The sequence below is a fragment of the Cnephaeus nilssonii genome (assembly GCF_951640355.1).
Source record: "Cnephaeus nilssonii genome assembly, chromosome: 19".
Lineage (NCBI taxonomy): Eukaryota > Metazoa > Chordata > Mammalia > Chiroptera > Vespertilionidae > Cnephaeus > Cnephaeus nilssonii.
In genome coordinates, this window is record NC_137090.1 from 34279774 (window position 1) to 34851740 (window position 571967).

Below are 571967 nucleotides of genomic sequence, written 5' to 3' on the forward strand. Positions count from 1 at the left end.
AATTCCAAGTAGGGAAATGTTTTGGATCGTAAGGGGAGTACAATTGAGAGTTGACAGTGGATGTGTAAAAGGACAATCAGTGGAAATTGGGCAGCATGAATTTCCACTGGTGATGGTCACCCTGGTTACATGACTCTCCATGACCATGGGCTGCTCAGAAACAGAGAAAGCAAAAATGAGGGGACTAGGGCTGATGATAGGCATGGTAAGCCTGGTCATGTCACTCCTCTGCTTATAATCCTTCACAGGTTTTCCATTCCTTCACGTGACCTTCAAGAGCCTCCACCATCTGGCACTGCCTATTTCTCCGGCCTCTTCTTGTACCACCTTTCCCTTGGCTTTCAAAGTCCCATCACCCTGGCCAATTTCTTCCATCTTCTTGGCTTTTGCATACACCTTTCCTTTAATATGTCATCCCCTACTCCCACCACCGACCCTTTGCTTCAGCTTAAAAACTACTTCCTCAGAGAAGCCTTTGCTGACCAATCAGAACACTCTATCACTATAGTGTCTCAACATGTGCTTTACTTGTCTTTCTTTTTTTTTAAAAATACATTTTTTGTTGTTGATAGTATTACAGATATCTCCCATCCCCCACTTCCTCCCCTACTTGTCTTTCAGCATGCATCACCATTACATATTTACTTTCCATACATGCAAATTGCTCCATGGAGGCAGGCAGTTGGTCTATTTTTTAAAAATATATAATTTTATTGATTTCAGAGAGGAAGGGAGAGGGAGAGAGAGAGAAACATCGATGATGAGGGAGAATCATTGATCAGCTGCCTTCTGCATGCCTCCTACAGGGGATTGAGCCCCCAACCTGGGCACATGGTCTTGACCGGAATTGAACCTGGGACCCTTGAGTCCACAGGCCTACGACACTCTATCCACTGAACCAAACCGGCTAGGGTGGTCTCTTTTGTTGACTGATCAATTCCTAGCACCTAGCCTAGTGCTTATCACCAGCAGGTGAATGAATGGCAGGAAAAGTTAGCTACTGGACCTTGGGCAAGTTTTGTTTCATTTTTAACTACATCTCCATTTTATCTGTTAATAGGTTAATGATAATAATAACAACCTCAGAATTGCCATTCAGGTTGAAAGAGACAATGCATGCTTTACAGGGTGTCTGGCATGTAGTAAGGGCTAGGAAATGTTAGTTATTATTAACTTTAAACATAAGCTTGCCCGGCCAGCGTAGCTCAGTGGTTGAGCATCGACCTAGGAATCAGGAGGTCAACCGTTCGATTCCCCGTCAGGGCAAATGCCTGGGTTGCAGGCTTGGTTCCCAGTGTGTATGTGTGTGGCGGGGGGGGGGGGGGGGGGGGGGGGGGGGGGGGTGGGCGGGGGGGGCATGCAGGAGGCAGCCAATCAATGATTCTCTATCACCATTGATGTTTCTAGCTATTTCTCCCTTTCCCTTCCTCTCTGAAATCAATAAAAAATATTATTTAAAAAAACCCACATAAGATCTGTGAGCAACCAGAACTCTCATACACTGCTGGTAGCAATGCAAAAAATAATACAGCCACTTTGGAAAACATTTACCAGTTTCTTATAAAGTTAAACACACACTCACCACACAAACCAGCAACCCCACTTCTAGGTATATACCCAAGTGAAATGAAAACTTATGGAGAAAAAAACCTGCACATGAATATGTATAGCAGCTTTATTCATCATCACTCGAAACTGGAAACTACCCTAATATCCTCCAAGCAGGGAATGTATAAGCCCATTGTTGCATAGCCATATAAGTGGAATACCACTCAGCAAGAATAAATGAACTACTGGTACATGTAACAGTATGATGAAACCCAAATGCATTATGCTAGGTGAAAGAAGCCAGACTCCAATGGTGACATATGTTTCCATTTATATGGCATTCCGAAAAAGTCAATTTATAGGGACAGAAATCAGGCCAGTGATTGCCAGGGGATGGGGTGAGGCATGAGGAAATTTGGGTGGGAGGGATGATGGAATTATCTTAGGACTTGCTTGTGATGGAAAAAAAAAATCCAAGACAGGTGGATATAATTACATTTTTCTTTTTTATTTATTTTAAGGGGGGGGCATTTATATTCCTGAATATAAAAATACTTCAGGCTCATTGTAGATATTTTGAGAAAATGTACAAAGAATGTCCATTCCATCACCTGCAGAAAAGTACTATTTCTTTGCTATTATTTTTTTGTTTGTTTTTTGTTAATCGTCACTCACGGACATTTTTCCATTGATTTTCAGAGAGAGTGGATGGGAGGGAGGGGGAGTGAGGGGGAGGGACCGAGAACGAGAGAAACATTGGATGTGAGAGACACATCCATTGGTTACCTCCCGTACACATCCTGACCTGGGCTGGGGATTGAGCCTGCAACCGAGGTATGTGCCCTTGACAGGAAACAAAACCAGGACCCTTCAATCCGCAGGCTGAGACTCTATCCACTGAACCAGCTGGCTAGGGATTTGCTATCATTTTTATAGGCACAAAATATACACATACAAACTGGGACAATGCTGCACATTTTTGCTCTCTGAAATATTTTATGCACATGTTTTCATGTCATTAAATAATTTAAAAAACTATGATTTTGTGAATCAATAATATTCTATTGTATAGCTGATTTATATTTTAACCCTTCCTTTATTGTTAGAAATTTTGTTGATTCCATCTTTTCTTTACTACGACTTTGATAAAATGAAATTTTAAAAAAATCTCAGAGGGGCCAGGCACGCTTCCATCACAGTTTCACAATGTGTAACTGGTGAAACAGCTCTTCCTTTGGCTGCAATTCTCTCGTTGTTTCACGTGTCTGGGGGAAGAGTGGTTCCACAGGGTGATCTGGCCTCTCTTTTTTTCCGTGGTGCATGAGAAAGAGACACCCTGATATTACCTGTATTACTAGCTTACATTTGCATAGTGCTTTTTATATTTAACCGTCGCCACATCCTTGCAGGTAAGCAGATGGAGTGATTTGTTCAAGATCACACAGCGTATCAGTCGTGGAATGGGACTTAGACTCCAGCTATTCAGAGTCGCAGAAAGTAAACGATTCCCCTTCGAGGGGCACGGACTAAAGCCGGATCTCCCCCTGCCCACCCTCACCCCAAGAAGCTGCAGGCTCCCCCCAGAAATCTCTGCCTACAGGCTTGACACAAGGGGAACTTTGAAAGTGGACACTGTCCCATCCTACATATTGTCTTTGGCAACATTGCCACTTACCAGCTGGGGTCATTTCTCCCCTCGATGGCAGGGGACACCTACTGCCATTGACCAAGGGGGCCCTGGGAGCCGAAGGATCCCGGGCTTCGGGGCCCGAGGGGGGTGCTGTCGGTCGGTCGCCGCGGTGCGAGGGCGCATCCTCACTGGGGGGCCCGGCAGTGCCAGCGCCCTTCGGCGAGGTGACGAGGGCCCCCTCATCTTAGGGGACGCCGGACTACAGGGCTGTCCAGGAAGAACCCGGGACCTGATGGCTTCCGTCCTCCGGGCAACCGGAGGTCAGTCCTCCGCTATCCCAGAGTGCCTCGGATCCCGGAAGTGCCTGGCTTCCCGGAAGTTCCCGGCTAGCAGGCCGAGCCGAAGCTAGCTGGGGCGCTGCACGCCGTGGGTTACGGCTCTGCGGTTTGGGTGACCCCCGGAGGCCCGCCTCGGGGTAGCGGTGTGCGTCCGGAGGGAGCTGGGCGGCGGGATGATGGAGGAGGAGGAACTGGAGTTCGTGGAGGAGCTGGAAGCGGTGCTGCAGCTCACGCCCGACGTGCAGCTCGCCATCGAGCAGGTGAGCGTTCCGCCCCCTGAGGGGAGGGGAGGGGAGTGCGGAGGACGGGGCGCTCCGGGGGTGGGACCTGGGTGGCTCCGGGAAGAAGCGGTCTTTGGGCAGAGGTGGGAGCTAGGCGCTGAAGGGAAAGGAAAAGTTAGGGGGGAGGTGGTGGTGGAAAGGGGTTTCTGAATCGAGGGAAGGGAGAGAGCCCTTTCTAGGCCTTGGTTGTCTTTGGAGGGGGGCGTCCTAATGCGTTTGGGCAAAGAAGCTGTGCTCCCCGAAAGGACGAACCTGGAGGTTGGGACCTCCTGGCTCGCAACCGAAGTTTTTGGGGGGTTGTAGAGCTGTTCTTGCATTTACCAGGCTGCTGTGCCGCCGCCCCCAATTCTCAATCTAGCCCCTTGTGAGTGACTCCGAATTGAGGGGAGAGCGTAACTTTGATTTCCGAAGCGGATTGAAGAGCAGAGGGGAAAATGTTGAAAAAGGACCCCTTTATCATACTTAACTGGTTGGCAATTTCTGCTGTTGATTTGTGGGGTGAGATTGAAGAATATTATCAGGAGGCCTCCCTTCCCTGTAGGGACTCTTTAGTTGCCTAGCCTAAATTCTCTTTTCAAGTTTATTGTTTTAAAAAGAGTATTGATATTATTTTTTAAAAATATACTTTATTGATTTTTTACAGAGAGGAAGGGAGAGGGATAGAGAGCTAGAAACATCGATGAGAGAGAAACATTGACCAGCTGCCTCCTGCACACCCCCCACTGGGGATGTGCCCGCAACCAAGGTACATGCCCTTGACCAGAATCGAACCTGGGACCCTTCAGTCCGCAGGCCAACGCTCTATCCACTGAGCCAAACCGGTTTCGGCAAAGAGTATTGCTATTAAAAATAGTGATTTAGACCAGCGATTTTTTTTTTTTAACCGGTGTGCCATGAGATGAAAAGGTTAAAATCGCTAATTTAGATCCTTATAGCGGGTACTGCTCCTGATAAAAGGAGAAGATCTCTCTTAATAGATTTTTTTAGAGTGTATTTTTCTAGGAGGGGTTGGATTACCCATACAAAGCTCATTTGGCTCATCCTGAGGATGCCAGCCCATTGAGCAAAGGTTTTGGTGTTCAGGCCACACTGCTCCCCACCCACCTCCATTTGCAAAAAAAATCAAAAAAAAAAAAAAAATCACTTGCTCTTTGAACCCAGTGGGCTCTAATAGAAGAAGCAAATCATAGTCAGTTATTGTTTGACAAGGATTTTAAGACACAGTTTTACTATTAATAATATTGAGTTCTAGCATAGGTTTATCCAATAATCAGAAAAAAAATATGCTAACCAGAATAACTATATTGAGCTGGCGAAATCCACTACCAGGGGATCACTTGATTGCTTTTATAATCCACCTTGTTCAAGTTGCAGCTTTTGAAGGGAGTTAGCCATGTTTCTCAGGCAGCATTCCTTTTCCTCTTAGAGATAGACAGTTCCTAATTGCCAGCTCTTCACTTCCTGACACCGTGTAAAGCATAAAAATTGCTTCAATGCATAGTGGATTCTGTTGCTGAGACATAGTGCATTAAGTCTCTTTTTTAATATATTGTTTCTATCAAGACTTTTAAAATATATTGTTTTATTGATTTTAGAGAGAGGGATAGAGAGATAGAAACATTGATGAGAGAGAAACATTGATAGGCTGTCTCCTGCACACTCCCACACTGAGGATGGAGCGTGCAGCCAACCCACGGGGCATTGATCTGTGAGCCCTCATGGGGCACTGATCTGTGAGCTCCTGGTTCATGGGCAGATGCTCAAACACTGAGCCACACCAGCAGGCCGGGCAAGACTTTCTTAATACAACCATGTCATCAGCTGGTTTAATCTGATTTGCACAATGCCCACTTGTTTGGGTTTTGTTGATATCTGTGGATCTTTCCACTGTTTGATATTTTATTTGTTAGTTGCACCAAGATCTAAGATGTTAAAATTACAGGTGTTGGTAAAACTTAAAGAATTATTTTAACAGATATTTTATTGAGCATCTGTTGAGTGTTAAGACTTATAAAATGAAAAAAGATTTGATTTTTGCCTTTTCCACCCAGTAGAGAGGAAAGAAATAATACATAAAATAAGACAGAAAGATGATGGTTATTTCTAATCCCTTATCTTTATATAGGTATTTCCAAGCCAGGATCCTCTAGATCGTGCAGATTTCAATGCTGTGGAGTATATCAATACCCTGTTCCCCACGGAGCAAGTAAGTATGGAGTTTCCTTCATTTTAGTGGCTTCTGGCTCTTGAGTGTTATGATCGGTGTGTTGTTCTATAAAATTGAAGGAGCCTTGATAAAGAAGGAGTGTTAAATTGAAATCAAACTTCATTGTAACCAATTGGGAGTAACTAATACCAAATACTGTTGTTAGAGTGGGATTCTTTGTAGAGTGAGTATATTATTAGAAATTGTACCCTTAAATATTTTCCATAAAACTGATATTTGCTGGGCTAAATCTTAAGCCTATATTCCCCAAATATTACATACTTATCCTAGCACCAATCTTAAATAAATTAGGTTTTAGTATTGTTTGCTCTATAAATAAAGGATGAAAATAGAGGTTTTAATTTTTTTTTCCTCATACCCTAATGGGTATTATTGCAAATCCCCTGGGGATGCACACACCCTCCTCTGGAGATGCTGTTCTAGGCACGGGGTATTCACAAAAGGACTCTTGACAGTAATGACTGGATCAGATTCACATTTAAAAAATTCCATCTGGCCGATTTGGGTCAGTGGTTAGAGCATCGGCCCTCAGTTTGAAGTGTCTTGGGTTCAATTCCTGGTCAAGGGCACGTACCTCAGTAGCTGGTTCAATCCCCAGCCCTGGTTGGAGCACATGCAGGAGGCAACCAGTGTGTCTCTCTCAATCAGTGTTTCTCTCCCCATCCTCCCTCCCTTCCATTCTCTCTCTAAAGATCAATAAAAAATATATCCTCAGGTGAGGATTAAAAAAAAATTTTATTTGGCCCTGGCCAGTGTGGCTCAGTTGGTTGGAGTGTCATCGCATACACCAAAAGGTCTTGGGTTCAATTCCCAGTCAGGGCACATACCCAGATTGTGGGTTTGATCCCCCATCGGGGTGTGTATGGGAGGCAGCCAATCGATGTTTCTCTCTGACATTGATATTTCTCTCCCTCTTCCTTCCTCTCTCTCTTAAAAAACAATAATCAATAAAAACATATCCTTGGGTGAGGATTAAAAAATATTCCATCTGGCAGTGATGTGGAGGGTGAACTGGAGGCAGGAAGACCAGTTAGCAGACTGCTGTAACAGATCACTTAAGAGAGATGATGAGAGCTTCAGTAGAGACCAGGATGGTGAGAACAAGATCCAAGAGCTATTTAGGAGGCACAAGACAGAATTGGGGGATGTAGAACCTGAAATTCACTCATTTACTCAACGAAAACACCTCCTCTGCTTCCCTCTGTAAGAAATTTGTGGCCCGAGGAATGGACAAGGCAAATACCCTCCTTCCCAATATAGAGCTTCCAGGCTACCTTAATAGATAATAATAAAACCATTAGCAGATTATAAGCAAATTATTATACTTTACAATGACTTGTTTGTATAACTATTAATTATCTGTTACCTGCTGTCAAAAGAGTTCTCACTTCTAGTACAACGGTAATAACAGATTATATGGTATTTATTGGATGCTTACTATGCACCAGGCACCATTCTAAACACTTAACAATGATAAGTTTTCACTTTGTTAACATGCTTGTTTTATGATGAGAATAATGAGGCACCGAGAGTTAGAGAATGCCCAGCTTACATACGATAGCATTGCCATGAAGGAAACATGCTCAATTACTGTGAAAACAGAGCATGCATCTGAGGGACCCAAAAAGGCTTCCTTGAGGAAATGACATTTAAGCTGTGCATTGTAGGCCAAATGAGGGATTTTGAACTTTGATTTCTAGCCTGGCAGACCAAGTGGGCGTTAGCACTTTAGCCTATGTTGGGAGTAGGAGGAAAAAGTGGCAAATAGGCTAGTAGGAGGATGTAAAGGCAAGCTCATTTTTGAACATTTTGGGCCATCCAGGTAGAAATATGTGGTTGGATAGTATTTGAATCTGAAGCTCATAATCCCCATAATTGTTACTATCTTGGCATTAACCAACTTTTTCTAATGGATGTGTTAATTTTTAAAATAAAGTTGGAAAACAATGCATCCTACTATGTGATTATCTCTTTTGAGATTTCACAGATAGCCTTTGGAGCTCACATTTTCTTTTTTTTTCTTTTTTAATTTAAAAATGATATTAGAAATTTATTAAAGTGTTGTTTTTTAATCCTCACCAGAGGACATGTTTTCACTGAGAGAAACATCAATCAGCTGCCTCCTGTAAGCACCCTGACAGGAGGTGGGAATTGAACCCACCATCTTTTGGTGTACTGGACGACGTAGAGCTCATCATTTTCTATGAAAAAGGAATTCTGAGAATTAGCTGGACATGGAAATTTGGGAACAACTGATATAGAGATAGTTTTAACCATGAAAATATTTTGTTTACCCCACCCTATTAAGATTGCTGACCCACTAAAACAAAAGTGTTAGTTTTGAAAATGATATAGGAAACCACCAGGTTCTTATATCATTTTTTTTTAAAATATATTTTATTGATTTTTTACAGAGAGGAAGGGAGAGGGATAGAGAGCTAGAAACATCGATGAGAGAGAATCATCGACCAGCTGCCTCCTGCACACACCCTACCAGGGATGTGCCCGCAGCCAATGTACATGCCCTTGACCGGAATCGAACCTGGGACCTTTCAGTCCACAGACCGATGCTCTATCCATTGAGCCAAACCGGTTTCGGCCAGGTTCTTATATCTTACTGATATCTTTTTGTATTTGTTTTTAAACTACTGTAGGGAGCACAAGACATCCAGATTTAGTTAAATGTCTTGCCTTATGCCCCCATGTACATGCTAATGTGTTGTGAAGTTTCTTAGATGACTTAGAAAATTTATGACCCAGGGTTACCTTTATTTCCCCAATCCCATATTTACACTTAGCAGTTTATCTCCCAACCCAGATTTCCATGGACCTTAAGGAAAGGTAATAAAAAGTAGTGGCATGATTTATAATTTCTTTCAGCTATTGCTATATCTTGGGCAAAACCCATCTATATGCCTTATGGACCTGCAGTAAATACTTGTGAATTATGAATTTAGAATATTTAAAGTATGTCATTATATCAAGAATAAATTTAGTGTCATTCCGAGAAGGAGGGTGTGAAGGTGTCTCTATTTAGTGGCAACTACTGCGTGTCTGTGTGGACTGGAACAGATCCCCAGATGTTTCTAACTCACCAGGTCCAGGTGTGAGGAACTTGGGTTTCTGTATGTAACAGGGCTCCCTGGGTGGTTCTGAAGGGTAGCTGGGCTTCTAGTCTCCCAGTAGAAAACTGAAGATGACCAATTGTCATGTTTTAATTAGAGGTTTGATTAGGGAAACTAGATGAAATTTATATTAAAAAATAGAATTAAGCCCTAATTTAATTATATTAAGCCCTAACTTAATTTATATTAAAAAATAGAATTAAGCCCTAATTTAATTATATTAAGCCCTAACTTAATTTATATTAAAAAATAGAATTAAGCTCTAACTCCAGTGGGGAGTGTGCGAAGGCAGCTGATCGATGTTTCTAGCTCTCTGTCCCTCTCCCTTCCTCTCTGTAAAAAATCAATAAAATATAAAAAAATAAATAAAAATAAAAAATAGAATTAAGCCTGGCTGGCATGGCTCAGTGATTGAGCATCGACCTATGAACCAGGAGGTCATGGTTCGATTCCCAGGTTGCAGGCTCGATCCCCAGTAGGGGGCATGCAGGAGGCAGCTGATCAATGATTCTCTTTCATCATTGATGTCTCTCACTCTCTTTCCCTCTCCCTTTCTCTCTGAAATCAATAAAAATATATTAAAAAATAGAATTAAGAACTTGGAAAAAGGAGTTATATGGAGCTGTTTATTTTTAATTTTTATTTTTAAAATATATATTTTATTGATTTTTTTTTTTTTTTTACAGAGAGGAAGGGAAAGGGATAGAGAGTTAGAAACATCCATGAGAGAGAAACATCGATCAGCTGCCTCCTGCACACCCCCTACTGGGGATGTGCCCACAACAACGGTACATGCCCTTGACTGGAATCGAACCTGGGACCCTTCAGTTCACAGGCCGACGCTCTATCCACTGAGCCAAACCTGTTAGGGCTAGAGCTGTTTATTTTTAATGATTCCCCCAAAATGCCTGCATCTGTGTTGTTAAGAGTAAAAAATAAGATGCCAAATTGCTTATCATCTCAGTTTAATTTTTAAAAAGCCACATAGTATTTGCATAGAAGGAACAGTAGAAGGCAATATACCAAAATGCTAATGGTGATTTTATTCTGCTGTGGATAAGGGTGATTTTATGTATTTTCTGTAATCAGCAAGAATCACCATTGAAGTCAGGAAATACCTTTCAATAATTAAGACATTTTTAAATGATGGAATTAACACTGTACAACCACATTACAACAGAACTAGAAGAATGATTCTCAAAGAGGAGATGTATCATCTCCACCCAGGGTAGCCAATCTGGATTCCAATGGGGCGTTTTCCCAACTGCCAGAGAGGCCTCAACCCCAATGAGAATCATTGCCATCGAGAGGCACTGAGCTGATAGCAGGGAGTGTGTCATATCCCTCAGGTGTGTTGGGGTGCAGAAAAACTAGGTCAAGAACCATTGTATTAGAGGTAGCATGGTAGAGTAAGAAAGAGTGAAGACCCAAGAGCAGGCGTCCTCAAACTACGGCCCGCGGGCCACATGCAGGTGTTTTTGCCGTTTTGTTTTTTTACTTCAAAATAAGATATGTGCAGTATGCATAGGAATTTGTTCATAGTTTTTTTTAAACTATAGTCCGGCCCTCCAACGGTCTGAGGGACAGTGAACTGGTCCCCTGTTTAAAAAGTTTGAGGACCCCTGCCCAAGAGTCAGACAGACCTCAACCAAGTCCAGCATCCATGACCTTGGACAAAGTATCTATGCTTTCAGAGCTTATTTTCCATTCTTTATACTGAGGAGGAAAAGAGATTAAATTGGTAAAACATGTAGATGACCATGTAAAACATGTAAGAAGATTAAGGGAAATCATTTTTGTAAAATGTTCAGAAGAGTGTTGCATAACAGATCCACATTAAATGTTAGCACCCTTTTCCCTTTTGCTTCCCCAGTAGAAAATCTGGAAGATAAAGAGGAAGTAGTCCACCTAACGTGCAGTCAAGTGTTATAATTTTCTTGTCTTTTAAAAGCTGTATTCATGGGGTACTTGGTATTTTAAGTGTTTTCCCCATTATTAGCCTGTTACTTTAAGTGATATTTGTTGTTTCAGAGTCTCCCTGGCCAGTGTCTTTAGTGGTGGGACAAAAGTTCATCAAATATATGTGGCCTAATTTATTTAACTTCTCTATTGAGGGCCATTTAGGTCATTCCCTGTTGTTGTTTTTTTTTGTTTAAAGTTTTACATATGTCTCCTTTTTCCCCTATTGACCCCCTCCAGTCATTCCCACCCTGGGCAAGCCCCCACTGCTCCAGTGTCCATTCCCTGTTTATTTTTATGTGTTTTTTAAAAAATATATTTTTATTAATTTCAGAGAGGAAGGGAGAGGGAGAGAGAGAAACATCAATGATGAGAGAAATTTGATTGGCTGCCTTCTACATGCCCCACACTGGAGATAGAGCCCGCAACCCCGGCATGTGTCCTGACTGAGAATCAAACCGTGACCTCCTGGTTCACAGGTCCACACTCAACACTGAGCTATGCCGACCAGGTTTGCATTTTAAAAAAAAAGATTTAAAAATTGATTTTCAAAGAGAGAGAGGGAGGGAGAGGGGAAGAGAGAAAGAGAGAAACAAGGTGACATCACATCCATGAGCAGCCTCCCACATGCCCTCTATTGGGGATTGAGCCTGCAACCTGGGTATGTGTCCTGACTGGGAATCAAACCAGCAACCTTTCAGAGCATGGGATGATGCCCAACCAACTGAGCCACACAGGACAGGGTGTATTTGCTTTTTTAAATAAATGCAGTTGCACATCTGAAAGCATAATATATTTTGAATTATCCTTTTCAGGAAAATTGTTATGACTTAACCAAGACCTTCATGTCTACAGAGTATTAAATTTAAGCAATAGTTACTGTACCACCAAACATCAATATTTGCTGATGTGGAATGATCTTCAAGTTATATTGTTAAGTGAAAAAAGCATGGTATAGCCGAAACCGGTTTGGCTCAGTGGATAGAGCGTCGGCCTGCGGACTCAAGGGTCCCAGGTTCGATTCCGGTCAAGGGCATGTACCTTGGTTGCGGGCACATCCCCAGTAGGGGTTGTGCAAGAGGCAGCTGATCGATGTTTCTCTCTCATCGCTGTTTCTAACTCTCTATCCCTCTCTCTTCCTCTCTGTAAAAAAAAAAAAAAAAAGCATGGTATAGGACAGTGTGCATTTATATAAGGAAGGGAATATAAGGTGTGGATCTGCTTCAGATACAAAGACATCTCGGAGAATGTGCAAAAGAAACTGGCCCAGAGCCATTGCCTCTGGCGAGGAGAACGGGGAGGTGGACGGGCAGAACAGGGGAAAGGAAGGCTTGCTTTTCACTCTCTGCCTTTTTCTGTTTGAATTTTTGGTCATCTACATGCTTTACCAATTTAAAATAGATTACAACTTTAAATTTTGATAATTTCCCAGTTGTAGAAAAGATGCAAGAAGAGTACAAAGAATTCATGGCTGCCTATCTGGTTTGGTTCAGTGAATGGAGCATCGGCCCAGGGACTGATGGGTCGCGGGTTCCCTTCTGGTCAAGGGCACATACTTTGGTTGCAGGCCCTATCCCCAGCCCTGGTCGGCGCATGTGGGAGGCAACCAATCTATGTGTCTCTCTAACATCGATGTTTCTCTCTCTCTGTCTCTTCCCCCTCCCTTCCACTTGCTCAAAAAATTAATGGAAAAATATCCTTGGATGAGTATTAACAAAACAAACAAACAAAAAGAATTCATGGCTACCCTTCATTCCCAATTTCCCAAATGTTAACACTTTTAAAATAGTTTTTTTAAGTACCAAAATTGTTTTTAAAAAAAGGAATGGGTTCCAGCAGAGATAAGCCAGGTGAGAACTATTATGCCTGTTTTGCATATGAGGAAATAGAAACTCAGAGAGGTTAAACCTCTTGCTCTCTAGACATACAGCAAATTTGTTTGTGGCAGAGATTTGCCAAACCCAGGTCCTCTGACAACTCAGGTTCTGTCACTGTGGTGATTTATATTCAGTCTGGTTTTGAAATGACAACTTGACAGAGGATTCCTGAATTAAAATAACTTCTCTTTTCTGAGATTTATTGTTACCTCAGTCTGTTCTTGGGTTTCTGAAATTCAGAGTAACCATTGGCGTCGTCAGAACAGTAGACAAGATGTGAATGGCCCCATCTGACATCTCAAACACTTGTGACCTGATTTCCTTACCAGCCCTGCTCCCGGCAGGAGCCTGGTCTTCTCCTACATCACCCCCAGTTCTTGCTCAGATAAAATATCTGTTGGTAAAAAAGAGAAAGAGAAAAAGGACTGGTGCCTAAGTGGTTAAGAGTGTCCGCCTTCACACCTAAGGATCTCGGGTTTGATTACTGGTCAAGTTCCTATTCGGGGCATGTGCAGGAGGAAACCAATTTCTCTCTCTCTCTCTCTCTCTCTCTCTCTCTCTCTCTCTCTCTCTCTCTTTCTCTCTCTCTCTCTTTCTCTCTCCCTTCTTCCCTTCCACTCTCTCTCTAAAAAAAATCAATGGAAAAAAATATCCTCTGGTGAGGATTAACCCAAAATAAAAAAAGATGCTATTAAGTTGTACCATCTCTATTCCATTAGAGGGCACCATTTCCTTACATTTTTTGCTCCCTAATGTTGGAACTAGTCCATTTGTTTCTATTGTCATTGTCTTAAAAACAGAAATACCTGTATTATAATTACAATAGCAATGCATAATCAATATAGAGCAGTTAGAAAATACTCAGGCAAAAAGAAAAATTTTAAATCTTTCCTTTTAATGGATTATAACTACTGTTACTGATTTCATAGATTCTAGCTACTAGTATAGATTGTAAGTTCTAGTATTTACCATTCCAGACTGTTTTCTAGTGGACCTATACACTTAGAAAAAATAGATAAATTTATTTATTAAAGTGTAACATAATGTGGAAGAGTACACAAATCTTAAGTGTATAGTTTGATGAATTTTCACAAAATGAATTCAGCCATGTAACTACCACCTAGATCAAGAAATAAAACATCTTCATGCCCTAGCCAGTTTGGCTCAGTGGATAGAGCATCAGCCTGCAGACTGAAGGGTCCTGGGTTTGATTTCAGTCAAGGGCACGTGCCTAGGTTGTCGGCTTGATCCCCAGTAGGGGGCGTGCAGGAAGCAGGCGATCAATGGTTCTCTCTTATCATTGATGTTTCTATCTTTTCCTCTCCCTCCCTCTCTGAAATCAATAAAAATATATATACATATTAAAAAAGAAGAAATAAAAACATCTTTAGATGGCCCTGTCTTGCCTCCTAATAGTCACTATCTCCTCCAAAGACAACCACTATCTTTGCTTCTAAAATGAGAGAATAGTTTCATTCATTTTTGAACTATAAAAATGGAATCTTACTGTATATGCTCTTGTTGTCAAGCTTTTTTGTGTGTGTGCAACATTATATTAGTAAGATTTATCCATGTTGTTGTGTGTATGTTCATTCATTTCATTGCTATATTTGTTGTATGAATTTTTTATGATTCTATATACCAGGGGTCAGGCAAAGTTTCTGTAAAGGGCTAGATAATAAAATATTTTAGGATTTGTGAACCATTCGATCTTTGTTGCAATTACTCAACTTTGTAATTCAAAGCCAGCTGTAGATAATATGTAAATGAATGGGTATGGTTATGTTCCAGTAAAACTTTATTTATAAAAATAGATACCAGTCTGGATTTTGCAATAGTTGCCAATTACTGCTATACTTTTTTTTAAAAAGTAAAAATTGAATTGTACTCATTAAATTTTCTGAGATGTCATCAATAGCCATTATAGTTCATCATTTCCCTATAAAAGAGGAATTCTGGGAAGCGAAATAATAGCTGGCACTTTTCCTTCTTTATTGTAGTCTCTGGCAAACATAGACGAAGTTGTGAACAAGATTAGACTGAAAATAAGGTAAGTAATACTATATGATTATTAATAATGAAAAATGTGCTTCATTATCTGACATCTCAGTTTTGCTATAAATGGTCATTTTAAAGAAAAATAATTCTTTTTATCTGGGTTTTCATACAAGCCTTGTGGCAATTCTTTGATCAGTCTTCAATTATTTGTAAAAAGGGAAGGAAGCTGTAACAGGCTATTCAAAACAGTTGATTATAAAAGGAGGCAAAAGCATTTCTATATATTTTTTAACCATTTGTATGCCATAGCGTCTATAGACGCAAGTGGCAGACCTTTTTAAATTAAATTCAAAGTATCATGGCAGTTAATTGGTTAAAATTGATTTTAGAAGGAGAGGAAAGGAGAGAGCTAGAGAAAGAGAGAGAGAGAAACATTGATGTTAGAGAGAAACATGGATCGGTTGCACATACACACCTTAACCAGGGATCAAACCTGAAACCTGGGTATGTGCCCTGACCAGGAATCAAATGCTGGACCTTTTGGTGTTCAGGATGATGCTCCAACCCATACCAGCCAGGACAGCATTTCTACTATATTTGCAATGGCTTTATTTCCCTAATAGATTTACTTTATGTGTGTGTGTATTCCTAAGGCTTAGATATGAATATGGGCTTATATATATTCACATACATGTATACACATATATTGGCCACATACCAGCTACCAATGAGGTTAGATCTGCTGGTTGGTATGGGTGGTGGCCCAAGATTAAACATTGTGATTAATCTAGGATGTGATTGTCTAGGGTGGTCATCAAGTGTCCTTCGTGCCCAATAGCCTTGTTCTGGTTTGTCCACATCTGAATTTCCAGTTTTAACACATGGTAGATACTCAGTGTTTATTTATTCATTATAATTATTACCATAACTACTGGCCCGGTGCACGGATTTATGCACATTGAAAGGAAATTAATTAGAAGAAATAATTAGTAAAATGTATATTAGTAAATGTTATTGGCAGTAAACCAGATTTGGGGCTGACGGTGCCCCAGTAACCCACTGCCAAAGGTGGAATCGCACGGCCCCTCAAGGAATCGGGCTCCCTCCTCTCTGGTTCCGGGGTGTGTCACCTGAGAACCGCAGCTGCCAAGTTACCACAGCTCAGCAGCTCCTGTGTTGAGCGTCTGCCCCCTGGTAGTCAGTGCGCATCATACGTACCGGACAGTTGGACGGTCACTTAGCCATATATATATATACATACATATCTTCTCTAATAAAAGGGTAATATGCAAATCAACCATCACTCCGCTACATAAGCCACGCCCACCAGCCAATCAGGGTGAGTATGCAAATTAACCCCAATCCAAGATGGCTACAGCCACAGAGAGCAAGGTTTCCCAGGTAACAGAGCAAGCCAAGCTTTCCATAGCCGTTGCAGGCCTAAGCCTCCACTCAAGCTACAAAGTTTCAATTATAGAAGGTAAACAAATTCAAACAAATGGCAACAGAATGGAGCTTGAGAGAGCAGGCCAGGGTTGCCGGCGGCAACAGGGGAAGCAAAGCTTTAAAGCACACCCTGACTGGGCCCACCCGCTTAAGGCAACAAAGTTGCAACTGTAGAAGGTGAATTAACTGCCACAGAGATGGCTGCCACCCCGGAGGGAACAGCAGGCTTGGCTCTGCTCCAGGCTACAAAGTTTCAATTGTAGAAGGAAAATAAATCCCAGATACCAGGGCCTCCGCTTAGGTTGCCAGGGGACGTGGCCCGCCTGCAAACCAGCACAGGCCCCTCGCTCAGGCCGCCCCACGCCCCAAGAGAACCCCACCCTGATCCGGGACACCCTTCAGGGCAAACCAGCTGGCCCCCACCCGTGCACCAGGCCTCTATCTTATCTAATAAAAGAGTAATATACAGATTGATCATCACTGCAACACACAATATAGCTGCCCCCATGTGGTCAAAGATCCTGCCCCCATGTGGACACAAGATGGCCACTACAAGATGGCCAGCAGGGGAGGGCAGTTGGGAGGCACCCGGCCTGCAAGGGAGGGCAGTTGAGAGGGACCAGGCTTGCAAGGGAGGGCAATTGGAGGTGATCAATCCTGCAGGAGAGGGCAGTTAGGGGTGACCAGGCTGGCAGAGGAGGGAAGTTGGGGGCAAACAGGCTGGCAGGGGAGCAGTTAAGCATCAACCAGGCTGGCAGCGGAGTGGTTAGTGGGTGATCAGGCTGGCAGGCAGAAGCGGTTAGGGGCAATCAGGAAGGCAGGCAGGCAAGCAGTTGGGAGCCAGCAGACCTGGATTGTGAGAGGGATGTCCGACTGCCCGTTGAGGCCCGATCCTACCAGGTAGGATCGGGCCTCAACGGGCAGTCGGACATCCCTCCAGGAGTCCCAGATTGGAGAGGGTACAGGCTGGGTTGAGGGACAACCCCCTTCCGTGCACGAATTTCGTGCACCGGGCTTCTAGTACATATATAATTAAACATATTAAGTGTAGATTTGTTTTTTAACTTTTGATGATGAGAAGCCTTTATTTTGAATCCAGGAGATGAATTTTTCCCCTTACAACCTTTGGATTTTTTTTGGTGAAGACCTCTATTGTTAATGTTTGGTTGAATTGGATGCCTTAAGAAGTGCATAAAAGCCAGTTCATCATTTTGGTAGACTTTTGCTATAACAATTCTAGTGGAGACCACTAAGTTGTCTAGGGTTTGCACAGATAATGGAAATTCTTTGATGATCCAGAAATCACTTGTGAGCCAGTTATTTTCCTTCTGCTCGCATAACTTTAATGGATTCTTCAAATGAAAATGGAATTGACTAAAATAGATGTCTGTGGTTGAGACATCATTAATGGCCCCTGTTGAGCCACTGGAGAAAGAGGAGCTGGAGGCTACAGATCTGTCTCCTACATAGGTTGCACAATCAGGGCCCAGAGGCAAAGCACCGATTTCATATATTACCCTGGCTCCTTATCCCTTTTAAGGTTCTAGAGGAAGTTTCTGAGGAAAGAATTTATGTGGGGTAATTTGAATTCTCTGGCTTCTTCCCATAAAGTTTCAGCAACTTTCTCATTTTTGGTTTACTCCATGAAAAGTACTAAAAGTTATATGGGTCCTTTGGACACTCTGAATACTAAGTGAAAACAGCCCTTTTTTAAAAAACAAAGACAACTCATCAGTCTATGCTGGGCTGGGCTTTTTACACTACTGTTATGCTCCACTTGGGCCCAAGGCCTCAGTCTTTCTTATATCATTCAAACTTGTTTGATTTTCTGGACAAGTGGGTACAATCTGCAGAAGATGCTGGGTAAATTACTAACTCTTGCTCTTTTGATCAGCTCAGAATAGAGATTATTTTAATGATTTGTATTCTTTAACTTTTTTACCAGGAGACTGGATGACAATATTCGAACTGTTGTAAGAGGTCAAACAAATGTGGGACAAGATGGCAGGCAAGTAAGTAACTTATTCTTCCCTATTAATTATACTCCCCTAATTTCTTCAGAACCCAACTACCAAGTGACCAAAGTGTTGAACTGCCTCCTTACAGAGCTTTTTTTTATGGATCTGTCCCATACACAGCAGGAAATGTACATGACTTGTTCTACTAATAATAGAGGTAGGCTGCCCAGACCAGCCTTGAATTCTTTTACTCAGTGTTCCTTGAGCCAGGGGCATATCAGCACATCTCACCCAGGCTGGGGCATGCAAGCTGAAATGAGAAAACAGAAATTTCCTTATCTTTATCCTTAGTGTCAGATGTCTCTTGTGTCTTCCTATCTTTTCTGTGCTGTGGCTGAATGTGGTTGCTACTTTTATCTAGCTTATCTAGCTAAGTTGTTGGGATTTTGGTATTACTTTCGTCACTGCAAAAGATGGCAATAATCTATGCATCAAAAGACACTATCAACAGCCCTAGCTGGTTTGGATCAGTGGGTAGAGCGTTGGCCTGTGGACTGAAGGGTCCCAGGTTTGGTTCCAGTCGAGGGCACATGCCTGGGTTGTGGGCTCAATCCCCAGTGTGGGGCATGCAGGAGGCAGTCAGTCAATGATTCTCTCTCATCATTGATGTTTCTATTTCTCTCTCCCTCTCCCTTCCTCTCTGAAATTAATAAAAATATATTTAAAAAAGACACTATCAACAGTAAAAAGGCAACCTACAGAATGAGAAAATATATGCAAATCATATATCTGATAAGGGATTAATATCCAAAATATATTGAGAACTCCTAAAATTCAACAACAAAAAACCAAACAGCCCAACAGTGGGCAAAGAACTTGAAGAGACATTTTTCCAAAGAAGACATAAGATTAGTCACTAAGTACATGATGCTCAACATCACTAATTATTAGGAAAATGCAAAGCAAAACTACAGTGAGATACGACCTCACACCCAGTAGAATGGCTACTATCAGAAAAACAGAAAACGCCTGGCCAGCATGGCTCAGTGGTTGAGCATTGACCTATGAACCAGGAGAACACGGTTCAATTCCTGGTTCTGGCACATGCCGGGGTTGCAGGCTTGACCCCCAGTGTGGGGTGTGCAGGAAACAGCTGATCAATGATTCTCAGTCATCATTGGTGTTTCTATCTCTCTCTCCCCCTCCCTTCCTCTCTGAAATCAATAAAAATAAAAGAAAACCAAACAAACAGGAAACTAAGTGTCAGCAAAGCAACAGGGCTAAAAATCAGGCAAGGACTAGGAAATAGGACCAGTTTTAGGATATGGAGAAATTGGAACCCTGTGCACTGTTGGTGGAATGTAAAATGGTACAGCTGAGTGTAAAACAGTATGGAAGTTCCTCAAAAAATTTAAAATATAGAATTACCATATGATCCAGCAATTCCACTTCTGGGTATATACCCAAAATAATTGAAAGCAGGGTCTTGAAGAGATATTTGCATAGCCACGTTAATAGTAGCATTATTCACAATAGGTAAAACGTAGAAGCCAAGTGTCCATTAACAGATGAATAGGTAAGCAAAATGTGGGATATGTATATAGTGGGATATTATTCAGCCTTAAAAAGGAGAGAAATTCTGACACATGCTATAATATGGATGAACGTGCAGACATTATACTAAATGAAATAATCCTGTCACAAGAAAATACTATATGATTCCACTTATATGAAGTAATTAGAATAGTGAAAATCATAAAGTCAGAAAGTATAATTATAGTTGTCAGGGGCTGCGGGAGAATGGAAAGTTATTGGAGAATGGGTATAGAGCTTCAGTTTTACAAGCTGAGAAGAATTATGGGCTGGATGGTGGTGATGGCTGAACAAGAATGTGAATGTACTTATTTCATTCAGTTAAGAATGATTAAGATGATAAATTTTATGTGTATTTTAACACAATAAATTTTAAAAATCAAGATGGAAATAAAATTCATATATTACAAAAAATTGTAATGTGACATAGCTACAGTTCCTCATGCCTAGTTTTGTTGGCAAACAGGTAACCAGATTGATTTCAAGAGTTTTACATTTCCTTTGGAGCTAGCTAAGGAGGACTATTGGAAGGGAATGAAGGGAAAAAGTATATGGGGAGGAGGTATTCTTCAATGATTCAGAGGCCAGATGTTATCTGCTAAACATTTCCCTTTTCATTTGGATTTTATTTTTCTGTTTAGGCATTATTTCAGAAATTGCTATCTAACAGAAATGCTGAGCATGTCTTTCCTAGTCTTCCTCTCATACAGTGTCTAGTTCTCCCTTTCCAATACTAATTCAGTTAGGTCGGGTGTGCATCTTTGTAATAATAGCTTCAATTCTGTTATTTGTCCTGTTTGACATTTTTTAGTACAGCTGATTCCTTTTTTAAAAAAATTTTTATTGAATTTATTGATTAATAAAATTATATAAGTTTTACGTGTACAATTCTATAATGCATCATCACCCAAAGTCAAGTCTCCCGTCACCATTTCTCCCCCTTCACCTATTTCACCCAGCCCCCCAGCCTCCTCCCCTCCAACAGCTGTCAGTACAGCTGATTTCTTAGAATGTTAATTATGCTACCCAGATTTTTGGAAGGTGGGTGGAGGTTGTAATCCTTTGTAGAAATTTCCTCATCTTATATTCCTGTTCTCTCTACTAGTAGCTGACATGTGTTGAGTCTCTTTCATATTTTCAATTTATTCATTTCTCTATTTTTCCTACATTTTATGACTTTCTTTTCCTGTTAATAATCACCTTCTGTTGGTCTGTTTGTAAGTAGTCTACCATCTTCCGTGTTGTCACCATCACTATTTGTGTGTAGACATACTAAATTCCTAAAACTGGTCCTATTTCCTAGTTCTTGCATGATTTTTAGCTCTTATTGTTTTGCTTTATCTATTTAGGTTTTTCCAATGAAGCTTTGCTTCTCTGGCAGGTGAGGCCCATGTAATCGGGGCCCTTATAGTAGGAAATGTCATGTCATCTACCTCTTCAGAAACCTCAGTAGGCTCTGTCTACCACATTAAACCTATATTCCTTTGCTTGGCATTGAGGGCCTCAATCTACCTTTCCAATGCTGTTGCCTGTGTTTCATCCATACTGAAGACTTAATATTTTCTGGACTTAGGATGTGTCCTTCCTTTTGCTTACAATTCTTTCTCTCTTCTTTTTCTCCCAATAGCTTAATTCCAAAATCTTACCTATTCCTAAGGCCCAGCTCAAATACCACTTCTTTCATGAAATTTTTGGTTCAGCTTAACCAGACAAACCAAAGGAATCAGAATTTTAGAACTAGAAGGGATTTGGAACTTGTCTGGTCCATTCCTCTCGTTTTACAGATGAGAAAATTGATCCCAGTGTCCCTCAGTTAATTAGATCTATTCCTTTCTGCCTGCCGACTCCCACAGCCCCATGCTCGGACTTTTCCTTTGGCTTTCCTGGTCTCCTTTGATGTGCTAGTGAACACATCTTGTCCCATTGACTAGTTTATAAGTCCTTGAGGCAAGAACTGCATCTTTCTCATCTTCACACTTCTCAGAACACATAGTCCATGTGCAGTAACAGTTTATTTAACTGTTGTTTAAAACTTGATTTGTGTATGACTAGTTGCAACTTACTACTATTTGAAATAATAATGCTACTATGTATTGTGATTCAGCCTGTATTTAGAATGGCTCACTAGAAACCTTAATACACAAAAGAGAGTCTCAGGTATTTAAAATTTTAAGAATGTGAAAGTAAAGTAAATGATTCATCAAGACTTTTTGTTGGGTCATGCTATGCAGATACATATCTCTTAGTTATGTTTTAACCTGAGATCATAAACTAGCAGTGTTGGGGAGTCAGGCCCAGAATTAGACAGTCTGCAGGAATGTCGGCCTCCCCACCTCACATGTTAATAGGTTACAGGTTGCTGTAGAGCAAAGCAGGTCATATTTCAGAGAGTAAGACCACATTTTCAAGAATGTTTAGATAGCATTTCAATCTGTGATGGAATTTTGTATTCGTCTCCTTAGAATCCAGACAAAAAGGAAGCCCAGAAGAAATAATTGCTTTTCCTGTCATCCCCTCCATCTGTCTTTTCCAACAGTTTGTAATGCAAGTTGAAGTAGTCTTTTTTCTCAGGGAGCTTTTGAGTCCTATTCTTGTCAACTCCTGAGGGTGAAAGCCTCGCTGTCCAGCCCTGGCTGGCGGGTGGTTTGCTAAAGGGAGACTCTGTTTGACTGGCACAGACTGGGGAGAATTACGGATGTTCCAAAATAGTGAGTTTTATAGGTCAAGAGGCCCCAGGTTTTTCCCTTTGCTGGGACAGAGGAAAAGTTTGCTTTCAGAACTTATTTCCTAAGCTTCTGAGGAACACTCGGGAGGGGAGCAATAATGTGGACAAAAGGAAGTTTTCCTTTTATAAATTTCATTTTGATTGTGTTCAGCCGGAACAGATGTATAAATAAGGGAAAGTATTCACTTTACATTTATGGTGTCTTAAAAAGACATTTTTAGCAGAAAACATTCTTTTTGAAAAGCAGTATTTCTGATTCAAAAATTATTTGTAGGAAGGGAGTAATTTAGAAATTGAAGACACAGCGAAGCAGTTTCTTTAGTCTCTAGAAATTTCTGAAGTGCCAGCTGCCTGGTTAGCCCTCTGCTGCACATTTTGGAGAGCCTTGGATTGCTGACCAACTCCTGCGTGGGTGGACTTGTGCTGGTCTAGTCTGTGACCTCTTCTAACCAGACTGTGATGCTCATACAGAGTTATTACAGCACTGGATTCTCCCCATTTTTATCTGTTGAAATCATCAGGCAAAAGTTTTAATTAAATGCCCACATGTTTGAAACTTTGTGGATGAGTCAATTCAACAAGTACTTGATCTGATATGCAGTGAAACTTATCCAGCTTCCCAAGAATTAATATGGACAACTTGGAAGTAGGTAGAAAGAGAGGTGAATAGTGGAGTGGGTTAGAAGAAAAAGTTGGCATGTGAAATTTCAAGAGTAGCCAAACCTTGACCAGTTCCCAGTAAGATGAGAATCACCAAGAGAGGATCAGCCACTGAGCTTCTGTCTCTTCAGTGGAGCTTGGCTACAGTGTAAGTATTGCATCAGAGCAAGACTAATTAGTTTGGGAGGAACAGAATTAGCACAGTAGTTCCCCCTTATCTGTGGGTGATACTTTCCAAGACCCCTAGTGGATGCCTGAAACACAGATAATACTGAACTTGCCCCTTTTCACTTAAAAGAAGCACTTGACTGCTTCTTTTGGCATATCTGAATTGCCAGCATCACTCCTCTTTCTCTTTGGGGCCACTGTTAAGTAAAATAAGGGTTACTTGAGCACAAGCACTGTGATACACCGTCAGTAAAGCGGGATAGCATGTACAGTGTGAATATGCTGGACAAAGAGATGATTCACACACCAGGCAGGTGCGATATTTTATCATGTTACTCAGAATGGCATGCAGTTTAAAACTTAGGAATTGTTTTGTTGTTATTTTTTTTTTTTAAATATATTTTCATTGATTTCAGAGAGGAAGGGAGAGAGTTAGAAACATCAATGATTAGAGAGAATCATTGATCGGCTGCCTCCTGCACACCCCCCACTGGGGATCGAGCCCGAAACCCGGGCATGTTTCCTGACCAGGAATCAAATCCTGACTTCCTGGTTCATAGATCGATACTCAACCACTGAGCCATGCCAGCAGGCTTATGAATTATTTCTGGAATTTTCCATTTAATATTTTCAGATTGCAGTAACTGAAACCATGGAAAGCAAAACTGTAAGTAAGGGGGACTGCTGTATTGCTATCTACAGCTCTGCTCACAGAAACTTTGATTTGGAAGAAGGTAGCGTTAGGTAATTGTAGACAGTGTTCCTCTCAGTTCAGGAATCCTCTTTTTTTTTTTAATACTAGAGGCCTGGTGCACGAAATTTGTGCAGGGGTGGGAGGGTGTCCCTCAGCCCAGCCTGCACCCTCTCCAATCTGGGACATCCCTCTCACAATCCAGGACTGCTGGCTCCCAACTGCTCAGCTGCCTGCCCGCCTGATCACCCCCTAACCATTCCCCTGCCAGCCTGGTCACCCCTAAATACCTTTCCCTGCCGGCCTGGTCGCCACCAACTGCCTTCCCCTGCTGGCCCGGTCACCCCTAACTGCCCTCCCTTGCCAGCCTGATCACCCCTAACTGCCCTCACCTGCTGGCCTGGTCACCCCTAACTGCCCTCCCTTGCCAGCCTGGTTCCCCCCAACTGCCCTCCCCTGCAGGCCTTGTTGCCCCCAGCTGCCCTCACCTGCAGGCCTGGTTGCCCCCCAGCTGCCCTCCCCTGCAGACCTGATTGCCCCAACTGCCCTCCCCTGCAGGCCTGGTTCCCCTCAACTGCCCTCCCCTGCAGGCGTGGTCCCCCTCAACTGCCCTCCCCTGCAGGCCTGGTCCCCCCCCCCCATCTGCCCTCTCCTGCAGGCCTGGTTCCCCCCAACTGCCCTCCCCTGCAGGCCTGGTCCCCCCCAACTGCCCTCTCCTGCAGACCTGGTTCCCCCCAACTGCCCTTCCCTGCAGGCCTGGTCCCCCCCAACTGCCCTCTCCTGCAGGCCTGGTTCCTCCCAACTGCCCTCCCCTGCTGGCCATCTTGTGGTGGCCATCTTTGACCACATGGGGGCAGCCATCTTATGTGTTGGAGTGACAGCAATTTGCATATTACTCTTTTATTAGATAGGATATTTTATTGACTTTTTACAGAGAGGAAGGGAGAGGGATAGAGAGTTAGAAACATCGATGAGAGAGAAACATCCATCAGCTGCCACCTGCACATCCCCTACTGGGGATGTGCCCGCAACCAAGGTACATGCCCTTGACCAGAATCGAACCTGGGACCGTTGAGTCTGCAGGCCGACGCTCTATCCACTGAGCCAAACTGGTTAGGGCAGGAATCCTTTCTGTGACATCTCTGACATTTCATTATCCTGCTTCTGCTTGGAGACTTGTGGTGGTACTCTAAGGATAGCCTATTCCAGTTTTGTAAAACTTTAATTGTAAGAAACGTCTTTCTTAGACTGAACTAAAATAGTGAAATACACCTCATTGTAGTTTCTCTTTGATCTTAGTTTTGCCAGTTGAACTGATGTAAATCTAATCCCGTTTCCTTATTACAGCTTCTAAAATTAAAAATGGATATTATGTTCCTTACTGAGTGTTCCTTTTTCTAGGCTAATCATTCTTAGTTTCTTCAACTTTATGATGTGATTTCCAGACCCTTTATTATCCTGGTTGCCTTGCAATTTTTCAACATGCCTCTTAAAATGAGATACCTGGCCAGGAGTAGACAAAGTGCGTGAACATACATTTCTAGACTGGGCTTGTCAACTTGGGAACTGGAAGTTCAGGGGGAGTCTGTCAACTGAAATTAGTTGTAAAAGTTTGTATGATAGATGTATTTTTGGAGAGAAGACTCATTGATTTTTCTAGATTCACCAAGGAGTCTGTGACTCTTTAGAAGTTAAGGGCCATTGATTTAGATACTGTTCTTCCATTTCTTTGGATTGGGTGAAATTTTTGGCTACCATATTACACCATTGGCTTTTGTTGAATTGGCAGTTATCTGAAACTCCTAGGTCAAGAGTTGGGAACCGATTCCCACAGAGCTAACAAATGGCTTCACAGGCCAGTGTGCATCCATAGGCATCCATTGACGTGACTGTTCTGTCTGAACGGGACAGCCACAACTCAGCTCTGTGGAATTGTTGTCATGTCTGAATGCAAACCTGGAGTTTCCAGGTTTATCAGTGTTTCAAGAGAAGCCAGAGATCCGATTTTTATGTGACTCTCCCAAGTTTTAAATGTTGGCTTAGTGTTTTTTATAAGTACTGTAAAGGCCAAACAAAACACATCTCTGGGCCAACAGTTTGCAATATCGGCCCAAGGCCTTATGAACTGCTTTTAAACTCTTCCCTTCTCTACTTGTGTAAGGGATTCTTTGAAATTAAGTACTGAACTTTATGTGTCTCACACTTGATTTCATCTTGCTAGTTTGCTTGATTGTTCCAGCCTATTGAGACCTTTTAGAACCTTGATAACCTTCCCATTTTCTCATTACTGGATTTTCCAGACATGTCTTCTATGTCTTCATTCAAGTTGTAGATGAAAAGGTTGAACAGGATGGGTTCAGAGCCATGTGGCATGCTATCTGAGACTTCTCGTTCTTCTCTTTCTAATCCTCAGTTAATACAAAATGCCAGGCCCGAAAACAAAGAATTTCTTCCTGTCGTATCTGTCCAAGGCTGTGTTTCTTAATTTTTGCATGTCTTCACTTACCTCAGAAAATGAGGCTAATCATACTTGCCTTCTCTTTTCACAGAGATATCATAACGGTTTATTAATTAGCTCTGGCCAGTGTGGCTCAGTTGGTTGAGCATCGTTCTGTGCACCAAAGGTTCGCTGGTTCGATTCCAGGTCAGGGCACATGTCCAGGCTGTGGGTTTGGTCCCAGTAGGGGTGCATTCAGGAGGCAACCGATTGATGCTTCTCTCTCTCTCTTTCTTCCTCTCTCTCTAAAAAAAACACACACAATGAAAATATTAAAAAAAGATTTATTAATTAAATCAGCAAAGCACATTGCCTTCCAAGGAAAAAGTGTTCTCTGCTTCTCGTCCTCAAAATTAGCATATCATCTATTTTGGGCATTAGAACAGAAATAACTGTGCTCTCCCAGACGCTGCACTAGGTAGATGGTAGGGCTTCACAGCACAGCATTGATCTTCATTATGTGCGACTGTGACTCCGTAATTGTCAGCTCTCTGGCAGGAGGACTTGAAGTCTTTCCCTCCATCACTTTAAATTTATCCTTTCTCTCATCTTCTCTGGGAGGAAAATGAAGCCCATTGATGGAAGAAAATAAATGGCATCATTATTAAAGAGACCATAAGTAGTTCAGGGGGAAAAAAGGCAACTGTCACTTGCTTCCTGTGGGAACATACTAAATCTAAAGTAATTGATAACCTATGTCACCCAAATAAATTTAATAAAAATAAATAAAGCAATTGAGCTTTTCAAGTATGACTCAAATTTTTCCATTAGTGATCAAGCATGATTAGATATTTTTGTTTCCTTTTAATTATTTTGAATTCTATTTGTCAGAATGTCTGCAGATAACATTAAACTTCAATGACCTGGGAGTGCAGGAAGATTCAGTGGGGTAGTTCTGGGGTTGAGTTGTAGTTCAGTCTTTGGTATGGGCACAGTGTCCTTGGTTCTGATTGGGGCTCTCCACTGTTCCCCAACCAGGGGTTCTTACATCTGGTGCAGAGGTCAAGGTTGGCATGCTGTTATTTGACAAGTCGAATCCAAGTGAATGTTCAGTTTGCCGAGAGTTCTAGTGCAATATTGACTGTAGCTGAGGCAAAGACTTCTAGAATGTCCATTATTTAGCACTGCAGTGACTGGGTACGGTCTTGTCACCATGCCTCATCCTGCTGATTGCACATGAGCCTTGATAAGCACTTTTTGGCAGAGTGACATGTCTGCTGCATATTGGAACCCTTTGCCACTTGTCTTCCAAATCTCCTCATTTTTAGATAACCCATAAGGAATCCAAACAGCTCTCTTCTCTCTCCTCTATGTATAACACTGAGCATTTTGTTGGCATCTCTAAGGATTGGGGTAATTGGGCATTGTCACTAATGTAACATTGAGTGGCAGCCTGGTCAAGTGAAAACTTGGGCTTTGAATTTAAGTTGTGGCTCTGTTATGATCTCTCTCTGTGACCTTGGACAAGTTACTTAACTTCTCTGGACCTCAGGTTCCTCATCTGTGACATGGAGATAATACCTACTTTGGGGTGGTGGGGATTACAGTTTATTTAAAAACACCGAGCCCTAGCTGTTACAGCTCAGTTGGTTAGAGCGTTGTTCCATACACCGAAAGGTCTCAGGTTCGATTCCCAGTCAGGCATATACCCAGGTTATAGGTTTGAATCCCCAGTTAGGGTGCGTGCGGGAGATGACTAGTTGATGTTTTTCTCTCACGTTAGTGTTTCTCTCTCTCTCTCTCTCTCTCTCTCCCTCTCCCCTCCTTTCTCTCTAAAATCTATAAAAACACATCCTTGGTTGGGCTCAGCTGTGCTCAGTACATGGCAGTGATACTGCTGCTGATTATGGTGTAGTCCCCTGGAAAGATCAATGTTCCTAATTCTGGGCATCCAAGCATTTGTCAAGTTCCTGTGGCTTTTCCATCAGCTCCACTCCTCTCCACCCCGACTGCCCTGCTTTATTTATTTTTTAAATATTTGTATGTATGTATGTATGTATGTATGTATGTATTTATTTAAATCCTCACTTGAGGACATTTTCCCCCATTGTTTTCTAGAGAGAGAGGAAGGGAGTTAGAAGGGGAGAGAGAGAGAGAAACATTGACGTGAGAGAGACATATTGACTGATTGCCTCCCTCACGTATCCAGACTGAAGCGGGGATCGAACTTGCAACCCAGGTATGTGCTCTTGACTGGGAATCGAACCCTCGACGCTTCGATCCAAGGGCAGATGCTCTAACCACTTAGTAACACCAGCCAGGGCCCTACTGCCCTGCTTTAAAGTAACTCTAGGTTTACATGATCTGAAAGCCTCCTTACTGTCCCCAGTGTGCTGTTCTCTGAGCTTCCCTGTGTCCAAAATATCTGCTATTGCATCAGAGGCAGTGAAAGGCTCTGTTCTCTTGTCTTGTCCTCAAGACCTACATCAGATGCTGGCCAAGGCTGCCCCTCGCTCAGAGACTTGAGAGGTGGGTTTGAGCAAGGTTGAGGGTTATCAGGGCTTCATGCTTTTCTTACAGTGCCCACTAATCTCCTCCACATCTGTACCCCAAAAAGTTGTTCTTTCTGGTCTTCCATTCTGCCTGCAATTTTTCTCATGAGCACCCACTAGAGGTCTTGACAAAGATCCTGAGAGTGGGTGCAAACTGCTGTGTGCGTGCAGGTCTCAGCGCTTCTGTACTGTTGCACTAATCCCACACTTGGCTGCTGGTGATTTATTAAAATGTATAGTTGGTTCCTTCTTGCCTGCTGGTAGAGCATCCCTGTCTTCCTCTTACATTCTGTCACCTATGAGACCTCCTTTGGTGCTCCCATCCGTGAGGAGCCTGTCCCTCCTTCAATCTCAGGATACCTGAGATTGCCTTCAGCTCTTTGATGGATTCAAGAAAAGCTGTGATTTTGCAGTTTACTTATTTATTTTTCATTGTTATGTAACAGCAACATTCTTTCCAGCTTTCTGCATCATAGGCAGAAGCACAACTGAGCAGTGGATTTTAATATAGCAGAGTACAAGTTCATTAATAAGATTTTAGATTCCATAGTTCACATTCCATATTGCTAATGTTTAAGAATCTACCACTTTTCACGTTTTGGGGTAGTTTCAAAGACAATCTTTTCTGAATATATACAGGGTGGGGCAAAAGCAGGTTTACAGCCCTAACTGGTTTGGCTCAGTGAATAGAGTGTCAGCCTGTGAACTGAAGGGTCCCAGGTTAGATTCCGGTCAAGGGCATGTACCTTGGTTGCAGGTACATCCCCAATGGGGGGTGTGCAGGAGGCAGCTGATTGATGTTTCTCTCTCATTGATGTTTCTAACTCTCTATCCCTCTCCCTTCCTCTCTGTAAAATAATTTTTGGGGGGCAGGAATGTAGTTACTATTCACATAAATATGTTATTTATGTTAACATGTAATGGGTTTATTATTATTTTAAAATGGATTAATAGGTCAATATTTTTAAACTTCTCAGTTTTAATTTCCAATATGATATATATCAATAGATATAGCCCACATAAATAAAATGTCTTTGGGGCCTTCAATAAGTTCCAAGAGTATAAAAGAATCCTTAGATTAAAAGTTTTAGAAAAGCTCTTTCTGAATAATATTTCAGTGTTAAGTGAGTAGGTATGGCAGGCAATTCATTCTTGATTTTAATGTCTGTGACTCTAGTTCGTATATTTGTTCATTCACTCATTTAGTAAATATTTAATGAGTGCCCTTTGTATGTGGGACACTATTCTAGGCATTGGGGATAATGCAGTACACAAACCAAGGAGCCCTTTCTTCTAGAGCTGACACTGAGTGTGATGTTTTCTGATTTCCAGATTCTTTGTTGAGTTATCTTTATGATTTTGGCTCACTAAGCCTGTTTGCCAAAAAATAGATGTTGAATTTTATAATATGCTTTTTCAGCTTCTACTAATATGATCATATGGCTTTTTCATTTTGTTGATTAGCTTTTTATTTCTTAACTAGAGGCCCAGGCCATGAAATTCGTGCACGGGGTGAGGGGTGTCCCTCAGCCCAGCCTGCACCCTCTCCAATCTGGGACCCCTTGGGGGATGTCTGACTGCCAGTTTAGGCCTGATCCCTAAACCGGCAGTCGGACATCCCTCTCACAATCTGGGACCGCTGGCTCCTAACTGCTCACCTGCCTGCCTGCCTGATTGCCCCTAACTGCCCTCCCCTGCCAGCCTGATAGCCCCTAGCTGCCCTCCCCTGCCAGCCTGATCGCCCCTAGCTGCCCTCCCCTGCTGGCCTGATCGCCCCTAGCTGCCCTCCCTTGCCGGCCTGATCGCCCCTAGCTGCCCTCCTCTGCTGGCCTGATTTCCCCTAGCTGCCCTCCCCTGCCGCCTGATCACCCCTAACTGCCCTCCCCTTGCCAGCCTAATCACCCCTAACTGCCTCTGCCTCGGCCCCTGCCACCGTGGCTTTGTCCAGAAGGACGTCCGGAAGATGTCTGGTCTAATTAACATATTACCCTTTTATTAATATAGACTAGAGGCCCGGTGCACGAAATTCGTGCATGGGGGGGGTTGTCCCTCAGCCCAGCCTGCACCCTCTCCAATCTGGGACATCCCTCTCACAATCCAGGACTGCTGGCTCCCAACTGCTCACCTGCCTGCCTTCCTGATTGCCCCTAACCACTTCTGTCTGTTAGCCTGATCACCCCTAACCACTCTCCTGCCAGCCTGATTTATGCCTAACTGCTCCCCTGCTAGCCTGTTTGCCCCTAACTGCCCTTCCCTGCAGGCCCGGTCGTCCCCAACTTCCCTCCTTTGCCGGCCTGGTCACCCCTAACTGCCCTCTCCTGCAGGCTTGATCGCCTCCAACTGCCCTCCCTTGCAGGCCTGGTCCCTCCAAACTGCCTTCCCCTGCTGGCCTGATCGCCCACAACTGCCCTCCCTTGCAGGCCTGGTCCCTCCCAGCTGCCCTCCCCTGCTGGCCATCTTGTGGTGGCCATCTTGTGTCCACATGGGGGCAGGATCTTTGACCACATAGGGGCAGCCATCTTGTGTGTTGGAGTGACAGTTTGCATATTACTCTTTTATTAGACAGGATAGAGGCCTGGTGCACAGGTGGGAGTGGGGGCCAGCTGGTTTTCTCTGAAGGGTGTCCCGGATCAGGGTGAGGGTTCCCTTGGGGCATGGGGTGGCCTGGGTGAGGGGCCTGTGGTGGTTTGCAGGCTGGCCACGCCCCCCGGCGACCCAAGTGGAGGCCCTAGTATCTGGGATTTATTTATCTTCTATAATTGAAACTTTGTAGCCTGGAGCGGAGCCAAGCCTCCTGCTTGCTCCATGGCGGCAGCCATTTCTGTTGGGATTTATTTATCTTCTGTAATTGAAACTTTGTAGCCTTGAGCAGAGCCAAGCCTCCTGCTCGCTCCTTGCTGCCGCCATTTTTGTTGTGATTTATTTATCTTCAATAATTGAAACTTTGTAGCCTTGAGTGGAGGCCCGCCAGGGTGTGTGGAAAGCTTGGCTTCCTCCATTGCCGGGGGCAACCCTAGCCTCCTGCTCTCTCCAGCTCCTTGGCTGCTGCCATTTCTGTTTGGATTTATTTATCTTCTAGAATTGAAACTTTGTAGCAGAGGCCAAGGCAGGCCAAGGCTGGGAGCTTGGCTTCCTCCATCGCCGGGGAAACCCAAGCCTCCCTCATCTCTCTGTGGCCGCAGCCATCTTGGTTGGGTTAATTTGCATACTCGCTCCTGATTGGCTGGTGGGCGGGCTTGTGGGTGTAGCAGAGTGATGGTTAACTTGCATATCACTCTTTTATTAGATAGTATATTTAACCCTCAAATACCTGCTGGGTCATTGTGGATTGTCCTTTTAATGTATTGTTGAATTCTGGTATTTTTATCTGGGATTTTCATTCATGTTCAAAAACTTAATTCCTTTTTGATGACTGAATTGCATGTAAATATCACACTTTGTTTATCCATTCATCTATCTGTTCAGGGACACTTGAGTTATTTCTACCTTTTGGCTGTTGTGAACAATACTGTAATGAACATTGATATACTAATATCTGTTTGAGTTCCTGCTTTCCATTTCTTTTATTATATACCTATGCATAGACTTGCTGGATCATATGGTAATTTTTAATCATCTTAGTATTTAATCTCTTTGGAAACTTTCTTTCCATATTGTTCTAAACTTTAATAGATTTATTTTTCCACTAGACACGCATTCATTCCTATTTTGTCTTCATTTAGTCCATACAGACTGTGTTTCTGATTAGCTATAGAATCTTAAGTTTTGTTTTTGTTTTTTTTAAAGCGTTTATTTGTTTTTTGTTTTTATTTATGTATTTATTTTTAATATATTTTATTGATTTTTTTACAGAGAGGAAGGGAGAGGGATAGAGAGTAATAAATATGGATGAGAGCGAAACATTGATCAGCTGCCTCCTGCACACCCCCAACTGGGGATGTGCCCGCAACCAAGGTACATGCCCTTGACTGGAATCGAACCTGGGACCCTTCAGTCCTCAGGCCGACGCTCTATCCACTGAGCCAAACCAGTTAGTGTGAATCTTAAGTTTTTGTGTTAAGTACCTAATAGTAGTGATACTGCCTCCCCACAAAAAAAGAAAACCACCATGATCATTTCTCTGCGTTAGCAAGTTCAGCAGTTGGACTATTTCCTTCCTGACCTTAGAAACACACCAAGTCCCACTTGTGTGCAATGGGATCATTGAAAATGGTTTTAGGAAAGTCGTGTGCCAGAAGGAACACTGGAGTTTATTCTTCTTCTGAGCCGTCTCCATATAAACTGGCACTCCTCAGGAGCCAAGAAGGAAGGGCAGACAGAACTTTTGCCATCTGCTTGTTTCCATGTTAAAGGCAGGCACAAGTTTAAACTAGGGTTTCTCCATCTAACGAGGAAAACACCATTCATCACTACTGTAACTGCTCTGGCTATTACCCAGCTTACTCTTGCTTTTAACTGCTAGTAGTTAGTAATTTTGGAAGGAAAATTCCATCCTTAGTTTGAGGTTGCACATTAGAAAAACTGCAGTATTACTGCTGACAAGGCAAAGCTTTCTGGGTTTCAAAGGTCCTTGACACAAGAAGTCATTCAGATATGTTTAAACAATGGATGGGAATTTGAAACTGTCTTCATGTAAGAACTTGACTTCTTTTTTTTCTCTCCTCTCTTTCATCCATGGAAATACAGGATTTTGAACAGCATGAATTCCAGTGCTGTGGTTGTTTCTCAACATTTCCATTTATAAATCTGTTTTCAGTAGCCTGTAACATAGCTATGAAATTTCCTTTGCTCTAATTTGCACTCTGAGATCTCCACTGGAGGATTAATTTTGCAAAAACTAGAGATAATGCTATTTTTTAGTCTGCTTGGTTTGGTGTTCTATAGTCATTTAGATCAGTAATTTTCAACCTTTTTCATTTCATGGCACACATAAACTAATTACTAAAATTCTGTGGCACACCAAAAAATATATTTTTGCCGACCCGACCAAAATAAAAAGTAGGTATAATTTTGGTTGACTTACCAAAAAGAAAAGGAAAAAAAGGTAATTACATACCCTTTTTGCTCCAGAATGACTTTTAAAAAAATCAAGTGCCTATACTTGTATATAAGGATTTCTGATATCAAGAATTAACCAGTCAGACACTTATTATGTGACGTGACCAGTCTATGCAACACTATTCTCTGACCCATTTATTTATGGTTCAAAACAGGGCATTCGCACCAGACAGCTATTGTTGTGTTGTCATATTTTTATTTGACAATCTAAGGGAAAAGAGGTCAATGCCCCTTTTTAAATAGTCAGATATTCCATGTTTTAAAAATTCTTGTGGCACACCATTTGAAAATCGCTGGTCTAGATTAAAGCTCTAAAATATACAAGACACTTACTGTCCTTCATATTGTATTGGATCACATGCTAGGACTCCTGATTTTTGTTTCCATGTTACCTTGTGGACACTCTGAACGGATGCTGTGTTCATCTAGATATCGTATGTGATACCTAGAATATGGATGTTAGGCAAAATATATTAGTGCTTCTCTTAGAATGGCCCCCAACTAGAAGGGGACACTTTTCCTGGAGATATACATACTGATAAGTATATTTGATGATCCAAGTACTATCTTTTATAAATCAGAAGATGAGGGAAATTGAGGGAGTCTTTACCCCACCTCAGACCTAATTACTCACCCTGGTCTCTGTCATTCTTCTGAACTTTTCTTGTTCCCAATCATATTGGAACAGTAGGGATTGTAGCTCTGCCTGTTACTCATATCATTTATGCTAGGCCAAGGACTACACTTGTTTTTTTCATTGACTACTTGGAGATTCTGATTTTTGGAAATTTCTGGTGAATGGTTTAGCATCTTGTGGTCAGGTTCCAGTACAGTTGTCAGCCCTGGAGTTATCCAGATCTCTAGAATTAAGAACATACTCTTATAAGACTAATATGTCTTTCTTGATTGATTCACTATAAGCAAAGACACATTTTGAGTTTCTTTGGCAGAAGGTACATTTTGAGTCATCTGTTTTAATCTATAATGCTAATGTTTTATTACAATATAAATGTGTTTATCTTACATTCTACAAAATATGGTTGCAAATATTATTTCACTTGATCTTCACAAAGATGTGAATTCAGCCATGTAGATGTTATTCTCCCTATTTTGCAGATGAAGAAATAGGCTCAGATAGGTTCTGTGACTTGCCCCAAATTTCTGACTCGTAGTATGCTGTATACTTGTCCATACCAAATTCTCTTTATAACAGTGGCAAACTTAAAAAGCATTTGGGAGGGCGCTAATTTTTTCCACTATAGAATCTGAAAAGTTGACTGGCTCACAAGGGAATCTAAGCAGTGACAGTGACCCATGGCCTCATTAACCAGCTGGGTCCCTCTCAGTAAAAACGGCCAAAAAGAGCTCCATGCTGAAAGGAGACAACTGTGTTGACTGCACACCTGTGGTACTGAAGAGAATTAAGTGAAATAGGAGGGGAAAATCGCTTAGATGAAACCTCAAGGATGTCCATAGCCTGAGGGCTTTTGGTTTAGAAGGCGTCTCTAAAAATCAGGTAAAGAAACACCCAGATGTCACCACAAAAGGACGTTCTTTTCTGAATGAAGACCCATAATATAGAAGAGAGTTACTAAGTGACTAAAGTGAAAAGTAACATAGTAAGATATGGGGGGGTGGGGTCAGAATTTAACTTGGCTGCTGGGAAATACTACTGTTTGGGGGAAGTAGTCCTTTTGTTAAACTTGTACAAATTGTTCCTTTAAATGTGCCCCATTTCCTAAAGTGTTGACTTCCCGTACGTTTTATTCAGCAAAAGCAGCTGAGACTTTTGCTTAACCATTTTCTTCTCTTTTGCCATTTGGAGCTATTGCTTTAAATGCAGTCATCCTCATGGGTTCCATTTCATCAAAGGAAGCTGTGCATGAATGCATTCACCACTCCCACCTATTTCAGGGCTAACATATTTTAAGTTATGGGTGATAACAGATATAAGCAGAACTTTAAAATGTAAATGTTTCGTCTTGTTTGGGCACTGCTGAATTTGTGCGCCAGCCTCATCTTGTGATTTTAACTTCTGGCTTGTCTCCCAAAAACAATAAAAATGAATTCTTTGGTTCACATTTTCAGTGGATGTGGTCTGCAGAAATCGTAAATAAAAGTAACTTAGGTGGAACAGAGCATTTTAACAAATAAGGTGAGAATTACTCCTTTTGCTCTTTACATTCTTTTGGTTCACAAACTTGGAAAGAAACCTGTGCTTTAAATAAAGGCCTTTTATACTCAAGGTTTCAGAATGGGCTATGGAGGAGTTAGTATTAACACCAGTGATTCCCATCTGATGGATGCCCGTCTGGCATTTGACCAGGGCTACCAGTTCTAGAAGGTACCTGTTGTGTTCGAGGGCGCAGGGAAGCAGGAGGCTGTGCACATGCAGTCATCCACAGCTCTGAGATTCCTGTAGCCTCTGCTACTGTTTGGCACCATGGTGGGGAAGGGGCTGCATTGTTATTATTGCTGAGTCCTCTTAGAGCACTTCGGCTCCAGCTGGTGATGCCCTGTTTCCATAGCAGCAGCTCTAGAGGTACCATGGTGGCCAGCAGTATCAAAAGAAGGAACATTCTATAAGTAGAGCCTACTTACCCCTAGGTATCTACCTTCAGTAGATGTCACAGTAGGGGCCAGTGTTGAGAGCTCATCAGAGCTGGTAGCCCTCAGCAATATTTTTGCTCTCTTGAGCAGTCAGTCCCTTGCTTTCCAAATGATTTTGGCATTCATTACTCAGACCTCTTTGTATTATTCTTATCTTATAATTTTATTTGTTTCTTATATGTATTTGTTTCTTGTATTCCTTACAAGCTCTTTGTGTGCCCATTTAGTGATCTTTTTCTCTATCTAACACAGTACATATAGTAGGCACTCACTTTTTTTTCTTTCTTTTTTTAAAAATTTCTTTATTGATTAAGGTATTACATATGTGTCCTTATTCCCCCATTACCCCTTCCCACTCATGCCCTCAGGCACTCACTTTTTACTGAAGGATTGAACTAAGGATGGAAACTTTTTTCTGGAGAATGTCTTGTTTTCAACGTGGTTTGAAGAGATCATCCCCTGATCCATGAGCCATTCTTATGCATCTGCCTGCAGATGTTGAACTTAATCAGCTTACTTACAAAGCTCTAAAGATGGCTTGAGTTTTGGTTCTTATCTGAAATATGGCATTTTGTCTGGGACATCTGAGAATAATATTAATAGTTACCATTTAGTGAGTCCCTTTTATGAGCTGAGTTCTCTATCAGGACTCTTTGCAGAAGACAAATTCCCAATTCAAACCGTCCTAGGCAAAAAGGGGGATTATTTGGAAGGCTCTTATGTCTTGTTTTGAAGGAGAAGTTGGACAGTCAAATGTTGAAAGAGTAGTGTCGCAGCTGGATTTGTCAAACAACTGAAGCCCAGGATTGGAAAAATGCTCAGAATTATCTTTACTTGGAGATCAGAGCCCTCCCCTTACTGAGGAACCTTGCCACAATCTAACTCAATTTCACAGCTTGGGGTTCCCACCATCCGAAAGAGATGAACTTTTCCCTGATTCATTCTGGAAAGTCACAGGAAAACCCTATTTGGCCCATCTTGGGCCTGGACTGGCTCTGGGACAGCAGATTCCATAATAACAGGGTGAAAGGAAGATTCCTGAGAAGAAGGAGGGCTACCAGGTAAACAATTCCACAGTGCTCATTACTAAGCCCTGTATTTTTCTTAAATGTTTTTATTGATTTCAGGGGGGGTGGGAGGATATAAAACATCAATGTTGAGAGAAAATCATTGATCAGCTGCCTCCCGCACACCAATCGAGCTCGAAACTTGGGCATGTGCCCTGACCAGGAATTGAACCATGACCTCCTGGTTCATGGGTTGATGTTCACTCCTGAGCCACACTGGCCAGGCAGCCCTGTAGTCTTTGGTAACAAAAAGCTTTTGAGCTAGGGTCTCTTATTCCTGTCCTTGAAATGGTGAGCCTGTGCCTTCAAGAAGTATCGTGGCTTGGCAGAGATCACACCGTAAATGGCAAGACCAACAGTCAAATCCATTTGCTGGTTCAAAAACTCTTGCTTTTAACTAATAGAATGCATTGCTTTTCCAAGCAGTAGGCAGGGAACAGGCAGACAGTTGTAAAGTTGGACAACAGAAATGAAGGCAGAATAGTGGGAAAATAGAATTTTCTTCCTAGCAACCTTGAGAAAGAAGAACAAAGTTGGAAGGATCACAAAACTATACTGCAAAGCCATTGTAATCAAGACAGCTTGATACTGGCAGAAGGACAAGCATATAGATCAATGGAGCAGAACAGAACGTTGATGATTCTATCCTTTCTCCTTCTGAAATAAATATCTCAAAAATTTAACCACACCATTATGGTCAATTAATATTTGACAGAGGAAGCCAAGAGCATACAGTGGAGTAAAGGCAGTCTCTTCAATAAATGGCGGTGGGAAAACTGGACAGGTACACGCAAAAAAAAAAAAAAAGAACTTACACCCTATACAAGAATAAACTCAAAATGGATAAAAGACTTAAATTTTTATTTTATTTTTTTTTCTTCATTTTTTTTTAAATTTCTTTATTGATTAAGGTGTCACATATTTGTCCTCATCCCCCCATTCCCATCCCACACCCCTCCCCACGGATGCCCCAACCCCCTGTTGAACTTAACCATTGGTTAGGCTCATATGCATGCACACAAGTCCTTTGGTTGATCTCTCTCCCCTCCCCCCACCCTCCCCTATCCTCCCTCTGAGGCCCGACAGTCCGATCGATGCCTCCTTGTTTCTGGGTCTGTTCTTGTTCATCAGTCTATGTTGTTCATCATTTCCCCTAGATGAGCGAGATCATGTGTCACTAGAGATATACTTATAAGAACTGAATGTGAGACGAGCAATAATAGTTATGCTGACAGGCAAATGAATCAGTCTGTAGTGAGTTTCTTTCTGGACCAACAGTACTTTTGAGACCCAATATCAATGTCCACCAGTTCCTTATGTGTACATGTCGGCACTGACCCCTCAGCTCTGGATGGTGGACAAATGGTGGTAATGCAGGTCCGATTCCCTCTGGTTTGGTCTCGGCCGGACCCAGGGGCACGGCTTCACCCGGACCCAGGGGCACGTGGCCTCACCCGGACCCAGGGGGTGCGTGGCCTCACCTAGACCCAGGTGCGCGCAGCTTCACCCAGACCCGGGACCCAGCCTCACCCGGATCCAGGGGCACACGGCCTCGCCCAGACCCAGGATTCAGCTTCACCCGGACCCAGGGGCGCATGGCCTCACCCAGACCCAGGGGCGCGTGGCCTCTCCCGGGCCCGGGACCCAGCCTCACCCGGATCCAGGGGCACACGGCCTCGCCCGGACCCGGAATCTAGCTTCCCCCGGACCCAGGGGCGCGTGGCCTCACCCGGACCCAGGGGCGCGTGGCCTCACCCGGACCCAAGGGCGCGTGGCCTCTCCCAGACCCAGGGTCGTGTGGCCTCACCCTGATCCAGGGGCGCACGGCCTCACCTGGACCCAGGACCCAGCCTCACCCGGATCCAGGGGCACACGGCCTCACCCGGACCCGGGATCCAGCTTCACCCGGACCCAGGGGCGCGTGGCCTTACCCGGACCCAGGGGCGCGTGGCCTCACCCGGGCCCGGGACCCAGCCTCACCCGGATCCAGGGGCACACGGCCTCACCCGGACCCGGGATCTAGCTTCCCCCGGACCCAGGGGCGCGTGGCCTCACCCGGACCCAGGGGCGCGTGGCCTCTCCCAGACCCAGGGTCGCATGGCCTCACCCGGATCCAGGGGCCCACGGCCTCACCCGGACCCGGGACCCAGCCTCACCCGGATCCAGGGGCACACGGCCTCGCCCAGACCCAGGATTCAGCTTCACCCGGATCCAGGGGCCCACGGCCTCACCCGGACCCGGGACCCAGCCTCACCCGGATCCAGGGGCGCATGGCCTCAAAAGACTTAAATTTTAAATGGTAGTCACAAAACCATAAAAATCCTAGAAGAAAACATAGGCAGTAAAGTCTCAGACATCTCACATAGCAGAATTTTCGCTGATACATCTCCTAGGGTAAGAGAAACAAAGGAAGAAAACACACAAGTGGGACGTGGGACTATATCAAACTAAAAAGCTTCTGCACAGCAAAAGAAACTGTCCTCAAAATGAAAAGGGAACCCACTGTATGGGAGAACATATTTGCCAATGATACATCTGAAAAGGGGTTAATTTCCAAAATATGTAAAGAACTCATTCAGTTCAACTAAAGGAAAACAAACAATCCAATTAAAAATTGAGAGAATAGACACTTCTCTAAAGAGAACATACATATGTTTCAAGAGACATATGAAAAAAATGTTTGCCCTGGCTGGTTTTGCTCAGTGGATAGAGCGCCAGCCTGTGGATTCAAGGGTCTCAGGTTCAATTCTGGTCAAGGGCACATGCCTGGGTATGCAGGCTCGATCCCCAGTAGGGGGTGTGCAGGAGGCAGCCAATCAGTGATTCTCTCTTATTATTGATGTTCCTATCTCTTTCTTCTCCCTTCCTCTCTAAAATCAATAAAATATATATTTTTAAAATGCTCATTGTCACTAATTATCAGATGCAACTTAAAACGACATGAGGTATCACGTCACACCTGCCAGACTGGCTACCATAAATCAATCAACGAACAACAGGGATGTGGGGAAAAGGGAACCTAGTACACTGCTGGTGGCAATGTAGACTGGTGTAGCCACTGTGGGAAACAGTATGGAGATTCCCCCAAAAATTAAATATGGAACTGCCATTTGACCCAGTGATCCCACTTCTGGGAATATATTCTAAGAATCCTGAGATACCAATCAGAAAGAAAATATGCACCCCTATGTTCATAGCAGCATTATTTACAACTAGTGGCCCGGTGCACGAAATTTGTGCACTTGGGAGGGGGGTTCCCCCAGCCTGGCCTGTGCACTGTCTCGATGGATTGCCCCAAAGAGGTAGGCCAGAGCCGGGGGTCCTGCCTCTGCGGTGCATGCAGGGCCACGGGACCCTGCGCCATGAATGCAGTGTCAAGCCCCGCCCACCCTGGTGATGGATTGTGACGGTGTGAGGCATCACGGCATGAGGGTGTAACGACCACGTAGGCTATTATTAGTATAGATTACTAGAGGCCTGGTGCATGAATTCATGCACGGGTGGAGCCCCTGGGTGAGCCCTGTGTCTGGCGCCCTCCCAAAGGGAGTGGTCTGTGGGATCAGGCTGAAAACAGCTCTGAGACATCTGCCGAGGGGTCCCAGGGGTCTGAGAGGGTGCAGGCCAGGCTAAGGGACCCCACTGGTGCACGATTGGGCTGGGGACAGAGGCAGGAGGTTGGCCAGCTGGGGAGGGACCGCAGGAGGGCTCCAGGGCATGTCCGGCCCATCTCACTCAGTCCTAATCAGCTGGACCCCAGCAGCAAGCTAACCTACTGGTTGGAGCATCTGCCCCTGGTGGTCAGTGCACTTCACAGCAAGTGGTTGAGCGGCCTTAGCATATCATTAGCATATTATGCCTTGATTGGTTGAATAGTTGACTGGTCATTGGACGAATGGACACTTAGCATATTAGGCTTTTATTATATAGGATTAGTATAGATAGCTAAGATCTAGAAGCAGCCCAAGTGTCCATTAGTAGATGAGTGGATAAAAAAAGCTTTGGTACATTTACACAATGGAATACTACTCGGCTGTAAAAAAAAAAAGAAGGACCTCTTACCTTAGAAACAGCATGAATGGACCTGAAGATTATTATGCTAGGGCTAGGCTAAATAAGCCAGTGAGAGAAAGACAAATATCACATGATCTCATATGTGGAATCTAATAAACAAAATAAACTGACGAATAAAATAGCTCCAGAGACATGGATGCATGGAACAGACAGACAGATCTCAGAGGGAAGGGGGTGGAGGTAAGGCAGGAAGAAATTAACCAAAGAATTTATATGCATATATGTATAACCCATGGATACAGTCAATATGTGGTGAAGGCCTGGAGTTGGGTGGGAGCCAGGTGGAGGGGGGCAAAAGGGGGAAAGTGGGAAACATCTGTAATATTGTCAACAATAATAAAAAAATGCTTACTTAAAAAAATAAAATCTCTTAGAAGCTGCCTGTGGAGTCACAGGATAAAGACGCATATAAGAACCAGAGGGGATGTTAATTTCTCAACGCATTTCCATTGGCTCATATCTCCTCTGTCTACATAGGTGGCAGACAGTAGTTCTGGATAAAAGAAAATAAAAAGATGAAAGAAGACGAAAGCAGTAGAGCCTGTGCCAGGTTCCATGCTGCTTATCTTCCACGCACATGACCTCGTGTGGCTTCAGTAGCCTGTGCAGTCTACTTCAGGCGGCAAGGAGAATGAAGAATAATGGTTACAGTTAATGATGCTCAGAAATACAGAGATAGTGTAATTGGTTCTGCTGAGCCTTCTAGACCTGCTCAGTGGGTTGCTTTGCACCTCCCGATTGCAGAAATTGAGTTACTAAATAGGACCAGTACAGCAACTGCTCCTAACAACACCCTCGGATGCAGGCTGCAGCCACGCTCCAGTGCTCAATTCGGAAACTCCAGTAAGGGTAGATTGAAAGCAGACATTTTTGGGTGATTAGTTCTGTTTTTAGTCCACATACAGCTTGGAAAGGAAAAGTAGCCCCATTTTATTTTAGAATGTCTAGGGCCAGAATCTATCTTTCAGCACATTTCTGATTAGCCAGGTAGTAAAAGTATTTTTAAAACATCTTAACTTTTTTTTTAGGTCTTAGGATTCTCCCAGTTACAAAATGCTCTTCTTTCTGTGTAATTGATTACTAGAAATTAGATTTCAAATATTGGGGTGTGTGTTGAGAATGGACTTGCTTGATGGAGTGACTGCTTCACAAGAACCCGTTTGACTCTGGAAAATGAATTAGATTAAATTTCCTTGACTTTGGTACATTGTTATAACAAGCAAAAGCATTCCAGCCTGAAAAAAATCTGGCAGACAGTTTATCTTTCTTTAAGACTGAAATGTGAGATTGTGTGAGTCTTATTTGTTTGCTGGAACAAAAAAGTGGTACCTTCAGCAGAGAGTGTGCTGGTGGGATGCCAGACTGAGAATAAGAGAAATAGAGATAGAAACCCTTTCTCTGAGAAGGAATCGTACACTTCTTCAGACCTTAGCTTGGCCCTTTTTGCCTTTCTTAGCTGAATGTCATATGTCTTAAGGTGTTGGACAAAAGACGGTGCTTATAATCCCAGTCAGAGCATCATCAGAACATGACATGACTGACGATATCACAGAGTTCTGTGCAAGTTGTGCCCAAAAAGGTCATCATTTCTGGTGGGCAGTTGCCTGCAGAGGCCTCTTTAGTGTGTGTGTTTTTGTGTCAGGACCCAACATTTTTTAGAAGGTTCCAATCGTTTTAGAATTTACTGACCCCTTGCATCATCCTGGGCTTTAGACTCCACATCAGGCAAGTAGATAACAGTTTGTGAGTGTGGTGCTACTTTTGAAACACTGCTTATAATCGTGCCTGAAGTTAGGGAAAGCATTCAGAGCAGTAGTCTCAGCACTGCTACTCTTAGGAGTGCCCCATGATATTTCTTATTTTAAAACAATTTTATTGATTTTTTTTAAAGAGGGAGGGAGAGAAAGGGAAAGCGCGAGAGAGATATCAATGTGTGAGTGAAACATCCATCAGTTGCCTTCCATAAGCGCCCTGACTGGGGATCGAACCTGCAACCTGGGTATGTGCCCTGACTAGGAATGGAACCTACTTTTTAGTGTACCAACCAACTGAGCCCCACTGGCCAGGGCCCCATGATATTTTTCATCAGTTGGCAAGTATTTTTGTAAAGTTTCAGTTGTGCTCTAGCTTTGGTGAGATGCTAGAGATGAGATGAGAATATGATTTACCATTAGAAAAACTTTTTTAAAAATGTATTTTTATTGATTTCTGAGAGGAAGGGAGAGGGAGAGAGATAGAAACATCAATGATGAGAGAGAACCATTGATCGGATGCCTCCTGCACGCCCCCTACTTGGGATCGAGCCTGTAACCCGAGCATGTGCCCTGACCGGTAATCAAACCATGACCTCCTGAATCATAGGTTGACGCTGAACCACTGAGCCTCACCGGATGGGCCTACAACTGTTATTTTAAAACACTCTGGCCCAAATAATAAGTTGTGAAGTTGTGACTTCTCGGGCCTCCCTTCCTTATCTCTCTCTTCCTACCAAACAAGCCAGTATTGGGCTCCCACAACACTATACATACCTTTATCACATCTCAATGTTCTTATGGTTTGTTAGCCTGTCTCTTTGCCTTGCTAGATTATAAACTCCTTGAGAGCAGGAATTGTTTTTTATCGCTGCATTTTCAGTATAGTGTTTGTTGTTTAAATAAAGTGGATATTAAAATTAGTTCTAGTTCTTAAGGAACACAGACAAAAGAAGAAATTATTTTGCAGTTATCTCAAAGAAAATTTGTAATCTAATGTTTAAAAATATCTGAAATATCTCAAATAATCTAAAAACATATAGTTTATTAAAAGACCATCATTAAAAAGTGTCTTTCTTAAATGAAGAGGGCTTTTGAGGTAGATGAAGTTCTTCTGAAAAAAATGCATACACATATACATGAATCTATAATAATAAAAGTGTTATATGCTAGTTAGACCGAACAGCCAAACGACCTTCCAGACAACCTTCCGGACGAAGCCTCAGCTGCGAGGGCCAAGCCCCTTGCATGAATTTCGTGCATTGGGCCTCTAGTTTATAATAATTTACTATTATAGCTACAACTTTACAAAACTTGATGATATGGTAAGTTGAAAATTTTGTCTCTAATTTTCTAGGTTATTTAAACCAACATTTTTTTCAGTATGTGAAGATTGCAAAACTGAATTATGTTGCTTAAAAGAAGGTCTGCAGTTGAAATGCGGGCACAGCCATAAGTACTATGGCTAGTGTGTTGCCTGACCATCCCTGAGAGCAATGATGGAGTGTGTGTCTGTATTTGTGTACACCATGATTGATTGGTTGTAAATTCAACTTACTAAACATGTGTTGAACACCTACTGTTTTATCCTGGGCACTGCCGTAGGTATAGAGGAGTTACAATGAGTGAGACATTTCTCTGCCCTCTAAGATCACATAATCCAGTCAAAAGATAGACCCACAAAAAATTATTACAAATGTTAACTATACATAAAGGTCCATGGGCACCCAGATGAAGAATGAATGGATTCTACTGTGTGCTTCCTGTATGTTTGTGAGAGAAGGTGTTTGGAAGGGAAGAGGAAGTCAGGGGAAAGGATGGGAAGAAATGGCACTTGAACTAGGCCATGGAGACAACAGAGATTTGCACACAATCAGTAACTGTGTTGAGCATTTGAAACTTTCCTCCTTTTGGTTATAACTAGACATCTGATAACTTATTCCTTATCATTTTTATTTTGTTCAAACTTTATTTTGGTTTGTCATAATCTTAAGAAATCTCTGGTTGGGTGGTATAGCAGTTAGCAATGGTCAAAAGAATTTTGTATCCTGCTTTTGAGGAGGTGAATATTAGAAACGGGGGGGAATTTTTAAAATTTATTTTAAGTTGTAGTTGACATACTATTATATTAATTTCGGGTATACTATATAATGATTAGACATTTATATACCTTATGAAGTGATCACCACAATAAGTTTAGTAACCATCTGTCACTGTATATAATTATTATGATACTATTGACTATATTCCCTATGCTGCATTTTACATCATCATGACTTATTTTATAACTGCCAGTCTGTACTTCTTAATCTCCTTCAACCATACCCTTCTTACCCTATGGCAACCATCAGTTCTGTTTCTATGAACCTGTTTTGGTTTTGTTCTGTATGTTTATTTATTTTGTTTTTTAGATAGTGCATATAAGTGAAAATATACAGTATTTGTCTTTCTCTGTCTGACTTATTTCACTTGGCATAATACCCTCTAGGTCCATCCATATTGTCACAAATGGCAAGATTTCATTCTTTGTTATGGCTGAGTAATATTTCATTGTATAAATGTACCACTTTTTTTTTTTAAATCCTCATTGAAGGATATTTTTTCATTAATTTTTAGAGATAGTTGAAGTGAGAGGGAAAGACAGAGAGAAATATCAATGTCAGAGAAACACATCAATTGGTTGCCTCCTGCACGGGCCCTGACCAGGGCCCGGGCTGGGGACCAAGGTACGTAACCTTGACCGGAATCAAACCCAAGACTCTTTGGTCCGTAGGCCAACACTCTATCCACTAAGCCAGACCGGCTAGGGCTGTACCGCACATTCTTTATCCATTCGTCTATTGATGGACACTTAGGTTGCTTCCATATCTTGACTATCTATAATAATAAAAGAGTAATATGCTAATTATACCAGAAGCTGAACTACCTTCCGATGTCCTTCTGGATGAAGCCGCGGTGGGGGAACGAGGCAGTTAGGGGCAATCAGGCAGGCAGGCAGGAGAGCAGTTAGAAGCCAGCGGTCCCGGATTGCGAGAGGGTGCAGGCCAGGCTGAGGGGATCAACTCCTCCGCGCCCCCCCCCCCCCTTATGAATTTCGTGCTCTGGGCCTCTAGTTGTAAATAATGCTGCAATGAACATAGAGGTATATATATCTTTTCAAAGTAGTGTTTTTGTTTCCTTTGCATAGATACCCAGAAGTGGAATTAATGGGTCATGTGGTAGTTCTATTTTTAATTTTAAAGAATTTCCACACTATTTTCTATAGTGGCTGCATGAATGTACAATCCCACCAACAGTGCACTAGGTTCCCTTTTCTCCACATCACTACTAGCACTTACTATTTGTTGTCTTTTTGATGATAGCCAATCTGACAGGTGTGAGGTGATATATATTGTGGTTTTGATTTGCATTTCCTTGATGATTAGTGCTGATGAGAAGAGGTAGGGAGGTGGAATGAGTGGGTATGGATTCACTCAGGGAGGAGCCAAAAATAAGACGGGTCAGCTAGTAGGCGGGCCTAGAGGTTGTGTGTGAGAGGGAACAGTGTCGTCAGAGGAGAACATTACATATATATGTGTATATTTATCTATACATATATGCATACATGCATTTGCTCAGGTTGGTCATAAGTTCTGGAAATAAATAAAATATTCATTCAGCTTTTTACACCTCTTATGTCATTAAATTTTCCCAACAACCCTGGAAGTCCCATCATCACCACTTTTCAGACAAGGAAACTGATGCCCATGATATACAGCTAGTATGTGACAGTAGAGAGAGGCCTCATATTCCTGCCTTCTGACTGAGAAATGGAGGGTTTTCTCATGACACCACAGCTGTTTCTTTTTTTTTTTTTTTAATTCTTACCTGAGGGTATGTTTTTCTTGATTTTTGAGAGTGAGGGAAGGAGAGAGGGAGAGAGAGAGAGAGAGATAGAGAAACATCGATGTGAGAGAGAAACATGAATCAGATGCCTCCCATACTTGCCCCAACTGGGGATTGAACCTGAAACCTAGGTACATGCCCTGACTGGGAATTGAACCCAAACCTTTTGGTGCGTGGGATGATGCTCCACTCAACTGAGCCACTTGGCCAGGGCGACACCACAGCTGTTTCAGGGATGCTAAGTCCTGGAATCAGAAAGACAGGATGGTAGGAAGCTGAGTGGAAACAGTTGCTGAGTGAGGCATCCTTTTGGATGGGATGGAATGGAGAGGAGTCACCTAGAGTGACCCAGTCCCATTCCATCGCTCCTTTTCCAACTCCAAGACCAAACTTTCCAATGATGAAAATACCTGTGTCCAGGTGCAGAAATGACAGGTAGAAGGCTCCTTTGCTCACAAACTTTGTAGATGTAAGTAAGTTGATCCAGCAGAGCAAACACACGCTGCCCAGGGAGGTGGTGGAGCAGCTGCTGGAATCATGACCTCAGACTTGGCAACAAATGGGCTAAGGGCCTTCTCAGAGGAGCTTCGGGACGTTCATTGCGGAAGCCATAGCATAGTCACATGCACTAGCTTAGCATCCTTGTCCCCACATGTGAAACCTCCTGCAACCCCAGAGGAGGTGGAAGAAGATCAAAAGAAAGCCATGTTTGGATTTGAGCTGCACGCAAGGCAGGGAGCTCACGATAAAAAAGGATTCCCAATATGAGAAGAAGTGGACAGCTCAGGAAACCGGGGAATGAAAGGGAGATATGATCCCTCTAACAAGGAAAATACTTTCTGCAGAGGAAGACAACTTAACTTCGCTTTTTGAGGATTTAAAAAAATATATTTTATTGATTTTTTTACAGAGAGGAAGTGAGAGGGATAGAGAGTTAGAAACATCAATGAGAGAGAAACATCGATCAGCTGCCTCCTGCACACCCCATACTAGGGATGTGCCTGCAACCAAGGTACATGCCCTTGACCGGAATTGAACCTGGGACCGTTCAGTCCGCAGGCTGACGCTTTATCCACTGAGCCAAACCAGTTTGGGCGAGAGGATTTTTTTTTTTTAAGCAAAGAAGAAAATGTATGAATTCATAGTCTAGAGGTAGCTCTTCCATTGGGTACAGCTGGATTCAGGGGTTCAGATAATTCTGTCTGCCTTTTGTCTTTCTCCATCTCAGCTTTGTTTTCCTCTTCCCTCTGTGAGGGTGTCCTTCCCACGAAGGCTGTCTGTTTTTCTCTGTGGGCAAAAATGGCCACACACAGCTCCAGGGTTACATTAGCCTTGTCATTACATTTATAAAGGGCTAGTGAGACCCAATTAGGACAGGCTACTCTTAAATCCAAACTAAATAAAGTGCTTTTGATGAAATGAAGCATGGGTCCTTTTGACTGCTGCATCTTTTATAAATACACATGTTCTGCACATGTGTGGCTTTTGCACCCTTACAAATCCCTGAATATTGCTTCCCCTACTCACAGAAGCTACTGTGGGTTGTAATATTTTTAATGTGTGGCATTCGTCTTTTGTAGGTTCTTATTTCAGGGGAAACATTTGGCTCACCTGTAGCTTTAAGCGTCCCTTTCTAACTTCATTTCTTTGATTTCCACGTGGGGTACTATAATGTCTTTAAGGTTTGCCACAGTCTGGAGTCCCCATGGATAGTTGTGATGTTTTTGAAGGCACAGTCATCTGGAAATTCCAAAATTCAGAGCTTCCCGTACCCCCATCAGTCACCTCTGTCTCTCTACAGGTTTTGAAGGTTACTGCATATGTGTGCATGCATGCACGTGCACACACACACACACACACACACACACACACAGATATGCATGTCCTGTTTATTTGTTGTCATCAAAATGTGTAGTAATCGCTGGGATAGAGGGAAATAGTTTCGTTTTTAAATTAAAACTTTATGATGCATATTGGCAAGAATCCTGAGTATTTCCCTGTATCCAAATGCTGGACTCTGTCTCTACTACTTTGGTCCAGTAAAATTGTCAGCATAAGTGCAATGAATCAAGAGAACTTTATTAATTTTCTTCTAAAGCTGGACTTGATTACATGTAGGGACTGGTGCCGTCTAGTTTTTCATCTATTTCTCTTATTCTAGGCACTTGAAGAGGCCCAGAAAGCGATTCAGCAACTCTTCGGCAAAATCAAAGATATCAAAGACAAAGCAGAAAAATCAGAGCAAATGGTGAGTTTAGGTTTCTTCCTAATTTTTTTGCTCCAGAAGAGGGAGTTTGCATCTCATCCCGTTATACTCATTAATGGGCTTTTACTCTCATTTGCTGCCAACCATAGCACCCACTTCTGTAAAACAGGTCCTCTGAGTACACTCTACATCAGTTCAGGAGGAGGAGCTAGCGATAGTGACTCATTTCCTGCCGCCCGATATTTGCAGCCCTGTGTTTAAATAGTTTTCTAGTCATTTTGGATTCCTTTCTCTAGCACTTGTTTATATCACGTATTTTACTAGTATATCACGCATAGTACTAGGCTTGTGTTAGTTGCTCAATGAATGGAAGCCATTATTAAGATATACGATATGTCACTTAGTATCACATGAAAACGGTTCCTGGATCTGCGAGGTGGATGTAGCCTGCCCATGATACATGCTTATGGTTTTGATTAAGTCCTCCCTCTACACATCTGTCCTCCGGTGATGTACTCTGAAGGCCCCGCTCCTGACCAAGAATCCAGCCTCACCCACTCGTACTCTGTGGGAGGTGCTGTGAAATGCCAACTCCTGGGCTCAGAATCTGACTACATAATGTCATGTTTCTGAATTGCAGTTTTTTTCAACTGTAAATAAGAATAACAACATCTAGCTCAAAGCGTTACAAGAATTGAATGTATGAAGAGCACCGAGCATAGTCTTAGACTTGTGTTAGTTGCTCAATGAATGGAAACCATTATTACTATCATTTTTCCCCCTAATCTTTTTGGTTACAAAAAACCTTGCAGGTTTGTGATTGTGAAACTGAGCTGTGCAGGTCATAATCTTTATGAGTTCATGCAGGGTGACCCAACTAGAAAATCAGGTCACATGAACTTAACTCACTACCAGGTTTTTCACTTTTTTTAATTTAAAAATTTTTTAAATCCTCACCTAAGGACATAGTGTGTTTTTTTAAAACTGATTTGAGAGAGGGAGAGATAGAGGGAGAGAGATCAGTTGGTGAAAAATAAAGTTCATTTCATTCTCACAAATGAGGATTTTATAACCCTGGGTAAAGTCGGTTGAAGAAATGCCAAATTAAATTTAAATGGGCTGATTGAGAATGATTTTGATTATCTGTTGTGAAAAAGCCTGTGTTTTCTCCGAGGGCTAACCTGAGACTTTTTTTTAACATTTTATTTTTCAATTACAGTTTATAGTCAATGTTATTTTGTATTAGTTTCGGGTGTAACCTGTGATTCTTTTTTTTTCTTGCTTCATTTGCAGTATTTTCTTGTGGAGCTACTTACAGATGGGTTTATATCGTTCTTACCTTCTTCCTTTTTCTCCCACGGTTTTCAATATTTAGGTTAAAGAAATCACCCGTGATATTAAGCAGTTAGATCATGCCAAACGCCACCTGACCACCTCAATCACAACGCTGAACCACCTGCACATGCTGGCAGGCGGCGTCGATTCCCTCGAGTAAGCAGGTTAACTTTCTCTTTTGGGTCTACACGAAATGAATGTGTCACATATAGAAAAGGGTTTATTTACTTCTCAGCCAGTAAAGTCTCACCATCCTGCCCCACTTTCTGCAAATCTGGCTCAAATGTTCAGTCACCAGGTTTACTTTTTACCCTCTGGTGTTCAAAACCCAACAAACAGCCTGACACTTTTTGCTGTTGTTGTTAATCCTCACCCGAGGATATTTTTCCCATTGATTTTCAGAGAGAGTGGAAGGGAGGGAGAGAGAAACATCAATGTGCGAGAAACACATGGATTAGTTGCCTCGTGAACTTGACCCAACTAGGGCCAGGGATTGAACCTGCAACTCAGGTATGTGCCCTTGATCGGGACTTGAACCCGCAACTCTTTGGTGTATAGATTGACGCTCTAAACACTGAGAAAACCAGCCAGGGCACAGCCTGATACTTTGAAATGAGATGCAAATGAATCTGAAGGGCCTGTGGAGAAATGACGTCAAGAATACAGGTTGTTCCCATGTGGTAGATGTCTATCATTGAAGCCCATAAGGTGATTCGGGGCCATTGTCCCTTCCTACAGTCTTAACCTTGGCAAGTTTTCCTGCTTGTGATGGGCTGAGTCACATTGTCATTGAATGTATCATATAGAAACATATCTTTGATTTATCATTCAACCCAGTTTTTCCAATACAGTAGCTTCCTGTTTGGTTTATAGAGGAGCTATAGGGAATGATGCATGAGGACATTAGAAATAGTATCGAAAGGAAGAACTGGTTATTTACCACAAAGAAGCCAGTTCTCTTTTGTGGTCTATCTCAGGCTGAATTCCCCGTACCCCAGCTTCAGTGTAATCTCATGTGTGGACAGAGAAAGAGCATCTTCATGTAAATTTAGATGCAGTATCCAAAGTTGGGGGCGGGGACCTGGCTCCTTCTTGATCTCTCTCAGATGTTGCATGAGTTTCAGTGAACCCTGGTCCATTCTCCTGCAAGTAGTGATCAGAGAGGTCAGAGGCCAGTGGGACTGGAAGAGCAATTTCCTGTCCCTTCCCCCAGATGCTCAGTTTTGCATAACTATCTGACCAGGAAGCAGCATCACATCTTAGCTTGAACTTGACCCTGTCTTTGTAAATGCCTTTTAAGGGAAGTCATAAAATACACTTTTAATTTAAAAGCCCAACCTTAATGAAAGACTTAGATCTAATGGTTTGTCCTTCCTTGCTATGTGTAACTTGATTTTATCAGCATCCTTTTTTATGCTTCATTAACCTTTGCAATAGGGAAACAGAGTTGCTTAACATTGGCTTGAAACCTACAGATCTGAGTTAACATGTAAATTAACCTAAATGCCCTTTGTTGTATCCTGGGAAGATGTGTTTGGTTTGCCCCTAAACTGTAATCCTCAGATAATAACATCCTTACCCATGTTCTCTGTCAAAAGCCTGCTAATCCCATAACCCAACTCAAATCCCAAATTCATAGTTTTTCCAGATTTCCCCTTCCCCACACAATGAGGACCCATTACTCACACATTCTTTTGTACCTCCTATAGCACCTACCTAGTATTTCTGTTTAGAACTCAGTTCATCCTATTTGGTATTCGTTAGCTGTGTATTTGGCCCTCTCCCTGACTAAATGTTGTTGCCTTGAGGATTTAAACATCCGCCCCTTCCCCCACCCCCCACCCCCCACCACTGCATAGCACCATACATTTTTAGTGCTCAGTAAATGCTTATTAAATCGAGTTGATGTCTGTTTTATTTTTTGGATTTATATAATTTGTTTTTTTAATCTTTATTGTTAAAAATATTACATATGTCCCCGTGTCCTCCCCCCCATCAACGCCCTCTAGCCCACTCTTGCCCCCTGCTCCAGTGATGTCTGTTTTAGAGCTCAGAGTAGATTGTTCCACATCTGTTTCTTGTGTCCTTAGTGGTTTTCTAGAGTTCTCAACTTCTTATTTCCTTTCAGAGCCATGACCAGGCGAAGGCAGTATGGAGAAGTTGCTAATCTTCTTCAGGGTGTGATGAACGTTCTAGAGCACTTCCACAAATACATGGGAATTCCACAGATCCGGCAGCTTTCTGAAAGGTACTATGTCATCAGAGAAAATGATCTTCCTGTTTAAGAAAAGATGGTGCTGGGAAGTGCTGGAGCAAGATGTCTGCCACAAGATGGCCGTGCACACAGCAGAGGCAGGGCCTGGCTGCCGCTCCGCACGGTGAGACCTGGCGGTCCCGCCCCTCCGTGTGCTGCTCGGAGGAGGCCGGTCCCAGCGTCTCCGCCACCTTGGGTGAAGGAAGTGGGTCCCGGTGGAGTAGGCGGGTTGCGGCAGGGGAGGGTAGTTGTGGGTGATCAGACCTGCAGGGGAGGGCAGTTGGGGGCGATCAGGCTGGCAGGGGAGGGCAGTTGGTGGTGATCAGGCTGGCAGGGGAGTGGTTAGGGGGTGATCAAGCTGGCAGGCAGAAGCGGTTAGGAGCCAGCGGTCCTGGATTGTGAGAGGGATGTCCGACTGCCGGTTTAGGCCTACAGGGATCGGGCCTAAACCAGCAGTTGGACATCCCCCGAGGGGGTCCCAGATTGGAGAGGGTGCAGGCTGGGCTGAGGGACACCCCTCAACCCCCCACACGGATTTCGTCCACTGGGCCTGTAGTCCTATTATAAGAAGGAACCTTAGATGGCATCTAATCTAACTTTGTGATGCAGACTTCCCATCCACCATACCCTTACCAGCTCCTGACCATGTTTTCCAAAGCTGCCCGTGTCACATAGTTGCTGGCCTGCCATTATTGCAGTGGCAGCTGGCAAGTTGTATATCTCAACAACTCTCAGTTGTCTGTATTAGTGAGGGAAACTCTCCCAGTTGTCTATTTCCTTGTAACAAACCACACACGACTCAGAGTTTCTAGTTGACCACATCTTTTTTTGTATGGTTCTGGATTTTTATTAAAATCTTTTTATTATTTCTACGGCTCTGGGGCAGGAAGGGGAGATGGCAACATGCACTCAGTGTGCCCTCTTGCAATGGCAATGCCAAAGAACTACAAAGGAATGTCAGAACAGAGCTTGGCAGAATACTAGGGAAGTCACCACCCTTCCCTCATCCTTCCTAACCCCTTCACACTTCGAGATGGCTGATCGCCATGTCACACTGGGGATGGAAAGCAGCTAAGAGAGTGGACAAATAGGGCTTTATGAGCTGCGAAAAGGAAGGAAGTTTGAATGGAGAAGGCAGACTTGCTCTCAGTGGATGGGGGAGAAGGGAAGGAGGCAGTATCTCCTCCCCCTATCCTCATGATGATCCAGAGTTGATCTGTTTTTCCCATTCATTTATTCTTTTCTTCATTTACCTAATAGATACTTACTGTGCACCTTCTATATCCTAGACCCTGTGCTGGAGTACCACAGGCACAAGATAAGCAATAAACACTCTCTGCTCAAGGAGTTCATTTTTGTGTAGAGAAGAGAAACACTAATATAAACTTTCATCATAGCACGGATACAATAAAGATAAGGAACATACCAAAATAATGGCCATGAGGTTAAGGAGATGTGTTGAGGGGTTGGTTACCAACTGGTTGGTTGTTTGTGATGAACATTGTTGATGGCAGGAATGGAGCAGAACTGAATTTTATTTATAAAAAAGCAACTTAAAGACACACAAGTAAATGTGCTCTTTTAGTACTCTTTGCTTTCTAACATTTTTTTTTGAAAGGTGGTTTTATAAATTTGAAGAACGTTGTGATCACTGTTGTAATGACATTCCCCTTATAAAGAGAAAAGCTAACACTTCGTCAATATTATTTCAGTGCTGCAAACACTCATTATCATGTAGGGCTGCTGCAAACTCAGGAGGATTTACTTTTCTTTTAGTGGAAAACCTCTATTTGCAAAAATTGTAGGGTAATATAGAGCATGTACTATTATTAAGTAACACTAAAAATAACACAAGAGAAAAAAACCTTGTTTTCAGTGCTTGACTACAATTGTTTTTCAAGAGGTATTAAAAGTTTGAGGAAAGTCCAGACTTCTTATTTTTAGCATCATTTCTGGTGATTTTCCTCTCTGATGTTTACATAGCAATGGTAGAACCATCTGGAAATGATAGAAATAGCTATTTGTTTGGGGAGAGGGGAGAAGGCAAGTTATATCCTATGCATTGCTTCAGCTTCTCTAATTTAATAGCTTTCTGTCCATAAATTATAGAAATATAAAAGGTTGTATTCTGAAATCTTTGCCTGTGCATTTGAAATATGAAATTCATGAATCTTGATTTGAATATAGTTATTTTTTTCCAACTACCCCTCTGGAAAATGCTTAAACACTAATATAACATTGAAGGAAAGATTTTTTTAAAATATCATCTTCATATTACAAATCCTCCTGGCTCAAGAATATCCATGAAAGCAAATGTTTCTAGTAATCAGTCAATATTTCCTAAGAAAGAATGGAAGAGTCTTGCATTCTCTTGAAACCCTTGAACTAAAAATATTTTTCAAGGCTATTTCTAATCTCTTCTATGTGAGAGATACCTGGCAGATTGCGATCACATGATATAGTGATGAAAGAGACTAAAGCAGAGAATGAAAAGGCCTGCCTAGCTGTGTGTATGTGACAAGTTCCTGCTGAAAGAACTTTAGTTTCAAAAGTGTAAGTTTCAAAAGAGTAAGGGTTTCAAAAGTATAAGGGTTTCAAAAGTATAGGGGTTGTACTTGATGTCCTCAAAAGCATCCGACTGAGTCACTCTAAGATTCTGGGTTGAGATTATAGAGCCTGTCTGTTTGGAAATGGAGCAGCTCAGACTAATGTGGCTAATTAACCATTCTGTCCTGGACACACCAAGTATTTGGGAGGTCAGTTTATTGTGAACCTTTGTATTTTGTTTGGGACTGTCATTCACAAGGTAATGGAAGCATCAGGGTTACTTTAGCTACAAATGTCTAAATAATTTTCCTAATTTGCTGCCCCTTTGCTACCACCCCTTATGAAAACTGATAACACATTTAGGAAAGGGCACCTTTAAACAACCCGTAGTCACATGGCATGAAGGATGCTAGGAGTCAGTTGGTTGACCTTTCTTTCTAGGCAGTACAGTGAATCTTTTATTTCCTAAGAGTGATCAACACTCAACCAGGCAGAACTTATTTGGATGCCAGGAGGAATTATTATTTACTGTCCTATTCTCTACCAGTTGTAGATTGGTTTTCATAAGAGTGACTAGGAAATCTTGGTAGCTCAACCTTTCTATGTGCTCTGCTAACAGAGTCTCAGCTGTTCCCTCTCTTTACAGTAGGCATTTACTTTTTATTGTTAAAAGAGGAAGGAATATAAATAAAGGAGTCAAGTTGACGATAGATTCTTTCAAGTGATTTTTCCCCCCCTAGGATCCTGTTTAGGCAACTGATTGTAAAGACTGCTGTTCACATCTCACCCTAATGTTACATGGAATTGTGGTTTGGGTTTACAGACACCATCATTAATGTCAATAAAGGAAATGGTTGCTCTTTCATCGGAATCACTTCAAAAACTACGCTTGGAAACCTTTATGTGCGGAAGCTTATTCTTCGACTCCAACATGAATTATGCATCTGACTTGTCTCCTGTAAAGATGGATGCTGTTGGCAGCTAGTGCTACAAGAGGGGTGTTGTGGAATAATCAGTACTAGAGAGGACGCTGAAAGGCATCTTGTACAGGCCTCCATCTCCACCCTCTTATTTCACTATTCTTAGCTGTAGTCTCTTAGGGGAAATGGCTTCCTTATGATTATGCCTGGCTCACTAGTGGCACAGCTGAATCGAGACTATCTCAAGAGGTGACTTTAAAAATGGATTGACTTATATGCATGCATATAAGCCTAATCAATGGACACAGACAATAGGGGGGTAAGGGCATGAATGAGGGGGTGGGGGGTAATGGGGGAATAAGGACACATATGTAATACCTTAATCAATAAAAAAAATTTAAAAAATGGATTGAAGATGACTAGGGGGTCTGCAGATCACAGTCTGATACTTCACCTCTCTTCTGCACTCGGGAAGTACCAAGCCTCTGGTTGTCTTTTCAGGCACCCCAGTTTTAAATCCAGTAAGAAGATGGAGTTAAGGGATGATGGGGTGACAGAGGCAGAGCTGGGCCCGTCAGTATCACTGAGATGCTCAGGAGTCCTGAGAATATGGCCCAGAGTGCCCCCTCCAGGAATCGTCCCTGTGGTTCAGGAGGGAATAGTGCTGCCAAGAGGAGAGTAGGAAGAGAGGGGCCTGAGGCTCTGGAGGCTCAGTCTTGTGACCTGGCACCAGGGGAGTCTGTCTGCCTAGCCCATTACATGGAGTCACAAGACCTCCAAGGTACAATTTTACAAAAGCTGGTTCTCTTTCCTGTCAGAAATATTTCCCATTGTCTTTTGGGCACTTCTGGATGGATGGCCTTGATTCTGATTTGGGAGCCATGCAAGTTATAGCCTTATCGCAGTCTTTTCTAGCCCTCTTGAACACTAACTGAAAAGGCCGCAAACTCCCCTATCAGGGTGGTTTTAAACATTTTGAAGATAGTGGAAAAATCCTGTAAAGTATTTAAAATAAGAGCATAATTATGACTATGCCACAGAAAAATCAGACTGTTTTGGGTTCTGCCTATCCCCTCGTTAAAAAAAAAAATCTCAGTAGGTTGCTAGGCACTGCCTAGTAGCCAAAGAAATTGTGGTTTTGAGCTATTCACTATTTCTAGAAACTTCATAAAGTTAATTCCAAAGTAGCAGGGTGGAGACCAAGAAAGGAAGAACACTGTTTTATGGTGCTTTTAGCAAAGATAAAATATTCGCCTCGGGCTCAGGGCAGTTTAGCAGTGGCCTCAGAGCCTTGCTCCACCCCAGCTCCCGAGGCTGGCTGGGGCATGGCCGGCTGCTGGTGGAGGACATGAGCATTGCAGGGGATCACGATGACACAAACTTACTTTCTCATCCCAGCTGTGCTGCTTCCTCCTTTCATTTAAGCAGAAAAATACTTATTGAGCTCCTAATGTACATGCAAACCACTGTGCCAAGTACTGACCCTCCGTTTTTAACTGATTTTCATCATAACTCACTCAGTCCTGATATTCACAATCTTCTGAGTGAACTTAAATCTTCATTCAATGGCCTTCACTCTCAATTAGCAGTTCATCTTTATCATTTTAGTCTTTATTATTTCTACTCTAAAAAACATTCTTTTTATTCATTTGTTAAAACTTTTTTAAAAAAATATATTTTATTGATTTTTTTTACAGAGAGGAAGAGAGAGGGATAGAGAGTTAGAAACATCGATGGGAGAGAAACATCAATCAGCTGCCTCTTGCACACCCCCTACTGGGGATGTGCCTGCAACCAAGGTACATGCCCTTGACCAGAATCGAACCTGGGACCCTTGAGTCCGCAGGCTGACGCTCTATCCACTGAGCCAAACCGGTCTCGGCCATTTGTTAAAACTTATGAACCTGATCTTGGTTTCTTGGTTGGAAAAAACAACAACTCTGAAACAGTATGGAGCTTTCCTCCCATTCTTTACTCCAAGGAGCAGGTGAGCAGTTATACTGGTAATTCAAAATGGATTTATATCTGATTTGGGCCTTATTATATAGCATTTTCCTATAGTATAACTACTACCTACTGATATTTTGTAAAGATTAATATGTACTACCTCATGACATGACCTAAAAAAACTTGGATATAGAAAATCTATGGATATAGAAAACCCACGTTGTGTTTAAATTAGATAAACCTGGATCCTGGTCATAAACCTGCTACTAACTAGTGTGTGACCTCTCATCTAGCCACCTTCCCCCTTCCTGTCTCTAAAGACTCCACTAGTTCTGACCTCTGTAGATCTTTGCATAATTACTTAGAATATTTGAAAATTACCAGACAATGATATGTGTTCTTTTCTCTACAGAGTGAAGGCTGCCCAGACTGAGTTAGGACAGCAAATCCTGGCTGATTTTGAAGAAGCGTTTCCTTCCCAGGGTACCAAGGTATAGTTTTGCATGTTCTCTCCAATCTTTAATATTACCACCATTCTTACCTAATTCACACTCACTACAGTTACTATTCCCATTTATCATTCCAAAAGTGTTTGCTGGCAGCCATCAGTCTGTTTGCCAAACCTTCAGGATAATGAGACCATTCTTGATTTCAAATATCCCCAAGCGATGTTGATTCCTCATTTATGTTCTTCCAGCATCAAAATGTGAGGCGTGAGGATGTGTTTTGGTTTAATTTAATGCGTGTCAAACCTAATATCTTGTCTGCCCAGTAAATTCCTTTTTTCTCATGTGTGTTTTTTTTTTTTTTTTTTAAATCTTCAAGCTGCAGCGTTTTTTAGGATTGTTACATAACTTACTGGTTTCAGTTTGGTGAAAAGACAACCGGGAGGGCAGGCCACAGGCTTATGTAACAGAGTGACACAGTTCGGAGACTCGTTTTTAACAATAGAATCCTGTTCTTTGGCATTAATCCCTTTCGTTCTCACTGGTGGCATAGCTGTTTGTGTTGTGTCTGGGGAGCCCGCAGTGTTTCGCTTGTGAGCTATTGGTTACACTTCTCATGTAACAAGCTTTGCCTCACTTGGCTGGCATTGTGCTTGGTGAACTGCCTTTAGCTCTACCTTTAAACTGTAGCAGACATAATCTTAATGCTTTGCATGTGTCAGGGAGGGAAGAGCATTCAGAAGCTTTTATTCCTCTATTATTTGAGCTATTTCAAGAGAAAGAATTGTTCAATGCAGATATGAGCCAAAGTACACCCGGGCAGGCAGCGTTCCTCACTGCCCTTGGTGGGCGGAGATGGTGGATGTATTTTTATTTACGGAGCCAAGGAACATTTTCGGAATCTGTGTTATAACTCAATAACTGGAAATATCTTAATCATTTTTTTGTGTGCTCCAAAAAAGAAAATTAAGAAGTAGGTGGGGGTAGCTGCCCCCGCTTTGTAGATTACTACTTTCTATAGGAAACCTGCTCCTGATTTTAATGTCTGTCCATATTGTGCCTGTCTTTTGGTAATCACACATTTTATATGTAAAGCTTGTTCCTTTGAGGACTGTGTATCCTTATTCATTGGATGTAAGTCTGGGGAGGGGATGTTGGAAAGCCATTCTGTGAATAGAGATTGTAAGGTATTCACAGATTATCAGCACTAGACTCTTGCTAGTGTCGGATCTGCTGTTCATCCGTTTCAGGAAGTTTCCGAAAGATGTGGATAAAGCCCAGCTTCATTACTTAGAAGAAAGTAACTGTGACCTACAGCATCTCTTTATCCCAGATCCCACCAGGCAGATGAAGTTAAAATGGTTTTCTTTAACAACTTGCTTTCCTTTTCTCTAACTGGGTAACAGTGGGTTTTTTTGTTTTTTGTTTTTAGTTTTCTTTTGTCCTTTTTAATGGTTGTTGACTTTTCTTAAAGACCTTGTGCTGTTACTTCTATTTCAGAAATAGAACTCACGATATATATATATTTTTAATTATTTAAAGTAACCTATGAAGTCCTTGTAAAATGAAAAAATCTGAACCCATGAGCTCAGGGTTTGGCTTCCGTGACTTCTCTATTAGATCAGACACTTTTACCCACAAGCAGGAGTTGAGCAGAGGATGACATATCAGCCACTCAATGTGCGGCTAGTCAGCATTTTAACAACTGAGCTCTGAGGCAGCTTCGGTAACACTTATGAAACATAAATTTCAGTGCAGGTGGGTAAATTGGACAGAACTGACAAAAATAAAACAAAACACAAAGATTTGGAAGAACCTTACTCATTCACCTAGTTAAAGTCCATTATTTTTCAGATGAGGTTCAATAACTGTGCCAAAGCTACGTGGCTACTTAGCCAAGCCAAGAGTAGATTGCAGGTGTTCTTTTTACTGTGGTCCACTCAGCCAGCCAAGTTCATGCAGTGAGGTGCCATAAAGAAAGGTTCATGGAGATTGAATTGCCTTCGGCAGTAATGACAAAGGCCTTCCCAAATGACAAAGGTCTTCCCATTGTGATGTATAGATACAGCCCCTCAATGCCCCTCTACTGTTCTTTTTAGGTCAAAGGGCTGATAGTATAATATTTTACCTTAGCTACATGTCTGAGTGGCTGAGTATCCGTAAAACAAATCTGATGGAACTTGCTTTTAGGTTTTAAATGCCACCGTATTGTTTGGCACAAATATAGCATCTTAAGAATAGGAATCTTACCTCTCTCCATGTCATAGCTGAAAGCAAGGAAACATTTTTCTGGAGGCCATTTAACTCTTGAAGATCCATTTTGTGAAAGAATAAGAGAAAATATGTCATTTTTTTTTTCATAATAACCAAACTACTGCTCTATAATTAAAGATTACTTCATGACATTCCCTTCCTACCCCCTTAAAAAAAACCCCAGTAATTAAATGTAATTTTTGAAAGCTAATAAATTTACTTACATTACAATAATAATTTTGTTGCAAGTGTATCATAGTTCTGAGACACAGTCAAAAAAAGAATAGGATTCTGGGGTTGGAATCAGGGAAAGTGGCACAGGTGGTGTGAGACTGGGTCATTCTGCCTTCTGGGCTCTTCCACAAGGCGATTTCAGTTTTGGTGTTGGGAAAGCAAAATTTCCTGTGATCGTTACAGGCCATGTTTTTCAAAATGTCTCATTGCTGATTGACAGAGTAGCTTTTATATTGGCTACTGCACTGTAGCTTACTGATTCTTTCATCGAGGAGCAAGCAGCTAAAATATCCATCCACAGCAGAGGAATATGAGTGTCAGGGGAGTGGGATCAGTAATAACGTCAAGAGAGGAGCGGGAAGTAGCAGCTGTCAGAGGCCAGGAGAGTCAAAGGTTGTTTCTGGCTTCTGAACTGGTGTGTGTTTGTTTTTACAGAGGCCAGGAGGACCCAGCAATGTCCTACGAGATGCATGTCTGATTGCTAATATTTTGGACCCCCGAATCAAACAGGAAATCATTAAAAAGTTTATTAAACAGCATTTGTCAGAGTATCTAGTCCTTTTTCAAGAAAACCAAGATGTAAGTATTGACCAAATGAGATCAGATGTGACATTGGAATTGTATTGAAAATTGAATGCTCTCAAGCCTCCTGATTTATACTTTATTATTATTACTGTCTTAAAGAGTTGATTGTTGAACCGTGAATGCTAGGGGCTAACTGTATAGTTCAGTGTTTCTTAATGGTTTTGGGGTCACTGACCCTTTGGAGAAATTAATGAATGCCTCAGATCTTCTCTCCAGCAAAAGGCATTTATGCCTAAAACTCTACATACAGTTTCAGAAAATTTATAGACCTCTGAAGCCTATTCATGGACCCCAGGGTAAAAATCTCTGGATCAAATAAAAACATAGCCTAGATGCTTTGAAACCATGAAAAGTAGAGAGTTTGGCTATGTTTTTCTTGGTTCCGTGTTTTTGCTTTCCTTAAACTGTCAATACTACTTCTAATACTGGGGTGGACTTTGTTCCCTAATTTTCTAAGGTTGCCTGGCTGGACAAAATCGACAGACGCTATGCCTGGATAAAACGCCAGCTTGTGGACTATGAGGAGAAATTCGGCCGAATGTTTCCACGTGAGTGGTACATGACCGAGAGGATTGCAGTAGAATTTTGCCACGTCACAAGGTAGATATCAACTCTGCTAGTTTGGGTGTTAATTGAAATCAGTCTTCCTGTCTTTAGCGGATCCATGTTGTCTTGTGGATTGGAATCACTTCCTGATCCCACCAAGTGATTGATGGCACCCTCATATCCAATTATCGCCCCACTCTGCTTCCATCTTCGCTCCAGGACTTTCCTTTGGCCTAGCCCTTGCCTGAACAGCCTGTCTTCTTGGCTTCACCAACTCAAGATTCATCAACCAAATTTACCTGTAGTGAGTGATTCATTGCCCACATTTCCTCTTTGTCTGTATCACATATATCAGTTTGCAGTTGTATATACCCATTATCAATTTGCTTTTCTAACTTGATAGATAACTAGTTCCATAAGGACAGGGTTAGAACCCACTTCAGTGACATAGTAAACCATCAGGAAATATTTGTTGAACAAATTTCCCACTCTACAGTACTTATAATCGTTGGGTAGTTAATAATATTGGCATTTGAGTGTTCTAAGCATTTTAAAGACCTGTCTTCTGTGTCCATGAGTGTAACCCAAGGCCACATAGTCCTTTATATTCAAGAAGGTTTTATCAGTATATCTATGACAAAGCTAAAGCTAGAGTCAAAATATTTTTTACTTGCAACTATACCATAGCAGTGGTGGTAACAGGATTTTATTAGTTATATATTTCTTTTTAATAGTTCACAATTACATTAACTCCGGGTTAATAAAAAAATTTCATATCTAACCATAACTCAGCCACCTTAGAGTAATTCATTATAGTCACTTGTCTTAAAATCACAGAGACTATAATCAAGTTGCAAGCTTTAAGCACATTGTGTGTGGAATATGTTTTAAGGAAAACTGGCTGTTGATTTTGTGGTTTGGGTTTTTTAATAGAATTTCTTTTTTATAACAATTTTAGATTCACAGCAATAGTGACAGGAAGATACAGAGATTTCCCATATACCCTCGCCCCACACATATATTGCCTCCCTCATTATCAACATTCCCCCACCAGAGTGGTGCACTTGTTGCAAGCAGTGAACTTACACTGACACATTATTATCACCCAGACTCCATAGTTTACAGTAGGGTTTACTCGGTGTTGTACATTCTTTGTGGCTATTGTTTTAAGAAACACATCCTATCTAATAAAAGGGTAATATGCAAATTAACTGTCACTCCATCACAAAAGACGGAGGCGCCCATAGCCACAAGATGACGACACCCAGTCCCCTCAGCCTCACTGGAGTCCCCCAGTCCTGGGGGAACGCTGCTGAGAGTGGGCAGTGTGAGTGGCCTGGCAGAATGCTTGCTTTGTCGCCACAGCGATGGAGGGCCTCTGGGGTGTGGAGCAGCCGGGGCAGGACGCTTGCTTCATCACCATGGCAATGCCCCGGCTGCGGAGGGCCTCTGGGGGACAAGGGGACCAGCCCACCTCCCGTGGAAGGAGCTCGGCTCCCAGTGGCATGCTGCAGTTCCCGCCGGCTCCCGCGGAAGTGGCGGGTGGCCTACTGCGCGTGATATCACGCGATGGGCTACTAGTTTGCTATAATAGATTTCGATAACCTTTTAGTATTGATTCAAGGTCAGTTGTGGTTGTCACTTCCTAAGTCCTGATTAGCAAAGAAAGATGAATTCTTCGAGAAACTGGTAAGTAATTCTCTTTAGCCTACAGTTCAGTGACTTGCAAGCTAACTCTGAAAAATGAAGTCTGCAGGAGACTGGAAGTATATACTACACCAAACCTGCTATTGTGTCAGCTGCTGGCAGTGTTTCTACTAAGCTTTCACTGTTTCAAAATCCTACAGATATATAATTCTCAGATAAGCCTTGTTTGATTTTATCATTCATTTGTGGGGGGTGATGATCATAGCTCAGTTCAGAACTCTTATGTCACTGCTCCCGGACAACTTACATTCTGAAACAGAGCATATGAGAGGCACATAGACAGGCAGGAACAACCTAAACACATACGTGTCACTTTTCACATGGAAGGTCTGGTCTCTCACCTGTATTTCCAGGGTTCTTGCTCTCTGTTTGAGGAGAAGATTATGCTTTGCAAGATGGAGGGCTTTGTAATTCAGTGATTAATGACTTGTGAAATTACATAGAAAATATGCATTTTTATAAAATACTGTTTCATATATATAATTAACAAAATATTGAAAGGTTTAAATATTTAAAAATACTAATAACAATTTAAACAAATTGGTGTCCATAATCCTTGATTTTTTTTTTTTTTTTTTGACTGGTGGATAATTTCACCTTAAAATTCTTATTTAGAACTGGAGGCCCGGTGCACAAAATTGATGCACGGGTAGGGTCCGTAGGCCTGGCCAGCAATCAGGGCTGATTGGGGCCTTCCCGCTGCCGGCCGGGGCCTCCCTTCCCCTGCTGCCGGCTGGGGCCTTCCTTCGTTCCACGCCGCTCCCTGTTTGTCAGCGTATATCCTAGCGAGCGATGGAGTCCCTGTCTCCTGGTTGAACTCCCCAGGGGACACTTTGCATATTAGCCTTTTATGTAGATAGATAGATATGTATTTCTATTTCCCAGGAATCAAAATGAGTTGGTAACAGATCTCAGGATTTGAAATGACCACATACTTTAACAAATATATATATAAGCTAAAACCATTTACTTTGTGCCCTGGATGGATAGCTCCGTTGGTTAGGGGATTGTCCCTATACTCCAAGGCAGGCTTCCTCAAACTACGGCCCGCGGGCCACATGCGGGTGTTTTTGCCATTTTGGTTTTTTACTTCAAAATAAGATATGTGCAGTGTGCATAGGAATTTGTTCATAGTTTTTTTTTAAACTATAGTCCGGCCCTTCAACGGTCTGAGGGACAGTGAACTGGCCCCCTATTTAAAAAGTTTGAGGACCCCTGCTCCAAGGTTATGTGTTCTATCCCCAGTCAGGGCACATACAGGAAACAACCAATGAATGTATAAATAAGTGGAAAAACAAATCAATGTTCTCCTCTCTCTCTTTCTCCTTCTCTCTCTCTCTTTCTCTCTCTCCCAAATAAATAAATTTTTAAAAAATTAAAAAACATTGAAAAAAAACATTTACTTTGTCTTATCTTGAATGATCCATTTGTTTGACAATATTCTTATCTCTTTATTTTGAAGGACAGAACTTGCCAAGATTATGCGGACCAGAGCTAAGGAAATTGAAGTGAAATTGCTTCTTTTTGCTATTCAGAGAACAACTAACTTTGAGGGATTTCTTGCCAAACGCTTCTCTGGCTGCACTCTGACAGATGGTGCTCTGGTAAGAACTCCCTGAGGGAGGTTGGAGCATGAAACCCATGGGTTGGATAGCTTTATTCTAGTCTTTCATGGTATGGTGATTTGTTTGTCTCTTATGCAGTAGTCCATGTTTTTATTTTATTTTTAAAAAATCTTTATTGTTGAAAGTATTACATATGTCCCCTTTTCCCCCCCATTGACCCCTTATAGCCCACCCCTGCTCCCTACCCCAGGCCTCCACCACCCTATTGTCTGTGTCCATGGGTTATGCATATATGCATACAAGTTCTTTGGTTGATCTCTTCCCACCCACCCACCTACCCTTGCCTTCCTCTGAGATTTGACAGTTGTAAAATATGTCTATCTTTTTTTTTATGGAATCTGCCTTAAAAATGTATGTTTTATTGGTTTGAGAGAGAGGAGAAGGGAAAGGATAGAGAGAGAAAAACATCAATGAGAGAGACACATCCATCGGCTGCCTCCTGCATGCCCCCACTGGGGATCCAGCCTGCAACTGAGCATATGCCCTGACTGAAAATTGAACTGGGGAGTAGTCCATGTTTTTAGAATGGCCTATCATTTTTTCTAAGCACTAGAGGCCCAGTGCACGAAATTCGTGCACTCAGGGTTGTGTGTCCCTCAGCCCAGCCTGCACCCTCTCCAATCTGGGACCCCTCAAGGGATGCCCGACTGCCCGTTTATGCCTGATCTCGGTGGGATCGGGCCTAAACAGGCAATTGGGCAGCCCTCTCACAATCCAGGACTGCTGGCTCCCAACTGCTCGCCTGCCTCCCTTCCTGATTGCCCCTAACCGCTTCTGCCTTCCAGCCTGATCACCTCTATCCACTCCCCTGCCAGCCTGATTGATGCCTAACTGCTCTTCCCTGCAGGACTGGGTCCCCCCCCCAACTGCCCTTCCCTGCAGGACCAGTCACCCCCAACTTTCCTCCTCTGCTGGCCTGGTCACCCCTAACTGCCCTCCCATGCAGGCTTGATCGCCCCCAACTGCCCTCCCTTGCAGGTCTGGTCCCTCCCAACTGCCCTACCCTGCTGGCCATCTTGTGGTGGCCATCTTGTATCCACATGGGGGCAGTCATCGTGTGTGTTGGAGTGATGGTCAATTTGCATATTACTCTTTTATTAGATAGTATAGAGGCCTGGTGTATGGGTGGGGGCTGGCTGGTTTGCCCTGAAGGGTGTCCCGGATCAGGGTGGGGGTTCCCTTGGGGCGTTGGGTGGCCTGGGCGAGGGGCCTGTGGTGGTTTGCAGTCTGGCCATGCCCCCTGGCAACCCAAGTGGAGGCCCTGGTATCTGGGATTTATTTATCTTCTATAATTGAAACTTTGTAGCCTTGAGTGGAGGCCAGGGCAGGCCAGGGCAGGCAGGAAGCTTGGCTTCCTCCATCACCAGGGGCAACCTAAGCCTCCTGCTCTCTCCAGCTCAGTGGCTGCTGCCATTTTTGTTGGGATTTACTTATCTTCTATAATTGAAACTTTGTAGCTTTGAGCAGAGGCCAGGGCCGGCCAGGGCGGGTGGGAAGCTTGGCTTCCTCCTGCTTGTTCCAGCTCTGTGGCCACCGCCATATTTGTTGGGTTAATTTGCATACTTGTTCCTGATTGGCTGGTGGGCGTGTCTGGTGGGCATAGCGGAGGTATGGTCAATTTGCATGTTTCTCTTTTATTAGATAGGATAGGATGGGCCCCATTTTACAGACTCACAATTTTGTGAGTCACAGAGACCTCACTTAATCAGTCACAAATACCTTATTATTTTATTAACTATTGAATTTTATTATAATTAGCACATGTTTTTACTACAGAGTTTGGCTTCTTAATGTCTCTGGTGAGCAAACCAGGTCAAGGTGTCTCTATAAACTTCAAAGCCACGTGTACAGACTTGCATGTCAGAGAGATTCCAAAAGGTGAAACACAAAGGACACGGGTCAGAGGACTGTCCTCCCCTGGAAAGCTGGACTGTGGTGGTTCAATCACTTACTCTCCATGTAAGCAAAGAGCAGGCCCAAAGTGTCTCTCTGAAAACCTCTTTTTTGGAAACCCAGGTTCCCTGCTAACACATAATATACTTTCTTCAGATTTCCCATCCATGGGGAAGCAAAATTATTATGTTTTATGGTAGTTTCTGTTTACAACATTATACACACACAGACTTGAGCTCCCTGAGTGCAGGAATCATGGCTGACTCATCTCTGCTTCCTAGTCATGCAAAGAGCTCACAGATCTTGTGCAGGCAGACAAGAAATCAAAGTTGAGAGTTATAGCTCTTGAGTTTCCTTTAAAACTGGATTTAAAAAAACAACAACTGCTGGTTACAACAGAGAAGCGATGTGATTGGGTAGGAAAATCCTTAGATCAGCAACCAAGAGAGACGTGTGGTCCAGTTTTGACTCTGCTGTAACTCAGTGTACTGCCTTCTCAGTTAACTGAAAAGAATAGTCTCTCTTTTAATAACAGAGTACTAGGGGGACTAAACAAGACATAAAACCCAGAAGCCATAAAGAAAAGGACTGAAACATTTGACAACATAAAAAGAGAGAAATTCTGTGTGGAAAAAGAGACCACAAACATAATTAAGGGACATGCCACAAACTAGGAAAAAAACAGTTTAAGCTATATAAGACAAATGATTAATATCCAGCATACACAAAGAATTCTTACAAGTCGCCCTGACCGGTTTGGCTCAGTGGATAGAGCATCAGCCTGTGGACTGAAGGGTCCCAGGTTCGATTCTGGTCAAGGGCATATACCTTGGTTGCAGGCACATCCCCAGTAGGGGTTGTGCAGGAGGCATCCAATCAATGATTCTCTCTCATTGATGTTTCTAATTCTCTATCCCTCTCCCTTCCTCTCTGTAAAAAGCAATAAAATATATTAAATTAAAAAAAAGAATTCTTACAAGTCGATATGAAAAAGATAACTCAAGAAAAATGAGTATAGAGTAAGCAGGAAATTCATTGAAGAAATAATAGTTGGCTAATAAATATGTGAAAAAAATACAAGAAGATACTAATTTCCATACATCAGGTTGGCAAAAAATATTATAAGAATAACAAGACGGGATTTTAGTACTAGTATACAAATTGATACAGTCTTTTTGGAGAGCAAATTTTCATTATGTATCAAAAAATTTAAATGTGCATGCCCAGCCGGTGTGGGTCAGTGGTTGAGCATTGACCTATGAACCAGGAGATCATGATTCGAGTCCCAGTCAGGGCATATACCCGGGTTGTGGTCTCAATCCCCAGTGTGGGGTGTGCAGGAGGCAGCCGATCAATGATTCTCTTTCATCACTGATATTTCTCTCTCTCTCCATCTCCCTTCCTCTAAAAAAAAAAATTTAAATGTGCATGCACTATGAGGCAACAATTTTACATCTAGCTGTGAAGTCTACAAAGAAAAATCCATACCAAGAAAGAGGTGAATTGCAGCCTTAAAAGCAAAAAAAAGGAGATTTTTGTAATGTCCATTCTTAAAGAATGGTTAAATAAAGAATGGCTCTCCTCTCTGCCCTATCCGTCCGGTGCAGTAGCACACAGCAGTTAAAAAGTGGTAGAATGGGAGGTAGATCTAGATGTGCTATCACAGGAAAAAAAGACACTTCTCAGATATGGCTAAATGAAAAATGTAAGCTTGCAGGCCAATACATATGGTATAATTCCATTTATGTAAAAAGCAAAACATGTTTATGTATGTAAGGGTGTAAGAAAAAGGTCTGGAAATGATAGCAGTGGATGTCTCTGGGGAAGGAAGTTGGAATGAGAGTAGGTGGAGAAGCAAAGAAATTTTTTTTTCGTTCTACTCTGGTATTTTGCTTGAATTTTTCTTATACAAATGCATTTACATATTTTTAAAACATATTTTTTGCATTTACATACTTTAACAAAAGTATGTTATTTTTCAATTTTTTTAAATGAGGGAAATGGTCCAAAACAGACTTCCAAACTTTTTTCTCTAACAGACTCTAATGTGGAATCCACACAGAATGATAGCTAACTTATTTTGAACATCCACTGTGTCCCACACTGTTGTAGGTGTATTTTCCTAAAGTCACTCACTTTACTTCATCAACTATAGGAGGTAGGTGCTATACTCATTTGAAACTTACCTGAGGCCACACAGCTTATATATAAATACAGAAAAACTGAGCTATTGTAATTGAAGAAGGAGAGTTAAGAGCAGAGATTGGGCCTAGAGTCCCATTCACTTGTTTACCCCTCTACTATCTTCTGTAGTCCCCACCCTTCCAGTCCTAAAATTCTAGGACGACAATGGGATCCTGTCTGTCCTCCCCTCCCAACCCCCCAAGACCTGCCTCAGAGTAGGCGCATCAGGAGTTAGTCCCTCAAGGCACTGGGCTTAAAGAGTAGAGGCAGCAGCTCTCAGTTTTAAGGCAAGACCATAAGATTCTACCTATTCAGTGCCACTTATGACTTTATTAAAATAAGATACAGCTGAACCACAAAGCACTCTTTCTGTACTTAAAAATAGAAATATGTATGTAATATACACATACTAGTATATATACACACTTCTCTGTCAACTCACATTCAAAATGGATTTTTATTTATTTATTTTTAAAATCTTCATTGTTGAAAGTATTACATATGTCCACTTTTTTCTTCCATTGACTCCTTATAGCCCACCCTGCCCCAGGCAATTGTAGTATTGTGGGAAAAAATAGGCCACAAAACAAATGAAAATGCCCTTAAAGACAATGCAAGTCACAGAAGGACATGGGTAACAGCAATGACATTGAAAGAAACCTGTCTCTCTCCTGCGAAGTAGGTGGTTGACTTCAACACCACCTTAATTTCCTCATGTTGGCTCTCTCTCTCTGCCCTACCCAAGCCATGCTTCTGGCCTGGTTTCAAGCAGAGACTCCTGCAACTCTGGGTTCAGCCCTACGGAGATGTGTTTGGGGGCAAAGAAGTTTAAGCACTGGGCACAGGTCCCAGCTGGGAGTGTCCCCTGAGGTCCCAGGTTCCAACTGAACAGGGTTGGTAGAGCATAAGGTAATTTAGCTAACTGTCTGGGAAATGGGTCCCAACAAAGGATGCTTAAAAAACATTTGAGCCAGATACCTGTTTTCAGCTATTCCTCCCCTTCTTTGACTAGACTTTCCTTTCTGGTGATTTTGCTTTTACATTTAGGGAGCTACAGGGTTACAGAGGCACAAATGGCCCTGTTGTATCAGATGACCAGGGTAGCCTGTAAGCTTGGGGTGGTCCCAGGACATTTCAGGCCTCACTTGTGCTAGGAAACGTTCCAAAGGTCAAAAAAGCCAGAGTAACGTGGGCAGAGAAAGCCCCTCTAAACAAGGTGGAGACACGGAACAGAATAAACACACAGACCATGAAAAGCTGGCAGGAGCAAGTTTGTGGAGACAATGCTTTTTTGTAGAAAACCAATATAGGGATGTCAGAATGGCAGGCTGACTGTTAACCTACTGAGGGAGGAGAGAGCCTCTCTCCACATTCACCCACTCTGCCAGGGCCACGGTCCTGAACTACAGCCTTCTGTGTGCCGGCAAATGCTGTGCTCTGTGGCGTGGGGTCTGGTCAGCTAGGAGCACTTGAATCTTTTTCACTCATCTCTTCCTTTTTGGTCTTCTGTTTTTGAAATTTTCTGGCATAATAGATTTATAAATTCTCTTCCAGTTGTTCAGTTGTTTTCCCTCCTATCAAGTTTGCAGAGAGTTTTGGGTTACAAATCCTTGGCCAGAAAATCCTGCTCAACTATGAGCTCTTTATTCACCCCTCAGTTGGTTAGATTCTCCACAGACTTCTCTAAATCATTCAACTTCTTTAAGTCAAACTCTTTCCCTTGATCATCTCTGTTCTAGTTATCATTCTGCATTCCAGGGCCTGACAATGACTGCTCCATAGCCCACAAGGATTTTTCCCTTAAAAACTAGTTTCTAGAAAGGCAACAGAACTCCTGTGGGCTCTTCAGCAAGGCAGGCCAGGTCTTGGAGAATCAGTTCACCGCAGCCTGCTGTGGGAAGATGTGAAGGTAGTGCTTCTTGCTGTAGGTAATGTTCACTTTGAGCTTGGTCCTGCCATCACCTTGCCATGGACCAAGTAGGAGGACACCTTCACCTGTAGCAGAGACCCTGGTGGATTAGTCAGGGCCACTGACCATGCTCCCAACAGACAGTGCTAGAAGGAGCCTCGCCTGGGCTGAGCCAGGGGTTCCAAGTGGCCTGGCTCCTAGTCTAGCTGTTGGGCACCCCTCCTGAAGACCTGCCATTCCTTGTCTCTTTACCTCCTCCCCATGCTGCCTTGCTCCTGGGATATACCAGTATGTGTGGGGGTTTTTGTTTGTTTTGTTTGTTGATTTTTGTGTGGAAAATCTTTTGTGGCCACCATTTTATTTCAGGGTATCAGAATAAACTACAAAATGAACCAGAGTATATCTTGATACCCTTTAATATGCCAAATTTCATAGAAAGTTAGTGAATTCCTTGGAAAGTTATGGAGGAGGTAAGAAGTCAGCCAAGGAGCCAGTTGACCAGAGATGCTCCCAAGCCCACCCCCCTCTATCCTTGATTGATTGACAGTAAAACAACGAGGATGAGTTTGAGGAGTGAGGAGCTCACCTGGAAAGATCTGCCACAGAGGAGCTCCTTCTAAGATGAGTGTAATGATTCATCTTTAGCTCTTTTTGGACAGATGTGACTTGGACATCTGATAGAAATGCAGACTGAAAAAACCTTAAGGACAGGGCTTGTTTTGTTGTTCTAGCCCTAACAAGTTTATAATGTCCTGTGCTGTCACTATTACTGGAAGAAGTGAGCTGCCCCTGTGTTTTGCTAATTGCCTCAACTCCTGACCCTTGAGGAGGGATTCAAAATAGCTTGTAATCGTCTTGAAATTAAAAGCAAATGTCTCTGTGTGAATTAACTAGTGACTTGATGATTATTAGGGACTTGATGATAATTAGTGACTTGATGATTAGATTCAAGATAAACACTATATTCAGCCTCCATAAAAGCAGAGTAGATCGGGTTAAGTTGTTATAATTGGCACACTGAATTTGGAAAAATTTTTAAATGAAATTAAATTTTTCCCCACTTAATGCAGCTGCATTTCTCCTTTTCTTGGCCATTGCATAAGTTGCCTTTCTAAATAGAATTGTTCTTTGGCTTATAGGGGTCATTTTAATATACATTTATATTTGCCCAGTTTTAAAAATTACATTATAAATATAGAAGCTGTAGGTGTAATTTTTGACCATGCTGTTTGAGCATAAGAATATTTGCAAAAGGTTCACTACTTATAAAAACCCACACAGAGTGACTTAGCCTCCAGCTCAGTCTTCCAACAACCGAACACCTGCATTAGGGAGCATGTGTGAGAGGAGGAGGGGGCAGGGGCTCTGCAGTTCTGCCTAAGAGCAAGGACTTCTGTCTAGAACAAGGAAATAGCGTTCCCTTATCCAGGGAGCTCCCTTCAGTGTTTTAAAACATTTATAAATGCTTCATTTGCTGCTAAAGGAATACATTTCTTCATGTGAATCACATCCTAATGGGGAATTAACTTCTGTTTGTTTCTGAGAAGAAAGTACCTCATGGTCAAGAGAGAACATTTGGAAATTATAGGCAAGAATGAAAAGGCAGACAAAATGTCATTTATTTTCCCATCAAACAGATGAGAATTTGAGTGTGTTCATTCTATACATTTTACAAATTGAAATTCCACTTTTTAAATACATTTTTTTCTCTGCTTATTTTATTTTTAAAATTGAATATAATTCATATAACAAAATTTCATATAAATCTCACCATTAAAAATATACAATTCCCTTTTTTTTTTAGCATATTCACAAGATTGTGCCACGATTCCAACTATCCAATTCCAGGACATTTTCATTGTCCCAAAAGAACACACCCCACCCCAAACAATCACTTCCAATTTCCTCCTTCCCCCAACTCCAGCCAACTACTAATCTATTTTCCGTTTTTATGGGTTTGTCTATTCTAGACATTTCATATAAAGGGAATCATCATTGTGGTCTCTGTGCCTGGCTTCCTCCTCTTAACATAGTATTTTTAAGGTTCATCCATTGTGTAGCACATAGCAGTGCTTCAGTCTTTTTTTATGGCTGAATAACATTCTATTATATGGATATGCATTTTGTTTAGCCATTTGCCAGTTAATGGACATTTGAGTTGTTTCTATTTGTTGGCTATTATAATGCTGTGAACATTTGTGATTTGTGTACTAACTCTTGTGTGAACATATGTTTTCAGTTCTCTTGGAAATATATCTGAGGGTTACATGGTAACTCTGTTTAACTTTTGAGGAACTGCCAAATTGTTTTCCACAGCAGCTGCACCATTTTGCATTCCCACCAATGTAGGAGAGTTTTGATTTTTCCACATCCTCGCCAGAATGTGCTGTTTTCTGTTTTGTTTTGTTTTTTAATTACAGTTATCCTCATGGTGTAAAGTAATATCTCATTGTGGTTTTGATTTGCATTTTCTTAATAACTAATGATGTTGAATATTTTTTTCATGTGCTTATTGGCCATTTGTATATATTTTATAGAGAAATGTCTGTTTAAGTTTTTTGCTCATTTTTAAATTGTCTTTTTATTATTGAGTTTTAGGAGTTTTTGAATATATTCTAGATATATTTATGTATTCATGTATTTTATAATGTATCCAGTATATGATTTGCAAATATTTTCTCCCATTCTGTGGGTCGTTGTTGTTTTTGTTTGTTTGTTTGTTTGTTTGTTTGTTTTGGTAGTGTCGTTTGATGTACAAAAGTTTTCAATTTTGATGAAGTCCAAATTACCTATTTTTCATATATATATATATTGATTTCAGAGAGGGAGACAGGGTTAGAAACATCAATGATGAGAGAGAAACATTGATTGACTGCCTCCTGCACCACCCCCACTGGGATCGAGCCCGCAACCCAGGCATGTGCCCTTGACCGGAATCGGAATCGAACCCGGGACCCTTCATTCTGTAGGCCAATGCTCTATCCACTGAGCCAAACCAGCTAGGGCCTTATTTTTCTTTTTTGTTATTTGAGTTTTGGTGTCATATCCAAAGTTATAAACATTTTTAAATTAAAATATAAAGTGATCACAATAAGTCTAGTAGCCACCTGACACCATACAAGGTTATTATATTACTAGTGGCCTGGTGCATGAAATTTGTGCATGGGGAGGCGGGGTGTCCCTCATCCCAGCCTGCACCCTCTCCCAATCTGGGACTGCTGGCTCCTAACCGCTTGCCTGTCTGCCTGCTTGATCACTCCTAACTGCCTCTGCCTACCTGCCTAATTGCCCCTAACCCTTCTGCCTGCCTGATTGCCCCTAACTGCCCCCCCCCATCGGCTTTCTTGCCCCTGACTGCCTTCCCCGCCGGCCTGATCACCCCCAACTGCCCCCATAGCCAGCCTGCTTGCCCCCAACTGCCCCATCCTGGCCAGCCTGCTTGCCCCCTACTGCACCCCCCCTCCCGCCGGCCTGCTCGGCTCCAACTGACCCCTCCTGCTGGCCTGCTCGCCCCCAACTGCCCCCCTTGCGGCCTGATTGCCCCCAATTGCCCCCCTGCAGCCTGATCACCCCCAACTGCCCCTCTTGCTGGCCTGATCACCCCCAACTGCCCTCCCCTCCTGGCCTGATCGCCCCTAACCGCCTCTGCCTCAGCCCCGCCACCATGGCTTTGTCCGGAAGGTCTCCCTGTCTAATTAGCATATTACCCTTTTATTAGTATAGATCAGTGATGGCAAACCTATGACACGCGTGTCAGCACTGACACGCGTAGCCATTTCTGATGACACTCGGCCACTGAGGCGGCCGCATGCCGAGGATGAAACATTTGCTGCTCCTGAGGATGAAACATTTGCAAAATAATGTTTTTTCCTCAAAGTGACACACTACCTGACTTATGCTCAGTTTTTTGGTGAAGTTTGACACACCAAGCTCAAAAGGTTGCCCATCACTGGTATAGATTAACTATATTCCCTATACTATACATTACATCCACATAACTTGTTGACTTTATAACTGGAAGTTTGTACCTCTTATTCTCCTTCCCCTTTTTCACCCTCCTCCTCGCTTCCTTTTGCTCTGACAACCATCAGCTTGTTCTTTATGTCTATGTGTCTGTTCCTGCTTTGATTTATTTGTTTTGTTACTTAGATTCCACATGTAAGGAAAATCATACAGTATTTGTCCTTCTCTGTCTGACCTATTTCATATAGCATAATACCCTCTAAGTCTATCCATGTTGCTACAAGTGGCAAGATTTTATTCTCTTTTTATGGCTGGGTAATATTTCATTGTATATATGTTCTACATCTTCTTTATCCATTTATCTATCAGTGAGTACTTAAGTTGCTTCCATATCTTTACTATCTATATAATAAAAGCCTAAGCAACCATTGACTGGTCGCTATGATGTGCACTGACCACCAGGAGGCAGATGCTCAATGCAGGAGCTACCCCCTGGTGGTCAGTGCACTCCCACAGGGGGAGCGCTGCTCAGCCAGAAACCGGGCTCATGGCTGGTGAGTGCAGCAGAGGTGGCGGGAGCCTCTCCCAACTCCACGGCAGCACTAAGGAGCAGCGAGCCGAGCAGTAAGGAATGAGGGGTCCTAGACTGCAAGAGGGCGCAGGTCGGGCTGAGGGGCCCCCCACCCCAGTGCATTAATTTAGTGCACTGGGCCTCTAATTGTATATAATCCTGCAGTGAACATAAGGATGCATATATCTTTTGGAAATAGTGTTTTATTTTCTTTGGATAGATACCCATAAGTGGAATTGCTGGGTCATATGGTAGTTCTATTTTTTATTTTTTTGAGGAAACTCCTTACTGATTTCCATAGTGGCTAAAAGCTAATATCAGAGAGTTTACTGCCTGTGTTTTCTTCTAGGAATCCAAGGTCATAAACATTTACTTATGCTTCATTCTAAGAGTTTTTTAGTTTTAGCTCCTTTCATTTAGATGCCGATCCATTTTAAGGTAATTTTTATATGTGATATGTAAATATAATTTTATATTCTACTTTTCCTCATGTCGTATCTTAAGTGTTTTCTCAATCACTATGCAATACTTAGCTGTATAGATGGTCCATAATTTCCCTAATTATCCCTTAGGTGCTTTTCACTTTTATAAATAAGGCCACAGTGAACAAGTCTGTTAACATTTCAGATTATTCTCTTACGGTACAAGTGAATTATAGGATCAAAAGCTAGGAGCATTTTCAAGTTTAAGCTAGCCTGTGTTTTAAACTGCTTTCTGTTTTCTTGTCTCTTTTGAGTGCACCTGCTTAGTCTCTCCCATTGCTGAGTCTTGATATTAGTGATGGTTTATTAAGATTCAGAAGAAGTAGAACAGGCTAGCAGAGGTTAATGGGGGGGAAAGGAGGACCTATGTAATACTTTAAACAATAAAGATTAAAAAAAAAAAAGATTCAGAAGTAGTCACTCTTTTAGTGCATTGCATGGTGCTCATGTACTGATGCCTAATTTAAAGGGCTAATAACTCTGCCAGAAAAGACAAAGCGATCTGAAAAATGGGTGTGTTTTTTAGTTAGAATATAATACATGCTTCCACTCCTAAGTGTACACCCAAGAGATTTTAAAATTTTCATGTTGATACGAATACCTGTACGTGAATGTTTACAGCAGTACTATTCATAGTAACCAAAAGGTAGAAACAACACAGATGTCTTTTAATGGACAAATGGATAAACAAAATGTGGTATATCCATGCAATGGAATATTATTCAGCCTGACACATAGTTCAACATGGATGAACCTTGAAAACACTATATTAAGTGAAAGAAGCCAGACATAAAAGGCCACATATGTGATTTCATTTATATGAAATGTCCAGAATAGACAAATCCATAAAGATAGATAAGTAGTTGCCAGGGATTCGGGGAAGGAGAAGATCAGGAAGTGACAGCTAATAGATATGGGGTTTCTTCTGGGGTGAAAAATGTTCTGGAATTAGATAGTGGTGATGGTGGTACAACCTTGTGAATATATTAAAAACCACTAAATTGTAAGTCATCTTAAAATGGTGAATTGTATGTTAATTATATCTCAATTTTAAAATATTAAGGGTTTTAGAAAATACTCTCTGATTTAGTTATAAATCATCTTCACACTCCAGTTAATTTATCTATAAGAGAGAGAGAGAGAGAAGAGAGAAATACATGCTGTTAAAGCTCAAACAGAATAAAATATGTTAAAAGAACTATCTCTTCTCAATTACTCTAAATCCCTCTCTTGAGAAATGTCCACTGTTTAATAGTTTGGGGTATATTTTTGAGACTTTCTTACAAGCACACACACACACACACACACAAGGTTTTTTTTGCTTTGTTTACAGAAAGTAGAAAATGTTCCCAAGGTGTCTGAAGAACATTTTATTAAGCGTTTCTCATCTGATCAGAATTTATTCAAAATGTTTTTCAAGGTCCCTCTTTGTGGAGGGCCTTGGAAAAAGATGAAAAATTGAATATTACAGATGCTTATGGAGAAAGAAACCTATACATAACTATCCCAATGTGAGATATGAACACGGTGAAACCAAGAGGGGAGTCCTAGCAATATTAAACCAGGTGTGCATAGTGCTGTGTTCACAGCCCTATAGCTGAAGCCTCCAGACCATCTCTTTAAGGACAAATTAGGACTTGGGTTGGAATAAAATATTTATGAAATAAGAAATGCAGAAATTATGGAACTTTCATTCCTTTTATTTTTTAATTTATTGATTTTAGAGAGAAAGGGAAAAAGAGAGAGAGAAACAGAAGCATCGATTTTGTTGTTGCACTTATTTCTGCATTCATTGGTTGCTTCTTGTGTGTGCCCTGACTGGGGATCGAACCCACAACCATGGCATATAGGGGTGATGCTCTAACCAACTGAGCTACCTGCCCAGGGCCTGGAACTCTCATAACTGAATGCTTTCTCCTCCAGGGAAAGGAAGCAGATTAGTCTTAAGTTTCAGAGTTCCTTCTTTGATAATTGGAAGTGTCCAGCCAGGGCCTCAGAAAGGGATTTGTACAGACAGACACGGATACGGATAGATGACTAACTAAAGCCAGGTTCTGCCTTCCCAGCAGTAAATGAGACAATTTGACTGTCCTGTGGCCCTTGTGGTTTTGGAGGTGTTGGGAATCCCATGTGGTTTAATTAGTAGGAATTCACTTACTATGTGAAGAATTTTTTCTTTCCTGTGTGGACTTAACATCAGCTCTCATAGCATAAAATAATGAATTCAGAAGGGGGAAAAAAAACACACAAAAGAAGAAAAAAAATGAATTCTCTTAAAATTGGAAAGTTATTCATTTCTTGACAAATTTTTGGTTTCATTTAGCAGCCCCAGAGCTCATGGAATATGTCATTTGAGTTATTTAAAATCTAAACCCAAACTTGTAATTCTCTATGGTTTACAGCAGCTGCAAAGCGAGAATGAGAAGTGTGGTCTGGTTGGCTCTGACAACAGGGCTCATGCACAGAAGGCTGAGTTGTGCGCTGATTGCTCTCTGCAAAGGCTTTTCCTTCATCACAGCAAATTAATCTGAGCACTAGTGTGGCGTTCTAAATAGCAGGAGTCTGTATCCGCCCTCAGGGCTTTGTACTGTCACATTTACCAGTAGGGTAGCGGTTCCTGTGGTACTCCAGGGCTTTGATGGAGACTAGGGAAGAAGGAGAGAAACTCAGTGGTCCTGTGCCTTGTAATTTGATGGGCCCGTCGCTTTCATTTCCTGGAGAGATCTCAAAGAGACAAAACAGTCGGGACAGGATCTTACTTGTGATTAAAAGGAGTCATTTTTACAAGACTTCTTGGCCCTGTGCTCCCATTTCTTCCTCTTCTGAGAGTTGCTTCATCCAGAGAAACACAACCACAGTTCTGCCTTATTTAGTTGCCCGCCCCTATGAAATGCTAGTGAACACTTACTGAGGTTTCCCTTTGCACCAGGCGATGTGTTAAGCAACTTTATATGCATAGTTCATGCTTTACATGCAGTATCTCGTTTAGGCCTCATGACAGCTCTGTGCAGCGGGTATTTCTATCCCTTCACATTTCTTATAGAAGAACTGAGGCTTGGAGAAGTTTAGCAACGTACCCAAGTGATAGAGGCTGGACTCAAACCCAGGGTTTGTTACTCAGTTAATGGTAACACCAGCCACATGGTTGCTCAGGCCAAGAAGTGAATGATCCTTGATTCCTTTCTTTCCTTCACCCTCACATCCACTCTCTCAACAAGTCCTCTGGACCTTATCTCCTACATATGTCCCAAATCTGGCCACCTTTTTTTTTTTTTCTCCACAATGCCAGCTTCGTCTACTCCCACATGGGCCCTTGCCTAGAACACTGCAGCAGACTCTTAAGCTGGTCTTCTTGCTTCCATTCCAGTTCATAATGTTGGAATGACATTTTAAAAATCTAAATTAGAGCCTATCATTTCCTTGTTTAAAACTCGCACTCACTGCCCAATTGTGATAAGAAAAATCTAACCTTTACCATGGCCCAGGAAAGGCTATGTGCTTGAGCTCCTGCTGCGTCTTATCTCATGCCCTGTCCCTCAGACTCAACAAGCTCGTTTCAATCTTTGCACCAGGTCCCCCGGCTGAAAATGCTCTTCCCCAGGTCTTTGCCTGATTGGCTCCTTCTTATTCAGGTGTCTGCTCAACTATCACCTCCTCCAAGAGACCTTTTCTGATCACCCCAGTCCACCCCAGTTCCTAAGTTTTATTTTCATCACTGCCTCCCTTCCTTTTCCATCTTATTCAGGGTTGTATTTCTAGTGCCTAGAAGAGTACCTGGAACAGAGTAGATGCTTAGTCCATAACTGCTGAATGAATGGCAAGCAGATGCTATTCTATGCCTGGAAAGCTCTGGCCACACCTACCTCACTTCTATCCTCTTCACATATTTAACTCTGGAGCATCCTTCAGTTCTGGCTCAAACATCATTTCCTTGGGGAAGTTTTCTGTGACCCTATGTTGCATCCTTTTATAAAAACCTGTACTTTTCCTGAATGGCCCTCATCACACGTTTTTGTGATTATTTTATTAAAGTCCATCTTCCTCGCCTGACCATAATCTTCATGAGGGCAGCGGGTGCCCAGCATATGGCACATCCATTTGTTAGTGGGTGAATGAAAGAATGAATTGCTTTTTTACATCATCGTGGTCCACACTTGAAACATTTGTGCCCCAAATGAATGAGCAAAAAGTTCCTTAGTGCCTATGACTCCCTCAGGAATCCCATCGGGATGTTAACAGAGACAGACGGTGGGGATAGGAAAGAAATCTTGGGACTCTTCTGACCCATAACACTGAGCAAGTGGCCCGTGCTCTACTGCCCCAGATGCCTTTTCAGTGCTGCCTTTTATGTTTCACTTCTTACATCTATCCACAGACACTCTCCCCTGAGAGTGGAGCCCTGGAACGCCCTCGGTTCACTTCACCGATGTCCACTTTTTGTCATGAATTCCAGTAACACATTGTTTTTAAAATGAGGCCCACCTGTGTATAATTTTGATCTGTTATTGTCAACCCTGGTAGACCTAACAATAGGTGAGTAATGTTTAGTTCAAAAATTCAAATCCTTGTTCTATCACTGAATGATTTTGAACGAAGTTTTTCACTTCAATTACTGACTTGCTCTCCACACGTCCAAAGGACCAAAAGACTCAGAGCATAAAGATTCAGCTCAGCAGTGTGATCCCAAAACCCACTGTTGAGCCTGTGGGATCAGGAATCCAACGCTAGTTATTCAATTATCTTGTTGAAGCTTAGGCTTCATGGATTTCCTTTCTCACCATTCCTCTTTCCCTACACTACTAACAACCCTTACAGAGATAATTAAAGCTTAGAAATATTGTTTTCAAAGAAACATTTCTTCCTAAAAATAGCCTAATTCTAAAAAGAAACTTAAATAGCTTTAACTTTATAGGATATATATATATTTTTTCTGTATCAGGCAAGGAAACCAGAGTTCTGATTGTATACATTTGAAATATTTGCTTGGTTGTTAGACCATATTGTTTCTCAGCAGGATACCACAAAAGTCATTATCCTACTAATGATTACCTTGAGCTAATGCATTAATCACAAGGCTTTCTTCATATGCTGAAGCTCTGTCTAACTGTGCGATAGCATCCAAGTGTTTTGGCCAAGAATTCTGTAGTTTATGTGAGTGTAAGCAGAATTGTCTTGAAGTATAAACCAGACACAGACACAGGTGTGGTTTCTTCTTCTTTTTCTTCTTCTCTTTTTTGGTAATATCTTTAGCTGATATCCTGGCACTTGACAGAGTGATTCACACTGGAGTCCATCTGCTGTCCCTCTTGGCTTAGGGAATTGTTCATTTCTCCATTAATATATGCTAAAATGTCACATTAGAAACTCCTTCTCCACCTAGCTTTTTTTTTTTTTTTTAACCCTCACCCGAGGATATGTTTATTGATTTTAGAGAGAGAGGAAGGGAGAAAGAGAGGAACATCAATCAGTTGCCTCTTACCGACCAGGGATGGAACCTGCAAACTAGGTATGTGCCGAGCCTAAACCTTTTTGGTGTACGGGACAGTGCTCCAACCAGCTGACCCACACGGCGGGGGCTGTACCTGGCTTCTTGTCTCCAGAGAGCCATTCCTTGCCCCTTCTCCTCATCCCCAGCACCAGCCAATTTCCTTTATCCTGCTTGTCTACTTAGTTTCCTTTCTGTTAGAATTCCCAGCTCCCTGGCATAAACATCTCAAGGTCAAATTTGTAAAAAATTCCAAAGAGCTGCCTTGATTCTGTCGTTGCACTGGAATTATCATCATTAAGGTCTCTTATATGTATTATGTGCTTCTCCTAGGACTTTGCACACTTTATCACATTTGATTGTTCGAGTGTCCTATGAGTGTATCCTCATTCAGCAGATGAGGCTGTTGTGGCTCACAGGAGCTGGATGATTTGGCCCAGAGTTGGAGCTAAAACCTACATTACCCGCCTCCAGCTTTCCCACCAGTCTCTGGTCCCACTCAACAATATATTTTTGAAAGAGTGGTCATATTCAGAAGCTGGGAAGTAATTTTTCTGAAGGATATTTTGTTGTGGTTGTTGTAAAGGGACTTATTTGGGAAGGGACTTTTGTCTGTAATCTAAAACATACAAGATTAGCTTTATAGTTTATTGCTGTTTTTTAAATATAATTTTATTGATTTCAGAAGGGAAGGTAGAGGGAGAGAGAGATAGAAACATCAATGATAAGAGAGAATAATTGATGAGCTGCCTCCTGCATGCCCTACACTGGGGATCGAGCCAGCAACCTGGGCATGTGCCCTGACCGGGAATTGAGAGGTGACCTCCTGGTTCATAGGTCGACGCTCAACCACTGGCCATGCCGACTGGGCTGTTTGTTTCTTTTTTAAGGTTCAGGCAATGAATAGGTGGTAGTATCACTGTATCATTTGTTTCTTGAGGGTTCAAGATTCATTACTGAGGGTTTAAAAGAGATGGGGTCTCGCTGTGTTGCCCAGGCTGGAATGCAGTGGCATTCACAGGCACAAGCCCAGTACTGATCAGCACAGGAGTATTGACCTGCTTCGTTTCCAGCCTGGGGAAGTTCACTTCTTAGGCAACCTGGTGGTCCCCTGCTCCCTGGAGGTCACCATATTGTTGGCCAACTTAGCACAGACACCCGATTGGCATAGCGCGCTACAGCCCAGAACTCCTGGGCTCAAGTGATCGTCCTGCCTCAGCTTCCCGAGTAGCTGGGACTACAAGTGTGCACCTCCAGGCCCTGCTATAGTTTGTTCTTGAATTCAAACCCATCTGGCATTTTGATTCATTCATATTCATGGAGCACCTATTACATGCCAGGCACCAGAGTTAGGATGGGGAACAAGACAGACGTGATCCCTGCCATCATGGAATCTAGGGAGGAGACAAATAAATGGGCAATTGCAATATTTTAGTAAATACCTGGGTAGGGGATGTGCCGGTGGGATGGTGGCGGAACATCTAACCCAAACTTGACAATGGGGAAGGCTTCCCAGACGGGACTTTTAATTTGCATACTGAAGGATAAGTAAGAGTTTTAGCCAGATTGGGATTGGGATGGGGTTGGGTGGGCAATAAGGTTTCAAGAAGATGGGAAGCCCTAACCAGTTTGGCTCAGTGGATAGAGCGTCGGCCTGCAGACTGAAGGGTCCCAGGTTCGATTCTGGTCAAGGGCATGTACCTTGGTTGCAGGCACATCCCCAGTAGGGGGTGTGCAGGAGGCAGCTGATCGATGTTTCTCTTTCATCGATGTTTCTAACTCTCTATCCCTCTCCCTTCCTCTCTGTAAAAAATCAATAAAATATATTTTAAAAAAAAAAAGAAGAAGATGGCCTAAAGGTGAGAATGTGGTCATGTTGCCTCAGTTCTTGCTCATTAGGTCAGATGTCATGATTGTAGCTCTTGGGGAGACTTGGAAAAAGCAATGGGGAGAGCTCAGAAGAAACCTATCTCTTATGTCTTAACAGAAAAAACTCGAATCTCCACCCCCATCTACCAATCCCTTCCTGGAAGATGAGTCAACACCAGAGATGGAGGAACTGGCAATGGAGAAAGGAGATTTAGATCAAGTAAGTCTGGTTTGCACTTCCACTTGCATCCTACCTCATGCTTGTTTCTGAAAATGGGTCTGCTCGCTTTAAATATGATCTTTGGCTGTTGACCACATTCAGAGATTACAACTTTGGTGGTCTTTATAGAAAGCCTTTATCTGAAAGTGTATTTAGAAAACTGAGTGAAACAGCAGCCCTTCCTGCCCCGCCTCTCTGCTCCCAAAAGCCTCACCACCGGAATTAGCCACACGCACAAGCTTAATTAGCCCATGAGGTGGGGCCGCAGAATTCTGCCCTGCCTCAGTCATCATCTCCTGAACTTGTCAGCTTAGCTTTCGGTTGTACTCTCATCTGGTCCGGTGATGACATGAAAGGCCGAAAGATCCTCAGCAAAGTTAGCACCATCAGCTGGGGGTGGCCTCCGCTCAGTGAAAGCCGATCGCTTTAGGCCTGGAAGCCATTGGGGAGGCCTGGCAACATCAAGGTGACCCAGTGGCGTATTTGGAGTTACTTTTCCCAGAACACTAGCACTTTCATTTCCTTCGGATTTTTCTGTCCAACTCTAAATTTCCTCTCTCTTCATCCTACAAGAACTGTGTTTTTGTTTCACTGCCATTTTATGACAAGAAGGGTTTAGAGCAATAAATCAGAACCTTTTCTGTCTGGATTAGTGATCCTTCCTTTTAATTTTCTACATTTGGCTTCTAAAGAATTATTTTATAGTGTTGGTTTGGTCTAGACTTCACCAAAGGAAGGCTGGCTAGGAAGACTAGCTCTGGGAAACCTAGCCACACTCTTTGCAGCTCACCCTGTATTTCTAGCATGGCGAGGGTGGTGTACAATCCTGGCAGGAGCCAGGAGAGCAGAATTTCCAAGGGCAGTTCTGAAGTGATGCAATAAAATGTGTCTGGTCCATTGATTAAATAATTATAATAACATGGATACCTCACATTTTTATGGTGCTTTGTAGTTTAAAAGTCTTTCACATGCTTTATTTCATTTCATCTTCACAGTGCCCGTCTCTCATTTTATATGATTTTATATGAGCTGCAATGCCTGCAGCTCAGAAAGGTTAAGTGACTTGCCCGGGTTGCCTAGTCTGGAAGTGGAGGAGCTAGGACTGGAAGCCAGGCCTAGAAGTCAGAGACTAGGATTCCTTTCTTGGCACTTTTATTACCCTGTGATGTCTCAATGAAAAGCAGAGGACGTAGGGATTACTCCCATGAGTAAAAGTGAATGAATAAAACTGAAGGGTACCTTCAGGCTGTATCCCAGAGATCTATAGGATTAAATGAAATTGATTTAAAGCCATCCTATCAGCCAGCGTGGGGGAAAAACAAGATTTCTTGTAACATTTTGGGAGGAAGGACCGGATGGGAAGGAGGAAGCTGTATGTAGAGCTCATTCTTCTGGTGTATATCCTCCACCCACCCTGGGTGCCATGTCTCCCAAGCGCTGGTGGCTGCCATTGTCATGTCCAGAACTGTGTAGTTGAATACTCAGATGCTGTAGTGCTGCCATGAAAAGTTATCCCTTTAGCTAGTCATTTCTGGATGTGATTAAACTGGATTAGGATACAATTCCCCATTTCCTACAAAATCAGTTTTGCCAGGTAAAACACGATTTTTATTATTTCTTGTGAAACTTTTTGCTCGTTCTGGAAGCTCAAGGTTATTGTAATAATGACCAAGACCTGCTCATTCTAAGGACGGAGAACACAGACTCATGTGGGTAAAGCAGAGTCCTGTGGTAGGGAAAGTGCCAGTCTGGTCTGTCATTATCTGACCATATGACCTTCAGTAGATTTTTAAAATAGATATATTTTTATTAATTTTAGAGAGGGAGAGGGAGAGGGAGCGAGAGATATAGGTACATCAATGATGAGAGAGAATCATTGATTGGCTGGCTGCCTCCTACACGCCCCACACTGGGGATGGAGCCTGCAACCGGGCATGTGCCCTGACGGGGAATCGAACTATGACCTCCTGGTTCATAGGTTAATGCTTAACCACTGAGCTATGTCGGCCAGGCTAGATTTTTACTTTCTCCAGACTTCCCTGGTTTCTTGATCTTTAGAAAGAGCTAATTGCTTTCAAACTGATTCCTGAGTGCCCCCATCAGGTATCACTGTGGAGAGTTGAGAGGAGTCCTATTATGAGCCACTTTTATCGTGGACTTCCAGGTGAAATTTCTTTTCATCCAGGCGTTTAATGTGTTTAAAAATAAAGTACTAAAAAAATCCCCAGACTAGATTATCCACTTTCAATTTCACAGCCTATTGCTTCTTAGTAATAAAACTTACACACCAGTGACAAATGCCTCCTCACATACCTTCCCCGACCTTGCAGGCCTCGCCAGCACTTGTCTTGCTTGTGATTGATTAAGTGGGAGCTCCAGGATCTTCCTCTTCCCAGCCATTACTGTGGCTTCCAGTTGGGTGCACAGGAGCCCTGTGGAGCACTGTGGAGGAAGTCCACAGTTCGCTGTGGCGAGCTTAGCCAGAGGTAGTGGGGGAAGGCCCCCAGCGGTTACCCTGGGTCACCCAACCCACCGCGGCCCTGCAGTCAGCGGACAGTGTGCCCCCATTGTAAGGCTCATTCCTGCTCACTGCCACTGTTCAGGTTATGGGGAAGGGAGATGAACTTGAAAAGAGGCATTTAGTTCGAACAATCAGTTGCCAGCATATTCCCAATGATAAAAATAAAATGGCATATGAAAAGAGAATGAGGGTACTCCAAGTCTAAAAGAAAGAGGCAGAAGAAATAAGGAATTTCTGGTTAAAAATGTCCCCTTCTGGTGATCTGAGCAGTAAGACTTAATCTGTTTACATTGGATAGTAATAAAAGGAAATGGGGCCAGCTGCAGACCTCCTTACTGTGACAACAGTAACCTTTTATTATTCCATCAAACTCCAGGAGGAAATAGCTTCAACATCTGCAGCTTTTGGACAGAATTCACACACTCAGAAAGCCAGCCCGAATGCTACTGCTAAATGACTTAGTAGATGCTTTGAGCTGAGAACCAACCCTTTGGGGAGCTGGACGGTGCAAAAGGAGACACCAGCTTAAGCTGAAATTCCAGCACCTATTATCTCAATATGAGCACAGTCAAGGGCAGGAGGCAGCCCATGGAAAGAAAGGAAAGTTCAGGCAGTCTCTCCTGTTGTTCTCTTCCTTCCATCTCACACTGAAAGCGCTGCAAGAGGACCGAGAGCTGTGGTGGCAGGTCTCTGTTCTCACTGCCAGGAGCGGCATTAGTGGGCAGAGGCTGGGCTGAGCAGAGTCGCCTGCGGGTGGGGTGGGGACGCCTGCTCTGTCTGATTATGCCGCTCTCCGAGTGCCAAATTCAGAGTGTGCTGTGGGGCTCGTCAAGCACAGGGCCCGAGGAAGACTGGTCAGGATGAGTGTGCTGGAACGTCATGTAGCCATTTTCTTTCATCATTTAGAATCTGTATTTTTTACTGAATGGGTTCTTCAGACTTAGAGATTTTTATCATGTCATCTTCATGCATGCATAAAAAGGAACACAAGCAAAATAAAATAGGGTAAGGTATTCCTAAAACTTCTTCACATTCAGAGTCCATCTCTCTCTCTCTCCTGAACCACTTCTTAAAAAACGTTATTTGGGGATAATTACATATACATTCACAAGAAGTTGCAGAGAACAGAGGTCCTGTGTACCCATCTCCCAGCTTTCCCCATTGGTGACAACTAACACAGTGCATTCTCAAAACCGGGGACTTGATCTTACCCCTTGTTTGCTCAGGCATGGATTTCTGTATTTTCCCACACATTGGTGTCCTCTGGGCCATCCAGAATGTGGGTGGGTGCCATTTCTTAAGACTGCTCCCCAGCTGTCTCTGGGATGTTCTGCCAGGCCATTGGCACCCATCTCCCAGGTCTTCTATTTTATTTCACTTAAAAAAAAAATAATGTCAAATTTAGAGAAAGGTTTTAAGAATATTACAAGGAACTCAAAATCTTTCACCTTGGTTCACTGGTTGTTAACATTTACTTTGATCACATCCTCCCCGCTCCTCCTCTCTCTCTCCCTCCCTCCCCCCATCTCTCTTTCAGAACAACTTGTTAGTTTGCAGATACCATGCCCTTTACCTCTATAGATTTCAGTATGTATTTCTTAAGAAGAAGGACATCCACTTAAATTACCACAGCTCAAAATCAGAAATTTTCTTTTAAAATATATTTTTATTGATTTCAGAGAGGAAAGGGGAGAGAGAGAGAGAAATATCAGTGAGAGCGAATCATTGATTGGCTGCCTCCTGAACTGGGGATTGAGTCTGCAACCCAGGCATGTACCCTGACCAGGAATCGAACTGTGACCTCCTAGTTCATAGGTCCACGCTCAACCACTGAACCACCTGGCCGGCTGGAACTCCTTTTCTTTAGGTACAAATAATAGTAAAAATTTCTACGTTGAGGGTTGTGAGGAGTAGATGAGATATTACTTCGTATCAACGTGCCTGGTTCATAATAACAATCAGTAAAAAGAGGCTATCAAAATTAGATCATGTGAAAGCAATTTTATAACTTTTAAAGCACTATAAATATAAGATGCTGTTATTAGCTAGGATCTAAATTTTTAAAACACCAGTCAGATGATGAATCACTTCCAAATTGAAAATGCATGTATTATCAAAGTAGCAGTAAATTTTCACCATACCAAGCGAGAAAATGTTGCTAACAAAGCCAGCTTATTGTTCACAAGTTGGCATGAATTATAATGCAGGATGTAGACCCAGTTTAGTTACTTTTTTGTTGTTGTTAATCCTCACCGGAGGATATTCTTCCATTGATATTTTTAGAGAGAGTGGAAGGGAGGGGGAGAGACAGAGAGAGAAACTTTGATGTGAGATAGACACATCGGTTGGTTGCCTCCTGCATGCACCTCGACGGGGGCCAGGGATCTAGCCTGCAACCCAGGTACATGTCCTTGACCGGACTTGAACCCGGAACCCTTCAGTCTGCAGGCCAACACTCTATCCACTAAGCCAAACCAGCTAGGGCCAGTTTAGTTACATTGAGTGCTTCTTATCTATAGTTAGGAGTGAACTTGGAAGAAATATTTACTTTGAAACTGCTTGAAATTTTTCAAAGACAGCTCAAGTATAGGGTTTCTTTTTTCTTCTTTTCTTGTCTTTTTTTCTTTACAGCCAAAGAAGCCTAAAGCCCCAGACAATCCATTTCATGGCATTGTTTCCAAGTGTTTTGAGCCTCATCTCTACGTGTATATTGAGTCCCAGGACAAGTGAGTGATGAACATTTTGCTGTTTTCTATTGCATTTCCCCCTCCTCTGTTTGTGGTCGGGCTTCCCAAGGACACAGCTCTTTCCCGAGGTGGAAGGAAGGACTTGGCATGCCTGTGACCCTCCTGGGAAACCTGTTAAGGATATTTTTATATCTCTTGAATGTTATCATTTATTGTGTCTATAAATCTCAGAAGCCTGATTTTGACTCTAATAAGGTCCCAAATGGATCCCAACATCCCCTTCCCCCTGGGCACCAAGCCCTTACATAGCTGTATGTGTCAGCCCACGGGCTTTACAATGTCAGGCGCTGGCAAACAGAGAAAGACAGCCTAATCTCTAATGTACATGTTTTCAAGTATAATTTGTTTAACTTTTCATTTTGAAATCATTTAGACTTACAAAAAAGTTACAAAAATTCTCAGAGACCCTTCCCCCAGAGAATGTTAACATTTTTTCATAACCATAGTTATCAAAATCAGGAGAGTAACATTGTCCCACGAATGCCCTTTTTCTGGTTCAAGATCCAGTTATGCATTTAGTTGTCAGGATCTTAAATTTCCTTCAATCTTGAATAGTTCCTCAGTCTTTTTGTTACCTTCATGACCTTGACACTTTTAGAGAGTATTGAGCAATTGTTTTGTACAATTCCCTTAATTTTGGTTTGTCTGATGTTGCCTCTCAATTAAATCCTGATTAAGCAAGAATTTGGGCAAGAATGCCACAGAGGTCATGTCGTGTCCTCAGTGCATCATATCAGGAGACGCGTCATGTGGATTCGTCCCATTGCTGGAGATGCTGACTTTGACCACTTGCTTTAAGCGGTGTCTGCCAGCATTCACTGCTGTGAAGCTACTGTTTTCCTCTTTCTAATTAATGAGTATTTTGTGGGGGGATACTTTGGGACTATGTAAATATCCTGTTTTTCATCACACTTTGCCTACTCACTTTGACATCCTTTGATGATTCCTGCCCGACATGATTATTACTGTATTGTTTGCCAGATGTTAGCGTCTGTTTCCATCACTTCTTCTATATTTACTAATTGGAGTGCTACTGTAAGGAAGAGCCCCCCTCCTCCCCCATTTGTTTGTCAGTATGGACTGACGGGTTCTTACCTTCTTTTATGGATTGTCATTTATTTAATGTATGTGCATCTTACAAACTTAAGGGCTCCAGAAAATTTATAGAGCAGCCCAGTGTAGCCAAGTTTCCTTACAGTCAGAGAGCATGTGTGATCCCGTGTCCACTGCTCATGCAAAGCTAGAAAACCCCCTCTTGTCCCTGAACCCTCTGCCCACAGCCAGAGTATGCAGACCCTTCCACACTGGAAGGCGGACTTGGAACAGGGTGGGTTTCTGGAACAGCAGAGCTGTGGAGACAGGCTGGCCCAGGCTCCAGGTGGAGGCCTGGTAGCCTGTAGAACACACATAAGAGGACCAGACAGTGGCTCACATGCAGGGAACAAGAGCGGCTGTGAAAAGTTCTTGAGGGGAGTTCTCTGGGAAAGCATTTAGGCACCAACACCCAGTCTTTTTTTTTCTTTTCTTTTCCCCTTTTTAATGATTTTGTCATAGGTTAGTGAATTCTTGTTTCCAAATGTGTTTTAGGGGTAAATCATAAGATTAAGAGAATATAAGTGGATTCACTACATGGAACATTATTATTATTCACCTACCCAGTTTTTTTCTAAGTACCAATCTTTTCCATTTTATTTTATGCAAAACGGTAGCGATATAGAATATAGGAATTATCTTCTGCTGCCATGCACGCGAGTTGTGAACATTCCAAGCTACCGTGTACATTTTGGAGGGGAAGGCTAAACAGCAGCATTAACCATGCTACTGAACACAGGAATTTTTTATTGAAAAAGGTTAAGAATTAGATAGCAATGTCTTCATAATATTTCTCTCATCATTGAAGACTGAAGAAAATAAAAACTCACTGAAGATTTAAAAAGAGGGAAAGGGAGAAACTAGGAAGCTGCTACAACACTGCCATACAGTCGGACCATCATACTGCAATAATCGCATACTTGATGGCTGCATCATTTTTACTGAACCGTGCGAAACTACACTTAGAAACACATCAAAGCAAAATATCATGCCTATCATCAATCAAAATAAAAAAGAAAGAAGGCAAACAAAGAAATAACTCCAGGATGAACACACTATAAATAGATGAGCATTTGGAGAATGAATCACTATCTACATTCTTGGACTGTCCCATTCTGCCCCAATAAAAGTGTCACCTACTTGATTTTTATAGCTAACTTCTATTCTTTTCCTCCCCAGTGACTAAATGCTTCAGATTAAAATCCCAGAAAATGAACTTTGTAAAAGAGTTTCTACATTAACAAAAAACCTGCTTGCTGCTCCCCCCCCACTCACCCCACCCAAATAAGTTGCCTGGACAGTTTTTGCCTTGTAATGCCACAGTTTTATTCCTGCTTTCTACCCACTGGGTTTCTGCCTGCAGGCACACAGAGGGTCATCGTTACTATTGCCTCGTAGTCCTTTATTTTTAGTTATTTACTTATTTTAAACTTCTTGTATTTTGTTATTTTCTTCCATCCCTGACATTTTTTTGATGGGAAAACGTTGATAAAAAACCAGTGCAGGCCCCTAGTCCAGTCTATCCCAAGTGGATTCTGACTGCCGGGTCCCAGAAATGAGTCTGGGGCCTCCACCTTCTGTGCATAGTTGACAGTTTCCACACTTCGAGATTTTCCTTTTTGCCTTCCTATTTTGTCACTGGAGGGACCTATGGTCCTTTCTCTTCTGGTTTGAGGAGGTTTTACTTAATTATATTCCTCTTACAAAGACGAAATTAATACAAATAATCTGGATTTCCCTTTGTAAGAAACATTTAAGACCTGTAAAGAATTTTTGTGCGTTTATTTGAGCAGAACTGTTGTCAACTATAGCAGGGAAGCAAAATCTCAGTGTATTAAGATAATGCTCCTGCCTCTTAGTCCTTTAAAAGCGCTCCATCTTTTGCGTTCAGAAAGTTTTTCTCAAGAAGTTAGTAAGACCCAGAGAGGGCTAGAAAAAGAATCAGCTATTTGCCGACTAGATTACCAGGTTTTAAAGCAACCCACCTGGATGGCTGTTATTGAGCAAAGCCCCTTCTTATCAACCCAAATTTTTATTTTTAAAAAGGCTTAAAAGCTATTGGGTCCAGGGTTTAAAATGCATATGAGATAACCATACACTTTCTTCCCCAACCTACCAGGTCTAAAGAGTCATTTTTCCAAATTATTCTAATTCTGGTATCTACTCTTTTCACATGGCCTTGATTCATATAAAGAATACTCATTGTTCATGGTACTTTGGCAAAGAGCCAGACCTCCCTTCCGTAGGGACTCTCCATTTCTCTCTGAAAAATGAAGTGCTGGCCACTCATCCTGCCATTTGGCCTCACTAGGATGTTTCCACAGCACGAGGGAAGTGGCGGAAGCTGCTTGGAGGAGAACTGCGTAGGTTGTACTGTTGTAGCTCCAGAATAAGCAGCAAAAGCTTGAAGTAGAAAATAGAATTCACGAAGTCCATTTCCTCATCTGTGAAAGGAGAGAATCAGACCAAATAATGCTTAAAGCAGTGGTTATTAACCGTTTTTGAGTCATAGATCCCTTTGAGAACCTGATGAAAGCCAGGGACACTCTTGCCAAAACAAATCTTCATGAACCTACACACAGTTTTTGAGTACAATTTCAAGGGATTCTATAAAGCCTTTCTTCCCTTAAGTCAGAGAATTCTAAGGCTGGGGGAGAAGCTCAGGTGGGGACTGATTTTGTACAAATTACTACTCTCGTAGCTCTGACTCAGAAATTTTCAAGGGAGGAATATCTTAGACCATTCACAAGCTCCGAGATGACAGAGACCCAACACAGTGTAGTGGAAAGAACGTGGATCTGGATGCCAGACAGACCTGGATTTGAGTCAGAACTCTGCCCTTGCTCACCTGGGACCTCGAGCATGGTATTTAACCTGTCCGAGTTTGTTCTGCCCCCTCTGCAGGGGAGTTAGTAATGCTCCCCTCCTAGGATTAGTGGTGAGGGTGAAATGAGGTGACATGTGGGTACTTGGCACAAGTAAATGGTGCTCAAGAACTGTGCCCTGCCCTCCCTGTGATCTTGTTCTGGACTCTTAGGCAACGGTTGGGTGGCCTGATCAGTGTTGCCAGCTTTCTGCTGGGCCTGGCCTGGGGTCCATCCTTTCATCTCCCCAGCCTCCCACCTGCCCAGGGAAAGTTCTGGCAGCACCTGCCCCAGCCAAAAGCCAAGCAGCAGGAGTACTGCAGAGCCAGTACCTGGGAGGAGACAGAAAGTGGAGATGTCCCCGAAGCCACCTCTTTAACAGGTCAGGCTAAGCTGTCATTCTATGCTTTAAGCAGCTTTCTCAATTTTTGTTTACGTTCAAGGAGGAAGGTTGTATGTCTTCTACTCTTGGGAATGTAGTGCTTTTCTGCTGCTTACTCTTGAGGAAGAGATTTCTCTGCATAGGCACTTTGTTCATTCAGTTACATCTCACTCAGAAAAGCTCTTAGTGAACCATCTCTGCCCGTCCTCCTGAGTCCCCTCTCATAACTTCTGTTGAAATGGAGCTCCTGCTTCTTCTGGCTTCCTCAAGCCTAAGTTTCTCTGTCAGTTACTTTCAATCATGTTTGTTATAACCCAGAATTTACTCCAGGATTATGGGTTGCATGTACTTGTCTCTTTGGTCTCCTTCAGTCCAGAAAAATAACTCATCCTTTATCTTTCATGACCTTGAAATTTTTGAAGCGTACAGGCCAGTACTTTGTGGAATGTCCTTCAGTCTGGTGTTTTCTCATGATGGATGATTTATGCAGAAGTGGGGCTGTGTTCTTAGTAATCCATGTCAGGAGGCATCAGTGTCAGTTTGTCCTTCAATTTGTGTTCATTTTTATTACTCAGTTTAGATGGTGTTTGCCACTTTTCTATATTTATTAATAAGTAATTAGTGCCAGGAGAAATTTTGAAACCATAGGTATAGCCTTTTTCTCATCTTTCACTGACTTATTTTAAACACTCATTGATACTTGCCTGAATCATTTATTATTAACATTGTTGTCAAATGATGATTTTTCTAATTGTCATTTCTTTTACATTTGTTAGTTGGCATTATATATATTTTTTTAATTTTATTTTTTTATTTATTTCAGAGAGGAAGGGAAAGGGGGAGAGAGAGATAGAAACATCAAAGACGAGAGGGAATCATTGATTGGCTGCACACTGGGGATTGAGCCTGCAACCCAGGCATGTGCCCTGACCTGGAATCGAATTGTGACCTCCTGGTTCATAGGTCGATGCTCAACCACTAAGCCACACCGGCCGGGTGACATTATATTTTAAGCAAAAGCTTTATCTTCTCCCCCATCTACTTATATTGTATGGATTCATAAATTTCTATTTTATTCAATGGGTTCTAGTCATTACTATCTTTTTATTTTTAAATTTATGTTGGAATAAATTTAGACTTACAGAAAATTTTCAGAAATAGTATGGATTTCTCATATTCCCTTCTCTCATGTTCCTCTAATGTTAACTTCCTACATAACCATAGTACAGTTATCAAAGCCAACAAGTTAACATTGGTACAGTATTAAACATCAGACCTAACTTGGATTTCACCAATTTTTTTCACTAATGTTCTTTTTTCCTTCCAGGACCCATCATTATTTATTTTAATGCTCAAATAGGCCCTGATTTAGCTATTGGGACCCCCTTCAAATTCATTTTTCACCTTATTTGCACCTCTCTTTTTTTTTTTTTTTAGCACTTTTCTGGTACAACAGAAGATACTAGGCTTTCCTACCTCAGCCCTAGAGTCATTCATTTTTTAGGATCCCTTGTTCCTTTGGTAGGAATGATATTTGGAAACCAAGTTCTTGGCATCAGATATGGTCATTAGGCTTGGGTGTCATGCTTGTAGGTCCATATACTAAGAACTATATGTATTCCGAAACCGGTTTGGCTCAGTGGATAGAGCGTCGGTCTGCGGACTGAGGGGTCCCAGGTTCGATTCCGGTCAAGGGCATGTACATTGGTTGCGGGCACATCCCCAGTAGGGGGTGTGCAGGAGGCGGCTGGTCGATGTTTCTCTCTCATCGATGTTTCTAGCTCTCTATCCCTATCCCTTCCTCTCTGTAAAAAAAAAAAAAAATGAATAAAATATATTTTTTTTAAAAAGAACTATATGTATGTGTATAGACACATTTCTCTATATTTATTTTTTTTAATCCTCACCCAAGAATATGTTTATTGATTTTAGAGAGAGGAAGGGAGAGAGAGAAACATCAATTGTTTGCCTCTCGTATGCACCCCAACCAGGGACCGAACCCACAACCCAGGTATGTGCCCTGACTGGAATTCGAACCCACAACCTTTCAGTGTACAGGACGACGCTCCAAACAACTAAGCCACACCGGCCAGGGCCTCTATATCTATTTTTATACTATATTTCTATGTTATAACCTGTGTGTTTATGCTGATACCTCCAATTCTAATCTAACCATAGGGATTATTTTAGCTTCCTCCTTTACCTGTCTGTAACTGCCTTCTATGGCAATAAGAAACCTGGCTCCCAATGTCCTCCCCATATTTAGTTACATGCTCCATTTACCTATATGTAATCCATCTCCCAGTTGGGCTCAAGCTAAACCTTGGCTCCCCAACCCCACAAGCCATACCAGATCCAAATCCTTGGTCCTAACTAAAAGGAAGGAGAAGGCGGCGGCAGCGGAGGGGGGAGAGTAACAAACTAGTTTGAGTGCCCTTGAATTAGCAAGTTCTGTAACTTCCTGGGGACCTTTGGGGGTTTGTCCATGCTTACCTCCTTGCCAGCTTTTCCTGACTGTCATCTTCCTCTCCCAATGCCGTCACTCCTTTACTTCCCATGAGAACATTGTTTCCATATGCCGTGCGCAGGCCCAGCAGAAGAATCTGCCTTGGTCATCCATCGATAAGTTTGGTCTGCAATGTGGTTTTTCTTCTCATTGTGTTTTACTATTTACCTCTAGTGATACTACTCCGCAGAAGTCTCTATTCCTAGGTCATTTTATTTATCAATGGAACTCCCAACAGTATTACACAGTTCTTAGGCCCCAGCTACAGTGAAGAGGGGAAAAGACACCATCTACATCCATGACGTGTTTCTTCAAGCTGAAGAGAAAGTGAATAACAGCAATAATCAAAATACCATATATCTGTCTAGTGCTTTACAGTTTTGAAATCAAAGCATAGTATAGTGCAGTGGTCGGCAAACTGCAGCTCGCGAGCCACATGCGGCTCACGAGCCGCGGTTTGCCGCTCTGTTGACTAATGAGTTTTCCGACCACTGGTCTAGTGAGTGGATAGAGCTTAACTTTGGAGTCAGACCCAAGTTCATATTCTAGTTCTGATAAATTCTATAGGGAAAATTGTATTATTTTCCTCAGCCTCAGTTTCTTCATTTATTAAATGGGGCTAATAGGCCTTCTACTCAGGTCTATTGAGAGGATTAAATGAGATTATATTTATAATGCACCCAGCACATGTGTTATAGGCTTATAGCTGTAGTGGGAGAGAGAGACCAAAGAAGGATTGTGGTACACAGTGTGAAGGGATAAAGATAGGAAAAATTTGCTGAGGAAATACAGAGGAGTGTATAAATCAATCTGCAGGCTGACTTTTCTCCTTTGTATCTTCTACCTCAGCCAAACCCATCTCCTCCTTCCCACCCTGTCTTCCTCCCACAATATTCTGTGCTCACTTCTGGTTCCGTGCCTTAATTCTCTCACCTGAATCTGCTGTGACATTTTCTCTAGTGTCCTGTGGTATTTCCATTGTCTAAAACAATTGCTCGTTTTGTGTAGACTGCAAAATTAGCATTTTGTTGCTATCTGGGAATCTAACTATCATAAGCATGAGGGTCCTGCCTCCCCAAATAGATCAAAGCCTCTAACACAGTGGTCGGCAAACTGCAGCTCGCGAGCCACATGCAGCTCGCGAGCCGCGGTTTGCCGCTCTGTTGACTAATGAGTTTGCCGACCACTGGGATAGGGGCTTAATCACAAGGAACAACAACAGCCTGTAATTATTGGAATCGGGAGTCTAAGTCAGTGGTCGGCAAACTCATTAGTCAACAGAACGGCAAACTGCAGCTCGAGAGCCGCATGTGGCTCACGAGCCGCAGTTTGCCGACCACTGCTCTAACGGGCAGACACTGGGTCTCGGCCTGAGCTGCGCCTTGACCAGGGCTTGACCCTGTGTACTCTCTAACTTGGTTGTAAGCACTTTCGGGGATATAAGGCGCCTCCTGTGATTCCAGTCAATAAACCGGCCGATGTGCCACACATCCCTTTCTCCAGTGGTCCTACAAGGCGATCTTGCCAAAACTCCAGGTAGTGTTCAGTATTTGGAAGAAATGATAACCTTTGCTTTTTTGTTGTTGTTGTTGAATTCATTTATATCTTATACTGACAGTATTTGACTGGATTAGGTCCTTCCCACCTTTCATTCCCCTCCCTCAGGAACAAAGTGTGGAGGTTGATCAGCTGAGTATGTACTGGGCCGACATAACTGGGAGATGAGGTTCACACTTAAGCATGAGGGGTGGGCCTAGGGGGAGCAGAAGTAACATAAACATGATTCCTACTCTCACGGAGTTATCATAACATACATGAAACAGAGAAGATTCTACTACTACCCAGCAAGCAGCTTCTGCCTTTTGTACCAACTTCAGCTTATTAGAAGTGGCTGTCTAGAGTGCTGTCTCGGGAACGGTTCTGAAATTACACCAAAGACCCATGAAAAAGATTGCCATGATTGATGAGCGTTGCACCGTGGGCCCAGCATGGGAGGCAGTCGACATGTTTCCTGAATATTTCATAGCCTTGCAGTGTAATGTAAGTGTAAGAAAATGAAGTGTCACCTCGGCTGATTTGGCCCAGAGGGTAGAACGTTGGTCAATTCCGGTCAAGGGCATGTACCTATGTTGCAGGCTTGAACCCTGGCCCTGGTCAGGGTGTACACAGGAGGCAACCAATTGATGTGTCTCTCTCACATCTATGTTTCTCTCTCTGTCTCTCCCCTCTCTTCCACTCTAAAAAAGCAGTGGAAGAATATCCTCAGGTGAGGAGTAACAAAAAACCAAAACAAAAAGAAGTGTCAGTGTGTGACAGGACAGATGTTGACGTGAAGATAGAGGATTGTTGTGAAGATAGAGAATTGGTTGTTGTTAATCCTCAGGTGCACCCTGAGCTGAATGGAGAAGTGTTGGGAGAATATTTTTGTGGGGGGAAGCATCTAGGCAAAGGCCCAGAGTCAGGGATAGAGATGGAGCAGGGGCGGTTGAAGTGAGCCTGGCTGGAAGTGGGGGGTGGGGGGGCCACTCTGGAGGAGAAGTGGGAGATTACATGGAAAGGTTAGGCAAGAAAAGGCTGTGAGGAATGGGGGTGGGGAGGCCGGAGTTCCTTCCCTGCTGCTGACCATCATCACAAAGCCCGAGCCTTGGCATGGAGTTCTTGGAGGGCAGAATGGCGGCATCTGGATATAATAAACTTTCAATAACAAAAGCTCTGGTGTAAAATGTCAATTTTCTCCTGTTCCTGCTAATTGATGCTGTGTGTGGTTCTTGTCTTTTTCTTCCTGACTGTTACATAAATACATTTTTAAAGCACAGCTGGATTCCTGTAGCCTTAGACAGCCACCTACAAAGATGCAGAATGTCAAGAGGGGTGGGAACCCCTCCTCCCATTCTTTACACTGCACAACGGTGCAGGGAACAGCCAGTGCAGGCCTGCTGGGTTCTAACTAGTGATGACTCACTACAGCTGAAGCAGAGTCAGTGATGTTTGAATGGGAAATGGGAGGAAAAATGCAGCCGCCATCACCACCGCAACCTAGGGCAAGCCTGGAGCGGCTCAGACCTCTTCTCCCAAGGCGCTGTATGCCTTTACATCTGTAGTTCTAAGAAAAATGGCATTAAAGGAGAAAGGAAGCATTAGAATATTTCTTTTTTGTTTTTGTGTGGGTTTTTGGGTTTTTGTTGTTGTTAATCCTCACCTGAGGATATTTTTTTCCATTGATTTTTTTTTTTTTTTTTTTTTTTTTTTTAGAGAGAGTTGAAGGGAGGGAGGGTGGGAGGGAGTAACAGAGAGAGAGGAAGAGTGTGAAAAACATCAATGTGAGAGAGACATATCGATTGGTTGCCTCCCACACTCGCCCCGACCAGGCCAGGGATTGAACCTGCATCCCAGGTATGTGCTCTTGACGAGAATCAGACCCACGGCATTCTAACCACTGAGCAACACTGGCCAAGGCTAGAATATTTCTTTATAGCTTGTCTTTGTTTAGGCATCTGTTTTGTGGGCGCAAGTAGGTTAATGATACCTGAATGTTTGCTGACATCATAATCTTTTTGTGTTTTAGGAGGTCACAGGGTGGAGTGGTTAAAGGTCTGAGGCTTGGAGCCAGGCTGCTTGGTTTTGAATTCTGGCTCCCCCACTCCCTTGCTGTACGACCTTAGATAAGGTCCTTAATTTTTCTGCACTTTGCTTTTTGAAGGATAGTAATAGTTTCCTACTTCATAAAGTTATTGTGAGCATTCAGTGAAGTTCATTGAAATGACATATAAAATACATAGTGCAAGTGTTCAGAAAGTGATTACTATCATTATTTAGGGTTTTCATTTGTGGAAAAGGGAGATGGTCTAATATGGTAGTAGGACCAGTGCACGCACTTAAGTGGTGGATGTTGGGCTCAACTCTGCCACTTAATTGTGTGACAGACTTTCTGGCCTTCATTTGTTCATCTTTTAGAGCATTCAGTAGTACCTTATCTCCCTCACAGGGGATGGGGTCATATGTGATCATGAAATGCTTTGGAAAGTATAAAGCAGTCTGCAAGTGCCACATTTTAAAAAATATATTTTTATTGATTTCAGAGAAGAAGGCAGAGGGAGAGAGATAGAAACATCAGTAATTGATTGGCTGCCTCCTGCATGCCCCCTACTGGTGATTAAGCCCACAACCCGGGCTTGTGCCCTGACCGGGAATCAAACCAGTGACCTCTTGGTTCCGAGGTGGATGCTCAACCGCTGAACCACACCTGGCTGGGCCTCAAGTGCCACATTTTATTGCTGCTGTTACTATAGGAGTCATGGGGGTGGTGATGATACTGACAGAAACGGGTCTAATTTTAAAAGTAAAGAGCATTAGGAATAATTTACTCATGGCAGCCAAGCACATTTATTTACTTTCACTTTCTTGAAATAGAATAACATTTCAAGTTTTCTTCTTCCTAGAAACCTCGGGGAGCTGATAGATCGGTTTGTGGCGGATTTCAAAGCCCAGGGGCCACCTAAGCCCAACACTGACGAAGGGGGAGCCGTGCTCCCCAGCTGTGCTGACCTCTTTGTGTACTACAAGAAGTGCATGGTGCAGTGCTCTCAGCTCAGCACCGGGGAGCCAATGATCGCTCTGACCACCATTTTCCAGAAGTACCTCCGAGAATATGCCTGGAAAATCCTCTCTGGCAACCTGCCCAAGTGAGTCCTGTTCTCCCTGGTCCGAGTGGGGAAGTAGATTCTAAACACACCTAAATATGGGAATCTTTAAGGAAATCCACTCTGAAGTATTTCCTGAACTCTGAGCGTATCAAGGAGGAAAACAGCCTGATTGAGTTCACAAGGACCTGAGACTATTTCCTCTCTACATTTAGATTCCACAGCTATCAAGACTGTTAGAGGAAATGCCCATGCTGGCTGCCAGCACAGGTCAGATCTTACCACCATGGGCTCGAGGGAGTCGGCCCATTATATGTATATTTCATTTACATGGATTCAACGGTGGCTACTTGGCCAAAAAAGTGAGGTGGTGGTGGAAATAACTTAAAAACAGCAGTTAAGTTATTTCCACTCGGGCTCCATTCAATGAGGGTATGTCCTGGAATGATAAATAGACAAGAGGCATGAGTCTGCCTTCCCTGAGTCTGATTATGTTCCCAAGTCTCTCCTATGGTATGTGTGTCTTGCTATGCTGGATAGAGTCTGATGTTTAAAGACGTAATGGGATTTGGGGGTAGGGAGTTGCATAGCACAGCTTCTAATTATAGTGATTTCACCATAGTCACTAATGTTGTTACATTGTTATTGCTTGAAATAAATGAATCATTACACTAGGGTTTTAGATGTTCTGGTTATACTATAGCAATTTCAGTTGTTATAGAATATGATCTAAGGTAAGGCTTTGAAATTTAGTGATTATGAATCATCCCCGTGGCTCAGTTCAACAATTAGGGAATTAGTTTCTGTCGTTGTCACTAAAAGATGTCCTACATGGGAGTTTTACATTATTTGGAGGAAAGAAAACAAAATCTGTGTGCTCTACAAGAGATTTGAAGTAGCAGATATGTTTTACCAATGAGCATTTCTTTGACTGTGATAGAAATCATTGAAAAGTTTTTAGTAACTTTTGTCCTGATGATCAAAGTAATAGAAGTGCATAGAAGACACAGAAAAGCACAAAGATTGAAAAGAAAAATCACCTATAATCTCACCACCCAGAGAAAACAAGTTTAACTTTTTGGTATATGTTCTTCCAATATATATATATATAATATGTGTGTTTGTGTCTTTGTTTGTTTACCAGAATTGGGACTGTACTGCTTATTATAGCTTTATACCCTGATGCTTTCTTTCTTTTTTTTTAAATATATTTTTATTGATTTCAGAGAGGAAAGGAGAGGGAGAGAGAGAGAGACACATCAATGATGAGAGGGAATCATTGATCCGCTGCCTCCTGCATGCCCCCGACTAGGGATCGAGCCTGCAACCCGGGCATGCGCCCTGACCGGGAATCGAACCCAGGACCCTTCAGTTCACAGGCTGATGTTCTATCCACTAAGCCAAACCAGCTAGGGCTATACCTTGCTGCTTTCACTTAACATCATCCTGGGAGCATTTTTCATGTGTGTTAGCCAGTGTCCCAGCAGGAAGCCAGTGATGTGCTCAGCTGGGATGTTATTAGGATTAAAGCTGCTGAGTAGTCACAGAAATGAGGGCAAGGTAAAAGGATTCCGAGGCACCCACATAGTAGTGGGTGATGGTTACTACTGAAACTCACCTGAGAGGAAGGGCTGAGGGCAAAGGTCTGCCCCACAGAAACTAGTCCTAGAGGGCCAGTCACTGCCAGGACCACACTGAAGCAGAGGGAGTTGGAGGACTATTATTGCTCAGACTTCTCTCTCCTCTACCTCTCTGACTTCCTGCTGCATCTCCCATTGGCTGAATGCAACAGGAGGAGGCCTGAGGGCCAAGAAACCTGGCTGATGATAAGCCATAGAGAAGGGAAGTAAAGAGCAGAAATGGGTCTGGGAGGCCAGCAGAGAATAGTGGGCACTCCTGACAGTAAATATTCATCAAAACATGTTTAATGGTGCCATGGCAATCAAACATATGGAAGAACCTCAGTTAACTCCTGGGATTATGATTGATCATTCTCTTAATTGGTCATTTAGGTTGAGTTTACTATTTTGGTATTTTTAAATAACACTCAGAAAAGCATCCTCGAACAGAAGTGGAACTACTGGCTTAAATCACCTGAAATACACCTCCAGAAGGGTTGTCCAGTGTGATGCTCCTAACCCATAGTGGACAAGAGTGCCAGTACCCTCACACTCTTATAAGTACTCAGAATTAAAATGATTTCATATCTTTGATTTATCAGTAAGGCTGGGCAGGTTTTTTAAAGGAGAAATTTCTCTTTAGTGTTTTTGTTGTTGTTAATTCTCACCTGAGAATATTTTTTCATTGAATTTTTTTTTAGAGAGAGAGAAAGACAGAGAGAAACATCGATGTGAGAGAAACACATTGATTGGTTGCCTCCTACATGAGCCCTGACCAGGGCTGGGTCTGGGGAGGAGCCTGCAATCAAGGTACGTGCCCTTGACCAGAATCGGACCCGGGACCCTTTGGTCCACAGGCCAACACTCTATCCACTGAGCCAAACCAGCTAGGGCTAATTTTTAAGATAAATGCCATTGAATTGTATTTACTTTAAAAAAAATTAGACTCTCATGGTTGAAATAACAGGAAGTTTTATAACTGCATTTTGACATTTTGTGAGCATGTGATTAGACTAAGGTGACCAGATTTTAACATTGGTAAAGCGGGACACCATTGACCAGGGGAGGGGGGGGGTCTGGTCACCTTACACTTGTTTAACTAGCTTACTAGCACGCAGTACTATGTGTATCGTCTGAGAGACAGTTACAAAATGTTTTCGGCGTTGCCAATCCCAAAAAATGCCATTGTTCATTAAGTCCAAACAATGGTGGTCGAATTCTAACAACTGATCAACAATGCGAACTTTGATAAGCAGTTCTTGATAATCAGTTCTCAACAATTATTTGTTATTATTAAAGTTTAACATTATAAAATTAACAAAAATAATATAAAACTCATATCCTGGCTAAATAGCCACATGGCCGCCGAAAACCGTATATTCCCTTCCCGTTCTCCCGCCGTTCCCTAGCTTGTCGTGCATTCTTTCCAAAAATCGGGACTTTTTTAAAATGCCACGGGACGTGGGACAAATTGTTAAAAATCGGGACTGTCCAGCCAAAAGTGGGACGTCTGGTCACCTTAGATTAGACCCCAGTAGGAAGGGATGAGATGCCTTTGGTTTCTTGAGTCAATTGGGGGTTTGGGCAGGAACCATTTCTTAACATGCACTTTTGTACCCCTCCACCACAACGTGCAAATTCCTGTGCAGAATTTGCTTGACTGAGAGAAACAATTGGGGAGCCAGCTCTTGTGCTTCAGATGATCCTGAATGAGCTCGACAGATCAGGAAATGCCAAGCTAAGCAGACAGTATTCAGCAGCCTCCTCTGTATCAGAGTCATCACAGTAAATTTGACTGATTACTAGCTCACTTTTGGAAACATCCTTTCCTATTTCTGATGGTCTGAGAATTTAAACAGATGATAGTCAAGGTGAGGTCAATAGGAACGGACTCGTTGTATGTGGGTTTATTTGGGCCATGTCCAGCCTTTCCTTCCCCCCTTTCTTTTCTTAAGATGTGCAGTTTCCAGTTCAGGAAGCAAATGAGAGTCCCAGCCTGACTACTTCCTGTTCCTTTTCCTCAGAACCACAAGCAGCAGTGGAGGGCTGACCATCAGCAGCCTCCTCAAGGAAAAGGAGGGCTCCGAAGCAGCCAAGTTCACTCTGGAGGAGCTCTGCCTCATCTGCAGCATCCTGAGCACAGCAGAATACTGTCTGGCCACTACGCAGCAGGTGAGCCGCCTGGCCGCCCGCTCCCCACCTCCTTTTCCAGCACCATCTCGGCCCCTTAGCTCAGTTGGTAAGAGTGTGAGCCCTAACAAGGTCACATACAACCTTGGGCAGACCAGTTGGCCTCCCACAGAGGAAAACTGCTGGCTGTCCGACCAGAAGACGGCCATCTCACAGAAGGGCCTTGTTATAGGATCCTGGGCAAGAAAGTATGACTGGTCTCTTCCCCGGAGTTACGTAAGCTACATAAAGGGCATGCCCTCCTAAAAGTAGGTCAGTAGCTCCATCTCCTGTATGAGACCAGCAGGAACAAACTGAAGGGAACTAGGACCCAGGCTCTGGTGGTGATGAGTCACAGCCAGTTATTCCATTCTCAGAAGTTGTACTAGGCTAAGCAGAATCCTTTGGGCTTTTATGTGTCTTCTGGAATTTACATAGCAGTCTCAATCTGCCTAAACAAACAACCATTGTTTGGATGTTGACGTTCAGGAACTGTGAGGCAGGAAAGGGTGATGCCTCTACCGGAGTTCCTCATTAAAAGAAGGAAGACCCAGAATGATTTACCATTCAGCCTTAGATGTGGGATTGAAAGTGCCTTTTCACATTTGCTCTGGAATTCACCTAAAGCCAAAGAAAGAAAGTAATTGGGGAAGGTGCTGCTCTTCCCCTTTTGGGGGTTTATTATTTATGCATGTCTAGAACATAGGAAAGCAGTCATGAATTATGGTTCAGATGGGACAGCTTGGAGCCCCTGTGAGCTAGAGTAAGAATACAGAACAGGCCAAATAAGAAGTGTTTTCCCTAAAACTTCACAGTTGGGGTGAAGCCAGTCAGAGGCCAAGGCAGTAGCATGCTCTGCCTGGGGACGTGGGTAGATTGAGTCACACGGGGGGATGATCTGTCAAGGTTTGGCCTTGGAGCCAGAGACAACAATCCACTTGTTAGAAATAAGGCAAGCCCCCAACTTCAGGGGTCCTGGTAGAACACAAAGCAGACTCGGGAGCCAGGCAGCAGGCAAATACCTCTACTCCTGCAGGAGGGTGTACAGCATGTGGTCTGGGAGCATGGGCACTGAGCCCGTGGTCAGCTCGGCTTTTTAATCCTGAAGCACATGACCTCACTCTTGATTGGAGCTCAGGTGCACAGTCTTTGGCGATTGGCTGATTCAAAGGGAGGGGTTGGGCTTTGCCGCTTCAAGATGGCCACCCCCAGGGGAGCTGCAAGCCATGTGGCCAAAATGGCGGCTGTCTAAACTGTTCTTTGACAGAAAAGATGACTGGTTTATTGTCACACACTTAACCCCGAGAACTCCCAATATCTGTGAGGACCTTTAAGGAAGGGGTCCCAGAGTTCTTGGAGGAAGAAACACTAGTGAACTATTATGTGCAGAACTAGAAAGAATACACACAAGATAAATAATGGTATTTTTAAAGTAAAATAACTGTGGTACAAAAACAAGCTATAAAAATAATGACCCTTGATCCCATCACCCTCAAATAATCATATTAGCAATTTGGAGGTTTTTTTTTTTAATTATTTCCTTTTTTAACTTTTTAAAAAATATATATATTTTATTGATTTTTTTACAGAGAGGAAGGGAGAGGGATAGAGAGTTAGAAACATCGATGAGAAACATTGATCAGCTGCCTCCTGCACATGCAGGGGATGTGCTCGCAACCAAAATACATGCCCTTGACCAGAATCGAACCTGGGACCCTTCAGTCTGTAGGCCAACGCTCTATCCACTGAGCCAAACAGGTTAGGGTTTCTTTTTTAACTTTTTAAAAATGTATTGATTTGAGAGAGAGAGAGAAACATCAATTTATTGTTCATTTACTTATTCAGTCATTGGTTGCTTCTTACGTGTGCCCTGACCGGATCGAGCCACAGCGTAGCTTATGGGACGGGGGCCTGGCCGCTGAGTTGTCGGCCAGGGTGGAGGTTTCAATGGCTTTTCATGTGGGAGCCAACCTGGATAAGTCCTGCTGGTCAGAGATGGGACAGGGGAACATCAGTGAGAACCTGAGCCACAGTGGATGGAAACAGCAAATATTATTCCATCCGTTTGATTATAATGATTTTTTAAAAATTCATTTCTCACACTTGAAGACCCTAAGAAACCATGGGAATGAATTAAAGAGTGGTAAATAAAGGGGAAGTTCTTATCCTGCCTTTCCTATCTGACTTGTACTCAGGATAACCAAATAGTGGACAATGGGAAGTACCTCTTTATAGCTGAATTTTAGTTAATCAATGAAGAAGAAAAGATAGAATTAGAATTTTTTAAATGTTTTTATTGATTTCAGAGAGGAGAGGAGAGGGAGAGAGATAGAAACATCAATGAGCCCTGGCCAGTTTGCTCAGTGAATAGAGCGTCGGCCTGCGGACTGAAGGGTCCCGGGTTCAATTTCTGGTCAAGGGCACATGCCAGGGTTTCAGGCTCTATCCCTGGATCCCTGGTGGGGGATGTGCAGGAGGCAGCCGATCAATGATTCTCTTTTATTATTGATGTTTTTATCTCTCTCTTCCTCTCCCTTCCTCTCTGAAATCAATAAAAATATTTTTTTAAAAAGAAAAAAAAATAATAAGAAACATTGATGAGAGAAACATGGATCTGCTGCCTCCTGCACAACCCCCACTGGGGATCAAGCCCAACACCCAGGCATGTGCCCGGATTGGTAATCAAACTGTGACCTCCTGGTTCATGGACAACACTCACCGGCCGGGCTAGAATATCATTGTTTGTACTTCCTAATGGGATAATGGATTTGGGCATTGACCATCAGTGGCTGCTGTTACTACAAAAGGAGAGACAGGCAAACATCATGCATCTAGCCCAGCCGGTGTAGTTCAGTGGTTGAGCATCGAACTATGAACCAGAAGGTCGTAGTTCTATTCCCAGTCAGGGCACACGCCCGGGTTGCAGGCTCGATCTCCACTAGGGGGCGTGCAAGAGGCAGCCGATCAGTCATTCTCTCTCATTATTGATGTTTCTATCCCTCTCTCTCTCCCTTCCTTTCTCTGAAATCAGTTAAAAGGACATATTTTAAAAAAAGAATCCGAGCAATAAAATTTTAAAAACAATTCCAAGCCCTAGCTGGTTTGACTCAGTGGATAGAGCATCAGCCCGTGGACTGAAGGGTCTTCCGGGTTCAATTCTGGTCAAGGGCACGTATCTTGGTTACAAGCTCGATCCCCAGCCCTGATCAGGATGCTTGCAGGCGGCAACCAATTGAGGTCTCTCTCTCACATCAATGTTTCTCTCTCTGTCTCTTCTCCTCCCTTCCACTCTCTCAAAAAAAAAAAAAAAAATCAATGGAAGGATATCCTCCAGTGAGGATTAACAACAAAAGCCAATAATGTATCAATATTGGTTCATTAATTGTAACACTTTTACACTTAATATTTGCAGGGGTATTTCATTCATTCATTCATTCATTCATTCAATAGATCTTTATGAAGCAGGTGCTGTGGTTGATGTTAATTAACAGTGGTGAACAAAGTAGCCAAGTTTCTTTGTCATGGAACTTAGAAGTGATGGACGACCCCAGGTAATAGATATGTCACTTCAATTTTGTGGTAAGTGCTAAGCAGGAAACAGGTGTCGCAGTGCTAGTGAGGGAGCTGCCTACAGAAGCAGAGTGGAAGAGAAGGGCCTGCCCTGGGGCAGTTGGCTGGGCATCGTCCAGTGCACCAAAAGGTTGCTGCTTAGATTCCCAGTCGGAGCATATGCCCAGGTTGCAGGCTCAGTGCCCAGCAGGCGGTGTGCAGGAGGCAGCTGATCCACTCTCATATCGATGTTTCTCTTTTCCTCTCCCTTCCTCTTCCTCTAAAAATATTTATTTAAAAAAAGAGAAGGACCTCTGAGGAGTGACATTGAAGCAGAGACCTTAGGGTTGGGAAGGAGACTACCAGGTGAGAAGCTTGGGCGGGGTGGGGTGGGGGTGCTAGGGAGTGTTTCAGAGAGAGGGAGTAGGAAGTTGGAAGGCCATGAGGGGGAACAGACTTTGGTATTTACAAAACTTTAACTGGTCAATGTAACTGAAGCCAAGCCAGCAAGGGGGAAAGCTGGATGTGGCAGGAGAGAGACAGGACCCAAATCAAGGGTAGAAGTTTGGATTCATTTTCAGTGTGGTAGGCAGAGGCTGCTGAAGAGTTTAAGCATTGTAAGCCTGCACCACAATTTGTTTTATCAGTCCCTTGTAAATATACGTGTAGATTGTTTCCAGTTTTTCAATAACAAACAGTGTTAGAATGTGAGCTTTATGAGAACGGAATCTTATTGTTTTGTTCATTGAATAACTCCATAACTCTTTTACAGAGCCTGGTACAAAATGAGCTTTCAGTAAATATTGGTTGAATTCATGAATGCTGCAAAGAATACTTGCATATCTTTGTACATTGTCCTCTTTATTTCATTAAAGTACTTTTCTAGATCTGAAATTGCTGGCTTAAAGGGTGTGTGTATATTTAATTTTTTGCTTTTTAAATAAATTGTTTTCCAAAAAGATTACACTAATTCATGCACCCCTAAGAGCATTTTTAAAATTTAAGGCAAAACATTCGTTATTCTTTGTTTGTGTAATAAATAGGTCTGGGAGTGCTAGGTGAATCAGTTTCTGGGATGGTTGGAGATATTTACAATTCCTGGTCAGTTATATTTTTCTTCGAGGCACTGGTAACATGGCCAGGGTTTTTCTCCTAGGCCCGTGGTCGGCAAACTGCGGCTCGCGAGCCACATGCGGCTCTTTGGCCCTTTGAGTGTGGCTCTTCCACAAAATACCACGGCCTGGGCGAGTATTTTGAAGAAGTGGTGTTAGAAGAAGTTTAAGTTTAAAAAATTGGGCTCTCAAAAGAAATTTCAGTCGTTGTACTGTTGATATTTGGCTCTGCTGACTAATGAGTTTGCCGACCACTGTCCTAGGCTGTAGACTGCTGAAGGCAGAGACTCTGCTTCTTTGCTTTGCCTCAGTTTCCCCAACACCTTAACCCAGTGGGTGGTGTGTAGGGGCGCTCAGTGAAGACTGTAATACTGATTTTGTTGCCACCCAACACCAGAGGTTTCCAGTGTTGGGGAGTGAGCCTGCAGTGGATGAGTAGTGAGTATCCTAAAAATCAGGGTCTTTTTTTAAACTAGTGAAATGGCTCTGGCCAGTGTGGCTCAATTGGTTGGCGTGTTATCCCATGCACCGAAGGATCGCGAGTTTGATTCTGTCAGGGCACATGCCCGGGTTGCAGGTTCAATCCCCAGTTGGGGAGCATCCAGCATCCAAGAGGCAACCAATCTCTCTCTCTCTCTCTCTCTCTCTCTCTCTCTCTCTCTCTCTCTCTCTCTCTCTCCCCCTCCTTCCCTCCCTCCCTACCTTTCTCTCTCAAATCAATAAAAACATATCCTCACGTGAGGATTAAAAAAAATTAGTGACATAAATTGTCAGAGTGTCATAAGAAACAATTACAACGCAATGCTCACGGGCACAGGTTCTAGAGGAAGTCTATTTCCTGGTCCCACCACTTACTGTCTTGGGTAGGTCACTCCTCCATTTCCTCATCTGTAAAATGGGGATAGAAATAGAATCTTCCTCATGGGGTTGTGAGAATGCAATGAGTCAATACATGAAAAGGGCCTGGAATTATGCTTGAATCATCAGACTCAGTCCATGTTAAGTATTCTTATTATGGTTCTTATTTGGATAATCATTAAGCATGTTTTTCTCTTTCGTCTAACAGCTGGAAGAAAAACTCAAAGAAAAAGTTGATGTAAGTCTGACGGAACGAATCAATCTGACTGGAGAAATGGACACATTCAGCACGTATGTACCTCGCACACACTTGCTCATGGCCTGCCCTTCACAAAGCAGCATGTCTCAGGTTGTGGGCTTTAGGTCACTACAGAACCTTAGAGGTTTCCAGGACCTTCTGCTGGATCAGGATCATTCTCCACCAGCCACCAAGAACCATTAGAAGCTGGTGCAGCTGCGTCCCATTCTGTCTCCTCAGATAGAATCATTTTTAGCTTCTAGGTTTTTATTGTTTCACTATTAGAATAACAAAAAGAAGAAAGCCCCCCTGGGCATCCCTGAAGGAAGGTCAGATCCAAGGCCTCCTATCTGCCCCACTAAATCCACAGAAGGCCAGCCCCACTCCAGTGTTTTAGAATATAAAGCAGCGCCCCAGCCGGTTTGGCTCAGGGGATAGAGTGTCGGCCTTGGGACTGAAGGGTCCCAGGTTCTATTCTGATAAAGGGCAGCTACCTCGGTTGCAGGTTCTATCCTGGGCCCTGGTCGGATGCATGCGAGAGGCAACCAATCAATGTGTCTCTCACATTGATGTTTCTCTTTTCCTGTCTCTCCCCCTCCTTCCACTCTAAAAAACCAATGGAAAAATATCCTTGGGTGAGGATTAACAAACAAAATAATTTTTAATAGAATATAAAACAGTGATTTTCAACCTTTTATCTCCTGGTACACATAAACTAATTACTAAATTTTTGCAGCACACCAAACAATATATATGTATTTTTTTGCTGATCTGACAAAAAAGTAGGTATAATTTTGATTCATTTACACCAGAAGTCTATTGTGTTGGCTGTTGTCATTTTTATTTATTTATCAATCTAAGGGAAAAGAGGTCAGTACCCCTGGCTAAATAGTCAGGTATTGTATGTTTTAAAAATCCTTGCAGCTCACCAGTGTGCTGTGGCACACTGATTGGAAATATCTGGTGTACATTGTAAGCAGCCAGATTTTAGCTCTGTGTGTGTGTGTGTGTGTGTGTGTGTGTGTGTGTGTGTGTGTTTGGGTTGAGGGGGTGTCTGTCCAAGGTTCAAACTGAAAAGCCTTCTCGAAGTAGTTCTTTCCCTGGTGTTTCTTAGCAGTATTTTAGTTGTGGTCATTACATGAGATTGGGATAGGCTGAGCTTGCTCATCACCACTTTTTGAGGAAAAATTAAAGTTTTAAGTCGTTTCTTCTCCTTTGTACTTTTGGAGGTAGGAGTGAAGAGAGATTCCAGGTGCAGCGAATTGAAAGAATTTTGTGTCCTCAGTGAGGACACACCTAAATATGACCAGGACAGGCAGCAAGAATGAAGAAAAAGCCAAGTGTTCCTCGTTGTCACTAACTCCCTTTTGAAATGAAACTCGAGTGCGCTGAGTTTCTGATGAAATGATGAATCTCATTTTACACGGGTGCCTAAAACATTGGGAAGGGCTGTGTCATTTAAAAGTCCTTTTTGGGAAAGTTCTGACCTACGAATTTGTTTGACTTGCAGTGTCATCTCCAACAGCATCCAGTTGTTGGTTCAGGACCTGGATGCCGCCTGTGACCCGGCCCTGACTGCCATGAGCAAGGTAAGGGTTTGGGAAGTGTTGCTTCCCAGACGTCCGAGGGTGACCCCAGATGGTTTCTGTCAGCTCTTGCCCGGAGCGTCTTCAGGCTCTTCAGTGCTTAGAGCAGGGGTCCTCAAACTTTTTAAACAGGGGGCCAGTTCACTGTCCCTCAGACCGTTGGAGGGCCGGACTATAGTTTTAAAAAAAAACTATGAACAAATTCCTATGCACACTGCTAAGTCGGCTGCTAAGCAGGACAGGCAGCGGAGGCAAAAACACCCAGCGGGCCGGATAAATGTCCTCGGCGGGCCACATGTGGCCTGCGGGCCGTAGTTTGAGGACCCCTGGCTTAGAGTATCAGTCAGGAGGAGAATGGAGGAGCTCGAGGAGTTTCCCAAAGGGCTCAGTTTATCTTGTACCTTCAGTCCATCTCTTGTCCTTTTTTAAAAAATATATATTTTGCCAAAGCCGGTTTGGCTCAGTGGATGGAGCGTCGGTCTACGGACTGGAAGGTCCCAGGTTCGATTCCGGTCAAGGGCATGTACATTGGTTGCGGGCACATCCCCCGGTGGGGGGTGTGCAGGAGGCAGCTGGTCGATGTCTCTCTCTCATCGATGTTTCTAGCTCTCTATCCCTCTTCCTTCCTCTCTGTGAAAAATCAATAAAATATATTTAAAAAATATACATATATATATATATATATATATATATATATATATATATATATATTTTATTGATTTCAGAGAGGAAGGGAGAGAGAGAGAGGAACTTCAGTGATGAGAGAGAATCATTGATTGGCTGCCTCCTGCACGCCCCCTACTGGGGATTGAGCCTGCAACCCGGGCATGTGCCCTTGGCGGGAATCAAACCCGGAACCCTTCAGTCCGCAGGCCAATGCTCTATCCACTGAGCCAAACCAGCTAGGGCCTATCTCTTGTTCTTTGAGAACAAGACAGGGAGCAGATGGGTTCGGTAAGTCTAAAGGAGATGTGAACTTTGGTTAGCGTCTGATACGTGCTGATGAAAACTTTTAAGTGTTCTCACCAAAATGGGTGCTTTTGTTAGTAACTTCTGGCTCATCTTCATTGTTGCCCACTGAGAGGATTTTCTGATTCTTTCTGAGCTCTGGTGCCCATGCAGGATTGTTTGATTGGGTTGTGGACCCCAGTGTTCTATTATCTGAGCAGCCCGTCAGTTAGCTCTCAGCCCTCCGTTGACACGGACCACATGCTGCCTTGTGTTGCTATTTAGCTTTTATGTACCTGTGTCTTTTCTTCCTAAAGGGATATAAATTCCTTAATGCATGGACCATGTAGAACAAGTGATTAATTGAGTTGGAACAGGCAATTCTTTATTGACTTATAAGCCAAACAACATGAAGCTATCCACTGTACAACTTTCTACAACTGAGGTCAGCAAACTGCAGCCTGTGGGCCAAATTAGGCCCACTGCCTGTTTTTGTAAATAAATTTTGTTTGGTTTTGTAATCACAAATAGGATTTTTTATTTGTCACCATTAAGTCTGAATTTTAAACAGATTCTTGAACCGGAGGCTCAAACCCATCAGCTCATTCAACTTTAGCACCTGTCTCCATCCCCAGTAGCTTTTGCAGAACTGCTACCTTCACCGTGAAGCTCCATGAGTTTCCCCAATTCAGACTTGGGCTTCTTCAGCTTTGACTTTTCTAAGAAAGACATCATGGAGCAGATTAATGAATTGGCAAGACTTTTCCAATGTTCTCTGGAATCAGTTTATTGACCACTTCTTTCAAGTCATTTGTCTGCACCTCTTGGGTCATGATTTCCATCATCATCTTCCAGATTTGGTGGGCCTGTTCATGCTGAGCACAAGAGGCCTTCCAAATCTGATTCTTGTGTTTTTTAGTAAAACCAACACAGAATAGACGAAGCAAATAACCATCGGTAGTCTTGACATCAACATGAGCTTCAGTCATGGTCTGCCTTTGTTTTTTATCCTCACCCGAGGATATGTTTTTATTGATTAGAGAGAGAAAGGAATAGGAGAAAGAGAAACATCGATGTGAGAAACATTAATCAGTTGCCTCCCGTATGAGCCCTGAACAGGGATTGAACCCACAACCTAGGTATGAGCCCTGACTGGAAATTGAACCCACAACCTTTTGGTACAGGACAATGCTCCAGCCAACTGAGCCACCCAGCCAGGGCTGGCCTGCCGTTTTTTGACATGGAGCACACATTTTGTGTCCATGGTAAGATCATGCCATGGAAATTAGGCAGATTTTTGTCCTGAACATTCTTATATTGATTTTCCTAAATGGAACTGCATCATTTTGCATATCGGGTAGGCTCACTTCAAAAACACAACCCTTGAGACCATTAGATAGAATTTTGTTCCTTGAGTTCTCGTGATGATGAATATTTTTCCAATGTTTCTTATACCGAACATAGCTGGTGCTTTCTCATCAGACCAATCTTTCTTAGAAAATGGATCGACCTCCCTAGCCAATGTGGCTCAGTGGATAGAGCATCAGCCTGCAGATTGAAGGGTCCCAGGTTCGATTCTGGTCAAGGGCATATACCTCAGTTGCAGGCTCGATCCCCAGCCCTGGTTGGGGCATGTGCGGGGGGCAACCAGTCGATGTGTCTCACATTGATGTGTCTCTCTCACATCAATGTTTCTCTCTCTTTCTTCCCCCCTCCCTTCCTCTCTCTCTAAAACTCAATGGGAAAATATCCTCGGGTGAGGATTAACAGAAAAAGAAAATGGATTAACCACTTTCTTCTTGGCTCCCTTTTTGCCACCTTTTGTAAGTCACTTGTTCTTGCCGATTGCCATGGTGCTGCTCAGAGAGCCGAAAGATGCAAATAAAGTTTTAAATAAAGGTGTACATAAAGTTTTATTGGAACATAGCCATACTCATCTATCTATACAGGGTGGGCCAAAATTAGGTTTACAGTTGTCTGTATGGAAAAAATACAGTAATTAATAAATAATAATATAAGAATAAAGTCTGGGGGTGGGTCACAAGAGATCAACCAAAGAACTTGTATGCATATACGTATGACCCAAGGCCTGGGGTGCGGGGTGGGGGTGGGCTAGAAAGGGTCAGAGGGAGAAGAATAAACTCTGTGTTTCACATACTCACAACTGCAAACCTACTTTTGCCCCACCCTGTATATTGTCTGTGGCTGCTTTTTGGCTACAAGGGCAGAATTAAGTAATTGCAACTGAGACCATATGGCTCGCAAAGCCTAAAATATTTACAATCTGGCCCTTTAGAGAAAACGTTTGCCAATGCCTATTTTAGTCTTAGACTCTTGTAGCATTCTTACAAATTCTGGAGAAAGAACTTCTCTGGGGTATACTGGCCAGTAGCAGACCAAGCACAGTGGAAAGAACACTGGCTTTGGAGTCAGACAGGCTTAACTCCCCTCATTTTTCCTCAGCGGGTGTTGAGCAAATGACTTAACCTCTCGGGGCCCAAGTTACCTTCTCTGTAAGTGAAGTCAGGCATCTGCTTCCGGAACTGTGAGGATGGGGCACAAAGAGAGTGACTGACCCGGTGCCAGTAGATGCTAGTCCTCTCCTCTTGTCAGGAGGAGTGGCTGTGTCATGAGGTTTTGTTAGCAGACATTTGGTCTGAATTTGGTTTTGTAGTAGATTGTAAATATTTAACAAAAATAGGATTAAACCCGAAGCTTAGGCTTCAGGGTTTTATGAAGCTAAGTGGGGAGTCCTGAAAAGCTGATGTCACAGCTTTTCTATTCAAAAGGTGGATTCTGTCGCCAATCCTGGCGATGTGCATTTCCAGTATTCTCAGTGTTTACAAGCAGAAAACTCTGAGCAGGCAGGTCGAGGCTCACCCATTTTCTTAAAGGAACATGGCTCTGAAGATCCATTTTGTGGCTTCATCCCTGGCTGCTGGTGAACACTCACTGTATCCTGAGCATGATCCGTTCCAGCTGCCATCTCTCCTGAACTGCCACACACTGTAGATCGGAATGCAGCTGGTGAAAGAATTTTTACATTTTCCAAAGAAGAGGAGATTTTTTTTTCTTCTTTTAGTAAAACAACAGTTGTAGGGGATTTAACACTCCAGGTGTTGCTTATATGAACTGTCAGTTCACTAGGTGGGTTTCCCTCAAGCCCCCAGCCCCTAGCCCTACCGCTCATTTCTCCCCCAGACCCACACCAGCAAATACTAACAGAGACCATACCTCCCGAATCTTTTGTTTATATCATAGGAAAACCACAGGCTTGGGAACGCAGCGGCTGGGAGGCTATGGCTCTTTGTCTGAGTCTTCTGGAGTTCTAGCAAAATGAAATCCATGTGATGAAAATGACTAGATATAAACAAGCCAAGTGGTCACAGGGTGATTCAACATACACTGTCTGTTATTGGTGCCTGCATCCTGTTTTGTGTAGTTTCTTCTAGGATTTTAAAAAACTTTTGTTTTGTAATAATGCTTATTACTGTCTCTGATTCCATCATTTTTGCTGCTAATTGAACAGTTCAAATCAGACTCTACCCAGCACGGTGCTGGGAGTTGCAAGGTTGGGAAGGATATAGATCTTATCTCAAGGTTCTTAGATTCCAGAAGGTGTGGGGCAAGAGATGTGTGAGATGAGAGGGATGCCCAGATAACTGCAATATAGTACCATAAAAAAATCAGTACCATAAGAAAAGTACAAAATATTCCCTCTTTCAAAGAGGGGAGAGTTTATATCCTGATGGGGAGATGAGAAGAGCCTTTGTAAGGAAGTGGCATTTAAAATAGACCATGAAGGATGGTGCAGTTTTGAACTAATTTGTGATTAGGAGAGCATTCCGAACAGGGTGACAGTATGAACAAAGGTTTGTAAAGTGAGGAAAGATCAGAACTTTGTCAAAATGGCCATTCTCGTTACACACCTTTGGAATTCCACAGGATACTCTGTACTTGCACTTACAAGGGAAACAGGGCTGCCCTCAAGAAGTTTATATTCGGGGGGCGGGGCGGGGGAGGGCTTTGAATAACTGGTGCTGTAAATAAATGTACTTTATAAGCCTTGGCTGGGTAGCTCAGTCGGTTCGAGCATTGTCCCAATATGCCAAGGTTGTGGGTTCGATCCCCAGTCAGGGTACATACAAGAAACAACCAATGAATGCATAAATAAGTGGAACAACAAATTGATGTTTCTCTCTCTTAAATCAATTTAAAAAAATTTTTAAGTTTTAAAATATGTATTTTATAAATGATAAGAAAGTGAGTGTTGGGCTTACCAAAGTAGAGTGGAGGTGTTGGATGATACTGAGTTTGACAAAATGGATTGAGCCAAACAATTTAGTTATGTCCTTCTCCTGGGAGGACACCTGATTCTCATTGAAGGCACCCTGTGACCTCCTCATTGGTTAGCATGTAGGGCTTTCATCATTTGTCCCTGCACTACTTTGTTCGTTCGGCAACTCCTATGCATATACCTAAATACAGTCTCCAGGCCACTCTCACTTCCCTGGATGCTTTACTCTTTTGTGGTTTCCATGCCTTTTCTCATTCTATTCTTTCCCCACTATTGTCTGCCTAGTGAGCACATCCTTTAAGAAATGTCTGCCCCCTCTTTAAAAATTGAGGTAAAATCCATCCTTTGAAAGTGTATACTTCAGTGTTCACAGGGCCATCCATCCACCACACTGTCTAATTCCAGAATGTCTGCTACACCAAAAGGAAACCCTGTTCTATAGCAGTCACTCCCTGTTTCCCTGACAATCGCTAATCTACTTTCTGTCTCTATGGATTTGCCTTTTCTGGACATTTCACATAAATGGAGTCGTACAATATGTGGCTTTTGTGACTGGCTTCCTTCACTTAGTCTAATGTTTTCAGTGTTCATTCATGGAATAGCATATATCAGTACTTTGTACCTTTTTATGGCTGAATAATATTCCACTGTATGTTTATACCACATTTGGTGTATCCATTCATCAGTCACTGAACATTTGGGTGTGTCCACATTTTAATTATTATGAATAATGCTATGAATATTCATGTATGAGTTTTTGTGTGAATATATGTTTCCAGTTCTCTTGCATATATTATACCTAAGAGTGAAACTGCTGGGTCATGTGATGGCTCTATTTAACATTTGGAGGTATTGCCAAAGTGATTGCACCATTTTGCATTCCTACCAACAGTGTATGAGGGCTCTCAGTTTTCCATAACCTCACCAACACTATTTTTTTAAAATTATAGCCATTATAATAGTGAATTGGTGTCTCATTGTGGTTTCAATTTGCATTTGCATTTTCCTGATGACTAAGATGTTGAGCATCTTTTCATGTACTTATTGGCCGTTTGGTATATCTTCTTTGAAGAAATGTCTATTCAAATCCTTTGCCCATTTTTCTCCCTTTTTTTTCTTTTTAACATGTTCTGGGATACTTTTCTAATTGAGCTTTTTCCTCCAGTGGAGAGGGTGGGAGGAGGTGAAGCAGGGGAAGTGCCTCCTAACACCTTGCCAATGCCAGGAGCCCAAAACTTGGGTGCCCTAGAGGCCAAGAAGGGAGAGATGGCCAAGGGGATGTACAGGTGGCTATAGGGTGCAGAGGGACTCAGAGGGAGGTTTCTAGGAACTAGTGAGAGCTGGATACACACCCTGCAGCAGCACATTGCCATTTATGGCTGCCCCTGCTGATTGTGGCCTGATACACAACACGGAAGTGGGGTAGGAGGGGAGGAAGGAAGAGAGAAACAGAGAGGGAGAGAGACAGAAACAGAAGGAGGAAGGGAGAGAGAAACAGAGATAGGGACAGAGCAGATGTAAGAGGTACTGAAAGAGAAGGAGGGAGAGAAAGATAAAGATAGAGAGATAGAGATACTTTGCCCATTTTTAAATTAGGTGGTTTGCTATTGTTGAGTTGTAAAAATTCTTTTTTCTAGTCTGAGACTAGACCACTAATTGAAATATGATTTGCAAATATGTTCTTTTTTTCTATGGCTTGTCTTTTTACTTTCTTGTTCATGACCTTTGAAGCACTAAAGTTTTTCATTTTGACAAAGTCCAATTTATCTATTTTTTTCTTTTGATACTTGTGCTTTTGGTGCCCTATCTAAGACACTATTGCCTAATCCAAAATGACATTTTCTTCTAAGCATTTTATAGTTTTAGCTCTTACATTTAGGCCTTCTTATTCACTTTGAGTTAATTTTTGTATATGGTGTGAGGCAAGGATTTAACGTCATTCTTTTGCACGTATACATCTAGCTTTCCCAGTACCATTTGTTGAAAAGACTTTTCTTTATCCTTTTGACACTCCTGTTGAAAATCAGTTGACCATAGATATATGAGTTTACTTCTGGACAGTTAGGTCTATCCCTTAGATCCTTAGGCCAGTGCTATACTGTTTTGTTACTGTAGCTTTGTAGAAAGCTTTGAAATCAGAAGTATGAATCCTCCACATTTGTTCCTTCTCGAGATTGTTTTAGCTGTTTTAAATCTCTTGCAGTGTCACCATGTTTTGTCTTACCAGAGTGTCTTTCTTCCTCAAGACACCACAGTATATAGACTACCTCTCTATTTTGTTATACAATTGTTTTTCCATTTCCGCCTCTCCTATTAAGCTTTGAACAACTTGAAGCTTATTCCATTTTGGGTCTACATAGCATAGCATAGTCCTTGCTTAACAGTAGTACAGTAAGTCCTCACTTAATGTTGCTACTTTAAATGAAACAACTTATAATGAAACCAGTTTTACCATAAGCTAATGGATATAAACAAGAGTTACGTTCCTACCGCATTATAACAAAACGACACCGAATGACACAATGTTATTCCAGGACTTGCTGTACTCCCTGAATGACTTTGAAGCTGAAGAAGGCAGGAAGAAGAACTACTAGTAAAGTTTGTAGACACCCATTTGACCAAAGAATGGCGACAACAAAAAAGATGGGTAACTGTACTGAACAGATTGAGCTGTGTGGAGCTGGTAGACTAGAGCAGGAGACTTGAGTGTCTTATAGGAAGTGGCATCTGGCGCTGACTGAAGAAAGGTCAGAATTAGGAAATGCCCACACCCACCTATTAGCTCCCCCAGGTGTGGGCAAGAGCCCTGCTGCTGGAAAAGGAGAGGAAAACACAGAGGGGCAAAGTTTAGTAGAAAACATACGCACAAACGGCCTACCTGTAAGCAGGCCAGGCCCATGTGGAAGAAGTGAAATATGAGAGTTTAGTGGTTTCTCTGAAACTGTAACTTTGAGATTATAGTAGTGTTGCTGAAAAGTGATGTGAAAATTACCTTTGAGACCACTTTTCCCTCCCATATTGCATTATTTTCTTAGATGAGCTCTGTGAGATGAGAAGTGAAGTCACTTGTCCATGATCTCTTAGCCAGCAGGTGGCAGAACCAGGATTCAAACTCAGGTCTCTGCAGCATTGTACCATTTTCATACGTACAGAATCGGAGTAAGTCATTTTGGAATATGTGGAAACTGAGGCAAGGCAACTTAAGTGATTTGCTTAAAAGTGGAGGAGCAGTAAGTCAGTGTGTGCCCAGTACTACTAGGTTCACAGGAGTGTTCATGCTTCCTTGATTGTGAGCTCTTCAAGCATTCCCAAGCATCCTGGTAAATATTTGTTTTCAGCTTTTCTTGGTCTGACACCATGACTTTGCTACAGGGAAGAAAACAGGTTGAGCAGCCAACCCAAGTATTCCAGTCTGCTTTATATATTTCTCCCTGAAGATTAATGAGTAATTATCATCTGGTGTGTTTATTTGGTTTTTTTTTTCCATAATATACCCAAAGCCATAAAGCTTTATAATAGTGAAGCAAGAAATAAAATCAACTCTCCTGATTCTTGAAAAGGGGAGTTGTTTGAAGTGTTTTGATGGAAATAGGAAGAGTTCTGTTTTTTTAAATGTAAATTCTATAAATCTTTAGAAATAAGTATGACTAAATATGGCCTTACAGGTAGGATTTTTTTTTTTTTTAATTTATGGCTTTCTTTAAAGCAGGTGTGGGGAACATTCAGCCCGTGGGCCACATAAGGCCCACGAAATCATTTGGTCTGGCCCTGCCAAGGGGTGAGTTCATTAGACGTTGGACCAAATATAGCAGGCTAATTTTTAAGTTGATAATTTTGTATGGCCTGAGAAAGATGTTTATATATCCAAATGGCCCTTGACATAAAAATGGCTCCCCACCCCTGCTTTAAAGGGATCGTTGGGCCCCTCACTATGTCCTTTTTCCTAGGGCTATACACATCATTGGTTGAAAGAATCTAGTCTCTAAAATCAAACACACTTAGCTTTTTGCTCATTAGTGATAGTTTTAGAAAAAAAAAACAGAAAGAAGAAACTGAACAAATTAAATATTCTTACAGTCTAGCATGTAATTTCTATTAGATTTCAAGATTGTGAACATGTACTCATTTAGAAGGTGGTGTTACTATCCCCCAAAGACATTCTGAAATAGCTAGAACAGTCCTCAAATCTGTTCTTTTTTTCCTCAGTCATTAAAATGTAGATCTATTTCAGGAAGCCCACAGAACCGCATGGTTAAGAAATCCTCCAGTTCACTTTCCACCCTCAATCAGGCATACCTCCCCTTTTCATAGGAGAGATTTCTTTCATTATGACCAAAGCAAGACACCTTCATTATAGAAAATACAGATTTTTAAAAAGAAGAAAATTTAAATCACCCATAATTCCAATTAGTGGATATATTTCAGTCTTTTTTACGAATATATATTTTTAAATAAGTTCATATGGTACATACTGTTTTATGATCTGATTTTCTCATTTAACAGGTCTTAATAGTTTTCTGTGTCATTTAATCTAGAACTGCAATATTATTGCATAGTATTCCATAGTACAGAGTATTTATTTTTAAAACTGTAGCAATAGTTAACATTTTCTATGGAGTTAATACATGCCAGGCACTATGTTAAGAACATTTCATGCATTGTCTTTCAATAACTCTATGGATTTTAGATATTATTATTATCCCAATTTTATAGCTGAGAAAACTGAGGCTCAGAGAGGTTAGGTCAGTGGTCGGCAAACTGCGGCTCGCAAGCCACATGCGGCTCTTTGGCCCCTTGAGTGTGGCTCTTCCACAAAATACCATGGCCTGGCCGAGTCTATTTTGAAGAAGTGGCGTTAGAAGCAGTTTAAGTTTAAAAAATTTGGCTCTCAAAAGAAATTTCAATCGTTGTCCTGTTGATCTTTGGCTCTGTTGACTAATGAGTTTGCCGACCACTGGGTTAGGTTAACTTGCAAAGACACACTTAGCAGGTTGCACAGACAGTATAACTCATGACTGGCAGACTTTGACTTTCCTCATTTTAAGTACTGTAATCTACTCCTTCCCTTAAAATGTATGTAATTAACTTGCTTTTGATAGGATTTTAAGTTATTTTCAATTTTTCACATTTATAAACAGTCAGGCAATGGACAACCTTGTGTATATGTATGTGTGTGTATTTTTTTCTAAACATTAATAATTATTAACATCAGATTAATTCCCTTAAAGGGAATTGTAGAAATCAAAGCTATGTAAAAAAAAATGCTAAGAATTTTTGATAGGTGTTTTCAAATTGCTTTTAAGAATTCACCTTTCACCCTAACCGGTTTGGCTCAGTGGATAGAGCATGGGCTTATGGACTGAAGGGTCCCAGGTTCGATTCCAGTCAAGGGTATGTACCTTGGTTGCGGGCACATCCCCAGTAGGGGGTGTGCAGGAGGCAGCTGATCGATGTTTCTCTCTCATTGATGTTTCTAACTCTCTATCCTTCTCCCTCTCTGTAAAAAATCAATAAAATATATATTTTTAAAAATTCACCTTTCCATTGGCCCAGCAGTGAATGGAAAAAAGAAATATATATAGCCCGGCCAGTGTGGCTCAGTGGTTGAGCATCGACCTATGAACCAGGAGGTCATGGTTCGATTCCCAGTCAGGGCACATGCCCAGGTTGTGGGCTTGATCTCCAGTGTGGGGCATGCAGGAGGCAGCCAGTCGATGATTTTCTTTCATCATTGATGTTTCTATCTCTCCCTCTCCTTTCCTCTCTGAGATCAAGTTAAAAAAATATATATATATCTCCTAGAGGCCCGATGCACAAAATTCGTGCAAGGGGCTTGGCCCCCGCCGCTGTGGCAGCTGCCTCGGGCCCCCCCCCCCCCACGCCCCTGCGGCTTCATCTGTAAGGACATCCTGTCTAATTAGCATGTTATGTTTTATTATTTTATATATATATATATATATATATATATAGAGAGAGAGAGAGAGAGAGAGAGAGAGAGAGAGAGAGAGAGAGCGAGTGAGCACGTGCACCTTTGTTACTCCATTTTCTGGGTCTTAATTTTTCCCTTGGAGCTTGACCAAGGAGGTGAGAGAGTCCTTTCTCATCCTCTACACCACCATCACCACTTGCACATCATCTACATATGTACAACCTCCTGCTACATGTAGATTTTGCTTGATCTCCAGGTCCTTCAGCTAATGCCAAGTTCATTTAGGGTGGTCACACTTCTTTTGGAAACCAACATGGTAAAATTGAAAGAACATGGACTTTGGAGTTAGATGAACCAATTTATAATCTCAGCCCTGCTAACTTCTCAGTTATGCTTAATTAGGCAAGTCATTTATTGTCCTCTAGCCTATCTTATCATCTATAAAGTAGGAGTAATACCTCCTTCACTGCATTATTATAAGCAATAAGTTCATGTGAAAATGGCAATCATGATGCTTGGTATGTAACAGGTGGTCGAAAATATTCCTTCTCCCTTTTTTATTTCCCATACTAGAGGCCTGGTGCACGAAATTCTTGCACTCAGGGGAGGGGTGTCCCTCTGCCCGGCCTGTGCCCTCTCACAGTCTGGGAGCCTTTGGGGGATGTCTGACTGCCGTGGAGGTGGGAGATGCTCCCGCCTCCACCACTGTGCTCACCAGCCATGAGCCAGGCTTCTGGCTGAGCGGTGCTCCCCCTGTTGGAGCGCACTGACCGCCACGCGGCAGTTCCTGCGTTGAGCATCTGCCCCCTGGTGGTCAGTGCACATCATAGCGATCGGTTGTTCTGCCGTCAGGTCGATTTGCATATTACCCTTTTATTATATAGGGTAGTATTTGGTCTACTGCTGTCCATGCAAAAGATACTTATAAATATAGCAGATGCTTGTTGTATGAGTAAGAGTAACCCAGACAAGCACGAAAGTGTGTGTGTGTGTGTGTGTGTGTGTGTGTGTGTGTGTGTGTGTTCATGTGCATGTTTGTGGGTGGCAGTTGCTTGGGGTCAGTGTCTAAACTCTAACACTAGATTCCTGTTGCCTAAAATGTTCCCATAATCCAGATGTCTGAGTATGTGCTCTGTATGTCTCTAGTCCCATGATGAAAATGATTAGGTGGAAACTTGAATTTTCAGTTGAGTAATATTTGAGGAGACCTCTCAGTTGAGGAGACCTCTTTCCAAGCTTCATATAGCCATAGAGAAAGCAAAACTTCATGGTAAGCTAGTTGGGAGCTCTGTTCTCTAATGAGTGGATTGGTCAGAATTCTTTGCTACCATAGGCTCTTAATAGGAAGTGATTATCTCCTCAACCTTCCTGTGACAACCTGTGAAGTGCCAGGCAAAGCCACCTGCACACAGTAGGTCTAATGCAGGTGTCTTGGGACATTCAAGTTACAACCCAAAATCTAAGCCTTCCAGGCTGAATGATGGTAAGCATTAACCATCTGAGGCAATGACTAGAACGAATCACTGCTAACTATATCTTGCAATCTATACTAATAAAAAGGGTAATATGCTAATTAGACCGGGAGACCAAACATCTTCCTACCGTCCAACTTCCTTCCAGACAAAGCCACGGTGGTGGGGGCTGAGGCAGAGGTGGTTATGGGTGATCAGGCCAGCAGGGGAGGGCAGTTGGGGGCCATGAGGCTGGCAGGGGAGGGCAGTTGGGGGCCATGAGGCCGGCAGGGGAGGGCATTTGGAGGCCATGGGGCCAGCAGGGGAGGGCAGTTGGGGGCCAGGAGGCCAGCTGGGGAGGGCAGTTGGGGGCCAGGAGGCCAGCCGGGGAGGGCAGTTGGGGGCCATCAGGCCGGCAGGGGCGCGGTTAGGCGGCGATCAAGCCAGTAGGCAGACAAGTGGTTAGGAGCCAGCGGTCCTGGATTGCGAGAGGGATGTCCAACTGCAGGGATGGGGCCTAAACCGGCAGTCAGACATCCCCCGAGGGGTCCCAGATTGGAGAGGGTTCAGACCAGGCTCAGGGACCCGCCCCCCCCATGCACGAATTTTGTGCACCGGGCCTCTAGTTTAAAAATAAAATAGAAAACATGATGTTAACTTTCTTTGTTCTCCAGTACTTTAGGGTGTTTCAGTACTTCATTAAGCTGATTTAAACTTAAAATCATGAATCCACTTGACTTTTGCTAATACTTCTGTTAACTTGACCAGTGGCATCATAACTGGCTAAAGTATTAAAGCAAATTAGATCTTTTCACATGTATTCCAAATGCAGACACTGACATGGCCAGTGGTGATCAAGAGAAGTTAGTTCGCCCTGGCCAGTGTGGCTCGGTTGAGCATCGTCATCCTGTCTCACATTTGATCCCTGGTTAGGGCAACATACCCATGTTGCGGGTTTGATCCCTGGTCGGGGTGGGTATGGGAAGCAGCTGATGAATGTTTTTTTTTCTCTCTCTCTATCTCCCTCTCCTTTCCTTTCTCTCTAAAATCAATAAAAACATATTTTTTAAAAGATTTTTTAAAAGGGAGACGTTAGTTCACCAGCAGGAACTTGAAGTCCCACATCCCATGTCCCCTGCTCCGTCTTGCTTCAGAGTTGCTTTGAAACCAATGACAGGGCATGTCACCACCTTCGTTTGTGGTCTTCTATTCACGGAGAACCGTAATGTTTAGACAATTGTTTATTCACTTTTTGAGATGTTGAAATATAAAATGCTGCCAACTTGGAAAACAGTAGTCATTACTGTGGAAGCGCTTCACGCCAATCGGAGGGTGTCAGGCTCCTTTCCCAGTTACCGTGTTTACCTGAGCATTCTGCTCCCCGTGTTGCTGCAGAGCTGGGGAAACAAGGTGAAGTGTAGACACGGACAGTTCCTGTCAGTTTTGGCCTCGCTCCCTGAGCTCAGTTAGTCACCTGGGATGCCATTGTTTGGATGGGTCGAATCTCTAACATCAGATGGAAAAGGAAGCCTCTTGAATAAGATCAAAGAGAATGAGGGAAACATTACACATAACCAACGCATGAGAATATAAAGTCAGTTCATACTAGACTTTCCATTCTTTCTCCAGTGTTTGTTTCTAATTTTCCCCCAGTAAAAAATTAGAGACCTTTTATACCCGGAGCCTCACTGTGAAAACTTGCTCAAGACTTCTTGTCTCTGGGCCTTCATTTTCTTACCTGTAAAGCGAAGGTGGAGGTTCCTTCCTGCTTTTTTGTGGTTCTTTGTTTATACATAGCTGAAGCTTTTAGAAGGTAAATATCTGCTGATTTAAGGAAACATTAAGACAAAACATGAAGTCACTTGAGCTTTGTGTACAGTATGCTTCCTTTAAACAGTTTCTCTCTGTATTGGATTTTTCCTCTCCCCAAGAGCTCTATAAAAACAGTGCTTTCTTGCCAGAGACATCAAGGCCTCAGAACTACTGCCCTCCTTCTATGAACATATTATATGGTTTGCGTTTGGCTTGGGATGTTTTTCACAGACAGCCCAGCTCCATTCCGAGAGGCTGACTCAGCAGAGTTCCTCCAGCCCATTCCCAGTGTCGCCGGGATTGGAGGGCCAGCCCTGCCAGCCGCTGGCAGGCGATGCTGCCTCCTTCTCCTGTGCGGACCCACGGGGAGGAGGCACTACAGCATGGCTTCCTTCGCCATTTTACCTATTTAAAATATATATACATCTAGGTATATATTCTTTTTTTATTATTATTTCAGAGAGGAAGAAGGAGAGAGAGAAAGAAACATCAGTGATGAGAGAGAATCATTGGTTGGCTCCTCCTGCGCCACCCCTAGGGGGATCGAGCCCGCAACCCGGGCTTGTGCTCTTGATCGGAATCCAACCCAGGAGCCTTCAGTCGGCCGGCCAACACTCTACCCACTGAGCCAAACCAGCTAGCGCTCTTTCTCCATTTTGTTGTAGGTGTTTTCCCTGCTTCTCCTCAGGTTGTTGGAGCTTGAGCACAGCAGGTCTCATTTTTGTCCACAGCCTGATTAGAACCCACATCAGTCCTCTCAGTGCTGCTCCTCTCTCCCGCCCCGGCCATCCACTCAGTCCCTGGGCCTCTTTCCTGCCCTCTTCCCCTGTCACTGTCTTACCCTCTGACCTGCTCTCAGGTTTGCCAGAGAGCCTCTCTCCTTTTCTTTGATTGCAATCCCAGCATAACCCCAAAGGTTTTAGGAGTAGGAATCTGGATGTTTTATTGTGGAAAATGTCAATAATATACAGTAGTAGAGAAGACTATATTGAACCTTGTGTACCCATCACTCAGCTTCACCAATCTTGTTTCATCTGCTCCTTCCAACCCCAGGTTATTTGGAAGCAATCCTCACATCACATACCATTTCTGGTTTCCTCTTTTTAAAAACTCCTCCTGTCCGACTGGTGTCACTCAGTTGGTTGAGCATCATCCCATGCACCGAAAGGTGGTGGGTTTGATTTTCAGTCAGGGTGCATACCAGGTTGTGGGTTTGATCCCGATTTGGGGTGCATATGGGAGGCAACCAATCGATGTAATGTTTCTCTCTCTCCCTTTCGATAAAGTTAATTTTAAGAACTCCTCCCAGTTTGCTTGAGAGAAAGGCAAAGTTAACTCTCATCCAGGTTCCATTTCATGTAGCCCAGCACCTTTCCGGTCTCCCCGGCCACCGGTCTGCTCAGAGGTGGATGTGCCTCCCCTCCCCTCCCCTCCCCTCCCACAGTCCCTGCTGGTGGAACAGCTGACAGCAGAATAGGACCCAGGCCGCCTGCCTGGTACGGGTTTCTGGCCGCTTAGATGGGAAGGGAGGCTGCTTCAAGCAGGAGGGGCACAGGGATGGAAAAGATGCCTGAGTCACACCTCGCCGTCAAAGATAAGGTGGGCGCACTTGTTTTGATTCACAGTCAGCCACTACCAACTGGGTAAGACATGTTCCCCCAAACAGAATGGCAGCCGTGATAGCAAGCTGTGGCCTCATTTCCACTCCCCAGGCCCCTTCCCTGGGAACAGGTAAGGCTGTCCTCCTGTGAGGCATCTAAAGGCTTGTCCCGTCCTGTCTCTGTTTCCAGATGCAGTGGCAGAACGTGGAGCACGTTGGTGACCAGAGCCCCTATGTCACCTCTGTCATTCTTCACATTAAGCAGAACGTGCCCATCATCCGTGACAACCTGGCTTCAACACGGAAATACTTCACTCAGTTCTGCATTAAATTTGCAAAGTAAGTCCTGGAGCATTCTCATCACTGGGTTATTTGGGGCCATTGCTCATGATCCAGGTGTCCCCACCTCCAGCTAGGGCTTATTCTGGTTGCGGCAGGCAAACTAATTGTTTTGTACCCAAAAGAAACATAATAATAAATCCACCGAAGTCATAGATAACAGTAACAGCAATGCCATCACCAACTACGTCAAGGCAAACAGAAATGTGATGAGGGGATCCTGTATGTGGACATAACTGTGTCCCCACCCCCCGGTTTGAATATTAAAATTCTTTTTCAGTGATTTCATATATATATTTTGTCTCTCCAACAAGATTATAAGCTTTTTAAGGGTAGGAACCATGAGTTCTGTTCCTTTTGAGTCTTCTCTTCCTCCTTCCTCATAGTAGCTATTACCATTTGGGCTCCAGAATTTATCCACTTGTGGATGTCTTTGAGTCCAGGGAAGGTACTAGAAATTAGGACGGGAGAGTCAGGAAGCAAGCACTGAGCTTGTCTTCCTACCACATCCTGGGGTGCAGCCGTTTCTGGCTTGGTGTGTTGAAGCAGGGAAATATTTTAGTCAGCATCTGGCTGTAGCGCTATTTCCCCCGAGACAAGATAACGTAGAGGGTCAGTGCCTCCTCTGACCAAGTATCAAACAAGCACTTTGGCAAACTTCTCAGGAAAGGGCTTCAGGAAGGTCAGCCCAGTCCAAGCTACTGTATTTGGGTTGTTCTCATCCAAGTCCCAAAGGATGATTTAGGACTCCAAGTTTCTGTCCTCCCCAAATATCTCCCTGTTTGTATTCAATTAAGGCTTTTCTTCTCCCTCACAAATAAATCCCTGAGGAACAACAATTATGGAGTGGTTATGGCGTCAGCTTCAGTTTCCAGTTTGTCAAGAAAAGATGGAGTGGCCTCTCCGGGGAGGCGTTAATGTTTGCAGTATGGCGATGGACCGGGATTGACATTCCCTTCGCTCTCCGGGTGCTCATTAGTGTGTGCTGAAAGTATGGCTGATAAATCACATGGTGACACTCCCCGTAGCCCCTGGTAGAAACAGTATATCTGTGAAAATTTACTGTGGCCAAAAATCTCCAGTGTGGTCGCACGGGGGTCTGATTGAGCTCACGTTGAGTGCATTTACTCGGCTGGCCCCGGCACCAGCCTCACATTCTCTCAGAGCCCTTTGATTTTATTACTGAGCCCATACTGGGTGAGCTGGGAATAGGATGCCCATCTCTCACATCTGGAAAAGTTTAACCTGTGATCTAGAAAATGGCTTTCTGATTTAATCCATGGTACCTTCTCATCCTTCTAGAATCCCAGTAGAAGACTAGAAACCTCAGAGGTGGGGGTGTCCCCAGCCAAGAGCAATAGCTGCCACCCCCGCACCCTCCCCCCAGGGGATGGAGAAGCGCTTAGCAGTTACCCACCCCATTGCTGGGACTTTTCCTAAAAAAATATGTCCCTGGTCTCCCTATTTTCCTCACCCAACCCAGTAGACTAGCAGACACAGCCAGTTCAAGGGCACAGCCAAAGCCTACTCTAGTGTAAAGTGACATAGGTTATAAACTCTGTACCATTGCAATTAGTCATGAATTCAGTCTCACTTTCTTATTTGGCCTGGCTCTGGTTTGAAGAATCCCTTCTAAATAGTCCCTATTCTCTCTCCTGATCAGCCATCTCTGGACTTTAAATTTCTTTCCCTTTAACTTCCTTTCCTGTCCCACCAATGCAAAGCCATGATATTTTCTTTTGCCTCTATTTGGTCTCTGCAGCAACAGCCTTTCCTGGTTAGACATCAGGATCACACCCCTGAGTCCTAGCTGGTTTGGCTCAGTGGATAGAGCATTGGCCTAGGGACTGAAAGGGTCCCAGATTCGATTCTGGTCAAGGGCACATGCCTGGGTTGCGGACTTGATCCCCAGTAGAGGGCATGCAGGAGGCAGCCAATCAATGATTCTCTCTCATCATTGATGTTTCTATCACTTTCTCCCTCTCCCTTCCTCTGAAATCAATAAAAATGTATTGTTAAAAAAAGAAGAAAAAAGTAAAGATCACCCCCGATTGAAACTACTAAGTGACTTCTTGTCCACTAAGCTAATTCTCCTCTGTTCAGTAATGGAGATAATAAGACAGATCTCTTTATAGTCATTGGGAGGATGAAATGAGAAGTCAGGTGTAAACTTCCTGATAGAGTGCTAGTACCAAGCTGACATTCAAAAAGTGGTAGCTGCTGTCGTTACTATTTAGTATTTATTCAACATGCATTCAGTTGAGTACCTGCTATGACTCAGACACAGAATGAAGTGCTTTGATTTAACAGACGCCGTCCCTATTTTCATTTGCCTTACAGTCAAGTAGAGGGAAACAGACATGTGAGCAAATAAGTATAATGAAGTAGGTTAGACGTTAGATGAGAGGTCTGTGGATTCTGTAGATGTGGTAGAAAGAATACTGTGACTGAGGAAAGGCTTTATAGAAGACATGTCCTTGCGCAGCGTCCAAGAGACCTATGTGCACTGACCCACAAGGCCGTGGAGAAGAGCGTTCCAGGCAGCGGGAGTGGTGGAAGCAACGGCACAGAGGCAGTAAGTAGCCCGCAGAGCTATGGCATCTGCAAGTAGTTCAGCCAGTTGAAGCGTAGGGTGCTTAGCATGATGAGGCTGGAGACAGAGTCTAGACAACCAGGAAGGCCTTGTCTGCAGCCCTACAAGAGTTTTCATCAGAGGAAGGTCTTGATCATATTTGCATTTTAAATAAATCCCTTTGGCAGAAGATGGATTAGAAAGGATGAGGCTGAAGGCTGGGAGACCAGTTAGGAAACAATGGAAAGACTCCAGTGAGAAAGGGCAGCAGCAGTGGGAGTGGTCGGAGGGGTGGATGTGGGAGTTCAGGGAAGAGCTGGTAGCTGATTGGATATTGGGGTTGAGGGCAGGGGAGCTGTCTCCATAGCGCTCCGTTTCTGACTTGGGTGAGTGGGTAGATGAGATCCAGTCTGCTGAGCCTGGATTCTGGGGCGGGGCTGTGTTGTGGATGTGCTGGGGTTGAGGTGTCGCTGGGCCATTCCAGTGGGATGTCCGGTAAGTCATTAGATACTAGAGTTTGCACAAGTGTACAGGCAAAGATGTAGAGAGATCAGAGAGGAAGGAAGTCACAAGTCTGAGAGCAGCATCTGAAGAGTGAGAAGAGAGGTGCCAGCCAGCCTTTGTCTTGACCTGCAAATCCTGCTTTGTTGCCATTGGGCCTCCTTTGGTCATGGGCCCTCGGACACCTCCAGCTCTGTCCCTCTGGACCTGGCCTTGATTATAGGCATTTCTAGTTCGCACACTTCCCATTCTGCACCAGCACAACCAGCTTTCCCTGCTCAGGCCTCTGCGGTTTTTTCTCAAAAGCCCCCCTGACCTATTAAAATTTTATTGTCTTTTTCCCCAAACAAGCATCATTATTAGTTCACTTGACTCAGTAAACTGGGGAAGATCATATATCAATTCCCGGCAAACTGGGGGAGATCATATATTCCATTCCTGATCTGATAGTTATTCCCCTAAAAATCATTTCCTATTTTCGCATTTAAGATCCCATAACTACCTCATGTATATGTCACTCTCGTATCTGTTAGGATGTTTTCAGTTACTGGTAATAGAAACCCTGACTCGAACTGACTCATACAGAAGGTAAACTTTTTATTCCATATAAATGCAAGGATGGTTGGTTCAGTGGTTCATTAAGGCCCCAGGTTCTTTACCCTACTCTGCTCTCCTTGGGATTGGCTTCATCTTCAGAATGGTGGCAAAATGGCTGCTTCTATAGCCAAATACAAAAATACCCTCAAGAAGGAGATAGAGTCTTGCCTCAGCCATGCAATAAAACCCTTCCCTCCAGTCTGACTGGGCCAGCTTAGATCATGTTTCCATCTCAGGACCAACAACAGTTACCAGGGGAATCCTGGTTAACTCTGACTGACTGAGGCTCACTAGAATTCAGCTCTGTAGTTTAGGAGGGATCAACTTTCCCCTGGCATCCCCAGGCATGTGTACCTAACCAAAACCAGGGCTTTGGTGGGAAGAAAAAGAAAGCAATGGGCTGGTAGGCCACAGACTCGTCTACTTCATTTCTCAGTTCCCTGGTGGAAGGAAGTGGGGCCTTGAAATTTTTTTTTCTACAGTTCTTTACAGACGACAGAATAAGCCTAATTTGTCACTTCTTTTTTATCCACAGCTCCTTCATTCCCAAGTTCATCACCCACCTCTTCAAGTGCAAGCCAATTAGCATGGTGGGAGCAGAACAGGTAAGATGAAATTGGTGTAGGGTCTGTCTTTCTGGCTTTGGTCGTAGATCAAGCACATATCTTCCTAGTACAGATCTGCTCTGGAGAAATGAAATTGCTCGTTTCCCCTAACTGGGCATGGATGGCTTAATTCAGTCATCTGTTTATTTAAAAACATTTTGTTGAGCACCTACCAAGTACCCAGGCATTGTTCTAGGTACAGGGTTAAAACCACAGTGAACAAGACAAAAAGATCTCACCTTTATGATATTTACATTCTAGTAAGAAAAGACAGATAATATACAATTTAACAAGAAATTAGAAGATAAGTATGCTAAAGGTATAAAACTAAGTTATGTGAAAGAATATTTTAGCATTTGATTATCAGAGACGGCTCTCCTGAGAGCTTGGGGCTGGAGAAGGACGAGGAAAATTCTGAGTGGAGGGAGCAACAGAGGCTTGGATGATTTTGGATTCCATGGCTGGGGCCGAGGCCACTTGAGAGTAGCAAAGAAAGGCTTATCTTTCTGGTACTGAGAAACTGTCCACCTCCCCCATGAAGCCTTCCTTGATTAGCCCCACTCTATTCACCTGAATTCTGCGCCTCAAGACATCTCTTCATAGGCTTTATCAGTTCACACTAATGAATTGAGTTATAAGCTATAGCAAGTCATCTCTTTTCAACTCCCACCTACTCAGATTGCCCGAAGTGTGAGCATTTTGAGTTCAGAGATCAGTTTAAGCTACTTTTAAAGAAACAATAATGTTCAGCCCCTAATTCTCCAAAAAGCATCTCCTTAGATACACACTAATCATTTACTAGTACTGATCATAAATGATTCTCATATATTCATTGAAATAAGTCCTCTCCAGACCTCTACCTAGTAATACTTAGTGAGCCTATTTCATTTACTTTTTTATATTTGAAAGAACTCAAAATACGTTTTTAAGTAAGAAGGTTATATAATTCAAGCCATTTCTAGAACTCCTGCTCTTCCATCAAATTAGTCACCTTGGTAGAGGCTTGGCCCTCTCCCAGCTCAGTGATTTGCCCTCACACTGGGCTCTTGGCTGTGCTGGTCTGGTATGCGTCAGGAAGACAGCAAGTTGGCATGTGCCCCAGTGCATCATGGGTGTCTCATGAAGCATCAAATCCAGAGATGTGATCTCTGTGAATGTCAAGAATCTCTCGAATCTGATAAGTGCAGTGTGTTTCTGAACTCTTTGTGAGCGAGTGGCCTTCCTAGGTTATGAAAAGGCAGGATGGTATGAGCATTAAGGTCATGAGCTGCAGAATCACAGAGGTCTGAGGCTGAATCCCGTCTGTAGCGTAGCAGCTGCTTGTCCTTAGGCGAGTTCCTTAACCTCCCAGCATTTAGTGTCCTCATCTACAAGATGGGGATAATCCTAGTGCCGTCTCCCAGGGTAGTTATGAGATTACACAGATAATGCACCTAAAGTGCTTGGACCAGTGTCTGGCCCAGGACAAGCCCTCACAAATGCCAGCTCTTACTAAGTTACGCTTCCTCAGACCAGGGACATGACTTTGTTTCTGCTTTCATTTCCCACCTCCCTGCAGAGGAGCATCTAGCCAATGTTTGCTGGCTGTCTGGCTGGCCAGCTTTGACCAGAGTCAAAAATAAAGGGGTGGGTAAAAGAAGGTTTACTGTTGTAATACAGTAATTAATAAATAATAACACAAGAATAAACTGTTTTATGTACTCACAACTGTAAACCTACATTTGCCCACCCTGTATTGTCTCAGAAAAATGTCCTGGGAGGTTGCATGGATTCCGACACTGACTGTGTCTGTAGCGTTTCAGTGACTCTTGCATGTCATAAGCATAAAACTAATTCTCTCCATTAGAAACAGCAGCCTAATGGCCTAACATGTTGTCTCATTAGCACATGTTTCATTAGCTCATGTTTACTGGGAATTGATTCTGCTCACCTCACTGTTGTGTGTAATCAGAGAGGATGCTAAGCGATTAGGTCGGTGTATCTGGAAGAAGCTTTAGCATTCTCAGTTACTGGGTTTCTGTCTCCAGACATGATGAAGCCACTGGGACACATTTGACTCGTTGGGAACATGTTTCCAGAGAGTGCAGCTTTGCCCAGGCCTCGCTAGCTGATTTAGTGTCTGATAACCATGGTATTTTCATATCGTCTCATAAATCCAATATCATATCTATTTTCCCCAGACTTTCTCTTCTTTAAAAGGTATGTTAAAATAATCAGCTCAGATTCAAAGCTCGTATCTTAGAAAAATATCAATTTAGCCAGTCTTGACTCCTGCTTTGAGATATGAATGAGAAAACCATCTGTGAAAGTGGAGTTTTACTTTCTCAGACAAATATGAGTGGGTGGGAAGGAGCATGGACCTCACCAGGCCCAGCCTGGGGGAGGGCATGGGTGGGAACGGAAGGGCAGCGTGGTCCTCAAAGGAGTCCTGTGGAAAGTTCAGGTTTAGCTGGGTCCATGATGGCCCTGAATGTCTGGGCTTAAAAATCCAAGCAGCCATGTAGCCGGAGGTCTGATCACTCAGGCAGCAGAACCATAGGAATCAAGAAGTTAACAAAGAGATGTTCAAAGGCTGAAATACTCTGCCTCAGGTCTTGTAGTGGCTGGAATCCAAGCTTTAATAAAAGCTGTGAAATTCAAAGCTAAGGTTTAGCCCAGTCTCAGCTGCCTCTGCTTCCCCACACAGGTAGTAGATCCTAAATGTAGATTCTACTTTAATACTTGTGCTGAAAATAGGGACGAGACCCTTCCCTCCTCTTTCTTCTCTCCCTGATTACTGTATAAAGTGAATTCTTTATCTGGGACTCTAGAGCCCTCTTGAGCAATTGCAAGGGCATGTAGAACTGAACCATACTTGTATTTGTGATGCTTCTTGCCAGTTGTGATTTTCAGAGAATCTTGTGGGATTCGCAGGGTCATTAATTAGTCTTGTGGCCATGGTACCTATGACTGAGTGCACAGCAGAAATGGAATCCATTTGCAAAACGTACCATAGAGGAAGCAGCACTGTATGGTGTAGGGAAGAGAACCCTGAGACTTGGGGTCCAGTGCTCCCTCTGCTGTTAATGGTCCCTTTGATCAAAGCAGTTGCTTCTCTGCTTTGAGCTCAGGTTCTTTGTGTTCACATAAGAGCACTGAACCAGACACTCTCATACGCCCGTCCTAGTCTGTCATAAGATGGAGTCTAAAATATTTAAAGCAACATTATTCATGCCTGTGAAGTTATCTCATTTTCCTGTGTGTTATCTTTATATCTTATATTGACTTTTTATTGTGGTAAAACATATAATTTACCATTTTAACCATTTCTAAGTATACAGCTCGGTAGTATTAAGTACCATTGTTGTTCACATTGTTGTTTTACCATCCCCACTTCCAGACCTTTTTTATCTTCTCAAACTGCAACTCTGTTCCCATTAAACACTGACTCCCCATTCTGTCCTCCCCCACCTCCTTGCAAACACCATTCTGCTTTCTGTCTCTCTGACTATGACTACTCTAGGAACCTCATATAAGTAGAATCATATAATGTCTGTCCTGTGGTGTCTGGCTTATTTCACTTAGCATGTCATCAGGGTTTATCCATGTTGTAATATGTTTCAGAATTTTTTTATGGCTGAATAATATTCCATTTTGATCATACTCACTTTTAAATTCATGTAATTCAAAACCATTTGTAAAAAATATGTTTAGAGAAAATTTTAGGCTTTTTTTAAAAAGCCCAAGCAGCAAGGAAATAGAAAGGAGAATCAGGTGATTGTACACATGGCAGTTGGAAAAATGAGAAAGTACAAATGGCTATTCTCAGGTTCAGTTCTTCTCAGTAAATCTCCTCCAGGTGACAGAGTGTTTTTAAGCACTCTTTTAAAAAACAAACAAAACATGGATTCATAAAATTTAATTCCCATATACATGGCAGATTTTAAAAATCTTAAACTAGAGACACAAGGAAATTGTTAAATCTGATAAATGGTAAAATACAAAAATCTTAGGAAAGGGTATGGATTACATGGATAAATTCAATTGTCAAGATTGTAAAATTAAGAATTGTGGGGTCATGTTCATGGATTGGTAGAATCAACATCATTAAAATGTCTATACTACCTAAAGCAATCTATAGATTTAATGCAATACCTATTAAAATACCAATGGCATATTTTAAAGATCTAGAACAAACTCTCCAAAAATTCATCTGGAATAAAAAAAAGACCTCGAATAGCCACAGCTAACCTGAGAAAAAAGAACAAAGTTGGAGGGATCACAATACCAGATATCAAGCTATATTACAAAGCCATGGTTCTCAAAACTGCCTGGTACTAGCACAAGAACAGACATATAGACCAATGGAACAGAATAGAGAACCCAAAAATTGACCCAAGCCTTTATACTCAATTAATATTTGACAAAGGAGGCAAGAGCATACAATGGAGTCAAAACAGTCTCTTTAATAAATGGTGCTGGGAAATTTGGTCAATTACATGCAAAAAAAATGAAACTAGGTCACCAACTTACACCATACACAAAAACAAACTCAAAATGGCTAAAGTACTTGAATGTAAGATGGAAAACCATAAAAATCCTACAAGACTCCATAGGCAGCAAAACTGCAGACATATGTCGTAGCAATATCTTTACAGACACAGATCCTAGGGCAAGAGAGACTAAGGAGAAAATAAACAAATGGGACTACATCAAAATAAAAAGCTTCTGCACAGCAAAAGAAACCATCAACAAAACAACAAGAAAGCCCACTGCATGGGAGAACATATTTGCCAATGTTATCTCCGATAAGTGTTTAATCTCCAACATTTACAGGGAACTCATACAACTTAACAAAAGGAAGATAAACAATCCAATTAAAAAAAATGGGCAAAGGACCTAAATAGACACTTTTCGAAAGAGGACATTCAGAAAGCCAAGAGACATATGAAAATATGCTTGAAGTCACTAATCATCTGAGAGATGCAGATCAAAACAACAATGAGGTACCACCTCACACCTGTCAGAATGGCTATCATCAACAAATCAACACACGACAAGTGCTGGAGAGGATGCGGAGAAAAAGGAACCCTTGTACACTGCTGGTGGGAATGCAGACTGGTGCAGCCACTGTGGAGAACAGTATGGCATTTCCTCAAAAATTTAAAAATGGAACTGCCATTTGACCCAGTAATACCACTTCTAGGAATATATCCCAAGAAAACAGAAACACCAATCAGAAGGATATATGCACCCCTATGTTCATAGCAGCACAATTTACAATAGCTAAGATTTGGAAACAGCCTAAATGCTCATCAGCAGATGAGTGGATTAGAAAACTATGGTACATCTACACAATGGAATACTACGCTGCTATAAAAAAGAAGGAATTCTTACCATTTGCAGCAGCATGGATGGACCTGGAGAGCATTATGTTAAGTGAAATAAGCCAGTCAGTGAAAGAAAAATACCACATGATCTCACTCATTTATGGATAATAAAGAACATTATAACCTGTTGAACAAAAAGATAGAAACAGAGGCAGAGAAGCATCGAACAGACTGTCAAATTATAGCGGGAAGGCTGGGGAGCATTGGGGAGGGGGGGAGGTAAGAGATCAACCGAAGGACTTGTATGCATGCATATAAACATAACCAATAGATGCAAGACACTGGGGGGCGGGGGGTGAGGGCATGTGCAGGGGGGGTGGGAGTAGGGGAGGCCGGGGGAAGGTGAATCGGGAAAAAAAGGAGACATATGTACTACTATTTGTAATACTTTAAACAATAAAATAAATTAAAAAAAAGAAAAGAATTGTGGGGTGAGGAAGCAGCCGCCGTTAAGGCATGAGCATGGACATGCGGGAGCCCTGTTCTTTTTCTGATTGGTCCAGCTGGTTCCTCGAGCGCCCAGCAGAGACTGAGGGAGAGAACAGGGTGGGGGGGGGGGGGGAAGGAAGGAAAAAAAATTGTGGGGTAAATAAAATACACATATAGTAAACACGGGATTATTTTACATTGAGAATCTCTTAAGACTTGCTGAACATACAATTCATATTTCTTCAAGGATTGCAGTATTGTATTTTTTACCTTTTTCATTAAAGACACTTTTTTAAAAAACTCTAAAAAAAAAGAATTGTGCAATTCAGTGTATGTAAGTTTTACCTCAAAACGTGGTCCATCCATTTGTCACATCTTGCACTGTCTGTCCTGTGCCTCCTCATTGAAGAACTTTGCAACCATATGGTTCTTTAGCTTCTAGGAGTGTGCCTTCATCTTATCTACTCAAGCTTTTCATCACTACCAATAGTTACAGTGTCCCCCCAAGAGTAGGAGGTGCATTAGGAAGTAAACCCCTCTAAGCTTTCCATTGCTGGGTAATGATGGCCTTTCCCAAGCATAGCCCTGGCCAGCCCTGTACCCCAGTAGCCCTTTAACAATATGAGCCACTACCCCAAAAATGATCTCTCAGACTCCAACAAATTTGGCCAATGGCCCCCTCTTGCCCAGTGCCTCATGCCTAAGAGATGAACTATTAGCTATTTTCAAATATAACAATCAGCAGATTTTCACGATAAATGGGGTCTTTCACTTCCCACAGACAACGAGTCTGTCATATTAGGTCCTGCCTTTTCTGGCTGCATTGCTTTGTGTAAAACCTAAGACCAAGGTTTTCTTCAGCTGTCTGGTGTGGACAGAATTTTATTGGTTAGCCAGGGATTGAAAATGTCATATCTCAAGGTATGGGAGACAGTAGAAAATTATGTCTGGTTCATTCAAAACTCTTTCTGTCATAAGTCTATATAATTTTTTGTGCATATATTATATCTCTGAGAAGCAGAAAGTATAGAAAAAATAGAGTTTCCCATTATGTTTTTAAATATAATCATTGATTTTCTTTCCTATCAACAAAAGAAATGTTTCCAGTTAACAAAAGTATAGAAAATGTCAAGCATACCAGCTCACCACTCAGTCAAATCTTAATATGCTCCCACATTTGCCCTAGATTTGTTTTATATAAAGTAAATCACTACAGTTATTGCTGAAGCCCCCTGGGGACCCCATCCTGCTCTTCCCCTCCCTCCATACCCAGAGGTAATACTCTTCTGATTTTGATCATTCCCATATGTGTTTTGATATGTTACATATATATTCACAAGTGATATTTAATTTTGTTTTACATATATTTGAACTTTATAAAAATGGTACTTTGTATATCACTTCCCCACTTGCTTTGTTTTGCCCAACATAATGTTTTTTGAGGTTTATCCATATTGATATATGTTGTTTGAGTTCACTCATTTTAACTCCAGTATTGTACTCCAGTTCTTGAATGTGCCACCATTTGTTTATCCATTCTACAGTTGATGGATATTTAGGTTATTTCCAGTCTTTTGCTTTTACAAACAGCGGATGCAGGAAACATTTGTTAACATGGGCAAGAATTTCTCTAAAGGATAGGAATGCTATGTTGTGGGTTATGCACAACTTCAAATTGTGTGTGTGTGTGTGTGTGTGTTACTTAATTTTATCCTAAGTGCTTTAATTAGTTTATACTCTCACTGTAGTATGAATTTTCTTATACTATGTCCATGCCAACACTTGGTATTATCAACCTTTTTACTTTTGCCTATCTGATGAGTATGAAATGGTATATAATTGTGGTTTTAATTTGCACTTATTGGATTATTGATAAGGTTAACTATTATTTCACATGCCTTGTGAACACCTGAGTTTCTGCTTTTGTGAATTGCCTATTCAGATCTTTGTCCCACTATTGTTGTTACTGTTGCTTTTGGGTTTGCTGATATTTTATGGGTTTGCTAAAATCTTTGTGTGTCTTGAATATTATTTCTTTGCCAGTATTGCAGATATTGTCTCCCAGTTTCTGCTTTTACTTTGTTCATGTATATTTTGATACAGACTTATTTTAAGTAGATTTTTCTGTGTTTCACATTTTTCTCTACCCATAGTAATAAAAATAATCTCTATTTTCTTCTTAAAGTTTGTCTTTTTATATCTAGGTGCTTGATCTACCTGGAATTTAGCTTACTCATTCTTTTCTTTTTATTTATTTTTTTAAGTATATTTTTATTGATTTCAGAGAGGAAGAGAGAGAGAAACATCAATGATGAGAGAGAATCATTGATCAGCTGCCTCCTGCACACCCCACACTGGGGATTGAGCCTGCAACCTGGGCATGTGCCCTGACTGGGAATCGAACCGTGACCTGATTCATAGATCGACCCTCAACCCCTGAACCATGGTGGCCAGGCTTACTCATTCTTTAGAGGCATGTACAGGAAGAGAGTGGCTCTGGGAAGTGTTCTAATGTTGAGCTCTTTGTATGGGCCTTGGGCAGCCTACACTCCTCTCTCCTCTGCATGCTTGGGTACCTTTCTCAGTGGGCCTACGGCCTTTTCAAAAAGCACATACTAGGAAAGTAAGAATTTCCGTATCTGGAAACCTAGAAAAATCCAAATGCCCTAGCACTTTCCTGGTCTGCAGTTGAATGACCTACAGAGTTTAGGCCATTGGCCACATTACTACGTGAAATTACTTTTTCCTTAGTGTATCTTCCTCACCATTTTTTTTAATTGATTTTTTTTTTTTTTACAGAAGTTTAAGGTTCACAGATAAATTGAGGGGCAGGTACAGAGTTCCCATATACCCTCTGCCCCCACATAGCCTCTTCCATTATCAACCGAGTGGTGCATTTGTTGCAATTGATGAGCCTACCTTGATACATCGTTATTAACTCAAAGTCTGTAGTTTGCATTAGGGCTCACACTCAGTGTTGTACATTCTGTGAGTTTGGACAAATGTATAATGATGTACCCACGATTATAGCGTCATACAGAGGAGCTTCACTGCTCTAAAAGCCCTCTGTGCTCCACCTGCTTGCCTCACCCACCATCCCCAGCTCCTGGCAACCACTGATCTTTTACTGTCTCCATAGTTGTGCCTTTTCCAGGGTGTCATGGTGGAATCATACAGTATGTAGGCTTTTCAGATTGGCTTCTTTCACGTAGCAACATGCATTTAAGATTCCTCCATGTCTTTTCATGACTTCATAGTCCTTTTTTTTTTAAGAGCAGAATAATATTCTGTTTTCTGGATGTACCACAGTTTATTCATTCAGCTACTGGAGGATATCTTGGTTCTGGCAATTATGAATAAAGCTGTTAAAAACCTCTGTGTGCAGATTTTGTGTGGACATAAGTTTTCAACTCCTTTGGGTCTCTGTCTCAGAGCAGGATCGCTGAATAACAACCGTCCTTTATCAGATGTGCCTTTTGCAGATGTTTTCCCAGTCTGTAGCTTGCCTTCTCATTCCCTCGACAGTGTCTTTTGCAGAGCATACATTTTTTTCCCTTTTTTTTCCATTCTTTTTTTTTTTGATTGATTAAGGTATTACATGTGTACATATCTTTGCATAAATTTTTCATTTTAGTGAAGTCCAGCCTATCAATTATTTCTTTCATGGGTCATGGCTTTGAGGGCATATCTAAAAAGTCATCACCGTACCCAAGGTCCTCTAGGTTTTCTCCTCTGTGACCCATTTTGAATTAGTTTTTGTGAAGGGTGTAAGATCTGTTCTTTTTTTCTTTTCTTTTTTTTCTTTTTTTCATGTAGTTGTCCAGTTGTTCCAGGAGCATTTGCTGAAAAGACTGTGTACTCCATTGTATCGCCTTGCTCCTTCGTGAAAGATTGGCTGACTACATTAGCCTGGGTCTATTTCTGGGCGCTCTGTTCTGCTCTGTTGATCTGTTAGTCTGTTCTTTCACCAATACTGTACCTTTATAATAAGTCTTGAAGTCAGGGTAATGTCAGTTCTCCAACTTTGTTCTTCTCCTTCAATATTGTATCTCCATATAAACTTTAGAATCAGTTTGTCAATACATCACCATATTTTGAGAGTAATATTTCCATTTAAGTTATTCCAAGTAAAACGTTAATATGTTCTCCAAATTTTATACTATTCTCAAAATTATAATCACCATGACCATTCACAGTGTCTACCTTTAGTCATTCGTTCTCCTGTCTGTAAGAAAATGCAGGCAGAATGAGCACATGTGAGTGTCTTACGGCCAGGGGTCCCTTTTCATCCCTGCTTGATATCATTGTGCCAGGCTTCCCTAGAGGAGCCGACAGTGCACATAGAGCAAGTCTTGTCCTGGACATAAGATTGACCATCAGAGTTGTGGTGGTGGTGATGGGACTGTCACCCCACTGCTCCCTTTGTCTGGTTGGTGGGCATGCGATTCCATTCTCCTAGACCCGTGGTCGGCAAACTGCGGCTCGCGAGCCACATGCGGCTCTTTGGCCCCTTGAGTGTGGCTCTTCCACAAAATACCACGGCCTGGGCGAGTCTATTTTGAAGAAGTGGCGTTAGAAGAAGTTTAAGTTTAAAAATTTGGCTCTCAAAAGGAATTTCAATCGTTGTACTATTGATATTTGGCTCTGCTGACTAATGAGTTTGCCGACCACTGCCCTAGACTGTCTGAACAGGCCAGAGTGTATTAGGCTTCAGCCATTTCAGTGCCCCTAGTTGCCAAGAGCAGCAGCAGGTGAGCAGTACACCTGCCGTCAGCAGGAAACAGGACGAGGTCGAAGCCAATGCTGCCCTGAGGCACCTAACCTGGGCAGCTGGGGAGGGAGCTCCGGCCTGCCCACCTGTCATCTGACCCCACCCGTCCTGCGACCCTGAGGCACCTAACCTGGGCAGCTGGGGAGGAAGCTGCGGCCTGCCCACCTGTCATCTGACCCCACCCGTCCTGGACACTCTTAGCAAATTATTTAACCTGTGGGCCTTTGGTTTTCTTACCTATAAAATGGGAGTAGTAAACACCTACAGGCCAGGGTCTTCTAAAGACTGAATTAGGTAAAACATTCCTAGCATCTTTCCTGGCGATTGGTGGGCAATCAGGAAAGTTGACCTCCTTCCAAACAATTAGCATTGAGGAGAACAACAATAAAAAAGGGCAGATTGTTCTAAAAGACTAATGTTTAAATTTGGCTTAATCTCCTACATCCTCACTAGCGTTCAAGAGAAATTCAAAATACAGCAATACTGAGTACCATTTTTGCCTGTTGAATAAGCAAGATTTTTATGAGTTTTCTGTGCCAGGGAGGGTGAGTCTGCACCACTGGCAGATGTAAACAGGTACATTCCATTGGAAAGCAGTTCAAGATATGTATCAAGAACCTCAAAAATGTTCTTATCCTTTGATCTGTCCCAAAGACTCTCTCCTAAGGAAATGCTATTGATAGACCTGGAATTTTATGTAAAAAGTCATTCAGCACAGCATTCATTATTTATAATAAAAATCTAGAAACAAATTACAGGGGAATGGTTAAATATGTTAAAGTTACACACAGAGAGGGTACTCTATAACCATTACAAATCATGATATTTAAAGACTATTAAGATGGGAAAATAGAATTCAAAAACTTCATATACTGAGTGGAAAAAACAGATCATAAAACTATGTACAGTATAATTTTAGTTTTTTTATACATATATACAGACTGGTAGGAATTATACCACATTGTTACTGTGGCTTCTTGTTATTTTTTTCCTGGGTAATAAGAATTATAACTAACGTGTTTCCTTTTGTATTTGTTTATTTTCCAAATTTTCTCCAGTTAGGATGTATCACATTTAAAATCAGGAAAATGTTATTAATCAGCATGGGTACACAGGATGTTGTTGTCCATAGGAAGTGACTAGTAATATTCTGCTTTGCTCCTTCAGCTGCTGCTGGACACCCATTCCCTGAAGATGGTCCTGCTCGATCTACCTTCCATTGGCTCCCAGGTGGTGAGGAAAGCACCTGCCAGTTACACTAAGATTGTTGTGAAAGGCATGACCCGGGCGGAGATGATCCTCAAGGTAGGGCCTGTGTTTCCTTGTCAAAGAGGGCTGGTTGCCTGATTGCTTGTTCCAAGGAGTACTGGTTTTGAAAGCACAGATCAGCGCCTATCCCCGCCAATCCCAAAGGATTGTCCACATTCTTTGGCGGGACTAGGATTTGGCCTCATCAGACATTGTTGAAAATCAGTGGACAGTTCCTTGGGGGTCAGTAAATCTTCCTGACAAATGAATTCTTCATTGTAATGGGATTCCCTTGTAGTAAGATTTGGCCAAGACTGGAAGTTAGGTGGGGTGTCTGTGAGAATCAGTGTCTAAGTCAGGGGTCTCTTTGCTGCTCAGCAGGAACTTCCAGCCCAACTCTCCGTTACTCCCTTTCACATAAGCCCTTTGGTTTCCAAACTCTGCAACTTTACAAGAACTCCAAACAGATGTTTCAGTAACTGACTAATCAGCGAATGGGCTTTCTAAAGCCCCATTTAACAAAATATTATATGTGAGGTGATGTTGCGAATGGCTGAAGCCTTAAGCATCTGCATCAGATTTTCACTGTACCTGTTGAGACGAGAGGGAAGAAAACTGCAGAACAAAGGGAACTATCAGGGAATGCTCCTAAAATTCCAGGCCTCAGGCTCTCCAGGTCTGCCTCCCAAACAGAACGACTCCGATGGCAGCGGGAGGAAAGTAGCAGTGGGACCTGAGACAGTGGCGGTGACCAGGAGAGGGTCCTGCACGGACCTGGAGCTTCTAGCCCGAGGAATGGGAGGCAGCCTGGTCATCCGTCTCCGGCAGCTGGTGCTCCCAGGGGGCAGAGCAAAGCTTACAAATTATCTGCAGAGGATTTCTTTCTCCTTTTTATTTTTTTAGCTTTTTGCAAATAACATATATTTTCTCCATGTTTCCTAAGTATAATAAAATGTCACCCTTAGTGAATTTGTACCTTAGGTACAAATATCTATAAAATAATGAACACCAGTTTCCCCAGATGAGCGTGAGAGCGAACACATGCTGAAACAATCTTGATTTTATTCCCTGACAGGAAAACAATCTTGAGTATATTTTAATGGCTAAAAAAGAAAGTCTTCCAAGTCTCATGTTTATTAAAAAAGTGTGACTTTATCTTTGCTTCATGAATTTTGTACTTTGAAACGGAGGAATGACATTTAGACATTTCTGCAGAGGATTTCTGAGTGAACTACTCCTTGCCACGCGGAGTTCCATGCTCAGGAATTCAAAACAAAGCCAGTCTGCTGGAGGGAGAGAGCCAGACACTGCGTTTCAAAACCAAGTGGAAATGAATGCGAGGACTGGGATGCCATTACTTCCCTTCGGCTTGTATATTACTCGGATGTAGTTAAATGAAGTTCCAGATTTAAGTCCTGAAAAGAGTGAGGCAGCTTTGGGGTTTTTGTTTTTGAGAAAATCTACTTAAGTCAGTGCCTTTTGTTTCCAGTCCTCAGGAACAAGGATATGTCAAGACACAAGGAGCAGGTACCACAAAACCACAAAATGTCTCAAATAGGAGATCCTCTAACACAGTGTTTCCCAGATGGTCCTGACATTTAAAAACATCATCTGGGACCTCACCCAGGCCCTCAGAATCTTCAGAGGAGGGGCTGAGGGATCTGCACTTAAAAAGCCATCTAGCCCTAGCTGGTTTGGCTCAGTGAATAGAGCGTCGGCCTGCAGACTCCAGGGTCCTGGGTTGGATTCCGGTCAAGAGCTCGTGCCCCGGTTGTAGGCTCGATTCCCAGTAGGGGGCATGCAGGAGGCAGCTGATCAATGATTCTCTCACCATTGATGTTTCTATCTCTCACTCCCTCTCCTTTCCATATATATATATATACACACACACCGTATTTTCCGGCGTATAAGACGACTGGGCGTATAAGATTTTCCTGGGTTAAAAAGTCGTCTTATACGCCAGAAAATACGGTAGTCCAATATATCTAATCCATTATATCTAATCCCATCAATATAGTCCAATATACCTTATTTATTTATTTATTTATTTATTTATTTATTTATTTATTTATAAAGCACATCCGGCATGGTTGAGCATCGGCCTATGAACCAGGAGATCACGGTTTGATTCCCAGTCAGGGCACGATCCCCAGTGTGGGACTTGCAGGAGGAGCTGATCAATGATTCTCTCTCATCATTGATGTTTCTCTCTCTCTCCCTCTCCCTTCCTCTCTGAAACCAAAAAATATATATATTTAAAAAAAAAAAAAAAGAGCAGTCTAGGTGTTTATGATTGAGCACCTTTAGGGAACATTGCTCTGACATGTTGAGATGAAATAGGCCAGCAGGACGTTTCTGCGTTGAGGCGGCTGCTGCTGTAAGGATATCTTGCCGAGTCCACTTTGTGGTCGGCTTGCAGGTGAGACTTGCCCTCCGGCCTGAGCTTCCCCTGAGCCTGCTTTTGTCTCTCTCCCTCGTAGGTGGTGATGGCCCCTCATGAGCCCTCAGTGGTGTTTGTTGACAACTACATCAAACTCCTTACAGACTGCAGCACAGAAACCTTCCAGAAGATACTGGACATGAAGGTTAGTTCAGGGTCACGTTTTGTCCGCATGCACAGCCTTCTCACACCGTGGTTCTTAACTGGGGTGAGATGTGCGCCCTGGGAGCTCTCAGAGGGCCCGCGCCTGGCCCCGTGCTGCAAACCACACGCCAAGGAGCCTTTTAAGGAGCGGGGTCCCGGCGTGCGAACTTCCCGATTGCCTCCACGCCCCTCGAGGACCACTGCTCAGGGAAAGGAATGGACTGAAGGGGAGTATTACCTCCCTCCCTGTTTACCTGTCCTTTCTTCTCTCTCCGCCTCTTCTTTCTCCTACCCTAGTACCTGTTTTCTTCCCCTGCTACTGCCCAGGACTGGTAACTCCCCAGGAAGAGAGTGTAAATCCTCAGCCCCCAGTACAGTAATTGGAGTTCTCAGCCCTCGGCTAAGAGCATCCCAGATGCTGCCCTTGCCCCTCGGGCCTTCCTGGGCCCCACCTCACCTTGTCCTCCTTTCTCTCAACCTCAGGGGCTGAAGAGGAGCGAGCAGAGCAGCATGCTGGAACTCTTCCGCCAGAGGCTCCCCACCCCGCCCGCAGGCCCCGAAGCCTCCAGCTCACTGTCCCTGCTGGCTCCCACACCGGAACAGGAATCCTCTCGCATCCGCAAACTGGAGAAACTAATTAAAAAGAGACTGTAGGAGCGCCGGCCAGTGAGCCTCAGCACCCGGCTCCCGGAAGCCCCACCTCTCCTGGGCTCAGCCTGACTCTCAGCTGTCCATCTTGAAACTTCCTGGGACATTTGGGTTGCTAGTATGTGTCTCCCAAGCCCTGTCTCCCTTCCTGTCCTAATCAGAGAAGCCCCGTCGGGGCCCGGTTAGCAGAAGGCAGTCTCGGTGGCCTCTGGGCCCTGCGGCAGAGGCGGGCTGGGTGAGCGGCCCTGCCCTTCACTGTTGTTTCTGGGCCGTTCTCACTGGTCCGTTGTCACGGACTCCGTAGCCTCCCTCCCTCTGCAGCCACACCCTTGGGCAAGGGGCCCTCTTCCCCACGTGCGCCCGTCCAGGCAGCTTCGGTGACAGAGCCTGGCTCTCTGCCTTCCTCCGGCTGCCGCTGTCTGAGGGTGGCTCTGAGTTAATGAAGTGGCGGGTGCAGGGGTAGGACCCCGGCCTTTCTTTGTGAAGGAAATGGAAGCAGGACTGCTGTTCCGTGTGAATCCCAGTTCGGGTACATTCTTTGCTTCTGGTACTTTTCGACTTGGCCAAGTTCTCCCTGTATTCTCATTTCTCACTCATCTCCAATTCGCTCTCTGTGTGCATCCGAGAAGGTTTCCCTTTGTCTCAGCCAGGGCTGCATGCGGGCAGACCCATGTCTGACGGGAGAGGGTGCCAAGCTGGGTGCACTCACTGCTGGACAGGAGGCTATTGTCTCCATTGCTTTATTCCCACTCTGCGCCTGACTTCGAGGGGAGGGGTTGCCTTTTTCCTAGAAAAATGTCCTAGGCTTGCTCCTTAGATGAAGCTCTGGGGCAGCCCAGGAGGCCTAATTCCCTTCCTACCCTCCATGTTCAAATCCAAAGTGCTCCGCAGGATCATCTGAAAACAGCAGAGGCGATGTGCGGGGCCAGAGTGACCTATTACCTTATTACCAACGGCAAGAACCCAGGTCCTGAGGAGCGGAACACTGACCTTAAACACCACCTCAGAACCTGGCAGGGCCCTTCCGTCCTGCCCTCCACGGGCTCCGGGCAGCGCAGCTTTGCAGGCGAGAATCGCCTCACGGGACTGTTTCAGCCCGCCCGTCACCCCGCGTCAGGAGGACGGGTAACGGAGTCGCCCAGGTTCACCTGGTTCCCTGGAAACCAAGCCTCCGTCAGCTGTGACCATGGCCTCAGAGACCCGCAGTCTCAGCGTTCGTGCAGGAATTCCGAACGAGGTGTGGGCAGGTAGGGCGAGAGCGAAGGAGGACGGTGGAGCTTCTTACAGAGAATGCCCACATCGGCCCCCGGATAAAACTGGGATAGCAAATAGCACTCAGGACAGAGGAAGTTGCCTAAAACTTCATGAAACTGCCTGGCTGGCTTGGCTCGGTGGTTGAGCTTCGACCTATGAACCAGGAGGTCACGGTTCGATTCCCAGTCAGGGCACATGCCCGGGTTGCGGGCTTGATCCCCAGTGGGGGGCATGCAGGAGGCAGCCAGTCAATGATTCTCTCTCATTGTTGATGTTTCTCTCTCTCTCCCTTCCTCTCTGAAGTCCATTTCTTAAAAAAAAATTGATAAAACTTGTGACAGCCATCCAGTAAGAAACATCAAGGTTTGAAAATGTGACCAGAACCTGACTCCGTCTCCCCTTCTGTCTTCCCACTGTAACCACTGCACCTGCCCCTGCCCCTCCATCAGCCTCTCGCCCAGACTCAGCCTGTGGCCACTTTCGGCCTGTGCCTAGTTTCTTCATCCGCTTCCAGCTATTGTGCTCGTGCGTCTTCCTGTATTGAGCATCTCAGACTCGAGAACACCGAGAAGAAAGTAAGTGATGGAAGAAAGGCGTGGCCGCCGCTGAGCGCCACTAGGAAAGGATGGCTCGATAGGAACAGTGCAGGCAGGCGGGGCGGGGATGGGGCGAGCCCCGCAGCCCAGTGGGTGGGTCTCTCTGGGCCCCTCGCCCTGGCGAGGTTACACGGCCGGCACTAACGGAGGTCACCGTCTCTGCCCGCTTGTGCAGGGAGGGGCACAGCAGTCACGCCAGCCGTCTGTCATCGGCCTGGGAAGCCAGGGAGCTGTGCACCTGGTTCTTGTCACGCTCGGTGTTTGCAGACCCGCACTTCCGGTTGGTTCGTTCATGGGGAGTCATTTTCTGGATGTCTCCGTAATGGCGTTGAGATGTCAAGCCCTGTGTTCGCCGGTTGGTGGTCACAGCCAGGGAAGTTGCTTTTTGATTTATTACACTGTCAGTAATCTCCAGGGAGTCCCCGGATGTCGGCAGGAGTGTGGGGAATGTCTCGTTGATGGGGTCTGAGTGCTGCGTGTGCATCCTGTGAGGACGGAGCACGTTTCTCAGCTGAGGGAATGCACCCCAGTCCCTGGGGCTTGAGTTACAAATACAGACGCCGGGAGGTTCTCGATGAGTAACTCTGGAGGGGCCCGGGTGTGAGCAGCACTGCAATAGAGAGACACTTGCTTTATTGAACGGTTCCTGCGGCGCGTTTTCATAAACGTGTAATTTTCCTGGCTCTCCAGGCAAGTGAAATTCCTGTGCAATTGCCCTGGTGCCGACAAGGTGAAGATCCTTAGCTGAAGCCAGTAGGTTTCATTTAAACTAGTGTTGACAGGAGGAACCATGCCAGAAACTGCTGTCCCCATCCTGATGAGGATTCTTCCTGTTTTGATGAGCCAACCCCAAAAGAAAGTTTATTTATTACTGTCTCTTCCAAATAGCACATATAAGGGAGCTGACATTGGTAAAACGGTAGCTAACAACTCTGTTATTAAGCTAAACGTAGATACTGTTCGTTCCTCTGACTCTGTAGCCCCTTAAAAAAACCTTGACGTCACTGTATGTGGTGAGAATAAATACTAGTAATTGGTCATTGATAAAGCGTTCGCTGCTGTGCTTATTATGGACAGAATTCCTGGGAGCTGGCTTAGCGAGGCCCAGGCTAGAGAAAGTTCTGTTTGGTCGTCGCAGGGAACCACAACAGGGCGGTTTGCCCCCAAACTCGGCCGTGGCATTGAGGCTACCTACCAGCACTGCTCTCTCTCTCTTGACAAGCAGAGAACCAATCCTAGGACCCGCCCGCCACCCCCTTTCCTGTGCCAGTGTCCCCACTCCCATGCCAGGGGTGACTCCTCAGCCTAACCAAACAGGACTGAGCACTGCCAGTGACCACGGTGACAGTTCCCGGGCAGACAGGGCGAGCGACAGGTCTGAGGCTGCAGCCCGGTGCCAGGGATGCGAGGGAGGTTACACCGGCTCATCCTGAGCTGCCATCGGGCAAGGAAAATTAGTTCCCTGTTTATGGAACGTTCGGGGAAAATGCCCAAAGCTCACAGCTGGAAGTGCAATCCCCCTCCCTGGGAGGAGAAATCAAAGTGACGAGCTTGCTTGAGGGTGAAAGCAAGTGTTTCACACTTCCTGTCTGCTCCCAGCGCGCTCGCTAAAAATAAAAGCACTGCATCGGGCCACCTCAGTCAGCGAGGCCTTGGCGCTCGGGCACGTGCGAAGCTGGCATGCAGAGTCCTGCTGCACTTTCCGCAGTAAATAAACGTCCCCGTCTCACTCCAGTGGTTATCAGGACCGAGCCTCCGGACCCTCGGAGTTCTATACAGTTCTATACCTGTGGGAGGTAGCCGTTTCCTCAAAATAAAGAGATTGGTGTTTCGTGTGAATAGCTTTCGTTTTCCCCATCTGGAAGTAATTTCTTGGTGCCTATTGGAGCATGAAATACTGCAGTTAATTAAAGCATTGCTGGATGTCATTTGCTAGGATGTATTTCCTTACTGTTGACAGAAAACAGAATGGACTATAGGAAAGAATTAGCAAGCCCGTGAACCTGGGGCTCCCCTCCGGGCGTCTGCCCTTCTCCCTGGCGAGGCTGTGCCCCTTCCCTGACGCGTGCGCGGGGGCCTCGCCTCGTCCCGCCGCCGCGGTGGGAACCTCGGCTGCTGATTTGGAAACCTTGCGCTCTGAATTTCTATCCTGTTGCCTTTCCCTCCTCCGCCTACCGCCCCAATCACAGCCCGCTTTTCCAAAGTGGGGACAGTCCAGGGATTTCTCCTGCGCGCAGTAAGTTCATCCCGCCTCCTTCATAACCGGTGGGCACCGAACTTGGGGGAAGGCTGATGTGTCTTCCAGCCGCGGGAAGTCTTGCAGCGCTTCCATGAGGTTGGCTTCGAGATCATTACCTCGTCTCCATCCTTGATTTCCAGCAGCCCCCCGCTTTAATAGGGGAGCCAGGGTTCAATAGGGCGGGGAAAGAACCGCTTCCGGATGAACCGCCTGCTGGCAGAAGAGCAGCGCAAGGTGATTCCCCTGCGCGGTTTCCTCCTCGCCTCCGTCGCCGGGCCTAAGCGGTGGGATAGGAAGAATGTGTCCAGTGGAAACCAAAGCAGCCTGGGATGGGAGACGCCTAGGGAACACCTGGTGTCCAGGTCTGGTGCTGGCCCTTGGATGCTGCTCGAGTCCTTGACCCTCTGAGCCTCAGTTTTCAAGATCTCTGTGAAGGTGGTTCTAACCACCAGAGCTGTGACACCAGGTTGTGTGCACATGCTCTGTAAGCCGTGGAGCATGTAAGACGTGACGTGTCCATTGTCACCGGCCAGGCCTGAACCACAAGCAGCTGGCGGGCCTGGGTGGTGGGGATATAGCCCGGGTGGCCGAGTGACCACATACCCCGCTGCTGTGTGCGGGCTGCAGGCGCAGCAAGCCTCGGAATAGCCGGTCTTGGGCTTTTTAGGTCGTGGCGGTGATATCCAACTTACTGGAGAGTTTGAGGACTCTCCATCCTCTGCTCCTCTTGCCCCAGCAGCTGTTACTTCCGTAGCATTTGGGGATAAACCTGCGGACGCTGAGCGAGCGTCCTCCCTCCCACTGGTGCTGGCTGGGCTACCCGTTGTGGAAAATGTGGCACGTTTCCTCTGAATGCAAATTAGGAGAGTTGCTGCAGGCTCCCTTCCAAAAAAACCTTTCAAATACGGTGTCTGGTGTCCACAGACCAGACTTCAAGTGGCCATTCCTGGCAGGGACAAAATTCTTGACTGCACTCTTTTTTTTTTTTTTTTTTTTTTAACCTGCAATGCCCAAAGAACTCTAAGCAGGACTATCCTGGGCCAGGCTGGGAAGCTGAGGTTCCCCAGCTATTTGGGTTACTTTACGGTTGCCCTTTAGAGAAGTTTAGAGCTGAATCCCCGCAAGCAGCTGGCAAGCACTCGCCTGGCTCTCCCAGGCCCCTTTGGGTTGGTGATGCAGGAATGCTGGGCCTTAGAGTGATCTTACAATGAAAACTGTTACACGCCTTGTCCCCCAGGAATGTTTATCACTTAATCTGAGGGCTCTGGTAGCTTCTGCTCAATAAGCAGATGGAATTTGCGCAATTGCCCGGCGTCCTCCTGTTTTGGGTCATTTTCTAACAAGTGAGAAATTAAGACCAGCTTCTCAACAAACCTCCCTCAACCTCTGGGGCCAAGCAAAGTATTTGCAAAGCGGGCTGCAACTTTCAGGGGTACCAGGTGAAGTGGCAAGAAACTCAAGCTCCGGCTTGCTTGCTTCGTGCTGATGGAGGAGGGCGCTCCGCGGAGCGGGGAAGTGGACCAGCTGCTAAAGAGACACAGGATTCTTCACCAACTCATGTAACTGTGATTGGGCCATTGGAGAGCGTGAGCAGCCACGGGAGAGCGTGAGCAGGCAAATGGAGAGAACAGCAAATATTGTATAAAGAAAACGTAAGCTCACATTCAGAGATACCCCCAACCCCATGCCTGTTGTGTGGCTAGCACTGCTCTTAAAGGATCCCAGGTGTTGGCTGGCTCTGTTGCCAGAGGAGGGCACTGATGGTAAAGGTCAAGGTGGTTTAGCCCTGGGCCTTCACTCTGCCCAGTGCCAGCTACTGTCTGGTATACAGATAATATATTTGCTCATGAGGGGGACTGAGAGGGCTGGACCATTTAATGCTTCCTGTACACCTTGGGAGTAAGGGTAAGGTAGGGAGAAAACTAGTTACTGGTATTTATTGCCCCTTAGATTTATTATGATTTCTCATAAGATAAAAATCCCTGTTGAGTAGGCATGATTGGCTCCATTTTGTAGATACCAACCTGGAGGCCTGGAGGGCAGATGACATGTGTCATGCCCAAAGCCACTGGCTGCTAATGGCCTGGCCAGGATTCAGCCCGGGTCTCATTGCATCCTCCATGCTCTTACACTGTGCCAGCGGTTTTCAGTTTGTGAGATACACTGTCAGGTGGGACAAAACCGATAAAAGTATGTGATTAATATATGTTATGAGTTCAGAGATCTTTCAAAGCAAATCAGTGAGCACACAAACTATTTCAGTAAGTAGAACGCATTTTAAATCTCTGTTTATGGATTTCTATATTATCAACCCCAGCATCCAGTTTATGTCCGTGTCTTGCTTTGGTTGCGTAGAATAGAGAAAACTTGACTTAATTCAGCTAAGAATTTGCAAATAGTTTTTTTGTTTTGAACAGCCCCTCTGCTCTGGCCGGTGACTCGGTTGGAGCATCACCCAGTGCACCAAAAGGCTGCGGTTCCCTTCCCAGGTGGGGCGTGTGCGGGAAGCAACCTATCATTTCTCTCTCTCTCTCTCTCTCTCTCTCTCTCTCTCTCTCTCTCTCTCCCTCCCTCCCTCCCCCCCCCCCCACCCCTCCTCTCTTCTTGAGTGAGGGTTACAGAAAAAAAAATTTAAGCAGCCCTTCTTTCGAGCCCAGATACTCTTCAGTTATGCAGATGTGACAAGGACTCCATCCTGAGGTCGACCTGGACGTGAGCAGCCCTGGCAGGAAGCTGCTGCCGTCATGAGCAGCTTCTGCGCGTGGTTTCCTGATCGTAGCGGGGATGGGGGAGGTTCGGTGTGTCACCTTTGTACAGGAAAGGGCACCATTTCATTTTAAGCTCACTGTCCATTCAACAACACGTCTGAATGGTCACCCAATTCCTGGTCCAATCTCCCTGAAGGCCACCTCGGGGTTCAACCTTGCTGCCTTTAGGAAGAACCGAAAACAAGGACCCCGCCCCCACCCCCTGCAAGGCAGCTGTGTTCTAAGAACACAGGGCACCGGAATGGGCGGAGGGGGCTTGGGTAACATTTGAAAGGAAGCCCGTCCTTCTTTCAAAACCCCCACAAGCCCCAAATCTTAAACCTGTGTCCTTGCACGTCTGTATGCAATGCCCCCAGCCTTTCCAGGACCTGAAGCATGAAGACTGTAACACTGTGTTCCATTGCCTCACACTTGGGGAAATCAATTGCAGAGGCTGCTGGGGCCAGAGGCAACGCGCCTGGGGACTGTGGCCGGGTCAGGGCACCCGTACCTCCCACACCCCTGGGCATTTGCTGGGCACTGTAGCAGTGACCCAGCTCTCTAAGTGGGAAGCTCTGAGTTGGAGCATCAGCGTTGGGTGGTATGTTGGTTTGTTTGTTTTAGACCGTAAGTCAAATTCCCTCATTTTGCAGAGGGAAACGCGGCCCCGAGAGTTTCCATCACTTGCTGACCCGTTACTATGAAAGATGACTGGCAGAATCGAAGGCAGCCTGTCCATCCCACTTTCCACTCTGCCCTGCCATCCGTCCCCGAGTCCACCCTCCTCCCGCTGAGCTCCTCAGAGCGTGTCCCCATTCTGCTCTGTCTGCAGACCAGAGCAGGGACCTTACACTTTCCCCGGTCCTGCCACACTCCCAGCCCCATGTGACCACTCTGTGGCCTTTGTTCCCATTTCAAATAAGTGTACAGCTGCCACCACCATTCCCCCCTTCCGTGCATTCCCTCTCTCAGCATCCATCTCAAGTACCTTCCAGAAACTTCTCTTGAAGGTCACCAGCGATCTTCTTGCTGAACTTTCATTCCCTTTGCTCTCTCCGTTATGTGCTGAGTCTCTCCTCCCACTAGGAATTCTCCCCTAATGCCTCTGAGGCCTTATTTTCTTGGCTGCAATACTCCTTGGTCCCATCGCTGACTTTACTGTCCTTCTGAGCCTTGACCAAGGTCAAGGCCAAGGTCCTAGGGCCCCTGTGGTTTTCACTCCAGACTCCTTCAGGGAATATAGCTGCCCACGACAAGAGGAAACACCAGCTATGCCTTCTAGATTCTCAGATGTTTCGTCTCTTCCTTCCCCTTCATTTGACTCCAGTCCCCTTCATTTGACTCCGTCCCACCATTAGCTCCTGGGTGACATCTCCCGCTAAACTCAGCTCCCGTCCTGGAATTCCCTGTCCTTCCTAGATCCTCAGTCTCAACTCTCTTTGTCACTCAATATGGCTAGTTTATCATAAAAATGCTTCTTAATTATTGATTACACAAACAACAGTCATAGGGCGACACTCAACCATTGAGCCACACCAGCCGAGTGTAATACTGATTTTTAAAGTACAATCTCAGTATTCATGTTAATAAGTTAAACCAATATGGAAATACATCAAAAGGTCCCTTTCTCCTTCCAGACTTTGTGTCTATACTGTGGGGGAGGGGGCACTTTGCAAACAAAATTAATACTAAGCATACTTGCATATATTTCTGCAGCTAAACAATATATCTTGGACATCTGTTTCCTCCGCATACATAGATCTACTCATTCTTTGCACGCGTGTGTGAGAATTCTATGAGCATTTCTTCGAGCCAAACGGAGGACGTGTGCCAGGGAATACGATGTCAAACGCTCCCTCCACTCGTTCTTTTTAATGGCCGCCCACAGTGGTCTCCGTTCAGATCGTTTACTTAGCAGCTGTGTCGATGTATAAATAAGTATCTGCTTACTTGTGCTCACCTTTTTGTAGGATACGCCCTGAGAATTGTCCCATCCCCGTCTGAAAAGATGAAAGGACACGCACGTTTACCATATTGCTACCTCTTGCCACAACGCCCTCTACGAAGGCTGTCCTGCTGCACACTCGCGCCGGTAGCCTGTGTGACCGCCTTCACATCCTCGCTCGCCCCACGTTTCCTCCTGCTTCTTGACCTCGAGGATGGAGTTGCAGCACTGTCTGTAGAAGTTCCCCTTTGGTTTTCATTGCACAAAACCAAATGTGACCCCACCGGTGCTGTGTCTTGCTGCAAGACAGCTTTCTTGTTGAGCAAAAGACCTGCGGCTTCCCTCAAGGTCAGGGCTCCTGGGCCACACGCTTGGTTGTTGTGCTCGTGAAAGCAATGGTCATGCTTTGTGCACGTAGAGAGGTAACAGTTTGATATTAAACGGGGCATCTTTCCCAGTCTTCTCCTCCTCTGCCTCTTCCCATCACGCCAGCAGGAGGCAGTGCGTCCCATACGCACTGTGCTCTCTCTGGTGGTGATGCTACAAAGATTAAATCCTCAGCTTCTGAACTCCTGGAGCGATTTTCGTGATTCTAGAGCAGAGAAGACAGGCTTGGACGCCATGGCTGTCCATGCAAGACGGTGTTTTCTTTTGTTTTTTGTTCCTTGGTCTAAAAGTGTGCCTTTAAGTCTGAAGAGCCAAAACTCAGGAGGACTTTGCATACAACCCACACCATCATCATAGGAACAGCGCATCTTGACTTGAACATTTTTTTCCACTTAAAAAATGGCCAGCAGATGGGAAAAACCACAGGCAATGTGACTTGGTTTAGAAACTGGTAGGCCCCTGAGAAAAAAATCTAGAACCCCACCACTCTGGGCTGAATTCCAAGATAAGCGAGAACCCCCATAATTCTGAGGGGAATCCTGGTCTAGAAGCCCTTGCCTGGCGTCCAGCGATTACTATGGGAAACTGCGGGCCCCACGGAGAAGTCCTGTGTTCAGCACCACCGCCTTGGCTGGTTTGCTCAGAAGTTGGAGCATCCACCTGCAGACGGAAGGGTCACGGGTTCGATTCCTGGTCAAGGGCACATACCTCGGTTGCAGGTTCTCCAGCCCGGTAGCGGCGCATGTGGGGGGCAACCAATCGATGTGTCTCTCTCATGTCCGTCTTTAGGTGAGGATTAAAAACAAACAGCAGCCAGGCACCACAGTGTCTGAGAAGGTTGTCCAGCCAGACAGGCCTAAGGGAGGGTGCACCACACCGAGTCCCTCACACCCGGGTGGGCAGGTGGTGGCCCCCAAGTTCCCCGAGCCCCACAAGTAGTGCAAGGGCCAGTTCGTTGGGAGAGACCTTAGGATGGGACAGCTAGGAGGCAGGGCGTTCGGCGTGTGGTCATCAAAAGCAGAGGATGCCTTCCTCGGCAAACAGAGCCAGCTGCCGCTCAGAGAAGCCAGGTGGGCGGGAAGAGGACCACGGACCAGGTCACCCCCAACCAGCCATCCCTGCTGCCACGATGTGACGATGTGACGTAAGCCTCCCCAGATGCCACCCAGGCAGAAGGGAAGGTTCAGGGTAGTAATTACCCCAAAACCATTCTTGCCCAGAAGATAAGAAACCACGGAGTTAGCAAGACAGTTTTCCAGGTTCGAGACCAAATGGAGGCCTAGGAACGAAATTGAGTTCAGTGAAAAGAGTAAAAAGGGCATTCACCTTTTGCATGCCGGAGCACACAGTCACAACGCAATAGCCTTGCAAGTACAAAAGGACTAACCACCTGTTGCCACCTCCAAGGCGGGGAGGTTAGGCCTGGCTCTGGGGAGAGGGAATTCAAAGGGGACTTTGTTTGTTTGTTTTACTATTTATCTCTTGGCCTTTCCCTGCAGGGTTCACCTTTGAATGCTAGGGTGGGAAGCAGGCCTAAAGGGAGCCACACTGCTTCGGGACCACCCTATAAACACAGCCAGGAGGGGCCAGAGGCACGTAGCCACGGAGGGCGGCACAGCATGGCACCTCCCCAACCACCAGTGTTGGCAGTAGTGCCGGGGCTTGGGGCGGCGCCTGGCACGGTGCCCACAGCAGCATGGCTGCAGCCTCTCCTAGGTGCCTGGTGGGGCTGGCGGGGGTCTCAGCAAGGACAGCCTCTCCAGGGCCGCGATGGGACGTTGCCATACGACTTAGCAGAAGCAGAGGCTGGGCCGTGGGGCAGGGAAAGGAAAAGAAAATTCATGGCAGGCATCCCGTGTGCATGACCGGGTTTATTTATGAACCTATGGGAGACACCTTCAGAGATTTCCAGAAATACTGTCAGTGGTTGTGGTCATCCTGCAAAAGTGCAGGGCAAGAGGCAATAAAATTACAGCCCCCCCTCCCTCCCTGCCCCCCCTTCCCCCTCCCCGCGGCCCAGCCTGGAAAAACATGAGACACACAGAGTTTTTCTTTGGTACCTCTCTGCTCACCCCAAGTTCTTTCCCCACCCCTGGCGAATTTTCAGGAAAGACTCAAAATTGAAAAACATTTTCCCAAGCCATGTAAATGTCTTCAGCAAGGACCAGGAGTTCCCCACAGAACAGAGCGGCCAACCACAGCCGCCTCCTGCCTGCGTGTCTTCTGCTTTGAATTTGGGGCAGGAGAGGAATGCGCTGAGGGGCTATGGCTCCCACAAGGACATAGCGGGTCAGGCAGTCCTAGTGGAGCAACTGGCTCCCCTTCTCCATCCCTTCCCACGCAGGCCCCACAGACCCGAATCCCAGGGGGTCCCGCCACACCACGGAGGCCCGAGGCTGCCTGCGGAGCGTGGCCGTGCCGACCGGCCACTTGTTCCTCGGGGACAGTGACAGCACACCCTTCTATCACGCCTTTCAGCCCGCGAGCCAAGGGTCTTAACTTCAATTGCTCAACTAAAGGCTATTTTTCTGGGCTGCAAGTCCCCGTGCAGTGTGAATATGCAGAACGGAGCCAGGAGTGCAAGTGCATGGATGCAGTTCCAAGGAGGCCATGTGCCCCAGCTCTTTGCAGAATCCCATCTGGGTTTCATTTTGCAGAGGCCACAGCCCTTTTCTGTGTAACCAGGGAGCATGTGGGAGAATAGCTCTCAGCTTACAAATAGGAGGCCTCCAGGGTGGAGCCTGTTTTTGGGGTCATGGGGTTCCCGCCCTGGGGACATCGGCCTGACTTCACCCTACGCATTAGGGATCTGGGTCAGTGTGGCCAGCTGGGCTGGGCCCGACCCCATCTCTGCCCCGGACCCGTTCTCCCAGGCCCACTTCGCTCTGGAACTGCCAAGCCCTGGGCTCTGTCTGAGCCCCCGGGGCTCACAGTGCGCACACTCCTGTGGGCTGTGTGTGTCCACGTACATCCTTTTTTTTTTTTTTTCTTTTTAAATATATTTTATTGATTTTTCACAGAGAGGAAGGGAGAGGGATAGAGAGTCAGAAACAGCGATGAGAGAGAAACATCGATGAGAGAGAAACATCGATCAGCCACCTCCTGCACACCCCCTACTGGAGATGTGCCCGCAACCAAGGTACATGCCCTTGACCGGAATCGAACCCGGGACCTTTCAGTCTGTAGGCCGACGCTCTATCCACTGAGCCAAACCAGCCAGGGCCAAGTACATCCTTTTTTTTATATATATATATATTTTATTGATTTTTTACAGAGAGGAAGCGGGAGGGATAGAGAGTTAGAAACATCGATCAGCTGCCTCCTGCACACCTCCTACTGGGGATGTGCCCACAACCAAGGTACATGCCCTTGACCGGAATCAAACCTGGGACCTTTCAGTCCGCAGGCCGACGCTCTATCCACTGAGCCAAACCAGTTAGGGCAAGTACATCCTTTTTAAAAAAAATACATTTTTATTGATTTCAGAGAGGAAGGGAGAGGAAGAGAGAGAGAGAGAGAAACATCAATGATGAGTGTCATTGATCGGCTGCCTCCTGCACACCCCACCCTGGGGATTGAACCTGCAACCTGGGCATGTGCCCCGACCGGGAATTGAACCGTGACTTCCTGGTTCATAGGTCGATGCTCAACCACTGAGCCATGCTGGCCAGACCCAGTACATTTCTTCTAGTCAGTTCCTTTCTTTATTGAATAGGGTAGATCCCTTTCAGTGTTCTTTGAAAGCTTTAACCTTAATCTTTAAATGCTTAAGGAAACAAAAGGGAGTTTTCCAAAGCATTTTAGGTGACATGGTGCATAGGAGGGAAAGGGGGCTTGATTCAGCACTGAGGCAAATGCACTGCGGGCGCCATGGGCACCGGCTGCGCGGCGGGCCGGCAGACCCAGACCGGAGCCGGCAGCGTTTTAACCCCCCGGCCGGCTGAGTTGACTGAAGGCAAGCTGTTGTGAAACAACAAGCAGCAGCCGTGTGGGGTCCTGCCCTGTTCTTGTCTGACTCAACTCCTGTTTAGGCATCAGCGTAATCTGGTGCAGAGAAGGGGAAACTGCAGGCCGGGCATCCGTGGTTAGGCATCTGTGCTCCTCAGACCCTGCTGGGAGAGGCCTCAGCCGGAAGCCACGTCCTCTGAGGACACTGGCCGCCGTGATCCAGGCGGGGGGACAGTGGCCCGCTCTGAAGGGACAGCTTAGAGAAGTGGCCACTCTTTTTCTTTTTGCCTTCTTTCTTTTTTCTTTTTTTAAAAATTGATTTCAGATGAGGAAGGGAGAGGGAGAGAGAGATAGAAACATCAATGATGAGGGAGAATCATTGATCGGCTACTTCCTGCAAGTCCCCCACAGGGGATCGAGCCTGCAACCCAGGCATGTGCTCTGACCGGGAATTGAACCGTGACCTCCTGGTTCATAGGTCGATGCTCAACCACTGAGCCACGCCGGCTGGGCATGGTTAGAGTTTGTAGAAGATACCTCTGTTGGGAAGCCACCTGGAAGAAGATGGAGGACAGCGATGAGCCCAGGTGATGGGCTCTCCCAAGGCCCGCCGGGGAAGTGAGCTCCTTGCCGAGGACTAGAAACACAGCCCACCTCCAGGGTTGGAGCTGCATGGCCTCCACGCGGTTACAAAGGAAGCCCCACCCAGAGGACACGTGGGCAGGCGCAAGTTGGACGGTTCCTGCGTGAGAACCCCTCTGCTCATCTCCACCAGGGCTGCATGCGTGGTGGAGGTGCCGGCGCAGGCAGGGTGCCTGGCCAGGCCAACGCGTTCTCCACCTTCCCTTCGGTCCCCATGTAGCCTCAGTCAGCGCAGGCTTGTTTTTGGGCTCTTCCATGGCAGCCTGGACAAGAAGGAACAAACCTGGGGGGCTTCTCCTGATTGTCTTTTTAAAAATATGTTTTTATTGATTTTAGAGAGAGAGGAAGGGAGAGAGAGAGAGAAACATCAATATCGATCAACACCCCCCACCCGCTGCTGTACACCCCCACCCGCTGCTGGGGGCTGAGCCCGAAACCTGGGCATGCGCCCCAACCAGAATGGAACTGGTGACCGCTTGGTGCATGGGTCGACAGCCAACCACGGAGCCACACTGACCAGCTCCTCATTGTCTTTTTTTTTTTTTAATATATTTTATTGATTTTCTACAGAGAGGAAGGGAGAGAGTCAGAAACATTGATGAGAGAGAAACATCAATCAGCTGCCTCCTGCACACCCCCCACTGGGGATGTGCCCACAACCAAGGTACATGCCCTTGACCTGAATCAAACTCGGGACCCTTGAGTCCACAGGCCGACGCTCTATCCACTGAGCCAAACCAATTAGGGCTCCTCATTGTCTTTCGATTGGCTTACAGAATTTGGGAGCCGTGGAGGGTCGGACTTTGGTGCAGGTTACTGGGGGAGGGGCACCCGGGTGGGTTCATGGGAGTGTGTATGGAACCACAGTCCCACCTCCGCGTCTCTGTCCGTGTCCGGTCCCGAGGCTGGGTTCCTCTTCACGCCCCTCCAGTTTCTTGCGTGTCAGTGCCAGACTCTCTAAGGAAGGAGCCGCAGTAGGTGATCCTTTTATGCTTCAGGAGCTGAGGCCTGATGATGTCCTCTGAAGACATCCTTTTAAAGGGGTTGTGAGGTGCCCTCTGGAGTTGGGGTGGGGGTTGTTCTTGGGGATCAGACAGAACGTTCACGGGCTGGAGGTCAGTGTGTAGATGCTTCCTAGGTCCAGTTGGAGGGTCGAGGTGCCCATGCTGCTTGATGGCCCCCGTGTCAGGGAGAAAGGGGTGCCTCAAAAATGTCCCTTTGGCCCCAGCTGGTTTGGCTCAGTGGCTAGAGCGTCAGCCTGTGGACTGAAAGGTCCCGGGTTCGATTCCAGTCAAGGGCACATGCCCAGGTTGCAGGCTCAATCCCCAGTGGGGGGGCATGCAGGAGGCAGCCGATCAATGATTCTCTCATCATTGATGTTTCTATCTCTCTCTCCCTCTCCCTTCCTCTCTGAAATCAATAAAAATATATTTTAAAAAAATGTTCCTTTGATTTGCCTGGACCCTCCAAAACTTGCAGCTTCACACCCCATGTTCACTTTGGCAACTGTGATGTCTCTGGATCTTGTGGGAGAATGTGGATCATCTAAGCCCGTGGTCGGCAAACTGCGGCTCGCGAGCCACATGCAGCTCTTTGGCCCCTTGAGTGTGGCTCTTCCACAAAATGCCACGGCCTGGGCGAGTCTATTTTGAAGAAGTGGCGTTAGAAGAAGTTTAAGTTTAAAAAAATTTGGCTCTCAAAAGAAATTTCAATCGTTGTACTGTTGATATTTGGCTCTGTTGACTAATGAGCTTGCCGACCCCTCGGAAGTTGGCAATGCCAGGCTGCCAGGCTCCCTCGCCCCCGGGCGCTGTTTTAGCAAATTCAGGTGGAGATCCCTCCCAAGCTCTCAGCAATCCACACTGGAGAGGGGCTGAAACTGGCCGAGTACGGTGACCTCCCTCAGTCTTGTCCTCCCCCTCTTCCAGGCTGGGGACCTTGAAGGCCACCACCTCCTTGGAGCCATCACCATCTTCCTGGATACCTTTCCCAGCCGGGCCAGGCGTAGGGAAGAGTTCTCAGGGTCCGCTGCTGGGCAAATTCCTCCCAGGGCCTCACGTCCTCCCCCTCTTCCCATAACCCCAGGAGCACTTCGATTCCTCCGGATGGATGCCCAGGTGGGGGTAGCCTGGGATGTCCAGATGGCGGGAGCAACAGGGGGAGGGAGGTGCAGCGGCGTGGTTAGCCCAACCTCTAAGACCCACGCTTACACTACGAGTATGTCCTCACACTAAGCATTCATCCAGGACTGGGATTCTGTAATCTATCCCCACGGGCCCTAAAGGAATGAACGGCCTGCCAGCACCCAGGCACGTACCAGGTTTTATCTCTGTGGAGGGGATGACTCGAGGCGAGCTGCCTTGTACCAACTGTACGATTTGGAGCGAAGCAAGTAAGTCCCTTCTCTGTTTTCTTACCTGAAAATGACGAGCGGGGCGTAGAGAGGGCCCCACTTCGCCAACAGATCTCTAACATCTACCTGCTCAAAGTCTGACTTTGACAGGTTGCACGCAGGACAAGTACCCTTTGTTTTTGCAGGCGGTAGACAAGGCTGCCAATGTGGGGCACGCACAGAGCCCACCGCTTACCCAGCCAGGAAGTCCCCCAGCCCCGGGCACGACTTCTCTGTAGAGTTGGCACCTGCAGGCTAGGTCTGGGCATAGCTCCAGCTTGAGGCTGTTAGCTGAGCACACATCAGACCCAGGTTAGGGGGCAGGCGGGGGTGGGGACTTCCTTTCCTTACTGCTACGTGGAGGGCTGTGTGAGAAACAGGAGTGGGTCTGAGGACAGCCAGGTCTACAGCTGGCAGCTCCTGGACCGCGTTCCCACTGGGATAGGGTCTTTCTGTCAAATAAAAAGGAGGGGAGAACCCCTCCCCCGTCTGGGTTTTGGAGGGGGACTCCCATGAGTGAAAAGCTGGGGCCGCACTAGCGAGCCCAGGGCCCCTCAGACAGCTCCTGCGGAGCCTGCGGAGCTCGGTCACCACGGAGGTCCCAGGCCGCCAGGGGTGGCCACCGCTGGTCCATCTGAGCAGTCGGGCCAGGGAGGGATGTCTCCCCGCGGGGGTCCCCCGGGAGGAAGGGAGCGGGCCCCCTTTTCCTGCGGGGCAGGAATGAGAGCCAGAGACGCCTGAGAGCCCGCCCCGCTGAGCCAAGAGGCGGCGAGCACCATACGAAGTGCATTAACTATTAATAATTTCCAGTTGTGTGCTCGCTGCGTTCGGCCGGCTCCCCAGCCTCTGCAGGCCGGCTCGGCTCTGGCTCCCCGGGCCGCCGGGCCGGAGGCGCTAGCTCCCGCCGGGGCAGGGCGAGGGGCCGGGGGGCAGGGCCCGGGGCCAGGGGGTCTCGCGTCCACCTGCCGCGGGGCGGGGGCCGGGTCGTGGGGCCGGACGGGGCCCCCCACGCTGGGACCCGCGCTCGGGGCGGGCTGGAAGGCGGCGGCTCCGCGGGAGCGCAGCGGCCCCTGGCGCCCGGCCTCGGCTCGGCTGTGCGGGGCGGCCCGGCGGGCGGGGCGGGGCGGGGCGGGGCGGGGCGGAGGGCGGAGGCGGGCCCGGGCGCGGCGGCGGCGGCCAGACCCGGTCGGCGGGCGGGCAGCGGCCCCGGCCCGCGTCTGCGCCCCTCGCTCGCCCGCGGCCCCTCCGGGCCCCGCCGCGCGCACGGCCATGGTGGGCCGGCTGAACCTGCAGGATGTGCCCGAGCTCGTGGACACGAAGAAGAAGGGCGACGGCGTCCTGGACAGCCCGGACTCGGGGCTGCCCCCCAGCCCCAGCCCCGGCCACTGGGGGCTCGCGGCGGCGGGGGGCGGCGGCGGCGGCGGGGAGCGTGCCCCGGCGCCCGGAGCGCTGGAGCCCGACGTGGCGGCCACCCCCACGGCCCCGGTGAGTGGCCCCCTCTGGCCCGTTCCCTCCCCGTCCCACCCGCCGCCGGGCCCCGGGAGCCCACCCGCCCGAACTGCGGCCCCGCTCGGGGCGCACTGCCGGCGCCGCCGCCCGCCCGCCCGTCGGGACGGCGTGGCCAGAGCTGGGAGCCGGGGCGGGAGCGCGGCGGGCGCCGGCCAGCTGGAGCCGGTGGCTGGAAAATTGTCATCGCCTGGAGGCGCGGGAGCCCCGGGAGGAGCGAGCCGCCGCCTCCTCCCTTCGGGGTGGCGCCCCCCGGGGCTGCCTGGCTGCGGCCGCGGCGGGGATGGGCCGCGTTCTGGCCCCAGCCGGGCCGGAGGGGGTCCCGGGACACCGAGAGGGAGCCCCAGGCTCGCCGGACTGCTTGGCCGCTGCAGACTGTGGCTCCCGAGGGTCTCGCCCTCCGGCTGGGCCTGGGGAGGGGGCTGCGCTCTGGCTCCCAGCTCCCCGATTCGGAGGGCGCACGGGGCCAGCCTCTGGGAACTGCGATTGGCCCCGGAGGGACCTTTGGAGAGGGGTCACCCGTGAGCCTCCGGCCCCCTGTGGTCCCCCTGGTCCTGCCACCTAGCAGCCCTTGTCTGTCTGGCACATGACGGGGGTGGGAGGCCTTTAGGTGGGAGGGAACTTTAAAAACCGAGTCCTTTCATTTTCTTTTAGTTTTTTTTTATTGAAAGAAAAACACGGAGTCTCTCTTGCCCCAGCCGTCGCTCAGGTGGTGGTGGTAATTGCCTTTACCTGGAGGCAGGGAGGCCACATCCTGCCTGCAGGCAAAGCTCAGCGCAGGCTCTCCCCAGCCCTCCCCCTGGGGGGAGGGGGTGGCCATACACGTTGATGGTCCATGGCATCCGTGACCCACTGACCCTGCCTCTCCATGGACGTCAGTGCATTCCCCTGTCTCCATGGGAAGGCAGCACCAGCTTCAGCGTGGCCTCCGGACTCTCGAGATCTGGCCCTTTCTAGCCTCGTCGTCCCCATCCCCTGGCCCTGCACCTCTGCTGCTCCCTCCACTTGGCTTGCCTTCCCCTCCTAGCCCCTCCTCTTCTGCTCTCAGCACCCAGTCAGCTTTTCCACCCATCAAAGCCCTGCTGGCCCCCTTCAGTGCCCAACTCGGCACCTCCTCCGGGAAGTCTTCCTTGATGCTTCCCAGATTCATGCTGGAGTGTGTGGCTTAGTCCCCGGTCCCTGGCGGCACCTTGTCCCCGTGTTTGTTATCACTCCCGCTGCCCTGGCCCACCCCAGCCTGCGCCTGGAGCGAGGTGTGGGTGCTCAGGAAGTTGGGTGGGCAGGGATGAGGGAGCAGAGAAGGAAGAGGAAGAGAACTGAGTGCGTGTGGGTGCCTGAGAGAAGGCTGTGTGTGCGTGTTGGAGAGCCACCTGCCTGCTCCTGTGGCTGTCACCCTGCAGCCCAGGACTGTCTGGAAGGAGCCCCAGAGGTTGGGGAATGTCTGCCAGCCAGAGAGCTGGGGGCAGAGCAGGGCCTGCTGTCCGGACTGGGGGGCTGGATCCCAAAGCTCTGCAGCAGCCAATGCCCCCCTTCCCCCACCCACTGACCGTGGTTCCCTCCCCAGCGAGGGTCATTCAACTCTCCACCCAGGTTCAGGTGCCCGGCCCTCAGGGCCTGCCCCTCCCCCTGACCTATCCTGACCCCTTTGGCTTTTGTATTTCAACCTACACGTCCAATGACACCTTGTCCTGCCATCAGTGTCTTAGAGCCAGCCTTCTAGAAATGTCTGCTTCCTTCCCGTCCTGGAAGAGGTGGGGGTGGGGCTGATACCTCCACACCCCGGCCAGTGTGGATCCTTCTCTCAAATTAGGCGGAGAATGACAGACTCCCCGGTAAACCCGTGAACACGGGGCCCCAGTCAAGGCCCGTGGCCACGAGCTCCTGTGTCTCTGCCGGGGCCGCTGGATGAGTCAGAAAGTCCAGAGCTCTGACCAGACTGGAAGCCAGCGACCCTCCAGGCATGCCCGCTCTGCTCTCTGAGTGCGCTGGAGAGTGGAAAGTGGCAGAGGGAACTTTCGGGTGCTACCCCGTGAGGGTGTAGGTCCTCCATCTGGGTGGGGTGTTCCCTCCCCAGGGCAGGGGAGGTGGGGGATATGGTACTGAATCTGCAGTGAAAAAAAAACCCTGGTGGGAGGATTTTGTTTAGAAGGAAACCTTTTCTAAAGTGTTGCCGAGACAATGACAGGGTCGAGGGGGGGGGGGGGCCGTAATTGAGGGTTCTGGTTGATGGAGGTTTCCCGGCAGCCTTGCTGGGGGATGGCGCAGCAGCCCCCGGGGTCTGGCCACGGGGAGGTCGCTGAGCTGGTGTTTGTTCCTCTTTTCAGCCTTTCGCAGAAGCTCCGTGTGGAAGGGGGTGCCCCGTGGTGTGCAGATAAGGTCTCAGAGGCCGTGTGATGTGCCTCGTGGGGGCACACAGCCATTCCTGACCGACCTGGGATTCGAACCCCGGCCTCTTGGCTCCCTTTGCTGGATAAAATCTGAACTGTCCGTTGCTCTTTCCACGCTGAGTCAGCCCTTCTCTGGCATCATTCCCGGGACGGGGGCCACAGGCACAGTGGGGCCCTCGGCTGCAGGCTCCGAGCCAGGACCTTGTGGGGGCGTCTCAGCCTGGCCTGTGGTCTGACTGTGTTCTCCATCCTCCCAGAATCCAGCCTCGCTCCCCACCCCTCTGGCCTCCGCCTGCGCACCAAGGCTCTGCCCTCTGTCCTTCGGCGAAGGAGTGGAGTTTGACCCTTTACCACCGACGGAAGTAAGGTAAATATAGCAGGCGCTGAGTTTATTTCATTGTTAAATTTTCCATTTTTTTATTCCAGAAATTAATGGTTAAAAAAAATTAGTTAATCAGTCCTGGCCCATGTGGCTCAGTTGGTTGGAGCATCGTCCTGTTCACCAAGAGGTGGTGGGTTCAATTCCTGGTCAGGGCACATACCCAGGTTGCAGGTTCAAACTCCCGTCAGGGCATGTGCAGGAGGCAGCCAATCTGTGTGCCCCTCTCATATCGATATTTCTCTCTCTCTCTCTCTCTCTCTCTCTCTCTCTCTCTCTCTCTCTCTCCCTCCCTCCCCCCCCTCTCCCCCCACCTCCCTCTCCCTCTCTCCCTCCGTCCCTCCCTCTCTCCCTCTTCCTCCCTATAAAAAACAAAGGCTAGTCATAGTTTGGTGGGCACTCTTTCAGATTTTTTTCTGCATTCTAACCAGTTAAATATATAGACACACTTTTTAAAGTAAAAACACGATCATGTTACACATAAAGTCCTGCAACTTGCTCTTTGTACCTCATATGTCATGGCCATCAGAGGTTTAAAATTTTCTAATAAACGAGTTCCTCTTTCCAAGAGCTGGTCCCCGCTTCCCCCCTCCCCCCCTCCCCTCCTTCCAACCTCCCAACCCTGCTTCAAGGTGCTGTCGCCCTGTTTCAGGTTATAATTTCACTGGGAAAGCACCATCCTCCCTTTGGGACTTTATCTCATCCAGGATTATCTGGGGGCAGATTCACTGAGAGGCTCTGTTCGAGATCTGTCTTTTCAGAGAAAGGAATTTCACTTTTGGGAGCCGGTGGTTTTATAGCTAGAGTTTCAGTTGCCTTAGCACAAAGGGCCCTTTGACGTGGAACAAAGGAGGCTCACCACTTTGGAGGTGAGCAGTTCAGCCCTGTATCCCTGCAGAGCTTGTATTTTGAACAAAATGAGGACATGACTTCATGACATTAGCTTTCACCAGCCTCTTACCTGCTCGCCGGGGAGAATGGGCGTGTCCCTCCCGCTCACTGGGAGGAATGCTGATGCTGACTCCCTGACACGGCGGGGGGGGGGGGGGGTCCCCGGGGGGGTCCGGGGGGCAAGGCTGTCAGACGTCTCTATGTGTGATGTGCATGTATAGTTCAGTACTTATGAAGCTGTAATAATTCTACAGGAAAATGAACTCATGCTCAGCTTACATTAAAAAAGAATTAACTCCCAAATTACCAAAGAAAGACTTAAGAAAAAATGAAGCAGCTGCTGAGGAATATTGGTGTTTATTTTATGGCAATCAGGATTGTAATGGGTGCCCTGGCCAATGCTCCGTTGGTTGAGCGTCACCCCATGTCACGAAAGGTCGCAGGTTCGATGCCCGGTCAGGGCACATACTTAGGTTTCAGGTTCGATCCCTGGTCGGGTACGTGCGGGAGGCAGCTGATCGATGTTCCTCTCTCTTTCCTTCTCCCTTCCTCGCTCTCTAAAATAAAATCAATAAAAACATATTAAAAAAAAAACCCCCACTATTGTAATCGGCTTTGATTGATAAGGTCAGCTTGAAGGCCAACGTGGACAAGTACTAGTATCACCGAGCATTCAAAAGCAGCACCTAAGATTTCCGGGTTCCTCCATCCTCTCTTTAAAGAGCTAATGGATCACTTCCGGGGACAGGGAAACCGTTGACCCTGGTGTCGCAGCAGAACTCACGTGGTTGTGTAATAATTACCACCCACAGCACTCGCTGTGTTAACATCCTGCCTAGGTCTTACTGGGCACTTGGCACAGAAAAAAGGTAACTGAGGCTTGGAAAAGTTCAGGCCAGGCACTTGACCGAGCTCTCGTGGCTTCAGTCAAGGGACGCTGCCGCGGCGAGAAGCAGTGAGCGCCCGGTAAACCCCGGAACCTTGCGTTTAAATCCCAGCCCCCACGACGTCCTCCCACGGTGACCTTCACCGCGGCACGGCCATTTCCTCCCCCGGGGTTGTTGGGACAATTAAACCAGATCCCGGGAGTCCAGGGCTTCCCGTAGCACCGCACACCGACGCTACGATGCTTCTGCCTCGAGCAGCCACATCTGGGGGGGTGCACCCCACGGGAGGTCCAAGGTCACAGCAGGGACCCCAGTGCCCCTAGCTCAGCGGGCTCACCGCGCTGCCTTCCGTCTCCCGCCCAGGTACACGTCCTCGGTCAAGTACGACTCAGACCGGCACTTCATCGACGACGTCCGCCTGCCCCTGGGCCTGGCGGTGGCCTCCTGCAGCCAGACGGTCACCTGCATCCCCGGCTGCACGTGGCGCAGCTACAAGGCCGAGCTGCGCTTCGAGCCCCGCCACAAGGCCGCGCGCTTCCTCAGCACCACCATCGTCTACCCCAAGTGCCCCAAGACCGTCTACACCACCACCCTGGACTACAACTGCCGCAAGACGCTGAGGCGGTTCCTGTCCAGCGTGGAGCTCGAAGCCGCCGAGTGCCCGGGCGGCGGGGACGACCTCTCCGACGAGTGCTGACTCGGCGGGCTGGTGGGGCCCGGCCAGCTCCTCGCCGCCCTGGTCGCCGCGGCCCGCTGCCCTCCAGCCTCCCGCGGGCCCCCAGGCGTCTGACCCAGAGACACCTCTCAGCCCAGCCTGGGGAAGGGAACACGTCCGGGCGCCTTAGAGTGATCGCGGGCATTTGGTGTGTCAGATGCTGTGTTTGGAAAAGGAGTGTCTTCCTAGTTTGCTGCTGCACACTTTCCCCCCGAGTCTCAACCTGATGAGAAAAGAGAGAGAGACTAGAGCATCGGGAGAAGGGCCACGGTTTGAACCAGGGCGGGGTGGGGGGGGGGCCTCTCCGGGGACTGTCCGTCTGAGAAGGAGGAGGGGAGAGAAGGTCTCGGGATGGAAGCGGCGGGCGTGGAGGCCGCGTGGCGCTCCCCCCGGAGCCGGGACGCCCATGTGGGCCCAATCTGTGCCGAGCGGGCCGTTCCATTTTCTATTTCCATTCCCACTCCTATTTCCTGCTAACCGAAAAGCTTGGAATTCGCGCAGTCTTTTTCGCGACATCAAAAAGCCCCAAACCGCAGAATGAGATTTTTTTTTAAAAGAGAGGGAAGGCTCGTCCGGTTTTCGCCTCCTCCGTTGGTCCGGGCGGACGATGGCCGAGTCTGGAGGCAGGGGCCTCGCCCCCCCCCCCCCTTCCCTCCGGCCACTCCTGAGCCCAGGCCCTGGCAAAGCGCCTCGCACCCTGGGCATCTGGTGACGTCGCCACAGGCATGTGTGTTTGGGGTTCCCAAACACTTCCCTGTTTTTTCACAAGGCAAAAACATCGCAGAGAGACGCGGCTTTTTAAAAGAGCGCTTGGGAGAAATGCTACTGGGGACTCCACGAGGGGCCCACCCAGGACCTGACCCCATCTGGGGGCAGATGTCTGTGTGTCTGTGATCTGGTTCATCAGGGCGGGACCCTGGGTCAGTGGCTCTAGACTCGGCCGTGTCCACATTGCAGAGGAATTCTGCCAGTGCCTTAGGTCTAAGCCGAAAACAAGGAAATGCCCCCCCCACCCCACCCCCGCCTCCTGTGAAGCAAAAGGTGAAGTCGAAGTGGGGCCTGCTGCCCCAAGTCCAAGTCCAACACCTGGGTGCTGTCGTGCCGGCTCCATCCCCTTAAGCGTTCATTGTAGAGTAAGAGACTCACGGCCCTCAGTGTGAACCAAAGAAACTTGGTGAATTCGCTGAACTGGCCTCAGAGGCAGGGGCGGTGGCCGGGCCAGGAGGGGGCAGGGGGCCAGGCTGCCTCTGCCTTCACCCCTGCCCGCCCTGCCTCACCCCAACCCTCCCTTCTTCCTGCCAATCCCCGAGGCTTCTGAGGGAAGAAAGAGGCAGATGGCTTTTTCTCTTCCGATACGGGGAAAGAACAAACCGTGAATGTTTCCTCTGAATACATCCAAATGGTCCAGTGCCTGAGGGTTACGAGTATTGTAAGCTTGGGCTCCCTCGTTTCTGCTGATTGATAGCTGTGTGGGTACCTGGAGCCACAGCAGGGACTTCTGTTCTGAGGAGAGCAGGTGAGAGGATGATCACACCCACTGGAAGTCATTGGAGGCCTATCGAGCCAGATTGTCTGGTGTTCTCTCCACGTTTAACCCTGTGTGGTCGGCTCCTGGCTGATGGCAAGCATCCCCCCCGCCCCCCCCCCCCCCCCCCGGTGGAGCCTGCGGGGGCAGGGGGCTGGACCTTCCTGAGTTTGCCAGGGTGGGGCTCGGGGCGGGGGTGTCCCATCAGAGGGGCCCTCTGGGGCCCTACGGTCTCCTTAGTCACACAGCAACAAATGCTCCCTGCGTTTGGAAAAGCAAATTACATGGCACTTATGATAAACATGGATTTTCCTCTCCACCTCCACGGTCTTATCCTGTAAGACACACGGTAAATGTGATTTTTCAATTACGTTGAGAGAATTCCCCAGGCTTTGCTCCGGCCCCTGGGGACAACTTGAGTGAGCTCAGAACACCGGCGTGGGCAGCCTGTCAGGAGGGCCGGGGGCTGGAGAGCAGGGCCTGGGCACAGCCACGTTGAGATGTCCGCGTGGGGTCAGTTCAGGGGGATCGGGTTAAGTTCAGGCAGGTCACTCTGGGCGGGGAGAGACTCTGAATGATATCAGGAAAGTAAGTAGGAGTGAGCGGTTGTGAATGTGTAATGCAAGTGGAAAAGCAGGTTTTATTTTAAGTTATTCACTAGGGAACCAACCTGAGTTCTTCCCAGTCCTTTTCCTTCAAACCTGCGTGGCTGAACGTTGCAGAAAAGCCATCGCGTGAAGACACAGTGGGACACCTGGGCGGATGAATGACGCTGGTGGATGGTGGATTCCTGCTGGTTTGCAAGGCGGAAGCAACGCTTTTTAAAACTCACTCAGTGAGACCAGACGTTCCTGAGTGCACCCGGGGGACTCAGTTTACTTATGAATTAACGTCTTTTCCTCAGGCTCTTGAGTGATGGCTTTCATGTAAGAAGGGGGATGGGTGTCTTCAGAAAGACGTTTTCTTTTCAAATCCGGACCTTCGAAGAAAGAACGATGACTTGGTCAGTGGACACTTTTCCTGTTTCCAACCTTAGGAAACCCAGGATAGCATTTGGCAAAAAATATTTTTTAAATTTATCTTTGACCCCTGTCCCCCTCCATTTTGCTTTGTGACTTCTTCATTTAACAATAAATTATCTTTTAAAAAGAACAACAACCTTAGAGACGTTTCTCTTTTTTAAAGTAAAATTATAATGTTTTGGTTAAGAAAAATGAGAAAATCAACTCTTTGTCTTAAAAATTTTTAAGATGTGATTGTCATTTAATAGAATAATATTTCTGTCTGGAATATGCCTTTCCTTGGGGTTACAAGATTTTCAGGGGGCCCCGGGGCACAGATGGTTTTAAGGACTTTGTTCCCAGATTCGATGTATACTCTTTCCTAAGACCCATCTGCCCTGAAAATGTGGCTGTGAGTGATGGGAGGCCAGACCTCCCTTCTCCCCTCCCCTTTCAAATGGCCCTTCTCCCACTTAGTCTAACCATCTTTTTAAAAAAATAAACTTTTAAAATTGATTTCAGAGAGGAAGGGAGAGGGATAAAGAGAGAGAAACATCAGTGATGAAAGAGAATCATTGATTGGCTGCCTCCTGCACGCCTCCTACTGGAGATCAAGCCCACAACCCAGGCATGTGCCCGGACCAGGAATCGAACCGTGACCTCCTGGTTCATAGGTCGATGCTCAACCACTGAGCCACTCCAGCAAGGCTGACCACCTTTAATTTTATTGGGGGTGATCCTCTGGTATCGTAAAACCTGTAGCACCGGACAAAAGAACAGTTTAAAACCTAAGTGTCTGGGTACCAGGACCCCACTGTAGATCTTCATGCCTATCAACGTCCTACCATGATTTTGTCCAGGATGAAGTCTGGTGGCAGAGCAAGGTTGGCCTGTGTGGGGAAGCTCTCACTTCCAGTTTCTCCTGAAGTGAGGCAGTTGGAGTGATAACACTTTTCATGTAATACCCACATCTCTTCAATCTCAGACTGTCCTCCCTGAGGGAAGGTCCCTTGGGGTCAAGCAAAGAGAGGATCGATAAGAAATATTGAAAGTGAAGGCATCTTATTTCTTTCAAGCATCACATTCATCACAAGCTCTGTTCCTTATCTGTTAGTCTTTAAGTTATGGCTCAGAAAGAAATATGTCCCAGGGGGTTGAATGCAGGGTGGAGGGGGTCAATAGGGGAAAAGAGGGGACATCTGCAATACTTTCAACAACAAAGATACATTTTTTAACAAATAATGTAAAAGAAAGAAAGAAAGATGTTCCAGGAATGCATATTCTAAATTCTATAACTTTTTTTTTTAAAGCCAATCTCTTTTTAACAGAAATTAAGTCTAACTTGGCTGTTTGGGATGACAGTGAGGCCTAATATTGCCAAACTGGTTATACATATGGTGTAAATTTTCCATAAAACAAAAGTGCTAATCAGCAGTCCCAAGGTTTTGTTGGAAAAAATATATACAGTGTGTAAGGTTAACGTTATAATTGTGTGTGGTGTGGTGTGTGTGGAGAGAGAGGCGAAAGTGTGTTGTAACTAATAATGTTTCAATTTTCCCTTAAAAAAATACCTTTCTAAGTATATCAGATTAAGCTGATGACCTCAAGAGAAGAAGTAGTAGGTAGCCTATATAATAAAAGCGTAGCATGCAAATTGTCCCCTCAACCAGGAGTTGTCCGGGAGTTTGAACAGGGGGTGGGGCTGGCCGGGGGAAGGGAGGGAGGCCCCAGCCGCAGGCCGGCAGCTGTTGGGACCCTACCAGTGCACTGGGCCTCTAGTAATCTATAATAATGAAAGTGTAATATGCTAACTAGACTGGACATCCTTCCAGACGTCCGTCCTTCCAGACAAAGCCACGGCGGTGGGGGGCCAAGGCCCTTGCAGGAATTTTGTGCATCGGGCCTCTAGTTAATAATAACATGATAAATCTGAGGAAGGTTTTTTGATACACTTCCTAGAAATTTAAAAAGTGAATGATTCTGTGGATTAAGTAATGAATCCTATGGCAAGACATGCCTCTTTTAAAAATTAAATACGAATACTTTTAGCCCTGGCTGGTGTGGCTCAGTTGGTTGGGCATCGTCCCGTGTACCGAAAGGTTGCCAGTTTGATTCCCAGCATGCCTGGGTTGCCACTCGATCCCTGGTGGGGGACGTGCAGGAGGCAGCCGATCAATGTTTTTCTCTCACATCGATGTGTCTCTCTCCCCCTCTCTGTTCCTCTCTCTGTAAAAATCAATTTAAAATCTTTTAAAAAAATACTAATACTTGTAGCATATTAATCACTAGCAAGTGGTTTGTTTACATTATTATTTCCCATGGTGTTTTCCAGGGAGTAAATAAGGGCCTCTGGTCCAGTGACGTGGGGGAGGTTAAAAGTTGAACAATGCTAATTATATTTGTGGGAGGACTTCTAGGAACCCTTGTGTTAACCAGCTTTGGTGGCCTAACAACCCTCACAAAGCACAGTGGCACGCAGCAGTGAGCAGTTATTTCTCGCCTGCAAGTTCCTAGCTCCCACGGAGCAGTTCTGCCCAAGGCTCGGTGTTGAGTTCGGATTGGCCCCTCTGGTCTCTGGAGCAGGCTAGGGAGGCTGCCGGGCCACCTTCTTCTCAAGGAAGAGTTCAAACGATACCCGGAAAACAGGTAGAAACATACACTACCTCTTACGTTCTACGCTGGGTGCCCTGTCAACTTCCACCCGCGTTCTACTGGCCAAAGCAAGTCGCCTGACCAGACCTCGCATCGCTGGGACAGGGTACCACACTTCCCCATTGGATGTGGGAGAACTGGGTGTTTGTTGGAAAACAGCCTTTAATACGTTGATGTGCGTTAAGAATCTTCAAACGGGGAAACCTCGTATGTGACATTTTCCAAACACGTTGGCTCAGAGAGCCCATGAGCGTTTCATGGACTCGTTAAACTGACAAAAGCCATTAACGGGAAGAAAAGGTATACCATTTTATTGAAGTCAGTGTTTTTATGTGCATGAGGGCCTCGCAGAAAAGAAGTGAAAACCCAAAGCCGTGGTTAGACTTGGGAGCTTCAATACCACTTCGACAACGGGTGGTAAATTGAGAAGCGATTAGACAAAGGAAAGGGGTTGGGGAGTCTAGGGCCAATCAATTGTGGGAACGTAACTAGGAAACATATTTGGGAATCTGAGCGAAGAGGAGGGTGGTTTCAATAAGGTCTGTTGATGCAAACTCATCTTGGTTCTGGCTCTCTGTCCTGTTGATCGGAGTGCTCTCCTCATTCTGGTCAAGGAGAGGGAGGTGGGGATCTATACCACCTTCACCAGGGGAAATGCATGCCCTGCTTTTATACAGATAAGAGGGGGGCAAACAACCTTTCCTACATCTGAGGATTCTCAAATGCCTTCAGCTCAAAAGAATCCTTATGCCCAAGGGGCATATTTTGCTGTGGCATATTCCAGACCCCGCTCATCAGGCCACCTGGGTTCACACTAGCTCCATCATTTCTTAGCTGTGTGACCTCGAACGAGCCCCTTAAATTCTCTGTACAGTGGGTGTCGCGAGTTAGTTTCTTCATAGAAATGCTGTGAGGATTAAATGAGTTAATATATGCAAACTGCTTAGAGCAGTATTAGTGAAAGGCTATGTAAGTGTTATATTGTTTTAATTATCTTTTGGCTTTGTATTTTCAATTCCAAGAATGTACCCAAAGCACTGGAAAATTGCACTAAAATGTGCATATAAGGACGTTCCTTGCAAAGTTGTTTAGAATAGCCAAAAATAGGAAACCAAATAGATGTCCACAAATAGGGGTTGAATAAACTGTCTGTGCAGTGAAGTACTAGGCAAGCATTACAAAGCGTGATGTGGATGTCTACTTAGTGGTTTGGAAAGATGTCCATGCTATATTTTCAAGAAAACCATTAAAAGACAACATATGTGCCCCGCCGGCATGGCTCAGTGGTTGAGCGTCGACCTATGAACCAGGAGATCACGGTTCGATTCCCGGTCAGAGCCCATGCCCGGGCTGCGGGCATGATCCCCAGTGTGGGGAGTGCAGGAGGCAGCTCATCGATAATTCTCTCTCATCATGTTTCTCTCTCTCTCTCCCTCTCCCTTCCTCTCTAAAATCAATCAAAAAATATACTAGAAAAAGAAAAAGACTGGAAGCGTGGACACCAAACAGAGGAGGACAGCTCTCTCTGGATGGAGGGACTAGGACGTGTTCTCAAATACTTTTTGCTTCTCTGTGTTTTCTGATTTGTCTGTGATACATACACGTTTCCTGTCTAGTTTAAAAAGTAAAACCTGAGTGTAGAACTGTGTACAGCTTTCTGGTGAGTTAAGTGTACGGAAACAGAGTTAAACGGTTAGTCTGCCTGTCCCTGAGACGAGGCTGAGGAACAGTAAAGGGTCAGATTGTTATGCTGGTTGCAGTTTAACAGTGTAGCCTGCCACCTCTTCATGGCTGTTGGCTAAAGATACGAGACTCGGGTCAGAGACAAAGGACAGTGTATTCGTCACGGCAATCGCTGGCGCATCGGCGTCTGTGCTGGGTTCCAGCCTCCGTTCCCGGAGAGAGATGTGAAGAGGGCCAGGTGGCACCGCACACAGGGGTTGTGTTACCGCAGACGAGCTCCGAGCCGAGGAGCTGGAATCTTCCGTAACAAGCAGTCAGCAAATCGGCTCCGAGCTCCGGAGGGAGACACTCCCTGTCTCCCAAGGCTGTGCGTCAGACCAGCATCCTTCAGAAGGCCGTCTGGGACAGCGGTGGTTCCCCTCACAAGATGTACAGACACCAGGAGACCTGGGGGGAACCGGCTCCCCACAACCCCAGCTTCTCAAATGTTAATGGGCGTGTGAGTCACCCAGGGATCTTGTTAAACGGCAGGGTCTGATGCAGGAAGTCTGGGGTGGGGCCCGAGAGTTGGCTCACAAGAGAGTTTCTAACAAGCTCCAGGCCACGTTGGAGCTGCTGGCCCCGGGCCCACACGGGGAGCGAGGCCTTGGGCAGCCCCTCGGTGCCGGGGCATGGGCAGCGGTTGCAGGCCAGAGTGCTGGCGGGGCGGGGCGGGGGGGGGGGGTCCCTGTGATTAAGTGGGGATGGTTGAGGGAGGTGGAACCCTTCCTAAACCCTCCCCGGTGATGATCAGAGGGAGATAAGTTTGTGTCGATAAGTTTGAAGGCTGGATTGGACCATGAACAAGTTCACAGTGTGGCCGGGAGGCCTGAGAGGTGTTCTCCCACCAGCCAGGGCCTCTGGAGCCCAGTGTGAGAGGGTTCTGCCCCCAGGAAGCTTCTCTGCCCGCCACAGTTCCCAGAAACAGCTCCTGCCTCCCAGCACCACCCCACCTGCCTTAGTCGCTGACTCTGTCTCTTCCTGTTGTGGTTCAACTCTGGGCGCAGGCGCAGCTCGGCTCCCACCGACTGGGAGAGCCGGTCGGAGGGACCACAGCACAGTCACCCATTGCCCTTAGCTTCTGTGTGACCCTGGGCAAGTCACCCCATCTGAGCCCCTTTCCTCCCGTCCGAATGGGCTCACACACCCTCCCACCTCGAAGACTGTGGTGGAGATGAGAGGAAATCGGGAATGGTCAATGCCTAATACCACGTGGGGACGGGGAGGAGCCTGCTCAGTGAACTCTGTAGTCATACTGAGCAGTTGCTTGATAAACATTTCCTACAAGGACGATTAGTGACCTTAAAGCAGATCTCTTACAAGGTGTGTGATTTGAGTAAGTCACCTCTTCTCTCTAAGCCTACACTGTAAAATGGTGTGGCTCAGTGGTTGAGTGTTGACCTATGAACCCAGAGGTCACGGTTCAATTCCCAGTCAGGGCACATGCCCAGGTTGAGGGCTCGATCCCCCATATGGGGCGCACAGGAGGCAGCCGATCAATGCTTCTCTATCACTAATGTTCCCCTCACCCCCATTTCCCTTCCTCTCTGAAATCATTAAAAAATATATTTTTTAAAAAATAAAATAAAATGGAGATAATTCTCAGGGAACTCAAGTGAGGAACAAATGAGATAGAAGCACTTTATAAGATGACCTGAAATATTATAATTGCAAGGTAGGGGCAGGACACAAATCGCACACCGTGAAGATATATGTGACCAGCTCTGTCCAGCTCTGGGCATGAGGCATGGCAAGTAGAAACCACGTGGTCTCACCTAGCACAGGCAGCCAGCAGCTCCTCCCCTGCAGGGCGCAGCATCGTTCCTGGAAATAAATGCAAACCTCCCGGGAGCTCTGGCACTGGGTGTCTGTGGTGCCTGGTGACACGTGGCTTCTTACCATCAGGTTGGCTGTGGGTTTTCCACTCTTCAGATCAAGGGCGAGGCAGCTTGCTGAGAGGCGCAGCTGAGGGTGAAGGGGTGGCCCGCGGCATGCTAGCTGCTGTGTAACAAAATTACCCCCAAGACGTAGTGGCTTAAAACTACTTTATCATCATCTCACCGTGGCTGTAGGTCGGGGACCTGGGGGTAGTTTAGCCGGTGTCTCCCAGGCTGCCTTTCCCTTGAGCCTGGGGCGTTCGGTGAGGCCCGGTGGCGCGTCTCCCATCTCTCCTCCTCATGGAGCCACACCAAACCCCTGGTCCTCATCCCTTGAGTCCCCAGGGCCTCCTCAGCCTGCTCAGCACAGGCCTCGGCACAGGGAGGGCCACTCCCATCTGCTTCAGGGACCCTGCGGGCGTGGCTGCCAACCTCCTTTCCCGGGAGGACAGGCTCTTCCAAAAGTCCCTTCCCTGTCTGTTGCCAGGTTACAATGGCCGACACGTGGAAACTCTGCAGCTGGCCTTTCAAGGAAGGGCGAGGAGAGGGCTGCTCTGCCAGCGGCGACCAAGGTAAGCACTTTTGCCTGAAGGTCAGGTAAGCGGCCGTGGTGTTTTGCATTGACTTCCAACCTCTCCTAGAATCCTGCATGTCGTGTGTGTGTGTGTGTGTGTGTGTGTGTGTGTGTGTGTGTGTTTAGAATCCTGCATGTGGTGTGTGTGTGTGTTTAGAATCCTGCATGTGGTGTGTGTATGTGTGTGTTTAGAATCCTGCATGGTGTGTGTGTGTGTGTGTTTAGAATCCTGCATGTCTTGTGTGTGTGTTTAGAATCCTGCATGTCTTATGTGTGTGTTTAGAATCTTGCATGTCTTGTGTGTGTGTTTAGAATCCTGCATGTCTTATGTGTGTGTGTTTAGAATCCTGCATGTCTTGTGTGTGTGTTTAGAATCCTGCATGTCTTGTGTGTGTGTGTTTAGAATCCTTCATGTCTTGTGTGTGTGTGTTTAGAATCCTGCATGTCTTATGTGTGTGTTTAGAATCTTGCATGTCTTGTGTGTGTGTTTAGAATCCTGCATGTCTTGTGTGTGTGTTTAGAATCCTGCATGTCTTGTGTGTGTGTGTTTAGAATCCTTCATGTCTTGTGTGTGTGTGTTTAGAATCCTGCATGTCTCGTGTGTGTGTGTTTAGAATCCTGCATGTCTTGTGTGTGTGTTTAGAATCCTGCATGTCTTGTGTGTGTGTGTTTAGAATCCTTCATGTCTTATGTGTGTGTTTAGAATCCTGCATGTCTTGTGTGTGTTTAGAATCCTGCATGACTTGTGTGTGTGTGTGTGTTTAGAATCCTGCATGTCTTGTGTGTGTGTTTAGAATCCTGCATGTCTTGTGTGTGTGTTTAGAATCCTGCATGTCTTGTGTGTGTGTGTTTAGAATCCTTCATGTCTTGTGTGTGTGTGTTTAGAATCCTGCATGTCTCGTGTGTGTGTGTTTAGAATCCTGCATGTCTTGTGTGTGTGTTTAGAATCCTGCATGTCTTGTGTGTGTGTGTTTAGAATCCTTCATGTCTTATGTGTGTGTTTAGAATCCTGCATGTCTTGTGTGTGTTTAGAATCCTGCATGACTTGTGTGTGTGTGTGTTTAGAATCCTGCATGTCTTGTGTGTGTGTGTGTGTGTGTGTGTGTGTGTGTGTTTAGAATCCTGCATGTCTTTAACTCCTTGGAAGGCAGGGACCTTGTCTTAAGCCTCCACTCCGTCGCTCCCAGGCCCTGCATGGGGTTGCACACAGGTGGCTGATACTACCCCAGGGACCACCCCAAGTCTTGGTCCTTTCGGTCTGCATCTCTGTATCTGAGGGTGATTCCCCCACAAGTGAGGTAGCGTGTAGGCCCACAGGTGTGGCAGGCTGGAAACGCCAGGAAGGAGCACCCCCGGGCCCAGCCCTCAGCTCCCGGGAGGCGGGCAGGCTAATCCTGACCGTGTTTCCCTGTGAGGTTAAGCCCCACTTGTCCCGCAAGGAAGCTGGTTGCATAGTGTCTGGGGACTGGTGCAGCCACTGTGGAGAACAGTATGGAGTTTCCTCAAAAATTAAAAATGGAACTGCCAGTTGACCCAGTGAACCCACTTCTAGGAATATATCCTAAAAAACCTGAAACACCATCAGAAAGAATGTATGCACCCCTACTGCATAGCAGCACAATTTACAATAGCCAATATCTGGAAACAGCCCAGGTGCCCATCAGAAGATGAGTGGATAGAAAAGCTGTGGTACATTTATACCATGGAACGCTATGCAGCAATAAAAAGTAGAACCTCTTACCCTTTGAGGCAGCATGGAGGGAGAGTATCATGCTAAGAGAAATAGGTCAGTCAGAGAAAGACAAGTATCTCGTGATGTCACTCATATGTGGAACCTAAGTAACAAAATAAACCGACGGACGGATGGATCCAGAGACATGGAAGATGGCACAGAGTGCGGAAACTCGGAGGGAAGGCGGGGGAGTGTGGGTGGGTGGGAGGTAATCAACCAAGGACCTCCTGGCCCATGGACACAGAAAATGGGGTGGTGAGAGCCTGGGGGGGGCGGGGAGGGGCAGGCTGGAGGGGGGTCAATGGGGGAATAAAGGGGACATATGTAATACTTTCAACAATAATTAATTTTACAAAAAGTGTCCCTGGATTGGCTGTCCTGTGTGTGTGTGCGTGTGTGTGTGTTAATCCCCACAGGAGGATATTTTTTCCATTGATTTTTAGAGAGGGTGGGAGGGGAGGGGAGAGGGGGAAGGGGGTAGGGAGAAACATCGATGTGAGAGAGAGACATCGATTGGTTGCCTCCTGCACACACCCCGACCGGGGGTCGGGAATCGAACCTAACAACCCAGTTGTGTGCCCCTGACCTGGAATCAAACCCTCGAACCCTCCGATGCGCAGGCCAACGCTCTAACCACTGAGCCACGGGCTTGGCTGCCTTTTCTTCCATTTCTATTGACCTTTCCTTCACCTCCCAAATAATCTACGTGCACCCGGGTCCTTGTCTCCGGGTCTGCTCCTGGGGGAACCCAAACTAAGAGAACAGTGGCCCTCGCTCCATATTTGTGGAAGGGAAGCATAGCAACTTGGGACAGGTAGCCTAGCAGAGCCTTTTCAGAACTTTGCTTAACATGCCATTTGGGGGGATTAGGGGAGGGTCGGTCGTGTTTGTAAGAGAAGCAATAGTCACGTTGAGACTTCTCGGCAGAGCCTCCCAGGAATGACGTCTGGAGCTCACTTATCTTGCAGACCACGTAAGGGCAGGGAGTGTGTTTAATTACAAGGAAAGGTCTCCGGGATATCGGGAGCATCTTCCCGGAGCCCACAGACGTGTGCTGTGTCTGGAGCTTTACCCATGAAATTCGTTCAGGAGTTAGAATTGCTGTCATCTACACACTTTCCCTTCTTTGGCGGGGAGGGGAAGGGGAGACGGCAAGTTATAGACCTCTAACTGTGATGAGAAGTTAAATGACGAAGAGGTGCCAGCTTATCTGAGGAAAAGGAAATTCAGAAAAAGACCTGGCTCACTAAATTGCGTTTGTGAAGGGAGCGGTGGCCGCCCGGGGCCGCTGAAGTCCCCCTTGGTGGCAGGAGAGTTGACCTCATCAACACACCAGAGGGCTGCTCCCTGCAGCTGTAGGTCTGATTTCCTTTTATTCTTCTCCTTTCTCTAACACATAGACTTGCGGTGAGGACACAGGGTAAGCGTGTCAGTGTCACGGGTGGATCTTCACTCGGGCAGGGCAGTGGCTAAGTCACGGTGCGGGAGCCTTGGAGTCAGGCTGCCCTCCAAGTAGTCATCGGGGCCGGCGGCTTTCAGTGCGAGCTGCCTGCTGTGGGTGCTGTCCTCTCGGTGGTGATCGGCGAGACAGGCGGGGTTCTCAGCTTTCTCCTCGGCACAGGGGTCAGCGTGGATGCCCTTGAGGGCCAAAATCCGGTACCGCTTCCTCCGGTTCAGTTTATATATGCGAATCCGTTCCTTTTCTGCCTCCGGGTCGGCGAGAATGCCATCCCAACGCAGACTCTCGTTGACGTTGTTCGAAAGTTTCTCTTCTAATCTGGCAAAGTTGGGGAGACTGACGGAGGAGGAGAAAGAAGGGACGAGCTTGCTGGGCTCCTTGTCCTGCCTGTGCTCTGGTCTCGGGCCATGATCTTTGCCGGGACTCAAGACATCGTGAAAAGATGAAGACAGCTGCTGATTCTTCAGGCTTCGACTCTGATGTTTATCTGCTGAGCAGAGGAGCAGGGTTAGCGTTTGTGGTGAGGCCTGCCCTCGTCCTGCTCAGGAATGGTGCCAAACTCACCAAAGATATAAGGGGGTGGGGAGTGCAGGCCCCTCCTTACCTAGGGCTCAGTGGCCACTCCCAGCAGCCTCGGATGCACTCCACCACTATATGCTTTTTAAAATATATATATTTTATTGATTTTTTACAGAGAGGAAGGGAGAAGGATAGAGTTAGAAACATCGATGAGAGAGAAACATTGATCAGCTGCCTCCTGCACACCCCCTACTGGGGATGTGCCCGCAACCAAGGTACATGCCCTTGACCGGAATCGAACCTGAGACCCTTCAGTCCCCAGGCTGACGCTCTGTCCACTGAGCCAAACCGGTTAGGGCGACCACTATATGCTTTTGTTGAGCACGTACTATGAGCCTGTCCTCTGGATACAGGCTATCAGCTCTATTTTCCAGGTGAGGAAACAGACTCCAAAAGTCTCCGTAACTTGCCAATGGTATATACCTATGTGTGTGTGTGTGTGCGCGCGCGCGCAGGGCCAGGATTTTGAATGCAGGCCTGACTCCCAGTGCCCTGTTCTTTCCTCTTTGCTACGCTGCCCCTCACTTCACCTCTCCACATGCTCACCCGGATTCTTTCAGTTCTGGGCGCCTGTGACTCTACCCCCAGTCTAGACTTCTTTATGATGGAGAAATGGAGAACAGGAAAACGTCCTCCATCTGACTGTGGAAAGCAATATTATGCCAAGCCAGGAAATACTTCTGCCATGTGGCTTGTACTGATTTTTTTTTTTTTACATTAATAAGCATTCCTGAATTATATAACACACACATAAGTTGTGGTTCTTTCATCAGCTTATTCTTCTTTTTGGTGGGGAGAGAAATATACACCCCCCCACACACACACACACACAAAAAGAGAAACAAAAATAAGAAAAAAAAATGCTCTTTTGACACATCTATACCTTCCCACTCCCCCAAGACTATTTGGTGTCCCCTGCTGACAGTATGAAGTACATGCCACGCTAATTTCTAGGGTCGGAAGCTAAGCCAAGAAGACAATACATTTCCTGGTTTGGTTTTGCAGACACAAAACCAAATTAGGGCTTTTTGGCCTAACCTCCAGAATGGATTTCTTGCCTTTTTATTACAGTTCCACCTGATGACGTCATCGTAATCTTCCTGTTGCTTCCTTCCCCAAACTTCAAGGTTGGCATGGGGAAGGCTTGCCACTCCTCCTGCCTCCGGCCTGCCAGGGGTGCCAGCTCTGCACACCAAGGACCAGGGCCCAGAACCCTGACCCAGGACGAGCCACGCTAGAGGTCAGGGCTGCTGTGCCAGGATCAGTGAGAGCCCCCTCCCAGACAGCCAAAGCCTGGACCGGAGACCACAGGGTGACAGTCGAGACGGCATTTTACATCAGTTATTCTCTCTCCACAGAATAGGTGCTCAGTGCCTTTGTCAAGAAATCAGGGGGTTCTATGAGGAGAGTTCAGGGAGATGCAGGGATTCCGTGGGTTTGTGGCAGCGGTTGATGTGTGGGGTCTGATGTGTCCTTGAGAGAGACTGGAGTGAGACCTGCATGCATACAGTTGTATGCGTACAGGAACTGCTTGGGGGGGGGGGGGTCTGTGCATGTGAGTGTGAGACAGTATCTGTATGTGTGTGTACTCTGTGACTGTGTGTGCCTGATGGGGTATCTGTGCTTTAGTTTTACCTGGTGGTTACACTGCCATAAAGGGGTGTTCTTGAGGGTGTTGGGGTTATAAAAGTCTGTAGCAGTGACTGATGTGATGGTGTGTGTGCAGCTGAAGGCTGGCCTTGGTGGACGGGTGGTGGGGACGACAGTCTATGCAGGGGGATACTACCTCATCTGCATTAACTGGGTGTCTACGTAACATCCAGAGCCCACTACCCCTGAGGAATGAGGAGGCAAGGAGGGTCTCTAGACAGAAGGCAGAAGTCTGTGCTTCTGTGTGTGAGGGGCGTCTGCCTCTAGTGCCTTCGTCTCTTTGGCTTGGGGAAAGTCTGTGAAGATGAGGCGATCTCTGTAGGTAGGAGGGCTTGAGATTTCTGTGGGGAAGGTAGGGAGGTTTAGGATTGCAATTCAGCCGAGGGTTTAGGAAGCTGAGAGGGTATCTGTACAGGTGAGGTGCTGTGTGGGGCTGGGAGACTGTGGGAATAATGCTGGGTATGGGGAGTGTCTTTGTTTGGGGTAGAGCGTCTCCATGGTTGCTGAGAATTCTCGGTGCAGGACGTGAGCTCTCTGTGCTCTTTGGGGCAGGGTTTCTGTGCACATGGATGGTCTTTACTCGTCTGAGCAGGGGAGGGGCATCGCGGTGCAGCGATAAGTGGGGAGCGGGAGGACCTCTATCTGGGACTGGCGAGTATCTGTTTCTGGTCTGAACTGGTCCCCAGGTAGATGGGGGGTCTCTGTGAGGGACGTGGGTGGGTGACCTCAGGGGGGTGGGGGTTAGGGGGAGAAATCTCAGGTACAGGAGCTGAGGCTTCCGAGCTAGCTGTTCCTCTTACCGTCCCCCTTGCCTGATCCCTCAGTCTTTCTCTTCTTCTTCTTCTTCTTCCCCTTCCGTTTGGGCTCTGGGGCGTAGCTGGAGATGGGAGGCAGTCTGGACTCCTTTGTGCCCGCAGGGCCGCCCTCTAGCTCCTCTTCCTCATCCTCATCCTCCTCGCCATACCGCGACGCCCTGGCCCCACGGAGGCCGTCCATCCGCCCCGGCGGGGCCGCCAACAGCGCGTGGGTCAGCTCAAGACCCGCTGCAGCCCAGCCCGCGGCTCCAGGCGCCGAGTGCTTGACCAGGGCCACGCGTCTCCATGGCGACCGCCACACAGCGCGCGCGCGTGCGCAGTCGGGAAGCTTCAGCCTCGGGGCCGCCCGCGGACTAGGTGTGCGCGTGCGCGTTTCAGGCTGCGACCTGGGCACAATGGGGGAGAGGGAGAGAGAGAGACGGTACATCCTCCAGGACCTTTTCAAGGGCTGCTTGCTCTCGCCTCAATGTTTGTCCTCCACGTTCCGGCCTCGTACCTCTACCCTGGCCTTCCAAGCCCAAGGTGTGCAAAACAAACTTACTTCATTGTTCTCCGTCTCAGCGAGGAGAACGGCCGGACGGCCGGACGGGCAGACCCCCGGCGGTCCTCCCCCGACCCCCTCCCCTCGGCCGGGGCTGACCGCAGTGTCTGGCACGCGGACGGCTGCCGCCCGGACACCCCTCCTAAATGATCTCTACTTCCAAACGCTCCCCGAAAATTCTTTATCTGCGCAGCTGCTGGAATTAATGTTTAAAGACGGACAATTTCGCTCTCCTGCTTAAAACCCTCCAGTGGGCCCCCCTCACAGTTCATACTAAGATTGGACTTCAGTGTGGCTCACAAAGCCTGGCGTCCCTCCCCAGGGTTATTCCCCACAGATTATGTATTCCCCCCAAACGGCTGTCATAACATCTCCCCTCCCACACGCTCTTCTAGAATTCTGCCATCTCCACCTCGGGGACAGCCTAAGTCCACGCCCCGCCCCTCTGAGCGGGTGGGTTGGCTCACTCCTGACCGGCAGTGTGTGGTGGAAGGGACACTGTGACTTCTCAGGCTAGGTCATAGAAGGTAATGCAGCATCTGCTTCATCATCGGGGGACTTGCTCCTGGACACCTGGGCCTCCAGGGAAGAGGTCTGAGCGCCCCGAGGCCGCTAGAACCTAAGGAAGCCCCAACAGACCCCCAGGGAGAGGTGCCCCCAGCTGCTGCAAACCCCAGGCCAGCCCTACCCCAGCCCTTCCTGAATTCCTAACTCAGAGAGATGGTGGGGGATAACAAGATGGGTGTTATTAAGTTACTACATCTTAGTGTGATTGGTGGTGCAGCAATGGATAACCAGAACATCAGTCTTTGATTTCTGCCATCCTAGTGTGTCTGGAGCTGTATTTCCCTGTGGTTTTTAAGTGCCGTTTCCCTGATGACGAATGAGGTTGAGCATTTTTTAAAAAACTGCTTATTGGCCATTTGAATATCGTACTTTATAAAGTGTCTGTGGAGGTCTTTTCCCATGTTGTAATTGGAATATGTATACTTTTATTGTTGATTTGTAAGAGCTCTTTATATGTCTTGGATATAAAATCCTTCCTCAGCTGCAAAGATCTTTTTTCCAGGTCTGCAGATTTTGGATTCATTTTCTTAATGGTGCCTTTTGATAAATTCTGATGAAGACACTTTTTTTTCAGTTTTTTCTTTTTGTATCTTGCCCAAGGAAATCTGTCCCTACTCCTACATCACAAAGATAGTCTTCCGTTTTCTTCAAGAATCCGTATAGTTCTGGGGTCTTAGGTTCGGTCCATGATCCATCTCAAACTCATTTTGTGAATAAAGTCAGATAGGGGTCAAGATTTATCCTCCTCCCCCACGTGGATTTCTAGTTGTTCCAGCAACTTTCATTAGAAAAACATCCCTTTCCCTATTCACTTACTTGTCACTTTTGTAGGAAATCAATTGATTGTATACGTGGGAATCTATTTCTGGACTCGATTCTGTTTCCTCGACCTATCTGTCTCTTCTTACACCAATACTGATAGGGGAAGGGCATGTAATAGAAGCAGAATTATAGTTTAATAGCGATTCACTACACTAACAATAGGAAAGAGTTTTTTTCTTACAGACCCTGGTAAACTGGAGGATGTTTTGCAAGAAGAAACACAGGGCCATAAAGATAAGGTGGCCGCGAAGCCCAGATGGGTCCATTACTCAGAAAAGAAGATACACTTTACGTGCAAGTCAAGGACGGGACTAACTGGGGGGAGAGACAGTGTTCTGGGGTAATCTCTGCAAGGATGACGATAGAAAGCAGACCATGGGAATTCACTAGTTTTAGTCCCTCCCCCATCCCCATCCCCTAACCCTATATAAGGGCTGGCTTGAAATGAAATGTCAGAGTGATCTTTTCAGGGTATTGCACCTGTCACTCTCTCAGACGGCCGGCCATCTGAATAATAAACAGCACCACAAAGATCCAATCCCATCTCTACGTAATTGACTCTAGTAGCCACCAGCAGCAGGACTTTGTTCTGGTTTCAATACCACAACGTCCTAGTTATTGTAGCTTTATAGTAAGCTTTTTTTTTTTAATCCTTACCCAAGGATATGGGGGGAGGGGAGAGAGAGAGAGAGAGAGAGATAGAGATAGATATTGGTATGTTCCTCAACTGGGGATTGAACCCACAACCTGGGTATATGCCCTGAATGGTAATCAAACCCGAAACCCACATGGGATGCAATGCTCCAACCAACTGAGCCACACTGGCAAGGGCTATGAGAAGTCTTGATATAAGGTAGTGTAAGTTCTCCAACTTTGTCCAGTGTTTTGATTATTCTAGAGCACTGGCTTTCCCATATACATTTTTCAAAAAATCTTGTCTATTTCTTCAAAATACTCCGCTGGGATTTTGATGGGGGTTCCATCAAATCTATCGAGTTTGGCCCTCTGATACTCAGTAATTGCAGTCATTGGCACGTGTGGACACACTGCCTTGTAAAGGACTCATCTGTTCTGTGTGTCCTTAGTCCTCTCATCCACTAACGGTGGGAGCAGTGAGACAGACAGGAGCAGAGCAAGGACGATGGGCCAGGTGCAGAAGGTCACCAGGGTGGAAAGCCCAGGTGCCTAGCAACGGACAGTGGTGGGGTGGAACCTCGCCCCCAGGGTGACCTCTCCTCCCCTAGCATATCGCTGGTCATTCCATTTAGACCGCCTGACCTTTCCTCCCTAGAGATAACATCAAGGCCTCAGTTGTATTCCAGCTCCAGGCCCAGAAAAGCAGCAAAACCAGACATGCAACACCATGGATGCTGTCAGGACCAGCTGCATTGAATAAAGACCCCCTGCCCTGGTGCCAACACCCTTCCCCCTCCACCGCCCCACCCCGCCAGGTGCATCACCTTCACCTTCCTCACTTCTAAGCTCCAAGGGCCCGCCCTTTGCCTCTATAACTTATTTACTGAGCCCATTTTTTCTACGAATTACTGCTCCTACCTCTGTGATTTTCTAAGGAAATGTTCTCTTAGAGTTTAAGTCCTGGCTCTGAATTCTTTCCTAGCCAGAACCCAAGTACCGAGGTCGCTGAACCCAGGTCTGGTCTGACCCATTTGGTCTAACACCTGGTGGCATTCTCAACGCCCCCAACTTAATGTGCCCAGCACAGTCCACATACACTGAGTGGCCAGATTATTCTGATCTCTGAACGCATAATAATCTGGCCACTCAGTGTGTGTGTGTGACTGTGTGTGTGTGTGTGTGTGTGTGTGTGTGTAATATATATATATATATATATATATATATATATATATATATATATATATATTAGAGGCTCCGTGCATGAATTCATGCATGGGTGGGGTCCGGCCAGCCTGGCCAGGGGGAGGGGACATGGGCAGTTGGCCGGCCTGCCTGCTGGTCGAACTCCTGGTCGAGGGGACAATTTGCATATTAGCCTTTTATTATATAGGATATACACTGAGTGGCCAGATTATTATGCGTTCAGAGATCATAAAAATCTAGCCACTTAGTGTATAGCGAGTGCTTGGAAGCTGCCCCTTGCCTGCCTGCTTTTGTCCCTGGGAGCTAAGTGAAATGTAAATGACAAGTCCTCCGTGCAAATGGCGCCTGCTGGTGGAGATGTCTAGGGTTTGCTCTCCAGAGGCCCTGCCCCATTCATCCTGGTGCTTACAGATGGGTGCTGGCTGCCCCTGCCCCCATGGCCAAGGAAGGCTGGCCTGTCTCCCCTCTCAGCCAGCCCCCCTGGCCCGGATACTCATCTGGCAGGAGGCGGCTTGACCATTTCTCTACCCGATTTTAGTGAAGGTTGCATCGAGGTTATGTTGAGCTAGCCAGTCAGCTTTGGAAGAGAAAATTCAGATCCAGGCAAGGAATAAAACCTCTTGCAAGTAGAAGGAGACTGAGCAAGAATATCCCTATTTGACAGATGAGGAAACAGACTGCAAAGCGACTTGCTCAACCTCTTAATGCTCATTAGCCCCCACCTTGGGCCTGGAAGCCACACCCCCAGTTCTACAAACCTTGCCAGGCGAGCCATCGACTTTACAATGATGGTCATTGGCCAATGGGAGACAGCATCGTATCTTCATTATTTGTTGCAGCTTCCTTGTTTAAGCTTCTCCTCATGGCCTAGTAGGATGTTATTGTTATGAGCAGGTAAAAGCTGAGCTTTCCTGCTCTAGAAGGATCCCGTTTTCCCTTCAGTCCAGTGCAGACATGGGCACACCTTGGGTAGAGCGTACAGCTCTGTCTCTTCCTGCCGCCGGCTCAGACAGGCAGTGTCCACTCTTCAGCAGCAGCAGCCTTAGACTTGGGCAAATGGGGACCCTGCTCTGACCTTGGGCTTCACAGAGCCCTGCTTGGACTCTCCCCCAGCCGTACCTCTCCCTAAGGGACAGGAAGTCTGTGGAATCAAGGGGTCCTGTCCACTCAGACCCTAGCTCCCACCTCCCCACTTCTAGCCCACAGTCCAAGTATCTGGCACCTTGAAATTTCTTGCTCAAATGACCCCAGCCTGCTAGTTGGGCCTTTCTGGTCTTCTTTCCTGAGTCCATCCTGCTGAGGAGACCTAGGCCAAGGACATCATAGATGGAAACGCGTCAGGTTGGCCAAGGTGTCCAGCCCTGTGCATTCAGAGTTCTTCTCAGTGCAGAATGGAGCTGGGAGTGGAAGGAGGAGGGGGCCAGGCCATGGGCTGGGCAGAGGACCCCAAAGAGCCTGAATTAAAAATTCAGATCTGGCCTTGCAGATTGTGATGATGGTCTATTTTCAAGGTAGGAAGATAGTACATATTTTATTTAACAGTCTGTCAATTTAATTTATCACTTTTACTATTCAGACATATGGTATGTGGGTCTCCATTTCTACTCTTGCCCTGGGCTTTGCAACTTTTGAGAACAGGCCTGCTGTTCATTTTTTCTCCTTTTTTTAAAAAAAAATATTGTTATTGATTTCAGAGAGGAAGGGAGAGGGAGAGAGAGATAGACACATCAAATGATGAGAGAGAATCACTGATGGGCTGCCTCCTGCACACCCCACACAGGGGATTGAGCCCACAACCTGGGCAGATGCCCTGACTGAGAATCGAACCATGACCTCCTGGTTCATAGGTCTATACTCAACCACTGAGCCACGCTGGCCGGGCTCATTTTTTCCTCCTTTTAAAACCCATCCCAACCACTTTCTGATTTACACATCATATCGCATGGTACTTTATTAAAAAAAAAAGGAAAAAAACACACCCTACAACCAGTTGAATAAATTGCACTGTGTTCATACGGTGGACTGCCTAAGAGCTTCTAAACCAGAATTAGGCAGCTTGATTTAGGCTGATCCAGGACCAATGCCAAGAGTGTTGGTGGTGAGCTGTGTAGCCAGTTTGGCTCAGTGGATAGAGCATTGGGCTGCGGACCGAAGGGTCCAGGTGATTCTGGTCAAGGGCACATACCTTGGTTGTAGGCTCCTCCCTGGCCTAGGCCCTGGTTGGGGCACGTTGCAGGAGGCAACCAGTTGATGTGTTTCCCTGACATCAATATTTCTCTCTGTCTTTCCCTCTCTCTTCTACTCTCTCTAAAAATCAATGAAAAAATATCCTTGGGTGAGAATTAAAAATAAATATATAAATAAAGGAAATAATTCTCTCTCTTCCTTCCTTCCTTCCTTCCTTCCTTTCTCTAAAATCAATAAATTTTGGAAAAACAAACCTCCTTTACCATACTTTTCCTGGTCACCTTCCTATAACTTGCCTCCCTTCCCAGCTTTGTTTAGCCTCGTATAGTATACTAGAGGCCTGGTGCATGAAAATTCATGCACTGGATGGGGGTCCCTCAGCCGGCCTGCCCCCTCTCACAGTCCAGGAGCCCTCAGCAGTGGGAGGCGACCTGGTGATCAGGGGAAGGCGATGCCCCCATCACACCTCTGCTGCTGCCACTGCCAGCAGCACAAGCCTCGGCTGGCCTTGGGTACCTGAGCCTCGGGCGGCCCTGGGCGGCTGGGCAGCCGACATCCAAGGCTTGCCTGTGCTTCAGGGGCCAGCCCTGGGCGGCTGGGGGGCTGAGGGCGGGGTCCGGCCACACCGTGCGCCTGCCACCCCCACCCCTGGCGAGGCTGAAAAGACTGGGGGACTCCAGCAGGGCTGAGGAGACTGGGCGCCACCAACTTGTAGCTATGGGCGCCGACATATTTGTGATGGTGTGACGGTCAATTTGCATATTCCCTCTTTCTTAGATAGGATAAGCCTCATCATCTGGCCTCAGTTTGTGTGTGTGTGTATGTGTGTGTGTGTGTGTAACTTAAAAAAATTAAATATATTGTGGTAATATTGGTTAATAACATTATGTAATTTCAGTGTTCAGGATTATAATTCGATGTCTGTGTGCTCCCCACCTAAAGTCTCATCTCCTGTTACCATATATCTGACCCCCTTTACCCACTTCGCCCTCCTCCACCCTCTCTCTCCTCTAGTAAGTGCCATTCTGCTGTCCATATCTATGCATTTGTTTGTCACTTTCTGCTTTATATCCCACATATAGGTGAAATCATATCATTCTTATCCTTTTCATCTGACTTATTTCACTTGGCATAATACTCTCGAGATCCATCTATGTTGTCGACAATGGCAGTATTTCAGCTTGTTTATGGATGAGTAGTGTGTGTGTGTGTGTGTGTGTGTGTGTGTGTGCGCGTGCGCACGCTCCACATCTTCTTTATCCAATTGAAAATTTTTTCCTCTTGTGACTCTGTCTTCTATCAGTTTGATTCATAGGCCCTTAGCCACTGAACCCAGGAGGGTATAAGGAAAAGGTTTTCCTTTCCTACAATTCAAATGTCATCTTATCAGAGAAGCCATCACTGACTATTACTCCCATGTCCCTTATTGTCCTTTATTTTTACATCTAATTGTTTGTTTATGTGTTATCTGGAAACTTTGTTGTGTTCACTGCTGTACCTCCAACACCTAAGCAGTGCTTGGCATACAACAAGCACTCAATAAATACTTATCAAAGCCCTGGCCAGTTGCTTAGTGGTTAGAGTGTCAGCCTGGGAACTGAAGGACCGAGGGTTCGATTCCAGTCAAGGGCCCGTACCTCGATCCCAGGCCCCAGTCAGGCATGTGGTGGGGGGGGGGGGAACCAATTGATGTGTCTCTCTCACATCGATGTTTTTCTCTCTCTCTCTGTCTCTCCCCATCCCTTCCACTCTCTCTGAAAAATCAATGGGGGAAAAAATCCTTGGGTGAGGATTAACAAATACTTATTCAATAACATATGTGTAAACGATGTATATGCCATATATGCATATATGTGTAGCTGCCTGGCATGGTGCTAAAATGATGCATGAGAAACAGGTAAGTGGTTGTCTCTTTAGAAGGAGGGAAAGACAGTTTTCATTCAATCTTCTGTGGTCGCTGACTTTGTTACTACATGCATGTAACACTGATTTTAAAATGAATATTTAGAAGTTCCATAAATCATCAACTCAAGTTAGAATTTTAATAAAAATTTGTAATTGAGTCTCAGGATGGAATATTATATGGGAATAAAAAAAACTATGTGTTAGAAATAAGCCGAGCCCCCCAAATCAGGGGTCCTGGTAGAACACAAAAGGTACCTGGGAGCCAGACAGCAAGGCAAATACCTTTACTTCTGCAGAAGGGTGCGTACCAATGCAGAGTCTGGCAGCATGCACACTGAGCGGGTGGTCCAGTCGGGCTTTTATGCCTGACGCATATCATCTGTCCCTCACTCTTGATTGATCAGCGCTTAGGCTCACACTCTTGTGTGATTGGCTAATTTAAAGGAAAAAAGGGAGGGGCTTACTTTGCTGTTTCAAAATGGCAGTTACCTAAATTCCCTTCTTTGACAGAAAAGATGACTTGTTTATTCTCTCACTAGGGACCACAAAGATGTATTTCTCAAAGCCTGAGCAAAAAAGTAAATTACAGAGGAAAACAAATAAGCAAATCCATAGACAAAAAGCAAACTTGTAGCTGTCAGGGGTGGGAGGAGACGCAATGGGGAGGAATTACTTAATGGATATGAGGTTTTCTACGGAGTGATAAAAATATGTTGAAACAAAAGAGATGGTGGTTGCACAACATTGTGAATGCACTAAATGCCACTGAATCATACACTTTAAAATGGTTAATTGTATGTTATGTGAATTTCTTCTCAATAAAAAAAGCATAGAGAATGTTCCCATTCACATAAAGTTTAAGGCACACACCCAAAACAGTATTATATATGTTTGAGGATGCATGGGCATGTGGTCAAAGTATACAGAAATGTGGGAGCCGAGAAATGCTTGGAGGAGATCATGCCTGCAACGGTTTCACATGAGGCTGCCCTGTATAGGGGACATTTCATTTCTTAGGCTGAGCAGTGGGGCGGGAGGTGCATTGTATGTTTATATTATTCTTTATAGCTTTTAGTATGTCTAAAATATTTTCTCCCAGCGATCGAAACCTCACATAGCTCCAGCCTGTTCATTTCCTGGGGATCCTGTTATGGGCTGAATTGTGTCCCTCTCAAATTCACATGGCGAAGTCCTAACCCCACCAAAATGTATACACACTTGAACAGACGATAACTCCATTTTGAAAATGAAACGCATTTTATTTATTTATTTTTAAAATGTATTTTTATTGATTTCAAAGAGGAAGGGAGAGGGAGAGAGAGATAGACACATCAATGATGAGAGAGAATCATTGATCGGCTGCCTCCTGCCTGCTTTCTTCACACTGGGGATCGAGCCTGCAACCTCGGCATGTTCCCTGACCAGGAATCGAACCGTGACCTCCTGGTTCATAGGTCAGCGCTCAACCACTGTAAACCATGCCACCTAGGCAATGAAGCATATTTTAATAAACACTGCCTTTATAATTCTTCAAAGTGTGTGTGTACCTTTTTGGGGACACCCTATATTCTCCACCTTATAGTGGGCTCCTCATCTAGTGTGTTTGGCTACCAGAGCAGACAAAGGCAGCACAGAGAAGGGTAGGAGGGCCCAGTGATGTGCCTTTGGCTGAGGGACAAAACCTTTATCTCCCATCGTCAGCATTGGAACAAAATCTTTCAGACCTGGGCCTGAACCATGCAGGAGCTGGGGCTCCAGAGGGAGACATTGACAATGAAGAGGCCAGGGGCTTGGAGACCTCCTTCGGCTGACCAAAGGCCCACAGGCGAGGAAGCCCAGTGGGGACTCAAGTGGGCAGCCCCCAGCTGCACTCCCAGGGCAGGCTGCCATGTCCCGGTTACTTGTGTGGAGGCTCACTTCTGAGGGTAGGGGTTCCGGCCAAAAGCACTTTGAGGAAAGAGCAAAGTTCCTTCCGTCCCCACACTTGCATGGGCTCTGGAAGCAGACCGCTTGGGTTTGGCTCCTAGTTCTGCTGCTTATTTGCTGTGCTTTGAACTTCAGACAAACAGGCAAAGTGGCCTGGGTGCAGTCATCGCGATGAGACATTCTCAGCTCCGGGCTGGGCTCACGCCCCAAGGTGTGCCTCTGTGGTATGTGGAGTGTTTGAACTAAAGGCACTTCTAGCCACGGGCTCTACAGAAACGTCTGCCCCGCCCTTAACGCTCTAGAACTTGAATTAGGGACCTGGCCCACAATAACAGATGATCAGAGATGACCTCTTTTGACGTATCTATACCTCAGGGCAAACTTCCATTTACCCAACATCTGCTGCTCTCATCCACCTGCAATGAGCCCCAAGGCACTAGCTCAGAAAGTCTTATTTGCTCATGTTCCCTTTTTGTCTTTGAACCTCTCTTGCATGTGGGCTCCCTGGCTCTCTCATGTATGAAGGGTTTCCATACATATGCATGCATTACATTTGGTTATTTGCTCTTGTTGATCTGTCTCATGTCTATTTGGTTATTTTTTTAAAATATTTTTTATTGATTTCTTACAGAGAGGAAGGGAGAGGGATAGAGAGCTAGAAACATCGATGAGAGAGAAACATCGACCAGCTGCCTCCTGCACACCCCCCACCGGGGATGTGCCCGCAACCAATGTACATGCCCTTGACCGGAATCGAACTCGGGACCCTTCAGTCCGCAGGCCGACGCTCTATCCACTGAGCCAAACCAGTTTCGGCATCTCTATTTGGTTATTAGACCAGCCAAAAGAACCTCGAGGGTAGGGTTTCTTCCGTCCCCACACTTGCATGGGCTCTGGAACCAGACTGCTTGGGTTTGACTCCTAGTCCTGCTACTTATTTGCTGTGTGACCGTGTGCAATTAACCGTTCTGTGCCTCAACCTTCTCTTCTTTCAAATAGTCGGTTTGGCTCAGTGGCTAGAGCGTTGGCCCGTGGACTGAAGGGTTCCAGGTTCAATTCCGGTCAAGGGCACATACCTCGGTTGCAGGTTCGATCCCTGGTCTTGGTCAGGGTGCGTGTGGGAGGCAACAAATCGATGTGTCTCTCTCACATCGACGTTTCTCTCTGTCTCTCCCCTTCCCTTTCACTCTCTAAAAATCACTGGGAAAATATGCTCAGGTGAGGATTAACAATAAATAAATAAATAAATAAATAAATAGTCATGATAGCCCAGCCAGTGTGGCTCAGTGGTTGAGCATCAACCCATGGACCAGGAGATCATGGTTCGATTCATGGTCAGGCCACATGCCTGGGTTGCCAGCTCGATCCCCAATAGGGGGTGTGCTAGAGGCAGCTGGTCAATGATTCTCTCTCATCATTGATGTTTCTATCATCCAACTCTCCCTCTCCCTTCCACTCTCTGAAATAAATAAAAAACAACATAGTCATGATAATGCATACCTCCACTGTAGGGTTAAGAGGATTGAATGAATTATTATTTGAAAGCATTTAGCATAGTTCCTGGTGCATATATAATGTCATATTTTGTTTTGTTCTGCTGTGCTTTGAACTTCAGGCTAACAGACCAAACGGCCTGGGTGCAGTGTTAGTGATGAGACATTCTCAGCTCCTGGCTGATCCCGCAGGTGACATCTGTCCCTGGAAAACACGGATTTCACAACACATTATGCACTTTGCGAAAGCCCATGAGAGTGACACCTGTCTCTCTGGGGGCATTGAAATGACACCTGTCATTCACCTGATAGCCCCGAATGACAGCCCCCACCAGGCCCTTGGCCTCCTTCAGGCCCCCACAGCCTGGTAAGTAAGCTTAGCTGTTCCAACCCCTGGTCCCCTCGCCTGTGAAATGGGGACAATGACAGTACCTATGAGACAGTACATAGAAAGTGACTACACAGGGTCCGTGCGCTCCTTGAGTGTAATGATCTGTTATCCATGTCTCGGCCATCTCTGCCCGTCTCTTCACACTGCAAATCCCAGGAACTGGGACCCACCCACCTCAGATTCTGTTTGCATAGCCCCTTCCTCACAGCATCTGTACGTGCTGCACAGGCGAGGAAGCTGGGGCCTCTCAATGCTAATGGATTGTGTCTACACTTCAGGCTATTTCCAGAACTCCAAGATATAAGTCTCTTCCTGTTTTCGTGTTTGCTAATTTATGCTGCTGTTTCCCTGCCTAAGCAAGGGGGAGTCCTGGATCCAGGCCTTGCTGGGTGACAGCTGAACAAGTGCCCCTCATGCTTGCCTTTGTGGGCTGCTATTGCACGTTGAGTCCGAGGCTGTTGGTTCTGAGGTGGGGACTCCAACACTCCGTCTCACCAGGAACATTCCTGGAAAGTGTTAAAGAAAAACAAAGATGGACACTAGTTAATGGTGGGAAAGACAGATTTTATTCAATACTTCTGCAGCAGTAGGAAAAAGAGACTTCTTTTTAAAAATATTGATGAGAGAGAGAGAGAGAGAGAGAGAGAGAGACTGATTTGTTATTCCACTTATTTATGCATTTGTTTCTTCTTGTATGTGCCCTGACCGGGGATCGAACCCACAACCCTGGCATATGGGGATGCTGCTCTAGCCAACTGAGCTACCTGGCCAAGAGACCTCTTTAGTATTGAACTGAGCTTGACTCTGATCTGTGTAGAGGTGACTTGGCCTTTTTTGTTGTTGTTGTTAATCCTCACCTGAGGATATTTTTCCACTGATTTTTAGAGACAGTGGAAAGGAGAGGGAGAGACAGAAAGAAACATCGATGTGAGAGAGATTCATCGATTGGTTGCTTCCCACTCATGCCCCGATCAGGGCCAGGGATGGAGCCTGCAACCAAGGTACATGCCCTTGACTGGAATGGAAACTGGGACCCTTCAGTCCGTAGGCTGACAATTTATCTACTGAGCCAAACCGGCTCGGACGTGGCTTGGCCTTTTAAAGAGAGAACGAGGGAGCAGGAAAGGGAAGCAAGTAGGGGCTCCAGCGTTGTCAAGACAGTGGAAAATCACAAAAACTGTGTAAGTGGTTAACGTCCATGTGATGGCCCTCTGTGTCTGGTGGCTGGCACGTACCCGGGTTAGGCTCCTACCCTCCCACAGAGACTGGGACACAGGCGTGCTGCCCTCCCTGACAATGCCGCTCGGAAGGATGGCTCCCAGGGCCTTCAGAAATGCACTCCTGGGTCCTGGGAGATACGTGGAGGCAGGATAGTTAGATGGTTTTTTGTTTGTTTTTTAACATATATTTTTATTTATTTCAGACAGGAAGGGAGAGGAAGAGAGCAATAGAAACATCAATGATGAGAGAGAATCATTGATCGGCTGCATTCTGCATGCCTCCCATTGGGGCTCTAGCCTGCAACCTGGGCACGTGCCCTGACTGGGAATCGAACCATGACCTCCTGGTTCATAGGTCAACGTTCAACCACTGAGCCACACCAGCTGGGCGGCTAGTTAGATGTTAGGAGAATTTTTTTTTGACAAGTGGAAAAAGGGAAACTGAGGCAAATGGTTATGCTGTCGGTGGGGTCAGACCGAGCCTGGGTTCAGCAACCTGGGTACTTGGGTTCCGGCTGGGAAAGAGTTCAGAGCCAAGATACAAACTGTAAGAGAACATTGATTTATAGGATCCCAGAGGCAGAAAAGTAAGTCCTATCAGGAATGGGCTTAGGAAACGAGTTATAGAGGTAAAGGAAGGACCCTTGGAGCGTGGGAGAGAGGAAGCCCATGGTAACACGCGGGGGGTGGGGGGGGGAAGGGAGGGAAAGGGCCAGGGAAGGCAGGGGCGTGCCCCAGGAGGGAGAGCACCTCGGGTCCTCTGTCCTAAGGGTTTTAAGGGCGGAGATTTTAGGGGAGGTCCCAGGGGAAGATCAATAGAATATTCAGCAGTTTTCCAGGAGCGTCCTTTCAGGGTTGTGGTCTCCACGGATTGACTGGCCGGCACCAGGGCAGGGGCCATTATTCGGGCAGGGGGTCATTATTCAATGCCGCTGGGCAGCCGTGGGTCACTGGTCTGGTTTTGCTCTTTTCTGGGCCCGGAGCTGCGGCAGGACCCAGGCCTAGGTGTTATCTCTCGGGAGGAAAGGTAGGCGGTCCAAACCTCCACATGCTACGGTCAGCATAGGGACACCCTCGGGCGAGGTCCCCTCCGACAGCTGTCCATTGGCAGGCATCTGGGGCGTTCTACCCTGGGGACCTTCTCCAGCAGGCCCTTGCTCTGCTCATGTCTGTCTAACGGCCTTCCACAGTGAGACAAATAGGGCCAAGCAATGTATAGTCAGCCAGCGAATCCTAAGACCTTCCCTTCCCTAACCAAGGGTGCGCGGGAGCTAATAGTTCACACCTCTCCTCCCCAACCAGAGAGTCCATAGCTTAAATGGCCCTGGTCAGGGAGATAGGCAGCAGAGACCCAGTTAGTGCCCTTAGCACCTGCCAAACCCAAGGATGGATGAAGTCAGGGGAATAAGTAACAAAAAATCCAATTAGAGTCAAGCAAGTCCAAGACAGAGCCAAAGCTGACCAGCGAAGGACTGCTCCCTCCACGCACTCATTTCGGCTCGTCAGCCTCCTTAAGAACACACACCTGGAAAGCTGAGGAATATTCTGCTGAAACCCTCCCCGGAGGTCACCCCTGGTGTTCTGTCTGCCAAACAGCGATGAAGCCCTCCAGACAAAGGGTGCCTGTAGGAACTCTCCGGAGCACATCCACCCTTACCTCAGGCAGGAGTTTCTCCTCAACGTTCCCTGTCCCCAGCTTTAATAAACACTTCAAATCACCTGGACTCCTGTTGTGAAATCTTTCCTGCACAACCTCAGGAGCCCACACCCTCCTGCCGGCCCGAGGCGGACTTGGCCCGGGTCCCGTCCTGTGACACAGGGAAAGAATTTACAACATTCAGTTTTAAAAAACGAATGCTCTAAGAAAATGGAGGTCAGGGGCCTACCAGTAGATCTTGGCTGGAACAAATGATACATTCTTTGGGAAGCTTTGAGTTTTTCTCAGATAGGAACTCGAGGTGGGGCTGGGTCATCACCAGGACGCGGTGGCCTTAGGCTGCTAGGAACAGTGTTAGGTTGTGTGTTCAAGCCTCTGTGTGTTGAGGGGCGGACAGAAGCGTTTGTGTTGAGTAGCAGTTCCTGTAGGCCGAGGTGACAGCCTCGTGGAGAAGGGGGCTCAGAGAAACCCGACTAAAATTTGGCCCAGGAGAGAGACTTTGTCAAAAGGAAGGTACAGCCAATGAGGCTATTCCTGTTGAGGTTGTTAGAGGCTCAAAAATGAGCAATATGGTTGTTCCAATGTTCTACACATGGAAAAACAAACAAACAAACCAAAAAACAAAGGCGACATGGGATCAGGCTGGCTTCTGTAGAAAGAGAACAGACATAGATTCTCTCCTCAGGGGCATCCTGACTGTGGGCGGAAAGGGCCTCCCTTGGTGGGAATCGGAATGCCTGGGAGAACAAGGTGAAGGTGATTCCAGGCCCCACCTCCAGAGTCAATACGAGGGCCTGTGGCTCTGCACGTTGGATAATTCCGCAGGTGCGTCTGACACAGAGGCCCCAGGGCCACATTCGAGAAGCTGGTTCAGAGTATAAACATCAGGGCCGCTGCCATCCTGGACGCTCAGTTGGTCAAAGTGTCCTCCCAATAACCCAAGGTTTTGGGTTCCATCCCTGGTCAGGGCACATGAATGAATGAGTATGTGGAACAATAAATTGATCTCTCTCTCTCTCTCTCTCTCTCTCTCTCTCTCTCTCCTTCTTCTCTCTCTAAAATAAATCAATAAATTTTAAAAATATTTTTTTTAAAGTATAAACATCTCTCAGACAGACACACAACTAGAATCCTTCTCAGCCAGACACCCACAGTAATGACCTCATAATGACCTCTTGCGAGAAACCCGGCCGTCACCATGCCTACTGGGCCCTGCCTCCTGTTGGTACTTATTTCTCATGGACCCACTTATCTCTAGGCTGCAACCTTGTAGCCATCGCTGGCTGCATGCTCATTACTCAGCTGGCTCTGTGGCGCCCAGACCTTCACCTTGGCCTGCAGGTCACTCCGAGGCCTCCCGGGGGGCCTGAGAGCACCTTCTCAGTCTCACCTCCTTCCCAGGGCCTGGGGTCCAGGGCCTGTCTTTGAAGCTATGATCCCCAGCCTCAGGGAATAAGCAGACAAGAGCACTCCATGGGGTAGAGCGGTCTAACGTCCTTTGGCCTGCTGTGGGCTATTAATGAGGAAATGCAATGGGCCCAGAAGCAAAGGGCACACCGCACCCCAGATCTTGTTTCTGACCCTATTCCCCAGGGAAAGGAAGCAAGGCCGTGCAGAGAAATGGCTGATTCTAGGGCTGGGCAGGACCTTGAGGACCTTGTAGGGCTAGAAAGCAAGGACTTGAAGCTGCTTAAGGAAAAGATAGTGGTGTGTGTTATCCAATAATAAGGAGGGGCCTTGGAGACCCGTCCTTGCCCGGGATAGCCATTCGGAGGGGCCCCGCCTACCAGGTGACCCTAGGCCGGGCTTCTCCCGCCCGGGCCGCAGGTTGCAGGTGGGAGAAGGGCGGGGCGAGGCGGGACGGGCGCCTGGGTCCCCGCGGCCGCCGCCAGAGGGCAGCCCGGGAGCGCGCCAGGCGGCTGGGCCGAACCCGCAGGTAAGTCTGGCTCAAGTGGGGCCGCCCCCACCCCGCCACCCCCTTTTCGGGGCCCAGTCTCCGAGGGCTGGGGAGTGCGTTCGGCTCCGCGGCGGGGGGCCCAGCGGGCGCGCAGGGCGGTACCCGAACGCGGTGGACGGAACCAGGAGCTCTCTGCGCCCCGGGAAGGCGCGAGCCCGGGGCGGCGGGGCGCGGGCGGCGCCTGGGCCCGGCCCCCGCGGGGCGGTTGGGGCTTTGGGTCCGGGCTGCAGCCCGGCCGGGCCCGTCTGGGGAGCCCGCGGTGTGCCCCGAGGTGGGAGCGGCGGGAGTGGCCGATGGGGGAGGGGCGCGGGCGGGCGCGGGCGGCCTCGGACACCAGGCGGCGCTGGGGCGGGCGCGCGGGCGGGCGAGTCAACAGGTGCGCTGTTTGCCTGGCGCCGCCGGGCGCACGTGGGGAGGGAGCGCCGGGGTGTTGCCCGCCGGCCTGGCCTTTGGTGAGGATCGGCATTGGGCGCCGAGGTGGGCCCTGGGCATTTGAGCTCCCGCCCATGGTTAGGTGCCCAGGAGTGTGTGAGTGCGGGATGGAGGGGTTTCTCCCTGGCCCGGACTCCCCCGGTCACCCCGCCTACCCCTCGCAGCCCCGGATTTGTTTTCCAGCCCTCTCTGCAGTCAGGCCCACCTCTGTCTTTCCCAGGCAGAAGGCTCGGAGGTGATGCTGAAACCCACCCTGGGCACCTCGCCAGGAAGGCTCTGGGCTCACAATGGTGCCTGTGACACCTGCGTTGTTAAGGTGGAAGCTGGTAGGAGGGCTCTGCTGGGAAGGCTCCGAGTTTGACCCCTGCTGCCTGGCTGCTCAGAGGCTGAGGACCAGATCTCCCCCCAGGGGTGGTCTGTTGCGCCCCACCCCACAGGTTGCCCCGGGAGAGGTGCGATGTGGAAGGGGGAGGTTCAGGGCCGAGGGCATTCCTGTTAAAAATCAGATTACCTGTGAGGCTGTGGGGAACCTTGGGTCCTCCCAGCAGTCTGGAGGAGTCAGGGGGTGTCCCTGGCCACCCTGGTAATGTAACCAGACAACCAAGGGGTCCCGGCTGCCTGTCACTACTTGAGCCAATTGAGCAGAGACAGGGTTGAATCATATATGAGCGTTTGTTCCAGAAATGCTGGCAGCATGGGCGAGCAGCAGATCATTCACAAAAATCTGCTCTGCAGCCCACCCATAAGCCAGCGGCTTCTATTGGGTAGAAGGACAGAGATTACGTGGGAAAGTAGGAACTGCAGGCCTGGGAAAGTAGGCATGGGATAATCATTGCAGGTTACCAGTCAGGCGGGCTAGGGGGGCCGAGGGGTTGCCTCTGGGCACCCTGGGACCAGATTACAGGCAATGGGGGTGGGGGGGGGGGCGTTGTAAAGAGCAGGTGCCTCCAGGACTGGATTGTTTCAGCCACGAGGTTGTAAATCTTTCCATGACAGGCAGTTCTCGGGACAGGAGGATGGACTGCATTGCGATGTTAGCTCCCATGTCCCAGGGCGTGCACCTCTCAGCCAGGTTAGAACAGACCAGCACCATCCTCCATCCTGGTTAACAGAGCATGATTAATATTTCTTATCATTGAGCTGGTCCCCAATATCCTATTTCTGCCCCTAACGTTAAGAGCATTGGCAGAGCCAGGGCTGTGGTCCGGTCTCTGCCCCTCCCCACCCCCACACCGAGAGCGATTGTGCCCTTACCCAGGTCTCCATGTCCCTCCATCCTCCTCTGACTTCCCCTGGCCTCCCATCTTTTTTTTGGGGGGTAAGGGGTAAACATGTATGGGAGCCATAGTTTCCTCTCCTCTTTCCTCACATTTCCCCACCACGTGCTCTGCCCCTGCTGCCTGCCTCGGCTCCACGCCCCCCCTTCACCCTCCGCAGCCAGGCTGCTGGCCCCCCCACTTTGCTGAAACTGCTTCCCTGAGAGTCATCTCGTTTCCTAACGCTGCTGTGTCCGCTGGTCCAGCTGCCTGGGAGGCGGACCCTGGGTGCATGCGTCCCCTTTGCAGCCTTCCCCGCTGTGATTTCTGGGCCATCCCTCCCTCCTGGCCTTGTTCTTATTTCTCCCTTTTCCTTCTCCTCTTCTGACCCCGCTTGCCTCTCTTCTGGGGCCTTTTGTGAGGCCTCGTGTTTCGCTCCTCAGGGAGCTCCCCCTCTGGGGTTCAGCTCACATCCTGGCTCCTTGGGTGCCCAGCGACACCCCAGACGCAGCATGTCCGAGGCTGGCCGTCTCCTCCTGGGCAGCTGCCCGCACTTACCCAGCGGTAGGTTCCCCCCTCCTCTGTCACACGCACTTCTCCCTGAGTGTCGCTGCCTCTCCTGGCCTTGAACACCGCAGGCCGGGGCTCAGAGCCCCTCGGCTGGAGGATCCTCTCCAGCCCCCACCACCCTTCTGTCACGTCGCCTCTGGTCTCATGATCCTTGGCTACTGTGTTTACCCGGTCGCTGAAACCTCTCCCCTAAGAAGGTTTTCTAAGCCCAGGGTTTCCTCCCACACAAAGCCAGCTCATCCTCCGCCTCAGGTGGCCTCAGGCTTCAGAACCAGCTTCCTGTTCCGCATCGACTTCCCTCGCGCCCATGGCCGGGCTGCAGCCCTTCCCCTTTGGGACCCAGCTCGGATGCCATTCCCCTCCCAGCTGCACGGGGGCTCCTTTCGTGGCCTCCTCACTCCCCCCCGGCACCATTACAGCTGTCTGCCTGCCGGTTCAGGGCCCTTTGTGTCCCCGAAACCTCTTGCCATCCTCCGGGTTCCCGAGGATGAGTGCCCTGTAGGCTCTTGATATAGGCGTTCCCTCCTCGCCCAAACCTCCAAGAATACCCCCCATCGCCCTTCAGAGCGTGGTTCCAACCCCACCTCCCTGCTGGACTGTTCTGGCCTCCCAGGTCCCATTGCTCCGCACTCCTGCTGGGCTTGCTGATGGCTTCATTACCGCTTGGGCCACCCAAGTTAATACTTTGTTCCCTGCAGTCAGCTCCCAATCAGGAGGTGGGTGTGAGAGTTACTGTGCTAGCTCTTCATTACAGCGGTGGTTTATTGAGGGGCAGGGCGTGTGCGGATTTTCCAGGCCTTCCCTCCTGCGTGCGTGTTATCTCCCAGCACCCAGAGGGGCAGGCGCTATGCTTATTGCCTTCCTCCTGCCCCGGAGGACACAGGCCCAGAGGGGTCCACGGCACCTGTAGGTGGCAGAGCAGAGGTTGGAACTCAAGTCTGACTCCTGAGGCTGTTTTTCGATACGAGGGTTTGCTGTTCCGGGTCCTCTCGGCCCCTGGGCCAGCGGTGTGGGACAGCCTGGTCGTTTGGTTCGCCGGGTGCTTGGGAGTCTGCTGGACGCCGGGAGAGGACTTTGTCACTGAACAGATGGTTAATGCTGAGACCAGGGACTCAGGGACGCTGTGACATCCACAGATGGTTAATGGTGGGACCAGTGACATTTGTCCCGTAGGCCTGGCCTCATGCATATGTGTGTGTGTGTGTGTGTGTGTGTGTGTGTGTGTGTGTGTGTGTGTGTCTGTCTGTCTGTCTGTCTGTCTTAAGTAAGAGCTGTGGAACAGAGAATCCCTAGGGGCCCTCAGGTCTTTTCTGTCCCTCAAGGAACTCTCAAATGCTTCTTTTGGTAAATAAAACCCACCCTCCCACCCCAGCTCACTCTTCAACTAAGTTTCTCGATGAGCTGTCCTTCCCTTCCCGCCACAGGTCACTGTCATATGAAAATGAGTCCCTGCTGGGAAATACAGTTGCCATGGCAACCGATAGTGTGAGGCCCCGGTCTCTGGCTCTTAAGTCCCGGCACTGCATGCTTCAAGGGGCTTTTTCCATCTTTGTCACCTAAAAAAAAATGAGCTAGTCCGCTTCGCTCTCCTCTGCATAGACACTTGAATCATTTGTTTTTTTTCAGGCAGCAATTCCTGGGCTCTGCCGGTGCCCAGCAGCCTGTCATGGGCTGCAGTGCCCCATTAGTCATGACCCCGGGATGGTGCCCCTGGTTTAGGTCACATTTGGAATGAAATCCAGTGCCCTGTGGGCAGGAGGGCAGGAGCCATGGCCGCCAGGCATCCTTGTGACTGCGGGGCGGAGGAGACGGAGCAGGCTGATGTGACAGGGAGGACTTTTGGTGCAGCTCTGCTCCAGGTGGAGGCGGTGGAATTGTCTGCAGTTTCTGTCTCCTGTGCGAGGGCCTTGCTCGGCTGTTTCGGCAGGGGCCACCCCAAGGTGGGTGCCCGGCTGCTGGGAAAGACTGGGTGCCCTTGGCAGTAATCAGACCCACTGACATTGATGGGTGCTTGCTAAGTGCAGGTGCTGTTTCCGTAGGTACTCCTCAGCCAAATGGACTTAGAAGTACTCTCTCTATTCCCACATTACAGGAGAGGAAACGTGCACAGAGAGGTGAGGTGCTGGCCCCCGGACACACAGCGACGAGGTGGGAGAAGAGGGTTTTAGTCTTAGGCAGTCTGACTCCTGTGGCCAACAATGCTCTTTACATTATTGGGAGGATCATGTTTAGTTGAAGAGATGAGGCAGATTGGCTTTCTCCAGACTTGAGGCTTAAGGCAATGGTTTCTAACTTTGTTTCCAACTTTTGCCCTGGTCAGGTAGCTCAGTTGGTTAGAACAGTGGTCGGCAAACTCATTAGTCAACAGAGCCAAATATCAACAGTACAACGATTGAAATTTCTTTTGAGAACCAAATTTTTTAAACTTAAACTTCTTCTAATGCCACCTCTTCAAAATAGACTCACCCAGGCCGTGGCATTTTGTGGAAGAGCCACACTCAAGGGACCAAAGAGCCGCATGTGGCTCGCGAGCCGCAGTTTGCCGACCACTGGGTTAGAACATTGTCCCGATACACCAAGGTTGTAGGGTTCGATCCCCGGTCGGGGCGCATACAAGAATCAACCAATGAATGCATACGTAAGTGGAACAACAAAAGTTTCTCTCTCCCTCCCTCCCCTTTCCTCTTTCTCTCTAAAACCAATACATTTAAAAAACTAGTTTTTAATTCTGTGTATCTTCTCCTGGGCAAAAGGCGGCAGTGAAAAGGCATGTACCAGAGTGCTCAGAGTGGCACTGTTTGTAATAGACAAGAACTGGAAATCACCCAACATCCACTGGCAGGAGAGTGAACAAATAAATTGGGGTGAGTGCACACAATAGAACACAGTGAGAATGAACAATGTACAGCCACACGGAACAACACGGGCGAATCGCGCCAGCGCCGTTGAGCACAGGGGCCAGGTGAACAAGAGCACGCACTGTCTGATTGCATTCCGGCACCGTGCACGCGGGCCCGGGGAACATCAGGGGCTGGACGTCGGAGCAGGGGGCTCCCGGAGGCACCAGGAAGGCGCTGGGAGGCCGGCAGTGTTTGGTTCCGTTATCTGGGTGTTGGTCATGGAGGTTGTTTATCTTCTCAAAATTCATCGATTTGGGTACATGGACTTCTCTCTGTGTGGATGTGTCACACTCCAGTCAAATGTGCTGCAGCAGGGAAAAGGCAGCAGGGGCCCTAAACCCAGGACATGGATATACACACTCCATTCCTGTATAGGGGCCACATTATTTTTTTCTGTCTTTTCTGGGAATATGTTCTAAGAATCCTGAAACACCAAGCAGAAAGAATATGTGCACCCTATGTTCCTAGGAGTGTTATTTACAATAGCTAAGATTTATAAAAATATATTCTCATTGGTTTCAGAGAGGAAGGGAGAAGGAGAGAGAGAAACATTAACGCTGAGAGAGAGCCATCCATCGGCTGCCTCCTGCATGCCTCGCACTGGGGATTGAGCCCACAACTGGGGCATGTGCCCTGCCAGGGAATTGAACCAGCAGCTTTCTGGTGCATGGGCGGAAGGCCAACCAACTGAGCCACACCGGCCACGGCCCGGGGCCACATTCTTGACTTCACCCGACCTGGAATCTCAGGTTGCTTGCGAGAGGCGGGAGGTGACCTGAGGGTGGGCACCAGGTTCTGGGAGGAGATAGCTCTGAGGACGTGGGAGCAGGGCCATGCCAGGTCTGGTCTCCTCCTGCCTCCCCTCTCCCCCCCCACACACACTCTGTTCCTCGACTCCGTTGGGTTAGGTTTTGCCCAGTCTGTGAGGTCGGCCTTTTCTCGCTGCTGTGAGGCCTGGCGTAGGGGAGGTGATGTGCTTGTTGTGAGACGTAGGTTGGCCTGCAGAAAGGCAGAACACGGATAGAATACAGATCCGCCCAGCTACCCTCCACCTCCCGACAGCCGCGAGCTGCCTGCCGAACACCCCGTTTCCGGGGCCGCGCCAGCCTGGGAAGTCAGCAGCATCCTGGGGAGAGCGGCCCTTTCGCGGGCAGCTGTGTGCGGCTAAAAATACCGGCGCCTTACATAAGGCCTCAGTGACGTGTGAGCACCTTACGTAAACGCACGTGGTCAGTCACGGACCGTTCATCAGCTGGTGCCGCAGTGACCCTTGGGGGGCCAATCCGACGTTGGTGGTGGGTGCACCGGGTGAGGAGGGGGAGCGATTGTGAGTCTCCAGCCTGGCCCGAGTCCCCCAGCCGCGCTCCTGCCGAACGGACCTGTTGGTGCATTTTCATCTTGGGGTCTGGTCCACCCAGGCGGTTAAGTTCATGGCAGGGTTGGTAACGTTTCCTCTTGTTCAGCCCCCACCCCCTTCTCACTCCCTCATCCTCTGGTTCGCAGAGATGCACCATCTTGGGGTAGAAAGGCCTTCTCCCCATTCAGAAGGCCCCTCCATGAGCAGCCAGGGGGGCGGTCATCGGCCTGTGCTGGGACGCTGCCAGGGACAGGGCAGCCCATCTCATGGTCGGACGATGACGTGAATAGTCAGGAAGAGGCTGGAACAAAAGCAAGGCCCCGAAGATGCCAGGTGGGCCAAATGCCGGGCTGTCGTGGACAAGAGCTTCCACTGGGATCGGATGTATAAGGCCATGGGACCTGAGGCTTGACCATCCATTTGGCAGGACTCGTTAAATTAAAAAAATGCATCTTCCCTACGACATAGGGATTCTACTTCTCAGGTGGGATCTGCCCCAAAGAAACCTGGCCCGTGTGCCCAGGTGGAAAGTTCTGGCATAGTCTTTGTGGCCGTTTGCAGCGGTGAAAAGCTACACAGTTTGGGCCGCTGGGATAGACCAGTTACATGAACTGATACCTGCCTCTTGGTGGCTCTGCCTCTGAGTCTGTCCTGTCCCTTTGGAGCCATCTCCAATACGTCTCCCCTTTCCCACGGGGCAGGACTTTCACTGGGGCGAGATCCCCGTCATGCCTGCCCCCTCTGGGGAGAAGTCCTTGCCTCTTTCCGAGTTCCTTCCTGGGCGGAGATGGATCATGCATTCCAGACTCCGGCCTGGGCACCTGGCTTGCCAACCACCCTTAACGTTGTGCCGTATTGGACTCTCTGCCCTGTTGTTGCTGGACCATGACCTAACACTTCTTAAAAATAATGGTCTTTTTTTTTTTTTTTAAATGATAAAAGTAACTCATGTTCATTGTGGAAAATTTAGAAAATACACAAAGACAAAGAAGAAAATTAAAATCTGTGATTCCCAACCTATAGAGATAACCACTGTTTACTATTTAAACATTGAGACCATTCTATATAAACGATTTCATAACCTGCATTTCATTTAACATGTTTCCTTATCCGTATGAGTATCGGTTGGTTAGAGCCCTGGCTGGGAAGCTCAGTTGGTTGGAACACCATCCCAGTAAGCCAAGGTTGCAGGTTCTTTCCCCATCAGGGCACATACAAGAAGCAACCAATGAATGCGTAAATAAGTGGGACAACAAATTAATGTTTCTCTCTCTCCCCCCCCATCTCAATTCAATGAATAATTTTTTAAAAAAGAATATTGATTGACTTATATATAACACATTTCTTCTCAGTTCAGTGTTTGTTTTTCTATTATTATTACTATTTTTAATCCTCACCTGAGGATATGTTTCTATTGATTTTTTTTTTTGAGAGAGAGAGAGAGGAGGAGGAGGAGGAGAAGGAGGAGGAGACAGAGGGGGAGAGAGAGAGAGAGAGAGAGAGAGAGAGAGAGAGAGAGAGGTGAGAGAAACATCAATTGGTTGCCTCCCATACGTGCCCCCACTGCAGGTGGAACCTGAAATCGAGGTCTGTGCCCTGACCAGGAATTGAACCTACAACATTTTGGTGTTTGGGACAACACTCCAACCAACTGACCCACCTGGCCAGGGCTCTTTATTATTTTAAAACATAGAGAATTTTCTAATGTATGTATGGTGTTGTGGACTGAATGTTTGTGTTCTCCCATAATTCATATGTTGAAGCTTTAACCCACAATGTGATGATCTTTGGAGATGGGGCATTAGGGAGGTAGAGTTAGGTAAGGCCATGAGGGTGGGGCCCTCATGATGGGATTAGTGCCCTTAATAAGAAGAGACATCAGAGAGCTGGCTCTCTCACTCTTTCCTCTCCATGCACCAAGGAAAGGCCATGTCAGGGACAGCAAGAAGGCCACTATCTGCTAGCCAGGAAGAGTCCATACCAAGAAGCAGGTCCATGGCACCTTGATCTTGAACTTCCAGCCTGCAGAACTGTGAGAAATAAACACCTGTTGTTTAAGTGACCCAGGCTCTGCAGTATTTGTTATGGCAGCCCGAGCATCTGATTAAGTCCTTTCATTTTATGATGTCTTCCTTTGCCTCTGGGTTTAAAAGATCTTCCCTACCCCAAGGTCAGATAAGTGCTCACCTATATTTTCTTCTGGTTCTTTATTTGGTTTCAGCTTTCCCATTCAGCGCTCTCTTTTATGTTCAGCTCTAATCCGATTGAAATTTATTTTGGTTTATGATGTGTGAGATAAGATCCTGATTTTATTTCTTTCCAAACTGTCTACCAGTTCTTTCAGTTTAATTTCTTTCCCCACCAACTATATTTTAAGTTTGTTTTTGAATATTCATTACAGTCATGTTGTTTAAAATTCAGAAGGTACAAAAGGCAAACGAGGGCTCCTCCTCCCTCATCCCTTATCCTCCCAGGGTCAGTAGCTGGGAGTTGCCAGGTTATAGGTTTTGGTCTTAGACACTCGCTCTCCATCCCCCGTCCCCTGACTGACTTTTATTATAGTGTGAAAACATACTAGCTTCCAGGCTTTCTGTGTGTTTTTTTTTTTAATTAATCTATCTCTCTTCCTCCACTATTACACTTTTTTGTTGTGACTTTATATATTTTAACACACCTGGCAGTGCAAATTCTTTCTCAAAATAACCTTGGTTACGCTTGCCTATTTATTCATTCTTCTACGTGAGATGTGGGAATATAAGAAAGTTATTGAGTTTTTAAAAAATTATTGTGAAACATATATACAAAAGAGCATATAAGACATATATGTTCAGTGTAAAGAAGAAGAAGAAAGCAGTCATATACTCGGCTAACTTAAGAACTAGACCACCTGCAACCCTTCAGAAAATATTCTTCTTTCTCTCCTTAAGTGGCTCTTCCTTTCTCCCCATCCCCATGGGAACGTGAACCTGAATTTTGTTATCATCACTAACCTATTGTTCTTCATAGCTTTCCTATATACATTCATACCCTTAAGCAACGTATTGTATGCTTTTGAACTTTTACAAGCGAATCACACTGTATTCCATATGTTTACTAGAGACATTTGAGAGTGTGTGTGTGTGTGTGTGTGTGTGTGTGTGTGTGTGTGTGGTTGCGACTCATCCTGTTGTTACCTGTGGCTTATAGTTCCTTCTTTTTGCTGCTATGTGTAAAGATACCCAACTTATTTATCCCTTTCATTTGTTGATGGGCATTCGGGTTGTCTCCACTTTTCTTGACTTTATCAACCTCCTTTCTGTGTGTGCGTTTCTCCAGGATGGGAGCAGAACGATAAGGTCACCTCGTGTTATTCTCCGAGGCAATGTGTGTTTTACTCCCACCCTGGGTCCGAGTGCTTGCTGCTCTGCCTACATCCTCACCAATTCTTAGTACATCCTCTCTGAGCTTGTTGCTCAGTCTACACCCTCACCGATGGTTAGTACATCTGCACGTTTGGTGTTAGCCAAACTGGTGAGTGTGATCTGGTGTTTCACTGTGGTTTAAATTGGAGTTTTAGTGATTGCTGACTGCTAAGGTTGAACATGGTTGTTGTTTTTCAGTTACAGTTAACAGTCAATATTATTTTATGCTAGAGGCCCAATGCACGAAATTCATGCAAGGGGCTCGGCCCTCACAGCCCTGGCTGCCTCTGCCCTCACAGCCCCAGCTTCGTCCAGAAGGTCGTCTGGACCGTCGTTCTGCTGTTTGGTCTAATTAGCATATTAGCTCTTTGTTATATAGGATTAGTTTCAGGTCTACAATATCATGATTAGACAAGTATATAATTTACGAAGTGATCATCCTGGTATTTCCACCTGGCACCATACATAGTGATTACAATACTAGAGGCCTGGTGCACGAAATCCGTGCGTGGGTAGGGTCCCTAGGCCTGGCCGGCGATCAGGGCTAATCAGGTTCCCCACCTCCCAGCCTCCCCGCCTCCTCCTTCCCTCGCCACCCAGCACCACCACCATGTGGTTCCCCTCCCTCCCCACACCTCCCCACCTCCCCATCTCCTCCTTCCCTCACTCCCTCAGCACCCTGCCGCCACCGCCGCTGGTCGCCCCCCCCCCATGTTCCACGCTGCCCCCTGGTGGTCAGCGCACATCATAGTGAGCAATTGAACTCTTGGTCTCCTGGTCGAACTCCCGAGGGGGCACTTTGCATATTACCCTTTTATTATATAGGAATTATATAGGATTATTGACTCTATTCCTTGTGCTGTACTTTATATCCCTGTGACTATTTTGTAACTATCAATTTGTACTTCTTAATCACTTCATCTTTTAGGTTGACCATGTTATGGATGATTTGTGTTTCCTCATTTACACAGCTGTACTTTTTTACCCCTTTTTTCGTATTAAATTATTGCTGATTCATAACAGATCTTCTCATATTCACATTCTAGTACTAATCCTTTGTTTATTACATGTTGCAATTCTATCAGTTTGTGGCTTGCTTTTTCACTATCTTTATTAAAATTCTTTGTTGTTGAAAGTATTAGCTTTTTCACTATCTTAATGGCATCTTTTAAACAATTTGATTGATTGATTTGAGATAGAGAGAGGAAGGGAGAGAGAAGGAGAGAAAGATGGATTTTTTTTGTTCCACTTATTTATGCATTCATTGGTTGCTTCTTGTATGTGTCCTGACCAGGGATCGAACCTGCAACCTTGGCATATCAGGACAACGCTCTAACCAATGGAGCTACCCAGCCTGGGCCTAATGAACGAAACAGTCAGAACTTAAGTCAGCAAGCTTATCATTAACTGAAGTCCAATATTTTTTTTTCTTTTGTGGTAAAATGTACATACAACAAAATGCACAAATCTTATGTTTTCCATTCAAGGAGCTCAGATATATAAATGCATATATCTATGTAACCCAAACCCCGTCAAGATAGAGTACATGACAATCACCCCAGAAAGTTCCCTCACACCTTTTCCCAGGCAAACCCTGCCCCTTCGCCCCCAGAATTAACCACTGTTCTGATTTTCCACCATATGTCAGCTTTGCTTGTGCTAGAACTCTATATAAATGGAATGATACAGTACGTTCTCTTTCATTAAAGGCTTCTGTTCCTCTCTCTTGACATAATGTTTGGGATTCATCCTGTTGTATCCGTAGTTGCTTCTTTTTTTTTTATTGCTGAGCAGTATTCCACTGTGTGAATATGTACCATTTGTGTATTCACCTGTTGATAGAGCTATTTTGAGTTTTTGGCTGTTGTAAGTGGAGTGGCCATACATCTTTTTGTTGACAAATGTTTTTATTTCTCTTAAATATATTCGTTCCCTTGCATGTTTTACTTCTTTCAGGAGCGGAATTGCTGGGCCGTGGGTTAGGTGTAACTTTTAGTGAAGCATAAAAGTCACTCAGAAAACTGCACAAATCCTCAGTGTCCTGCTTGAGTGATTTTTACAACATGAGCACGGCCATGTAGCCATCACCCAGGCCAAGGGGTGGGGCCTTGCCCTGAGCTGGGCTGCTCAGCTGGGCTGTCCATTCTGGGATCTGAAACTTGAGCAACATGAAGGATATATATTGGAGCTATCTATTCCCATAGCGGCAGCTGATCAGACTTGGAGCCTCTTGCACGCTCCCAGGGCTTCTGTTTCCTTCTACGTCAGGATCTTCAGCCTTCTCCTCCATTCTGAGCTACCAGGTGTCCTTGCAGTAAATTCCTGTCTGCTGGCCCTGGCAGGTTTGGAGCGTCGGCCCACGCACTGAAGGGTCTCGGGTTCAATTCCCGGTCAAGAGCACGTATCTCGGTTATAAGTTTGGATGATCCCCGCCCCAGTCAGATCGATGTGTCTCTCTCTTCCCCCCGCACTTCACTCTCTCTAAAAATCAATGGAAAAAATATCATTGGGTGAGGATTAAAAAAAAAAAAATTCCTTTCTACTTATATCAACCAGACCTGGTTTCTGTTGTTTGCAACCAAAAAATCCTGATGTTTACAGTGTTCCCAACCACTAGCATCAAAAACTTAGTGGACGCCCTGGCCAGTGTTACTCAGTGATTAGAGCATCAGCCTGCAAACGGGTCACAGGTTCGATTCCCGATCAGGGTACGTACCTGGGTTGCAGGTTCAATCCCTGCACTTGGTTGGGGCACGTGCGGGAGGCAACCAATTGATGTGTACAAAACACTCGGGAGCCAGGCAGCAAGACAAACATATTTACTTCTACGTAGAAGGGTGCACACACGTGGTCTGGAAGCGCGTGCACACCAATCAGGTGTGCTGCTGGGGTTTATAATCCCTTACGCATGTGACCTGTCCTTTGCTCTTGATTGGAGCTCAGGCGCACAGTCTTTCGCGATTGGCTAATTCAAAGGGAGGGGTTGGCCTTTGCTGTTTCAAGATGGCAGCCCCCAGGGAAGCTGCAAGCCATGTGGCCAACATGGTGGCTGTCTAAACTGTTCTTTGACAGAAAAGATGACTTGTTTATTCTCACAAGTTCTCATCCTGCTGCGGGGTTTCCTCCCCACAGAAGCCACATCTTGGAGTCCGATGACCCAACCTAGACCTTTCTCGCACCCACTGGGCTTCTTAGACTTTGGACTTGAGCTCAGCAGAAACAGGTTCTTTACCATCAAGTCTCCCCATCTTCAGGGTACCCCGGAGCAGGGAACTGGCCGCTTTGGGGATCTTGCTTGGCCAGAGATGCCGGTGGCGGTGGACATGCTGGGTCTGCCAGAGTCATGTTTGCGGTGGAAGGTCATACAAGGGCGCCATGGGGAAGAGGGCTTCCATTTGTGTGGCTCATGATGGAGACTTTCTAACAAAGGCACGCGAAGCACCTTGTAGGATCATCAGTTTAGTCCGATGGTCTCAAACAGGTGGAAGGGAAGCTTCTCCGTGAAGGGGCGGGTGGGGGCCTCGTCTCATGTCCCACCAAAGTATCTGGTGGGCTGGGATGGCCTCCGACGCCCCACAAACCCATCTTCTGCTTTGGGTGTCCGATGGTGAATTGGGTCCCCCTTGACAGGGCGATGGGGATAATTTGTGTAGCCAAGGGGTAATCTGGGACGTGAGAACGTCCTACATGGACTCTAAATTGATTTTAAAGAATTGAAACGTTGCATCCAGGTCCCTCTCTGAGGTCAAGGCAGAGAGGACAGTCACGGGGGCAGCCAGGACTCAATGTAGGCGGACCTCGCCTCGTGTGGGCCTGGCGTTCAGAGTGTGGGCTCACACAGCAGCTGCTGAGGGGTTGAAGGTTTGCACTTCAGGGGTCATTGCCTCAGAGGTCATTCCCTGCCTGTCACTCCCAGTGGCTCCGCTGACTGATGTAGAATGTGGAGTCTTTGAGTGAGTGCTGGAACCTGGGACATGCATGCGGATGGACAGCACCGTGAGGCGGACTGGGAGGACCTGGGGGTAGATGCACTCGGAGGAGGGCTGGGTGGCCAGCAGAATGTGCTGAGAGGGCAGGTGTGGTCGGGGGAGGGAGGTAAGATGCATCTCCAGAGGCTGGCAGGTGGGAGTCCAGGCAGGCTGTCTGCAGGGGGCTCGCCAGGAGGTAATGGTTCCTGACAAACAGGCGAATAAGCCTGTGACTGATGTCTGGGATGGAGCTCTTCAGAGTTGAGGGGGAAGAGACCTCATCAGGGAAGAGTAGAGGCTCAGGATCTGCAGGATGGGGGGGAAGGGGGGGGGTCCAGCATGAACAAAGCAGAAGCAGGATGGCTTCCTGGTTAAGGGCTTGAGCTCTGGGTTCCGATCTTCCTCCTGGCTCCACCGTTTCCTCCCTCGGTGGGCCCGGTTTCCTTGTCGGTAAAATGGAAGTAGTGCTAGTATCTGTGTCCATGAGAAGCCTTGGACAAAGCACTCAGAGCAGCGCTTGCCGCGTGGAGGGTGGTTGTTATTGTTAGGATTGCTATCCTCCCCGTGTGGCCTGACCCTTCGGCGTTCACACTCCGGCGCGAGGGCCGCCGCTTTGATTTTATGTCGACTTTGTATCCCACGTAGTTGCCTCGTTTCTGCGGCTGCTGGAAAGCTGGGAGTCAGATGTGTTGCTCAGTTTAATCATCAGATTTATGGTGACATCTCCTCTTTCTGCTCTCTGCCTGGCCTCTATTCTCTTTGATCCTTAAGTTGTTTATTTTTTATTACATTCAGCCCCTAAGCTGCCTCAAGCTCTCCTTGAAATAGACGGTTATAAATTTTGAATGAATAAATATAATGTAGATCACACATTGAATCATAGTTACAATGCAAGGCGGTGTGCGCTGCCTGCCCGTGTCCCTGTCCGCCTCCTCGTTACCTGAGTTTGGGGGGTTAGTTGAGGCAGTAAGGAGGGGGAGCCCCCCCAGGGTGGGTGAGGGTGCAGCCTCCTCCCCAGCCTCTGCAAAGAAAAAAGCTACAGATTTTTCTGCCTTTGAAGATGTGCTTTCAGGGCCTAGTGATGGAATTGGTGAGAGGGTGGGTAGAGGAAGACGAAGACTAACTCTTATCAAGTACCTACTATGCGCTTGGCACTGGGTAAGTGCTTAATACACTTTGGACTGCCCCAGGAGGCTAGCTGTGGGACTGTAGAATTCTGGGAGGTTTATCTCATAAGTCTGGAAGAGGGGTGTGGATCTGCCCGTAGAATCATTGTGGACTCAACTGTGGGCCATATGGAGGGCAAGATGTAAGACCTACCCCAGGACTTATCCCATTCTTCAAAGTTGCCAGGACATAGGTCTCCGTCAGCCATTGCCACAATGTGGCTTCATAACAAACCACCCCAAATCCATTGGCATATCTGTGGGTGAAGTTTGGCTGACGTAGGCTGCTGGCAGGGGGACGTGGTTGGTTTCAAGCTGTAAGTTGGGTTTAGGTCTGTTCCATGTATCTGTTGTCCCACTGGACCGGTGGCCACCAAGGCACATTTGTGTCATGGTGACAGGTGGGAGTGCAAGAGAGCAAGCTCCGTTGCACAAGCCCATTTCAGACCTTTGCTCACATCACATCCATTAACACCCCCTTGGCCAAAGCAAACCAGGTGACCATTCTCAAGCCGAGGGGAGGTACACTGCCCACCATTAGGCCACGACAGGGTGTGGCTATCTCATGTTATGACGAGGGGTGAAGAATCGACACCAGTACTTCAGCCTGCCTTCGGCTGAGCTTTATTCATTCCCTCAGTACGTCTTTTTTTAAAGGCCAGGCACATGCTGCCTCTGGGGATATAGTGCTGAACAAGGCAGGCCTGGTTCTCGCCTTATGGAACTTACATTCTAGAGATAGAAAAAAGCACAAAAGAGCTACTTCTGTCATTAGTTATTTATTTTCAGTTGTGATAAGTACAAAGAAGCACAGAGCACCAGGGGAGGGGGCATGTCCAAAAGGGCCTTAAGTAGTCTCGGGAGAAAGAGATGATTGAGCTCAGAACGGAAGGGTGAGAGAAGACTTAATTAGGCAAATGAGCCTTACTAAAATTAACAGCTAACTTCTGACCTGAAACCATGGAAGCAAAAAGGCAGTGGATGACATCATCAAAATGTTGAAATAAAAAATAGTCAACCAAGAATTCTATATCCAGGAAAACTACCCTTCAAAAAATTCAAGGTAAAGAAGAACTAAATTTACTGCTACCAGACATTCCCTACAAGAAATATTAAAGGTAGTCTTTTAGGTTGAAATGAAAGGACACTAGATAGAAACACACAAACCCACATGAAGAAATACAGAGCACCTTTAAAGGTAGAAATGTATGCTGCTTGTAACTCTTTTATTCTATCTGCATAAAACAATAATTATAAAACTGTGTTGGCAGACTTATCATGTACAAAGATGTAGTTGTATAACCTAATGGCACAACAGAAGGGAAAGGAAACAAAGCTCTATTAGAGCAAAGTTTTGTATATATTGAAATTAAGTTGGCATAAACAGAGCTAGATTGTTTTAAGTTAAAATATGAATTATAATCTCCAGAGCAACCACTAAGAAAAGAACTAAAAATATGTAATAAAAAGAATTAAAATGATATGCTAGAAATACTTATTTAACATAGAAGAAGATAGTAATGGAAGAATATAGGAACAAAAAGATGTAAGACATATAAAAAATAAATAGCAGAATGGCATAAATCCTATTTCATAAGTAATTATATTAAATGCAAATGAACTAAACACTCCAAGAAAAAGGCAGAGATTGAGAGAATGGGGGGAAAAAGCCAACCCTATTCTATCTAGTAAAAACACACTTTAGATTTAACCCTTTGCACTCGCTTGCTTTTTTCTCGATTCCTTTATTCTACTCGGGATTTAATTTTTTAAATACCCCAGATTTTACAAAGCGTGGCAGTAGAATAAAAAACTGGAGTTTCTTTTCATACAAACTTATTTATTTGGATTTTTTTTATATTTCAAATTATTGATACATTCAAAGAGTAATTTTAATCTCTATAATTTTTCATGGTGTGATATTTTTTGAAACATTCACCCACATGAAGACCTGGTTTACATTCACATGTTTCACAAATATACATCGTCTCTCTTCTTCCTCCTTTGATTTTTCTGTTAGAACAAACAACACAATCTTTGTGTTTTTTGTTAGGGTGAGGTGTGATTATATGGAGCTTTCCATCTAAACGTTGCTCTAAGTTAGTGGATAATAATCTACCCCTGGAAGTTAGTGTACCATCTCTGAATTCTAGTGTGCTCCATCCCTGGTATGGAGCATGCAGAAGGCAACTGATGTACTAGTTTCCTAATAAATTTCACATGCGTTTGGTTTTTCATTTTTTCTTTTTTGGCATCAGTTGAGACGGCATTTACATTTTACTTGTCCTTTCATGCTAATGAAAACAAGAAAAGATACTGGAAAAATAGACAAAAATCCCCTTCCTCCCCCGCGGTGAAACTATGTGTCAAGTGTGGCTCGACATAGGAGCTGCTACCGATGCTAACCGTGTCGATTCACACTCGACATCCGAGTGCAAAAGGTTAAAGATACACATAAATGGAAACTAAAGGGATAGAAAGACATACCATGTAAGAAGTGGCCGTACTAATATCAGACAAAATTGACTTTAAGAGAAAAAATAGTTCCTGGAGACAAACAAGGTCATTTTGTAATGAAAAAAAGGTCACTCAGGAAAACATATAAATTATAAACATATACGCAGCTCACAACAGACCCCTAAAATACATGAAACAAAATATAAGGGAAATGAAGGGAGAAATGCACAATTCAACAATAATAGTTGGAGACATCAAGGTTCCACTTTCAATATTGGATAGAACGGGTAGGCAGAGAATCAGCACGGAAATGGAAGATTGGAGCACACTATAAGCCAAGTAGACCGAACAGACACAGAACACTCCAACAACATCAGAATACTCATTCTTCTCAAGTACACATGGAATGTTCTCTAGGAGAGACCATATGGTAGGTCCTAAAATGAGCCTCAGTAAATCTAAAAGGAATAAAATAATGCCAAGTATGTTCTTTGCCTACAGTGGGATGAAGTTAGAAATCAATAACAAATGGAAATTTGGAAAATTCACAGATATGTGGAAAGTAAACACACTCCTAAATAAGCAATGAATCACAGAAGAAATTAGAAATATATTTTAAGATATATGAAAATGAAAACACAACATACTGAAATGTGTTTTTTTAATTGATTTTAGGGAGAGAGAGGAAGGGAGAGAGATAGGGGAAAACATTGATTTGTTGTTCCACTTATTTATGCATTCATTGGTTAATTCTTATATGTGCCCTGACCAGAGATCGAACCCACAACCTTGGCATTTAATGATGCTCTAACCAACTGAGTTACTTGGCCAGGACTCAATGTACTGAAATGTATGGGACGCAGCTAATGTAGTGCTTAGGAGAACATCTATATCCTATATAATAAAAGGCTAATATGCAAATTGACCAAACAGTGGAATGACCGGTCACTATGATGAGCACAGACCACCAGGGCGCAGACGCTCAATGCAGGAGCTTCCCCCTGGTGATCAGTGTGTTCCCACGGGGTCGGGGGGCCACTTAGCCAGAGCCCTGAGCCGCTCACAGCTGGAGAATGCAGCATCGGTGGTGGGAGCCTCTGCCACCTCTGAGGCAGTCAGACATCCCCTGAGGGCTCCCAGACTGCGAGAGGGTGCAGGCCAGGCAAGGGGTCCCCCCACCCCCTCAAGTGCATGAATTTTGTGCACCGGGCCTCTAGTATAGTTATAAAACCCTATATTAAAAAAGAAGAAAGACTTCAAATCAATAACCTCCCACCATGAAAAAACAAGAAAAAAGAACAAACTATATCCAAAGAAAGAGTACAGCATAAAAAGAAATAAATATTACAGCATAAAAAATGGAAGAGATTAGAAAAGACCACTTATTATATGAGTGCATTTATTTATTTATTCAATTATGTTTTTAAAAATATATATTTTTATTGATTTCAGAGAGGAAAGGAGAGGGAGAGAGAGAGAGAGAAACATCAATAATGAAAGAGAATCATTGATCGGCTGCCTCCTGCACACCCCACATTGGGGATCAAGCCCACAATCTGGGCATATGCCCTGACCAGGAACTGAACCATGACCTCCTGGTTCATAGGTCAGTGCTCAACCACTGAGCTACACCAACTGGGCTGTTCTTACTGATTTTAGAGAGTGAGGAAGAGAGGAGAGAGAGAGAGAAACATCGGTGTGAGAGCAGAACATCTATCAGTTGCCTTCTGCATGCTCCATACCGGGGATGGAGCTGCAGCCTGGGCATGTGTCCTGACTGGGAATCGAACCGGTGACTTCTCAGTGCATGGGACCGTGTTCAACCAACTGAGCCACAGTGGCCAGGGCTGCATGAGGGCATTTAGATGACATGTCCAGAATATGCAAATGTAGAGGACCGGAAGTAGATTAGTGGTTTCCAGGGGTTGGGGAGCAGGAAGAATGGGGAAGGACCTCTAATGGGTACAGGGGTTTTTGGGGGACGATCAAAGTGTCCTGAGATAGTGGTAATGTACTATGTACTCTGTGAATGTACTAAAATTATCAACGGTGAATGTTATGGTTTGTAAATAAAATCTTGATCATGGTGTTAATAAAGAGATTTTAAAAACAGGGTTAATTGGGCAAAAGGGTTGGGAGAAACAGGGTTAGAGGCAGCATTTCCCCAGGCAGGAGTGTGAGGGTGCCGGCAGGCCCCGAGGGGAAAGTGTGTGGTGTCTTAAGGGAAATACCGAGGCCCCCGTGGGTGGGGTAACACGTTAGTGCTAGCCCTAGAGCAGTGGGGAGCCCCTGGAGGGTTCCCATGGTCGTCCCTGCAGGGGGGCTGGCTTTGAGAAGAGCTCAGTGATTGTGTGAGAACCGAGGGGCAAGGGTCAGCAGTGCATTTGGGGAGCATCTGCAGTAGCTGAGGTGGGAGGTTATCGTTCAAGGTCACCCTGCCGTGGGAGTCAGGCCTAGGTCCCTCTGGCACCGAAACCTCTGCTCTCCACTGACCCCTGATTGGAGCCCCCTCAGGCATTTTGTTGTTGTTGTTAATCCTAACCTGAGGATGTTTCCCATTGATTTTTGGAAAGAGTGGAGGGGAGACAGAGAGACACACAGAGAGAAACATTGATATGAGAGAGACATACCGATTGGTTGCCTCCCGCACACTCCCCGATCAGGGCCAGGGATTGAGCCTGCAAACGAGGTACGTGTCCTTGACCGGATGAACCCAGAACCCTTCAGTCCACAGGCTGACGCTCCATCCACTGAGCCACACCGGCCGGGCCCCCAGGTATTCTTAGTCAGGGCAGAGCGTAGCTGAGATCTTGCTTGACGGGAGGGTGGTAGGGAAGTGGGCATCACATGAATCGGGCTGACGAGGACTTGTGGCTAACGAGGGGCTAGCCCAGTTGCAGTCAGTAGAGATGGAACAAAAATGGGGGTTTATTGCTAGGACACGAAGTACCTCGCAGAAGCCCAGGCCCCTGGGAGGGCTGAATTAAGCACTTGGACCAGGGGGAAACCCATGAGCCCTCTCTCTGCCTGGCCTTGGCTTTCGTCTCCTGTGGCTCCCCCTCGTCTTTCTCTCACAGCGACCACCTTTCACTTTCATGGCATTTCCGAGTGGGGAAGCTGCCCCCTCCAGCAGTTCCTAAGCTTGCGTCTCACGGTGCCAGAGAGCACTTGAGTTGAGAGACTCAGTCTCTTAGCCCTTTTCCCAGATTGTGAAGGGAGAGATCTCGACATGCCAGCTCGGGCTGGGTGCACCCCTAGGAGAGTCAGCTGGGTCCAGGGGGCGCTGGTTACACTATGAACTCGGGGCTTCTGGGCAACTGAGCAGCCACAGTACGGCCAGGAGAAGAGGGGCAGCAGATGGGATACCAGTTACCTCACGGCCAAGTCCCTCCCCCACTTGGTTTTCTCTTGTTGTTGTTCATCCTCACCCGAGGATATTTTCCCATTGATTTTTAGGGAGAGTGGAAGAAAGAGGGAAAGACAGAGAGAAACATCGATGTGAGAGAGACGCATCGATTGGTTGCCTCCTGCATGCTCCCCATCCTGGGCCTGGGCTGGGGAGGAGCCTGCAGCCAAGGTACCTGTCCTTGACCAGAATTGAACCCCGGGACCCTTTGGTCCACAGGCCGACGCTCTATCCACTGAGCCAAACCAGCTAGGGCCCTCCCCCACTTTGGTAACTCACCGCCTGGGGTCCGTCTTCGCTTAGGGATAGACTGACTACATGAGACCTTATTTTGTCACTTGAACAAACACAGCCCTCTGTCCACCCCCCTCCCCTGTCGCCTTCACTTTCAACCCTGACTGGGCAGGGAACAGTCTGGGATGTAGAATGAGTCTCCCTGCCGCTGAGAGCGCTGTCAGTTCCCACGCCCTGCTGAAAAGGACCCCAGTTATTGTCACTGTCTCATTCTCACCTGCTGTGTGAAACTCAGTGGTGCTGATGCAGGTGCCTGGAAACCCTGGGGATCGTGCAATAAATGGGCCTCTGATTGGGGCCCGGAGGGGACAGGCCACGTCTGAGAAGTCCCGGTGGGAGGCATGAGTGCGGGTCAGCTGCCAGGGACCTCACAGAGCCCCACTGTGTCCTCCGCAGCTCATTCTCTTTCAGCGGGTCTGCAGGTAACGCGTGCCATGCGCACTGTTTTCCTGCAGGGGGCACTGTGGTCAGGAGACTGCCGGGCGGGAGTGGGGGAGTGGTGGAGAGGGTGGGGGAGACCAGGAGCCCTCCCCACACTCCCCAGCTCTCTCTGCAGGGGCAGCCACTTCCAGTCCTGAGCAGTGTGATTGATCCTGGATGGGGCCCTTTCTCTTGCTGGGAGAAGCAGGAAATTGGAGTCCGTCAGTCACAGTGCGCTCAGACATCAGAGCGGGGGCTGAGGAAGGAGGCCGCAGGCAGATAAGGCCTCTGAAGGCTCGTGTCTCTTGGAATTCCTGCAGCGTGTGTGGGAGGCCACGTGGCTGGGTGGCTTCTTGCGGACAGCTGTGTGCTCGCCCCGCACGCTGTCCCCAGGACGGCGGGCACGTGGCCGGTGCCTCAGCACCCAGGAGCGGTCACGGACCTCTCTGTTTCATTCGGTTACAACAAGTGAAGCGAGGTGGGCAGATGGTTTCGGGGGCATCGAACACTGGGTAAGACCTCAGGCTGCCTGGCCGTGGGGAGCGGGGTGCGAGAGTCATGTTTTCCCTTCACAGTCACGTAGCTGGTCAGAGCGGGGGCTGAAAGCCAGGCTTCTCATCTCTGGTCCCAGACTCTGTCCACGCCGAGTGCGTGAGGTTCTGAATTCTTTCAGGCAGAGACGGTCTTTTTCCCCCTGTTTTTTCCTGTCTGTCATCCACCCGTCTCTTCATGAATTCCCTCGTCTTGTTCCATGGAGGAGTCAGGATGCCCAGAGAAGACCTGTCTATTGCTTGGACGTGTAAGAGATATAGAAATACGTATTTATAAAAGGAAGGTAAAGTAGGTACTATATGCCAGAACTATCTGTAGACATTTTATATGGGTTTGCGTATATCTATGTGTATGTCATTACACAGAAACCCATGAAGATACGATTAGGAAAAATGCAGATGAACTAGGAGGTCAGAGTCAGGGTGGGGGTTAGAACACATCCTCAGGCCGTAGAGCTGTACGCAGTTTACTCTGTTTGAACCACAGATTTAGCTCCGAGCTAATTAGCAATCAAAGCAGGAAAAAAAAATATTATGTACACGGTTCATGGGGCCCATAATGAAAAGGATGCCAGACGCCCAGCGCTTTTCCAGGCAATTAGATCGGGAGGAAATTTCTCGCCTGGGTGGTCACTCTGCTGGGCCCCAAGAGGGAAGGAAATACGTGGCACCTATGCCGCCGCTCCTGCTCCTGCTCCTGCTCCTGCTCCTGCTCCTGTTCCCTCACCCTCTTCTGCTCCCGCGTCTGCTCCTGCTCCCGCTCCTGCTCCCGCTCCCGCTCCCGCTCCCGCTCCTGCTCCTGCTCCTTCTCCTGTTCCCTCACCCTCTTCTGCTCCTGCGCCCGCTCCTGCTCCCGCTCCCGCTCCCGCGCCTGCTCCGGCTCCGGCTCCGGCTCCCGCTCCCGCTCCCGCTCCCGCTCCCGCTCCTGCTCCCGCTCCTGCTCCCGCTCTGGCTCCTGCTCCTGCTCCTGCTCCTGCTCCCGCGCCTGCTCCTGCTCCTGCTCCTGCGCCCGCTCCCGCTCCCGCTCTTGTTCCCGCTCCTGCTCCTGCGCCCGCTCCCGCTCCCGCTCCTGCTCCTGCTCCCGCTCCTGCTCCTGTTCCCGCTCCCGCTCCTGTTCCCGCTCCCGCTCCCGCTCCTGCTCCCGCTCCTGCTCCGGCTCCCGCTCCCGCTCCTGCTCCTGCTCCCGCTCCTGCTCCTGCTCCTGTTCCCGCTCCCGCTCCTGCTCCCGCGCCTGCTCCGGCTCCTGCTCCGGCTCCTGCTCCCGCTCCCGCTCCCGCTCCCGCGCCTGCTCCTGCTCCTGCTCCCGCTCCTGCTCCCGCTCCTGCTCCCGCTCCAGCTCCCGCTCCTGCTCCTGCTCCCGCGCCCGCTTCCGCGCCTGCTCCCGCTCCTGCTCCTGCTCCTGCTCCTGCGCCCGCTCCCGCTCCCGCTCCTGCTCCGGCTCCCGCTCCCGCTCCTGCTCCCGCTCCCGCTCCGGCTCCCGCTCCTGCTCCTGCTCCCGCGCCCGCTTCCGCGCCTGCTCCTGCTCCTGCTCCTGCTCCTGCTCCTGCGCCCGCTCCCGCTCCCGCTCCTGCTCCGGCTCCCGCTCCCGCTCCCGCTCCTGCTCCCGCTCCTGCTCCTGCTCCCGCTCCTGCTCCTGCTCCTGTTCCCGCTCCCGCTCCTGCTCCTGCTCCCGCTCCTGCTCCTGCTCCTGCTCCCGCTCCTGCTCCTGCTCCTGTTCCCGCTCCCGCTCCTGTTCCCGCTCCCGCTCCTGCTCCTGCTCCCGCTCCTGCTCCTGCTCCCGCTCCCACTCCTGCTCCTGCTCCTGTTCCCGCTCCCGCTCCGGCTCCCGCTCCCGCTCCGGCTCCCGCTCCCGCTCCTGTTCCCGCTCCTGCTCCTGCTCCCGCTCCTGCTCCTGCTCCTGTTCCCGCTCCCGCTCCTGTTCCCGCTCCTGCTCCTGCTCCCGCTCCTGCTCCCGCTCCCGCTCCCGCTCCTGCTCCTGCTCCTGCTCCCGCTCCCGCTCCCGCTCCTGTTCCCGCTCCTGCTCCTGCTCCCGCTCCTGCTCCTGCTCCCGCTCCTGCTCCTGCTCCTGCTCCTGTTCCCGCTCCCGCTCCGGCTCCCGCTCCCGCTCCTGTTCCCGCTCCCGCTCCTGTTCCCGCTCCCGCTCCGGCTCCCGCTCCCGCTCCTGTTCCCGCTCCTGCTCCTGCTCCTGCTCCCGCTCCCGCTCCTGCTCCTGTTCCCGCTCCCGCTCCCGCTCCTGTTCCCGCTCCTGCTCCTGCTCCCGCTCCTGCTCCCGCTCCCGCTCCCGCTCCTGCTCCTGCTCCTGCTCCTGCTCCCGCTCCCGCTCCCGCTCCTGTTCCCGCTCCTGCTCCTGCTCCCGCTCCTGCTCCCGCTCCGGCTCCCGCTCCCGCTCCTGTTCCCGCTCCTGCTCCTGCTCCCGCTCCTGCTCCCGCTCCGGCTCCCGCTCCTGCTCCTGCTCCCGCTCCTGCTCCCGCTCCTGCTCCTGCTCCTGCTCCTGCTCCTGCTCCCGCTCCTGCTCCCGCTCCCGCTCCTGCTCCCGCTCCCGCTCCTGCTCCTGCTCCTGCGGTGGACCCCACTGATCACGCACGGCCGGTTCCCACGAGGCCCAGGAGGCCGCGCAGTCCCAGCGTGGTGTGCCAGGCAGCCGTGGCCGTGATTTGGAGCCGGCACGCAGGATGAAGCCCACTTGCCTTTTCCGCACTGGGGTGGTGCCGTATTGGCAGTCATGTGCAGAGCCACCTCTGCAGGTGGCATCGGTGGAATGTCCTGTGGACCGTCGGAGGTGTGTTTGCTGGGACCACCCCCCCCCCCCCCCACAGGGCAGTTGGAGTGACCTCTCAGGGTGATGAGGGCGTGAGCTTGTCTGCAGAGGCATGGGACCCACTGAGGGTTTCTGACTCCTCAGTCACCCGCTCGCCCACAGATACTTAGCGAACACCTGTTACGTGCCGAGAAGGGGTGTCTGACCCAGTCTGCTCAGCGCTCTGGCCCCAGTTTAACTTGACTTCCTCAGCGTTGCCCTCCCCGACTCTCCCTCCACATCAGAACTCCCAAGTCCTGTCCCCGCCCCCCCGCCCTTTCTCTGCAGCCTGTATCACAGCCTGTGCTGATGCAGTTCCTTATGTTTGTTTGTTTAGCCTTCCCCCTCCCAAGACGTGGGTTCCAGGGTGGCAGGGACAGCGCCTGGCGTGCTCCTCATTGTGTCCTCAGTCCTCGCCCGGGGTCTAGGACGTCACAGGTGCTCAGTGCCTCTTTGTGGAATGAATGAATGGGAGAGTAAACAGGGCATGGAGATGGAGCAGATGCAGACTGCCCAGTAGAAGATAAAGACATAAACGTAACATAAGGTGGCAAATGCTCAGTGCCGGAGGGAGGGGACAGGGGGAGCCAGGGGACTTCGGAGGAGGAGGGGCTGCTCCAGAGGGAAGTAGAGGTCAGGGCTTCATGGCACAGCACCCTTTGTGGGGTCTGGAAGGGTGAGGTGGAGGTGAGGGGCATCTGGGGCCGGGGCGGGCGGGGGGGGCGGTGGGCAGGAGAAGCAGCAGCGAGGCGGGGCTGGAGGCGAGAGAAGGCAGCATTGCTTGGGGTGCTCTTAGGGCTGTGGCTGGGTGCAGGAGCACCAGGAAAGGGGGGAGCTTGGCCCAGGGGCTGGATTTGGGCAGCAGAGGGAGAGGCAGCAGATTTGCGAGTGGGGCAGGGATGGGGTGAGAGGGGCCCCAGGCAGGCGGGAGGAGAGCTGAGTATGGCCCCGGAGGGGTGGAGGCCGGCCCGGGGAGAGCACACGGCCTTTGCTCCCTGGACCTGGTTTGCATTCTGCCTCTCCTGTGCCTGTGAACCTTGGGGACCACCCTCTGGCAGGACCCCAGAGCAGCCCGAGCCGTGCAGGCCACCCCCTCACCCGCTGCCGGCCTGGCCCAGCCACCCAGAGGGGTTTTGTGTAGCGAGTTCACCAAGTAACACTGTTGCTGACATATTTCAAATTTTACATGTGGATTTATTCAATCATTTGGCACCTACTTTCATGTTCAAACCCATTCGGTGAGGTTTTGCCGGGAGAGTGAGGCGATGGGAGCCGTTGCGTCTGATTCCTGGACCGCAGGATGCGGAGTGATGCTGACGATGCCCACGGTCCCCACACAGTAGTGCTGGAGGCTCGGGGCGGCAGGCAAGGCGTCCTTGCCGTGTTCGTTCTGGTTGCTTAGTCCTGACGACCAGCAACCGGGGGTGGTCAGGGGCGGACGATGGAGCCTCGTGGACAGGCCAGGGTCTGGGATGACCTGGGACAGCGTCAGGCATGTTTGGGGACGTAAGCGCGTGGAGGAACTTTCTTTTTCTTGATAGTGTTGTTGAAAGTATTACATATGTCTCCTTTTCCCCCCATTGACCTCTCCCCGCCTGCTCCCGCCCCCCGCACAGGCCCTCACCCCCCTACTGTCTGTGTCCATTGGTGATGCTTTTCGGGGTGCGCTTTCTGTAGTGGTTTGGGTGGATACTAAGGGAGAAGCTCAGGCGTGGTGACGGAGAGGGGAGACTGCCCCTTATCCAGGGGCCGTGAAGAAGCCCACAGCGGAGGGGCTCCGCCGGGCTCGTGGCTGAGGGGGCGGAAGTCGACCTGCCCGGGGATGAGTACTGGGTGCTGCGAAGGAAAGCAGCCACCTCCCTGGCATCTCTGGGCCCGGCCGCTGCTGGCACAAACCTCAAAGGGGCAGGGGGCACGGGGGCAGGAAGCTCACTTGCAGGGGCCATTCTAACATTCTGTTAAAATGTCAGGCTCGCCCGGCCGGTGTGGCTCGGTTGGTTGAGAGACGTCCCGTGCACTGAAGAGTTGCCGGTTCGATTCCTGGTCAGGGCCATGCCTGGGTTGCTGGTTTGATCCCCAGCCAGCGATCCTACGGAAGGCAACTGATCTATGTTTCTCTCCCACATCGATGTTTCTCTCTTTCTCTCTCCCTTCCTCTCTCTAAGCATGTCCTCAGGTGAGGGTTAAAAAAAAAAAAGTCAGGCTCACTGTGTGGTGCATTCCTACTCCTTCCCATTTCTGGATAGGTGACTTACTTAGGACCCTTGGTTGTAAATCCCGAAGACCCAACTCAAACCAACATAAGCAGGAAGGGCATTCTCTTGGGGGTAAAACAGTGGTTCAGGTACGGCTGGATCCAGCAGCTGCAATGCCATCAGGATCACGCACCTCCGTCTCCGCTCCGCCTGGCTCCATTTTCAGGCTGCTCCCAGGTGACGGCGAGGCGGCCGCTGGCCATCCCAGGCCAGCGTTGTTCTCTCAGGGAAAGAGGGTATTTTTCAGTAACTTTGGCGAGAGTCTCGGGCGGACTCTGTGCTGCTGGGCCTGGGGCACCTACTCCGCCCTTAGCCAGTCACCGTGCCCAGCGGGTGGGGGCATTCTAATCGGTCCACGTCCGCCACATTCCCGTTGAGGGAGCGCGAGGAGGGGCCCGTTTCTCCCACACAGAAGGCGTGGACGTGGTTTCCTGGGCCCAGAGGAGGAATCACTCTCAGAGAAAGGGACGCTGGGCAGACACATGTATGTTCGTTCCCGGAGGCCAGCAGGGGCCCGGCCTTTGCACAGGACACGCAGCGGCCTGCGCCCGGAGCCGCGGTAAGGGCGCGTCTGTGCTGCAGGCCCCAGCGTGCCCGTCGTTCTCAGCTGTGCAGAGTAGGCACACTCGGGCCTCTTCACACCCTCAGATCGGGTCCACCCGGGACCCCCAAACAGAGCCAGCCGTCCCGGTCGCACGCCACTGGGAGCACCAGGAAGGCAGCCTCTTGCCTCTGCGATTATTCCAGGGCTTTGTCCGCGGCCCCTCCAGTGACGGACGCCGCTTACCCCGTCTCTCCGTCCGCCAGGCCCTGGACTCTCAGCTCTGGCTCTGGTGCCTGCACGTGGCCCCGTCCCTGCTGAGGTTCAGGTGTCTTCTCCAGATGCCTGACTTAGCCCAAGGCTCATCTTGATTTTGGGGCCAGCCGCACTTTCCAGCATTGGTCACGTTATTCGTGCCTCAGTTTACCTCCTTCCTGGGGAGCCACACCTAACGAATTGGGTCGGTGTCCCGCCCCCGGGCGCTGAGGCCTCAGGAAGTGATGCGAAGCTGCCGCCCCGTGCACGTCCGCTGGGAATAAATACATGCAATGTACCCTAACCAAAACACCCTCGGAGGTCTGAAACGTGGCCAGACTAAGGAAAATAACACCAAAAAGGATGCAGACGTCCCCAACAGAGGCCTCCCTCCGATAAGAAATGCCCGGTGTCGGTTCCTGTTGGACGACTGCGCTGGCAGGGGGCTCGGCCTCCAGCACATCGGCCGTGGCTGGCCTTGGCCAGGCTTCCGTCCACCAAGGAGAGTCCAGGCCTTGGTTTGGCTCCAGCTGGGCCTTCCTGGTGTGGCCGCCACTTATTGACTTAAGTCTGAGTGATTCAGATCTTCATCGGGGTCGCCCCTGACGACTGTGTGTGCTGGGAGGGAGGGACCTCCTCCTCCCGGCTGGGGCACCAGCAGGTCAGGCCCGGGACAAGCCCCCTTCTGCTCCTGGTAGGTGTTTTGGGGTCTCTGGCCCCGAGGGGACAGGAAGGTGGCTTGTAGTTCCTGGAGCCAGGGGCCCAGTTCATACAGGGTTTTCCCCGGGCAGGGTGTGTGTCTGCTGGGGGAGAGCTGGTTAATGGTTGACTGGAGGCTTGCTTTTCCTGGCTGCCGGGTCCTGCCGCTTCAGAGGAAGAGGCAGCAGGGGTCCGAGAAGATCTGGGGGCGTGCCGGCACCTCCTTGACAGGTGCTGCACTTCCTGGGCCATGCTCCGAGAGACCCCAGGGGTCAGGGGTTCATTTGGGGGTAGTGCGCGGAGGGCATGTCTAGTATTTTGGTAAAAAGTTGGACATCAGATGGGCTTAGGGGGGCCCGGCAGAGAATGGGACCATGTTAATATGACTGAGCAAATTGGAACATTCTGTTGCATAAATATTTTTCTTGCATGTCATGCTATGTGTAGGCACCGGAAGAGGGGCTGCAGGATCTGTGCCCCAAGGGCTGTTTGGGGTCAACCAGGACTAAACCGTGACAAGTCCCCAGGTAACTGTGAGACAGGGCCAGGAGGAGGCAAAAATAAAGCACACGGCAGTATTTCTTAGAGTGTGAGAGGATTTGAAGTGTATTATACAGCAATATTAAGTATGTTACAAACAGAAGCATTTAAAACATTTTAATGATTGTGTTTATTTTCCTGTATATTTGAACATAACTTTTTTCTTCAATTTGCCTTCTGTCTATGGCAAATGATATGGTCTTCTTTTTATGGCGGAGATATAAATTTTCCTTTGAAAATAAATTTAAGTAAAAGAGGGAGTTGGTTTAAAGGGAAGTAGTAAGTACAGAACAGTACGGAGGCCACGTGGGGATGGCAGGTGGCATGGCCTTACCTGAAGTGTGGGAACAGCGTGGCGGAGGGATTCAGAGACCAGGGAAGGAGAGGGCTCGTGGGAGAGTCCGGTGGAGTGGGGGAGGCGTAGGATCCGGCGAGGTGGAGATGGGAGAGGCGAATTCATATTTACAGACTCAGAAATGTGTGTGCAAATCTTGGCATAATCCATTTTGGCTCCAACCTGTGAGTCCGGTGGGGACTGGAGGGTGGGTTTGGACTAGAAGCAGGATGAGCAGTCAGGGGTCTAAGGAAAGGGTATAAGAGGCCAAACTAGGGCCACGGCTGAGGATCCGCAGTCCAGCTACCCAGTCTGTCTCCCACTGGCTCTAGTAGCAGCCTCGAGACATTGGAGAGGGGCGGGTCTGCGGGGCAGGAGCCGAGCTTTGGCCCTCTGTGGGGAGGCAGTGGGAGCTGAGCAGGGGGGCAGGTCAGAGGTGACTGGGAAGGAGGTGCCCATCTTTCCCAGCGGGACCCGCTGGCCTCTTCCTGGTGGCTCCTGGCTCAGGGTGGAATGTTCTGGGGGAAGTGGGTGGGGTCCGCTGGAGGAAGCTCTTGTCTGGGCCAGAGCACAGCGTTCCTGAGGAGGAGGAAGCACGCAGTTTCCTGCCCTGCAGTTTGACCCAGGCAGCCTGGCCGAGAGCCCAGGCCACGATTTCACTCACCCGTGGGCCTGCGGTCATCTGGGTCATGGGTTCCTTTGTTTAACTCTTCCATTTCTTCCCTCTAGTGCAGAGACGTTCACCAGGGGTTCAGAGACGGGCTTGGTTTGAAAAACGGGCGTGGGTTTTTTTGTTTTCCAGGTTTGTTTCCTCTGAGGGCATACTGTGTGCTCGGCACGGTGTCTGGTGGTTTTACTCTGCTGTCAGAGTTCACCTGGGACACAACCTGTTGAGGGAGGCGTTCTTACCTCCATTATCCACGAGAGGCAATAGGGTACGGGGGAAGTCAGTGCCAGGATCGTACAGCTGGAATGGGCAGAGCCTGATTCCAAACTCACCCACTGGTGCTATCTGTAGGAGTGAGACTGTAACGTGGGAAAATACCTCACTGTCGGTCCCCCCCGTCGAGGTGTGGGGCTGCACCGTGCAGTGTGCTGGGGTGCCTCTAAAATGGGGGTACTGACAGCACCCAACAGCGTTGTGGTGGGGGTTACCTGAGTGACGATGCAGGCAAGGTGCTGTATACGTGTTGGGTGCTGTTACTGCTGGTATTGCATCAGTTTTGCTGGAAGACACGCTGGGAGGGTATCACTTGGGTGGGACAGAGCATTGCTGTAAAATGATGTATATGGCATAGAATGACATCAGAGACCGTTCGCCTGTGGGCTGGCTGTTTGGGGCCACACTCCTGGCCCCTGGGTGTTGGGGGATGCGGGTGTAGGGGTGGGAGGAATCTGAGTTCACTTCCCTCTGTCATTAGCCTTACTCAGAATCAAGGTGCACTTTGCTATGTTCATGGACTCCCAGGAGGCCCCAGGTCCTGATCTCGCCGCCCAAAGTCGGTGCCAGGGAGCTTTGTGTCCTAATTGCCCGTGACCTTAGCTAGCTGTTCTCCGAGTTACTTTCCAGCTCTAGATTCCGAGAGGCCTCTCCCTCTCTGGCAGTTTTTCCAGGATGGCTCTCTTCCTGGAATGCCTGCCCAGTGCCGCCAAGTCCCTGCTTTTTCCTTTTAGCCCTCCACCGACGCGTCTCCCTTTGGGAGCCCTCTGGGCTGCTGCAGAGAGGAGTTTAACTGCACCTGCACTCCGCTCTCTGTTCTCTGTACAGTCCCCGTGTTTATTAGGGCCAGCGTCTGATTCACTCAGGATCCATCCCGCTCATGCGCGACCCTCACGGAGTGTACACACCAAGAAAACAGGGGCGGCCTCTGCCCCGGGGACCGGACAGAGATGAACAAGCCAACAAAGAAATAAACGCACATGTTCCAATCATGACACATGCGATGAAGAAAAAGAATTGAAAGCTAGTGTTTGTTGACCTTTCAGTCTTCTGCACGAGGCTGTGTCCCCTGTGAGGGCCTCCTGCCTGTGCTCTTCTGGGTCCTGGGAATTCCAAGGCTAACAGTGCTGATGGTGATGATCATGGTGATGATGACAGGACAGCGATGGTGGTGGTGGTGGTGATGACAGCGATGGTGGTGGTGGTGGTGATGACAGCGATGGTGATGATGACAGTGATGGTGGTGGTGGTGGTGATGACAGCGATGGTGATAATGACAGTGACAGTGATGGTGGTGGTGGTGATGATGACAGCGATGGTGATGATGACAGTGACAGTGATGGTGGTGGTGGTGGTGATGACAGCAATGGTGATAATGACAGTGACAGTGATGGTGGTGGTGGTGATGATGATGACAGCGATGGTGATGATGACCGTGGTTATGATGACAGGACAGTGATGGTGGTGGTGGTGATGATGACAGTGACAGTGATGGTGATGATGATGGTGGTGGTGGTGGTGGTAATGGTGATGGGGATGAAAAGGAAAATGGGGGGGGGCTTGCAACTTAGTTGAGTATCTGGTTAAAACTGTAGTCTTACTTCCCCACTCTGACTGACTTGGGCGGAGCTGCAGGGACCCTCAGGGGCCCGCCACAGGAGGAGATATATAGGTCAGAGTTCAGTTCAGGCTTTGGATCTGGAATTCCCCTGGACTAGCAGATCTGCAAAATAAAGGTTAGACTTTCCTCCTTCAGAGTGCTGGCTGGTCGTTCTCCCGTGCATTCTGCCACAAGTGATGATGGTATTGATAATAGCGGTGATGATGGTGGTGGTGATGATGGTGTGATGGTGGTGATGATGATGATGGTGGTGATGACGGTGGTGGTGATGACGATAATGACAATAGTGGTGGTGGTGATGATGGTGGTGATGGTGATGACGACAATGAAATTGGTGGTGGTGGTGATGGTGATGGTGGTATGATGGTGGTGGTGATGGTGATGTGGTGATGACGACAATGACAATGGTGGTGGTGATGGTGGTGGCAGACCTGCACTGCACAGTGTTACAGGTCCTGTGCTGGACCATCTAAGTCAGGGTTTTCAGACTTGGCACTTTGACCTTTTCAGCTGGATAATTTCATGTTGTGGTGGGCTGTATTGTGCATTGTAGCATGCTTAGCAGCATCTTGGCTTCTACCCACTTGGCTGTAGCCAGTCACATCTTCCCCCTAATGTCCCCTGAGGGACAAAATCACCCTAACTCAGAACCGCTAATCTAATTTATTCTTCCCAGGAACCAACTACTCATTTTACAGATGAGGCAACTGAAGCTTAGAGAAATAAGTGAAGCTGCCCAAGGTCACTGAACTACTAATTCACAGAGCCAGAAAGTAAGCCCCAGATCCGTGACCCAACGGACAGACGGTAGCCACTGCCCTCCACTACTTGGCAGAAGAAGAGAACTCATCAGCCCTTGGTAGGGCCACCTGGGTACAGACAGGGCTGGGGCCTGTGTGGTCAGCCCTGGCACCCACGGCCGGGTTCATTCGGAGCTGATAAACACAGTGGCTGCTGCCCGTTTTCTGACTTGGTTTGAACCAGAAGAGCCAGAACGTATACACGTGGAGACTGGCTCCACAGGCCCAGGCCTTTGCCACGACGGGGCAGTCCCACTGCTGCTGGCGCCTTCAGGCAGCCCTGTCGCTGGCGGACACCTGTGGGGCGAAGGGACAGGCGTGGGCGAGGTTTTCTGCAAATGGGCCTCCTAGGCTCGTTGCCCGTGTTCTCCCACTGAGACTGTGAATCGGGCTTTGCAGGTTGAATGCCCAAAATGCCCATTTGAAGTTTGACTTTTTTAAAACAATAATTTATTATGAAAAATTTTAAATATGAAGCAAAGTTGAAAGAATTTTGCAGTAAACACCTACCCACCCACCACTTAGAGTCTGTTGTGAACCTTTTGCTACACTCTGTTCCCCTTTCCTTGAACCCAGGTCAGCGTGGTCTCTGGCTGGTGGTCAGCGAGCTCACCGTAAATTCTCCACGAGAGAATAAATCAACAACAGTGGTCATGAGGCAGGGATGGTCTTCATTACCAGGGTGATGGGAGAGGCAAAGGGTCGTGAATGATCCTACTCACTCTTAATGCAAAAGTATTAAAATACGTCCTAGGTAGGTTGGAAAGCTATTTAAAATGTCACCCAATATTTATTAATCCATGCCATCTTGAAGCATAGAAACAATGCAAATGCAATCGTTTCAAACAATACGTCATATCGATTGCTTGACACAAAGAAGGCCCCATTTGTGAACTTCTAAATTATTGTTCTTTCTTTTCATTTTGTGGAGCCTTCCCTGGTCTCAGAAATAAGCCAAGACCCTGGCAGACAGCTCACCCCTTCCTCAGCATGCCTGGTCCCTCCCGCCCAGATGCCATGGGTGGGGGGACCCACAGTCACATCTTGAGTCCCCCCCTCACCTTTCCCAGGTGGGAATCAGCTACTGCTTCCAGCAGGGAGAGGATGCTCCCCCGGCCGGCACCATCCTATCAGCCACATCCCATCACACAGCCCTTGGTGTAAGCAGTTCCAAACAATAGACACACCTTCAACACAAAGAAGTTTTTTAAATTATGAGAACTCTTAAAAGCTTTTTATTTTTAAATAATTTTAGATTTACATAAAAGTTTCAAAACTGGCACAGAGTTCCTGTCCCCCCTTTCCCTTGCTTACCCTGTTAACCCCTTGGTAGGGCCACCTGGGGTACAGGCACTACACCGCTCCTCATTTTTTCCTTATCTCTCGTGACCTTCACATTTTTGAAGAGGACTGGCCAGTTATGTTATAGAAGGTCCCTCCGTCTGGGTTTGTCTGGTATTTTCTCGTGGTTCGATTGCGGTCGGGCATTTCTGGTAAGAATCCCATGGGAGTGATGCTGTGTCCTTCTCAGAAGGTACACCGTGTCCGTAGGTCGTGTCCCTGGTGATGGATGTGAGTCTTGATCACTTGGTTAAGGTCATGTCTGCCCGTTTCTCCCCTGCAGTGGTCTGTGTTTTCATTTGCACGTAGTAAATGCCTTGGGGAAGATACCTGGGGACTGTGCACGTGTCCTGTTTCTCCTCACACGTTTGCCTACTAATTTTAGTATCCAGCCACGGGTCTTGCCTGTGACAGTTACTACTGACGTGTTTTAATGGTGATTCTTCTGTTCCTTCATTCTTTCTGCGTTTATTATTCAGTGTAAGAGCGAGCTACCCCTCTCCCCTGTTCACTTATTTATTCAGTTATCCTATATAATAAGAGAGGAATATGCTAATTATCCGTTACAACTGGATCACGGATCTGCAGGAGGGTGGGGCAGCGGAGAGCTACAGGAGGGGGCAGGGCAGCAAGCTATGAGAGGGGGTGGGGGAGAGGGGGGAACTACAGGAGGGCCGGGCAGCAGGCGGAGAGCTACAGGAGGCGGCAGCGACCTACTGGCACACGGATTCGGGCGCAGGGCTACTAGTTTATATCATAAGGAGCCATAGATATTTACTTATCTTATTATAGATTATAATCCAATACAATAGCTATTGCTTTCCTTGCTCAAATTGTTCGAGATTCAGCCACTGAGAGTTCAGTATGAAAGTGTTTGTTGTGAAAGTTTTTAACCATCACAGAAAAGCTGACAGGTAGATAGTCCGAGGAAAGCCGGTCGACCTTTCACCCAGATCCAGCGAGTCTTAGCATCTGACCGTATTTGCTTTCTTTCCCCCCCCTCCCCCCTGCCCCTCTCCTACCGTGTTCCCACAAACGTGCCATCTGTTGTTGTTTTCTTATTGAGGTTAATTTGCAGTTAATCTTTCCCTGTCATCAGGGGTTGGTGGTGAAATGTAGGTGGCCAGCTCTTTGTCCCCTGGAGACTGTACCTGCTGCCCTGCCCAGACCCCAGGTTTGTTTTTCACTGTGCGCCAGGGGTTTTTTTAGCAGCTTATGGAGATGTAATTCACATGCTATCCACTTAAAGTATACAACTCAGTGGTTTTCAGTAATGAGAGGTACAGCCATCGCCGCGGCCAGTTCTAGAACATCTCATCACCACAAAGAGAAACCCCAGATTCTTTAGCTATTTGTTGCCAGCCCTCCTCCCCAGTAAGCCCCAGACAGCCACTGATCTACTTTCTGTCTCGTTCGATTTGCCTACTCTGGGCATTTCATGGACATGGAATCATATGCTGTGGTTTTTTTGCTACTGCCTTATTTTAGCATAAGGTTTTCAAGGTTCTTCCACGCTGTAGCATCCATCAGTCTTTCTCTCTTTTTTATGGCTGAATAACATGGCACTGTGTGGTCTTACCATCTTTTGTTTATCCATTCATCAGCTGATGGACACTTGGGTTGTTCCCACCTTTTGGCTGTGGTGAGTCGTGCTGCTATGAACATTTGTGTGCAAGTTTTTGTTTGAACCCTTGTTTTCAGTTCTTTTGGGAATGTACCCAGGAGTGGACTTGTTGGGTCATAAGGTAATTCCATATTTAACATTTTGAGGAACTTCCAAACTGTTTTCCACAGTGGCTCCACCATTTTACATTCATACCAGCAATAGCAAGAGTTAGAACCCAACCCAGATAGAACCCGAAACCTAGGTTTGTGTCCTGACCAGAATCAAACCTGCCACCTCCTGGCACACAGGACAGCGCTCCAACCAACTGAGCCACACCGGCCAGGGCTCATTGTGTGTGTTGTTGTTGGTTGTTGTTTCTGTGTTTTTTTCTTTTTTCTTTATGCTACAAAATGTATTTATTTCCAGCCAGATAACAATCTCCAACTGCATATATGGGTATATATTTTAAGTTCCTTCTTTGGTAAATGTCCCGCTCACAAGAGCCATTCTGATGATTAAAATGCATATCAAACAACTATCTCCGTCTCTTAAAATATAACTTAAATAAGCTGCTACTGTCTAAGCCACAGTCTCTGGCTATGGATGTGAGTGGCAGGCGATTCTTCACTAAGGGGCCCTGAGCAACAGTGACACCGCCCCACGCGAGACGCCGCGTGTCAGCAGGCAGCAAGCCCCTCCCGTCCACCCGCGGACGGTGGGATAGTGGCTGTGGGCACTGAGCCTCATGTGAAGACAGAGCTAAGTGCCGACAAAGAAGTATGACCTATGCACGGCGGAGCGGCGTTTCACAGAAGGCGAGCACCATTCGGGCAAGTTAATGGACCGTAGAAGGAAAGCTTGGCGAACGCCAGTCTGTTTACACTAGCCCCCTGGGCGCTCAGTAAATATCAAGGTAAGGACAGAATAAACCGGCATGTTGTCGTGGTGCCTAACTTCTGTTTTCAGGATTGAGCTTTAGGCCCTGGCTCGTTTGGTTCAGTGGTTGGGGTGTCGGTCTGCAGACTGGAAGGTTAAGGGTTCGATTTCGGTCGAGGGCATGTACCTCGTTTGCAGGCTGCGGGGGGTAGGGGGGGGGCAGTCGGAGTGCGTGCAAGAGGCAACCAATGGCTATGTCTCTCTCACATTGATGTTTCTCTCTTTCTGTCTCTCCCCCTTCCTCACATTCTTTCTAAGAAATCAATGGAAAAAATAACATTGGGTGAAGATTAACAACAACAACAAGAGGTTGAGCTTTCGGTTATGAATTTTTTATATACGATTTTCTGTGGGTTGTTTTTTTTTTTTTTTTTCTTCAGCACAAATCATTCTATTTGGAAAGCCATCCATTGCCTTATCTTTAGATTCTTCATTAGCATTTAGAGACTTCTTGTAGGCTGCCAGGCTTAGGGGCTCACTGGCTTAAAGAAGAGCAGATAGGTCCGCACAAAGTCTTGATCTGGCTCTTGAAAATATTCTGTTTGGCTCAGGATAAGAATAAACCAGGGACCTAGTTTATTCTTCACACGTCCTCTCCCTTTGGGTCCTCTTAGTATCCCGGGCCCGGAGTAGCCATGGGAACTCCGCGGCCGAGCAGTGCATTTCTTCACCAGCTCTCATTTCAGTATGCAGCACCCCAGTGCCGGGCTCCCTCAGGCCTTGAAATAGTTGCTCTCTTGAAGTTCCGTCCTTCAGAGCTCACCACCTGCTCCCCGACATTAACGTTCTTGTTCTAGGGCTGCTGTTGGGGGGTTCCCCACAAAGGCAATTCCTGGGAAATCTGTATCCCCGGGACGCTCATGCAGGGCGTTGTGGTTTTGATGTGCATGTCCCTGATGGCTAACGATGTTTACGTCTTCCCACGTGCTTTTGGGCGTGTGTATATCCTCTTTGGAGAAACGTCTACTCGTGTCCTTGGCCCGTTTTTAATTGAGTTGTCTTGTTACTGTTGAGTTGTAAGAGTTTTTAAAAATATATTCTAGGTTCAAGACCTTTATCAGATATAGGATTTGCAAATATTTTTCCCCATTCTGAGATTCTATTTTCACCTTGATAATATCATTTTGTGTAGTTTTAATGTTGATAAAATCCAGTTTTCTATTTTTTCTTTGGTGCTTATGCTTTTAAAAATATATATATATTTTTTTATTGATTTTTTTACAGAGAGGAAGGGAGAGAGAGTTAGAAACATCGATGAGCGAGAAACATCAATCAGCTGCCTCCTGCATACCCCCTACTGGGGAAGCGCCCGCAACCAAAGTACATGCCCCTGGCCAGGATCAAACCTGGGACCCTTGAGTTCGCAGGCCGACGCTCTATCCACTGAGCCAAACCAGTTAGGGCTGCTTATGCTTTTGTTGTTATAATCTCAGAAATCACTTTCAAATCTGAGTTCATGAAGATTTATCCTGCCCTGGCTGGTTTGGCTCAGTGGATATAGAGTGTCAGCCTGCGGACTGAAGGGTCCCGGGTTCAGTTCCAGTCAAGGGCACATTCCCGGGTTGCGGGCTTAATCCCCAATAGGGGCATGCAGGAGGCAGCCGATCAGTGATTCTCTCTCATCATTGATGCTTCTATCTCTCTCTCCCTCTCCCTTCCTCTTTGAAATCAATAAAAATGTATTTTTAGAGCCGAAACCGGTGTGGCTCAGTGGATAGAGCGTCGGCCTGAGAACTCAAGGGTCCCAGGTTCGATTCCGGTCAAGGGCATGTACCTTGGTTGCGGGCACATCCCCAGTAGGGGGTGTGCAAGAGGCAGCTGATCGATGTTTCTCTCTCATCGATGTTTCTAACTCTCTATCCCTCTCCCTTCCTCTCTGTAAAAAAAATCAATAAAATATATATATTTTTTAAAATGTATTTTTAGAAAAGATTTATCCTTATATTCTCTTCTAAGAATTTTATGGTTTCAGCACTTACATTTAGGTTTCTGAGAATTAAATTTTTTAGATGGTGTGATGTAAGGGTCAAAGGTCATTCTTTTGCATGTGCCTACCCAGTTGTCACAGCACCGTTTGTGGAAAAGACTCTTCTTTCCCCACCGGATGGCCCTGACCCCCTTGTTGAAAATCAGTTCACCATAGATGTGTGGGTTTCGTTCTGGACTCTCAGTTCTGTCCCAGTGCCCATGTCCTGAGTACCATCAGGCACAAGGTTTGTCCTGCTCTCAGGAAGCGTTGGGCCCAATAGGAGAGGTCAGGCACATTCATAAACCACCAGAAACTGGGAATGCTGGGAAGCGGTGAAAAGTAAGCGTTTCTGAAGACGCGTCGGGCTGGGCAGAGGGCGTGGAGTGGGGTTGGCGATGGAGCAGGGCGGCTGCCTCGGGGAGGCATGGGCTTGGACACGGAGGAGGATGCCAAGTGTTTCCGTGTGTCTGGAGACACGTTTGCCGAGGTGGGATAGAGCCTGCGGGTGGATGGCCATGAACTCCAGGTGGGGACATTGGCTTGGCTTGCAAGTGTCTGAGCAGAGCTGGGCGTGGAGTGGCCATCTGGTGGCAGGGTAGACTGGGTCTGGACGGGGAGCCTGGAGGCAGGGGAGCCACTTGGGATCATAGGGTGACTGGGGTCTGGGGGAGCACTTGGGTCCGGCAGTGGGAATGGTGGGGAGCAGGGGCTGTCCAAGGCCTGTGCCTTCCTGCCTCTCTGCTCTGTGGGCATAGGGTGGGACGAGAACAGCACTTGAGGCAGGGCAGCGGAGGCCTCTGTCGCCCACGTCCTGGGCCTTGTACCTCTACTCCCAGCCGCTGCCTGTTCTGGGAACCCCTCGCCAGGCTGCCTTCTCTGCGGTACCCCCGGGCTGCGCCAGCCCAGGTAACCCCATGCCTTCTCAGAACTGCTGGTTGGCCAGTTCCCGCACGTCTCAGCTTCTGTGAACTCCGGGCACACTCCTGCGTTCTGGGAACTCGGTGGACGCCTGGAGGACACCCCTGGTCCATTGCTTTCATTGGGCGCCAGATGCTGAGTGAGGCCGGGAGGGCGATAGGACGGGCCTGGGCTCAGCAGTCAGTTGAGCCAAACTGAGTGCCAGGGGCCAGCTGGGTGGCCTGGAGAGAGAGGCTTCGCCTCCCCAAAGTTGGGTCTGAGCCCCTTCTCTGGAAGAGAGGGTGGGCATGCCATCCCCTTGGGATTGTGATGACTCAGGTGGTCTGCCAGGGGAAGGCGCCCGGCAGGGAGGCAGTTTCCTGTCAAGCCAGCTGCTGTCACTGCCCAGTTTGGTAGCTCAGGGTGAAGCTGGGCATTAACCTACAACTGGACATTTCTATTGCCTCTATTTAGGAATGTCAGCAACACACCACGGTATTATCACTACCTGTGCCTGGGTCTTCAACAGAGTCTCCGCTGCTTTTATGTCACAACACAGTGTGCCGATATGTTGAAATATTGTTTATGCTTATCACTACTTTTAAATGATAGTAGTTATCAGACCCACCGTCCACAAGGCTGTTTGTGTAAAGCTTCAGGGAAGAAGCACACAGATCGCTAGATCAAAACTTTGCTTTTTGAGAACACATTCTGATAGCTCTAAGTCAATATAATTGGTTTCCTCTAGAACCCGTTTGTGCATTTAAAACCGTTATTTTTGAGGACGTTTCCACAGGATTCACCAGACCGGCAAAGAGGGGGTTGGCAGCACACAGAAAGGACAGGAGCTGGAATTAGAACTCGACTCTGCAGGCATGCTTTAATGTGTGGGCTCCCCTCCCCTAAAAGCTTTGCAAATGACGAGCAAAACGCTAGTGGTTCTGTTTGGCCTTTCCCCTGCCCATCTTCTCTCTGGGGGTGGTCCCCTCTCTCTCAGGTCCCCTCCAACCAGTGCCTGAGTCCCCAGCAGTCCTCACTGTGGTGGTTCATGACGAGCACCCCCACTTGTTTGGGGTCTCAGCCTCTGCTAGCGGAACGGGGAGTGTGCGGAGAAGTAGACAGCTGGTCTCCAGGCAGCACGGTACTTAACCTTGGAGTTGGAACAGAGAAACGTCTGTTTGTGTTTCCATGAACGAGCGGGGACAGCTGGCCCACAGATACCAGGCTAGGTCAGCGGGGGTTGCCTTGGCTACTGGCTTGGAGCAAACAGCCAGGGCCAGGGTCCTGCCCAGCTCCGCTGAAGCGGCGGCAGAAGGAGGAAGTCCCTGGCAGAGCCCCACAGAGCCACCTGAGAGCCGGTGTGCTGGTGGGGCGGGGCAGGCACCGGGAAGCCGGAGTGTGGGAAGCTGCTCCTGGGACCTGGAGGGCCGGCCGTGTCAGCACACCTGAGGATTGGGACTTACCACGCAGGTGAGAGGGCTGGTCTTTTCCTTCCAGAGGCTTCTCTGCTCCACAGAGAGGTTTCTCTTGGGCTCCTCCACCAAGCAGCTCACAGGTGGGATCTAAAACCAGATTTTCTCGGCAAAAACCCTGTTTGCCTGGGACTTTCCACACACACACACACACACACACACACACACACACACACATTGCAGACATGGCAGCAGGCTTGAGTTTCTGCACTGAAAGACAAACAGCATGAACCCCACTCACCAGGGGCCTGGCGCCCCCGGAGGACTTAGCCATTTTCTGAGCAGAGAATCCCTGGGGCCGGGACACCTGCTTACCCCGAGGCCTGATTTCCTCCTGATCACCTTTCTGTCAGGTTCCAGTTCCAGCTCCTGTCCTTTCTGTGTGCTGCCAACCCCCTCTTTGCCGGTCTGGTGAGTCCTGTGGAAACTTTCTCAAAAATAACGGTTTTAAATGCACAAACGGGTTCTAGAGGAAACCAATTATATTGACTTAGAGCTATCAGAATGTGTTCTCAAAAAGCAAATTTCTGATCTAGCGATCTGTGTGCTTCTTCCCTGAAGCATTACACAAACAGCCTTGTGGGCGGTGGGTCTGATAACTACTATCATTTGAAAGTAGTGATAAGCATAAACAATATTTCAACATACCTGCACACTGTATTGTGATATAAAAGCAGCGGAGACTCTGTTGAAGACCCAGGCACAGGTAGTGATAATACTGTGCTGTGTTGCTGACATTCCTAAATAGAGGCAATAGAAATTTTCAGTTGTAGGTTAATGAAACATAAAGAGATGATTTGTTCCCATCCAAGTTCACGGCTCGCCTGTTAAGGACTCCCAAGGCAAGCGATGACCAGAGGAGGTGGTGTTTCTGTGTCCTCTCCTGGCATCCATCATGGTAGCTCCCTGCCTGAGGTCCAGACCCTGTCCTGGTCCTCAGCACCCAGGGCCTCCAGGGGCCACTTTAGAACAGCTTAACGGTCCGTGCACTCATACCAAGGGGTCCGTGGTGCCTGCTGCCCCCCACCCCCCAAGGTTAGGCTCTGGGTTCTGTTTTCCCCATGTAGAATGGGGTGAATTTTGTCCCCCAAAAGTTTATGTTGAAGTCCTAACTCCCAGAACTTACGAATGTGACCTCACTTGGAGATAGCAGCATTGCAGATGTAATTCGTTAAGACGAGGTCATGTCGGAATCTCCTTTATCTTAATCCAACGTGACAAGTGTCCTTAGAAGAAGAGAGACGCAGAGGGAAGACAGCCGCGTGAAGACAAGAGGCACAGGGAGGTGGCCATGTGGAGGCGCAGAGGGACAGAGGCCTGTGAAGATGAAGACTGAGGTTGGCGTGATGCGGCCGCAAGCCAAGGATTGCCGGCAAACCCCGGCAGCTGGAGTAGACACGGGGCAGATAAGAATGCCTCCCCCTCACCCCACCCCCGACATCTTGGTCTCGGATTCTGGGCTCTAGAACCGTCCCAAGCCTCCCAGCTCGTGTCATTTGTTTGGAGGACCTAGGAAGCTAACGCCATGTGATCCTGGGAGCTCGCCGGGCCCCACAGCCAGCCTGGGAGGCTTCCCTCCTTCCTCTGTCCCCGGGTTGACTCTTGACCGAGGAGTCTGGTTACCCTGTAGCCTCAACTCTGTGATTGCCTGGACTAGGGGCTCTCCCTGCTCTGCCTCAGGCCTTTCAGAAACGACAGAAGTAAGCCGTGCCCCCGGGACACATAGGCCGAGCCCCGGGCTGTCGGAGTGGGAGGCCGGCACCTGGAGGGGAAGGGCAGCAGGAGGCTCTGTGTCTCATCCCTCTCCCCCCCCCCCCCCCGGAAGCTGCGCAGCATTTCATCCTGAGAAAACGCTTCAGCTTGACAAAAGGACAGGGAGGGTTTGGTCCAGCGGAACAGGTGTGCCAGGTGAGGATGCCCTTTCCTAGGGAGAAGACCCCGCGGCGATGACTGAGGCCCCCTCGCTGTGCACCCTGGGACGTCTCCTGGGGGCACAAAAGCAGCACTGGTCACCGGGCAGCGAGCTGAGAGGCAGGCACGTGCCTGGGCGCAGTCGGCACTCGGTGAACAAGGAGAGGGATGAAGCCGCCGTGGCTGCTGCTTGCCCTTCTGAGGATCACGGCAGATGCTTCGCTCTGTGACTCAGCGGGGAGGTGCCACGGGGCGTCCAGGGTTGACTGCTCCTCCAAGGGCACAGACACGAGAGGCTGCGGGAATCTGGGCAGGGGCCTTAGGGCTTCAGAGCCCCACCCGAGAGGAGGCATCTGAGCCGGGGAACGAGGACAGGGAGGGTGCCTTCGCTTGTCAAACTCTTGCTAAATCCTCCTCAGAAGGGGGTCGCTGGGAAGCATCCACCCATCACCCCAAACCCTGCTCCACTCACGCGTGGCCTCGGCACGTTCCCAGTAGGTATGTGCTGACAGAGCGTCTGCCCTTGGGGGCCACTTCCGCACCTAGTCTTGCCGTAACTTTCCAGGTCGTTTGTCGTTTTGCCATTGAACTGCCCGGTGGTGCCGTTGGCGACCATTCCTCACGTGGGCGTCCTTCCTAGGTTTCCCGCGGTTTCCGTTGGGGTGAACCACCTTGCAGAGGCCGGGTCACTGGGGAGACCTGCGTGGCGGGGAGGAAGGCAGTGAAGGAGCGGCGGTCACACGGCAGGGCCTTGGAGTCCAGGCGGGAGTGGGGCGTTACTCCACGGGCGGCGGTGAGCTCTGGAGGGGAGTGAACGTGAGCCGGACACCTGCCGCCGTGCTTCGGGCACCGTGCGAGCCCGGGGACACCAAGGTGCATCCCGAGGGCTGCAGCCTTCCTAGGGTGACAGAGGGAAAGTGCCCCTCGGATACAAAGAGAATGCAATGCTGGCGGGGAGCCCTGGCCGGTTTGGCTCAGTGGATGGAGCGTTGGCCTTTGGGCTGAAGGGTTCTGGGCTTGATTTCGGTCAAGGGCACGTACCTGGGTAGCAGGTCGATTCCCAGCCCAGGTCGGGGGTGGGGGGGTGCGGGAGGCAACCGATTGATGTGTCTCACATCGATGTTTCTCTCTCTCCCCCATTCCTTCCTCTTTCTCTCTCTCTCTCTCTCTCTCTCTCTCTCTCTCTCTCTCTCTGGAAATCAATGGGAAAATATCCTCAGGTGAGGATTAACAAAAAAACAGAAGTGCTGGTGGGAGGCAGTGGGTTGCTTTCCAATGGGAGTTGAGGGGGAGGAGCTGGAGAAGGTGAGGATGGTGCTGGGCCTCTAGGTGCCAGGGTGCGGGAAAGGCGTTCCGTACGAAGTTCCTGGGACCAGGCTGAGCGCATCGGGGTCCAGGTGCCTGGGCGGGAGTGTGGAGGGAGGTGGTGGCGGTGAGCCTGGAGGGGCAGGTGGGGCTTTTCCTCCAGCGGTGGGGAGCCACTGAGGGCTTTTGCGCACGGCCTGGCCTAGGCGTTAAGGAGAACCGCTCCTGCTGCCAGTGAAGGGAGTGAGCGGAGCCACAGGCGGTCCAGAGGCCGATTGGGAAGCTTTTGCCACAGTCTGGGCAGGAGCGGGAGGGAACCAAACCGGGGCGGGGGGGGGGGGGGGGGCACAGCTGCTGGCAGTAGCTTCCCGGGGTTCCCCTCATCTCCTGGAGCCCCGCCTCCTGCACAATCAGCCCCAGACCCCAGAGATGCTCCCTCCTCCGCTCCTTGGGGTTTCAGACAGGCCGCCGAGGCTTCCTGTCTAATCTTTATTCCTCCCTTTGCGGGGCGGCAGGCGGAGGGAATGTTGAAGCGTCGGCTCGCCTTATCTTGCTGCCGTTATCATGTTTCCCGTGTCATAGTAACAGAGCAGATGTCAGGGCTGTTGCTAAGGGTGCCCTGGAATATTAATACCTGGTGCGGAGCCGGCGGCTCTCACAGGTGTCGCCGCGGCCTCGGGAGGCAGGTATTCTTTTCTGTTTGTCCCTGTGTTTCCTCCCTCCTGTGGGCCTCCCCTCCTCCCCCCCACCCCCCCACGCGGCCCCTGCACAGCCAGCTGTCTGGGATGGCAAGCCTGGCAGTAGCGGCCGTGCCACCCGCCACTCCCCCCTCCCTCGCCCAGGGCAGGCATGACTGCAGGTCACACAGCCTCCCCTGCAGAGGCGGGCGCAGGCTCCGAATGCCGCCCAGTGCCGCTCTGCGGGCCTCAGCCAGGCCTGGCCCTGGCACAAAGCCTCCTTTCCCGCCCCGCACGGGCCCCCTGAGCGGGTCCGGGCCCTTCACAGACACCTCTCCTCAGGGCTCTGGCTCTGGCATGGGGTGGGGGTGGGGGGTAGTGGACTGGGTGTTTTTTAAAGATTTATTTTACTGATTTTTTTTTTTTAGAGAGAGGAAGGGAGAGGGGGAGAGATAGAAACATCAATGAGGGAGAAACATTGATCAACTGCCTCCTGCACACCCCCTAGTGGGGATTGAGCCCGCGACCCAGGCACGTGCCCTGACACAGGGAATCGAGCAGGTGACCTCTTGGTGTGTGAGATGGTGCCACACCGGCTGGCAGCAGAGTGGGTTTTCCTCGCCTCTGGAGTCTCCTCTTTGCCTCCCCGTTTGGTCTTCTGGCCTTTCCACTGCTCACACGTCTGAACATCAAACTCGAAGCAGCTCCGAGAGGAGGTTTGGCCAGGTACGGAGGTCAGGGTTGGGGTTTTCTTTACCAAATGCCATTTGTATGAGTTGCATGTTGCCATGATAGTGCTGCATAACAACCACCCCCAAACCCGGTGGTTTGCAGCGTTTACTTCCTGCTCCTGAGTCTGCGGGTTGGCTGCTGCCCTTGGCTGGGCCGCACGTGTCAGTCCTCAGGGCTCGCAGCTCAGAGGAAACCTCCACGCCTGGGTGGAGGGTGCACTGCGTTCTCTCGGTCTCCAGCCCGTGGCGGTGGCCTGTGCACACAGTCCCCTGCTAGCCCTGCGGCTTCCTTCAGCCCTTCCGTCCCACCCTCCTCTTCCCGCTGTTCTCCCTGCACCATCTCTTCTCTTCCCCGAGGCAGCACATCTACCCCACACCCTTGATTCAGTGGAAGTTCCCCAGAAATAAAACGAAGGCAGCAGGAAACGCCGGGTCTGAAGACGGAGAGAGAACCACACCAGGGGTGGGTAAGAGGAGCTGTCCTTGCTGGGACGTTGCCTTTGGCCCCGTCCTGGCCCCGGTAGGTGGGGCAGGGACCCGTGGTGTGTGTGGTCCTTCTCTAAGGGCAGGTGGTTCTACCGTCCAGGTACCTTTTTCTGAAGCACATCTTAGAGACTGCTGCCGCTGGCCATGTTCCTCCCCACCCCCCACCCCGTGCTAAAGTGGCTGTACGTTTTGGAGAGTTGGGTGTCAAACAGCAGTGTGTGCCTGGTTGGTCGCGATGTGGAGTCACAAGGGTCTGCCCTCATTCCATCCTCACTGTGAGCCTGTGGTGGGGCCGGAGACCCCCACCCATTTTAGAGAAGAACATTGAGCTCGCCCAGCCAGCGTGGCTCAGTGGTTGAGCGCCGACCTATGAACCAGGAGGTCGAAGTTCACTTCCTGGTCAGGGCACATGCCCAGGTTGTGGCTTGATCCCCAGTGTGGGGAGTGCAGGAGACAGCTGATCAATGATTCTCTCTTGTCATTGATGTTTCTCTCCCTCTCTCCCTCTCTCATCCTCTCTAAAATCAATACAAATATATATATATCCTATATATTTAAAGGCTAATATGCAAATCCACCGAATGGCAGAACAACGGTCACTCTGACACGCACTGACCACCAGGGAGCAGACGCTCGGCACAGGAGCTGCCCGCTGGTGGTCAGTGCACTCCCACAGTGGGGGTGCCTCTCAGCCAAAAGCCCTGAGCCGGGCTCACGGCTGGCGAGCGCAGAGGTGGTGGCGGGAGCCTCTCCCATCTCCCTGGCAGTGCTAAGGATGCCCGACTGCCAGCTTAAGCCATCAGTCGGACATCCCCCGAGGGCTCCCGGACTGCGAGAGGGCACAGGCGGGCTGAGGGACACCCCCCTCCCAAGTGCATGAATTTCATGCACCGGGCCTCTAGTATATGTATATTTAAAAGAAGAACATTGGGCTTAGAGGTGCTAGCTGACTGCCTGGGTCACTCAGGGCTCTAAGGCCAGTGCTTCTTTGATTACGTTCTGAGCCCACGAGTCTGTTACGGGGGAGAGGCCTTCTTTTAAGTAGACTCGGATGTTTGTGGAGAAGAGGCCTTTTATTCGTGATTGCATTCTTAAACCAGCTTATTGGAGATTTACAGATAGGTTCTCCCGTCTTGGAGCTCTGACGGGGAAATGCAAAATGCACGTTATGCAGAGGGGACACGTTGCCTCCAGCAGGTCTTTTGTCGTGAACAATTGTACACACTCTTTGGAGAGCCTGTGACTGAGAGCTTTGAGCGCTGTGAGCATTCCTGCAGTAAAATCTCAAAAATGCATGAAAAAAGTACACTTCCTTTCCCTTGTGGGAATTTATCCGAAGGAAATAAGCACCGATGGGCACAAAGACTTATCTCCTAGGACATCCGTTTTAGGGTTGAATATAACAGGACTGGAAATAATCTGTGTGCCTCCAAGCAGGAAAACGATGAAATGTATCCAGAACACAGTTGCCATCGAGAATCATTTTTTGAGGGCTTTTAATAATGTGAACATGTACAATGTGATAAGAAAGCAGCGCAAACAGAGGATGTAATAAAAAGCGAATTTTATTTAAAATCTATACACAGAAACCTAGAACGATGGGAAGATCTTACATTAAGATGTTAAGAGTCTTCATGGGGGGGGTGTGGGCGGGTGATGAATGGGTGTGGGCTGTTTTCCTTCCTAATATTCTCCGTGCCCAGGAGACAGCCAGGCGGCTGGGATGGCTGCTGCTCGTGGAGAGCGGCTGGGACCACAGCACTTCCTGCGGTGACTGACGCCCGGAGACGCGCCGTTTGACTTGAGGGAGACGGGACTCGATCTCCCTGGACAAATGTTTGTTTTCATGGAGCTGCCTCAGAACGTTAGCTGGGCTTGCGACCCTCCATCCCCCAGGAATCTTCTCGGGAAATCATCACCAGGCTCCTCTTCCTCCTCCCCTCCCCCCCCCCCCGGCCCCAGGATGGCCCCCTGAGCCCCCTGCTGCAGACACATCAGACACACCACACATATTACATACACAGCCCCCTGCTGCAGACACATCAGACACGCCACACATATTACATACACAGCCCCCTGCTGCAGACACATCAGACACGCCACACATATTACATACACAGCCCCCTGCTGCAGACACATCAGACACACCACACATATTACATACACAGCCCCCTGCTGCAGACACATCAGACACACCACACATATCACCCATATCACATACATCAGACACACATACCATACATATCACACACCACACATACCTTACATATCACATACATCAGACACACATGCCACACATATCACACCCACCACACATATTACACACATCACACCCACATCACACACACCACACATATCACACACATCAGACACACACACCATACACGACCACCCTCACACACACATATACCACACACACATCACACACCACACACATATACAAACACCACACACACCATACACAACCACCCCCATACCACACATACCACATACACATCCCACACACCACATATCACACACACCATACATGACCACCCCCACACATACACATACCACACACACATCACACACCATACATATACACAAACATCACACACAACATACATCACACACACACAACACACACAGCACACACTATACAGCACACACAGCACACACGCCTCTTCCTCAGCCTCTTTCTGTCACGGCTGGAAGGACTCCGATAGGCCCGTGCCCCCCCCCTCCCCCCCGGCTTAGAGGAGGACCAGCTCTCTGCCGCCTCTTCCCGCGGACCCGCCGCCTCTGCTCCCAGGCCCTGGCCATCCCCTCCCCTGTGAATGTGTGTGTCCTCCCCTGCCTTTCCCTCGGCTTCTTTAAGCCTGTTCTGTTCCCTTGTCATCTGATTTCTGTCCCAGACAGACCGACCTTTATTAATACACAGGCACACCCTCTCAGTCCCACGGCCCTGCTCTCTGCAAGAGGTGAGGCCCCAGCGCTCAGGAGGGTCCGGGCCGGCGTCAGGGCCATGGGAAGGGGCCCTCCCCGACGCTCCTCCTCGGGACCCACTCATGGGGAGCGGAGCCCAGGAGGGGTGCTGGGTGGCGGTGGGCACCGTTCGGCAGGGAGCCCTGGTCGAAGGGGCATGAGAAGCTGGGACGGGTCGGCTGGCGAGTCGGAGCGGCAGCTGGCTCGGACTGAAGGGGTTTGGAGAGCCTAAGCTGGCTTCGTTGGCAGTTTCCTAAAATACGGCCCCTCGGGCTGCCCTTCCTCTCCCATCTGTCCCGAGGTGGCTCGGTGGGCGAAGGACAACTGTGCCTTCCGAGGTGCCAGCCGCCGCCCAGCAGCCCCTGGGTGGGGCCGAGGTCTCGCCCCGTGAACCTGCTCAGCCGCAGGCGTGGCCTCGAGAAGACCCTCCAGCCAGTGCCCCTGGCCCAGCCCCAGAGGAGACGTCCTCATCCACCTAACTAACATCTATCTGTCCTCTGCCCCCTTATCAGCATGGACTCCAGGGGCTCCTCTTCCCTGAAGCTCCATGAGTGAGGGGTGGGGATCCGGGGTGCACTCCTCCTCCCACACCCGGCAGCGAGGCCGGGGTGAGGGCTCAGATCCCGCCTCCCAGGTTGGAGCAGCCACCAGCCTCCCCCCAGGACCCTTCCCTAGCCCCCTGCCTGCCCCCTGAGCCTCTCTCCTGCAGCTGGGCAGGGCAGAACCGGGCAGTTCGATTGCACAGGGCAGTCCCTCCAGCCGCGGGTACCGAGGAGGAAACTGAGGCCCAGGCTGTCCCTGGTCTTCCAGTAAGTTCTCATAAAAGCCAGACTTTCTTTTTTTTTAAATCTTTTTTTTTTATTGATTTCTAGAGCAAGAGAAAGAAAGAGAGAGAAACATCCATGATCTGCCTCCTGCACACCCCCTGCTGGGGATGGAGCCCACAAACCAGGCATGTGCCCTGACTGGAATCGAGCCAGTGACCTTTCAGTGCATGGGATGATGCTCAGCCAACTGAGCCACACCAGCCAGGGTGTAAAAGCCAGACTTTTATGGGTTTCTCTCTCCTAATTGAGTCCGCTCTCCGCCTTCCTCGCTGCTCTAAAACCCTCCCCTCCACACGTCCGGCACAAGCTGCAGAGAAAGGAATATTGGTTAAGGGCTAGTAGACCGGCATAGTTAGCTCTGTGACCTTTTCTCAGCTGCTTTTTCTCTAAAATATATTTTTATTTATTTCAGAGAGGAAGGGAGAAGGAGAGAGAGAGAGAGAGAGACATCAATGATGAGAGAGAATCATTGATCAGCTGCCCCCTGCATGCCCCCTACTGGGGATCAAGCCTGCAACCTAGGCATGTGCCCTGACCAGGAATCAAACTGTGACCTCTTGGTTCATAGGTCGACGCTCAACCCCTGAGCCACACCGGCCGGCTGGGCTTTTCTCAGCTTCTTAACCTCCCTTTCTCTTCTGTGCACCAGAAGAAACAATGATTAGATTTAAGAACGGGACAGAATACCCTGTGGGTGGTCACAGAGTTGTTTTGGCTAAAGTTTTAAAAAACAAAGAAAAGAAATTGCCCTCAAATGGGTCAGAGGACAGATAGATGTTAGTTTGGGGCCCCCTTACCAGTGATCCCCAAACTCTAGGAAGTGATTCAAAGAGTTAAAGTGGGATTCATCCCCTAGAGCAGTGGTTCTCAACCTTTCTAATGCCGCGACCCTTTAATACAGTTCCTCATGTTGTGGTGACGCCAAACCATAAAATTATTTTCGTTGCTACTTCATAACTGTAATTTTGCTACTGTTATCAATTGTAATGTAAATATCTGTGTTTTCCGGTGGTCTTAGGCTCTACAGCAGCGGTTCTCAACCTGTGGGTCGACTCACTAGCAGGGTCGCCTAAGACCATCGGAAAACACAGATATTTACATTACAATTGATAACAGTAGCAAAATTACAGTTATGAAGTAGCAACGAAAATAATTTTATGGTTGGGGGTCACCACAACATGAGGAACTGTATTAAAGGGTCTCGGCATTAGGAAGGTTGAGACCCACTGCTCTAGAGAGTCCTTTGGGGTGCTTTGTTCGGGGCGATGCGGACTGGCTGCGTCTCTCACTGTGCTGGCTGCTGTTTCCTCCTGGTGTCCCCACCTGTGCCACCAGAAGGAGGTGAAGGTTTGAGCACAGAGCACAGAGCACAGGATCCCTCCTTGCTTCCCGCCTCCTCCCCTGCCCAGCTCCACGCCCTTTTGGTTCAGAAGCTTCTGTAGAAGAGGGGCTTCCCATCCTGAGGTTCCTGGCTTGCCCCTCCCTCCGAGGTCACCCCCTGCCCCGGTGGGGATGCCTGGCAGAGAGGGGCGGGCACTCCAAACCCAGGGCGCCCAGCTGCCCCGGGATGGGCAGGAAGGCCCTGAGCCTTCCAGTCCTGGGAGCAGTGGCCTGAGATGTGGCGGCCCCTGCAGGCAGAAGCAGGAGCTGCAGCATCTGTGAGGCAATGACAGGTCGACACAGCCTCTCCAGCCGGAGAGACCCCACTTCCATTCCTTAAAGCTCCAGAATACGGTAGCCCGCCCCCCCCCGCCCCCGCTTATCTGTGGGTTTACTTGCTGTGGTTTCAGTTAGCTGCCGCCTGAAAATATTAAATGGGAAATTCCTGGAACAAGCAATTCCCGTTACAGATGATGCGCCGTTCCGAGGAGCATAATGGCATCTGGTGCCATCCTGCTCTGTCCTGGCTGGGATGTCAATCACCCCGTTGTGTCGTGTATCCGTGCTGTTTATTCACTTCGTGAGTGTCTCGTTGTCACATCCACTGTCACAGTATCGCGGTGCTTCTGTCCAAGTAACCCTTATTTTACGTACTGATGACTCCAGAGCACAACATTATTGTGTTTAATCTCTTACTGTGCCTAATTTATGAATTAAACTGTATCATAGGTATTGTACGTGCATCCACTGGAGGTCTTGGAACATATGCCCCGCGGATAAGGGGGGCCCACTTTATTTTTAATCCTATATAATAAAGAGGTAATATGCAAATTGACCCTCATGCCCTCACAAAAGATGGCCACCCCCATGTGGTCAAAGATGGCCACCACAGATGGCCAGTAGGGGAGGGCAGTTGGGGGCAATCAGGCCTGCAGGGGAAGGCAGTTGGGGGCGACTGGGCCTGCAGGAGAGGGGGATAGCTGAGGGGGACCAGGCCTGCAGGGGAGGGCAGTTGAGAGCAACTGGGCCTGCAGGAGAGGGCAGTTGCGGGAGGAGACCAGTCCTACAGGGGAGGGCAGTTGCGGGGGACCAGGCTGACAGGGGAGGGCAGTTGGGGGCAACCGGGCTGGCAGGGGAGGACAGTTGGGGGCAACTGGGCCAGCAGGGGAGCAGTTAGGCTTCGATCAGGCTGGCAGGGGAGGGGTTAGGGGGTGATCAGGCTGGCAGGCAGGTGAGCAGTTGGGAGTCAGCAGTCCCGGATTGTGAGAGAGATGTCTGACTGCTGGTTTAGGCCCGATCCCAGGGATCGGGCCTAAACCGGCAGTTGGACATCCCCTGAGGAGTCCCAGATTGGAGAGGGTGCAGGCTGGGCTGAGGGACACACCCCCTCCCATGCACGAATTTCGTGCACCGGGCCTCTAGTGTAATAATAATAAAGAATCAGGGCCACTGAGTTGTAGTATGTTTTAAATGTTTACTTGGAACAGGGTAATGCTTTTGACACCCACACAGCAGTGTGACTGTGCTATTCACAAGATAACAAATTAAAACACAAAACCAACCACAGAGCACTAAAGGCTGGAAGAGGGACCCCTGTTTAAAGTTGTTTGTGTTTTCCTGGATTGTGTGTTAGTCTCATTTGAGAGAAGATCAAGACTTTGCATCTGAGGAGGCCGTTGATGGTGGTGGCACCCCAGCGTGGGCCTGGCCATGGGTTCCATGCGTCTCTCTCCTGAGGTCGTCCACAGTGGGAAGCAGGTGCCTGGATGTGCTTTCTGAGTGGGATAGAGAGACCCCTGCGGTCAAGGTCGTGGACTTGGTCCCTGTGTGGGTCAGGTAGCTGTAGTCTGCACACTGCCCCCTGCTGGTCGTCACAGAAATGGGCGACATTGGTCTGGAACAGACATTTTTCAAACCATGGTCTGGGGGTCCCCAACAGATTGGGAGGTCTACAAGATCAAAACTATTTTCATCATCATCATAAGGCATTTGGTCTCATTGTCTCACAAATGTGAAGAGTCTATTGATATGGTTTCAGATGCCACATTAGAACTAATCTTTAAGGAACAGCCAACTGTTGAGTTTTGGTGCAGTGTGCAAGATTAGCCACAATTGTCTGGAAATATGCCCCCCTTTCCAACCTTGGTACGTATCCGGGAGAGTCTGGATTTCTTTCATGCACTTGAGTAAAACCACATATCGCAAAAGATTGGATGAAAAATCAGATGTGAGCAGCCAGCTGGTTTTTGTTAAGCCACCCATTACACAGATTTGTAAAAATGTAAAACAATGCTTGCTATTTGTCTCACTAAGCGTTTTTGTTTTGAGAATATAGTTGTTTTTTTTAAAAATGTGTGAACATCTAATGGGTTTATTATTTTTATTTTTTTTAAAATTCAACAGCATAAAGAACTTTTCTTTAATATATTTTTTTTATTGAGTTCAGAGAGGAAGGGAGAGATAGAAACATCAATGATGAGAGAGAATCATTGATTGGCTGCCTCCTGCACGCCCCCTACTGGGGATTGAGCCCGCAACCGGGCATGTGCCCTTGACTGGAATCGAACCTGGGACCCTTCAGTCTGTAGGCTGACGCTCTATCCACTGAGCTAAACCAGCTAGGGCGGTTTATTATTTTAAATGAATTTTAAGTGTTTTCTCTGTTTAATATCTAATATTAAAAATATCAATAGATATAGCCCACATCACTTGGAGTCTTCAAGAATTTTTATAACAACTTAATGAGATAATAATTCTCATACCATAAAATTCACGCTTTTAAAGGTGAATTCAGTGGTTTTCGTGTATTCCACAAAGTTGTGCAACCATCACCACTAACTCCAGATCATTTTCATCAAAAAGAACCCGGAACCCCCTAGCAGTCATTCCCCACTCCTTCCCCCCTCCCCCACCCCAGTCCTGACAATTACTAATCTACTTTCTGTCTCTAGATTTGCCTATTCTGAATATTTCATATAAACAGAACCATACAATATGTAGTAGTCTTTTGTGTCTGGCTTCTTTGACTTAGATTAATGTTTTCAAGGTTTATCCATGTTATGGCCAAATAGTATTCCATCTATTTATATATATAAAAGGCTAAGTGACTGGCAAACTGGCCGGTAGGTATGATGCACGCTGACCACCAGGGGGCAGACGCTCAACGCAGGAGCTGCTGAGCGACAGCAACTTTGCAGAGTGCCCTCTCGCACTCCGGCACCTCTCGGGGGATGTTGGACTGCCAATTTCTGCCCGTTCCCCGCAGGCCAGGCCAAGGGACCCCACCTGCCGGAAGGACCCTGCTCACTCCGCAGACGCCCTTTGAGCCCTGGCGCTGCCCCAGGTGCAGCCGGCTGGGGAGGGACTGTGGGAGGTTGGCTCCAGGGAGTGTCCAGCCCTTCTCGCCTAGTCCCTCCCCGCCCCACCCATCTACCTTCTAATTAATTTCCTTTCAATGTGCACGAATCCGTGCACCGGGCCTCTAATTGTATGATAAGCCACATTTTATTATTTTATCAGTTGATTGACCTTTGAATTGGTGCCACTCTTTGGCTATTATGCATAATGCTGCTGTGGACATTCACGCACAAGGTTTTGTGTGGATGTATTTTTCCGTTCTCTTGGGCATATCCCTAGAAGTAGTTTCTGGGTCAGATGGTAGCCCTGTTTAACATTTGAGGAACTGCCAAGACTAATTTCCAGCCTCAGTAATTTTTCAGAGTGTAAAGAAAGAAATCCTGTGACCCTGGCTGGTTAGGCTCAGTGGACAGAGCCTCGGCCTGCAGACTGAAGGATCCCGGGTTCAATCCCGGTCAAGGGCACGTCCCTGGGTTGCAGGCTTGGTCCCTGGCCCTGGTTGGGGCACATGCAGGAGGCAACCCATCGGTGTGTCTCTCTCACATCACATCAGTGTTTAAAAAAAGAAAGAAGCCCTGTGTTTGAGAGCCAGGGATTGGACAGGGGAGTGTGGACAACTCAGCACAGCCTCTTCTTTGTCCTGGGGTTGAGTCCCTCAAAACCGTCTCCGCTCTGTGCTCCTTTCCCCTCTAACCTGTCCTTGGTGGCAAAGAGACAGCCAGTACGCCCAACTGTGGAAGTTAAGCCGCCAGGGAGTTCTGGAGCAGGGTCTCGTCTCTGCAGATTTCGAGGGTGCCCTCTACACCGTGTCCCCCGCAGTTGTGAAGGGAGGCAGCCTGGCTGCAGCTGCCTCTCTCTGCCTCCTTCCTGCGCTGGCACCGTGATCGCTGGCTGTGCGGAATCTCGTGGGGAGCAGCGTCTGTGAGGCCTTGTTAGCAGAGCTGAGGAAGGCAGCTGGCTTCAGCCACCCACGTGCCTGGGCCGCTGCTCCGGACCCCCTCCCCAAAGAGGGGCTGCCTAGCCGTATCCCCCCACCTCTGCCCAGGCCCCTCCTGCGAGGTGATGGGCTAAGTTCGGCAGGCGCTGTACGTGGAGGGAGCAGGGATCGGCCTCCTCCCCGCCCCCCAGGGGTTTGCCAGGCTTTTGAAAGAGGAGTTTGGAGGGAGCAGTGTTTGGCTGGAGGAGTGATTCTGATGGTGAGACTCCAGGTGCCAGGGGCAGCGTACGGGGATAGGTTGGCAGTGCCAATGTGTGGAGCCTGTGGGGCCTGCCTGCCATCTGCACCCCGGCCAGTGACACGCTCTTTCTTTTTGCTCTTCTCCCCCCAGATGTGACTCCCCACGCTGGCTGGGGGCTCCGAGCATGGCCGACACCATCTTCGGCAGCGGCAGCCATCAGTGGGTCTGCCCCAATGACCGGCAGCTCGCCCTGCGAGCCAAGTGAGTACCTTCCCTTCCTTCGCCATCGCGGTTCCCTCCTTTCTTTGGCAAGATTCAGTCCCAGGACCCAGAGAGAGAGGTTTGGAGACAAGTGCCTCTCGATTGAACACCAGGCTCCATGCCCTGAGCGGGGCCCTGAACAGCCATTCCCTCATGTAACCGCCAAGTGGAATTTCTCTCCATTTCTCAGGTGAGGAGAGTGAGCCGGGGCCCTTGCCCAAGGCACTTACCTTGTACCTGGCAGGCCCAGGGCCACACCGGGTCCTCCTGACTCCCGCACCCGTGTTCTTGGTCACCACAGGCTGCAGGGAGCCAGGCCGCCTCCTCCCCTCCTCTGTGAAGAGCATAAGTCCCTGTCACTGCGTCTTCAGCCCTGAGCCCCGGGAGGCGGGAGCCTTGGGTCGCTGGAGGCCCACTTTGTAATTGAGTGCCTGGCACTGACAGGACAGAGTGAATGAGGAGCCGAAACACACACAGCCAGCCTCGGGCGCCCAGCGCTCCTCCACGCTCCTGTCCGTCACGGTCCCTGCGGTTCCGGTGTCCCCTGGGGTCCTGGTTGTCCTGTTGCCTCTCCTCCTGGTGACCCCTCAGCTCCGTGCCTCTCAGACTGCCTCTACCTGCTGTTCCCCTTCGGCTCGAAGATGCCCCTCCTGCCTTCCTGTTTCCTGTCTCTCCAGGGAGTTGGGGGTCCCTGGTGTCGGATAAGCCTAAGCGTCCCCTTCATCTGTCAAACTGTGTCAATTACCAGAGAACAGCATTTCCCAAATGGGACCGAGTTCAAAAAAAAATTTGCAATTAGATATGAGGAGCCTGCAGGGACCCAGAACCGAAACATCAAAGGGGGAGAGAAATTAATCCGAAATGCCCGAGAAGAGCGGAGTCCTGCCTGGTCTGCAGGAATCTTTGCACAACAGTTCATTTGTCCCTCTCACCGGGGTGGCTCAGCCCCCTCAGGGCAAGTGCCAGGGAGGAAACCAGCCCTCGCCCTCTCTCCTGATGCCAGGCAAGATGTGTCCTGCCTGGCGCGATACGAGGAGCCGGGGAGAGCCAGGCTCTGGGGCCAGGGCCCGGGGTGACCCCTGGCCACCCCTCCAGCATTTCCGTCAGTTCTCCCTGACCTTGTCTTGCACTCAGCAGCAGCCAGAGCTGTAGTGGCACCTTTGAAAGGAGCAAATGCTTTTATCTTCTCCCCGGGGTGTGCCGCCATATGCCAGGCTCCTGATAATGCCAGGCTCCTGGTAATGCCAGGCTCCGTAAAGGCCTGGCACAGATCCCCACACCCAGGCCCTGTGCTGAGGGTCCCTCTGGGAAGCCTGGGGAAATTGCCTTTCCTAGCTCTCGCTCGGTCTGTGCTTCTGTCCTCCAGCCACCATCAGTGTGAACCCCGACGGTGTGCCTGGCACTGTTTGCACAGCAGCAAGCAAGACCACCATGGTCTCTTGTCTTCAGGCACTAATGGAGGGGAGTGAGCTCTGTACACACACTTACCCATGTGCTGTGACAGTGGGGGGTGGGGGGTGCTGACTTCATCTGGGAATTGGAGAGGCTTCCCTGAGGGTGTGACACTTGTGTTGATCCTGGAGGGGGGTTAACTGTTAGATGGGAAGATGGGGGAGGGGCTTCTAGAAGAAGGAACGGCATGTGCAAAGGCCCTGGGGTAAAAGGAGCAAGAAGAGGACCTAACAGGAGGCCAGTGTGGAGGGGAATGCAGAGTGAGACGGTGAAGGGTGTAAAAGGAAGGTGGAGAGGTGGGCAGGGGCCTGATGGGGCAGGGCCTGGTCCCCCAGAGACTCACATTCTGGAGGCAGAACGAGGGTCCCAACTTGCCTCAACGTAATGTTTCAGCCTTTAATTGCAAATTTTTTTGAACGCGGTCCCATTTGGGAAATGCTGGCTCTGGTCATTGACAGAGTTTGACAGATGAAGCATAAGCTTATCTGACACCAGGGACCCCCCCCCCCCCCCCACCCAACCTTCTGGAGCTATGCCCAGGCCTTATGAAAACTGTGAACGGACACTTAACCATCTTGGAGGGGATCAGGAAAAGCCTCCTGGTGGAGACCGTGTCCGGAAGATAGGGGTGCGCCGCGGGAAGGGGGCTCAGTGAGAGGGGACGCTCCCCAGGTGCAGGGCACAGTGTGAGCCAAGGCCTGGAGACAGCGTGCAGCCCAGGCCCGGGGAACGGGAGCAGTTGCTGCTCATGCACACCATGTGAGGCCGGGGGGGGGGGGGGGGGCGGGGATGGGGCACCCTCCGGGGGACGTACCGATGGGTGCCTGGCGCCACTGGAGGTTCTTCCCCGGGGGCTGCACCCTGAGTGGCCTCCTTTGCTCTGAGGAGGGGCACCTCGGGGGAACACGATACTCAGTGGCAGCCGTGCCCACAGTGGGAACGGGGCCTGAGGGGACAGGGCTAGGGAGCGGGCAGGAATCAATGAGAACGTAGACGGTCGGGGTTCCGTGGGTGAGCAGACAGAGGTGGGGAAGGAGGTTCGGAGGGTGCCCTGGGGGAGCCGGGCAGGGCCATTGGCAGCCGCTAGATGCTGGACGGGAGCTCCCCTGGCCAGGAGGCCTGCCCACTCCTGACCTGCCTTTAGAAAGTTAGAGGCATCTCACCGTGCCCTGCCTCTTCCCTCCTCTGAGAAATGGGGAGGCCTGCTTTGCAGGCTGACCCGAGGTCCAGTGGGAGGGGTGGTGTCTGCAGGGCCTCGGGCTGGCACTGGGCCCAGGGGGAGCTGGGTAGGAGCTGTGCCCGCTGGGACAGGTGGCGGTACTGGTGCCCTCCCTCCTCTGACTAGTTCAGTTCCGCTTATTTATACGGCCTCCTAACACCCACCTGCAGCCCACCCAGCAGCATGTCCCCAGCACCTGTGAGCCTGGCATCAACAAATGACTAGCTCTTGTCACTTTTAATTAAATAGATGTTTGTGCCGTTGATTGGGCACCTGTCTCCCCAGCACACTCTAGTCTTCACGGCGGTGACTTTGCCGTCTTGTCCATCTCTGTTCCCAGCACCTGGCACAGAATGTCTCCGAGAAGCTGGGACCCAGGGCAGGGCGCGGGGGGCTGGGCCTGCTGCGGCCACCCTCTCCCCATCCAGAGAAACAGGAAGGGTTGGGGTCCTTGCCCTCAGCCCTGGCCACAGCCACAGCAGGTGTCATCTCAGCCCAGGGCAGTGGCGACGGCTGAGCCCCTGAGCCAGGCCCCAGCCCCCCTCTCCTTGCCTGCCCCGGCCACCTCTCCTCTCTTGCAGCTCCATTACCCTCCTGCCCTGGAACCCTGAATTTTCAAAATGCTGTCAATCTCCTTTTATCCTCAAGGTTCATGCTAAACCTCATTACAGTTCTTCCCTATTCCTTACTAAGCGCCAGCTCACCTTCTTCTGTGACGCAGATCTAGGTTTTATTCTTCTCTTGATCATCCTCTAAGCTCCTCCCTCAACACCTCACACACCATGGCTGTGGCCGTGGCCTTCTCCATGTGTACAGCGGGCGCGTTCATGCTCCCGTCCCCCGGGGAGCGGAGATGGTGCTGCCGTCTTTGTGAGTGGGTGGCAGAGCCGGCACTTGGAGCCCGGCAGCTCCCTGTTCGCCGAGCCCCTTGTGCCTGTGGCTACGGCGGGGTGCCGGGGTTTGCACTGGGGTGGCCTCAGGCCCGTGCTGTTCTCTCCCCGAGGCTGCAGACAGGCTGGTCTGTGCACACCTATCAGACCGAGAAGCAGAGGAGGAGCCAGTGCCTCAGCCCAGCCGAGGTGGAGGCCATCCTGCAGGTCATCCAGAGGGCCGAGCGGCTGGACGTCCTGGAGCAGCAGAGGATCGGGTAAGGGCCGCGGGCTGGGCCAGAGCAGCCGGGGAGAGGAGAGCAGGGTGCTCGGTGCCAGACCAGGGGGGCGGCCAGTCCGGCGCCCTCGTCCCAGGGCCGGCTTTTCACCCTGCAGTGAGGACGCGTGGTAACCCAGCCCATCGGAGCCTCGGTGTACCCGCCTGTGAGAGGGGATAGCGGCCGCTGTGTGGGCCCAGGCTGTGGGGGGAGAGTGTGGTGCAGTGCATCGGGGACTGCTCAGCTCTGCACACGGGAGGGCCCGCCGTGGTCCAGCGGCAAGGGGTCTCAGTCGAGGCTGCCCCTGGGTCGTCCCATTTGAGACTCCAACAGGAGACACCCTCCAGCTTGTTCTGAGCTCTTGTCCCGGCCTCGGCCCCGGCCTCAGAGCGGATGACCACACAGTCTCCAAACCGCTTTGAGGGGTCTCTTGCTTATTTCGTTACAAAAGCCGCTCACAGTTCCTGGAAAACCTGAAGAGCACAAGTGGGAGAACACAGCTGCAGAGCGCCTTGTGCTGCTTCTGTTCATCTTTTTCTGCTAAATGTGCGGTCATTTAAAAGGTCGGGCCCGTAGACACACCCGGGTCCAGACAATGAGACCCCGCCGAGACCCTGCCCTCCCGCAGCTCCACGTGCATGGCTGTCACACGGGCCTTTCACCGTCACTGTTACAGGAGGGTTTGGATCGGACAGACTCCCGGTCTCCCTTTCCCCCACCCGACCCGGCTCTGGCCCTGTGCTGCCCCGGGCCCCGCAGGCGCTCCGCAGGCCCCCAGCCGACGATCGGCACCCAGGAGGGTGTGCGGGGAGCGGGGGGGGGGGGGCCGGGGTGGTGTTCCACGTGGGCTCCTCTGCACAGTGGGAAGCACGCGGGCCCGCCCCTCCCTCTGGCTGTGCCCATTGCCCGGCCCCCTCTGCGAGCACTGGGTCTGGCAGGGGCCCAGAACGGCCCAGAAGGCAGTGCCTCGGGTTCATCGTCTCAGAAGGAGGAGGTGGGTGCACCCCGTGTGTTTCGTGAGTTAGGAGGCACGGGGTCGTACCGGCCGGGGGTCCCCGAGAACAAGCGGGTCAGGCCAGGGCTGATGCCGGCTTTGCTCCAGAGGCCCTGTAGGCGCGGGTAAGGGACAGCGACCCCGTGGCGGTCCGGAGTGCTTGCTAGAGGGCAAGGGGGAGAGGCAGTCTCCTGCCCAGCCTGCTCTCCCTCGGCTCCAGGCAGAGTCTGGGAGCAGATCGAGTTGCCGTGGGAGTCCACACCCAGGCCCCACCTCCTAAGAGCTGTGTGACCCTGGCAAGTGACTTCCCATCGCTGAACCTCAGTCTTCTCATCTTTAAAATGGGGCAAATAGCATCTTCCTCACTGCGGGGGTGTGGAGGGAGTGACAGCGAGAGGAGACGGTGTCACCGTACTCTGTCCTTCCTTCATTCAAGAATGTTCGCTGCGTGTCCGCCGGGCACTGGCGACGCCGCTGCCAGCAAAACGGAAGTGGCTGCCAGTTCCCAGGCCGCAGCGTTGCTGACAAGTTGTCATGGAACGGGTCACAGGGGGCCGAGGGCTGTGGCACCCCGAGGGGGCACCTACCCCAGGCTCAGAGGGTTCCGGGAAGCCTCCTGGGCACTCAGCACCAGAGGTTCAAAGACGGGCTCTTTTTCTCTCTTTCTCCCCCTGCTTCACCCGCCCCGTCGCTCAAACCAGAGGCCTCGTGCCGTCCTGGGTCTCTCTGACCGCCCCTCACCCCCAGGCCATCGAGGCTGCCTCTGAAATACAGCCCATCCCAGCCTCCATCCCCCTTCCCTGGACTCCCACCACCTGCTGCTGGCTTCCTCACCCCCCACCCCCCACCCCACCCCCACCCCTGTAATCCTGAGTGAGCTTTTTAAAATGTCACTCGGGTCAAATCACTCCTCTGCTTAAAACTCCTCCGTGGCTTCACGTTGATCTGAGAGAATAATCCAAACTCCGTGTTGTGACCGACAGAACCATGTAATCCGCCTTCCTCGCCCCTCCCGCCTGCTTTCATCCCAGGCTCCCTCCCGTGTGCTCGGAGCACAGCCACCCTGGCCTTCTGATCGTCCTGACACCGGGCCCCTCCTCGCCAGGAACGCTCCAGGCTCCCCCTCTGCCTCGGGCTTTCCCGCCCCTGCTCTCCACACGGTTTAGTCCTTGTCATCCTTCAGCTCTCAGCTGGGATGTCCGGAGAGAGGCCCCACTCATCACCTCTAACATGCCCCTGACCCTCGGAGTCTCCCTCCCCCGCCCACGCACTTCACTTCAGAACGCTTTCCTCTCGGGAGGCAGTTGGCCTGTTCCCCTGTGTCTGGACTTTCTCCCTTTTTTTGAGCATAAGTTCCGTGAGAGCAGGGACCAGGTCTGCCTCTGGCCTGTTTGCTACAATAGTCCCAGCACCCAGCGCCTCCTAGGTGCTCAGTTAGTATTGGCGAGCAAGTGAATGAGTAGGGGTTCTAGCCAGGGAAAGAGGTGAGGCAGGGACCAGTGTCCCAGGTGAGGGAACAGCACAGGCGGCCTGTGTCGTGTGGGGCCCTGTGGCAGCTGAGCCCGGGCAGCGGTCGGGATGGAGACGGGAAGTACCTCCCATCGGACTGTGTCCTGTGCTGCAGGCGGCTGGTGGAGCGGCTGGACACCATGAGGCGCAACGTGATGGGGAACGGCCTGTCGCAGTGTCTGCTCTGCGGAGAGGGGCTGGGCTACCTGGGCAGCTCGTCGGTGTTCTGCAAAGACTGCAGGAAGGTAAGGCCCTGCTCCGGCCCTGCCACTCTGGCTGCCCAGCCTGGACCAGTTCTGGTGCCGGTCCAGCTCTGTGGCTTTGCATCCTGGTTCCCAGGAGTGTGTGTGTGTGTGTGTGTGTGTGTGTGCGCGCGCGCGTGCATGTGTGTGTATGTGTAGGCACATGGCACCCTATGCTTCTTGGCGGGAGGGATTGGAGCCTGAAGGTCAGATGGCCTGGCTGCTAGGACCAGCCCTGGGGCGTGGACCTCTGGGCCTCACAGGCCCAGGTGTGGATGCAGCTCCCCTACTAGCCACATGACCTCAGAAAACTTGTTTAACCATGTGTTGTATCATCGTCCTGATCTGCAAAATAGGGATAATCATACTACGTACCTTATAGAGTCATGCGGATTAAATACTATATGCCAAACTCTTAAAACCTTGTATGGCACATTAAGTACTCAGTAAGCGTTACTGGTTTTTATTAAGTAAATACAACTCTCCTCCGAGCCAAGTCGTATGCTAGGATTGCACTTCCTGTTCTGTCGGTCTGCTCTTTCAGCCGGTTGTGGGCTAACTCTGGGTTAGGGGAATCCGAAGGACACGTGTCCACAACAGTCATTTCCCTCAGGTCCTGATGGTCAGAGTGATGCTGACCATAGCGGGACCAAGGTTTCCAGGACCAAGAGCAATCGGGAGGGCTGCCTGGAGGCGCTGGCTCCTGAAGCCTTCTGAGAGGCCGAGAGTAGAGTTAAGGGCATCCCGGGCGCGGGAGAGCAGCACAGCAAAGACGTGGAGCTGGAAATGGGCTGGGCAAGCCCTGGCTGTGAGGATGCAGGCCCGCGGGCAGGGAGGAGTGGACTGAAAGAACAAGCAGCACAGGACGTGACATCCTATTTGACTTAGGAACAGGGGGAACTTGGAGGAGGGACGGAGGCCAGGTCATGGGGCCTTGAAGAGATGGGGCAGAGCTGAGATCTCTGTGGGAGATGGGCCTGTTAGAAGGAAGAGCTCTCTGAGCAGAGTGGGCAGGTCCAGGGCCCCTGGGAGATGATCAGAGATGTCACTCAGACACCCTGCAGCCGTCTGCCAGGCCCAGGTCACAGGAGAGCCCCCGGCCAAGCTTTAGCCCTTACAGGGCCACTGGTGTCTGGGAGGGGAGGACCCTGTCATCCATTCTCTCATCCAACAAATACGTCCTGGACGCCTCCTGGTGCCGGCACGGGGGTGCGGGGTGGAGACAGACCCCGGCCTCTGGGACTGTGGGTAATTCTTTACCGATGTGATTGGGTTACAGAGGCAGCCCTGGGGGCCTGAGAGCTCTAACAGGACACTGGCCTATCGGGGGGGCTCAGGGTCCCTCTACTCTGGGTTCACCAGTTACTGGGGCGCTTCTATTTATTTCCATCTCCACTTCCTGCCTCCTCACCTTTTGCAGTGGCGGGCAGCGTGTCCTGGAGGCGTGTGGCCGTGGGCGGGTTGCTGGGGCCCTCTGACCTGGGGCGTGTCCAGATCCAGGCCTGGGGCAGGTCTGCGGGGCCCCTGGCCACACGGAGGGAGGCGTCTCCGGCAGGAGCCCTGGCGGCTTTCAGCTGCCACACGCTAACGAGTCTGGAGTCTGCGGTGGAACCCTTGATGCGGGCACTTGTGGCAGCCACCCCTCAGTAATTGGGCCCGCACGCCCCGGCTGCCTGCCCTCATTAGGGGGGGCTGTGGTGGGAAGGGAGGGGCGGCTGGTTAATTAGAGAGGCCTGGCACTCCTAATTGCTCAGGATCTGAGTCAGCCCGCTTGCGGTTTAATTGCGAGTCGGGTTTCACCAGAGATGGGAGCGGGGGCAGGGCTGCAGGAAAGCCCCCCCAAGCCCTGGATGGTGCTGTCACCGAGCAAGGGAAGCAATAGGATTTTATCAACCTTTTGATGAAACTCTTGCAATTAAGACATGCTGGAATTGGCTTCTGGCAGGGGCACGACGAAACCCATCCATGTCCCCCCTCCCCTTCCAAACCCAGTGCTCGGTGCCTCTGTCCCTCGGGGGTGGCCTCAAGAGCAGCAGCAGCCTTGAGCAATAGTTGCTTCGTCCGCGCCGCCTCCAGACTGGCCTCGCCGTGCCCCCGTCCTCCTCAGCCTAATCAGATGGAGGAGACGTGAGCTTGTGCCTCGTTACCAGGATGGATTTTTTCATTCAGCTACTGATGTTTCCTAAATTCCCGGAAAAGGTCACTTACTTCGCCTGCCCCGAGGGCCTGCTCTGGCCGCTGTGTCTCCCAGGCTGCACGGCAAGGTTTGCCGTGGCTGCTGGTGCAGGATCGGAGGACGGGAGCAGGCACCACGCAGCACCCCGGACACGTGCCTGCTCGGGATCGGACGCTCAGAACGTCTCCATTAGGCACGCTGCTTTCCTGCTGCTCCGGTGCCTGCCGTGTGACTTTCTTCCCCAGAGGCGCTTCTTTCTGGCCACGTGGAGCAGTCCAGAGGCCAGTCTGTCCACCCTGTCATGCCGCTGCCCTTCAGCGTAAAGTCAAAGGCAGCTGCAGAGCTGCCGAGAGCCAGGGTGGGCTTGGGGAACCTTGAGACCCTCTGGTGGCAAATCCCAGGGCTTCCTGGGGACCAGCCTTATGGCCATTCCATGAGAACCGGTGACACCAGAGCGATGTGTGGGTGGTCTTTCCCCATTGGGAGCCGGAGTGGGGTTCTTGGGGTACCCCTGGAATGAGGATTTCCAGAGGCCCCCATGGAGGATGAGATACGGCAGAAAGCATTCTTTCCAAGGAATTGCATCCCTTCAATAAAGCTAAAAGCGACACCAGACTCCAGCGTTGCAGCACCAGACTCGTCACGGCCCATTAGTCATTGTGTGTGGGGCCCACGTGGTGGTGGGCCGTGTGGGCGAATGTAGGGGAGCAGGAGCGTGAGAGCCCCACAAGCCAGGAGTCAATCAGGAGGAACCTAGAGCGTGAGAGCGCACGCCTTCGTTGTAGAGACGGGGCCCCTTTTTCCTGCCGAGGGCCATGTGGACATTTACAGCATCATTCGCGGGCCACACAGAATTATCAGCTTAAAAAGTAGCCTGCTGTATTGGGTCAAACATTTCTTTTCTTTTTTTATTTTATTACTTTTTATTGATTTCACAGAGAGAGAGAGAGAGAAACATCAATGATGAGAGAGAATCATGGATCGGCTGCCGCCTGCATGCCCCCTACTGGGGATGGAGCCTGCAATCCGGGCATTTGCCCTGACCGGGAATCGAACCCTGACCGGGAATCGAACCCTGACCTCCTGGTTCATGGGTTGACGCTCAAGCAGTGAGCCACACCGGCCGGGCCAAACATTTCATTAACGCACCCCTCATACCTTGGCAGGGACAGACCAAATGATTTCGTGGGCCTTACACGGCCCGCAGGCCAGATGTTCCCACCCTGGTTTAGGGAATTCAATATTCCAAATTTTGCCCCCTTGCAGTGGCCACGCCCATTCTGGCCCATAACCTGTTCTCAGGTGTGACGGACAGTAAGCACCTTCCCTAGGTCACCCCAACTTTCCTGGGTGTCTGTCTCCCACCCGTCCAGCCCCCGCCCCCAGCAGCCTGCTGGGAGTAGACGGGAGGCCCCCTGGGGGAGTGTGAGGCTGCAGCTTCACGGCAGAGCTGCCCACATGACAGGCCTGTGAGGTTTACTTCCCTTTGCTCCCTCTGTTAGGAACAGCTAGGGTAACCACCATGGCATCTCCGGCAGCCCTCCGGAGACCCGGTCACTTAGCCTGCCTGCGTGCCACAACCTGCCCGCCAGGCGCTCCCCGCTGTGACAGCGTGTAGTGCAGCGGGCGGAGGGCTGCAGGAGCCGGGCATGGAGTGGCCCCAGGCAGAGGGCGCCGGCCGCCACCCTAGACTGTGTGAGCTGGGCCTGGAGGGTGGAGACCCAGGTGCCTAGGGAGGGCAGTGCAGGAGCAGGCACGGCTCTGTAGAGGCAGGGGGACAGCGGAGCGCAGGGATGGGGGCATTTGGCATAGCGAATGGTTTGGGGATGTGGGGGAGTCGGGAGTTGGCCGGGAGAGGGAGGCGGGCCGAGGAGGGTGGAGTGAATGAAGTGAGGCTAAGAAGTGTCCTATAGGCAGCAGAGCCATCGAAAAAAGGGGTTCTATTCAGGAAGCAAGTGGGTCTCTGGGGAGGTCAGGTCCGGAGGCAGACCTGGAGCGGGACTGCGTGTTGGGGCGAGAGGGCCTATTGGATGCTCTAAAACAGGAAGCTACGTTGTACTCCAGAGGCTCAGCCGCGTCAGCTTTAGCTCTCAGCTGCGGCCGCTGCCGCTCCCTGACCTGTGGGGGGCCAGTGCAGGCCCGAGGAGCAGGCTCTGGGGCGTAGACGGAGCCTGGTGTGTTGTTATTTTAAAGCAATGGCAGGTTTGCTTTCCAAGTCTCTCTGTCTCAGGCTGGGATTGAGTCCGTGTCCTCTTAGCAGGGGGACGCCAGTGTGGGGGTTGGCTTGTGCTCCTGGGACGCCCCTTGGTGTCTGATGTTTCTGTGATGCCGTATACCCTTTATAGCCCCCAGGAGGGAGGCAGGCAAAAGACAGTGATTAAACCCATTTTCCAGGTGGAGAAACTGAGGCTCTGAGAGAGAACTTGCTCCCGGTGGCATAGCCAGGGCCTCACATCTCAATTCAGAACTTTGCTCCCTCTTTGGGGGGTAAAAAGAGCTGAAGACTCATAGGAGACACGCCCCCCCTCAAAGGAAGGTGATATTTGGTGCCAGCTTGCCAACTGGGTGCGAAGGCCATTGACTGAGTGCCTCTAACACTGGAGAAGGGGTCGTGGGCCCTCGTGCTGACCGCCCACAGGAGTGTGTGGCCCCCTGGCCGCCCCGGAAGCAAACCTCCCCACAGAGGTTTGTCGCACCCCCAGGATGCTTGGCGGAGCCTGGACACATCTGGGGGGTTGCAAGGCGTTTGTGTTTGCTGAGTCGTGGATGAGAGTCACTGGAGGCCCCTCATCGAGGGAGCAAAACGGTCTATAGGCCTGGGTGGGGGTCGGGCTCCTTCCTGAGACAGCTGACTGGCGCCCCCTCGGGCCCCTTGCCACCGGAGCTTCGTGTCCCTTCCGCCTGAGTCTGGTCATCGTGCATTCGAGAGAACGCAGGCGGCAGGAAGCAGTGTTGGCAAATCCGTTTAGCAGCTGTTACCAGGAACGGTAATTCTGTGCAGCCTCTCGTCCTCTGTTGTGGTAAATAGCAGATAATGACATTTCCAGGCCGCGGTGTGGCCGGCTGCTGCTCACGCGGGCCTCGCCTCACCTCACTGCTGCGTCCTGCAAGCTGCCACACCGCGGAGGGCCTGCCATTCGTCATTGCTCTCCAAGCGCCCGCCTCTCCTGCCGCTGCCTTCCCAGCGCGGCCCTGTGCTGTTGGCGGGCCCTAGCTTGGGGTGGATGGAGCCTGCCTTCTGTCCCCCGAGGGTGGGGGTGGGCAGCAGGTGCCTCCTGCTGCTGGGGCCGCTGGGAGGGGCAGGGAAGGGGGAGCCAGCTTCTCTTCGGAGGCTGCCCTTAGCCCCGGCCTCCAAACCAAGAAAGAACCAGGCCTCTCTCTGACGCAGCTTAGGGCAGTGGTCGGCAAACTGCGGCTCTTTGGCCCCTTGAGTTTTTAGCAAAGGCCCGCTTAGGAGTACCCTAATTAAGTTAATAACAATGTACCTATAGTTTAAGTTTAAAAAATTTGGCTCTCAAAAGAAATTTCAATCGTTGTACTGTTGATATTTGGCTCTGTTGACTAATGAGTTTGCCGACCCCTGGCTTAGGGGATCTTCCCTCGCTCCCTCACGAATGCTTCCCTCGCCCTTGTCATCCGCCTTCTGTGGGGGGGTGACTCTCCCAGATTACAGATGGAGAAACTGAGGCTGGGCCAGATTATGATCTGCCGGGCCTTCCAGAGCCCCCTCTGCCCAGGAAGCACCTCTGCCGTGCTGAGTTTCCAGGTGCAGACAGGCGTGGGCTTCGGCCCTCCAGCGAGCGAGGCCTGAGCGCCTGGGGCCACTGCACGGCCTCCCCACCAGCTCCCGGCTGCCCGCAGGGGAGTCCCATGAGCCTTCCAGCTCATTCCCTGCGCCTCTGCTTGTTCATCTTGCTCAAGTGCGGCTTGATCAGGGCGCTCTGCCCACCCCTGAAGTCTTCAGTGGCTCCCACTGCCCGCAGAATGAAGTCTGACCGCCTCCACGCGGCGTCCAGGGCTCCCAGTCCATCCCCTGGGCACAGGCTGCTGACTTCAGCAGCGTAAATGAACCTCCCGGGCTGGGAGTTCGGGGGCCTGAGGGTCAGGCCCGACTGCACCTGCCCGACCATCACCGCTCTCCTCGGAGTCGGCTCCTGCACATCGCCAGGGTCCCTAATTGCTCGTTAGTGCTGCCGCTGCTGGAATGTTCAGGAGCCTGAGGGTGTTTGTCTAGGCTGCTGAATTTTTCAAATAAAAAAAGCCATTCCAATGACAGGTATTTGCTGGCTTTGAGGATAATGGGCTGTGTCCCAGGCCCCCGAGGGGGCGTGGGGAAGGGAGAGGGTATTTTCACACACACTGACCTTCCAAGAGTTATGATGACCCTGGAAGTCAGCGAAGACAGTGCCGACCTCTGGAGCAGCTGCTGAGAGCTGATGTGTCCCCGGCTGAGCTGGTAGGGGCTGAGCTGGGGGCGGGGGGTGGGGGAAGGGGCCCAGCGGGGTCTGTGCAGTCACTGGAGAGTCAACGTCAGTAGGATGCAATCAGCACTCCTCTCTGGACGCTCACTGTGGGAGCACACGGGGGGGAGGGGGGAGTAACTAGCGCTTGGGGTGGGAGTGGGGGTCAAGGAGGGAGTCACGGAGGAGAATACGTTTGCATTATTCCTGAGGGATACATAGAAGCTCCCTAGCCATGAGGCACAGCCTGGGCAAAAGCATGGAGGCATGGGAATCCCTAGAGTGTTGGGAGCAGACAGTGATGCTTGACGGGCACCATGGGCTTGGCGAGGCCGCCGAGCGAGGTGGGGGCCAAGGCCTTCTGTGTGCATCCGTGTTCGTGTCTTTCCACCCTCAGCCTGTGAGCCTTACCGCGCGCTCGCTGAGTCCGGGGCCTGGCCGCAGCAGGGCCGTAGGAAGTGTTTGCTGGATGCTCTCGGCATCATCGGCCCCGACCTGCAGTGAAGTCGCTGCCCACCAGACTCTAGGGGGAGGGGTGGCGGAAGGACAACGGAGCTCCTGTCTCGCCTTCCGGCCAGCAGGGCTGTGACTTCAGTGTCTCTGAGGTCAGGTAGAGACCCCGGGCACACGCCCTAGGACTGTCGAATTTCAGAGCTAGCGTCTTCGCGGCAGAGCCGGCCCGGGGGTCCTGGCATGTCCAGTGCTGACCACAGCCAGCGCCTCCCCTCCACGCTGGGGCTTCGTGGCAGCCCCCGAGGAGCCAGCCGCCCTTGCAGCCATTCGCCCCGGGGTTGCTGAGTGGGGCAGGGCATCATCAGGACCCTGGATGTGAGGATGAAACAACCCCAAAGGATCGAGGGGCTGTCCCTCTGAGAAGCAGGCTCCTTTAACAGAGGCTGGACCAGGGGACTGCGGGTGGCAAGTCCTCTGTGGGAGGCCCCGCTCCAGGGCCCCGGGAAGCAGAGGTGGGTTATGCAACCAGGGCCGGGCTGGGCAGGCTGCAGCTGGCGCTGTCTGGCCGGCAGTTCCCTGTGTTCATGCTCCCGGCGTGGCCGGCGTCAGTCTCGGAAAGGGAGCTGCCGCTTATCTTCAGGCCAGCATTGTTTCCGGCTCGTGGGGGGGGTCACAGCGAGTGTGGGTGAGAGGTCAGATCGGGACGTGGACCCCAGTCCGCCCTCCACTGACTGCCCTTGTGTGACCCGGGACCAATGACCTAAGCTATCTGCCCCGTCTCGCCTTGTTAAGTGAATAATCCGTGTCAGGCGCGCCTGCTGAGCCCCGCACACGGCGTGTTACGTAAGCCCTTGTTTTTATTGTTATGGACCTGGGTCTGCACCCCGGCCCTGCCGCCTCCTCGTTACGTGAACTTAGCCAAGCCCCCCAGGCCTTCAACAGCCTCCTCCATGACATTCGGACCGTAAACCCTTCTTCAAGGGGCCGTTGTGAGCGTAAATGAGATGGAATGTGATCATGATAATGTGTGTTGAGCGCTGAGCTTGGTGCCAGGCATGGACGAAGTACTCAATAAACGGTGGCTGTTATCATTGTTATGAGTTGTAACTCTAAGCGAGGAACAAGATGGATGTAAGCCGCTTCCTTCACCCCCGGGGCCTTGCCTGCCCCGACTCCCTCCCAGCCGGGGCAGAGGCGGAGAGCGGCCGGCCGCGTGGGACCTGGCCGTCCCGGGAGACCGCTGGTCCGAGTGTCATCCCTCCGTGATCCTGATGGGGCCGCGTGGACCTGCGGCTGGAAGTCTGGGGGCCGTGCCCAGCGCAGGCCCCGTCACTTCCAGGAGCCCAGGCTGGTGGGCGGGCACAGAAGCCAGGGGTTTCTTCCCTTAGGGCTGGACGGAGCTAAGAAGGGCTCCAGGAGTCTATCCCAGCAGGGGGAGCCCCTCAGGGCGGAGCAGGCCGTGTGCGGGGCTGATGGAAGCTGGACGAGGGTCAAGGGTCGAGGGTCGTGGCGCCCTGGATTGTGTTTGACTCCGTCTGCCACCTATTCTTCCTCCCGAGCAGGGGGGCTCGGGGCCAGGGAGGGGCCTGAGGTGTCTCCTGGCTGGGAGATGCTAGGAGGCTCGTGTTCCAGAGGCCCTGATAGGCCCTCTCAGAGGAGTGGCCAGTTCCAGTGCACGTCGATTTCTACTCACGTAACCGTGGGGAGTCCCCACGCGGCTTCCTGACCTGGAGCTGTGGGGCTCTTCCGCGTCTGGACTTTCAAGACCCAGGCTCCCTTTGGATTGATAAGGGAACTTCCCACATTCTTTTTATTTTAAAAAAAAAATGTTTTTATTGGTTTCAGAGAGAGGGAGAGGGAGAGAGCATCACCAATCAGCTGCCTCCTGCCCGCCCCCTACAGGTGAACTCACAACCCAGGCATGCGCTCTAACCGGGAATCCCGCCCTGCTGACCTCCTGGTGCCGTGGTCGGCAAACTCATTAGCCAGCAGAGCCAAATATCAACAGTACAACGACTGAAATTTCCTCTGAGAGCCAAATTTTTTCAACTTAAACTTCTCCTAACGCCACTTCTTCAAAAGAGACTCGCCCAGGCCGTGGTATTTTTGTGGAAGAGCCACACTCAAGGGGCCAAAGAGCCGCATGTGGCTCGCGAGCCGCCGTTTGCCGACCACGGCATTAAAGCATCAGATATTTTCAAATTAACCGTCTTCAATATTCGTCTCTGCAGCGCAGCGTACATTTTCCTGGCCTCCTTGTACGGAACATTTGAGCACAATTTCATCTTATTTTGGTTGACTGAGCGTCGCCAACATCTCTGTCTGTGTGATGGATGATAATCCTGCCGTGCCCTCGGGGCCTGTCGAGGGTGCGCGGCTGTTCCTCGGTTACTGAATGTTCCCAGACCGCGCCGCCGTTCCTGAGAGGCGTTGGCGTCTGCGTGCCGAGCAGCTCTGTTCCCGGCTCCGCACCCCCTCCCTTCCTCTGATCAGATCAGTTTGGGGACCCCCCCTGTGGAGCGGGGGGTTCTGCGTGAGGGGGGCGGGGACTCACAGTGAGGATGGGAAGGCCCGCCTGGGAGCCGGGCCCGAGCGCAGGTGCACCTCGCCTCGAAGGCCCACGTGCACTTCCTGCCTCTTGGCGGCGGTGTGGGCGGGTGCCGGTGTCACCTGGCTGTGTGCGCTCCAGGGAGGCCAGGGGGCACCCAAGTGGCCGGGATTGTGAGGACGTCAAGGAGGGCGCCCCTCAGACATTAGGATGAGGCTGCATCTCAGGGAGAGGAGTCTGCGCGCAGGGAAAGGACACTGAGCATCCCTTGTTCAGGGTCGCACCCACATGACCTCTCCGGCCCTGCAGGGTGCACCCCAGGGTGGAGGACAGGCACGGAGAGGTCATGTGGAGTGCCACCCTTAACAAAGGATGCTCAGAGTCCTTTCCCTGGTGTGTGGGCCAGCCTGGGGCCACACAACGTACGCTGAGAGGGAGGCCTGCCGGCCAGCAGCCCTGCCACCCCTGAACACCCTACCGGAGTGCAGGCTCTCCCATCACCTCCCCTGCGCCGCCACGTGGGTGTTTCCTGTCTCCCGGTGCCTCGTCTCCTCAGTAACTGGCACATTCTAGGAGGGACCACATCTTGCCTTCTCAACGGCAATAGTGAAAGTAGCTGCTGCTTGTTCATTCATTTATTCTGCAAACGTTCATTGTGCCTGACACTGGGAATAGGAAGGTGGACAGAACAGACCTGGCCTCTGCCCTCGGGGAGCTGACAGCCTGGTAGAGGAAGTGGTGGCAGCCATGAGCCACATGAACGAGGCCAAAATTCCTGACAGCTGAGGACAAAAGGCAAGCGCTTATTATGGAAGCTCCAACCAGGTAGGCAGTCAGGGAGGGCTTCCTTGGAGAAGGGGTGCTTTTGCAGAGGTCTGAAAGTTAATGAAGAGAGAGTGTGACCACGGGCATCCTAGACAGAGAGAGCAGCGCGTGCCAAGATCCTGGGGCAGGAAAAACACAGGGAGGACCAGAGACGGAAGACAGGCCCACCTGGCTGGGGCTGACAGCACCGGGCAGGGGGCGGGGCTGGCGAGGGAGGGTCTAGCCTGAGCAGGCCTCATGCACCATGCGAAAGGGGCTGTCTCCATCCAGAGAGCCACGGGAAGTCTTTGAAAGCTTTTATGCTGGCAGGGATGGGAGAAATAACATGATTAGATTTGCATCTTGAAAAGATCACTCCGGCTGCCATATCGGGAACCAACTGGAGGCTGGCCAAAGTGGGGATGAGGAGACCTGCTGGGGGCCCCGGTGCAGGCGGGCCCTGGAGGTGGCAGCATGGATCGGGGAGGGTGATGGAGGGCCGTTGACAGTCGAGATTTAAAGTTTTTGGAGATGGATTATTTGGGTGGGAATGAGGGAGAGTGAGGATGGAGGATGATTCTGGGTTTTGGCTTGTATGGCTGATGGGTGCTGGCATCCCTACGGATCCAGGCATGTGGGACAGAGCTGTGGTTACTGCCTGCTCTATACCGTGTTCTGTGCTAAGCACTTTCATGAATCATCTGCCTTGATCCTCCCTGCGGTGGCATGAGTCTGCCTGTCACCACTGTTTCACAGACGAAGAAATGAGCCTCAGAGAAGGTTAGTGACACATCTGAGGTTGCATCTAAACGGCCCCAAAGTCTGTGCCCCGTGGGCTATGCCCGGAACCATCCCCTTCCCCGTGTGTGCTCTAGTCTGGGATATATGTTTGCAGAAGGGATGCATGGAATGCCTGAGGCAGGATGGAGGAGATTGTATGTGCCAAGTGACGGCCTGGACTTTTGTCACTTCTGCTCTGAGTGAGGCCCAGAGCTGGACTTGGTTTGTTGGACACTCAGACACAATAGTAGGCTGTGGGAAGCATGAGGCAGCCATGACCACCGACCGGGGAAGCCAGTGCTCACTTGCCCAGGGCAATTCCGCTCAGTGGAAGCCCATCTCAGGCGGGGAAGCAAGTGACCGCCCCCAGGCCCCAGAGCTACCCTTGACACGGCTGTGGAGGGTACCCTTTGCACCGACTTAATGTTACAGCTGGCTCATACTCTCACTGGATTTTTAAAATACTACCTGCTTCATTTTCTTTGTTTTTGCACCTGGGAATAAAGACCAAGCCCGTAGGGGAAAAGGCTCATTATTCTCTTACTGATTGGAGATGTAGTAGTGGAGCAATTATGTATTATTTGAACTGGAGCATGTTATCTTTTTGCTGGCCTGGATTCCCCAGCCAGAGACACGACACAGCTGAGACATGGTGGGATCTGACGTGGGTTCCACCAGTGACAGCAGGCAGCCTGAAACCAGGGCTGTGCATGGGCGAGGAGGGTGTGCCTTCCCATACCACCCCCAACCCCTCAAAGCACCCCACAGGGCAAAGGGAGGAGGGAACATTTGGGAGGTGCCACTCATCCACACACACACACACCCCCAGCATGGGAGCTGACCACCCAGCCTCTTGCGGGCATCTGGCCCCCACCACCTCTGTCCCCAGGCCAAGTGGTCTGTGTGCTGTGGTCTGTGGGTAGAAGACAGCACACAGCTCTGGGCACTCTCTCCCGGTTTCTTTCTCTGTTCCCCACCAGCATGGGTGTTAAACCAATCAGACGATATTTATTGAGGGCATGTGCACACCCATCCTTCGAGCCCGGCTTGAATCCCACTCTGGCAATGCAGCGGGCAGCCACGCAGCCTTGGCAGGCTGACCTGGGTCCGAGCGTTGGGCGCTTCATTGGGGACACATGAGGCCTGGGCCCTGCCTGCCCGCACAGTGCCATGCTGCCCGTGGGCACTCAGCAGGTGATGGTATAGGAATCCGTAAATTGGAAGGCGAGTGGGCGTCAGATGGGGAGGGGTGGGGTGGGGTGAGGCCAAGACAAAAGACAGGCTGAGAATGGCACGCACTGGATCACAGTAGCTGATTGGAAGTGAGGCCTTGTGGGGAGCAGTGGGAACAGGCCAGGGAGGGCAGTGGTGAGTGCCGAGGCCCTGAGACCGAGGCCTGGGTTCGGTGGCCCAGCGCCATCCAGCAGGACTTCCTGCGCTGAAGGGAATGTTCTATTTCTGTGCCATTCGATGTGACGTGTGGCTATTGAGCACTTGAAATATGGTTAGTGTGACCGAGGAGCTGGGCTTTTCCTTTGGTTTAGTTTTAATTAATTTTGATTTAGATAGCCACATGAGGCTGATGGCTGCCCTAGGAGCTGGTGCAGGTCTGGAGGAGAATCATGCACGGTGTCAGAACAGGGCACGAGGGCGTCACCGATGATAGATAATAACTGGCAGGTCTCGAAAGCTTATAACGTGCTGGTCGCTCTTCAGGTGAAGCTCAGTTAACCCTCAAGACGACCCCAGGGGACAAATACGATCCCGTTTTACAGATGAGAACATCCGAGGCTCCGAGAGGCGTTGTGTAGCTTGCCCACGGGCCCACTCAGGCCTGCCTCACTCTGAAGCCTGTGGCCAGAGCACCGAGCTGCAGTGCTTCGGAGCGGGCTCAGGGCAGTGTTTCTGGAAAGCAGAGTCGGTGACAGGGCAGGATAGCATGAGGTGGGGGACCTCAGGAGGACGGGGGGCTCTGAATGACCCAGGTTGAGACGGATGATGATGAGCCCATTTGTAGGGCTTCCGGCGTGCAGAAGCAAAAGAGGGGGCACAGAGAAAGAGCCCTCTCCAAGAACGCGGCCTGCTGGCACCCCGGTCTGGGAGTTCCAGCCCAGAGCTGTGAAACGCGTGTCCGCTGTTTAAGCCACCCAGGCTAGGACTTGTTTTGTTATAGCAGGCCGAGCTGACTGCGACAGGGGCAGAGGCCGCAGCCCCCCCACCTCTGCTGAACGTGTGGGGCAGGGCGGCCACAGCGTGGGAGGGAGGCTGTGGGGAAGCCCATGGAGTGTTGCTGGGGAGGCCGCTGGGCCTGGGGTCCCTGTCTCCCCGGGGAAACCTCTCTCCTTTGAGGAGCGGCCGCCCTCCCTCCAGAGAAATATTGAGGGCGGAGCCAGACTCCCAGAACCAGTGCCCTGGATCTGATGAGCAAGCATATGCGGCTGCACACTCCTCCCCAGCACAGCCTGTCCCAGGTCATGCCGTGTCACCTCTGCCCATTCATTCATTTGCGAATCATCAGCCACACTCCCAGGCACGTGAGCCGGCTCCTTGGACAGCCATGGGCACCAGCTTGGCGCTGGGCAGGGGAGGGCGTTTCCCAGCTCTCTGAGGTCCCGAATCCTGATTGCCCCGACCTAGCGGTGGGGCCTCCGGCGGGCTTCACCATCTCCGAGCCTCCGTGTCCTCAGCGGCATCATGGAGAGCCTGCCTCCCCGCTCCTTCCTACTTTGGTGCTTGGCACACGCAATTGCTCAGGCAACGGTAGCGGCCCGTCCCGTGTTCTCTCCTTGTTCCCGGCACCGTTGTCTCAGTGGGAGGGGCAGAGCACCGTGTGCTTGGAGGGCGACTGGCACCGAACCCTATAAGCATGTAGAAAACTCAACAGGAAAATCTCACCTCTTAAAGGGCCACACTCCTTCCCAGGAGGACGGGGGGGCTCTGAGTGATCCAGGATGAGATAGATGATGATGCACCATTTGTTTGTTCCGGGTAGGGAGAATTCGAAGGAAAACCGCCAGCCGGCTTCAGCACCTCCGTCCTCTCTCCTTACCCCTGGGGGGTGGGGCCTGTGTGTATTTCCACCTTATGGGCTCCTGGGGGCCTGTCCTAGAGGGAGAAGGGCTGGGGTGAGCACTGGGAGGGATATCGAGAGGCAGTCCTAGTGGAGAAGAGGGAATTTCACATCAGGTCACGGGTGGTGGCCCAGGGCTCCAGGGGGCGGGCCGCTGTGCCCCAGCCTGGCACAGATCCCAAACCCAGGCCTGGCACAGAAGTGGCCAAGGCCCCTTCCTCTCCAAGGGACCCTGGAGCTCAGAGGGAGAGCAGCACAGCAGTGAGCACCCAGACAGGGACCCTCCCCAGGCCCGGGACCTTCTCGAGAGCTGGGAAGGGGCCCCTCTGTAACGGGGGTGGACTTTCTTGCCAGCCCAGAGAGCCGGGAGCTGGGAGGTTGCCGTTCATTTGGAGAATCAGAGGAAAAGTGACATTTCTCATCCCTGAGTATTGGATGGGAGCAAATGCATACCCTCCCGCCCCAAGAATGTGTCGGCTTCCCTTCGGCCTCGAGCTGGCTCCCCTCCTGCAGCGCTGGGCTCAGCTGCCCACTCGGGCGGTGACGACAGGCGCGGGGAAGCCAAGTTGGTGACATTTTCCTCTCCGTGGAGAGGGGCGTGCTGCTTGCTCAGTTGGCAGCCTGCAGGAAAGGCCGGGCGACAGAGCCAGCCTTCCCTCTGTGGTGGGGCAGGGAGGGGGGCGGAGAGGACCCCCAGGCTGCAGGGACGCGGCAGAAACAGTGAGGAGCCCCGTGCGCCCGTGCTCAGAGGAGGGCCTGCTGTCACCCAGGCAGACTGCACCCAGTTCACCGGGAGCGCATCTCGGCCCCACCAGGTCCCCCCCGCCTTCCGGGGCGTTTCACCTGGCCTTTCCCACCACCGCGTCGCCGTGCATTTTGGGGAAGCAAGATATGTATGTGGAAGTTGTGAGCTCAAGCAGCACAGAAGGTCAGCCACTGTGGGAACGCGGTTCTGGCTACTCATGTGTCTGGGGACATTACATAATGGCTCTAGAGCCAGACCTGAGTCCACCACTTGCTGGTGAGCTTGGCAAATTCCCAACCTGCTTCCAGCCCCAGATGCCTCGCCGGCGACACGGGCCTGCTGCTGAGGCCGTAGGGTGCTGGGCTCGTTCCGCGAAGGGCCTGGGCATGCAGTAAGGCACTGGTCTTCCTCGCGACAGCATCTTCTCACATCCGTGACTTTTTGGCATGATTCTACCCCGGTGTGTTTTCTCTGTTGCATAACATCTTCTGCTGCCCGCATCCCCAGGGAGGGACACAGCCTGCTGGGCCCGGGCCATCGCGTATTCTGCTGCCTGCGCTTGGCTCTTCCACTCGTGCTGGGCGTTTGGGCGGCGGCCAGTTCTCTGCTGTGGAACAGGAGGCAGCTGTGCCTCTCGGGCCGCTCACCGTGGTGTGCTCCTCAGAGAATGTGGTTGTTGGGGGGGGGGGGGGGTCTGTACCGTGGGGATTCATGGGTGGGCACGTCCAGGGTGCCCCAGAGCCACCTGTGCCCTTTGGGTTAGTTGCCCTGCTGGCCTGAAGCCAAAGCCGTGCCTCGGAGTACGGCCCAGGGCTCCTCGGCTACGGTGTCCCCAGCCTCTCAGCCGAGGAGGAAGCAGCTCCAGTGGTGACCTCCCGTGTCCTCTCTCTTGTAGAAAGTCTGCACCAAGTGTGGGATCGAGGCCTGCCCTGGCCAGAAGCGGCCCCTGTGGCTGTGTAAGATCTGCAGTGAGCAGAGAGAGGTAGGGTGCCCAGGGCAACGGGTGGGGGGCGCTGGGGCCGGGTCTGAGCCCATCCCAGTGGGGGACGTTCATGGTTGGTCACGGGGAGGGGCTTCTCTGGAGGTCAAGGAGGACCTACTGGGGGTGACCAGGGAGAAGGGTGGGGGGATCACCTGCTGGCTTGCCCATTTTCACAGTGCGGAGGTGGCGTGGGCCCTGGGTCTGCCATGCCTGGGGTCCCTGGCTTCAGTGGGAAGCCCTCACACTGGCTGTAGGTTGGGGGGCGGGGGGCACCTATTATTATAGCAATAGTAACGTCCGCCCCGGGTTGAACATTTATGATGAGCCTGGCACTGCGCTGTATGAATCCATTAAATCCTTTCACAGTCCCCTATGAGGGTGCTGTCAGTATCGCCTTCTGCTGACGGGGAAATGGAGATCGGGAGGTGGGCACCAGCTGGCTCCTGTGGGAGCAGGAAGTAAGTGCAGTAAGTGAGGCCACCCCACAGTCCCTTCCGGTGCAGAGGTCCTGTCCTTCTAGTTCTGACCCCATTTCAGGAGGAGAATTGAAGCTCAGTGAGGCAGTCACAATGTGGAGCTTGCACGTGCATCTCGTAACCCCAAACCCAGGCTTTCCTCGCTGTACCAGGATCGGAAGTGGGGCCACACCGGAGCACGACATGGGGCGGGGCTGGTGGGCGTAGAGTGCGCCTGGCAGAGGGGGCGTGCCCTGGGTTAGCACGTGGGGACTGCTCTCCTTGCGTGGCACTGGGCACGTGCCGTCAATCTGAGGGACCATAGGGTGCCTTCCGCTGTGGGAGATCCTCAGCCAGACTGTCCTTGGACAGTGCTGTCCCTGCCGTCCCCCGTCTCCACTTCCGAAGTCCTCCCGGCTACCGTGCAGAGCCTCTCAGCCCATCCTCCACGGCGCCCGCGGCCCTTGTTTATGTCTTCATCTTTCTGCACCCGTTGTTCAGTCCTGCCTTCCCGGCCACTGCGTCTCTGGGACTGTCTCCCCGCGGCTGGTGCTGCTGGCTCTCAGTGTCAGCTTTCCCCGGGGCTTTGGAATGTGGGTTTGTGCGCTCGTCCTGAAGGGGAATCGGTGTCCCCCACTTGCTCTCCCTGCTCACACCTCCACCCAGGTCCGGGGGCGCCCAATGCAGAGCCAGGGCTCTCTGGCTAGCGATGAGCTGTGTCCTTGGTGATAATGGGATTATTCCCCGGGCCCATCACCAAGGCCTCCGGCAGCCTGGCCAGGCCCTGGCTGTGTGGGTGCTGCTTCCCGCTCGCCTCCCTGTTCAGATTCTTAGGAGAGCTCCAGTTCGGGGGTGGAGCGGGGAGCTCTGCCTCTTCAGCCTCTTTCCCCAGGTGGGAAATCCCTTCACCAGCCCCCACTTTCAGTGGCTCTGGCTCTGGTCCCCCACCTCCCGTGGTCCCTGTGCCCTAGACGGCCAAGCTCCCGGTGGCCCCACCTGCTGGGGGACCCAGAACTCCACCAGTTGTGCCTTCAGCTCCTCCACTTAGGAAACGTTTGGCGTTTCTTACCCCTCGAGATAAGCATCTGGTTATTTTGTTTGTTTGTTTGTTTGTTTTTAATATATCTTATTGATTTTTCACAGAGAGGAAGGGAGAGGGATAGAGAGCTAGAAACATCGATGAGAGAGAAACATCGACCAGCTGCCTCCTGCATACCCCCTACTGGGGATGTGTCTGCAACCAATGTACATACCCTTGACTGGAATCAAACCCGGGACCTTTCAGTCCGCAGACCGAAGCTCTATCCACTGAGCCAAACCGGTTTCGGCAGCATCTGGGTTTTGAATGCAGATGGGTTTACTTGCTGTTTTTAGAAACAGGCTCCTCTGTCTTCGGAACAGGGAAGGTACCCCACACGTGAACTGACATTCCATCTTGCCGGGAGGGCCCTGGTTTCTCAGCCTACAGCGGAGGTGACCGTCTCTGTTTCTTAGAGTCGCCGTAAGAATTCGGCCAGGTCCTTAGATGTACAAAGTGATGTACCAAGTGTACATGCCCGGCCTGGCACGGGTCCTCTGTAAGCCTCAGAGGCCCCCCTCTCTCCCAGCCAGAAGCGCCCCCTTGGGACGTGGGGTCCTCTGGGCGTCTCCCCTAAGACGCAGCTCTCCAGGAGGGAGGACATTCCTTAAAACGGCGCCTTGTGGGAGACACCGCCGCAGGACGCAATGGCAGTCACAGCTGAGCTGTTAGAGGACAGAGATGAAGGAGCTGTCACAGAGAAGGTGGGTGAGAGGCAAGACGGATGTCGCCAGCGTAATGGCTCAGTGGACGGCTGCAGAGGCAGCTGGCCTGCCCGTCCCCACCTCCAGCTACCCTGGCATCCCTGAGAGCCAGCCCTAGGGTAGCACGTGCGGGGCCCACCGCCAGCCCGTCCTCATCTCCGGAGCCCCGCGGCGCCCAGGAAATCTGAAATAGCTTAGGATGAATTTTCTTATCTTTCTGAGGCAACGAGTATGAAGCTGTGCATCATGCTCTCACTTTGTCCTTGAACTTCCAGGGGCTAATACAACTTCGCAAGATGAAGAACGCTACGTCCCATCTCTGCAGTCCCAGGCAAACTGTGGGCACTCAGTGTGCGCGTCCTGAGTGTGGGTGCCCTTGGGTGCCGGACCCGGGTGCCGCCTTTTCCTGCCAACTTTTGGGATGGGAGAGTGACAGGGTAATTGGTTTGCTAGTGCCTTTTTTTAAAAAAAAATTTTGCTTAGAAAGAGATCTAATCACAACCAAGAGATAGCTAAATAGAAAGAGCATTTAAAATGTCATTTGAAGAGCCGCCTACAGCTGGTTCTGAATCCGTGATAAGACGGAGGCGCTCCGTCCTGCAGGAGAAGCGCGTCCTGACGGGAGAACCTGAATGTTCTGATGGGGACTCGCGCACCAGCGCTCTTATCTCTCCTTTGGATGATGCTTCACTCCCATCATCTCTGGCTGTGCTTTTAAACACTTTATTTTCTGGAGTGAGATGAACGCTGGTTACACGTCCCCGGGCTGTCAGGGGGGCATTGCTGCCTGTTTGGTGCACGTCCGTGGTGGCGGGGGGGTGGGGGGGGAGTGCTTCAGCCCCCCGACTCCTGAGGGGCTAACAGTCTAATGCGTGTGTTCATTCAGGCATTCAGCACATGCTTATTGAGCATCTTCTATGTACCAGGCAAGACAGCTCTTCTCATGGGAGGGAGACCGTTAAGTCAATGCTGCCGTGTCGCAGGTGGTGATAACGTGCCCAGGGGAGAGGGGGAGAGGGGGAGAGGGTGCTGGGATCAATGGGGGCAGCTGTTATTTTATACAGGGAGGCGGGGAAGGGTTTCCTGATCAAATGGCGTTTAGCAGAGCTCTGCAGCGCGCTGTGTGGCTGTAGGGATGGGAGCATTCCAATAGAGGGCATAGTGCGTGCAAAGGCCCCGGGGCAGGTGTGTGCTTGGTGATTTGGAGGACGGGCAAGGAGACTGGCGTGACTGGCGTTAGTCAGGGTCGGGAGAGGAGGTCGGAGACGTGGCAGGGGTCAGATCGTGTTGGTCCTTGCCGACCATGGTAAGGACTTTGGCTTTTACTTCTGAGTGAAATGGGAAGCCTCTGAGGGTCGGGAGTGGAGGAGAGACATGACCTGAGCCCCTCCCCCCTCTTTTTAGAGGATGTTCTGGCTGCTGCGTTGAGAATAAATTGTAGACTATAATAACATCAGAGTCAGTAACGACATTTTATCTTTCTTATTTAATATTACCCCCGGTATTTACGTTCTTGACTGTTAGTTCGTGACCCTTAAAAGTTTTCATTTTTCAAATATCATATACATTTTACTCTTTTCTGATTATAAAATTAACATGGCTCATCACTGACATTCACAATGTGTAAAAAAACATAAAGTAATACACACCCAAAATATCCGTTATCTTACCATCTAATCACTGTTAACATTTTGGCATATTTACTTCTGATCTTCTGTGTATTTTTTCTTTATATTGCTGAACCCATGTTTTAAAATTAACACATATCACAAATAGTTCTCAGTGTAATCAATAACTCCTTGTAAACATTCTGTCATATGGATGTTCTGCTCATTTAAGACACCCAAGTATTGCCTTCCCCCTTCTTATTAATAACTGCAATATATGTGTGAGTGCATAGCTTCTTGACCACATTTTAAGTTTCATCCTCAGAATGGGATCTTAGAAGGGAAAAATAAACGTCGATGTTTATATGCCCTCTTTTCTTACAGACCCTTGAGTTATTACTGTTGATTTACCTCATAATTAGCTGGTCGGTTATTTTAATCTTTTTAATAGGAGCCCTTTAGGTGGATTTTCTGAGTCTTTTGCTATACAATAGCTATTGCCTTTATACAAAGACGATAACTTGATTGGTAATATAATTGATCATAATCTTTCCCACTCGCAATTCTGTGGATTTGCCCCTGTTGTCTACCAACCTCATGTGAAAAGGGCCACCATGAGGGAGAGGCAGCAAATGGAACAACTAGGAGAACCGGTACCCAGGGAACTAGAGATGACGGTGAAACCGTGAGAAGGAGATAAGTAAGGCTTGTAAATTAATTAAAAGAGATGAGAGAAGGAGTAGAAACAAATTCAACAAACAGGACCTTTGAAAAAAATGAGCAAATTTGAAAAAGAAACAAATGAACCATTTTCATTTCTGAAAATGACTGTTGTTAATGAATTTTAAAACTCAATTGAGTAAATTTTAGAGCAATAAACCTTGTCATTCCTATGAACAGCCACAGATATTTTCCTTTCATTTGCTTCTTATTGATTAAAAAAAATTTTTTTTTATTGATTTCAAAGAGAAAGGGAGCGGAAGAGAGAGGAACTTCAATGATGAAAGAGAATCATTGATCGGCTGCCTCCTGCACACCCCCCACTGGGGATCGAGCCCACAACCCAGGCATGTGCCCTTGACTAGAATCAAACCCAGGACTCTTCAGTCCCGCAGTGTGAATGACCCACATCCCGCGTGGTTCAGGGTTCGGGCTCTGGAAGAGGGGCTGCACGCAAATGAAAGAGATGAGACAAGAAATAATAATTTGGAAATATTGGGGGACCAGGCAGGAGCCCAATTCCAGAGGAAGGACTCCACTTGGGCTCAGGCCTTGCCATCTTTTTATTCAGTTTGGGATACACCTATAGCCCTTGGGCAGGCAATTTCCAGTAACAGGCAGACTATCTTATCAGTAAGGATTTACATGACTGTCTTGTGGGGAAGTTGCTTCAGGTACCATTGTCTCGACTAAACAGTGGGTGCATAGCTCTGACCTTTGCCAGGGCTCAAGCGGCACCAGCATTTTGGGATCCTTGTCCACACCTCTCTGCTAGTGAAGACAATAGGTGGTTTCCCACACTGCAGGCCAACGCTGGATCAACTGAGCCAAACTGGCTGGGGCCTCTTATTGATGTTTTTATGTTTGATCCCTGGCTGGCACTCCCAACAGCCTGGAGTACCTGGTCTGATTGCCACGCCACCGAAGGGCATGAATGTGATGTGTTTGTGACCACACCAAACTACACTCTTCACCTAATTAGCCGCTTGTCTTTTCTCGACTTGCTGCTTCTGTAAGCATTCATTTTCCCAACTCCCCGCCCCACCTCACCTGCATTCCTTCTGTGAATAGGTACAGGCTTGAGTCACTTTCCTGGTTTCCTTGCTGGTAAATGAATACACTCTGAGATGTGGTCAAGATTTAAAGACACAGAACAGGGAATGAAGCCATCCTCGGGGACTGGTTAAAGAGCACGCCAAACACACCTGAGGAACTTCAAGCTGGGCCGTGGCCCAGACGGAGGTCCCGAGGATGCAGGCGGGCAGCAGTTCCGTGAAGCCTTCGATGCCCACGTTGAGAGGAAGAGAAGGCAGGGTGACAGGGCCTAAGGCACAACGTGAAGTTGTTTCCAAGGCAAGAACAGAAACATGGGGAGACGTCCGAAGCCAGACCTATGCTTTTATTTCCCCTTTAAAGAACCTCACACAGCCCTAGCCGGCTTGGCTCAGTGGATAGAGCTGTTGGCCCTCGGACGGAAGGGTCCTGGGTTCGATTCTGGTCAAGGACACATACCTCCGGTTGTAGGCTCTATCCCTAGCTCTGGTCGGGGCGCATGTGGGAGACAACCAGTCGATGTGGTCCTCTCACATTGATGTTTCTCGCTCTCTGTCTCCCCCTCCCTTCCTCTCTCTTAAAAATCAATGGGAAAATATCCTTGGGTGAGGATTAACCAAAAAAATTAATTAAATAAATACACACACACACACACACACACACACACACACACACAGAGTGAGCAAAAGTAGGTTTATTGTCCTGGCCCGTGGTGCTCAATGGTTAGAGCATCTGCCTGACCACTGAAGGGTCTCGGGTTCGATTCCCAGTCAAGGGCATGTACCTGGGTTTCAGGTTCACTCCTTCCACCCACCCCCACCCCCGTTAGGGGCACATCCAGTCCTCTCTCTCTCCCCCTTTCTCTTCCCCCTTTCCTCTCCCTTCCTCCCTTGTACAATCTCTAGAAAACAATGGAAAAAATTGGCTCATGTGAGGATTAATAAAAAAATAAATAAAAGTAGGTTTACAGTTATGAGTACGTGAATGAAACACAGCGTTTATTCTTGTATTAGTATTTGTTAATTATTGTGTTATTTTCCATACAAACAACTGTAAACCTACTTTTGCCCATATATATATATATATATATATATATATATATATATATATACACACATACCTACATATGGTATACACACACACACACATATATGGAAATCGAAATTTTTATCTGGATAGGCCTAGGTCGTTTTCATTGATTTTTGTATGGAACAAACATATTTGGCTCTTTGATTCAGGAAAGCTCTTCAATTATGTTTTTGCTTATTACTTTGTTCCCAACAATCTCATTTCTTCTCTCCAAAGTACTTTTAATTTGAAGATTACATTTCCATTCTGTCTTCTGTATTCATCGTCTTCTACCCAATTTCCCTCCTTTAATTTTCCCTCCCTTCTGAAGAATCTTGAAGCTTTTCCCCACATTAACTGATTCCTTTTTTTTTTTTTTTGCCTGCTGGTGGGTTCCTGTGTCTGTCTTGCGCATGCGCCCGTGCATTTATCATTTCTGTACCTTCAGGAGCCGTGAGCTCCACACCCAGGGCTTACCAGAGGCGGCACCCACACCCACGCAGCCCCGTCCTCTGCCCAGGATTTACCTGTGGTGCTCCGTCCACAGCCCCGTCCTCTGCCCAGGATTTACCTGTGGTGCTCCGTCCACAGCCCCGTCCTCTGCCCAGGATTTACCTGTGGCTGTCCCGTGGCCTGGCCCCCTGGCCACTGGAACTAGGGGGACGTGGAAATCTGCAGCCCTTGGTTTGCCTGTTTCCTTGGCTCTTCCCCCATCTCCTGCCCTCCCCCTCCCGAGCGTTCCTGAAAGTAATATACCTGCCCAGGTGCAGCTCCTCGTTCCAGCCCCTTCCCACTCCTGCCTGGTTCTTTCCTTTCCCTTATTTATCCCAAGGAGTAAGACAGGGTTGGAGGCCCGGCTGGTGTGGCTCCCTGGTTGAGCCAAGAGGTCACTGGTTCCATTCCCAGTCAGGGCGCATGCCTGGGTTGCAGGCTCAATCCCCAGTAGGGGGCGTGCAGGAGGCCGTCAATCGCTGATTCTCTCTCATCATTGATGTTTCTCTCTCCCTAAAAAAAATCAATAAAAAACACTTAAAAAAAAAAAAAAAAGACAGGGTTGGAGGAGGAAGGACAAGCTCCTATGTGGTACCAGAAACCCACAGTGTGCCACGCCGGGAAGGCTGGGAGGAAGGGGCTCAGACCCTGCCCCCGGTCCCCGCCGGGCGGGCAAGGCCCAGGTGGGCAGTGGCCCTGTCTGTGCAGCCCACTTGCCTTGTGGAGGCGAGACCGGCTGGAGGCTGGCGTCAGGTCCCTCCTGTGCCCTTCCTTCTCCAGCTGTCACGGGTGTGTCAGTGCAGGTTGGGAGGGGCTGCCTCAGGGGCTTCTAAACCCGGGACCCTGCGAGCCGGAAACTCGTTGCACTTGCTGGTTAGCCTTTAATCCCATCCATTTACCACCACAAAGTGACTCCTTCAAAGTTATCCTGTCATCAGTGGAAACGTTCATTGGGATCTAAGTTCCCCAGGATTCTAGAAAGCATTCCTCCAGCCTCTCAAAGGTATCTTTGAGTAAGAAGGCTTCTCTGAGGATGCAGCATTCTTGGGGGCGGGGGAGGTGGGGGTGAGGGTAGAAAGGGGTGAAGGCCAACGTGTAAGTCATTGAAAGTGGACTGACTCTTGTCGGCTCAGCACTGGCTCAGCCTTCCAGGTCCACAGGCCTCCTGATCTGACTGAGCGCCGAGGCGGGGCCGGGCCGCTGCACCAACAATGACTGTGCTTCCTGCAGTGCTTTGCATATCAAAGGGGCTCAGGGAATGTTTGTTGATTGAAAGAGACATTTTCAAAAAAAAGTAAAGCTGGTCCTGTGCTCAGATCTCTTTAGAACCTTTCCCCAGCGGGGTGCTTTTGATTCCCCTGAGGTCTTACCACAGCCGGCCCTGGCTGGGGTCCCCCCAGTGCCCTTTGCCGCTAGGTCTGTATTCCTGCCTCCTGGCCCCTCTCTCCCCCTTGTTGACTGACTGTGGGAGGAATCTGTGAAGTCGGGAAGTGGCTTCAGGTGGGTCTTTAAGTCCTCTCCAAGCTGCCCAGCCTGGAGGGTGACCCGTAGCCCAGTTAGGGCCCCTGGGGAGGCCGCCCTGGCTCAGGCCTGCGGGAGGCCCAGGAAGCCGGGGCGCCCTCACTCCCAGCCAGCACCAGCGGGAGCAGCCGTGCCAGCAGAACCCACCATCCTCGTGGCACCTGCCTCTCCGGCGGGCAGCCTGGGCTCCTTGCACGCTGCCATCTGCTTCCCACGCTGGTTTTCTCCTGGTCTTGCTGTTACTTGCAGTTTGGATTTCAGCTGCAAACAGCTTTGCCAGAGGGCCCCCTCCGGAGGCCCGTGAGCACAGTCAGGAGTGGGTGGGTGGTGCAGGGGTGGGCGGGCGGGTGCTGCCCGAGCTCCTTGCCATCTGCGTCGAGCTCGTTCGGGGCTGTTGCTGCGGCGTCCCGGGGGGACCCGGATGGACACACTTCCTCAGTGTGTTGGTCACCTCCCACACGCCACGGCTCTACTGAGCAGACCCACCGTCAGCTCCCGCCTCCCACGCCCGTGAAGTGGCAGGAGGAATAGGCTCCCGGCGCCAACCAGTCCCCCTTCCTCCCGTGGCGGGCAGAGCAGTCTCCCGCCCCGCCCCGCCCCTGTTTGGCTTTCCCACGGGAGCCTGTGTTTGTTCGTCGGAGAAAGAACTTTCCTCTCCGAGACGCGGTCCAGTCCAAGAGGAAGCTGACTTTCTCACCACTGCGCGCCAGCCCATGGAGCCAACTGTCCTCCCTCCCGTGCCCGCCAGGAGGGCCAGCTGGCATTGAGTGGTGGACATGAGCTGAGCACCCACGGTGGGCCAAGAAGTGAATATCTGCTTCACCCTCACAGGAGCCCAGTGGGGTACTCGGTATTGCCCCCATGTGACAGATGGGGAAACTGAGGCTTAGAAAAGGGTCGCCTGCCCAAAGACACCAGACACTAATGGATGGGGCCAAAGGTTGAAGCTAGGTGTGTTTGCCTCCAAAACTCCTTCTAGCAACTCTTTCTATGCATTCATTCATTCATTCATTCATTCTTCATTCATAGAATTGTCATTGCGCGTTGACTATGTGCGAGGCACTGGTTAGGCCCTTGGAACGCTGCCATGAACAAAACAGCCAAATATCTCTGCCTTGGGTTTACATTCTGGCAGGGTCGGGGGAAAGAGAGCGGGAACAGGCAATAACCACAAGCCAGCTACTAGATGAGCCGAGTCTGTAGTGTGTTCGGTGCTGAATGGGAAGAAGAGCGAGGAGAACAGGCAGAGGGGTCAGGAGTGTTGGGTGCGGGAAGGAGGGGAGAGGGGCTACAGTGTTCAACACAAACCGATGACCACATCACACTGGTGAAGATGGCTAATCTGTAAAAGGCAGACAATAATAAGTGTGGAGAAATTTGAGCCCTTGTGCTTGGCTGGTGGGGACGTAAAATAGTGCAGCCACAATGGAAAACGGTGTGGCACTTCCTCCAAAAAGGGATGACCTAGCAGTTCTACTTCCGGGTAAATACTCGGAAGAATTGAAAACCGGGACCGAAACAGATCTATCTGCATACCCCTCTTCATTGCAGCGTTACTCACAGTAGCCAAAAGGTGGAAGCAACCCACGCGTCTACGGTTGGGTACCTGGATAGACAAAATGTGATACTGACCTATTGTTCAGCCTGAAAAAGGAAGGACATTCTGACACCTGCTGCAACACGGAAGAGCATGGAGGACATTATGCGACGTGGAATAAGCCAGTCACAAAAAGGACAAATACCGTGCGGTCCCACCTCTCTGAGGTGCCCAGAGGAGCCGCAATCATAGAGACAGGCAGTAGTAGAGCGGTGGTCGCCAGGGGCCGGGGTGGGAGAGTGAGGAGTCACTGTTTAATGGGCACGGTTTCCGTTTGGCAAGATGAACACGGGCTGGAGACGGGCGGTGGGGACAGTAGCACATCCCTGTGCACGTACTTAGTGCCCCTGGACTGCCCACGAAAAATGGCTCCAAGGCGGATTGTTGGGTTATGTACATTTTACCACAATTTTAAAAGGGGGCATCCTGCCCGCCCGACATGGCTCCGTGGTTGAGCATCAGCCTGCGAACCCGGAGGTCACGGTTGGATTCCGTCAGGGTACATGCCCAGGGCTCGATAGGTAGGGGGCGTGCAGGAGGCAGCCGGTCAGTGATTCTCTCTCATCATTGATGTTTCTCTCTCTCCCTCTCCCTTCCTCTCTGAAAACAATGAAAATATATTTTAAAGTAAATGTTACAAATGTGAGAAGGTGGGCTGTGCCCTGATGGGGGAATAGTGGGGGGGCCAGTGGCTCTGGGGATGGAGCAGCCCGGGATGGGAACACACCGCGCCGTGTGAGCCTCCCCACTTCCCACGCGTGGGGTCCTGGGTTCCCCTGAGCAGGCGTGGGAAGGTCCCGGAGGCTCCTTGGCCTTGGGGAGAAGAGACCAGGGGTGAGGTGTTCCGACCTGAATGAAGCCCTCGGCCCGTCAGGAACGTGCCCTCAGCGCCTAAGTGTTTGGCTCCCTCACACCGCTGCCAGCCCCGAAGTGGTTTCACGTTGGCTCTGGAATACATTGCTGAGACTGTGTTTAAACATAGGCTGTTTGTTGTTCTGGGAATTGAATCAAAATCACAAAGCTCTTCTGAAAAGACCTGGCCGGGGATAATTGGCCTGTCCAATGTTCCGATCCAGCCCTATTCATTTCCTGTGCGCGCCCACTCCAGCTGGGAGCGGAGGCCAGCCTCGCAGCCAAACATCGCCGAGCACGTCTGCCCTCCCGGATACGTGCCGGAGCAGGGACCGTCGCTAGATATTTGGGATTCAAAGGGATTCCGTGCTGCATGCAAATGAGGGGTGCGAGGAGGCGTCCATGCAGTGTGGACAAAGCAGGTGATGAGGAGCAGTGGGGAAGCGCCCTCAGCCTGCACGACCTGTGGGACTTGCCGGACTGTTCTGGACAAAGGGAGATGATGGCATGTGGGCAGAGGCCTGTAGGTAATGCAAGGAGGGGGTGGCGCCCCCGGGCACAGGCCCTGGCGTGGGCAACGAGGAGGGGCTGAGGCCAGGGTGGGAGGCCGGCCTGCGCCCTGGAGGCTGTCCCTGACCCCGAGCACACAGCCCACAGCCCCGGAGAGCCATCAGAGAGCCAGCGCCGTCGCCGAGCGGCACCTCCCTCTGAAGCTGCCCGTGCTGCTCAGTGGTCATGGTGCAGAAGCCGGGCAGGATCCGGCCCCTCCACGGGGTTCGTGGAAGCCAAGACGTTCCCTCTGGTTCGGAAACAGTCTGGCCAACGCGTTTAAACGGTCTGTCAAGAAAACAGCGCCCGCAGGGTGCTTTCCTCGCTGCGTTTTTTCCTTTCCACTGTGCTGGCAGTTGCCTGCCTCCCGGACTGACCCGCCTGCTCGGAAACCCACTTGAAGCGAAGAGGAGATTCGCTCAGGCCCAGGCGAGGGCGCGTCCATCATGCGCTTGGGCTGAGCCAGGAGCTGCTGCCCTGGGGGTTGGAAGAGGAGGCCGAGGGGCCCTCTGTCTTTGCTGGGGCTGCATTTCCAGCCCAGCTCCTGGCTCTGGCGCGCGCGCGCACACACACACACACACACACACACACACACACACACACACACTGATAGTCATTAAAATGCAAATGCCCAGATGCTCCCTGGAGGGGCCTCACTTGGCTGTCCGATAGCACCTGGATTCGGAGTTCGCACGTTAGAAGGGATTAGTGGGAAGCAGAACCCCTCAGCTGGGAGGGAGCTCTGCCCGCCTGGCCCTGCGCTTCTCAAAGCCCTTGGTGACTCGGATTGCTACTGGCGCCCTGCACCGCAGACAGGGACAGCAGCCCAGAGCGGGGCAGCCCTGACAGCAGGGCTCTCGGGGGGTAGAGGGCAGGGCCAGGGACTCCGGCCCTTCTCGGACTTCCGCCAGGGCCACCCATCTACAGGAAGATGTGATCTTTCCTTCCCCAGTTCTTTTTCTTTCATGTATTTTTCTTATTGATTTCAGAGAGGAAGGGAGAGGGAGAGAGAGATAGAAACATCAATGATGAGAGAGAATCATCGATCAGCTGCCTCCTGCACCCCCACCCCCCACTGGGGATCTAGCGCGCAACCCAGGCATGTGCCCTCACTGAATTTTCTGATACTATGAGTTCCCCATTCTCGAGCTTATTTTCATTTATTTGTTGGTCAACGGAACTATACTTCTGAGCAGTTTTTGGGGAAGCCTGGAAGGATGCATCTCTGTTTTCTGTTTTTGCTGATCCGCAGTCCCTTTCTGGGATAAGAATCGCAGCCATATTCGGGATTACAGGGGGCACTTAGGATGGTGGATGCCACAGTCTTTCCTGGGCTGCCTCTGTGTGGTTACAGATGCCTGATTCCTGCCCCACTGACCGAATATGCAGGCACATCCACGCCACGGCCACACACGGGGTAAGTTCAAGTCCCCGTCCTGCTTGAGTAGGGCAGCAGGTGATGCAGCTGTCTCTCAGAACTCTAAGGTAGGATGGTCCCAATCTGTTTCGAACAACAGATATATTCCTGGCATAAGCTAGAACTAAAAGTGGATGTGTGCGTTCCAGTAGCACACCTGCCTGCCTGGCTCGGTATCAGCTTGTCGTTGTTGGCCGTGATCATGGCTTCTCACACTCAGCTTGTCGCCACGAAACCTTGTCGGAGGCTCCGCCCAGCCGCCCCTGAGAGCAGCTTCCCTTCCAGCCAGCAGCACGCGGGAAGGACCCTTGCTGTTCTCCAGGGACCAGCTCTGCCTGGCTCTGTTGCTGGGAAGCCCTGGTTCCCTTTGGAAAACGTCCAGGTTTCTCCCATTGTCAGAATTCTGACTCCTGCCCCAGCCGGCGTGCCTCAGTGGTTGAGTGTCAACCTATGAACCAGGAGGTCATGGTTCGATTCCCGTACAGAGCACATGCCCGGGTTGCGGGCTTGATCCCTGGTAGGGGGCCTACAGAAGGCAGCCAATCAGTGATTCTCTCTCATCATTGATTTTTTTTAGGTATTTATTTTTTATTGTTAAGAGAGGAAGAGAGAGAGGGAGAGAGAGAGAGAAACATCAATGATGAGAGAGAATCTTTGATCGGCTGCCTCCTGCACGCCCCCTATTGGGGATGTGTGGGATTGAGCCCACAACCCGAGCAAATGCCCTGACTGGAAATTGAACCGAGACCACCTGGTTCATAGGTTGATGCTCAACCACTGAGCCACGCCGGCCAGGCTCATCACTGATGTTTCAGTCTCTCTCTCCCTCTCCCTTCCTCTCTGAAATCAATAAAAATATACTTTAAAAATTTTTTAAAGGAATTGCAAAACTGCCATTCTCCCGAGCATTTGCTCAATCCTTTGAGCTCTTGCTTTCGAGAATATTCTCAAAAAATTGGCTCAAATAAACTCTAATGAAACTTTTCTGTAGCTTTGGATATTTTTTCATCAATACAGCTCTTCTCCCTTAAGTCACATCCAGACTCAATATACCAGCCACAGACCGCCCCCACTCCCCGGGCGTCGAACTCCCATGCAGCCCAGGGATTTAATAACATGGACGTCCAATTACCAATCTGTTGTACTTTCATTTTAATCACAGTAATACATGCATGTGGTTTTAAAAAAATCCAGTTGTTCTGAAGCGGTTATGCTGGAGGATGGCGTTCGCATGCCCGGCCCCTCCCTCGCCCACCCCGTCACGCACAGACCAAGCTCTGTCGTTCGCAAGCTGGCTCCGCCGTGACTTCCTTGATTTATCCACTTCAGATGACCTGAACGGCGAGGAACTGGCTGGCTTGGACTACGCTTCTTCCTCTCTCCTAATGTTTATACTCTTATTATTTTTTAGCTCTGTGATTAAATGAGGGCCTGGCCGAGTTCTGGGGTCTTCTTGGCCATGCTGCTAGGAGGCCAGCTCACGCTCGCATGCTCTCTCTCTCTCTCTCTCTCTCTCTCTCTCTCTCTCTCTCTCTCTCTCTCGTGTGTGTGTTCAGGTATCGGGGTAGGGAGGGTCATGCTGCCTCTCTGACAAGGTGGGCTGACCCATTAAGAGGCTCTTTTTAAAGAGACCAAAGCATAAGCAAGAAGACCCCTCTATAACATGCCATTTCCCGCAGCGTTTCAAGCCCGGGCAGCCTGGAGCTTGTGAGGCAGACAGAACGTGGTCTCCCTGAAGACGAGTCGCACGTTCTGTCTGCCTAACAAGCTGAAGACGAGTCGCACGTTCTGTCCCCCGGGGACAGTTGCTCTGCTTTGCCTTCTCCGTGTGCTCAGTCAGTCAGTCAGTCAGTCAGTCACATTCCTGCCACGTGCCGGCTCCTTGCTGCTCCTGGGACTGCGGGGCTGGCTCGGCACAGCCCTGCCCTTGAGGAGCTCGCAGCCTCCTAGCTGGTGAGGCTCCGCAGCAGGGCCACGTGGGCCCCGGAGCATGGCCAGGCACCGCGTCTGCACCAGGTGGCACGGAAGGCTTCCTGGGGGAAACGTCGCTGTGATGGAGACGAGGATGAAGGGCACTCCAGGTGGAAGGAACAGCATGTGCAAAGGCCACGGACTGGCCCCCTATTCCAGCCTGTGGAGCGAGGGGTGGAGAGCCTGGGCCTGCGCTCACGCAGGTGCAGCCCTAACCGCATGGGCGGCGGGAGAGATGGTAACGCACATAAGGGGCGGAGCACTGGCCAGGGGCACAGGGCGGCTGCCCCTCCCCATCCTGCCCGGTGGCTGGTCCCCTAGGCCTCCCCTTCTTTCCAATGGGGCCTGGCAATTACCACCTCCTCCAGCCACGGCCGTTTAGGAAATGCCGGTGATTAGCGATGGTTATCGGGGTAATTAAAATTCCCTGGGAACGGCTTGGCTAGTGTCCATCAGTGTCTGCAGCCGGGTTGGCCGTGCCTGAAATCGTAATGAAAGCCTGGAAGCGGAGCACACAGCGGTGCCACGGGGAGCGTTTGATGCCATTGGCCACCCCCGGCGAGTGCCATGGCGGCTGTGGGGGTCTTTTCTCGTTAAATGGCATTTTCAAAGCCGGCTGCTTTGCTGGCCTTATCACCGCAAACCACACGTGGGGAGCAGAGGGGCTCTGCAGCCTCGCCCAGCTTCTCCAGATAGTGACCCCCTCCTGCTCTGTGGCCCTCGCAGGGGTGGGGTGGGGTGGGGGCGGGTGGGGAGGGGTGGGTGGGGGTTAACTCCCACGGAGGGCTTTTCCTGCCACCATGCTGGGGGAGGGGGCCAGGCACGGATGGCAGGCTGTGGGGGACGGGCCTGGGTGCAGGGTGCAGAAACCATGTGAAAAGTTACTGCTGTGCATTTTGCAGGGTGAGGGTGGGCATGGAGGCGAGAGAAGACCTGAGGATGGGCATGGGGGGAGGGGGGGCTGCTCCGAACTCAGCGGAGCTGGGATCCCTCACGCCTCGCCTCCCAGTCCTGCTCCCCCATGCGGAAGGCCTTCCCCAAATACCGACAGCGGGTTTATGCACCTCCAGCCGGGCGGGCCCTCCACGCAGGTGATGTGCCCGTGTCCCCTGCAGGAAGGACTCAGAGTGCTGCTCCTCCAGCCTGGTCGGGCCAGGTCTCTGCCCCCGGCGATGGCAGGAGGCCTTCACCCGGACTTCAGTGCTCGCAGGAGGGAAGCAGACAGACCTCAGGCCCCGTTACAGGGGACTCAGAGTCACTGACCTGCCCACTGGGCCCTGGGGAGGCACTGCAGGCTGGCAGACCCGTGGGATCCCTGCCCCTGCTGAGCATAAATATCGGGGTGAATTGTATGAAGTTGACGGGGTCATAGGTCAAAAGTGGTTGAATACCATTAGAAAGGTAGAATGGTGTATCAGCCGTTCCATGCAATTCAACCGAATCGTTTAAATCCTGTGCTCGTTATACTCTTTTCCAAAAGCACTTGGCTGATCAGTGTTTTTTAAGGGGGGAGGGGAGGGGGAAGAGATGAACTGTTGCAACAGGAGGTGAGGCTGATGGCGTGGCCTGACTGTGAAGCACCAGGTTGGGCAGGGGCAGCCGGGGCTGTGGGTCTCTCGGTGCTGGAGGAGGGACTGGGAGCACGCAGCTGCCTTGTGCTCCGGAGCTCATGGTCAGGGAGGCTCCCGGCTGCTTGCTCTGCACTGGCATGCCCTTCCTCTCTGTTCCTCTTTTAATCTGAGACAGTAACTCCATTTGATTAATTGCAAGAACTTGGGTGAAACCCTCAGGCCACTTCCCCAGGAAGGCAGCAGATGATGGAAAGGAACGCATTCCAGCAAACAACCCATGCTGCCAGCTCAGCCAGTCAGCAGTGTTTATTGAGCACCTACTATGCCGGGAGTGTGCTGGGAGCCTGAAGAGACAGCTGAGTGAGCAGAAGCACCCTGCCCCTCCCTCTGGGTGGTAGATCCTCGTGGGAGAGACAGATAAAGATGGAAGTGCCAGACAAAAGGTAGAAGCAACAGATGCATGGATAAACAGACTGTGGTATATCCATACAATGGAATATTATTCAGCCTGAAAAAGGAAGGAAATTCTGACACATGTTGCAACATGGATGAACCTTGAGGACATCTATATCATAAAAAGCCTGGACTCACCAGGAGATGCATTGATGGGTCCCGTAGCGGGTGGGACTTCTGGAGCATCGCGGGGTGCCAGCAGCGTCCATGGAGCGTGCGAGGCTTCGTGGGGCAGCGGACACGGCCCTGATGGCAGGTTAGGCCTAGGGGTCCCTACACGCCTCTAGTACATACATAGGATCCTACTTGAAAGCTGAAAACCACACAAGAATGAAGAGTGAGCCACATCTCTGAGTCACCCTCAGGGGGGTCCCAGCCACTTCCCTTCAAACAGGATCTTGGCTGGCCAGGCAAGAGGGGGGTGTGCCCTCCGCCTGAGACAGGGTGCCCCAGGGGTGGCAGCAGGTCCCCATCACCTGTCCCCCTGTAGCACCTAACTCTGGTGACCTCAGGACCTGACGGGGCCTCCCCTGAGCCCACCACCCCGTGGGCACGGCTCCTGAGCTGGGCCCCCAGGCCAGATCCTGGGTCCCACCAGCAAAGGTAGTGCCCCACTGGGGACTCGGCTTTTCTTCCTGGAGAATAAAGCGTACGTCATCACCTCATGTACACGCCCCTTGACCTGGCCGTCAGTCCCACTCCCCGGGAAGTTCCCAGGCGGTGACTGACACCTGTGATGACGTGTGTGCACGTGACGGTTGCAGCTCTCACCTAAGTGGAAAACTGGGAACAATTTAAATGTCCATCAGTTGGGGGCGGGGAGGGGGCGGCTAGTGTACATTTAACAAATCCACACTGTGGAGCCACGAAAACATGATGGCGAAGACCATTACTATTAACAGAACAGCAGTGATGATAGAAAGTTAAGTGGGGGCGAAAGCAAACGACATGAAGTTCTTAAAAACAAACAAACAGTGCATACGCCCAGCAAAGGGTGTAGAGTGTTCACAGCACCGTGTTCAACGGGGCTCCCTCTGTGTGGCAGTGTTACGAGTGACCTGAAGTGGCTTCATTTTACTTGTTTGTTATTGTCCTAATTTTGTAATCTATGTATGTATTTCTCTTCTAAGGGAGGGAGGGGGGCATGCAGTTTCCATGGCCGGGGTGGGGAGGCAGTGTGGGGGGGTCCTAAGCCAACCCAGCCCCACCGTTCACACATGGCTCTCGAGGGCTTCCTCACTCGGTCCCCCGCTTCCCCCAAGGCCCAGCCCACGTTGGGGGACAGGAGGCTGGCGTGCTCGGCGCGGGGGGCAGGCAAAGCCGGGGCTGATGGATGAGCAGGCCTTCGCTTAGCAGAGGGAGGCGAGTGAGTCACTCACCAGCCCCCGTTGCCTCCCGCGGGGGCACCTGTCCTCAGGGCCACACAGCAGCTCTGCGGGGACGGGCGGCCTGGCAGCTGCTGCTTATGTGAGTTTTCTCTCTCCGTGCGGCACTCCCCCCCGCTAGGCGTCCATTCTGCAGACGCTTAGTGTCCGTGCTGAGAACCCACGGGAGATTTATCACCACTCGGCCACCACTCAGTGAGCATCTGTAAACCTCCGGGGGGAGGCTCTGCGGCCTCCAGGGCGGAGGAGAGGCCAGTAGGGTGATGGGTTGGCCTTGGGCAAGTTGCTTCCCGAGTCAGGGCCCCGGTTTTTCCGTCTGGAACGTGGGAATAACAATAGAACCTCCTCAGAGACGGTGAGCCCACCAGGTGCCGCTGGGAGCGGGGAGGAGACTTTTCAGTTGTGTACTTTGTGGATTTTAAATCCTGTGCGTGGGTTTCCCGTTCAAATAAGTAGTTACGTATTGTAGGAGGGCCGCGAGGTGACCAGAGGGGGCCCAAGGGGGCTCCACGGAGCATTCCTCCTCCAGAAGGTTCTGTTACTCAAGGGCCCCACAAAGCAGGCCCTTCTGCACAAGGTAGCTGGGAGGGAGGGATGAGCCACTCGTGCCAGGGGCAGGGTTTGGACTCTGGAGCGTAAAGAGGTGACTGCTGGCCACTGGGAGAAACACGTGCCCATCACTCCGTGAGTGACAGCCGGTGCTGGACAGCAAAGGGCTTGGTCTGTGCGGACCCTGGACCAGGGCTGAGTTTCCCTGTGAAAACCTGCCGGGTTGGTGTCCAGGGGGGAGCGCTGTGTGGTTGGTCCTGTGGGAGAACCTGTGCGCTTGGCCTAGTAAAGGCTCCGAGCATCCCTGCCGTCACAGCGTGTTCGGCCCAGTGCTTCCCAGTGGGCGTCGCCAGGACCCCTTGGTTTCTGTGTAGTTTGTGTTTGAGCAGCCCCTGTTAACAGCCCACAGAATGAACCTGGGCAGAGGCGGTTTGGGGACACTCTGGCCTTCCCATTTTAAATTCACCCTCTTGAGGGGGGGACTTGGTCCACTGGCTGTAACGCTGTCGGACGAGAGGAGGAGGGGGACAGTGACTGTCATGAGCATCCCCTGTTGAGTGGCTGCTCGGTGCCTGGCACTGGGCCCTGGGCCTGCGTTCTGCGTTCATTTGTGAGTCTGATCCTCGCGGCCGCCCTGGGAGACGGGCACTGTTCCTCCATCCCGGTGACGAAACAGGGTCAGGGTGTGTCCAGGGCTCACAGCTGTGGGGCGACAGAGCCAGGACTCAAGCCGCCAAGGCCTCCTCTTGCCTGAAAGGGTCACAGCCTCCCTTCGCACGCCCACTCCTGCCACAGGCACGGTGTGTTTCCTTCCTCAGGGAGGAGTCAGGGAGCACTGCTGATGTTGGAAGAAGCCGTTGGGTGCAGGGGCCTCTCTCCGTTGCTGCTCTGGATTCTGCTCCGTGTCTGTCTCGGATTGTCTCATCCGGAGTCCCTGTCCAGACAGCTCCAGTACCTGCTGGCCCAGCCCGCCTCTTCCTCCAGCCCCAGAGCCCCCGGGGAAGGGGCAGGCAGCAGGAAGCCGGTGGCACCTACTGAGAACATTCCAACTTTGCACCAGGCGGGAGGGGGGCCTGCGTGGGAGCCTGGAGCAGAGTGCTGCTCTGCATCCGGGCTCTAAGCAGGTGTCTCCCCGCTCAGGTCTGGAAGAGGTCGGGGGCCTGGTTCTACAAAGGGCTCCCCAAGTACATCCTGCCCCTGAAGACCCCCGGCCGGGCTGACGACCCCCACTTACGACCTTTGCCCATGGAGCCGGCTGAGCAAGAGCCCAGAAGCACGGAGACCAGTCGAGTCTACACGTGGGCCCGTGGGAGAGGTAAGGCCCTCTGTCCGCTCTCCCGGGATAGCACCTGACCTTCAGGCCGTCCGCCAGCCGGTGCCACAGGCACCAGGCCACAGCCTGCCACGTTCTCCACGTGGCTCCTACTGGTGTTTCATCCCTCTCCGTGCCCTCACTCCTGCCTGCACCCACGTGGGTGGCTGGACCTCAGCACAGTGGTTGTTTGCAGCCTGAGGGGCTGTTTCACAAACAAGCGCTCACGTGGGGGTGGGGGTGCCGTGAACAGCACTGGGTCTTTGCAGAAATGTGATGTCAGTTGAGATTGTTGGCAAAGTGTGAAAATGTGTCTTTTCGAGGCAGGCCTGTATCATCTCTTTTCAACCCTCGCCTTGTGTCTCAGTAAAGGGGTCTCCTGGCTCCCCTGGTCCTAGTGAGGAAAGTGGCCTTGTGCCCTTGTGGTGGCTGCCCTGGCGTGGGTGCCTTCCAGGTCCCCGCTATCAGAGGGGAGCTCCGCCCACTGGTAATTAGAATAGTACCTGGCGTGGCAGATGTCTCTACTCAGCGTGCAAGGTGCTTTAATGTTCATGGTTTTGCTTTCAAAGTTCCTGGTCTCACAACAGGCTCCGAAAGCAGACCGGGCAGGTGGTTAGTAGCCCCATTTTATAGATGAGCAGCCTGAGGCCCAGAGAAAAGGAAGGACTTCCCGTGTGGCAGAGCTGGGACCAAAAGGCAGTGTCCTGCCCTCTGGGCTCTGGCTCCTTCTGCCCCGAAGTGCCTGAGTTCCAGCCCAAGACTCGGGGACTGAGGGTCCTAAGAGGGGTGGGGGGTTCATCCTGACGCAGGGGTTTTCCTGGGTTTCTCGACCCAAGAAAATAGACACGCAGCTGCTTCGGAGGGACCCTCGAGCTCCTGTCTTTGGATTATGACCTGGCAGCTGCCTATCTTTGTACCATTTGGGGGGGGGGGGAGGGTTTCTTGTTACAGAAGTACGTTGATTATAAAATTGTGAAGGTTGTCAAAAGACATAATTTATCAGGTAAAAATTCCCTGTAGGTCTGCCCTCCCAATTAGCACCTTGGCGTCTGTTCTCCGGGCATCTTTTCCTTGGCATCACTCGGCTCCTTCTGCAGCAGGCCTTCCCCACCCGTTCCGCTGGGCTGTTTGCATTCTCACTCCCATGAGTTCACCGTCCCTGCCATCCCTGCCACAGACAAGGCCCGTAGGGACCACCCGCAGGCAGAGACTGGCAGGCGGAGTGAGGGGAGCTGGCTGGGACTGGCCTGCGGGGGGCGCTGTGGCTGGCCAGCTTGGAGGGAGCCTGGGGGCATTTGTTGGAGAAGTGGCTCCCTCCTCCCTTCCTCCCCTTTCCCACCCTCAGAGCTGGGCTGTCACGGGTTCCAGCCCGTCGGGGTGAGTCAGGGTCCCTGGGGCCCGTCAGGGTGAGTCAGGGTCCCTCGGGCCGCGGAGAGAGACGCAGCCGTGGCAACAGAAGCTGCTGGACACTGTCAGGTTTAGAATGCGGCTGAGGAGGGGAGGCCCTGAGGCCTCCACCCAGAGGGGCCCTCCGTGCCCCAGCATCTCGATGGTGCGCACACACACACGCGCTCACACGCCGTCTCCTCCTCAGCCACTCAGACACAGAGGGCCTGTTGGTTGCGTGGGCGGGAAGCAGCGGCCCGTACTCCCCGAGTGAGGCCAGGCCGTGGGGAGGCCCCTCTGCGAACTCGGTCTCCCTCTGCTTCCCAGAGCAGGCGGCCCGGCCTGGGCCAGGCCCCTCACAGGCCTGTGGTCATCCTTTCGGTGCCCAGCAGAGGAGGCCGCCCTTCTGCTCGACAGGTGGCCTCCGTGTCTCGCCAGGGGCAGCGGGACCGCGAAGGCTGATGGCTCTGGGCAGGTTGTGGAGGCTCGGGAGGTGTCCCCACCCACCCAGAGCAGGGTGCACCAGGAATGTGTGGGGTGTCTGTGGTGGGCAGGACTGGACTTGGGGCAGCCCACAGTCAGGGGGAGAACAGGAACAGGTGCTGGTGGAGGAGGCAGGAGGCAAGCAGAGCCATTCGGTGCGTAGAAGCCAGGGTGTCAGGGGTTTGCGAGGAAGGGCGCCAGAGAGCCACCAGCAGGCCGACTGTCGCTGCCTGCTTCTAAGCCCGATCGTGGTGGCTGTGCTGGTCCTCCCCGATGAGCCTGTGCAGACGCCAGGATCTGTGCTTTTTTACTGAGTTTGGTCCCCTGGCCATCCCAGACCCGGCTGTGCCCTCACAGAGGCTCTCGGGCTGCTCCCGGATACCGGTGGGAGACCATGGGCCTGGGCCGGCTGGAATCAGCCTTATAGCTGGTCCTGAGTCTGGGGACAAGGGTGGGGAGCCCTCTGGGAGGTCAGCCCCCTGCTAGCCCTTCTGTGGCCTCCTGGTTCACGTGGCTTCAAGGTCAAGTCTGTGGCAGCCCCGGGAGGACTCGGCCATGCCTGCCTCTAGGCAGCCCCCCAAGCTGCCAGGTCTGCTGCCTCCGTCTGGGTTCCTTCTCAGGCAGGCAGCTCCCAGCAGGCAGCCTTGGGAGTGGGCACAGGGGCATCACCAGGCCTTTCCAGACCATGCCGACTGGGGAACCAGCTGGTGTTTCTCCATCCTCAGCCCCTCCATCAGCCCAGGTGTGGTCCAGGTCAACGCTTGTCTGGTAAGCCCAGCCTTCATAGCACCCCATTCAGCCAAAACTAGGCTTGAGGCCAGGTGGGAACAGGGACCAGCACTGGGCTGCGGTCTCCCACCACACTGAGAGCTGCATGTGGGCAGGGCCATGGCGCTCCTGAGCAGGCAGGGGATGGGCGTTATCAGATGAAGGAATGGACCACCCACCTGCTCCAGGATGTTTGAAAGACCTATAGGGCCTGCAGGCACCTCTAGGTCAGGGGTCTGCTGAGCAGCCCCAGGAAACACTCGGAGGAGGTTAGAATCACCCCACGCTCCCGAGGAGTCTCTCATCCCAGGCCCCTGCCTGCAGGGACCCCAGGGGCAGCACCCCCCTTCGGCCCCGAAGTCTCTGATCCCTGGCACAGAAGCTGATTCTGATACCAGCGCATTCTCTCTGGCCCACTCCCCTCCACACACACACACACACACACACACACACACACACACACACACACACACACCCCCGTTCCTCCATCTCTCTCCCTCTCCCTCTCCCAGCCCTGGGGCTGGTATACCTGTGGCTCCCAGCGTCTCCTTCCATTCCAGCCCACCCTGCTCTCTTGCTCCTGCCCTTTGGAAGAAGGAAAGGTAATCAATAGATACAAGCCATGCACTTTTCAGTCCACAAAACATCAGATGAAATGTATTGATGTTTCTGAGGCAGGTTCCATTTCATCCTCCTTTAAATTTTGTTGGTTAATTTTTAATTACATAAGCATGCATAATATATCTTAACAAATTAATTCAAAATGTGTGAAAAATTAAAATCTCTCCTCTTGCCATCATCTCAAACAAACCCCTTTCTCTTTCTCCCTGTTCCTATAAACACATCCTTGGCATTGGGCTATGTTTTGTTTTGTTTTTAGTAACAAAAATAGGCTCTTACCCATAACGCTGCATGTTGCTTTTTTCACTTAAAAGAATATCACGGGCGTCCCTCCAGATCAGTAGATATAGATTTTACTGTATTGTTTTTAATGGCTTAATAAAATCCCATTATGTCCTGTATTGCTATTTAATTATTCACCTATTGGTGGACATTCCAAATGTGTCTGGCTTTTCACACTGCAGGCAGCTCTGAAACACCCTTCTGTGTATACGATGCTTTTATTACCAGGGGGTAGGTTTGTGTGTTTTAAATTTCAATAGACATTGCCAAACTATATTCCAAAAGCGTTGCCGTCTTTTCTACTCATTTATTCCTGCATCCTTGCTTGCCATGAATAGTACTGGCATTTATCATTTTGGCAAGTATACTAGATGGAGAATGATATTTTATTATTTTAATTTGTACATTTGCATATCTCTTCATATCTTGATTATTCATTGGTTATTTAGGCTTCCTCTTTTAAAAATTACCTGTTTAAATCCATTGCTTGTTTTCTATTAAATGATTTTCTCTTATTGATATGTCAGGGGTACTCAATGGGTTGAAAATATTTTCCTCCTTGACTTTACATTTTACATAACATCTTGCCATTCAAAAACCATTTTTTTTCTTAATTCTTGTGAGTTTAAGCATGTCTTTCTTTTTGCCTTGTGGTTTCTAGGTTTCCTACTTTGCTTTGAAATGTCCTCCTCTCCAAGGTTAAAAATATCTGCTAAATAAAAAGTTTAAGTATTATAGGAATAAAAGGAAATTACTTTAAAATTATAAAATTACCAAAAAGAGAAAAAATCTAAACCAAATATTATATTAACTGATAAAGCACTGAAGCCATGTTCTATCCAAATGCAAACCAGGAATGCCCCATCATCGCCATCATTCATAATCTTGTATAGTATTTAACTAATGTAATAAGGCACAAAAAATAAAATAAACTCTTACTGTTGGAAAAGAGAAGAAATTCTCTTATTTGCAGATAGTGTGAAGGTATACCAAGAGAGTCCAAGAGAGTCTACTAAAACAATCCACTAGGATTAATAAGAAAATTGGGGAAGTGATAGGACACAAAGAAAATCAATAGTTTACACACAAGCAATCAATAGTTTTACTCTATACCGACTAATTAGAAGTAGAAATGGGGAAAATCCATTCATAATTGCAACAAAAATTATAAAATGCCTAGAAACAACTTTTATAAGAGAATTAATTATAGGTCCATCATGAAGGAAATTATACAATCTTATCACAGGACAAGAAGTAAGGCAAGAACAGAGAGACGGATAAGAATCGTGATCCCTCCAAATTAGTTAAGTATAACAACTATCTGATGCCCAATGGAGTTTTTGGGAAGAAGTGAATTCAAATGTTATCATTATCATAGGATAAACAAAAAGTAGCATAAAATGGAATATATTCGGCCTTAAAAAGAATGAAGTACTGACACATGCTACAACATGGATGAACCTTGCAGACAGTATGCTAAGGGAAAGAAGCCAGAGACAAAAGGCCATATAGTGTACGATTATAGGAAATGTCCAGAACAGGCAAACACACAGAGACAGAAAGTGGATTAGTGAGTGCCATGGGCTGGGGCGGGTGCGAGGAAATGGGGAGGAACCACTGATGAGTGCAGGGTTTCTTTTAAAAGTGATGGACGTGTTCTGGAATTGGATGGTGGGGTGGCCGCCCGACTTCATGAATATACTAAAAGCCGCTGAATTGTGTACTTTCAGAGGTTGAATTTTATGGTACAGACATATATTTCAATAAAAACCTTCCTGAAGAAGTTAAAGAATAGTTTAACAAGATGTTTTTTAAAAGAGAATAGCAAGGGCAGTGGGAGGAGTTGCCCGACCAGGTGTGAAAGCTTGCTAGAAAGTTACTTTAATCAATAGAAACAGTAAGGTATTGACACCAGAACACACAGAATACGTAAATAGGTAAGTGGAACCTGGTAGAGGAATAACAGGCCTAAGAATGGAAGCTGGATATCGGTAGCTTTTCAATTCAGTGGGAAAGAGAACAGGTTTTATTTAACAACTGGAGCTCGCATAATTAGATTCCCATCCCATTCCATGTGCATCCAGAAACACATTGCAGCTAGATTCAATTTCTAAATGTTAAAAATAACACCAAGAACGTATTAGAGAAAGATGAGCCGTGGTTTCTTCCTCTGTGTTATCGCAGAGAGAGCCGGTCACACGCTGGCACCCACGGGACAGGCGGCTGACTGCCTGCAGGTGCTGCTCCCTCCTCTGGACCCTGGGTGTTGGTTTGGGCCGAGGACTTGCCTGCAGGCCCCTCCCAGCCTGCTCATCGGAGGACATTCCTTCTTTCTTCGGGATCGGGTGGGCAACCGTGTGACCTGAGTCCCTCCTGGTGACTGGCCCCGGCCTGACCTGGCTACCTCTGGGGAGAGGTCCCCACCCGCCCACCCCATCCGTCCCCATGAGTGTGTGTGTGCTCCATGCTGCTTTTCCTGGCAGATCCTGGCTCCACGTTTATGGCAGCAGGAAATACAGTCGGCTTTTGCACACTCCCAGGTGTCTTTGTCCCCCTGGGAAATACCGGGTGGAAACGGTGGAACCAGTACTTCGGGCTCCTAGGTCCTAATCCTGGACCCACCTCTTCTGCGGGCTTCTTTCCTTGGATCTGGATTCCCACCCTTGAGTTGTGTTTAGAGGGATATTTGTTAGGAGACGAGGTAGGGGGGTACCATATTGATCCTGCATATTTGGATCATAAGAGGTTACATTTTTTTCTCTTCTCACATATTAGAAAGCTTAGACAGCAGCTCAGTGACGTCAGGACCAATGGCTCTACCAGTCTTGCTCTTTTCTTCATGGTTCCATGGTGGTCGCTGCAGCCCCAGCCATCAGAAGGGAGGGAGGTGAGAGGGGAGGCTGGAAATCAAGCCTTTAGTTTCGGCAGCCTTTCACTATGATAGAAGCAGGCGGGGGGGGGGGGGGGGGGGGGGCGGGCGGTACAGCACTGGTACTGGAGGACCCGGACTTCCTGTGAGAGCTGGAGTTGAATTTATCTGACGGGAGCCATTGATGTGGAGTTTGGTCTCAGATAGGACTTTGTGCTCCTCCGCCTCCAGTGCCAGGGACGCTGAATGGGACGGGCTTCTTATTCTCTCCAGCCCCAGGCTGTGACCACGAGGCCACCCTGCCGGGGTCTGCCCTGGGGCTGGTCTGCCCGCCTTCCCCAGCTGCGGCTGAGCACCCGAATGGAAAGGGGGTTGGGACTGAAGCCCCAAGTCTAGCACCCATACCCTGTTAGTGGGCTTTCCAGGAGGTGTGCCCTCTTCTCAGATGGGAGCGGAGCTGGGGCTCCTGGGAGACTGAGCCTGGGTCAGTGAGGCTTGGCCGCCTTCCCCTCTCCCAGGGAGCCTGAGGCCGGGACGGGGAGGGGCCGGCGTCCAAAGCCTTCATCGCTGCCCTGTGCCTGGCGGACTGGGAGGTCCCTTCCACTTTGTCCTCTGCCCTGAGGCCCCCACCCACCCACCCACCCACCACCACCACCACCATGAGGCAAATTCACTTTCCCATCTCCCCTGAGGCCGGCTGCACAGTCCCTCCCAGGCCCTCGGCGGGAACCCCCAAACCCGGCCTCCGTAGTCTCCCTGAGCAGAGCCAGGCCTCCTGGAGGGATTTGAACAGAACTACGCACTGGCTCACTTCAGGGGCTGTTCTGGAAAAGTACTTAAGGCTTGGATTTGTTCCAGTTGAGTCGTTTTTTTAAAAAAAATGGGAGTTTCATTATCACTTCGTTGGTCTGGTAGATTTTAAATAATTCTTTTAACGTCCTAAACTGTGGTTCTGTTTGCAGACCCGTGAAAGCAAGCCTCGGGGTTGTTCAGGTTGAGCAGTCTGGTTCTGCTGGGCCTACAGATGTGTGCCTGGGGTCGTCCTCCCAGATCACCCCTGGGCTAACCTTCCCACCCCCACGCCACCCGCTCCTGCCCCCTGGAGAAGGCGAGTCATTGGGTGCTGCGCTGGCCCCAGCCAGAGCTCCGTGACTCACGGTCATTATCTCATCTGACGCTCAGAACAGCCCCAGGGGCAGCTGCAGACGGCAAAATTGACTCTTAGTGATGGATGAGGAGGGGGACGTCTGCCCAAGGTCACGCAGGCTGCGGCCAGGAGGGCCTGGCACCAGGCTTCTGAATCCTGGCCCGCACGCCTCCCTCGGAGCGGGGCTGTGGCCCACATCGCCCCGCATGCTGGCTGGCTTCTTTCGGGCTCGGTGGGAGGGTGTCTGGGTGCCAGGAACAGCCGCCGAGGCCAGCGCAGGCAAGGGGGCTGCTGCCAGGCGGCTGGGGAAGGTGTCTCAGAAGCAGGGACAGAGACAAAGGCTTGCAAGGCCGGTGGGGACAGGAGGGTGGCAGCAGCTTCTCCTGCTTCTCGGGGAACTCTTGGATCAGCTCCATTCCCCACCTCTGCCTGCTCAGCAGCTTGTACTCAGCAAGTCTGCATGCCCTTCCGCCTCGGCATCTGCCCCACGCTCAGGACCCCGCTCCGGGGGGAGCAGACTGGCCTGGCTCGTTTCTGCTTATGCTGCCTTTTTCTGCATCCAGCCTGTATCCTGTCAGACATAATAGATGGCATGGCCAGTGAGGGCTGCTTTCCCCCAAAGCAGAGCTGGGGCAGAGCGGGGGAAGCTTGGTGTGCTCAATAGCCATGGAACCGCAGAATTGGGTGCTTTGTGGCTGACCGGGTAGTGAGCTCCCCGTCACGGGGAGCATTCAAGCAGAGGCCGGCTATAGTGGGCTGAGCAACTCACTATAGGGTGACCAGTGTGTGTCCAGAGTTAGACCCCCATATTGTAACCAGGGCTTGGGGGATGGAGGTACCTCCTCCGGCCCAAGATGGAGAAAGCCACATGGCCCGCGAGAGCTCTGAACCCAAGGCCTCTGCCTATTTCGCGCAGAGCTGCAGCCGACGGGGCTAATAAGCAGTTCCGTGGCAGCCGTTTTTCCATCAGACGCGTATGCTGTTTCCTGACTTCTTAACGCAGCATGCTATTTATACCAGTAGATCCATTCATTCTTAATGAGCCACAGTTGTGGATTGTAAAATGTTTTATTTTCAGACAGGATTGCTCACTGCCCAGAGCCAGCTGTTGCTATGCCACTTTCCTCCTTTCCCTGTTCCTGAGAAGTTAGCATTTCCGACGCTCCTCAGAGCACTCAGCTGCCCCCTCCCCCACCCCCACTCAGCCCCAGTGTTTCCCAGCGGGCTCTGGACTTGCCATTTCTGTCACGTCCGCCTGGACGTGGTGCATGGACTTCCTGCAGCCTTAGGAGCAGCCGGGAGTGTGTGCTGTGTGCAGGGGCAGGCTGGCCGAGGCTGGAGGAGACGGCGGAGCGGAGCAGGAGGGCTTCCGGGTTGGGAGGTGGGACCCCATCTGCCGGGAGGGTTGGACCGTTGCCGCTGTCATAGGTCGCAAACCGGTGGGGCAGAGATTCGACCTTTAAATTCATTGACACCTTTTTTAAATGTGGAGAATTCTCATTTAAAAGACTCTGGAGTAGCCCGGCCGGCGTGGCTCAGTGGTTGAGCATCAACCGATGAACCAGGAGGTCACGGTTCGATTCCTGGCCAGGGCACGTGCCCGGGTTTCGGGCTCAATCCCCAGTGTAGGGCGTGCAGGAGGCAGCTGATCGATGATTCTCTCTCATCATTGATGTTTCTCTCTCTCTCTTCCTCTCTGAAGTCAATAAAAATGTTTTTTTGTTAATTTTTAAACATAAGAGAATACGGAGTATTTCTGGCTGCTCTTTCGCAGTCAGCAGGTCTGCCGATACTGCCCCTCGCTGGAGAAATGGGACAGGCTGAGGAGCAGCTTCCCCACTTCACACGGGGCTTTCGGTCTCCGGCTTGCCACAGCCCCGCCCCTCCCTGTTGTTTCTGACGCTCTTTGGATAATCGCCCTTATGGGGTTACTAAGAAAAAAGCAAAATAGTTCGTGTTTCCACATCCCTAGGAAAAGAGAGAACAGAAGTTAGACCCACAGGGTCACTTGTTGCTAGAAAAGTGGGCACGCTGCTCTGCGGCAGTGAAGGGTTCTCACATCCAGCCCACTCCCCCCCGGCCCTCCCTCCTGACCAGTGGGAGGCAGGGGCTGACCATCACATCTCTGTCCCGACTCCCGACCCTGAACCTCAAATCCGGCCCCTAGCGGCTCTACGCCTCCCGTGCCACCACCAGTAAGCGCTTCAGCATCAGGCCTTGCCAAGCTGATGTGTTTGGACGGGGGACACCGGGCAGGAACACGTCAGTGTTTTGAAGTCCCTCCTCTCTGGACCTTGGTTTTCCCATGAGTAGGATGGGGCTGTGGGGCTGGGACAGAGTCTATTGTCTTGCTGCTCTCCTATCTCACCGTGCCAAAGCCAAGGGGCGAAACGCTGGAGGAATTTCTGGCAGGTGGTAAAGCTGCCCCCAGATCACACACTGAGGCTGCCTCTACTGCAAAGAGCAGCCCCATTTCCCACCGGCCCCGCCCTCCTCTCTCACACGTGCGTGCACACAAGCAGTCCTGCTACGTGCTGCCTGTGAAATCCCATCAAACCCGCCCAGCACCCCTCCTCCCCCTCCGCTCCCCCACCCGCACACTGTGCCTGTGGTAAGTGTCCGCTGATGCCTGTGAAGTCACTGACTCTTCCTTTCCAAGTCCTATCCCCGGGATCCGGATCAGCTCTTAGGCCTCATTATCACCTTCGCCGCCTCCTGTTTTACTCCCTGTGTGGGTTCTGGAATCCTGGGGAGTGGAAGTACCTGAGATAGATATAGATATGGATATGGATATGGATATGGATATGGATATGGATATGGATAAACATAGATAGATATAGATATAGATATAGGTATAGATATGGATATGGATATGGATATGGATATGGATATGGATATAGATAAATATAGATAGATATAGATATAGATATAGATATAGATATAGATATAGATTTTTTTTTTTAATAGAAACCACCAAATACACACACGGAGACAAAAGGACCGTGAGCCCGAAAGGACCGTTGGAGGGGAGGGAGGGCGAGTGTCTCTGAGCCCTCTGCGGAGGGTGCTATGTGTCCCAACTGGACCCGCCTGGCGTGGCACCTGCGACCAGACTCGGGCCCTCACGGTGTAGGTCTGCCTCGTGGGTCCAGGGAAGAAATGAACAGAAAAGTCATAGTCAGCCCTCGCTGTGGCTCCGCCAGTCGTTTGGGGACCCGAATGCCACCCAGCCCTCCAGGGGCAGGAGAAGGGCATGGGATGCCCGAGCCCACCGTGGGCCCCCCGGGGTGAGCACTGACCTTGGTCTTCTCAGTCCTGGTCTCCTCTCGCAGCTGCCTTTCTGCCAGGCCCCGCCGAGGCCTGGGTGCCGTCTGCCTTTTGGTCTGTGCAGGTGAGGGAAGCCCCAGTGCTGAGTGGCCAAATCAAAACAGCAGCATTCGCCCTGGCCAGTTTGGCTCAGTGGGTAGAGCGTCGGTCCACGGACTGAAGGGTATCGGGTTCGATTCCGGTCAAGGGCACGTAGTACCTCGCACCTCAGTTGCACACTCTATCCCTGGCCCTGGCCAGGGTATGTGCGGAAGGCAACCAATCGATGTGCCTCTCTCACACTGATGTTTCTCTCTGTGTGTCTCTCCCATCCCTTCCACTCCCTTTCTAAAAAAAATAAAAAACAATTGAAAAATATCCTCAGGTGAGGGTTAACAACAAAATAATAATAATAATAAATCAGAACAGCAAATAAAGCAGCTGCCGTGGATCGCAGGGTGGCTAGGTGAAGGCTGAGCCAGGTGCGGTGCATCTGCTATTTCAGGTAATCCCCTGAAAACCTGTGGGAGGGGGCAGACTATTGTCCCATTTTATGAAAGGGGAAACTAAGGCATGACGAGGTCAGATAACTTACGCTGTAATCTTGGCATGGACAGAAAGAGAAACCCTGCGGCTTTCAGGAAACTCTGCCCCTCCCCCGCGTCCCAGGAGTGGAGGCCTGGCCACCTCCCGTGTAGCCGTGTTTGGAGGGAGGAGCCCGTGCATACCATTTGTCTTGACCTCCGGAGCCCTTGGGGAAGCCAAATGCTAGCCCAGTGCGGGTGGGTGTGAAGCCCTGGGCTTCAGGCAGCTGCCTTCGCCCCACCCCCGCCCCCAGCAGCCCTCCTGCCCGTCTTGGCTGCTTGGGGATTCATTTCCCAAGAGCAGCAGAAGGGCCTCGTTAGCCACACCAGAGGCCAGGGCCTTGGCTGTCGCTTCGAATTTGTCCAGACCTGATGACGGCCTCGGCTGATGGGTTGATTCCAGCTGCCGAGGTCTGGAGGTCTGGGGGCTCCTGGCCCCTGGTCTGAGCTGAAATAGGAAAGCAGGGCCCAGCACCCCCCACCCCGTCCCCAGTCAGCCTCTGGCTCCGGTTCAGCTCAGGCGTGCCAGGCCGGTGCTGGGCTCCGCCCTGTGCCGTAGGGCACACCCTCCTCACCTGTCTCACCAAGGAAACCTACAACTTAATTCCGCCCACTCTAGACTCCTCAGCCTTTGGGGACCTGGGAGAAGTGAATAAACCTGGACCCGCCTGCCCTGTCTGTCTGCCTCCAATAAAGCCTTCGGAGATAGCCGTGCCGGCTCCACTCAGCTCAGCCACTGCCTCCCGGGGCCTCCTGTCAATCACAGGGTGCAGGCGCTCAGATGGGGCCAAGCTAATTTCCCACGGCCGGTCCAGGAGCCGCAGCAGAGGCTGGGCGGTTCCCTGTGCCCGCTGACCTCCCTACCCGAGGGAGGGGCCAGGCCTCCTCTGCCTTGGTTGCCCCTGGGGCCAGGCAGACCCCGGCTGCCCAGTCCCACCCCCACAGGCCTGACAGGGGCGGACATTCCACCCCAGGAGGGGACCTCAGGGACAAACCTGAGGCCAAGGAAGCCAGACCTTGAAGGCATATGACAGAGAGGCCGGGGAAGGGGGGGGCGGGGGGGGGGGACAGAGAGAGGAGGCCGGAGACAGAGAGAAACTGACAAAAACAGAGAAAGAGGAACCCAGAGACACCGATCCACGTTTCAGAACTCATGGAGACACCCAGACACACCAGAGGGAAAATAAGACTAGAGACGCAAAGGCAGAATTTAAAAAAAAAAAAAAAATCGGCAAGAGAAGCACCAAGAGACAAACGAAAAGACAAAGACACGGGGACAGAAGGAAGGAGAGAGCGAGCTGAAGGAGAGGCGGTAACGAGGACACGGTTTGCATCCCAGCAAAGGGGTAGACAGGAGGTGTGCACTTGCCGGCTTCCATCCCTGCCTCCGTCAGAAGCAGTACTCTGCCGGAGAGAAACGGTGCAGAGCACACCTAAACCAGACCGGCCCCTCGTCCCGTAAGGGCCTGAGCCGGGAGCCTTGCTCTCGCGCCAGCAGGGCTGTCCCGGCCCCAGAGAAGCCCACCTCTGGCTTTCGCTTTTCCTGTTCTCTGTCAGAGATGCCGGGCCCACACCGGCGCCAGCATTTCCACCTATAGATCAAGCCCATCCTTAAATTCCACCTCTTCCAGGAAGCCCTCCCTGACTCCGCCTCTCCCCGAACACTCGCTGGCTCTCCTTCAGAGTACGATGTTCTCTCTGAAAGGAGCTATTCTTATCTTCCGTTCCATCCACCTCTTGTTCTGCCTGGAGCACCTCAAGCAAGGACAGGACCACAGGATCTTGGTGCTGGCGACCACATCACTATTGATTTGAGGATTTGTCTTCATTATCCGGTGCCTCCTGTCTGGGAGCCCAAAGGAGGGAGTTAATTAAAATCAATGGTGGATGAAAAAACACGCGCAGAAAACCCTTCCACTCTCCAGCTCTGAATTCCCAGCCTGGTCTGGGCTGACCCTGCAGCTCTCCCCTTGGACAGCCTGGAAGGGGACCAAGGAAGGAGGGTCCCCCGTGACCGCCCCCCTCCCCACCTCACAGATAAAGCAGTGAGGCTCCGGGTGGTCAGGCAGGGAGGGAGGCTCTGAGCCTCTCTGGCCACCACCTGGCCCATTTCTACAGGGACGGGATCCCTGGCTTTGGGGCCTCCTTTCTCCTTGCCCAGGCCCTGGCTCTCCAGGGCCCTGACGCCAGTTTCCAAAACAGAGGAAGAGCCTGCTCCTCCGGCAGGGCCTCGGCTTGGGTTTGGAAGAAGAGCAGGCGCTCTGTGCACAGTGCTCTCCCCGCCCCCCAGGGCCCACTCATCCCGTGTCCATGGCAACTGGCCTCAGACAGCCCCTCCCCCATCAGCGGTCCCTGGCTCAGGCTGAGGCCACCAGCTGCCTGCTCGTCCCATCGGAGTGTCCCTCAGAGGGAGGCTGGAGGAGGCGCCCGCTTGGGGGACAGGCCAGGCCTGCTGGAGACGGAGCTGGCTCGCCACCACCGCGCTGACCACCGTCCAGTCCTCCCGTCTCCGCGCACGGCCGTCCTTTCCCGGGGCGGGCTCTTCAGAGCGCAGCCAGCGAGTCCGTACTGAGGGCCTGCTGGGCCTGGGTCCGGCGCCTGGGGCTGAGGGGAGCAGCCAGATGCGCATTAAGATGTGGCCGCACCCTCCAGTCGTTCCAGGAACAGGTGGGAAGTCACGGCAGGCACTTGTAGGAAAAGCAACTCAATGCCAGGTGGTGTCGTGGGGAGAGAGAATGAGGCCTGTCTCCCCCGCTCCTTCCCCGGGCTGGAGAGGCTTTGCAGTCGAGGCACAATTCGGACGGGTCCCTGGAGGACGAATGGGATTCAGATTCTTAAAATATTCACAGGCTTCCCCTGACCAGGTGGCTCAGTTCGTTGGAGCGTCATCCCATACACCAAAAAGGGTGCAAGTTGGAGTCCTGATTAGGGCACATAGCTAAGTTGTAGGCTCGATCCCCGGTGTGGGTGCATGTGGGAGGCAACCGATCCATGTTTCTCTCTCTCTCCCTTCCTCTCTCTCTAAAATCAGTAAAATCATATCCTCGGGGGAGGATTAAAATATATGTAAAAGGCCGAAACCGGTTTGGCTCAGTGGATAGAGCGTCAGCCTGCGGACTCAAGGGTCCCGGGTTCGATTCCGGTCAAGGGCATGTACCTTGGTTGCGGGCACATCCCCAGTGGGGGGTGTGCAAGAGGCAGCTGATCGATGTTTCTCTCTCATCGATGTTTCTAACTCTCTATCCCTATCTCTTCCTCTCTGTAAAAAATCAATAAAATATATTTATAAGAAAATATATGTAAAAGTATAGGCTTGTGTAGCTTTTTAAAGATACAGTGCCCTCTGTCCTCCTTGGTCTTACTTTATTGGTGGTTGTTATTGTCTCCATTTTTCAGATCAGAGGATTGAGGTTCAAAGAGATGAAAGTATTTGCCCAGGGACATCCGGGGCAGAGCCAGAATTGAACCCTCGATGTTGGGAGTGAACAGAAGTCTTTCTCTCCCACATGGAGGCCCCTGCCTCTGACGGGAAAAGGCCCAGAGAGAAACCCTGGGCAAAGGGCATGTGGGGTGGGGGGTGGGGGGACAGAGAATAAGCTGGCCTGCCTGGCAGGGAGGACTCGGGAGGGAGCAGGGCCGTTCGGGTGTGGCTGGACCGCAGGTGCCCTGCATACTAGCTGCGGAGGAAAGAGCAGGATTCCGGCGAGGGAGAGGCCTGGGTTCGAGTCCCAGCTCGGCCTCCAAATGGCCTTTGAAGGCGTCTGGTGCCCTCAGCGTCCTGTGAGGCACAACTTGGGAAGGTACGCTCCCCTGGAAAATGTGAGTCCACCCCTGTGAGGTTGGCCTGGGCTCCGGACACAGGGACCCCCGAGGCAAGCCCTGCGTGGGGAGGTGCGGGCTGTGAGCTCAGGATGCCCCTCAGGTAAAACAGCTCCCGTTTATCAAGCACCTGCTGTGTGCCAGAGGGTGCCCGTGTGACCTCTGTCAATGCTCACAGCACAGAAAGGGACCCATCCGCCCCCGTCTCACGACGGACCTGCGGCGCACAGAGAGGCGAGGAAACTGGCCCCAAATTACCCAGCCGGGAAGCAGCAGAGCCAGGACGTAGCTTGGGGCTGACTCAGCCGGTGCCTCTTCACCACCCCACACTTCCCTTTTGCTGCCACCAAATGGAGCCCCAGACTTGCCAGGCATCTGGGGAGGGTTTCAGGCTGCAGGCCCGGCCCTCCCCGGTCTCTGTGGAGACAGCGCTGGGACCTTCTCCGCCGCCATGCCAGCCTGGGGGGGGGGGGGGGGCTGGGAAGGCTAATTGGGGATCTCTGTGCACTCCCTGGGGCCTTATTATCTTTCCTATACATTAAAAAAAAAAGTGTTGTTTTTAGTATGCAAAATTTTCCACCATCTGCTTTGCCTTGGCAGAATGTTTGCTGAAAATATCTCTCTTCCTCTCTAATTCCCATAATTTCTGGGGCTCTGGGAGCCTCCACGCCGAGCAGCAGCAGCTCGCAAGTGCCTCCCGAGCTCACAGCCTGCCGGTGGTCCCTGTGCCAGGCAGGCGGGCGTTGTGTGGCCCACACGTCGCGTCTCCCCGCCTCTCAACCGGAGAGGGGCTTTGGGGTCTCTCCACTGACGAACAAAACCGACCTGAAGATGAGTCCTAGAATTCAGACCCAGAGTCGCCGTCCGGGTGGCCTCTTTGTGTATGATGGGACACTGTGAGGTGACCGGGATCACAAAGAGAGGTGGGACAGAGCAGAGTCAGGAATCTGGTCCCCAAATCCCAAGGGAGGCTGAGCCAGCGTCCTGCCAGTCCCCCGGACCGGCCCAGGCAAGGTGTCTCCACTGGACCCACAGCCACTGCCACACCTGTCCTTTCAGGCAGTCTGGGAAGACTTTCCAAAAAGGAGGACTTCCCCCCACCTTCATGTGCCAAAACTCTGAGTTTCCATGGTGATAGTCAAATTGCAAATCCATCCAAGAGTGGGGGGTGGGGGAGGGGGAAGCTGGCCTATCCCCAGAGAAGTGGGCATGGCTGGTGCTGGTTTTCATCCTCAGCAGCAGGCAGCCCTTCCAAGGCATGATGGGAAAATCTCGGGGATGTCAGGTCCCCCAGCAAGTGGTCCAGGGGCTCAGGCCACCGGAGGGGAAGGCCCTCCGTCCTCCCCGCCTCCTGGCAAAGCCCCAGGTGAATCCATTTGGCGATGCCTCCTGGGGAAGCTCCCGGGCTGTCTTCCTCCTGGTGTTTTCCCGTCTCCAATCTGAAAAATCAGGCGTGGGCAGAATACAGGCATTCATCACCCAGCCATCCTAGACTCAACCTTTGGGGAGTTGGAGGGGGGGGGGAATCAGCCTGCAGACACACAGAGTGTTTTGTTGAGGATGGAAGAGCAAGGGCCAAAAGATTTATGAGCCTAAACGCTTTGTTAATAGACCTGGGAGATTTACGATAGCAGCTGCTGTGCAGGGAGAATGGTCCTGACGGCCATCGAATGGCAAATGAGCCAAGGACTGGGTTTCACGGAGGCCTCCAAGCTGAGCCTGGCCCGGCTCGCAGTCCCAGACAATGAGCAAGGATGCTCGAGCCAAGGGGGGTGCGTCCGCAGGGAATGGGCCTTGTCGGCTGGCTGCTTCTCTGCTCTGTGCGGCCTTTGTGAGCTCATTGTCCCCTGGGGCCCTCCGCCCCGTCCACGGCTGCAGCCCTTTGGGGCCCATAAGAGGAGACAAAGCATGAGCCCACGGACTGGAACTTGAGGAGGTCTTGTTTTTTCGAAGCCTGGTGTACCCAAACCCACCTCCAGGGCTGGTGCTTTGGACAAGACATACCCCTCACAACAAACGCTGCTCCCCTATTAGCCCAGCACAGTCTTCCTGCGATTTAAACCCACACCGATTCCCAATCCAATGCTGTTCCCAACCCAGTGCCGTGACCAGGTGCGACAGATGACAGGCGGGGAGGACGGGAAGACATGGGATCCGTGAGCTTGCCACGGTGACCCGGGTCCTGGGACAGCCTTTCCCGTGGTCTCTTTCCTGTTAATGGTATTTTGTGCTTTTGGGCATCTGCCCATGAACGCCAGAGGATCCTGGCATTATTGTAACGCCATCGAGCCCCGTGTCCCCCTGCCACGGGCTTACGAAGATCCTGCGTGCCAAGCACGGAAGAGATGGAGCCCTCCAAGTCAGAAAGGGTGACTCGATGGTCCTTAAGCCTCTCGGTCAGGGGGAGCCTGCAGATATTTTAAACATCGGAATCCAGCCCTTTGCCCAGGGTTCCTCTCTGGGCCTCTTCCCCGTCAGAGGCAGGGGCCTCCATGTCAGGGGGCCCACGGGGTTGGTGTTTAGTCAGTCAGTGAGTTAAAGATGCTCAAATGCTTACAGAACCAACACCAGTTCAGTCCGGTCTCAGTGGAATCGCAATCAAAGGAACCCAGTCCAGGACCTGAAAAGCAATGGCAAAGTGAGACAGGCCTTCCCTTGCTTCTCTCAAATACTATGGGAGGGGCCCATGGACCCCCACCCCTCCCGGTCCCTGTCTCCTCTTGATTCCGTATCACAAAAGCCCAAGATGCCTTCCTTGAGGGCGGGGGGGGGGGGGGGGGCGGGGAGGAGAAACAGGGCAGAAAAGGCAGCATCCTTGAGCAGACAGAGAAGGGCCCGCTGGGACACTCAGGTTAGCATCACTCTTGCCCCACCCACCTGGATCAGGCTCTGCCGAGGAGAAGCACACCAGCCTGATTCGGGGTGTAGTTTGGCCCCGGCCCGCAAGGAGCCTCGGTCCTGCTGGGGAAACGCCTGCAGAGACGTGTGCAGCAGAAGTGGTTGGTGCCGTTGCAGCAGAACGCACAGGCGTTCCGCCCGCCGGGCTTCCTGGAGGAGGTGGTGTCCGACTGAGCCAGGAGAAACGCGATGGGCAGGGCATCCTGGGCAGAGGGGAGTGAGTCACTGCAGGAGCCGCTAACTGGCAGTTTGGCAAGAGCTCCGAGCCGGTGGGGCTGGAGGAGCCCGGGGCAGGAGAGCAAGCTGTATGGGATGAGGTTGGACAAGTGGACAACGGTCAGGAGCTTGGGCTTGGTCCTGTCGATTATGAGGAGCCTTTGAAGAAGGGTAACTAGGACTTGTGTGTTAGCTGGAGCACCCCCGGCTGGGCAGGGGGGCTGGGGGGGGGGGCCCTGTGGTGGGGCCAGGTGGGAGGTTATCACAGGAATCCAGGCTGGAGACGATGAGGCTTTGAGCTCAGCATTGATTCGAGGACCATTTAGGAGGTGAAACTGTCAGGACATGGGGATAAGGGAGAAAGAAGAGCCGATTGGTCATCAGAGCTTCACAAAGCACCTACTGTGTGCGGGCCACTCTGCTGTGGAAGCACAAGGTTGAGAATCTCTTAGAGCTGAAATGGTCGGTCAGCTCCAACTCTGGTTGCTTGGTCTGTGGCCTGTGCCTCCCGTTAGCTGGCAGGTGGCACAGGCTGAAGGCATGAAGGCTTTGCAGAAAGTTCCGGATCCAGGTGGCAGCTCCGTGGCACGGGTCCTGCCGTTTCCCATCGAGGGCTCACAGTGGGTCTCCCCGCCGGACCGGGCTCTCCTTCCTGCTGGGTATTAACGCAGCCCCAGGCTTCTCCTCTGCACGTGCTCCAGGAGGGGCCTGGCCGGTCAGATGAAACCGCCTGGCCATCCCTGGTGTAGATCCATTTTGTCTCCAATCTCATCTCCCACCACATGGGTCCCTATGGCACAGGCTGTTGGGCAGGTTGACTAAGATAATGCCCGCTAGGTCGCTAGCACAGTGCCTGGCAGAAAGAGCTCAACCCCTCCTGACCTCCCTCCTGACCTCCCTCCTAGCCAGCATTTTGCATTCCCTGGATTAAACACGCTTTACCCCATTCGCTGAGTTAGTCGCCTGTGAGAGCCGCTGCCCTGCAGTCCCAAACCTTTGTGTGCAGTTGTGCTTGTTAAAATTACATCATTTAATGAAATGTTATGTAAATTGATGGGAAGAGTCAGAAAAAACACACACACACACACAAACAGTTGTCTCATAAAAGCCGGGGCCTTGGGAAGCCTTGATAGAAGCCACTCGCTTAAAATAGCGATGGGATTAGATGCGGGCAGGACCACGGCGGCAGACAGGAGAAGGAAACTGCTCTGCTCCAATGGGTAGACTCTGAACCTGGGAATCACAGCCAAACACGCGTGCAGTTTAGCCATGAAAGACCGTGTGGACCCAGTCCCGAAGAAGCACCCGAACTCTCCATCAAAAGATTGGCACATGGATGTACATTTCTATGCTTAAAATTCAGACAGAATGCTTACCATATGAATAGACCCTGTATTATGACTCCCCCGGTAACGAACCAGCCAAATGTGGTCCCGTTCAGTCCAGAAAAGAGGATTTCTTCCGCAGTGGGTGTTCCCTGTCAGGGCTTTCCTCCTCTCCGTCTCCCGGGAGCCCAGCCCATCCGCCCGGCTCCCTTCTGCACCCACAAGACCCCGCGGAGAGTTACTGGGTGGATGGGAGGCGAGCCCAGGCCGGCTGGCTCCCCGGTCCGTTCTCCCAGTGGAATCGGGGTGGTTAGGAGCACAGGCTGTGGGCAGACTGCCAGGGCGCAAATCCTGGCTCCTCCGCTTACTGCCTTTGGCACGTGCCTCAGTTTCCTTGCCTGTAAAATGGGGATAGTGCTATTTTCTGTCTGACCGTGATGTTCTGAAGCTTCAGTGGGTTAGCGTGTGTCAAGTGCCTGGCGTGTTCTGTGAGGGTCAGCGAGGACTGGCATTGCCATGACTACGAGCATTGCCTCGTGGCCAGGGGCAAGGCTCAGGGCGGCTCTGCCTCCACCAGAGGGGTAATTGGCTCCTACCACAGGGAGGGGGTGACGTGTGGAGGCGGCTGGCCCCGGGGTGAGCCCTCCTGGACTGGCAGGAAGGAGTAGCCCGCCGTCCCATCGCCAGGCCGTTGTTCCCGTGCCCCAAACGCACGGCCAGCTGAGGGGCTGTGCCCTTCGTCCTGGCAGGAGGGAGGCCTGCCCCGCCCCTCTGTGCAGCGTGCCTGCCGGTGGTGGCCAGTCGCGGTGACCTCCTTGCTGCTGTCTGTTCTTCCAGTGGTTTCCAGCGACAGTGACAGCGACTCGGATCTCAGCTCCTCCAGCCTGGAGGACAGACTCCCGCCCCCCGGGCCCAGGGACCTGAGAGGCGGCAGATCCCGGGGGGAATCAGGTGAGTGTGGGGAGCGCGTGCTGGTTTCTGAAGCTCCGGGTGCAGGTGGCTTTGCCGCTTCCGTGGGCCTCTGCTTCCCAGCAGGTGTCCGCAGGGTCGCTCTGGGTCAGGAAGTTCTGAGAAGTAGGCCCGGGGCGGGGCGGCTAGGAGCTCGAGTCTTAGCGCCCCTGAAGAGCACGGCGGAAAGGGGGCTCAGCTGTATATTCGGGGGGCGGGGAGGCAGGCCCAGTGGCTGCCCTGACCTCGGCCTGCACACCTGGGCCTCCTCCCCAGCTCCCTGTGAGCATCCCAATGAGATGAGACCGTGAAGGTCAGGCACGGCGTTCTCCGGTGTAGCTCAGCTCTGCCGTAGGACTGCAGTGGGACCCAGAGACACACTGTGGCCTCTGGGCCTGTTTCCTACTAGTTCGCACAAACGGGCGGGAGCAGGTGGTCTCCGAGGCTCCCTCTGCATTTCACACCTCTGAGCTCTCCTCTGTGACCTGTGTTTGAAAGAGAAGTGACTGGGGCCTTGAGGCTGGTGCAGACAAGGCCTGGGGCACGTTTTCCCTCTCCTTTCCACACCGAGGGCCTTCCTGGAACAGGGCCAGCTGCATTCAGAATCCCTCCAGAGCTTAGAACTGGGGTCTCTGAAGGCGGTGCCCGGGCGATTTCAGTGCGTAAGAAGCTCTCTTACTGCCCCGCACTGGACCGCACCGCCCCCGCCTGCTGCCCCGGGACAAGGCCGGGGACCTGCCAGAGCGCACGTGGGAGGAATTCCTGCTGGGATGACAGTTTGGGCTCCATCGGAGATGCCAAATGCCCGGCACGCGGGCTTGTACGTCCACTCCCGTGCCCGTGGCAGGCGTGACGAGGTGATCATCATACGCTTTCCCCCAGAGCCCAGTGCGGCCTCCGAGCCCTCCTCCGGCAGCTTTCCGAGTGGCCAGTGTCAATAGGTGAAGGTGGCGCCAGAGATGAAAACGAACCCTGGACGAGGCGCTCTCTTGGGCACCTCGGGCTAAAGATTCTGTCTCAGGAAAGTGTAAAGGGCGCTTACTGCCCTCCTCGGTTCCCAGGGCAGGTTCTACCCGCCCTCCACCTCCCCCAGTAGAGCTCTTGTCCCCTCCCTTCACACCACCTCCCAGCTAGGGCCCGTGGGTCTAGTGCAGTGGTCGGCAAACTCACTAGTCAACAGAGCCAAATACCAACAGTACAACGATTGAAATTTCTTTGGAGAGCCCAATTTTTTAAACTTAAACTTCTTCTAACGCCACTTCTTCAAAATAGACTCGCCCAGGCCGTGGTATTTTGTGGAAGAGCCACACTCAAGGGGCCAAAGAGCCGCATGTGGCTCGCGAGCCGCAGTTTGCCGACCACGGGGCTAGTGGATAGGAAAAGACGGAATACAATGGCACAGGCCCAGCTCGGCTCCCTTGGCCGGACAAGGACCCACAGCCATATCTGAGGATCCTTGAGTTAGTAAAGGCAGCAATGAGTACCCCACTGAGTTCGCTGAAATGTAAACCCTCCCCCCACCCACACCTCAGTCTTTGAAGGCAAGAGGAATTCCTCCTGGTTGTCGACTTCCATGTTGGTTCCTCTGGGCAACCACCTGCGGGCCCATTTGGTGGCCACAGGGTTGGGTCGCGCTAGAACGTGGCAGCCCTGCAGGGCAAGGGGCCCTGGGCAGTCAGGCCCCTGGACGCCCACCTCCGATCCATATGAGAAGCTGCCCGTCGGCTCGTTCCAGGCGGAGATCCTCCCTGTCTCCGTTTAAGGTCCAGAGGGCCCAGCACTGAGCTACTTGCGCTCACACATGGTCTCTTGCAGGTGGCAGCGTGGAGTCCCCCAAGATGGAGCTCACCCCCCCACCCGGCCACCTGTCGGGGAGCCAGAGCAGCCTGGCCAGCGAGACCGGGCCCGGCTCTGCAGACCCACAGAGGGGCACCCCGCCCCGGCCAGACCCAAAGGGCCCCAGTGAGTACCCAGCCACTTCTCCTACCCCCCACTGCCTCTCCCTCCTTGGCCCCCCCTCCCCCAGGGCCCTCCTCCTCTCCTACTCAGTCCCCCAAAACTGGAAAGGAGGCGATGAGGTTTTCAATTCTGTACGTTTACTGAGCTCTGGGCAGGCACTGCGGGAACCGAGGTGCCAGGCCCCACCCTGCCTGCAAGGAACAGAGAGGAACCCCAAATTAATCATGGTGACCATCCCCCTATCCATCATCAGAGATGCTCACCATGGTTGTTACATCCTCAGCTTTACAAAACGTGTGACCTTTCATTTCCCCATCTCCGTGGCAGTCGCTGTCGCTCCCATTTCGGGAGCACCTACTATGCTCCAGGCACCCCAGTCCTCACCAAGCCCCATGGTGTGCCCAGTCTGGACTGGGGGTGGTGCGGGACAGTCCTTGGCCTCCGCTTCCTGAGAAGCTGCAGGCAGGGCACGTGAGAGAGGCAGCAGCTGGGCAGGCCTGAGGGTCGGGGAGCCTCGGCGGGCAGGGCCATGAGGTGGGCCCTCTCCGCGCCCTCTGGCCTCCCGAAACCCTCCTCAGGGGCAGCTTGGAATCAAGCCCGAGTTCTCGTCCCAGTCCTGCCACATAGCCACGTGAACCGGGGCAAACCCTCAGGCTGAGCCACGTGAAACTGCAATTTATAGATCGAAAGTAGTCGAATGTTGGCAGTTCGGTCTGATTCAGCCTAATATCTGGTCTCTCTGTGCCCAGTTCCATTGTCGCTAACGTGGGGGTCACATCAGGCCCCTCATGGGGGTGGGGAGAGGGTAAAATGCAGGCTCCACGTGGAGTGTGCGCCCTGCGCAGGTCTTGGGAACTGTCCAGGGATAAATGGGGGAGGCTGTGCGGCCAGGGTGTGGCGCGTTCCAGGGCTGGAGGCATTTGGAAAGGGCCGGCCTGGAGGGAAGGTTTGTACCCCCGTGTCCGTTTGCTCCTCTGGCGTCCGAAGGTCGCTGTGCTGACCACCTGGGTTGCGATGGACACACTGAAGCGTGGGGAGGAGACAGCTTGCCTGCAAGGACGCAGCAAAGGGGAGCCGAGCTCTGCCCAGGGCACCAGCCCCTCCCCCGCCACCCCAACACCCCCTCCCCCGCAGCCGCGGGCTAGTTCACACAAGGTGGGGGGGGGGCGGGCCTAGTCCAGCACCTGCGTCACCTCCATTTCTTCCCCAAAGGTCAAGCTGTCAGGGCGGTGCTCTGCCTCAGCTCACCCTATAGTGGCCTTTTTTCTCTCTCCCAAAGGCAAAAGGCACGGCTGGGCAGGTCCCCGCTGCTGATGTGGCCCGACCAGCCCTCCACCTGCCCTGGGCAGAGGCCTGTGGGTGCGCGGGGCAGGCTTTCCAGTCGGAAGAGTGAGAGGGCGCACCCACACGCTGGAGCCAGACCCTGCCGGCTCCTCCTGACAGTCCCGGAGGCCGCACATCCCCTGTCAGACGTGACCTCTGACTCAACCAGCCAGTGTTTGGGGGCTGAGTCTGCTCCGCCCACTCAGTGCCTTTCCGCCCCCTTTCCTCTGGGAGCCCTCACCCTCCCCCCCCCCGCCCCCGCCCCCAGCCATCTCACTCAGCTGTGACCTTTATTTATTGTCCTCCCTCGACACCCTCTTCTACCCCTGCGTTCATTTCCAGTTGGCTCTCACCTTGGGTTGGGCTGGATGGGCCGTCACCCCCCTGGTGGGGCCCCCACGTGCACTGCAGTTTCCATGGGAGAAGTCCAGCCCTGAGCCTGACCCTCCAAAGCTGAGCTTGGCCCCGAGAGACCAGCCCCGAGTCCAGAGCAGGTGGGATGCGGGAGGCCGCACCCTTCCCTCTGCTGGGCCCCCGGAGGTGGGAGCAGCACCCCGCCCCTTGCTCAGGGTGGCCCGGGGCTGCTGTTGGGACCTGGCTCTGTGGCTTCCTGGAACCCCTCCTCGGCCCCCGGTGCCCCCAGCCCCGCCCCGCCCCTGCCCCCCTGCTCCCAGTCCCTCCCCGCTGGAGCTGAGAAGGGCTCTGGTGAAGACTGAGAAGTCGCTCACTGAAGAGCAGCCTTCAGCCTCTCCCCAGCTTGGCCCCGGCTCCCCGAAGCCATTAATTCACGACTCTTCAGTCGGTTCGCTTTGGCGTGAAAAATACTTAATTCAAAGCACGGGCAAATGCTTCTGGAAAACCCTTCCCCGAAGAGAGAGAGAGAGCGCGTGTCTGTGTGCGTGGGTGTTGTCTGTATCCTCCCATCCTTCCTCCCCTCCCCCACAGCCCTCTCCCCCAGGCCCGCCCGCAAAGGGCCTGCTCCCCAGGGCCCCGGGCCCCCACCATTAGCTTTTTTGCCATGGCCCCTGGCAAATGGTAAAAAAAACCTCACTGCCTCCCTGTGACAAGTTACGCTTCAGAATACAAATAAAGATTAGGGTTTGCATTGGGCCGTGTGCTGATCGATGATGTGCATCACTTGTATACGCCAGCTTTCACGACTCCCCAGGATATCTACGTGAGAAAGCCAGCCCAGACCAAGCCCATTTGCTCTGCAGAATCCCCCGAATGCTCGGAGCTTGCAGGGGCCAGGGACCCCTCAGGCGGAAGCTCAGGATGGGTGTGCAAACAGTCCTGTGTGGAAGACATGGTTAGATCCCCTGAGTCCCTTCTCCCAGCTCACATGGCCTGTGACCGCCCTGCCACTCCCTGACCCTCGTAGAAGACAGCGTCACTGCTGGCCAAGGCTGGACCCCAAGCCAAAGGCTGTGATGAACAGGGAGACCCTCAGCCCTTCCCCGGCTAACACCCTCCGCCCTCTGCCAAGGCGGGACGTTGTGGAAGGTTCTCTCTGGGAAACTGACCAAAGGGAAAAGCTGGACAGAGCCTGACATTGGCGAGTCCCCAGTCTCTGCCCGTCACCACGGTGAGGCCCCCGTGCACGGGCCCTGCCCCCGGAAGCAGAGCTGCCGGTTAGCTTTGCTGCTGCACTCACACCGGGAACAGCCAGGGCACCAGCAGTTGACCAGAACCAACAACCAAAATATAGACTCCAGTGCCCAGAAGGCAGGGTCCAGCACAGCCCTCTGCAGATAGTCACCCGTGAACCAGCAAAGGGGTGTTCCTTTTAAAACCAAGGGTTACAGCTCTTCAGAGTAAAATGCAATAGCACAAACTTAAAAATGCACTAGGAGGAATGGAAGGTGAGAGAAAATCCCCCAGAACATAAAACACAAAAACAAAGATGTGAATGTAGGAGAAGAAAAAGACAAAATTGGACAATCAAAAGATAAGAGCCGTGCAGAAGGTCCCACGTCCAACTAATAGAAATCTCAAACCAAGAAACAAAACACAAGAGAGAAAATTGTCGAAGAAATGATACCACCGTACTTCCTGGGACGGAAGGAGACACGCTCCCTAGAGACAGAGCCCGCCCGGTGCCGGCACAGGACGTAGAACCACAGCCCTGTGGGCGCACCGCCATGGCGAGCGCCTGTGGATGAAGAGGCATGTGGCCTGCAGCCGCAGTGGGATGCCCATCCCCCGGGGTCTTGCTCAAACAGATTCTCGCTCACTCGGAGGTTGGGGCCAGGGGCCGAGAGTGCGCGTCTAACCCGCTCCAGGTGATGCCCTGCTGCTGGCTGGAGGACCAGCTTTGAGTAGCGCGGGTCTAGGGCAGCTGCTGTCAGCACCGACTGCTCCTGGGAGTCACCTGGGGTGACAACAAGCACTCTGGCTGGACTCCCCACCGGAGATTCCGGTGGAATCGCTTTGGGGCACAGCCCTGACATCGGGGTTTTTAAAGCTCCCCAGGTGACTCCAATGGGCTGGCAGAACCTGGAACCATCGCCCTGTGGAAGCTCTTCTACGTGGGCTCCACGCATGCATGGAATGTTGGGAGAGTACCTTTTCGTTAGCTAAGAACTGGAAACAGCCTAAGTACCAGGGACAGAAGAATCCTATATAATAAAGATGTAATATGCAAATGGTCGTTACGCCTTGACGCATAAGGACCGATCGCGTAACAACCAGACCACGGATCAGCAGGAGGGTGGGGCAGCGAGCTACAAGCGGGCGGCAGCGGAGAGCTACAGGAGGGGGCAGGGCAGCAAGCTATGAGGGGGGGTGGGGGAGCGGCGGGGGAGCTACAGGAGGGCGGGGCAGCGGGTGGAGAGCAACTGGAGGGCGGCAGGGAGCTACTGGCAAGCTACTGGTGCACGGATTCGTGCACAGGGCTACCAGTAGATCTATAACTGACACAGCCCAGCAATGGGCCATCATGCAGTGATGAACATGAGGGGCCACACTCAGCACAGATGACTCACACGCCGAGCACAGAAACAGACGGCAGAAAAGCAAACTATCATGACGCCGTCTATTTGGAGATTTTTAAACACACACAGTGTTACATATCACCATGTATTTTATGCAGTGAAAGAATAAAGAGATGCATACGAAGGATAAACAACAGATTTCTAGATACATAGTGGGAAGAAGACATGCAATTAAGGAGGGGTTTCAACTTTAATGTTCTAGTAATCTCGGTGACGAATAGGTGGGTTTGTATATATTATATTGTATATGTTTTACAGGGGTGGGCACAAAAGTAGGTTTGCCATTGTTTGAATGGGAAATAACACAATAATTAATAGATAATACAAGAATAAACTCTGTTTGGCCCTAGTCAGGTAGCTCAGTTGGTTAGGGCATTGTCCTGATACCCCAAGGTTGAGGGATCGATCCTAGGTCAGGGCACATGCAGGAATCAACCAACGAATGCATAAATAAGTGGAACAACCAATCAACGTTTCTCTCTTTCTCCCTTCTTCTTGCTCAAAAATCAATTAAAAAAAAAGAAAGAATAAGTTGTTATGTGTACTCACAACTGTAAACCTACTTTTGCTTACTCCTGTATTTATTATATTTATATTATCTTTATATGACTGAAATATTGCAAAATAAAAAGTTTAAGGAATTAAAGCAAGCCTTCTTATCATAAAATTTCAGGACACCAGGATAAAAATCCTAAAAGGGAAAAAAAAAAGTCCAAAACCCTTCCGAAAAGAAAAAAACAGGTCACATACCAAGGATCGGAGATTAAAACGGCACTGAAATTCTCAAAGCAGACTTCGAAGCCAGAACACGGTGGGGCAGCGCCTCCTAGGTTCTGACAGGGAATGGTCGCTAATCTGGATCGACAGCCAGCCCCATCCCAATGGCAGGAGAAGGAAGGTATTTCCAGACGTGGGTGTTTATTTTTTCAATTGGCCGCCCGTACCTTCTTTCCCGGGCGGCTACTAGAGGACACGCTCCAACCGAACGAGGGAGAAACCCAGGAAAGAGAATCCGGGGACCCAGGTACTGGAGATCCGACACAGCAGGGGGCCCAGGGAGTCCCCAGGCAGACAGCAGTGGCTCTGCTGGGGAGATTGTATGTGATATCATGATATGTTACCATATATCATGGTATCTATAATAATTCTATAATAATAAAAGCATAATATGCTAATTAGACTGGACGTCCTTCCGGACGACCTTCCAGACGAAGCCAGGGCTGTGAGGGAAGCCCGGGTCCCGGGTCCCGGGACCCGGGTCCCAGGTGCCAGAGGGAAGCCGGTGTCGGAAGCCAGGGGAAGGAAGACCTACTCTTGCATGAATTTCGTGCATCGGGCCTCTAGTATAACATATAAAACTGAAAAAGCAAGAATCGGCATGAGATTCCAACATGAAGGTACACACCAGCAGAAGTGGCTAAGAGTTCTAAGGGTGCCTAGATAGGGACTTGGGGGGACAGGGGATTGCCGCCCTCTGTCATAAACTTTCTAGGACAGTTGCCCCTATCTACTACGTTACATTCGAACAATGAGCTTTTTTTTCATGGAAAATACAAATCACGCTCAGGATAAACCCTGGGACAGGGTGAGAGCCCGGAGCCCATAGCAGGTGAGCGAGGTAGGGCGGCTGAGGACCCGCCTGGCGGAGAAAATATCGCCCCGGGGTCCTTCTATCCAATACGCTGCCTGCGAGGAGCCGGTGGCTCTGCCTCCCGCTCAAAGCTGCCCTGTGCCGGGACCAAAGCCCCGGGCCTCAGGCCTGCTGCAGGACAGGCCCCACACTCAGCTCCCGCCAGGACCCAGGACCCGCGCCTGGGCCAGACCCGGTCCAGGAGGGACCCAATCCCACCAGCCCTCGGGGCGGGTCCCAAATGGTTTCCTAGAGATGTGTCCCCGGGGTCACTGGAGCAGTTTCATCAGAGTTAACCCAGGAAGCCCTGGGCTCTGGGGGGGCAGGAGGAATGCCTGTCCCCCACCCCCACCCCACCCCGGGGTCTGGGAGCTGCAGGAGTCAGGAGCTCTTTGTGGGCTGGGCTGGGAACCAAGAAATCCTTTCTTAACAAAAATGCTGACCCTCAGGCAACCAAGTACCCATTAAGTGTTGGAACTGAGCCTTCCATGGTGGGGGTGTTCTGTGTGATCTGAAAACACCGGGGACTGCGGGTGACTTAATTTGTCACCGGAGGAGCCTGTACGTCGTCGCTGAAAGAGGCAGCGGTGGAGAGCTCATGAACGCGGGACAGCTGGCTCCGAAGCCGCCTCCCCTGCTCAGTACCTGACTGTGGGTACTTCTCTGGGCCTCGGTGTCCGCACCTGTGACACGGCGATCATGCTTCCTTCACGGGATTATTGTGGAAATAAAAACCTGAGAGCACACGTAGAGCTCCTGCCACCGCTATTGGTTATTACGCCCCCTACATGCAGACGCCGCGCTGGCCTGGGCGCTGTGAGATGAGGGAAGCGCCAGTGCAGTGGCGCCCGGGGCCTGGGCACGTCCGTGTCCCCACGCTTCCCTTTGGGGATGTGGTGCTCCGCCCATCCATAGGTACTGGCGGCTGCCAGGTGCCAGCGGAGAGGTAGAGGCTGAGGGTCCGACGTGGACAAAGCAGACGTGGCCCCTGCCCTGCCCGGCGATAAGACACAGGTCACTGGACCCCACCCCAGGGCGTCTGGCTCAGAGGTCCTGGGTGGGCGGAGGATGTGCATTGTTTAAAATATATTTTGATTGATTTCAGAGAAAGAGAGAAACATCATTGATGAGAGAGAATCATGGATCAGCTGCCTCCTACACGCCCCCTCCCGGGGACCGAGCCCACCACCCGGGCATGTGCCCTGACCGGGAATCAAACCGTGACCTGCAGGTTCATAGGTCGACACTCAACCACTGAGCCACGCCAGCTGGTCGTGGATGTGCATGTTTAAGTTCCCAGGGGATGCTGACGTTCCCGGTCAGGAGACCACACGAGGACCCCTGACCTAGAGCGAACAGGCCACCTGCACTTCCTGGGACTGCCATCCCTGCACCGCCCCGGCGGGGAGGACTCCGCTGGCAGAGAACACGCGGCCCCGCAGGCCGAGGGGACCATCAGAGTCCTGCTGCTGCTGTGTCTCTCCGCGGGACAGATGTGCTGCCCAGCTGTTCCTTAGCGCTGGAACCAACAGCATCCACAGGCCCAGCAGGTAAGAGCCTCTTCCCCCCACAAAGGTGAGGGCTGCCATCTTTCCCGAGGAAGAAACGCCCCCTCTCTGGCAGGATCCCCCGAAGCCTGCCGTCTCTGTTCCTGCCTCTTCCTGCCTCTCCAGGGAACTGTTCCCCCCGGTGCAGGGCACTGCGGGCCGTGAAGAGGGACGCTGCCGCGAGGAGGGGGCCCACCGAGGACTCCAGACAGCTCCTCCCTGGCTGCCTGGTGGCCCTGCCTCCTCCCAGCTTTGAGGGCTGACAACAGAGCCCTCCGTGCCCCTGAGCCAGGCCAGCGAGAGACGCAGCGTGCTGCTGCGTAATAAACGTCCTGCTACAAGCTCTAGGGATCCTCACCCCCCTCTGAGACAGATACTCCTGTTGTTCCCATTTCACAGAAGAGGACACTGAGGCCCTGAGAGGTCCGGAGAGCCCGTATTTGAATGCAGGGCAGTTGGAGAGACTGTGCTCAGTGGCGGGTGGGGGTTTGCTGGTGAGAACATGCCGGGATCCCGAGGGTGGAGGGAGCCGGGAGCCGACAGGCAGAGGAGGGCAGGCGGGCAGCACAGCCGAGTGGGGTAAGTCAGCGCCGGTCCCGCTGGGGCATGTTCCCACGGCTGAGGGAGCAAATGAGCACACGTCTCGGTCCTGCAGAGAGTTGGCCCCATGGTGGCTGCTGTCTGTGCCGTGGGGGATGCCGTCTGAACGCCACGAGCTCCCATGATCTTTCCTCATCGGGACTCTGGGCAGGTCCCGGGGGCGGCTGTCTTTTCGGGCCACGTATCGGCAGGTGCAGGAGTTGGCCTTGGGGGTTCCAGGAGCTTCCATCCCTCAGGCGGCCTCTCCGGGTCTTTGCAGCCAGCGTCTGGCTTGGGACTGACCCCGCTCTCCTCCTGAGACAGGAAGCGCACCTGAACCCCGGGGGGAGGAGCCCCCAGCACATCCCTCCCCACACACCTGCCTTTCTTCCCCCTACCGTTTTCACTGTGGTTAAAACACGCATACATGTAAGTGCAGAGATCAGTGGCATTCAGTGCACACATTCACATTGTGGTACAGCCATCACCACCATCCATCTCCGGAGCTGTTCACCCTCCCAAACTGAACTCTGCCCTGTTGGACACTCACTCCCACGTCCCCTCCCCCAGCCCCGGGCGGCCCGTTCTACCAGGAGTGGGAGGGCTGGACTGTGTGGTATTCCTGCGTCGAACATTCTGAGGAACCGCCATTCTGCCTCCACCGTGGCGGCAGCGTTTTCATTCCCACCAGCCGAGCATGAGGGTCTGTGTCTCCTTCCCAAGCAGAGGCTGTCTTGTGTCTTTGACCCCCACTGCCCCCCTGGTTCATGGCAGGGGAACCTCAGCCGCCCAGGGCCTCCGCTGCTCCCTCGACGGCTGGAATCGCACGGGGGGCAGGGGGCAGGGGGCGGGGGAGGAGGGTCTCATGGCCACGTGCAAGGCCATGGGCAGAAGCTCAGCTCAATGCTGTGCTGTCGCTGTCTTGAAATTCTTTTTTTTTTTTTAATTATTTCCTCTAATTAATCCACTTTCATTTTTTTATTATTTTTTTAATATATTTTATTGATTTTTTACAGAGAGGAAGAGAGAGGGATAGAGAGTCAGAAACGTCGATGAGAGAGAAACATCTATCAGCTGCCTCTTGCACACCCCCTTCTGGGGATGTGCCCGCAACCAAGGTACATGCCCTTGACCGGAATCGAACCTGGGACCCTTGAGTCCGCAGGCCAACGCTCTATCCACTGAGCCAAACCGGTTTCGGCTGTCTTGAAATTCTTTATCATTTTGAACAAGGGCCCCGCGTTTTCATTTCCCGCTGGGCCCTGTGAATGATGTAGCCGTCCTGCCCGGCCTGGCTGCTCGGTCTGGGTGCAGACGCTGCGAGTGTGGCCAGATCCACGGTCAAGGCCTGACGGGGAGAGTCCTCCAAGGCTCTGCAGCCTGGGCGGGGGCCAGAGCCCCTGGGCAGGCATCTGGGACACAGGCCCCCTGCTGGCCCTGCCGCCAGCTCTCTGGTTTGTCACGCCCCATCTACAAGATGGAAGGCCTGGCTGCGGAGAGAGTTCTCTGTTTCTGTTCCCCGGAGCTCCTGTGGGTGCGGGTGGGGAGATGGGGAGTCCCAGGGAGCAGCGTGGGACCCACCTCTTTCCCACTACAACATGGAGGCTCCCCTTTGACCCACTCTCTCTACTGGGATCCCCAGCAGGAAGGAGGCCAAGACCAGATGGACACGCCGCCTGTCTGGATCCTCCACCTCAGGCTGCTCCACCCTGCACGCTGCCTCTGGGGACGGAGAAGCCTCGGACAGAAGGTAACCAGGTGGAGGGCCCAGCTGTGGGAGAGGTGTCCCCCCTCTTAGCCAGAATGCACCGGAAAGGGAGATGGACACACACACTCACACACACACACACTCACACACACACTCATACACTCACACACACACACACTCATACACTCACACACACACACACTCACATACACACACACTCACACACACACACTCATACACTCACACCCACACTCACACACACACACACTCACACACACATTCACACACACTCATACACACACACACTCACACACTCACATACTCACACTCACACACTCACACACACACACTCACACACTCACACACACACTCACACACACACACACTCTCTCACACCCACACTCACACCCACACTCACACACACACTCACACACACACACACTCTCACACACACTCACACACTCACATACTCACACACACACACACTCACACACTCTCACACACTCACACACACTCTCACACACTCTCACACACTCACACACACTCTCACACACACTCACACACACACACACTCACACACACACACTCATACACTCACACCCACACTCACACACACACACACTCACACACACATTCACACACACTCATACACACACACTCACACACTCACATACTCACACTCACACACTCACACACACACACTCACACACTCACACACACACTCACACACACACACACTCTCTCTCACACCCACACTCACACACACACACACACTCTCACACACACACACACACACTCTCACACACTCACACACTCACATACTCACACACACACACTCACACACTCACACACTCTCACACACTCACACACACTCTCACACACTCTCACACACTCACACACACTCTCACACACTCTCACACACTCACACACACTCTCACACACACTCACACACACACACACTCACACACACACACTCATACACTCACACCCACACTCACACACACACACACTCACACACACATTCACACACACTCATACACACACACTCACACACTCACATACTCACACTCACACACTCACACACACACACTCACACACTCACACACACACTCACACACACACACACTCTCTCTCACACCCACACTCACACACACACACACACTCTCACACACACACACACACACTCTCACACACTCACACACTCACATACTCACACACACACACTCACACACTCACACACTCTCACACACTCACACACACTCTCACACACTCTCACACACTCACACACACACTCACACACACTCTCACACACACTCACACACACACCCTCACACACACACACTCTCACACACACTCTCACACACACAGCCTCGTGTGCACAGACACAGAAAGGTGCAACTGTTTACAAAATGTGTGTGACCAGTCAGTTCCAATTGCTCACCACCAGCCAGGAGAGGCTCCTGGGCACAGGGGAGGGGCGGGACCGAAGGAAAACCTGGCGCTGGCCGCAGCCCAGACCTCTGGGGAGAAGGACCCACCAGGCCCTGTGCTGGGAACAGTGGCAGCCCGGCTCCCGCCCGGCTGTCCCCGCAGAGAAGGGCCTCCTCCCTGTCCCCTCCCCAGCAGCTGGCCAGCAGCCAGGGCTCTGACCTCACAGCCTCCCCCACCCCCTCCCGGCTGCCTCTCCTGCAGAAAGCCAAGGAGAGCATGGCTGCCCATCATACTCGCCCATCAGTACCCGTGAAGAGGTGAAGGGGGAGGCAGGGGGTGGTGGGAGGGGGAGCTAGGAGAGCGGGGAGCCCAGACAAGCTGCCCCCGAGTCCTCACGGAGACAGACGGCAGCTCTGAGCTCTTTGATGCGGACCCCAGGATGTCTGCAGCTTCTTCAGCGCCAATTACCGGAGAAATAATTCCGCGTGCTCACCCCCTGCCTCTCAGCAGATGCTCTTTGGGGACATTTTAAGTCTGACTGTACCTGCTGAGCTGTGACAAGTGAAGCCGCTCCCACCCTCCCTCCTTCCCCACTGCCATCTATGCCACTTATCTACAGGCTCTTTCATGGGGAAAGGGGCCTACAGCTGAGTGGCATCATCCCCGTCCCCAAGGCAGGGCCCTGCCAGATCCGCGCCCTGCACCCGCCGCCTGGCTCCGCTTCTGGATGGGGTGGGCACAGCTGGGTTCCCTGGAGTCCCTCTTCCCTACCGGCTCCTTAAAGGCAGGCGTCATGTCGCAGTCACCTTTGACTCCCTGGTTAACTGTCCAGAAATATTGCTGGATTGATTGATGGGTGGGGAGTGGGGTGGGCAAATGGATGGGTGGAGGGAAGATGGACTGATAATGTTGAGCAGATGGGTGGAGAGATAGGTGACTGGGTATTATGTGTGGACCAGTGTATTGAAAGACATCTGAGAGGATGGACAGAAGGATGGACTGCTGTCCTGAGGATGGATGGGTGGATGGATGGATGGATGGATGGATGATGGATGGGTGGGTGGGTGGATGGATGGATGGGTGGGTGGATGGATGGATGGGTGGGTGGGTGGATGGATGGATGGGTGGATGGATGGATGGATGGATGGAAGGAGGATGGATGGGTGGGTGGGTGGATGGATGGATGGGTGGGTGGATGGGTGGGTGGGTGGATGGATGGATGGGTGGGTGGATGGATGGATGGATGGATGGGTGGGTGGATGGATGGATGGATGGGTGGAGGATGGATGGATGGGTGGGTGGGTGGATGGATGGGTGGGTGGGTGGGTGGGTGGATGGATGGATGGATGGATAGGTGGGTGGAAACAGTCCCAGTTCCAGTGTCCATCTGCTCTCCGTCCCTAGGGAGAGGCCAGCATATCTGGAGCCCATACTTCCCACAAGTGCGGGATCCCCTGCCCGGGGCTCACTCCGTTAAAGCCGCCGATAGGCCCCCAGGGAGGAGTGGATGTTGAGGCAGCCCTGGCTGCTGAGGATCCGGGCTTAGGGCCTTAGTTAGCAGCCCTGACTGCGCACCAGGCCAGGCCTCCAGGCTCCGAAGCAGCCGCTGCCCGGGGGAGGGAGTCACAGGGCTGGCCTGCCTGCTGTGCGGCTGTCCACACACTGCCTGGGTCCGAGCCCACCCTCCAGGCCAGGCCACTCTGAGGGGCTGTGGAAGGTGAGGGCCTTTGTGGGGACCCTAGCTCTGAGTACCCCCCAGCCTGCCTCAGCAACCCCCCCACACACCAGAGCTTACACATCTCCTGCCCCCACCTTAAAGTCACAAATTCCACCCATCAAAACCACTGCAACATTCCTTGTATTAATAAAGCAGCCCGAAGAGGTTTGCAGATGGGGATTAACTGGTTTATTTCACATGTTAATTAGCCAGCCCTAAATATGTATGCAGATCAGGATTTAAATTAATTCACGCAGAAGTATTTTTAAATACATCACTGAATTGCGCTGTGGCACCTCTCTCCTCCCTCTCCTCAACTCTGCTGCCTCCAGTGTGTGAGCCTGGACCGGTCGCCCGGCCAGCATGAGCCTCAGTTTCCCTGTTCAATAAAAGGTTGACCCGGCTGAGCCCGGGGTCTGCTGGCCCTAGAGGTCTGTGCCCCTGTAGCATCTCTCCCCTGGGTACGGGGTGAGACCAGGCCTCTCAAAGGTGAGCTGGGAGGGGGGCCATCACTCAACCCAGCTCCAGCTTCGGGATCTGAGCGCTGAGCCCGGCTTGGGGGCTGGAAACCAGGAGAGACATTACCAGGAACCCAGACCTCCCAGATGGGGGTCTGCCCAACCCGGAACACATCCCAAAGGTGGCCTCTCCCAGCTCTTGGGGCCTTCCTCACCTAAACGGGCGTGCACCATAGTTCCGTGGGCAACTCCTGCTGCTGCCTGAACAATCCCTCTTGGGAAGGGACCTGTCTTTGTTTAGAAAACACGGTTTAAGGCTGATTCTGGATGATCCTGAGAGCACAGTCCAGCTGGGGCCAAGGCCACAAGAGACATTGGAAATGAACAGGAATTTGGAGGAAGGAAGAGAGGTCAGAGAATGAAGCCAGAGAGATGGGGTGAGGCCAGGGGTCCCCAAGTGAAGCGCCACAGCCCGGGGGGGGGGGGGGGGGGCTGAAGGACTGGATTGTCACGTCCCAGGTGATGCTGTTTGTGCTGCCGTGATGTAGCCGCTCCTCACCCCCTCCTCGCCGTCCACAGTGTGGCCTGCACACCCACGTGCCTTGTGGAGGTGGATTTGGGGGAAGAAGGGGCTGAATTACACATTTGAATCTCTGTAGTTTGGAATCTTGTGTCTAGAAACGTAGATGTACCACCCAAGGCAGAGCTAACGCAGCCAAAGCCAGACTTCAGAGCAGAGGTGACTCAAACGCTCCCGGCTTTTGCAGAAAATCAGCAAAGGCTTTGGCCTCCCCAGGACACTGCAGTGGACTTCGAGGGCTCCTCCCCCGGATCTGAGGAGTGTGGCCAGGGGGACCCCCATGCCAGTCTCCCCACAACTGAGGGGTTGCCCAGGAAGTAGGACTTTCAGTGCCAGCATCAGGAAAGCTCCCAGGCAAACTGGGAGGAGCCGATTACCCTAAACAGCTGGCATCTGGGTCACATGGGCCAGGGCTGGATGCTGGACTAAGCTCTCCACACACTTCACCTCAGTCCTCACAACACCGGGAGGTAGACATTCTTCTCCCCATTTGGCAGATGAGAAAACTGAGGCCGGGAGAGGTTCGGCAACCTGCACAAGATGACACAGCTAGCAAGCGGCAGAGCGGGGATTTGAGTTGCTCCCTCCCCTGGTCTCCTGAGGAGGCTCCACTTGTAGAAAATGGAAACCCAAGTGCTCAGGCAGCCTCACTCTGAGCCCCTGGCCAGGGCCTGGGCCAGGAGTCCTCTAGTTTCATGGAACCTCCTCCCGCATTCCTGCCAGTGACTCCGCCTTCCTTGGGACCCCTGGCTGCAGGGCCCAGCAGGCCTCAGCGCCCCCACCTCCGGAGTCAGAAAGAAAGGAAAATGTCAACCCTGCGTGCCCTTGTTTTTTTTGTTTTTTTTGGGGGGGGGGTTTAATATATATATTTTATTGATTTCAGAGAGGAAGGGAGAGGGGAGAGAGAGAGAGAAACATCAATGATGATAGAGAATCAGGAGAGAGAGAAGATAGAAATATCAAGGATGAGAGAGAATCATTGATTGGCTACCTCCTACAGGTCTGAGACTGGGCCTACAACCCAGGCATGTGCCCTTGACCGGAATCAAACCCGGGACCCTTCAGTCTACAGGCCAACACTCTAGCCACTGAGCCAAGCCAGCCTGGGCGTCCTGCCCTTGTTGGTAACCTTAGCCCCTCCCCACCGTGCGCCAGGCCCTGCCCCATCTGCTGCAAGCACCTCCCTCATCCGCTCCTAGGGCACAAGCAGCATTCCCCGCCCAGCCCAGGGATTTCCAAGCTGGGAATTCACACAGCTCGACACGGAATAGACTCAAACAGCGTCAGCTAATGGAAATAACAAGATGATAAATTATTCCAGGGAAAGAGCAATTTTCCTTATACCTTGCTTGACTCAGAAAACACTGTGATCGCAATAGAAATTGGAGGTGTCAGAACTGGTATCTGGGGGAAGAAAGAAGAAAGCATTCTGCTTGCGCCGTCCGGGCAGCCCCAAGGGGTGGGGGCGGTGAGCGAGCGTGTGAGGTCAACCCCAGGCCAGCGCACAGCGGGCCCCAAGCAGGGTGTCCTCCCTGGAAGGGCCAGGCAGCTGGACCTGCCACCAGCTGGCTACAGGGGCTGGGGAATCAAGGGCAGAAAGCCCAGGCCTGGAGTCAGACAGAGCTGGGTCTCTCCCCAGCTCTGGCACCAGCTGGCCGTGTGGTCGCCTAATCTCCCTGAGATTCCTGGAGCTAGCAATCACGAGGAGTACATGCCTTAATGTGCGGCACGTGCTCCGAAGCGTGCCTCGGTGGTGGTCAAGGCAGTAAATCCTCTCTGGCTGTGCCCACGCCCCATGATCAGGGGCACAGGGTAGCTACCGCGCTCAGGGGACGGTGGTACCTGCCACTGAACACATGACCCTGGGACCCTCTGGTCCCTTCCCCAAGGGCAGCTCCCAGAGGTTAGCTCCTGCCTGTGCACAGCAGGGGCGATTCTGAGGTGCCCAGTCTGAGCCCCACCTCCCACCCAGCGTGGGCCCTCGCTCTCCGAAGCTTCCAGATAAGGGAAGGATATCCTTCCCCTCCTTCCCCTTGCCTGCCTGGGTTTAGTTTTGGTTTTATGATAGCTTTTATGATAACCTTTATTGATTTCAGAGAGGAAGGGAGAGGGAGAGAGAGAGAGAGACATCAATGATGAGAATCATTGATCGGCTGCCTCCTGCACGCCCCCTACTGGGAATCGAGCCTGCAACCCCAGGCAGGTGCCCTGACTAGGAATCGAACCGTGACCTCCTGGTTCATAGGTCGACCGACACTCAACCACTGAGCCACGCCGGCCAGGAGTGCCCGTCTTTTCCAGATCAACCCGTAAGCGCCTTGGAAACTTGGCTGGACTCCTCGGGGTGCTTCGGGCGTGAGGAGACACCTCTTTGGGTTCACACTAACCAGCTCAAGGTGTTGGGGCTGCTGCCTCACCCCAAGTCTCTTGTTAGCAGACCAGCCCCGACAGCCCTCCCAGCCTCCTGGGGAGACGCGCTGGCCGGGGAAGGAGACGCACTTTTTGAATCTGCGGTACGACCAAAGCTCGATGCCGAAGACATTCTTTGCTGTTCGAAGGCCTTTGATCCCTCCACTCCCCAGGAACTGGCTGAATTCCCGGGTTGAAGTTGCCTTGAAGCTTGACTGCTGAAGAAGAAAGCATTTTCCTCTACGTGGTTGTTAACTCCGTCCGAAGTTTGAGCTGCTAGCACAGAGACTCCACACAGCCTGGTAGGTTCTCCTCAGTTGCACTGTTTGGCGAATACAAATATGAAAGGGGAGAGGACAGATACACAAGGAGTCCCAATTCCAGGCTGAGCCTGGGCCGAGCGGTGGGCACCCCAAAAGGCCCAAACGTTAGGGGATCCATAAACCAGAAAAACCTCCCCCAGATTTGGGGCTGGCATGCATATATATGTGTGTGTGTGTGTGTGTGTGTGTGTGTGTGTGTATATATATATTAGTTGATTTCAGAGAGGAAGGGGAGAGAGAGAGAAACATCAATGATGAGAGAGAATCATTGATCGGCTGCCTCCTGCACACCCCACACTGGGGATTGAGCCTGCTACCTGGGCATGTGCCCTGACCAGGAATTGAACCTTGACCTCCTGGTTCATAGGTCGACATTCAGCCACTGAGCCACGCCGGCCTGGCATTTTGCTATTGCTCTTTGGTGAGGCTCCCACAGCCCCTCTCAGGTCTGCATAGGTTCAAACGGCTCCGGGTACAGGAATGACCTTTGGGGACAGGCAGTATCCAGGCCAGTGCGCAGAGACGCGTGGATTCGGCTCCCAGCACGCAGGGTTGGGCTGGCCCCGGCTTCTCAGTGAAGTCCCGGGAGATGGCGCCCAGCTGTTTCCCTGGAGCTGAAACTTTACGTAGCAAAGGCCCTCCGCCGCTGGGCAAAGACAGGCTGTGGGCACCGGAGGTCAAACCCTCCCAGCAGGGCGGGGCCCTGCCATGACAGGGCATTTCCCAGGCCTGGACCCTGACAGAGGGGCCCCCAGGGGATCCCACCAGGTGAACCCCACCTCCCAACACACACACCCACACACAGTCTCTTCCCTCTGAGCACCAAAGGGCCTCTGAGCACCAACTCTGGAGGGCTGAGTGTGTGTGTAGCTGTGCGTATGTACACCGTGCACATGTGTGTGGCCGTGTGCACCTGTGTGGATGTGCATGTGTTCGTGCGTATATGATGAGTGTGAAAGGATTTAAAAGGCGGTTCCTATGTCTCTCTCTCCCTTTGCACCCACCCTCTTCCTCCTGTCTCTCCCTTTTTCCCTTTTCCGTGATGAAAAAGAAAAGGGAACTAGATGGGGACTGGAAAGGGCTGAGGGCCTGGGAGTCACTTGGATCTGGTTTCAAACCCCAGCTCTGCTTCTTCCCGTCCCGGGGACACGGAGAAAGTCTCCTGGCCTCTCTGAGCCTCAGTTTCCCCTCTGGGGGATAAAGGTGTTTGCCTGACACACCGCAGAGCAGGAACGACGCGCAGACTCGGAGCGGCTGTGGCGTGAGGCTGTTCAGGTGTGGGCGCTGGCGTCCGGGCTGGGTTCGTAGCCTGTTCTGCTGCCTCCAGCCCTGTGACCTTGGGAGGTCGCGCACCCGCTCCGTGCCCCACCACCCGCCCCCGCCATTGTCTCTAAGAACACTCACCTCACCGCCGGGGGTTAGATGCGTGACTTACAGAATGCTCTGAGAACAGTGTTTGGCACAAAGTGAGAGGTTTATATGGGGCAGTTATTAAAATGTGTATCAAAAAGCATTTAGAGAAAAAGAGAGAAAACGAAAAAGCATTTAGACGTCTTAGGAGGGATGGAAATGTTCCAGAATTGGATTGTGTTGATGGTTGCACAACTCTGCAAATTGACTAAAAATCATTAAATCATACACTTCCAATGGTTGAGTTTTATGGTGTATAAATTATACCTCAATAAAGCTGCTTTTATAAAGCATTTAGAGTTAAGTGGGAAAGCAAGTTGCAGAATACTACGTGCAGTATTGATGCCATTTATTAAAAGTTTTATACCATATAAGACAAGTACAAATATCAAACGCAGTCAGAATGATAGACATCAGTTTATCATTACGCTTCCCCCGGGGATGGGGCTGGTGCTCAGGAAGAGAGATTTTTATCTGTAATGTGTGTTTTTAATTTATGTTTTGTAAAACATGTTTTCATTTATTTTAGGGCGGGGGGGAGAGGGATAGAGAGAAATATCAATGAGAGAGAAACATCGATTGGCTGCCTCCTCCATGCCTCCTACTGGGAGCCCACAACCCCAGCAGGAACCTGACCTCCTGGTTCAAAGGTCGATGCTCAACCACTGAGTCACGCCAGCTGGACTGTGTTCATATCTTTAAAAGACCGGGAAGCCTAGGCAATAGGGTCATAAAAATTAGAGTATGCAGGGGCAGGGGAAGTGTGTGAAAGAGACAGCCGCATCCCAGGCGGCTCGGGTGGGGGAGGCAGCTTCCTGCTGCATGCCTTCTGTGAGGATACGGTGGCGATGATGCTGGTGTTTGCTTTGTAACTCTTCATTACACTGTGCATCTGTGTTTTATGCAAATTCCTATGTTATAATTCACATTTTTAAAGCTGAAACACCTCTCTAAAAAAAGATGGAAATGTTCATTTTGGTGCGTATGGTTTTGGGTTTGTTATGTTCGTCTCTATACTCTTGTATATTGAAATTCAAAATAATTAAAACAAAATCCCTTGCAAGATGGGGTGAGGATTATATAAGGTAATTGCCACCTCTGGGATCACATGGCGAGGTGCCTGAAGGAAAGGGAGGCGGTGGGCATGGAGCACTGCCTGGGTCCCCCCTCTCCAACCAGGGTGTCCCTGGAGGTGCCTGGGCTGCCCCAGCCCCCGTGGAGGAGCTGGGCTGACGGCCCCTCGGCCTGCCTCCCCGGCTCCCAGACGCCCGGAGCACCAGGCAGACACTTGGCCAAGGGGCCTCAGACAGCCTCCCTGATTTACCAGGCTCTCCACGTCTCTGGCTGACGGATGACCCTCCGCTCTCCCCACCTCCTCCCTCTAAATGCTGCTGTCTCCAAGGCTGCCCGCCGGCCTGGGGAGGAGCCTGAGAAGGCGGGGAGGAGTGGCTGGCGGGGCCTCCCCTGGCCTTCCCTCCCTCCTTCCACCAGCTGCCCCACCTGTGATCCCCAGCTCTCCCCACAGCCAGCCGCAGCTGGGCCGGGCTGCTAGGGGCTCAGACTCCTCCCTTCAACCCCCGCTGAAGGGAACTGAGGGCTGCCAGGCATGGGCCAGGCACAGTGCTAGGTGCCTGCCCCCAAGGACATGCACAGTGAACAGGTCCTGATCACCGCTGCTCTGGTAGGGTTGTCAGGCCTCTCTAGGAGATGACCTTGAGCTGAGCTCTGAAAGGTGAGAAGGAGCCTGGCCCATGTGGCTCAGTGGTTGAGCATCGACCCATGAACCAGTCAGGGCACATGCCCCAGTTGTGGGTTCGATCCCTGGTGGGGGGGCCTGCTGGAGGCAGCCGATCGATGTTTCTCTCTCATTGATATTCCTATCTCTCTCTCCCTCTCCCTTCCTCTCTCTAAAATCAATCAAAATACTAGTAAATACATATATTTTTTAAATTTATTTTTAAGGTGTGAATGAGCCCCCCTAAGATGAAGATGATTTGGTGCAAGAATATTTTGGAGGCGTTGCTGGCTGGCGCAAAGGCCCTGAGGAGACCTAGACCTCTATCCGTGGGCCTGGGCAGGGCAGAGGCGGATGATGGACAGGAAGCAGGTTCTTCTTCAGGGCTAAGTCTCCCCGCCGAGGCCCTGGGGAAGGGGTCACGGTGCAGTCACCCCCAGGGCCACCAGAACCCAGGCAGGGCCCAGGGAGCGACCCAGGGCCTGCTGGCTTAACTGGGGTGAACGTCAAGCCCTGAGCCAGAGCTATGCTCTAAGACTCCTAGACGGCAGGAGCGGGGAGACCCCCCTCCCCGGCCCCTCCACCCCCAATGGGGAAGCACGGCCTGAGCCCTGCCCCACCTCCGTTACCATGTGACCTTGGACAGGTCAGGGCCCCTCTCTGGGCCCAGGTTTCTATGGTAACAGGTGCTGTGCTGTGGAAGGCCTGCCTCCCCCAGCTTCAGAACCTGGGAACACGGCGGACTCCGGCCCCACGCTTTCCGGGGGCGGGTCCTGGGAACCTCAAGGTGGACCCCACAGCTCCAGGGCCACAGAGAGGAAGCCTCCCCTCCAGGTCCCGCTGGGGAGACATTCAGGAGAAGGGTGATGAACTTACCTGGCAGGGGTTTTCCCGGGTGAGGCTCACCCATGGCCCTCCGGAGGTGCTGACCCCTGGGATCTCCCCAAATGCGGGAAACGCGGCGGCATCGTTTGTGGTCGTGGGGGACTGCGTTCGCGCTCTCCGCAGGGGAAAGAAGTGTGGTCAGCCCTGGGATGTGGCCGGCAGGCCCCGAGGGCAGCATAGGATGTGCCCCGTGGTCAGGGCAGGTGAGGGCAGCAGCAGAGGCACGGGCAGGTGTGGGGGTGTCTGGGCACCTGCTGCACGGTGGGAGCGGGGCTGCATGACCCAGAAGGCAGGGGAGCCCATGGGTCTGCAGCACCCAGAGGGCGTGTGAAGCTCAGCCTGGGCGTCCGTCAGACACCCCCCCCCCCCCCCCCCAGGTTTCAGGGCTGCGGCTGAGGCCTTGGCTCTGGCCAGGCGCTGAGGACCTGGAGGTGGGGGCTCAGGGACCCCGCAGGGGGGCAGGGGAGGCAGGACACGCCTCAGCCAGGTGCAACCCCCTCACATACCTGCCGAAGCTGTGCTCCGTCATCTTCCGCTTCAGTAAGTGTGGCAAACCTATCCTGTCTGTCCGGGGCAGTTGGGGGAACAGTGGCTGTCACAGCCGGGTGACAGGGCTGAATACCTCAGGACCGGTGATGGCCAAGGGCGTGATTCTGGAGCCAGACCGCCTCCTTCTAGTTATGAAGCCTTGGGCAATTGACTTCACCTCATTTACTTCATAAACAATATTTTGGTGTAGCCCTGGCTGGTTGCTCAGTGGTTAGAGCATCGGCCGGTGGACTGAAGGGTTGTGGGTTCGACTCCCAATCAACGGTTCAATTCCCGGTCAAGGGCATGCAGGTTGCAGGTTCCCCAGCCCCAGTAGGGGGGCATGCAGGAGGCAACCAAAGTGTGTCACATCAATGTTTCTCTCTCTCTCTCTCTCTCTCTCTCTCTCCCCCCTTCCTCCCTCCCTTCCACTCTCGCTAGAAATCAATGGAAAAAGTATCCTCGGGTGAGGATTAAATATATATTTGTTGTTGTTGTTGTTGTAATAATTACATGTTTGCTCCTATGTGCAGTAGAGAGATGTGGCCAGCACATCGATCCGCAGTCTAGATATTATTGTTAGAACAAAGCTAACCTGAATATTAAAGCATTTTTTAAGTGAGGTGATTTTTTTAAGAGAAACACTAAGTAAATAATAATGCAGGTCTCAGCCGAGAAGGTGGATCATGAGTGACAAGCTTGGGGAATGCCACTTGAGGGGCCTGCTCGGCTGTGCTTTGGGGCTTTCGCTGGGGCCAAAGGTGTTCAGACTGTCCCTCAGACCCGGGACTCCCAGAGGGCTGGGGCAATGGAGACGCCTGGCCTAGCGGTGAGGCGGTCAGTTACAGCAGGAGAAAGTGCGTGACGTTCGGACCATGGACTAGGTGCCCCCTCTCCGATGTCTGACCCCCCACCCTGCCTGAGCTGCAGATGTGATTTAGGAAGTATAATTGGCATATATTAGTTCAGGTGTGTAACATAATGATTTGCTATTAGTATACATTGTGAGATGATCACTGTAATGAGTCTAGTTAACATCTGTCACCAGTAATGAGAACTTTTAAGATCTATTTGAATTACTATTTTTAAAGATGCAATTAAAAATTTATTTTCATTGTGGGATTTTTTTTTCTACTTTTAATTTTTAAAATTTTATTGATATTTTTAGAGAGAGAGGAAGGGAGAAAGGAGGGAGAGGGAGAGTTCAATGTGAGAGCAATACATGGATCAGCTGCCTCCTGTATGCCGCCCGCCCCCCCCCCCGTGCCCCCCCCCCACCCGGTGATTGAACTCACAACCCAGGCATGTGCCCTGACCAGAAATCGAAACGGTGACCTCTTGGTGTATGGAAAGATGCTCAACCAGCTGAGCCACACCAGCCAGGACATAGTCACTGTATTGAATTCCTCTCTCTCAAAATCAATAAAAACACATTCTTAAAGTTTATTTTTATTGTTGACGGCATTATAGATGTCCCCTATTCCCCCCACACACACTTCTCCCCTCCACCTAGCCCTCACCCAAGGCCTTCACCACACCATTGTCTGTGTCCATAAATGAAAACATTTTTTTTTAAAAAAAAGATAGTGATTGCCTCTGGGGAGAGCAGTGGATGGAAGAGGAATATTGGGGGATTTCAAATGCATTTGTGATGTTTTGTTTTAGTTGTTGTAAAATATAACACAAAATTTGCACCGTTTTAATCATTTTTAAGTACACAATTCAGTGGCATTATTTACATTCATAATATTGTGCAACTATCACCACTATTTCTTTCCAAAACTTTTTCTTCATCACCCCTAACAGAAACACTGTACTTGTTAAGCCATAACTCCCCTTCTCTCCTCCCCTTACCCAGCCCCTGTCAACCTCTGCTCTTTCTGCCTCTATAAATTTGTCTATTCTAGGTATTTCATATAAGTAAAATAATGCAATGTTTTGTACTTTTGTGTCTGTCTTATTTCACTTAATATGTCTTCAAGGTTCATTTAGATAGTAGCATATATCAGAACGCCATTCCTTTTCAGGGCTGAATAATATTCCACTGAATTGCCATACCACATTTGTTTCTCCACTTGGAGAACTTGGGTTGTTTCCCTTTGGGCCATTGTGAACAATGCTGCAGTGAACATGGGTGTACCCGTATCGGAGTCCCTGCTTCCAGTTCTTTGGGGATATACTTAGGAATGGAGTTGCTGGATAACATGGTAATTCCAGGCTCAGCTTTTAGGGGAACATGTAATTTACTTTTTTAAGCTGGTTGGTGGGTATGGGCAGACCACATCATACCCTAGGCCTTTCTTTCTTTCTTTCTTTTTGAATGACTGAAATATTTCATAAATTTAAAAAGCAAAATGAGTTAAAATTAGAAGCCACCATTTGCATTGTTAATACCTTCTGAATTGCATCAGTAATTCAAAGCTATTTAAGGGAACATCTGTGGCTGTTAGTCCTGGCTTTCAAAATTGCCAGTCAGAGCTCCTGCCCATTCCAACCCGTTCATAGCACTGAGATGTGCACCCCAGTTCAGAAGACATTTGAACAAGACCCTGGGCCCCAGCGTTCTCCAGGCCTCCTCTGGGGTGAGGGCGGGGGGGGGGGGCACTGCCTCATCCATGCTGTCACCAAGGTCACAGGCTACACCTCCTGTCCTCCACCAGCTTATTTCTGGAGCTCGGACCCGGCATTATCCCTCCCTGGCCTCTGGTTTCCAGGAAGAGGCAGCCTGATCCTGGGCTAAGCCCCTCCTGGCAGGTGAGCCTCTCTTCTCGGCCTCTTTTCAATCCGGCGGCTCCGCCCACGGCCTGAGGGGTGGGAGAGAGCACAGGCCTGTGCTCAGCCACAGAGTGTGATTCCAGGGCTGCCTCACATGGCCTGGGGCCAGGTCCTCATGTCAATAGGCCTCAGTTTCCTCACTTGGAAAGCCAGAGGGGTAGAGGAGGGAGGATGTCACAGGCCTGTGGTCTGCAGACCATTGGACGGGTATGGGGGTGGGGAGAAGATGAGCATCTCTCTTTTTCTTATTTTCTTTTAATAAAGGCAATTTTCTTCAATTTTTTAAAATATATTTTATTGATTTTTTACAGAGAGGAAGGGAGAGGGATAGAGAGGTAGTAACATCGATGAGAAAGAAACATCAATTCAGCTGCCTCCTGCATGTCCCACACTGGGGATTCAGCCTGCAACCCAGGCATGTGCCCTTGACTGGAATCGAACCTGGGACCCTTCAGTCCATAGGCCGACGCTCTATCCACTGAGCCAAACCGGTTAGGGCAATTTTCTTCAATTTTTTTAAAAACTTTTTTTTTTTTATTGATTCCAGAAAGGAAGGGAGAGGGAGAGAGAGAGATAGAAACATCAGTGATGAGAGAGAATAATTGATCGGCTGCTTCCCGCACACCCCACACTGGGGATCGAGCTCACAACTCGGGCATGTGCCCCCACCGGGAATCAAGCCATGACCTCCCGGTTCCTAGGTCGATGCTCAACCACTGAGCCACACCAGCTGGGCAAGATGAGCATCCCTTGGAGCCATTTAGCTCATCAGAGCCGCTCCAAGAGCAGTTGCCGTCTGCAGAATAGCATCACTGGGTAAGTGTGAACTTTCCCCACTGGTAGGACTACTGCTAGTAAATGTACTGTGACGAGTGTAATGTCTTTATGAGAATGGGCGTAATAAATTATCAGAAAGAGCTGCATTTTTTATATCGCTTAATACATCAAGTTCGCCTCTCAGCTGCCATAGGCTACATTGCAAACGTTCACATCGCCTTGCTGGCGTGGGCATCCCCCACGCTTCCTGTGCCAAGCCACGGTCTGGGCCAAGGAAGAGGCAGCTATCAGCCAGAGTGGGTAGCTCCCATGTCCCTTCCTGATTTGCCCTTTGCCGTCGGAACCTAAAGGAAAACGGGGCCCCTACAGAATGCAGCCTGGGGCCCGTCACAGAGTAGGTGCTCAATACATATGTGTTTAAATTGGATCCATAAGAAATGAGTGGACAGGCGCCCCCCTCCATCAGCCACGGGCCCCGCCTTTGGGCTAGAAATGGCCGTTAATATAGAGAAGGTTCTATCCGCACAGCATGCCAAGAGCGGTGTGATCAGGGGAGGGTGGAAACTGGGGGTACACGTTAGGCCAGGGCCAGGGGAGGGCCCTTCCTCCCACAGCACGCAGACACCAGCCAGACGTGCCAGCCGAGGACAGCCAGCCGAGGGCAGGGTAAAGGTCATTTCCTCTCAAATGCCTGTCACTTACTGGAAGGAAGCGCTTTCACCGGTGGTTCTCAGCCAGGAAACAGGTCATAAAGCCCAAAGCGGCGCGGATCAGACTCCCCTCTGGGACTGCGCCAGAGCGCTCCAGACACCCAGGTGCTGCACAGTGAACGGTGTGGAGGCAGCAAACAGGTGAGAATCGCTGTGTTAAAGCATTAGCACCTCCTGGCCCAGCGGTTCTCATAAGAGTAATTGTGCATAAAAATAATCCAGGGGGGCACGATGAGGGCACCCGAGCCTTCCTTCCAGAACCCACTTCTGCCTCATTGGAAAGAGCAGTGGTGTGTTGCTGGGAGCTCAGCAGCCTGTGAGAGAAGGAAGTGGGGGGGGGGGGGGTGGGGAGGGTGCGAGGGCACAGCGTTCCTGAGGGCTCTGACCAAGGGCAGACTCTACTCACTTAGCTTTGCCAAGGGCCATTCCAAAACGCCGAGCTGCCCACCCCGCAGGGGGCCTAGAGGTGACGTGATGGATGGGGTCTGGACATGTCCAGCTGCTTAAAGGTCCCACACACGCCAGCTGGTGCCCCAGCCTTGGCAAGCACCTCCGCTTCTCAATGCACTTTCCCCCTTCGTCCTCACCTGGTCCTGGCAGCAGGCAGGGAGAGGGCAGCCAACCGCACTTCACTGGTGGGGAAACTGAGGCAGACACAGGCCGGATGAGGGTGGTCTGCACCGGGAAGGCAGAGGCAGGAGAGCTACAACTCCCTGATTGCCAGGCACTGGGCGATGCACTTTCTCTCCGTCCGTCCCCATCTCCAGGTCTCATGAGGTGGTCGGTGGCCTCCTCCGTCCCACAGGTGAGACTGAGGCCTAGGTTAAGGGACTTACCCAAGTCAGACACAGCAGGAGGGAGGCACTGGCTTTTGAATCAAGTCTGCCTGGCTCCGCAGCCCACTCTTTCCAGAAACTGCACACCTGCCCAGCTAACGCCAACCCCACCCCTCCAGGGGCCCTCCCCCATCTCCGCAGGGCTCAGAGCTAGACAAGCTCAGACCTCAGAGTGGCTCTCGACTCCACCACCTGCCAGCCCGAGGGATCCTAGGGTCCCTGGCTCTGTGCTTTGGAGTCTCAGTCCTCTACCCAACTTCTAGATCCTCCCAAAAGCCAGCACCTTCAGAGCCAAGAGCCGGTTCTTCCAAAAAGCCAGACCCACAGGCGGCCAGGATGGAGCTGTCAGCCCTCTTCTGTCCCCACCCCCAGGGAACATGGGTAGAGCTTTGATGTCACAAAGAACACAGGGACAGGGGCCAGAATATCTACGCTCCCATCCCCAGCCGCTTCACGCTCCGAAGCCTCGGTTTCTCCATCTGTAAGAAGATGACAACACGCTCTTATTCCCCCAGTGAAAGACTTATGAAATGATGGCTCCGTGTCTGTATCTTAATGTCCTGTGCCATTACATAATCGCTCCGTGCTGCAGCCACCTCTGGCTCCGGAGGAGTCATTCTGTGCCTATTGAAGGACTAATCCCCACAAGCCTTCCTGGAAATGAGAAACCCATTGTGTTTGGCCTCCAGGCTCGCCTGTCCTTCCCTTGGCCTTTGACTCCTGCAAGGCTGGGTTTTTCTCCCATCAGGATCCCAGACTGTCCTCAGGGAGCCTCCAGCCGGTTCATTCCCACTGTGACCCCTGAGTACTCTCGGCCCTCCCTCTCTTCCCCTCTTCCTCCTCCTCATTGTGGACTGTCCCCATCCGGGACGCTAAAGGAGAAGGTTTGGGGAACCAAGTTTTACCCCGTTCTCCAGCTGTGCTGTGATCCCCGAAGCTCTGTCGGGGTGGGGAGGGAGAGACCAGAGAGGGGCGTGGAAGCCTCACAAAGTCAGGACAGCTGGATTCTACGCCACCTCTGCCACCAGCCAGCAGTCACCCTGGGCAAGCTACCCTCCTCACTGCGAAAAGGGAACAGTAAACCCTGCCTACGTCATGGGGCAGTATGAGGAATCTAGGGGATGACATCTTCATTCTTTTTAAAAAATATATTTTTTTAATTGATTTCAGAGAGAAAGGGAGAGGGAGAGAGAGATAGAAACATCAATGATGAGAGAGAATCATCGATTGGCTGCCTCCTGCATGCCCCCACTGAGGATCGAGCCCACAACCTGGGCATATGCCCTGACCAGGAATCGAACCAGTGACCTGTTGGTTCCTGGGTTGACGCTCAACCGCTGAGCCACACCCGGCTGGGCCTCTTCAAACATTCTCGACACAATATACAGTAGTTTTCAGTGATGGAGAGCGACCATCGCTACCCAATGCAGAACTTGCCATGAAACAACGTATGGTTCTCCATCCTTTCTCACCAGAGTCTCACCTCCCAAGGCAGTGGTCAGCAAACTCATTAGTCAACAGAGCCAAATATCAACAGTACAAAGACTGAAATTTCTTTTGAGAGCTGAAAACCGACTTCTGCGCATGGGCCACCAAGTTTCAATCGCACTGTACGTGCGCGCCCCACGTGGTATTTTGTGGAAGAGCCACACTCAAGGGGCCAAAGAGCCGCATGTGGCTTGCGAGCCGCAGTTTGCCGACCACTGTCCCAAGGGAAGGGAGAAGAGAAAGCAACCCTGTTGAGCACCTCGTATCTGTCACACTCGGTGATAGATGGGCTATGAGATTTGAATTAGCCCCATTTCACAGATGAGGAAACTGAGGTTCAGAGAGATCAGATGATCTGCCAGAACGATGCAGCTGGAGGCGATGAAGACAAGGCCTCCTCTCCTTCTCTCTGCTCCCCACCCCTCCACGGGGGTGATGGTGGCGGGGGGCACAGGCTTGCGGCCCCTCATTCAGACTCAGAAAGGACCCAGCCAAGAAGATAGTGTTTCTGATTTGTCGCTAGAAACCAGGGAGTCCACTCCGTCCATGCCCAGGGCTTTGCCGGTACACACCTGTATGAGCAGCAGCCATCCCCCGACAGAGCTCTGTTCCCGGAAAGCAGGTCAGCAGCCAGGGCTGGGCCCTCTGGGATTTGTTTAGTTATCTGACCCCGTGAGGCCCCGGTGATGAGCAGGCCACACCCTGCCTCATCGTGTCCACCTCTGCCTCATCCATCGCTCCACGGGAAGGGCTCTCTGACCCGCCCTCACCTCCCTCCTGACCACAGTGGGAGATCAAGGTTCTCCCCGGCCTGTTCCCATGGGTCCCTTTAACTACTCACTGGTTAAGCAAGGAGCTAAGCTGAGTTTACAGGATGTCCATATGCGACCCGAGAGGAAGTGGGAACAGACGGTGCCAGCAATGACCTTGGCGAGCGGAGGATGCACATGCCCGGCTAGTGTGTGAGCGGTGTGTGCCCACATTCCTAGGAGTGCGGTGTGTATCCCACTAGATGTGTGTGTGTGTGTGGGGGGGGGATGTCTGTGCAGAATCCTTCATCACTTCTATGGTGTGTTTGTGTGCTCTGGTAGGTGTGCTTGGAGGCGTGGAGGACTGTGCCCACCCCCTGACTACCTCTGTGCCCATGTGTTGGTGTGTTATGTTAGAGGTGTACTCAACCAACTCTGTGTGGACACGTATGTTTGCGTGTGTGTCCTGCAGAGATAGGCGCTCGTGGACACTCCCGCCAAGCGTCCACACACGTTTGTGTGTTTGGAATGCCCTTGCACAGCTGCGTGTGCCCTGTGAGAGGGAACGGGACCCAGCCAGGGCTGGCACGGGCGGGAACGTGCGGGTGTGCGTCCTGCGTGCCCCTGCTCAGCTCCCCGCTTGTCCTGCGTGAGTGGAAGGCTCCCAGGTGGCCCTGCCCTCCCGTGTGTGCGCGCGCGGGGTCCCGGGCCGGCGTGCGCGCGGGGTGAGCGCTAGTGAGCGCGGCGCTCGGCTCGCTCGGCTCCGGCTCCTCCGGCTCCGGCTCCTCCGGCTCCGCGCCGCCCGCGCCGCCCGCACACTCGCCCTGCTTGGCTGCCGCCCGGTGACGCGGCTGGGCCCGCCCCCTGCCTGCCGGCCCCCGGCACTCACTCGCGCCCGCCGCCGCCGAGCAGGTAGCCGCCGCGTCAGGGCCGTCCCGGGGGCGCCGCCGGCGCTGCCCACACCCGCGCCGCGCTCCGCCGGCTTCTGAGCCGCCCCCGGCCGGGGCTGCGCCAGACCAGGCCGGGCCGCGCCCGGGCGGGACCGCGCTGCCTGCATGACCCTCCGGCGGCGCGGGGAGAAGGCGACCATCAGCATCCAGGAGCATATGGCCATCGACGTGTGCCCCGGCCCCATCCGGCCCATCAAGCAGATCTCCGACTACTTCCCCCGCTTCCCGCGGGGCCTGCCCCCGGACGCGGGGCCCCGAGCCGCGGCGCCCCCGGACGCCCCCGCGCGCCCGGCCGCGACTGGCGCCGGCCGCAGCAGCCCCTCCGACGGCGCCCGCGACGACGAGGAGGACGTGGACCAGCTCTTCGGAGCCTACGGCGCCAGCCCGGGCCCCGGCCCCGGCCCCAGCCCCAGCCCCGCGCGGCCGCCCGCCAAGCCGCCCGAGGAGGAGCTGGACGCCGACGGCTACGAGTCCGACGACTGCAGTAAGTTTCCAACTCGCCGCCTTCGCGCCCGCGCCCGCGGCTCCTCTTCCCACGCGCTCCCGACCTCGTGGGCCCCCGGACCGCCCGCGGTCCCCGTGCCCGCGGCGTGCCTCCCCCGCTGGGGCTCGGCCCGTCGCCCGGTCCTCGCGCGCCCTGCCGACCCAGCCCCGGCACCGCCCTCCACCCGAACCCGAGGGGTGAGAAGTTTGGGGGCGCCCCCTGGGGGTGTCCCATTTCCGAGGCCCGGCCCCCCGGAGCCCGCGCCGCACCCCGTCTCGGCGGGAGCTCGGGCGCGGGCGGCGGCTTTTGTTCCCGGGAAGGGCGGAGCTCGCCCTGGGAGACACCAGTTGCTGCCGCCTGCGCGGTAGCTGTGTGCCGGGAGCCTGCCGCGGGCCGGCTCGGGGCCGAGGGTGGGACCGGAGCAGCGGGAGGAGGGGGCCGGGGCCCGGGCCGGCCTCCGGTGGGCCCGGCGCGGCGGTTTCGCTGGCGCGCGGGCCGAGGACCGCGGACTGCGGGGCTGCGTGTCCTTTGGAAAAACCTTGGCGGCTCCTCCCCCGGGTGCGTGGACCCCCGCCGCGGCGCTCGCAGGGCCGCCGGCCTGCGCCCACCTGTTACGCCCGCTTCCCCGCCCCCCGCCCCGCCGGCCAGGAAGGGCCCCCCCAGCCCGCGCCGCCTTCTCCCGGGACTGAGCCCGGAGCCCCAGCGAGGAGGCGAGCACCCGGGTCCCCGGGGCCGAGGCCGGCGGCGGGCGCTTCTGGCGCCGTTCGCGTCTCTGAGGGTGCCGCCCCGCCCGACCGGACCGCGGGGGACACGGAGGCTGAGGAGGTCGCTGCCCGGCGCTCAGTGGGTCTGAGCTGGAGGGCGTGGGGAGCGGGGAGCGCTGTTTGCAAGGCCCCCAGCCCAGCCACGTCATCCTCAGCCCTGGGAAACCGGCGTCAAACGCCAGCCTTGCCCAGGATGTGGACCTTTTGGAGCGGGGGTCACTCGCGGGCGGGCGTCGCCAAGGCCCACCGGGCCCCATCCCCCCGCGCAGCGCAGCGAGGTTGGCTGCGCCTGGCTCGGGTGCTCACTGGGGCCTCGGGCTGGGGGGTCTGGCGTGCCCTCCAGCATCAAATGTGCCTCTGACGCCGATGGCGGGGGTTATCAGCCCTACGGGGTGGGAGGGGAGAAGGAGGGGCGGCGGTCTCCCATCGCCCTACCTGGGAGGCCCCGTGGACTGAGCCCAGAAGCCCATCGGCTGAGGCGGGTCGGAGCCCAGGCCTGAGTGGGAAAACTGCCTTCCATGCACTTTGCCTGGGCCTGGACCACAGCCCTGCAGCCGGAGGCTGGCGTATTGAGGCCTGCCCCCCCACTGCCCGCATCAGAGGGGAGCAGTCCTCTCCCCCCACTTCTCTGCCAGCTGGGGAAATGGAATGGGGAGAGTTTATTGGCCTCAGGGCTGTGCCTGGATCTTCCCCACCCCCAGTTCCTGGCGCCCTGGGCAAAGCGCGCCCGCACCCCCTCACTTGCTGTGCCTCTAGGCGGCCCCTCACTGGGACCCAAGTCCCCCCCCTTTGGATGTGCTGAATGCAAAGTCACCTGGGGAAGAAGGGATGGGGAACTTGTTCTGTTTGCAGCATCTTTCCTTCCACTCCAAGGGAGGGGGCGGGGCAGGCAGCCCTCCAAGTGCCACAGGGTCCTCTGGGTGACATACAACAGAGGTGAGAAACGTGGCGTTTCGTTCGCTGTCCCCGAACCCACAGGCAAGGAGGGGACCAGAAAATTCCAAACTCAGGCCAGCCGCCACGTCTCCAGTCCATCAGCTCAGCAGTCCTCAGAGCACGGTCCTCGCAGCAGAGGGGCGGCAGGGCTGGGGCCTGGGCCCAGAGCACCCGTCCGTGTGTCCTCCCAGGAGACAGACTCACTCGGGGTCCGCGGTCCGAGGCAGCCCTGGACACCGCCTTGCCAGCCTGGACCGTGACCTGGCCACACCCTGTCGCCAGGGCACTCTGCTGGAAAGAGCTAGGAAGGAGGGAATGTGGCTGAGCCAGGGCCAGCGTGGGCCCTTCACCCCCTTCCAGGGGCAGCCCACCATCAGTGGCCGAGCAAACATCCCGGGCACGGGAACACAGAAATCTTGGCTCCTGTCCGGCGCCGAGGGACCGAGGTCTGGGGCAGACTTGCTCTCCACCCAGTACCCCAGGCCACCGTCGCCGCTTGGCTCTGATGACCAGATCCCTGGGATAAGCCTAAATGATTCAAGCCAGATGGTTCCTTACAGCTTTAGCCAGGGTTATGCTATTTGCTGCCCTAATTATTGGATTAGCTCTCTTCTAACAAAAAGAAATTAGGGCGGTTGGTCTGTTGTCCAAGGCCAGGAGGGAAACTCGGTGTATCTATTCGGCCTTTTCTTCCTTCCCTTTAAAGCTCATCCTCTGTACGTCACCTCAGGGCCCAGGCACCACGTTGACACGTTCCAAACCGATCCAATAGAGGAATGTTGCTGGGGAGAAAAGGCAGTGAGTGTTGGAGGTGGAGGTGCCCTCTCCCCAGTGGCCCACAGTGAGTCTACCTGAGCTGGACTCTGAGGCTTGCTGCCCTCCAGACGGGCGCTCTGGCCCACCCTCCTTATGTACCTCTTCCCTGCCTCCCCACTCCCCACCCGTGCAGGCCCGGTCCATTCTTCAAAACTGTAACGACTAGGAGGCTCTGGGTTGCGAGTAACAGAAAACTCCAATGTGTTCACCACTGAGGACTGTTGAGGACTGTGGCGCCGGGTACCTGTACACAACAACTCATCAGCAACAGCAGGAGTGTGGTTCTGTCTGTCTGTCCACGAGGCCACGCTCATGTCCTCTCAGGCTGACCTCCCTCATGGCCCAAGGTGGCTGCTGCAGATCCAACCATCACAGGTAGTAATAGGACCCTGCCTCTTTAAAAATATATGTATTTTTATTGATTTCAGAGAGGAAAGGAGAGGGAGGGAGAGATAGAAACATCAGTGATGAGAGAGCACATGGGTCTGCACTGCACACCCCACACTGGGGATCGAGCCCGCAATCCAGGCATGTGCTCTGATCAGGAATCAAACCGTGACCTCCGGTTCATAGGTCGATGCTCAACCACGCCGGCCGGGCAGGATCCTAACTTGGATAAGGGTCCGTGTCCTCTCCCACGTCTCAGTTTAAGAGTGAGGAAATCTCTCCCAGGGTCCTCAGGAGACCTGTGTTTCTGCCTCGCTGGCCAGGATTGCATCACGTGCCCGTGTTTACGCCTGCCGTGCCGGATTCCGCCGGGCTGGGCAGGACTGGTGCCATGCAGGCCTGGAGCAAGAAAGGGGTCGGGAATCGCCGTTAGGCCGGCCTGCCCCGAAGGCCCTGCGCCGGGGCCACCCCTTGCGCCCACCAGCCGTGATCCCCTTCCTTTGGACCAGTCATGTTCTGCCCGGACCGTATGCTTATGCACCCAACACCTCAAGGCCAACTCTGTGCGGGCACTGTGCTGGGCATGGAGACTCAAGGATGACGGAGACACAGGCTCTGTCATCAGGGAGTTGATGGAACTCAAAAGGCACAAAGAGCCCCGCAGTGGGGACAGGAAGGCAGGAACCCAATGCCAAGTTCACCACAGGGAAGACTCCACTCAGAGGCTGGAGGGAGGGAGGAAGGGCGGTGCTCCCGGTAGAGGGACGGCCCAGCACGGAGAGGGGTGGGGGGCAGAGGTGTAGGGAACAGCCCAGCGGAGGCAGAGCAGTAGGTTAAGGGGCTGGAGTTAGGGGGAAAGATGAACGATGAGGCCAAAGCCATCACGTCTCAGAGGAGCCGAGGGCTTGAATGCCACACTGAGGAGGGTGAGATGAGTCCAGGAGGCAGCGGAGAACTGGAGCAGCTTAAAGCAGGGGCACGAGCAGATGTATAACAGCCCCGCCCTCTGCCTCTGAGCTCCTGGAGGCGGGATGTATGGCTCATGCTTCTTTGTCCCCTTGCAGTGCCCAGCTCAGCGCCTCAGTTTCTCCAACTACACAATGCTTTCAGTTCAGGCTTGATCATGTTTGTGGCTCTTGCCATAGGTTTTTAAAACTTTTTGAGAGGCTGACATTTTTCTTAATTAAAAAACAACAACAAAAAACAGGGCCGATTTCCTATGCCCAACGGTGTCCGGGTGAGGAAAGTCCCAAGTGCAAACCAAGGTCAAAATGATGCCGTTGGTCTCCGTCGGCAGAGCAGAGGGACCTTCAGCCTTAGAGGAACCGACAGGGGCTTGAGCTTGCCTGTCTCTGAATTAGCCCCATTAAAGCTCTATAATTACCAACAAGCGGCTGACAACTCTCCAAGGCCCATTAGTGACCAACCCTCATTATTTTTCCAAGGATGTATACTTTAGCCAAGACGTGTGATTTGAGTGACTCAAGGGCAAGACCCCATGGCTCACGCAGACCAGCACCTTCACCTGCCCTGAGGGCCCTCCTCACCCGCACCACAAGCCCGGGTGCATTTCCGACTCAGGGGCCCCTGTGCAGGGCACGGCCAAGCCCTTCCCGGTCCCCAGGAGCAGCTCTGCTTTTCTCTGTCTTCCCCGGGGCATCCTCCTGAGGTGTCCGCCAAGCTAAGTGGCAGACAAAACATTTCAGAAGCCGAGGGCTGTCAGGCAGGAACTATCAGGATGGCAGTGACGCGGCCTGGATTCTGTGTCCGGCTCTGCTGTGCCACCCTGAGCAGGTCACCTCCCCTCTCTGAGCCTCGCTTCTCTGAATGGGAAATGAAGACTTTGGACTGTAAACTCCCTGAGAGAGCTCCCATCACTGGCAAGTCTCTAAAAAACGGTGACTGAGCTTCTATTTATAAACCGTTATTTCTTACAAAACTCACATTGGAGTTCAAAGAAATTCGTCAACCTCGCCCTGGGGCGACACTTAGACACGTTGTTCCTTCCGGGAAAGTGATAACAGGTGTGCGTTCCGCTGAGCGGCCTGGGCCTCCTCAGCCGGGGATGTCGGGGACCCAGTGGAAGGGGCTCCTCTCTCCTCCGGGGCTGGTCCCCGGTGGCACGCAGGTGGCCCCTCCACCCCCCTGGCTTGTCTTCTCTGGGACTGGGAAACCTCAGGGGCCATGGGGTGTGCGTGTTCACATGCGGGCATCACACCAAAGAGCAGCTGGGGAGGGAGTTGGTTTGAATGGACCGGCCATGTGGATGGGACATCTGCTCTTTGCTGGTGTCCCAGGCGTGGCCAAGGCATGGTCCCTGCTCTCGGGAGGCTGATGGCCGGGGTTAGCAAACCGCGGATAGGCCTGAACTGAACAGCAGAAGGACCGGGTGTCGTGCAAAGCCGACGGCTTTGGAGAACATCGTTACAGAAGCGTAGACCTGGAGAACGTTGGGCCCGTGGCTGCTGGACGGTGGTCGCTGTTAGAGGCGTGGTGATGTGTGCCCCGCGTACAGCACCCTCCCCCGGCCCCCTCACAGGGAGCTAGGAGTGCAGGCAGCCAGAGGCCAGACACGGTCAGCCTTAAAGCAACACAGCGGACTCAGGAGTAAGCCCCTGAGGCTCCACTCAAGACTCTCAGTTTGGACACAGTTCTAACAAGCGTTCTCACCTGGCTTCCTAGGCCACGCCAGTAGCTATGGAATAGGAGGGAGCCGTGCTAGCAGGTGCACGTCCTTGAACAGGAGTTTGAAGCCCGGGGCACAGCCGGTGCAGGAAAAGGAGGAAAACCTCAAAAAGTGGCCGCCCGGGGTCACGTGGTAGAGGAATCGTCTCACCACACCCCCCCTCCCGTGTCTGTGCTGTGACGGTGACACAGAGCAGTCACCGTCGTCACAGCAATGACTCAGGTTGTTCAGGGAAGTGTGAGTGACCAGTGGTGTCTTCCACACGCGCCGCGCCGGGCCGGGGAGGGGAGTGATCCAGTTTGGAACGAGTTCATTCCAGAAGCTGTCTCAGCGGGGCAAGTACAGTTTTCTAGAAAAGTCACCGGAACGGCTCTGCTCGTCTATAATTATCTGCTGAGCGCGCTCTGCGTCCCAGGTGTGTTTTAAAGCACGATGCTGGGAGGTGGATCTTATGGCGTCGCCGTCTTGTGGAGGAAACTGAGGCAGAGAGAGGCCAGATACGCTGCCAGAGGCCACACAGTAAGGAAGTGCAGAGGCGGGATTTGAACCAGGGCCATGTGCCCTCCAGGCGAGAACGGAGATGCTGAGCGGGGAGCCTGATCCTGGGTTAGGACCTACAGAGCAGGACACGCCTGCCGTGGTGCCATCACCTCAGAACAAGGGCGGCCCCACGCGCACAGGCCTTAATTTGCCCATTTCTCTGCAGCCCCAACTCTTTGCCAGGGCCCAGTCAGCGTGGCTCAGTGGTTGAGCATCGACCTATGAACCAGGAGGTCACGGTTCGATGGTTCGATTCCCGGTCAGGGCCCATGCCCGGGTTGTGGGCTCGATCCCCAGCAGGGGGCGTGCAGGAGGCAGCCGATCAGTGATCCTCTCTCATCATTGATGTTTCTATCACTCTCTCCCTCTCCCTTCCTCTCTGAAATCAATTTTTTTTAAAAAATAACTCTGCCAGGCCTGGGCCCCTGTGTGAGCCCAGGGATCCGCGGGCGGTATGGTCCCTGTGACATCTGCTCAGCTCTGCCGTGGTTATAGCGAGCAGGTGCCTGTGGTTCAGATTTAAATGGGTGGGCGTGGCTGGACGTGGCCAGTGGGCCATAGTTGGATCTAGCCCCATGTTGGGTGCCCTGACCTCCCCCAGCACCACTCCAGCCACTCAGCCCCCAGCGCTCTGGCTGGCTGGTGGTGGGAATGCCCCTCTCCCAGCCCCACTGAAGCATCCCCTCCTCCAGGAAGCATTCCCTGATAGCCACAATTCACATCAAGATCAGGCATCGCCCATCCCTCTTGGCCCACCCGACTCTGTTATGGCACACTCTTTTCATCTGCTCCTCCCATCAAGCCGTGCTTTCCTGAGGGTGGGAACCATGCCTTAGTATCTTCATCCCGAGAGTGTGCATATTGTATAGACACCTTGGCAAGGAATGAAGGAATGAATGAGTGAATGAGATGCCCGTTGACCAGCCCAGCAGGCTTCGAGCAGGATCTGGGCTTCTAAAGACATCCCATGAATGTGCGCTCTGCGGTCCAGACGCTTGCCCCAAGGTCTGCCCCCACCACAGCTCTCATCCTCGTGCTGGGAGCCACGGCGACGTGGGAGGCCACAGCTGCCATGATTGCCCCCGAGCGTGGCAGCTGCACCCAATTATTGCTGCATTCTCTGCCCAGCCCTTGGGAATCGCCCGCTGCCTCATGGGCTCGGTGGTAACAGCATGAGGACGCAGCTGGCTCCTCAATGCCTGCCCAGGCCCCCAAGGGACCGGAGGCCAGGGAGCTGCCCCCTGAGTGTTGCTGGGAGGTGGGTGAGGAGATCAGACAGTCAGCCTGCCCGGCCTGCAGCCGCACAGAGCCTGGTCTCCTGCCCGCTCACGTCATCCTTGTGATATTTAACGGGAGAGGGAAACTGAGGCTGGAGCCCAGATTGTCAGTTGCTCAAGGAGGGCAGGAACCCCTTTAGCTGAGCGCCCAGTACATGTGGGTGCCACACTGGACCAACCACGGGTTAGACGCCACAGCGCGGAGTTTAGGGGCCTGGGCTGTGCAGCTGGCCGCTGGGGTTTGACTCGGGGGCCTCTATTCACAATGACGGGGTGGTTGACCTAGCCCCTCGGAGCCTCAGCGGGGAGACGATCGCTCACTTCCCGGGCGCGGGGGGGACTGGGAAGCTGGTGGAGGGTGGGCGCGCAGTAGGTGCCCAGGTGGCGGCCGTCCCTGTGGGCACCGGCACCTTGTGGATCCCACGGAGGTGGGTGACGCTTCTCCCCGTGCGGCCGGTGCGTGACCTGAGCCCTCCTCTGTCCGCAGCCGCCCTGGGCACGCTGGACTTCAGCCTCCTGTACGACCAGGAGAACAACGCCCTGCACTGCACCATCAGCAAGGCCAAGGTAGGCCGCGGCTCGCTGCCCCCGGCCCGGCTCCTGGGGGCGGGGCTGAGGCGGAAGGCCATCCTCCGTTTCCTGTCGGGCCTGGGAGCAGGGCAGGGAGGGATGTTTGCCTAAATCGTCTCAGCTGCCCTTAGAAGCCCTGCAGAGGGAGGCGTTTGGGGAAGGAGCAGGATCAGAGAGGAGAAGAGGATGCGAGGGTGGAGACCTGGGCGGGGCTTTCAGGGGACCGAGGCCCCTAAGCTGGGAGGGGGCTGTTGGGAGCGGGAAGGTGCCACTCTGGGCACTGAGACCACGCCAGGCGGGGGATTCACGTCTTCGCGTCGGCGCCTGACCCTGTTCTCTGGGTTGGGGCCGTGGGTGGGCCTGCCCTGGGCCTGGCTAGCGTCAGCTGTGTTCTCAGCCACGCTGTTCCCTTCACCCCCCACACGTCGCTCCCTCGGGGAGGAAGGTGCCAACGCTGATGTTCTCTCGCAAGGTAAGGGCGGCGGTGCAGCTGGTAGAGCCTCCAGTAGAGCCGTGGGAGGGCCTGGCTCAGAGCAAGACGCTGCCTGGGCCCAGGCCTCCCCCCTACCCCCCACCCTGCCAGCCTCCCTGCCCGCCCTCCCACTCTGCCGTGGCTCTGCCCACCCAGAGGGACAGGCTGCCAGCTCCGGCCCCCGCCGTGCCCCACCCGACTCGGGCCACCACACTGGCCTGCCGTGGCAGCGGTGAGTGTCGTCCACTTTGGGCCCGGCCCTCGTTGGGTTCCTGGAGGCCTGCGCGCTCCATCCTGAGCCCGTCCTCTGGGGGCTGCGCGGGCAGTGATGCGTGCAGGCCCAGCCTCCCGTGGCCGGGGCTCCAGACCTGCCCCTGGTACAGAATCTGGTGACCCCTGCTGTGCCGAGGTGGAGGGCAGACGGCGAAGTTCGAACAGATCCCTCCCTCTCCCTCCACCTGCTTTATGCAGGTGCTCAGGCTGGGGACGGACTGGACACTGGCTGCCAGCCACTCGGCCAGAGCCGTCCCTTCCCCCATCCCAGACCCCGGGCCCGCCCGCACCGTGTGCCCCATCTTCCCGGCCTGGCCCAGCGCGGCTGTGCAGGTGTGGGGTACGGACGTGTGTGCACAGGTCTCTGGGCACCTTGTGTGCACACGTGTGTGTGTGTGCGTTTAGGAGTGTGTCACACAAGGCATTTGAGGTGGGGGATGGGAGGACCCTGAGCCACGGCAGCTCCTCGGTCTCCAGGTCATTCCCCTGCTTAGACCCGGGTCTGCAGGGCAGGGGGTGTCGCAGGGATGGGAGGAGCTGCGGCTCTGGGTTGTGGTTTGGGGAGGAGGCTGAGGCAGGGCTGACAGGCAGAGCCCCTCAGGGGACTCTGGGAGGAGGCCAGCTGTCCTGGCCTGGACCCTGGTTTGGCCACCTTCCCCCTGAGGAAGCACGGCAGCCTCCGTTTGCTCATCTGTAAAACAGGGTTAATCATCCCCACCTGCGTGGTGGGTGAGCCGTACAGGATTAGGTCCTCGGTACCCAGTGCCGTCCTGGGGGTGGTGCCGGGGGAGGCCCCACCCACCTGCATGGACACCTGGGCCTCAGACCCACAGAGGAACTAAGAACACTGGCAGACCACCAGCCTGGCACTGCCTGGGAGCAGGCCAGAGGCTGGGAGAGGCCTTGGGTTTGAAGGGCCGCCTGGTTGCCATGGTGCCCACAGGGCCTCAGAGCCAGCCTCGCCCAGAGCCGGCCCGCGGGGCAGGGCAGCGCGCAGCTACCCCACCCCGCCCTCAACCCTCCTCTGGCTTCTCCCCGGGCGGGGGGGGGGAGCTAGCATGTAGGGAAAGGGGAGCAGCCCCCGGCTGTCCAGGCCCACGGTCAGCATTACCTCCTCAACTCTCACTCCCGCCCTGGGAGGTGAGAGCTACTCACCCCTTTTACAGACGCTAAACTGAGGCCCAGGGGACCCAGGAACTCCCCCCGTTACCCAGGCCATAGTGCAGGAGCTGCCAGGCCAGCCCGGCTCTGCCGCCTGTGTGCCCCTCCCAGAGGCAGAGCCGGCGGAGGGCGGCCCACCTGGGAGCGCCTTTAAACCAAGGTGGGCGCCGGGGCCGGAGAGCGCAGCCCCCTAGAGGGGGCCGGGTCAGGAGCAGCCAGCTAGCCGCTCCGCCGGGGCTGCCAGCTCGGCCTGCACCCGCCACGCCTGCCTCCCTCCTTCCCTGCGCACCAGCCCAGGAGGAGAAAATGCAATTTCAGAATCGGGAGCAGGCGTGAGGTCAGCGAAGCCCCGTCTGCTCAGGGCTCGTGGTTCCCTGGGCACTGACTGTCCGGCGTGAGTGAGGGCTGCCATCTTGTGGAGGGACCTCCGTGGGCGGCCGGCTAGCTGCGAGGGAGCTGTGGCAAATCCCGAGAGAGAGAGAGAGAGAGAGAGAGAGAGAGAGAGAGAGAGAGAGAGAGAGAGAGAGAGAGAGCCTGGTCTCCAGGACGCACATTTTTCTGCAGCCCCGGGGGAAGCGTGTGTCTGAGCGGACAGACAGGCATGTGGATGTAGGGTCAGCGAGGGAAGTTTTGTTTGGGGGGCGGGGGGGGTGGGGGAGGGGTTAGGAAGAAGGAAGGGCCTGACCAAAGCAGGGTGATGAGGGCCTCCTGCAGGGAAAGGTGAGCCACCTGGCCTCCAGGCTGAGGAGAATGGAAAGAGAAAGGCTGCCCGGGCAGGATGCTGGGGGAGGGGAGATGACACCAGCATCCTCACTGCCCCATCCTCAGAGTGGGGGGCCGCTGTGAGGAGGGTCACGAATGGACCCAGCCCGGTGCGTAGGGAACAAGGGGTGCCTGCTGGCCAGGCCCCAACGCCCGGTTACAGCCTTTGCTGTTCTCCGCTCAGGGCCTGAAGCCGATGGACCACAACGGGCTGGCAGACCCCTATGTCAAGCTGCACCTGCTGCCGGGAGCCAGCAAGGTAAGGGGGGCGCTCCTAGGCTGCCAACCAGCTCTGCCCGCCGTGGGGGGCCCAGGCTGGCCTCGGGCACCCGGGGGGTGCACCCGCTCTCACCCCCTCTCAGAGCCCAGCAGGCTGATGGGACCTCAGCCCTTCACTGCTGCTCAGAGCACCCCGTCAGCCCCACGCCCTCCAGGCCTCTCAGGAGCCTCAGGTCAGCACTGCCTGCCTGCTGAGCTGGGGAAACCTCCCAGAGGATTTCGAGGCCAGCGTTTTGTAAGAAGTAGTCTTAGCTGAGGGTTACTATCATGTTAAAAAGGGGGAGGGGGGCCTGGCGTGGCTCGGTGGTTGAGCATCGACCTATGAACCAGAAGGTCACGGTTCAATTCCTGGTCAGAGCACATGCCCGGGTTGCGGGCTCGATCCCCCAGTGTGGGGAGTGCAGAAGGCAGCCGATCAATGATTCTCTCTTACATTGACATTTCTATCTCCCCCTCCTTCCTCTCTGAAATTAATTTTTTAAATTAAAAACGGCGGGCGAGAGTCTGTGGTCCAGTGGAAAGCATTGTTGGACAGGTTTCTTTGCTGCGGGACTTATCAGAGCCTTGAATGCATCGGTGGGCTGTTCTGCGATGCTCCACAAGGCGGACTGAGGGGACAGCGTCTGCCCAGGTTTTTTGGGTTTTTTTGGCCACAGAGCCCATGTTCCCATGCCAGACGACCCAGCAGCAGACCAAGCACGTGGTGCATCTAGGGAAGGAGAGGAAACAAATGTTTAGCAAAAATGCGCTGTGAAACAGAAGCAGCAAGGTGACCCGCAGCCCGGGAAGACCAGACCTTTGTCAGACGTCCTCACATGTGCCGTGCAGTTCAGTGGTGGTTTATTTTTCATTTCATGGAAGGGGAGGTCACATCGTCTTTTCAGAGTTGGGGTCCTGCCCTGGGCCCACAGGCATCCTGGGGGGAGTAGTGCAGACCCCATGTCACAGGGGACTCGACTAGAGACCAGCGGCTTTGCTTCCAAGTGGAGAGCAGTGGGAACGGAGGGGGACACGGGACAGAGGACATGGGAGCGTGAGCAGCACAGCCCGGGGGCAGGGTCCTGTCCCGGCCTCTCTGAAGCCCTCAGTGGCCTGAGGGGGAGGAAGAGTCATTAGTGGGCGTGCTGGCCCCGCTGAGCAGCCACAGGCGCCCGGGTGGACTCTGTACCCCCTCGCTGGGAAGGCGGGGCCGCAGGAGGAGAGGCAGTGGGCTCCCCACGCCAGCCTGCGCCTCCTCATGCTGCGGTGAGGACAGCCTGGGCCGAGGGCCGTGTGACCAGGGGAATGTGCCCAACTCGAGGGGCCTAGCACGGGCAGTGCCCGGAGGTGAGTTGTGGGGACCCCGCAGGGCTTTCCGAAGGGGGCGGTGTTTTACCAAGAGAAGTCTCCCGATAAGAAGTTTCCTGGCAGCGATGCTAAAGCCAGCTGTCACCCTGCGGCTCTCACAGGGGAACCTCACACGGGGGGGGGGGGGGGGGGGGGGGACGAGCCCGAGCCCGAGAGCTCATGCAAGTGTGGAGCTGGGATTTGAACCCCAGCCTGCCCGGCCTGACCTCAGCCTGGGCCTGGTGTGGAGAGGTCAGAGGGCTCAGGGTCTGAAGGGGGCCCGACAGGTACTGCGTGTAAGAACCACAATCAACAGGAGCACAGAGGAAGACGTGGGGCGACACGGCAGCTGACAGGCGCCCCACAGGCACTCTCTGGGGAAGGTGGCATCCAGGCAGAGGGGCAGCCTGAGCAAAGGTAGGGAGGGGTGAGGGAGGAATCTCATCCACCACCACCCCCGCCCACGCACACACACACACACACACACACACACACACACACGCACACACACACCGGGCGGGGGGCCTCCTGTTGCAGTGCCCAGGCTGCAGGAACGCACTTACCACCAGGGCAGGTCCCTCGCCTTCCAGCTCTGTAGCTTCGGCCCCTCTGGGCTGAGCCAGGCGTCACAGGGCTGCGGGGCCTCCGAAGGACAAGCAACGTCCCAGTCCCTCCCAGTTTGTAGAGGCTGCGCCGCCATCATCTTCATCCCTCTGCCCTCTGCCCTCTGCCCTCTGGCTCCCCCTCCCCCGGTTCTAAGGACCCTCTGATTTCATTGGACCCACCCAGGTCACCTAGAGAATCTCCCAGTTTTTTTGTGTGTTTTTTTTAGGCAATTTTATTTTTTTAATATATTTTTATTGATTTCAGAGAGGGAGAGGGAGGGATAAACATCAATGATGAGAATCATTGATCAGCTGCCACCTGCACACCCCTGACTGGGAAACTAACCGTGACCTCCTGGTTCATAGGTTGATGCTCAACCACGGAGCCACACCGGCCGGGCTTTAATGTCAGCTATGACCTTTCATTCCCTCCGCCACGTAAGAGCAGACTCCCAGGCTCAGGGGCCATCATTCTGCCCACCGCACTCCTTCCTGCTCATAGGACTTCTCTCTCTCCCTCTCTCCCTTTCTCTCTCTCTCTCTCTCTCTCTCTCTCTCTCTCTCTCTCTCTCTCTCTCTCTCCAGGCAAATAAGCTCAGAACAAAAACTCTCCGAAACACTCTGAACCCCACATGGAACGAGACCCTCACTTACTACGGGATCACAGACGAAGACATGATTCGAAAGACCCTGCGGTGGGTGAGGGCCCCTGGCCGCAGGCTCCCTCCCCACCCACACCCCCCCAGCCATGCCCACCCCGCCCAGCGCTTGCAAACCCAGGGAGAGCACCCGTGTGTCTGAGAGCTGGCCGTGCCCTTGCCCCCCAGGATCTCCGTGTGCGACGAGGACAAATTCCGGCACAACGAGTTCATCGGGGAGACGCGGGTGCCCCTGAAGAAGCTGAAGCCCAACCACACCAAGACGTTCAGCATCTGCCTGGAGAAGCAGCTGCCGGTGAGTGGCCTGCTGTGGCTCAGGGCCGGCAGCATTTATTGAGCACCTACTACATGCCTGGCATCCCTGCACGAGCTGGGGAGACAGACAGAAATCCCGGCCCGCGTGAAACTTGAGCAGGAGACAGCCCCAAAACAGGATACATCGCCCGTTTGGATCATATATCCGACAGGGACCAAGGCCAAGGAGGAAAGCATGCGAGGGGCTGGCGGTTAGGATGTGCGCCTGGAAGGGTGGGAGTGTTCCAGGCAGAGGGAACAGCAGGCGCAAAGGCTGAATGAAAGTGCCCAGCCTTAGAGGCACAGCCAGCAGCCCACTGAGTGGGCGAGAAAGCGGGGGGTGTCCTAGGAGGTGAGAGCTGAGGCTGGGGTCAGGGCGGGACTCAGGCCCTCACCGTGAGTGGATGGGCTACGTAGGGTGCTAAGCAGGGGCTAGGAGATCGGCCTACATGTTAACAGGCTCTCTGGGCTCAGAACCGGGAGACAGGAGGTGAGAGTGGGCGAGCAGTGAGCAGGAGAGGAGCATGACCCAGGCCTGGGCGGGCAGCAGCCGGGGAGGGGTGCTGGGGCCGGGGTGGGGTGCTGGCAGGTCTGCGTTTTGGACACGGGGCCTGAGCACCTGGCAGGATAAAGGGCCGTTAACTGTGATGCAGAGGACCTTGGAGGAGCAGCTGGGGACACGGGAACTCAGCTGGAACGTATCAGGCGTGAGAGTCCCAGAGGAGACGGAAAATAATTCTTTCCTAGAAATTGCAGTTGTTTGAAAATGATGACAAAACCGATTTTGCCCCCTGGCCGCCTGCAACAGCTGAGCCCTCCCAGAGCCTCCTCCGTTTGTCTCTCGGCTCTGCCTCCCCTCCGTGGGGGCGGGGAACGTTGGGCCAGGAGGCCTCGGGTCCTGAGAAACCTTGACCCTCCTACAGCCCGGTGTTCGGGGTGCAGCCCCCCCCCCCCCCCAGGGTCAGGGCAAGGGGAAGGGTGTAGAGGACAGAGCCTAGTGGCTGTCCCCTGTGTGGGGCCGGGCCCTGGGGCGCACGCTCCTCAGAGCAGCCTGGCCGGGGTCAGGCCCTGGGAACCAGTCGCCCCGAGGCCAGAGCTCCCGCCAGAATCGCCGCTCTGCCTTCTTGCATAACTTGATCAAGTTGTGTTCCCTTGTCACATTCTCCCACTCACAGACATTTGTGTGATGGATCTGACCTTTTTATTTTATTATTAGTCACTAACCACAGGTAACCCAGTTTTTCCAAATGGTCTCTGTCACTTATAAAAGGCAACATCAAACTCCTACGACCGTTGTGTTCCTGGGATCTGATCCCGGCATGAATAAGCAGCTGTGTGGGGACGGGAGCCTGTGTCTGCACGTGAACGAGTGTGCAGGCGTGGGCGCCTGTGAGTGTGGAGTGCAGGTGTGAGCGTGTGCGCACAGGGGTGGCGAGCATGTGTGCCTGTGCACGGGCACGATTGGGTCTTGCTGAGGTTGCTTGGATTCGCCAGCAGCTTGTGGGTCTGGTTTCAGGGACACAGGGTCCCCACAGGAGTGCAGTTTAGGATTGACCCCTCCGGCAACAAAGACACACTTTGATGCTACGTTCTAGATTTTACATAGTCCGAGAACGTCTTTGTTCTCAGTAAACACTGAATAATACCCAGTTTAATGGTCTTCCTGTGAAAGGACCCAAAGTACTTATACCCCCTCCCCCCCCCCAAAAAAAAAAACAGCTGGAAATGTCGACGCTCACGTATATCATTTAATTTTCACACATCACACAAACCAGCACAGAGCCCGGTGGAGCGAGGCCCCGGCCAGAGGCAGGCAGTGACGGGCACACCCCGTCTGGGCCACCCCCCTGGCCTGCGCGCTGCATCGAGAAAGATGCCGAGGCTCTGGGCTCTGGGTGAAGGCTGTGATGGGGAGCCATGTCTGCTCTGGGCGTGGGCGTGGGAAGGTGGGTCTTCCTTCACTTCACGGGAGCCCTGGGGGGCGTGGGGCTCCGGCTGGTGCACCTGGGTGACAGAGAGCAAAGGAGAGGGGCCCACGTGAGCGGCAGCCAGAATGTGGTCAAGGGGGTGCGGAGTGGAGCGGCGTCAGGCTGGCTGGGGTGGGGAGGCCAGACAGTGAGGCCGAGAGTTGAGTGGGATCGCAGAGGGGGGCACAGGCCTGGCAGCCCCACCTGCCTCCCGGCTACCCCGCCCCCCCCCGGGGTTAGGAATGTGTCAAAGCTCCGTCCTCCGTGCTCTCCCCAAGGCGGCCGCCCCCTGCACCCCGAGAGGCTCCAGGAAGCACCTTCAAGGGGCCGGGGAGACCCCTCCCCATTCACAGGCTCCGTTTGTCCTGGGCGCGTGGACGGCCGTGGGCCCGTGGCCGAGGGGAGGGACGGGAGCGGTGAGGACAGCTCGGTGACTGCCCGCCCCCCAGGTGGACAAGACGGAAGACAAGTCCCTGGAGGAGCGGGGCCGCATCCTCATCTCCCTCAAGTACAGCTCGCAGAAGCAGGGCCTGCTGGTCGGCATCGTGCGCTGTGCTCACCTGGCCGCCATGGACGCCAACGGCTACTCGGATCCCTACGTGAAAACGTGAGTGCGCGGCCGGGCCGGCCACCTCCTCCTCCTCTTACCTCGCACGGGAGTTCAGTGACCAGACCGGCAGTCCGTGCGGCCCGCACAGAGGGAGCGCCTGCCGCACAGCGGGCACGGGGCCTGCAGCTGAATTCTCCTCTGTGCTCCTTGGGCAGCTTCCCGGGTTAAGTCTGGGCAGCCCCATTTCACAGATGAGGAAACGGAGGTCTGCAGACGTTGAGTGGCTGCCCAGGGTCATGCAGATAGAGGGTAGTTATCTCCTGATGCCCATTCAGGCCTCCGGTGACCATGGGGCCCAGGAGGGGGCGGGACGGGGTGGCCTCTGCCAAGAAGCTGGGCGATCCGGACGAGGACCTCTGCCAGGACATAGTGCTGCCCACCTGTGCCCAGCCCTGCGCTGGTGCCATCGGCGCGGGTAAGGGTCCACCCAGCCCGTCAGCCGGAGCTCGTGGTGGCGCTGGGGAGAGACACTAACTGGGGTCGTGCGAGGTGGCCCGGGTCCCGGAGCCGTGAACCTGTATCCCAGGAGCTGGCGGCCCTGCAGGTGGGATGAGCAGGTCTCACATGACCACTGTCAGAGCGCTGGGCCCTCCACAGACAAAAGACGGATGTCGGTCTGGGTGCCCAGGGAGAGTCGCGCAGGGTGGGCTCAGAGTGGAGTTTGGCTCCGCGGAAAGGAGGTCCCTCCTCAGTCAGAGGCGCCGAGCAGTGGAGAGGGGCCCGGCCTGAGGGACAGAGAGAAGGTCCGGTGACGGGGGCCATGGAAAAGGCGTGGCCTGGCCCGTGTGCCCCGTGGTTTTTGTATACTTACAGAGCTGTGCAGCCGCCATCACAACTTTATAACCCTCTTATCACCCAGAAAGAATCTGTGCTCACAGCAGTCACTCCCCATTGCCCCCTCCGCCCCCCAGCCCTGGCAACTACGGACCTGCTTTCTGTCTGTGGATTTGCGTGTTGTAGACATGTCATATACATGGAATCATACAGGGTGTGGCCATTTGGGACTGGCTTCTTTCACTTACCATGTTTTTAAGGTTCATACATGAAGCATGAGTCAGTATTTCACTCCTTTTTATGATCAAACTAAAGGCCTGGTGCACGAAATTCGTGCACAGGGTGGGGATGTCCCTCAGCCCAGCCTGCACCCTCTCCAATCTGGGATCCCTCTCACAATCCAGGACTGCTGGCTCCCAACTGCTCGCCTGCCTGCCTTCCTGATTGCCCCTAACCGCTTCTGCCTGCCAGCCTGATCACCCCCTAACCACTCCCCTGCCAGCCTGATTGATGCCTAACTGCTCCCCTGCCTGCCTGTTTGCCCCTAACTGCCGTCCCCTGCAGGCCTGGTCACCCCTAACTGCCCTTCCCTGCAGGCCCAGTCACCCCCAACTTCCCTCCTCTGCCGGCCTGGTCACCCCTAACTGCCCTCCCCTGCAGGCCTGGTCACCCCTAACTGCCCTCCCCTGCAGGCCTGGTCACCCCTAACTGCCCTCCCCTGCAGGCCTGGTCCCCCCCAACTGCTCTCCATTGCAGGCCTGGGTCCCCCGCATCTGCCCTTCTCTGCATGCCCGGTCACCCCCAACTTCCCTCCTCTGCCGACCTGGTCCCTCCCAACTGCCCTCCCCTGCTGGCCATCTTGTGGTGGCCATCTTGTGTCCACATGGGGGCAGGATCTTTGACCACATGGGGGCAGCTATCTTGATCTTGTGTGTTGGAGTGATGGTCAATCTGCATATTACTCTTTTATTAGATAGGATAGAGGCCTGGTGTAAGGGTGGGGGCCGGCTGGTTTGCCCTGAAGGATGTCCCGGATCAGGGTAGGGGTTCCCTTGGGGCATGGGGCGGCCTGGGCGAGGGGCCTGTGGTGGTTTGCAGGCCAGCCACGCCCCCTGGCGACCCAAGCGGAGGCCCTGGTATCTGGGATTTATTTATCTTCTACAATTGAAACTTTGTAGCCTGGAGCGGAGCCAAGCCTCTTGCTCGCTCCGTGGCAGCAGCCATTTCCCTTGGGACTTATGTATCTTCTATAATTGAAACTTTGTAGCCTTAAGCGAAGGGCTGGGCCAGCCAGGGTGTGCGGAAAGCTTGGCTTCCTCCATTGCCGGGGGCAACCCTAGCCTCCTGCTCTTTCCAGCTCCGTGGCTGCCGCCATTTCTGTTTGGATTTATGTATCTTCTATCATTGTAGCCTTGAGTGGAGGCCTAGGCTGGCAAGGGCAGGCGGAAAGCTTGGCTTCCTCCATTGCCTGGGAAACCCAAGCCTTCCTCCTGCTCTCTGTGGCCGCAGCCATCTTGGCTGTGGTTAATTTGCATATTTGCTCCTGATTGGCTGGTGGGCGTGGCTTATGGGTGTAGCTGAGTGGTGGTTAATTTGCATATTACTCTTTTATTAGGTAGGACTAGGAGCCCAGCATGCGAAATCGCACGGCCCCACCCACCCACCCACCACCCTACCCTGACACCCGAACCTCTCCACACAGAGCTCCAGCGCACCTGGCCCAGCCCCCGACTCCTCTGGCCTTCTCTGGCCACTTCAAGCCCCGCCCTTAGTCCCTCGAGTCGCCTCGGGCTGGTCCCGCCTTTTCCGTGCACCTCCCTGCTTCCGCCCTGTCTCCAGAGCAATGCAGTGGCTCCGCCCCATCATGGTGCTGGAGGAGAGCGTGGAAGCCTCCCGCCTGCTGCGCTGTGCTCCTCCCCCTGGCAGGTGGGCGACAGGGCGCCCTTGAGTGCGAGCAGTGGGTGACGAAGGACTGGTGAGGGGGGCTCTACGGGCTCTCACCCCGCCCTCCCCGCCACGGGATGGTCCCACCTCCTCCGGCGCCTCCCTGCTTCCGCCCCACCTCTGGAGCACCGCCCCGCCACGCACGCCCAGGCAGCCTCCTGCGATTGGTCATTACGCGTTACAGCATCCCGACCATTAGCATATTAGCTCTTTATTATTATGACTAGAGGCCCGGTGCATGACAGTGCATGCACTGGAGGCAGGGGCGCCCTCAGCCCAACCTGCCCTCTCTCATAGTCTGGGAGCCCTCAGGGGCGGGAGGCGACGCCCCCATTACACCTCTGCTGCTGCCACTGCCAGCAGCACAAGCCTCGGCTGGCCCTGGTTACCTGAGCCTCGGGCAGCCCTGGGCGGCTGGGCAGCTGCCATCTAAGGCTTGCCTGTGCCTCGGGCGTTGGCCAGGCAGCTGCCATCCAAGGCTTGCCTGTGCCTCAGGCCGGCCCTGGGTGGCTGGGATGCTGAGGGGACTGGGGGACTCTGGAGGCAGGCATGTCGCACGCCTGTCACCCTGGCAGGGATGAGGGGACTGAGCACCGCCATCTTGTGGCTGTGGACACCGCCATCTTGAGGGCGTGGCAGCAATTAGCATATTTCCTCCTTATTGGCTGTGGTCACTGCCATCTTTGTGAGGGCATGATAGTCAATTAGCATATTCCCTCTTTATTAGATAGGCTAATATTCCATTGTGTGGATAGACCACATTTTGTTTATTCATCAGTTGATGGACACGTATGTTGTTTCTACCTTTTGTCTACAGTAACTAATGTTACTATGGACATTCATATACGTGATTTTGTGGGGACATGCTTTTAGTTCTCTTGGGTATATACCTAGGAGCGGAATTGCTGGGTCATGTGGTAACTCCATGCTTAACCTTTTGAGTAATTGCCAGACTGTTTTTCAAAGCGTCTGCACCATTGTTGTCATTTGAATTAAAAAGCGACAGAAATACGATGGTGACCAGTGGGAATAGTGGCCCAGAGTTGTGCCGTGTGGCAGCACAGGCCTCCCTGTGGTGAATTGTATACTTCAAAGGGTGCATTGCACAGCGTGTGGATTATATCTCAGTAAAGCTGTTGGTTTTTTAACTCCGATGCGGCCAGGCTCCAGGGCAGCACCCAGGCCTAATGGGAAGATGCCCGGGATCATTGGGGGAAGTCAGGTTCCTGCACATGGGGCAGGGGCGACTCATTTTTCACATAAAACAACAGCGAACTGGCCCCCACGCCCACCGCTAGCAAAACAATGATTTGCTGTGATTAGAGGCCACTGTGAGGAGAAGTGCTGCTCCCGCTCAGAAGACAGTCAGAGGCTCTTTCTAACCACGGGGGGAAGTCGGCAGTTCCAGTCAAGTAGGAAATTGTGCGCCCTGTGGCTGCATGATTTCCCTTCTTTGTATCCTAGAAACCCTACCTGGGTGGAACGCTGTCTATTGCAGCATCCCTTGTCACAGCGATAACCTGGAAATGGCCAAGCATTCGTCAGCAGAGGAATAGCTGCATGGAAGGTGGCATATGTATAGCATAGAGTTCTGTGCAGTTCAATGAGTGAGTTAGGACTGGATGAATGAACATGGGCAGCTGTCCCAAACATGCTAAGCCCCAAGTAGACTGCGGGACATGCACACAGGGGGTGCTGTTTCTGGCCATTCCCTAAACCCTGCAGAGCGCCTTACAGGAGGGGGGGCGGAGGGGAAGGGGCTGGAAAGAGGAGCAAAGGCCACCACATGCACCTGTGACGCCAGGTCTCTGACGGCAGGAAATAGTCTGAAGCCACGTGGTGGAGATTTTAAAATCGGGCTCTGTGGCCACCTGCCAGGTTGACGGGAATGCCAGGGTGGTGTGCTGGGTTGTTCAGAAAGCAGGGTCCTTCCTGGTGCACCAGGCAGTCCAGCCAACATGGCCAGGCAGAGGTGGCCGGGCACGGCATGCCCACTGTACCAGGGACTCCTCCCTGCCACGGTGTGGGGGCTGCTGGCCTACGGCAGCCGGGTCCCACCACCCAGCCACAGGCCAGGTCAGCGTGGCCTCTCAGAGACAGGCAGATGTGTCCGACCGGTGTGGCTCAGTGGTTGAGCACCAAGAGGTCCCCGGTTCGATTCCCGGTCAGGGCACATGCCTGTGTTGCAGGCTCGATCCCTGGTGGGAGGCATGCAGGAGGCAGCCGATGGATGTCTCTCTCTCTCATCCAGGATTCTATCTCCCTACCCCTCTCCCTTCCTCTCTCTCTAAAAAAATCAAGAAAGACTTTTTTTAAAAAAGACAGGCAGGTGTGTGGGTGGCTCCCTGTGTCAGAGCCACATGGCACTTCCCCTGGGGGTCCCACAGCAACCTAGCCACCCCCACGTGTGATTAAAATTCCCGGGTGAGGCGTGGGGCGGCTGCGCAGGCCTCCTTAAGGTTCCCTGTCTCCAAAAGGCCCCTTCCTGGGCCATGGCTTCTTTCTTGCTAAAAGCAGGAGAGAAAGGCAGAGGCAGATTCGGAGCAGGGTGCCCCCGGGGCTGTATCCTGTGTCCCGAGGGCGGGCACCTGTGAACTGAGGGGCCAGACTCGACGGGCCAAGGCCTTTGGTCAGCACCCTTGTGTTTATAAACCTCACCCGGGCGACCTGTGCCTCAGTTTCCCTCGGCTGAAAATGGACTCTCTGGAGTATCATGGAAAGCCAGGGGGAACCATGGTGGTGGCTGTCACCACTGACACGTTCTGAGTGACTGCTGTGGCCGGGGCTGTGCTGGGCCTCGGCGGACCCCGCACACTCACTCCTGTTACTGTCTCCGTGTTATACCGGGAACCCAGGCAGCTTGCTCTGCCACCCTGGGCCACGCCTGCCCTCCGTGGCCGGCCCTCTGCTTTCTTCTGGGGACCTTCGGGGGCAGCAGTCACTGTGTGGGAGGGACCAGAGGCGACATCACTGGAGACGCTGCTCCGTGAGCCCTGCTACCAGCCAGGGAGGGAGGGAGACTGCCCGGCAGCCTCGGCCTTGCCGGGACGAGCTCCTGGCTGCTCAGTGTCGTTTGGGGAGCTCCCGGCAGGACGGTGGCCTGGTAGAGGCGACAGTGTGGACAAAGGCCTGGCCTGGAGGCGGGACGGAGGACAATCCCTGGGGAACTGTTCGTGGCTGGCGGCCGTGAGGCTGTGGCCGCCATGGGGACCCGGTAGCCTGGTGAGGTCACTGAGTGGACACTGGCTGTGCAGCACTGAGGGGACCCTGGGATGGCTCTCCTTCCAGGGCCCTCCAAAGGCAGGGATGGGGGACACTCAGATACTCCCACGGTGCAGGGATCCCCTGTTCCTTCTCCTCCCACCCAGAGCAAACAGGCAAAGGACAAGTCAGAAAACAAAACCAATAAACACAAAATGGTCAGCAAGTAAGTGTATGGAAGCTTGTAAGGAACTGAAGAAATTCACCATATCGGGGAGGGGGTTAAGGGAAACCCCCAACTTGTTTTATTTAGTTAGTTAATCCTCACACGAGGACATTTTTCCATTGATTTTTAGAGAGTGGAAGGGAGAGGGAGAGACGGAGAAACATCGATATAAGAAAGATACATTGATTGGTTGCCTCCCACGCGAGCGCTAGGGGGATGAGCCTGTAACCGAGGCATGTGCCCTTGACCAGAATCGAACCCAGGACCCTTCAGTCCATGGGCCAACGTTCTATCCACTGAGCCAAACCAGCCAGGGCACCCATCTTGTTTTAAAAACCAGGTTTATCGAAGTGTACTTTACACACTGAGTTTCTCCGCCTTTTGAGGTTTGACTGATGGATTCAGTCTTGCTAACCTACCACCACACTCAAGATACAGACTGTCCTCTCACCCCAGAAGGTTCCCCCAGCCTCAGGCCACCACCGACTTGTTTTCTGTCCCAACAGTTTGGCCTTTTTCAGACTTTCTCATCAAAGCAGTCGTACCATGTGTCAGCTTTTGAATCCAGCTTCTTTCCCTTGGCACAGTGCGTTGGAGATTCAGCCGCGTGGATGCATGGGCCAGTAGTTAGTGTTTCTTCTTTAATTTTTAAAATGTATTGATGAGAGAGAGAGAGAGAGAGAGAGAGAGAGAGAGAGAGAGAGAGAGAGAGAGAGAGAGAGAGAGAGAAACATCCATTTGTTGTTCCACTTATTGATGCATTCATTAGCTGACTCTTGTGTGTGCCCTGACCAAGGACCCAGCCTATAACCTTGGTGTATCGGGATGATGCTCTGACCAGCTGAGCTGCCCAGCCAGGACAGCCAGTCTCCCTTCTTGCTGAGCAGCCACCTGTCATACAGATAAACCACAAGCTGCAGATCAGTTCATGCCGTCGAAGTGCATGCTGTTGGCTTCCAGTTTGGGGTGATGGTATAAAGCTGTTAGAGAACAGGATTTTGTGTGGAGATTTGCCTTCATTCCCCGCCCCCCCCCCCCCCAACTTCTGCCAATACCTATTTTGTAGTGTTTCTGTACTTAACCAGTATTATTTATGTAGTAAAAATCACAACCAAAAAAATAAGTGCAAAGTAAAGCAACAATGAGATACCACTTTCTACCTTTCAAACCAGCAAGCATTTTTCATTTTTACCTTTGTTGGAGTAACGTTGGTTAATAACATTATATAAATTTCATGTGTACAACTTTATAACATGGTATCTGTTTACTCTAGTGCGTGCTCCCCACCTGAAGTCTAGCCTCCTCCGTCACCTTGTACTTGACCCCCTTCATCCTCTTTGTCCTCCCCGCCCTGTTCCCCTCTGATAACCCCCATTCTGTTGTCTGTATCTATGAGTTTGTATTGTTTGTTCGTTTGTTACTTTTTGTTTTGTATCCCACTTATGAGTGAAATCAGACTGTTCTTGTCCTTTTTCATTTGATTTATTTCACTTAGCATAATACTTTCAACAAATGGCAAAATTCTTATGGATTAGTATTCCATTGTGTGTGTGTGTGTGTGTGTGTGTGTGTGTGTGTGTGTGACATCTGCTTTATCCAATCATCCACTGATGGACATTTAGATTGTTTCCTAGTCTTGGCTATTATATAAAACTAGTGGCCCAGTGCATGGATTCATGTACATTGAAAGGAAGTTTTATTAGAAGTATTGCTATTCACCCTTTCTCTATAATAGAAGTGTCAACCAAATTCACGATTGACAATGACAGATCGAAACACACAGTGCGATTGGCGACAGTGAGAGCTTTATTTGTATCTCACATGCACGCGTCAACTTAGCCTTTTACATGTATATAAAGAATAAACTTGCTTAATTGGACCTGCTTTCTGATTTAGCTAAACTTTTTCCAGCCCAGTGAAGCACCCCAACTTCTCTTTCAGGTAATTGTCAGCAACATAGCAGTAAATATCAATACAATGCAGATTATTATTGTAGATCACACAGGAAGAACAAAGGATAAAATATTTAACTGCAGCAGTGTTTGACTATATTCTGTGCAGTGAGAAAACCTGAAGTCATTTGCAAGGTCCACCATTTCTTCTTTTTAGTCAGATCAAGTTTCTAAGCTTTCTAAATCTCCATTTTCCAGCTAATGAAAAGAAAATGGGATTCCACCAAGTCTCCTATCTACCTACTCCAGGACTTCTGTGAGGATCAAATGAGATGAGGCATGGGAAAATGCTTCATAGACATTTGGTTGAAGTGTAAAATGTTTGCACCTGGCTACAAAGCAAGTTGTGTTCCTGGGCTGAAGAAACTGCAAGGAGGCTAGTTGCTGGGGAGAGGAAGCTGGGTGTTGCTACATGACGTCATTACCTGGTGCCCACAGCCACGGTTTCCAGGCTGGGCTGGGCTGTGGGCCGCATTTTGCACCATGGGGTGTCGGCAGCGTCGGCTGCGATTTGGTGGGCTGTCACTCCAGGGTGGTGGTAGGGCCTGTGTTCCACTTAGGGGAAGCTGAGTGTTGCTTTGTGGGTGCCAGGTCCGTAGTGCAGTTTCTCTATAAATGGCCAGTGCGCTTCACGGCAGCCTCTGCATTGAGCATCTGCCCCCTGGTGGTCAGTGTGCATCATTGTGACCCATTGAAGGGACACTTAGCATATTAGCCTTTTGTATGTACTAGTATCCTAGGGCCGTGGTCGGCAAACTGCGGGTCAAAAGCCACATGCGGCTCTTTGGCCCCTTGAGTGTGGCTCTTCCACAAAATACCACGGCCTGGGCGAGTCTATTTTGAAGAAGTGGTGTTGGAAGAAGTTTACGTTTAAAAAATTTGGCTCTCAAAAGAAATTTTAATCATTGTACTGTTGATATTTGGCTCTGTTGACTAATGAGTTTGCCGACCACTGGACTAGGGGCCCAGTGCACAAATTCGTGTACCTTGAAAGGAACTGTGGGCTGTAAGGCTGCAGTGGGCACAGGGGGTGGTCTCGGCCCATCCTCTGTGCCCCCGCCCAGCCCCTCCCGCCGTGGCCCCTGGTCTGTCTGCCAGCAGCCCTGCTCCCGCTGCTGCCACTCCCACGCATTGATGGCGCCGGCCCACTCGCACCCGCCGACGGTGCGGAGCGATTGGGGCAGCGCCAGCAGTGGGTGTGAATGGCGGCTGCTGCCCCGATCGCCCCTCAGGAACAGGGGCAAGTGGAGAAGCCCTCAGGGGCGATCGGGGCTGGCAGCCACCGCCTGCCGCTTGCACCTGCTGATGGCAATGAGCGATTGGGACCAGCACCAGGTACTGGCAGCGGGTGCAAGCAGTGTCGTCACCAGCAGCAGGTGCAAGAGGCAGCTGCTGGCCCCAATTGCCCCTCAGGAGCAAGGGGAGGTGGAGAAGCCCTGAGGGGCGATCGGGGCCAGCAGCGGGTGCAAGTGGGGCCAGCGCCCGCAGCAGATGCAAGTGCCGGGAGGGACTGCAGCGCGCAGGAGCAAAGAATTTTCAGTAACCACCAGAGGTTTGCCCTAATGACAGTGACTGGCGCCCCGCCTTGGTCTGGTGCCCCGCTCACCTGTTCCACAATCCCACTGCAGCCGACACCCGCTATGTTCCACACTCTGCTGCCTGCTACTGACACCAACCATATTCGGCACATGCCCCCTGGTGGTCAGCATACGTCATAGCGACCGGTTATTTGGTTGTACAGTTGTTCAGTTGTTCTGCCATTCGGTCTATTTGCATATTAGGGTTTTATACTGTATATATAGACTAGAGGCCCAATGCATGAAAACCATGCAAGAGTAGGCCTTCCTTCCCCTGGCTGCCTGCACCGGCTTCCCTCTGGCACCCGGGAACCAGGCTTCCCTCACAGCCCTGGCTTCATCCAGAAGGTCATCCAGGACGATGTCCAGTCTAATTAGCATATTACGCTTTTGTTATTATAGATAGATGCTGCAATGAACATAGGGGTATTTTTATCTTTATGAATAAGTGTTTTCAAATTTTTCTGGCACATACCCAAAAGAGGGATTGATGAGTCATATAGTAGCTCTATTCTCTCTCTTTTTATTTTTAAGTAGCAATATTCTTTAATTTTTTGAGGAACCTCCATACTATTGTCCAAAATAGCTGCGCCAATTTACATTCCCACCAGCAGTGTACGAGGGCTCCCTTTTCTCTACATCCTCCCCAAAATGTCCTTACTGACAATCGCCATTCTGACAGGCATGAGGTGGTATCTCATTGTGGTTTTAACCCTTTGCACTCGCTTGCTTTTTTCTCGATTCCTTTATTCTAATGCTAACCGTGTCGAGTCACACTCGACAACCGAGTGCAAAAGGTTAATTTTCATTTTCCTAATGATTAGTGATGTTGAGCATGAAAATATATCTCTATGTCTTCCTTGGAGAAGTATCTATTCAGGTCCTCTGCCCATTTATTTTTATTTTTTATTTCAGAGCGAGGAAGGGAGAGGGAGAGAGAGAAACATGCATGAGAGAGAAACATCCATTGGCTGCCTACTGCACATCCCGTACTGGGGTCAATCCCACAACCTAGAATGGAACCATGACTCTTGGTTTATGGGACGACGCTCAACCATCTGAGCCACACCAGCCGGGCCCTCTGCCCATTTTTTAATCCAATTGTTTGGTTTTTGTTGTTGAGTTGTATGGGTTCCTTATATATTTTGGAGATTAGCCTTATTGGAGGTGTCATTTGCAAATATCTTCTCCCATTCAATTGCTTGCCTTTTTGTTTTGTTGATGATTTCTTTGCAATGCAGAAGCTTTTTAGTTTGACGTAATCCCCTTCATTTTTGCTTTTACTTCCCTTGTCTTTGGGCTCAAGTTCACAAAAACCCTTCTGAGAACAAGGTCCATACGTTTAGTATCTATGTCTTTTATTGTTTCAGGACTTGAACTTATTGTTCAAGTCTTTAATCCATTTTGAATTAATTTTTGTGTATGGTGTCATATACAGTCTAGTTTCGTTCTTTTGCATATGGCTTTCCAGTTTTCCCAACACCATTTATTGAAGAGACGTTCCTTTGGCTACTTTGTCAAAAATTAGTTACCCACATTTGTGGCCTGTTTCTGGGCTCTCAGTTCTGTTCCATTTTTCTGCCAATAGTATAGTTTTGATTGCTGTTGCTTTGTAGAATAGTGTGAAGTCAGGGAGTGTGATACCTCTGGCTTTATTATTTTTTCTCAAGATTGCTTTGGCTATTCAGGGGCTTTTGTGCTTCCATACAGATTTGAAGATCTTTTATTCTACTTTTGTGGAAAATGCCATTGGGATATGGATAGGGATTACATTAAATCTGTAGATTAATTTAGGTAATATGGCCACTTTAATAATGCTATTCTTCTAATCCATGAACATGAAATATTTTTCCATTTCTTTATGTCTTAAGTTTTTTTCAACAGTGCCTTATAATTTTAGTATATAGGTCCTTCACCATCTCTTTAAAATTTCTCAGGTATTTTATTCTTTTTGGTGTGATTGTAAATGAGATTGTTGTCTTCATTTCTTTTTCTAATATTTTGTTGTTATAGAGGAATGCAATAAACTTTTGTATGTTGATTTTGTACTCTTCATTTTATTGTATTTGTTTATTATATCTAATAGTTTTTTGGTGGAGTCTTTAGGGTTTTCTATAAATAGAATCATGTTGTCTGGAAATAGTGACAGTTCTACTTCTTCATTCCTAATTTAGGTGCCTTTTATTTATTTCTCTTGCCTAATTGCTCTAGGACTTACAGTACTATGTTGAATAACAGTATGAGAGTGGGCATCCTTGTCTCATTCCTGATATTAGTGGAAAGGTTTTCAGTATGATGTTACCCGAGAGCTTGTCATATATGGCCTATATCATGTTGAGGTACTTTTCTTCTGTATCCATTTTATGAGTATTTTTATCACAAATGGATGTTGTATCTTGTTAAATGCTTTTTCTGCATTGATTATAAGCATATGATTTTTTAAATTATTGACATTTGATTCAGTGGTTTTCATCTTTTGTTAATGTAGTTAACAAACTGATAGATTTGTGGATGTTAGACCACCTTTGCATCCCTAGAATAAACTCCACTTGATCATGATGTGTGACCTTTTTAATGTATTGCATTTGATTTGCTAGTATTTTGTTTAGAATTTTGCATCTATGTCCATCAGTGATATTGGCCTATAATTTTCTTTTTGTGTTTTGTGTTGCCTGGTTTTGGTATTAGGGTAAAGATTGGCCTCATAAAATGAGTTGGAAAATATTCCCTCTTTCTTAGTTTTTTGGAAGAGGTTGGAAAGGACTGGATTTAAATCTTGAGTGTTGGATAGAATTCATCAGTGAGGCGATCTGGTCCTGGACTTTTGGTTTGGGGAGGTTTTTGATTACTGTTTCAGTACTCTTACTAGTGACCAGTCTATTTAGGTTTTCCATTTTTTCATGATTAGTCTAGGAAGTTTGCATACTTCTAAGAATGTGTCCATTTCTTCCAGGTAATCAAATTTGGAGGCAAGTAGCCTTTCCCAATATTCTTGTATAATCCTTTGTATTTCTGTGGTGTCCATTGTAACTTCTCTTTCATTTCTGATTTTACTTACTTTTTTCTTCGTGATATTTCTCTTTTTATTCTCTATTTCATTTATTTCTGCTGTTTTTATTATTTCCTTCCTTCTATTGAACAAATGCGCTTTGTTCATCTTTTTCTTGATCTTTATGGTGTAATATTATATTGTCAGTTGGGACTTTTCATTTCTTGAGATAGGCCTGCAAAGCTATAAACTTCCCTCTCAGTATCACTTTTGCTGCATCCCAAAAATGTATTTTCATTTTCATTTTCATTTGTTTCTATGTATCTTTTGGCCTCTTATTTATTCTTGACCCAATAGTTGTTCAGTAGCATGTTGTTTAATCTCTACATTATCTGTGGTTTTTCCAGCTTTCTTCTTGTAGTTTCCAGTTTCACAGAATTGTGGTTGGAAAATATGCTTGGTATGATTTCATTTTTAAGTTTATTGAGACTAGTATTGTGCCCTCAACATGTGGCCTATCCTTGAGAATGTTCTGTCTGCATTTAAGAAGAATGTGTAGTCTGTTGTTTGGGATGGAACACTCTATAAATATTAAGACATTTGTTCTAATGTGTCATTTAATGCTGGTATTTCCTTATTGACTTTCTGTCTAAATTATCTATTTATTGCTGTCAATGGGGTATTCATGTGCCCTGCCTCAATTGTATTTTTGTCAGTTTCTCCCTTTAGGTCTGTTAGTAATTGCTTTATATAAGTTGGTGCTCCCAGGTTGGGTGCATATATAGTAATGTGTTGTCTTCTTGATGAATTGTCTCCTTTATCGTTATAAAATGTTCATCTTTGTCTCTTGTTGCCTTTTTTATCTCGGAGCCTGTTATGTCTGATAGAAGTACTGCCATACCCTTTTCTCTGGATGCCATGTGCTTGGAGCATCATCTTCCACCCCTTCTCTGTCAGCCTATGTTTGCCTTTGGAGCAGAGTCTCCTGGAGGCAGCATGTAGCTGAGTCTTGTTCTTAAACCCATCTCTCTACTCTGTGCCTTTTGATTGGTAAGTTCAGTCCATTTACATTTAGGGTGATACTGATATATGAGGACTTGCTTTAGCCATTTTATCTTTTACTAGAGGCCCAGTGCATGATTTAATCATGCACCTGGTGCACCAGCGGGCTGGCTGTCCGCCGGTGCACCAGGCCTTCCGAAAGCCTCCGGCGCGGCGGAGGCTTTCGAAAGGCCTTGTGCCGGAGCAGACAGCCGGCCAGCTCCCCCGCTTTGGCTTTTGATCGCGGGGGAGCTGGCCGGCTGTCCGCCGGTGCACCAGGCCTTCCGAAAGCCTCCAGCGCAGCCATGACACAGACGCCAGTGGCGCCGCGAGCTCAGCGTCCTGCTGGCCCAATCAGCTACCCCGGCCACCCTGAGTCCCGCCCCCTGCGCCTCCTGCTGGCCCAATCGTGGGCATAGCAGAGTAATGGTAATTTACATATTACCATTTTATTATGTAGGATTTTCTTTTTTTAATATATTTTTATTGATTTCAGAGACAAAGGGAGAAGAGAGAGATAGAAACATCAATGATGAGAGAATCATTGATTGACTGACCCCTGGACACCTGCTTTTGGGGATCGAGCTCATAACCCAGGCAGGTGCCCTTGACTAGAATCGAACCTGGAACTCTTCAGTCCGCAGGTCGACACTCTATCCACTGAGCCAAACCAGCCAGGGCTATCGTTTATTTTTTGGTTGCTCTGTATTTCCATTGTTTCTTTTCCATTGTGATTCCATCTGCTCTTTTAGTTTGGCAGTTTTCTATGATTTGTTTCTGTTTTCTTATTTATGTTTCACATCTCAGCTCTGGATTTTTGTTTTGTGGTTATCATTAGGTTAGTGTACAGTGTATCATACATACAATAGTCCTTCTAATTTTGGTGTTATGTTGTACATTTGTTACAAAATTGCAGCCGTTATAGTTATTTTTAATGCCCCCTTTTCCCCCTGTAACCTTTATAATTATTTAAAATCCTATTCTGAAGTTGAACTGCTATTAGTCATTTTACTCAAAATTCTGTATACTGTTGATTAAAATGTTTTTATTAATTTTAGAGAGAGGAAGGAAGAGGGAGAGAGAGTGAAAAACATCAATGTGAGATGAGAAACATCTATCGGTTGCCTCCTGCACACACCCTGACCGGGGATTGAACCCACAACCCAGGCATGTGCCCTGACCAGGAATCGAACCAGTGACCTTTTGGTGCATGGGAGGATGCTCAACCAACTGAGCAACACAAGCTGGGCTCATTCAATTTTTAAACTTAGTTTTCTCTCTTCATCCTCCTGACTAACTTCTGGGTTTCTGTCTTCGGGCTCACTCTTCCAAGTGATCTACTCTATTTCCAGTGCTCTCTAATGCCTTCCTCATCTCATTTACTGAGTTTTGCAGTTCCAAAAATTCAGTTTGGTTCTTTCTGTAATTCCAATCTCTTTAGTCAAGTACTCCTTTTGTTCACAGATTTTATACCTGAGCTCATGGAGCTGCCTTTCGGAATTCTCGTGTGTCTCATTGAGGTTCTTTACAACTACCACCTAAAATTCTCTGCCATTTAAGTCGGTCTTCCAGGACTTTGAGGGTGGTGGACTTTATTTTGGAGACTTTATTTTCTTTCTGTGTTCCCACGGTACCTTGGTTGCTCATGGTGTTTGATGGATTGTTTGTCTGCCCACCCATTTGGGGTAGTGAACTCATTTCTTATCTACTGTTTTGTTCTCAACAATTCAGCGGGCAGGGCACTTTCTTTTGGTCCCAGTAGATGGTGTTACAAGCTTTGTTTTCTGTTACCGGCACTGTTTGGGCCTCTGAGGGGTTCACTGTGGAGCAGCATCAGTCTGGTTAAGGAAAATACTGCACACCCACTGGGATGGTGGGGGTCACCTCAGTTCTAAGGCGCCACCACTGTGGTGGGGGAATGTGGTGGGTGGTGGACTGGTTGTGAGCTCCCAGCACCACCTCCCTTTTACTAATGTTCACTGGCCCCACTGTGTTTTAGAAGCATCTCCACTGCCTCTACCAGTCTCTGCCAGGACAGGTAGTGTGTGTGTGTTGGGGGCGGAGGGGGGGGCACGAGGGGAAGTAGGGGGAAACAAGTTCGCGTTCCACAGCCCCAGTCCCTGCCAGCAATGGCTGCTGGCCCTGCTGTGCTGTTTAAGACTTCCCAGCACCTCTACCAGGGTCTGCTCTGATGGGAAGGAGCAGAGGGGAGGGGTGCCTCTTCCTGGGAGAACAGCTTCTGCCCCACTCTGGAGCTGTGGCAGGCGCCCAGCTGCATCTGTGGCTACCATCCCTGCCCTTCCCCTGCCCACCTCCCTGCTCACTCCAGGAGGCCCACCTTCAGATGCATGAATCTCTCAAGCATGTTTGTGTTGAGCAGGGGATCCTTTATTGAGTTACAGTTGTCCAACTTGTTACAAATTTAAGGGAAGGAACAAAAGTCTTCTCACTCTGCCATGATGCTGATTTTAAGGTGATGGTACTCCACTTTGTCAAGGGCACTGCATGTCAACAGTATGGCCTTTCTGGCGGTCAATTGGGCAGAATGAAGGAAGAAGCTTGACACGTGTGTGGCTTTGGGTGGGTAATTTCACTTCTAGGAATTCAGTAATTCATTCAACAGATGTTCATTGACCTACCCAGTGCCAGGCACTGAGATGGGTGCCAGGAAGCTGGTGGTGGGTGAGATAGATGTGGTCCTCACCCCCAGAGTACCTGCAGGTTACCTATAGAAACAGGTGAGAGGCTCTGTAAAGGGGAGGTTCTGCGCCTCCTGTCCCGGCTCCTGAACACCAGCCCTGTGCTGGGCAGCTTGGTGACCTTGGGCAACTCCCTCTGCCCCCGTGAGCCTCAGATGAAGGCATCAGAGTCCAAGGAGCTCATGTCCGTGGAGAAGCTGGTCCACAAGCCGGCTGCCCTCTCCCTTAGGAAGCATTGTTGTTGCTGCCCAAAAGGCCTTTTCCTGTCTCAGAGCTCCAGTGAGGTAGCAGCAATGGCTGCACAGCTCTGGGAATATACCAAAGACTGCCATTTTGCACTTTAGAATGCTGAAGTTTATAGTATGTGGATTACAGCTCAACAAATCTGCAATTTAAACAAATTTTAAAAAAAGAAGAAAAAGCTCTAACAAGGGATTGACTCTGCTAAAAATGTTTTCCTGGTGAGGAAGGTGAGCTTTGTGAACTTAGACTCGCAGACACAGGAACATCCTCTCCTAGAGGGACAGAGGCTCCACGGTCAGCTCCGGGAAAGGGCCTGTGAGCAGGTCCAGGTGCGGAGGGAGCCCCGTGCTGCTGCTGCTGCTGTAGCCGGCCGCCCACCCTGGCCACAGAGCAGTGCCGGGGACTCAGGATTAGGGTGAACGGAGAGGCCCTTGAGTCTCTCTCCAGGGACAAAGTGCTCCTCCAAGCCCTGCTGGCTCCATCTGTGCCCACAGCTTCTCCCCACCCCCTGCCTGCCTATCCATCGGTTATAATTCCAGATACCTGAAGCCAGATGTGGACAAGAAATCCAAACATAAGACAGCAGTCAAAAAGAAGACCCTGAACCCAGAGTTCAACGAGGTACCAGGGGCGGGTGAAGCCACAGGAGGTCCTCCCCCTCTCTCCGGGGGAGGGACTGGGTTCCCAAAGGTCACAGCGGGAGGGTGGGGAGGGGCTTACGGGAGAGCCCCCAGCCCTGGGGCACAGGGGAGAGGCTCTGGCCAGGCTGAACCAGGCCCAAGTGATGTACGCGGAGGGGAGGGGGCAGCCTAGAGTTCCAGAGGGTGGAATTGACGGGATTGTGGCTGCACTGGATGTGGAGCAGGAGGTATGAGGGAGATGGAGAAGCTCTGGGTAGGACATGATCATGGCGAGGAGTGAGAGAAGGGCGGGGAGCACAGGGGCCTCGGGCAGAGCTTGAGCAATGCAGGGGCAGGCAGAGGCGGCGCTTCCAGAGAGCGAGGGGGGCATCAGAGGGCAGAGCACCATGGAAGCCCGTGGTCAGCAGAGCCAGACCCAAGAGAAGTCAAAGGACACCAAGGCTGCCAAACATGAGTTGATCTGGCAACAGGAGGCTCTGGGAACCTTGAGAGAGAGGCTTCAGTGACAAAGGGGCAGGTGGGTTGGAGTGAAGGGGACCCTGAGGACCCCGGCCAGGCTCTCAGGCATACGTGGATGAGATGGATGAGAATCCACCATTGTCCACCACCAGGCACTGACCACCTCCCATTCGCCCATCCCTCCCTCGGTTCATGCCCTCCCCATACCTCAGAGCACTCCTGGCCATGTGGCATTAGCCCTGACTCTCCCCTTCTGGCCACCAGGAGTTCTGTTATGAGATTAAGCATGGGGACCTGGCCAAGAAGACCCTGGAGGTCACCGTTTGGGATTACGACATTGGAAAATCCAATGATTTCATTGGTAAGAGGAAATGGCTTCAGCCCAGGGCAGTGGCCCCGAATCAAACCACATCCCTTCCTTCCTGGCCTCTGGAGCAATCTGGGTTCACAGGCCACCTGCCCCCCCACGAGGGGCTTCAGACATTATCCAGCCCAGCTCCGTGTGACAGGGAGAGACAGGCCGGGAGGGTCACACAGGAGTCTGTGGTGGAGCAGGCGTGAGAGGTGGTGACGGTCCACACCTCGGGCTGCACTCTGAGCCCCTGTGGCCCCAAATCCCTGTGGGCTTGGTGGCTGCACACAGTAGAGCTGCCCTGGCCCTTTTTGGCTCTTTATCTCCCTCCCTTGGTCCTGGGTAGAGGAAGGGCAGGGTCCCGGGCCCTGATCTTGAGGGCCAAGAGTGTGGCATGGCAGTAAGACCAATATCCACCCTTAAAAGCCCCGTGGGCAAAGTGGAGAGTCCAGCCTTGGGGCATGGAACCTGGGAAGGGGAGGGAGGGCACTGGTTCCAGAGGGATGGGCTTGTGGGAGCACCTGCCCCAGGCCCCTGGCTGCCCCCTGAACTTCCCTCCTGCAGGCGGTGTGGTTCTGGGCATCAATGCCAAGGGCGAGCGCCTGAAGCACTGGTTTGACTGCCTGAAGAACAAGGACAAGCGGATCGAACGCTGGCACACGCTCACCAACGAACTCCCTGGGGCTGTGCTCAGCGACTGACCGGCCCCCACCTGCCACCGCACCCAACCTTGCCTGTCACTTGGCCCAACACAGGCCTGGCCCTGGGCTTCCTCAGCTGCCACCAAGGGCCTCGGCCCCCATGATGGGGGCGATCCAGGACACCTGCTCGGACACAGAACCACTGCAGCCCCCTCTTGGAGGCCATGGAGGTCACAGCCACCTCGAGGGACAACAAGGGCAGAGGGCCCGACCTGCTTTTAACCCCTGGGCCCTGATAGGGCCAGAGATAGGCAGAGAGGAGCTTGGCCTCAGCACCTACCCCAGGGACGGGGACGGGGCCAGGGCCGTCCAGGAGGGAGCACCCTACTCGAGGTCAGCAGTAAGTCACAGGGGACCTGGGCTAAGAGAACAGGAGTGCAGGGGCACCTTGGTGGGTCCAGTGAGAACTCCTGAGTCAAACACTAGGAAGAGGGTGTTGGGGGAGGAGATTGGGGACAGGACTCTGACTATATCCATTCATCTCTGGCATTACGGGGCAGGTGGGAAAAGGTTAACCTGAGAGCCAGGAGTCTAGTGAATTTCCCAGAAGCTCCTAGTGAACGTGGGCACTTGGCAAATACTTCCCTCAATTATTTCACAAGCCGCTGGGGATGGCTGAAACCCAGGGCCTGCCCTCAGGGAGTTTCCCATCTAGTCGGGGAGCTGGAAACGAACCATTACAGTGGGGAGTGAGGCATGCCATGGCCAGCTTGGCCCGCCTGTGGGTGCTATGACTCTGCTGGGAGGGCTTCCTAGAGGAGGTCAGGCAGCCAAAGGGGGGGCAGTGCAGGCAGTGGGGACGGTCCGCAAAGACCTGGAGGGGAGAGAATGGTGGCTGGGCCAGGGGCACTATGAGGGACGCGAGGGTTTCTCTGGGGGAAGGGTGTGTGAGGACAGGAGTGGGGTCCAGGCGTGATGGTGCCCAGCCCTGCTCCCTCCCCATCCCTGGCGGCCAGGCCAGCCTGGGCTCCAAGCCCTGGGGGGATGACGGAAGCCCTGTGGTGAAACTGATGTTGGGGCAGGGTCAAGTTCAATCCTCAGACCCAGTTCACCCACCTTTGATCCCTTTCTCCTCCTGAGGAACCTGGAGGATGGGCCCTGCCTCTCGTTCTTCCCAGCATCAGATTAGCTGTCGTCAGAACAGAAAAGGGCCCCTTGTTTTGCATGAAAAGAAGCAAAAATTCCTCCTGTCCACATCCACTTCTCTTCCTCTGCCCCTCCCAGGCCTTGGGACTTGTAGCGGGGGGACCCCACGCATCCTGGCCCTACTGTGGCCACTGATGTCCCTCTCAGGAATACTGGGCAGCAGTACAGGGCCTTGTTTCTGGGAAAGCTAAGAGGAAGATACCTGCCTGTGGCCTGTCTGTACCCTGAGTTAGGGTCTCCAAAGAGGGGTTGAAGGATTGGGGCCCAAGTCTGAAGCCCCAGATTTTTCCTGCCTACCAAGGGGCCTTCAGGAATTCTGGATGAAAACAAATGCATAACCAAGGAATGTCTGTGTTCAGTCTATCACTGCACTGATGGGAGAGGGAGCCCAGAGAGGGAAAGGCCTTGCAGCCTTACCGCACCTAGGGCAGACCAGGCTCCATGGCCCCTGTCCCACCCCAGCCCAGCGCTCTGGACACCACACTGCAGGGGAAGTAGGATGCCGGGCTCACACAGGAGTTCCTGCTAGCTGCCAGCCTAGGGCTCTCCCCTGCCTGCTGCCCACACACACCAACGGTAGCAGCAGGCGCACAGGGGTTGGACCTTATGCTGCAAACAAAGCACACCACCATCTGAGGCCTGGGGTAATGATGTGAATCCCCACCAAGTGCCCATCGGCCCTTCCCCAGTTTGCAGGGAACTCGGGACTCCAGCCCCCACACAGTACCTGGCAAGCTTGGCTGGTCATGGGACCTTGGTTTTCCCGTCCTTAAGAAGGCTTTGTGCACTGTCTTAATGAATCTTCACAACCCTTGTGTCTGGGTGAGCTCTGGGTATCTTCTTCACTTTGCCTTTCGGAGGGCCTTATGCAGAGAGCAGACTCGCAGCTGCTGTGAAAACAGAAATGTTGAAAGGCAAAGCGAGAAAGGGCTGTGAGTCCACCTAGTACAACTTCCTCATTAGATACCGAGGGAAACCGAGGCTCAGCTGGGACAAGAACCCAGGACTCCTAGCACCCAGTCCAGGGCCCTCTACTGCCCCAGGCTGTGCAAGGGAAGGTAGGTTTGGCCCTCAAAGATGGTCCCAGCCGACCACAGGAGGCAAGGCTTCTAGAAGCACAGCTGTCCCAAGTGAAGGGTGGGGCCCTTGAGCAGGAGGGCCCCCAGGGAGTGACCCTTCACAGAACCCTGACACTGTTCTCGACCACTTGTATCTCTGTTAAAGGAAAAGCTCTTTGAGAAGCTGCAAAGCTCTGCCTTTGACCCCAAACTGGCATCTTTCCTCTGATCCATCAGATCTACAAAGATGGGAAATTAACACCAAAAAGGAAAAAATGTCCTTTCAAAGTTAGGTGTCAGTAACCAGGGGGTCTCCCAATGCGCTGCATCCACCTCCACCACCTCCCTTCCTAGCCTCCACCCCGCCCAACGCCAGCACTAGCCAATCCCTGACGGGCCAGTCTTCCAACCCTGAAGCGGTAACCTCCTGACCTCTAGGGGTGAGATCGAGGAACTGCACCTCCCGGCCCGTGCATGTCCAGTCTTCGTTCCTTCCCAACTGAGAACCTCTTGATGCATGGACTCTGGCTGTCCTCGACACAGACTCTCGTGCACTGCTTAACACTGTTTTGCTACCATGTGATGGCTGCAGAAACCGTCCTTAAACTGCAGCCCCACACACAATTTTTGTACTTTCGTCTGACCTATCCGAAGGTGTCCTTTTTAAGTCTTATTTGTTAATATTTGTAATGACATATAATCCAAAGTAAATGGAAACGTTCATTGCAATCCTGTTGGCTTGGGAGATCATTTAATAGATTTGAACGGGTGGGCAGGAAAGAGCGAGAAAATGGCAACTGGAGCTTATTCAGCACATTCTCTCATTTACTCTTCACCAAGAATTCATTTGAGGTAGGTTCCCATGTTACATATGAGAAAACTGAGGTTCAGAGAGGTTGAACCTCTGGTAAGTGACAGAACCAGAATTCAACTCATGCTTCCCAAGACTTTTTATACCAGGAACAGCATGCCACCCTGTCAACCGCCCATTCAGCAAACAGCTGTGGAGTATTAACGTTAATGCCAGGCTAGTCTGGATCCTAGGTCTAGGCTCCTAGAGCAGATTCATCAAGAAGACAATCAGTAAACAGTAAGTATAATAATGACTATGGTAAAAGGTTTTTTTACATGGGCATGTGGGCTAGATTGGTTGGGCTTGCATAGGGAGATCAGATGTGCCTCTGGAGAAATGACTTCTAAGCTAAGACTTGGAGCGGGTGAGGTAGGGAGCTATGGGTGTACTTGGGGAAGAGTATTCTGAGTGAAGGGAATGCCCATGTGGCTGGAGCAGGGTGGGACAAGGGAAGAGCAATAGATGAAGGTACGGGAGACCAAACCAAGTAGGACTTTATAAAGACTGGCTTTCACTCTACATGAGAGGGAAGCTGACTTCATTTCTAACAGGCTACCCAGTAGAGAACAAACCTGTGTCGGGCAGGTGATCAGTCCCTGTTGGGAGGTCTCCCATGGTGGCATGCCGGTGAGTCCAGGGTTCCAGTCTAACTGGTGTCCGGTCTCCAGAGCAGTGGCAGCCGGTCCTGACGGAGCCTGCTGAGACATGACTCTGGTCAAGGTTCTGGCCACCAGCCTCCCTTAGCAACCGCCTCTGTGCCGTCCTAATTTTCCAGGCCTCCCACCCACTCTCTGAACTACCTGATACCCTATCCAGTGCATTCCTTCTCTGCTCACGTTAACCAGAGTCAGAACCTGTTGTTTTTGACAAAGAACACTGCCTGGTCCTCTGATGCAATCTGATCATCTAGGTCTCACTCAAGTGTTACCTCTTTGTGAAGCCCTGACAACCTCCGTCACATCACCCTGCTCGCTTTTCTTCATGGCACTTATCAACAAAATCATCTTGTGTGTTTGCTCATCCCTTTCTCCCCTCAGTAACCTCCATGAGAACTGGGGCCACATCTTTCTTATTCACCCCAGTTACTCCATTCCAGGACTTGGCATGGAGTAGCCCTCTCTTTGCTGGATGAAAGCTGCCACCATAATAAACAAATCCATGTGCCTGGAGCATGTGATGATGATGTGTTGGGAAGAGTGTTCTAAGTGAAGGGAACGGCCAGTGCCCCTCTAGGTGGGGCCGGCTTGGAGTGACTGAGGAAGAGCCCCTGTGGCTGGAGCAGGGTGGGGCAAGGGAAGAGCTATAGAGGAGGTGTTTGGTCAGGAGACCGGACCAAGTAGGACTTTATAAAGACTGGCTTTCACTCTACACGAGAGGGAAGCGGACTTCATTAAGCCCAACAGGTAAGTGCACAAGACTCCTGTTAACCAGAGACTCCTGGAGTACAGATGAGAAAGGAACCCAGGGACCACAGGGTTATCCTGAGTAGGGAAAGAGAGAGAATGAGGAGATAGGGAGAAAGGAAGACTGGGAGGAGGAAGAAATAGAAGGAAGCCTGACGGGGGCTGAGGATGAAAGAAAAGGAATGGCGGGAATGGGCCTGGGAAAAGCTGCAGAGGCAGGTGGGGGTCAGGAAAGCCAGCTACTGCACTCAGGGCCCCAGAAGGGAGAGCTCAGGATGGCCAAAGATACGGTTTTCCTAGTGCCCAGTCCCCAGGAAGAGTGCTCCAGGCAAGGGCTGAACAGAAGTCTAGAAACAAGTTACACCAGGAGGGGCATGTCCCCAACACCCAGGGCCAGCAGCAATGGGGATGGGGAAGCAGACTCGCTGTCCGGTGGAGCCAGTGCTGCAGTATTAATCCTGATGGCCAAGATTCGTTGGTGCATAAACAAGCACTGTGCTAGACTCTATGATACTGTTAAACGGATCATCTCCCAGCCAAGAAAACTGTACAGAACAAGTCTAAAGATGGGTGCAAAATGAGGTGGTGCACTCAGGGCAAGACTGACAGAAGGCCGAGTTCAGCCTGGGCTGTGAGGCAGGAACAGGTGAGGAGCAGGACAGGCACGTGTGGCTTCCAGGAGCAGCACCGCCCTCTATAGACACTGAGACCTGGCCGCGGCACTGCTTGTCCCCGACTCCCCAGGAGGGTGCTCCAGCACAAGCTATGGCGGGCAGCCTCCTCCAGAGACTCAGCTCTCCCCCTAAATATTCCACCACAATGAAGACAGCAACCCGACGTGTCTGTCCCTGAGCACAGAGAGAGAACAGGACCATTGGGGGGCAGGCAATTTGTTCCTGTGCTATTTCAGTAGGGAGTCCTTAAAGACTCTTAAGAAAATAAAAAGGGCCGAAACCGGTTTGGCTCAGTGGATGGAGCGTCGGCCTGTGGACTGAAGGGTCCCAGGTTCGATTCCGGTCAAGGGCATGTACCTTGGTTGTGGGCACATCCCCGGTAGGGGGTGTGCAGGAGGCAGCTGATCGATGTTTCTCTCTCATCGATGTTTCTAACTCTCTATCCCTCTCTGTAAAAAATCAAAATATTTTTTTTTGTTTTTTAATATATTTTTATTGATTTTTTACAGAGAGGAAGGGAGAGGGATAGAGATCTAGAAACATCGATGAGAGAGAAACATCGATCAGCTGCCTCCTGCACACCCCCTACCGGGGATGTGCCCACAACCAATGTACATGCCCTTGACCGGAATCGAACCTGGGACCCTTCAGTCCGCAGACCGACGCTCTATCCACCGAGCCAAACCGGTTTCGGCTAAAATATATTTTTAAAAAAGAAAATAAAAAGGACCTGAGAGAAGGTGCCAGTTACATTAGTGGCAATAACACACATAGAGACCTTCAGTAAGACATGTAGACAGCTCTAAATGTCGTACTCACTTAATCCTCATCATTATGAAATACTGTTTTAATCCCCACTTTACAGGTGGGAAAACTGAGGTATCATGCTCAAGGATAATTAAGGGCTGATCTGGGAGTCGAACCCAAGCCTATGGCTCCAGAATCCACCCTCTAGTTCCCACAATGTGACGCTGGATGAAGCAGTTTGTGTTGCCAGGCCTAGCAGAACTCTCAGGCCCCTTACAGATCCTGCCCCACTTGCCTCCACACTCCCAGAACTAGCAATAGCCTGCTCTGCCAGGAAAGATTTCCCAGGGCTCACCCTTGGGGTCCTTATTGTCAGTCTTGACGCAATGCAGCGCTCAGTTTTTGCCCAATGGGCTCCCATCTGTCACAGCCCCAATATCCTTTGTGTGTGTCCCCTGGCCCCAGCAAGGCAAGTACTGGAGATGTGGAACTGGGGAGCACTTGTGTGGCTTCCCAGGGGCCAGGTGTGAGCCAGTGTAAAAATACTGCATTATAGGAATCAGAAAACTGAGAAACCAAGATCTCTCACAGCTTCCTGGGTTCTCCTCTCCACTGGCCTGCACCCTTCTCCATCCTCCTGCCTCTCTCGGCACTCACTTTCGATCCAAAATGGCATGGCCTCAAGCCTAAGTCTGGGTGTCTTTCAGCTTGGCTCCCCACACCTACCTGGGAATGTCCTCAGACTTGACTTAGTTTAGCTTCTCCAGAGAGAAATGGCTTGCTCCAGGTTACTACTCATCGCCTCAAGCAGAAGGGCCAGCGGGGAGGTCACGTGGTAAAACCATGGCTGTGGGCAAAGCACACAGGGTCAAATACGTCTTTCACAGTAAGTCCCTGAGCCAGTGGGAGAGGAGGAGAGGTGCCAGCCAAGGGAAAGAAGGGGCAGAAGCCGAAGACCAGTGCTGCAGAATGCTAGGGCAGAAACAATTCAAAAAGCAAAGGCTATCCCAGCCCACGTGGCTCAGTAGTTGTGTTGACCTATGAACCAGGAGGTCACGGTTCGATTCTCGTTCTGGGCACATGCCTGGGTTTTGAACAGGAGGCAGCTGATCAATGATTCTCATCACTGATGTTTCTCTTCCTCTTCCTTCCTCTCTGAAATCATTAAAAAAGAACTTTCTTCAGACTTCCCTATTGTGAAATCTGCACACATTTAGTTTTATCTAAAAACTAGAGGCCTGGTGCATGGATTCGTGCACCAGTGGGGTCCCTCAGCCTGGCCTGCACCCTCTTGCAATCCAGGTCCCCTTGGGGGATGTCAGACTGCCCGTTTCAGCTCGGTCCCCACAGGCCAGGCCGAGGAACCCCACCCCACTGGTGCATGAATCCTCTAGTATGCATGTAAGATCTCTCATTAATCTCTTCCCGCTCTTCCCCCCACCCTGAGATTCATCAGTATGTTCCATGTTTCCATGCCTGGGCGTTGAGCGTCTGCCCCTTGGTGGTCAGCGCACGTCATAGCTACCAGTCGAACGGTCACTTAGGCACATATATATATATTTCACTTTCATTCTTGATGTTTTCACTAGATATACAATTCTGGGTTAGCTTTCTTCTCTTTGAGCACTTTAACCTTTTGCACTCGGATGTCGAGTGTGACTCGACACAGTTAGCATCAGTAGCAGCTCGAGAAAAAAGTGAGTGCAAAGGGTTAATGTTGCTGTTCTATTGTCTTCTGCCTGTTATTCTAATGAAGTTAGTGATTTGAATTATTCCCTTGTATATAACTGGTCTATTTGTCACTATGTATGCATGCTGTTTTTCCTTTGATGTACAGCAGTTTGATTATAATGTGCTAAAATGTTCATTTTCGTTGTTTTACTTAATTTTCACTGGGCTTCTTGAATTAATTGTAAATTTGCCTTACACAAAATGTGAGTAAATTTTAGTCATTCTTAAGTTTTCCATCCCATTTTTTCTTCTCTCCTTCTGGAACTACATAGTTCCAGTATGCTAGAACTTTTTTATCTCACAGGTCCCATGAGGCTGTGCTCCTTGTTAAAAATATATACCTTTCTCTTTCTCCTACAGATTGGATATCTATTGAGCTAACTTCAAGTTCACTGATCCTCTAAAACTTTTCTTCTTATTCAGCATTTGCCCATCCAACGAATTTTTATTTCAGATAATTGTATTTTTAAGATCCAAAATGCATGCTTGGTTTTTTATTATGTTTCAATATCTCTGCTAAAATTTCCTCTTTTCATCATAGACATATTTTCCCTTCATCCTTGGACAGTTATAATAGCAGCTTTAAAATCCTTGTCTACTATTGTGGGAAAACAAGAATAAAACTTTTTATCTGCTAATTTACATGCCTGGGTCCATCTTAGGGACATGCTTCATTGATAGTCTCTTGACTATGGATCATGTTTTCACATTTCTTCTGATGCATAGGTTGTTATTGTAAATAAGATCTAAATTTTGCTATGTCCCTCTGAAGACAATTTATATCAGGCAGTTACTTGGCTGAAACCAAACTGAAAATTCTATCTCACTGGCAATGGATGGCAGCTAAAATATATCAGTTCACTCAGTGAAAGATTTTTGAGGAAATTGTTTGGCATATTTTTAAATGTTGACTTTAATGTTTCAAAGCACAATGGCATAATCTGCTGAACAAGTCTATGAATTCTTCAGAGGATTCTTTTCTAAATGGCAGCCATAAAAAAATAAAAGTTCCCAACTGTCAAAATTAAGTCTTATTGAGCTTTAAATCTCCTTGAAAGATTTGGCAGCACAAATGATCTTGTCCTCTCTTGCCTTCTTTTGGATTAAATATTTCTTAGATACAGGTTTTTAGCTATACCTCTTAGCATTATTTTTATATAGTGCTTACCCTAAGTATTAATTACCATATATCCTTAGTCTCTCAAGGTCTTCTTAGAGTTAATATTACATCAAGTAATATTTAAGAAACTTGCAATCAAATGGATCCACTTACCACCCGTTGGCTGCCTCTTATGCTAGTTAGCATATAAATGATGTGCCTACATATTAACAATACAGACCTAATATTTCCTTTAAACACAAGATTTTTAAAGGGGGAGAGAAATAAGTCTTTTATATTTACCTTCATATTTACCATTCAAGTGTTCTTCCATTTCTTCTTGAAGATCTATTATGAATGTCAATTGTTGTATCTTGTTCTCAGTGCCATAGAAGAAAAACATTTGGTATTACTAACAAACATTTCATCACCCCAGAAATGTCAGGAATAGGCTCATGAACATAAATGTAAAAAATTTTTTGTAAATTTTTAGTAAATCAAATCCAAACATAATTTAAAGGATAATACATAACTGGGGTTTATCCCAGGAATGCAGGATTGGTTTTAATCTTCAAAAGGCAATCAATGTAATTCATTATACTAACAAACTAAAAACCAAAACCCATACTACCAACTCATTAGATGCAAAACAGGCATTGATAAATCCAACTTCCATTCCTGAGAAAAACTCTTAGCAAACTAAAAATCCTCAACCTGGTAATGGGCATCAATGAAAAACTTTCAGCTAACATCATTATTAAGAGTGAAAGAAAATGCTTTCCTCCATAAGATCAGGAACAATACAAGGATGTCTGCTCTTACCACTTCTATTCAACTGACCATAGCAAGTACTGGAGGTTCCAGGTACTTCAATCAGGCAACATAAAACAAAACTTCTCCAGACTGAAGAAAAAATTAAATCTCTATATTCACAAGCAATATGATTCTCTATGAAGAAAATCTGATGAAATCTACAAAACACCACTACTAGAACTAAGAAGTGTGTTTAGCAAGGTTGCAGGATACCAGATTAATATATAAATATCAATTTTATTTCTATATGCTATCAATAAGCAATCAAAAATTGAATTTTAAAAAGCAGTAATTTTACACAAACATCAAAAATTATTAAATGTTTATGAATAGCCAAAACCGGTTTGGCTCAGTGGATAGAGCGTCAGCCTGCGGACTGAAGGGTCCCGGGTTCAATTCCGGTCAAGGGCATGTGCCTTGGTTGCGGGCACATCCCCAGTGGGGGTTGTGCAGGAGGCAGCTGATCGATGTTTCTCTATCATTGATGTTTCTAACTCTCTATCCCTCTCCCTTCCTCTCTGTAAAAAATCAATAAAATATATTTTAAAAAATATATATATATATATATATATGAATAAATCTAACAAAACTAAAAGAGAGTAAAAAATATTGCTGAGCCCTGGTCGGCTTGGTTCAGTGGTTAGTGTCAGCCAGCAGACTAAAGGGTACCTCGGTTGCAGGCTTGATCCTCGGCCCCCAGAGCAGGGCACATGCGGGAGGCAATCAATCGATGAGTCTCTCTCACATATATGTTTCTCTCTCCCCCACTCCACTTTCTCTAAAAATCAATGGAAAAATATCCTCGGTGAAGAGTAACACAATCTATATATTGCTGAAATTAAAGAAGGCCTAAACTGTTAGATACCTTGTTCATGAATCAAAAGACTCATTATTTTCACACTTCACAAAGTAAGATAAAGAGATGGCAAATCAGCACATAAAAAGATACTCATCATTGGTCATTATCAAATACAAATTAAGACCTAACTGGTTTGGCTCAGTGGATAGAGCGTGGGCCTGCAAACTAAAAGGTTTGATTCCAGTCAAGGGCACATGCCCTGGTTGCGGGCTCGATACCCTGTATGGGGAATGCAGGAAGAAGGCAATCAATGATCCTCTTTCATCCTTGAATGTTTCTCTCTCTCCCTTCCTGAAATCAATAAAAAATATACTTTAAAAAGAAATACAAATTAAAGCCACAATGAGATGCCACTATACACCTATTAGAATGGAAAATTGTAAAGGACTGACCATAGCGAGTGCTGGAGCGCATGTGGAGGAACCGGACGGAGCTTCAGACACTACTGATGGAATGTTAAATGGTACAATCACTTTGTCAAGCAATTTGACAGTTTCTTAAAAAACTAAATACACACCTACCACATTACCCAACCATTCCATTCCTACTTATCCACACAAAAAAGGAAATATATGCCCACATAAAGACTTGTACACAAACATTCATAGCAGCTTTATTTATAACAGACAAAAACTGGAAACCCAAATGTTCATCAGTAGGTGAATAAACAAATTGTGGTATATCATAACAATGGAATACTTCTCAACAATAAAGAGAATGAACTATTGATACACACAAGATGAATGAACCTCAAGACAATTATGTTAAGTGAAAGGAGCCAGACATCACACCTAAAAAGAATATACTGTGCGCCATATATATAAAACTCCAGAAAATGCAAACTAAGGTAAAGTAACAGGAAACTGATTATTGGGTTGCTTGGGGGCTGAGGGAGGAAATTACAAAGTACAACAAGGAAACTTGATGGTGAATGCTGTCGTGATTATAATGGTTTTAAAGGTGTATATACATTCCAAAATTTAAACTGTATAGTTTGTATATGTGCACTTTATGTCAATTATGCCTCAATAAAGCTGTTTTTAATGAAAAAAACTTATCTTTCAGAAATTTTCTAAAGATAGGCATACAGAATATTTTTTGTTTTACACATAATACATGTTATGTATCTTACTTTTCTCATTTAACATATGCAGACATCTTTCTGTATTAGCAGAAATGATTTACCCCATTTTTTGTAACAGCAACATAGTATACATAGTAAGGATGTACCATGATTGATGGGCATTTAGGTTATTTCTAATTTGCTACTGTAATACTAAAATGAAAATGTTTTGCATATACACATAAGCAAGGGGTGCGTGCATTTAGAACATTCATTTATATTGTCAAATAATCCTCTTAAAAAGCCTCTCTCAGAACCTACATGAAACTTAGAATAAAGTAATTTAGCAAGGTCATGAAATGTAAGTAGCAACAATTTGAATATTTAAAAAAAACAAAACTATTTAAAATAACACCAAAACCCAGCCTGCATGGCTCCGTGGTTGAGCGTCAACCTATGAACCAGGAGGTTAGGGTTTGCATCCAGGTCAGAGCGCATATGCCCAAGTTGTGGGCTCAGGAGGCAGCCAATCAATGACGCTCTCATCATTGGTTTTCTCTCTCTCTCTCTCTCTCCCCCCCCCCTTCCTCTCTGAAAGCCATAAAAATATATTTAAATAAACTTTTTAAAATCAAGTAACTAGAAATAATCCCCCAAAAAGGTACCAGACCTCTACAGATAAAACTACAAAACATAATTGGAAAAAAAAAATAGATCTAAATAAGTGGAGAGGTATACAATGTTGATTGGATGGACATAATTATATAGATGTTAATTCTCAAATTTATTATAGTCAATAAAATCCTAATCAAAATACTTTTGTTGTTACTGTCCTATTATTGAAATTGACAAGTTGATTGATTCTAAAATGTATATTAAAAAAGCAAAGTGCCAAGAATAACCAATACAATCTTGAACAACAACAAAAAACTGGAGGACTCACACTACCATATATTGAATTATTTCAAACCTACAGTACTGCAATGGCACTATGACAAATAGATCAATGGAACAATAAATGGTGCTGGATCAATTGAAAACCTATAGAGAAAACTATTATTTTTAACAACTCCCTATTATCATGAACAAAATTCTAGATGATTCTAGATCAAGATATGAGGTCAAACAATACTTTAAAAAAACAACATAAAAGATTAATGATCTTAGGGTAGGCAAGTATTTCTTAAATATGACATATAAAGCACTTACCTTAAAGGAAAATATGGATAAACTGGACTATTTCAAAATTAAGTACTGTTCATCAAGACATTATGAAAACGAAAAAGCAGGGCAAAGAATGGGAGATTATTGCAACAACTCCAAAGATATACTTTATAAATACTTCCTAAAAACCATTAAGAAAACGACAACCCAACAGAAAAACAGGCAAAATTGGGTATTTAACAAAATCTCCAGATATCCAATAAACCTATTAAAAAGTGCTATCTCATTCATCACCAGGAAAATACAAAAATCAGAATACTACTATGCAAACCCACCAGAATGCTACAGCTAAAGAGAGTGACCATATCAAATGCCAGTGAGGATGTGGAAGAAACGGGATCTCATACACTAGGTAGGGCTGTAAAACAGTAGCACTTTGGAAAACTGTTTTTGCAGCATCTACTAAAGCTGAACAAATGTATTCCCCATGAGCCAGTAATTCCATTTTTAGGGATATGCAACATTAATGCATACATGTATATACCAAAAGACATGTACAGGAATGTCCGTAACATTATTTGTAACATCCAATTGAAAATAATGCAGTGCCCATCCACAGAATACATAGTGGTTCTGTAGTTATACTAACACAAAAGAATACTATAGTCATGAAAAACACTACTGTTAGGTAATGACACAGACTAACCCCACAATGTTGAGAAAGTTGTATGATTCCATTAATATCAAGTTCAAAAACAGGCAAAACTAATCAACGGCGATCAAGAGGGTTTAGTTGCCGGAGTCACCACCAAGAGAAAGCATGAGGAAGTCCTTTAGATACTGGTCCTATTCTATTTTTTGATGTGAGTGGTAGCTAAATGTTATGTTCACTTTCTTAAAATTAATTGTACACTTTTAATGTATTTTTTATACTTTAAAATTTACTTTAAAAAAATCCCAACAGTGCATGTTTCTCTACATCCTCACAGTGTAACCTAATCTTTGCCAAGGTGAAACTAGCATCTCATCTTAGCTTACACCTTTAATGCAAATGAAGTTTTGTTTTGGTTTTAAAGGTTGTTTGTTCCTCTGATTCTCTTGAAAGCAAACTGAGTGTTCAACAGGTGTTATGGCCTGTTCAGCATCGCCACAAATGTGTAAATTAACGGGAAAGAAGTCTAAGGTGCTGAAATAAGCCCTATCCGCTATAGCACCAGAATTTTAAGTGGCAAAAGGTCTTTGCAGAAGACCCCAAACCAAGCAAAACGGGATGGAAGCATGAGTGACAAGTGAGTGCCAGAAGTTTAGATCAAAGTGGAAAAATGGCCAATGATAGCTTTAGACAGAAGCCCCTGGACATAATTCGTACTGTTCAGATTGTACAAGTACACATTCGTCATTTCAATTGAGATACAAATATCTAAAATGCAAGGAACTTTGCCCTGACCCCTTTGGCTCAGTGGATGGAGCGTCGGCCTTCGGACTGAAAGGTCCCAGGTTCGGTTCTGGTCAAGGGCATATGCCTTGGTTGCGGGCACATCCCCAGTGGGGGGTGTGCGGGAGGAAGCTGATTGATGTTTCTCTCTCATCAATGTTTCTAAACTCTCCCTCTCCGTAAAATATCAAATGCAAGGAACTTTAAGAAAAACGATCTGCAGCCCTCCTTAAACATAGCAAGTCTTACCTACAACCCCACTGTGTGCTGATGGTGCAGGAGTACCAACCTAAGATCTTCCCCAAAGCAGTAACTGAGACAGTAAAAAGCTAGAAAGTAATGTACTTTATAAATATTTCCACAAAAAGTGGCTAAAACTGAGGTTGACCTGAAGGTATTAAGACTTTGGTTCTCTAGAAAACTGTCACAGCACTGAGGCAACTTGACAATCTATAATCACTGATTACTCACTTGTCCAAGCTAACCTATTTTAAATTAGAACTGCTCCAACTGTAAAAAAAAACTAATCTTAAACTTATAAAGCTACAGATAAAAAACAAATTCCTAAAAATTAATCTAGGTAGTAAACCTTCCTGACTCTTCCTTTTTTAGACAGTAGCCACCTCAGAGCCCTTTATAGTTTACATTCTATTTTAATTCTAATGATAAAAAGATTACAGCTTTTGAAGAAATATCTCAATTGTAAAACATATGCTTACCTCAGAAATGTTAAAATATACATCTTAAGTGATCACTTTAGGATAGAGAAAATCATTTCAATAAAACACTGAGTTTTAATACAGAAAAAGGTAGAATGGCTTAACGATTAAGAGCATGGGCTCTTTAGTCATAAGAACCTACCTGTGAATCGTGCTTGATTACTACCAGCTCTGTGGGTTTGGGCAAGTTCAACTTTTCCCTATTTCAGTTTTCCTACTTGCAAAATGCAAGTGACAGCTCGCCTAATTAAGATGTAGCACAGTACCCACTCTATAGTTAATAATCAATGTTAGCTAATTATTGTCAATATCAATATAAGCCTAGTAACTCAGATATAAAACAAGATAAGGTTGAATTTGGCTCATCCAGGTTGCATTCAGAATCACCACCTCTAAAAGATCACAATTCCTTTAATCATCCATCTCAGAATTTTACCAGGAATTCCTGTGAACTGTAACTTGTAACAATCTTCAAAACAAAGATCTTTATGCCAGTTTTTCTGCATGTTCTCTCTTCTCTATTGTCCTAGGATCAACAGCATAGCAGCGGATTTATAAACTCTTACATGGCATTTTTCTGGAGCAGGAGCCAAGTTAGAAGTTACTCCATAACTTCCCCTTAGAATGACCCAAGTTCATTCTCATCTTCCTAAAAACAAAATACAACATTGGAGATTTGCTTTTCTGGACAGCCATCCCAGAACCCAAGCACAGGTATCAACCCAATTACTGGCACTAACTAACATTTTAGAAAACATGTGAGTCTAAAATTTTTTTCAAATCAACCCTGGTGTGTGTGGCTCATTTGGTTGGAACGTCGCCTGTACAACAAAAAAAAGGTGGTGGGTTCAATTCCCTGTCAAGGCACATACCCAGGTTGCAGGTTCGATCCACAGTTGGGGCATGCGCGGGAAGCAGCCAATCAATCGATGTTTCTAAAATCAATAAATACCCCTAGCTGGTTTGGCTCAGTGGACAAAGCGTCGGCCTGCAGACTGAAGGGTCCCGGGTTTCATTCTGGTCAAGGGCTTATGCCCGGGGTTGCAGGCTCAATCCCCAGTAGAGGGGGTGCAGGAGACAGCGATCAATGACTCATCACTAATGTTTCTCTCTCTCTCCCTTCCACTCTGAAATCAATAAAAAAAAATTAAATCAATAAATAAAACTTTTTACAAATCAAAACACTAAAAATATTTAAAACACAAATTAACTGCCTTCAAGTTACAGTGGTAACTTGAGTTTCTCTAGAAATCAATTGATCCTCAAAGGTGACTAAAACTAGAGCTGAAAAACTCCACCTTTCCTAACCAGCTATAGGACAGTATCCCCTTTCTGCAATCTTCCCATCTGTGACAGGGGTCTTTCTAAAGACCTGTACCAATAAGCACTCTCTTAACTACCTCAATGTTTTCCTTGGGTGGCAGGTTTTCTCTCAATACCAAGACTGCCACATCCTTAAAGACAGGATAGGTAATGAATTAATTTGGACTACTTAAATGTTCTTCACAGCCAGGTTACAGGTCATTTTTTTCCAAAAATATACATCATTTTTTAGAAACAGACAAGTGATTTATGAAAGAAAAAGAGAACTTTTCACATTCAGGCAAGTAATATCATTGTGTTTAGGCTAGAGATTTTATTTTAAAAAGATAAAAGATGGAGGCGCAATAATATTTGGCATTTTTAATTTAGGTTTGTTTTATTTAAGTTTAATGTTAATTCCATGCTGTGTTTCAGTAAGAACAATACAGATTCTGTATCTGTGGCTCCAGTCAGATATCCAGTAGTACAAATTAGCTTCAAGTTACACATACTGAACAAAAGAGGTTGAGCGAGCGAAGGAGGGGGAGGCCAGGGAGAGGGAAGGAGAAGAAACAAAGAATTGAACACGCATGCAGGCTTTTCCATACCACCTTCAACGCTAACCTGCTTCAGAGGGAGAGTAAAAGTAGGCAAGAATGAGCAGCCACGGATTGTTGAACTGTTACCAGCACCATGCTTTTCATCAGCAGAGTTTGAATACTTTTTACAGCAAAACCATTACAACAAACTCCCCAAACAACCTTTAACCACCTCAAGCTAACACCCAATTAATCTTAAACATTGGTATAAAATTCAATTTAAACAATTAGAAAAAGGAAAAATGATACCACATATGCCACTATAGTGTGATTAACCTCTCTTAGATGCTTGCTTCACCTAGAAGTCTAATGGCTTTCAAATGTAATTTCCATTTCTAATGGTGACCTTGCCACATCCGGCAGGAGACAATACAGTAATGCTGAAAAAGCCTCTATGCAGTCCTGTTAGTGTCTTAAAGAACCTAAAAGCTGGGACCAGTAAAATCCACAGAAATTCACTCTTGCCTTTAAGAACTTTTGAAAACTGTTTTTTAAAAAAAACCAACAGGGCAGGAACCTAAATTCTGAGACCAAATGTAAAAGTCAGATTTGGTGGTTCTCAGTGACAATGGGGGAATTTCCAAGAGGGGGTGGGATGGGAAGGAGTGGGGTGGTCAGAGATGGTTTCTCTTGTTGGCTTTTATGTCTCACTGATTTTCATCTTCCACATCCTGCAGCGCTTCTTTATTCTGCTCTTCACCTGCAAAGAAGAGTAACAGTTACTTATTTCATCCTGACTAAATCAGGCTGTCATGGTCACAAACAAAGGTATCATTCCAAACATAAAGACCCCTTACATTTGCTACAATTGGCATTAAACACACAGACAAGCAAAGAACTTCTACTCTACCATCCTTAATACCTGAGATGCCTAAGCCAAGAGGTGCTGCTGGATCAAAATCTTAAATGGTCAATAGTTAGGAACAAAAATATAACTGACACACAGTAAAAATCAATGTTTTTACCCTCAATAAGCTCTTGTAGACAGCCATGGTACCATACTATTAAAATGATTTTCAAGCTTTCATGTATATTGTATCAAAATACCCTTTTCTCAATAACCTCACTTCATCATGAATCAGGAGTATTTTACAATTTTTTACAAAATCTAATTTACCCACAAGCTTCATATTAGAAATGCTTCAAAAAAGAAAACGGAGAAGTAAAATGCTCCAAAGGCCTTCTACAGTTTTAGAGAGGGTTCTGCTTTTGCAAATATTTTCTATTTTGTATCTTGGCCAATCATATTCCCAACCATAACCAGATTTCTCACTTCAGAGTGAAATAGCACTCAAACCAAACCACTGAGGTTATTAAAGAAGGGTATTTGGACCAGTTCTCTCATGCCATTTTTCTTTTCCCCTTGAACATGACCATTAGCCTGAAGAGTTTCAACTGCACTATGACATGCAATAGAATAGAAAGCCAGCCTATTCATCTATTAATAAGCATTAAACAAGTCAGCCATAATAAATAAGCATGCACACTTTAGCTAAAAAATAAAACAGGTAAAAGTTACATTATTTTGTGCTTTAACAAATCATTTATAATTCTTACATATTACTAATTTCAATCAAAATAATTGAAAAATCAATGAATTGATCCAACAATCATAATATGACAGTTCACACCATCCATTCATACTGCTTGTTAAATTAATTAGGATGGACAATGACACTACTCTGCCTACAGACATAAAGCATTTACCCTTAGGAATTTTTAAAAACAGTCTTAAAAACATTGATATGATAAACGAGCAATAAGGGTTAATTAAAGATTAGTTTGTCATTTAAATTTTCCTTTGTGATAAAAATCTTTAACATAGATATGTGACTCTAAAAAGTGCTTGAGGTACATAAAGATTTTTTACTTATATACAGAAAAAGACATGCAAAAGAAAAGACAAAAATATCCATTTACTGAGGAAAGAAATGATGGACCACCCAGATATTCTTCCCCCAAGAACAATAATGTATTCAAACTTAGGAAATGATAGGAACATTCACTCACATTTTAAACAGCAATATACTGTGCCAAAATATGGTTAACATACAACAATAGAGCACACTCTAATTCACTCATAAGCAAACATTAGATTTGCCAAAAGTTTCAAGTAACTTTGGCACAAAAATACTGTCACATAAAATCACACCCAACCAAAGGTGATAGGGAGTAGCAGATCTTAAATATCTTAGAAGGTTTTGCATCCTGGAATGTAAAACAGGCAGTTTTGTAAGCGACAGGATGATGATATGCAAGCATGATTAGTGAAGAACCAAAACTTAAAAGCAGAATTCACTGTGCCATGATAATGACTTACAAAGTAGTTTTTAGGAAAGGAAGAGTTGGATTTTCCTTTAGGAATCTATATTGCAAGGAGAAAGGGAGGGAGAACAATCACATGAAAGCAACATTACAAGAAAAATAAACCGAGAGCAGGACAAAGGAAAAACATCAATGATTTTTAGGGAGAGTCAGATTTTGGTCTTTTTACTTTATATAAACTTCAGTCTAAGAAATACTGCTCCTTTTCTTTTACCTTTAAAGAGGATGAAATAATATCCTTTTAAAAGGTATACAGAAGAAAAGTTTTCCTTGGATGTATTTCTTTGCCCAATGTTTCTAGATTTTGGAGGAGGAATTGGGGGGGAGGGGCGCGCGAAGAGAAAACACACATTTCCTTTCTGTGGGTTTGCATATGAAACAGTCCTCTCTGATCACAGATTAAGAAAAAAAGGACTGCAATGGCCTCATGAGAAAAGGTTGTAATCCCTTTAAAGAATTATGTCCCAACACACTCAGACAGACATAACATATTCTGCAATCATAAAACATAAAAGTGTATAAAAATAAAAGCTTGTGAATCACCTATTTTTCCTTTAGAAACCCTCAATTCAAATGTTTGGCACAATTTTTCTTAGTTAGTAAAGTAAAAAGGAGAAAACCATCTATATAATCCTTAAACTAAATTCAAGTAACATCCTGGAAAACTACCAATTCTATGACCACAATTCTTCTATCTTCGGCATTGATTCTAAGTCATAAAACAAATTTAATAAATCGTATGTAATGTTATACCTTTTAGCAAAACTAGCAAACAATTTCCTAGTACCCACAATAATTTATAACTTCACATAGTTTGTTAATTTTAATAAAAGGTCAAGATACTACTTGAATTTTCCAGTATTTAACTAGCATGTTTCATAATTCCAAGTATTTTATAATAAAGCTAAAATTGGTTTCAAACAAATTTAACGAACCATTCAATTTACAAAGTATAAAGGATTTGAAGCAACCAGATTTCACTAGATTAAAAAAAAAAATTTTAAGATTAATCTTATGCCACCCTAGCTAGTTTGGCTCAGTAGATAGAGCATCGGCCTATGGACTAACGGGTCCCAGGTTCAACTCCAGCTAAGGGCACATGCCAGGGTTGTGGGCTCGATCCCCAGTAAGGGGGCATGCAGGAGGCAGCTGACCAATAATTCTCTCATCATTAATGTTTCTATCTCTCTCTCCCTCCCCTTCCTCTCAAAAATCAATAAAAATATATTTTTAAAAGATTAATCTTATGCTAAAAACCTTCCCAACTATGAAAACATAGTTTAAAGAAAATATCCTATTAGATTAATCTTATGCTAATAAAAACCTTCCCAACTATGAAAACATAAGTAGTTTATAAAGAAAATATCCTATTTTAGCCCGGCTGGTGTGGCTCAGAGGTTGAGCATCGACCTAAGAACCAAGAGTCACACATGCCCAGGTTGGGGGCTCAATCCCCAGTAGGAGATGTGCAGGAAGCAGCCAACCAATGATGTTCCTCTCTCATTGATGTTTCTGTCTCTCTCTATCCCTCTCCCTCCTCCCCTCCCGTGCGTGCGTGCGTGCCTGTGTGTGTCTCCTAATTTTAAATGATTCATTTTGTAAGATGACACCCGATAACAAAGAAGCAGAGTATCTTTGGTTCTGTATAAAAACAGGAGTGACATATAGTCTACTATCAATCAATTCTTGGTTATCAGTGATAATGAACAAGAGTAGCACTAGAAAATATAAGCTTTATTTCTATCTAACATTGTAATTTAATAACCTATGAGTTAGTATCAAATGTCTAAATAATAATAATAATAATAATAACATTTCAACCCAGGTCATCTTTGTTATTTTTAGCCTCAAATAAATGTTCCCCAGGTCAGAGGTGTATAGTTTATTGATTAGGCCAATACGGCTTAACCAAGTCATGAGTTCAGAGATGGTAAATTGGTCTTGAATCCCAGATTCATGGTAGTGGTTGCCTGAAGTGCTGTGTTGAAAAGTAACCAATGGCTACATCTGGCTTTGTTGGAAAAGTGTGCAAGTAGGTCACATGTGCTACATTTCTCAAGCCAATTCTTTTCACATATCTAAAATATAGAGTTAGTGAGCTCTAGAAGCTGAATCACCCAATTCTCACTTTAGCACCATAACCTGTCTAACTAAAACCTGACTTTCTAGTAAGGAAAGTGACAATTTATATGCCTTGATACCCATTTTCAGATACATCTTTACAAAGTAGAATACTTTTAAAGACAGTACAGTATGTTGATCCAAGAGACTACAGCTAGCCTCAAGCAATGAAACATATGCTTCAATTTGGGGAACATACCCTTAAAGAATCTGCAGCTAAAACTGACAACAAACCTTTTGTTTCCACTCTGCATCACACCAACAACTGTAAAACTATCTATGGTCAATCACACTAGTTTGTCCTACCCTACTGTGTATGAAAATGATTCTTTGGAAATAGGCAGAATAAAATCTCCTTTAAAATAAAAAATAAAGCCGAAACCGGTTTGGCTCAGTGGATAGAGCGTCAGCCTGCGGACTCAAGGGTCCCAGGTTCGATTCCGGTCAAGGGCATGTACCTTGGTTGCGGGCACATCCCCAGTGGGGGTGTGCAGGAGGCAGCTGATTGATGTTTCTCTCTCATCGATGTTTCTAACTCTCTATCCCTCTCCATTCCTCTCTGTAAAAAATCAATAAAGTGTATTTAAAAAAAATAATAATAAATAAATAAATAAATAAGTGAAATCTGGGCTTTTACTACATTTAGAATAAACACTAAATCCTCCACCTCACCAAAAGATTAAGTTCTATAAATTTATTAAGTTCTATAAATTACCATAAGATTAAGTTCTATAAATTCAGTTTACTACTGAAAGTTCTAAAAAAAATAAAAATGACCACCAGACCTCTTATTAATTAGGACCTGAGGGCAGGACATTCCATTTGCTGTACAGAATCCAGATGGGAAAAATTCTTTTTTGGATAAAAGATTTCCAGAAGATGCTTCTTAAATAAATATCTACTGCTACCTTTAATCTGAGGACATAACTCAAAGCAATGATTATGACACTCAAAAATACAATGAACTCCAGACCCCTAAAATTTAATCTGAGTAAGTAAAATATTCTTCCTCTCCATCTTATCACCTTATAGCCCAGAATGGAAGAATGTACTCTGATATCTTTTTATGAAAATGTAGTAATTAAAATTGGATAGTTTAGAGGAAATTGTAACTTGATGTAAAGAAATACCAAGGAGCCCTAGCCAGTTTGGCTTAGTGGAGAGAGTGTCAGCCTGCAGAGGGAAGGCTCCCAGGTTAGATTCGGACCAAGGGCACATGCCCAGATTGAGGGCTCGGTCCCCAGTAGGGGGCATGCAGGAGGCAGCTGATAAATGATTCTCTCTCATCACTGATGTTTCTCCCTCTCTATCCCTCTCCCTTCCTCTCTGAAATCAATAAAAATATATTTTTAAAAATACCAAGGAATTTCTAAGAGTAAAAAGATCCAACTACAGAGGGAGACATTTAACTTCAGCTTCCTTACCATCACCCTGCATGTCTGAAGTCCATAGTGTCAGATTATCACGTAACAACTGCATGATAAGTGTAGAGTCCTTATAGCTTTCTTCACTCAGCGTATCCAGTTCTGCAATTGCATCATCAAAAGCTGCTTTTGCCAACCTACAAGCATATACATAAATGTATTACAAAAATAAAGTTCAAAAACAGAATTAGAAATGTTAGATGTCACTCTTTTCTTCAATTATCCCACAATATGTAATGGTGACACTGAGTACTTGGGTTTAGGCATTGAAATAAAGGAAAAGCACATGTAACTGATGAAAATTAACTTTCTACTTAACACATTGCAGGCAGATCACGAGCGTTCTCGTGTTTCCATATTACAGTGTTTTACATAAATGTTAAAGGAACACCTTAAAACTAAATACCCATTGCATTCTGAAGTTATTTATTTATTACATGTTCTTACAAGCTAATATCTTTTTAAAGCATGATACTCGTTCAATAGAAACTTATCTGGCCACTGGGTAAAGCTAGCAATAAAACTACTGGTGCGCAATGTGTTAATTGTATAATCTAGCAACTTTGGGCTAAACAGAACTTTTGGAACATCACTTCTTACTATGCTTTCAGCAAGCCTATCAGTAAATAAGACTATATGGACCAAATTCCAAACTAAAGCACCACCAAAATATATTTCCAAGTTCCAGTCAATAGATCACTTATTAATAAAGTTTTAATGCAAAAATAAATTTTTGGACAGTATCTCACAGTTTAATTCAATAGAATTTAATGTTAATGAAAGTTAATGTTTGTTTCCCAAAACAAACAAACAAAAACAAACAAACAAAAAGGACAATACAGAACCTCTGGAAATGTAATCATAAAACTCATTTACTACTAGTTTAAAATAAACAAAATCCACACTTATTAAGTACTGTGTACTATGTACACCAAGTGATGTTAGACACAAATGGGGAAACAGAAAAGAGGAAAAGGAGTCATAGCTGGTTTTGCTCAGTGGATAGACTGTTGGCCTGCAGACTGAAGGGTCCCAGGTTCGATTCCCAATCAGGGCACGTGCCTGGGTTGTGGGCTCAGTCCCCAGTGGGGGGCATGCAGGAGGCAGCCAATCAATGATTCTCTTTCATTGGTGTTTTTCTCTCCCCCGCCCCTTCCACTCTATATAAAAACATATAACTCCTCTCCTTCCTTTTTCCCACTCTCTTAACAAGTTAGAGATTCTTTTTAATCTACCAACAAAAATTTTCCCTGTCAACATAATTATTCTAACTGCTCTCCTAGTGAAATGAGGTAGGTTTATCTTGAATTGAGGTACCTGTGGCTTTATAGTATACAAAGCAAACAAAGCATTTTCACTGAGAGCCCAAAGAATGCTTATTACATGGCCAACCTTACAAAGGCAGTCCACAGGGCACAAGACAGAAAATCAAATAGCTATTCTCCTTTGTAACCTTCTTGCCTTTCATAGTGAGAGTTTTTGTTCTCCTCCATAACTTACCTGCAGGCACGGTCAGGGGAATTAAGAATTTCATAGTAGAATACGGAGAAATTGAGAGCAAGACCTAAGCGAATAGGATGTGTTGGTGGAAGTTCTGTCATTGCAATATCACTAGCAGCTTTGTAAGCCACTAGGCTGTTCTCTGCAGCCTCCTTCCTGTCATTTCCTGTGGCAAATTCAGCCAGATACCTGTGGTAGTCCCCTTTCCTAAAACAAAACAAAACAAAAACCAGAATTAGAAAAATGCTTTTTAAATGAAAAATAACTGTTAAAATTTCTATGTAAAAAAATATATTAAACAATTAACTGGTATACTTCAGTAATTTTTAAATAGTCTCTTTCAGGAATGACTAACTCATCTATTTAATTTTCCTCCTTAGAGATTTCCTGTCAAATATAAGCAAAATCCTAGAAAAAATAACTAAAAACCTCAAAAAAAATCAAAAAACGTATCACTTGATAGGCTAGATTAAATAACAAAAAATATTCCAAAGAAGGGCACAACAGTTTGTTAATCATGAAATAAAATGTTCATATAAAAATGTTAAGATTGAGCTACATAATGCTTTGCTGTCGCTAGTGAGAAAACCTCACACAGGCAAACAAATATAAGTAGGTAAAGAAAACCTAGTACATTTTTACAGTAATAGCCTGACCATCTTTAAGTGCTGTAATGTTAATATTTCATTAGCAGTGAATTTGCAAATGAGATTTCAAAAATTAATTTAAGTTTTAAGAATCACTCCTCCCCATTAACTATCCTTTCAACATTAAAGAACTATTCTTATGTAAAAATTGAAAGCTTATATAGAAAAAGTGATTATTCTAAGAGGGCCAACATTTAATCTGACATTTTCCCTTCTAGTATAGAACCTACATTTTATAATAGAAAACCTTGGACTCGCCAGTGTTAGCTGCTGGAATGAGGTGTTTGTCCAGTACATCCAGAATGTCACAACAGATTAACTTTAGTTCAGTCTCAACCTGGGGGGAAAAGTCAAAAAATTGTTTCAGTCTAAGAAATTATAAATTATCACGTCTGGTTTTGAAGAGAGACATATTAAACCAAAAAGTAGAGAAAAGTTATCTTCAGGTTACAGAAATTATCTTATTTCTATGTGCTATTAGTCAAGGGCTTTTTTAAAATTTATTTACTTTATTGATTTTTTTAAGAGGGAGTGGGGGACTGAGCGAGTGAACAAGTGAGGGGAAGAGGGAGAGGGAGAGATAAACATAAATTAGTTGCCTCCTGCATGCATGTGGACCGGGAAACGAACCCACAACCTAGGAATGTGCCCTGACTGGGAATCAAACCCACCACCTCTGGATGTACGGGGTGACCTCCAACCTGAGTCACATAGGCACATAGGCAAGAGCTTTTAAAAAAATGAACTCACAGTTCAGGTACAGAAGAGTAACACTGATTACTACTTTCTAAGTGCTGCACATTTTTATTAATTAAATTTTCTAATGAGGTACTATACTCAGAACCTCAGTTTTTCCATCTATAAATTGAAATAATACCTACTCTTTACCGGGGATCATTTAAAGATGCGATAAATACAATATCTTACACAATTATATATCTCCCCACTCAGAACAGTACCCAGGAGAGCTGGAAAGTGTATAAATGTGGATTTCCCTTTCCTCCTAACTCGCTTCCCATGCTACTTTGTCTGCTTCTGTAATTTCTCTCACTGTACTCTGTGTTATATGCCTATCTCTTCCAGTAGGATCAGTTTCTTTTCTTTTTTTTTTAATATACCTTTTATTGATGTCATAGGAAGGGAGAGGGAGAGAAACATCAATAATGAGAATCATTGATGGGCTGCCTCCCTACTAATTCTCAGGAGGGAAATCAAACCTCCTGGTCCACAGGCCCACACTCAACCACTGAGCCACACAAGTTGGGCACACTAGGATCAGTTTCTTAACAGTAGCACTATTGACATCTTGGGCTAGATATGTTGTGGGAGATGGTCCTAAGTACAGCACTTATGATTAGCAGCATTCCTGTCTCTACCCATATATGCCAGCAGCACCCTCAAAATTGTGACAACCAAAAATGTCTCTAGACACTGCTAAATGTCCTCTGAGGCCCTAGCTGGTCTGGCTCGGTGGATGGAGCGTTGGCCTGCAGACTGAAGGGTCCCAGGTTCGATTCCGGTCAAGGGCATGTACCTTGGTTGCGGGCACATCCCCAGTAGGGGGTGTGCAGGAGGCAGCTGATCGATGTTTCTAGCTCTCTATCCCTCTCCCTTCCTCTCTGTAAAAAAAAAATCAATAAAAATATATTTTAAAAATAAAAAATAAATGTCCTCTGAGGAGCAAAATCACCCTCTGGATGAAAACCACTACATCAAAAGCTATCAAATTTTTTTACCAAAACCCACAGTAAAAAAAATATTACATAAATGTATATACACATATATATGAAACAATACCTCATGGAATAATAATAATGTCTAATGCCCTCTGATATTTTTCTATTAAAAAAATAACTAGACTGACGATCCATAAGGATAGTCTCATCTTTGTACCCATAGTACCCAGAAAATTGTGTGGTGCGGAAGAGGCACACAAGTATCTGTTAAATACCACTAGGTGGTAATTTCAAGTCACTCTATAAAGTATCTTGCAGTTACCACAATAAAAATGATTAAATTAATTATCTTCTTGTATGGTTCTCAAAATTGAACACCACCCTCTGCAGCTTTCAAAGAAAAAAGTTGTTCACTTTTGCCCTAAAATATTGTATAGCGTATAATTCCTAATCCAGGTAAGCAAAAGATGCAAATCCACTACAATATACAATGTACGTTATATATGTGTACAACAAATGTCCGAGGCTGTGACCTGAAATCCCCAACACAAGTGGCGCTGTTGGCGCAGTGGCAGCGTGTCAGTCTCATAAAATATCCAACACCTAGGGCACCTTTCTTTAAAGATATCTTGTATATAATAACAATCTCACCATTTGCCGATATTCCCGAATCATTTTTAGTTTGTCTTCTCCTCCCTTGTTTTCTTCTTTCTGTTCAATGCTGCTGATTATTCTCCAGGAAGCTCTTCTAGCTCCAATCACATTTTTATACGCAACAGATAGGAGATTTCTTTCTTCAACTGTCAACTCCACATCCATCCCTGCTACTTTCTTCATTGATTCCACCATTTCTATAACAGAAAAGTAAAAATCAGACCTTACAAAGTTTTGTTAACACATCCCTTCACAGTAGATCTTTTTTCTATCAAACTTATGTAAAACAAAACATAAAAATTAACCCAAAAAAATTGCAATCATCAAAATGTGAGTAAAACACTAAAAGCATGTAAAATAAACTAAGAGCCTAGAGCAAGAGAATCTGTTGTATGGAGTCAGAACAATGTCAAACAGTACCTAGTATAGTATGGTTTGGAGGAATCTCTCTCATATTAAATAAGGTAACTAGAAATGCATACCTATTCATTTCCCAGTAAAACTAAGCTAGTAGTTTAAGATAAAGATTAAAAATGTACAGGCTCTAAAATGTATTTTCTTACTAATAAATTATTTCTAAATACAAAATTTCCCAAAATAACAGTCATAGGATAAAGGGGAACTCATTAATAAAGCAACCATCATTGAATGCTCCCATTCTTCCTTCTTTAAGGACACGATCCACACCTCATGAATTCATTCATGGGCAAAACTTTTGTTGATTCCTATTTATCACCACTAGGTGGCGAGCAAAGAAAGGGGCCCAGATAAGCCTTGGGAGATCCCAAGTAGTACTATAGGAAAAAATAGGTAATACAATGAATGAATGCATGGTGGTGAATGCAAAGAACCAGAAACAGCTCAATCAACACTAATATATTAATGCAAACTACAGTATTAGGAAAAAACAACAACACCTAAATGCCATATTACCATGTGGCTCTCCAACTTTACGGATTCAGAATGTTGGTGATGAGACCTAAGGATCTACATTTTAACAAGCACCTCTAGCATATATTAATATTCTAAGCATAAGCACACCTTAAGGAACAATGCTTAATGCTATGTCAAATTAGGTGTAATCCCAGAAAAATATGTTTCAAAAAGTTATCCATTTGGGAATATTAGTAATTAGGAATATTAAGATGGTAGGGTCTTTGAAAACAGTTCAGTAGTTTTCATTTACAGTTAACCATCGTAAGAACTCAGCAATTCCACTCCTAGCTATTACCCAAGAGAAATAAAAATTTATCTTCACAAAGACTTTTACACAAATGTTCACAGTACCTTTATTCATAATAGCCAAAAGATGAAAACAACCCAAATGCCCATCTATATAATGGACTACTACACAAGAATAAAAAAGAATAGCTCTGGCCTGTGTAGTTCAGTTGGTTGAGCATGATTCTCCCCCCCCCCCCCCCACACACACACACACACACTTCCTCTCTCTAAAAAAAAAAAAATCAATAAAAACATTTTTAAAGAATAAACACCACTGCCCTATCCAGTTTGCTCAGTGGTTAGAGTGAGTAGTTCGAGCGTTGGCCCTCAGGACTGAAGGGCTGCAGGCTCGATTCCTGGTCCTGGTCAGGGCACATGCGGGAGGCAACCAATGGATGTATCTCTCTTACATTGATGCTTCTGTCTCTCCCCCTCCCTTCCACTCTCTCAAAAATCAATGGAAAAAATATCCTCAGGTGAGGATTAACCAAAAAAATAAAAACAATAAAATAAAAAAGGAATAAATTACTGATACTCAAAAGCAACACGGATGAATTTCAAAATCATCATACTACCTTTTAAAAAGCCAGACCAAAAAAGACAGTATAGTTAAACTTAAATCAAGTTACAGGAAATACACAACTATAGACAGAAAGCAAATTAAGTGCTTACCAGAGTATGGAAGTGAAGCGTGGGGCTTGTGTGCAAAGAAATAAAAGAGAAAATTTGGCGGGGAGGAGGGTAGAATTAAATGTTCTGTGGTGATTACACAACTTAATACATTTATCAAAACTTACTAACCTGTATATTTCAGTAAGTGATATGTTATACATAAAATTATACCTCAATAAACTAATATTTTTAAATGCAGTTCTGAAGCATTAAAAAAGAATATTGCGAGTATGGTAATAAGACTACTAAATTTGTGAGAGAAGAACCTGAAAGCATTCATTTAAAAGGTCCAGTTTTTTTTAAGCCCTATTCATGGGAGGAAGAGCTAAATTTAGGGGCAGCGAAGTAAAAGGGTACACATTTCAAGCTCACTTCTATACTTAATAGTTGATCATAAAAAACTAACAAATCAAACATGCCTTAAAAGTGAAACAAACTCATAGATACAGAGGACTGTTGCCAGATGGATGGGGGTTTGGGGACTGGGTGATAAGGGGTATGGGATTAAGAAGTACAAATTGGCAGTTACAAAATAGTCACTGGGATGTAAAGTATAGCATAGAGAATAGTCAATAATCCTAAGTAATAAAAGATATAATAAAAGCCTAATATGCTGTCTGGTTGTCCATTCAACCAATCAAAGCATAGTATGTTAATGATATGCTAAGGCTGCTCAACCTTTGACATGCACTGACCACCAGGGAGCAGACAGTCAACCCGTCGACCAGTTGCTATGACGTGCACTTACCACCAGGGGGCAGACGCTTCGACTGATAGGTTAGCTTGCTGCTGGAGTCCAGCCGATCAGGACTGAGCAAGACGGACCAGACACGCCCTGGAGCCCTCCAGGGGCCCCTTCCCGGCTGGCCTACCTCCCACATCCCTCCCCAACCCCGACAGTGCACCGATGGGGTCCCTCAGCCTAGCCTGAACCGTCTCGCAATCCAGGACCCCTTGGGGGATGTCAGAGAGCCGGTTTCGGCCCGATCCCGCAGGCCAGGCCAAGGGACCCCCAGGCCTCTGGTATTGTAATAACTATATATGGTGCCAGGTGGGTGGTGGTACTACTAGGCTTATTGGGAGGGGGGGCTCAATTTGTTAAGTTACTTAAATGTCTAACCACTACATTGTACACCTAAAACTAATATTGAATGTCAACTATAATTGAAAATTTTTTTAGAAAAGTGAACCAATAATTCGCTTTTCTAAATTGTTGCAAAGCAATGAAAAAAATAACCTAGCTACACCAAAAAGAACATTAATTCTTGGTTTTAATATTGTACTTTATCTATTTTTATAAATTGATTTGAGAGGAAAGAAGAGACAGACAAACAGCAGACATCGATGTGAGAGAGAAACATCGGTTGCCTCCCACATGCACCCTGAACAGGAATCAAAGCCAGCAACCTGGGTATGTGTCTGACCAGAAATCAGGATGATGCTCCATCCAACTGAGCCACACCAGCCAGGCCAAGAACATTAATTAAAATTGTTAAGGCTTTGCAACATTATATGTGGAAAAACTATATACAAATATCTAAAACCATCAAGCAGTTAACAATGTTATGTATCTGGGAACTATACCACATTATTTAGATCTTCATTTTTTAATTAATCTTTATTGTTGAATTATTACAGATGTCCCTTTTTTCCCTCCCATAGCTCCCCTCCACCCGGTTCCCACCCCACCCCAGGCCCCCGCCACCCTATTGTCTGTGTCCATAGGTAATTCATACATGCATATAAGATCTTTGTCTAATCTCTTCCCGCACCCCCCCACACCCTTTCCCTCTGAGAATTGTCAATCTGTTCCATTTCCATGCCCAATTTTATTCCATTCACCAGTTTATTATTCTGTTCATCAGATTTTTTATTCATTAGATTTTTAGATTCAATTGTTGATAGGTATGTATTTGTTGTCACTGTTGTTCATATTTTTTATCTTTACTTTTTCCTTCTTCTTAAAGAATACCCTTTAGCATTTCATATAATACTAGTTTGGTGGTGATGAACTCCTTAGCTTTTTGTCTGTGAAGCTCTTTATCTGACCTTCAATTCTAAATGATAGCTTTGCTGGGTAGAGTAATCTTGGTTGTAGGTTCTTGCTATTCATCACTTTGAATATTTCTTGCCACTCCCTTCTGGCCTGCATAGTTTCTGTTGAGAAATCAGCTGACAGTCCTATGGGTACTCCCTTGTAGGTAACTTTTTCTCTTGCTGCTTTTAAGATTCTCTCTTTGGCTCTAGCCGGTTTGGCTCAGTGGATAGAGCATAGGCCTGCGAACTGAAGGGTCCCAGGTTCGATTCCGGTCAAGGGCATATGTCCAAGTTGTAGGCTCAATCCCCAGTGGGGGGCTTGCAGGAGGCAGCCAATCCATGATTCTCTCTCATCATAGTTTCTCTCTCTCCCCTTCTTCCTTCCTCTCTGAAATCAATAAAAATACATTTTTTTAAAAATAGGTTCTTTGTCTTTTGACCTTGGCATTTTAAATTATGGTGTCTTATTGTGGTCCTCTTTGGATTCCTCGTTTGGGGTTCTCTGTGCTTCCTGGACTTGTAGGTCTATTTCTTTCACCAGGCAGGGGAAGTTTTCTGTCATTATTTCTTCAAATAGGTTTTCAATATCTTGATCACTCTCTTCTTCTGGCACCCCCTTAATTTGGATGTTGGTACACTTGAAGTTGTCCCAGAGGTTCTTTACACTATCTTCCTATTTTTGGATTCCTTTTTTCTTTTTGCTCTTCTGGTTGGATGTTTTTTGCTTCCTTGTATTTCAAATCATTGATTTGATTCTTAGGATCCTCTAGTCTACTGTTGAATCCCTGTATATTATTCTTTATTTCAGTCAGTGTATGCATAATTTCTGACTGGTCCTTTTCCATTTTTTTGGCATTCTCACCAAGATCCTTGAAAGTCTCACTAAATTCCTCAGAGGTTTCTAGAAGATTCTTGAGTAACCTTATAAACTGTCGTTTTGTACTCTATGTCCAGTAGTTTGCTTTCTTCCATTTCTTTCATTTGTGACATGTTTCTTTGTCTCTGCATTTTGGCTGCTTCCTAAAAGCATATTAGGCTTTTATTATATCTTTTATTATTTAGGATTATCGACTATTCTCTATTCTATACTTTTCCTGTATTTGTTTCTATGTATTGGGTTGCTGCTAAATCTCCTTGAGTTGATAGTGGCCTTGTGTAGTATGTGTCCTATAGGGCCCACTGGCTCAGCCTCCCCAATCACCTGAGATGGACACTCTTGGTGTATCTCTTTGTGAGCTATGTGCAGTTTTGTTGTACTTGAGCCTTGATTGCTGTTGGTGCCACTGGGAGGAATTGACCTCCAGGCCAATTGGCTGTGGGGACTACAGTGGGAGAGCTGCTGTGCAAAAGACACCCCTATGGAGCAGGACTTGCTTCAGTGGGGCTTTGGTGCTCAGAGTCTGCCCATTGAGTGTGTTGCTTATGGATGTGAAGAGTTGTAATCTGGTATGGTCTCACACTGACCACTGGATACACTGGCTCTTGGGTCTCCAGGGAGGTGCAGAGTAAGCCACTGTCTGAGGCCATCCAGCAGGAGCTACAGAGAGATCTACAGATTCCTGCTCTTTGTATGGGGTTTGGAAGTGCCCAGACAAGACCGAGCTATGAAGCAAGGCAGGCTGGTGCCGGGTCTTATTGGTAGATTGGGGCTCCCTGACCCAGCTGCAGCTTGTTAGACAGATTTTTAGCCTGAGAAAGAACAGACCATTCATATGCAAAGCCACTGCGCATAGCTTGGGTGGGGCAGCAACTCAGGGAATCAATCACCAGGGTGGAACAAACAGAAATGGCTGCCAGTCAGCCCTGCACCCAGGAGGTCCCAGCACGGGAACGACGACCACTGCAAGCACCACCATGTGGGAGAAAGATGCCCCCGAGTTCCTGCCCCAATGCCAGACATTCCAGTTTCTCCCCATATGTGTCTGGGTCCCCCAGAGCCTCGCCCGGCACTGGAGTCCAGAAGAAACGGGAGCTTGTAGGTTAATTCCGTGGTGCCAGCCTTTTAAGAGCAGCAGCTGGGTCTCCAGCAGCCTGTGTATTACAGTCCGGAGTTCTTACTGCCCTTAGGGGACTTCTTTCCCCAGCTCTGGAACCCTGGGCTGGGACCCCTCACTCCTCCAGGCGGCCTCCACAGAGAAATCTCCCTCCCAATTAAAAAAGCAGCACACGTGGGTTCCGGAAGAGCCTGTTCTGCACCTCTACACCTCCTTCCAGAGTCAGTGTGGTTTCTTCTTTACTTCTCTAGTTGTAGTACTTCCATTCAGCCAGCTTTCCAGCGGTTCTGAATGGTAGTTGTTCTGTATGTTAGTTGTAATTTTGATATGGTTGTGGGAGGCAGCAAGTACAGGCTTTTACCTATGCCGCCATCTTGGTTCTCTCTCTTCACATTTTTATGCTTTATGTACATTCAATATTTTTTAAAATGTTGAGGGGGAAAATATATTTATAACATTCAATGATATTCTACTATCCCAGATTCAATTAGTTATATGATTTCCGTCATTTAGAAAGCCATAAAACAATGCACAAAAGACAGTGGTACAACTACAGAAGCAGAAGCTATCCACTTTTTTTTTTTTAATATATTTTATTGATTTTTTACAGAGAGGAATAGAGTCAGGAACATTGATGAGAGAGAAACATCGATCAGCCGCCTCCTGCACACCCCCCACTGGGTATGCGCCCGCAACCAAGGTACATGCCCTTGACCAGAATCGAATCCGGGACCCCTGAGTCCGAAGGCCGACTCTCTATCCACTGAGCCAAACCAGTCAGGGCAGAAGCTATCCACTTTTATTAAATAACAGCTTTACTGATCTGTAATTCACATATCATACAATTCACCCATTTAACGTGTACAATTCAACAGTTTTAATATATTCACAGAACTGTGCAACCATCACCACAATCAATTTTACAACATTTTCATCACTTGATAAAGTAAAGCTCTAGCTCGTTCCAGCCAGCACGGAGACATCAGCATCTCAAGACAACTGGCACAAGACCGAGGGCAAGAAATGAAAATGTAAGCTTGGGCTACCCTGCTGCCAACACTAAGATTGGCCCCTCAAAGAAGGAGGCCTAAGTACATACGTGTCTTGAGGCTGGATGTAGGGAACTTTGGGGTTCCAAGTATTGTGCCGTAAAATGTAAGGGGCTAATTCGGAAGAGGGGGTGTCGGTTAAAGCTGAAAATCAGTTATATGATAAAGTAGGATTTCCTAATGTATATGTTTAAAATTTTGACAAATTAGTTAGTTAACCTGTTTTTACTTATGTAGACACATTTGTGTAATTAAAAGTATGCACCAAGACCCTAGTGAAGAACTGCATCATGCTCAATGACAGTTCTTTGAGTCCCACTATCCACTGCCACTAAAAGACACAAAAAGATAACTCCTAAAAGAAGAACAGATTTTAAACAAAAACTATCAAAGAAAATTCAGAAGAAATATGAAAGGAGAAAGAATACCAACATCAGCAGGGCAAACTTCTTACACATATCACTCTAAAACCAGGCCAACGTGGCTGAACAGAGGTCTATGTGCTACAAGGCAAGAAACTTGAGTTCTGCCTGGCTGGTGTGGCTCAGTGGTTGAGCGACAATCTATGAACAATGAGATCACCGATTCCAGTCAGGGAACATGCCCGGGGTTGCGGCTTTATCTCTGAAATCAATAAAAAATATATTTAAAAAATAAAATAAAATAAAAATAGGCATCCAAGTGGGTGTAAAAGTGCTATCTCATGATTTTGATTTGCATTTCCTTGATGGCTAATGATGGTGAGCATCTTTTCAGGTGCTTTAGGCCATTTGTGTATATTCTTTAGAAAATATATGCTTTTCCAATTTTAAAATTTATTTATTTGCCCTTTTGTACTGAGTTATAAGAATTATTTACTTTTAAAACCTCAAATACTCAACTTCTCATCTTCAGGAATTTCTTCATTGCAGAAGACAGTAGTAGATTAAGGGATACTAGTAGCATGAGTCAGAGGAGAAAAGAGCCTTCCTACTACCCCTAAAAGTTCTATAATCAGTACTTTGTACCAATTATGACTATAATGAAGCTATTATAACATTAGTGTCATCCCTATCCTTTTAACACCCCAAAACTATGTGAAAGCTCTGACTTATCCGAAAGTCTACACTGACCACACTCTCAAAACCTCCATCAGCAAAGAGTTAACACCAACTTTATTCACATAAATTTCACAACACAACTATTATTTCATGATATTATCTTAGCTGCAATTATTTCATCAATGTGATCCAAGCATTTCTGAGATGGAGAAGACTGTCAAACTTGTTTACAGCAGGTATGATAATAACTTATAAACCAGAGAATAAAGACTCATGGTCAAATCACTACTTATGGATACACAGGCAGTTTGGTACATGAAGTCTGGGCAGTAAAATACAATTTCTGGCCCTAGCTGGCTTGGCTCAGTGGATAGGAGCATCGGCCTGTGGACTGAAAGGTCCCAGGTTCGATTCCCGGTCAAGGGCACATGCCAGGGTTGCGGGCTTGATCCCCAGTGTGGGGCATGCAGAAGGCAGCCAATCAATGATCCTCTCTCATCATTGATGTTTCTATCTCTCTCCCTTCCTCTTTGAAATCAATAAAAATATATTTTAAAAAAATAAAATACAATTTCTGGAACTTCTGATAGTTTGGCGCCAATGGGTAGCTGACTGACAATCACCACTGTTACTGATCAGCCTGTTTGGTTCCAAGTCATTTTTCTTTCATTGTGAGATAATAACCTAGTGACACATTCATTACATTAAATCAGCTTGCCTCTATTTGTTAGTGGACTGCCAAAAAGAGAATCAAATGTTTTTCACCTTGATTTTAATTTAGCTTTGGTTCCTGTTTTTGCTCTTTGAAGTAGTCACACAACTCATTCAATAAACTCATTCACAAATAAAACACCTCATGCCAGGCATTGTTCCAAATGCTTTGCATGTTCCAATGCATTTAATCTTCTCAACAGACCTTGAAGCAGGTACTAATATTAGCCCCATTTTTTAAAAGGAAACTAATGAATGTGAAGGTTAAACTGGCTCAAACGTCACAAATTCAGTAGATTAAACTCAAGCAATCTGACTCCAGAGTTGTGCCTTGATTTAATCATATTGCCTCAAATTTGAATTCATCTTTATGGGGATCCCTTTGTTTGCTTGTATAAGAACAGATGCAAGATAAATGGTTTCAATGACAACAGACACAAAAGCTTAATGCATGAAAATGTGGTTTGTGCTTAGAATACATTTTTTCCACCTACAAAGTTAACACCCCCAACATCATCTCCAATAAACTTACTGCCAATGCCTAGTAGAGAATACAAACTCTCATGCCACTAATATCTCTACATCAACATCCCAGTAAACTTAATTCTCCCAGGATTGTAAAACAAGTCTCTGCTGAGTTTCAAAAGATAGAGTACAAGATCTAAAAAAAGGGCCCATGTCCACCTATCAGACTGACCAGAAGTTACCACACGGCCCAATTCTATAGTTCATAATAAGATCCAGGGTCAGGATGAAAGCAAAATGTTAAGAATCAGCCATGGGAAAACAAGCAGGCTCTGTACTGGCTGACATAATTAATGTGCCTCATACCAAAGCACACCAGGTCATAATTTCTCCCAACATGGAAAATAATGTTTGGCAACTGTTACAACATGTAATCCTGACTTTAAAAGACAGAAAACTGAAACTATGAGTAACTTGCCTGAAGTCACACAGCTAATGTGTGGTAAAACCAGAACTCAAATCCAGACAATCAAACTTAAGTGCCTGAGCTCTTAACCACATTCAACTAACTTTCCAAGTGCTCACAGAAACAAATTCTGAAATCCAAGAATACTGAAGGTAATTGCCCCCATGGAAAGAAAAAGTCCTCAGCATCACACACTGCCTTAAAAAGGTTCAGTCATTCAAGGTTCTGTAAAGATCTTGATCAGTTGGCCATTGACCTTTCCTCTTGGCCTAGTAAACTATTCACCCCTCTGGATCAAACTCAAAACCCTTATTCTGTGAAGGAAGCCTGCGCTCTCAAATCTATGTTTGTATTTCTCTGTAGTAAGGATCAGTGTTTTCCTTCCCGTCAAATACTACCTTCCTAAAAGACCATGAATGGCGTCTTTATATTCCCAAAAGAGCACAGTACTTAATGCCACAAAGGGTCCACAAACACTTGATGAAAGAATTAAGAGCGTAGACCAAACTATGTTAAATAGAGTGAGAAATAAATTCTGGCAGGCTTGACGGTCTAAGTAAACAAAAACTGTTTTAAGCATACCCTCTAGATAGAACCAGAGATTCTAGTGTCCTTTCTCAGCACTTTCAAAAGGCCTTTTTGCTGCAGGACCGTTAAAAATTTCATCATACCTGTCCCTAAATAACTCTTTAGACTCGAAGAATCATCCTGAAGGTCTGAGCTCTGTTCATTAAATATTTAGAGAATTTACTATATGTGTCCTATGTCATCACACTTTAGCAGAGTGCCCACAAATTAACATAATATTCCCAACTAATAAGACTACAGCATCTACAGACTTAAAATATGAAGTACCTAGTATTATATGATCTGAGATTGAATCCTGTAAATGAAATTACTTAAAGGAGAACCTACACAATCTCATAATACAGTACAGGAGACAAGGCATTTGGGGATATCCTGAGAATCTAGTATACTATAATCTTACTGATCCATCTGCTATAGATTATCAATAAAGGACAGTTAGGAAAGTATAGGGTTATAATTTGTCTTCTTTTATATAAAAAAAGTGACTAGCTGGTACAAAAAAGGGGGAGGCAGGATAAGCCCATCAAAACAATCTGTACAAAGGATAGAAAAATGCCACTTTATACAACAACCAGATTTGATCAAGAGCTATGGCTCATTTAGAGGAAAACAGTTAAGGGAAAAAAACAAGCTCTTTCCTTTATCTATCTAAAACATTAAGATGATCTACCACCTCACATCCATTAAGATGGTAACTATAAAAAAACAGAAACTAAGTGTTAGTGAGGATGTACAGGAAAAAAAAAGTGCCCTGTTGGTGGGCATGTAAAATAGTACCTCTGTGTGTAAAACAGCATAGTGGTTCCTCAAAAATTTTTTAAAACACAACACCATGTGACCCAGCAAAAAAATCAAAAAGAATTGAAAGCAGGGTCTTGAAGAGATATTTATACACTCATGTTCACAGCAGCATTATTCATAATAGCTGAAAGGTGGAAAACCACCAGTGTCCATTGACGGAAAAATGGGTAAGCAAAATCACACACACACACACACACACACACACACACACACACACACACACACACACCATGCTTCTCTCTCCCTCTCTTCTTCTCTCCCACCTTTCCTTTCTATCCCTCTAAAAATCAATTTCAAAATGTCTTTTAAAAAAAGGAAATTCTGCAATATGCCACAACAGGAACTGCCCTTGAGGACATTGTGCTAAGTGAAAGAAAATACAAAAAACAAATACTGTATGATTCCACTTACATGAGGTATTCTTAGTTAAAAATCATAGATGGAAAGTATAATGGTGGTTGCCGGGGGTGAGAGGAGGGGAAAATGGAGTTAATTGTTTTATGAGTATAGTTTCAGATTTACAAGATGAAAAGTGTTATGGGGATGGACAGTGGTGATGGCTGCATAAAAATGTGAATGCATTTAATACCACTGAACTGTACACTTAAAAATTGTTAAGATGGGCCCAGCCAGTGTGGCTCAATGGTTGAGCATCAACTCAAACACCAAGAGGTCTCCCCGTCAGGGCACATACCCCAGTTGCTGAAATAATCCCTAGTAGGAGGTATACAGGAGGCAGCAGCAAGCAGATTGATGTTTCTCTCTCATCGATATTTCTAGCTATCTCCCTCCCACTTCCTCTCTCTCTAAAATCAATAAAAACATTTTTAAATGGTTAAGATGGAAAATTATGTGTATTTAAACACAATGTTTTTTAAAGACTAAGATGAACTAAGTGTGTAGTTCTGAAGTCCCCTTTCTAAATGAAAAGTAATCCAGATGACAGACATGAAAATTATAACAATGTAATCTTCAGCTGACCGGGGACTATTGAAAAGAAAACTTCAAAGACCCAACATGAGAAGAAACTTAAGACAAATTTATTTCTGGCTTGCATGAAGGCAAGCTTCCCAAATCAGTATGTCAAACGGAAAGAATGCAAAGTTATCTTAGGGGTAACACAACACTATCATGAAGTCAGGGGAGAAAAAGGGTATCTCTGTAAATTGTAAAACTCTCTATAAATTTCACCTTGTAATTATAAAATTCACCCCAATAAAAATCTCTCTAGAGACTTTAGATAGCCCTGTCCTGGTGGTATTTTCAATAGCCACTAACCTTGCCTGGTACAGTATGGGGGTTGTAAATTGGCATGGAAATTTAAAGCAGGTTCTTGTTGGTGCACAGCACAAATTAGTTTTTAAAAAAAAAAATTCTCTCTAGACCAATTATTAGTTATCAGACATGGTTAGTTTGGGATCTATCAGAATATATTTTATATGCATACATCTGGACTGACATAGAGAAATCTTTACCCCATAAGATAAATTAATGTAATAGTTCTATTAAACGAGAGCACATCTTCAAAACAGGAAGACCTGAGTAAGACCTGTACTTTTCAATAAAATGCCATCATCTTTCCCTCACATTGAGTTTTTCTCTATCACATGACTATTACCTTATAGACTTTTCACAAAGTAACTAAAACTTGAATACAATGAATACAAAAGATTCAGGATCACTGAGCGCCATCTGCACTAGAAGAGAATAGCAAGAGAATATATTGAAGCATTTGCTGATGTGTTGAGGGAAAAAAGTACTTTATCCTTTGATGATAAAAGGTGAACTTAGAAGGGGAGTGTCAATTGCTTCGATTTCAGGAATATTCCCATTTTATGATTCTCAAAGACTAGATACCAAGAGCTAGGATCCCTGTATAAAGATGAATGGCTCTTGGCATGCCCTCCTTGGGGTACCACTCAAATCTCCTTTTTGAGTTTATTTTCTTTCTCCTAAACTCTAAGGTCCCCATGAGACTTGCACCCAAGGGAGCAATGGGCAGTGGCAGCTTGTCCTGGGCTAACCCCCTGAACTTGTCTCCAAGGCCCCCTTTTCTCTGACTTTCCAGTAAGCTGACAGCAGCCCCACCTTGGCTCACATTTCTTTCCCATTACGTCTCTACAGAGCCAAAGCAGCCCCTCCTAGGCTCTCTCCTGTTGCTTCTTATATCCTAGGCCCTTCCTTGTTTCATTATCCCAAGCTTTAATAAATGTACTCTCAAAATAAAAAATAAAAAGATGAATGGCTCTTGCGCACTGTATGTAGTAAAAATGTGTGTTTGGTGTCTTCTGGGCTGAAAGGGAAATAGAGAAGTACAGCAGGCAAAGGAAAACCTGATGTCTGCATTTGGGGGGTTGGGTCCCCAATAAAAAACTGAAACCCAGACCTATGCCAGCAATAGTACTGAGAGAAAGCTAGATTGAAGACAAAGGGAAAACTAAGGACCTAAGATAAAAGAGCTCAAGATAGCCAGAAAACTTAATGAAATAAATATCTCCCTTAAAATCTCAATACTTAGTTCTCAAGAGATGTAGTTTAGAATTCAGGAAAATTTGCGCAGAGGAGCGAAGTGTTATGATTCATTCCTATTCGAAGGCATGCCATGAAAGCAAAATGTTCTTAATATGGCATGTACATATTTAACATACCAGCCAAAGGATGAGTTTATTCATCTTTAGAGAAACCAATAATTAATTTTGAAGCAACATGTGCCTTGCCTAAGACTCTGGAAAGCAGAAAAACCTAAATATAATCTACTTAGCATCTCAAAATTGAAAGCACAAGACAGTAAACATGTTTTAAACCTTTTCTAAAGAATCACTAGCCATGAATTGTGATAGATAACTCTGTATCCCCAAAGGATAGGATAAGTGTGCTTGAAAAGTAAAAAACTCCCCAAATCTCAGAGGATTGACACAACCAAGTTTTCTTTCTCACTCAAATGTTTAAGTGAGGGTCCACCATCAAGGAGTTGGACCATTTAACACTTAAGGCTTCCCTTGTCAAAAAAGCAAGGAAAGAAACATAGAACCAGGAAAGGGTTTTTCACTGCCTCTACAGTTACACATATTCTTAGACATAATTTCTGCTCACACTGCACTAGCCAAAATAGTTCACTTAATACTGATGCCTAAGTACAAGAAGTTGGGAAAAAGAGGGCGGAAACACTAGTGTCTCAACATATTAAAAATGTTTTTTCTTTTCTTTTTTCTTTTTTAAATATATTTTATTGATTTCCTAAAGAGAGATGGAGAGTTAGAAACATCAACGAGAGAGAAACATCGATCAGCTGCCTCCCGCACACCCCCCACAGGGGATGTGCCCGCAACCAAGGTACATGCCCCTGACCGGAATCGAACCTGGGACCCTTCAGTCAGCAGGCCGACGCTCTATCCACTGAGCCAAACCAGTCAGGGCCCAAGTTAAATTGTTTTTATTGTATTTGATTAAAAAGTATGAAAGTTTGTTAGGGAAAAATATTCCAAGGTACTAAACCTAAGGAATTTACCAGATGAATCTTTACTTAAGAAGGAATAGTCAAAAAATGTTTGACTAGATGTACACAAGATAAGCAGTCTTCACTTGGTTGGATACTTCTGATCTAATGTAATGGTACCATTAAGAGCATTTCTGTAGAAAGTTCTGTATGTCAATGTCCAAGTGGCATATTGCTTTCAAATGATCTGGTGGACTTAAGACAACCTCCAAGAAATGAGTGAATTATTAGCTAAGCAAAATTTGGATATTCACTAAACATAATTCATAGACAATGCAGTGACAATCAATATTCTGTTTTATAGATTTCTAGAAGATCCAAATATCTCGGTAATAAAGACTCTACCATTAGCATTTAGGAATATATATATATATATATATATATATATATATATATGAACTAAATTCCTTCTAAAGAAAATACCATACACTTTATCACACTAACAAATTACTGGAGACATGAGTTTTGTAGCATAAAGCATGGAAAAGAATTTGACATGAACAATTTTAAGGGCAGGTATTATCACTTAATCATAAAAGAAATTCAGTAGGATCCCTATGGAAGAGCTACACTCTAATAAACCCACTGGATTAAGCTGGTTACCAAACATTCTCAGCTAAACTGACTTTATTATCTTGGTAGTGAAACATTAAATCCCTGCCAAATTTGACAATTTTAATTTTATAATAAACTAGAGGCCCAGTGCATGATTAAATCATGCACGTGTAGGGTCCCCTAGGCCTAACCTGCCATCCAGACCATATCCACTGCCCCACAAAGCCTAGCATGCTTGACGGACACTGCTAGCAGCCTGCTCCCTGCTTTTGATGGCAGGGGGTCCGCTGGTGCTGGAACGGACACACAGCTCCCCACTTTCGATCGCGGGGGAGCGCCTGGTGCACCAGTGGACAGCCAGGCAGCTCCCCCGCTTTCGCTCCCCGCTTTTGATGGTCCGCAGCAGGACGTGGGCTCGCTGCCCCAGAGGCCCCTTCTGTGCCACAGCACAGCCATGGCGCAGACGCTGAGCTCACGCCGCCGCTGGCAACGCGAGCTCAGCATCCCGCCGGCCCAATCGGCCACCCCGGCCACCCCAAGTCCTGCCCCCACGCGCCTCCTGGCCAATCGTGGGCATAGTGAAGGTACGGTCAATTAGCCTATTTGTCTATTATTAGGTAGGATAATTCAGCTACTTAAGTCTGCTCAAAGTTTGTGATGCCATCACTTTAAAAGGCTATTTGCACTTCTGTGGGTATACTTCCAAATCTCTTAAGAGCTCTATGGGCCCTAACTGGTTTGGCTTGGTGGATAGAGCGTCGGCCTGCGGACCGACGGGTCCCAGGTTTGATTCCAGTCAGGGGCATGTACCTTGGTGGTGGGCACATCCCCAGTAGGGGCTGTGCAGGAGGCAGCTGATAGATGTTTCTAACTCTCTAACTCTCTATCCCTCTCCCTTCCTCTCTGAAAAATCAATAAAATATATTTTTTTTAAAGAGCTCTATGGGATGCTAAAACCAGATTTTACTTTACTCAAAATTCTAATTCAACCTATTAAATTATTTACTTTAATTCCAATAGTAACTAATGTGGTAAGGACCTCAGGATGCAATAAAAAACTGAGATTTGTTGTTGGAAGCCGCCCATTGCCTTCACTAGCAGAGAGGTGTGGACAAGGAACCCGGAAGGCTGGTCAACCTTGAAGCTCTGAAAGGTCACAGCCAACCACCCAATGTTTAGTAGAGACAAAGGTAGCTAAAGCAACTTCCACCTTCTAGTCTTATGTAAATCCTTGCTGATTGGCTATTATTGGAATTGCCTGCCTAAAGGCTATGGGTGTATCCCATAGTCTTAATAAAAGGGATAGCAAGGCCAGAGCGGGGTGGAGTCCTTCCCCTTTAGTTGGGCTCCCGACTGGCCCCCAATATTTCCAAATTAGTATTTTCTAGTCTCTTTCATTTGTGTGCGGCCTCCTCCAGAGTACGAACCCTGAACCACGTGGCGGGGGGGACACTCGCAACTGACAGCCCAATGTAGGGTATTCGCAATTTGTAGCTTTAAGAAAAATATATGCCCTGGCTAAATAAATAGCTCAGTTGGTTAGAGCATTGTCCAAATTCTCCAAGGTTGCCAGTTTAAGCCCGGTCAGGGCACATTCAAGAATCAACTAATGAATGCATAAATAAGTGGAACAACAAATCATTGTGTGTGTGTGTGTGTGTGTGTGTGTGTGTGTGTGTGTGTGTGTGTCTCTCTCTCTCTCTCTCTCTCTCTCAATTTTAAAAAATCTATTTTAAAAAAGAGAGAAATGGCCCTGGCCGGCACCGGTCAGTGGTTAGAGCATTGGCCCATGCACCAAAGGGTCATAGGCAGGTCACAGGCAAGATACCTCAGTTGCAGGTTCAATCCCGGGCCCAGTTGGGCCGCCTTTCTTTCTCTCCCCCTCTCCACTCTCTCCCCCTTTTTCTCCTCCTCACCCCCTACCACTCTCTCTAAAAATAATAAAAACAAATCAATGGAAAAACTATTCTCGGGTGAGGATTAACAAAGAGAGAAATGTGTCACTTTTACTTCCCTATGGAGATAAAATGCTTTAGTAGTTATCACTAGCTATATTTAGGTAAAACCAGCAAAATGTTATGAGATGTATCTTAAGAGTGTGTTAAAAAAGAATTTTATAGGAATTATTTGAAGTAAAACAGTTTGGTAAGATTTGGAAGCCACTACTGGAATTTTTCTTTAAGCAAAGGTTTAAATGGCTTAAAGTGAACAGGATTAATAAATTAGCATCCAAATATATTTTGTGCCGAGTACTATGAAAGAAACAAGATGCCGAAATAAAATAGGTATGGGAAGTCTCTTCTAAAGAGGTTCTATTCTAGCCCTAGCTGGTTTGGCTCAGTGGATAGACCATCTGCATGTGCACTGAAGGGTCCCAGGTTCAATCCCAGCCAAGGGCACATGACCGGGTTGCGGGCTCGATTCCTAGTGGGAGGCGTACAGGAGGCAGCAGATCAATGATTCTCTCTCATCATTGATGTTTCTATCGCTCTCTCCCTCTCCCTTCCTCTCTGAAGATATTTTTTTAAAAATAAAGAGGTTCTATTCTAGCAACACTTTCACTATTCTTGTCATATCTTCCTAATACTTGCACTCTTCTTAGACCAAAACACACATACTTTGTGAAATATAGCATGGTAGAAAAACACTATCTTTATAACCAGGGCAATTCAGATTAGATTTTCATTCCGGCTAATGTATTTAAGTACATACTATTTGATGTATGTCACTTAAGCTATATGAGCTTCTTTCCTCACCTAAAACTTGGGAGTTACCTCTCACTGAGTTATGAAAAATGAGAATGCATAGTAAATTCTCTGGCACACAACAGGAAGTCAACAATGCGTAAAAATCCTTTTCTTTGCTTGCCTGTCTTCCAAAATTAAACATACATGCACAGACCTGGCAGGTAGCTTGGTTGGATTAGAGCGTTGTCCCAATAGGTTCAATCCCTGGGTCAGGGCACATACAGGAATCAACCAACCAACAAATGCATAAATGAGTGGAACACCAAATCAGTGTTTCTCTCTCTCTCTCTCTAAAATAAATAAGTAAACACACACACACAGAGAAATTCAAAAGGATACAGGACAGCTTTCCCTGACAGCTTTAGTCCATAACGCCCTTGGTTCTCCTTCTCTAAAATTCCTGTATCACAGAACTTAGTAAGAATAATCCTTATTTTAATCATAATTCTCCTTAAACTAGACTGCAAACTCCTCTCTTAGGTGTTGATCGTAAATTCTTTTATCATTCACAAAGAGAAACTCATTCCCAAGACATTCTAAATAAATACCTTTTGATTAAAAAGTCCAAGAATGGCCCTGGCCAGTGTGGCTCAGTTGGTTGAAAGTGGTCGCCTGCACCAAAAAGTCGTCTGGTCAGGGCACATGTCCAGGTTGTAGGTCTAACCACCAGTCACGGTGCGTGCAACCGATGGGTGTTTCTCTCTCTCTCTCCCTCCCCTCTAAAAAAATCAATAAAAACATATTAATAAAAAAGAGTTCAAGAATGGACTTATAGGAGAAATGCTTAAGAATGCTTCTGGCCGAAACCGGTTTGGCTCAATGGATAGAGCGTCGGCCTGCAGACTCAAGGGTCCCAGGTTCGATTCCGGTCAAGGGCATGTACCTTGGTTGCGGGCACATCCCCAGTAGGGGGTGTGCAAGAGGCAGCTGATAGATGTTTCTCTCTCATAGATGTTTCTAACTCTCTATCCCTCTCTCTTCCTCTCTGTAAAAAAATCAATAAAATATATTTTAAAAAAAGAAGAATGCTTCTGAAGGGAGAAAGAATTCCTAATATCAACTAATCAAAATAAAATATTAAAATATAGAGGCAGATACAAGGAAAAGTGATAGGAATAAACAAGTTACAGTAAACGAAGGAAAGAATCACTAAGAAATCCATAAGGTATGCAGTACAACTCTAAACCAAGGCAGTTACTGATGTTTTCAAAAATCAGCTTAGTGAGTCCCTGCGCTGAGCTTGAATAAAAGAAACCTCTTGCTTTTGCATCAAAAAAAAAAAAAAAAAATCAGCTTAAATCTGATTAGTATTTATAAGTTAAACCTGGTTGTGTTAAATATTTAATTATCTGCAAAACAGTAGTAACCCTCTAATACTACACTTGGTCAAATATATCCACATAATCATTAATCATTATTTGTTAAAAAGTTTAACAGACAAAACCAGAAAAAAAAATGCAGTATTACCATACAGATTCAAATATTCTCAAACTCAGGATCCTTGGCCACTGGGAAAAAAAACCGCTGAGATGGCCTCTAGATAGGGGCTTTACAAGTTCAACTAGTCAAACTCGCCTGTATACCCAGAGATATGCATTAAATGTAGAGTACAGACCAAAAGCCTAAATTTTTAATAAGCACTCACATTAACTCTAATTCAGTCAGGCATATCTATTCCAGTGGTTCTCAACCCTAACTGCACACTAAAATCCCTTGGGAAGGTTTTTTATGTGCATGTTTGTTTGTTTTTAATTTTTAAAAAAAATACATTTCTTAGAGGAAGGGAGGGAGAGATAGAAACATCAATGATGAGAGAGAATCATTGATCGGCTGCCACCCGCACGCTCCCTACTGGGGATCGAGCCCACAACCCGGGCATGTGCCCTTGGCAAGAATTGAGCCGGGACCCTTCAGTCCACAGGCTGAGCCAAACCGGCTAGAGCAGTGTGTATGTGTTTTTCAATATATTCTTACTAGAGGCCTGGTGCATGACATTCGTGCATTGTAGGGGTGGGGGGAGTCCCTCAGCTCAGCCTGCACCCTCTCGCAGTCCAGGACCCCGAGGGGTCCTTAGCACTGCTGCGGAGGCGGGAGTCCCGCCACCACTGCTGCGCTTGCCAGCCGTGAGCCTGACTTCTGGCTGGCTCCCCCTGTGGGAGTGCACTGACCACCAGGGGGCAGCTCCTGCACTGAGTGTCTGCCCCCTGGTGGTCAGTGCGCATCATAGCGACCAGTCATTTCGCTGTTCAATTTGCATATTAGCCTTTTATTATATAGGATTGATTTCCGAGAAGGAGAGTGATAGCAACATCAATGATGATTGCCCAGACTGGGAATCGAAGCGTGACCTCCTGATTCATAGGTCAACACTCAACCAGGAGCCACACCATTGTCAGACAAAGGTGTGTTTTTTTTTAAAGGTAGACTGACCCAGATGAACAAACCACACAATTTTTAAAGTTTTTCATGTTAGTCTGGCTACATCGATCCAATTTTGTTTTTAAAAGTGTTTTTTTTTGTGTGTTTTTTAACATTCACAAATGTTTTGTTGAGAGAAAAAGGCATGTTGCTGAATAATATGTATTATTTCTATGAAAGAATAAAATATAATAACCATATTAGGACAATGTTTTCACATTAACATCTCTAAAATCCAAATTATTTTTTAATTTTATTTTCTCTTTATTATGGTATTACATGTGTCCTTATCTCCCCTATTGCCCCCACTCATGCCCTCACCCCCCCCCCAATTTTTCTTAAGTCAATGGTGTGTCATAGTGCAACTGGCAGAATTTATCTTAGTTTTATGTAAAATAATGATGCATGTTATACTGATAGCATATTGGAGTCAATAATATGAGGTATGTTTTTGTTTATAAATGCATTGGCATTTGAGCAAAGAGAAGTTCTGAGGCCTGGCCGGTACGCTTAGTGGTTAGCGCACCAAGGGTCCAGAGTCCGATTCCCTGTCAAGGGAATCATAGCTGGGTTGCAGGTTCATTCCCCTGCTCCTTGTCAGGACACATTTAGGAGGCAACCAATCCATGTGTGTGTGTCTTTCCCCCCTTTCTATTCCCCCTTTCACTCTCTAAAAATCAATGGAAAAAATATCTTCTGGTGAATTAGAACTAACAAAAAAGGAGGGAAAAATAACTTTTTGAATTTGATAGTACATACCACTTTACACTAGTAGTCAATGAAGAGAGGACAGAGCTTTCCATAGTCTTTGATATGAGACAGGCACTAGCACCAGATATATATAATGTCCTACTTTATATTTATAAGCAAGCTCCACTGTTATTGCTAATTCAAATTAACTCTTATTTGCACATACTAACAGAATTATCATTTGGAAGCGTTTATAGTCACTACAATATAAGCTCCTTGAAGAGACCTTTTGTCTATTTTATTTAATGATAAATCCCCCGTTTTTAGAATGGTGCCCCTGGTACACAGTTGGCACTCAATGTTATCTGTCAAATGCCTTTGGAACTTACTTTTGATAGTATGAATACTGAGGCTTTTCAAAAGACAGTAATCTTGACACTCAAACAGATATAACTTTTCCATGTTTCAACCTAAACAGAGGAGACTCTCTAAAATCAACTTCTACCTTCCCTAGAAAGAGGAAAAAACAAATTGTTTAACCTTCCCAATTAGCTTCTGCTAGATAGAAAAACAAGACAACCTTTTACCCAGATTCTACAACTTTGAGTGCAGAAAGGTATCTTCCCCATAAGTCTCAAAATGGCAGGAAAGGGGTAAATTCCCCTTACTCCAACAAAACTAAGAGATTTCTCTTAGAATTTAAGAAGATATTCCCTCAGGCAGCTATCTACACTAATAAAAGAGAAAGATGCAAATTGACCGTACCTTTGAGACACCCACCAGCCGATCAGGAGTGAGTATGCAAATTAACCCAACAAAGATGGTGGGTTAATTTGCATACACAGGTGTTCCGCACCACCTCCACCCACTCCGGGCCTCTGGGCAGTGTGGGAAGGCGGAAGTGGGAAGGCAGGAAGGCGGCTCCAGCCAGAGTGAAGGCGGTGCCGGCAGTCAGGGGAAGGAAAGCCCATTCTTGCACAAATCTTCGTGCATCAGGCCTCTAGTAGAACCAAAAATGATGAGATACAGAGGAAGTAGAGCTAGAAAATAAGAGGTTGGGGGGGAGGGGAGGGGAAGTGACCTAAGACACTGATGCGGGGGGGTGTACAACTTGAAGTCTAAATCTCTTAATTTTTGTAGAATTAGAAAAATAAATCTTAGAATTTTGTTTTAGAATACAACAGGAAAAAAATGACCTTATACTGATATAATTCAGGAGTATATCCTATCCAGATATATTATTAATTTATTTCCCTAAGTCTTTGAACAGCTAAGAAACCACCATCAAAATTTCAGCATTTCCATAGCAACATTAAAAGTTGTAAGGAAAAGTTTATTCCACACAGAAAAACATTTTGTAATTAATGAATACATTTTGAAAAAAAATTTGTAAAAACAAAAGCACAACTGTTGTGGTATTTTCTAATAAAGAGCTCACAAATGTTTTCAAATTCCCATGGTAATCCTATTATAAATTTTTACTAATTTGTTTATAATTTAACTTATTTTTATCAAATAAAATCAATTAATCGCACAAATTCTTTAAGAATGTTTTTTATTGATTTTAGAGAAAGGAAGGGAGAGGAAGACAGACATCAATGAGAGAGAAAACATCGATTGTTTGACTCCTACACACCCCTACTAGAGATTGAGCCTGAAACTAGAGCATGTGCCCTGACCAGGTATCAAACTGGCGACCTCTTGGTGTAGGGGACAATGTTCAACCAACTGAGCCACACAAGCCAGAACATCACACAAATTAAGTAGGATACTTAACATTTCTACAACACGAAGGTGTTCACAATTCCAAGTTCTTCCAATGTCCTTAAATGACTAATCACCAAGGACACAACATTTCTACAACACAGTGTTCACAACAACCATTCCAGGGTCCTAGAAAATCCCTAAATAACTAAGGACTAAGTAGTATTAATTGGTAGCTTTCTATTAATCACAGCCCATTCACTGCCCAGGGCTTACATTAAGCCTTTAGAATCACATTTCACAAAATTGATTATGTGTACAGGTATCCCGCGCTTTTCAATAGTTCAAATTAATGCCAAAGAGACCTACATTAGTACCTGTTTTCACTAAATGAAAGAAATCTAAGATTTTTGCTTTTATGAAAAAGACAAAAAACAAAAATAGCATTTAGCATTTGCTGTTATAAAGGCAATACACACCCAGAGCAGGGAGAGTGGCACCAACAAGCTTCTTCCTTCGAACTATATTCAGTATCAAATAACCACAGCTTTGAGGCTTGTCTATGAACATAAGTGCTTTAATTCTATTCATTATTTTCCTACTCAGTAATGTGTGACTGCTAATATGCAAATATTTTAACACTGATTTACTTTTGCATTTTCATACTATGGAACCTTTCACCCCAAATCCATAGGCAATAACTATAATGTTCTCGTGAATATTAACCTGGAATTAACCTTGTGCACTCGGATGTCAAGTGTGACTCGACACGGTTAGCATAGGTAGCAGGAATCGAGAAAAAAGCAAGTGAGTGCAAAGGATTAATATCAAAAGAACTATACCCCTAGCCGATTTGGCTCAATGTATAGAGCGTCGGCCTAGTCCCAAGTTGATTCCAGTCAAGGGCACATACCTTGGTTGCAGGCCCCTCCCCAGCCCAGGCCCTGGTTGGGGTGCATGCAGGAGGCAACTGATCAATGTATTTCTCTTACATCAATGTTTCTCTCTCTTTCCCTCTCTCTTCCTAAAAATCAATGGAAAAATATCCTCAGGTGAGGATTAACAACAACAAAAATATCAAAAGAACTACATACCAGCTCAACATGGCCAAAGTATAGATTATATTGCTTGGGAATACATTTAAACAACCTTCACTTTCTGGATATGCAAGTTTCCAAATATGAGTTAAGACTGAGAATTCTATCTTGAAAAAATCTTGTATATTTATGTAAATGTAACTTAGAGATTAAACCCATGAGAATATACTTGCTAAGAATAACTCAGCCGAAACCGGTTTGGCTCAGTGGATAGAGTGTCGGCCTGCGGACTGGAGGGTCCCGGTTTCGGTTCCGGTCAGGGGCATGTGCCTTGGTTGCGGGCGCGTCCCCAGTGGGGGGTGTGCGGGAGGCAGCTGATCGGTGTTTCTCTCTCATCGATGTTTCTAGCTCTCTATCCCTCTCTCTTCCTCTCTGTATAAAATCAATAAAATATATTTAAAAAAAAAAAAGAATAACTCAAAAACAGTAGATTACCTTAATAGATCAGTAGCAAAGACATTTACTTCATCATTCACATTGAATGACAATTTCTCATAAATAATACTACCTGACGAGTATTACTCTTTCAAATTTACAAAACTTAACAATTTCATGGCATCATTAATCCCCATTCTACAGACAAGGAATTCAGATGATTCCAAGGCCTTTGCACTACACATCTTACAAAATATTCAATAATCACAACTCTTATTCATAGTGTAACATGTCTCCTTTAAGTGAAGAGTTAAACACATTTCATATTGCTTTAGCTAGATAAAATCTTGACATCCTCACAATCAATCCTAACAATGACAGATCTGCCCAGCTATTGTGATGGATCATTAGAAGAAAGGCAATGAAGTCCAGATTAAATTTCAAAACGGATAAACCAGCATTATGGTCATTTGTTGTCTAAACTACACAGGATTTGGGTGTTGTAAACAGAATGGTCATAACAAGGTGTGGGTGAGAGTATAAAAATGAATTTGGGGGAAAAGTTCTGCGCTTAGGATAGACATTTGCTAGACCTAAGTCAAGTATTTTTAAACACAGATCTAGCTCAAGGTACACATACATAAAACCAACACACTTGGCTTTGACACTATCACTCAGATTGACTGACTATGTAGTTCATTTGCTAGCAAGTTCTATTTTCAGCAACTACCATATCCGTGGCTTTTTCAGTTCCCATTTGGAGGAATGGAGGGAGGGAATCTTTCACTTTGCCTTTGTCTTATGTTCTGCCAAAAGTTTACTTCATCTGAGAAAGAAGAATCCCAATCTGAGGATTCAGACCCTAAGATATCTCTATGGTAGAGGGATGCACAAAGCTTAGAAAACTTTTGTTATGAATCAAAATGAAACAACTAGTAGTAACAAATGGTCTTAAAGTAGGTAGACTATAGGAGCAAGTTTGCAGTTCAGGACAATCCCAGATTAGCATACAGCACAATTATAAATTGGTTCCTCTTCAGTTCAAGGTATCCTGATTTAGATGATACCCTTGCCCAGCCGGTATGGCTCAGTGGTTGAGTGTCAACCAATGAACCAAGAGGTTCAATTCCAGTCAGGGCACATGCCTGGGTTGCGGGCTCCATCCCCAGTAGGGGACGTGCAGGAGGCAGCTGATCAATGTCTCTAACTCATCTGTTTCTTTTTTTTTTATTAAGGAATTATATGTATACATATCTTACCATTGCCCCCCCACTCATCTATGTTTCTATTTCTATCTCCCCCTCTCCCTTCCTCTCTGAAATCAATAAAAATATTTTTAAAAATTAAATTATGACACTTTTATTAAGGCAGTTGTTATTATAACTTGATAAATTTAAATGAACTCCTGAAATTGTTCAAGGAATGTGACTAGCATGAATATTTAGTTAATGAGTTCAAGCCATAAAATTATGTTGACAAACTAATTTGTCAACTTGGATATGTCAGTATTAAGCTATATCAAACTGTTAACTGACCATTTCAAAAAAAAGTAAACATAACTACTTAACGTTGCTATTCCCCACTATCCCCTAGCCCTTAATACCGTGGTCGGCAAACTGCGGCTCGCAAGCCACATGCGGTTCTTTGGCCCCTTGAGTGTGGCTCTTCCACAAAATACCACGGCCTGGGCAAGTCTATTTTGAAGAAGTGGCGTTAGAAGAAGTTTAAGTTTAAAAAATTTGGCTCTCAAAAGAAATTTCAATCGTTGTACTGTTGATATTTGGCTCTGTTGACTAATGAGTTTGCCAACCACTGCCTTAATACATTGTTTGACAAGTGGGGTGGGGGTGGGGGGCAACGGTAAGATATGTACACATATAATCCTATCTAATAATAGAGTAACATGTAAATTACCATCACTCCACTACGCCCACAATTGGGCGGCGGGAGGCTGGGGTGCCGCACGGTAGCGCCCCTCAGCGGCTGCGGACCATCAAAAGTGGGGGAGCTGGGTGCCTGTCTGCTCCGGCACCAGGCCTTTCAGAAGCCTCCGCCGAGCCGGAGGCTTCTTAAAGGCCTGGTGCACCACTGGACAGGCACCCAGCTCCACCGCAAAAAGCGAAAGCGTGTAGGGGACCCTACACGTGCATGATTCAATCATGCACTGGGCCTCTAGTACCTTAATAAAAAAATTGGAAAAAAAATACATTGTTTGAAAGCTATCTTAGAACATTTGTGAATCATTCACCAATCTTTCTCCTTCTAAAAGTTTTACAATTACATCAGTAACTTAGGGGCTACATCCATTAGAACAAAGGTGAAGGGGAAAACAAAAGTACTTTACAGATAGATATACATGGCCATATCCTGGCTGGATAGCTCAGTTGTTTAGAATGTCATTCCAATACACCAAGTTTTCGGGTTGGATCCCATGTCAGAACACATAGAAGAATCAACCAAGGAATTCATAAACAGGTAGAGTGGCGAATCAATGTTTGTGTTTCTCTCTCCCACTACCTATATGTCAAGGTTATATAAAATAAGTAAAAAATTTTGTGAAAACTGTCTGTGAAAAGTGAAGCTCTATATCTATGGCATTATTTAATTAAAATTTTTAATTTTTCTTTTCCTATAACTGACATTACTATTTAAATTCACACTCTTGCCCTGGATTGTGGTTCAGCTGGTTAGAGTGTCATCCCATGCACAGAAGGGTCATAGATTCAATTCCTGGTCAGGGAACATACTAGGTTGCAGGTTCGATCCCCAGTCAGGGCAAGCATGGGAGGCAAGTGATCGATATTTCCATCTCTCCTAAAAAAAATCTATAAAAACATGTCCTCAGGTGAGGACTAAATACACTCTTTTCTTAAATATAAGGAAAAGTCGAGCAAAATCAGCCTTACAGCCTTCCTTTAAAAAAAATTATTTTTGGCCTGAACTGGTTTGGCTCAGTGGATAGAGCGTCAGCCTGCAGACTGAAGGGTCCCAGGTTCGATTCCAGTCAAGGGCATGTACCTTAGTTGCGGGCACATCCCCAGTGGGGAGTGTGCAGGAGGCAGCTGATTGATGTTTCTCTCTCAGTGATGTTGCTAACTCTCTATCCCTCATCTTCTCTGTAAAAAAATCAGTAAAGTATATTTTAAAAAAATTATTTTTGATGTTTTTATCTATCCCTCTCTCTTCTTCTCTGAAATTTCACTTGCTATATATCAGGTTATAGAAATTTTTTACACATTTCACGTTCTCTTGACCAACCTATGAAACAATTATGAGAAGCCTGTTTGTATAATTTTCAATGTGTTTGCTTGTACTTACTGAATCCAAAATTTGCTCAGTTTAATACTTGCCATTAAGTGTTCTTCCACTAACAGAATTCAAATTAAGGTATTTTCATATAGCCCTAGCCGGTTTGGTTCAGTGGCTAGTGTCGGCCTGTGGACTGAGTTCAATTCTGGTCAAGGACACATACCCAGGTTTCGGGCTCAATCTCCAGTAGGGGGCATACAGGAGGCAGCCAATCAATGATTCTCTCTCATCATTGATGTTCCTATCTCTTTCTCCCTCTCCCTTCCTCTCTGAAATAAAAATATTTTTAAAAACATATCTATATAATAAAAGCCTAAGCGACCATTAAGGCAGAACGACCAGTCGCTATGATGTGCACTGACCACCAGGGAGCAGACGCTCAATGCAGGAGCTGCCCCCTAGTGGTCATTGCCCTTCCACAGCTGGCAAGCGCGCAGAGCAGCGGAGGTGGCGGGAGCCTCTCCTGCCTCCGCGGCAGTGCTAAGGAGCAGGGAGCTGGGCAGTAAGGAGCATCGGGACTAAGCCAGCAATCGGACATCCCCCAAGGGGTCCCGGACTACAAGGAGAAAGAAAATTAATACCTGGTGCATTAGAGCAGGGGTCCTCAAACTTTTTAAACAGGGGGCCAGTTCACTGTCCCTCAGACTGTTGGAGGGCCAGACTATAGTTTAAAAAAAAATTATGAACAAATTCCTAAGCACACTGCACATATCTTATTTTGAAGTAAAAAAACAAAATGGCAAAAACACCAGCTTGTAGCCCACGGGCCGTAGTGGGCCGTAGTTTGAGGACGCCTGCATTAGAGGGAAACTACCAAAAAAAAAAAAAAAAAAAGGCAGAGAACATCTTAAAAGTAGTTAGAAGAAAACCAGCAGGCGGACACCCCCAAGGGGTCCTGGACTGAGAGAGGGCGCAGGCTGGGCTGAGGGACACCCCTCTCCCTCCCCCCAGTGCATGAATTTCTTACACCAGACCTCTAGTTTTCATTATAAAGGTGAAAGGAGTGCCTAAGAATGTCTACAGTAGTAAGAATTTACCCCATCACCTCAAATTGCAATGATTCATGATTTCATTATATTCCAGTGTTGTAAGCTAACAGAATAGATTGATTTACAATACTATATAAAAGTCTAAAATATACACAAAAGAGCATCTGCTTTAAATATGAAGACTAAACGCTACCAGTAGGAGGTATTTTAAAAGTTGCATTATCCAATTCTGCTTATATATAGGATATATAGAAAGGAGAGATAAATACTGCCTGCACTCAATAAAGTTAACTCCATTAACTGAAATAGCAATAAAAATGATTACTGGCCTACAGTCTAGAATTGATAATTAATCTGTTGGTGTTTTTATTAAGTATAATGTTAAACATGAGTTGTTTTTTTAACCCTCACCCCAGAACACATTTTCATTGATTTAGATAGAGGAAGGGAGGAGAGAGACAGACATTGATCAGCCAGCCACCTGTGGTAAGCGCCCCAACTGGGGATTGAACTCGGGACCCTTTGGTGCATGGAACGAAGCTCCAACCAATTGAGTCACACCAGCCAGGACTAACCTGTTTTTTAACTCATTACTAAAATTAATTTACTATTACCCATTTTCTTTCCTAACAAGGCATATATTAAGGAATTAATTCAGAACCCCTCACTGACTACCAGAATAAGTTAGAGATGAGGTGCTGGTATTTTAAAAGGACAGCTCTCTAAGTAGTAATGCAGAACAGATGTATTCCTGGTGTTGATGTATTCACACAGAATGAATTGAAAGGGACCATCAAAACTTTACCCTGTCAGATGGAGCCAATCATCACAGGGAGAAGGAAGGTGGAAAGACGAAGCCAGAAACTACCCCATGAACTTAATGTATGCTGGCGACCCTCTAACTCTCAGAAAATGTGAAAGTACTCACTCCCCGCCACACACACACTTTTCTATACTATTGTGGTTCATACAGATAGGACAGTAAAACTTAGTTCGGGAAGGCTGTGTTTTGTTTTGTTTTTAATATGTTCCTATTGATTGCGGGGAGGAGGTAAGGGGAGAGAGACATCAATGATGAGAGGGATCATTATCAGCTGCCTCCTGCATGGGGATGGGGATGGAGCCTGCAACTGGAATTGAAGCATGTGCCCTGAGCGGAATGGAACTGCGACCCCCTGGTTCATAGGCCTGCGCTCAACCACTGAGCCAAGCCGGCCGGGCAGGACTTCCTTAATATGGCCACGAATCACATAAAAACTATTCCTTAGACTGACTTAAGTTAGGATGCTAAATTTAATCTTCAAGATGAGCAGTCCTAGTCCCAAACCTCAGTATTTCCTATCAGCAACCCGAAATTGTTCTTTTTCTGAACACATCTTAGCTCTCCCTCCAGTACCTTTAAATAAACCATATAAATTGATTCCAATTCCCCAGGATAGAATTAAGTGATGCTACAAAGAAGTTGTAATACCTATTAGATTCAACACAACATGCAAAATAAAAGATGAAGGTAGTGCAGGAACGAGAAAAAACAGTATTTATATCCAAATACACAAAACCAAATCATTCAAATGCACTCTCACCTTCTTCCACTCCCCACGCTGAATAAATTGGTGACTAAAACTATGGCATCAATTTTTGTCACCACAAACAACACTAAATTATTGTGTCAAATAAAGTAGACACAGGTAGAGTAGGATTCCTGATAACTGTCTTCCTCTTCTTCCTTTCCAATGAATCCCTACCTTGTGCCCAACAGTCACAAGACTTTCTCTCCATCTGGTAGACCCTACTTCCTTCCCCCTTTAGATTCTGAAGGAGACACCAAAAGTGTACATGTAATGATGTGGCTCTATCTGGAGAGTACTATGTTGAATAACTAGTAGGAGATTTGGTCAAAAATCCTCAGCACTCAACTCCAAAATATGATTAACACTAAACTGTCAACTTAGCAACCACAATCAAGAGCTTCCAAATCAGTTCTTAAAACAAGTTTTAAAAAAAAAACCTTCCTCTATGTCCTTTTGGTTATCACAACAAGTTTACTCGAAACCTAAACTCCCTACAGAACAGAAAGCATTCAAATATAATTTCAAGTTTCCTGCCAAGGGCACTGGTAGATTAAAAGGGGAACCTATTTGGAGCATGGGGGAGGGGGGAAACACTTCCATTAAAAGCACACCTACATGTTTGACTTTTAAACACTGAAATAAAGGCATATCTGACCTTGAGCTGTACTTCCCATCTTATTCCCCTCCCCCTCCTAACAGGAACCTTATTTAATACAAATAGCAATTTAAGGATTTACAAGATGAAATTTAGTGTAGTATCTTCCCTAAGTTTCAGTTCAAAGCCTTTTCTCCTAATTTTCAAATTCCTGAATCCTAATGTATGATATCTAGCCCTGAGGCTATTCACATGACAAATAGGTATTCAAGGAAAGCAATGGTCCTACATGACACTTTGAAAAATAAATGGTTCAGTAATTAAAACCTAAAGATCAATGGCACTTGATACCAACTATGTCTCACCCCTCAACAGCATTAAAACCACATATATGACTGTTTTCATAATACTACATTTTAACAGATGTGGGGGTAGGTAATTCAAATACCTACGTCCAAAATTGAGGGAGGGTCAATTTTTTAAAAGCAGCAACCTGGAACTGACTAAAAAGACACAATGGACAATTCCATAAAGTTCTAGAAAATGACGAAAGGACCTTTATGGGCAAAGGATCAAGGAACAAAGGAAAACTGTTCAAATCTGTACATAAAACCATAAAACAGAGAAACCTGTACATAAAACACAGAAAAGAACATAGGATCTGCTGGACTCCTTATGTTCACAATCCCAAAACCCTTACCCCAGCTGAATGATTTGGGGTAAATTAGAATCCCCAATGAGGTACGAACCACGCATTCCCAGTCCGGGCAGTCAACCAAAATGCAGTTACTGAACATTATTTGAAATAACTTTTTATTTTTCAACAGGTCTTTCTCCGTTTGTCATAATAGGGCAGCCAACAGCCAAGTCACTATTCTTACAAACTGGTAGACTGAGACACAGGCCCTGGCAAGGGACTGAGACTCATGGTCTCCTTGTTTCCCGTTCAATGTTCTGGCCACCAGAACGCACAGCGTACGGAGACAGACAAGAACTACAGGAACTTCGAGCACTCCGGTTTAAGTCCGCGGAAAGGGACGTGAGGGAGGAAGGCGAAGCTGAAGGTAAAGCCTAAAAAACCCTCACTACGAGGTGTGCCGGCCTGCGGGGAAGAAATACGATCGCGGCATCTCCGCTGGCCTCCGCCCAAGGATGAACAGCAGTGATTCCCACCCTCTCCCCATCCCCCGCCTCATTCACGGCGGCCCCCGCACCACCGCCACCACAGCCCCAAGACCTCCTCTCGCTAAGCTTCTCCTTTGTGAGACTCGCAGCAGCCGCCGCCCCACACTGGGCCTCCGGGGAAAAGCCACCGCCCCCACCCGCCATATTTCCCTGAAAGGCGCCCGCGCTACAGCGCCTGGTCGCCACTCTCCCCCAGGTGGCGGGTGTTTCTTCCCCATCACCCCGCTCAATTGTTCTCCACATCCCAAGGCTAGCCAGAAGTTCCCCGGAGGATCGCTCGCCCGGAGACAGCACCCGCCATCTCCTCCTCCCCCGCCCCGGGAATCGCCCTCCCCCCCAGCCGCCATTTTACAACCAACTCCTCCACCCCATCGCCTCGGCCTCTCGGCTGGCAAGTGTCTGCAGCTGAGGACACTGCGAGGGTCAAATTCCTAGGCCTGGAGCCTCCCACCGCTCCAGGAGACCACAGGCCATTTCCTGCTTCCAGAATCCACGTCCCCCGGCCAGGCTCGGAGACGATGCCGCCATTTTGTCTCCCGCTCCCGGCCTCTGTGGGCGGCGGCAGAGGGTCCGAGAATTCCAGCCCCCGGTTGACCCCCCAACTCACCGTCGTATCGCTCAGCCTGCTCGGCCAGCTTCGCCTGGTACACCAGATCCTCCCGATCATCCATAGCGGCAGCGGCTCCGGCAGGGTCTGCGCGACGGATGGAAGCGGATAGCGTCTCCGACTCTCTCAGCCTCTCGCTACGCGTCCGAGCAGCAAAAATGGCGGCGCCTCAATCCGGGACTTCCGCCTGCGCACGCGGACAACTGCTCAGCTCTATGGCAACCGCTCCCTGGCAACTGGCGCGGGGGGGCGGTCCGGGAGCTCGGCGCCCGAAGAGGCTGGAACCAGCAGACGCCCCTCCTCCGTGAGCTCAGCTGGCGCGGGAGCCCCGAGGCGGGAATTGCGACTGCGGGAAGAAAGAGCGACCCGAGGAAACGGGGGGTGGGGGGAAGCTTGAGGTGAGGCCGGCCTGGGCTGGCCCTGAAGAGAGGGGAGCGAGAGAAAGCAAAGGCTGTAACGGTCTGTTAATGGGCGGCCCTCCTCTCGGAAACCAGCTTCTCCCCTACCCAGCCCGTTTCCTCGGCCAAGCCCACTCCTGGGCCTTCTCCCGGCTTTTTCAACCCCGGAGTAAAGAGTTGGGCCCTGCAATAGTTGGAAGGAGAAGAGGAACCCCAATGTTCACACCTCAACTTCACTTGGCAGCCTTTTGCTTCTCTTGCGCGTTAGCCTTCTTTTTCCTTAGACCCAGCATGGATGGGAACCAGGGCCGTGGCCAGAGGAGCCCGGCCGGCCTGGAGGGCAAGGTGCAGAAGACGGGGCCAGCCAGGCTGGGATTGACACTGAGGAAGCAAGGATGGGAAAGGAGTTGGTCGCTCTTTTGCTTCCCGGTGGGTTCCCAGCACCTTGTCCTCAATATAAAATCAGTTCCAAGACCGAAGTTCAGGTAACTAGACCATGAGCTGTGTGGTCAGATCTGCAATAAATGTGAAATAAAAAGGTTGGAACCAAATTATGAAGAGCCTTGGATGGCAAGCTAAGAAGTTTGCACTTTATTCAGAGGGCACAAGAAAGCTATGATTTTTGCAGAGAGGATAATATCATCGTTTATCTAACAACCTATATTTTAAAATATTAATAAGTACGGTATAATAGTGATTGATTAGCAGGCTATTACACTAATGCAGGCAAGAGGTAATAGATGATAGCAATGAAAATAGGAAGGAAAGAACAAATAAGATTAGTACTACAGAGAAAAGCCGAAAGAGTTTGTATCTGATGAGATGTAGAGATCTTGTGATGGGGAAAAATTGACTTTCCATCTTCCCACTCTGAGTCACTGGAATAATGAGTGGCAGTACCATTAACAACAACAAAAATAGGAATGCTAGGGAAATTTGCTGATAGAATGCAAAGACAATTCCTTTTAGCACATGGTTCTAAGATTCTCAAAGATCACCCAGGTAGAAGTAACCATCATGGAAATGGAAAAAAAGGGAAGCAGGAGAATACCTACTTTTAAGAGAGGTAAAAGCAGAAGACCCAGCAAAGGAAACTGAGTGTCTCCTTACTCCATTACAGATTAAGCCCCTTCCACTCTAAACAAACATCAAATTTCAATGGTAAAAGACAGAATCAAAATACAGAATTCTATAACTATATAAATACACATTTACTTATTTATACCTCCAGCAAGTCATTTCACCTCTGAAGCTTCATGTTCATCGGTAGTGAAACTGGAGACCATATGTTAAGCCATGAAACAAGCCTTAATACATGTAAAAGACTGAAATCATACAAAGTATCTTTTCCTATCACAATGGAATGAAACTTGAAATTAGCATTGGCCAGGTATCTCAGTTGGTTAGAGCACGATATACCAAGGTTGTGGGTTTGATCCCTAGTCAGGGCATATAGAAGGAGCAACCAGTGAATGCATAAACAACTACAACAAATCGCTGTTTCTCTCCCCCACTCCTCCTCCCCTCTCTAAAATCAATAAATAAAAATTGCCCTGGCTGGTGTGGCTCAGTTGGTAAGAACTGTCTCAGGGTGTGTACAGGAGGCAACTAATTGATCTCTCTCTCTGCCCTCCCTCCCTCCCTTCCACTCTCTCTAAAAATCTTTGGAGGACTGGCCTGCATGGCTCAGTGGTTGAGCATTGACGTATGAACCAAGAGTTCACGGTTCGATTCCCAGTCAGGGCACATGCTGGGGTTGTGGGCTCGATCCCCAGTGTGTGGCTTGCTGGAGGCAGAAGTTCAGTGATTCTCTCTCATCATTGATGTTTCTATCTCTCCCTCTCCCTTCCTCTCTGAAATCAATAAAAAAATATAAAAATTTTTTAAAAATAAAATCCAGTGGGAGTCTACTTATAGGCTCAATTTCCTTAAAAAAAAAAAAAAAAAAAAAGAGTCCCACTGAAACCGGTTTGGCTCAGAGGATAGAGCGTCGGCCTGCGGACTCAAGGGTCCCGGGTTCGGTTCCGGTCAAGGGCATGTACCTTGGTTGTGGGCACATCCCCAGTGGGGGGTGTGCAAGAGGCAGCTGATCGATGTTTCTCTCTCATCGATGTTTCTAACTCTCTATCCCTCTCTCTTCCTCTCTGTAAAAAATCAATAAAATATATTAAAAAAAAAAAAAAAGAGTCCCTAACCGATTTGGCTCAGTGGATAGAGCGTCAGCCTGTGGATTGAAGGGTCCCAGGTTCGATTCCAGTCAAAGGCGTGTACCTTGCTTGCTGGCACATCCCCAGTAAGGGGTGTACAGGAGGCAGCTGATTGATGTCTTTCTCTCATAGATGTTTCTAACTCTCTATCCTTCTACCCTCCTCTCTGTAAAATTCAATAAAATATGTTTTTAAAAAAGGGAGAGAGAATAACTTATTTGGTTACTTTGGTTCAGATTACTGAAATGTAACCATGTGAATGTCATTTATAGGATCTGTTATTTTATATTTAATAAAATGAAGCCACGAAAGCTATAAGGATTATATTGACCTTTGTTCAAATCAGTGATAATATATTTGACACAGATAAACACAGAAATTATACACTCCAGTACTTATTGCCCAGATAAAATGTTTGTCACATCTGCTTCAGGTACCTTCTATTAAGACACTAGAGGCCCAGTGCACGAATTCATGCACATTCAAAGGAAATTAATTAGAAGAAATATTTTAGAGGCCTGGAAGGGACCATGGGAGGGCTCCAGGGCGTGTCCAGCCCGACTCACTCAGTCCTGATTGGCCAGACCCCAGCAGCAAGCTAACCTACCAGAGTGTCTGGTCCCTGGTGGTCAGTGCACATCGTAGTGACTGGTTGAGCGGTCAACCGTTTGGTAGACCCATCGGTTGGACACTTAGCATATTAGGCTTTTATATATATAGATTAAGCCCTAGCCGGTTTGGCTCAATGGGTAGATTGTCGGCCTGCAGACTGAAGGGTCCTAGGTTTGATTCCGGTCAAGGGCACTTCTGGTTGTGGGCTCAATACCCATTGGGGGATGTGCAGGAGGCAGCCAATCAAAGATTCTCTCTCATCATTGATGTTTCTATCTCTCCCTCTCCCTTCCTCTTTCAAATCAAAAATATTTTTCTCCATTTTTTTATTAAGGTATTATATGTGTACATATCTTACCATTGCCCCCCCCCACCCCACTCCCATACATGCCCTCACCCCCCAGTGTTTTGCGTCCATTGGTTATGCTTATATGCATGCATACAAGTCCTTCGGTTAATCTCTTATCTCCCCCACCTCTCCCTAATCTTCCTGCTGTAATTTGACAGTCTGTTTGATGCTCTACTGCCTCTGTATCTATCTTTTTGTTCATCAGTTTATAAAGTTCTTTATTATCCACAAATGAGTGATATCATGTGGAATTTTTCTTTCATTGACTGGCTTATTTCACTTAGCATAATGCTCTCCAGTTCCATCCGGGTTGCTGCAAATGATAAGAATTCCTTCTTTTTTATGGCAGCATAGTATTCCATTGTGTAGATGTACCATAGTTTATATATATATATTATTGATTTTTTACAGAGAGGAAGGGAGATGGATAGAGAGTTAGAAACATCGATGGGAGAGAAACATCGATCAGCTGCCTCCTGCACTCCTCCTACTGGGGATGTGCCCGCAATCAAGGTACATGCCCTTGACCAGAATCGAACCTGGGACCCTTCAGTCCACAGGCCAACACTCTATCCACTGAGCCAAACCGGTCAGGACTGTACCATAGTTTTCTGATCCATTCATCTACTGACGGGCACCGAGGCTGTTTCCAAATCTTAGCTATTGTAAATTGTGCTGCTATGAACATAGGGGTGCATATATCCTTTCTGATTGGTGTTTCTAGTTTCTTAAGATATATTCCTAGGAGTGGGATTACTAGGTCAAATGGGAGCTCCATTTTTAGTTTTTTGAGGAAACTCCATACTGTTCTCCACAGTGGCTGCACCAGTCTGCATTCCCACCAGCAGTGCACGAGGGTTCCTTTTTCTCCGCATCCTCGCCAACACTTGTCCTTTGTTGATTTGTCGATGATAGCCATTCTGACAGGTGTGAGATGGTACTGCATTGTCGTTTTGATTTGCATCTCTCGGATAATTAGTGACTTTGAGCATGTTTTCATGTGTCTCTTGGCCTTCCTTCTGTCTTCTTTCAAAAAGATTCTATTTAGGTCCATTGCCCTTTTTTTTATTGGATCATTTATCTTCCTTTTATTAAGTTGTATAAGTTGCCTGTAGATGTTGGAGATTAAACCTTTATCAGTGATAACATTTGGAAATATGTTCTCCCATACAGTGGGCTTTATTGTTGTTTTGCTGATGGTTTCTTTTGCTGTGAAAAGCTTTTTATTTATTTTATTTTTAATTTCTTTATTGATTAAGGTGTCACATATTTGTCCTCATCCCCCCATTCCCATCCCACACCCCTCCCCATGGATGCCCCCACACCCCCTGTTGTCCTTAACCATTGGTTAGGCTCGTATGCATGCACACAAGTCCTTTAGTTGATCTCTCCCCCCTACCCCCACCCTCCCCTACCCTCCCTCTGAGGCCCGACAGTCCGATCAATGCCTCCTTGTTTCTGGGTCTGTTCTTGTTCATCAGTCTATGTTGTTCATCATTTCCCCTAGATGAGTGAGATCATGTGTTACTAGAAATATACTTATAAGAACCAAATGTGAGACGAGCAATAATAGTTATGCTGACAGGCAAATGAATCAGTCTGTAGTGAGTTTCTTTCTGGACCAACAGTTCTTTTGAGACCCAATTTCAATGTCCACTAGTTCCTTATGTGTACATGTCAGCACTGACTTTTCAGTTCTGGATGGTGGACTAATGGTGGTAATGCAGGTCCGACTCCCTCTGGTTTGGTCTCGCCCGGACCCAGGGGCGCGGCCTTACCTGGACTCAGGGGCGCGTGGCCTCACCCGGACCCGGGACCCAGCATCACCCGGGCCCAGGGGCGCGTGGCCTCACCCAGACCCAGGGGTGCGCGGCTTCACCCGGACCTGGGATCCAGCCTCACCCGGACCCAGGGGCGCGCGGCCTCACCCGGACCCGGGATCCAGCCTCACCTGGAACCAGGGGCGCATGGCCTCACCCGAACCCAGGGGCACGCAGCCTCACCCGGACCCGGAGGTGCGCGGCTTCACCCGGGCCTGGGACCCAGCCTCACCCGGACCCAGGGGCGCGTGGCCTCTCCTGGACCCAGGGGCGCTCGGCCTCACCCGGGCCCGGGACAAAGCTTTTTATTTTGATGTAGTCCCATTTGTTTATTTTCTCTTTCGCTTCCATTGCCCTAGGAGCAGTATCAGTGAAGAAGTTCTTTCGGCATATGTCTGAGGTTTTGCTGCCTGTGGATTCCTCTAGTATTTTTATGGTTTCCCATCTTCTGTTTAAGTCCTGTATCCATTTTGAGTTTATTTTTGTGTATGGTATAAGTTGGTGATCTAGTTTCATTTTTTTGCATGTATCTGTCCAATTTTCCCAACACCATTTATTGAAGAGACTGTCTTGACTCCATTGTATGTTCATGCCTCCTTTGTCAAATATTAATTGAGCATAGTGGTTTGTGTCGATATCTGGATTCTCAGTTCTATTCCATTGGTCTATATGTCTGTTCTTGTACCAGTACCAGGCTGTTTTGAGTACAGTGGCTTTGTAATACAGCTTGAAATTTGGTATTGAGATCTCTCCTACTTTCTTCTTCTTTCTCAGGATTGCTGTGGCTATTCAGGGTCTTTTTTTATTCCAGATGAATTTTTGGAGAGTTCTTTCTAGGTCTGTGAAATATGCCATTGGTATTTTAATGGGGAGTGCATTGAATCTATAGATTGCTTTGGGTAGTATGGACATTTTAATGATGTTGATTCTACCAATCCATGAACATGGTATGTTCTTCCATCTGTTTATGTCTTCCTCTATCTTTTTTTTCAGTGTCCTGTAGTTTTCCGCATACAAGTCTTTTACCTCCTTAGTTTACTCCTAGGTATCTTAATTTTTTTGGTGCGATGGTAAATGGGATTGCTTTTTTAGTCTCTCTTTCTGTAAGTTCACTATTGGTGTATAGAAATGCCATAGATTTCTTGGTGTTAATTTTGTATCCTTCGACATTGCCGAATTCATTTATTAAGTCTATTAGTTTTTTGATGGAGTCTTTTGGGTTTTTTATGTACAATATCATGTCATCTGCAAATAAGGACAGCTTTACTTCTTCTTTTCCAATTTGGACGCCTTTTATTTCTTCTTGTCTAATTGCAATGGCTAATACTTCCAGTACTATGTCAAACAGGAGTGGTGAGAGTGGGCATCCCTGTCTTGTTCCTGTTCTTAGGGGAAATGGTTTTAGTTTTTGCCCATTGAGTATGATGTTAGCTGTGGGTTTATCATAAATAGCTTTTATTATGTTGAAGTATGATCCTTCTATTCCCACCTTGTTGAGAGTTTTTATCAAGAAAGGGTGTTGGATTTTGTCAAATGCTTTTTCTGCATCGATTGATATGATTATGTGATTTTTATCTCTCAATTTATGTGATGTATCACGTTTATTGATTTGCGGATATTGTACCATCCTTGCATTCCTGGGATAAATCCTACTTGGTCATGGTGTATGATCTTTCTGATGTATTGCTGGATCCGATTTGCTAGAATTTTGTTGAGGATTTTGGCATCTATGTTCATGAGGGATATTGGCCTGTAATTCTCTTTCATTGTGTTGTCTTTATCTGGTTTTGGTATTAGGGTGATGTTGGCTTCATAGAAGGAGCTTGGAAGTGTTCCTCTTGAATTTTTTGGAATAGTCTGAGGAGGATAGGTTTTAGTTCTTCCTTGAATGTTTGGTAAAACTCCCCTGTGAAGCCATCTGGCCCTGGGCTTTTGTTTGCTGGAAGCTTTTTGATGACTGCTTCAATTTCTTCCATAGTTATTGGCCTATTGAGCTATTTGGATTCTTCCTGATTGAGATTTGGAAGGTTATATTTTTCTAAGAATATGCCCATTTCCTCCAGGTTGTCCAGTTTGTTGTAATAAAGTTGTTCGTAGTATTTTTTAATAATCCTTTGTATTTCTGTGGTGTCTGTTGTTATTTCACCTCTTTCATTTCTGATTTTGTTTATTTGGGTTCTCTCTCTTTGCTTCTTGGTGAACCTGGCTAGAGGTTCATCAATCTTGTTTATCCTCTCAAAGAACCAGCTCTTCGTTTTGTTGATCTTTTGTATTGTTTCTTTGGTCTCTATGTCATTTATCTCCGCTCTGTTCTTTATTATTTCCTTCCTTCTGCTTACTCTGGGCTTTTCTTGTTGCTCTCTTTCTAACTCTTTGAGTTGTAGGGTTAGGTAATTTATTACTATTGTTTCTTGTTTTTTTGCAGTAGGCGTGTAGAGCTATAAACTTCCCTCTCAAGACTGCTTTTGCTGTGTCCCATAGATTTTGGATTGTTGTGTTTTCATTATAATTTGTTGCCATGATGTTTTTTATTTCTTCCTTGATCTCTCTGGTAACCCAGTCATTGTTTAATAGCATGCTGTTTAGTCTCCATGTGTTTGATTTTTTTGGATTGTTTTCATTGTAGTTGATTTCCAGTTTTATGCCACTGTGATCTGAGAAGATGCTGGATATGATTTCTATCTTCTTGAATTTGAAAAGATTTTGCCTATGTCCCAGCATATGGTCTATCTTTGAAAATGACCCATGTGCACTTGAATGTATATTCTGTGGCTTTGGGGTGAAATGTTCTGAAGATGTCAATTAATTCCACCTGGTCTAGTGAGTCATTTAGGATTGATGTTTCTTTGCTGATTTTTTGTTTAGAGGATTTGTCCAATGGTGATAGTGGGATATTAAAGTCTCCTACTATGATTGTATTGCTGTCAATCTCTCCCTTGATATCCTCCAGGAGTTTTTTTTATGTATTTGGGTGCTCCTGTATTGGGTGCATATATGTTTACCCGTTATTTCTTCTTGTTGGATTGCTCCCTTTAGTATTGTGAAGTGGCCTTCCTTATCTCTTATTATGTCCTTCACTTTGAGATCTAATTTGTCAGATATAAGTATTGCTACCCCAGCGTGTTTTTTTTTTTTTCATTTCCATTCGCCTGGAAAACCTTTTTCCATCCGTTCACCCTCAGTCTGTGTGCATCTTTTTTCTGAGGTGGGTTTCTTGTAGACAGAAAATATATGGATCTTGTTTTCTTATCCAATCTGTTACCCTATGTCTTTTGATTGGGGCATTTAATCCATTTACATTTAAAGTTATTATTGATAGGTACTTATTTGTCGCCGTTTTTATTCTTTACCCCTGTGTTCCTTCTTCACTTCCTATTTCTTTTTTTTACAGCAGACCCTTTAGCATTTCTTGCATTGCTGGTTTGGTGGTGATAAATTCCCTTAGTCCTTTTTTGTCGGTGAAGCTCCTGATTTCACCTTCAATTTTGATTGATAACCTTGCTGGCTACAGTATTCTTGGATTCAGACCCTTCCTTTGCATGACTTCGTATATTTCATTCCATTCCCTTCTGGCCTGATGTGTTTCTGTTGAGAAATCAGTTGCTAGTCTGATGGGGGTTCCTTTGTATGTAACTTTCTGTCTCTCTCTGGCTGCTTTTAAGATTCTTACTTTGTCGTTGGTGTTTGCCAATTTAATTATAATGTGCCTTGGCATCGGTCTTTTGGGGTTCATTTTGCTTAGGACTCTGTGGGCTTCTTGGAGTTGTGTGGGTTTTTTCTTCCCTGTATCAGGGAAGTTTTCTGTCATTATTCCTTCAAACAGGTTTTCTATTCCTTGCTCAGTTTCCTCTCCTTCTGGAACCCCTATTATGTGGATGTTGTTTTGTTTCATGTTGTCCCAAAGTTCCCTTAAGCTCTCCTCCTGCTTTTTAATTTTTTTTTCTAGAAGCTGCTCTACTTGGGTATTTTTTCCTATCTTGTCTTCGAGCTCACTGACGGGGTCCTCTGCTTCTACTCTTGATGCTTTCTATTGAGTTCTTTACAGCAGTGATGTCATTTTTCATTTCTTCTTGGTTCTTCTTCATTTCCTCTTGGTTCTTACTCATATTGTCAAATTTGTCTTCCATTCTTTTTTTTCTTCTTTATATTTTATTGATTTTTTACAGAGAGGAAGGGAGAGAGATAGAGAGTTAGAAACATTGATGAGAGAGAAACATCGATCAGCTGCCTCCTGCACACCTCCCACTGGGGATGTGCCCACAACCAAGGTACGTGCCCTTGACTGGAATCGAACCCGCGACCCTTCAGTCTGCAGGCCGACGCTCTATCCACTGAGCCAAACCGGTTTCGGCTCTTCCATTCTTTTCAGCCACCTTATGACCATTTCTGTGAATTCTTTCTCTGACAGGTTGCTTGCCTCTATTTTGTTTACTTCCTTTTCTGGTGATGCCTGCTTTTCTTTCATATGCGGGCTGTTTCTTTGTCTCCCCATGGTCTCTCTTCTCCGGATGTCTGGTTAGGTAGTTCTCTCTCTCCTTATCCCAGGCGCAATCTGACCTTTCCGTGGTGGAGTGTAGAGCTCCTCTGAATCTGCGTTTGCGCCAATTGGGAACCGGTGTTCTGGGGTTCACAGCTGTTCGGTGGTTGCCGCAGTTGTAGATTTTCAGGCTTCCGATAACATCCACTATCCCCTAAAAGATGGCGCAGTCTCCGTGTCCGAGCCCATAGATCCAAGAGATCTTGGGGTCTCTTACCTTAGCCCTTCTGCATGCTTCGGCAGTGGCCGCTGGTCCGCCTCTGCTCCCGGGTCTCCCCTAGAGCCTCCAGGAGAGTCAGGCTCCCGGTGGAACCCGCTCTGGGCAGCGGCCTACACACCGGGCCACGGGGAACGCCGCCAGCGCGCCCACCGGTCGTCGGATCCACAGTGTGTACCTTGGTTGCGGGCACATACCCAGTAGGGAGTGTGCAGGAGGCAGCTGATCGATGTTTCTCTCATCGATGTTTCTGATGTTTCTAACTCTCTATCCCTCTCCCTTCCTCCCTGTAAAAAATCAATAAAATATATTTTAAAAATGGAAACATTTTCATTTGCAAAAGCATCAAAAAGAATAAAATTTCAAAAAAATTTTTTCTAGGAATAAACTAGCCAAGAAGGTGAAAGACTTACACATGAAAAACTATAAAACACTGCTGAAAGAAATTAAAGAATGAATGAAAATGAATGGAAAGGTTTTTGTGTTCTTGGATTAGAAGAGTCAGTATTGTTAAGATAACAATACTATGCAAAGTGACCTACAGATAGAATGCAATTTCTATCAAAATCCCAATAGCGCCCTAGCTGGTTTGGCTCAGTGGATAGAGAGTCGGCCTGCGGACTGAAGAGTCTCGGGTTCGATTCTGGCCAAGGGCACATGCCTGGATTACGGGCTCAATCCCCTGTGGGGGGCATGCAGGAGGCAGCCAATCAATGATTCCCTCTCATCATTGATGTTTCTATCTCTCTCTCCCTCTCCCTCTCTGAAATCAATAAAAAATATATTACAAAAAAAAATCCCAATAGCAAATTCTGCAGAAATAAAGTGAAGCAGTTGAATTTGCTGACCTCTAGAAATACCTTCCAACTGTATCAGACACATCATAAGAGTTAAGGTCATGGGCTCTGCTCTTGGACTCTATCACCCATGCAATAAAGCAAATTACTCAACTTCTTTAAACCTTAGTTTTCTATAAAAGGGGAATGATATTTTCCTCATACAAAAGATAATTAATGTAAAGAACCTGATACTCAATGAATGTTAGCTATATTTATTAATGTTACTATGGTTCCTGCTTGAGCGAGAATAAGAAGTTTGTGCCATAAAGTACATGTAAGAGGAGTTTTTAAAAAGTAGTTTTAAATTCTGCAGAGATGTTGATTAACACTGAGGAACAGTCATTGGATATAGCAACAAGGTCATTAGTGACCTTCAAGAGAAGTTTCGAAAGCATGTTGGAAGCCAGACAGCATTTGGTTGAAGCACAAAGGCTGTGAGAAAGTGGAAGTGGTAAGTGTGGGATTTTCTTGGGAAGAATAGCAGTGAAAAGGTAGAAAGTGACCATATAAGAGAAGTGAGTGGCCAATCAGAGTAGCCAAACAATAACTGGTCCACATGTTCACAAAACCCGCCCCACTCTATAAAGCAGTGATGGGCAACCTTTTGAGCTTGGTGTGTCAAACTTCACCAAAAAACTGAGCATAACTCGGGTAGTGTGTCACTTTGAGGAAAAAACATTATTTTGCAAATGTTTCATCCTCAGGAGCAGCAAACGTTTCATCCTCGGCATGCGGCCGCCTCAGTGGCCGCGTGTCATCAGAAATGGCTACGCATGTCAGTGCTGACACGCATGTCATAGGTTCGCCATCAATGCTATAAAGCCAGTTCTGGTGCCAGGATGAGTACAGGGCTGTCACAGACAGGCAGATATTAGGGGTAACCTCCTTATTACTACTGGGTCTTCTCTCCTGAATAGTGTCTGTCAAGACTGGCTAAAGCCTATCCAAGGTGCCTATTCCTAAGAAATGGCGAATGGGGCAGAAATCTTAAACCTAGATTGATTCTCTGACTCTACTGCCTGTTCTCTCAACAAACAGAATTAAAAGGGATAGAAATCACTGATAGGGCAACAGAAATATAACCAGAAACATTTTGATATAGCAAATCTACATATATAAAAGCCAAGCGACCTGAACACCAGAACGACTGGTTGCTTTGACCCTCACTGCGGCCTCAATCGCCCCCACGCCCTGATTGGGAGCAGGGCCGGCAGGCCAACTGCCCATGGCTCCTCCCCCCAGCCGGCCCTGCCCCAATCGGCCCCAATCCAGGTGGGCTGGCTGGACCCCACCTGTGCATGAATTCGTGCACCCGGCCTCTAGTAGGATTATAAGCAGATATAAAAAATCACAGTGCTGCCCTGGCCAGTTTGGCTCAGTGGATAGAGCATCGGCCTGCGGACTGAAGTGTCCCAGGTTCGATTACAGCCAAGGGCATGTGCCCAGGTTGTGGGTTCAATCCCCAGTGGGGGCATGCGGGAGGTGGCTGATCAATGATTCTCTCTCATTGTTGATGTTTCTATCTCTCTCTCCCTCTCCCTTCCTCTCTGAAATCAATAAAGAAATATATATATATATATATATATATATATATATATATATATATATATATATTTATTTAAATCACAGTGCTATACTGAGGTGGCTCTCATGGTTTGGTACTACATTTCTCACCACTGATGTGTTAATGGATATTTCACATCCCATTGAAAATCTTTTAAAACAAGCACCATGTCTCCAAACTTTATTTAAAAATTTGCTTTGTTTCTCTCTGTCTCTCCCCCTCCCTTCCACTCTCTCTAAAAATCAATTGAAAAAATATCCTCCAGTGAGGATTAAAAAAAGAGAGAGAGAGCCCTAACTGGTTTGGCTCAGTGGATAGAGCATCGGCCTGCGGACTGGATGGTCCCAGGTTTGATTCCGGCCAAGGGCATGTACCTTTGTTGCGAGCACATCCCCAGTAAGGGGCGTGCAGGAGGCAGCTGATCGATGTTTACCTCTCTCCCTTCCTCTCTATAAAAAATCAATAAAATATATTGAAAAGAAAAAAAAAGAATAGTCTGTGGTCAAGAAGTAAAAAAGAAAAAGAGAGAGAGAGAGAGGAGAAACCAAGATGGCGGCATAGGTAAATACCTAAACTGTTGCCTCGCACAACAATTTCAAAACTACAACTAAAGGACAAAACGGACATCATCCAGAACCACAGGAAGGCTGGCTGAGTGGAAATTCTACAACTAGAAGGAAAGAGAAAAGCACACTGAGACTCACAGGAGCTGTGGAAGGCAGAGGTACGGAGGCGCGCGTGGAGAGGGCTGGCAACTGAGTACACGGCTGGCTTTCTCAATCGGGAGGGAGACAAAAGCTCCTGACTGTTCTGAAATCCAGTTCTGGGCGAGACTCTGGGGACCCAGACTCATACAGGGAGAAACTGGACTGTCTGGCAGTGGGCGAAACTCGAGGGCGGCTTTCTCTCAGAGGGGCTTGCAGCAATTACCGCGGGACACTGAGTCCCAGGGGCCTCTTAGGGCAGGGCTGACGGAAGCCACTGCTGTATGCTCCTCCCTGAGATCCCACCCCACAAAGCCATAGCTGTTTGCTCTGCCCTGAGACTCCGTCCCATCCAAGCTGAGCGCAGAGGCTTTTGCATATGAATGACCTGGTCCTTTGAATTCTAAACTTACCTAACAAACTGCAGCTGAGTCAGTGAGACCCAGAGTATCCAAAAGAAGGCCCAAGGCCCCACAGCAGCTTGCATTGCTACACAGCTGGGCCTCATCCGGGCACCTCCAAAACCCAAACAAAGAAGAGAAATCTGCAGATCTCTCCATAGCTCCTGCTGGGTGGCCTCAGGCAGAGGCTAAATTAGCACCTCCTTGGAGATCCAAGAGCCAGTGTACCCAGGCATCAGAGTGGGACCATCCAGATTACAACTCCTCAGATCCATAAGGGACACACTCAGGGGGCAGACTCAGTGAGCACCAAAGCCCCACTGAAGCAAGTCTTGTCTCATAAGGGAGTCTCCAGCACAGAAGTTCTCCCAGCGTAGACACAACTGATCCTCACAGCCAATTGGCCTGGAGGTCAATTCCTCCCAGTGATACCAACAACAATCAAGGCTTGACTACAACAAGACTGTGCACACAGCCCACAAAGGGGTGCACCAAGAGTGTCCACCTCAGGTAACTGGGGAGGCTGAGCCACTGGGCCCTATAGGACATCTCGCACACAAAGCCATTCTATCAACTCAGGGAAGCAGCCAAAATGCGGAGACAAAGAAACAGGTCACAAATGAAAGAAATGGAGGAAAGCAAACAACTGGACATAGAGTTCAAAACCACGGTTATACAGTTTGGCTCAGTGGATAGAGCATCGGCCTGCGGACTCAAGGGTCCCGGGTTCGATTCCGGTCAAGGGCACATGCCTTGGTTGCGGGCACATCCCCGGTGGGAGGTGTGCAGGAGGTGGCTGATTGATGTTTCTCTCTCATCGATGTTGCTAGCTCTCTATCCCTCTCCCTTCCTCTCTGTAAAAAATCAATAAAATACATTAAAGAAAAAAAAACTACGGTTATAAGGTTTTTAAAGAATTTTCTAGAAAAGGCCGATAAATTTAGTGAGACCCTCGAGGATATGAAAAAGGACCAACTAGAAATTAAGCATACACTGACTGAAATAAAAAATAATATACAGAGATCCAACAGCAGACTAGAGGATCGCAAGAATCAAGTCAAAGATTTGAAATACAAAGAAGCAAAAAACACCCAACCCCAAAAGCAAAAAGAAAAAATAATCCAAAAATATGAAGATAGTGTAAGGAGCCTCTGGGACAACTTCAAGTGTACCAACATCAGAATTATGGGGGTGCCAGAAGGAGAGAGAGAGCAAGATACTGAAAACCTATTTCAAGAAATAATGACAGAAAACTTCCCCCACCTGGTGAAAGAAATAGACTTACAAGTCCAGGAAGCGCAGAGAACCCCAAACAAAAGGAATCTAAAGAGGACCACACCAAGACACATCATAATTAAAATGCCAAGAGCAAAAGTCAAAGAGAGATTAAAAGCAGCAAGAGAAAAACAGTTAACTTCAAGGGAGCACCCATACGATTGTCAGCTGATTTCTCAACAGAAACTATGCAGGCCAGACAGGAGTGGCAAGAAATATTCAAAGTGCCGAAACCGGTTTGGCTCATTGGACGGAGCGTCGGCCTGCGGACTCAAGGGTCCCGGGTTTGATTCCGGTCAGGGGCATGTGCCTTGGTTGCGGGCGCATCCCCAGTGGGGGGTGTGCAAGAGGCAGCTGATCGATGTTTCTAACTCTCTATCCCTCTCTCTTCCTCTCTGTAAAAAATCAATAAAATATATTTTAAAAAAAAAGAAATATTCAAAGTGATGAATAGCAAGAACCTACAATCAAGATTACTCTACCCAGCAAAGCTATCATTCAGAATTGAAGGTCAGATAAAGAGCTTCACAGATAAGAAAAAGCTAAAGAGTTCATCACCGCCAAACCAGTATTATATGAAATGCTGAAAGGTATTCTTTAAGAAGAGGAAGAAGAAGAAAAAGGTAAAGATAAAAATTATGAACAACAAATATATATTTATCAAGTGAATCTAAAAATCAAGTGAATAAAAAATCTGATGAACAGAATAAACTGGTGAATATAATAGAATCAGGGTCAGAGAAAGGGAGTGGATTGACAATTCTCAGGGGGAAAGGGGTGTGGGGAGTGCGGTAAGAGACTGGACAAAAATCGTACACCTATGGATGAGGACAGCGGGGTGGGGTAAAGGCAGAGGGTGGGGTGGGAACCAGGTGGAGGGGAGCTATGGGGGAAAAAAAGAGGAACAATTGTAATAATCTGAACAATAAAGATTTATTAAAAATGAAAAAAAAACACAATAAATAAAATACTTAAAGATGGTAAAAAAAAAAAAAAGCACTTGCTTTAAAAGAAATAAGAACTGGGGATGGGTGGAGGTCAAGGGGGGATAAATGATGATGAAAAAAATATAGAGAAGAAAAAAAAACCTCATATGAGCCCTGACCGGTTTGGCTCAGTGGATAGAGCATCGGCCTGTGGACTGAAAGGTCCCGGGTTTGATTCCGGTCAAGGGCATGTACCTTGGTTGCGGGCACATCTCCAGTAGGAGGTGTGCAGGAGGCAACTGATCAATGTTTCTCTCTCATCGATGTTTCTAACTCTATCCCTCTCCCTTCCGCTCTGTAAAAATTCAATAAAATATATTTCTTTTTGAAAAAAAGAACTCACATGTCCTGTCTTGAGTAGAATATCCACAGATACATGACAGTGTACTAAGCACTACAAGAAGGAAATAAGACATTAAAAAATATGATTAGTCATTGCCTCCAAGATCTTGCAGTTTAGTACTTATTTGAGGGGGAAAATTTATTGCAATTTTTAAAAAATATATATTTTATTGACTTTTTACAGAGAGGAAGGGAGAAAGATAGAGAGCTAGAAACATCCATGAGAGAGAAACATCGACCAGCTGCCTCCTGCACACCCCCCACCGGGGATGTGCCCGCAACCAATGCACATGCCCCTGACCGGAATCGAACCCGGGACCCCCCAGTCCGCAGACCGACGCTCTATCCACTGAGCCAAACCGGTTTCGGCTATTGCAATTTTATTTGTAAAAATAGGCTAATTATTTTTTATTTTATACCTTTTTGAATTTGTTTTATTTTTTACTACATATTATCTTTACAATTCAAATGTATTTATTAAGATATGTCCAAAATTCTCACAATGTATGTATGATTAAGTGTGAAAACCAAGAAATAAAATCACATTTCAGTATTATTGCATTGTTAAAAATACAATTATACTTAGAAAAAAAATACATCAAAAAGTTAAATAGCCCAGCCGGCGTGGTTCAGTGGTTGAGCATCAACCTATGAACCAGGAGGTCATGGTTTGATTCCTGGTCAGGGCACATGCCCAGTGTGGGGTATGCAGGAGGCAGCCAATCCATGATTCTCTCTCATCATGGATGTTTCTATCTCTCTCTCCCTCTCCCTTCCTGTCTGAAATCAATAAAAATCTATATTTTTAAAAAAGGTTAAGTTTTGCTAAGGGGTTATGGGTGTTTTCAGCTTTTTGTATGTGTTCATAAATATCTTTCATTACTTATTACTTTTAGAGGCTAAAAAAGGTGAACTAAAAGAAAAAGAATAACTTCCTGATACAATATTGCTCTTCAGATTGCTTTTTCTACTTAATATTTCATGAATATCTTTCTAATACAATAGTACATATAAAGCTACTTTAGTCTTTTTAATAGGTATGCTATTCTCTTTATATGAATTTTACATCATTTAATCAATCCTCTATTGATAAACATTTAAGGTCTTTAAAATGTTTTTCCATTTAAATAATACTGCAACAAATCCCTTTACATCTTTTTTAAAATGTTTTAAAAATATTTTTATTATTTTATTTTTTTAGAGAGGGAGGGGAGAGAGATGTAAGACAGATACATTGCTTGATCGCTTCCTATACGTGCCCGATCAGGGACGGAACCTGCAACCTAGGTATGGAATCAAACTTGCGACCTTCAGTTCATGGGACAACGCTCCAACCAACTGAGCCACACTGGCCAGGGCCTCTTTACATCTTTACACATACAAAGGAATTTCCAGAAAAGAAATTATTAGGTCAGAGAGTATGCACACTTTTTTGTTAAATTTTATATTGAATTGTAACATACAAACAAAAAAGTCTACAAATCATAAGTGCACAGCTGAAGGATTATTTTTTTTATTTTAATCTTCAGGTATCCAGAGTATGCATTTTAAACAAAATAATAAAAAACATAGGATAGGTGAGCTAGAGGCAATCAAAAGTAAAGTGTGAGCTGTGGGTAGTAATAATCCTAGGAACTTAAAAAAATTACTCTATTCTTTTTAAATATGTATATATTTTTTATTATTACTATTATTGATTTTAGAGAGGAAGGGAGAGGGAGAGAGGCATAGAAACATCAATGATGAGAGAGAATCACTGATCGGCTGCCTCCTGCATGCCCTTTTACTGAGGATCAAGCCTGCAACCTGGACATGAGTCCTGACCAGGAATCGAACTGTGACCTCCTGGTTCATGGGTCAATGCTCAATCACTGAACCACACTGGCTGTATTTCTTTTTTCTCCTTTCTTCAATAGGTGGAGTCTATTTCCTTACTCCTTGAATCTGGGCTGGCCCTGTGACTTGATTGATCAAAAGAATGCAGTGGATTGGTGGTCGGCAAACTCATTCATCAACAGAGCGGCAAACCGCGGCTCGCGAGCCGCATGTGGCTCATGAACTGCGGTTTGCCAACCACTGCCCTAACCGGTTGACTCAAGGGTCCCGGGTTCGATTCCAGTCAATGGCATGTACCTTGGTTGCGGGCACATCCCCAGTGAAGGGTGTGCAGGAGGCAGCTGATGGATGTTTCTCTCTCATCGATGTTTCTAACTCTCTCTCCCTCTCCCTTCCTCTCTGTAAAAAATCAATAAAATATGTTTAAAAAAAAAAAAAAGAATGCAGTGAAATTTAGTGTGTCATTTCTAAGGCTAGGCCTTGTGTGATTCTGCCTGTTTTCTTGGAATTCTGTCAATAGCCATGAGAACCAATCCAAGCTACTCTGTTGGAGGATGGGATATCACAGGAAATAGAGATAAACGGTACCAGCTGAGGGCCATCCAAGACCAGCCAGACCCCAGACAATCTGAAGCTGACCTAAGCTTAGGGCACTAGCCCAGACCAGAACTGCCCAGCTGAGCCTAATCCAAAGTGCTGAACTGCAGAATTGTAAAATAATAAATGATTATTGTTTTAAGCCACTAAGTATTAGCCTGGTTTATTTTATAGCAAAAGCTAACTGATCAGCCCTAGCTGGTTTGGCTCAGTGGACAGAGCATTGGCCATCCCAGGTTCGATTTTGGTCAAGGGCTAAATGCCCGAGTCATGGGCTTGATCCCCAGTAGAGGGCGTGTAGGAGGCAGTCAATCAATGATTCTCTCTCCTCCTTGATATTTCTATTTCCTCTCTCCCTCTCCTTTCCTCTCTGAAATCAATAAAAATATATATGAAAAAAGAAAAAAATATTTTTATTGATTTCAGAGAGGGAGAGGGAGAGAAAAATCAAGGATGAGAATCATTGATCGGCTGCCTCCTGCACGCCCCCTACTGGGGACCTTGCAGCAACCCAGGCATGTGTCCTTGGCCGGAATCAAACCTAGGACCCTTCAGTATGCAGGTCAATGCTCTATCCACTGAGCCAAACCAGCTAGGGCTAGAGTAATTTTTTTTAAGTTCCTAGGATTATTACTACCCAAAGCTCACACTTTACTTTTGATGACCTCTAGCCCATCTATCCTATGTTTTTTATTATTTTGTTTAAAATGCATACTCTGGATACCTGCTGTGTGTCAAGCAGGGCTGGGTATTGGAAATACAATGAGCAGTCTCAGTCTTGTGACAGACACATGCACAAGCAATTTCAGTTTAGTGTGATGTTACAACTATAAACACATTGCCAATAGAGGATATGGGCCAAGTAATACAAATTAGAGTGTCATCAGGCTGGTATTTGAAGGTGAGGGAGAAGGTGAGCCAGACAGAAGTTTAGACTGTACAAAAGCCTGGAGGGGAGAATAGGTGAGTCAGGTAAATAGAAAGACAAGAAATTCTGTATGGCTAGAGTCCAGAGTATAGGAGGAGAGTGAGGAGAGGTGAGGCTGGATAGAGAAACTGGACTAATACATATTATAGGAAGCTCACTAGGGCTTCAATTTGTCAGAAAAATTAGAAGGGGATAAAACTAGAGATAGGGGAAGATTTAGGGTAGTTGTTGAGATCATCCAGATGAGAGACACATCAATTGGTTGCCTCCTGCACACCCCCCAACCTGGAGCCAGGGATTGAGCCTGCAACTGAGGTAGATGCCCCTGACCAGAATCGAACCTGGGACCCTTGTGTCCGAGGGCCGATGCTCTATCCACTGAGCCAAACTGGCTAGGGCAGTGGTTGGCAAACTCATTAGTTAACAGAGCCAAATATCAACAGTACAACGACTGAAATTTTTTTAGAGAGCCACATTTTTTAAAAATATATATTTTATTGATTTTTTACAGAGAGGAAGCGAGAGGGATAGAGAGTCAGAAACATCGATGAGAGAGAAACATCGATCAGCTGCCTCCTGCACACCCCTACTGGGGATGTGCCCGCAACCAAGGCACATGCCCTTGACCAGAATCAAACCTGGGACCCTTCAGTCCGCAGGCTGATGCTCTATCCACTGAGCCAAACCAGTCAGGGCGAGAGCCACATTTTTTAAACTTAAACTTCTTCTAACGCCACTTCTTCAAAATAGACTCGCCCAGGCTGTGGTATTTTGTGGAAGAGCCACACTCAAGGGGCCAAAGAGCCGCATGTGGCTCGCGAGCCGCAGTTTGCCGACCACGGGACTAGGGCGATCTGACATTTTATATATATATATGTTTATTATCAACATGAAAAAAAGGAAGAATAGAAGGTGGCTGATTGTTGAGGAATTTAGGAACTAGAAGGTTCCTTGAGATGGAAGAATTGGGCTTTGGGAAAACAGTGAGAGAACTGAAGACTAGAAGTTAATGGTCAGAAAATAAGATGTTTAAGATTCCAAGGATGTAACAGTGCTAGACAATGGAGCTGAGATGCTAAAAAAAATGAGGCCAAGCTGACAGATGGGTCACCCCAGATGATAGCAGACATTGGGTAAAGAAACACTGTGAACCAGATGTCAAAATCCTATATAATAAAAGGCTAATATGCAAATTGTCCCCTCAACAGGGAGTTCGACCAGGGGGTGGGGCCGGCCAACCTCCCGCAGCCCCTCCCCCTGCCCAGCCCCAATCGGGTGGGCCAGACCACACCCATACACAAATTCGTACAACCGCCTCTAGTCTTTAATAAATGAGAGGAAGATTGGTTGATAACTACAGAGGGTAGGGAGCCTGACAGGATGGATGGCATGAGCTACAAAGATGTAGTAGAGTCCAAAAATGAGGGTATGTATGGTCAGAGAAGAGAAGACTCAGAACAGCTTGAAGATGCCAGTAACAAAATGAGATTTGGGGCAATTATCAAAGATGACAGGAATGTGAGCTATGGAATGAGCTGGTTGGCCCAACTGTCCTGGTATGGATTATTTATGCTTCAGAAGGGATTCAATTCCACTGGAGGAAAGAGCAGCAGCCCTGCAGCAGTGCTTCTCAGAAGGGCAGGCCAGGAATAAAGTTGCCAGATTTAGCAAATGAAAATACAGAATGTCCAGTTAAATTTCAATTTCAGGTATTACATGGGACATGCTTATACTAAAAAAAAAAAAAAAAAAAAAAAAAAAAAAAAGTTATCTGAGATGCATAAAGCAGCTGATTTCTACAAAGCTTTGGTATCGTGTGGTCCTAACAACCTGCTAGTTGGTTAACATCTCACCTCCCCAATTCAACTTCCTATATAAGTCAGAGTAGGCTAACTGTTGTTAATCCTAAGACCTTAAAACATAAAATGGCCCTAACCGGTTTGGCTCAGTGGATAGAGCGTCGGCCTGCGGACTGAAGGGTCCCAGGTTTGATTCCGGTCAAGGGCATGTGCCTTGGTTGCGGGCATATCCCCAGTGGGGGTTGTGCAGGAGGCAGCTGATCGATGTTTCTCTCTCATCGATGTTTCTAACTCTCTATCCCTCTCCCTTCCTCTCTGTAAAAAATCAATAAAATATATTAAAAAAAAACAACATAAAATGGTTGGACAGAAGTTTATTTTTTGCTAAATCAGAGGCCCTTCTCCATGCAGTCATTTAGGGTTCTAGTGGATGGAGGCCCTGCCCTGGGTGTCATCTTTATTCCAGCCAGATGGAAAGAAAGAGCATGTAGAAGCACCTATCGAAGGTTTCTATAGGCCAGGCCTGAGAGTGGTATAGACATTCTGCACAATCCATTGGCTGAACTCAGTCACACAGTCATAGGTAATAGCAAGGAAATGTAGTCGAGCAGTGTGCACAGGACCAAGACAACAGGGAATTGAGTGAGCAATCTCTGCCACATCCTTTATGACATCTATCTGTGGATTCCATAAGGTTCAAAAGACTCTGGATCAATAACCTTTGCTTTAGAACAGACACACACACTACATCCTAATTGCTACAGAAAATGTGATTAAGAATAGAATTAGCCCTAGCTGGTTTGGCTCAGTGGATAGTGTGTCAGCTTGGGGACTGAAGGGTCCCAGGTTCAATTCCAGTCAAGGGCACATTCCCCGGGTTGTGGGCTTGATCCCCAGTAGGGGATGTGTAGGAGGCAGCCAATCAATGATTCTCTCTCATCATTGATGTTTCTCTCTCTCCCTCTCCCTTCCTCTCTGAAATCAATAAAATAAAAATAAAAACAGAATTAAAGATCATCACAGTCATTCCTTTTGTTCTAGGTATTGCATGTTTTTTGATAGCCAAAGATGGTACCTATCAAATAGATCTCATTAAAAGGAATAGGAAAAGTCCATTCTGTTGTTCCAATTTTAGCTGCTGGCCCATTGAGTTGTTGTTTTATCTTTCCATTACGATAAAATTTACCACAAATCATTACAAGACAATAAATGTTTCCCCTCAGTTTTTGCTTATGTAAATGTCAGTTGCCATGACAACAAAAAAAGATTGCCCTTGATCATATGCAGAGCTTGCTAAGGAACAAGAAGTAACTAGCTAGTTCAGTCATAAACCTAACCCCACAGGCATGCCTAACAAGGGAAATGAGAAACTGGGGCAATTTTGTATTCAAAGAAAAAGTGAAAGTAGAGGAAGGACTTGATTCTAGTGGGAGAAAAGATGTGGCCAAAAATTTTAAACAAACTACTTCCTCTTGTTACATTCTTTTTTTGAGAATGGAATCTGGGTTTCTCCTTTTTCTTGTTATATCACAAGATTCCTAAAAGAATTTGGGCCCAAGACTCAGGCCAATTCTCTTTGCTTCCAACCTACCTTGACATTAGGATGGGTCATGCCCTTCACCATAATGCAGAGAGAGAATACACAAGGACCCTACTCCTGTTGGTTGCCTTCTTGACTTGCTGCCTCTGAAATCTATATTATAAAAGACCTAAATAATAACAGGATGAATAATTACTTTGAATAGTGTGTAGGATTTATTAAGCTACTTTCATTACAATTGGCATTTTAGGTCATGGAATTCAGCTAAAGTTAGAAATTAAAAATAAAATCCAAGCCGAAACCGGTTTGGCTCAGTGGATAGAGCGTCGGCCTGCGGACTGAAAGGTCCCAGGTTCGATTCCGGTCAAGGGCATGTACCTTGGTTGCGGGCACATCCCCAATGGGGAGTGTGCAGGAGGCAGCTGATTGATGTTTCTCTCCCATTGATGTTTCTAACTCTCTCTCCTTCTCTGTAAAAAATCAATAAAATATATTTTTAAAAATCCAAGTGAATAATCTTCATTGTTGGAATATAGCTCCCTTCTAAGTAATCCAGGCACCTCCCCTTCTATGGAAAAGGAAAAGGGACATGGCCACAGGGAAGCACCTAAACCCTTGAGAGTGGGCTTTGAAAAGCATCTCAGTTTCTGCAATGGAAGGACCTTTCTAATTGGGTTTTCCTCTGACCGATATTAAAATGAACCTACACTCACTCAGGCGGGGAAGCTCAGTTGGTTAGTGTCACTCCTATGCACCAGGTTGCCGGTTTGATTTCCAGTCAGAGCACATACAAGAATCAACCAATGAATGCATAAATAAGTGGAACAAATCTCTCTCTCTCCCTCCCTTCTCCACTCTCTAAATCAATAAAGTAAAATAAAATAAAATAAAATAAAATAAAAATGAACCTACACTCTTTAAGCATACACAGGACCAGGGATGCAGGATGGGGAATGGGGAGGAGGGAGCAGCTGAGAGGTAACCAGCTAGGTCCCTGTTACTATCTAGCATTCAGTCCTGAGGAAAACATTGATTTAGCAAATATGTATTGTCTATTGCAAGCCAGGTTCTGTGCTGGGCTCTGGAGATGTAATGATGACCAAATCAGATGTAGCTCCTGTCCTGCTGGAGCTGACTTTATAGTCTGAGAAGATGGAATGTAATCATCAGAGAAATATATAATTACAATCTAAGAGGAGTGCTGTGAAGGCAAATGATGTAATGATTTTAAATGGGATTTGGGGCTTCAAGGAAGGTATCTCTGCAGGAGGGACATTTAAAACGGAATCAAGAGATAAGTAAAAATTGTGGCAGGGAAGGTTCTTAGAATGGGGAAGGGCTTGCCCATCTGAGAAGCTAAAAGGAAAGCCTACCAGCAGCACGGAGATCTAGATAGATGGCAGAAAGGCCATCACTTCTCTGTAGGCCATCCTCTGGAATGCAGATTATGATTAAGAGGAAACCACTAGAAAGCTTTTTTTAAAAAAATTGATTTCAGAGAGGGAGAGAAACATCAATGAGAGAATCATTGATCAGCTGCCTCCTGTATGCCCGCCCACAGGCATGCAACTCAGGCATGTGCCCTTGACCAGTAACCATCCTGGGAACCTTCAGTCGACAGGCCGACCCTCTAGCCACTGAGCCAAACTGGCTAGGGCCCATGAGAAAGCTTTTTAAGCAAGGAAGTTCATGATCAAGTTTACCTCGTGGGAAGATCATCCTGGTTGCTTTGTTATGAGCAGATTGGGGAAAGTGAACAAAGAGGAAGGTTATTGTAGAGGTCCACAGGAGAGATGGTAGCTACTTGGGTGGTAGTGGTGAAGGTCTACAAATATGCAACAGGGAATATTTTGGAGGTGGAGCTGATGGGACTTGGTGATGAATTGGTTGTAGGAGAGGGATGTCTATAAATGGGCTGCCAACTTTAACATTAAGCACAATAATCAAAACGAATGTTTACTTAATACCAGATATAATTAGGCAACAAACAGGGACCATTCAGTTGAGGTAGCAAGAGGGGCTATAATCGACACCACTCTTGTCTGCACATTTCAAGCTGTGGGCTTGGCAAGGGCTGTGTCCACAGAGAAGGGTGCCTTTTTTCTACTGGTTACTCACAAAACGGTGCAGCCTATTCACCAAGCTTTGTGACCTTGACCTTGAGCACAACATTCAGAAAGCCAGCAGGGGCCCCAGTCATGGTTATGGATATGGTTTTTGTCCTGATACTCGTAGAATGCAAGATTCACAAAGGCAGAGTCTATTCCACGGGAGCTACCACACAGAACTACTGTAATCTGATCAAAATTTTTAATCATTGAAGCACCCAGATAGCCAACAAAATATGGAGTCAACCACCACCCCTTTGGGGATAATTGATAAAAGGGTAACTCCTTTCTGTGGCAGTAGGTATTCTTGAATTCATGTTTTCTCAAAACAAATAATTACAAAATGATGTTACAACTACTGTCACCCCAGTGTTGGTAAGCTCTGGACACTGTGGCAACACAGCCAAGGCAGTCAAGGCATTGTTGAGAGCCCCCAGCTAGAAAGGGCTCATGGGAACCCATAGTTAGGCCTGAAGCCTAGGAAACGCAAAGGAACCTGCACAAAAAGGAGAGTGCGTTGCACAAAATACGAGGGTGTTTCCAACCAGCAGTTATTATACCCTTATGTAGTAGTAAATTCATTTTCACTCTCAGAATATACTTCCCAAGCATAAAGGAAAAAGGAGGGAATGGTCTGTGACCTCACCTGTGTTCCACTTCCTTAGTTTCCTGCTGGTACTCAGAATCTTGGAGAAGCCCATATACTCCACCAGCTTGAAATGAGGCTAGAAACTCCATTAAGTTCTAAAGCGAACAGGAGGCTTTGAACTGGTCAGCCTCCACATGGCTAATCACTCCTTCCCACTCCCAGACGACTAAAATGTCTATACTCTCTCCCATTTGAAGTGGGAAGACAAAAAAGGTCTGCCCAAGTCAGTTAACTTTTGAACATCTAGTCAGTATTTGAGTGCCCACTTTGCTAGGGTTCAATTAAGGTCTAAAATCTAAGTAAACCAGGCCAACCACAGAAATATTGGAGGCATCCCCTTGACCAAAAGCAAGCCTGGCAGCTCATTTATTTCTGCTTGCTTTTGTTCTGTATTCATAGATGATCCACAAACACTGCTTTCCTTTCTTTTTGAACCTCTTTTTTAAAAAATATTTTTATTGATTTTCAGAGAGGGAGAGGGAAATATTGATGTGAGAGTGAAATATTGACCAGCTACCTCCTGCACGCTCCCCACTGTGGATTGAGCCTGCAACCCTGGCACGTGCCCTTGACCAGAATCGAACCCAGGACCCTTCAGTTCCCAGGCTAACACTATCCACTGAGCCAAACCAGCTAGGGCTGAATCTCACTTCTTGATAACTAGTTCCTTTACGCCCCCTCACCTTATTTCCCCATTTCTTTTTCTTCAGGATATGTGTGGCAGCCAAGCTCCAAACTCTTACCCTCCTCCTGCCAAACTTAGAACTATGTTAATGTTTTCTTTTATGGAAGGGCCTCTTCTCTCTTCATATCTGTAAGAGGAACAGAACTTAATCTGAAGATCAGGGTCACAAAATATAAGAGCTGGTATGAGCACTCCAGGCTATGTAAAGGAACCCAACACTCAACGTATTTTTTAAAACAAGATTTTGGTAGTTTATTTTTTTTGACAAAACGTTGAAACATTCTTAAATCACCTTGCAGTTAAGCTTGTGTATGCCAAAGTTGACTCTCTTTGGTGTAGGTTCCTTTATTTAACTCTGGGTTAACACTCTGCTATCTATAGCAATAACTAGATGTGCTCTGGGTCCGAGGCAGAACACAGTATAAGTAACTGGCAAAGACTATCCTTTTCATTTTAAAACTTCAGCACCCATACACAATACAAAACTATTTTAGAGTATTATATCAATTTTAGGTATATGTATTCACACACTGTGTGTTTATAATTATCTACCCTGAAAATGTGCTACTTAAATAAAAATGTCTGAATATTTACACTAACATTCTAAAAACCTATTGTATAACATCCAAACCTTCTTTTCTTTATACCCACATATAAACCATTGATGTTCTCTGTCCAGGTCATTCCAAATTTCCAATCATTATATAATAATCTTCTTACATTCCCCTCAAATCAATATTTCATGACTTTAAAACATCACCAGTGATTAATCCCAGCTTTAATGAGTATCCACGGAACAATTGTTTCTCATTACATGATTGTAGGCTGAGTGCACACACTTCTTATTCCCTAAGCATAACAGATTTAGCTCTTTTGTGAAAAATATTCAAACATTACTTTCTTCAAAAGATCACCAAGCCAAATATTTGGCCATATTTTTATTTACTACATATACTATAAACATATACAATACATGCTACAAAAAAAACATTTTTTCAAAATCTTACTGTCAAGAAAGTGTATAGTGTTATAATACAATGGCACATGTTCATATTTTTATTTCAAATTGGTTTGCTTGCCACCCATTTCAAACCATTAATAATGAAATGATACTTAAGGATAATTAAAAATTATCTATTTGCATTATTAACAATAAACAATTCCAACAAATTAATAAGAATTAACCATGTCAAATATTAGTATCCAAAAATTGGGCTTTTGCAGAAATGATTATATTATATAAAATATAGCAGCCAATTTCAGTTTACTTTGCTTTGTGACAATGTACATATGCAATTGAATAGGATTCTAGTATTTGTTTTTGGAAGTTATTTTTAAGAAGTCCTTTGATTTCTCAAGGTCCAACAACTACCACATCAAGTCAAATCCAACCCAACAGTTCATATAATGGCTTTGGACAAGCCATCATTGAAAAATAATTATGGGTAGAGGTGCATGTTCCACTAATATTCCATAAGATGAAAAGAGACATTACAAGCCAATATCATGTCAAAGGCAAAAGAAAATACAAATATTCAAAGCAGTTGTGACAAGGTTTCTCTACAAATATTTTAGATGTCATACTTTCAGAAAAACAAGATTTAATGTGTACTTATTTGGATTTTACAGTATCTATGCTCTAACTGAAAATTTAACAGAGTAGTCAGGTGAAATTAAGTCTAGTATTGCAAATTTGTTCATTCAACAATGAGCACCCACTGTGTGCATAGCACTATGCTAGGATTTAAAAAGTCGAGCATTGATGTCTTTATCAAGCATTACCTTAGTGTGAGGTAAAAATACATTAAATTAGCGTCAATGCATTAGTTTACTTGTGGTAATGTATGTAATCCTGTGCCAGTTGGCTTCCCTGCGCCATATAATGAGCTTCTGCATTCCTCTCATTCACTCACACAAACATCTGCACATCAACTGTGCCAGACATTGTGCTAGTCACTGGGATATCATGATTTGGTGCACGCCAAAAATGCAAATTAATCATTACCTATGCAAAAGAATTAGAAAGATACGTTTCTTTTCTAAAATGAGGCCCTACGCAAAATATAAAGTGTTTCTATTGGTTGTATCATACCATATACCAGTTACTGCCTTCCTAGACTGGAAGCTAGCTTTGAAAGTTTCATATTATAGTCTATATAGCCTAGATCATTTTTGGTCTCAGAAATCTATTTTTTGGAGCACCTGACCCCATATAAACCATTCTGTACTTAAAAGGATTTGTAAACTAAACTTCAACATAAAGACCCAAAACTGAAGGCAGTTTATAATATAATGTACTTCATGCACTGTTCGGGCAATGTGAAATGAATAATACCCAAGTAATTCATGATTGGTTCAAACATTTTTAAAAGTGCTAACCCTATCTCCAAACTCATGTAATTTTAACTTGACTTATACAAGTTGCACATAAAGCAAAGGGCAGAATTTGGCCACACAACCTTCTATGGAATATTCTAAGTGATTGGTCCTTCCACTCCAAGTAGAAGCTAAGAATTCCAAAGAACCCCCTAATAGGATACTGGCTCTCAGGAGAAATGTCCCTGCTGGATCCCATTAGTCAGGAATCTATTTAGCTGCAATAGCAGTGTGAACCTACTATGACCCCTTGAGGAAAGGCAGAGAGCTGAGTGTGGCTGTCCACTCAGTGAACCCAATACTGGCTTAAAGCTATGCACTGAATAAAGTGCTCTGCACATCCTGCTTGTCATCTGGAATGAAAATAAACACTTTTCATGAGAATTAACCTATCTGCGGAAAAGGATGACAAGGGCTCAAAGAATCCCAAGAAAAAGTATGAAGCATTGACTTAGAAGGAAGAAAATGCCTTTAGTAGTGTCCTCAGAAATCTCAGGATTTGAACTGTCAGAATGAGTCATACAATGGTCATGTTCTATAAATGAAAAAGCAATCCCACTGTGTATAATTCACATGGTACATGATTACTTTCTGGGGGTGAAAGGGAACAGTCTATTGCCATTTGATAGGATGGTTTCAGAAGGAAAAAAAACCATTGGATAAATCAGGGTAGGTAGTGTGCAACACTTCTCTCCTGTCCATCAGTTTTCCACAGGTTGACTTGCATTGCCTGAGAGAAAGGAGGCAAGATACCTACCTATCCCTCTGATACACTCAGGCATGGCAGCTACCACCTAAAATGTCCAATTCAGAAGTTAACACACAAAGCCCTCCAGTTTTGTACCCTGAACATGGTAAATGGAACTAGGGATGTAGTAGTTCAGTCTAAAAATGATCACAGGTAACAGAACACTTATATAAACTAGACTGTGTCTGACATCTGTAAAAAAAAAAAATGTATAGATGGCAACTGGAAAGGAAAAAAATAAAAAAGGATTGTTCCCATCTGTCAGCAAAACTGTTGAGCTATACTCAGCTGAAGTCCTCATCAGGATTCTGTTGATCCAGCAGACGAACATGTGTGAATGGGAAGTGACCTCGTTTGCCATTACACTCCCCTTCCCACTGACCACTGACATTAATCTTCGTAACCTTTACCAGCTCACCGACCTGCAAGAGGAGATAAGGAGAGCAATTTATTTCCAGTTATGAATGAAAGCTGAAACTCTAATCTCTGATTAGGCATACCCTGCCCACGATTGCTCTAGGGCTGACATTACAGAAATGGCTATTTGCTGCCTCCCAAGCCCCAGCCATCAGACTGATTACTTGTGGTTAATGCAGGCAGAAAGAAGTGATTTTAGCAGTGCAGAAAGACACACAAAATACAGAAAATAGAAAGGATCCTAGAAAACGATACTTTTTGGAAATATCAAGTGTCTTTTGATGAGCAAGCCCAACTAGAGTAACCTACTATTCCTTTTCTTTGTACCATCTTTAGCTTCCAGCCTGCCCCACAAGCTCAGGCCTAGGAAAAGAAATCCATGTCCTCCCCTAACTTCCCACCCCGGCATATAGCAGCAGCACAATCTTCCAACCCACTCTCATACACATATTCTGGCCTATTACTACTTATAGAGCAGAGGGCAATCATAGGAAGCATACTTCACTTGGTCGCAGAAAATGAAGTGTTCCCACCACTTTCCTATCAAGGCAAGGCTTTCCCCATTTGGGCAGATATCGGCCAAAATTCCAAATTCCATCAGCTCCCTGCAAAGCCCCTACCTCTTCACCAACCTCACCCTTACCCCACCATATACTGACAGACTTTGTTGCTTCCTCAATGCCACTTGGTACCTGTTCATTAATAAGGGAACATTAATAAGAGGACATCTTGTTTTTGCTTCTGTTATAAAAAGCTTTCTGTTGCAACATCAGATATAAAATTTTGACAATCTAGGATATACTAGTACCTCTATCCTGCTATGAAACTAAGACAAGGTCAAAAAAAGAAAAAAACCATCAAATGAAAAAGAAAAAAAAAAAAAAAGAACACAAGGTCAGTCTAACAAATAGATTCATCCTGTGGCAAAATAATAAACATTTTGTTTAATATTTGGAGATAAGGCCCCAAATGTCACTGGACTAAAGAACTTATAACTATCTTTTGCCCTGGCCAGTGTGGCTCAGTTGGTTGACCTTCATCCCGTGCACCAAAAGGTTGCTGGTTTGATTCCCAGTGAGGGCACATGCCGATTACAGGCTCAATCCTCAGTACAGGGTGTGCAGGAGGCAACCGATGGATGTTCCACTCTTACATGGATGTTTCTCTTTCTCTAAAAATCAATTTAAAAAAAAGAGATTATAACTATCTTTTATCAATATCTGAGTTCTGAGCATACAAGTGATTTCTAAGTATAACTGTTCATTTGGTTTTACTAAGTTAATAACTACTATTTATTGAATGTTCATAAAGTATTGTGGAGGGTGTTTTATATTAATTATTTTCTAATCATTGTAATAACCCTATAAGACAGGAACTGTTTTCATATTACAAGTGAAAAAAACTGAGATTTAGAAAAATTACACGATATACACCTTAGGTCAGAGGTCACCAACCGGTGGTCCGCGGACCACTGGTGGTCCATGAGGTCTGAAAGGTTGGCGACCGCTGCCTTAGGTCATACAGCCAGTGGCAGGGCTGGGATTTAAGCCCAGAAGTATCTGGCTCTAAAGCCAATTTATTCTCTTTTTACCATACCAGGAACTTTCTAATTATGCTGCCAGGGCCCTAGGGGTTCTCTAAGAATGTCTGTAGGCCAACTACTGGCAAAGCCAACTCAGGTCTAGGTCCAGGCCTTCTCTAGAACCAGCTTGATCTCGCTCACAGAGGAAACAGCTGCCCTACTGGCCTGTCTGTAATTTCCTAAAGAACTATCTTGAAACCGCAGAGGCCTAAAGCTGTTGCGGGAAAAGTAAAAAGAAACCAGGAATATTAGAGACTATATTTGGGGTAAGACAAAAAGGTGAGAAAAAGCAGCAGCTCAGTTTGCTGATATTGTAAAGATTAAGGCTAATGGTTAAGGGGAGGAAAGGGAACATACTGCATGCCCATCCTTGCAAGCAGATCTGATCCCTATAGGCTGCCAGCACCAGGGTTCCGTTTATTCCCAGCAATCTTCCAATTCAACATTCCTGACATCTGATCAGGCCAACTGTGACAGGTAAAGATTTTCTTACAGTCTTTGGGAAGAGGAAGGCTAGACATCAAGGGATAATTTCCTTGCTAGTAAAATTAGTTTGAAAGATTTCTTCCTTTATCCCCAATTCTAATTCTCAGACTTTCTCTCACTTGTTAGCTTATTTTAAAAACTCTTGCAGTGTTGCAAGAAGGTAGGCACACACAAAAAAGAAAAATAAGCTAGGCACACAGCATCAGTTCCCTAACATTTGACTATACCTTAGTGAATTTTCCTTGTGCTTGACCTGTCAGCAACCCTTGACTCCCCACCCTTTATACACACACCACGTTACTAAAATTAATGCCCGTGCTGCTAGCCCCTTGCTACGTTAAAGTCAATTATATCATGTGCAGCACTTCTTTCCTCCATTTTAAATATTTATTTGTATTACCTGTCAAAACACTCATGTCATACCAAGTGCTATTTTTGTAGCTGAACCCAGAATACAAGTCCGCCACGTAAGAAAAATACTTGAGCCCTGGCTGGTGTGACTGTTAGTTGGTCGTGGTTCTGTACACCTAATGGTGGCTGGTTCGATTCCCGGTCAGAGCACATATCCGGCTTTTTGGTTGATCCCGTGTGTGTGTGTGTGTGTGTGTGTGTGTGTGTGTGTGCGCGCGTGCAGGAGGCAGCCTATGTTTCTCTCTCACATCTAAGTTTTTCTCTCTCCCTCTCCCTTCCTCGCTCTATAAAAATCAATAAAAATATTTAAAAAGAAATATATTTGAGGGGATGTGTATGCTCATGTCAGAAATCTAAATGGCCATTCATGTTAGCTTTCCTTCCATATGGAGTCAATGTGGCCAATTTCTTTTAAGTTAGTTTGATGACATGCCAGCTAATATCCCTATCTTGTGTCATATCTGAATCCATCATTTTATTGATATTAAAGAACATACACAAGGGATATGAAGGAACATTCTGGAGTGCTGGAAAGGTTCTATACTTTCATCTAGGTGATTATCAGTAGGTGCATATACATATAAACTGTGAACTGAATGCTTATGATTAGTACATTTTACCAAATGATTTCAAATCTAAATAAAAAGGTGTCAAGAAAAGGATGTCTGTTATATTTCATCCAGCTTTTCTAGGTGTTTTGTAGAAGATGGTTCTTCAGAGTACATCCTTAAGCCCACCATTCTACTTGATTCCAAAATCTAGGCTTTAATACCCCTCTTCTCTGTGTTATACTGTATTTATTTATTAAATTCTAAGCAAGATTAGCAGTATTTGATTTTTAAAAACGTTTTTATTGATCTTTAGAAAGAGAAAGGGAGAAAGATAGGGAGATAAAAACATCAATGAGAGAGAAACATCGATAGGCTGCCTCCTGCACACCCCCCACTAGGCATTGAGCCTGCAACCCAGGCATGTGTCCTGACCAGAATGGAACCAGTAACCTCTTGGTTTCTGGGTTGATGCTCAACCACTAAGCCACACCAACCAGGCATACAGTCTTTATTTTTAGAAATTCAAAGTCCCATCTCAAATCACATCCCACAGAGCTCTAATTAAAGGCAGGTTGAAATGTGGACCAATCCAGTCCCTTGCTGTCAGTACCAAAGAACTACACCAGCTTCTTCACAAGTAAGGCAACAAAACCTGCTGATTTCAAGTTTTAAGCAGTCAACTGAGCTAATTAAGCTATCTATTGTGGCCTTGAAGTACAAATACTTTGAGAAAGACCTTAATAAAATTAAATAACCCTTTGTACCATATGGGGTCTTCCTCCTCAAACATTCAAAGCACATGAGGACTCCTGGAGTAAAAAAAAAAAAAAAAAAAAACCTCTAAAGGCAATATGACTATCCACATGAGGCCCTAGTGCTTCAACAGTTTGGAAGAAAGGGTGGTTGACACCCTAGGGCAGTGATGGGCAACCTTTTGAGCTCGGTGTGTCAAACTTCGCCAAAAAACTGAGCATGACTCGGGTAGTGTGTCACTTTGAGGAAAAAACATTATTTTGCAAATGTTTCATCCTCAGCAGCAGCAAATGTTTCATCCTCAGCATGCGGCCGCCTGTCATCAGAAATGGCTACGCATGTGTCATAGGTTCGCCATCACTGCCCTAGGGGATTAGGTGGGCATAGTCTAGGAGAGGACAGAGCAGTCTAAGAAAAAGGTGCTGAACTATTTTGGCTTCTGTAACTTGTTTCTTGAGCCCATTTCTTCTGCAACTCACTTCTACCTCTGTGACTTTCTAAATAAACTTTCTCTTATAATTTGGAAAAAAACAACAACAGAAAATGTTGCTATACTAAAAGCAGTTCTTTCTTCAAGTCAGAAACATGACATGTTTCTGAATGCCTGCTCCTCTTCCTGTTAGGCAACAATTCACTAAAGCCAAATTCCCAAAGGCCAGACTAGAGAGGATGAGGGGGATGCAGAAGAGTTTGAAGATTGATATACTATATCAAAGACAAAGAAAGCAAAACTGAACACTTGCCCCAGATACGTTACAATCCCAAGATACAGACCTAGCTGGTTTGGCTAAGTGGATAGAGTGTCAGTCTGCAAATTGAAGGATTCTGGGTTCAATTCTGGTCAAGGGCACATGCCTGGGTTGCAGACTTGATCCCCAGTAGGGAGCATGCAGGAGGCAGCCTATCAATGGTTCTCTCTCACATTGATGTTTCTCTCTCTCTCTTCCTCTTTGAAATAAGAAAGAGGGACAGTAGACACTTGTCTTAATGAACAATACAGAAATCTAGACTTACAATACCAGAAAAAGACAAACTAGACACAGCAAGGACATGCCACTCATGTTCTTATAACTCCCATCTCATTTTTTCTGTTAACAAAGGGGAAATTGGGGTCTTCACTCTTATTTTCCATGTTTCACAGAGTTCTATGCAGGGAAATGTAGAGTTCAAGTAATCACTGTCAGATATTATCAGGGACCCAAAGCACTTTACAACTTCCCTATCTGTGCCCTGAAGAACAAGCCCAAAATGAAAAATAAGAATAAAATGAAAAAAAGACTAAGCCTAAGAACACCAGAGAAACTAGCTCCTTGGTTACGTCTATCAAAGGCAAAATGCAAGGCTGAATCAGAGAATGGGAGTTATATAATTAGTACATTTAAAGATATTGTGATGGTTTTGAACAGTCTACAGAGGCATAAAGTAAATTTTAGCACCTGCAATTTACAAGATAAGATTCGTTACTACGCCAGCTTCTAAGGAGCCATGAAACAAAAATCTAAGATCAAAATCTTAGCTCAAATCTAAGATAAAAAAATGAAAGCTGCCTCTACACAACTCTGCTGTTATTTCCAGAATTTCTTCTTCAAAACATGCAGCATATCTGCATTGTTTAAAATGTCTTAATCAGGATAAATTGGATGGAAAAGATAGAATCTGTCTGATTCAGTTACATTCCCCAGGATATGAGTACCTGACTGACTCACAAATTTATAATATGCGAGGAATACCCATACTTTGGTTAACTAGAATGAACCTCTTCGTTCCAGACTCTTCATCTCTACTAGAGAAATCTGGTGGGTGGAAAAGAGGAAGTATCTAAAAACTTATATTCCAGTGGGGGACTCTGGTCACAGCAAATATACCATGCAGGGAATATCCATCTGTAAGACAAAGGCAGGTGGTTCTTCAGCACTGTTTTTTAATTTACTGTTTTAAAATACAGAAACCCTTTCTTAAAAACAAAAACAAAAAAAAATCAGTCTGTCCTAGCCAGTTTGGCTCAGTGGATAGAACATCAGCCTGTGCGCCGAAGGGTCCTGGACTGCATTCCAGTCAGGGGCATGTACCTCGGTTGCAGGCTCCTTCCTGGCCTGGGCCTTGGTTGGGCAGGTATGGGAGGCAACCAATCGATGTGTTTCTCTCACATCAATATTTCTCTCTATCTTTCCCTCTCTCTCCTACTCTCTCTAAGAATCAATGGAAAGCCCTGGCTGGTTTGGCTCAGTGGATAGAGCATCCGCCTGGGGACTGAGGGGTCCCGGGTTCGATTCCAGTTGAGGGCACATGCCCAGGTTGTGGGCTCGACCCCCAGTGGGGGGCGTGCAGGAGAGGAGGCAGCCAATCAATGATTCTCTCTCATCATTGATGTTTCTATCTCCCTCTCCCTTCCTCTCTGAAATTAAAAAAAAAAAAAAAAAAAATCAATGGAAAAATATCCTTGGGTGAGAATTAAAAAAATAATAATCTTAGAGAGACCCTAATATGTAACGAAGATAAAAAGTTACTTTGGTTAAGCAAGACAGGGAACCCACAGCCTTGCATCCTCAGCTTTCCTCTCTCCCCAGGCACCTCCTGGGAACTCTTAGGATAGTGAGAAGCCTTAGTCTGAAGACTGCTAGTCTAATATATTATCTCTAGGGTCCTGCCCAATTCTAAAATACGATGATTCTATTGTATGTTAACTACAATTTTTTATTTATTTATTTTTTATTTATTTTATTTTTTTACAATTTTTTTTTTTTTTTTTTAAAGGAAAGAAGCCCAGTTTGGCTTAGTAGATGGAGCGTCGGCCTGCGGACTGAGGGATTCCGGTCAAGGGCATGTGCCTTTGTTGCGGGCACGTCCCCAGTAGGGGGTGTGCAGAAGGCAGCTGATCGATATTTCTCTCTCATCGATGTTTCTGATTCTCTATCCCTCTCCCTTTCTCTGTGTAAAAACTCAATAAAATATATTAAAAAAAAAAAAAAGGAAAGGAAAAAAAGAACTCAAAGAACCCTTCCAGAAAAATACATACATACATACATACATACATAAAATGTAATGATTCTGATGAATCAATTTTAAGGTAAGTGTATACTGAATGTCAGCTATAATTGAAAAATAATTAAAAAACATTCAAGTTAAGTATAAACTCCACTAAAATGCACCTAGCTGGTCTACAGATCTAGACTTACAGTGGGTCATATATACCAATAAATGGTGTTTGTTGTTGTCATTTTTTAAAATATACTTTTAGATTTCAGAGAGGAAGGTAGAGAGACAGAAACATTAATGATGAAAGAATCATTGATCAGCTGCCTCCTGCATGCCCCACACTGGGGATTGAGCCCACAAGCCAGACATGTGCCCATCACAGTATCTTTAAGTGACTTAGCGAACCATGACCTCCTGGTTCATAGGTGGACGCTCAACCACTGAGCCACACTGGACAGGCTGTTGTCTTTTTTTTTTAACCAGAATTCTAAGGTCAGAAAGCCAGAGTCTCCTAATCTTATCTTTCAGCCTCATCTTAATAAGGATGAGGCACAGCTCCTATGAAAAACCAGAAATGGGAAAGGAGAACAGTGCCTCCCTGCACAGATAGTACAACTGAGGGTATGCTTTCAGTGAACCCACATAAAACCTGCTTTGAGGAGGGCAGCAGCACTATTAGAAAACAAAAAGAGCTCTAGACAGTTTGGCTCAGTGGATAGAGCATCGGCCTGTGGACTGAAGGGTCCTGGGTTCAATTCCGGTCAAGGGCACATGCCCGGGTTGCAGGCTTAATCCCCAGTTGGGGGCGTGCAGGAGGGAGTGATTCCCTCTCATTGATGTTTCTCTCTCTCTCTCTCTCCTTCTCCCTTCCTCCTGAAATTAATAAGTAATGTATTAAAAAGAAAAAGAATTACAGACTGAATTTGGGTATGGTAGAAAAAGCACCAAGGGCTGATCATATCTCCACTTCCACGTCATTTGAACAATCCATTCAATCTATCTAAACACCAGCATATCTAAGGTCCTTTCCAACTATTGAGTTCTACGATGGTAAACTAACACCATGTTTTTTGTTGTTTTTTGTGTGTGTGTGTGTTTTTAATATATTTTATTGATCTTTTACAGAGAGGAAGGGAGAGGGATAGAGAGTCAGAAACATCGATGAGAGAGAAACATCAATCAGCTGCCTCCTGCACCCCCCCCCCCCCACTGGGGATGTGCCCACAACCAAGGTACATGCCCTTGACCGGAATCGAACCCGGAACCTTTCAGTCCGCAGGCCGACACTCTATCCACTGAGCCTAAGCGATTTCAGCCTAACACCATGTTTTTAATCACATAAGATGTTTTAAAGCTATACCTTGGGGTATTTGTTCTAACTCAAAAGAGGCCATCTTCAGCAATCAACATATGTGGCTCAAAACCAATATCCCATCAAAAAAGAAAACATACTAAAATCATAAACTAGTTTTCTACTTAAATCTCTATTTCACGCCAAAACCAGTTTGGCTCAGTGGATAGAGCGTCGGCCTGCGGACTGAAAGGTCCCAGGTTCGATTCCGGTCAAGGGCATGTACCTTGGTTGCGGGCACATCCCCAGTAGGGGGTGTGCAGGAGGCAGCTAATCAATGTTTCTCTCTCATCGATGTTTCTAACTCTCTATCCCTCTCCCTTCCTCTCTGTAAAATATCAATAAAATAAAAAGAAAGAAAAAACTTCTTTAAAAAAATCTCTATTTTACTAGATCAGTGATGGCGAACCTGACACGCGGCCGCTGAGGCGGCCGCATGCCGAGGATGAAACATTTGCTGCTCCTGAGGATGAAACATTTGCGACTAGAGTCTTGGAGTTAGTTTTTTCCTCAAAGTGACACACTACCCGAGTTATGCTCAGTTTTTTGGCGAAGTTTGACACACCAAGCTCAAAAGGTTGCCCATCACTGCACTAGATTGTGTTTCACAGCAGGGCAAGCAGCTCAACCATTTTTGAGCACTAAGGCCTCTAATCCAGGCAGGCATCATTAAAAACAATTCTCTTTCAGAAAGCAAATGCAGCGCTGGCTGGCACCAGTGTCCCATGCACCAAAAGGTAGGTGGTTCCATTCCCAGTCAGGGCACATGCCCAGGTTGCGGGTTTGGTCCCCGGTTGGGTTGCATAGGGAAGGCAGCTGATCAATGTTTCTCTCTCACATCAATTTTTCTCTCTCCCTCTCCCATCATCTCTCTCTAAAAATCAATAAAATCATATTTTTAAAGAAAGAACATGAAAATGGAAGGAAGGAAAATTAATGTGATATATATTCTCTCCTGGTGTTAGCTGACTTATCCCATGAGTGCTATTTCCATACTCCAGTCCAGTGCTAACAAAGTCTACAATGACTGTCAAGTGTCACATCTGTTGCCCAGTCAGTGTGGCTCGGTGGCCGAGTGTTGACCTATGAACCAGGAGGTCATGGCTTGATTCCCATCAGGGCACATGCCCGGGTTGCAGGCTGGATCCCCAGTAGAAGGTATGCAGGAGGCAGTCGATCAATGATTCTCCCTCATCATTGATGTTTCTCTTTCTCTCCCCATCTCCCTTCCTCTCTGAAATCATTAAATATATATATTTTTAAAAAGAGCCACACCTGTCATGTGCACAGCACCATGTTGGATGTTGCCATCATCTGAACTGAAATAAAAACATGAGGCTAGAAACTTGTTTTCTTCATTCTCCGAACTCTAAGTGGGAAAAAGTGGTGTGGCCTAGACAACATATATTTCATTTTTCTTCAAAGCAGGGACACAATACTTTTAAGTCATAACATGATCTCCAAGAATATACACTTCAAAAACACACATTTTCCAGTCAAACCTGTAAGACTCAAAATACACTATCCAAAATGTAAAAGAAAAATTTCAAATCCAGTAATATCAGAGACTGGTACAAATAAATTCTGGCTTATTCTGTGGGTTAACACTCCCCCATTTAGACACAGGGCAGCTCTTACTCTTTAGTGTATGAACATGACCAAAGAAAACAAAATTTAGAGAAGATGTCAGTTTATAAGAATACACATTTGCTCCTTCTCAGCTAATATGTGTGCTTATGAAAGCTACTTCCTTATACTCAAGTTATAATATCAGGAGGCTCTGAAAGATGGGATAGCATGCTACTCCTGTACAAGCTTTTATACTGAACCACTAGCTCTGCATAACTCAGAAAGGGGGAGAGGTAAAGGGGGAGGTAGGGAGAAAGGGAAAGGGAGAGAGGAAAGAGACAAAGCTGTGAATGCTAAAGAGAGGAATAAACACAATGGTTGGCCAAAGAGGGGCTACCAAGGATAACTATTTACCAGTAAAAGGTAATAATTTATTCCTCAAGAGGAACTAGCTTTTTGCCTGCAAAATGCATTATACAACAAAGACCAAGTAAACCTGCTGCTCCTTGGAATTAATATTTGAGTATATCTCTTCACATCTGTACTACACTTTACTTTTCCTCCTGAATTATTACTTGAACACAATCAATCAACAGTAAGAATCCCCATACCCCAAAAGTAAAAACATGAAGTTTCTGTGGAAAAATTCCATGTAAGTGCTCTGACAGGAACCACTTATTATTACTCAAATCTTTGTGAGCCCACCTTATTTCAGACAATGATAAAAAGAAAGAAAGGAACAGGTTAGAATGTAGATGAGAAAAAACAATTTAGGTTAATTCCTGTGAATTCAGGTGGTGTTATTAATCAAAGTATGTTTAGTAGACCAATCAGAACATTCAGTTATACAGTTTTAAGCTTATTCATTCCAAAATAGGTTTTCTATAAAAAAGAGAAAACCCAATTAAATGCCCAAATCAGTACTTAATGGTTCAACATCTACAACATCACAATGTTGGAGCTTGTATTCAGCATTCCTACAAACTCTAAGAGGTCTACAAGGGAGATCCTGTAGCAGATCTCTTCTTTCTATATTTTGCACATTATGTACCTCCAAAGCCAAGGCTGTCTTGTCGTAGGCATTAGGGACTCGCTTCTGGATTACCCTGGCATAAATGGGCCCATTCTGGAGGTTAGGGAGCGGAGTGTTGACGCTGGGTTGGGCATAGGGCCCAGGCTCCGGCCCACCCAGTGGCTGTGGGTGGGAACCCTCCTGGTTACCTCCAATCATAGCCGATACTGAGGCGGGGCCAGGTCTATACTTCTCCACGTAAGGGACTGGAATCATCCCCCTCTTGCCTTCCATGTCCTCTGCATTCCACCACTGCTCTTCAGGCTTATCCCGGATTTTCAGGATGTCTCCTTTCTTAAAGGGAAGATCTTCTTCATCATTCCCATTAAAGTCAAAGAGGGCTCGCACATACTCTATCTCCTCCTGCCTGAGATTCACTCCACTACCCTGCCTGGATCTGGAAACTGGTTCTATCAACGTTGTAGTGTCCAAATAGTGTATTTTGTAGAATTCCAGTAAAGCAGGCAATGAATCAAACTCTTGATCTCCTATTCGGAGCCTGGAGGGGCTCACCCCTGGAAAAAAATAGAGCAGGGTATTATTTAAAGATGTATTACACTGGTGATAAAAACACAGATTTTAAACATTTCCCACACACATTTAGTAAATATTTTACCAGAAAAAAAATAGTCTAAAAAATAACCCCTTCTCCTCATAGCAAACAAACCATATTTTGTAGCTGAAACATTCCCTGGGAAAAGAGTCCCACCACCACCTGCAGCAGAGAAGGAACAGATCATGGTAGACCAAGCCACTCGGGACAGGCTCTCATACTGGATTGAAGACAGCAACATGGAGACCTGCTGTTCATTCTCCCAAAATGTTCTATTATTATCCCATTTACACAGTAGCACAGTGTTCAAGGTTTTGTTGCAATTTTTTCTTCAACCTCAGGGAATGTAGCAAGCTCTCCTTTCTCATAGGTCCCAGCAGCTATTCCAGGAAGAGGTGGGGAGAACTTGGTATTTATCTACACTAAACTCATACATTTGTTCTCTTCACATCTAAAATGTACAATTTGAAAGAGAAACAGTTTTAAGACTGATTGCTGCCCTAACAGGTTTGGCTCATTGGCTCAGTGGACAGAGCATCGGCCTGCGGACTGAAGGGTACCAGGTTTGATTCCGGTCAAGGGCGTGTACCTTGGTTTCGGGCACATCCCCAGTAGGTGTGCAGGAGGCAGCTGATTGATGTTTCTCTCTCATCGATGTTTCTAACTCTCTCTCCCTCTCCCTTCCATTCTGTAAAAAATCAATAAAATAAAATAATAAAAAGACTGATTGCTGAGTTGGCCGGGTAAGTCAGTTGGTTAGTGTTGTCTGCAGGACTGATTCCAGGTCAGGACAACAGAGAAGAATCAACCAATGAGCCCTAGCCACTTTGGCTCAGTGGATAGAGCATAGGCCCTCGGACTGAAGGGTCCTGGGTTCCATTCAAGTCAAGGGAACGTACCTTGGTTGCAGGCTTGATCCGAGGCCCTGGTCGTGACATTTGAGGGAGGCAACCAATCGATGTCTTTCTCACTTGGATGTTTCTTCCTGTTTCTCCCCCTCCCTTCCACTCTCTCTAAAAATCAATGGAAAAAATATCCTCAGGTGAGGATTAATGAAAGTAAACAAATGAATAAATAAAAATCCCTTTTAAAAAATCAACCAATGCATACATGGATGGGTGGAACAATGAACCATTGTTTCTCTCTTCTTTCCTCTCTAAAATCAATTTTTTAAAAAACTGATTGCTGATATCAATGTCATTTATGATAGCCAAAAGAAAAGCTTTATTTGGAAAAAAGAAAAAAGGAGTCTAAACAAAAACGAAGAAACTGCTTAAAAATCAATACCTAAGGGGCCTTCCCTTAAATATAACATGGAAACTGGATTGTTCCCTTAGAAGAAACAGGTCATAAAAAAGGTAAACAAGGATGCTTGGGGGGGGGGGGGGGGGGAGATGTTAAAATCCTCAACCTCTGATGACACACTGAGGATCCAAGACAAAGGACATATTAGAAATGCTTAAAATTTGCAATATGCAAAGGTGTGTGTGACCTTAGACACAGGGCCTACTTTAGAATGTATTCCCTATCAAGTTCTAGAATTGAAGAATAAACATATATCAGTTCAAATAAGAAACAGTTTTGTGTGTTTTAATACTCACCCGAGGATATGTTTTCACTGAGCTTAGAGAGAGGGAGGGAGAAACATTGATGGACTGCCTTCCACATGCACTCGGACTGGGAATCCAATCCACAATCTAGGTATGTACCCTGACCAGGAATCCAACCCACAACCCTTCGGTGCATAGGACAATGTTCCAATCACTGAGCTACACCAGCCAGGGTGAAACAGTTTTCTTTTTCTTATTTTAAAATATATTTTTATTGACTTCGAGAGGGAGGAAGAGGGAGAGAAAGAGAAACATCAATGATGAGAGAGAATCAGCTGCCTTCTGCACACCCCACATTGGGGATTGAGTCCACAACCTTGGCATGTACAGTGACCAGGAATCGAACCGTGACCTGCTGGTTCATAGGCCCACGCTCAACCACTGAGCAACACTGGCTGGGCTTCTTTTTTTTTTTTAAGATTTTTAGACAGAATGGAAGGGAGGGAGAGAGGGAAACATCCATCAGAGAGGCATATCGATTGGTTGCCTACCACTCTCGCCCAGGCCTAGGATCGAACCTGCAACCAAGATACATGTCCATGACAGGGAATGGAACCCATGACCCTTTGGTCCGAGGGCTGATGCTCTAACCACTGAAGAAAACCAGCTAGGGCAGAGAAACAGTTTTCTAATGAGGAATACAAACTTTTAACTTACACTCTGTTGAGCACCAAAATATCAAATCATCTTTATTAGATTTAAACATTTAAAAAACGTATTGATTCCAGAAAAAGAAAGGAAAAGAGAAACATCAATTTGTTGTTCCACTTATTTTTAAGTTTTCTTAGTGCAGTTCGGTGCATGTTTTTTTTAATTGTGGTGAGATACACATAACCATTTTAACCATTTTTAAAGTTACCATTTTAACCATTAAAAAAAATGTTTATTGATATTTTTTTTTTTTAGAGAGGGAGAGGGAGAAACATCAATGTGAGAAACATCCATCTGTTGCCTTCCATATGCATCCTGACCTGGAATCAAACCCACAACCTGGGCATGTGCCCTAACCGGGAATTGAAACAGCAATCTTTTGGTGCATGGATTAGCCACACTGACCAGGATCCCATTTTTCTTCTTTCTTTTTTTAAGAGAGACAGACATGATTTGTTGTTCCACTTAGTTATGCAACCATTGGTTGCTTATTGTATGTACCCCAGATCAAACCTGCAACCTTGACTTATCAGGACACTCTAACCAACTGAGCTTACCCAGCCAGGGCCCTTTACTGGATTTTTTGCTTTTGGTTTCCTGATAATAGCTCCATAGACAATTGTTTTTTGATTTTTATAATTTCCCATATTTTTCAAGAACATGACTTTTTAAAATTGATCTTACAGAGAGGGAGGGAAGAAGAGAGGGAGGGAAAGAAAGAGGGAGGAAAGAAGAAAGATCGGTTGCCTCCCACATGCACCCCAACTAGGGATCAAACCCACAACCTGGGCACGTGCCCTGATCAGGAATCGAACCGCCAACCTTGATGTACAGGACAAAGCTCCAACCAACAGAGTCACACCAGCCAGGGCAAAAACATGACTTTTAATGGATATAAAGCATTCCCAACGTTTCACTAGTGCAAATGATGCTGTTATTAGCATTTTTGTTCTTATTAATGACTATTTTATTACTTCCTTAGGAAACAACTTAAAACGCAAATTACTTCCTTAGGATAAACAACTTAAAATGCAACTGCGGGATCAAATGGTAAGAACATTAGTTTGCCCAGCTGGCTTGGCTCAGGTGCCTGAGCGTTGACCTGTGAACCAGGAAGTTGCAGTTCAATTCCCAGTCAGGGCACATGTCCAGGTTTCAGGCTCAATCCCCAGTGAGGGGTGTGCAAGAGGTGGCGGATCAATGACTCTCTATCATCCTTGATTTTTCTATCTCCCTCTCCCTTCCTCTCTTAAGATCAATAAAAAAAAATATTTTAAAAAATTAAGGTTTATGTTGCCAAATTGCCCTCCAAAAATTTGCATGATTTTACACTCCCACAGGTGGTTTATGAGTTCCCATTTTCCGATGTCCTTATCAAAACAGCATTTTAAAAATCACTGCCAATTTAATAAGAGAAATATTATCTTTTGAAATATCGTTAGTTGTTTGCTTTTCACATTTTTTGACTATTTGTACTTCTTTCATGAAAGTTACTTAAGTCCTTTTTAAGGAAAATTGGACAATCTACCCTCTCCACTTGTATTAACAATGACCCACCCATCCAAAAGCCATAGTGATTAATGCTGTGAAATAGGAACACTGTGTTAGTCCAGATGTCTAAATTAATTCACCACTCTAAAAATGAGACCCAATTGTTTTGTTCAATGTTAGAAAATATTTCTTCCAGAATGACCAGAAAAACTACACTTAACATTCTCTACTGGAGAGAGGTGAAAAGATAACCTTTGGAAGTTAGCCAAAAGTCCTCAATACAGAATGAATACTGATGAGTGCTTCCTCTTTTCATCCAAATGAATAATAAGACCAATACATAATTTAAAGGAAAGTTGTACATTTCTTACATTACAAAAGTTCACCTGCAGAATTCATGGCTGCAGGCTAACACAAGTTAATAGCCCACACTCAGTAATGCTGGCTGTCTAACTAAGAGGATGAAATACACGCCCAGACCCAGGACTGTCCATCTATGATAAACACAGGCACTAGCAGAATCTGGAATACCACAGTAATCACAATAGTTCCAAGTGCAGTACTGGAGACATGATTTTGGTTATGAACATACCAGAGCATGTTGGTAGTGCTGCATTCTGGAGTTTCTCATCACTGAAGTAGATCACCAGTGAGAAATCACTGTCATTCAAATTGGGCAGGCAAGGAGATGCATGACTACCTTGCCTATCACCACTAGGCTAATTCAGTGATTCTTCAGGCCAGATGAACTACGTAAGGACAAGGTCAGTTATGAGCTCCAAGGAGACCTACTTTGCACTTCTGGACAAAGAAAGCCTCCAGGGCAGAGTGTAGGGAGAACCCTCACAACAGCGAAGGGCCCATGGTCTAGAAAATGGTCCTAATAACATCTGGGGAGAAAAGCTCCCTTGATAAGAGTAGAGCAACAGCCAAATGGTTTTCACTAGTTGTCTTTTTGGGACAGTAGTTGGCAAACAGTAAGTGTTAGATTTTTTTTTTTTTAAATCCTCACCTGAGGATATGCTTTTATTGATTTTAAGGGGGGGGGGGGGGGGGACACGATCCACTGTGTCCCCACCCCCTGTATACCCAGACTGGGGATCACCCTGAAACCCAGGCACGTGCCTTGACCAAGAATCAAACCTGCAACCTTTTGGTGTATGGGACAACGATCCAACCAACTGAGCCACTAGGCCAGAACAGTAAGTGTTAGAGATATTATTCTTAATGAACATAACTTTAAAGTGAGGGAAAGAAGTTAAATGAAAATCTGTTCCCAGCTTTAAGAAGCTCACAGCATAGCTGGGGATACATAACAGTGTAAGTGTGGTTGGTGAGCAAGAAGCAAAGCAGCACGTCTTAGGAAGATATGCTTTTTCACCTCTGTGGCTTTCACTTTCAACTGGAGATGTGTTCTTACAAAAGTAAAATTTTGCCCCTAGCTGGTGTTCTCAGTGGTTAAAGCGTCAGCCCATGGACTGAAGGGTCCCAGGTTCAATTCTGGTGAAGGACACATACCTTGGTTGCAGGCTTCATCCCCAACCCAGTTGGAGCATGTGTGAGAGGCAACCAATCGATGTCACATCGATGTTTCGTTGTTTCTATCCCTCCCTTCCACTGTCTGAAAAATTAATAGAAAAATATCCTCAGGTGAGGAATAACAACAAATCATGTTCTCAAATACAACAAAATCACAATGAAAAAGTAGCTCTGGCCCTAACCGGTTTGGCTCAGTGGATAGAGCATCGACCTGCGGACTGAAAGGTCCCAGGTTCGATTCTGGTCAAGGGCATGTACCTTGGTTGCGGGCACATCCCCAGTAGGAGCTGTGCAGGAGGCGGCTGATCGATGTTTCTACCTCTCTATCCTCTCCCTTCCTCTCTGTAAAAAATCAATTAAATATATTAAAAAAGAAAGAAAGAAAAAGCAGTTCTGGCCACTACTAAACATTTGCAAGGTATCCTTTTAACTCTTAAGAAGGAAGGCAACTACTCCCTGTCATCCATTATTATGACTCCAACTAGAGACCTGGTGCACCAATCAGTGCATGGGTGGGGGCTGGCGGGAGGTTGGCCAGCCCCCCCGCCGTTCCCCCCCCCCCCCCCGCTTCGAACTCTGGGTCAAACTCCCAGTTGAAAGGACAATTTGCATGTTAGACTTTTATTAGATAGGATATTGCACTAGCCCAGTGAAATTTGTGTGTGTATGTTGATTTTTTTTTTCTGGGGGGACAGGAAGCAGGGTTTAGAAGAACAAATAAGACCACTAAGCCAAATCCCTTATAAAGATCAGTGTGAGAATTATTAAAAGAAAAACTGGAAGCACATCTTCCATAAAGGTATAAAGTTGGTTCAATTAATTTCTTGTTCAAATGCTTCATGGTGTAAACTGGGTCCAATATTTGTGTTGTTGTTGTTTTCAGCTTGACAATCCCAATGGTCACAGAAATGCAAGTTAAGCACCAAGGGAAATCTTTCACATTACCTATAAATTATTTATCTATTCTAATTCCACAGAGAAATTCCTGTTTTTGTGTACTTCTGGAGCAGTTAGATATATGTGAAATCAAGCTTTGTTGGTCCAAACTCCAGAAGAAGGGAAGGGAGGGGAACAGAATATACATAAGTCATAGATAAGCTCAAACCTCACCACAACTATGTGTCCAGCTCCTTTTCTTTTTTTTTTTTTTTTTGGGGGGGGGGGTAAGGAAAAGTTTATTGATCAAGAAGATGGGAGAACTAATTCTCAGATCCATCTTAAGAGAGTCTGGAAATCAAGCATCATTTTCTTCTCAAGGGAAGGGAGGAGTGGGGAGGCAAGGGGTAGGCACTGCCTTAGACATAGGTAGGCAGGGAAAGGGATAGGTAGGCAGGGAAAGGGATGAAGAGCTCAAACTCTCTAAATTCTAGTTCCGGGTCAACCCCATCTGCGTCCTGACAAAGGGACTGCTCAGCCTCAAGCAGAATTCCTTCATGTAATTGGCATGTCTATAGCTGCAGCACTTAGCAAGGACATGAGAAGGAGCACCTCACCGTTACTTCCCCCTCTATGTTGATCCCTCAATCCTGAGGGGTATAGGGTAACTGGGTTCAGGTTCAAGAGGGCAGATTCACTTGTAGTTTGGAATCTAGTTTGCCTGCCCATTGTGACCCTTTTCTCTGGCTCTTACAATCTCACACATATCTACCTCTTCCACGATCGATCGCTGAGCCTTAGAGGGGCATTTTGGATGTTCAATTTTACAAGTAGAGAACACTGCAACGGCAGAAGCAGCAGGCCAGGGTACCTGTACCCTAAGTAATGACAAGGCAGTCTGAATCTGTAAGGCTGCCAGTCAGGAAGACTAGATGAAATGACGGGCTCAGAGCTTCATTTTTGCTAGAATGAAGACAGGCAGTGACACTCTAACAGATTCCCAGGTCCTGAATCCAAAGGTTCCTGATGATGTCATTAGATGCTCAAGCAAGCTCTATGTGTGGCTTACACAGCATCAGTCATCAAAACAGCCCAAGCATGAGCTGTTGTGCTCTAAGTTTACATTGTGTGGTCTAACTGGAAAGACTGCTGGGAACCATGTACTAGTAAGCAAAGTGATATTCTGTTTTATCAGCCTCCAAAGTCAATCTTCATTTGTTAGATTTCTGGTGACATCCAGAGTCTCTGCATGTCTCTCTCAGACATGACATTGCTGTCAAAGCCTCATCAAGTATTTCCAATTGTGTCCCTTCTTACAAATTGAGCCTTGGCTCACAGAGAAACAGCAAACAAATGGGTAGAGTCCAGCATCCTGGCCCTATGGAGGCCCCCAAAATGCAGATGGCTTTGTCCCAAGTGAGAGAAAGCCCTTGACTGAACCTGAACCCAGTTGCCCTATATTCCTCAAGACTGGGGGAATCAATAGAAAAGGGGGAGCAACAGTGAAATGCTCCCTCTCTGGTGGCCTTCAAGCTAACCACTCCTGCTATATCCAGCTCCTTTTCCCTTGTTATCTTCTTCCAACCACAAACAGCCAAAGGCAGGAAATAGAAAGGTGGGAAAGGAAAAGAGATAAAGTCAGTCTAGAGAACAGAACCAAGGACAGGGCTCTCATTGCTAAGACTTGGAAAACCTCACTGACTTGTTCTACATCAAACTTATGCTGGATTCTGAACATACAGTTTAAACTAACACATTCAGAAATCAAAATCAACACATTATTGTTCTGGTTTCTATACATGCTCAACTTACTACTTTAAAGCATTTTTAGCCCCCGGGTTACATCAGTTTTTATGATACCACTTCCTGAAAGTTTTATGAAGAACACCCAAGAGCTGGCATGGGGACTACCACAACCTTTTTGATCTGACAGCACCTCCGTTTTCCTTTCCTCTTTCCTAATTCCCACTCCCTCTTACTTCTCCTTAGCTTATGGTATTTACAGAAGTTGCTTAAACACCCCCAACTACCTGTCCAACACAAAGGGCTAAAAAGACCACTGACTTCCATTTGTGAAGGTATCTTTAAGAGGTATCAAGATGTATGGTCTTCTAAGCAAACAGTTTCTATAAATGGATATCAGCATGGTGCTTTGCAGGTTCAGAATGATTGGGTTTGATGAATTCTGTCTGTCATTTATTAGCTGTATGAGCTGTTTATTAACATTTCATGGGGCCAAATACCTACCTAATAAAGTTCCTAAAAGTAGCCAGTATATTATGGGTGCTCAACAAAAGAAAATCCATGCCCTGACCAGGAAACCCAATACACCAAGGTTACAGATTCCATCTCTGATCAGGGCACATACAAGAAGCAACCAATGAATGCATAAATAAGTTGAACAACAAATCGATGTTTCTCTCTCTAAAATCAATTTAAAAAAAAAATTGGGTTTTTTTGCCCTAACCCGTTTGGCTCAGTGGATAGAGTGTCGGCCTGCGGACTGAAAGGTCCCAGGTTCGATTCCAGTCAAGGGCATGTACCTTGGTTGCAGGCACATCCTCAGTAGGAGGTGTGCAGGAGGCAGCTGATCAATGTTTCTCTCTCATCAATGTTTCTAACTCTCTATCCCGCTCCCTTCCTCTCTGTAAAAAAAAATCAATAAGCCCTAACCAGTTTGGCTCAGTGGATAGAGCGTCGGCCTGCGGACTGAAGGGTCCCAGGTTCGATTCCAGTCAAGGGCATGTACCTTGGTTGCGGGCACATCTCCAGTCGGGGGTGTGCAGGAGGCAGCTGATCGATGTTTCTAACTCTCTATTCCTCTCCCTTTCTCTCTGTAAAAAATCAATACAAAAAAATATATATTTTTTAAAGTTTATTTAAAAAAATCAATAAAATATGTGTGTGTGTGTATATATATATATATATATATATATATATATATAATTTTATTGATTTTTTTACAGAGAGAAAGGGAGAGGGATAGAGAGTTAGAAACACCGATGAGAGAGAAACATCGATCAGCTGCCTCCTGCACAAGCCCACTGGGGATGCGCCCGCAACCAAGGTACATGCCCTTGACCGGAATCGAACCTGGGACCTTTCAATCTGCAGGCCGATGCTCTATCCACTGAGCCAAACCGGTTTCGGCTATATATTTTTTTATATTGTTTTTTATAACAAGCCCTGGCCAGTGTGGCTTTTGGTTGTTTCCCATGCACCTCAAGGTCGCCAGTTCAATTCCTGGTCAGCGAAAATGCTCAGTTGCAGGTTCAATTCCCAGTTAAGGAGGCAACTGATCAATGTTTCCCTCTCACATTAATGTTTCTCTCTCTCCTTCTCTCTTCCCCTCCCTCTAATATATATATGGAAATTCAGCTTAATACGCCCCAACCTCTAAATTTCTTTAGAAATTTTCCATTTATCCCCAAATCCAGTCTGCTGTTTCCAAGATTCCACAGAATCTCAAGCTGTTTCTCAAAAAATTCTGTAGTCAAATAAGTTTGAATAAAACCCAGTATCCAATAACTGCCTCTCTTGGAGGGTCATAATTTCACAAGGGCATAGTAAAGGCTTACAGAAGTCCTGTAACAAACAACCCTACTTCCTTTTACCATGGAATCTTTCTTGGGGGGGGGGGGGGGGGGTGTAAAACCTGTAAGTAACTCACTGAAGAACTTTCCCAGAACCACTAAATGGAGGGATACTCTAATATTGAGGAGTAAAAAATGAGGACCAGGTTTGAGAACTGCAAAGATGAGATAAACAAATGAAACAGAGATACTGAACGTACAAAGAGGTGGCAGTGGGCAATCAGCAGTCCCACAGGATCTCCAGAAAAATGGCTTCAGCAGCACAATTACCACCCTAGCTTCTATCCCCCAATACCCAAAATTAGGCAAGTTTTTATGTTCCCTTCACCCACTACAGCAATAGGTGGGGAGCTCTCAGTTGAGCAGGTAATAGCAGGCGCCATTCTATTTCCACATACTGGATCCAAGGTACTTTCACAGCACTACATCCCCCTCCACTCCAGCACATACATCCTAAGACATGCTGTTTCAGCATTGCTCACCAAACCACCATGCATTCTGAGACCCTTTCAAAGCTAAGAAGGTTTCCATTTGTTTCATCTCCTCCCTCCCAACTTCATAGTTATGTTCATAAGATTAACATATCTAATACTTAATTTGTACTTACTATACTCCAACCCCATTTCTAAACATTTAATACACTAAAACTCATTTAATCCTCCCAATGACCCTATGATGTCCTCTTTCACACATGAAGAACCAAGGCAGAGAAAGTTAAAAAACATGCCCAAAGTTACGTTAAGTAGTAAGTGTCAGGTAAGATTCAAACCCAGGCTCTAGAGCTCAAGCTTGTAACAACTTTCCCAACTTACACTTACTCAGTTTTGTCAATTATCTACTTGTCAAGGTTAGTAATATCACATTGTTTCAAGAGAAAAAAAACTAGCGAATCAATGATTGCAAAGCCTTCCCAAGAAGTATACTTGACAGAGCATGACCCATAGATTTGACCAAGCCCTGCCCTATGGCACTGGAGCACAGCCAGGGCACTCCCAGGCTACAGCCACAACCAGAGTCTGCAGGAGTTGAGCACCCAAGTTAAAAATAGGTTCACTGGAAAGGTTGAGAACTCCTGGTCTATTTTATCCCTAAGCCTCTAAAAACTGTACCTACGCCATTCCATATACATTTTACCTATATCTTATGTCTATAAAATACACTGTATTATCCTAAGCAAAAAAGCTCATTTTCCATATTCAATTTGCCAAATAAGGAATTTAAAAACCTCTTCATCATTGACTTTAGATAGCAGATGAGTACTGTCTGAACACTAAAGCCAATTTTTCTTTTTGCCAATTTCTTCTTGTCATCCTTTCCTTTTGGTCTTTAAACAGAATCTGGGACCCCATGACAGAGCCAAAAGTGAGTCCTCTATGAGCACTGCTGGGATCTCAAGAGCAAACTGGCTTTGACAGAAAAGAAAACAGTTTAATAGTGTCAGCTCTCAAGTCAAAATTCCTAGGTTCAAATTCTGGCTCAGTATTTACAAGCTGTATGACCTTGGGCAAGTTATTGACTCTCTGATTCTCAGTTTCCTCACCCATAAAATGGAAATATTTTAATAAATGGAGATCATAGTCTATTCCTTACTAGATTGTTATAGATAGTAAATGAGATGAGGCATATATTAAGTACTCAGCAAAGTACCTGGCACAGAATAGACAGTCAATAAATGTTAGCTATTACTATTGTGTATGTCTTTCTAAAATTCAGGTTTCTTTTGAAACCTCTGTGTGGTTTCAAAATGAAAAGAGCTTGATGTGGTATAGTGAAAACAAAGATTAAGAATTCTTGCCCTACCCAGTTTTGCTCAGTGGATAGCGCATTGGCCTTCGGACTCAAGGGTCCAGGTTCGATTCCCATCAAGGGCATGTACCTTGGTTGCCGGCACATCCCCAGTAGGGGGTGTGCAGGAGGCAGCTGATTGATGTTTCTCTTTCATCCATGTTTCTAACTCTCTATCCCTCTCCCTTCCTCTCTGTAAAAAATCAATAAAATATATTTTTAAAAAAGAAAAGAAAAATAATTCTTTACAAGGGGAACTGAATCAATTACCCTACATGGAAAATATAGAGTATATATCAAAAATTATTACCACAATGTCCATGAATTTTCCACACCCCATCGACAAACTTTGGCAATCTTCACTTTCTCTTTTGTGCCAAGGGATCTGAACTCATGTATGTTATGAAAAGGTGGAACTCAATATCAAGGTAAGCGCAGAGATATAAAGTCATAATGCCAAGGTGTGGAGAAAGCTCAAACTAAGAAACCTGCCAGCTGCCATTTCCAAAATTTGCAACCAATAAAACACATACACAAACAAAACATTGAGAACTGAGTCTCAGTGACAGTTTACCATCATGTCACTGCATGAACAAAAAACCCTAGACACCATGCAGATGGCAAAAGTAGACTATATCTGGTATAGGGCAAATATATGTCACATTGATATTCCCATTTCATGTTATAATACTATTAAGCCAACCAGACTGATAAAGACCTAGGATAATTTATAGACTTAATGACCCCACACTCTTTTTGAAACTGCTGTGCATTAACAACAAAGAGACTGACTACCTTGTCTTCCCATTTCTGGCCAGAGTAAATAAATCTAAATTGGGACTATTCTAAAACGTTAAGTCTGCAAAGGCTGAATCAGGAGCTTCCTGATTCACTTGAGGCTGGCCTGTATCTAGTCTCAGCTGGTCAGAAGGAAAATGCTTCATTTTGGGAACAATGAGAAGGCACTAGGACTCTTGGTGCTGTCACACAGATAATGATCACCTCAAAATTACTATGTATCCCAGAAATCTCAAGTACTAAGTACATAAATCTCCTTCATGTTTCCCAACAACTCCAATGGCATGGGTAAGACAGTCATAGCTCAATGATTCTTGACAAGGAAGACCCAGTACAGATCACTTAAATTCTCAGAGAATCTGCCCAGCAGAGGTCTGTTCCCAACATCTAGACTCAGGCCACAGCCCCAACTCACTGAGTAAGAAGAGGCCCTGGACCACAAGACTGACAATGTTTAAGCCCAGGAAAAATGAAGTTCCTTTCATTCACTTTCAGAGAAGGGATTGTTTTCATTGGCTTATTTCTGGTTTGTTTCCTGAAAAGAAATGTTCCCTCCACTAAACACTTTGAAAACTAAGGCACCCCCCTCCCCCAAACTGTGGAGAAGAGTTTTCTGGGCACTCAGATCTCTTAGACACAGTCCGCCCGGCACCGACTTACTCTGAGCTGGCCACAAAGGGCTTTCCTTCTATCACCAAGGCACTGAGCTCACCTCCGCGGAGGAAGAGGACGGTAAAAAGTATTTTGGAAAAATGCCCAAGAAAGGAAAAAGCTGGCCGGTTTCCTGAAGGGTGTCTCCATCCCTCCCGGCCTGTTATGTGGTGACTTCCTACCAAAGGCCATCAGTGGAGTATGGCCAAACTCGGCTCTCCAACATTGCAGAAAATGTGTGAAGCCGAAAAAGCCACTTGTAGGATTATCGGCTTCACTCTCGACACTGCTGCCAAGTGATGCCCCCGCAGTGCCAACATCCCCCTCGGCGCTTTGTCCCCACGTTGCCCGGCCCAGCCCCGGTGCCTGGCCCGGCGCTAGCCCCACCCTGGAGCAAAGCAGTTCCCCTTCCCCGGGGCTGTCCTCCCCAGTCACACCCAGAGAGAGGCCTGGGTCAGCGGTTCCTCCTCCCCCACGCACGCCCGCGGGTCTGTGGGAACCAGCGCCGGCAGCACTCCGCCCCCTGCCACGGTCACTCCAGCCCTCTGCCCACGTGGGGGTCAGCTCGCGAGGAGCAGCCGGCCAGGCTGGGGAGTTCCGCGGCCCTCACCCCCGCCCGGGCCTCCCGTCCTGTCCGTCCCTCACCGGGCGGAGGCTGGGCGGGCGACGGTGGCACCGGTGGGCGCGGGCCGCTGCTGTTGATGATGTAGTGGGAGACGCGCGAGTTCTCGGAGACGCTGAGCACATAGTCCCCAGGGCTGGTGCTCGAGTCCCGCACCAGGAACACCCCGTGCCGCTGGCCCTGCAACATCGACACCGCATCCTGCCGGCTCAACCGCCCCCAGTACCAGCTACTCCTCTCCTCCGAGTCGAAGTTGCCCGCCATGGCCGCCTCGGTGCCTACACGCAGGGCCGCCGCCGCCGCGCGTGCCCCTCCAGCCCGTCGCCCGCCGCCCAGCGGACCGGCTCGGATCTCAGCCTAACAGCAGCGCCCGAAATGGCGGCGGAGGCCGCGGGCCTCCCGACCGGAAATGACGCGCTCCCTGCCCCGGAGGATGCCGGGAAAGGGACCTCCGCCCGCCATTGGGAGAAGGGCAAAGGACGGGTCGCGCATGCACTGCGCATGCGGCCTCATGGGCGTCGCCGCCCGGCGGGACCCGGGACTGCAGACGATGGAGAGGCGGAGTCTAGAACCATGGGCGGGGCCTCAGCCAGCGGTCGGCAGGGGTTTCTATCTGCGCTGTGGACCGCACGGTTCTTCGCTCCACCAGGCTTCGGGTTCCTGGAGGGCCCAGGACTTCAAGGCAGCAACTCCGAGACAAAATTGGAATAGGAAAGACGATATGGCTTGAAGGCCTAAGCTACCTGAGACGGTCTTTCTCTGACGGTTCCTCCAGCTCCTCCCTCCCCGGGCCACCTACAGCTCTTGTTTTCATTGATTCATTCAGCAAACAGTTATTGACACATTTGCCCTGCGGGTGCAAAGGTGAGCCCTTCCGTCACCGAATTCCCAGACTAGTGGGAGGAACCAGGAAACCGTCCAAAGGAATGACAAATACTAATAAACAGGGAACAGACAGGGGTTCTCATAGAACAGGGCCCCCTAATTCAGTCTGTAAAGGGATGCAAGATGGCTTCCCAGCTGAGGTGGCATGTGCTGAATGAATGTAGAATGGCAAGGCGGGAAGGGTATTCAAGACAAAGGGGGTGCAAAGCCAGGTAGAAATATGGAGTTCTCTGTATTGAGGCTCTCAAGTAAGTCATCTGCCCAGATTCTTCTAAGCCCTAATTGTAGCCATCGGTCACCTCCCCTCTCCCTACCTTCATGATCATCTCTATCTCTGTATTCCACATCTATGTCTGTATTCCCGGAACAGATTGCTCAGTGGTGCTCGATTGTCTTGCTACCCCTAATTGCATTGCACACATCTGTCAGTGTGCTGTTTCTGAACTACAACGCCGAAACTGTGGCTACCCTGTGTAAAACTTTTAACAGTCTCCAGGTGTTAAAACTCCCAGTTCAGTTCACAGCATTAAACTGGACCACAGTCTCATCTTAACTGCTTCTACACAAAACTTGTGTTTCTTTTTTCTGGAACGCCCTTCCACTCCTTTTGGGATCTCCACTCAAATGCCTCCCTTTCCTGACCACCACATCACACCCTCTCTGCATGGACAGCACTATGTTTATATTCTCTCCCCATTGCAGTCCTTATCCAATGTACTGTCATCTTTCATTTATAGGTCTGTGTCCCATACTAGAGCTCCTCAAAGGCCAAGCTTCTTGTGTAGGAGGCTCCCCATAAATGTTTCATAATGACGGCTAACGTTTACTCAGGGAAGACTGTCTTCCAGGAATAATGCTGCCTTTATGTGGATCATCTTATTTAATAGTCCTCTCAACAACTTTATGGATTGGTATTTTACAACTATCCCCATTAGCAGATGAAGCTCAGAGAGCTTAAGTAACTTGTCCAAAGACACAAAGCTGCTGAGTGGGGAGGTGACATTCAAATCCTGGAAGGAAAAGAGAGCTGTGGTCACTGCTATATTCTCAGGCATCTGAGATAGGAATGGTGGAGGTGACAGGGAGAAGATGGCAGAAATAGACTTTATTTATGTATGTATTTGTTTTAGAAAAGCAAGCAAGAATTTATTGACCACAGCAAAAACACACTTAGGACAGTAAAACAAGGACGGGCATAGAAGAAGCAACAGGAGCGCCCAGGCTGGCTGCTTTGGCTGAGAAGTCAGAGAAAAGGGGGCCTTGGAGACAGGTTCAGGGGTTAGCCTGGGACAAGCTGCTCTGCCCATTGCTCCCCTGGTTGCAAGTCTTGTGAAGTCCCTTGGAGTTTAGGAGACATGTGCCTGTGGGGGAAGAAAATGGAGAAGGGAATGGCATGGGCATGCTCCCTGGAGGGAGAGTGCCAGAAATAGACATTTTTCTTTTAAATCAGTTAGGAGCTTGGTGCCCTGGTGGGGAGCACAGGGAAATGGCCACGGGGACAGACCAGGTGGTGGGGTTAGCCTGAGCCTCTTCACCTACTACACTGCCTGGGCGATTCCCTTACCATTCATCAGCAGCCACCATGTCATCCACAAGTATTTCCTGACCTGAGCCTATGCCATTGCCATCCCACTCGCTGCTGGCCTCCTGCTCCTCCGGATTGTGGGGGTGTTCATCACCTATGTGATGCTGAATGACCAGAAGGTGACCAAAACAGCCCAGTGAGGGCCCAGTGGGGATGAGTCTGCCTAACTCTTCTCCACCTCCCCTCCAGGGCATACCATGGGTGGGGGTACAGGACCTGTCCAGGCACTGCAGCCCCTTCAAGCATGTGCCCTGCAGACACCCGGGGAGGGGGAGCTGTTCAGGACTCACCCTGACTGACCAGACCTCCCACACCTCCCCTGCCCACTCTTCTAGTGCCAGGAGGAAGTACATGGAAGTCTCCTTCTCTCCCCCTTCTGGCTCAGGCCTGAAAGATGCTGGTCCTCCCTATCTCACCTTCAGACCCCCGTCACTTTTTCCTCTGAGTTCTACCCTCTTGCCTCGGTTTCCCTCCTGTCACAGGCTGATGTTGGAATTGGCAGGTTCTGAGACATCATGTGACCTCCCCCCACATGTCCTTTTCCTCCACGAAGGCAGCTTTCCCAAATCTGACAGCCTGGGACCCCCACAGGACTTGCAGACCTGGAAAGCTTAGGGGGATGACTGACAGGCCCCAGGGCACATCATGATGGTCACACAGGGTCCCCAGACCTACTTCTCATTTAGGCCCAGCCCTTCAGCCCTAGCACTGGCCTATTGAGGGAAGCTGAACAATAAATATTGATGGTGCCCTAACAGGTTTGGCTCAGTGGATAAAGCGTTGGCCTGCGGACTGAAGGGTCCTGGGTTCGATTCCAGTCAGGGGCATGTGCCTTGGTTGCGGGCACATCCCCAGTGGGGCGCGTGCAGGAGGCAGCTGATCGATGTTTCTCTCTCATTGATGTTTCTAACTCTCTATCCCTCTCCCTTCCTCTCTGTAAAAATCAATAAAATCTATTTAAAAATAAAATAAAATAAAAAAATAAAAAATAAATATTGATGGTGTGAAAAATAAATAGTCAGTCAGCCCTGGGTTATGGTCCTACATGAGTAACACACCTCTTCCAGACCTATCTCACACACCCCTGGGCCTGCTCTGGGAAGAAGGGAGCAAGGGCACCTTCCCTGCTGTGGATGACTCATCACGGTGACCTTGGCTTAGTCACAGCATGTTACCACAAACCAGCGGCAGACGCCACTCCAGTGTGAATTCTGCCCTCGGGGAAAGAAGCCCCTACCCCCCATTTCCCCAGGATGGCCCAGCTCTGAGGCAGGACCTTACCAGAGACTGCCGGTGGGGTTCTGAAGCCATGGCTTTAAGCACATCCTTAAGGCATATGGGCATAACGGGGGAGGGAATACTTTAAAAGGAGAAAAAGAAGGAAAGAGAGACAGACATAGAGAAAGAAGAAGGAAGGAAGGAAGGAAGGAAGGAAGGAAGGAAGGAAGGAAGGAAGGAAGGAAGGAAGGACACCTCTGGGGGTGGAGCTGTAGCTGTTCTGGACCCATCCTGACTGACCAGACCTCCCACACCTGGAAGGGAGAGAGAGAACAAATCATAACAGAGCTGGAAAATAAGCGAGGAGATTGGCAAGCAGGGAAGGCTCAGGCCCAGGCAGCCACTCCAGTGTGCTCCTCCTTGGAGCACAGAGAATCTACTAATTCAGTGGACAACAAAGTAGGAACAGAAGTGGCCTTGGGCCGAAACCAGTTTGGCTCAGTGGATAGAGCGTCGGTCTGCGGACTCAAGGGTCCCGGGTTCGATTCCGGTCAAGGGCATGTGCGTTGGTTGCGGGCACATCCCCAGTGGGGGGTGTGCAGGAGGCAGCTGATCGATGTTTCTCTCACATCGATGTTTCTAACTCTCTATCCCTCTCTCTTCCTCTCTGTAAAAAATCAATAAAATATATTTAAAAAAAAAAAAAAAGAAGTGGCCTTGGGACAAGAAGAAGGCAAGCCCACCCTCCTTTCTCTTTTCTTCCTCCTCCTCTCCCCTTCATACATCAGGATTTGCATCTATAATGGTGCCTTTTGCCCCACCCCACCCAACTTCCCAGATAAACCTGAGACCTGCCCTACAATGCACCTGTCATTCCCTGGCCAGGTAGCTCAGGTTAGAGTGTTGTCCTGAAACTCCAAGGATGCAGGTTCGATCCCTGGTTGGGTCAGAACACATACAAGAATTGCCCTGACCGGTTTGGCTCAGTGGATGAGCATTGGTCTGGGGACTGAAAGGTCCCAGGTTCAATTCCGGTCAAGGGCACGTACCTTGGTTGCGGCTACATCCCCAGTAGGGGGTGTGCAGGAGACAGCTGATCGATGTTTCTCTCTCATTGATGTTTCTAACTCTCTATCCCTCTCCCTTCCTCTCTGTAAAAAATCAATAAAATATTAAAAAAAAAGAACACATACAAGAATCAACCAATGAATGCATAAGTAAATAGAGCAACAAATGATATTTTCCTCTCCCTCTCCCCCTCCCTCTCCCTCCCCCTCTAAAAAAATCAAAGAATGTGATTTTCCTCCTTAGGAAGGGCTCCTGGTGTTGGGGGTGAGGATGGGAAAGTTACCTAAAGTAGAAGCAAAGATGAAAGAGGGTGAAAAAGGGAAGGCTGCCCTGTTCGACAGAAAAACACACCAAAGTTCTTTACTCCCTACCCTAATGAAAGGTGCACATTCCTTACCTGTATTTTAGCAATGAGGGGGAGCAGGGAGGTCAATGACCTGCCTGCCTGCCTGCTCTGTATCCCCTACAAGGACCAGCGCTTCCTCATTCAGCGGTTCAGGGTGTGTCCTACACAACTTCTGGGTACTACATAAATGGAACCCTTGGGAATTAGGCTACTCATACCCACTTTTCATTTAAAAAAAAAAAAAAGGCAAACAGATTTTTTGGTATTAAGATGACAAAAATTGTTATTTAGAAAGAAAACTGACAGTATTACCTTCCAAAGTGTGTGTGAGGAGAGAGACAAGGTGGGTGAGTGTGTGTAGGCAGTGTGTACTTGTGGAAAACGACACATCTGCCCTGTTCTCATTCTTGTCTGGAAATGGAGAAAGAGAGAAAGGAGACAGAGAAATTTCCAAGTCTCTGCCGGAGCTCCTGGGCTGTGAAAAGGGAGATGCCCCACCTTTAGTGGGTAGCCCTTAGTTTTGCAGAGACAAGGACCAGTCTTTTTATTTTATTTTATTTTATTATTTTTAAATATATATATATTTTATTGATTTTTTACAGAGAGGAAGGGAGAGGGATAGAGATCTAGAAACATCGATGAGAGAGAAACATAGATCAGCTGCCTCCTGCACACCCCCCACTGGGGATATGCCCGCAACCAAGGTACATGCCCTTGACCAGAATTGAACCTGGGACCCTTCAGTCCGCAGGCCGACGCTCTATCCACTGAGCCAAACTGGTTAGGGCTTATTTTATTTTTTTAATATATTTTATTGATTTTTTACAGAGAGGAAGGGAGAGGGACAGAGAGTCAGAAACATCGATGAGAGAAACATCCATCAGCTGCCTCCTGCACACTCCCCAACAAGGATGTGCCCGCAACCAAGGCACATGCCCTTGACCGGCATTGAACCCAGGACCCTTGAGTCCGCAGGCCGACGCTCTATCCACTGAGCCAAATCGTTCGGGGCAAGGACCAGTCTTACAATGTGCAAAGAGAGGATCTGGAGGCAGACACTGGGGGAACGCTCCGCTCCGGGGAGAACCGTGAGAGGATGCCAAGGAGGGTCTCGGGGAGGAGAGTGTGCTGGGAATCGAGGCAGGAGGTCGGACCTGCCAGGAAAGGTCAGTGAGATATTCCCAGCAGCGACATGCTGTAGGACTGTTGAGACTGAGTTGTCTGCTTTGCTGCAAAGTAAACCCCCCTCCTTGCCCCCATCCTTTAGGAGAGCTGCTCACACAGATGCTTTTATGGGAAGGAATCCAGGAGCAGGTGCCAACTTTCATGACTCCATCCTCAAGGAGCTGAGAAAATCAAGAACATCTGAAGGAGGTGAGATGCAAATCCACCTGCCTTCTCTCCCCCTCTCCTCCCCTGCTCCCTCCTCTCTGACCTTCCTCTTTCTCTAACAAGGGAGGCCTTCCCTCACAGTCCATTTGAAACTTCAAACTGCAGACCCACCTCTCTCTCTCCCCCTTCTCTGCTTTGTTTCTTTTTTATTATTATTATTAATCCTCACCCAAGGATATTTTTTCATGGATTTTTAATTTTTTTTTAGAGGGAGTGGAAGGGAGGGAGGGAGAGAGAGAGAGAGAGAAGGAGATGGGTGTGAGAGAGAGAGAGATTGGTTGACTCCTGCATGTGCCCCAACCAGGGCCAGGGAAGGAACCTGCAACCCAGGTACATGCCCTTGACTGGAGAATTGAACCCTTGACCTTTGACACACAGGCTGATGCTCTACCACTGAGCCACACCGGGCAGGGCTCTTTTTGTTTGTTTTTTTAATAAGAGAAAGTTCATTCAGGAAGTCACAGAGGTGGAAGAAGTGAGCAGTAGAAGAAATGGGCTCAGGAGGTGACAAGTCTGGGGCAGGGAGAAGGGGAAACGCCTAATGTAGTCCTGGGAGGAAGAGCGCGCTGCTTTACGTACTTTTCTAACATTTACCTCTTTTTAAATTTATTTTTTGCACTTATCTCCTTTTAATCCATTATATATTTTATATATTAGTTTTATGTATTGTCCTCTCTGCCCCTCTAGAATGTAAGCTCCATAAAAGCAAGGATTTGGGTCTTTTTCTTTTTTTTAATATATTTTACTGATTTTTTACAGAAAGGAAGGGAGAGGGATAGAGAGTTAGAAACATCGATGAGAGAGAAACATCAATCAGCTGCCACCTGCACACCCTCTACTGGTGATGTTCCCGAAACCAAGGTACATGCCTTTGACCGGAATCGAACCTGGGACCCTTGAGTCCGCAGGCCGACGCTCTACCCACTGAGCCAAACCAGTCAGGGCTGGGTCTTTTTCTGTTCCTGCAGTATCCCAGGTATCAAGGCTAACCAAGAGAGCCTGGCACATTAAGTAAATGTTGGTTGAATGAATGCATGTAGAGTTGGGTGGATGCCCTTGTCCAGAGCCAAAATCGGCTTCCTACTGATACCGTTGTGATTTAACCCAGTTATTAATTAACAGGAAAGCAGCAAAGGGAAGGCCGAATCATATAGGCATGCCATTTCCGCAGCTTTGCCTGGAAGCTGCAGTGTAGACTCCCCAGGTCTATTCCCCGCCGCCCGCAGAGAGCTGGGGGAAGGGACTGGAACCGGGAGGGTAGAAGCATGCCCAGTAAAGTCTGGGTGACAGGGAGGGTGCTTATCTGTCGGTCACACCTGGGAGCAGGCCATTAGCCAGAGTAGGTGTGGCCACTGCAAGGGTGGGGAGATTTGAGATAGCTAATCTCCTGGACAAAGGAGGTGGCTCTCTTGGTGCTCTTGTGCTTTTGTGTTTTCGGGACTCCAGAGACTCCTGTGGCAGGGGCGCACTCTCTTGGCTCCCCTGCATTTGCCCACGTGGCCCACAGCGATGTGGGCCCCACACAAGGGACTGATGGACTACAACTAGCCTAATGCTCTCCCGGACCCTACTCCACCGCGGGATGGAAGCTCTGGACACTGGCTTTGTTAAAACTCGACTGAGTCCCCAGATGCACATCTTCCAGGACTGGATTGAGGAAAATGGGACTTTGAAAACCCAAGGATGTAATTCCATGAAAATAAAGCTTTCTACCACATCTCCAGAAATGCTTATCTCAGCGGTACCCAAAGAACCCCACTCTCACTAGCAAAGGAGAAAGGCAACCCACATATTTCTCTGATAACACGACAATTGGCCAATATCTCCTGGAGGGCATTGCACTTCCTGCAGGATGTGAGCGAACCATCCCTGGTTACCCCTCAAAAGGACCGGGTACTCAGTGGCATCTGGGTTATCACGCTCCCATGTACCAACTGGCTTGAGAAAGGAATGTGGTTACAGTCGTAAACCTGGTCATTGCACCTAACACAATGTTTATCTTATCTGTCGGCTTCTTGGAGCCACCATTACTACTGATAGACAAATTATTGTGGTGCGTTCATTTTCCTATACATTAATTTGGAGGTGTCAAAATCTAGGTGTGTTCAGAGTTGCCTCAAGCTCAAGATAGTCATACCAGGCATGGTATCTCACTCATTGAGAACTTTTGCCCTAGGTGATGAGTCAGAACTCAGTAGGTAGCCGGCCCTAAACGGAAACGTTCCTTGCCTTTCCTTCTGCCCACAGGCCTGCCATTCCTTCTGCCCACAGTGCCCCTCCCACCTGGGAAGACTTAGTAATTTGCTGATGAGTTCTGTGGTGCAGCTTGCCACACTCATTCCCTTTCTTCTGGAGGCAACACTTTTTCTTTTGGGAAGTCATCTGCCCCCACTCGTGGTCCTTGCGGTCAGGTGTGGTACACGCTACTTGTTTTAGGGGTGTAGACACGTGACCCAGGCCTGGCACGCACACATCGGAATAAGCTGTTCTTCCTCCCTACAATGAATGGGGCAGGAAAGCACCGCCTTCAAACTGTCCACTGAGAATTGGCTCTAAGACTTGAGTTACTTAGCAAGAGGCGCCTTTTCTCTCTGCCTTCGATGCCAACTTCATGGAATGCAAGTGCGGAGCTGTTGGTGGCTGTTGCTGCCACCACACCAGAGAGGCTGAGCCGAGAGATGGTTCCAGACACATCTGTGAGCGCCTGGGAGCAGCCCAGCCTGGGGGCTGCTAGATTGTGAATGCTATTGAATGTCCTTTGCTTCTCAAGCCAGTTCAGATTGGGTTGGTCACTTGCAACCCAATCCAAATTCGGAGGCTACCCTCTGAGGCCTTCTCAGATGTCATCTTCTTTGTGAAGTGTGGCAGCCCTTCACCCCCCCCTGCCCCCCAAGTCAGGAGTCAGTCTCCTGCAGGTCTGCCCCTTGGCTCCTGCACTCTCCGCACGGGCTGCGCTTCTGTGCACCAGCCTCCAGCATAGGCTGAGGCCGCAGGGGAGGGGCTGTGTGCTGCTTACTGCCTCCCAGCCCTTCTCAAGAGTCCATGTTGCGGGTATTGGTCACACCTGCTCTTCTCCCTGGGAAGGGAGCGCTGCCTCCTTCCTTCTGGGGACAAGGCAAACATTCTAACACAAGACCCCTGGCTGCCTTCTCGGGGGTCCTCTCCCTTTTTTAACATGCACAAGGAGACCAATGTTGGCAAACACGTATTGCTTTATTTAGTGTTTCTCTGGATCGCAGAAGTGTCAGCAGGGGGCCGAGACCCCGGAGGCAGAGGCAGCTGGGCAGCCCAGGCTCTCTGGGGAGGTGTGAGGGGAGAAGCAGCAGAAAGAGGTGATGCCCCTGCAGCTCCTCCCAAGGCCAGCCCTTCCCCAGGTTCCTGGCACAGGGCAGCCTGGGGCACAGGAAAGGCCTCACATCCTTGAAATGGGGCCAGTTATGGTGAGCGGGGTATTTGTCATCATAAGGCATGGACTCAGGCAGAAGGGCTTCTCCTACCTGGTGGCCCCCAAGGGTGATTGCTGGTCAGGGAGCCACATGCACCCTAAGACATGTGCCTGTTTTCTGGGGCCCCTGTTCCTGAACGAGGCAGTGAGGTGTACCGAGAGGACGGGGCTGCAGTCCCGGTTCTGCCCAACCTGCGGATGAAGGAAGGGCAAGCCCCGTCCCCTCTCTGGGCTACTGTCTCCTGCTCTGCCACACCAGGAAGCTGGACTAGCTGATCCCAGTCTTGCACATTTTGTGGCCTGAGACGCCTTCCCCCACTCCAGGACAGCCTCAGGCTAGGCTGATATTGAAAGGACATTGTTAAGGCAGAAAAAGGGGGCAGGCAAGGGTGCTCTCAGCCCCCAGAAGGATGTCGGAGCGGGCTGCAGAGGACCTAGGTGGGTAGACAGGCAGGCAGACAAGGCGCCAAGGGGACAAGGAGGACAGAGTGGCCTGAGCAGGAAAGTGGGCACCAGGCCCAGACCGCTCCACCTCTGAGCAACACTCCCTGCCCGGCTGGAGTCAGGGAAAACACATCCAGTGTGTCTTGGGGTGGGAAATGGCTACAAAAAATAGTTTCCTATAAAGCATCAAAAAATCTCAGAGAAAACCTCAGCAAAAGTTCCCTTCTCTCAAATATTTGGCATCGACAGTGGGGCTGGCGTGTCTGCCTCTGGCCCCGGCTTTCCTATTGCTGTGGCCCGGCCTGGCCCACTCCTGGGGCAGCTCCCTAACCCCTCCCTGCAGCGCCCTCAAGAGAGGGCAGAGTAGGAGGCAGGAGTTTGTCTGTGGGCTTCGAGGTGTCCCTGGGTCCCTGTCTGGAAGCTCGAGTCTTTGGTAATGGGAGGGGAAGAGAGGATAAGCAAAGCGTTGGGAGGTGGGAGGGTCCAGTGGGCACCTTCATCACCGAGAGTTCAGCCGTGGGGCCACCTGAGGGGAAGGGAGAAGCCCAAGTGTGAGCGGGAAGCAGACAGAGGCGCACTGGGCACTTGTCTTCATGGGTTAGGAGCCTGCAGCGGCAGCCTGGTCCTGCAGACTCTGATCCTACTCCCTAGCCGGAGTGGGCCTCTCTTCCCACCCAGCACACCCCAGGCCCCCAGGTCTTCCCCCTCCCCACGCTGCCATCTTTCTGACCCTCTGCAGTACAGGGGCTCAGAAGGCCCCTCACTCTGGCCCCAAATGGGCAACAGGATGACAGGGTGGTATGGTACCCAAGCACTGCCAAGACGCCTTGGTCACCGGAGGTGCCACCCCAGTCCCAGGTCCCACTCACCACAGCCAGGTGACCGTTCTTGGCCTTCGTGATGAGCAGCTCTGAGCCAGGTGTGAAGTCGATGATGCCGTCCCTGCCAGGGCCCCCTGCATACGTGATGCTGGAGGGAAGGGTGTGTGTGAGGACTGCCCCAGTGTGTACACTCAGCCCCCTCGCCATGCCTTCCTGCCTTACCTGCCCTGGTTGATGTTGATGTTGTTCACGCGGTCAGCGCTAAGGGCCGTCTTGGTCAGTGTCTCAATCACATGGTCACTCTGCAGCACCACATCCCCCTGGGGGCCCAACAAGGGGAGGGGTCAGGCTCTGCCCTGACCTACAGAACCACCCCCCTGCCTCCCCGTCCCCACAGGGCACCTTCTGCTTATTGTCCTCGCGCTGCACATGCAGCACAAAGAGGCTGTCGCTCAGGCTGCTGACGGAGATTCCTGAGGGGGAAGGGCAGAGGTCAGGGATCAAGGTCAGAGCAGGGGCCTCCCGACGCAGCCCTGGGCTCTGGCTCACCCGTCAGGTTGGTGTAATCAATCCTCTGCTTGACTTTGGCATCCTCCACGATGACCACAGCGTTGGGCGTCAGTAACAGTTGCCGGGGTCGGGGTTTGTAGCCCTTTCGGTCATATTTCACTACAGGCACTGCGTACTGAGGACAGAAGGTAGGATGAGGGGCAGGGGAGGGGCTGAGGGGGCTCCAGGGATAACCCCCTCACCCTCTGCCCGGGCCCCGATGCCTCCATCCCTGATGTCTCACCTGGATGGGCTCAGTGCCGAGGGCCTGCAGCACTTTGGGGCTGATCTCGTCTGCACCTGCACCAGGTGGGGAAGAGAGAAGTCAGGAGGAGAGAGGGGACTAGGACGGTGACGGAGGGTTTGACACTGGAAAGTCAGGGGCTCACCAAGCCGTGTGCTGATGAAGAGCCTGGGGACACTCTGGGGGTAATTGTCCTTCTTGCCCTTGAAGATCTCACTGGCCACGGCTTTCTGATGCAGCTGAGGAGACAAGGGCGGGAGGAGGGATGTCAGAGACGGGCCTATCAGAGCCTCAGAAGCTGAGACAGCCTCCCTCACCCTCTTTCCGGCCCCAACAGCAGGAGGCTAAGCCCTGCCACCAACACTCCCATGAACCCCTCCTCTACTGCACCCCCGGCTCCACCAACCAAGGCAGAGAGTTCCCTAGAAGGGTCCTGACAGCATTGTCAGGGTGCAGGCCCTGGGGCCCCCAACATTCAGATCTTGAAGCTGACCGATTGCTAATACTCAAAACTACTACAGGTTACCTGAGTGGGGCGGGTCCTTAGCATCACCCAGTATTGAGTTGGCAAATGCAAGGCACACTGGCAGCCAATGTCTGTCTCCAAAACCACGCAGACATTACCAACCGATTAGACTGAAGCTGCAGCCTTTTCAACACCGGGCTCTGGGAAGCCTCTACTGTCCAGTGGAGTTGGCCCAGGTGAACCCTACTTTCCACCCACAATCTACTCCAGCTTCTGCTTCATACGTGAGGCCAAAGAGGGGCTGGGATCCATCTGAGGTCACGTGGTAAATCAGGAGTAAGGTGCTCCCCAGGCCGGCACTCTCCAAGTGGTGCCACTGCCCCCTGGCCAGGCCACACCTGCCTCTTTGCTCTCCATACCTGCTGCTTCCACTCGGGGCTGATGCTCCGGCAGTACTTCCACACCATGTTCTTCCTACACAACTCCCGCAGCAGCTCTGAGGCCTGTGGGCACGGCACGAGCAACATCAGGGCACCCAGACAGCTGGCTGCCTCCCCTCTGAGGACAACAGGCATATGCCCACCACCGGGTTCTGGCCTAAGCGACATCCCCTCAATCTGGACAACCCCTTCCATTCCCGAAGGGGTTTTTCTCAAAACAACTAGCCCTCCAAGGCCCAGCCCCAGTTCCACTCCCTTGGGGAGCCCTCTGGCCACATGCTAATTGGACCCCTCCAGAGTGCTTTGAAAGCCCCCAAGTCCGCAGGGAGGGCCCGCAGACCTCACGCAGGGCAGGTGGTGGTGTGGGCCAGGAAGTGTCCAGGACATTCCGGGGCAGCTGCCGCCGCAGGTTGAGCAAAAAAGAGGTGCGCACGTGGTCCAGGAAGAAGGCGTTCTCGGGGCAGCGGGGTGCATGGCGCAAGATGAAGCCTCGAATGAGCCTGGGGGTGGGGAGCCCAACAGGGACGGGGGTGAGAAGTCTGCAACAGACCCCTACACACGTCCGGTTCTGCACCCCGTCGTGGTGCCCCAGTCTCACCGCCGGATAGTCTGTGCTGCCCACTTCCTCTTGGCCGCCTTCCTCCGTCCCAGCGTTCCCCGCCACCAGGACTGGATGCAGATGGCTGCGGAGACCACAGATGGCTGACCTCTACCCCCTCACCAGGGTGGCCCACCCTAGCCCCAGACCCTGCCCCCTGAAGACCGCTGGGCCCCGAACCTGATCGCTTCACCCGGAGGAATTTCTGCCGCCAGTGGAAGCCCCGCCAGGAGGCCTGGATCTTTGTGGCTGTAGGTGGGAAAGAAAGTCAATGGGCCAGAGCTCAGGGGCCAGCGGAGGCCTGGCTGCCAGAGCTCACTGAGTGGCATGGATGAGGCATGGCTGAAGGAGCTACGGAGTGAGAGGATAAATAAGAAGGGAGAGTAAGTGAAAGCAAGTAGGAGGCAGCACAGGAATGTGGGAACATGCTCAGTGTTTGTACCAAGGACAGGACAGATGGCTGGGGCTGGTAAGGAGGAGGGCAGCTGATTGTGGGCGAGGCAGACTTCCTGAAAAGGGAGCCCAAATGCAGTGATTTATTTCCTGCTCCCCAGAACGGACCCCACTGGGACAGGAAAGGTGGGGCTCTCTTACCCAGGCTCTGCCTCCGGACCTCCAGCGCATCCTCTGTGGCAAACAGCGTCTTGGGAAAGCGGATGAAGATCTTGGTCCTGGGAGGGCAGCAGTGATCAGCCCCTGGTTGCCATCCCCATGCCCTCTAGACCCCAGGAGTGGGCACCACTCACCTGCCCATCTTATACTCTTCTGGCTTATAGCCGAGGTGCCTGACCAGCACAGCCACCCCATCCTGAGGCCGTCCTGCCCAAGTGGGCCATGTCTCCGGGCACAGCGACTTGTACCTGGGGGGCAGGAGCAGAAATGTACCGGGCTCCCACCTCAGCCACCACCCTTCCCTGGGGACCCACACCAGCTTTTCTGGGCACCTGCTGGGAGGCTCCCCTAACTGGCAGCTCACGGAAAGCATGGGAGGTGGCTCTGTTATCCCCATTATAACAATAAGGCAATTAATATTCTCATCTGCCTAAGGCCATGGGGCTGGAAAGTAGCAGAGATGGAATTCACACCTGACTGAGTCCCCAGACCCTAAGTCAGGATAACCACAAAGCTGCCCTCTCCTTTCTGAGCTGATAGAAACTCTGTCCTCATAAGCTTTTACCATTTCTCCTGGTGACAGAAGTGTGGATGCCTGCCTCCTGCCACGTGCTCTGTGAAGGCCAGGCCTGAGGGGAGGTGTTCTACCAAGCCTGACATTAGGCCTGCAGCATGGAAAGGCAGCTCAGAGCCTCAGCATCCTGGCTTTGCAATGGGGCTGAGAACCCCTGTCTTCCCTCCCAGGATCTACCAGGCTCCTACCCTCTGGACCCCTTGTCCTGGCACTGAGCCTGGCCCCGCCCTCACCTCTGCAGGAAAGCCTCGTATTTGCGGCGATAGGCAAAGCCGGCTCTGCGCACTCGCAGGTTCTCCATCAGTCCCAGGTACTTCACCTGGTGCCGGATCAGCACCTCATCAAAGCGGCCTGGAGGAGGAGTGACAGGGTCATCAGTGGGCTCGCCTGGACAGAGGGCCCGTGGCCCTAGCCCAGAGGCTCAGCCCACAGGCCCAGGGTGGGAGGGCCTACCGGGCTGTTTGGCGTCGTTGGGCTTGATGCAGCGGATGTAGGCGGGCTCCTTAGACTGCAGGATCTCCACCAGCTGCAGGAGGCTCATCTTGAACTGGGTGGCCACCTGGTGAGCCAAGGCGAATGGGCGGTTGGCTGGAGCTGGGCTAATGCCTCTGACTCCTAGCACAGCCCGTCCCTGGGGCAAAGCAGCAATTCCCACAACTACCCCCTACCCTGCTGGGGCCCTTCCTCCCGCACAGGGGAGGGGACAGGCTAGGCCCACCTGCATCACCACAGTGGCTTGGCTAGAGACCTCAGTTTAGGACCCTCACTGGGGTCTAAAACCCTGCTCAGGCCTCAGTACAACCTCAATTCTTTGGCAAGCACTCTTTCTCTCCTAGAATTTCAGGGCCACTTTCCTCAACAATGTGTCCTACACCTATTCGTTCAACCATTACCCCTGTACACTGCGAGGGAGAACCTGCAAGCAGACTCGCAATCCATCGAGGCCCCATTAGTAACAGGGGTGTATTGTATGCCTGTGGTTCTGGGAGCACCAAGAAGGGGCAACTAATCCCGTTCATGGGGGAGCGGGCGTCAGGAAAGGCCTCCTGGACCTGCCCCTTCACCTAAGTTTTAAAGGATGTGTAGGAGCCCAGCAGATGTGTCTCAGTGGTTGAGCATTGATCTATGAACCAGGAGGTCACGGTTTGACTCCTATTCAGGACACATGCCCGGCTGCAGGTTCAATCTCAGTGGGGGGTGTGCAGGAGGCAGCCGATCAATGATTCTCTCTTAACATTAATGTTTCTATCTCTCTCTCCCTCTCCCTTCTTCTATTAAAAAAAAAAAAAAAAGGGTGGGGGGCAATGGGGAGGATAAGGTCACATATGTAATACCTTAATCAATAAAGGAAAAAGAAAGGATAAAAAAAGAAAAGAAAAGAAAGGATATGTTCAGTGGTTAAAGCATCATCCCGATACACCAAGGTTGTGGGTTCGATCCCTGGTCAGAGCACATATAAGAACCAACCAACAAATGCATCAATAAGTGGAACAACATATCAATGTTTTTCTCTCTCGCAAAAAATAAATAAATTAAAACAAAAAGAGGATAGGAGACAGCCAGCCCGAAGGAAGAGAGGAGAGAAAGGCATTCCAGGCAGAGGGCAGTCTGAGCAAAGGCTTGATGGACACAGTGAGCTACAAACAGGACAAGCAGAAAAGGGGATAGAGGCAGGCAGAGGCAGGATCGGAGCAGGACTCAAGAGTCACATCAGGGAGCGTGAATTTAAACGTGAGGGAACAAGGGAGCCACAGAGGAATTTGGAGTGAGGGGATGATAGGAACTGATCTGCAATTTAGAATATTCCCACAGCAGTTTGTGGGGGATGCTTGGTAAGGGCAGGTGAGCAGCCAGGAGACCAGGGAGGAGGCTGGCTGGCTCAGAGGAGAGAGAACAAGGGCGGACATGGAGCAGTGGTTGTGTACATGCACACAGACATAGAGCACACACAGATACACACCCACAGGAACCAACACACACAGAAGCTCGTGTGCACACAGCCAACTCCCAGGCTCCTGCAGGCACTCATCCACGTGCACACACACGCCCCCGGGGCCCCACAGCCTGCACACCGTCTCTGGGCGCTTCTTGTCACTGAGCTCGCTCCGGTCGAAGCACTGGCTCATAATGGGATTCTCCGAGCTGCACATGGTCTGTGAGGGCAGAGCAAGGGATCAAGGTTGTAGTAGGACAGATTCCTGGTGCACTGGTCATTCGGGGCCAAACCTGGAGTCCTCCCCCGAGTCCTCCTCACCTCCTTCAGGTTCCGGAAGAGAAGGTCATTGTTTTTATCCAGAAACCCTGGGAGGAGAGAGCACATGTGAGCTGAGGAAGAGTGCCCCCTCCCTGCCACTGGGGGGACCCAGCCCCAGAATCCTCACCGGTCACGCTGTAGGTTACTTCCCCAGCGTAGTGCAGAAGGCGGAACTCGCCGCGGCCCAGAGATTTCCTGGTCCGCTGGTCAGCCAGCTTGTGCCTGGGGGTGACAGGGAGAGGAAGCTACAGCTTGCTGCCTGAGCCATGCTCCCTGCCTGCTGAAGAGTCATAGAGAGGAAACAGACCTCCAGGAAGGAGCAGGCATGCCCAGCCTACCCACAGCCCACCCTGCCTCCCTACACAGAGGTGGCCTTGCCCAGGGTCACACTGTGCCAGGCCTGGGATCTGGCCCCCGCTCTGCAGGGCACACTGGGCAGAGGGCTCCTCTCAGTGCCTCTGGTTGCTGCATGACTGCTCAGAGGGTTGAGCATGGCCCACTACATTTTAAGAATAGAATCTGCCCCAAGAGATTACTTACTAGTAAGTCTTAAGCATGTGTATACCCTTTAGCCCATTTTCTATATTTAAAAAACAATCCTCACTAGAGGATACGTATTTTTTTTAAATTCTATTTTATGTTATTACTAGAGGCCCAATGCACAAAAATTCGTGCAAGAGTAGGCCTTCCTTCCCCCAGCTGCCGGCACCCGGGACCCGGGTTGGCTACCCTCGGGCCCAGGCTTCGTCAGAAAGGACGTCTGGAAAACGTCTGGTCTAATTAGCATATTACCCTTTTATTATTATAGAAGATTATTATTTTTTAAGCCTCACTCAGGGCATGCTTAGAGAGAGGAAAGGAGGGAGGGAGGGAGGGAGGGAGGGAGAGAAAGAGGAGAACATCAATGTGAGAGAGAAACATCTCCCAACGGGGGTTTGAACCTGCAACCCAGATATGTGCTCTGACTGGGAATCGAATTGGCAACCTTTCGGTGCACAGACCAAAGCTACGTTTTGTCTTTAATTATTATTTAGAGAGAGGGGAAGGGAGAAGAAGAAGGAAAGGGAGGAAGAGAAGGAGGGAGAGGGAGAGGGAAAAGGAGGGAGGAGAGAAAGAGACATCTATTGGTTGCCTCACATACATGCCCTGACTGGGATCGAACCCACAACCTAGGTATGTGCCTTAACTGGGAATCGAACCCACAAACTTTCAGTGCACAGGATGACACTCCAACCACTGAGCCACACCAGCCTGGGCCCATTTTCTACTTTTAAGAACTATTTCAAGCAACTAACCAGAGACACAGGCAGAGGTTTAAGGCAGAAAGATGTCTGAGGCAGCCTTGTTATCTAGCAGAAGCCGGAGCTGGCCAGGGCCCCCAGAGGCTGGGTAAGAGCCATGGGGTGTCTGTGGATTAGAGCCGTTAGAGCAAGCATTTTGAGGAACTCTGTTTGATGATACAGGAAAATACTGAAAGATAGAACACTACCCTGAGCCTTCTACAGTAAGTCCTCACTTAGGGTCGTTAATGGGTTCTGTGACTTTAAGTGAAATGACATATAACAAAAGCAATTTTACCCAGAGGCTAATTGATATAAACAAGAATGAAGTTCCACCCTGACAGGTTTGGCTCAGTGGATAGAGCGTCGGCCTGCGGACTCAAGGGTCCCAGGTTCGATTCTGGTCAAGGGCATGTACCTTGGTTGCAGGCACATCCCTAGTAGGGAGTGTGCAGGAGGCAGCTGATCGATGTTTCTCTATCATCGATGTTTCTAACTCTCTATCCCTCTCCCTTCCTCCCTGTAAAGAATCAATAAAATAAAAAAAATAAAAATAAAATAAAGAATGAAGTTCCCACATCTCATCAATGGTATAACAAAACAACACTGAATGAAACCACATTATCTGAGGACCTGCTCTACACAGTAAGTTCTCAACCATGAAAAAAAAAAAGGTATAGAAAAAGGCAGGAAGGAAATGCCTGGAATTGTTAACAGTGATGGCCTCTGGGTGACAGGACTACAGTGGCTTTTGCACACATTCCAGCGTTTCTCTAATGAGCCACGTTATTTTTACAACCAGGAAAAGGGCTTTAACGTACTATTAAGCAAAAACGCGTAGGGCTTTGGCACTGGCAGCCCTGGGACTGAGTCCCAGCTCGGTAACTTACTAGATGGGCGATAACCTTGGGCAAAGGACTTCTCTGAACCTCAGTAAAAGGAGCCAGCACCGGGAACACCTCCTCGGACGGCTTCAGGTTAGAGGAGGTGGTGTGCACAGACGATGCAGGACAGAGCTGGGACAGAGGGGCTTGTTTCTTCTCCCTCGCCCCACTTTAAGGGATGAGTTAAATAAAAAGCAACTTGCAAATAAAGGAAGCTAAACAATCTCAGCAAGTTTCTTTCCTTTTTTTTTTTTAATGTTTTTACTGATTTCCAAGAGGAAGGGAGAGGGAGAGAGACACTGAAATATCAATGATGAAAGAGTATCATTGATCGGCTGCCTCCTGCACATCCCACCTGGGGATGGAGCCCACAACCCGGGCATGTGCCCTGACAGGGAATCGAACTGTGACCTCCTGGTTCATAGGTCAATGCTCAACCCCCGTAGCCACACCCGCTGGGCCTTTGCAAGTTTCATTCTCAGAAAATAAGGAGGAAGCCATGCTCTTGGCTCCTTCCTCTGTGGTTGTAAGGTGAGCTGCAGTGTGCGCCTGTCCTTAACTCAGCCCCTCCTCTGGGCATCTCCTTGTGGCTGATGTTTTAATTGTGGGGGGGATCCCAGGCTTCCACAGGTTCTACCCGAGTGAGCCCTGCAACCCCACTCACGTCAGGAAGTGCGGATGGTGCTTGATGGTGTCCTCCAACTTCTCCAGGAAGGTCAGATCTGTGGCCTCCCCAGGGCGCAGACACTCCTCGTCCTGGGGGTGTGGCACAGAGTGATGGATGTGTCAAGGGAGGGGCTGGAGAGCACAGGTAACTTAGGGGCACCATGCAGGAGGCAGAGACACGGGAAAAGGGGCCGATCAAAGGGACTTCCTAGGGACAGCTTCCAGATGCAGCCAGCACCTCACCTCACCCTCCATGCAGAGCCCTGCCCTGTCCCCGCTCAGCCCCAAACTCTGGCCCTCCGTGGACTGGCCTGGAGAGAAAGGGGAAGGAGTGACGTCCTCCCACCCAGCCCCCACACGAGGCTTTGGAGGAACAGACGACTCACCAAAATGGAAATGATGCCCTTGAATTTCTCCTCTACCAGATCACAGATGATCTTGTTGTTGAAATACTGGACAGGCTCCCACTGAGGGGGAAGGGGAAGGAGGCATCGTCACGGGTCCAGGTGCCTCCCCTGGGGACGGACACCTGGGCTTCCTGTGACACCTGCAGGCCTGCACTTACCGCGATGCCCTCTGCCTCGTACTCCTCCTGCTCTGACTTGAGGGTGAGTTCGATGAACAGCTGCTGCAGCTTCTCGTTGCAGTAATTGATGCAGAACTGCTCGAAGCTGTGAGGAAAGCAGGAGAGACCACAGGAGCTCAAGGTGGCCACAGGACCGGGGTAAGGGGAGGATGGGCCAGGCCCCTGAGCAGCTTGGGAAGAAACACCGATCAGGACCCAGGATGGCTGGGAGATCACTGACAGGAATCCGAGAGGCGGGTGGACAGAGAAGGACCGGGACAGAGAGACGAGAGGAGAGACAGGCAGGAGGAAGAGGGCACTGACCTGTTGTGCTGAAACACTTCGAAGCCATAAATGTCCAGGAGCCCAAGGACTGTGGTGCTCCGCCAGCTGGGGCTCTGGGCATCCTAGGGTCATTCAACCGAGAGCATGGGTCCCCACGCCTGCCAGCCCACAGTGCCCAGGCCCAGGCCTCCCTGGACTGCCTCCCCGGCTACCTTGGGAGCAGCCTGGACCACGCTCTCACCTTGGAGGCTAACGACCGGTTGATCTTCCCGACGAGCCAGGTAAAAGTGCGGCTATACACGGCCTTGGCAAGAGCGTCCCGAGCATACGCAGCCTGCTCCAGGTTCAGCGGGCTCAGGAGCTGCACGTGTGGCGTGAGACAGGGAGGTGAATGCTGAAGACCCCCCTCCACCCACTCCCCTCTGGGTTCAGGTCCAACACCAGGAAACTATATCTACTCGCCCTCCTGCTGCGGGGGGGTGGTGGGGGCGGGCACAGGAGAGGACACAGGGACCCCACCAGAGGGAAGGAGGTACACGGACAAGAGGCCCCATTCCTAGAGGTCGGAGTCTTGGTTCCAGCCTGACTCCCTCACCCTCTTCCTGTGCGACCTTGGCCTGCTCCCTGTGCCTCTGAGCCAGCTGCCTTATGTCCTTCCAGCACTGCTGAGAGGACCAGCTAGCAGACCAGGGGAAGGGGCAATGATGGCTGGGGGCTACCTTATTCCCGCATCCCTCACCCCATCTCCTGAGGCAAAGGCTTGGCCTCACCTCTTCTCCCTTGGCGATGATCTTCCTGTGTGTCAGGGCTTCCCGAAATGTTGAGCCGTCCACACCAAGAAGCTGTCAGGGGGGCGGGGGGCATGGTGAGGGTGCCCTTCCCCTCACCCAGCTGCTCTGCCCTTGCCCTCTGCGCACCCGCTTACCCTGGTTAGATACTTGAACTGATTCTCACTGGTGACCTGGGCGTTGCTCTCCTCGTCGGCAGCAAAGTGGAGGTTGCCCAAATGCAGGACACTGGCCACGATGCTCAGCAGGTCCTGGGGGACAGGCAGGGGCCGATGGGAGTCACAGGAGGGGCTGAGGGTTCCATGAGGGCACCCGGGGTGGTGGGATGGAGCAGGGCCGGGGAGGTGACGTGTTTGAGAGGAGAAGGGGGATCTAAGTCGATACGGGCTGTAAAAGGGGGTTGAGATTTTCAGGGGGTGACAAGAGAGGCCTCACCTCCACTTCATCCTCAGTGAAGTTGATGACCGTGAGAGCCTTCCTGACCACCTTCCAGTCGTTCTTGTCGTTGATGGAGGAGACTTTGGCACACTGGCCCTGGAGGAGGGCAAAGCTGGGTTGCCAGCCCTGGCGCTGTGCTGTTCCCGGGGGGCACCTGCCCTGCCCACCAGCGACTCACCTTCACCAGGTACAGGTAGCTCTGGGGGTTGCGTTCCAAGCCCAGCCTGCGCAGCGTCTCCTCTTCGCCCCCCTCCAGCAGCTGATAGAAAATGTGGAAGTTCCTCTCCCCGTGGTTCTGGTGGACCACGCGGGACTTCTCCAGGAGGTAACTGAGAATGTGGCCTCCCACAGGGGCACCCTGCAGGCAGGACGGAACAGGGGGACCACTCAGGGGGATGGGGAGTGGGGCCCATCTTCCCTTCTCTCCCCGCCGTCTTGGTTCTAATCCCAGTTCTGCCTCTAAGTGCATGGGATCCGGCAAGTCCCCCGCGGCCTCAGCTTCCTCCTCTCAGAAATGAGGACACTGACCCCATCTACACGTCAGCTCCATTCGGACGTACCACAGGCACCTCAAACCCCACAGCCCTGAAACTGAGCTGCGCTCCCGCTCCTCAGGCGAGCTCCTCTGACCGTCTTCCATCTTGGTCAATGGTTACTTCATCCTCCCGGGTGCTCAGGCCAAGGAGTCGGCAGGCCTCCTCTCATCCCATCAGTCCATCAGTCCTACTGCCTTAACCTTCAAAACCCCAGAGTCCAGCTGCTGCTCACCACCTCCACTGCCACCGCGCTGGTTCCAGCCACAGTCACCTGTCATCTAGATTATTCTGTCAGCTTCCTTACTGGTTTCCCTGCTTGGCCTGCTTCTCTGACCACCTCGTCTCAACAAAGCAGCCAGAACGGGCTTTTTCAGAAAGTCAGATCCTGACACACTTCTGTTCCCAATCTTCTGATGGCTCCCTTCCAGTTGGAGTTAAAAACATATTTAAAGAGCAGCTGCCCCCACCCCGTACCTTGTTTTATTTTTTGCCATGGCACCTGTCACCTACATCACATTTTTCTGCTGTCTGTCTGTCTCCCCTAGAGGCAGGATTTTTGTCTGTCTGTTTCAGTGCTGCAGTACCAGCATCTGGCACAGTGCCTGGCACACAGCAGGAGCTCAATAAATGTGTACTGGTGCCTACTGAATGGGAATCCCACCCCCTGCCCTGGCACAACGCAGGTACCTTGAAATCAAACTGCACGTCCATGTACTTCCCAAACCGGCTGGAGTTATCGTTCCGGAGGGTCTTGGCATTTCCGAAGGCCTAGGAGCAGGTGGGGGTATGAATGAGGGATGCCGGCCTTCTCTCCCTGCCTCTCCCCCCTCTCAGATGCTGCAGGACCCTCACCTCCAGCACAGGGTTGCTCTGTAGCAGCCTGTCACGCACAGCACCACCCCGCTCAGGGGCTGGGCAGGTCTCAGCATAGAACTGCAGCAGCCGCTTGGTGGCCTCCGTCTTGCCTGCCCCGCTCTCCCCGGAGATCATCACTGCCTGGTCCCGACGCTCCGTGCGCAGTGCCCGGTACACAGTGTCAGCCACCGCGAACCTGGGGCAGAAGCTGGTCAGGAGTCCGGCAGGTGGGCTGGGAGAGGGCACTTCCGTATCTGCCTGGCGTTCTCTTGTGGGTGGGAGCTGCTTTTACCCTTGAGGATGGGGATTGGGGAACCCTCAAGGGTGTGGGTGGAGGGCGATTCTTCACAGCTGTGGAGGGGGTCCCTTTCAATTTTAGTGTATGTGCTGCCGAAGCGAGCACTGGACACGGTCACTTTCAGAGGGAAGATGGAGAGGATCACTCAGGAGTGTGTGTGGGGGGGTGTTGCAGGTCATTCAGGTAGAGGTTGGGGTCCCTCATAGGTAGGGCTGGAGGCCTCCAGAGGTAGGGGTCAGAGGGTCACTAAGGTTGGGGGCCATGCCAGGTACAGTTGGGCAAATAAGTCATGAGTGAGAATGAGTTGGGTGGGGGCTGGGAGGTCCCAACCAGATGGAGCTGATTCATCTCAGGTGGGGATGGAGTCGGTCCAGGGTGAGGGACTGTGGGATTCCTCACAGCTGTGAACAGTGCTTCATCCAAAATGGGGAGTCAGGGGTCATTTTAGAGGGAGGGCCAGGTGGGGTCATCTCAGATGGGGATGGGGGTGTCACTCACAGGTGGGGTGGCACCTCGTAGAAGCTGACGCCACGGTAACGCTCCATGTGCTGCCGGCTGTAGATTTGGAGGTCCCGGTAGGGGTTGACAGAGACCAGGACCGGGCCGATGTAGGTCTGGGGGTTGGAGGAGGAGGGTCAGAGTTTTCTCCCAGAGGCCCCTGGTGCCTCTTTCCCCCTCAGTCCTGCCTCCGAACCCCAGCAGCCCCACTGTCTTCCCACTCGGGCCTCACGTAAATGAGGTTCTCCCGGAACCGTCGCCGCAGGTTCTCGATGAAGGCGGCCTCACTGGTGAAGTTCTCCAGCAGCACGAAGTCCTGCACCCCCACCCGGTCACGGGCGGTCAGGGCGCTCTCCATGGTCACCCGCACCCCGTCGCTGCCCAAGGCCTGTTGGGAATGAGCCACGGGGAAGGGTCAGGGCCAGAAGGGTAAGGTAAGGTCACTTCTCCCTCCACCACAGCCTGTGGGATTGAGTGGGCAGCCACGGGCAGGTGGACACGGGAGGCCTGGACACAGGACACGGGAGAAGGACTACGCGGTGGACACGGGGCCTGGGTCGCAGGAAGCCGGCACATGGAACATTGAGGACGCAGGCAGGTCACCCAGAACAGAGGCCTCATGGGTGCATGGACCTGGACACAGACCCTGCAGCACAGAGGACCCAGAGGACGGAGGAGCAAGGCCACCGAATCCGGGGCGGTGCTAATTTTGTGTAGAGGGAGGGGGGCCAGGAGAAGGAACTCCTGGAACCACAGAAGAAAAGCTCTGTTGACCTTGGACAAATCCCCTCCCCTCCCCTCTTAGGGCTGCTTCCGCCTCAAGGAGGAGGAGTTGTTAGACCAGGTGACTTCAGGTCTCCCTCTGAGCCACAGGTGACTGTGTTGTTGGAGGACCGATGGCTCAGTGAATTCTGGCAGGGTAGGCGCACCTCTCCCACCCCCACCCGCCAAAATCTCCAGGGGGCGAGTGTCTGGAGACTAAGCAAGAGACCACCTTCCGACCCCATATAGGAGCGGACCGCCCAGGGGCCTCCCGTCCAGCTGGACTCGACACTCACCCCACAAGGGGGGCCACCCTCCCATAGCTGGGCCACACCCTCTCCATCAGCTGCCAGGCTCCCCAGACACCCTCCTCCACTGGGAGCCGGAGAGGCCTCCAGGGGGTGGGGGTTTTACCACGGAAAGCCCAGCTGCTGCCTCCGGCTGCCTGGGGCCCGCCAGGGGGGAGGGAGAGGGGCAGGCTCGAGGCGGCCGTCCCCCCATGACACACTCTTCGAAAAGGGCCTGGGGCTCGGGAAACGGACACCCAGTGTCAGGGGTCCGAGAAGAGCGAGGTGGCAGTGGTGGTGGTGGCGGGTTTAGATCCCAAAGCTGGCAACAGGTCGTCTCCAACCACAGACCCCCCCCAGACCTCTCGCCAGGGGGGCCCTCTGGGTCTGACCAGGGGCCTGCCTCGCCCCGGCCTGTCCCTCCCTCCTCCGCCCCATCCTGCCCCGAAGCTGCCAGCAAATCTGGCCGGAGCCCCCGCCCCCTCCGCCCCCTGGGTGCCGGGTCCGAGCCCTCAGGCTCCCCCGCGAGCTGAGAGCCGGGGCCCAGGTCCGCGCGCCCCGCGGCCCTCCCCGCCTCGGCCTCCTCCCCCTGCAGCTTCCCGGGACGTTTTTCCACCCGAAATTCCTGCGCCGCGCCCGCTTCCTGGCGGGGCCGAGGCGCCGCCGCGAGGCCGCAGGGCCGCCCGGGACCCCCGCCCCGCCCCGCCCCGCCCCGCTCACCGACGCCCGGTAGCGCATCCTGCCCGCCGCCGGGGACCCTCCGCCGCCGGTGCTCTCGGCCCGGGCTCCGCGGCGGCGGCGGCGGCGGCGTCAACGAGGGAGGGGCCGCCCCGCCCCCGCCCCCGCGCCGCCCCCTCCGCGAGCCCGTGGAGCGCGGGGCTCCCCCCGCCCCCGCCGCCCTGGGCTCGGACCCCGGGGTCCCCCTCGGTGGGGGTGGGGGTGGGAGGGACTGAGGGGACTCTCGGGGCGAGGGTGGGGCGGCCCGCCGGCAGGGGCGCCGCCTGAGTCAGGTTTTCCAGGAGGGACGTCGTTGGCTCCAGGGTGGGGCCCGGAACCCGCGCGGCCGCCGCGTCTACACCGGCCCGGAACTCACTTCCGGGCGGGGGTCTCCACGGCGCCCCCGGCCGGGCGCGGGAGGAGGGCTGCGGCCGGCGGGTCGCGGAGGAAGCAGGATTTCCCTCTCCCTTCCCCCGAACCGCCAGTCCCGGCAAAGTTAAAAATAGAGCGAAATGTCCAAATACGGCCGGCGCGCCCCGGCGGGCGGAGCTCCGAGCGGCCCGGGCCACCCGGACCCTCGCCGGGGGGTGGCCGCGTCGTGGCGCCCGGAGAAGCGCCTTAGGTTCCCGCGTCTACACAGGCCGGTGCCCGAAGGACAGGGAAGCCGCGGGCGCCTTGGCCCGGAGCGGCGGGCCGGCCTCCGGGGAGGTCCGTTTCCCATCGGGAAAGCCGCGCCGGCTTCCAGCACGGGGCCGAACCCTTCTCCTCTGCCCTGGACCCCACACCTGGGGCCTGGGGCCCCCGCCCCCTCCCCCCTCCTCTGGGAGGGGCCCCTCTGACCCCCTCGAAATGCGTCCGCACGTTCTGCCCGGGACACCCTCCTCCCCCCACCAGCCCCGGAGCCGCCCCCCGGCTGGCCTCGGGGAGCACCACCCAGAGGAGCGAACCGTCGCCCAGGCCCCCCGCTGGCGGGCGGCGGTGGCCAGGGTTGCCGAAGGCTGCCGCCCCCAGGACGGGCTGTTCGCTGGCAGTCACTCCCCCTTCAGGAGGCCAGCACCTGCCTGAAGGCGGTGGAGGGGCCCAGACGCAGCCCTCGGTGCGCACCGCTCCCCTCCCTCGGCCATTCACTCCCCGCGAGCTGGGGCAGACGCTCACCTGCGGGGACGCCCCTCAGCCCGGCCCCCCACTTGTTACAAAGGACTCGCAAGAGCATCACCTGCTCCCTCACCCTGGCAGACCAGGAACCTGGGGCGCAATACTGGGGCACTGGCTTATCCTTGCGGGGAGAAGGCAGCCCGGACCCCAAACCCCAGTGCACCCCACCTCGGACCCGGGCTCCCGGGGGGGGGGGGGGGAGGCTGCGGCAGGTGCGGGCTCCTGCCTCGTGGGGAAGGCTCGTTACCTCGAGAACAACAGCGCGGCCGGAGCCGCGACCCGAGGGAACCCGCGGGGCGGGCGCCAGCTGGGAGATGGGGCGCTCAGGAAGGGGCGAGGGGACGGGGTGCCACCGCGCGCAGCTGGGAGACGGTGGGAGCGGAGGGGGGTAGGAAACGCCGCCGGCAGGCCAGGCCCAGGGCGGGCGGGGGCGCCCCAAGGTTAAAGTCCAGAGCGAGCGGGACCGGAGAAGGGACTCGGCCTCCAGCCCACCTGGGCCGGGCCCGCAGGCTCCACCTGGAGCGGGGCTCCCGGCGGGGAGCGGGCCGGGCGCGGGGACCCCAGGGGAGGAGCCGAGAGGGGGCGGGGCCTCGCGGTGGCAGCGTCCGCCCCGCCCGCAGCCGCGTCAGGCCGCTGGAATGAGGGGAATCCGCGTGCGGAGGGGTCCGGCCGGCCGGCCCCCACCCGGAGCCGCGCCGCCGCATTCCCGGGATGCCCTCTGGCGCCCCGGGAGCCGCCGCCCGGCGGCGGAAGGAGGGGGTGTCTCCACTGCTGCGTGGGCGTGAGGGCCGGCTCCGGCCCCAGCCCGGCCCCACCAGCCCGCCCCGCCTCCCGGGACTGAAGCGCCAGCCCGGGAGAGGTGTTCGAGGCGGGGAACCAAGGGTGTGAGAGCCAGGGGCACCCTGCGTGCTGAGCGCTGTCTTAGGGTACTCTCCTCAAAGCCCCCAGCCAAGCCATGAGTCTGTGTTGTTATTCCAATTCTACAGACGGGGAAACTGAGGCTGGGCAGATGGAGGTCTTGCTTAAGATTTCAGGACTAGTAAAAGGAGGGGTGGGACTGGAACCAGGACCTCCAGCACTCACTAGTCATCCAGGGCTGCCCTGGAAGAGTGAGACCGGCTTAGGGCTGGCAGATTTCCAAACTTATTTGTAAGGGTTAATAGGTGTGACCTTTCTCAGTGACCCCATGACTGCAGTGCCCAGTACACCTGTTGCTGTGGTGTTGCTATGGACACGTAGACTTTAGGAGTAGCAGCTAGGGAGTGTGGGCCATGGCCTTTGAGCTCCTAGCACGGCCCTGGACCTAGGGGCTGGGGTGTAGCCACGGCCTCTGAGTGACCTAGGACTTACTTTCCCAGGCTGCTTCTGGGTCTCCTCCCACCCGGGGAGATGTTTCCAGCAAACCTGGACCATCCAGTGCCATTTACCTAGGATGGGCCAGGTGCCCCCAAGTCTGACCTCTGGAGAAGCGGGGAGGTCAATGGGCAGCCTCAAATGTTCCCCCAGCCCAGGGCCAGGACCACGCCAGCCTGGAATGGGTGTTCTGAGGCCCCTTCCCCCCCCCCCCCCCCCCCCCAGATCACTGCTATCAGCTTACTTCACTGAGGCAGCCGCAAGGCCTGTGGCGGCAGGGGAAGTACCATACCTATCTCACCCGAAGTGCAGTGCTGGGAACAGAACAGGTGCTCAGTGTATGTCTATCACACACATTTCGGGTCTGGGCCCAGGCAGCCCCACCAAGGACTGTTCCAGACTCAAGGGAACTGTTGTGAGGGGGCTTGGGGAGTGACTTAGGGGCTCTACCTGATTACTCGCAGGGCCCCAGTCAACTCTAGCTCCAGAGCCATGGGCCTTTGGCCCGCCAGACACCTCCCTGGGGGTCCAGCAGAAGTAAACAGAGTACCTTGCCCCCTGACCTTCCCTCCCTGTTCAATATCCTCCAAGTAGAGAGGAGGGAGGCACCTGGCACCACCACCTGGCATCAAAAGGCCTGTCCTTCCTCCACTCCTCCCGGGAGTCACCACCTGCTCAAACCTTTCCTCTGCTCCCCCTCACTGTTCCACCCCGGGCCCAGGCAGCAGCCTCCCAACTGGCCTCCCTGCCTTCCTCCTGTTAACCCATTTCCCCACAGCAGCCTGTGGTACTGACAAACACAGTCCGATGCACTAACACTTCATGTTAATAGAGTGAAGGTTCATAGGGCACCAGTCCATGTGCCAAGCCGGCACCTCACACCCACTGCTTCCCTGCATATGGACTCCAGTGGACCTCCTCGTCCTCAGTTTACCCTACTGCCCCCACGTTCTTGTGTGACCCTCTCCGGTCCCTTTGCTCCCCATCACACATGGCCAGAATGAGCGCCCCCCCGCCCCCCCCCCCGCCCCTGCCACCAGCTGCTACACGTGGTTCTCTAAGCCTCTTGCCTTTGCACCTGCAATTTCCTTGGCCCTTGCTGCACTTCCCCTTCCCAACTGACTGACTCTTAGTCATCCTTGAAGACTCAGCTCAGGTATCACCTCCTCCAGAACCCCTTTCTGACTCCCTCCAAGCTCACAGCCCCTTCGTAATCGCTGGTACCCTGGTCAGTCCCGCCCAGAAGAAGGCTCCTGCCTGCAGCACACACCCGACCTGGCGCAGTGGGGGCTCAGGAACCCCTGTAGCCGCCGGCGTAAATGAATGAAGCACAGAGCCAACCGCGTCCGCAGGAGGCCGGAGCGTGCGGGCAGCTGAGTAAGGCCGTGGGCCGGCCACGCATTGTCTCATTCATCTCGAAGCCCCCCACTCGCCACACTCACTCCAGTCCGGGCGCGGCCGGGCCCAGGGGGCGGGCAACGGGAAGGGGCGGGGCTCCGGCGGCTTCTCCGGAACCCAGAGGCAGAGCCCGGCCAAAGGGCGTGCTGGGTGCCCGCGTCAGGAGAGACCCCGGCCCCTCTGCCCCGCCCTCGCGTTACCCACAGTCATCTAAGTCCCCACAAGGCCCAGCCCTGGCGCCACCGGGGCCTGGGATCCCGCATGGGCCGGGCCAAGCCGACCCCCGGCCCCAGCGACCTCCGCTTCCCGCACGGTAGCTTCGCGGTAGTCTCGGCGCCCGCCCTTTCCCCCACCCCGCCCGCCAGCGGAGGCCTCCCGGGGCCACGAGGCTGCTCCCCGCCCCGCGCCCGTGCCCAGCGTACCCACCGGCTCGGCGCTTTCGGTGTGCGGGCGGGGGCCAGGCTGGGCGGCGTGGCCGGCTCTGGAGTCCGCGGTCCTGGCACGTTCTCCCCGCCCAGGGCCCGCCCGGGGCCGGGCCGCTGCCTGTCGTCATCCCGGGCAGGGCCCAAACCAAGGCGCGCGCGCGCGCACCCTGCCGCCCCGCCCCGCCCGGGCCACCCGGCCCGTCCTGGTCCTGACCCCAGCCCTAGGTCCGCGGAGGCTTGGTGCCGCACACTCCGCCACCAGGTCCCAGGACGAGGCGTGCACACAAACACACCCCACACCCTACAACTCTAACTCTCTCTCTCTCTCTCTCTCTCTCTCTCCCTTCTTTCCCCCCCCCCCCCCATCCCTCCCTCCTTCCCCTCCAACGAAGACCCAGCCCTTTCGCTGCAGAGATGGGTGGGTGCGTCTGATGGGGTTCTCCCTTATCGTCCTAGGGCCTCTTTCCACCCCCACAGCAAACCCAACCCTCCTCTGCGGGCTGAGCCAGATCGGTTCTTCCCCATTTGTGACTGCCTCTCTCCCTTCACCCTCGGAGCTCCTGTTCTGAGCTGGCTATTGCTTGGGGCCCACGGGAAAGGGGAGACATTGACTGAGCCTGTACTATGCGCCCGGAGCTTTGCATGCACTAGTCCTTTGACCTCAGAGCAGCCCTGTCACCTATGTGTTATGCCCAGTTCGTAGCCCAGCAAACTGAGGATCAGGGAGCAGGAGGAGAAGGGATTCAAACCCAGATTCCCACTTTGAAAAACCCTGCTCCTAGTGATGGTTAATAGTGGCGCTCAAAACCTTTCCCCTTCCTTCCATTTACCCCTTTTGTCCAGTCTCCTCCTGCTCCACCAAGGATCAGAACCCCTCCCCACTGCTCACCTCTTTCCAAAGAGGTTTGCTTGAAAGAGGGCTGTGGGCCCTGGAGACACTGCCACCCTTCCTCGCACCCACCGCACCCCAGCTTACAAGTTTGCAGGGTCTGTAGGGATGAACCACGCGGATGATCTCCCCAGTGGGGATCAGCTCCACTTGCAGCGCCATTCCGCCTGTGGATTGCCAGCGTGCTGGGCACTGGGGCTTCTGGGCAAAGGCCTGCCTGCCTGCCCACTGTTCCTACAGCCAGGAATCTGGTCTCACGCTGCGATGGCCACTTGGTTAAGCTTCAATTCCAGCCCCAAGGGATGTGTCTGGTCCAGCTCCTCAGGACACAGCTGGAGCAGCCCAGGTCTGATTGGGAGGCCTCTTGGCCCAGAGGGTTGGGGCAGGAAGAGGAGGGGCTGAGTGATGGAGGAAATGCCTGTTGTCCCAGGTAACCAGAGCAGCTGATATAGCCACCCCTGGGGTACCCTGGCTCTAGGTCAGAGGGTAGGAGGCCTTTCCCCACAGCAGCTGTATGGCTGGGCCTCTCCCCCTACCCACTCACTGGTGTCTGCTGGAGACCACACTGACCACTCCCCAAATAAAAATGCACATTCTGTCCTAAGCCCAGAGGATCCATCAGTAGGCACTGCCCCTCCTGCATGCAGTGCCCCCTGCCCCCCTGCCAAATTTGCCTGCCTCCCACAGCAGCACATGAGCCCCTTGAGTTTGAAAGGCCAGAGCTGCTGGGGGCTGGCCATATTGGGAAGAGGGGCTGGCTGGCTGGAGAGGCAGGGGGGACACTGTGACAAGCCCCCTGTTCTGCCCTCCTCTGGAGCCTCAACCACTTGGAACGTCGATGCCTGGGTTCCTTGGCTGTGGGCAGCCTTAGGCCTGCTGGCTCCTTACTTTTCCATTAGCACCCTCAGGTGCCCCCCACCCTGAATGTTCCTGTTTTTCTATCTTTATTGTTGCTAAATCACCGCTGACACTTTCCTGGCCTGGGATCGAGCCCTTGGGTCTCCAGCCATTCCTTAAGGAAGTGAGAAGGGGAAGTGGCTGGGGAAAGTGACCTTTCCAGAGGGAAGGCTGGCATGGGAGGGGTGAAGTCCAGCAATGGCAGTCACCTTCCCCCAGGCACTCTTCCCTTCCCTCTCACAGCCCCGCCCGCCCAGGAAAGACCAGCAAAGCTTCCTTCCTTCCTCCAGGAAGCACATCTATCCAGGGCAGGCTCATCGCCGGCAGCCACACAATGGCCCTTATCAGCCGCGGCGGAGCCAAGCCCAGAGACCCAGCACACACCAAGTCTCACATATTTCCTGTTTCCACCCAGTGGGTCAGGGCTGGGCCCAGAGCGGCCATATCCTGACTGGGGCCAAGAGGAGGGAAAGCACTCCCCCTTCCCCTCCCGCCTCACTCCCTGCTGGACTCACTCCTGCCAGGCTGGGAGGGTTCTGCCAGGAGAAGGGGGAGCTGTGAGAGGGAAGGGCAGTGCAGACTTAGGGGACCCCTGGCCTCAGTAGCCCTGGAGATCCAGCCCCAGGGCTACAGTGATCATGAGGTAGGTATAGTGTTACCTTGGGTGTTTTGTGTGTACAATTGTTCTTTCACAACATAGCTGTGAATAGTGCATTATTTCATTTCACAGTTGAGACGGTGGGTAGAGATAGAACTTTGATTCACACTGGTCTAACCCCTGTGTCTCTGGTCCTGCACGATACCACAGCTGCCTCTATCGTCCCACTTCTGAGCTGTGGTCTGACAAATGCAGGGTAATGACAGCACCCATGATGGTGGTGCATGTGAGAATGAAGTGGCAAGTGCACGCTTCAGGGTTCTTCAGGTGCGTGTGTGTATTGGGGGCAGGGATAGAGGTTACTATGGGAACTTCCAGGTAGGGAGCAGAAAGAAAAGATGGTGACTTTTTTTTTGTTTTGTTAAGCCTCACACAAGCATATTTTTCCCATTGATTTTTAGAGTGGAAGGAATGGGGAGAGACAGAATCGTCTGTGTGGGAGACACATGGATTGGTTGCCTCCCATACGCCAGAGGCCAGGGATGGAGCCTGCAACCGAGGTATGTGTCCTTGACCTGGGACCCTTCAGTCCCAGGCCAACGCTCCAACCACTGAGCCAAACTGGCTAGGGAGATGGTGACATTTTTGGATAGCTTAACTCAGGACCAAGGAGCAAAACTAAGGTCTGAGAGAGTGGCGGGTGAAGAGGGATGAGCCAGTGAGAGCAGGGAAAGCACCTTTTCTGAGAGTCATCAGTTCTAAGAAACCCATTCTATTAGTGCCCATATGCATGCCTCAAGTGGGCCAAGGACCCAGAGGGTCACTATTCCAGACGCTCATCCCATTCCTACCTGGGCAACATGTTACTCTCAGACACACAAAGGCTAGTCTGGATCTATAGGACCCTCATCCTGGAGTCTAGCAAGGGCCCATCACTATGTACCCCTTCCCACCACCATGAAGGAGTCACACACAAGTGTAAAAGCCATGTTTCTAATTATCCCCGATGTAACAGACAACACGGAGAACCAAGGCCCGCTAGGGGCCAGGGGCCAGTGCTCGATGGTACACACGGCTCCAGGGCGGAGTACGGAATGCAGAGCAGTTGGAGTGTTCCTCAGTTTCAGGTTGCAGGGCTTATGTGACAGTCACAGAGCAGGCTCCCTGAGTGTCTTTTCCTGGGAGAGGGCCGTTGAGTCACCAGTGGCCGGAGGCAAGTGGCAGGAGTAGGAACAGCCATGTCCACACAGCACTGGAGAATGCTCCCTGAAGACCCCCAGGGCCAGATTCTCCAAAACGTCTTGATTCCAGCCTTCCTCTCTGCCCGCCCCACCTCTAGGTCCCAGGTGTCTAGAGGGCAGGTTTCTGGTTAATGACTTCAGGCAAGGGTGGGGGCAGATGAGCTGGACTGGACAAAGACCCCCGTGGAAAAACTTAGAGCCCTTCACAAGATGGCAGGTTGGGGGCATGATCCACCAGCAGAAGTGAACCTGGGTCCAATTCTCTGCTCAGGTCCTGGAACGTCCTGGGTCACACTCCATGGGTACAGGCAGGACACCCAACTTGTCCACACCCCTACATAAGAGCCTGGGTAACGGGGCCCCTCCATCCTGCCCACTCAGTCATACGGCTTCTGTTCAGAGCAAGGCTCCCAGACCTTCCTCCATTCCTCAGGGAGACAGGCAATGAGATGCCAAGACTCCTGGAACCCAGTGCTGCTTGCACCAACCAGTCTATGGAGCCTGTACAAATGTGAGCATCTCCCCCCACCCCCACCCCCCGCAGGCAGCTTGAGGCCCAGGATGGTGTGACAAGAATGCAGGCCTGTGCCAGATGGGGCATGTGCCTGGCAGGCCTGCTTGGGCAGGACTGGAAGTGTGTGTGGGGCAAAGCAAGAAATGAGATATAAGCTGGAGGGTCCCTCCCACATCCAGTGGACTGCCCCCAGGTCTTCACTGTTGACAGATTAGCTGGTTTCAATCAGCTCAGCAAAAAACCTGTATTTGAGTGGCCAATTCCAGAGATCTGGACTGGAGAGAGCACAGGAGTGTGGCTAGAACTCCCCTGGGAGGGGAAGGATACTTGCTGCCTCCTCAGGGGGCTGGCTGGGCCCCCAGCACTCCTGGAAGTGGTGAGCAGAGCTGGCCGCCAGCTCTGGCCTCCGCCCTGGATTCCCCTCATCTAGGCTCAGATCCGTGGTTGGACTTCACCCAGTGGGTCCTCCTCCAAGAAGGCTTGAGGCTGGATCTGTGGCGATGAGACAGGCAGTGAGCGGAAGGGGAAAGAGCAGGTTTTCCTCCGGATCGTTCCATCACTGGTATTCCCCAACTGCTGCAGCTGCAGGTACAGGTTGGCTCCAAGGCCTGTGGCCTCAGGGAATGGAAGAGGGGCTCAAGTCCTCTGTGTCCCTTTCCCCTTACCCCACCACGTTACCTTGAACGGATTGCTTATCCCCACCACGGAACGTAGACTGTTGCTATAGTAACAGAGGAGAAACTGATCTTCAGTCTCGGGGATATCGCTGATGTTGATATAAACCTGGAGAGGAGGATGGACAGGAATGGGGTCAGCTCCCTGGCCCTGAGTCCCACCCAGCTCTTAGCAACTAGTTATCCAGCAGCCAAGCCCACCCGCTGAGGTGTGGAACACCTGTCTTAGGAAGGGGGCAGGTACCTGGTTCAACCTGTCGTTGAAGGAGACCTGGTTGTCCCTGACCCAGACATAGGACACGTAGTCATTAATGTGGCGAAGCCCCACCTGTGGGAAGGGGGATTGGGCGGTCAGTAGTCTGGGGGGACACAGGACCTACAGCAAATCCTAAGGAGAGGGTGGTCTCATTCCTATGTTTGGCTATCATACTGTATACCCTCCCCTTCACTGACAGCCCCTAGGTGAACTCTTTAGTCTCTGTGTCCAGCTCCCACGAGCCCTCAGGATGGATAAACCAGAGCAGGGGCTGGGCGGGGGGGGCGCTGATGGGATTCCCGGCCTCGCCCCCACATCACCTTATACAGTCCAATCCAGTCCCAGGGGCTGCTGGGGAAGTCTGGGGTCAAAGAGTAGTTGATAAGCATAGCATTCTCCATGGTCCACAGGCCCTCTGGCATCAGGGTGATCAGTGGGACAGATACCAATGGCTTCAGCTACACACAGGGATAGGAAAGGGGTTGACAATCCATAGCATCATTCCCTTCTCTGAGATAAATGTCCTTACTGTGCCCTCCCAACACGTAAGGGTCAGAGGAGGGGCTCCAGGGTGGTGGGCATAGAATGCTGGGCTGCCCTGAGAAAGTAGCAGACCGTGGCTGGCCAGCTGGAAAGAGAAAGGACCAAAGGCTTGTCAGGGGTCACTGGTCCTGGCAGGAGGGACAGAGCTGAGGGTCAGGTGGGTAACCAAGCAGAGAGTCCAGTGCTGAGGGGTGAGAGTGGGGGAGGATGGGGGAAACTGCTAACAGGTTTAAGGAGCCAGGTAGCTGCTCTCAGACCTTCGGGGTTCCTTGCCCAAAGACCCAAATTCAATTTTCAGGGGGAAGGGTGCCTGTGGTAGGAACAGCTGTAGGTTTGCAGCAAGAACAAATGGTGTACAGACAAACCAGTATGAAAAGCTGAGGGCAGTCAGCAGCTCAAAGGTTAACACTGACTGGGTCATTAGATGGCAAAATACAAGGATGGAGGGAGCTCCCTTTGCAACCTGATCCAGATAGGTTCAGACAAATGAAGGGAAGTCCAACTTCACATAGTAGGTAATAAGCATAATGGAACTCAGCCCCAAGGGACAGTGCCAAGAGGAAATGGAAACCTCCTCACAAAGGGTCTGGGCAGTTTTTGACAGGCAGAGCCATCAACAGCTCCAAGAGCGGGGATACCTGACCTGGGAGGAGAGGCAATCATGTCTCCCTACAGGTCTCCCCCGGGATCTGTGGACACCAGAATCCAGGGCTGGAGGGTTTGGGGATGTGGCCCAGCATGGCTGCTCCTCTGCCAAGTGCCGGGCAGCCCGGAAGTTCACCTCCAAGTCAAAGGTGCCAGTGACAGGTTTATGGTCACTGATGGTGTACATCATGTGGCTGATGTAGCTCCTCAGAGACAGGGAGAAGTGGGGGGCCGGCAGCCTTGGGGTACAGGAGTCAGTGTGGGGCTGCCGCTTCAACCTCCACAGGATACGGTCAGTCCATGCAGGCTTGCGCTTTTTCTCACTGAGGGTGGGGGAAGAGGAAGAACGGGGAGAGAAGAAATGCTATTTTTGCCTTCTCCTTTATTCAATTACTATTTTAAGTAAACATTTTAAGTTTTACCTAAATTTCAACAGCAATACAGTTTTCTAGTAACAGATGCAGAACAGTGTCTCCATGGTTAACTCCATCCGACTCTAGGATCAGAGAGCAGCTGGGGGAAGGTTCTGCCCTGTTAAGGTTCCAGGCTGGTGAACACGAGGCGACTGGGGAGAGTGGCGGGCCTGGAGAAGGCATGGGAAATCCTGGCCCTTTCCCCATACCTTGCCCTGCGTATCTCCTCCACTTGCCTGTTCTGGAATGACATCCTTTTTTAATAAACCAGTAATCTAGTTCTAAAAGGTAAGAAGGCTATGTGCCCTTTGGCAAGTGACCTCATCACTCTAAGCCTTGATTTCTTTGACTCTAAGATGGGTTGATAATAGTACTTACTTCAAAGAATCTTTGTGAAGATTAAATAAATTAAGGTGAGTCAAGGGAGTGGTCAAGAAGTGGTAACTGCCTAACCCACATCTGCTTGGGCCTCCTTGGGCTGTTTCAACTCTTCACTCTTCTGAGGAGTGTTCAGAGGACATGGGAATGTGGTATTTCCATCCCAGAGACTACAGACACCGAGTCTTGGACATTCCGTGCCTAACAATGCTTAAAACTTGGTAATAAACCACAGGAATGTACCACTTTCCCTTTCAAAGCATTCCCCCTCCCCAACTTCCCTCAGAGTTAAGAGCCCAGACTTGCTGTCACGCCAGAACCCTCCCAAGGACTGACCACAGCCTGTCTCTCCTTCCCCTTCAGTTCCTCTTAGCCTGTCTCCCTTTGCTCCTTTTCCAGGCTCTGGTCCAGGCTCATCCCTGGCCACCTGTAGGACTCATTCTTTCAACCAGATTGACTGAGCCCTCATTATGTGCCAGGCCAACTGGGGACCCGAGAAATGAGATTGACAAGTTCCTTGAGGAGCTTGTTTGACAAACAAATGACAAGAAACAAATAAGCAAAATAAATGTGTACTAATCAAATACTGCATGTATTCCCCCATTTCTAATAATAACATAGCTAAGCCTGGGGTCCTTCTGTGCATTAGGCACTGTGACAGGTGTCTCAAAGGCTGTTCTAGTCCTTCCAACACTGGAAGAACGTTACAGATCACACTTTTCTCCCCCACAGGACACTGAAGTTCAGAAAGGTCACCCTGTCCAGGTGGAGGCCGGATGCTTGCCAGGTCTGCTGACTGAAGTCTGCACTCGTTCCACAGCACTCCACGGTCTGCTCCAGCCCCGCTGTGGCCAATCACAGCTGCCAGAACGGCCTTACAGCGTGTGCTACAGCGTGCATTACCTGGATGGGGCCTCACTCATGCTTTTTGGCTGAATGGTCATGACTGAATATAAGAATTGTTTCTCAAGATTAGTATGTCTTGACTTTCAAAATACTAAAACCAAGTAGATCTGCAAGATTCTCTCTGTTTAAGAGCCTAAAAAACTGAGCCAATTGCCCAGCCGGTGTGGTTCAGAGGTTGAGTGTTGACCTGTGAACCAGGAGGTCATGGTTCAATTCTCAGTCAGGGCACATGCCCTAGTTGTGGGCTTGGTCCCCAGTGGGGGGCGTGCAGAAGGCAGCTGATCAATGATTCTCTCTCATCATGAGGTTTCAATCTCTCTCTCTCCCTCTCCCTTCTGCTCTGAAATCAATCAATCAATCAATCAATCAATCTATATATATATAAAAACAACTGAGCCAACTTACTGACCTAAAAGCGGTGATGTGCTCTATTTTGGGGTCTGAAAGCACTTTTCCCTTCAGCTCCCTGTAGATGACTTCCTAGTGTCTCACTGAACTCTGGACACAAGTCTTGACTAGACTGATCATAATACCCTCTGCTCATTGCCTAGCGGAGAGGTTGACTGGGTTCATGTAACACAAGCCTCCTGCAATCCGGACTTGAACAGGATTTCCCGCCCTCAGCCCTTTCACCCTCCCTGTAATGGAGCTGACCTCGGTCTCATTACATCTTGGCTCCGGGACACCTACTGTGGCTGAGCAAAGCTGCTCCCATGCCCAGCACACTACTCGCTCAGTTACTTTGCACAGCTGGGTCAGGATCCACTCAAGGTACCTCTCATCAGTGCTGCTGACTGACCGGAATGCCTGTCCTTTTCTGCCCAACTCTGATGCCTTCTTTTTTTTAAAAAAATATATTTTATTGATTTTTTACAGAGAGGAAGGGAAGAGGGATAGAGAGTTAGAAACATCAATGAGGGAAAAACATCCATCAGCTGCCTCCTGCACACCCCCTACTGGGGATGTGCCCGAAACCAAGGTACACGCCCTTGACCGGAATCGAACCTGGGACCCTTGAGTCCAAAGGCTGACACTCTATCCACTGAGCCAAACCGGTTAGGGCTCTGCTGCCTTCCTGACAACTCGGATCGATCCTCCTGGCTTCAGCTGCTCCCTCCCCACAGCTTCCACCTCCTTCCGCACATCCGCATAGTTTGGGAACCTTCAGTCTGCCAACTCCTGGACTTGACAGTGTTGATTTGGGTCTCTTGCTATGCGTGGGTCCCTCTACTAGACTGGCTGCTCCTTAAACACTGTGTTTTTCCATTTCATCTTTCGGACCCCCAATTTAAACAGATACCAGGCACCATGCTACATCCCAGGAACGGTCACAAGTCAGATCCTATCTTTGCACTCTGAGCATTCACAGTACAGTAAGAAAGGCACACTGTGTCTTAAAAGCAACATGGAAAGCATAAGGCAGGAGAGAACTCTCAGGGAGACGGGGCAGTGGTCAGGGAAGGCTTTCGAGTAGAGATGATGTCTGAACTGGTTCTCGGGATGAACACCGGTCTGATTAGATAGGGATGCTTCTGCTCCCTATGTGGGGCTCAGGCCCCGGCCACATGGGAACTCCGATAACGTCCTCCCACCCAGACTCAAGTTCAAATTCTTGCTCAATCACGTACTGTTACTATCCTACTTAGATATTCCAAGACTCAGTTTCCTTTCTGTAAGAAGTCAGTAACAACAGTTTACCTAACGAGGATACGGTACGAATTAAGTGACGTGATGCCGGCGAAGCCCTTTTCAATCAAAGGTGCTCAGTAATGTCAGGCACAACGTGGAGGGTATCTCTGCTGTGGAAACAAGTATCTCCTCCTCCTCAGCAAGGCTTGGCTGTTCCCATCCTGCCCTCCTTTCTGCCGCTGCTGGCAAAACTAGCTGTGAATTCAGAGGTACTGTAGGCTAAAGGAAAGCATTGTGGCCCAAGTCCAGAGAATCAGGTCTCAGCCCCAGCTCCGCCATCACTAGCTAAGCCAGCTGAGTCTCTCTACCCAATCTCAGTCCCTGCCAACTGCATCCCAGACCCAGCTGCTTGCAATAACTTCCATTCAGTCTCCTGGTGGTGTCCCTACCACACCTGGGGGTGGGGGAAAAGGGACACCTGCTACATGGCCTGTCAGCAGCTCTCTTCCTGATGGCAAGGGAGGTTTTAGAGTCAAGTGGTGGAGGGTCCCAGCCCCCAAGGCCCCAGCCTGTCCCACCAAGGCCTTAGAATTCCCAGGGCTCTCGTTTCCAATGGACGGGTGGGGAGACTGGCAGTCTCCCTAAGCTGTGACCCGGGCCAGCTGAGACTGCCCTCTTACCTCCTTTCTGGCCTGCTTGACTGCCTTGGCTCAACCCTGTTCGTGTTCAGGCCCTCTTCTTGTGTGCATTGCCAGGCCATGACCCCATTCCGTCTTGCTCCACACTCATGAAATGGCTCCCCGCTCCCCATTTCTTGGCGGGCACACTGGCTCTGCCATGCCCCTGCTAGCACTGGGCCAGCAGTTCTACCTCTCGCCCTGGCCTGGATGTGGAGATCCCTTTTCACCCCTAAATCCCAGAGGCCTGGGGTGCTCTGGAGGACCTCCTCCCTCCCTCAGAAAACAGTCCTATTAGGAGAAATAAATGAAGAAGCTGTTCCAAGTGAAACACAAAACCTCATAACATGTAAGGGGTTCTTCTTTTTCTCTCCCTGCCCTAAGTGGGCCAGGGACTTCTTGCCAGAACTGTGTTTGCCCCTTTCCCTAAGCCTAAGGTTTTGGTGGTGACCTGGCCCCTTCTCAGCTTCTTAGAAAGGTTTTCAGTAAAATGATCACCCACTCGGGCTGGGTAGTTCAGCTGGACAGACCGTAGTCCCAATACACCAAGGTTGTGGGTTCGATCCCACATACAAGCAGCAACCAATTAATGCATAAATGAGTGGAATAACAAATCGATGCTTCTCTCTCTCTCTCCCCCTTTCTTTCTCAAATCAAGAAATAATAAATTTAAAAGAAAACTATTAAGGTTTTTGCCCTAGCCAGTTTGGCTCAATGGATAGAGCGTCGACCTACGGACTGAAGGGTCCCAGGTTCGATTCCGGTCAAGGACACAAGCCTGGGTTGCGGGCTCGATCCCCAGTGTGGAGCGTGCAGGAGGCAGCCGATCAATGATTCTCTCTCATCACTGATGTTTCTAGCTCTCCCTCTCTGAAATCAATAAAAATATAAAACAAAACAAAACAAAAACCTATGAAGATTTTAAAAAAACAACTATCATCCAAATACATGAATCTAAAAATAATGATAGCAGTTATCACAGTGCTTACTGGGTGCCAGGCACTAGGCTATACATAAATAAGCAAGGTCTCATTCAATCCTCAACCAAGGTGGGTACTGTTATCACCCCCACTTTATAGATAACAAAATCGAGCCTTAAATACCTTGGCCAAGGTCATGCAGCTGATGCAGAGCTGTGCTTCTAACTACTAGATGCGCTGTCTCTATATTCCCCCCCATAAAATTCTCCACTGATGACTACTACTTCACCTTCCTCATAGTACCGGACCACCCACAGCTAGGGCAGGGGTACTTAATACCAGAAACTGGCTGAGCCAACCCCCGCTCTGGGGAGGACCAGAAAGCCCTGGGGAGTCGGGGCAGGGGTTCCCAGAATACTGAAAAGCAGCCGCTCGTAAGTCAGGAACCAGCTGCCTCCTCTTCTTCTCTGGCCCTACCTGCCCTGCTAGCCACCCATCGTGGACAGCACTGGCTCCCCCACCTGCTTTCTCTGAGGACAATCTGGGACAGCTCCCACGGTCAATGCCTCACAGCGGGTGAGAGGCACCATTCCTGAGAGGTGATGGCTGGATCTAATCCTGCTTCCCTAACACTTCTACTCTGAGGCAGCTCCCCGTGTCACTAGGGCCAGCACAGTCTGACTTCCCAGGCCTCCTGGCTCCCCATTTCCTCCTCACGGGCTAATTCCAGAACCGAGGCAGACTGATCCTCTACTGCCAGAGCCCCCTCACCTGGTGTCATAGTTGTTGGAGTTCTTATCAAACTTGTAGGTGGGCGGGAAGAGCAGGGGGCCCTCCTGGAACTCCCGGAGCAGGGTGTCGCATCTCTTGGCAATGCTGAGCTGCAGAGAAAGGCGCAGTCCCATTTCCCAGTGGCCCCGACCCCATGGCCAGCACCACATTCCCTTTAAGGGATCAGCCATCAAGTGAGGTAAGATTCAAGCAATGCCACTTGACTTCCCCACAGCCCAGTGGCAGCCTCCGCATCCCACCCACACCTCCAGAACAGCGGAATCCTTTGCAAACATTACCCCACAGTCCCAGGGGAGGCAGCTGCCTGCCATCTCCCAGTCCTTGGACTGAGCAGCGGTCGCCAACAGGCGGTCCGCAGACCACTGGTGGTCCGTGAGGTCCGAAAGGTTGGCAACTGCTGGACTAGAGGGACTAAGCTTCAGATTCCATCTCTCTGGGAGCCACTAGCATGTATCAGAGGGGAGGCCGGGGTAGCCAGGGTTCCCCCAATGGGGAGTATCTCATCCTCTAGGAGGCAAGCAAGCCTGGGGATGGGAAAGACGACAGGGATGCAAGAAGGTTGGTGCTCAACAGGCCAAAGGCCTTCTTTCTTCCTATGATAAAGCACACTCCTTAGCTATAGCCTGGTTCCTTCAAAAGAAGACCAGGCCCTAACAGGACTGGCTGCCCCACCCCACCCCCACCCCCAGTGTGAAGCCCTGTTAGACTCCTCCCTGCCTGGGCACAGGGATTTCGGAGGACTGGGAAAGGAGAAAAGCACTAGGGAACCTGAGCAATGCTCCCCACATTTCAGTTTGGACCTCCACCCTGGGCTCGGATCACCCCTCTGGAACCCCCTTGATACCTGATCCTTCTCCCACAGGTCACTGTAGCACTGACTTTTTACGGCTTCCCGAACAAAGTGCAACCCAAAGTCCTCGATCCGAAAGTTCATGTCTCCAAACCAGACAATGAGGCTTCAGAAAGAAAAGGCAGCTGAGGTTTGTGATGAGGACAAAGAAGGGAGGAGCAACAGCTGGCTCAGGCCCGCTCTCTCCAGGGGCTGCAGGTGAGAAGTCAGATGCTGGGGGAGCACTAGGTGAAGACCAGGGCATAGGCCCAACAGGACTGCTCTCGTGGCTCCTCCCCCACCTTTTAAGGTGAAGAGACCAGCCCCCAGGGCAAGTGGCAAATACTAGCAGGATCTGCCCGTCCCTCAATGGGCCACCAGGCAAGGCTGAGAACCAGCCCTTTGAACCACCTGGGTTCTTGACCGGGGATGTTCAGAAGTGTCCAGGGCTTCTAGGCAGGGCAGAGGGGCCAGAAAAGGAGTCCCAGACCTCAGGCAGGCAAAGCTGGATGAGAGAGCAGATGGGTATCAGGGGCGAGGCTGGGAGAAGAGCACAAATTGCCTCCGGCTGGGCAGCAGTGATGTGGCAGAGGACGCTAGCTGGGCTGTGTGGGAGAGAGGGTGGGGCGGCAGTTTGCAACTGCATGCTCACTCATGGTCCAGGATGTTGGGGATATCAGGTCCCTCAAAATTCTGCATCTCCAGGATCCAGTCAAAGTGCTCCAGCCGCTGGTCGTTGTTGGCCAGGTGGGGGGGTAGGTGGCAGTTGATGATGCTGACGTAATAGCCATGAAGCTTCAGGCAGATGCTGACGGCCCCTTTGTTCCCCTGGTAGGACAAGGGGGTAGAAGGGCTGGAAGCTGCTCTGGGTGGGAAATACCTCTCTTCTCCCATCATAGACCTCAGGCCTCTCCTCCCACAGGCTTTCCTAGGGCCAGACATTCAGCTTCCCAGGGCGAGCTCTCCATCCACAGAGCCCAGCTCACCCAGCCTGAGGTCTCAGGATACTAAGACCCCGGAGGTAGGAGCGTGGGTATGCAGGGCACTATACTGGACAGAATGCCAAGATTCATTTTACCCCTTTTTCCGTTTGTCCAGCTCTAAGGCCCCAGCCCTTCCCAGGCCAGGAGGCCTCCCGGTTCATGGCTCAGATAAGACTCAGTCCTTACCCAGTACCCGAAGAGGCCAGTGGGTGTGGATTTAGCACAGAGGATCTGGATAAAGGGCAAATGCTGACACTTGGCAAAGACCAGTAAGAGGAGCCCCTGCATGCGGACAGAGGAGACCTGCAGGACAGGAGAGGATAATGGTCACTCATTTCCCTGCACAGGCCACGTGTGGCCCCGCCAGGCGCTGGGCTACACAAATGCCCTCCTCAGGGCTACGGTATCTCAGTTCAAGTCTCAGAGTTTCACTCCCTTTAGCTGCCGAATGATGCATTGTGGGAGCTGAGCAAGTTTGTTTCTGTTCCTGGATCTGGAGGTTGAGGACAGAGAAGGCAAGGCTGCCATGGCACCATGCCATCAGGTGGGCATCGACTCTTCAGTCCCAGCCCCAGGCATGCCTAGGCGCTCCTCTCACCAATGCCCTCCTGAGGTCCGCTGGGTACTCCTGGGCCACCACCCCTGTGGGCCAGGGCCTCAAGAGGAATGCAGCTCTGCAGGATAGTGGCTAAGGGCACTTACTTTCAAATCCTGGCTCGGGTTCTTAGTATTTGATACTGGACAAGTCTCTCAGCCTATTATCTCATTGAGAGAGCAGGAATCTACCTCACAGATACTGGAAGAATTAACTGGCAGCTATGTTTTGGTTTAAGGATTCTTTTTTTATTTTTATTTTTAAAATATATCTTATTGATTTTTTTACAGAGAGGTAGGGAGAGGGATAGAGAGTTAGAAACATCGATGAGAGAAAAACATTGATCAGCTGCTTCCTGCACACCCCCTACTGGGGATGTGCCTGCAACCAAGGTACATGCCCCTGACCGGAATCGAACCCGGGACCCTTGAGTCCACAGGCCAACACTCTATCCACTGAGCCAAACCGGTTAGGGCTTGGTTTAAGGATTCTTAAAAGTAAATACAGCCCAAGCTGGTTTGGCTCAGTGGATAGAGCATCAGCCTTCGGACTGAAGGGTCTCAGGTTCAAATCTGATCAGGGGCACATACTCAGGTTGCAGGCTCGATCCCCAGTAGTGGACATGCAAGAGACAGCCGATCAATGATTCTCTCTCATCATTGATGTTTCAACCTCTCTCTCCCTCTCCCTTCCTCTCTGAAATCAAGCTTTTTAAAAAAAGTAAATAGCCGAAACCGGTTTGGCTCAGTGGATAGAGCGTCGGCCTGCGGACTGAAAGGTCCCAGGTTCGATTCCGGTCAAGGGCATGTACATTGGTTGCGGGCACATCCCCGGTAGGGGGTGTGCAGGAGGCAGCTGGTCGATGTTTCTCTCTCATTGATGTTTCTAGCTCTCTATCCCTCTCCCTTCCTCTCTCTAAAAAATCAATAAAATATATTTAAAAAAAAAAAGTAAATACAGGGAAGGAACATGAGAGAGCCTTCCAGGGTGCTGGAAATGTTGTGACTCTTGACTAGACTAGCAGTAACATGGATGTACATACAGATAAAAATCCATCAAACCGTACACTTACTTCCTGAAAACGTTATAGCTCAGTGAAAAAAATTAAGAAAATGCTCCCCCCAATTAACTACAGATGGTGGGCAGTTGGATGTTCACAAAAGCAACATAGAGGGGATGACAGTGAGTACAAAAGACGCGTTCGCAGGTTGGGAAGAGGAGCTAACATCTACTGAGGCTTCCTATCCAACTCTGTAAGGACCCACTGTCCCTGTTTTCCAGGTGAATGACCCAGGCTCAGGGGGACTATGTACCCAGCAGGACCACCTGGATAACAACATCAAAGGACCAGGACTGCCGGAACCCCTGCTGCCTGAGAACGGGCCTTAGCTAGTGGCCCTCTATCTCAGCTTCAGGCTGTCTACACCCACCACTCAAGTAGCTGTTTCCGGAGCCTGAGTGCAGAGGCCAAGGAGGAAATCCCCGGGTGGGGAGTGTGTACTGGGGCCTTCCAGGAATTATGAAACTTGATCCTGCAGGCCAGGAGCTCTGGCACAGTGGAGGAGTCAAAGCAGGGGGAACCCCAAACCCAGGACTGAGTGAAGGAGGCGTGAGAACCTAGGGTTGAGCCCTGGTTGCTACAACTGTGTCCACAGCTCTTCCCTCCATCCCCAGTCTTGGTTTCTACTCTTCACATGCACATATGGTAAAGAAAGGAGGGGAAGGGCTAGATCTGAGGGACTGACTCCCAAGGGAACGAATAAAGATTCAGGGAGAGTTTCAAGTTTAATCCTAACTCAGAGCTGATTTGGGCACCAGTCCACTTTGTGAAGGAGCAGGGAAGTGGAGGGGTGGGGGTGGGGACGGGCAGGAAAGCCTCAGACAGGGAGAAAGGGTGGGGCTGTGCGGAGAGGCAGATTTGTAGGGGAGTTCCAATTGGAGGAAATGAAGTGGGCAGGGCTAAGGGCCTAGAAAGGAGGTGACTGGGAGTCCGCAGCCAGCAAAGGGGGCAGCCCCAGGCTTCTCAACCTGCTCCTGTCCAAGGGCTCACCCCTTCACCTCAATTCTTGGCTGGGGGTAGGAGGGTCATCTGATTTGGGTGCCAGGCCCCCAGGCTGGCCTCCCAACCTTGGGAGGTGGCAGGGGTGGGAATGGGTTGTATCCCTGCCACAAGCTGAGCTAATTTCCTTGGCTCAATTCCATTCTACCAATCCCTTGCCAATTAGCTGAGGTGCAGGAGGCCTCGTCTTGGGAAGAAAGTGGGTGGTGAGAGAAGTGGTTCTGCCCTCTGAGAGGATCTAGCTCCATATCTGCAGGAAGAGGCCTGAGTTTACTCTGAAGGGAGCCAAAGGCTCGGGCTGGTGTTTTCTAGCCTCAGTAGCAGGACCAAATCATGTAGTATTTCCTGCTTTGGCTCTGCCCTCCTCGGGAGGAGTCACAGCTCTTGCTTCAGCACCATTAAGCAAACTAGGGCAACAGAATTAATTCTAACGAAATCCAGTCACCCAGCAAAGGGAATAGGGAAGTGGTCGGCAAACTCATTTGTCAACAGAGCCAAATATCAACAGTACAACGATTGAAATTTCTTTTGAGAGCCGAAAACCGACTTCTGCGCATGGGCCACGAAGTTTCAATCGCACTGTATGTGCCCGCCCGCACGTGGTATTTTGTGGAAGAGCCACACTCAAGGGGCCAAAGAGCCGCATGTGGCTCTCGAGCCGCAGTTTGCCGACCACTGGAATAGGGCAATTCTGGTCTTTTCATGAAGCACTGCATTAGGGGCTTTGAATGGGAGTGTTTCATCCCTCAGGGATTCAAGGCAGAAAGGTGAAGATCAGCAATCTAGAGCCTTCCTATGGATTCTCCTATGGTCTAAAGATTCCTCAGAAAGATACTGGCCCTTCAGACTGACAACCCTTTCCTCCACACCTATCTTCCCTTTCCTAACCTCTGGGCTCCCGAGAATTTGAGGTGCATGACCCCTATAATCGGAGGATACTCTCTATACCAACAGTTTGGCCATAGACAGGATACCTGTCAGCCTTGGAGCTCACCAGTATAGCAATATAGTAGTTAATATGGGTTATGTCCTGGCCAGGTGGCTCAGCTGATCGTAGTGTTGTCGGTTGCGGGTTCAATTCCTGGCCAGGGCACATACATAGGTTTTGGGTTTGATTCCCAGCTGGGTGCGTATGGGAGGCAATTGCTCGATGTTTCTCTCTCTCATCTATGTTTTTCTCTCTCACCCTTCCTCTCTCTAAAAAAAAATTTTTTTTTTGATAATTAAAAAAACCACACACACACACACACAAACCCATATCATTGGGTGAGGATTAAAAAAAAAAAAAGAGCCCTAGCTGGTTTTTCTCAGTGGTTAGAATGTCGGCCCGCGGACTGAAATCAACCTGAAGGGTCTCAGGTTCGATTTTGGTCAAGAGCATGTACCTCAGTTGCAGGCTCGATCCCTGGCCCTGGTTCAGGACAGGTGCGGAAGGCAACCAAACGATGTGTCTCACATCGATGTTTCTCTCTCCCCCTCCCTTCCATTCTCTCTAAAAAATCAATGGGGGAAAAATATCCTCACGTGAAGATTAACAACAACAACAAAAGAATCCCTTCCTCTCTGAAATCAATAAAAATACATTAAAAAAACCAACAACCCTGGATTCAAACTCCAGAGAGCCTGTATGACTTCTGAATCTTGATTTAATCTGTAAAATACCTGTATTTCAAGAGTTAAGATTCAAAAATAATGTAATAAAGAGCTTATTTATAATGTCTAACATCAAGTAAGAATTTGATAAATGGTAGCAATTATTATTATACTCAGAGATTGCAAGCTAGCCACATGAGGAGAGAGTGCTTAGGGATGGGCAGTCACTGAGGGGTTAATACGCCCTACCGCACCTCCCCAAGGAATCCTCCCAACCTGAAAAACATCAAGGTATAAACTAACCCCTGGGGTCCCAGCTCAGCTGCAGGTCCTACAGGCAGGAGCCCCAGGGAACTAGGGTAACTGAGGCTTAGGCCTTTAAATAATGGGAAACAACATGAAAGCCTGAGTGGGAGATAAAAGGACTGGGGGGTTAGTGACAAGAGGTAAGACACATTTCCCAAGTGCCCATGAACTTGAAAATTACCTTGACGAAGCTGAGAGGGGAAAGCACATCCATGAAGAAACTGCTCCATGGGTCTTCAAAGGCAGTGTCAGAAAGGAGGCTCATGATCCCACAGTTCATTTCCTGCAAACTGCCCACCGCAGGTCAGAGGCTCTCCCCCTGGCCTGGAGGGTCCTGCCTCTACCACAGACAATTAATGCTGCCCTCAGCGGACTTTCAAGCGTTGGGTTCTCATGACTACGAACGGTCTCTCCCTCCCTTGGCTCTTGACTTCCAACCCCTTGCCATTGCTGACCCAGGACAAGAGACACGGGCCCTGATGCAGGCTGAAAGCTCCTAACCTTCAGACTCCAGGGAGAGGGAGGACAGATTACAGCCGTTCCCAGGGAGACAACTTGGGACTGGTCAGGCTTACCTGACCTCAGATAGAGGGACAGGTGAAGGGGCCCTGCAGACACCTACCCAATGACATACATGTCCAGATTCGGGTCCTGGTTGTCCAGCTGAAGGAGATTATCAAGGTCTAGAGGGGGTGCTGCAGAGGCCACATTCCATGTCACGACATGTATGCTGTGGAAGGGATGAAAAGTGAAGTCAGGGAGAAAGGAGGACAGCACGTGTACAGGTAACAGAAGGGCGTGCAGGCCTGCTCATGGACACAACACAGTCCACTGCAATCATAATGAGAAACATGACTTTCTGCATCTGGTGGTGGGGATCGAGGCGCTGAACTACAAGCCCTCCATCTTCACCTCCGTTCCCTGAAGCAGGAAATTCCCACCCTGGATTGGCTCCTCCATGCAGGCCCACAGCTACACACATCTGGCAGCTCTGGTGCTGCTGACACTAGGAGAGCGGAAGGGGTAGATAGTCGGGAATTTATTAATTTTACCAGCTATTCACACTGCAGCAATCATCTATGGCTCAGTCAGCAGCTTTCCACTCCCCTGTCTTTAATCCAGTTCCTGAGACCACCAGAAAGATTCTGGAGGTTCAGTTTCCACCTTATGAGAGACCTCAGCACAAGACAGGGAAACTTAAAAAATGACAGGGATAACACCATGTTCCCTTCCTCACTCCTTCCTATGGTTGTGATCCCTGGAGCAAAACTACTTCTGCCAGCATATAAGAAAGCCTGAGGAGCCCCAGCTTGTTTGGGTCAGTGGATAGAGTGTCGGCCTGCGGACTGCAGGGTTCCTGGTTCGATTCCAGTCAAGGGCACATATCGGGTTTTTGGGCTCGATCCCCAGCGGGGGACATGCAGGAGGCAGCAAATCAATGATTCTCTCTCTTCCTCTCCTTTCTGCTCTGAAATTAGTTTAAAAAAAAAAAAAAGCCTAAGGAGTAGATTCCAAATAACAGCTTTCTCAGCACCTCAAAAGTCTATCGTCTTTTAGGAAAAGCAACCAGTTGGGTAATATTCTCCATCTCAGCTTCATGTGAGCCCTAGGGAAACAACAGAACAGCAGCTCTCAGGGGAAGGAGAGACTCCAGGGAAGCCCCAGATTGTGCTGAGTCCAGAGCAGGCAGTGGCTGCTAGTACAAACCCTGTGGAGAGCAAGAACAGCCACGCAGCCTCAGGTGAGTCCTAGGTACATCCTGAAGAGGACCTGCAGCAGCTGATCTAGAATGGGAGAGGGCTACAAAAGGGTAGGCTTCTCCACCAGAGCCTGTTCTTGGAGGTTCATGTTCTAAAAAGCACAACCTGAAGAAGAAATTCTTGGCCAGCTGAAACAACTTCCTGCCCCTTCCCTTGAACATCAACAAAACAAAAAACCTCTTCCCAGGCACTGGAGGTTGTGCTTTGTTTGTTTGCGATCTCCCCCTGCTGTCCGACAGAGAATTAAGAAAGGCAGCCCTTTCATTCCGAGGCTCCTTGTTTTCCCAGGGACCTGCTCTACGTGAATGGGGAGCAAAAGTCGGGATTTCTTGCCCAAATTCTCAAGTCCCACGATTAGCAGCAAATCCTGGCATCGTGATCTGCACTAAGTAAGCTGGTGATTAGCGTTGTTCCTCGTTCAAGAGCAAGCATGGGACCAGGCGATAGGGTCTTATCTACATTTGTTTTCCGATTTTAGGAGGTCACAACGGGATCAGGCCGACCCCATGATGTAAGTGCTGATTAAAAATAAGAACAGGTGTCTACTCTAGAGCTGAGAGTGCCTTGTTATGTCTTTAACTTCAAACAGCCCACCGTGCCTTCTCCAGAAGCCAACTGGGCACCTGCTTGGGGCACCCAAGTGGGAAACAGCTCGGCGGCTTGAGTTTGGAAGGGGCGTGGGGCACGGACTGAACACAGCGCGCTGGACACTGGGATAATTTGAGAGCAACTCCGGACGAGAAGCAGCCCTGTAGGCCCGGTCGCTTCTCTCCCAGTCTGCTTCTACCCCAGATCCGCAGCCCCAATTGGGTCGGAAGCAGTCAGTGATCCAGCTCGGAGGCCTTCCTCACCTGAGCTTCCTGTCTCTCGGTTCGGTTGGTTTCAGTGGGTTCACCGTCTCCATCGTGCCCCCGCGGAGACCCGGCCGGCTCGCCCCAGCGGGTCCGGGGCCGATCAGCGCTCCTTGGGCCGCAGGTCCGGCCGGCTCGGGCTCGCCGGATTGTTTTCTTCCGGATTCGGGGCCTCCGCCTCGGCTCCCGTAAGAGGCGGGGCTTGAGCGCTCGGACTCTGGGTGGTGCCGCGGGGAAGAGGCGGTGCTCCCAACCAGTGCGGACAGCTGAGAGGCTGGGAGGACAGGAGCTTAGGCCCCCGGGACGCGAGAGGCGTGTCCTAGTGTCGGCAGAACCCGACGTCACACTGCCCGCCCGGCGTGGGCGTCGCCGCCGCCATTCGCCCCCCGGATCCCACGGCTCCCAGAGTGCCCCGCGCGAGGCCTGCCGGGAGGGGCCGGCTTCCGGCGGAGGCCATCGCCACGCCCGCCCGAGCGTCTCCGGCCCCCGCAGGTTTCAACCTAGTCGAGTCTGAGGTCTGTAACTTCTGCGCTGCCCCCTCCCCCGCCCCTCACTTTCCAAGGCCCAGAGGCCCGAAGAGCGCTGCTGTCTGCTGTTCAGCCTGTAATCCGGCCCCCCCACCCCCCTCCCCCCGTCACCCCAACTCCAGGTGATCTTTCTCCGGGGGTCTTTGGGCGCCTCCATTCTTAGTTCTTCTCCACGCCGTTTAAACTGTTCTTCGTTTTTCGCGCTTCAGACCCATTAGGTTATCTATTACACATTGGACATTTGGGGGTTCTTGGACTCAGAAAAGTAGCCATCAACGAAGGAAGAAACAGAAGTCCCTGCCTCTATTTTACGACCAAACGAGAAATGATTATTTACTTTGTCAAAGATTAACTGATTTCTTTAAAATCACTGGATCTGATGAGAGCCCTGACTTCACCGAGAAAAATTCAGTTTTACAAACAAGCTTCATGAGGGTCACAGACCCGGAAGCAAAGTTAAGAATTATTTTAAATATATGTTTTGTTTGGTAGGATGGGAAAAAGAGGGAGATGTGAAGAAGGGATATAAAAACAAAAATAACTGCCAGTAGGAAATGGCCAAATTACTTTCAGATATGTGATGTTTGCGTAAGTAAAATAACAAGGGGGTGGTTTAATTTATTGAAGTACACCTGCAAAAATTTTCAGAGATACCTGGTACCTTTCCTAATCCTTCCCTGGCAAAATGGGTGACATCAGCAAGAATTTGCAGATATGCAAGTTGTAAAACATAAAAACATCACCAATAAGTTCGACTCCGTGAAGCTCTGTCTAGGATTTTATTAGACTGCTTTCCCCCCCAATATACCTGTATTGGAAGATTGAGACAAAAAGGCACAAACTCACATTAAATAAAGTAATCTAATCAAGTCTACAATGTGTATTTTGTAAAAGAAGTAGCACTAGAAACCAACCAAAATAAGTCAGGGAGTCCCAGTAGGGACTGTAAGAGAACTTGGGAAGATACACGCCTGCCCACAATACTGACCTGTCCCTGACCTCTCTCTCTGAGAAGGCCAGAGCCCAGCACTCCTCCTACAGAGGCACTGCTGCTTCCAGCTGGGACCGTGACCCTGGAAATCCAAGGGAAAGGAAGCAGCTGACCTGAAGGGGCGTGGCACATCCTCAGGCACTACCCTGGAGCTGAGTCTTTCATCATAAGCCTCTCTGAGTACTAGCCAGTTTGGGGGGATGTGAAGAGGGAAGGGGGATACTTAAAAGAAGACTACACTGTTGCCCAGCAGCAACACTATCTGTGGGGATGGAATAGACCGGAGAAATCCCTCCTTATGCTTATATGGGCTGCAGCCCCAGACCTAACTGATTCCAGGAAATTCTAGCTCAGCTCATGTGGATGCTTTCATACTGGGGCAGCAGGTGAAGGTGGGAGGAGCCAGAGAAAAGGCAGATAAAGAGTGAGCCTCCCCCCGTCCCCCCCAGAGCTGCAGTGATATGTGTGAATCTCAGAGAAGAGCTGAAGGAAGAAGACTAACATCTGACCCTCAAACCACCTAAACAACTGCTTAGAATATTACCAGTTGTTTATCCCAGGATAACCCACATCTGGACTCACTTGGTTGATAAAAAGGGAGAATGTTAAGCACAAATATAATTATAGCTAATGCAGTGCTTGTAGGAAAACATTCACATTTTTCTCCAACAGGAACGCCTCTTCAATTTTTCCAGTCAAGATAAATGCTTCTAGCAGTTGGGATGTTAACCAACTGAACTGTACACCAAACCCCTTGCTATAGACCCCACAAGGTGAGGACACTAAAAGGGAGGTGTTACAGGCCTCAATGAAGGTCAGAGCTAACCATTCTGTGAAGTCTGAGTCTGTTCACCTTTGCCCCAGGAGGGCCACAGGGAGGCATCCTTCAGGATGTCACAGGTGCAGTCCTGTGAGAGACTCCCTTATTGCACTTAGAAATAAGGCAAAACAAACTAACAAAAATTTGAGGATAAATTTTCCCATCCTACTTCTCCCCCAACAGAGATTTGGTTTCTCTCATTAGCAGCTGTGCCCAGGCTAACATGGGCTTGGATCACTATACACTTGGCCAACATGACTTCACAGGGTTTGGGAAGTGTTAGGTGACACCACAGCTATCTCAGATTCTCCCATGGAGAAGGCATACCCAGGTTCTGCCAGTTGTAGGAAAGTCTAAAGCGCTCAGTGGCTTTTGTTCCCCTGGAGCCTGGACACTCTCACTGGCCTACTTTGGTAGAGTTCTGTACTATGGTCACTACTTGCTTCTGATTGTCCAGGACAGAACTCAGCTTGGGGGCAGGATGAACTGAGTTCTTGATTCCCACATCCTTTCCAGCAACTGGAGACAAGAGGGAACATGTTCTGCTGGGAAGAAGCTATTTGCATGCTCGTTCTGTGCAGCATGAAAAGATCAGGACTCTTGTGTCCTGACCAGCCTCAAAGACAGAGGACAAGAATCTAAGAAAGCACAGAGAAAAGAGGATTATTGCTGAGTGACAGCACCAGCCCACATGGGAAGAGGAGCATGGACATACAGAGCTCCTCGGGGGGCAGACTAATTAGTGTATATATAGGGCAGGCTCGACTCTAAGGGTCACACTGGACAGGCCCCTCCAGGGAGAGCTCGCCCTGGCATACTATGGACTCTGCAGAGACCAAGACAGAGTGGGCAACAGGAGGGCTGAGAACCCATAGGTATTTCTAAGACTAGTGACCAGAGGTGCAATGCCTGGGGCAGGGGTTATTTGTATTTGTTAAATTTTCAAAGCAGATGCTGGCTGGGCCTTGGGTATTTCTTTGGTGCTTAGAGCACTCTAACAGTGGGTTACTGGGAGCAGAGGTCAGAGCTATGAAGCTACATTGCTGTTCTGTGGAACTAGGGGGAAAACTATTTCTGACTCATCCCCTCTCCCCAGGTGAGCACTCAAAATTGCAAAGATCTGTTCAGGAAGCAAAATACTTCAGTTTATCCCAAGGCTGAAAACAAACAAACTTAAATTGATTAAATCACCACATCACAAAAGGCAGCTATTTTGAAAGACTAACAATGTCACTTGAAAATAAAGTGGGGGCACACAGAAATGGGTTGAGAACACAATGGCTGGAGAGGGAGGAGCTGTAAATACAGCAACCTCCACGCCACATATCTCAGAGGAGCAGGCTCCTGCACACACGGGCTTCATAATACCAGAGGGTCTATTTGTTCACAATATTAAAGGGCATCTAGAATTAGCTACAGTAAGGGACTGAAAGTTGCCTGAAGAATGGGCACAGAAAGGCTGCGTCCGAAGATGGCCTGTCACTCGGGAGGGTGGAGCTGCTGGGCCTTCCTGTTGACCACTGTCTTGCAAAACTAGAAGAGAAATACAATTATTAAGGAAGCAACAAAGGAAAACAGAAACACTGTAAATCATTGATTGGGGAATTTCAAAAGGAAAAAGGGTGCCAGTTGGTGTGGTGGGGGCGAGAGGGAGAGACAGAGTCAGGTTCAAGCAGTGACTGGGAAGCTGACATTGTAACAGTCCACTTAATCCTACTCTTATCTCCCAGTTCTCAAGCTGACACATGTGCCAGGGAGAGAGGTTTGCATCACTGCCCGCATCCCTCCCACCCCTGGCCTCCTAGTGCTAGGGGACAGCCAGTTTTTATTTGATAAAATGATCTCTCAGAGACTGATGGAGAACAAGGCCAGGTTTTGTATGTGTGTGTGTGGTATTTTTAAAAAATATATATTTTTATTGATTTCAGAGAGGAAGGGAGAGGGAGAGAGAGACAGAAACATCAATAATGAGAGAGAATCATTGATCTGCTGCTCCTGCACACCCCCTACTGGGGAGTGAGCCCGAAACCCAGGCATGAGCCCTTGACCAGAATCAAACCCGGGACCCTCCAGTCCACAGGCCGACGCTCTATCCACTGAGCAAAACCAGCCAGGGCTATGTGGTATTTTTAATATATATATATTTATTGTTTTCAGAGAGGAAGGGAGAGGGAGAGAGAGATAGAAACATCAATGTGGAGAGAAAATCATTGATTGGCTGCCTCCTATACGACCCCTACTGGGGATGGAACCCGAAACCTGGGCATGTGCCCTGACCAAGAATCAAACTGTGACCTCCTGGTTCATGGGTTAGTGCTCAACTACAAAGTCAGGTTTTTTCATTCCATGACAAAACCCACTCTGAGCTGCTGGAAAAACAGGTCTGGAGGTGTGTAGGGCACTGGGAGCAATTAGAAGGAAGGGAATTAGGGGAGAGTAACAATATGAAATAAGGGCCATCCCATTCTGGTCCTATGGCTTGGGCGGAAATACTTTCTAAGCTTCTGAAAGATGCTACCTCTGATTAGGACAGCTACTTAGTATGGGATCAGGGGATATAAGGAGGAAGGAAATTAAGCGCCAGACACAACAATGAACACCAACAGACTTTCGGGTGGGTTGGGCAGGGATGCTATCAGTTGGGAGTTAGGAACTGCTCTGGCACTGGGTGAGGGTGGGGGGTAAAGAGAATGCCCTAGAATGCCAGCTTCAACGTGAAATGGCTCCAGTTAGGAGAGGAAGAGTAATTAGTTGCAGAGAAGCTTCAATTCTGCATCCACCGCCCCCATCCCACCTGTCTCACTACCCTGTGTATGTCTCTTTCTGGATAGTTCTTTGTCCCTGAAATGTATTAACAATCATAATTTCTTTCAGTGGAAGTCCAAAAGCATGACAAGCCTGTGGCAGTCATTGTGATTCCTAGAGAGTAGGATGAGGAATGAAGTTGGTTTTCTGACAGATAGTGAACTGCTGAGGCCTTGAGGACCCAAACTGATGTTAGCACCTATGACATGCACAGTGAGAAACTGGGTACATACAGTGCAGAAGGGAGTGGAGTGGCTTTAGTCATCTGCTGTCATTCCTTTCACTGGGTCCTTTTGTCTCATCTGAAACAGAAAAAGCCAAAAAAAAATTAAAGCCTCTTGCTGCTGATGGAACTCCACTACAGATACATCCTGCCAATAGATAGAGTCAATGAGAAGAATAGAGTTCTGCATACATAGAGCCAAAGCTAACGCATGTTATCTATTATATCTTTGTTCCAAACTCTGTTCTGTAGCATTTGTACATACACAAGCTCTGAAGAATCTGGACTTTTAAGCTACAGCCCTCCTCAGAGTTACTTTTTTTAAAATATATATATTTTATTGATTTTTTACAGAGAGGAAGAGAGAGGGATAGAGAGTTAGAAACATCGATGAGAGAGAAACATCAATCAGCTGCCTCTTGCACACCCCCTACTGGGGATGTGCCTGCAATCAAGGTACATGCCCTTGACCGGAATCGAACCTGGGACCCTTGAGTCCGCAGGCCGACGCTCTATCCACTGAGCCAAACCGGTTTCGACCAGAGTTACGTTTTATTCACTAAAACTTTAATACCAACACATTTTGCAGGGATTCTACCCCAGTAGCGGTAGTTCTCCACTGGGAAACATCCTCAGAATATATTTCTTGCAACATTTCAAACCCATGTGTTCACACACACACATCCCGTTAGTCCATGTGGAACATGGGTATGGTAAAAGAAAATTCTCCTGGTCCTCCCTAATTTAGGTAAGAGTTTCCTCAAACATGATAAAAATAATTGCCTGGGTTACTTATATGTAGATTCTTGGGTCCCAGACCTGACAAATCAGAACCTATAGGAGATGGACCATAAGTGAGTCATAAAATCAATCAATCTGACAAGCCTCACTTCTCATAGCCCACAGCAAAGATCATCTGCTCCAAACAGGAAAGTCTATTTTTCAGACACATCTTTGAGTAGGCTCGTAGCTATACCTAGAAAACCTGTTTTCTGTAGATTTTGCTCAAAACTCATTTTCCTGAATGATATCTTTAAATTATTATTGTTCCTGTAACTTGTCTAAAGTAACATCTGTTACTATATTACTTCCTAAGGGTTCAACGAATTCAAGAGTTTCCAACATGACAGATCTGTGAAGGATAAGGGCACTGTCATATTTTTAAAAAGACAAAAACTTACCCTGTGGGATAGGTAGGAATTGGGGGTATTTTGTATGAGCATAATATGTAAGGTAGATATAGAAATAAATATAAATGTAAAAGTTCCCTAGTTTTGTCCTATGAGAAGGCCTGGGAGCACCAACACCCCAATAGTAATGAGCACACCTAGCAGGCACACACCTCCCTCCACTAAAAGGAACCAGGGCTCCTTGGAGATATGGCTGATTCTAGGGTTGAGCCATGGAAAGAACAAGACCAGCCTGGGACACCCTGTTGTGCTTCAGGTGAACAAAGGTAAGTAACCTCACCAATAACTAGAGAGAAGGATAGAATACAATGAAAAGAACACAGAATCTTTGACATTCTGGCCTAAAATACATAAACTGGGTCTAATCATGCAGCATCACTGGACAAAGCCAAATTGAGAGACATTCACAAAATGACTAGCCTATAACCCTAAAAAGTGTTAAGGTCATGGATGTCCAGGAAAAACTGAGGAATATCACTAGGTTGAGAGACTAGAGGCTGCAGTGTGAGGTCCTGGGTTGTATTCTTTGCTTTAAAGCAGGGGTGGCCCTTTTTCTGCCAAGGGCCATTTGGATATTTATAACATCATTTGCAGGCCATACAAAATTATCAACTTAAAAATTAGCCTGGCCGCTGTGGCTCAGTGGTTGAGCATGAACTAAGAGGTCACCGGTTTGATTCCCAGTCAGGGCACATGCCAGGGTTGTGGGCTCAATCCTCAGTGGGGTGCATGCAGGAGGCAGCCTATTGATGTTTCTCTCTTAGCAATGTTTCTATTTCTTTAGCCCTCTCCCTTTCTCTCTCTCTAAAATAAAAATCAATAAAAACATTTTAAAAAATGAGCCTGCTATATTTGGTCAAACATCTAACTCATCCTTAATACCTTGGCAGGGCCAGACCACAGGATTTCATGGGCCTAATATGGCTAGATGTTCCCCACTCCTGCTTTAAAGGAATGGAGTCTCTGGATAAAGAAGTAATGTATTCTTGCCATTTTCTAGAAGTCTGAAATTATTATTATTATTATTTTTAAATATATTTTATTGATCTTTTACAGAGAGGAAGAGAGAGGGATAGAGAGCTAGAAACATCGATGAGAGAGAATCATCGATCAGCTGCCTCTTGCACACCCCCTACTGGGGATGTGCCCGCAACCAAGGTACATGCCCTTGACCGGAATCGAACCCGGGACCCTTGAGTCCGCAGGCCGACGCTCTATCCACTGAGCCAAACCGGTTTCGGCAGAAGTCTGAAATTATTTAAAAAGTTCTAAAAAGACAAAAACGTGGCCTGGCCGGCATGCTCAGTGGTTAAGTGTTGACCTATGAACCAGGAGGTCTCAGTTTGATTCTGGTCAGGGCACATGCCCGCGTTGTGAGCTCAGTCCCCAGTGTGGGGCGTGCAGGAGGCAGCCCATCAATGATACTCTCTTATCATTGATGTTTCTATCTCTCCCTCTCCCTTCCTCTCTGAAATCAATAATAAAAAAACAAAAACATGCTTATTAAATGTCAGCTCATTAAAAGATCACATACATTTTCAATAATCAGAGAGTCAAGTAATTTAATATCATGGGAGCAAAGTCCCTTGGGCCTCACCTAGATCCCTGTATACCCTGAGAGTTCAATGCTAATGCAAAGCCAGGTCCTGTTTTCCTACTGCTTGAAATAAGATGCAACTTCCCATCAGGGAACCTGATAGTTTCCCTACTCTCAGAGACAAGGTGCCCCAGCAGGGTGCCACTGCAATAAAAGTGCATTATTTTATTCTTACTAGAGAACCGATGCACGACATTCGTGCACTGGGGAGTGTCCCTCAGCCCGGCCTGCGCCCTCTCGCAGTCTGGGACCCCTTGGGGGATGTCTGTCTGCTGGCTTAGCTGGCAGTCAGACATCCCTCTCGCAGTCCGGGGCTCTTGCAGTCCATGACCCTGCGCTCCTTACCACCTGCCTGCAGTGGAGGCGGGAGAGGCTCCTGCCACTGCCGCTGCGCTTGCCAGCCGGAAGCCCAGCTTCTGGCTGAGCGTTGCTCCACCTGTGGGAGCGCACTGACCACCGGGGGCAGCTCCTGCATTAAGCGTCTGCCCCCTGGTGGTCAGTGCATCATCATAGTGATCTGGCATAATGGTCACTTAGGCTTTTATATATATAGATGCCTTAAGAATGCTTATTTTGTGTTTCCTGGGGCCTAAGTGACATGAGAGATTTTGTTTAAAAAATATATTTTATTGATTTTTTACAGAGAGGAAGGGAGAGGGATAGAGAGTTAGAAACATCAATCAGCTGCCTCCTGCACACCCCCTATTGGGGATGTGCCCGCAACCAAGGTACATGCCCTTGACCGGAATCGAACCTGGGACCCTTGAGTCTGCTGGCTGACACTCTATCCACTGAGCCAAACCAGTTAGGACGACATGAGAGATTTTATCTGAAGTTTGTAGTATTCCTTGGATCAAGCCACTGTACTACACACACACACACACACAGTTGAGAAACATGAAATTAGAAACTTCTACTTGTTTTTTTCCCCCCTCTACAGTGGTTTCCTCTAGGAATAAGGCCAGGGGTTGGAGGAGAGGGACTTTAATTTATCTATTTTATTTACTTATATGAACTTGTATTTTTATTTTTTTTATTTTATTATTATTTTTTTAAAATATATTTTATTAATTTTTTACAGAGAGGTAGGGAGAGGGATAGAAAGCTAGAAACATCGATGAGAGAGAAACATCGACCAGCTGCCTCCTGCATGCCCCCTACCGGGGATGTGCCCGCAACCAATGTACATGCCCTTGACCAGAATCGAACCTGGGACCTTTCAGTCCACAGACCGATGCTCTATCCACAGAGCCAAACCGGTTTTGGCTGAACTTGTATTTTTAAATATTTTCTAGATCTTTTGAAAATTGCTTTTAACATTATGAAACACTCCTTTGACCTAAAAAGTAGTAAAATTTTTGTGATGTTGCACTATAGTTTTGCAAGATACTGCCATTGGAAGAAACAACTCTCTTATTTCTTATAACGGGCATGTGAACATTACACTTATATCAAAATAAAAAGTTGTTAAAAAACAAAGCTAGTTTAAAAAACACACACATGACAGTTTAAGAGACTGAAAAGTAACCATGAGCCAGTTAGCATTCCCTAAGGAACACAGATATGAGGCACATGTGGAATTGTTTTTAGAACCTGTTTAGAAAGCCTCTCTATAAATAGATTCAGCCCTTTGGGAAAGCAAGTTGGCAATAAATAGCAAGAGTCTTAGATTCTGTAATTCCATTTGTAGGAATTTATTCTGAGGAAATAATCCTAATTACAAAAAAAAAGCACAAAAATGTTGATCACAGCATTATTCACAACAGTGAGAACCTGTAAACAACACGAAGGAAAATTCAACATAGGGTAAATGACAGAGAACAGAGTAACATGTATGCTGTAGTCAGAAAGATGTATGTTAAGTTTTTTCAATGGGAAAATGCTTCGTTATAATGTTCAGAAAAAGGTAAGATAACCACCTGGCACATGTAATACAATCATAACTAAATAAGTGTGTAGATATCCCTGGGCTGGTAGCTTGGTTGGCACGTCATCCCGATACACCAAGGTTGTGAGTTCAATCCCTGGTCAGAGTACATACAAGAATCAACCAATGTATGCACAAATAAATGGAACAACAAAATTGATCTCTCTAATTTTTAAAAAATGTGTAGAAAAACTTAGAAATGCAGGAATGTTTCCAGTGGTTGTCTTTTTTTTAAAAAAAATATATTTTATTGATTTTTTACAGAGGGGAAGGGAGAGGGATAGAGAGTTAGAAACACCGATGAGAGAGAAACATCGATCAGCTGCCTCCTGCACACACCCTACTGGAGATGTGCTCGCAACCAAGGTACGTGCCCTTGACTGGAATCGAACCCGGGACCCTTCAGTCCACAGGCTGACGCTCTATCCACTGAGCCAAACCGATCTCGGCTCCAGTGGTTGTCTTTAAATGCTTCGAGTACAGTGATATTTTTCCTTTCTACTTTTCACAAAAATATTCAATGCCTATATATTACCTTAATATTGAAAAATGAAACTGCATTTTAAAAGAAAATAACGCTATTCCCATATTTCAAGATGTTGTGGAATGTTCTGGGTGGTCTGCCCTGGGATCAATCATTGCCAGGCAGGTCAGAGGGAATTTAGGTTCCATTGAACAGCATCATCTTCCATATTTAGGGATCCCTCAGCCTCAAAGTCCTAGTTCTGCCTCCTATCGACACAATGGGAGTCTCAGATTCTAATCATCCATGGCCCAGCAGGTGAGCTAGGTACCAAGTGGTTTCCTTTATCAGCCTAACCCTGAGAACTTATTCAGGATGGGGCAAAAGTAGGCTTACAGCCGAAACCGGTGTGGCTCGGTGGATAGAGCGTCGGCTTGCGGACTGAGGGGTCCCAGGTTCGATTCCGGTCAAGGGCGTGTACCTTAGTTGCGGGCACATCCCCAGTGGGGAGTGTGCAGGAGGCAGCTGATCGATGTTTCTAACTCTCTATCCCTCTCCCTTCCTCTCTGTAAAAAATCAATAAAATATATTAAAAAAAAAAAAGTAGGCTTACAGTTGTGAATAGGTTGGAGCTGTGATACATGAAACATGGAGATTATTCTTGTATTATTAATTGTATTATTTGCCACATGAACAACTATAAACCTACTTTTGCCCCACCCTGTATTTACCACAATTCCAAACTGGAAACTAGGTGTAGTGTTCTGCAAGGCACTTCACTGCATAGGGACCCTTATATATTCTCTGGGTAAGCAACCCAGAGTTTAAGACTTAAAATCTAAAACTGATGGTGGTCCCTCAGTCAAAAAGCCATATGATGAAGCAAGGGCCTCTGCACTAAGATTCAGGTCATGTGAAAGGGACAGGCACATTCACATGCAAGCACATGAATTGGGAGATGGGCTACAGGGAGGCTCAGAGACAGCCCCCAAGGTGGACCAGAAAGACCAAGTCCAGAAAGGAAGGATAATGGAGGGATCAGAAGACTCATGGAGCCGACAAGGACTTAGAGAGAAAGGTCCACAGGGAAGGCTGGGGGGAAAATTGTGGCAGAATCTGTTGTTGTTTTTAGTAATTAAAAAAAATTACTTATTGATTTTAGAAAGAGAGGAAGGGACAGAGAGAGAAACATCGATTTATTGTTCCACTTATTTATGCATTCATTGGTTGATTTGCACGCCCCCTACTGGGGATCAAGACTGCAACCCAGGCATGTGCCCTTGACTGGAATTGAACCTGGGACCTTTCAGTCCGCAGGCTGACGTTCTGTCCATTGAGCCAAACCAGCTAGGGCCACTGGTTAATTCTTATATGTGCCCTGACCCAGATCGAACCCACAACCTTGGTGTATCAAGACGATGCTCTAACCAACTGAGCTATATGGCCAGGGCCCTCTTTTTATATCCTCACCCAAGGGTATGTGAGAGAGAGAGAAACTGATGTGAGAAAGAAATATCTATCAGTTGCCTCCCGTACATGTCCTGACTGAGGATTAAACCTACAACCTGGGTATGTACCCTAACCAGGAATCGAACCTGTGACCCTTTGGTGCACGGGACGATGCTCTAACCAACTGAGCCACACTGGCCAGGGCCCTCAGCAGAATCTTAATCATGTGCACAGAATCTTTAGTGTTTTTCAGTAAACGTTCTAGATAGTCTAGTAAATAGGGAAACAAATTTTCTTAAAAATTTTAAAATGAGTTCTCCTCTCCCAGGCTCATTATCTACAGAATTAATGGCTAAAGGACCAGGAGGCAGTTGGTTCAGTGAACTAAAGGGTATCCTTCACTTCTTTGAGTCTCAGTTTCTCTATCTATAGAATAAATAATACCTATTAATAATACTATGACAGGTTGCCATGAAGATTTGATGACATAAGACATGCAAAACTCTTACTACACATGATAACGACACAGTGAGACTTCAATAAATGTTAGTTTCTAGTAATAATAAAAATGTTTTTATTACCACTATGTTTAGGAGATAGGGAGTTCCCCATAGAAACATCCCCATAGATACAGGAGGTGATCAAGCACATGCTGGTGGGGAGGCTGTGGAGAGGACTCAAGCACTAGACATATAATTGGACTAAATGACCTTTAAGGTCCTCCTTCCACTTTCATGATTATGAGTCTCTTAAGAGAGCAAGAGGAAGGGAGAGGGAGAAAAAAGGGAGAGAGGCAGGGATATACGGAGGGAGGTAAAGAGGGAGAGAAAAGATCACTTTCCTACAAGGACACATTTCCTGACATTTTTCTTTTTAGAGCAAAGGACTAATCTCTTGATCCCTCGTTTCTCAAATTCTTGAGCCTCATTCAAGAACGGTGGGTACAACAGAGACTAAAGTTAAAGCAGCGGTGACTGTGGCGTTATAGTGACCCCTCATAACTCACCAAAATATCTACCCACACTAGACTACTATGCACTGATTTAAAGAATAACAGTTATAAAAAAATAAAGAAAAGAAAGAAAGAAAGAAAAAGAGTAACAGTTATAGCCCTGACTGGTGTGGATCAGTTACTTAAGTGTAGTCCCACACTCCGAAAGGTCAACAGTTCCATTCCCGGTCAGGACATGTGCCCAGGTTGTGGGTTTGATCCCCAGTCGAGGCTGGTGTGGGATGCAGCCGATTAATGTTTCTCTCTCACGTCGATGTCTCTCTCTCTCCCTCTCCCACTCTCTCTCTCTAAAATCAATGAAAACATATCCTCAGGTGAGGATTAAAAAAAAAATTAAAATTCCTATTGCAAACTTGCAATGAATCATGGGAAATTGAATATATGCATTTATTGCTATTTCTCCCCCAAACTCAACTAAAATGACAGTAAAAGGATACAGGTATAAAGCCATGAAGACAATTAGAACAGAGGAGACAACAGCAACTAAGAGATGATAACAACATTTTGGAAGATGAAAAATAGATTGAATAGTGACTAATTCTCAGAGGAGCCTGGGCTGACATCTAAATGCTGGTGAGGAGGGAGCCAAGGAGGAGCAGACCAATTTGTGCGGTAGGAACTGGAAGCACTTCTGAAGGTGGGAGTGGAGGTGGAGTTGAAAACAGGTGACTTGTTTGAAAGTCCAAATAAAGAACAGTTCAGTCCTAGTTGGTTTGGCTCAGGGAAGAGAGCATGGGCCTGTGGACTGAAGGGTCCTGGGTTCAATTCTGGTCAAGGGCATATGCCTGGGTTGCGGGCTCAATCCCCAGTAGGGGACGTGCAGGAGGCAGCCGATCAATTTTTCTCTCATAATTGATGTTTCTATCTTTCTATCTTTCTCTCCCTCTCCATTCCTCTCAATCTATAATAATAAAAGTATAATATGCTAATTAGACCAGACGTCCTTCCAGACAACCTTCTGGATGAAGCCAGGGTGCGTGGGAAGCCGGTGCTGGCAGCCGGGGAAGGAAGGCCTACTCTTGCAAGAATTTCATGTATTGGGCCTCTAGTAAAAATATAAAAAAAAGAACAACAAAAAGAACAGTTCAGCCCTGGCATTCCCTCCCCCAGTTCTCACAGTCAAGCAACCAGCCCTCTTCCTACCACAGCAAAGCCAGCACCTGGGAATTTATACACAACAGTAGTGCCTTGGCAATTTTCTTGAATGCACCTCCTATTACAATATATTAGATTCTCAATTGTATAGTCTTCAGAGTACTGTTACCATAAAAGCATTGAACTACAGAGAAATTACCAATATAGGAACTAAATAGTGATGTCTTCAATGTCTCATACTACTATTTTCATCAACCTGGTGAAAAAATGTCTGCAATATATTCGTCAGTTCTCTTTACCTGATTCAATGGAAGACAGGTATTTAACTTCAACAACCTTATTTCTTTTTTTAAATTGATTTCAGAGAGAGAAAGGGAGAGGGAGAGAGAGGTAGAAACATCAATGATGAGAAAATGTTTTTAAAAAATCAATGAGAAATCACTGATTGGCTGCCTCCTGCATACCCCCTACTGGGGATCAAGCCTGCAACCGAGGCATGTGCCCTGACTGGGAATTGACCAATGACCTCCTGGTTCACGGGTCAACGCTCAACAACTGAGCCACACTGGCTGGGCAACAACTGTCATTCTTCTTCTTCTTCTTTTTTTTAAATATGTTTCTTTTATTGATTTCAGGGAGGAAGGGAGAGGGAGAGAGAGATAGAAACATCAATGATGAGACAGAATCATTGATTGGCTGCCTCCTGCACGCTCCCACTGGGGATCAAGCCTGCAACCCAGGCATGTGCCCTTGGCTGGAATTGAACCCAGGACCCTTCAGTTCACAGGCCAATGCTCTATCCACTGAGCCAAACCAGCCAGGGCAATGACTGTCATTCTTAAGCATGAGTATCTTCATGCTAAGTTAATTAGTATTTCTTAAAGCTTTATTCTTTCATAACATCTGGGTAACAAGCATTTAAAGTCACAAATAATGCAGAATTAAAATCTGTTATGGTTACATAATTCATTTGGTAATTAGTTGCCCAAGATGCACAGTAGAGTCACAATACTATACAGCTTCATTCTTTTTTTTTTTTTAATATATATTTTATTGATTTTTTACAGAGAGGAAAGGAGAGGGATAGAGAGTTAGAAACATCGATGAGAGAGAAACATCAATTCAGCTGCCTCTTGCACACTCCCCACTGGGGATGTGCCTGCAACCAAGGTACATGCCCTTGACTGGAATCGAACCTGAGACCCTTGAGTCTGCAGGCTGACGCTCTATCCACTGAGCCAAACCGGTTAGGGCTACAGCTTCATTCTTAAATGTGGCCAAGGACCACCAGTCATTTGAGGAAAGTCCCTAATGCAAAACACAGAGTACAACAAGAAAAAGGCGCTATGAGGAAACAAAGACTATTCTTTGGAGCAGAGACACCTCACAAACCAAATACAAAAACAAAAAACTATAGCTTTAGAAAAGGAAGATAATGCATGTAGGAAAAAAGAAAAAGTACTTAAAAAAAACAAAACCCCAGCTTGGTTTGGCCCAGTGGATAGAGCATCAGCCTGCAGACTGAAGGGTCCTGGGTTTGATTCAGGTCAAGGGCATATGCCCAGGTTGTGGGCTCAATCCCCAGTAGGGGGCGTGCAGGAGGCAGCCGATCAATGATTCACATCACTGATGTTTCCCTCCCTCCCTCCCTCCCTCCCTCCCTCCCTCCCTCCCTCCCTCCCTCCCTGTCTCTGTCTCTCTGTCTCTCTGTCTCTCTGTCTGTCTCCCTCCCTCCCCCCCTCCCTCTTTCCCTTCCTTCCTTCTTCTCTCTCTCAAGTCAATTAAAAAAATATTTTTAAATTATAAAAAAGCCCTGGCCTGAGTAGCTCAGTTGGTTGGGTGTCATCCTATGCACTAAAAGGTTGCTGGCTCAATTCCCAGTCAGGGCACATGCCCAGGTTTCGGGCTCGGTCCCCAGTGGGGGGGCATGCAAGAGGCAGCCAATCAATGATTCTCTCATTATTTCTGTCTCTCCCTTTCCCCTCTCTATAAAATCAATACATATTTTAAAATAAATAAAAAAAGGTATTGTACAGTTGCTAACAGGGTCAAAATATGTTATACAGTAAATGGATTTGGCTTTGCTTTCTCTTTCTCTGCA

The 571967-nt window shown here is 48.8% G+C and overlaps 10 protein-coding genes, 2 long non-coding RNA genes and 3 pseudogenes across 31 annotated transcripts in view; 7 read left to right on the plus strand and 8 right to left on the minus strand.

Annotated features, from left to right (window-relative positions):
• The first annotated feature begins 3555 nt into the window (after positions 1 to 3555).
• On the plus strand, positions 3556 to 151987 carry VPS53 (VPS53 subunit of GARP complex). The gene is made up of 22 exons (XM_079798870.1): positions 3556 to 3776; positions 5923 to 6003; positions 14986 to 15035; positions 18375 to 18441; positions 49817 to 49903; positions 51237 to 51352; positions 53325 to 53444; positions 59277 to 59355; positions 62233 to 62376; positions 62840 to 62982; positions 66098 to 66239; positions 84735 to 84836; positions 89989 to 90083; positions 101388 to 101630; positions 105232 to 105379; positions 111104 to 111186; positions 112644 to 112722; positions 128947 to 129095; positions 133301 to 133370; positions 145107 to 145244; positions 147668 to 147772; positions 148255 to 151987. The coding sequence occupies exons 1-22, from the start codon at positions 3690 to 3692 to the stop codon at positions 148423 to 148425; spliced, it is 2499 nt and encodes an 832-aa protein (XP_079654996.1). The 5' UTR covers positions 3556 to 3689; the 3' UTR covers positions 148426 to 151987.
• On the minus strand, positions 114231 to 114656 carry LOC307115648 (small ribosomal subunit protein eS1-like; annotated as a pseudogene). The gene has a single exon. The product of its transcript is annotated as a small ribosomal subunit protein eS1-like (transcript).
• LOC307115649 (small ribosomal subunit protein eS1-like) lies at positions 115031 to 115519 on the minus strand (annotated as a pseudogene). Its single transcript has 2 exons — positions 115457 to 115519; positions 115031 to 115177 (listed from the first exon to the last, which is right to left on the minus strand). The product of its transcript is annotated as a small ribosomal subunit protein eS1-like (transcript).
• Positions 151988 to 165713: 13726 nt separating the features above from the next.
• RFLNB (refilin B) lies at positions 165714 to 174011 on the plus strand. The gene is made up of 3 exons (XM_079797993.1): positions 165714 to 166054; positions 168720 to 168829; positions 170983 to 174011. The coding sequence occupies exons 1-3, from the start codon at positions 165839 to 165841 to the stop codon at positions 171314 to 171316; spliced, it is 660 nt and encodes a 219-aa protein (XP_079654119.1). The 5' UTR covers positions 165714 to 165838; the 3' UTR covers positions 171317 to 174011.
• A 9561-nt stretch (positions 174012 to 183572) lies between these two features.
• Positions 183573 to 187147, minus strand: LIAT1 (ligand of ATE1). The gene is made up of 2 exons (XM_079798771.1): positions 186906 to 187147; positions 183573 to 184363 (listed from the first exon to the last, which is right to left on the minus strand). The coding sequence occupies exons 1-2, from the start codon at positions 187099 to 187101 to the stop codon at positions 183867 to 183869; spliced, it is 693 nt and encodes a 230-aa protein (XP_079654897.1). The 5' UTR covers positions 187102 to 187147; the 3' UTR covers positions 183573 to 183866.
• Positions 187148 to 203297: 16150 nt separating this feature from the next.
• Positions 203298 to 329299, plus strand: RPH3AL (rabphilin 3A like (without C2 domains)). Of its 8 annotated transcripts, none has more exons than XM_079797371.1 (9): positions 203298 to 203404; positions 259573 to 259683; positions 263358 to 263501; positions 266120 to 266249; positions 282178 to 282264; positions 302447 to 302621; positions 323160 to 323273; positions 325086 to 325232; positions 326509 to 329299. In XM_079797371.1, exons 2-9 carry the CDS (start codon positions 259607 to 259609, stop codon positions 326541 to 326543), a joined length of 909 nt encoding a protein of 302 aa, XP_079653497.1. In that variant the 5' UTR covers positions 203298 to 203404; positions 259573 to 259606; the 3' UTR covers positions 326544 to 329299. The 8 variants fall into 8 exon arrangements, with proteins under 8 accessions (XP_079653497.1, XP_079653494.1, XP_079653493.1 ...); XM_079797367.1 differs by lacking the exon at positions 203298 to 203404 and adding an exon at positions 225296 to 225564; XM_079797374.1 differs by lacking the exon at positions 203298 to 203404 and adding an exon at positions 225296 to 225530.
• Positions 329300 to 329359: 60 nt separating this feature from the next.
• LOC307114989 lies at positions 329360 to 343816 on the plus strand. Of its 2 annotated transcripts, none has more exons than XR_013815058.1 (3): positions 329360 to 332725; positions 334944 to 335051; positions 341441 to 343816. It is a non-coding gene; the product is annotated as an uncharacterized lncRNA (long non-coding RNA). The 2 variants fall into 2 exon arrangements; XR_013815059.1 differs by having other exon boundaries at positions 334947 to 335051.
• Positions 343817 to 354743: 10927 nt separating this feature from the next.
• DOC2B (double C2 domain beta) lies at positions 354744 to 390445 on the plus strand. 3 transcript variants are annotated; one of them, XM_079797712.1, is made up of 10 exons: positions 354744 to 355254; positions 363148 to 363227; positions 363676 to 363702; positions 366083 to 366157; positions 368694 to 368803; positions 368936 to 369062; positions 371478 to 371635; positions 388824 to 388905; positions 389649 to 389745; positions 390301 to 390445. In XM_079797712.1, exons 1-10 carry the CDS (start codon positions 354876 to 354878, stop codon positions 390435 to 390437), a joined length of 1272 nt encoding a protein of 423 aa, XP_079653838.1. In that variant the 5' UTR covers positions 354744 to 354875; the 3' UTR covers positions 390438 to 390445. The 3 variants fall into 3 exon arrangements, with proteins under 3 accessions (XP_079653838.1, XP_079653839.1, XP_079653837.1); XM_079797713.1 differs by lacking the exon at positions 363676 to 363702; XM_079797711.1 differs by lacking the exon at positions 363676 to 363702 and having other exon boundaries at positions 388779 to 388905; positions 389649 to 390444.
• A 16429-nt stretch (positions 390446 to 406874) lies between these two features.
• Positions 406875 to 450010, minus strand: YWHAE (tyrosine 3-monooxygenase/tryptophan 5-monooxygenase activation protein epsilon). Its single transcript, XM_079797717.1, has 6 exons — positions 449835 to 450010; positions 417447 to 417646; positions 415350 to 415456; positions 414473 to 414679; positions 412973 to 413109; positions 406875 to 407802 (listed from the first exon to the last, which is right to left on the minus strand). The coding sequence occupies exons 1-6, from the start codon at positions 449896 to 449898 to the stop codon at positions 407750 to 407752; spliced, it is 768 nt and encodes a 255-aa protein (XP_079653843.1). The 5' UTR covers positions 449899 to 450010; the 3' UTR covers positions 406875 to 407749.
• Positions 450011 to 477779: 27769 nt separating this feature from the next.
• CRK (CRK proto-oncogene, adaptor protein) lies at positions 477780 to 505083 on the minus strand. Of its 2 annotated transcripts, none has more exons than XM_079797714.1 (3): positions 504712 to 505083; positions 490499 to 491034; positions 477780 to 479773 (listed from the first exon to the last, which is right to left on the minus strand). In XM_079797714.1, the coding sequence occupies exons 1-3, from the start codon at positions 504950 to 504952 to the stop codon at positions 479636 to 479638; spliced, it is 915 nt and encodes a 304-aa protein (XP_079653840.1). In that variant the 5' UTR covers positions 504953 to 505083; the 3' UTR covers positions 477780 to 479635. The 2 variants fall into 2 exon arrangements, with proteins under 2 accessions (XP_079653840.1, XP_079653841.1); XM_079797715.1 differs by having other exon boundaries at positions 479630 to 479773; positions 490669 to 491034.
• Positions 505084 to 507059: 1976 nt separating this feature from the next.
• On the plus strand, positions 507060 to 507298 carry LOC307115756 (dolichol phosphate-mannose biosynthesis regulatory protein-like; annotated as a pseudogene). The gene has a single exon. The product of its transcript is annotated as a dolichol phosphate-mannose biosynthesis regulatory protein-like (transcript).
• Positions 507299 to 514374: 7076 nt separating this feature from the next.
• MYO1C (myosin IC) lies at positions 514375 to 536041 on the minus strand. 6 transcript variants are annotated; one of them, XM_079798307.1, is made up of 32 exons: positions 535796 to 536041; positions 528955 to 529110; positions 528723 to 528838; positions 527924 to 528122; positions 527759 to 527839; positions 526714 to 526893; positions 526533 to 526631; positions 526235 to 526348; positions 526080 to 526151; positions 525551 to 525670; positions 525349 to 525431; positions 525025 to 525130; positions 524846 to 524926; positions 524458 to 524549; positions 521757 to 521851; positions 521630 to 521676; positions 521448 to 521528; positions 519829 to 519934; positions 519609 to 519726; positions 518936 to 519049; positions 518784 to 518860; positions 518370 to 518438; positions 518190 to 518274; positions 517932 to 518091; positions 517571 to 517654; positions 516831 to 516924; positions 516686 to 516741; positions 516442 to 516577; positions 516295 to 516365; positions 516115 to 516212; positions 515941 to 516040; positions 514375 to 515597 (listed from the first exon to the last, which is right to left on the minus strand). In XM_079798307.1, the coding sequence occupies exons 1-32, from the start codon at positions 535868 to 535870 to the stop codon at positions 515571 to 515573; spliced, it is 3192 nt and encodes a 1063-aa protein (XP_079654433.1). In that variant the 5' UTR covers positions 535871 to 536041; the 3' UTR covers positions 514375 to 515570. The 6 variants fall into 6 exon arrangements, with proteins under 6 accessions (XP_079654433.1, XP_079654435.1, XP_079654438.1 ...); XM_079798309.1 differs by lacking the exon at positions 535796 to 536041 and adding an exon at positions 534821 to 534959; XM_079798312.1 differs by lacking the exon at positions 535796 to 536041 and adding an exon at positions 534817 to 534950.
• A 1136-nt stretch (positions 536042 to 537177) lies between these two features.
• Positions 537178 to 546764, plus strand: LOC307114539. The gene is made up of 3 exons (XR_013815020.1): positions 537178 to 537248; positions 537665 to 537763; positions 542600 to 546764. It is a non-coding gene; the product is annotated as an uncharacterized lncRNA (long non-coding RNA).
• Positions 538183 to 556035, minus strand: INPP5K (inositol polyphosphate-5-phosphatase K). The gene is made up of 12 exons (XM_079797060.1): positions 555768 to 556035; positions 553779 to 553886; positions 553338 to 553446; positions 548790 to 548906; positions 548273 to 548448; positions 547636 to 547747; positions 546771 to 546880; positions 541213 to 541399; positions 540209 to 540346; positions 539877 to 539960; positions 539637 to 539741; positions 538183 to 539450 (listed from the first exon to the last, which is right to left on the minus strand). Exons 1-12 carry the CDS (start codon positions 555818 to 555820, stop codon positions 539391 to 539393), a joined length of 1359 nt encoding a protein of 452 aa, XP_079653186.1. The 5' UTR covers positions 555821 to 556035; the 3' UTR covers positions 538183 to 539390.
• Positions 556036 to 557059: 1024 nt separating this feature from the next.
• Positions 557060 to 571967, minus strand: part of PITPNA (phosphatidylinositol transfer protein alpha) — a 41912-nt gene continuing 27004 nt past the window's right edge. The window contains exons 11-12 of the mRNA XM_079798465.1: positions 561144 to 561212; positions 557060 to 559638 (exon numbers count right to left, since the gene is read on the minus strand). Coding sequence (XP_079654591.1) covers positions 561168 to 561212 — 45 coding nt within the window. The 3' untranslated portion in view covers positions 557060 to 559638; positions 561144 to 561167. The remainder of the gene's footprint in view (positions 559639 to 561143; positions 561213 to 571967) is intronic.

Coding starts and splice junctions, on each gene's coding strand:
- VPS53 (XM_079798870.1), top strand. CDS start 3,690: ATGATGGAGGAGGAGGAACTGGAGTTCGTGGAGGAGCTGGAAGCGGTG. Junction 51,353..53,324: donor GGCGGCGTCGATTCCCTCGA/GTAAGCAGGTTA, acceptor ATTTCCTTTCAG/AGCCATGACCAGGCGAAGGC. Junction 84,837..89,988: donor AGAAAGGAGATTTAGATCAA/GTAAGTCTGGTT, acceptor TTTTCTTTACAG/CCAAAGAAGCCTAAAGCCCC.
- RFLNB (XM_079797993.1), top strand. CDS start 165,839: ATGGTGGGCCGGCTGAACCTGCAGGATGTGCCCGAGCTCGTGGACACG. Junction 166,055..168,719: donor CGGCCACCCCCACGGCCCCG/GTGAGTGGCCCC, acceptor CCATCCTCCCAG/AATCCAGCCTCGCTCCCCAC. Junction 168,830..170,982: donor TTACCACCGACGGAAGTAAG/GTAAATATAGCA, acceptor TCTCCCGCCCAG/GTACACGTCCTCGGTCAAGT.
- LIAT1 (XM_079798771.1), bottom strand. CDS start 187,101: ATGGACGGCCTCCGTGGGGCCAGGGCGTCGCGGTATGGCGAGGAGGAT. Junction 184,364..186,905: donor GGGATCAGGCAAGGGGGACG/GTAAGAGGAACA, acceptor TCTGCTCAGCAG/ATAAACATCAGAGTCGAAGC.
- RPH3AL (XM_079797369.1), top strand. CDS start 228,276: ATGAAGCCCACTTGCCTTTTCCGCACTGGGGTGGTGCCGTATTGGCAG. Junction 266,250..282,177: donor TCTGCAAAGACTGCAGGAAG/GTAAGGCCCTGC, acceptor TCTCTCTTGTAG/AAAGTCTGCACCAAGTGTGG. Junction 302,622..323,159: donor CACGTGGGCCCGTGGGAGAG/GTAAGGCCCTCT, acceptor CTGTTCTTCCAG/TGGTTTCCAGCGACAGTGAC.
- DOC2B (XM_079797711.1), top strand. CDS start 354,876: ATGACCCTCCGGCGGCGCGGGGAGAAGGCGACCATCAGCATCCAGGAG. Junction 355,255..363,147: donor CTACGAGTCCGACGACTGCA/GTAAGTTTCCAA, acceptor CTCTGTCCGCAG/CCGCCCTGGGCACGCTGGAC. Junction 363,228..366,082: donor GCACCATCAGCAAGGCCAAG/GTAGGCCGCGGC, acceptor TTCTCCGCTCAG/GGCCTGAAGCCGATGGACCA.
- YWHAE (XM_079797717.1), bottom strand. CDS start 449,898: ATGGATGATCGGGAGGATCTGGTGTACCAGGCGAAGCTGGCCGAGCAG. Junction 414,680..415,349: donor AAGGTTTTCTATTATAAAAT/GTAGGTTCTATA, acceptor GTTTTGTTTTAG/GAAAGGGGACTACCACAGGT. Junction 407,803..412,972: donor TTCAGACATGCAGGGTGATG/GTAAGGAAGCTG, acceptor TCTTCTTTGCAG/GTGAAGAGCAGAATAAAGAA.
- CRK (XM_079797714.1), bottom strand. CDS start 504,952: ATGGCGGGCAACTTCGACTCGGAGGAGAGGAGTAGCTGGTACTGGGGG. Junction 491,035..504,711: donor GCCCGCCCAGCCTCCGCCCG/GTGAGGGACGGA, acceptor ATTTTTTTCCAG/GGGTGAGCCCCTCCAGGCTC. Junction 479,774..490,498: donor AGACAGCCTTGGCTTTGGAG/GTACATAATGTG, acceptor CTCCTCTTGCAG/GTCGGTGAGCTGGTAAAGGT.
- MYO1C (XM_079798307.1), bottom strand. CDS start 535,870: ATGGCGCTGCAAGTGGAGCTGATCCCCACTGGGGAGATCATCCGCGTG. Junction 527,840..527,923: donor AGAGCAACCCTGTGCTGGAG/GTGAGGGTCCTG, acceptor ACCTGCTCCTAG/GCCTTCGGAAATGCCAAGAC. Junction 524,550..524,845: donor AGGGCATCATTTCCATTTTG/GTGAGTCGTCTG, acceptor CCACACCCCCAG/GACGAGGAGTGTCTGCGCCC.
- INPP5K (XM_079797060.1), bottom strand. CDS start 555,820: ATGGAGACGGTGAACCCACTGAAACCAACCGAACCGAGAGACAGGAAG. Junction 553,887..555,767: donor CCGAGAGACAGGAAGCTCAG/GTGAGGAAGGCC, acceptor TCCCTTCCACAG/CATACATGTCGTGACATGGA. Junction 539,451..539,636: donor GGATAAGCAATCCGTTCAAG/GTAACGTGGTGG, acceptor TCATCGCCACAG/ATCCAGCCTCAAGCCTTCTT.